Source organism: Artibeus jamaicensis, unplaced genomic scaffold (assembly GCF_021234435.1).
Source record: "Artibeus jamaicensis isolate MK-2021 breed Jamaican fruit bat unplaced genomic scaffold, CSHL_Jam_final contig_3152, whole genome shotgun sequence".
NCBI classification, from domain to species: Eukaryota; Metazoa; Chordata; class Mammalia; order Chiroptera; family Phyllostomidae; genus Artibeus; species Artibeus jamaicensis.
Genome location: NW_026521729.1, coordinates 6293568 through 6859714, shown reverse-complemented (window position 1 = coordinate 6859714; position 566147 = coordinate 6293568). Strand labels below are relative to the sequence as shown.

Here is a 566147-nt window from a genome sequence, read left to right as displayed (position 1 = left end):
GGGATGTCGTAAATCCCACCGCCCAGTGGGGAGGTCACAAAACAACCGGCTCATTCCAGACTGAGCACAATAGGAACAGCAGGCTGTTTTGTTTCCTGGGATGCCCTCGGCCTTTTCCCACTGGCGGGTGTTTGGGTGCCAAGGTGGGTACCCCCATTACTCCTAATCAAGCAGCCATGGCTTTGGAATCCACATTTGCCACAAGGGCGCCCCTCTCCGACCGCCTTCATCCCCGCTGCTCAGACACGGAACAGCCACACAGGGCCGCGTGGGAAGCAGCCTGCTGCTTGATTCGTTTATGCAGATGCGACACCAGCCCGGAGCCCCCCTGAGCCCCGGGCCCCTCTCCCTACTAACTCACCGTGCTTAATTCAGATGACTTCCCTCTCATGAAGAGCCAATTTGCCAATTATCCCTGAAATGTTTGATTAGGTGCCTTTTACCTAAGATGCCGTGCCCTGGGCTACGAGGATCCTTTCACTCCCTCAAAAGGAGGAGGGGGTGTGGCTGAGAGTCACAAACACAAAGGTTTTCAGATACGGGCGAGTCCTTCCTCTCCGAGGCTTTGGACCTTTGGATTTGCATCTGGACCACGTAGATTAAAAAACGGCAACAGCAAAATCCATAATGGCCACCATTAATCTAGCGAAATGCTTGTTTTTCTAGCCGCAATTAAGGATCGCCCAGGGAGTCTCAGGAAGTTCCGATGCCCAGTTCCCACCCCAGGGTCTGCAGTTTCGCGGGTCTTGTTGGGACTCGGCACCCACGTTTTTAAGAGCTCCCTGGGTGATTCAGTGGGTACCCAGTGTGGAGAACCTCGAATTTCATGCCTCCAAAGGACCAGGGGCTGAGTGAACAGATACGCATGTGCTCACACAAACTCGAATGAGGTCGGTGTGGTTATTCCCATTTCGCAGGCCGGGAAGTGAGGCCAGGAAGGATCTCGGAACTCACCCAAGTGCACCCGGCTCCTGGGTGGTCAGGGCAGGCTGTTGGGGTTCGGTGCTCCAGACTGTGGGGAGTTTGGGCACAGGGTATTTGGGTTGTTTGAGGTTTAAAGGCCAAGGGTGTTGGCGCAGCTGGACTCTCATAGAAGAAACCTGGTGGTGGGGCAGTGTTTTCCTCTCCCAGAGCAAGGTGTGAGGTCCCCTGTCCAGGAAACAGGCCTGGGGCAGTGAGGACACACATGCGCCTCGACTCTGTGGGAAGCAATCGACTTGAGTTGGCCTCCCCGAGGGCCTTCTCCCCGGGGAATGGAGAGGTGCCTACAGAGAAGGCCACTGGCCGTCTCGTCCCAGCTCAGTCCCTCCAGGGAGCTGATGTCTGCCAGGGAGACGGCGCTTTCCTTCCTCTGCCCCCTTCCTGGCCCTTCCATTCCAAAGCAGAGGTGGGAGCAGCAGAGAAGGCCCCATGGGGGGGTGGCCTGGGAGGGGGCTTGGGCCTGCAGATGAGCGGCGGAGGAAAGCAAGAGATGTGTCAGCCTGGCATTGCGTGCAAGCATGTGGGGCCCGGGCTTGCTCTGAGAGTCGCTGTGGCCACCAAGCTGGGCCCCGGAGGAGACTGGTGGCTGGGGCATCTTCCCCGCAGTGTTCAGAGAGGCCCGCCCTGGGCCCGGCGCAGACTTCGCTCTTTGTCTCATCGTGGGCTCGGCCCTCCTCACTGCCGTTTCCCGTCCTGCTGGGTGAAGTAGTGCCCCTGCGTTTTAGGGATCCGAGCCATGGGTGTGGGGACAGGGGGTGGCCAGAAGACAGCCAGCCAGTCCCTCTGCTGCACCCTTGTTCAATATGCCAAAGATAACTTCTTTGGTGGGGGGGGAGACCGGCAGTTCTAGAACTTTTATCTGTTTTGTTTACTGATATATTTCCAGTCCAATGACGGACACATAACAGGAGCTCTGTGAATGTATTTAAATGAATGGATAAACACAGTGCAAGAAAACTGGGGAAAGCCATAGACTCTGCAACCCGGGACTCGGAGCACGAGAGGCCGAGAGAAGCCAGTTCTCTGAAGATGTCTTCACCAGTGTGACGGAGTCACGGGCACAGTGGGGTGCAGGGCCGCTGGGGAAGGTCACCGCTGTGATCCCCGTCCCTGTCTACTTCCACGTGCGAGTGGGGTGGATGGCGCAGTGTTGCGGGACGTCGTATCTTTGGGTGCCACGGGGAGATACGTAACACCTCTTTCAAGGTGTTTTGGGGGGATTACAAGAGGCAATTACCGCAGCGCTCAGCGAACGGACCGAGCATGGTGAGTGCTTACTGAATCATAGTTCACAGTCATTATCAGGAAGCACAGTGTGATCCCCGCACGCCAGGGATCGTTCATCTGCGGCCACCTGACGAGCCAGCAGGATTCTTCTACGCCCTTTTCCGCCTGCTTCTCATCCATTTTCTTATTCAACTAGCTCTGTTGGTGCAGTGCGGGCCAAACTCCGTGCTAGGGTCGGGGTAGGTGACAGCAAGGAAGACAGGGAGCTCGCTGCTGCCAGGGCTCCTGGTGCCTCCTGCAGAGAGGACAGACCTCTCCTCACAGGGCCCCCCCTTTTAGGTCTTCCCGCTCCTCTCTGGTCATGGCAAGAGCTGGCCTTCCTGTCACACCATCTACGATGGCACTAACATGACCCAGCTTGATTGATGACATCCCCAGCAGGAGAGATGGAGAGCTACTGCTTTCTCTAGTGGAATGCTCTCCCTCTAGAACCTGGCATGGCTCCCTCTTCTTCCCTTCAAACTCCACTAAGACAGTGCTTTCCTGGGAGGGCCTTCTGTGTCCCTACTCCGCTTTCCCAGTCGCTCTGTGCTACGTTCTCCCAGGGGCCCCTTCGGGCATCTCTCAGAGCTTCTGGAAGGTGGAATTTTCCACTGCGGGTTGAGCAGGGAATCATCTGACAGTACAGAGTCAAAGAAGTGAGCCCCCACCAGCAGGCCGGACAGTGTCCTTTTAAGAGCTGGCATGGAACATTTGACGTAATACAGTGGGGGATCAGAGCATGCTGAATCATATTTAGAAAAAAAAATGCTTTTGAAAAGCCCAGGATAGATGATGTTTTTTCATGCTCATCAACCTGGCTGCATAATCTGCTCGGGGTAAGTGGACAGGGATGGGAAGGCAGAAAGCCGCTGTGTCGGGGGCAGGGAGTGGGTGCCTGGCCCTGTGAGCAGCGTGTCTCGGCCTCCAGAGGGTCTGGCTCGGACGCGGGGCAGCTTCGTGGGTGGAGGCAGTGTGCACGGTTAGACAGGCTCTGCATCTCTTCGGGTTCCACGTACCAGGGCTGGGGCATCCGCACACGAACCGATTTCCAGTGCAAACAGGGCTGATATGTCGCCGAGGCTGAAGAAGGCCCACATCTGAGACGTGTCAGGCTCTGGGACACCAGGCAGATGAGCTCCCTGCCTCCCCTGGTCATCTTCATGAAGTTTGCTAAGCCACTCTCGGATAACGATGTCATCTCCATCAGTCAGTGGTCCTCTAGCAAAGCTCCTGTTCCTTTGTATAGCCTCCCAGGGGACATCGCTGTGGCTTTGAAGACACAGGGAGTCACCATGTCTGAAACGCACGCAAGTGACAAGGTTAATCCCTGCAGCATTGGGCCCGGATGTGAGAGGCAGACACAGGAGGCAACTCAGCATTGCCGGCGCAGGCCCTGCCAGCTGGAGGCGGGCGTCCTCTCAGCCACAGAGGGGGAGGGCGGGTGCTTCGGGTTTTGGCGGGGGGCCAATGGCACGAGGCAGGCTTGGCGCCCATCTTATCACTGTGGGGATTCAGTCTGTGACTTAGTGCCAAAGCTGTGGCAAGGGGACAATGGAGAAAAACCATGTGGGTTGGCCCAGTTCTCTCCATCCCTGCCTGTCTACCGACAGGGGCGCAGGGGTCTGGGAAGCCCACCATCGGTATATTGGCCGCTCACAGCTGGCTCACTGGGCCCACCCTTCCAGGGCAGGGTCCAGACCGCACGATTGTCCTTTTTCCCTCATTTTGTCAAAGGTGTCACCATTGTTGCTGTGAAGGAGGGATAGGATCGCACTGCCGCTCTGCCATGTACACCTGGGGTCTAAGCCGGTCATTTCTCCTTTCTGCACCCCAGTGTTTCCCCAGGGGTGGCGGTGAGACCGAGAACTTGAAGGGGATTCGGAGACTGTCTGAGACTCCCACGTGGAGTCAGAAAGCAAACTTGGAGACTGAGACCAGACCTTGGGGCACGCCCCAAGGAGTGGAAGGCAGGTGGCGCACAATGAAATCCCAGGGCTGTGTGTGAGCCCAGCCTTCTCATGTGCCCCTGGAGGAGTGGCGATGCTGACGTCTCCCCCAGGATGGTGGGGCTGGGGGTCAAGACTGTGCCTCATCCATTTCCAGGCTTGGAACACAGGAGGCCCTTGGCAGACGCAGGCTGAGCACCCTGGTCAAGTGAGGGAGGGAGGCAGGTCGTGCGTTTTCTAGGTGCCTGTGGCCCCCACAGGACACCCAGGGTCCCAGGAGGCTCAGAGACCCTGAGACACAACGACCCGGCCTGTGGGCCACCTGGCCTGGACTCAGGTTTGTCCTGGCCACACTGAGATTGCACGGTGGTTTTATTTCAGCTGTGAGTTTGCGGGTGTCAAACTCCTGGGCCCAGAGGGCAGACCCATCCAGCCCCGTGCCTGCAGGGGAGGAGGGGCAGTCTGGCCGTGCAGAATGCCAGGCCATCTGCGGGCTGCCTGAAGGTGGGCTCACCAGGGAACATTCTGATGGCGGCATCTGCTTCAGCATGTCCTTTGGGAGCCAATGATTAACACCTGGAGTTTTCAGGTGACAGTCCAAGGTCAGAGGGAAGGGTGCCCTGGTCTGATGCCTGGTGGGGCATCTCCTTGGCGTCTGTGGGGACGCTAGGCAGATGGCCTGTGACCCTGAACACTGCCATCTGAACTCTTAGAAGTCACACCGAGGGTCCTGGGAAGGCAGAGCCTTGGCTGGTTCACGACCTTGGTGCACGGGGCTGGACTGAGTCTGTGCTGAGTGAGGAAACAAACGGACCAGCAAAGGAAAAATGCACAGAGGGCGTGCGGGGAGGGGCTCACACCTTCTGAAGAGGGCTACAGCCAGAGGCTGGGAGGCCCCGAGCTGATCCCTTCTCTTACCCTGCCACGAGGTCGCAGACTGGGACCTCGTGGGCCCCCTGGGCCCCAGGCAGGTGTTGTTGGGCCAGCGTTGGAAGAGAAGGAAAGTTCTGTTTGAGCGTTATCCTGACTGGCCCCTTGGGTCCAAAGAGAACTCAGGGCTGCCTCTGAGGAAAATAGCATCAAAAGCAAGAAGCAAGCTCTGGTCTGGGGACTCGCACCACCTGAGCCCCAGGTGGGCCTGGGAGGCCCGACTGCAGGCCGGTCTGCGGATTCACCGTCTCCGCTCAGTATGGACCCCTCCTTCTGTGGGACCAGGTCTGACCGACCTTGGGGAGTGGCACAGACCTGGTCTCCGGGCCCCTCCTGGCCACAGGCACCGGGTCCAGTATGTTTTCAGCACCAAACCCAGGGGAAGCCCAAGGCTGGGGGCCGCAGGGCTTGAGGCTTGCGGTGCTGGCCAGGGTGCTGAATTATTAATGTTTTTTTGTTATCCTTTGGTTCAGCAGAAATATGACAAAGCCATCTCAGCGAATGAAATCACCCACACCTTCTGCTGTTCACAGCAGGCCTTTGGAAGCACGGTCCTGCCCCCACCTTCCCAACACTGACTGAGTTACACGTTCAGGGGAGGGGACTGATGCCCGTGGTGGCGCCCGGCGTGTAGTAGTACATAGATTAGAGTCACCTGCGGACCCTTTTTCAGTGGGTCAGCGACTGTTCATGGGCAGCTGGGGGAAGAGGAGTCCTCTCAGAACAAGGTACTGTCATGTCCGAGGGGTCTCTGGGGGGTACTGGGGGGTCGTGGCCCAGCCTGGAAAGCCTTCCCTCTGCTCCCCGCTCCTCTCTCTCCATCTACCTGCCTCTGAGCCTCTCCGCTGGAAGCTGTGCCATTCCATGGCCCCTTGGGTATCACGAGATGCATCTGAGCACTTCTGGAAGAGAAGGAGCTCGAACTTTCGGCGAGGGTGTTGTTTTATCCCTTCTCTTCTTTTCCCCTCACTGTCTCTGGATGACCCTTCGATGTGAAATAAAAAGAGGCAAAGTCCACACCCAGAGTCTAAAGTAGCAGCAATTGAAATTACCGTTAATAATCCAGAAACCCAGGACCCCAGATCAAGTGCAGCCGATGTTTGCCAGGGGGCAGAATCTGGCACATGGCCACATCGCATGGCTTCATTATAACCAAACCCCCTCTTTGCTGATGGAAAAGACCAGACGTGGTGGACTCCATTTAACAACTGGGGATGTCACTTCAACACCATAGAGGTGTGTGTTCTCCTGAAGTGTCTGAAGGCCCAGCTCTGCACACCCGCAGAGCCACAGCTGTCTGGCTGTGAGCCCCGAGGGTCCGTGTAAAACCCCCTTCTCCCAGTCTCTGAGCCTTGGCGGTGTGTGCAGCCTTATGAGATGGGTTGACTGGTGCATACCAGTCCCCAAAGTCAAAAGGAAGAAGGAAGAATGGGGTGGGTTTGGCCATAAATTATAGTGGAATCCATGCAATACGTGAGGTCATTGTCTTCAAAGGGTTGCTTCCTTTTGAAATTGGAATAGATTGTTGGCTCATGGATCTCTGGTTACTGTGATTTCAAACCCTTATGAGAGAACCTGACCCAGAGACTCAGCATGTTCCCCAGGCTGCTGTTGAGGTGCCTGGATCGATATATTGGGGTGAGGAGTATATTAGTGTATACACACTGGTATGTTATACACTGTACACTAACGCATACTTGTATATACATGTAACAATGTATGTAATACATAGGAGAGATTACCAGGAGTTGGCTCACATAATTATGGAGGCTGAGAATTTCGGGACCAGCCGACCTGCTCTCAAAGGGCTGGAGGCCCAGCAGAGCCGGGGTCCACACCTGAGAACCCAGGGAGCTGAGTGTGGAAGGCCCAGTGCGGGGGGCCGGGACGCCAGCAGCCAGGCGGAGTGAAGTCCTCCTCCCTGCACCCCTTTGTTCTATTCGGTCCCTCAACAGATTGGAGGAGGCCCACCCACACTGGGGGGGTGTAATCTGTTTTACTCAGTCTACAGATTCAAATGCTCATCTCACCTGGAAACACTGACATTGAAGCGAATGTCTGGGCATCTCATGTCCAGGTCAAGGTGAGATGTAAACTCACTCTCAGTGGGGCTAAGGTTAACCTGAGGCTGGATGAGGTTGGAACAGACACAGACATCGGAGGGCTGTGTGGGCTGGTGCTGGGGCGCTTTGGCCCCTGGGTGCCACTCGGTAATACTCAGTGACTATCCGCTACGGAGTACAGATTTGGGGTCATACTCGGTGTTCATTCACACTGAGTTCCAGGATATCCTTAATTCTGCTTTGCATCCCCTAAACAAACCCCGATTCCTTTGTCACCAGACTCCCGTTCCTCAGGCTCCTGTGGGCCCTGCGGGCGGGGGATGCATTGGGGGAACTGGCTGGAGCAGCCTGGTGTCCCGGGCTGGGGCCAGGCTGGGCGATGGCTGTGCCCAGAGACCAGGCTTCAGGCTAACCTTCTCTGTTCCCACCTCCTGGAATATGAAGGTAAAAAAATAGATGTAATATATGACCAGAGATAGACAGCACACCACCCTTAAAAACACAGGACGGGATCTTTGGCTCCCGATATTCAGTGTCCCAGATGTGGCTCTGGGAAGCCACTGGACGCACAGAAAACCAGGAAAGAGAACCATCACTGAAGCTCTGGAGAGAGCTCAGGGCTCTGGGAGGGGCCCCCTCAGAGATCGGCTTGTCCGGTCCTCTGCCTCCGGGTAGATGGACCCTGGCCCTGTGTCAGAATGATGGAGACCTTGGACCCTGCCTCCTTCACGCCCCCCACCCCAGGTCGATGGGGGGGGGGATAACACAGCAATCTGACAGCAAAGGCCTGTGGTTTGCCTTTGGCTGTGAACCCAGGGCCTGCCCCTCAGAAGCCCCTCGCCTGCCATCCCCTTCCTGGCCAGTGTCTATCAGTTGCCGATGATGGGTTTCTCAGTGCACCTCTGGCTTTTATTTTCTCCCCACGAACATCATCTATTTGTCCACTTCATCCCAAAATAGCCTGGCTCCGCCATCCCATAATATCTCTATCCTGTGTCACTCAAAATGGGGGCCTGGCAGGGGCTCTGAGCTCTTCTTCCTGTTTTTTCTTTTCTTTAATAAGACACCCCGGGCTCTGGTCAATGCCTGTCGTCGGTATTTGGGAGTTGGCTGCTTCGGCAGCAGCCGCAGATCCTGGCAGATAAATCTCCCCTGCAGCTGTCAGCACAGAGAGGGGGGAGCGCTCAGCCGGGTCCTCAGAGAGGGGACTGTGAGATTGCCCGATCTGTCACTGATCCTGCCCTCTGGGGCATCACCCCCTCGACCTTCAGGAGGAAGCCAGTATATGTTTTTTGCTTCGAGGGTCGTAGGAGACAAAGGCTCTGTCTCTAAAGGTGCCTGTCCCACTTGTCCTTAGTGACAGGTGGGACAGACCCCGGTCATCGAAAACAGGAGACAAGAGGCCCTGTACCCCGCCCAGGGAGCAGTTACTGTCCCACTGGCCTCGTCGCAGACCCTCCGCCACTGGAGGGAGCTGCCTCATCTCCAGCCCTGCTCTCCAGGGTCCCTCCGGCTAATTCTCGCCGCTTCTGTGCCCCCGAATGGGCCACGCATTTTTCCTCCTTAAGCCGCATCCAAGGCTCTCTTCTCGCACAGCCCAGCACCTGCCCAGGCAAAATTGAGACATGTGCGTACGACAGTGTGTTTCCATGAAGACAGATCACTCTGTCGCCAAGGTCAAAGCTCCCGCTGGCCAGGCTGCTTGGCAAACGATCTGTCAAACGGGCAGTGGGCAGCAGACAGCCCGCTCTCCGGGCCGCGCCGGCCGGCCGGCCAGACCCTGTCAGAGGGTCACTGCGCCCGGCAGAACTGGCCTCCTTCCTCCGTCCGTCCGGGCCTCCCCAGCACAGAGGGGTGACTTGGCACAGTACTGTACATTCTGACAGGGACCCAGAAGGCAGAAAAAATTCTTCTGCAGAAATTGGGAAATTTCTCTGTCACTTTACGAGGCGAGTGCCGTGGCTCCTCGTGAAGTTGGAAGAAGCAGATTGGAGCCGATGTGGCCTGCGGGCCCTGCCCCTTGGGCGCCCACTTTCGGCGGCGAGGACTGTCCGGTGCACCCTCCGCTAGCCCGCAGCCCCGCACTGTGCTCATTCGTCTGCTGACCGTTCACCGACTGTTCATTGAACTCCTCCGAGTTGCCTGGCCGGGCACACTCTGCCGGCCCTCACAGAGTTCGCTGCGCGTCAGAAGGTGTCTCACTGTAAACAGGTGAATAAACAAATCCATTGGGAAAGTGTCACAAAGATGACAGGCAGCCTGCGGATCTGGCAGGCATGCCGCCGAACCGCTCTCTCCACCGTGCCGCCTGGTCCCAGGGACTTCCTTCTATAGAACGAAAAGTACTGCGATGTCCCTTCGAAGATTATAAAGAAACCACGACATCTGTTGTGCTTGCCCACGGTCTCCATCTCTCTCTGAGCCCGGACTCTGATAGAAGCCAGCTGCCACCTCCACAGAGCCCCGTGAGAGGCCATGTGGCAGGGGACCCTCGTCAGCAGCCTACAGCCAGCGAGGGCCCGAGTCCTGTCCCAGCCTCGTGAGTGAGCCGGGAGGTGGCCCCGCCTGCTGCTGCACTGTGAGAGGTCGGCAGCCTCTGTGCACACCCTGATTCCAGCCATGAGACACCCGGAGCTGAGGGCCCAGCTAAGCGTGGGGGCCGGTGGCACTCAGAACTGTGTCCTTGTCTGAGTGTTTGTTGTCTGAAGCCCCCAAGCTTTGGGGTCCTGTTTTAGCCAGCGATCCTATCGACTGGAGCCTTGGAACAGAGATTCAGAGGAACCCCACCCCGTAGAGGGGCGGCCACAAAGGGCCTCTCCCAGGGCACCCCATTGCAGGCGAGGGCCAGCCAGATAGGAGCTGGGAGAAGTGCATTCCAGGCAAAGGGAACGGCATGTGCGAGGCTCTCAGGACAGGGCTTGGACTTTGAGGGTCGTGCCTGGGCACCGTGGGGGGCCCACGGGGGGAGCAACCACCACCCTCTGCTTTTGAAAAGTCGAGAAGACAGCCCACACTTGCTTACCCATCATTACAAATCTTCACAGCGCTCCTGCCCGGTGAGCCTCGCTCGGGCTGTATGAGGAGGCAGGATATCACCACTATCACTTTACATGAGGGGAGAGCATCTGAGAGCTAACAGATGGCGGAGTCAGGGTTTGAACACGTTAGTCTGCTTCCGCGAGCCCACACCCTAGTGAGTCACAGGAGAGAGCCGGGCTGTGCTCACCTTGGGGGAAAGAGGAAGGAGGGAGACAGGGCTCTGCAGACAAGTGCAGTCAGGTGTGGTCAAGTGCAGTCAGAGGAGGCTTCCTGGAGGAGTCGGACTTCTGGGTTGAAGAGTCAGAAATGGTCGTGTGTTTGCCCTTCCTTTGACCTCCCATCCCTCCTAGTGAGACAGGGGCCGGGGTTCCCCTGCCAGCTCTTGCCTCTGCCCGGGCACTGGGAGGCCTGTCTTTTCTTCCTCAGTCGTATCAAGGCCCAGGCAGGAGACCCGAAGGGCTCCGAGGATAGAATCACTCAATGGGCAGCTTTGCCTAAGAGCTGAAATGAGACCTGCTGTGGAGGCCTCTCTGTGGGTGAACAGATTAGCCCGGCCGCGCCACTCCCAGTCCCCCCAGTCCCCCCAGTCCCCCCAGAACCCCGAGTCCTCCCAGCCCTCGCAGCCTCCACATCCAGGCGGCCTGGCTTTCAGTGACTCTCAAAACCACAGACCGTTGCTGGGCTCCAACAATCTGATTTATCTCAGAAACAAGCCAAACATTACCAGGTGGGGTGTGCAGTTTCAATATGCGGAGCTTCATTTACACGCAGAGCCAATTAAGCAACTGAAACACCCACGAATCGATTAGTGCATGAAAAAGGACACATCCATTTGCAGAAATACCCTCGATCAGGTTGTACAATGTTTGCAAACTTAATTGCCAAATGGAAATACCTCTCCGAGTGGCTAATAAATTGAAACAATTGACCTTCGCCGGGATGGTCTTTCATTGCCGGAGTCCAGCAGCGGCGTCGGGAAAGCGTCCGTCGCTGCCATTTCAAACTCAAAGTCAGAAAACCCTGCGGCTCTGGGCCGGCCTGTGCCCTTAGCCCGGGCCGAGTTCCTGGCGGGAGCCCACAGGCACTGCTTGTGGGGAAGTGGCCGGAGAGTCTGCAGGCTTTTCCCCATTTATTTTTATTGTAAGAATTTTGCTGGATGACACTTTTGAAAGGCGCTGTTATTGTTTACCCACCCTTCCTTTTAAAGCTATATGACATTCACAGAAGTACAGTAACTAGCCCAGTCAGAAAGCTGGCAGGGGGAGGAGTCGGCCTTGAACTCGGGGTCACCGTTCTCAAGTGCTGCAAATTCTGTGGTAAGGGTCAGTGTTTGGGCAGCACAGGGGAGGGTGGGTGCTACTGAGGTGCGAAGAGAGGAGCTTACTGGAGAATTCCACGAGAACCCCGTTCCCCACGGTGGAGCCTTGTTCTGCATAGAACTCAGGACCTGGCAGTGGGCTGGCCAGGATGCCCTGGGGTTCCCCTTTTTGGGGGGCAGCTGGAGCCCTGGCACCCAGTGCACCCAAACCTACATTCAACGTGAGCCTGGAATGCCACGTCCAAGTGCCAGACTCTAATGAGCATCCCCATTCCCTGGAATTCACATGTTTTGTTGGAGGCTTCCAAGCCAATGACTTCTCCTAGTGCCCTGAAAACAGCTGACCCAGCAGACAACTCCCCACACTGAGTCCTCTAGACCGAAGTCTATTCACCCCCAGGAAGGAGGTGGCCTTCCAAGTCTGGGGACATTTTTTGGGCCCTTCGTCTGAGTCACTAGCTGGACACGTGTGTCCACGTTCATAGCCAGCGAAGGTCGCTCCCAGAATGCGGCTGTTGGCAGGTTTATACTCCTGGAGGCACAGGTGGGCAGAGAGATGCGTCTCCCCCCACAGAGCAGGACGGGAATTTTCCTGAGTCAGTGGAGCCGAGCGGTTGGGCTCGGTGGCCTGCACAGAGCTGCACCGCGGAGCCCGGCTGCCTGCTCCCCAATCCCCGCCCGGCCCTTCACAGTGGCTTCCAGCTGCCTCTCCATGGGGCTTTGGGGTGTTGATGAGTCCCCTTAGACTCTTTTCTGGAACCCTAAGTCCTACTGACTCTTTGTCCTCCTTAAACTTTGTCCTTATTGCCATTGCCCAATCAACCCACTGTGACTCTTGTCTCCATTATGACATCACTCCCCTAAGTGGTTTCCTTGCCCTGGAGTTTTCTCCTGGCTTTGGCCACGTCACTGAGCGTCCAAGAGCCCTGTGGGCTGAGCACTGCGCGCCGGCTAGAATGGTTGACTTACAAAGCACAGCCAAGGGCAGCCAAGGGCAGCCGACGGCATGGAGCAACTGGAACTTTCCCACCGTGCTGGGGAGAAGGTGCAATGGTACCACCATGCAGGAAGACCGTTGGAAAGTTTCTCGTGAACTTAAATGTGAATTTAACATGTGACAGCACTGCCTCTCCGAGGCATTTTCCTCCAGAGCACTAAAAATTTGTGTCCTCACCAAGACCTGTACACAAGTGTTTATAGGAGCTGTACTCACAGTTGCCTCAAACGGGAAGCAAAGACCTCCGATGGTGAGTAGCTTGCAGCGCTGTTGGAATCATACTCAGCAGTGAAAAAGGACCAGCCCCTTGGATGAATGCTGAAGGCACGTGCTGCATGAGAGGAGGTGGTCTCGAAGGTCCCGTGTTCCTGATTCCGTTCCTTTGCAGAAAGACAGATGGTAGTGACGGAGGACAGATCAGCGGCTGCCAGGGGTGAGAAGTTCCAGCAGGGCGTGGCCACAAAGGGGGATTTGGGGTTATGAACTAACTGTATCTTTCGTATCTTGGTTATGGTGGTGGTTACAAGACTCCATGCCCATGTTAAAAATTCACGGAAGTGTGCAGCCAAAGGAAAAAGTCCCTTCCGCCACCGGGCAAAAACTCGAGTTACCTGGAACGGCACTGGAGACACCTTTGGGTCTCCCTCCTGCCCTCCTCACCAGCTCTGTCTCTCTTGGCCCCTCTGCCCCTGGTCCTTGTGGCTGGGAAACAGCACCACCCTGTGGGGCTAGCAGTCATCCTGAGTGTCCCGGGGCAGGGAAAGCTGGAGGGCTTCCCGAGTGGGTCCAGAGCCATCCTGCAGACTGGGGAGCTCTTGTGGGGGAAGGGTGGGCCGGGAGGGCACGAGGCTTCCCTGCTATAGGGTTTCACCACCTCCCGGCTCCCCCGCTCAGTCTCTGTGACGGCAGCGGGGGCCTGGGGTGCCTGCTTTGGAGGTGGACCAGTCTCAGAAGGGCCAGGTGGTGCCTGCGGGAGGCCCCCAATACTTAGTTTCAAAGGCTCTGGGATCGGTGGCCTGTGCAAAATGAGGCCGCGTCCGCTCCTATGCACTGTCGTTACGCCTTCCCTGTGGCCGGCGTAGCCAGGGTGACATGCATGGTCTGAGGTCCCGCCTGCTCACCCTTGCTCATGTGGCTGGTCCGGGATTCAATTCCATGGAGTCAGGACGCTGGAGCGAGACTCCCTGGTGAGCTCCCCACAGGCTGATCTCTGCCTGTGGGGAGGGCTGGGCGCAGACCTGCCCGCTGAGGGAGAAGCCCAAGGCAGGGCCCGACAGACCCTTGCTGTGCACCCCCCCTCCCCAGGCAGGGGCTTCAGAAGCCACAGGGCTGTCTTGGAAGACACTTACTGGGGGCTTATCTTACTGGAACTGCCCCCCAACCCTGACTCTGTCACTCTCTCAGAAAAGACTTACGGCTTCTCTGGTCAAGAGCTCCCAGGAGAGTCCGGGAGAACCGCCCCCCGCCCGCCCCTTCCTGTGCGGAGGCGGGCAGAGGGCGTGGGGAGCAACCTGGGCTCTTTCCAAAGCTCAGCTTGGGTAACAGGAGTGGTTTCTGTGAAGTAATTGGCACCAGCTGCCGCAGTGACTCAGGAGGCTGGGGACGCCCAGGGAGGGGTGTGGGTTTTGTTGGGTGCACTTCTGAGTTTGAATGCTGCCGAGGGGCAGAGAGGAACGTGGTCTGGGGCTCCACTTTGTGGGGTGTCTTGCGCCAGCAGGATGGAAAGGACCAGAGGGACCTACATGGTGACAGTTGTCTGTTGTGATGTAGCAAACCCTTCTAAAGCTGGGCATCTTGCAACGATAGTCACTTATTGGGTGTGGGTCTCCTCACGCTGTGGCTGCCACCTTCCAGGAGCTTGGCCGCAGCTGAGCCACACTTTCCTGGATTTTTTTTTTAAAACACAACGGCTATGTTCCAACAGCAGCAAGAAAGAACACAGGCCGCGATGTACCAGCTCATGCTTGGGTCATTCATGCTAATGTTCCATTGGCCAAAGCAAGTCACATGACCAAGTCCGAATTCAATGTGGGAGGGGCCTACACCAGGAGGAGGGGACAGGGGGACATTTTTCTTTGGGGTGATTTCTATGATCATCTTCCACCCCGTGTTTAGGAAGAAGTTGGGTATAATTCCTACTTCCTTCCTTTATTGATTCATTGATTCATATATTTTCAACAAGCATTTATTGGTCGTCAACCAGGTGGCAGGTACCCAGGGGCACAGAGGATTTCACTGAGAACTGGACAAAGTCCCCGCTCTCACGGATTTTACAGTTCAGGTGGGGAGTCCGGCCATAAACAAATGAACAGACTCAATACCGCCAGGTGGCGAGAAGGACTCAGGAGAAAAACGAGGTGGAAGAGGGTGGGGGATCCGGGGCTCCCTGGCCCTGGAAGTTGTGGACAAAGGAGGGACAGAGCCGGGGAAGCCAGGTCCGTGCTGGGCCGCACGAGAGAATGCCCGGCCCAGAGAGGGGGTTGAGAGGCGACAGGGGCAGAGGCAGGTGGTGCCAGATTCTCTGAGTGGGATCCCCCGTTGTCCAGAGGCCAGGGCGAAGCGGCACCCCACTCTGCGAATGCTCACATGAAACCCCCAGCTTCCTACAGGACGGGGCCCCACTCGCCAACACCCACGTCCTTCTTCCTCATCCTCCAAACCAGAAGAGCTCGGAGAGAAGGGGTGGGGAGGGGACACATCTCGGGTCCGACCTTGACCTCTTTTCTCCTCTCTCATAAGTAGCTTGAGCCTGGCTGCGGAGCAAAGAGGAGGGGCCTGGAGTCAAGCCCCAGACTGGAGGGAAATACAATCACAGGTGTGAGCCTGGATGACGTGGAGACTATTATTTGAGTGACTGGAAGTGGCTGGAAGGTGACGGACCTGGACTGCGGTATCACCGGTGGCCCTCTGAGTGCAGAAGATAAAGGCTCAGCGTCCAGAGGCTCCGCCACCCCCACCCCGATTACCACCCAAGGACCGCCAGGGCCCCTGTATGAAGCCACGCCCTCCAGCCTGGCACCAGGGCCTGCACCTTCCTGCCTCTTCAGGGACGTCACTCCCGAGGTCCCCGCTCTGTCTCCCACTGCACCAAAATTTTCTGCAGAGCCTGCGTACGAGGCTGTCGTCTCTCCCTGCCCAACATGAGATCGGGCCCTCTCTGCTGTGTCAGCTATATCTGCGTTCCTCTGGTCACCGCGGCAGCCCGGCCCCCCATAGGTTGTCTGTGTTTGTCGTCCCCAGTTCTCTCCCTCCTGTGTTCTCTTACACCAAGTGCAGTCTGACGTCCGCCCGCCCCCACCGCCGCTCCACCACACCTGCCATTGGCAGCATCCTCAGGACTTCCGCGTCGTCCAGCTCCCTGCCCCCCAAGGGTGCCCCCTGTGCCTGAGCCCTGGCTCCAGCAGGCTTGGCCCCTGGAAGAGGAGGAGGAGGAAGAGGAAGGCCCAGGAAGCAGGACTGTCTGTGGGGAGGCAGGTGGGTGCAGCCGCCACAGCGGCACCTCCAATCTGTTACCATCAGCACTAACTAACTGTCCTTTTCCCGAGGTGCGGTCTGCCTCATTCGGCTTGAAATAAACATCTCATATTTCGGTCGCAGTTTGCATCCTGGCTTCGTTTCTGTTGCCTCGGTTCCCCCTCTCGCTCCATCTTCTCCTGCTTTTTGGAATGAGTGCGAGGAGGGGCGGGGCCGTGGTGTGTCGCCAACGTGCTTGATATTTACATGGAGCTCTAGATCCGTATTTCATCCCGGGGAGAGGCCCAGACTGAGAGAGAGAATCACAGGGTAGAAGTCTTCAACCTTCCAAGGGCCATTTGAAACCTTCAGTGTCCCCCAATGTCCCCATCCTTCAGGTCAGGAAAAAGAGGGGGACCACCGCCCTACTCGGCTTTCATACTCCTTCACGCGTGCTGCCCGAGGCTTGGTCGTGTCCTTTTCACGTGGAAGGAGAACATGAAGATGCTGACCAAGTCTTCTAGAATGGTCTCTGGCCCAGAAAGCACAAACAACCAAGTGATGACCTAAAAGGTGGGCCGAGGGAGGTCACCCGGGAAAGAGGGCAGATAATGGACATGACTGTGGATGTGGCTGACATCACCTTGAACAAAAGAAACTCAGGGAGCAGCCTAAGGTGGCATCTGTGGGGCTGGTATCAAGTCCTCCTCCTTGTCCTTAAATGGGTTCAGAATATTCCTTTGAATGTCCGCTCTGTGCCGGCCCCACGCTGGGCTCTGGGGCAATGACAGTGATCTAGGGAAGCTGCTGCCCCTGTGGGGCCCAGGAAGATGTCCTGCCCTCTGAGTAAATAAATGAGCACAGGCTCCATGGGAATGAAAAAGAGAAGAACAAGAAGACCTGAGGAAGAGCAGGAGCCTGCCTGGGAAGGACGGCATCTTCCAGCCGGGGCAGAGGCTGGAGGCGGAGGAACTGTGGCCAGACGTCACGGTGTGTGTGACATGTCGCCAGACCAGAAGCAAGAGATGAGTGTGGAGAGAGGCACAGGCCAGATGAGCTCCGTAAGGTTGTGGGGATCCGATCCTTCATTCATTTATGTACCTGCTGAGTCAACAGGTTATTCACCGAGTGTCTCCCAGGGGTCAGGAGTTATTCTCCGCCCTGGGGCCAACACACAAAGAGATGCTCTTCAGGGCACCTGTCCTAGATGGGAGGACATGATGAGACAGTGGCAGAATAAGGAAGTCGCTGCAAAGATCAGAAGGTGACAAAAGCAATGGAGAAAAATAAAATGAAGGGTGAGGCAGAGGGAACGCCCTGCGGTGGGTTTTGCAGTCGTAAATGATGTGGTCTGGGTGTGTCGCAGAGACTGGAAAGAAGATTAGTCACACGAAGATGAGCAGGTTTCAGCACCACGCTGACACAGTGTGCGGCCTCAGTGAGGCAATGAACTGATTAACCCTGTGGTGACGACGACGACGATGATGATGGTGGCCATGGTGGTGATGTTGATGGTGGTGGTGGTGATGATGTTGATGGTGGTGATGGAGTTGATGGTGATGTGATTATGGTGATGATGATGATAGAGATAGAGATGATGTTGATAATGGTGTCAATGGCAGTGGTAGTGATGACAGTGATGGTGACAATGGTGGTGATGATGAAGATGATGGTAATGATGATGTGGCGATGGCAGTTATGGAGGTGGTGATGATGACGGTGATGGTGATGATGGTGATAATGGTGGTGATGATGAACATGGTGATGAAGAAGATAAGGAAAAGGTCAAAGAGAAGAAGGGGGAAGAGTCAGCAATGGGAAGTCCTTTGTAAGAGCCCTTTCCTGACCTGCCCTTCACCAGGAAGTTCTCTCTCGCTCTCTCTCTCCTCCCCCTCCTACTCCTACCTCCTTGAGTCATCAAGCTTGGCAGAGTCTCAGGCCGCCATTTCCTGCACCAGGAGAGGTACACAAATGGTGGCCAATTTTTCCAGAAATTCATCTTCCAAAAATTGCTTTCCATCTATTTTGCTCCAATCCTGTTTTATTTATTACCTAGCAGTGAGCAGATGGAGCCATTTTTCCTCAGGCTGCTTGAAGGAGATGCATTGCCATAGTGGAGTGGGCTGGAGGCTGGTTTATGGCCGTGTGGCCTGGTACCCCACCCAGCGCCGCAGCTGGAGGAGCACATGCCGGCTGGCCCGGCTCCCTGCGGGCTGCCGTTTGGGGATGGCTGTGATCTGGGCTGTGACCTGGCCAAAGCCTCCTCACCCTCTCCCATCTCGGGTCCTCCTTGGAGTCCCTCCCAGCAGGCCTCCCACCCTGGTCTCACTCCTGTGTTCATGAGGGAGAGAAAATTTTCTGGAGACAAAGGCAATTTCCTGCCACCCAAAGAAATGCCGGACCACCTCTTTAATCATCTGAGTTTTCCGAGAGCTGCTCAGTTGAGCCATTTAGAAGTTATTACAGAAGCTAATTTCATCTTTGACATTTTCGATTGAATTTTCAATCCCCTCATTCAAACTTGAAAGGATTATGACCCCATAAGGTGGCTAAGAAGCTCACGTTATAACCACAAATTGGACCAAATCTTCATTGTTTCTGCTTACTTGCTGGGGGTCTATGGGCACACTGTCAAACTTCTCGAAGCCTCCGTCCCCACATTTGTGAAATGGGGCGGCTGGCTGCGTCTGTGTGGTGGGGCCGTGGTGAGGCGTAAACGAGACAAGGTGTGTGGACTGTCCAGTTGCGCGTCGGGCGGACCATGAATGCGCATGAAAGGTGGCCCCTGGCCAGCGTTGGTCAGAAATAGTGTTTCCTCTCAGAGACAAATTTCCTCTGTGATTGTGGAATCCGCAGGCCAGCTGAGTGTGTACCCACGTGACTTCAGATAGGTATTTTTTCTCGAACTCGTCCTTGTATTTTAGAACTATGGCATGTGGACAGCAGCTACGTCCCAGGCTCTCGGAAGGAAGGAGATGCTTTGTGGTGGAGTTTCGTGTAAGGGCCAGGTCTCTGTGTGAAGGCCGGTGCTGCTGAGGCTTCGTGAGTGAGGTCTGCACTTACTTTCAAAGTCGACCTGGTGCAGAATAGAAACACACGTGGGCCTCCTGCAGTCCTCCACCTCACGTCACACGAGGCCTTGCTGTCCTTTCTCCGGGGGCCTGGTGACTCTGGGTGACAGGTGAGCCTCCTGCCCTGCCCGGTGGGTCTGGGGCTTTCCTTGGTCAGATGACTGTGGCGTATTTCGGAGGCAGAGAGCTCGGCAATTCTGTTGTTTGTACTGTGCCTAGTGCTCCCAGGACCAGCGGCCAAAGTGGGGTGGGGATGGAGCAACAGCAGAGAGCTCAGTCACAGTGGCCCCCGTGAAGGTGTCCCTTTATCCTGCCATCTTCCCGTCGTAAGGTGTCGCACCAGCGGGGAGCTAGATCGGGAAGTTCAACATCTTTGTGAAAGCCCCTCTCCCTGAACTAGTCTTTTCCTGTGACCTTAGGTAACCCCTCGGGCATGGAGGACATTCCAGACCCCAATGCGATCTCCTTAGATTCTTCCCGGTCAAGCGTGCCCTGTGTCTCCGAGACAGAATCCTAAGGTCCTGGCGGTGTCAGCCTCTACGAGGATGGGTCCTGGTTGAATAATCCTGTTTTTCACTGGTTCCAGGTCAGCACAGGCCAACGAGGAGATGTTTTCTATCGGCGCTGTGCAAGGTGGCTGGACTGAGGTGTTGCCCGGGACACGGGGCTTTCAGTGCTCAAACCCAGACAGCTGCAAGGGAACTGGCACCAGTGTTTCATTGCAGGCCCTGGAGGCGCCTGGCTCGGGGTTTCCGCCCTGATCCCCTGTGCTCCACTCCGCCGTGGGCATCGGAGGGACTGGGAGGAAGAGGGAGAGAGTCGGAGTCAGCTTTGCCCCAGCTCACGCTCTGTAGATGAGAAAGCTGAGGCCTGGCTAACGCCCAGACCACAGGGGAGCCAGACACGGAGCTGGGGCTGCACCAGGGCCTGCCCATGCCAGCCCTGGGCTCCGTGCATGCGTTCCTGGGCATTTATTCATTTAAACCCGGCCCTATGGAAAGGCGATGTAAAGTGAACTGTAAGCAAGGGCACAGTAAGAAGTTGCCAACCTAGAAGGCAGGAGAAGGAAATCAAGACCAAAGTTGAACACAAATATGCCAGCTTTATTTAATACACAGTTTAAACTGGAGCTTCCTGGAACCCACGGGAAAAAGGGAAAGTCCTCAGGGTTTTCTCAGGAGAGATAGAGGTTTGTTTCTTTGCTTTTTGGTGAATTATTGTCTGCTCGATATCTTCTTTACCAGGAGAGGGTACTCAGAGAAGGCAGAAGCATGCTACCCCCTGCCCTGCTCCAGGGACCAACCGTTCACAAAAACTGGGGCATCGCTTTAGAGCTCAGTCAGGGGGAACGACCAGGAGCAGAAGGGGTCCAGGCCCAAAGACCTTCGAGGGTGCAGACACCGTGTCTGATGCAGAGTTGCCTCTGTGTCTGGGTGCGGGAGCCCAGCCTGATCCCCGCCCCCTGCACCCCAAGGCTTTCCGCAAGGCACCAACACTCTGCAGGGCACCCTCCACCCTGGGCCCAGCCTGAGGGCAGGCTCAGGCTTTTGGAAGCCTGATCGCCCCTGGGCTTTAGGGCCAGGGCCCACCAGCAGGGCTTCACCCCACCCGGTGCCCTGCAGACCGGGTTCGAGCTGGGCAGAAGCAGGTGCATTCCCCCCAACCCCACCTCCACCCCATCCCTGCTCGGGGTGGGGTGCCTCGCGCTGCTGGGCTGGAAGCATCCTGATGCTTCCCGGTTAGTGTCTCATTAGGATTTTTGTCAGCTTTTCTTTTACATAATTCCTCAGGTTTCTTTCAAGGTCGAGGAGGAGGATGCCACCGAGGGAGGGGGAGAGCCCCACCCCAATCAAATTTGGGCAGAGATAGAAATTAACCTTCCTTTGAATACGTAAACAAACCCTGCTCCGGTCACTTCCAGCTTGTCCTTGACTCAGGTCGCCTGAGCAGCCTCCAGTGATTCATCTGCCAGATCTTCTCCCGGCAGGAAAAACTTTATTCTTAAAGGCTTTTTACACTTGAATAAGTGCTAACTAATAATAATGAGCCTGAGACTGAGAGAAACTGTTGGGACTGGGAGGGTGTCACTGCCACCGGATAAAGACCTGGAAGTTCTCTCGGGGAGTGAGGGGTGACACAGTCCGGGCTGGTGAATGCTGGCATGCGGAATAAAATCACTCCATGCCTTCACCCAGGTCAAGAAACGACATTGTTTTCCTGAGCCGTGGTGACAGCGAGGTGACAGAGATTAATAGCTTGGTATTGACTGAGCAACTTCTAGTTCCTTATCTCTGTCAAGTCAAGGCTGTGTCCAAGGTCTGAAAGTGTTATTAGACTTATAATTGCAAAGACATTTAAGGGTTTCCCCTTAAGGGGCCGTGAAATCCAATAAAACTTTCACAGAACCTCACGGTCCGAGCACCCAGCCCCCCTGCCGCCCCTCCCCCGCGCGGCGGAGAGCTGAGCGCTGTCAGCCCTGCGCCGGGAACCTTGGAGCCGCCAACACGGAATAATGTTTGATTTATGAAGTTGGTTTTGAATTTGTATCGGTTGTTTTATTAAAAATATATGAAAGGAAGTTTTAAATATGAGCTCGCCCTGGAGGCGCTTGTCTGCACCCAGCCCCGTGTCTGGCCCAGCCTGGTGCTTTCCCCCCAGCTGTCGCTGTCGCTGCATCCCATCAGGGAGGACAGGGGAGGGAGGGAGGGAGGATCAGTGAATAATTTGTGGGGTTAATTCGCTCTGCTGGGGATCAAGTCTCAAGGGGGCGCAGAGGCTTACACAGGCAGGCGGAGGGGCTGGAGGGGACGTGTGTGCGGACTCAGTGGGTTTGATTGGCAGTTGGTGAAGGGGCCTCTGGGACACCGCTCAACGTGCTGGCTGCGTTTCCTTGACAAATAGCGACACCCAGGGCAAGGCCGCTTCTGTAAAAGGCCCTTCCTTCCAGGAAGGTTCCAGCACCAGAGCCCATCTGTAGGCAGGGCTCAGGTTGGTTTGTGGGAGACCCACCCGTTTAGGGGGCCTGGGTAGGGGGCAGGGGATTGCAGAGTGGGTCCCGGTTTCCCGGAAGAAAATGGCAGAAACTCAAGCCCAGTTGATCTGAGCCAACAGGAGACTCCATTGCCCCTGCCACGGAGAAGCGGGTGTGGGTTCAGACAACCGAACTTGGGCTCCGACACTGTCTCGGTGCTTGGTCCCTCTGCACCTCCCAGCTTGCCTTCCCTCTGAGTTCACTCTTCTCACGAATCTGGTCCTATGAGCCCGGTCCCACTCGCAGCCGGATTTATTCCCCTTTCTCGTTTGCCCGGTCACACCGGAGACTCAGTCTCATTGGACCCACCTGGGCGGCGCACCCATCACTGAGCCAATCACTGGGGCTCAGAGGAGGCAGCAAGCTGATTGGCCAGAAATGGGTCATGTGCCGAACCCTGGAGTTGGGTCAGTGCCACACAAACCGCGTGGATTCGGAGTGGGGTCCAGGCAGGGGGGCCGAGCTAATGCGGGTTAAAGGGCGATGGCGCACATCTGAACTTGCTGGTGTTTGCTTCTGCCATTTCTTCTGCATGGAACCGTCTCCTTTGTTCTCTGCTTTGCCGGCCTACCCTTCACTTCCCACTCCTTACGTCTAGTTAGTTATGAGTTTGATGTTAACTGGTGCTTAGAGAGATTTTACTTCTTTCTATGCCTCAGCTTATGCAAACAGAAGGGGTTAGAATAAGTGGCCTCCACAGCGTCTCCCAGCCCCTACTAACTTAGTTTCTTCCTTTAAGGCCCAACTGAAGTGCCACCTCCTCCAAGCAGGCCTCCAGTATCTCTCCCCATCCCGCTGTACAGCTGTGATTTTGCCTTGAGTTTTGGTTACTATGAACACACTTTGTCTCCCTCTTACCCCGTGAGCTCAAGGGTAGGATCGCGTGTGATTCAGCCCCAATTCCCTGACAGCACCTTACACTCAGTAAGTTCTTAGAAGCTGCTCAGGAATTAGGAAAACCTGGGCAATTTCTATGTAGTGATTCTTCCTCTACATTAAAAAAAAAAAATCAAGAACTGCCCAAACAGGGCAACAGAATTGTGTATCTTACACGTTTTCTTGGACTAAATTAAGGTTTTACCCATAAAGCCAATAAAATACAACACAACAATTTCCTGCTCTGCTCCCAGACAGTACGTGACTGACGCAAAGTACCAGACTGCGAGTGGGAGAATAAGACGCCCGAACTTTGGATGCACCGGGCAAGGCTGTCCCCACTGCACGGCACTCACAGTCCCCCGACTGGGCTCTGTTTTCAGTCCTACCACAGGGACCCACGTCCCACAGTGTCATTTGCTTTTCACAGGCAACTACAGGATTTACTTTTAAGAACTCAGTTTGCTGAGCACGCCAGGGGGTGGGACCTGGCAAGGGGACCCACGTTTCAAGTTGGAGGATGAGGGTCTCGTTTGAGTCATCGGTGCCTCGACGAGACTTGATGTGGAACGTCACTAGGTGACTGTGTGGGGTCTGAGTTGGGGGCCTCTGTGACTCTGCGGCCATGCCCAGCTCTTCTGTCCACGGCACCACGGTCAGCAGTGGGCGTGCTGGGCGTGTGGAATTGCATCATTCTGCTCGTTCTGAGGCGTGACAGTGCAGTGGCGATTGGGGGCTGACGGGAAGGGAAGGTGGCGCTGAGGCCGGCTGGCGCGGGCACATTGGAGGACAGGCCAGGATCACGCCGTGGGTGGCCGGGCAGCCTCCCTGGCCCATGCATGTGCATGGCGCCAGCCCTGGGGAGCTCGGAGCTGGCCGGCCTCCAGGAAGAGCGCCATATGGAAAGCGACGGGGGTTTATTTATTTATTTTTTTTGGCAAGACTTTACCAAAGCAAAAGAAAGAAAAAAAGGAGACAGGAAAAGAAAATATAGGGACAGGATCAGACGAGGTTAATGATTAAAGTTCAGTGACTTTAATCATTAAAGTCAAGGCTGTTCCAGCCCCAACTTGGCTCAGATGGAGAAACCGAGGCACAGAGAGTCAAGGGGGTGTGCCCAAGTTCAGAGATGGATGGGGAAGCCAAGGGTCTAGCATGGCCCCCTGGAGAAGCATGACCTTATCCTTCTCCGGATTCCCTGACAGGACAGGGTGGCAGCGTGTGGCTCTGCGTGTCTGTCTTCCGACAGCCAAGTGATTTCTTAGCGGTTGATGTTTTACATAAGCCGTTCGCTAAATCTGCCTCTCACGATAATTCTTCTTAACTCCAGGAGCCCTTAAATCTCCCTTTTGGCTTAAATTTTAAAAAAATGCTTAATTGTGATAAAATGAGCATAACAAAGTTTACCATCTTAACCCTTTTTTGGATGGTTTAGTATTTATCGACGTGAAAATACTTGCACAATGCATGACTTTTTTATTTTGGCAAAAAACACAGAACATAAAATTCATCCACCCCATAGTTTCCAAGTCACAACCACGAGCCCTGTTGTACAGCAGACCCCCAGAACACCCCGCACTGGAGAACAGCTCCCCACTTTCCTCTCCATCAGCCCCCGGAAACAGGCTGCCTGCTTTCTAGGCTGAGTTAGGCTACTCTGGAGCCAGGCAGCATTTGTCTTTTTGTGATGGACTAATTTCACTCAGCGTAATGTCCTTGTTTCATTCACAGTGTGGCAGTTCGGGTTTCCTTTTTACAGGCTGAATAATATTCCACAGTGCACACGCATCTTTATCCATCACCCATGGCCGGGCATTTACGTTGCTTCCACCTCTTGGCTGTTGTGAATGATGGAAGGTGCAAACAGCTTTTCAGGATGCTTCTTTCAATTCTTTTTGATGTATTTCCGGAGGTGGGATGGCCGGGTCAAATGCTATTCTATTTTTAATTTATTTGAGGAAGCTCCCTACTGTGTTCCATGGTGGCTGTGCCATTCCCACCACCAGGGCACAGGGCTCCTGCTTCTCCACCCCCTCATTCTGTTTGGACCTCTAGTAAGTGTACAGTTGGGTTACATACAGTCGGGTTACGTACAGTCACACATTTTGCAACCAGGGCTTTTTCATCTTGCAAGCAGCTTACACCATGTGGTTGACTCCTATTGCCTGCAAGGGGAGACCCCTGACTTACACATGCCCAGCGAGGTGCACCCCGGTTCCCCGGGGCCTCAACCGGACACATATTCTTAGCTTGTGCTGGGGGTCGGTGTGGGGACGACAGAACAGGGCCGTGTCCTTGGGTTCCTGAGACGGGGCGATAATGCTCCGGGAGGTTGGAGAGGACGCTGTGAGTCCCGCTGGGGATGAGGAGGAGCTTTGCCCGAAGCGCTCAGACGGGTGGGATCACACACCGAGACCTCTGCTCCCTGCTGGGCCTGTTTTTGCCTCAATGAGAAGGACGTTCCTTCTCTTATCTGAGAGGCTGCAGGCCTAGCACCTCCTGGGGCACTCGGTCTAAACATCGGGGCGTTCTCCTCCTCCTCTTCCTCCTTCTGCTGCTGCAAAAACCTTTACTGTTCCCACTGGGCCCAGGCCATGGGAGAGGCTCCAGGGTGGTTAAAGGCGGCCCTAGTGGCTGCAGGGAGAGCCTGGGGCAGAAGCCAGACACGAGGGGGTGCAGGGGGGCCCCTCACAGTCCTCACGTCCCCGGTCGTGCTTGAGGGGGGAGCCTTTCGAGGAGACCCCGGTCTATCCCAGCCGCCAGCCCACGGAGGGAGCAAGGCGTCGCCCCCTTCTTGCTGAGCCTCACCTGCTCGTCCAGGAAGTGGCTCTCCAGGAGGTCACAGAGCCCAGGGTTCGTGCGGGCAGAACCCAGGGCTGCAGGTCCAACGGGGCCCTGGAAAGGCTCTTCTCCAAGTCCACGGTGGCTTGCACGTGTCCTGAGTGTCACCCCACTCATTTTGGGGGGGCTTCTGGAAGAGGGCGCCGCCACCACAGTAGTTTTGAATCTTGAACAGCAGCCGGGTACCCCTGCACTTCTCCTCCTTGGCCAACTCAGAAGAAGTGGCCCACACCCTTCAGAGTCCCACTGTTGCCATGGAAACAGAAGGCCAGAGACAGGTAGGTGAGGGAGGCCGCAGATGCAGGGTGTCCAGGTGGTTGATGGGGCCTCTATGTTGGTGTAGTAATTCTGGCAGATCCGGGAGCTCCTGCTTGCCAGGCAATAAGGCATTAAGGTCAGAAAACGGGGTTGACAGGTCTCGGAGGCCAAGGTCTACCGAGATGGTTCTGAAGGCAGCAAGGGGAAAAGAGGTCGTGTTACAGAACAGAGCCAGTGGGGGTACAATATACGATTACTGAAAGTACCCCCCACTAGGTTCTCATTGTCTGCTGCAAGAGGAAAGATGTCTCTCAATGCCAGAGATTTGTGAAAAGGGAAGGAAATGTTTATTTAAAGCTATACAGATTTAGAGTAGTGACCCAATGTCTTCATTAAAATATTAAAGTCCTGTAGGATGCCCACAGACCCACGCAGTTCTTCCTTCTCCCGCAGCCCTAGTCTGGGTACCGCATCTCAGGAAAAGAAGTCCGTGATTCGTGCTCCCGGCACCATCAGCCATGTTGCTGCCAGGATCTCCAGTGAATCCGGGGCCCAGGGTTCGTGCGGGCAGAACGACACCTTCTCATGGCCCACCAGCAAGAGTCCTCTCACCTCTTTTCTTCCAGGCAAAGTTTCTCCTGCTTCCTAAGCCATGTGGCCAAGGAGTGCACCCCAGAGCCGTGGGGTCCTCACTCTCACCAAAGCTGCATGGTTCTCTTCTACCAAAGCTGTGGGGGTCCCCACTCCGGCAAAACCAAGCGGTTCTCTCTTCAATGGCTGCTGTGTCTGGGTTTAAATCCCTGTGCCAACCTTTCTCTGCACCCCCATTTCTGACTCCTCCTACAATCAGTTACACCTGCCAGCATCCCCGTATTCTTCCGGCTTTACTGGGCTGCCATTGTAAGTCTGGGCAGGTGGGGCCCCATGTCATGGAGACAATCTTCTCCAAGTTCTCATGCGGGTGCTGTAACCAGGGGGAGCTGCCCCCCAGTTACATCTTGGGTGGAAGTCACTTCCATCTCCCTGGATCAAAGCATGGCCACAGCTATTTAACATATCTATGCAACCAGTTAAAGGTTACAGATATGTTTTTTTATTTATTTTTTTATTGATTATGTCATTATAGTTGTCCTGTTCCCCCCTTCATTCCCCCCACCCTACCCCCCCATCCCCACCATTACCCCCCCTTTAGTTTATGACCATGTGTCTCAAGTTCTTTAGATTCTATATTTCCTATACTATTCTTGCCCCCCCCATCAATTTTCTATCTACTGTCTATGCTACTTATTTTCTGTACCTTCTCCCCACTTCTCCTCCTCCCACTCCCCTATTGCTAACCCTCCTTGAGATCTTCATTTCTATGTTTCTGCTCCTGATCTAGCTGTCCTTTTAGTTTGCTTTTGTTTTAGGTGTGGTTGTTAATAACTGTGAGTTTGCTGTCCTTTCACTGTTCATGTTTTTTTAACTTCTTTTTCTTAGATAAATCCCTTTAACATTTCATATAATGAGGGCTTGGTGATGATGAACTCCTTGAATTTGTTAAATGACCATTCCAAAGATTAGCTGCAAAGCTGTTACTGTACAAAACAGCTCTGCATGGTCCTGCTCCATGTGTCCCTTCTCCCAACTCACACCTGTGGGGGGGTGGGGTGAGGAGGTTACATAATCCTATGTAACCTTCCTAATATTTCCTGGACACCCTGAGTTATGGACCCCCTTCCGAATCCCTGTTTGGGGCCCCCCTTCCGCACACTGGGCGTGCACCACAATAGACAGGGTTTTCCTCTGACGAAGAGAAATTTGGGGGAGTCGTCAATGCTCAATGTGGTGGTTTCAGAAGTCGAAGTGTCAAAGCCTAGGAGAGCCAGGTAATGATAGAGGGACAAAAACTGCTTGAGGTTCCAAAGGGCGTTGTGATTTAGCGACTGTCCCGGAGGAAAATAAGGGTGGGCAGGTGGAGGGTGCCTCTCCCTCCTGCGGCCTCCTGAGAAACGAGCGCTCGTTTGTAATTTATTAGCTAATTATGCACGGGCAGAGGGGTATGAATCATTCATTTCGATGGCAGCCATTAGCGAGGGCTTGTCCAAGTGCCTTCTGTCGGGTTGTCAGCGTGTTTAGGCAGCACAGGGGCTGCTGAGGCCAGGACCCCTCGGGAGAGGAGGGGCCCACTTCCCCGCACCCCTGCCCAGCTGGCGTGTCGGGTGCCTTCCAGTTCCGCTCCTGACCCTCTCTGACTATACCACACTCCAACTTGGCTGCCTCTCACCTCTTACTGGCTCTTCAAACTTGGGCAAGTCTCCTTCCCTCTCTGGACCCCATCTGCAGAGTGCAGTCCTCTCCTCTCCCTGCTCACAGGCAGGAGGCTGGCCGGAAGGAAGGGTTCAAGCGGGCATTTGACAGACACCACTGGCTGTTTGATTTGCTCCTGAGTACCCCTCCCCGCCCCCAGAGTTGGGGGACCCAGCAACCTTACTGTCCATACTCACTGCACAGAAGTCACTGTGTGCAGATGGCCCCAGGCCCCAGGATGCTCTTTGGGCTGTGGCAGCCAGCAACTCCCGTGTCTGGGAAGAGGGAAACAGCTAACTAAAATGTGGTGTTTTCAGATGCTGGAATGCTACTGAGCCGTTACAAGGACTGACCTAGGCCTTCGCATGTTAATAGGGGTCATGGTGAGTGGCTAAGTAATATGTGGAGTAGGATCACATTTATGCCAAGGAATTGAAACAAAATAATGCTACACATTTTCTGAGGGAAAGCACCTTTATCGGTCCCTCCACCCATCTACCCATTCACCCATCCACCATCTATCTCTGCTCATATTCTGGTGAAGAGTAGAACAGGCTTAGAGCCACACATCCAAGGAATGTCTTAAAAGCCTCAGAATATCATGGATAAAGTTGCTTGCTCTCCGCCCCAAGCCCTTTGTGACTTCTGTGAACTTGGGTTAGAAAGCAGGACAAAGGAGACTTTAGCTTTATCTGAATGCTCTAATTTTAAAAAAGTTGTTTACTAGGCAGGTACAAACACCTGACGCCCACGTTGGTTCAGGTGTTCTGCTCCGGACCCCGGAGGGTCCTGCCTGGCCTCAGCCCCCCTGGCCCCCTCGGCTCGGCTCTGCTTTTTCTACTAACACAGATTTTAATAAAGTTGCTGCAGGTGGAAGAGAATTACAGGTTCATCTGATTTCCGAGATTTGAAGTCCTGGGGGAAGGAAAGCCTTGTTTAACTCAATTCATAACACTATTAATCCAACCATAAACCTTCCAATGACTTGAAAGGAGAGAGGAAAATTCATTACAGCCCATCTCCAAGCGGCGAAAGCTTCCCCCAGCACAGCGGCAGGTGGGAACTCCAGGGCTCCGTACCTCTGCGTCTCTCCCCGAAGGTCACTCTCAGGAGCTGGGGTCAGAACTCTCGCTCCCCCTTTCGGCTTCCACGCTTTCCCCACGGGGCCCGGGGCCCGGAGAGGCTGCGTCAGTTATTCGATGTCATCGAGCCAAGAAGAAGGACATGACTGACTCAGCTTTTCCGATTTTACAACCAGTCTGTCCACTGTAAAAACAGTTTTCCATGTGCTTTTATAGGTTTACATTACAATCATTCTACTTCTGGAAGTCCAGCCAGAGGGAGCCATTCTAAATGTGGAAAAGGCTATATCCCTTTATGGTATAATTCATAATTTAAAATCCTGAATCGGGCTAAATGTGCGCTATTAGGGGAACCGTCTGCTAACAATAACCCTCGATGGGTTATTATCACACCATTAAAAATGGTTCCAGAGACTCAACACGGATAATACACGGAGCAAAATACGGCAGAGTGAAAATGGCGCATACGGAGTTGCTTGATTACAATTTTGTGAAAAATACACGTGTAACAACAGGCTGGAGAAATAGAGCCAAATGCTACATGAAGGCTCGTCACCAATTGCCTGTGCACTTTTGATAACACGCGATTCAATACCCTTTTGGTCCTCTACTGAGATCATGAAACCTGTTCCTCCGTTTTGATTCTTATCCCCCAAATATTTTTTAATGTGCTCCCATTACTTTTTAATAAATACACTGTAATTTGGAAAAGGTGATTTCATCTCTTGTCTTAGGCCCGTTGCCTCGTGAAACAGACTTCAGGGGAGACCTTTGCACATAGGACGGACTGTTAATTCTAATTCTTTTAAAGGCTACAATAAATGTCTAATTCTCCTAAAATTTTCCCTTTAATTCTAATTCTCAGACATCCCTCAGGACAGTCCCTGATCAGTTCCCTCTGCTTCCACAGGCAGCCTCCCCCTTCAGGGGACCAAACATCCCCTCCTCCTGACGTCCAGCCGAGGGTCCACGTTTTTGTCTGGCCTGCCTGCACCACAGGGAGGTACTGAGGATGAGGTGACGTGTGTGAATGGGATTGTGAAGGAACCTTAGCGCAGGCCACGTCCAGACAGAGCTAAAGCCCAGCGTCACCACGGCTCACCAACAGTCAGGGTGCGTTCTCCGTAGCTACCTGGGCCATCGGTCCAGCCTCAAGCTTCCCTCCGAGGAAATGCACCACGCCCCTAGCCTAGGCTGCCATTGGTGCCTGCCTCAGTCCCTGGCACTGAACCAGCTCCAGAACAGGTGCTCTGCACGTTCGGGCTGCTAGGGGACCATGGCTGCCTCTTTCTCTGGAGAGCTCACCTTGACTGGTGGGAACCCCCTTATCCGGAGAACCCCGAGGGCCTGCAGGCAGTGACGGGCACATGGGTGCAGGAGCCTGGTCTCCTTGCCTCGAGGTGATGCAGCCCTGTGGGGTCGTTCACACCCTGGGACCTTCTGGGGGGTCAGGCTGAGGCTAGACATCGTCTGAAGCCACGTCTCGGACTGTGCTGCTGCCCTCTCCACAAACAGAAAGCCACGCTTATGTGGCGTAACTTCATGACTTTAAAAATTATTAACATGCCCAACAATTAGAATCATTTTGTGGATCAGGTGTGGCATGTGTCTGGCACCGGTGTGGCTGGAAAGGCACAGACTGGATGTCAGGAAACTGTATCCTGGTTAAAGCTCTTCTACCAGCGTAATAACAGCAGCAGCAATGAGAGTAGGCTGTGTACACCCAACCAGGACTCAAACCGGCGGTGGCCTTGGGATGTACAGTATGGCGCTCCAACCAACTGAGCCACACCAGCCAGGGCTAGCTGGCGTCTTTGACTGTGTCAGACACCCAGGTCACTATGGCTTACTCCAAGGAAATTTATTGGCTCCGTTTATCTAAAAATCCCAAGGGTAGCTTCAGGAAAGGCTGCATCCAGTTGCCAAATGGCAGCTTCAGAGTTTTGTTTTCACCTCTGCCTTTAGCTGTTGTCATGGTGATTCTTCCCCATGCAGCCTCCCCACTTCACAGGCGCCTCCATGCTTGTCTTCCCCAGCTGAGGGAGGGAACCTCTTTCTCACAGTTCCTTCAAAAGCCCCAGGGAAGGCTCTCATTGGCCCAGAGTGAGTCACATGACTATCCCTGCCGCAATCTCTCAGGCCAGGGGTTGTGCTCTGATTGGCTAGACTGAGTCACATTCCTATTGCTGGATACTGAGCGGTGGGGATGAGTCAGGCTTGTCCAAGCTCCAGGAACTGAGACTGGGGGATGGAGATGTGCCTAAGAGAGGGGCTGGCCAGCGGAAAGCAAATGTCCAGCTCCACCTGTACAGTCGCCAGGTTTGCTCTGCAGGTCGGGGGAGAAGTGCAGAGGACAGCAGCGAGCTGAACACTTCCAAATGTGCTGACGGCTGGGGCCGGGGGGTGGGAGGTGGGGTGGGGGGCCGCGGGCTCGCGCTGGCAGCCCGGAATGCAATCACCACACCGCTTTTGCCAACCCAAGCACCTGTCATATTTCATCTTCTTTTAAATAACTTCAAGGATATGAAAGTCATAAAAGCAAACCCAAGCAGGGTCAGAAGTCACCGGCTCCTCTGTGAGCAGGGCTGTCGCTTCTTGGCTCTGTCCGCGGTCATGCGTCTGCTGGGCCCCAGGGTTGGAGCGGAGCACAGCCCCCGCCCCGTCAATATTCTAATGAGGCCCGTGGGTCGAGTGCAGATAAATCACCACCGCTCGCCCGCCCCAGGACGCACTCCGAGCGAGAAAGGACGGCGGAGATCACCTTCTTCATAATTGTTACATATTTCTCTGACCTCGCAGCAGCTGAAGTTGGCTTTCAAAGAAAAAAATGTTGTTGCTGAGCAGCGCAGAAACATTTTAATGAACACCACAGGGTTTACTGATCGCCGTTAATGAGTGAAGAGGGGTGTCCTGCAGGGGCCTTCCGTCTGTCTTTGGACAGCAGCGCCGCGTGACGGAGGGGGCGGGGCGGCGGCGGGGGCGTGGGCCGCGAAGGGACGGGCCGTGCGTGGGCCAGCAGACTGGAGCGTGGACACTCCGCGTCTCTGACCCCGCCCACCGCGGCCCCCCAGGCACCAGCCAAGCCTCCTTTTCACCTTTCTTGGAGCCCTCCCCAATCGATAGGGGTGGTTAAACCGGGATTTACTGACTTCCATAAAGAATTGCAGAGGCATTATTCCAAAAAACCCACAAGTCAACAGAAACTGTTGAGCCTCCAGGGCTCTTCACCTGTCGCTGTGGTTTGGAGGATGCTTGATGGGAAAGGCCCGCTCTCACCAGCACACATCCTGTGTGTGTGCTCTTATGTACCTGTGTGTACACGTGTGTGTGTGTGTGTGGGCCCACGCCCTCGGTATCCCCACAGGAACCGCCCAGAGTCAGCACCAGGCCCGGCGAAGCTTCCCTGACCCACACTCCTGAAATCCAAGAGGGAAAGAGCAATTCAAGGGAACCAACCTATTTGCTTCTAGAAATGGGAATCTTCTGTGAGCTTACAAAAATTAAGAGCAGTCTATTAGTTACACGCCATAAAGGACACTGCGTGGGCTTTGGTTGTATTTTAGAACTGAAAGGGTCTGAGGGTGACAGAGTTGGGGGGCACACAGAGATGCACTTAAAATAAGCCGAGGGTCACAGAGGCCGCTGTGGCAGCCACGAGAGAAGGACCCACCGACTGCCTGTGGAGGGCAGGGGGCTTCACGTCCATCCCTCACCCAGAGCCCCCCTAACCCAGGGCAGTCACTGCTCACGTCCCCTGGGCACAGACGAGGCACCAGGCTGAGACAGGGATGACACACTCCTCAGGCCCCCACTGCTGCGGCGTAAGTCCTGGGGCTGGGGGCTCAACGCCAAGGGCTTCGCTGTGCACCTCGTCCGGACCACATGGCTGCGTGGGGCATGGCGGTCCAAGGGGCTGTGTGTGTGCATGCGTGCACAGTCATTAAAGTGTTACACATCTATCCGCCTTTTGTTCTGAATGGGTGCTGTAGCCACGTGGCACACCAATCAAAACAGTGTAACAAGGTTACAGTGAGAAATGTGTGTTTTGTTCCTGGACACAGCTGTGCCAACAGTGACGACCGGCTGTTCCACTCCGTACAGCCTCCGCAGACCCACGGCCCTCCTGCTGCGTTGCGCTGTCCCCAGGCCCCCGAGGCCTCCTGCTCACCTCTGCCTGCCAGGATGCTGCGTTTCGTCACTCTGGGTCCCTTGGTGGGATAGAAAGCTGCTCCCCTGCCTTGCTCCTCTGTGCGGGACAGTGGTCCTTGGGTGGGTGGTGGGGAAGTGAGCGTGTCTTCAATGCCTTCATAATGCTCCGCAATCTCCCTGCTGTAACACAGGGAGATTGGATGCTGCGTTTCCAGCCAGCCTCGGTTCCCTGGAATTTAACAATTCTGCCTCCGCTGGTAGCAGGTCGTCCCCGGGTTTTCCAGGTAGTTAGTGAGCTCGAGTTACCTTTGGAAACACTTTTATGTAAAAGCAAGACAACTTAAAACAAAAATATTAAGTAAATCATCCTACCGGTGGTACAAGGAAATGCCAAAAACGTGAACTGGGTTGGCTAAGAGCTAGCTGAAGGTCGGGATACGCTGCCTTTGGCGGTGGAGTGGAGAGCCAAGTTCAAGTGGCACCTCGTGTGTGACGTTTTCCTCAATCCCCTTCCCCGAAGCTTCACTTTGTGGGCAACGTCATTGGCCTGATACCCATCAGGCCGAATCGGGGTCTCTTTATTCCAATTAGGACAGCGCTCCGTTCTTTCAATTCTTTTTCACAGGACGTGGTTTTGGATTGTCTCCCACGGCCTCACCCTCCTCTGGATGAAGGTCGTCTTGTCGGTGTTCTTCTGGAATCAGATTCTTCAGGCAGCGCCTTGGGTCTGGTGCCTCACTCCCACTGATGTAACCCAAGACTGTGTGTGGGGGGGGGACCCAAACGTTTCCCCCCCAGTAACGTGGGATCACGCTATTAACACTTGTGTAACCTGCCTTTTCCCGCTCGATCGCACCCCACAAACATGTTCTCAAAGCAGTAAATGCACAGCTGCTCTGTCGTGCCGATGGCGGTGCCACAGCCTGTTGAACGGACGCACCATGAATTACCTGGATCACCTTTTACATTTCCCCCAGTTCCTCCAACCACAAAACACCTCTTCACAAGCTCGAGCCACAGTTTCTGCCAAACCATCATCATTATCTCCTGGGGGGTGGAGTTTCCCTGGGTTGCATCTCTGCCTGCGGCCGGCCGGCATGGGTTCTGGGCCCTCCCCTTTGTCCCAGGCACTGGGACAGATGCTGGCCACAGACACCCACCGAGGTCATTGCAGCGCTGGGTGCTGCAGGAAAGGCGCTGGGGCGTGTGTGAGACATTCTGGGAGCAGGAAAGGGGCATCAGTTAATTCTGTCCCACGACAATTCCGGAGGACCTCCCACAGGAGGGCACCGACTCAGGCTTTGAAGAATATAAGTGGGAACCGAGCTTTGAGAGACTTGAGTTTAGGAGCTGGCCCTTTGCGGGACACTCTGCACATCCTGCCAAACCACGGGCCGAGCTCCTGGGCAGCTCAGAACACCTGGAAGGGCACAAGTCCTCGGGCTAAGACTTTCGAGACAACCCTGACCCCTTGGCCATCGTCAGCTCTTCCTTGGAACCCTGGATCAGGCCTTCTGGCGACTAGGGATCTCAGGAGCAAAGCGAAGCCCCGGCCTGATAGGAGGTAATTGCTGGTCCTCCTTCGCAGTGAGCTGGGGATACTGAATGGGTGTTTATTAGCTGCTCCCCGCCTCCCTGCCCCAGCAGGTTACCCGTGCTCAATCTCCCCCAAGCCCGCCTGATCGGTTAGGCCGTTAGGATGACTGACAGGTTGTTTATTGGTCCTGTCTGCTGTGCAGCCTGGGCCATCTGGGCCTTTATGAGCCCCGTGCCGGGGCCAGTCTGGGCCTGGAAAATGCCTCTCCTCGGGCGGTCTCCAGACCGTGTTTCCTCACCCGAAGTAACTGCACGTTTATTGTTTGGGAAGGAAAGAAAAATCTCATAATTGAAGTAAAGGAGGAGTTTGCTTCTGGGTTTTCACACATGTGTCCGAGGCAGGCAGACAGTCCTCCCCCCTCAGGGATTGTATTTCCGAATGAGGGTCCAGCCCTGCAGCTCAGAGGATACTCGCTGCCTCCCTCATGCATTCAAATATCCACCTAATGGGGATGAAAAATGCACCTGCAGACTGACACCTCTCCAGGTTGCAATGCTCGTAAAATGCCGGAGCGTCACCGAAGCCCTGGTCCCTTGATGCCAGACGCTGGCCTCCCAGGAGAAGACGCCGTCTGCAGCCCCTCTCCATGAAGCCAAAAGGCAGGTGAAGACAGCTTTTAGCAAATGGACAAACTGAGCTAAATTTAATTTAATTTAATTTCAGAAAGGGAGGGTCTGGAAGTAGCATTGCTGGTTTCATGTGCTGGGAAAATCAATGCTGTGGTTTTTTATCTTCTCCCTCCCTACTCCCGTGCCGGAGGCTGGTATAGTAAGTCATTTGGACTGGCCAGGCAAACAGGCAGCCTGCCGGCCCCTCGGGGCTCCGGCGATGGACAGGCCAGGGGACTCCAGCCCTGCCTTCAGCTGGGAGGCCCCGTGCACCCACGGTGGGGCTTCCCCGCTCGGGGAAATGTGACTTCCATGGTGTTTACTTCTCTAGGCCCCGTAGTGTAACAGCTCAGTGACCCCTCACCCCTCCCTGAACTAGGTACATCTGTAATGAAGCCAACAATAAAAATACAGAAAAACACCCTCTATTTCACAGATTCATAGGGGCAGAAAGTGAGGCTTAAGACACTGGTTACTCAGACAAGCCTGTTGTATAAGAATTAGGATTGGCTTCCAGTAGGTTGACAGGTGAGTCAGACAGGTGGCAGTGTGTGGTGTGCCAGGAGGTGGCAGCAGGCAGAGGCCAGGGTTTTGCCAGGTTGGAGCCCCTCACTTGCTGCACAGTAGTTCTGGGGGTGCGGGGGTCTTGTGGATAACGGAGTGGGCTCCACCTGTCCTCAAACCACTACCCTAAGATGAATGTGTCTGGAGAATGTGGTTCTTTGTGCAACAAGAAAAGCTGCTGTTTGGGTAAAAAGGCCCATCCCTGGATAGGACCTTCTTTTGTCCCCAGGGAATCCTGGGGAGGCTGGGAGCACCTTTGCTCTCCCCGGGGTGCTCGGTCTCCAGGACAACCACCAGGCCATGGTGAGAAGGGCCTTGGCGCCCTGGGAGGCCATGTGCGGGCTCCCACTGTGAGCTGGGCATGCTGGTGGGCCGGCCTGCCCCACCCCGGCTTCAGCTGGCCACAGAGAACCCCGGAAACGAGTGATGCCCAAAACCCAGCCGCAGATTTGAGCTCTGTTCGGAAGCTAGCAAGAGCCAACTCACCAAAATTCAATTTGTCAAACAAGCAGCAAAGCAGTTTATCTAATAACTGAGGAATCTGTCAACATTTCACTGGGCTCCAGCGGCGGTCGATCAGCCGGTGACCCAGGCGAGGGCAGTTCTCCCGGGCCGTCTTCCCGCTGGAAGTCAGAAGGAGGGGGTCTTCTGCCACAGCAGGGGAGGGAGGGAAGGCTCACTTGCTTTCAGAATTAGGATTTCCCTTCAGCAAAACCTCAGCAAATCCAGTAAACAGACGGTCTGATGAGATTCGGGAGGAATGCCGTGTCCTACCTGCAGAGGGGTCAAGGCTCTTGTCCTTGAGTCCGGGCACACCAGCCCCTCTTCCCAACTCCGGCTCAGGAGGAGGGTCGGAGGCGCTGGAGCGCGCGCTGTGTGGGCCCAGCAGAGACCCCAGCGCAGAGGATGCGGGGCTCTTTCTCTGAGCCCCCCACCCCTTTCTTGGTGAGTCTGGCCTGTTGGTCTTGTCTGTCGTGTCCAAGAACCAGCCCTTCGCTTCATCGATGTCTCCCTCTCATTCATTTCTGCTCTGATCTTTACTATTTCATCTTGTTCTGTTCTGTGTTCTGTTGAATTTTCTTTTTCTAGTTCCTTTAAGCGTGACGTTAAGGTAGCTTATTCGAGACTTTTCTTGTTTTGTTTTTTTAAAAGATTTTATTTACCTATTTTTACAGAGAGAAGGGAGGAAGAAAGAGGAGAGAAACATCGATGTGTGGTTGCCTCTCTCACACCCCCTACTGGGGACCTGGCCCGCAACCTAGGCATGTGCCCTGACTGGGAACTGAACCAGTGACCCTTTGGTTTGCAGGCCAGAGCTCAATCCACTGAGCCACACCTGCCAGGGCATATTTTTCTTGTTTCTTGGTGTAGGTCTATATTGCTATGAAATTCTCTCTTAGGACCAATTTTGCTGCATCCATAGATTTTGGAATGTCCTATTTCTGTTTTCGTTTTTTGATTTCTTCAATGACTCTGTGGTGGTTCAGGAGCATGTTCAATCTCCACATATTTGTGCTTTTTTCCTCCCAGTTTTCTTGTAATTGATTCCTAGTTTCATATCATTGGGGTCAGAAAAAGATGCTTAATATGATTTCAATATTGAACTTATTAAGGCTTGGTTTTGGTCTATCATGTGCTCTATCCTGGAGAATGTTCCATGTGGGCTTGAGAAGATGTACATTCTGTCTTTTTTGGACGGAACGTTGTGTGTGTGTGTTTATTAGGTCCATCTGCTCTAATGTGTTGTTTGAAGTTGAGGTTTTCTCATTGATTTCACGTGTGGAGGACCTAGCCACTGATGTAAGGGGGCGTGTTAAAGTCCCCTACAATTACGGTATTGCTGTCATCTTCTCCCGTTAGGTCTGTTTATATTTGCTTTATATACAAGGGCTTGGCAAAAAATAGGCTTACAGTTGTTCTTATGGAACATAATCCCATAATTAATAAATAATGATACAAGAATAAACTCCGCATTTTGTGTATTCACCCCTGTAAACCTACTTTTGCCCAGCCCTGTATTTTGGTGCTTCTGTGTTGAGTGTGAATATACTTAAAAATGTGACATCTTGCTGGATTGACCTCCTTTGCTATTCTGTGATGCCCTTCTTTGCCTTACATCAGAGTATGTGTTTTGAAGTCCATCTGTCTCACGTGAGTATAGTTACACCAGTTTTAGGGTTTCCATTGGCATAAAATATATCTCACCCTTTCACTTTCAGTCTGTGTCCTTACTTGGGAAGTGAGCCTCCTGTAGGAGGCATATGGGTGTCTCACTTGTTTTTACCCACTCAACCACTCTATGTCTTTCGATTGAAGAATTTAGTCCATTTATCTTTAAAGTAACTATTCCTAGGTATGTATTTATTGCCGTTTTATTCATTGTCCTCTGGCTGCTTTTGTAGTTTCTCTCTGTTCCTTTTTTCCTCTTACTCTCTTGTGGCTTAATGACTTTAATTACTGTTCTATTTAGATTGCTTTCTTCTTTTCTTTTGTGTATTTACTATACGTTTTTGCTTTGTGGTCAGAGCAGGGTTCACATCTAACCTCCTGTGTATATAACAGCCTATTTGAACTTGACAGCAGCTTAAACTGGAACACATTCCAAAGCTCTACATTTTTACTCCCCTGTGATTTATATTTTTGATGTCGTGCTTGACATCTTTTTATTTCATGTACCCCTTAACTATTATTGTAGTTTTTGTTAATTTTACTACTTCTGTCCTTTAACTTCCATGCTAGGTTTACGAGTGATCAGTTCACTACTTTTACAATATGCTACCTTTACTGTCAGGTTTTTATTTTCATATTTTTTCTTGTTATTAATTAGTGCCATTTCTTTCAAGTTTCAAGAAGTCCCTTTAATAGTTCTTGTAAGACTTTGTTAGTGGGGGTAAACGTCTTTAGCTCATCTGGAAAGCTATTCTTCTTCTTCAATTCGGAATGATGACATTACTGGGTGGAGCCTTCTTGGTTGGAATCTTTCCTTTCAGCACTTTGACTATATCGTGCCATTCCCTTCTGGCACGCAAAGCTTCTGCTGAAAAATCTGATGAAAACCTTATGGGGTTTCCTCTTGTATGTGGCGAGTTGTTTTTCTCTTGTTGCTTTTAAGATTCTCTTTTCATCTAAAGCATCTGGGGGCACTTTCTTTGGACTCCAAATTTTGCAGATGTAAAATCAGGGGTTTAGAGGAGGTGGACTCTGTAAAGAAGCACCTGCTTATGCTCTAATATTATAAATTCCTTCACTCCAGTTCTGTGCTTCTAAATTGCTTTCATACGTATGATCCGAGAAAACCATGGCACAGCGGGGCAAGTACTTGGAAGCTGAGAGTCCTGGATGGACATGTGCTGTCTCTACAGCCATGGAGTGGAGTGGGGCTGGTGCACACTTCCCGCAAAGAGCCAGGCAGTAAACATTTTAGGCTTTGTGTTGAGACCACTCAACTCTGCTCTTGTAGCGGCAGTAGCCACAGACAATATGTAAATGAGGAGCCTTGCTTTGATCCTCTAAAATGTTATTTATTACACGAGAGTTTAAATTTCACGCGTCATGACATGTTTCATTTTTTCTCGTTATGTTGTTCAATGATAAGTGTATGCCAGGAGGTCATTCTTAGTTTGCAGGCCACACAAGTGGGCAGTGGGCCAGATGTGGCCCCAGAGCCACAGTTTGCTGGGGCAGAAGGTACCCTAAGCCCCCAGCCCTTGGAGTTCCACGTGGCCCCTGCTGGGTGGGCAGTGACGGATTGTCGTGCTAGCGAAGGGCAGCCCACAGGGGACAAAACACCCACACTTGGCTGGTCCAGCTGGCGTGCTCTCTTCCCCAGGGCCGGCGACTCACCTTTGATATCACTGCAGAGAAACAGGGCTTCCTTTGACCTGCCTCCTTCCAGTTCTGCCCTTGCCCCAGTGTGTAAGTATTTTCATTGCATTCTTGACCTTTTGAATTTCTTTCTGGACTGAAGTTTTTTTTTAAAAAAGGTGAGAAAGGAAATTTTAAAGGTGCAGGTGTCTCCGACCAAACTGTGGGGAATCCCTCTCAGAAAGTGTCCCATCACAGGTGTCTCAGCAGCGACCACGTTGCCCCCGTGGTCCCCCGGGCAAGGTTTCCTCTTGACCTCTGTGACTCGAGTGTCTCCAGGGGCAGTGAACTCACTACACAAACTGTGGGAAGCCTTGATGTTCAGAAAGCACTTCCCCAAATCCACTGATATCCGTCGCCCAGGAGGTCATGTGTGTCACTCAGAGTGTTGCCTGTAGGGGCCGCAGAATTGTTTATAATCAGCACCCCAGAAACCGTGATCCATACCCCACAGTTAGTCACCGTCTTGACCTCTAACCCTGTAGAACACATGGCTCAACCACTTACGTGGTTTCTGACTTTGGTCCTCTGGCTGTTTCCCCAGCACGTCTGTCTGATGCGGTTTCATAGCTGTTGTCCAACCTACCAGTTCTCGGCACCGCCTCCTGACTTCCCCACACGATGACGGATTCAGTTCCTTTCCTGGCCCTCGAGTTTCAGCCCTTCTTCTCCAAACATAACTAACTCACGTGTTCCCTGGACCCACTGCTCCCCTGTGCGACGTCGGCCACATTCCGAGACCCGCGTTTCTCATTTCACTCATCATCGACAGTATTATGTGCCTCCCCACCCGCTCACAGCCTCCTGCCCCCGCTTCAGGTGTCCTGTATTTTCACTTTTATATTGTTTAATTGAGCAACATGTATATTGTGTTCCGTAACCATAATTAGGGCTGTGTTGTCGATAGGTGGATGGAAAGTTTGAAATCCAATAAATTGTGTTTCAGCGACTTCTATAATATTGCGTATTTCAGTATCAGTCAGTGTCCTGGGATGATCTTCCTTCTCTTCGGAGTCAATGCCAGGCCTCGTGACTCCCTCCAAGGAGAATGTTCCAGAGTGTGAGGCACCCTGTTGCCTGTCTCACACTCACCGCATGGAGCGTGGAGGAGAGAGGGTGTGATTCCAAGGGCCCGTGAATGTCAGGGGGTCCGCGTGAGCCTTTGGTCCTATTGATATCAGGATGAGCCCCACATGCCTTGTTCAGGTGGGGGGCAGACCCGTGTCCTGTTGTCATTTGAACTGACCTCATCCAGAGTGCCCACTTTCACCCAGAGATTCCTGAAGGGCTGGGGGGATGCTCCAAATGAGAGGTGGCATTACCCTTGAGGACACCTTAATGACTTGGGTGGGCGGTGTCCAAAGCCCACGTGGTCTTGGAAGCAGGTGGCCATAACATCAGCAGTGAGCTGACTTCTATCAGCACTCGGTGCCACCGGGAGAAGACTGGCCCTGTGCAAGTAGTGCGGGAGGGGAAGGGGCTCCCCCGTCTTGGGCCGCCCTTTACCAGGGTGCGCCACTGCGTTAGGAATCCGAGTCCCGCGAGTGAAGCCTCAAACAAAGGATGCGCAAGAGGAAGCGGAAAAAGGCCGACTTCACAATAACTCACTGCCTTCCTAACGCGGTTATGTAAATAAATTCAGGCAGTATTTTCTGAGATGCCGGAGCCTGACCGTAAAGGCGTGAGGGGGCCCAGGCCTGCGCCTGGCCCCTGGTTGGCGCGCGGTAACTGATTGCTGCGGTGGCGAAGGTCAGTCCCCAGGTGGTGAGACGCCCAATATCTCTGAATTATCTGTCAGCGCTAAGAAATGATTGGAGCCGGCCGACCTCTCTGGTGGGGAGCAGGAACATCTTGGCTTTATTTGGCTAAACAATGGGGTTAAAATGGAAACAGCCCTGCTGCTATGAGTCCCCAGCCCAGGTGGGCCTGGCGGCTGCCTGTCAGTGACGGGAGACACGTGGGGACCCTGCTCACTTCTTGACCCCCGGAGTCCTGGAGTCTGTAACGCTGAATCTCAGGTTCCCATCTCACTGCCAGCAGGGGACTAATCTAATCGGTCCTGTTTTGTTCTCCCGTCCTCCCGGACAAAGGCGGCCGGCAGCGTCCCCCACTCGGCTGCGTGGACCAAGCTCTGGATGGCACATCAGAGCGGTGACACGCTGTCCACATTGTTTGCCAGAGAGGCTTTGAATTGCTGTTGTCACTTAAGCCAAAGCAGCACCTTGGAGGCCTTAGTTATTATTCCATTTGCTGGGCTGGGCAAGAAGCCAGGAGAAAGAGCAAGACTCTTCCCTGGTCCCCGCAGCCCTCTGTCCAGCTGCTTCAGAGAACTGCAACCCTAGAAGCTCTGAGACACTCTCCAAAAAGCGACTTTATGTTCAGGTCACAAGACACCGGACCCACGGACATATCCTGGGAGGTGTCACGTGGCACTAGGCTCAGGGGACTTGGGCAGTGGATGTCACCACCAACCTGTGACCGTGAGAAATACCAAAGTAGCCAAGCAAGGCTTCTACCCCAACCTTCCTGGCTGGTGCCCTGAGCGAGTCACTGGAGATATAAACCTCAGTTTTCTCATCCACAAAGTGGGAGCAGTTACAGCTCCTGTGTTGCAGGGACCCCATGGGATGGCTGCTGGGACCATGCTTTGCAGGCTGTGTGCCCAGGTGATCGTCTCCGGCCCGGCTCCCTGGCCTACGGGCTGAGTGCCCGTCTGGCGAGTCTCTGTGGGGCTCCTGGTGATGTCGGCCCCCTTCTGGATTCCTGCCTCTGATCCTCTGCCCGCGTGCTCTGGTCTCCCTCCCTGCCTGTCAGCTGCCACCCACCCCTCCAAAGGCGAGGACCACTTTTCCTTGGTCTTCACGGACAAACATGGCCCCGGCAGCCTGGCACAGTTGTGGTCCACAGCCCTGTGTCAGAGGGTAAGGGTGGTCTCAGACAGGGGCCTGAAGGGGGCTGGCAGGCATGGCCCCGTCTTTGAGGATGCCTATAAGTCTTCAGGAGCCTGCACAGGCCTGGGGGTCAGGGGTGGAGATTTAGCGCCCCACCCTCGGAGCTGCATCCGGGTCTCCTGGAGCCTTGCGTTCCAGGTGCCTCCCCGCCTCGGCCTGGGCCCAGCTCTGTGTTTCTGTGCCAGGCACGTGAAGAGTTCAGAGTGAGCCGTTGCCTTCAAGACACTGGCCACCTCTGAGGAGAGACAAAATGAGAACCTAAGGCTTAATAAAAAGGTTATTTAGTCATCGGTATGGCACACGTTTTCCGACTTACTCCAGGCCCCGTGCTGGACGCTGCGGACTCAGGACATACATGCGCTGTCCCGGTCCTTGCAGTACTTAGAGTCCAGTGAGGGGGAAGGATGGGCCCCGGGGCAGGTGCCGTGGAGCATGACAGGACCAGGGTGGGGATGCAGGGCTGTGGGAGAACAATGCAGAGATGGACACGGCAGAACTGCAAGTCGGGGGAGCTTCTCAGAGGAGGTGGCATCGGCTGAGACCTGGGAGTGAGAGGAGCAGGCCTGGTCAGAGGAGGGTCAGGATTCCGGTGGTCCGAGGGGGCAGAGGCATGCGCAGGAGGGGCAACATGGAGCTGCCAGAGCTCGGAGTGGGTGGGCCGTGGGGATGGGCCATGGGATGGGTCACCTTATGGGACCCTCAGAGCTGCCCTGTGAGACAGGTTCTGCTTGTCACCATAGCAACATGACCCACCAGGGACACAGCTCAGGTTCAGAGAGGCTGGGTAACTTGTCTGGGGACGGCCACTAACATTTTGACCTTGATCCGTCTGGTTCCAAAGGCTTTGCCCTTGGCTGTATGGGACATCTGGGGAGGGCTCTCTGTGAGCAGTGGGGCCGGAGGGTCAATGTAAACTGTCTTCTGGACAGTCTGTGCGTAGTAGGGCCTGGAAAGGGTTTGCTTTTTCTGTCGGGGCGCCTTGGAAGGAAGAGAGACAAAAGCAAATATCACAGCTTGAGGCGGCTGTGGGGCTGAGAGGCATCGGGGGCAGTGGTGACAGGAGAGGGACCGCGCGCAGGTGAAATGCCACCTTCCCTTCAGGCTCTCAGCTGGGGACTGGGGCTCAGCTGCCTTCCGGGCTGGGTCGCTGTGTCCCACGAAGCTGCCGGCAGACAGGAGGGGACGTGCTGCCTGCAGAGGGTCCGTTTCTCCTGGGAACCGCACAGATTTCTTCTGGGAGCCCCAGGACACCACATCCCGAGAGCCCGCCGCAGCCTCGCTCCGCCTGTGGGGACGTGCGGTTGCCAAGGGCGATGCAATCAGGAAGGGGCTCCTTCCTGCCGCCTTGGCCGGCCGCTTGTGCCTCTGTTTCCCCGGTGGGTGGTTCAGGGCCCTGTCCCTTCCAGGGCTCCCTGTTTCCTCTCCCTGGAGGAGGGGAACCCGATTTAGGGGCTGGGCAGCGTCAGGGCCGCTGGAAGGGTCGCTCGGGGACGCCCTGGTCTCTGGGGAGAAGGAGGCAGTTTATCGGGGGCCCAGGGTGCTTCCACCAACCAAGCAGTTCCAGCTTCATGGGATTCGTGGGGCCCCACAAACGAGATCCCCCCCAAGTCATCCCCTGGCCACCCCTCCTCAAAGCCCTGGAGCCCTCCCTGGTGGCTGGCCACGTCTTTGGTCTAACCTCTGTCTGTCCCAAGCCAGGGCCTCCGGCAGAGGGCTTCACCAGAGGGGGGGCGGTCAGTGATGGTTGAAGCTGTCCGTGGAGGCTTTTGGCAAGTGGAGGGGCATCTGGGTAGGAGGTGGGGAGGGTGGGGTGGTTTCTGGCCGGGGTGGGGGGTAGGTGCTGTGGGGAAGACAGCATCGGGTTAAACCTGGCCGTTGGGTGTTCTAACCACTCGACCCCCAGAGCCTGGCGCTGGCTCAGACAGGAGAGGCCCATGAGGTGGGGTGCGCACCGGGAGGCTGCTGCTGCTGTTGTCCTGGCTGTGGCTCTGTCCTCACCTTGTGTTGTGACCTCGGGGCCAGGTCACTGCCATCCAAACCACAAGGCTGGAGAGGGGGGACTGAGGTTGGCCCCCCAGAGGGAAAACTTGGCATGCCACTGTCACAGGAAAGAGAACGAGCGATGGGAAGGTTGACACGCATGCACACACGTGCCCACACACCCATTTCAGGGGCTCATTCCACCTTGTTCCAAACCCTTGGCAACTGTCCAGCTGCTTCCAGTAATGACCTTGAATCAATGCATCATCCTAGGTCCTGAGTAGAAGCCAGTGTGCAAGCCTCTCTGCTCAGCAGGGACTCTTCTTGTTCACGTCACACAGGGAGAGAGTTTTCAATTCCCCCAGAAGTCCGGGGGTGGGAGGGATCCCCCAGACCAGATAACACTCCAGAGGAGAAGAAAAAGGGGGATCCATAGACAGACTTGAGCATTTGTTCCTTCTGAAGCCTTCACAGAGCAGAGTCTGCTGCACACCAGGCTCCGGGCTGGCAGTGGGAAGTGCAGGAGTCAGGACGGGCGAAGTTCAGCTGGAGTAACAAACACGCCCAATGCTCGAGACGTACTCAACAAGGGCTCATTGAGTGCCAGTGCTGTCTCGGCTGGGGGCTCTGGTTCATCCCTCCGGGGCATCAAGCTGAAGGAACATCTGTTTTCTAAAACCTGTGTTCCTGTGATGGGGAAATGAGCCTGGAGGGGGGTGGTGCACATGCTGGGTTTCAGAGGTGAGTGGGGTGGGGGGTGGTATGTCTAGAGAAGTGGGCAGGTGGAAATCCGTGAAGGCCACAGTGAGTTTTCATCTTGCAGACCTACCTCGGACATGGCCACCTCTCTGGAGCTGAACCTGAACTTCCCTTCTTGGCATCTGAAGTCACAGCAGGTGCCCAGACCATCAGGGAAAACCCACGTCCCCGGGGAGAAGCCGTTTAGGGGAGATACCCGAAATGTGCACTTGGTAGAGATTTAAGCTCTCACGCCTCGCTATAATTAAGTGCCAAGTGGTTATTAAACAATACATTTACGGAATTCTGACAGCCGTGTGAAGGCCATCCCTCTCCTGCAGCGAGTATTCCCCGGAAAATACACTCTTAATACTCCGCTGGCTTTTAATTAACCCGACTTGCCTATAAGCCCATTTATCTTTGGAAAAGACCGTCGCTCTGCGTGCCGTACGTGTCAATAGATAATTAAAATGTTTTCTTAGAGGGTGAACCGGGAGATGTGATCTATGCACCGCAGAACCTTATTATTAAAAAATGTTATTCATGGAGGCTTAAACACTTGTTACTTGGTAACTGTATAGCGACCATGTTTCTTTAATATCGAAATTAGGCAGGCACCGCAGACAGAACATGCGACGTTAGCAACCCTCTTGGGTCATAATTAAACAGCCAAAGTGACAAACATTCGATTCTTGTTTAGAACACAGGCGCCCCGATTCGGCTTCCTGTCCATCGGGCGTCAGTGGGGCCTGTGTTTGCTCTTCCTGGAGCGGCCTGGTCCCGTCACTGCCTCTGAGGCGGACACGGCAGGTGCTCCGGAGCGGCCGCTTCTTCCTGAAATAGCAGCTCCAAAGTGTCTCGAGGACCTCGGAGTAGAAGACAGCATGCCACTGCTTTGGCGAGTAGAGACAGTTCCAGAACAAGTGGCTGAGCAGAGCCCACCCCCAGGAATAGACCCGGGGACTGGTGAGCTGGTCCCCACCGAGGGGCCACCTGTGTGCGCCGGCAGGAGGCGGCCTGGCTGGCGGCAGCTTCCTGCTTCTCCTGTCCGCCCCGGACCAGCCTCGCGCTCACACCTCGGGCTCAAAGCCCGGCTTGCTCTCCCTTCCCCGCCAGCCCCTCGTGGTTTGAATTCTGCCCTCTGCCCCCACTCCCCGCCCCAAAGACGGTGGTGTTTTAACTCTCGGCACCTGGGAATGGGGTTGTATTAGTCTGCCAGGGCTGATAAAACGAGCACAGCCGACTAGGGTGGTTAAACAGAGATTTCTCCCCACGTTTCTGGAGGCTGGACGTCCAAGATCCAGGTGTCCACAGGGCTGGTTTCACCTGAGACCTCTGTCCCTGGCTCGCAGGCAGCCGCCTCTCACTGAGTCCTCACGTGGATTTTCTCGGCACACCCCTGGTCTCTCTCCCTGCTCTTACAAAGGCCTTGGTCCTGTTGGAGGAAGGTCCTACCTTGATGACCTCATGTAACCTTAATTGTCTCTTTAAGGGTCCTATGTCCAGACAGTGTCACCAGGGGTTAGGGCTTCGACACCTGCTGAACTTCCTGGAGTGGGGGTCACAGTGCAGACCCCAACATACCTAACACAGACCTCGTTTGGAAACAGGATGGCCAAGTTGAGATCATCAAGGTGAGCGAGGTCGTTAGGCTGGGCCCTGATCGGCATAACTGCACCCTTATAAAAAGGGGCATCGGGACGCGGGCACAGCCAGGCACACAGAGAGAACTCTGTGAAGGGGAAGCACAACTCAGGTGATGCACCTGCAAGCCAGGGTGGGGCAGAGCAAGGTCCTCGTTCATTTAAAGGAGAGGAGCCGAGTAACACGGGGTGCACAGGACAGCCCACTGGGGTGACGGAAGAGAGAAATTATAACGTGCTGTCTCTGCCTCTCAAATTCCAGCTTTTGTGTGCATTTCGTCACGCACACAGTATTAGTAATAGTAGCACAGGCGTGTGACTGACAGATAACAGACTCTTACATGGGGAGGGGGCCCGTGTTCAAAGTATTTTGCATGTGTGATCGCTCAGACCCCACTGTTCTAATGGGGGAAGTTATCGCTGAAAAATTAGACCCGGGGCTTCTGCTGGTGAGGATTTAATGTGAGAGTCAGAAGAACACACTCTCCTTAATCCCTTCGGAAACCCCCCCCCCCCGATGACACAAGGGCGGTGATGACCAGAGGGAAGGGGGGCGGGCGAGGCAGAAGGGGGTACGGGGGGATGAATGGCGATGAGGGGGGACTTCACTCGGCATGGCGAACACACAGTGCAAGGCCCAGATGCTACGTGAAAGGTTTGTACACCTGAAACCTATGTCGTTTTATTAACCAATGTCACCCCAGTGGACTCAATAAAAAGTTAAAAAAAGACATATTCCAAATCTCCAATGAGAATGCTCAAGGGTGTAGAAGAAGCTTCAACAGACAAAAGCTCGGGGACAAAAGCTCGGGGACAAAAGGCAGGGCCCCACTGTCCTCAGGCACAGCACTTGGGTTGTTTACCCATGGTGGCTTGTTTCACAACTGGGGACACTGTGACCTGCTCGAGAAGAGGCCTCATCTATCTCACCCTGAGGTCATCTGTCCACAGGGAGGTCGCAGGGAGGGAATGGGTGACCTGCGTGCCGTGCAGGGGGCAGAGCCTGGGACTCTGTTTAAGCCACTCCATCCTGACAGTGACAGGCGAATTTCGGGGTGGAGGAGGGATGGGGCGTCCGAGAACTCCAGGAGGGGGACAAACACTGATGGATGGTCAGGAGCTGGGCTGGAGCAGCAGGTCGGAGGTGGAAAGGCAGGGCGAGACCAAGCGGCGGATCGAACACGGCCGAAGGCTGAGCGGACACTTGCCGACTTTGTCAGGCATCACAATTGCAGCGTGTGTAGGGTCGTGCTGACCCTGCTTGGCCATTTGAATAAGCCTCTCTGTGTCCTTTACATCTGGCATTTGAGGCATTAGAGGACAGGTTCTAGAGTGGGTGGGGCCCTGGGGCCTGGGAAAGGCAGAGCCCTGGTACCCCAGGCCTCTGGCTGGGGAACGGGACGCTCTGAGGGCTAGTGCCACCCATGTGGCCATCCTGGTCCTCTCCGCCTGCAAGCTGCCTCCATTCCAGGAGAGGGGAGACAGCGGGAGCAAGGAAGGCTCTGGATGCCTCTTTCTCTTCTTCCTGTGTTACCATAGTATCTTGTTTCCTTGGTTACCAGTGGCCAAGGAAAGGACACTGGGCAAGTGCAGGATTTTGATGGAGCTCTCTGAAGAGAGATGTCAGCGAGCACCTTGTCTCTCTTAAAAGAACACTTCTGAGAGGCTGCTCAAGGAGGGGTGTGGGGAGGGGCTGGCTTGTCTTCTGGGAGGCTGGAATTTAGAAATTTCATCTCAGCAGACAGCAATGAAGTACTGAACACCAGCCCTGAGGCATCAGAGCCCGGGAGGTCTCCCCCAGCTCTGCACATCACTGGAGACATGGGGTGGGCAGGGAGGAGAGATGCAAAGCAAGAAGTGGTTTCTGGGAACGCTCACTGTAACCGTGCCCAGCCAGGGCTGGCTCAGCCAGCGGCCGGGTGTTTGCCCCGATGACTAAGCAGTAAGCAGCCTGGGAAGTACCAGGAGCGCCTGCTGGGAGGGCCCTGCGACATCAGCCTTCCACTGACCCAACTAGGCCTCAGAATCTTTCCGGAGCCTCTGTTTTTTGTTTTCTTTTCTTTTTTTCTGACAGCTAAACAATGTCAATCAAAATATCTCTCCCTCCATAAGTTTGTCCCAACTTCTGAAGCCAAGTCGGCGCCCCTCTTCAAAAACCCAAAGAGCAGCGTGAATATTTTTATCTTTGCTTTGAGTACATTGTTCACTAACTGTAGGAGCACTAGCCTATTTCTCCTACCTGGTTTGGGCTTTCTTGTTTTTGCTTCTTTTTAAAAGGTTTTAGTTTTGGAAGGAGAGGTAGGTAGCTTGGGAAGGCAGTTTAAGAAATTTTACCAGTACAATGGGGTCTATTAGGAAAAGCCCCCCAGGGTCTGGAGAGGCCCATTCCCTGCCCCTGCCCCCAGCCCAGAGGAGACCATCATTTCAGCTTCTTATGAATTCTAGAGATAGCTGATACAAAAATTAGTGTATCTGTCTGTCTCCCTCCCTTCTTACTCCTCCCTCATTCTCTAGCTTCCTCTCTCTCTATAACACAGATAATAAATGCTATCCGCACTCTTCTGCTTGTTACATTTTTCAAAATTGTCAATAGACCTTGAAGATCTTTTCAAACACGTGTGCAGAGCACTCTCTCATCCATAAATATGCAGTAAAAGTCGCAACACAGCGTCCTACCGTATCAACCTACCTCTGTTCTCCTTCATCCCCGATTCCCGAAGGCTCTGAGGGAAGAACGAGCACGTACTAGATGGGCAATGAATGTTTGTCGAAGGAACAAATGAGTGAAACTTCTTCATGTCTCGAGGGACCTAGTGTAGAGTGTCCGAAATGTGGAAAGGTCAGCTGGGTGGAAACCCTTTTTTATCCTTTGCAGGGGTCTATTTCTGGGCTCTTTATTGTATCCTGTTGGTCTGTCTGTCTGTCTGTCTGTTGTCATACCACACTGTTTAGATTACTATAGGTTTTTAGTAAGTTTTGAAATCAGAAAATATCTGGCCTCTGAATTTCTTCTTCCAGGAGCTTTTTGGTGACGGAAATGTTCTGTGTCTTGAATGGGGCAGGGTCCCACTCACCAACACTCACAGGACCCGTGGCAACAAACACGGGATACGTTTGACCTCGTGTCAAGGAAGGTGCCCCAAGCTCTGTAAGTTGTGGACACGGAGCCTTGCGGCAGCACATGCCAAGGTCCTGGGGTGGGAGCTGCCGTGGGGGGGGTGGGTGCAGTGGGCGAAGGAGAGTAGGCGGAAAGGCCACCGCAGCAGGCCGAGGGAGGATTCAGGCCCTCCGGTGCACACTGGGTGCGCCCTGGAGGGCGGTGCGGTAGGAAGTGGACGTACCTGGTGGACCAACTGTACGAGGTGGTCTCGGTGCTTCCTCTACCGTCTTCTGGTCACATTCTTCCAAACAGTCATGCCAACCCAGCACCTTAAAAGTCATTAAAAACGCGCCACCGACGACAAATGCTTCAGGGAGCCTCCTGTCTCCGGGCTCTGTCCTTTCCCCTCCCCAGTCCAAGGCCCCGCCCAGGGGCGGGACCAGGGGGCGTGGCCAGGGCTGCAAGGGAGGCCGACCATCCAGGACGGAATGCTGGGGTCTCCCCTCACCTCCTAGAGGGACCTGGTCTAGTGACCGAGTTGAGACCTGGCTGCAATAATCGGGAAGTGGTCTGAGGGGAGATTGACACCCACCGTCAGGCCGAGTGGCTCCTGCGCCGATGAGGGTCACAGGGGTCAGACCAGGCAGGGGGGCCCACCGGGGTTTCACATCCCCACTGGGACCGCAGCATTCCCTTGATAGGGCGTTCCCAGGACATCTAGTCTGGCCAAACCTGCTGGAGAGAATAGACGCCGCAGAGCCAGCTCAGGAGAGAGTGGCAGCAGAGGCTTCCCTGGGAGCTGGGTCTCATCCCCGCCCACACACCTGCCCCTTTCACACCTGGGACGCTGGCAAGGGAGCCAGCTCAGGCTGCACATCGCCACTCTGAAGGTCCCGGGTCAGCAGGCATGCATCGGTGAGGCCCTAGGAGCGGGAACGCGAGGTGGGGCTTCCTCCCTCCTGAGACTGTCCCTGCCGGTCGTGACACCTGATTTTGTTGTGTTCAGAAAGCCCTTCTCTGAAGCAACTGCAACCAGCCAACCAACCAACCAGCATTTATCTGGCACCTCCTGTCTGCCCGGTGACACAGGCCTGATGTACGATCTCCAGGAGCTCACAGCCAACTAGGAAGGGGGGAGCACCTGGGCCCATCGCCATGTGCTGGTGGGGTGGGTGAGAGCTTGGCCCCGGACCGGAAGCCCGAGTTGGAATCGCAGCCCCGCCCCCACTTACTCATGGTGGGGGAGCCCCCCCCCTCGCCAGCCCATCAAGAAACAGGCTGAGCAAACACAACTTCCTTTTAGACTGATGCGGCAAAGCAGGTGCAGTCAACAACTTCAGTTCTTTGGTTTTGTATCTTCACCTGAGGATGTATTCACTGATGTTTTAGAGAGAGGGACGGAGCAGGGGGGAGAGAGAGAGAGAAACATGGGTGTGAGACAGAAACATCTATCAGTTGCCTCCCGAACACGCCCCAACTGGGGATCAAACTCGAGACCTTTTGGTGCACCGGGTACCGTTCCAACCAGCCGAGCCGGGAAGTTGAGTGCTTTGCTCAGTATTGCTCGGGAAAGGTCCCCCACATACCACACTTGATACGAGTTAGGGCACCCGTGCCTTTGGGCTCCTGCCAGCAGGACAGGATGGCAGCTGGTGCGGGAGGGCCCTTGGGGCACTCCTGTCACAGGGTGAGGGGCACAGGAGTGGGCGCGGAGGGAGGCTGACCTGACAGGGGCGGCCACGAATAGACCGTGTTCCCTTTGGGGACCCGAGCTTTCCTGTGATAATGTGAAGGTGTTGGCCTGAAGTTACTTTCCAACCAGCACTCCATGGGCTGGAGCAATCAAAGAAGGCTTCCTGGAGGAGGAGGGGCCTGGGCTGGGTCTAAAGCATGGCCCGGGTTTGGCTAAGCAGGTTAAAGAGGGAGAAGGGAGGGAAGGCGGGCAGGCGGAGGGAGAGAGGATCCCACAGTCTCCTGTGGAGCAGCCCCTTCTGGCCAGTTTGACAGGAGGCCGGTGGTTGGCTCGTCCACACCCAGTCTGTGTGTTCAAGTCCTAACTCCCGTCCCTTAGAACGTCACCTGATTTGGAGAGGGAGTCATTGTACAGCTAAAATGCGGTCATCGGGCGCGTCCCAATCCGGTATGACTGGGTCCCCTACAGACAGGAGGTCTGGGCACAGACACGGACGCTCCCAGATGGGAGACCGTGGGAAGATGCCACAGGAACACGGCCGTCTGCTCTCCACGGGCAGGGGCCCCGGTGGTGGAGGGCGCAGAACCTTCCTCGCAGCCTCAGAAGGAGCCAACCCTGCCGCTACCTGGATCTTGGGCCTCCAGCCTCCAGACTGAGAGACGTACATTCCTGTTCTTTGAGCCCCCAGCCCGTGGTCCTTTGTTACGGCAGCCCCCGGACGCTAATGCAAATGGGAGGTCCTCTCCCAAAGCCTGGGGGTCCAGGACTCTGTGTGTCCTCCCCCCAGAATTGGGTGGGAAGCACTGCGGGATTCAGGGGCGGGGACTTCTGATACCGGGCAGAGCACAGGAGGCTCTCAGAAAGGCAGTGTGGACACGTAGACTCAGTGTTTGGCGTTTCCATGGCGAGAGTCGGGCCCTGCTGTCTCCCAGAAACCGCCCTCCCAGCTGCGTTCAGAGCTCCGGAGCTTGACAAAGGCCACTGGCCACTAATTGCTGCCCTGTCAGCTGCGCGGGGCTTGGCGAACGAGGGAGGGCGCCGTGAGGCATCCTGGTTGCCGTGGCGTTGCTTTCCTAGGGTCTGACAAGTCCCCTCTTAAATACTCAACCTGCTGTCTGTCTGGATTAATTGGTCCGTAGCTGTGAGCCAGACAAGCCTATTTTTGCTGCAGCAGACAGCAAGGCTTACACCAAATTAGCATTTGAAAATATTATTAAACAGCAACCGGCACCACGAAGGAACGTGAGGGTGTGGATGCGCCTTGGCCCCCCTTCAGAGTGGGCCTCTCATTTCCTTTTTCCCGGGGAACAAGGCTCTGGCTCCTGTAACCAGGCCCCTTGGATGCTGATGGACAGCTGCAGGCCCCTTCTGCTTTTTGGGGGCCCTGTGCGAGGGGCTGTGCCCCGGGGAACAGAGGCAGACCTGCAGGTGCTGTCTCATTTGGGCCACAGCAGGTCTGGCGTCCACAGCAGGGCTTTCTGGGACTTGAGCACCTGTTCAGACCCGCCCTGGGGTGTGGAGGTGAGGCCAGCTAGTTCTCAAACACGGCAGGCATTAGTTTCTCTCTCGGGAGAAAGGAGTTGGGTTGTGAGTGGTCTCAGGCTAGTGTGGCAGCAACACCCTCCCCACCCTTTGCTGAGGGGCTTTTGTCCCCAAGGTTGCCCCTGGTCTTGAAGGACCTCTGGTGCCCCCGCTATCACAGCCAAATTCTGGCCAAGAAGCAGGAGCGGGGGGTGGGGTGGAAAGACTAAAGGCCGAGTGTCAGCTGTCACCTTCTCAAGGGTGTGCCTCCACCTCCCACTTGCCATGTCTGCGTGTAGCCCATAGGCCACACTGAGCTGCAGGGACAGCAGGACAGAGGGACCTGGGGGAGTCAGAGAGCATGCTGGCCACGCTCCAGGAACTGCGAAGAGGCAACCCCAGTACTGTTCTGCAGAAGGTTTGGGGAAAAGTCACATAAGACTGTTGAGTTATTTCACTGCTGCGCTGCCGATATCTTGCTGGACCCTTAAAAGTGACGGTGAAGTGAGCCAGTCCCTGAAGGACAGATGCCTGTTGACAACTCTTCGGTTGTTCCTTTTCATAACGCCCACTCTCTTTCTTCCACACCACGAGAGACACAATGGTGCGTCTAGTTCTGTCTGTGGGCCAGTTTGCCAACCTCTCCCCCTCTGCTCAACTGTGAGGTCACCGAGGGCAGGGTGGTGGCAATTTTGGCCAAAATAGAAAACCCTGCAGCCAGCACGACATCAGGCACAGAGCCCAGCTCAGCGGTTGTTCGCTAAACAAACGAAGGACCGCCAGCGTGGGCCAAACACACGTCGTTTTCAAGCCTCCGTCTCTATCACTGGTTTCTAGAGTTCAGGCTGAGGTGTAAAGGTGATGGAAGAAAACTGCTGAACTTTCCAAACACAATCGATCGCACTAGCGAGAGATCGAAATCAGATTGGGGAGGATATAAGTGGCACCTGGGCACGCAGCTGTCAAAGGCAATCAGGGACGCAGCCACTGAAGCCGGGACATGGAGTGACAGCTGAAGGAGAGGAGGCGAGCGGGGGCGCACCAAGTTTGAGACCGTCCTGGGGAACGGGAAGTCACGGTGCTGAGTTGCTGCCTTGGGTAGAAAACCCAGCCCACGGACCAGAGCAGGGTGCTCCCTTTTTTTCACTGGCTGCAGGAAAATTCTGGAAGTTTCCACAGGGAACGGGGTCCTCTGGGGAGCTAGGGGAGAGCTCCCCAACAACTGGAAGCTGTTCTGTGCGGACGGCCCTCATTTGTGATTTTATTTACTCAGTTACCCAGTCTTTGGCATCATGAATTTTTGAGAGAGTGCTGTTCAAACCCCAGCGTTCTTGACTCTCAAGCCCATGCGGATAGTGGACCTTGATCTTAGCCAAAAGGCCGAGAAGCAATCTTCTAGACTCTTCAAGGACAAGGTTAAAGAGCCATGGCTAGAATGGGGAGAAAGACCAGGCAGGGCTTGGCCGAGTTTCAGGGAGAACATTTTTGGTTTTGTAAACAGACCCAGCTCTCGCCTGAGCAGTGTTCTTTAGAAGTCATGACCTTCCCTGGATGGATAACTGCTGTGTTTATTTCTCAGCCCTATCCCTCCCTTCTTTTGTAAATCACGGGGCACTTTTGCTTTGCAGACGACTTCAGAAACCTCCTGCGCTGGGTGGGCATCTGAGGATTTACCCTTTGTGGTGCTTACCATAGGTAACGTTTTTTAAACGTCCATTTGCTCGGCACTCTTCTTTGTACTCCTCATTCATCAACTCATTTAATAGCCACACCGGCTTGACGAGAGAGAAACAATTGCTGTTCCGCGCTGACAGAGATGGAACCCGAGGCGCAGCGTGTCCAGGGTCACACGGGCGCCTTTGATGGATAGGGCGCTGTTCTGCCTCCTGCACACTGCAAATAAGCCAGAGAGGTCCCTGCCTTCTTGCGTTCAAGTTCAGGTGACTGACTGTGGATAAAGCTACAAATAAATGAGGAGGATAAGTAAGCAAGACGATGGCAAGTGTCTTGAAGGACAGACCCGGCGTGATGAGACTCAGGAGCTGGGGGAGGGCACCTCCAGGGGACGTGACTGGGCAGCATCTTCCTGGGACAACGTCGGGCCCAGGCCCCAGATGGACCCCCGTGGTGGTGCCGACGGGGCCAGGTAGGGCGTGAGTTCTCCGGGTGCTGCTCTTCTGCAGACACGCTCCTTCCGCTACCACAGGTGTCACACTCATTGTCCCCGGGGGCCACATCAGCCTCGTGGTGGCCTTCAAAGGGCCGAATGTCATTCTAAGACTGTGTACATGTAACTGCTCCTTAACTGGGGGCAAGGAGCTTGGCATTGCCACCGGGTAGAAACAAGGCGCCAGGCTGGATAAAACAAGGTGGGGGCCAAACCGTGGGCCTCGCATTTGCCACCTGTGCACTGGGCCGTCGGGAATCCTTTCTAAGGCAGTGAGTTACCGGCCAGACTTAATAAAACTTAATGGAATAGTGAAGGCTGTTAATTTAACTCCGGCTGTTTCTGCCCGGGAGGCAGTGCCGGCTCATCTTTTCCTTCCCTGGGACCCTAGTCTCCCCTCCAGGAGACATTGGAAGTCACCTGCCGGCAAGGTTACTTGTCCGCCGAGCAGAAGGTCAGCCTCCGACTCTCCTTTGTCACCTCTCCAAGTCAGCCTCAGGCCGCCTCTTCCCCTGTTTTTCGCCTGTGTGCTGCCAGGCTCTGGCTCTCGACTCCCCGCTGACCTTGCACTTGGGTGTGCGTGGGTGCACAGTTCAGTGGGATTTGGGGTGGCCCCGTCTTGGTGAGCCTGTGAAATGACAGGAACTGGACATGCGGGTCGCCGCCCTCGGTCCCTGGCACAGGGCCCTTGAAACCCTTGTACCCAGCAGTGCTCGGGGGAACCTGTTGCTCTAACCTTGAGTGTTTGACCCCAGTTTCTGACACAGAACCCCTAAAAACCCCTGTAATTTGCTGACTGCAGTGTCTTTTGTTCAAATGAGATGACTCTTGGTGGCTCCCGGGTGGGCACTGCTCACGAGAAAAGCCAAGCCCTCAGTAGCAGCTTGGCACTCCCATCCCTGCTCCCAACCCCCAAGTCTCCAAAGAGGGGATGAGGGAGGGGCCAGACATGAAACTGGCGGTCAGTCATGCCCACGTGCTCAAGCCTCTAAATTGGCCCCAATAGGACAGCATTCAGAGAGCTTTAGGGTTGGTGAACCCTCTATGTGCAGGAGGGTGGTGACCCCCAGTTCCACGGGGGCGGGAGCTCCTGCACTCTGGACGCCCCCAGACCTTGCCCTGGGCACCTCGTCGCCTGGCTGTTTGTCTGTTCATTGGCATGTCCTTTATCACGTAAGAAACTGGGGGATGGACGTGCTTCTGTGAGTCCTGTGAGCTGTTCTGGGGAATAACTGAATCCATAGGGGAGGAAGTCACGGGAGCCCCCAGTTTGGAGCCAAGTCAGACAGAGTTGTGGGTGACCCGGGGACCTGCTCCCCACGATTGGCCTCTGAAGTTGGGGGGCAGTTGTGGGGCTGAGCCCTTAACCTGGGGGGTCTGTGCGAACTGTGCTTATGGCAGAATCGAGTTGTAGGACCTTCAGCTGGTGTCTCAGTGAGTTGCTTTGTGGGACCCCCCCCCCGACACCTGGTGACCAGTAGCGTCACAGGGGAAGGGCTCTGTGAGAGGACTGATGGGGAGACGCACGGGGGAAGCGAGGTTTTTCTTTCCGGAATCTTCCTCCCTGCCCCCCATCCAGGTTAGTGGCCGCTGCAGCCTCCCCCCCCCCCCATGCTGGGCACCATCCAGCTGACGTTTCCCATTAAGGCTAGACTCAGGCGTGTGAACCTGTGAAACCCTGAACTCCATCCATTCACCTGTGAAAGCCCGAACGGCATCTAAACCAAGTCAGAGCTTATTTTCTCTTTATAGATTTATGAATTGCGCCGAGGTAATTTCATTTTTTCTGGCATCAGCAGAAGACCCTAATGCCCGCCGAGCCAGTTTGAACTTATAATGAACTTAACAATTGTCTGAAGCTTTTGAGCCAGATCCTGAAAATAGCCTCTGGCTGAAACCCACAGCGCTCCACCCCGGTCCTTGGGCTGGCCCACAGCTGCCGCGGCTGGCCTGGTGTCCTTGCCTGGGGCTAAGGGGTCCAGCCTGGGCGGCGTCCAAGCGCTTTCCGAGGCCTTCCGTCCGAGGAGGGGAGGGGTGAAGAATTGCCACAGCGCCATGGGGCCCCGCCAGGGTCACCTTGTGCCCCTCCCTTCTTGTTAGAGTTGGGGAGAGGAGTGGGTAGGGGAGGGGCGCAGAGGGGCAGGGCCGTCCTGTCCTCGGACCTCAGAGCAGTGCATGTGTTGGATGTCAGCAGTTCTCAGTCTGGGCTGGACACTGGCATCTTCTGGGAGCGAAGGAACGCTCCTGGCCCAGAGGAGTTCGATTGCCCCGCCTGACCCGGAGGACCCAAAGCTGCTGCCCAGCTGGACCCCGCCAGGCACGCGCTGGGCGTGACAGGCTGAGCCGATTCCCCACTGGCTGAGCCCGGGCTGGCTCCTGTCCTTCCAGACCCAAATCCCAGCCTCACCTCCCAGCCACAACGGGAAGGGCTTGGTCAAAGGTATCCCAGAGTCTTCACAGTTCTCCAATTTCAGGAAAAGGGCAGCTGGTCTCTGCGAGTTCAGGGCACCTCGCTGTCTGTCCTCTGGCACCTATGCAGCGCCTGGCCCAGCGAGGCGCACCAGAGGCATCCGTGGGTGAGTGAACGGGTGGCTGAGGTGAGCTGGCCATGCATCCTGAGAACAGAAGTTCCTGGCCCCGAGGAGAGCCCTGCCTTGCCGAGTTCCAATATCCACGTGAAACTGTTGGTGTAGGAGGGTGCTGGGTAATACTGCTTTGAGTCAAGTCCCGATTCAACCCTGTGTTGACCACTGGATCTTGTCAGTCACTTAGCCAGCCCGTGCCTCAGCTTCCCCGTGTGCACCGGTCAGGGACAGTCTCTCCAGCGAAGTGCCTGAATGACCCTTGGCCCGGCTCCTGGTACTGTGTGTATGTGCGTCCATCTGTAAGGATTTCTGTCATCATTGAACATCCATCAAGTTCGAGGTTAAGCCATTGCTGTATTTGTTCCGCAAACTTCGCGGCCCTGACTCTGCCTGCTTTTGCGCCTTCTGTTGGGCCGCCACGGTTGGAGCGGGTCAACAGCCGTCTTCAGCGCTCACGCCTGGTTCCATGGCTTCCCCCAGGCCCGTCCCCTCGACCAAGTGCACGGCCCTCCCTCTGCCTTTATTCTTTTTCCTGCCAGTCACCTGATGCTGTGTCTGTCTCCTCAGTTGTTTTCTGTTCTTCTCTGCTTCGTCTCTTTCTTTGGCAGAAGCAGCAACTGGCCTTTGTCTCGGGCACCAGCTTGGGTGGCCGGGAGAGCCACCCCGAGGCTCCCACGTCCGTGTCTGGGGTCGTGGGAACGGAGTGTCAAGACTGATTAGCCGCGTCTGCCAGTGACACAGGGGTTGGGGGGAACTCTGGGCGGCGTCCATCCTTCTGTCATTCTCGCTGGGGCAAGGGAAACACTGTGAGTCACCTTTTTGTAGCTTTGCTGTAAATCTTCCAGCAAAATCAAAGGCGGGCTGAAATGCACCGTTAAATCATCTTGTACAGTAAACCCCGGTGTAGACAGGTGCTGAGAAATGACTTCTCACTGTCTCTCGGCCAGACGCAGCATCTGTATCCCTCTGTGTCTGGGGTGCTGGCGGCCTTGGTGAAGCCTGTCCTCCCCTCTCTCTCTGGAAAGCACAGGCTATCACGGGGAGATAGCAAGAGGCTGAGTGCCAGTCACGCTGGTTCACCTCTGGAGGCAGCCTCGGTCAGGTCACTGTGACCGGCTTCCTCCTTTGAGTGGACGTGGCGGTCCCCAGGTGAGGGCTAACCTGTGAGGGCTTAGGAGCATCTGTGCCAAGGTGCTAAAGCACACGTCACATTCGCTGGAGACCAGGTCACGCCAGGCTGGGTGCCGGACCCACAGATTGCAGCTCTTAAACCGGAAGGTCCTCAGGGTGTCCCTGAGGCTCCTAGAGCCTGGGCGGGGCCAGCTCATTCTCTGTCTTGGGCTCCAGCGTCTCTGCCCAGAAAGGTGCGGGGGCGGGGCACCCGGAGTCTGGGCTTTGGGGTCGGCCATCCTGAGCTGTCTGCATCCTGAGCTGGGTTCTGGTCGGCACCGTTGGGTTAACACTCGCCACCACGACCCTTCTGGAAGCGCGCCCTGGCCAGGAGTGCCGGCTCCCGGGTCCACTGCGGGCCAGGTGACGTGGCCAGGGTCTGCCTGGGGCAGTTCACAGACTCTGGCCCAGCCTCTGCCCTCCCAGGCAGGTGCTCGCGACCTCGGCAGCAGAGCCCTTTGTGTGGGGCTTTGAGAAATGGGTCAGAGCCAGTCGGGGGACAGGGCGACTGTGAGGCTCTGACCAGAGAAGCAGACACGCCCCCCCAGTCCGCCCACCTCCCTCTGCCTTTTCTACATTAAATAAAAGTTTATCCTTAAGCTAAGTCTCCATCTATTTTCCCATTTTTAAAAAACTACCTACGTATGTCCACACTCGCACCTAATCTTTGTATTCGGAGGAAAGATATGTGCACACCCTTTCATCTGACTGTATGTGTGTCTGTGTGTGTTGCGAGCCCTCGGGCCAGGGGGTGGACAGAGGGAGGGAGGGAACGAGGGAACGAGAGCTTCTGTGGATCTCAGGCCACTCAGTGACCAGAGAAATTCCATCTAAACTAACCAGGAATTCTGATTCTAGGAGCCTTGTCCCGGCCATCCCCTGTCCACCACCAGGCGGAGTCCAGGAAAATGCCTCTAAAATGAACACCATGCACACGGCCCCGCCCCCCCTCCTCAGGGTTTAGAAAGACCTCCCAGGCGCCTGGGCTTCCCAGGGGCACCTGTGTGAACACCTGTTGCCGTGGCTGTGGTTGTGGGTTTGTGCGTGTTCTGGGCGTCTCTGCCTCATGCCCCCAGCCGCCCGCTGCATCCCAGCTCTGCCTGCCCCCATGCCATTCATCGCAGGGCTTAGCGAATGCCTCCAAAAATTAACGCAATTATCAGTGTCTCCGAATATTTGCCTTTGTGCATGGCTCTCAAAACATTCTGGTTGATAGAGTTGCAGCCAAGCAGGGCTGCGCTGAGACTGGAGCTGGATTGATTTTAATTAACTTGTCTCCTTGTACAAGGCTGAGAAAAATACCGATCCTCAGTAGCTCCAGATTAAAAGAATGGGAGAGGGGACCCATCGGTGGGGGGGTGGGCAGGGACTTCATGAGAGTCACCGCTGCAAGGAGGCTGTGTTCCAAAGCTGCCATGTCCTTGCTGCGGTTTACCGCGGCGCTTGGCAGGGCTCAGCCCTGACCCCGTGAGCTTGCTCTCGCTCCTCCTCCCAGGTCTCCATCCGAGGGGCCCTGGTTTAATTTGCTCTGAGGTGCAGGATGGCAGACAGTCTGGGGAGCTGGGCAAACCTTCCTCTGCTCCCCCCTTCTCTCCTGAAATTTTCCATTAGATGTTGAGTTCCAGAACTCACACAAGGGTGAGGAAAGCATTTTGTTAGTCTGAGTTTGTTTAATGCTGTAGCTTTTTACAAAAGGCTCACAATTCCAGAAACACAGGCCGGTCTCTGGATGTGGAAGGAGAGGCTTCTCCCCCGGGTGGACAGTTGGAAAGGGGTGTCCGTCCTTGGGGCTGGGGCGTGGGGCAGCATCGCGTGGGACGGTGTTTTCCAACATGTCCTGCTGCATGTTAGTCTGCAAGATGGTCATTAAAAAGGCAGGTCAGATCAGTCTGGAGAATACTGTGTGTTCAGCACTGGCCGCACTGCAAGCCAGGAGAGGAGCTGCGAGCCAGAGCGTGGCGGAGGCTCTGAGCAACCCCCGCACCAGGCAGATGGGACCATCCTGGCTCAGCCCTTGCTCCCCGTGATAATCGACCCTTTTCCAGGCAGCGGGAGGTATGGGTGGAACTCAGCTGGGCCGTCCTGTGGCCGAAAGGACCTGGGGTGGGAGCCCTCCCTGGAGACCGTGGGTTTCCTTATCTCTGTGGCTACCTCCTGCGTGAAGGAGGCAGGTTCCACCCCCCCTCTGGCCTCTGGACCTCTGCCTTCTGCACAAGGAGGAGGCCTCGGTGAGGCCTGCAGGACCATGAACCCCATTAAAACCAAGGGGTGTGAAGAGGGGGAGAGACGGATTTCAGGAAAAAGAGAGAGAAGAGAAGGGACTGGGCTTCACGAAGAGATCCTCTTGCGGAAGACATTTGTCTGCGGAGAGGGCGCGGGTGGCCCTAGGAGTGTAGAGTCACCTTTGTGCAAGGAGGGGAGACCCAGGGGCTGTCGGGAAGGGCAGGCTGCCGACCATCCTCCGCATCCGCAGCCCCCACACGCCTCTCGCGGAGCTCTGCCCCCTGTGGGAGCCGGCGGTTCTGTGACAATATTCCCGCCCCCACCCACCGTCCCCACCTCCCAGCACCTCTCAGTGATTGCTCTCTGGTCAGGATACACGTGCAGAGAGACCCCGGCCCCCCCCCCACCGTACCCCCCCACCCCCGGAGCTGGGGCTGCACCTCCAAGGAGCCCTCGGCTGCCGCTGCAGCGGAAAAGTCCCAGCCCGGAGGTCAGCCCCCTTGGTGGGGCCTTCTCGGGAGGAAGCGCGTTGGGCGGCAACAGTCGAAAGGGAGGATTAATAATTCTCAATGTCACTCTTGTTACAGCCTCTGCCACAGCCCCGAAAACGATGGGGGGTTGGGGGGGGGCTTGCGGGGGTGGTTTGCTAGTGCAAACACACGGGAAGGCGGACCGGGAATTGGAGCCTTGTTTTCTTCGCGGAGTCGCTCCCTGGCTGCCTTCTGCTCACTCAGATCGGGGCTCCCTGGTCGGGCCGCAGCAGTAACGATCACTGTCGACAACATCTGTGTCTTCAATAAAAATCACGTTACTGCAGATGAAAGTTACTTACAAAAGGCAGACCCCTGGAGGGGTGGGCACGCAATGATGATATGCAGATGCTGGATTATAGAGTTGTACAACTGACACCTGTATAATTTTAATGACCAGTGTCACCCCAATAAATTCAATTAAAAATTAAGGAGCCTTTGTCGTGGGCCCAGTGCTGAGTGGGACCTGCTGTGAGCGACCTCCCGGCTCTTCCCGCCACCCTCTGTGGTCTGCCCTCGTGTTATCCTTTCGCAGAGAAGATGGTGCAGAGTCCGAAGGCCTGAGCCGCAGCCTCTCCTCACCGTCTCTCTCCTGTGAACAGGGACCCCAGCCTGGGCTCCCCCTCTCGTCTGACCCCCAGGGTCCAAGTGCCCTGTGGGTTAAAGGGACAGAGTTTGCCTGGCTGGAGCTCTTGGTCTGATATCGAAGATGCCCGGCTCTTTTTTGCATGTTGAGACTTCTTTTGTTAAATGGTCACTGGTTGCTACTGGTTCCTGGGGGTGTCACTGAGAGATGTCCCCTGGCTGGAGCCTTTGGAAGTCTTTGCAACAGTGACAGGCAGGTGGGGCCCACTGTCCCCCAGTTACACAGCTCCCCACGGCCCAGGGTTACATCCAGGGAGCCCCCTGCTTGGTGCTGCCTGCCACCGCCCCTGTGGCCGCAGCTGGTGGGCTCCGCTGGTCGGCCAGGCCCTGGGCAGGCCGGTAACGGCAGCTGACGCCGGTTCTGCCCTCCAGGGCCTCCTGGACAGCTCGGCCAGCAGTTAGCTCCCTGACACCCTCCCTTGTCAGAACTTTGAACTTGGGCTACGGAGACTGAGAAATCTGTGGCTGGAGGCTAAGGATGAGACAAAGCCACAGAGAGAAGGAGTGGAAGGTGCGAGGCAACAGGAAATGGAGGGAAGACGAGAGGTGGGGGCCGTGGAGAGGGTGGCAGCCCGGTGAGGGGGTGTGGGGTCCAGGTGCCCAGTCGCCCCCACCCAACCGTCTGTCCTGGGCACCGGAGAGGTGCTGGCCAGCTCACCCTTCCCTGCGCGCTGTACCCTAACATGGACCCTGCGTAACCTCCATGAGGGGTGGCCCATGTCCCCGGCCCTGGAAGCCAGGAAACCCAGAGGAATGTGTCTCATGATTCCAGCATTCTGCTAATGATTTCAGCTCGTTAGGTGAACTAACTGGCTGCTGTCCCCTGTCCACTGAGCCCCTTGCCCGTCCCTTCCTGTCCGGCCCGTTATCAGAGGCAACCAGACACGCCTGCACTTCCCGTTCCTCTCTCCCCCCTCCTTTCTCTGTCTGTCTGTCTGTCTGGGTCTCTACCTCAAGGGAGACTTGAGAGCTGTTCGGGGCAGGAAGTGAAGCTGCAAGGCTCTTTAAACTGCTGCGTGACAGAGGCCTGGGGGGGGTTTACTTGTTACAGAGGAGCCGGGGAGAAGATTTCCTCCACAAGCCTGTCAGGCAGCTTCCCCAACCCGCACCCCGTGGGTCCTGCTGGCCAGGCTGTCAGTCTGTGGTGGGGGCAGAAGGAGGGCACTTAGGTCTCCCCTGCGCTGCCCTGAGCCCCCCAAGCCCCTCTGGGCAGGGGGCCAGGGCTCTGTGGGTCTGGGTGGGTGTGAGGCTTTGAGCCCGGAGATGCCCGTCCGGGAGGGAGCTGACCTACCTACCAACCGAGAAGAGGTGGCCGTCACAGTCCCCGCATGGGTGATGCTCATTGTGAAGCCACGTCCCCGATGAGAGAGAAGGCAAAGCTATGAAGCTGCAGCTGCAAGGGGCTTCTGGGGCCCGGCCCACGGGCCTTGGCCTTGGCAGCCTGTTAACTATGCGAACAGACAGCGTGGGGCAGAGAGGAGACCCCTCCTGAGTCCCCCCTGCCCCCCGAGACCTAGCCCCCGACGCCCAGGATGATTTGTTTGTCCACAGATCCGAAGGAGATGACAAGCCTGTCGCCCGATTGGCTGCGAATGGCTGGTTATTAGGAACTGAAGCCGGGCCTGTGGCTCAGAGCAGGTTGTGGGTTTGTGAGCGTGTGTTTGTTTGCTCCGTGTGATGGAGGGGGCGGCTCTTGGCGTCAGGGCAACAGAGCTGACGAACCGAGAAAACACCGAAGTCTTTCTGGCCTTCAGCCCAAAGCCAGGGCTGGAGGGATGAGGAGTTTGGTGCTGGAGGAGGGGCAGCTGCAGCTGGTCTTGGCCAGGAGGAAGGGAGCCGGAAGATGCACGGGATTCCTGGGCTGGGTGACGGACAAGAGGAAGTGAGTCTGGCCCTCCGCCTGCCCCAGAGCCAGGGCACGTGTCCTGAAGAGCCTGCAGTGTCGTGTGTCATTGAAAGAATAGAAGGGGGACAAGGCCTGGGTGTTCTGCGACAAGGAATGTCTCAATGGATGGCAGTGTGGCCAGCCTGTGGAATACTATACAGCCGTCAAAAAGGCTGGGCTGTGGGGCTGCAGCGTGGACTGAAACACCGGTCCAGTCCCGTGGCCTTCCTTGGGTGTCGCAGGGACAAGCTCATGTTCTGCTACACTCGGTGTGTTCCGCAGGTATAACCAGTCTGGCCCAAGTTCTCGACTTAGCAGAAGAAACAACAGAAAATCTTCTGTTTTCTTTTTTAAAGTATTTCATTTTGCAGGAAGCCTGAAAGGAAAAAAGGACCCCCTAAATAAAACTACTTCAGAGTTTTAAAAGGAAAGGCTGAGGGACATATTCCGATGTGAGAAGATGGCCAAGGCAGTGTGAGTGGGGAAAAAACTGAGTTGTCAAATGACAGGTAGGTAACATTTGGGAGAACAAACACCCATACCCGTTTGTGTCTAGATCCTGCCAGATCTTGTGTGTTTGCATGTGTCCATGCGTGTGCAAGTGCATCTGGAAAGGCCTGGTGGCATACCAAGCAGTTGATAATGGCATTGACCTCCAGGGGAAGAGTTGGGGATCGTGGCTGAGGGGCTTTAGCGCCACGTCCAGTATTTGTAGGTTTATAGTGAGATTGCCGTGGAGTTGAGGGGCCTGCGGCACCCCACGTGGTGAGTCCACCAGGCAGCTGTCCCATGGCTCAGAGGAACCCCAGACGGGAGACTCCCCAGGACACACTTGTTGCAAACTATTGTGCTGTAATACACTCTCCTAACCGAGGCTGCCGTGGTCGTGAATGAGCTTCTCTCGGGGGAGCAGGCTGATGGGTGGGGGCGCCTGGCGTGGCCGACACGCTGGATGTTCAGTGGAGCTGTCTGTGACACTAATGACGAAAGCCATGCAGTACGGAGGAAAAGCCACCTACCGGGACCAGCCCAGCTCGGCTGCGATGGCATCTTGGGCATGCCAACCGCTCCAGAGTAAATTACCCTTCTCCACACAATGGTCGTAAACACAATTTGTCTTGCTGGCTTCTCTGGATAGTTGGAAGCCTTAAATGAGACAAAGCCCTGTGTAAGCAGAATAAAAATTTCTGTGAACTGTTAAAAAAAAGTCTGCTGCAGCTGCAGGAAGCAGAGGCCTACGCCAGCTACTAAGGTGCAAAGGGAAGACACTTCTTGAGGACAGACGACTGAGTCCCCAGGGTAAGGATCCAGACCTCCGCCCCAACAGGAGATGCAAAGCTACCGTCTGCTCTCACAGGAGCTCCCCCTCTGGCCTGAGGAGGCCTTGTCAGAGGTCTGTCCTGCCCCCTGTAGTCTTTCCCTGCTGTCCAGCTCCGGGATTCTGGAGGTGAGAGGCCAGTCTCTGAAGGACAGCGTCTCCCCAACCATCAGGGGAGAAGCCCCTCGGAATCCCACCGGAGAAAGCCAGGCTGCCGTCTCGGTGCAGGTCAGCCCCATCACGGCAGCATCTGTGGCTGCCCACCGGGCACCACACCGAGCCGCCCCTGCGCCCCACGACCTCATCTGCTCCCCGGGCAACTTCGTGGGGACCAGAGGGAGCGTGGAGGCAGAAAGGAGAGGAGGCTGCCAGAGACCTCCCTGTGACTCGGCGCTAATGAACTTGATTAGACTGCCTGTCTCCCTTGTTCCATGACCGACAGCTTGTGTCCTGGTTTTGATTTATTGCCACCACATGCACCTGAGTCAGGAGTGGCGATTAGCCCAAATTAAAGCTCGGCGACTCAGGGGAGTCGAGTCGTGACAGTGGGTGGGATTGGGGGTGTGTGTGGGGGGGAGCAGCCTCCGTGGGCGATGGGAGGTGCAGACAGGCCGGCCTCCGGGGTCCTGAGGACTGCTTTGTTCTCTGAGTCTGGGGAGGAGAGTTCCACTTCTGACCGGGGGAAAATGCCCACAGAGGAAGCGTGGCAGGGGTTGTGTGTGGCACTCAGTCTCAGGAGGGCCACAAGTCTTAACCCAGACCTGTCTCCGCGGACCCCGGAACAAGAGCAAATGGACGCATCCTGGTGTCTTCCTCCAGGAATACCGCAGCTGGGCCCTAAACCAACGGAGTCTAGGTGGGGCTGGGCGTGACAAACAGGGACGCTCGTCCCCGGGGGCACTCCGAACCCCTCTGCAGCCCCTCCACAGCACCCCGGAAGGCCCCCTGGGGCTACTCGCAGACCCAAGATTGAGCACTTGGCTGAAAACCTGGGCAATGTGATCCCCGCCTTCTGTCACCGAGAGCCCAGTTCCCAGGGCTGAGCAGAACCCTGCAAGGAGCAGGGACATTGAGGGCTGGGTCGCCAGGGGGCTCAAGTCTGGCCCAGGCAGACAGACCCTTGGAGGAGATTTAAGTCAAGACCCCAGAAGATTCCTTCCTAAGTGAGCTCCTGGCGCGCCCCCTGGGGAATTTCTGGAATACATACGGTAAGTAGAGCTTTGGTGTCCACTGAGGGCCACACAGCAGGAAACCCAAAATCCGGAGGGTCCCACTCTCGACCCAGGGCCCAGGGCTGACTGTCCTGTGTGCAATGGCAGAGTAATGCCTTGGAGCCTGTCCACTGCACCGTGACTGTCAGCGTGGAGCACAGGCGCCGGAGCTCGGTGGACACGCAGCGAGGGACGGCCAAGGTGGTGCGCGTGGGCGACCGGAAGAGCACAGCTCAGAGTTGGGCGGTGAGGAGGCTGCCGCGGGGCACTTGGCTCCCTACTGAGCGCTCAGCTCCTGTGTCCAAATGCCTCCCTGCCCTCCCCACTCAGATGTCCCCTGAAGATCTCAAACCGGAGACACCTGGGGACTCTTGATTTCTCTCCCATCTTGGTTGGATCTCAGACATCCAACCAACCAGCTGCTCAAGTCAAAACCCGAGTCATCTTCAAATCCTCTCCCTCTTTCTTCCCCAAACGTAACCCACCGGCCAGCCCCCCCCCCCCCCCAGGCCCTGCCCTCATTCTACAACACACCCCCGTCCCATCGTCTCCTCACTCCGTCAGCCACCACCCTGCTCGGACACTCGCCATCCCTTGCCTGGGCCACAGCGTCGTGAGTCTCCTGACCGTTTCCTCTGCCTCCAAGCTCCCGTGCCAACAGCTCCCAACATCCCCCATCCCTGCAGCAGCAGCCACAAAGGCCTTTCCCAAACACAGTCAGGCAACTGTTGCCCATCACCCCTTCTTACGGGGAAAACCCACGAGTGCCTGAGTGAGCTTCATCTCCACGAATTCCCCATCTCGTACGGCCCTCCCCTTACTTGCTCCCCTCACACAGATTCTTCTTTATTTTCCAGCCAAGCTTGTTTCCACCCCAGGGCCTTTGCACTTCCTCTTCCCTCTGCCTGAGAAACTGCCCCCTTCTCCCCCAGGTCTCCACAGGAGGTGGCTGGCTCTGTTTCATTCAAATCTCAGCTCAAATTACTCCTTTGTTCTCCAGGAATGCCATTGCCATCTCTAGCAGCCCTTTAAAGATTTTCCCTGCAGCCCTTTTGCTGTCAACAGGACGGTGTTTACTTGTGTATTTGTGCACTCCTGGGCTTCCCTCCCTGGGCTCACCAGGTGTGATGGAGGAGGTCTGCCTGGATGGCTGGTTCCCCGCTGCACTCCCTGGGGCGGGGACAGTGCTTGGGGCAGTTAGCGAACAGATATGGTCTAGAAGGTAATTGCTCCCATCAAAATGCTGCTGTGGAGGCTGGGGGCCCCCTTCTTATTCCTAAAGGGGCCGGGGCATTGCCTGGGCAAACTGAGCTTGACTTTGGCCACAGGAGGATTGCAGCACCGTGGAGGAGGAGAGGAAAGGGCTGCCCGACCTCTCCGGGCCTCCCCAGCCCCCCAGGACTCTCCCTGTCACGGGTTTGGTGTCGAACGCCTCCCCACCCACCTTCTGGAACTGGCTTCGCTTCGGTCTCCCGAAACGCACGCCGCTGACCAGAAAGCCAGTTTGTCCGTGGAGCCCGACCCGGTGTGAGGAAGCCTAAACTGCGAAGACAGCCAGAAAGTTGAGTTTTCATCAGAGAAGACAAAACTCGTTGGATCGATTGAGGCGAGAATGGGAGGGGCGCGGGGGAGCGGCAAACAGCCGGAAGCTCCCGTTTCTCTGCGATTATAATCAACTCGGAGGTTCGGCTTCTCTGTGTCGTTACCCGAGGGAAGAAGGAGCGGCCCACGCACCCCCCCGCCCGCCCGCACAATCTAACACACCTGCGGGTGATAGCGCCGGCTCCCCAAATCTTCCCTTTCAACTCTTCTCTTTATTAAACTTGCAGTGGGTGGCTCTCCATTGGCCTATTGATTTGAGTATTAGAGTGTGCATCAAAGATACGGAGATACAAATTGTCGTTTCAGAGAGAGAGGGTCATTCTCATGGTGTTTCTGCCTCCGGGGCCCTGAATATTCCCTGAGGTTCCCGGTCTGAGTAGGGTCAGAACCGGGACATCTTCTAGGCAGATGTGGAGTGAGCAGGGTTAGGGTTAGGGCTGTTGCTAGGGGCACCCAGTGTTCTTTGGCGGGTGGCTGGGCACGGCCTTTGACCGGGCCATTGCCACTACACCTGGGTGGTCAGGGCAGCAGGGACGACCCCAGCTCTAGGTCTCCATGCCTGTCGGCCTTGACGCTCTGAGAACACCCCACCCACCAGGCCTGCGGGTTCTTCCAGGTCCAGTCAAGTGCCACCTCTTCCAGGAAGCCTCTCCGGATGTCCCCGTTTAAGCTCTCTCCTCTTCTTCCCCATAGATCTTCCACCTCCTTTCTGGCTCATTCCAAACTCCTCGCTGATATGGTAGATGATGATGCTGGTGATGACAACGATGCAGAAACCGTGGGGCGGGCGTGTCCTGCTGCCGAGAAGTTCACTGTGCATGTATCGTGTGATTCAGTCCCCACCACAGCCCCGGGGTTGGCGCTGCGGGACCCTCACTGTGGACAGAGGGACTGAGGTGCGAAGGCCACAGAGGAGAGGTGGCTGTTCAACAAGTGCAGCCGATGCCGCCGTGCGGCTCCTGGCTGCCCACAGGTGGGGCCGTGCTGGGGTTTAAACCCAGAGGCTCTGATCCCAGAGCCCTGCTTGTCTCCTCCTTGACATGCACCTGTCACTGCTGCTTGTCCTCTCAAACCCTTTGTTGCTGGAAGAAGGGCCTGGGTCATGCTGCCACCTCCATGTCCCCAGGGTTGGGGGCGGTGGGCAGCGCCTGGCAGGTGTTTGGCAAAGCGTGAACCGCGTGTCTGGAGAAGTGACCTGTTTGTTCCTCAAGAAACGGAGTTGTTTACACTGGGCTCCTCTCTTCCTGCATCCATACTAATAGCTCGTGGAAATGATCTTCATCTTTTGGAAGAGCCGGCTGCTTCGGCCGAGGGATGGCAAGCCTCCCAGCCCGGGACCGGTGTGCCGGAAGTAGGCTGTGGCGGTGTGGCCCTGCGGGGCCCCGCTGCGGCCTGGTCCCTCTCATCGCCCGCAGAGCCAGTGGTCCGGCACTGCGAGAAACACGCCCCCACTCTCGGTTCGAGTCTCAGAAAGAGCCGGAGAGTTTCCCTGGGGCGACTGTGGGTGACTCGCTGGGTGGAGGTGGGGCAGGGGCAGACTTTGGAATGACCGCACTGCCCAGCCTGGGTGATGGAGAGAGTCGTGGTGGCATGAACTAGACTGCGGGCACTGGTGCTCCACCGTGAAGGGGGAGGAAGTGGGGGCCGAAGAGACTGGTGGGGTAGAGGGAAGGGGGTATAGGGCTGCCCCCAAACCGGACCTGCTGGGGTGGTGCCCCACAGGTACCTGAGACGAGAAGGATGTTCACCAGCCACAGAAGGAGACCATACACGGGAAAGAGCACCCAAGGGGGAGGGGCGGGAGGGGCAGATGGCGCCATCGCCGGGGTGTCCAACCTGCGGCCCACGGGCTGCGTACGGCCCAGGACAGCTGTACATGTGGCCCAAGACAATAACACCTGTGTGTCCCACACATTTTCATGGGTGGCCCAAGACGATTCCTCTTCCAGCGTGGCCCCGATTCTAAGCCCTGTGAGACGGGCCCGGCACTGGGCCACGGCTGCCCCCTGAGACACTGCGGCCTCTCCTTAAGGTCCTCAGTCCTTCTGGGAGACGGTCTCCAGGAAGCCCAGGTTCTGTGCCTGTCTTTTCCTTGATGTCCCCAACCTCCCGGCCCCATTCAAGCAGCAACCAACCTGGGGAATTTTCTCCCGAGATATCACTTCTACTGCGAGCATCTGGCAACATCTTGAATTTCGTCCCCCCCCCCCCGGAACATCCTGCCGGGAGCAGATGGCAGTGAGAAAGGGCGGATCGGTGCTAAGGAAGGGGGCCTGGTCTGCCCGCGGACTCCTGTCCTCCGTCCTTGAGGGTGGCTGTTGGGAGAAGGCTCCTGAGGTCGGTTACTCGCGTGGCCCAGGGGTCTCTGGCGAGTGGGCGCTTGTTTGCCTGTTGCAGCCCGACTTCCAGACTCCAGTGCGGGTCCCCGGTGCAGGCTCCCAAATGCTCCTCCGCTGCTGCAGCAAACATTTAGCAGGTGCCAGCCACACTCTGGGACTCCCACAGGGAACCAACAAAAACGTGGGCAAGGGGAAGGGGACCACTGCAACATAAACGTCGGGGACATCATGTGAGCACAGAGAGTGCCCATAATGTGGGAATGACGTTGTGCTGGGGATGGGCAGTTACTAGACTCAGCCTGGCGATCACTTAAACGTCCAGTCTCTAGGGTGGACACCCGAAACTAGTATAGCATCGTGTGCCAGCTGTACTTTAAAGGTGAATTCATTATCACAGACACTGACGGCAGTATGGTGATTTCGGGGGGGGGAGGGTGGAGCTGGAAGCAGGTATAGGAGAGGTAAACGGGGGTGGAAAGATGCAATGCAGTAATTAAGTAATTAATTTTTATAAAGTGTGTGCCCTCACGCAGCCTGACTTCTGTTGACTTGTCACCGACAATGAAGCGCTGACCCCTGCTTTCTACCAGGCAGGGTGCGAGGGTGGGGGGTACGGCGAGGGGCTCCTGCCGCCTGTACGTTCCTTTGTCTCCCAATGTCCTTTCGAAAGGCCCACGTTTCGTACTGTATCTGTCGTCCACTTTGAGATCATATTCGCACGAGGCGTGAGGTGTAGCCAAGGCCCCCTTCTTCGCTTCCTTCCTTCCTCGGCACGCGGGTGAATTGCTCCCACACCCCTGGCCGGGAGGAGGGTTCCTGCCCCGTGGAGCTGCCTTTGCATCTGGGTCAGAATGAGTGGACGTCTGTGTGGGCCTGTCACTGTCCTCCCCGTCTGTGCCATCGACCCGTGCCCAGCCTTCCGTCAACAAATGCCATTGCGATCACTGTCGCTGTGTAACAAGGGTTAAATTGTATCGCTGTATAACGAGTCTTAAACTGCAGCGTATAACTTCTCCCGCTCTGTTCTTCTTTTTAAGAAGTCCTTTGGGCTACTCTAGCGCCTCCGCTTTTCTATGCAGGTTTCAGAATCGATACGTCTGTAGCCACTGGGATTTGGAGTGCAGTTGCGTCAGTCTGGGGCAGAACGGGTCGCCTAGCGACGTGGAGTTGTCCCTTCTTTGGACATATTTACGCCGGATCATTCAGCCTGTCTTGGATTTTGTTCGCCAGTGCTTTGTGGTTTTCCCCACGCACGCACGCGTAGCCTGCCGGCATCTTTGTTTGCAGGTTTATATCTGCAGCTACTTCCTTTCTTCGGAGCTGTTGTCTGTTGGTTCAGAATACGTTCGTTTCCAGTGACGCATTTCTAGAATGCAAATTTACAATGTTTTTTTTTTTTTTTAACATGCTGTCCGTGAAACGCCTGATGTTGTGGGTTCTTGTTTGTGTTTTCTGCAGATTCCTGTGGGGTTTTCTGTGCAGAAAACCACGTTCTGTGCACATGGAGACAGTGTGACTTCCTCCTTTCCGATCTCTGTGCCTTCTTTGTTTCTGGTCTCAGCACCCGGTGGGGGGGTGAGAGGGGAGCGGGGGTGGGGCGGGTCGGCCTCCTTCCCTCGAGCTCAGTCTCAGGGGAAAGGCAGGCCTCTTTGCCACTAACTATTCCGTTACGTGTACCTTTTTTTCCTTTTTCCTTTTCACTTGGCGGATGCCCTCCCGCACGGTAGAAAAGATTACTCCTTTCCCAGGTTTGCTGAGTTTTCGTCGTAGGTGGACGTTGGGTTTTTACAAATGCTTTTTCTGCATCCGTTGACAGAGCCTTGCGCTCCCCCCTCCCCTCAGGTGTTCCCGTGGAAGGTGACAATGACGGATTTTCCGGAGCCACACCACCTTTGTGTTCCTGGGGTCAATGGTATCAGGCTGTGAGGTATTACTCCTTTTTACATGCCGCTAAACTCCGTGTGCGAGGATTTTGGCGAGGATTTTTGTGTCTGTGCTCATGGGATGTGTTGGTTAGTAATTCTCTTGTGTACTCTTTTCCTGATTTTGGTGTCCAGGTAGCTGTGGCCTCATCGAATAAGTGGCAAAGTGTTCCCTCCTCTTCTATTCTCTGGAAGAATCTGTGTAGCATCTTCTTTAAATGTTTGGTAGAATTCACTGGGAAACTGTCTGGACTTAAAATTTTCTTTCCAGAAGATTTTAAAGTAGAATTTCAATTTCTTATAGATAGGACGAGTTTGGTTATCTGTGTTTTCTTGGGGGTGTGGCTTTCAATGAATTAAGCAATTCCCTCTAAGCTGTCGAATTTATGTGTGTAGGAGTTGCTCGTGGTATTCCTTCATTAAACTTTTTTTCTCCTCATTAAACTTTTAATGTCTGTGTGGTCTGTATTGATAGTCTCTCCTTTACTCTTAATGATGCTAATTTGTGTCTTTTCTATTTCTTTGAGAGTCTGGTTATAGGTTTGTCAATTTCATTGATTTTTTCCAAAGAGCCAACTTTTGTTTTCATTGATTTCTCTATCTTTCTGTTTTTAATTTCATTGATTTCCACCCTTATTATCACAGTCCCCTTTCCTTCTGCTTGCTTTGGGTTTATTTTCCTCTTCTTCAGTTTTTTAAAGGGGAAAAACTAGGTTACTAATAGGAGACCTTTCTTTTTAAAGATGCAAGCACTCCATGCCGGAGATGTCTCCCTAAGTGCTTCTTCAGCTGCATTCCATACAGTTGCTGTGTTGCGTTTTATTTTTTGTTCAATTTTTCTTCTTGGCCCACAGATTGTTTAGGGAGGTGTTGTTTAATTTCCAAGTGTTTGAGGATTTTTTTCCCAGAGTATCTTTATTTATTTCTAGTTTAATTCTGAGATGTTTAGGTTTTGAGTCTCAGGCCCTACAGCTGGAGGCGGGAGCTGGGGCCGTTGGGGGAGGGGACCTTGGTAACTGCAAGCAGCTCATCTGCTCTGATGCACAGCCCCCTGCTTTGCTTCTATTTGAAGAAAATACGCACGAATGCACGCGTGTGTGTAATCCTCCAAATTTGAGAAGACCTAAACACCAAACTAGTTAGTTAAATTATTGTACCCCAAACCACGCAATGTCACGCAGCCATTCCAACCTGTCCTGAGAGCCCTGGCCCGGTGGCTCAGTTGGTCAGAGCGTCGTCCGGATACGCCAAGGTTGCGGGTTCGATCCCTGGTCAGGGCGCATCCAAGAAACAACCAAAGAACGCATCGATAAGTGGAACATAACATGATGCTTCTCTTTTTCTTTCTCCCCTCCCCCCTTTAAAACAAAGAAGTGATATGTAAGAAACAAGACCAGGTCCTGAGGAAGAATGTGGAGTGCCAGGCGAGGGAGCTGGCGAAGCTCCAGGGAGTCCTTTGCTGTCTGTTCCTGTCGCTCGGCAGTGCCACCTCGGTGACGCCGAGGACACGGCCTGTCTTGTGGGTTTCGATTTCTCTAGTGCCTGCGACGGTACCCGGCACATAATAAAAGTTCAGAAATATCTAAATAAACAAATACTTAGGAACAACTATGGGTGACTCCATTATTGCGATATATGTAATATATATTATGCACACGTAATATATATATATATATATGTACGAAATCTGGTTCCTCTCTATTTACTCAACTTTTAATCCTGACCTGAGGATTTTAGAGAGAAAGGACGGGGAGAGAGAGAAACATTGATCAATTGCCTCCCGTATGTGACCCGACTGGGGACTGGATCCACAGCCCAGGTACGCGCCCAGACGGGGGATCGAACCTGCAACATCTCATCCACAGGATGATGGTCCGACCACCAGGGCCACCTGGCCGGGGCTGGTTCCTCTCTTCTTAGGCGAGGTGCCTTCTCGCTCCCCTTACTGCCTTCAAGGGATGAGCACCACCCCCTCCCTGTGACGTACTCCAGAGCTCAGCAGACCCTCAGGGGCTCCTCCAAGTCCTATTTCGGGGGGGGGGGGAGTTTACGGTTGTTTTTGATCCCTTTGTACGAGTCACCTTATTTCTCCGAAAGACGAAGGTGACTCTCCTGAAGACCCACAGGGAGCTGAAGGCCGGGCGGGTGTGGGGCCAGGTTGTCCCGCTCCCAGCCCGGTGCCCCCTCCTCCACTGCCCTGTCCAGCGGGAGATAACGGCCCGGGACCCTCCAGACCCCTGCTCAGAGCATCCGGCTTCTCAGCGTGAAATGCCACAGCAGACGTGCAATCCGGCTGCTTTGAACGTCCCCAAATACCAAAAGGGCGCTGCCTGCCACCGCAACCAACAGCCTGAAAAATGTCACCGCGTTTCAAAAAACTCTGGGCCACGTGCGCTTTCCCTCTCTCCGGCTTTTGTGTAAAACAACGTGAGTCCTGTGAGGGGCACCGGAGACCCTCAGCGGGCTGTGGTGGAACAGAGCCGGTTCCGGGCGCATCGGCGGTCTGGGTCTGGCATGGCGCGACTCAGGCAGATCTCTGGCTTTACGGGTGTCAGCTCCCGTGAAATACAAGGCGTGGGCGTTGAAGGTGCCGAGCACCGCCCTCCCCCTCCCCCACCTGGCAGGGAGAGAGGGCTCAGGGGAGGGTCTGCTGTGTGCCCGTCCTGGTTGACGACTGTGCTCTCTCTTCTAAGTGTCCCACTCTCGAGGGACGCACATGCCACTGGGATCAAGGTGAGCTCCACCCGAGGCGAAGCTCCTCACCTGTTTGGCTTGTTTCCCTCCTGCCTCTTCTCCCCTCCCAACACCCTGCACATATCAGTGGTCCCTGCTGGCAGGGTGGGGGGCATCTAACAGGTTCTTCGGCCCTTCTGGGTTAAGACGGGTAGGGAGAGATGTATGGAATTTTCACCTCACCTAGATTTGTTCGGAAGGACCTCTGTCAACTTGGAATTGACCGTGTGGCTTGACACTGGATGTCAGTGGTAGGCACTTATATTTGGGGAAGCTTCCTGGAGTCCAGACACTGGGAGACCCCTGGACCCTGCAGGGGCCTTTCGAAAGCTGGTTGTCCACCACCAGCCGGGGTCCAGTGCGACAGGGCAGTGCAGACCCTCGGGGCTCAACCGCCTTGCTCAACACCCATTCCTGCCCTGGTGCCCCGCCCCGGAAGTGTCTGGGGCCTCCCTTCACACCAAGAGCATTCTCTTCCTTGTAGAAGATGCGTCTGCTTCATTTCCGTTATACACTGATTTTTTTTTTGAGAGAGAGAGAGAAACATCCATCTGTTGTCCTGCTTATTGACGCATTCACTGGTTGGTTCTTCTATGTGCCCTGACCAGGGATGGAACTGGCAACCTTGGCGTATCCAGAAAACACTCTAACCAACCGAGTGCCCGGCCAGGGCCTGTCTGGTTCATCTCCACTCTCCCGCTAGATTCGGCTCATCCTCAGAGCAGGGACCGCAGCGGGTCCGTCCCCATGGCCCCACAGACTTCAGTAACTGGTCAGGAAGCCGCAGTGAAGGAGGGGCTCCGTCATCCAACCTGGACGGAGAGCCACTTTGCACAAAGGAAATTGGAGCCCCCCCCCCGCCCCCTCAAGCACTCACACCTGGAACGACACACCCTACCGTGGGCGCAGATTTGGCAAAGAGGCTTTGGGAGGGGGCAGAGCGGGCGCAGCCTCGCCTTGTGGTGTCTCTCCCGCACCCCCCCGCCTCCGAGTGTCTGAGCTCGGTGTCCCGCGTTTGATCCTTGCTCTCCAGACTGCATGTTGTCATTACACGTCCGCCTCTTTTAAATCGAGAACGAGGAGGCCTTTCTGTCCAGGCAGAACGAACGCAAATCCAAACCGCCGCTCGCCCTTGATCGGCCTGGGCTCTGATTTGCATCGGCCTTTTAATTTCCCCGCTGAGAGCGCGCAGCCCAGGACAGACTGCGGAGGGGGAGCCCTGCTCACCACTTCCCGTTTGATGAACACGATTTAATGTGGCAGTGATGCCGGGGAAGTTCATTACTAGGGAAGCACCCGGTGTGGCTGCCTGCGTGTTGTCTGGGAGCTGGGTCTTTGTGTTTAAAATGCAGTCGAGGGGAGGAGGTCTGTGAAATCCTTCTCAGCTGTGGAAGGTGCAATTTCTGTTCAATGCAGACAGGCCAGCTCGGGCCACTTCTTCATTCTGTCTACAAACATTTAGTGTGGCTTATGAAGTTCAAGATGCTGGGATGAGAAAAACGGCGAAGGACCCGATGCCAAAGGACAGGCAGGTGACGGATTGACTAGAAGGACCAGGTCTGAGGCCCAACCCAGAGTCTTCTCGGGGATGTGAACTTGGCTGTGCAGTTGGGCTCGCTGGCCCTTAGCTTCTGCAGCGGCAGAATGGAGTCACTGCAGTCATGCTTTGCAGAGACCTTTGGTCCCTCTCAGATAAAGGAAAGAAAACTGGACTCAAGCAGTTCAAAGCGTTATGGAGAATGACGGGCCGCCTGGCAGTCATAGACGGGACACCGCAGGGGCCAGCCAGGCGGCTCAGGCCGGTGGGGCTGGTGGCCTGCTGCTGCATGGCCATCAGGCAACCGAGTGCCAGCTCTGAGGCACTTCCATCAGAAGGGACATGTGACAGTCTGCTTTCATTCCAGTGGCCAAGCAGGTCGCAGGGCCACACCCACCCTCAGGGAGGCAGCGACAGCACCGTCCCAGGCACTTGCAGGAGACGGGGAATCCCCGGTCCTCCCCTCACTTTGTGGCTTCCGGTCACAGACCGGACTCCAGCCTTCACGGATCTTCCAGCTTCTGGGGGCAACACCCCACCCCCCGGGCGGAGCTATGGAGCTGCATGACCTGGCCCCTGCTTTGCTCCTGTGCACCCACCGAAGCACCTGCTGCAGCAGACGGAACCCCCCTCCAATCCCCTCGCTCCCGGCTGCCTCTTCTGTACCTGCGTCCCCACTGCAGGCACGCACGCCACTCCTGAGGGCGGAGAAGGCTCTGTGACAAACCCGCTCTGCCCGGCCCTTCCCCTCTCCACCCGCAGCTGGGCCCCTGCTTCCCTGTCCCCACAGCTCAGCTGCACAGCCGCCAGCCCTCCCTCCCTCCCTGCCATGTCTCTTCAGTCCCACGCGCCGCTCACCTTAGGACAAAGCACGTGATTTATTTGTTACTTATGCCTGTTGCTCTTTCCTGGGCCCCCTCCTGCATCGCCAAGCCTCTGGTGCCACAGGGTAGGGGCCTTGCCGCTTTGTCCCCGACAAATCCCAGACGCCCCCAGTGGTGGCCGGCACACAGCGGGTGCTCACTAAATGTTTGCTGACTGTCCCGTGGGAGTGCCCGGGGGTGCCTTGGCCCCTCCCCTGCACCTGTGTGCGTGGCCCAGGGCACAGAGACCCCCCTTTCCGGTCATCCTGTCTCCCCCTCCAGGGAGCACCCCCAGAGGGCACCTCTCGGTCAAGTTCTCTATCAGGGTGTTAACCATGAAAATAACAAACCGAGGCCCAGAGGGAGGAAGGGGGTGGTTTAAGGCAGCTACCACGACACTCGAGCGAGCTACAGGACAGGTGGGTCCCCCGAGATGGGCAGGCAGGGTGGGGTGTCCAGGGGTGATGTCACATCCTCACCCCCAGTGCCTGCCCCTAACAGGGGGTACAGGCCACTCTTTCTCATGTTCTTCGAATGGCAGTGGCTGAGGCTGCGGAGCAAGAGCGAATGGTCCCGACTCGGAGACGCTGGGGGAGACTCGGGCCAGGGGCCCCCTGGGCTTCCGTGCTGCTGGGGAGGAGACTGGAAGGAGTTCCCCACTCCTGTTCGAGCAGGGGTGGATTCTATCACCTCAGCCCTGTGGGCGGAAGACGCATCTGTGATGAGCCCCTGTCGGGGAACACCTGTGTGAGCCGTGCCGGGGACCAGCTCTCTGCCGACCAGCCCTTGGTCTGTGGGAAGGTTTACCTGCCAGGTCTTTAATAAAGTCACACACCTCCGGTGGCCTTCACCCCGGCGAGGGCCTCCGTGCACCCCCACCCTGTTCCCAGGCACTCTGTAGGAGCAGTGGAGGGCCCAGCGCCGCTCCCCTCCCATGACAGATGTCACTGGCTTACGCTCTGTCTTTGCTCCGTCCTGCTCTGCAGCTACGGTTGCCACCTCGTTCCTTTCTTTCGGTTCCATGATGGTGGAAGGGCTTCGACTCAGGAGGCATGTGGGGCGGCAGCATGATGGGGTGGCTGCTGTTCTGTGCCACTCGGACCTGCCACTGGGCCACCCTGCCGCCTTCCCTGCTGGGGAAGCAGGGCAGGTGTCCGCTTTCTGTCTGTTGATGGAGCTGCCAGGCTCAGGAGGAGTGGGGATGGGCTCGGTGTCCTCGGTGAGTGACAAATAGGCCGTGAGAGCCCAGCCTGCCGGCCGGCTCATAACTCACTAGGGTGTTTGACAAATGTTTGGTGGGTTGCTGCCGTGGGCCAGGCTGCTTTCCCGGGCTGGGGAGATGCTGATTGGAGACAGATAAGGCCTCTGCTCTCACGGAGCTTCCATTCCAGGGGTCCCCCTGGAAACAGGATACTCACATGCTTTTGTGCAGAATGGTCTTGATCTGACTGTAAAACAAGGCTGGGGAGCAGCAGCCGCTCTCACTCCTCCCGCTTCTCCTCCTTTTCTCTCTCCTGTTTGCGGGGGGTGGGGTGGATCCAAATTCACGGCCACAGCCACCTTCTGCCTTTCTTTCTTCCTCTCCTAATGGTTTCAATAACTTTTGATACAATGCACCACAGCATCTTCTTACACAAGAACAAAAGGTGAAATGTTAATACGATTTTATTTGGGCTCCGACCGGATAAAGGAGACCTTTTAGTCTCCCACATTTTATCCTCCAGTCTGCACGCGTTAATTAAATTGAGCCTGTGGGAAGTGGCCTTTGGTGGGGGGGGGCTCCTGAGGACGCAATGCGTTTTCATCAAGTACGAGCAATAAGTAAACAAGCGAGCAAAGAGCTCTTAGACAAAGATGGGCCCTGAGAACTTCCAGATGGGAGTTCTTGAAGGAAAGGTAATTTTCCTTGGGCTGAAAACGCACACTTAGGTAATGAGCCACTGGGTTCTGGAGACAGAGGTTCTGGAGACAGGGGCACTCGGACAAAAGCACTCTCCACCCCCAGCCCAGGCGCCAGTAGGAAAAGGGAGAGCTCCCTGCAGATGTGGTGCCGGCCCTGCCCCTTCATCTGTGCCCAGACCACCACCCATTGCCCTGAGCGGACGCCTCACCTGGCCACAAGGGGGCGAGGAAGAGTCACTTTCCTCTGCCCGGTGCGGAGGAAAGACCTGGAGCCGCTCACCTCTGGGCCAGGTGTGCCCGACCGCTGGGCTGGGAGGGGCCCAAAGGGACCAGAGCACCTGCCAGTTGGAGGGGGCAGGGGGCAGGTGCACCCCAAGTGTGAACATTCTCTGCACCAGGAGCCAGGCTGGGCTGGGAAGAAAGGAAAGAGGAGCACTGTGGTGGGTGACAGGTTGGACTTTGACGGCAGGGACATTGACTTTGTGTCTGATTTCAAAAAGGCCACGTGGCCTTGGTGGGTGTGTGAGGTGCGGATATGGTCTCGCAGGGTTAAGAGAGGCTGAGGAAATCCCAGCAGCAGTAGGTGGGGGTGAAAGTGATAAGCTCTCACTGCAGGACGGTGCCTCTGCGCGCCCCCCCGGAGCAGCTGGGGCGCCTGTCTGGTGGGGTGCAGCAGGGACTTTCCTACGTGGTCTTTCTCAGGATCCTGATGAGCCAAGGAGGCAGCGGGCTTCCACGGGCTCCCACCTGCGTGACAACGTGGCGGTTTCCCCCTGAGACGTCACAACACCAGCACCACACTGCTCACACCTCAGACGCCCCTTTACCTGAGACGAGCACCCCGCTGCAGAGCCCACCCCTCCCTTCCTTCCTTCCTGTGGAATGTTGGGGTCCCCTTCCCTTTCTGGGGAGCCAGAATCAGCAGCTTGCTTCTCACTCAGTTTCTTGTCCCTCCTGGTTCCCAAGTGCCCAGAGCCAGGGCATTGTTGCCTTCAGCACCGCGGTGACTTGACTGCGAAGTCTCCGTCTCTGGAGTCCTCGAGACACCGGGCTCGCTCCAGGTGTGGCTGAGCCGCGCAGGCCAAGAGCTGGGCTCAGGGAGCTCGTGAGGGGACCGTGCTGGGGGCAGAGGCAGCAAAGCCGGGGAGTCTCAGGTCAGAGGGCCGGCACTCCAACCTCCACGGCCAACACGCCAACGCACGGTCTTGGGTGTGGTCCTAACTCGGGCTCCACTTTCCTGTCTGTGAAAGGGGCATGATGGTGTACCCCCTCTACAAGGTGTGGGGGGGCCGACTGCAGGGAGCACCTTGGGCACGCAGAGTGGAAGAGGGCTCCGCCCACGGCAGCCACGTGCCTGGTTCTGGATTCCCGCCTTCCTCTTGGAGGGACAGCAGTGCCCCAGCTCTGTGCCTGCTGATGTCATTGGCTCTTAGGACTGGGGGGTGCAGGAACTGGCCTGGGGCCATTTTTCGGAGAGGACAGTGGTGTCCAGAGCGTTCGGTCCCAGGCCTGACCCAGGGTGGAGCCAGGACTAAAGGCTCCACAGGGTCCCACCGGCTGAGGACCCAGATGACAGCCACGTGGCTCAGAGGTCTCCGCAGAAATTCTCCCCTCCCTTCCCTGGCCTTCCCCAGCTCTGCCCCTGGCACATTCTCCGCCAAGTCCTGAGACTCGGCTTATATATTCATCTCCTGCTTCTCTCCTTAAGTGCATGGGGTAGAGCCCCCATTTCTAAAGCACCCCACCTTTTGTGGAGGTTGTAACCACCACCTTTCATCCCAGGTGCGCCAGCTAGGGCTCTGAGTCCCAGGCTGAGGCAGGGAGACCCAGAGGCAGGGCGGGGACCGACCCCGGTGCCTGGACGTCAGCTGAGCCCTTCTGAGGGAACACCACGCTGGTTGTTGGTTCCAGAGCCAGAGCAGACACCCCCAAGTCCTGGATGCATGGGACTGAATGGAACTGGGGCGGGGCTGGACTGCAGACCGGGAAGCAGAGGGGTGGAGCGTCCCTGGAGTCTCAGGTCCTGGAGGCAGCCTCCTCCGCAGGCTCCAGGTCACCTGTGATGGCCTTGATGTCACCATCAGGGGCAGGTCACGCCCCACCCGCGGAAGGCCAGGACAGCATCTCCTGTCTGCCCCCCAAGCTCCCTCCTGCCCACCGCTCCGCCCCAACCCTCCCCTGGAGCTCGGCAGGAGCCCGTACTCCCTCCGCCCCCCACTCCGCCACCATCTGCCGGGCCGCACGCCGTCCTCGCTGTGCCGAGGAGCGGGCACCTTGCCACGGCGGCACACGGGCCTGCGTGCCGGGCGGCCAGGCGAGCATGTGTGGGCCCCGCACGTGCGGGGAGGTGGCTGGACGGCCGGGCTCCTCAGGCGGAGGGCAGCCATGTGGCGTGATTGGCAGGTGGGGAGCGGGGAGAGGCCCGGGAGAGGATGCAGGCAGGGGGCACGGTTCTGCAGCTGCCCGGAGACCCCCGGCCGGCCTGGGTTGGAGGGTGGGCGGTGCAGAGTGGGGCTGCCAGGCAGTCATACTGACTCGCTTCCCGTGCCGCTGCTGAGTCGGCTCTGGCTGCACGTGGAGGGGTTCAGAGCCCGCTGCCTCTTTGCAAAAACCTTGCTGGAGTGCAAAAGACCAGCGGCCGTTCACGGAGCACTCCCTGCATGCTGGGCACTGTGCCCAGGAGTGTCGTGAGAGATGATGACACCAGGGGTCCTCCCCGCAACCCCAGGAGGAGGGGTTGTGAGCACGCAGCTGGGAAGTGACATTTGAGCTGTAGATAAAGAAGTGAGGTGACCACCACGCTGTACACAAAGCCCAGAGTGAGTGGGGGCGGAGGAGGAGCCGGCTGAGGAAGAGCCTGTGAGCAGGGGGCAGCGGGCGCCAAGGCTCTGCCGTCCGCCCGCTCACTGGGTTCTGAGCCCAGGGCAGTGGGAGACCAGCGGGGAAGTGGGCAGTGCTGACCCCCCCCCCCCGCCCCGAGCCTTGCAACCATGCGCTGCATTCAGGTGGAAGGTTAGCACCTCATGCCGTCCCAGCACGGGTATCCGGCCATGTCTGCAGACGGACGAGAGGCTGAGGGCCTGGAGATGGGGTGCCTGCAGGTGGCAGAGCTGGGCAGGGCCTTCCCACTCTTCTGCAGGACCCTCTTCTGCCTTGTCTTTCTGAACCTCTCTCTGCCTCCCCTTCTGCTCCAGCTCGAACATTTCCCGTTGTGTCTCCAATGCCGAGTCTTCAAATCCACCGGACCCTCTCCCTCCCCTGCAAAGCCCGCTCTGCCTGCGGAGCCTTCCCCTCCCGGCGCAGGCGGGTACCGCTCGGCCAGGTGGGCGTCAGGATGCCTGGCTCTGGGCCCGAGTCCCCGCCCTGGGCCCCTTGGCCACCCTGGCCTGGCTCGGTGCCTGAGCTCCCCGAGGGGGCTGTTCCCAGGGAGCTCAGGCAAATGTGAGCGATCTGTCTCCTCCATGCTCACAATTCACCACACAATTGGGCCACTGCTGCCGCATTAAGAAACTTAATGTTTTTAACTAAAAGTTAATTGATTGAAATTAGGCAGATGGCAACAGCTGCAGAATGGCAAAGAAGTACTTACTTAACTGGTGAAGCTCAAGTTAAACAGCGTAGGGCTGTGCACCACTCAGTGTGGAATTATGGGAGCTGTGCGTGTGCTTGCGTGCACACGCACGCGCGTGGGGGGGGCTGGAGAGGTGGGTCCACTCACAATCTAGACACTTACCTACCACAGCTGCCCATGCAGCAGGTAGGTCCTCTCTGCTATGCTTCAACCCAGGGGTGTGTAGGAAAGCCCTTTTCAGCAGAGTTTTCCGTTAGAAGAAAATTCTTTCTGAAACATTTGATTCTCTTGCCCACCAAAGCAGCAAGGTCAGTGAGAGGCGCCAACAGGGAAGGGCCAGGACTCTGGTCGCCGCAGAGCGTAGCAAATGCCAGACCCCCTCCCCCACCTCAGAGCTGACACTCTGACCAATCTCTCTGGTCTCTCTGTTTTGGTGACATCACCTGAGATACAAGGCTGGCATTGGCAAACCCGGATGCCGGGGGCTCTGGCTATGAGGCCCCCCATTTCTACGGGGATGAGTGGGAGGTGACTCATTACAGGTACACGGGAAGCCACGCATGGTCCATGCCCAGATGCACTGTCCATGGAAGGGCAGACTCGCCAGGGTCCGCAATAACCGCCTCAGCTGACGGAGCGTTTGGGGCTGCGTTCACATGTTCCCTGCTTTTGTCCTGCCCGCAGAAAAGAAATCGCAGAAGGAATTTACACCGCGAATCCCTTTCCAAATAGTTTCCTTCCACCGAACCGAGGCCAGTTCTGCTGATACCGAACCAATCCCGCATCGGTTTCGGGCCCACGCAAGCTTTCGCTGTCCGTCTGCACCTTCCCCTTCTTTTCCGGCCAGCACCTCCCTTCCCCGTACAAATCCCACGTCCCAGCCCTGCACTGGTCTTGCCGCTGTTCACCGGTCAACCAGCCAAGGCTTGGAGCTAGCCTTTGAGTGGGTCCTTCTCCTGTCCAGACTCTGGAGTCCTTGGTCTTATCAGCTTAGTCTGATTTCAGCCGCCACGGAGTCTTCCGCCTCAACGCAATCAGACCCCTGTCCCTCCTGAGTTCTGTGAAGTGTCAGGATCTTCACAGGACGGGACATTCCTGCACATTTTCATGTTTCTGTTGCCTCCACGTCTCTTGTTATTGTAAAACAGGCCGGCCCACGGCCTATTTTTGGACTGGCCCAGGAGGAATGAATGGTTTTTATGTTTTTAAATGATCTGAGGGAGTGGGACGGGGGAGGAAGAACAGTAATATTCCACGATGTGAAAATGATATGAAAGTGCAATTTCAGTCTTCACAATTAAAGTGTTTTTAATTGAGAGATAATTGTCAGACAGCACATTCGTTTCAGGTGTACGGCGTAATGATTCGATGTTCGTACATCTTGCAAAATAATCACCCGGACGAGTCTAGTTAACAGCCTCAAAATTAAAGTTGGATGCCGCCCCCATTCGTCTCTGCAGTGTCCCAGGCCGCCATGTCCCCACTCGCCAGCTGAGCTGTGCGGTTGTGACGGGAAGTGTGTGTGGACCTCAAAGCCTGACCTGTGTTCTCTCGGACCCTTCATGGGACAGGTTGGCGACCCAGGCCTGGGAGGAGAGACATAAATGAGGAAGCGGAGACCTGGCCTATCATCCGATTCTTCTTCACTCTGGCCAAATTCCTGGCTCCACAGTATTTATTTATTTTTTAATGCATTTGCTTTTGCCTGGCTGACTCTTCACTTGTTCTAGATGCAGCAGAGTCCCCGCTTCCAGAAGCCCTCCTACCCCTGCCCCCGAGGCCCCACGCGCCTTCCCCTCCGTGGCCCTGGCGCAGCACCAGGTGACAATCCAGCCCGCAAGTGCGGGCCTTCGGTGGAGGTCCCAACACCACACTGACTGCTTTGCTAGCCTAGACGTCCTCCCCCATTGACGCCCGTTGGATGGATGAGGGAGCTGAGGCACAGAGGTCTGTTGGCAGCCCTCGGTGACACCGCTTTTAGGAGACAGACGGAACTGTGAGCTCAGGCCCGGGGACCCCGGAGCACGCTCACGGCAGCTGCTCCTGTCACTCAGCCCCCTTGCCTGCCTCGCCACACAGAGGCCAGCACCCCGGACCTGGGTCCTGCTGTCTGCCTTGTTGTGTCTCAGAGCCTGAGTGGTTCAGGTTTGAAACGGTGGCTGAGGGCCCCCCTTTCTGCTGAGCCAGAGACCCTTTGGCCTCGCCCACCACGTGCTTCATTGTCCTTCTTCCACCTGTTCACGCTCCGTTCGTGCAACCCCCTCTTCCTGTTAGGGCCAGTCGGGCCAGTGCCTACATCCTCAGTGGACACACGGGGAAACTGAGGCTCAGAGGGGTTGAAGGCACTGCCTGAGACCCGCCAGTGGCCAAGTCTGGGCCAGAAGTCAGAAGTCCCACCTGGGAGTCTCACCACACCCAGCTCTCGGCGCTGGGGGTGGAGCAACCATCTCCTTCCTGGACAAAGAGGCCCAGGACACCCCCTTGGTCTTGTCTCCGGAGGGTTTTTATCAAAAGACTTAAAACACGGCCAGCTCCCCAGGCAGGTGGCCTGGAACGCCCTTGACTGTGACTTCACCTGACAGGTGTGCCCTGGGCACACAGTGCCACCGGGGCCAGGCTGCCCCCGCCCCCGCCCCATTCCGGCCCCTCCCTCCCTCTTTCCGAAGCCACACTCCCGCCTCTAAGGGCCAAGGCTTCCTGAGCAGCCAGCCGTGGCCTGAAGCACAGACAGGGGAGGAAATGAAAACCCCGGGAAGAGCAGATGACGCCGGGCGGGAGGTGCGGGCGCCTCCGCCAGCGCGGTCTGCTCCTCGCTCCAGGCTGGCACGGAAAACTTAAACATTATTTACTCAACCGTGTGCTCGTTCAGGCCAATATCTGCCTGCCATCTGTTCAGCCGAGTGACCCCTTGGAACTTCATGCCCGCCCCCCATGACATGAGCATCACTCCTTCTCACCCAGCTCCCCGCGTCCCCGCCCTCCTGGGCCTCTCCCCTCCTCCAGGGCAGGGATGGGAAGGGGGAAGGGGCCCTGGTGGGCGGGGGCAGCACTTTGCAGCTCATCCCAGCCCAGCAGCCAGCCCGGGAGTTAGTGCTAAACCTCCTGCCCTTGGCATTCAGTGCTGCTTTGTCAAACAGGCTTCTTCCGTATTCCGTGAGGTTCACAGGGAACCTGAGGTCCTCATCCACCTCCCGTAGCTCTGGTTCTGATGGCAACAAATGCTGTGACCTTGGACAAGTCCATTCCCAGCTCTGCGTCTCAGTGTCCCTACTGAGTCCACAAGGACATGGACCAGATCTTCTTCAAGGTCCTTTTGAGTCCTAATGTCTCCCTCCTTGGTTGTGCACCCCATTTCTGACTCTGGACCCCCTCGTCAGTCTTTGCCCACTCTGCTCCCTGCCGTACCCACTTACCTGCATCTGCCAAGGAAGGCTTCCCGCGGCGAGGCTCCCCGCCAGAATCCTGAATCTGTTACCTGGCAACCATCGTCCCCACGCAGGGCTCAGTGAGCCTGCCAGGCCCCGTCTTCCAACGTGGCACACACACTCACACACACACACACACACACACACACACAGGGGCTAGTGATGTAGGGACCTCCAGGCTCCACGGAGACCTGCGACCACTGGGCTCAGTTCGCACAGGAGCAAAGAGCATCAGGTCGAGAAGAAGAGGAATTGCGTTCCTGCCTCTTAGGCTGATGTCAGATGGCTGGTGGGACCTGCCTAAACCTTCCACCCTTTGGGGCTACAGCTTCCCCCTTTGAGCAGCGAGGACAAGGGGCATCCTCCCATCACCGCCCCCCCCCCCCAGTTCTCTGGCACCACTGAAGACCTGGGTTGTGGCAGAAACTAGGTAGCAGCCCCTGACCTCCAAATAGCAGTGTGCTGGGGACAGCGTGGCCCCCGAGAGCCACCGTGGACAGCTCTTCCCAACTCCATGTACCGTGCTGGAAACTTGGCAGCCAGAGGGTGTGCTCCGTGGAAACTGGCAAATCCGACACATCCAGGACTTGGTTTTTGGGGTTTGTCGTTGGTATTCTCACCCATGTGTCAGAATGCCTGCTGCCTCCAGCCCCCCAGCTAGCAGAGTTTCCTACCTCTGGCAGAACTCGCTTCTCCCCTGAGTTTTTTCCCCGCCCCCAATCCTGGGCGGCCGTGAAGGGAGGGGGCTGCCACTGCCCACCGTCCTGCCTGGTAGGCCTCCAGGGCCGCGGGCGGAAACGAGAAGAGAGGAGGGAAAAGGGCACCGGGTTTTGGGGTGCGCACAAAGACGGAGGCTTTCTCCTCGTGATGAGGGAAGACGCGTTAATACCAGGGTATGCAAATATGTAAATAGCGTACACATGTACCGCATCCTAATGATTGTTTTACATTATCAAGTCACTTACTCTTCATGACATTTTATGACTGTTCAGCTGTGTCAGCAGGCACTTAGCAGAAACTCCCACCGCGGATGATGACACGCGTCTTCGGTCTCCTGTTGGCGGGGAGGGGCCAGAGCAGAGCCCTCTGCTCCAGGAGCCTGGAGAGGGGCGGCGGAGGAAGACACTCCTTGCCCACTGTGGGAGGGGCTCTGTGGGAACGACACAGGCGTGTTCCGCACCTGGCACTCTCCCCGGCGTGGTGTGCGCTTGCCCCGCTCCTGGTGGAAGCAGATTTATACGCAGGCTAATGAGAGCTGACGTTTCTCGGGTGGGCCGATGCACGGGCGCATGGATTTGAGGCTGAGCACGAGTCAGCCCGTCGCGGGGCCTGCTGCCCTGGACCCGTTTCTTTAGAGTAACCGGCAGCACCGGAGACGCTGCGCGCTCTGCGGGAAGCGCAGGGAAGTTGGGGTGGCCCAACCTGGCTCTCCGCTCCTCCGCCCCGCTGGGCTCCGGAGGAAGTTCCTCGCTCTGGCAGGAAGGCAGTGAACTTGACGGCCACTTGGTTCTCTTCAAAGAGCTAGTTTCCCCCAGAGGTCTCACACAGGCTGCAGAAAACCCGCTTCTGCTCTCGGGTGTGTCTGGTTTGGCCCTGGCCATGTTTGAAAACAGATTTTACTTGCCGATTTTCAAAAAGCTGGACTTTTTAATGTGAAAGTTTTGACTTCTGGCTTTTCTGAAACAATCGGGAGCCCTGGCCGTGTTTGTCTGATAGTGCTCTGCGGAGTCCTCCGGTGCAGGGATTGGAGTGGCCAGCTCAGCAGGTGGGGTGGAAGAAGGGGTTCTGGCTTCAGAGGGCCTGGGTTCAAATCCCAGCGGCGCAGCTTATTGCTGTGTGGCTCTGGGCAAGTTGCTTAACTTCTCTGTGCTCCGGTCTTTTCATCTACAAAACCATCAACAAAACAAGCGGCTCATGCCCCGGTTGTCTAGTCGTCAGCAGTTGGATGAGGGCCTCGCACTTATGAAGTGCTGTGTACGGTTTATCTATTAGGAGGGATACTACTAATAGATAAGGGGGGGGGCTCTTGGCTCCTATTTAGACCCTGGCACATTCTTGGGTTAAGACCCGAGACGTAAAGTAACCAGCCCGCAGCGATGTTGCCCTGAGCAGGTGGCCGCCTTCTGCACAGTGAGAGCAGGAAGGAAGAGGGAGGAGCCTTCTCTGGGTCTCCTCTCGTTTAGACCATCAGCTCTTTCCATCCAGCTCTTTCTGTCCAGCTCAGGGTCCGGCATACTCTCCAAATGACAGGCTTGCGGAGTGAATGATTCCATTGGAGATTATTAAAGAGCAGGCGTTGCTAGCAGGAAGAAGGAACCGGGAGGTGAATGGAAACAATTTCCATGAAAATGGAGTCGGGAGACAAAAGGCAGGCGAGAAACTATTTTGAGCCAAAGGCAGGTGACTGGGGATTCAAAATTTAATGAGCCTTAAATGCCATTGGATGAATATAGCCATAGCCAGAGACACGCAGTTATATCCAAAAAAGCCCACATAGTTGCAGGCTTTCCCATAAAACTCCATTTTTAAAGGCTCCTTAGAACTAACAAGCTGAAACTCAGTCAGATGGTGGGACTCATAACTGTTTGCAGCAAATTAATCTTCCGGCTGCCCAGCGAGACGTAGCCCCGGCCACTCAGCTGCTGGCACGTCACCCCATGCGTGGGGACACAGGCCCCCACCCCATGCGGGCCTGGAGCCGTGTGCCCGGCAGGCTGACCACTCGGAGACACCTCTGTCCTTGCCCCACGCCCCGCCCCCGTGGGTGCTGCCACCACCAGCTTCTCAGAGGGGGGTGGGGGTGACGGTGGTCTCTGGGAGCCATGCTCCCTGTGGGTTATGACTGCGCGCGCTGGGCGCGGGGAGAGGGCTTGCTGGCTGCCGTCTAGCACCTCCACGGGGAGCCAGAGTCACAACTGGTGCCACTCGCCTCGACAGGCCTGGGGAGGGAGGGAAAGCAAAGTCCCACACTGCCTCTCGGACACGGGGGGACTCCGAAGCAAAAGCCCCCCCACGCCTCGCCGACAGCACGCAGCCCGGGAGCCCTGTGGCCCTCCCTGGCAGGCGTCCACGTGAGCTGCCGTCTGCGACACGGACATCGGAGGCTGGGTGCCTGGTCAGGCACAGGGAGGGCGAAAGGGACGCGCGTCAGCCAGGCTAGAAACCTCCTGCCGCTCTTCCACGCCCCCTCCCACCGTGTCCACGCAGATCAGGGCCCCACGGACTTGGTGATGACAATGCCCGTCCCCCAGCTTCGGCCCTTCTCATGCCGCCGTCCTGATGTTGGGCATCTCCCTCTCGTCAGTGTTGACACAGTGGACTCAGGCACCCACGCCAGCCTGGGTGTAAGCAGTGATGTCTGTGACATCCCAGGTTTGATGTGGTGACTTTGTTTTTTTCTACTATGCATTAAAACAAATACTTAACTATCAGCACGGAGAATGTTTCCCTGCACCTAGCACCCTCCCGTGAGTGACCGATGACTGGATGACAGATGACGAAGGTGGCCAACGTCCAGCACATTGCTCTGAGGCAGGAACTTGTCACTGTAGCAAGGCCTCAGAGGGGCTGGTATTTGTGCCCTGTGGGTGGGTGGGTGGATTTGAATGCAGAGCCACAGTACCAAAGAAGCGACCCCTCAAGGTCTAAAATGGCGATGCATTTGGTCTCCAAAAAAGGCGTGGCTGGTCTTTTGATATAAAGATATCCAGCGCGTGGGGCTTAGAAACCCAGGCAGGAACCTAAAGCGTGAGGAAGCTGAGGGGAAGGTAAGCGAGGGAGAGACGCGGGTTCACCTGGGAGGGAGGAAGGGCGTGGCTTTCCCAAGGTGCCCCCCGGAGAGGGCAGGAAGGAAGGTTCGTGGTGCCCATCAGCGCTGGCCTCCTCGGATCCCAGGACCACGGGACAAAGGTCACGAAGCCCGCATCAGTCTGCTAGAGCCGCCACAACAAGGGACTGCAGACTGGCGGCTTCAGCAACAGACGTTCACTTTCTCACCCTCCTGGAAGCTGGAGGTCCAAGATCAAGGTGTTGGCAGGCCTGGCTCTCCCCGAGGCCTCTCTCCTCGGCGCGCAGACGGCCGGCCTCTCCCCACGTCCTCACCTGCTCTCCCGCTGGGTACCTGTGTCCAAGTTTCCTCCAGAACAGTGAGAAAATACATGTCTGTTGTTGAAGCCACTTGGACGAATGCCTCCCGCTGTTGTCCCTGCCTGTCAGTGCCGGTGTCTGCCGGCCACTGTCCCCTTCAAGGGGAAGCGGGTCTGACCACTGTGCCAGGGTCTGGGGTGGAACCCCGGCTCACTCATTGGGGCGTTGGGAAGATGGGGTGGCCAGGCTTGGGGAGGACTGGCACTGTGTCCAGCTATAGCAGAACGGGGAATTGGGGGGCAGGGGGTGCCCCACAGGCCGCTGGCATGTGGAGAGACAAGTGGACCCACAGCGAGAGGCAGCTCAGAGGCCCCAGGGGTGGAAAATACGGGAAAGGAGCCGCACTCCTGTGATGGAGGAGCCCGGGACCCGGACCCCCGAAGCTTGCTGGGCCGGAGGGCTGACCACAGCCTGCCCTGGAGGCCAAGTACATCCATGAGAGGCTGCTTCCCCGAGCGCAGGGGCCACCCAGCAGTCCCGTGACCAGAGGCAGTGAGGTGAGGCTCAGACGCATCATTTGTCCCCCCGACTTCAAAGACCTGTTAGGGGGCTGAGTCCTGTGCCCTGAACGCACACGCATCAAAGTCCTCACCTCCAGGCAGCTCAGAAACCGACTTATCTGGACACGGGCCCTTTAAAGGGGATGTTAAGTTCCCGTGAGGCATTCAAGTGGGTCCAACTTGGACAAATATCGTGAATTTAGCTGCTTAAAGCCACACAAATTTATCATTATCTTCTAGTTTTGCAGGTTGGAGAAGCCTGACATGGTGTCTCACTGGATTAAGACCCAGATGTCTGCAGGGCTGGCTCCTCCTGGGGACTCCAGGGGACAATCTCTGTCCTCGTCATCTCCAGCATCCTTACCTTGAGGCTCCTTCCTCCCTCGTCCGGGCCCGTGACGGCCATCGAGTCCTCCCATCACATCTCGACTCTGGCCTTCCGTGCTCACGCCTCCCCCTCCCACTGGTATGGACTCGCGTGACGGCACTGGGCTCTCCTGCAGAGTCCACAGTGACCTTCAGGTCAGCCGACGGGCAAGCGTAATTCCACTTGCAACTGTAAGTCCTTTTGCCGCATTGTCACAGGTTCTGAGACGAGGGTGTGGCTATCTTTGGGGGGGCGGGGAGGCCATTACTCTACCTGCCACGTTTATTGAATGGGAACGAAAATACGTATCCCTTGCCCACATGTGTTGGTGGCCTGGGATGGCGGTGATGACGCTGATGTGTCTATTACAAGAAGAGAACTGGTGTTGAGGTTTGAGACGGGGAAGGGTCATGAGGTTTCAGCCCCGACCACTCTGCTCTAAGGAACACGGTCAGACCAGCAACTGGGCCCGGCCTTGGGGAGGAAGACCCTGAACTTGGGAGTCATGAACCCGTACACTGTCAGAGCTGTGAAAACCTCGGGACCAGGTGGCGGGGAGCCTGTGGCCCAACCTCTCACCTGGGATAGGACTCCTCTCCGAATTCTTGCATCTGCATCTTCGCCCCCGCCCGCCCACCGGTCCAGGGGGCCTTCATTGCTTCCCTCCACCAGCCTCGCTGGTCAACTGCCTGCCTCCACTTCTGTCCTACACGGTCCTTTCCCACACGGGGTGTCCCACCTGTGTGTCCCACACAGCAGCCACACGGTGGCCACACGGCCGCCAGAGACAGCCTCTCAACAGGTAGGTCAGGGTGCACCACTCCCTTGCTCTGAGCCCCCCAAGGGAGCCCTTTCCTCTTAGAACATAATCCAGACCCTGCCCGGTGACCCCCGTGGTCCTGTGACGTGACCCCCATCTGCCCCTCTGACCCCACCTTTCTCTTCGTCCTGGGTCTTTCTCTGTCCTTAGTCCAAGCTGGTCCTTATCCCTGGCTTGGGGCACGTGGCCCCCTTTACCTGGAAGCGGCGTCCCCTGGAGCTCCCTGTGGTCCCCTCCGCACTTCCTCAGCAGCCCTCCTTGATGCCTTTCACCCCCTGGACCCCTGCCGTCAGCAGGCAGGGCGCCGGCCTGCAGAGAACTGGCCAGCTATAGGAAATGAGCTTCGTGAGCCCGGGGACCCTGACCCCCGCATTCATTGGTGTCCCCGGCACCCAGCACCTCGCCGGCACATGGAAGACTCTCAGCGGACAGTTGGTGAGTGAGTCAGTGAGTCAGTGAGTGAGTGCCCCGTGGGCCCCAGGCACCAGCCTGGGCGCGACCGCTGCTGAGGGCGCGGCACCACGCTCTCCCCAACCCGAATGTCTGCTTCACTCAGGATGAGACCCGGAAGACGTGAGCCCGTGAGACTCATTTCCACCTGCAAAGCAACGGGGGAACTCAGTCTTCAGGGAGGGCTTCCCAGAACAGGCACTGGGGGACGCTTCTGGTCCCTGAGTGTGGAGCAGAGTGATTGTGCGTCGGGGTTGTGCTGCGGACACAGCACGGCCCCTTCCCCCAGGAAACCACGGACTTGTAGGCCAGGGCGGACACACACACACACATGCGTGTGCTTTTCTGTTTTTCTGACGTGGGCCGAAGACCATGGAACGTGAAATGTGAACAAACCTCGAGTGCACCGGAGGTTGTGTGTGTGTGTGTGTGTTTCAGAGCATGAATTCCCCACTGGGTTCCTGATATTTGCCTTCCGTTATTGCCAAGCACTGGAGAGGAGCCCACACGCGAGAAGGCCTCCGAGTGTGGAATTCTCAGCCCTGCTGTGGGGTGTTTGCCTTGCCACCGGAGCTCAAGGCTGCAAGCCCTTCATCTGTTTCTGAGGCCAGCGAGTCTGGCTCCGGAGGCCGGGCCAGCTGGGACCCGGCGGCCAGGCTTCCAGAGGAAGTCAGGGGCTTCACCAAAACCCAGACACTGTCTCGTTTGGCCATCTCAACTGTCCCATGAAGGAGATGGTGCTCATGGGTGGTACAGGTGAGGAAACTGAGGCACAGGGTGGCAACTCGACTTACTGGCCTGTGGTTAGACAGCTCGAAGATGAGTTCACCTCTGCCAACTCCAAGCCTCGCGTATTTGCCTCCAAACACGAGCTTTTTTGGCCAGCCGCACCCGGTGTAACTCACCTTTCGCAAGTATTATTTTTTCCATCTTGACAGCCTCAGGTTAGCCGATGTGTTCAATGAACATTTCTAATGAAAACCATAATGTGTAGAAATTAAATATGTTCCAGAAGTATTTGCATTACACGCCTGCCTATCTGTAAGTGATGTCCATTGGCACATGCTAGGTACATTATCTTAATTGTCCCGGTGAAATCTGCTAATAAAGTTTTAGAGTGACATCATGTTGAAGGCTCTCAGCCAGCTCCCCTCCCAGGCTCAGACCAGGAAGGAGGGCGGGGCGAAGCTGCAGCTTTTGGAGCTGGGATGGACCCGCTCTGTCTCCTGCGCCAGCACCCACACAAGGAGCTCCCATGGAAGAGACGGCGGGTGGGTGGGGTGGAAGGTGGGAGAGAACGTTGCTGCCTTGTGGCCAGGAGGAAAAAGATCGGTGAGGCGGTAGCACCAACATGGAGGGGATGTGGAGTGAGAATTACTTTCCTGTTTGATCTCTGCGGGGGGGCCCCAAGAAGGCCCTGCTGAGAGCGTGGCAGGGCACTCGTTCATCAGCACACACGCTGGGTCGTTCTTGCTCGAAGCGAGATTTCCCAAAGCTCACCATTGCACCTTAAAAAAAATCTTTATCCTCATGCGAGGACTTTTTTTTTCATTGCTTTTAGAGAGAGAGGAACACGAATGTGAGAGAAAAACATTGACTGGTTGCCTCCTGAATGCGCCCAGACTGGTGATCATATGTTTCCTGACTGGGAATTGAACCTGCAACCTTTCAGTTATGGAATGACTCTCCAACCAATGGAGCCACCCCGGCCAGGGTACTGCTGCACAACTTTTGTCACGCCCCAGAGCTGCTTGTCTTTGGTCACCTACTAGGTTCACTTTTAACTGGTGCATTCCACTTGGATAAGCTGGTTTACAAAGGGACTTCTCTTCACGGTCACAAGCGGCAAAGCTGTGTAAGTGACACGCCTGTGTGTGCACATGAAAGTGTGCTTCCGAGAACCACGTCACCCGCTGGCAACGCCTGTGAGCCGTGCTCGGGAACGGATGCCCTGGACGCCATTCTGTCAGGTGTGTTCCCAGACGTCAATAGAATTCCGAAAACTCGTGACAGCCCGGTGACGGTGGACAAGTTGTAACTGAAGAAGAATCGTGACGAGTGAGATAGGCTTTGAGCAAGGCAGGAACGAAACAAAAGATAGACACAAAAATGGGACATACCACGCCGTCAGCTCCCCCGTTGCCTGGCTACAGCTGCAGACCTGTATCTCCCCTCTCCACCCCGGGTGTGCAAAGGTACTGGGGTCTCACCAAGCCCCACGTCTCAAGCACTGGAGGGCTGCTCTGGAGAATCCCACCACTCCAGCGTCCCCATTTCTTCTGAGCTGGGTCTCTGCTGCTGGGCTCTTCAGAGTGGGGCGCGTTGCTGTCTCCCCTGAGGTGAGGCTGTGGCCCCCCCTTCTGTCCTGCAGTCCTCAGAGACCCTTCTCTCACTGGGTTCTTTCACACCGGAACCTGGAGGCCCATTGAACTCAGAACCAGGGCATCAGCAGCCAAGCTTTTCTTAAAAAGTACATAAGAAGGGGTGTGTTACACTTTCTGTGAATGGGTGCTGGGCATGGTCTTCCTGGGGGTGTGGGTCCTCGTGGCCCCCCCTCCACTACAGCAGGAAGGAAAACAAGGGTTAAGGTGCCATGGTAACACCCACTGCCTGCTCCGGCACCAGCGATACGACTGTGCGGCAGACTAATGGGGACAGAGGCTCATTAAATGCCAGGTGTGTCCTCTCGGCTCAACGGCACTCTGCCATGAGGCGGGCACAGCTGCGAGCCCTGCTTCGGAGCAAACGAGGGCACAGAGATGCCAAGAAGCAGAGCGAGAGGCAAAGGCCGGATTCGGAGCCCTGTCTGCCTCGTCATGGCGGTGCTCGGGGGGCCTTTGGCTCGCAGTGCGGCCCCTCCAGCCTCTGCTTCCATCACCACGCTGTCCTCTCCCTGATTCAGCCTCTCCTGCATCCCTTTTGTGAGGGTCACTGTGAGTGCGTCAGGCCCACCCCGACAATCCAGGGGTCTCTCCGACCAAAGACGCCGCTTAACCACCTCTGGTAGGCCTGCTTGGCCACATGTAGTAGTCAGAGCGCTCCAGGGAAATGGAATCCATAGAAGGTGCAGATGGGTAGGTGGATGGGTAGGGAGGGAGACAGACAGATCGATAGAGGTACTTCCAGGAATTGATTCATTTGATCGTGGGGCCGATGAGTCCAGCACCTGCAGGGCAGGAAAGAGCTGAGGTTTCAGACGGGAGTCCAAGGACAGCCTGGAGGAAGTGTCTTTCCTTTTTTGAGGGACAGAGGCGTCCTCACTTGGCCTGCAACTGATTGGGCGAGGCCCACCACAGTGTGGAGGGCAATCTGCTTGATTTCCAGTCTATTGACTTGAGTGTTAATCACATCACCCAGCACCTCCCCTGAAGCATCCGGACTGGTGTTTGGGTGACTGGGCCCACGTCCTGGCCAAGCTGACATATGAAAGCGTCCATCACGGCCCAGAAGGTGATATTCACAGGAGCCATGATTGGTTATGGTCATATTAGTGGGGCCATCATTCAGCCCACCACTGTCACCTAAAGCGACTCCTTTTATCAAAAAGAGAAGGTCCTCTCCTCAGAAAAAGTAGCTACTAACTCAGGCTAACGACTGAAGTGCCCCAAACTCCCCACTTCGCATCTGAATTCTACCATCGGAAAAGGGAATTTCCAGTGGTTCCTTTTTCCTTTATTATCATGCGCGGTTTTGGGGAGAGAACTTCACACCACGCTACCCTCAGTAATAAAAAGAAAGATCTGCTTCTCTGATTAAATGCCCTTTTTCATACTTTTGAAGACAGTCTCTCTCTTTTCCTCCTGGATTGCTGTTCTTAGCAGGACACATTTTGTCTGCTCATGCTCCTAATTGGACAGGAATGTGCCTTTGGTGGCGAATTTCTGTTGCAGACGGAAGAACTTTAGGCTTGGGGCACTAGAGACCCTTTTCTTCGGGACTCTGTTCCCTGTGGGTCCCTTATGATACTTTTAAAGGGCTGAAGCGGGAGAAGAAGTGGGAGAAGAAGTGGGGGGACAAGTGGGAAAACTCCCAGAGAAGGATCCCCAGCGCTGGGACTCCGGTCCTGAGCTGCCCGCTCCCTCCAAAGACAAAAGAAACCTCAGGAAAAGCCGGCTTGGGAAAAGCACCTCCCTTTTGTGAAAAACATAAAATAACGCCCATTGCTATTATCCAAATAATTAATTCTGCTTCGTACCCCTTGCTCTCAAAAGTCTTTGGCTTCTTTACCTGAGGAATTGTGTCTGCAATGGAAATCCTTATTCTTTTCACTGTGGCATGTTTTTTTGTTTTTGTTTTTGTTTTTTTTTGAGACAAGAGAGGATGTGGCTGGACACCCATATGGCTGAGGATTCAGTCTGGCCCCTCAGCCCCCAGATGCCTGGACAGAGGTGCTCTGATTTGGAGAGGGAGTCATTGTACAGCTAAAATGCGGTCATGGGGCGGGTCCCCATCCGATATAACTGGGTCCCCTACAGACAGGAGGTCCAGGCACAGACATGGACGCTCCCAGATGGGAGACCGTGGGAAGATGCCACGGGAAGACGGCCGTTTGCTCTCGACAGGCAGGGGCCCCCGGTGGTGGGGGGCGCAGAACCTTCCTCACAGCCTCAGAAGGAGCCAACCCTGCCAACACCTGGATCTTGGGCCTCCAGCCTCCAGACTGAGACGTACGTTCCTGTTCTTTAAGCCCCCAGCCCGTGGTCCTTTGTTATGGCAGCCCCAGAACGCTAACGCAAGCCCCCAAACCCTGCAGCTCCCCAAGTGGAAGGGTGACAGGGGTTGTGATAAGTGCAGGAAACACCTCCCCTCTGTCCCACGGGGGCACCAGGGGGATCTCTGTACAGCTCCGCCACCCCGTATCCTCTTGTTCCCTCCTACTCCTGCCTGCGCAGAGGCCGGGCCCAGAGAGGTTGCTGCCTCCCTGGAGGGGCACAGCTGCCAGGCGGACACACCCCGACCCCCTCCCTGCTGCCCTCTGCCATGTGTACAGCGGATGCCGCTCCACAGGATCTGAAAAGCCCGCCACATGGCGTGGAGGGTCCTGGGAGGTGGACGTGGTAGGGCCTGAATCCTGTGCTGTTGGACCAGATGAACCGGCTCAGCCCGTGGGACTAACGCCCAGAGGGAAATGGGATGAGGACCGACAAGTGTGGGGGGGGGAGGGGGGCAGGAGCCGCTCTGCGTGGGAGGGCTGACCACTGCCAAGAAGAGCCGGAGGAAGCACAGCAGGGGCCGGAAGCACCGAGACACACTTACCTGCTTCCCGTTTTGCCAGAGCGGCCCGGCACGGGGTCGATGGCCCACCTTCCTGACTCTGTACTGGACCCCTTCCCAGACACCACATCTGTAGGGGCCGGGCAGCACCCCCAGACCAGGGGAGGGTGTGGAGGCGGGCGGCGACCTCTTCCTCTGCGGACACCTGGCTGCCCCTGTCCTCCCCCCGCCCCCTGCGCCCGCTCCCTCCCCCCCAGCCCAGCCATCTGGCCCAGGACCATCTGCCGGTCAGTGGGGTGCGGTGAAATAACTCCGCACCCTCTGTCAGCTTGGATGTTTCACTCTCCACTTGGCGCAGCTAATAGGCTCCCCGAGACCCGGGCTTCCCCGTGGAGGCAGGGGGAGCGGCCCTGCGTTTCCGGGATGTGGGACCGGCAGAGCCCCAGCTCCCACACGCCGCGCCTGCTCCACCGTCTGCAGCGCGCTGGGTGTCTTCCTTCATCCCTTAGCTCACCCGGTGCCCCAAATAGCTCAGCGAGGAGAAGGCCCTGGTTCAAATGCCGCCCATTCCACGGATGACAAAACCGAGGCTCGGTCCTTAGAGACTAACGCTCAAACCCAAACTGTGAGGGAAGCTTGTCCGGCTGCCCTCACCCCCACCTACCGTATGTCTCGGTGAAGGGCCAGAGGGGGGAATTCCGGGGAACGGGCACCCTCCAAGTCTGCCCCCAGGGCCCTCCCTGAGGGGGTGCAAAGGGCCGGCTCCACCAGGGAGCCAGCTCTGGAGGGGGGTGGGGGCCCCAGGGCTTCAGGGTTAGCAGAAGGATCTGGGTCGGGGGTCGGGGGTGCAGGGAGCCTGGCCTCGAGCTGGGTGTCTGGCCCCAAGAATCCTGGTCCCGCATTCCCTCTGTGAGCTGGGCTTTCCAGCCTCATCCACCAAATGACCAGAGAGACTCTCCCACCCCAAGGTCATGTGGGAGGAGTGTTGCTAGAACCGGCGAGGCCTGGGGCACAGAGGTGGGGGCAGCCCCGCGGTTGCCATCACTCTGGAGCCCTACCTTCAGGTCAGGTCCGGTGCCAATGGTGAAAGAGCTTTGAGCACCTTCCTTCCCGGCCCTCTGAGGTCTTCTTGCCCCTCCCCCTATTTACAGGTGAGAAAACGGAGGCTTGCTGTGGGTGAAGGTGGCAGAACTTCAACCCTTGCCCATGGCTGCAGCCCAGGTGGCGGCCAGTGAGCCCAGGCTGGGACCCCACCTCTGGCACAACCTGGCGGAACCCTGTGGTCCTCATGCAGACTTCCTGAAACATGAGTGATTAGTGCTTAGCGCAGGGAGCCAACACACCATTCCTCATCCGTGGGCAGAGCTGAGAGTTGTCCTTCAGTCCCCTCTGTCCTCGGGCGTGCCCAGAGACCATCTGAGAGGCAGAGAAGACCGCTGGGGGGCCATGGACCGCTGCCGCTGGAGAAGCCGAGGGCGGGCGGGTGGCCTCGGGGGCCCAGGTGTGCGAAGAATGCCGGCCCCGCAGTCATGGACACCCACAGTGCCTGCATTTCTTTGTGCCCCTAAGCCGGGCCCTTGCCCCAAGGGGGTGTCCAGGCCTGAGCTTGTTTGCTGGAAGCCCATCCTGGCTTCCTGGAGGAAAGCTGTTGTGGCCCAAGAATGAACAGATCGGGGGTCGCCGCGGGCTGCGGTGAGCTAATACGAAAATAGATCCGCTTGGCAGCCCTTTCATCCCCCGCACAATGGGCTCACCAGGCCGCTCTTTCTTTCTCTCTCCAACAACAATGAGGCCATCGATACCCTCCTGGGGACACCTTTATCTGAAGGCTGGGAGGGCTGAATTTTATCACCGCGGATAATCCTGCTGGTTACAAAATCTCCTAAACAAAGCCGGCCACTCCAATGGCCCACAAAGTCTGGTTTTCTGGAAGCCAAAGGGCTTTTATTCACTGAGTCCTCCTCCTGCCCCCTCCGCCCCCCCTCCTGCCCTTCGTAGCAAATCTGAATGGCCTGTGCCAAGGGGGGCCATCTTCCAGAGAGTCTGGGAGGCTGCCTGCTGCCCGGGGGCGAGCCCGAGTGAAAGCCTCAGTGTTTTGAGCCACTGTTACAGGAGGGTGCGTTCTGGGGTGTGCGCGCGCCGCATTTTGCCCTGATCGAGCGGCAGATCCTGGGGCTCAGAAGGACCAGAGAGGCCCCAGTGACTAGATTCCCGTCCAACCTTGCCCTTTACAGGTGGGGAAACTGAGGCCCAAGAAAAGAGACCCACCTGAGGCCCAGCGCGTTCCTCGTCCGACCCCCAGCGTCCCCCAGAACGCGACACGTGTTCTACCGGCCGCGCTGGTAGCATGCTTTAGGGTGACGTTAAGTCCCATTGATTCCTCTTGAGAGGAACTTCTTTCCTTCAACTTTATTTTAACTGACTCTTGATTCCAGGAGGGAGAAAGCCTTCCTTCCGCACCAACATGCCTTTCCGACCCCATGATGATTTTCCCTTCCTTTGTAACCAACACACGGCAGACCTCTGGTTGAGACTAGGTAGCAATGTCTGGCTTGAATTTAATTGTTGTTTGGCTTTCACTGTGTTTCTTTTTAATGTTACCACCTAGTAGTCCTAATTTTCCACTTAGAGGTTTTTAATGACTGTTTTTAAATAACTGCATTTTTCATACACTTTAAAACAGCGTTATGTGAGTTTATTTATTTAAAGTATTAACTAACCAAGCCCGTGGACATGGCCATGCAAATGGCTGAAGTTACCGCTTTGCACGTGGTACTTCCTGTAAGGAGCTCCAGAGTGGACCGAATCTGTTGGAGAGAATTCACCAAAAAAGATGCTGAACCTGAGTTCATTTCTCTTCCCTGCGTAGGTCTCGTTTTTTTGGAAGTATTCCATTGGATGATGGTTTTTTCTAATTTCTGACACCTGGCTCTCCTAGAAGCAGGATGTCACCCTGGTAGTCAGCCAAAGGTTCTGGTCACCAGAGGGGGAGGGGGAGGAGTTGTCCCCCAAGAGCAGCAAGCAACTCTGCAACCCCAGCTGCGTGTCCCACAGCTTAACTCTTTCTGATGCTTTCTGCCTGGAGACAGTGGCCCGTGGAGGCAGGGGGAGCACAGGTCTAGGGCTGGGCACCATGAGCCCGCCCTCCACTTCAGGTGCCAGCCTCAAGTTCAGGCTGTCTGTCCCCTGTGCTTCTGCCCGGCTGGCTTTGAATGAGAGTTTCCCTCAACCCCCTCTTTGGGCTACACTAAGAAAACAGGAACTTAAAAGGGATTACTGGTTTGTTACAAAAGAGATGAAAGGATTCTGACCAACAGGTCAGAGGGCAGGTCTCACTCAAAGGGGCTTCTTTGAGTGAGAAGAAGGGGGGCATGGTGGGGACCCCCCATGATGGCTCCTAGGGGGCTTCTGTCTCCCCAGGCTGGAAGCTCTTCCAACACAGGCCTTCTGGGTGTGATGGAGCCTTCCTGGCTTAGGCACCATTGATTAAATCATCGGTCCCTGGGGATTGATCCAGCCTCCTCCCTGCCCCTCTATTCATGGTTGGTTCCCCTGGCAACCAACCCTGTCCTTGGGGGCTTCCAAAAGCACCTCGTTACCATAAGCCCAGCTGTGGTACAAAGGGGCTCGCCGTGAATATGACAAGACACTGTGTCACCTTTATGGATCCGAAACTGGCTCAGCAACCGAGGACAAGAAATGAAACATTCTAATGAAAAGATGTCCTCAGTACTCTCATTGCTCAGGACACTCCAGGGCTGCAGGGAGCTCTGAGCCAGGAGCCGCAGACAACCACCAAGTATATCCCAGAAACACAGATCGGTTTTCTGCGCAGAAAGGCCCAGCAACACTCCTCAGGAGTCACAGCGGCAAACCTGCCGTCATCTACCAGGCCGGAGGCTGGAGAGCAGCTTCTCCCTCTGGCTGCGCCAGGCTTCCTGGCTCTGCCATTTTACCAAAGTCAGGATGCTGACCTTGCCGGGAGACAGAACCGTGCTGGTCCCAGGGCAGGCGGAGGGCGAGGCCACGTTGGGGCCAGGCAGGGTGGCCCGCCCGGTCGGACTTGGGCACTCCTCTGAGGAGGAGACTTTGGCTCAGGCTGCCATCTCTCTGTGCAGACGTGTGAACGGGCCTCCCGTTCACAGCGTTACCGCAGGCAGACGGCTCCGGGACTGTCACGTCACGGCATCTGGAAGGCAGCTGTCCCTCGGCCCCCAGTGTCTGCAGTCTGGGCTCTGGGCACTGCCCTGAAATTACGGCTCCGGGTCAAGGCCCGGCCAAGACACCTCTCCCTGTGTGGGTCGTGCAACTACTAAGAGCAGCAGGCACAAACCCGTGATCAGGACTCGACCAGAATGTGTTTTTCCTCGGCCAGCCCTCCCCACACGCCGAGATGGGGCCGGTACAGGCTGGAATGGGGTATTTGGGAAACAGGGAGGTGGACTGACCCCCCCCCGGGCCCCATAAACTGGAAGTGGCAGAGGCAGGGCACAAGTCCCGCGGGCTGGCCTGTCACCGCAGGGCTATGCTGGTCCCCGTCTAGCGGGGCCTCCCCTGCCCACCCCCCGAGGCTGTGTGCCCGCAGCCTGCCCTCTGAACACACAGAGCGTGTAGCGGATGCTCCTCGGGGCCCAGCGTGGGCCGACTGCCCGTCCGCTCTGAGCAAAGGCAAAGGGGTGACGGCTTCGAGGCAGCCCGAGGAACTCATTTCGTTAGGGAAGAGCTGGGTCAGGGTCCCGCCTCTTTGTACCGAGAGCCCACAGGCATGTCTGACCTGGTGACAGGGGACGCCCCCCCAGAGAGGGACCCCAGGACCCGGAGTCTGGACCTCCTCACCCGGGCACTTGTTGAAAACGCAGGTCCCCAGACCTGCTGGGTCAGAATCGGCCTGTGAACCAGCTCCCCAGGTGAGGTGATGCGCCTCGCAGTTGGGATGCTCTGGGGCGGCCCATCACCGGGCGGTAGGTTCCGAGCGCTGCTCTGCACTTACCTCTGGGCTGGGAGGTGACGGCAGCAGGTGAGCCGGGCGAATCCTCACGGCCTCTGCCCCACCCTGGGGCTGCATGGGGGGCCCACCCCATGTAGAGCGGGATCCGCACTACCTGGCAGGAGCTCTGAGAGTGCCACAGTGACCCCTAAACCGTTGGGGGCGGGCCAGACACGGCATCAGTGAGCCAGAGGAAGGGCAGCCAGGTGAGCAGGTGAGGGGGATGCTGGGGCTTCACAGGTGGGGGTGCTGGCATGGGAGCTGGCAGACGGAGGGCCCGGCTCGGGGCCGGGCAGGGGTTCAGGTCGGAGTTTCACCCTATTTGCTGTGGAAAGGAACTCCTAGCGGTAAAGCGTGTGGCCATACACTTGCCTCTGACTATGTTATCATTGCGATCGTCAGGGGTCTGGCCTGGCCGTCTCTGCGTGCGAACTCCCAGACTGTACCCGCTGCCCACTCCCAGTCTGCCGGGACCAACAAGGGGGCCTGTGTGGGCCCGGCCGGCGCACCCCACCCCACCCAGGGGGGCGGTCAGTGCCACAGACACTGAGCAAGGGGACAGGTGCCCCTCTGGCTGCTCCTGATTTCACCCCACGTTTCAGCGGCAGTGATGCTAACGGTGACGACGCCTCCTCGATTGTGAAACTGGGCAGAACCCCAGGCTAGATCTGCAAAGGCTTCCTCTCCTCCCCTGGTGCTTCCTGTGGCAATGGTGCCGGGCGTGCTGGAGACAGCTCATTTCCCCGTGGGGTGATGTGTCTCCAGTGGGGCCCCAGTGGGCCAGGCGCAGAGGGGATTGTCCCAGGGGCTGTCTCTGGGGTCTGAGGTGGAGGCATCAGCCCACCTCTCCATACGCTCCTGGGAGCGCGCAGCTGGTGTCTGCTGCCGGTCAGGATTTGGTTGGACGGTTTGTGTGTTTAAGCTTCTGATTTCGGCATTTTGTCCGACTCTCACCATCAGGCATGTTGCCGAGTGTGTTTCTGCCTTTCTGATCTCTGGAAAAGACCCGGACTAAACCGACCCAGATTTTAACTCCTATCTGGTTGGATTTTCCGACATGAACAGTTGTAGGAATGCCTCGTACCAAGAGAGAAAGCACGCCCAACTTTCTAGCTGGTTCTCTTCCATCTTTCGGGTGCCTGAGACCAGGTGTGGACACTCAGCCTGCGTTTACGTAACTTCTCATTGGTGCGTCGACTGAGGTACTTTGCTGAAAGCCCACCACACTCGAGCCCTTTATAACCACTGCAGGGAAAGCGGCGAATGTTCTGGAGAGGTGTACAGGCTGCAAACAAAAACCGAATCAATAAGGTTATTTCAGGAAGTAGAAGGTGCTGAAAGGAAATGAGAGCAGACCAAGTATGAGGCTCTCCATCCGTGACCATGTCGAGCTGCCTGAGAGGAAGCCTCTCGGGTCAGGTGAGCAGCGTCGCAGCGCGTGTTGAAGCGAGTGGCAAAGCGTGTGGAAGCTGGAGCCCGCAGCTCTGAATCCGACCAGAGCTCTCAGCACCTCGGTGTCCCCGGGCAAGTCACTTAGTTTCTCCACGCTTTGGGTCACCATCCAGGGCCAGGACTAGGCTGAGGCAAGAGGGACGCTTGAGAGGAGAAGTTTAAGGAAGTGTTCAATGTCAAGGTCACGCATGTATAGACTCGGCATGGGCAGGCCTTGACAGTAGTAAGGGCTTCCTTACACTTTGCACTTGGGTGTCTCTCGCATCTGACCCTCTTCCAGGTGCTGTGCCCATATTTAAAGCAGAGCAAGTGATCGCACCTATGTCCTAGGGTGGTCGTAAAGGTAAGAATCACATGAGATGTGGGAAGAGAAATGAGAGAGCCTCTTGCAGACCGGCAGCTCTCAGGTTCTACCAGGAGAAGGGGGTTGCCGGGGTCGGGCTGGGACTCCCACCGTCCCAGCCTCCGTGTCCAACTCACTGGGCTGGCACCGGGAGAACTTCCATCCAGTACCAGGATGCATGCTCACCGTTGGGTCATGCATGCGTGAAGTTTCACCACGATAGCCGGGACAAAGCCCCGTGGGTGACTCGGTGAAAGGAGGCCGCCCAAACGCAAGGGTGTGAGGGCTGATGTGCGGGTGGATGAGCAGCTCCAGGGTCTGGCTGCGGAACCAGGGTTCCCGCCTTCCTCTGAGCGGATCAGGTGGCACTCCAAGGGGTGGCCTCCAGCAAGCCAGCCCCCTCCCTCCCGGCCCAGGCCTCAGAATCCCCCACGAAGCCACCCTGCCACGCGTGTTCCCAGTACGGGGGTCCTAATGAAAAATGGCTGGGCTATTAGCGCTTTGCAAATTAAGGGTCCTTTCATTTATTACTATGCTCTGCTTAGGATGAGCATTAATTTTTTTCTCAAAGCAAATTCACTGGAAACAGACAGTTTAGAATTTATGCTTGTAATGATGGCTACATGGACCATTAAGACCACCTCTAAGTGAGCTTAATTTGTAGCAGATAAATGTATATGTCTACATATTTTTCAACATAGTTTATGGTGCGTCTTTCACAGCTGCGCCCAACTGATTAAATCCTCACAAAATTTAAATAGGAAACCCATTACGTCGGCAGTATTATAGCCATTCATCATGGCGGTAGTTTCAAGTTAACACTTTCAACGCCGGGCTCCAAGAAGTGCCAGGTTTGTTTGTTTGGTTGTTTTGATTTCTCCGGGATGTAGGGGTGTCCTGAGTCCTGTTCATTCCCTGACCTCTCTTATTTCTACTTTCCAGGGGACTCTGGTGAGGCCTCCGTCCTGCTCAGTGGCCTCAGGGTGAAGTTATCAGCATGGGAGAAGAGACCCCTGGCTGGCCTGCGTGGTCGGAGCCCCACTGTCTGGGGGCAGCGGTCTTCACAGCCCCCCCAGCCTGTGTGTATAGCGTGTGGATTACATGACACCTGGACCACCGCAGCCCTGCCTAGGCAGTCCCCACCGGCCACTGAACCACCTGTGTCTCAGCAGACTGTCATAACCAGCGGGGTGCAGAGGGGGTGGGGCCGTGACCAGAGCATGCGCTGTGGCCTCAGGTGGAAGGGGGTCCAGTTCCCCATCTGCTCGTTGACAGTGTGCAGCCCGGGCCAGTTACCCCAGAGTTAGGTCATGACAAGGGCTTAGCACCATGCCTTGGATGCTGCCACTATGCAGGGACTGGAACCGTGTCACTATTCTTGTTATTGGTTGTAGCAGACACTGTCACTGCCCACTCTGGCCCTGGGGCACCCACCATCCCGGTATGCGCCCACCGCAGGCACCTGGCACTCTCCACCAGAGGAAATTTACACAACACCTGAGAATGACCCAGCTGCTGAGGACCTAGGTTCCCAGAGCCGGCTTCCCCTGACTTCAGCTCTAAGTGAGCTCTGTCTGAGAGCGGTCATACAGGTCCCTGCCAGCCACTAACATATCCAAATACCACCTGTGTGTTCGAGTCCCTCTCACACCATGAATATACGCCTAAATATTCCTGTTAGAACCCTCTCAGTTCTTGTTCTAGCTGTATTTTTCAGGTTGTGTGTGTGTGTGTCGATGATATAAAACAATGAGCCACCTGATCGACATCCAATAAAGAAACTAACATTTTCTGGAGCCTTTTCAATTCAAGTCTGTCGCTGATCCTCCCCACCTGTGTGATCTCGGACCCGCTGCCTAACCTCTCTGAGCCTGTCTCCTTCTCTGTGAAACGGGACTCATAACAGTGCCTGCCTATCCCAGAGGCTGTGAGGGTGAAATTGAAGGACCCATGGGAAGCCTCCTGGGCTTGGCGCCCGGGAGGCCCCACGCCCCGCCCCGTCAACTTGCTCCTGATCTGAAACAGGGAAAGGTTGGCATGTAGAGAATTTTCGCCCAAGGAGCTGCGTTCAAGAGTTGAAATATAACTTTCTGTGGAAGGAGAACGCTGGAGAGGCCTTCACACAGGGGGGGACGACAGTGCCGAGTCTCCAGGCGGGGAAGGGACGAAGTGCCCAGGCCAGCAAGGAACAAGGGCCTCCTGGGAGTGGAGGCGACCTGGGCACAGCCAGACAAGCCCCGGTGTCTGTCCCTCTGTCCCTGCCGCAGTGCAGGAAGGAGGGAGCCGGGAGGCAGGACAGACGCCTCAGAGTGGAGACGTTTTCCTGAGGAGAGCCAGGGTCTCTGGGACGTTTTCATCGGGAGCCTGGTGGGACCGAATTTGCATTTTAGAAGGATCTCTGTCTCAGCCATGTGGAGAATAGCTTGAAAGGGACTAAGAATGGTGGCGAAGGGAGCAGTTAGGAGACAATGGCAGGTGTCTCGTTAGCACGTTAGCACGGCAGCAGCCAGCAGCAGGGCCCAGGGCAGGGGGAATGGGGGTGGAGAGACTCTTTGGAAGTGGCATCGTCAGATTTGGTGATTGATTAAAGATGGGGAGAGGGAGGAGGCCGAGGCTCTAGTCTGGTGCCAGTCAAGGGGAGAGGGAGCCGGCTTGGGGGAGGGCGAGAGAACGGGCCAGGTTGGGGGGGTGTCATGCGTCAGGTGCCTTTGGGGTAACTTTGAATTTCTACTTATCGACCTCACTTTAAAAAGGACCCCTTGGCCTGAAATGATACCTCCCAGGGAAAGAGAAATTGATAGATGTGTCACTGGCTCCCAAACTCCAGCGATGACTGTGGACATCCAGCAAACCCCCTGCTATGAACCAGTGCTCGACAGTGGGGGCTGCGGCCGCTGCTTACTGCCTCCGGGGTCCCCAGGAAGCAGCGTGATGGAGAACTCAACCGATTAAGAGCAGAGCCGAGAAGTGGGCTTGTCTCCCTCTCTCTCTCTGCATGTTTCAAAGGAACTGCATGAAGCTGTCCTGTGTTCAGTTTCACAAGTCAGGGTCCCCCTGGTCACCGGCGGGTGCCCGGTCCTCAGAATCTGTGCAGTGGACACTTCCATCCCTCTCTGACACCATGAAGTGTTTTTTTTTTTCTGTCTTGCATGAATGGGCATAGGAGCAGAGCTCAGGAAAGGGACAGTGACACATCAGTACCCAGTGTATTTCAGGCACCTGCCACTCACGTCAGCACAGGAGGAATGACGAGCAGGAGCAGTCTTCACAGCTGAATGCTCGTTTGGGGCCACCGTGCACTGAGCCCACGAGGTGCGTCACCTCCTTGAACACTTTCCATGACGCTCTAAGGCAGGTCCTGAGATCATCCCCGTTGTACAGATGAGGCAACCGAGGCTGGAGCCTCTGAGTCATGAACTGGCCCTGGGGCCCGTGAGCAGCCAACCTGGGACTCAGACCCAGCGCCCACTCACTGCCAAGCCAGGTCCTGGCAGCTACACCAGGACCGTGGGCTCTACCCAGACCCTGTGGCTGCCTGAGTCAGGTGGACCTCTGTCTCCCACGAGACACTGGGTGGCCAGAGGGCGGGTGTCTCCTGCTTGTTCTCAGGCCCTCAGCAGCCACTCTCCGCTGGCCTCACTGGGTCTTGCTCTGGACTCTCAAGGTCCAGGCTTCACCGAAGGCCCCCCTGGGACGTGGCTGCCCTGACTTCCGTGGTCCCTCTCGCCACAGCTCTCCTCCCCAGTGACCCGTCCCCCAAACTCTAGCCCCAGCAGCCGCCCAGACTCCACACTCTGCCCTGCTCAGTCGGACCACTGCTGGGGTTCCCTCTCTCTGACAAGGTCTCTTGCCCCTGAGGGCTCCCCTTCACTCAGGGACCACATCCAGCCCTTCTGTCCGGTGCCAGGGAACAGTGGCCTCCTTCATTTTGTTCATGACGGTGATGGAGAGAAGACCAGCCGAGTTAACACGCAGGAGGGTTGGTTTTTCAAAGCACAGCTTCCTTAAGAGATTCTGACTGCTCATCGGTCCAGGCCAGGACCTGGAAGTTTCTATTTTAAACATCGTTAGGAAGAGGCTGACACCACCCCTGGATGGGGATTCGCCTCTCTGAGCCCAACTGGGACCACCCTGGGGGTAGGCGAGGCATTTCCCGCTTCCTCTAGCTGCCCCGCTGCCTTCCAGTGGGCGGAGCAAGGCTGTACCAAAGACGCGCAGCCTGAACGGTGACGATCCTCCCACACTTGGCACGCCGCACATGCAGGTGCCCCGGGACCTGAGCGAAGGCCTCCCCCCGAGGGGGCGTCCCCAGCCCTCATTCCTCAGGGCTGTCCTGGTCAGGAGCCGATTCTGGGAGCTGTGCTCTCACTGGCTCTGTATCTGGGGACCATGTGGCCTTAGATATTCTTTCTCGATGCGGCTTCTGGACTTCCAGTTCGGAGCCGTGCCGGCCGTCAGCTCTTCCCTGGTGGCCCGAGACCCAGATCTGGGCCAGAGGCTCCACTTGCAGCTTCCCGGTGCCCCCCTCACACTCACGGGTAATTTATGAGTTTTAATCATTCTGCCACACAGGAGAAACATGACTGGGAGGCATTTCAGGAAGGAGCTCCATCTATTTTTATACCTCGGACCTCATCTCGGCAGCATCCTCTCCAACCGATCTGTTCCAAAAGCCTCCTTACAGGTTCCAGCAGGAGAAATTCTCGGGCACCCTTTTCCTCCTAGCTCCGGCAGGCACCCCCAAAAGCTGAGGTCCAAGCCACACACCAGCTCCAACCAGGGTGGCGCTCTACGGCCCGACGCGTGGGCCAGCTTTGCAGAGTGAACACGGATGCATGCATTCAAGGCTCGTGCATTACCTGGGGCCGGCCCAGGATTTCAGAGACTGATTGCATTCACTTATTCATACTCAGTTCTTGTTTCCTCCACTCATTTATCAACCTACTCACTTATTTGTAGGTTAATCCACGCGTACATCCACAAAACAAACAATATTCATCTTCACTCTGAGCTAGGCACTGCGCCTTGGCTTCAAGAATACAGAAACCGACAAACATTTACTCCATGAGCACTTATTGAGTGCCTACTGTATGCGTGGCACCAGGGAGCCAGCAGTCTCTCCAACACACCACCGCGACTGTGGTTTTTTCTCGTGCTACTCCAGGCTGGGGCGTTCAGGTTTGCGGCCAAGTGCAAAGGGGAGTCACGGGCCCATCCGGTCTGCCTGAAGCGGCTGCCCTGGGTAAGCGACCCCATCCAGCCTTTCTTCTCGTGATGCTCCCCCGGACACCGCCCTCCCCAGTCCAACCAATGGCCGTACACCCACTGTGCTGCTCTCCCCAACTTGTTCACAGGGCAGGCCTTTCCCGAGCTCTCCCTCCTGGGAAGACTGGTTCCTGTCTTCAATTCTTCACCCCTCTCTGTAGGCGTCCCCTGTGCCACAGGAAGGTGCCCACTCCTGCCCCTAAAGGGGTGGAGCGTCCATCTGCCTTGACTCCATGCTCAGCCCTAGGACTTATTTTGGACGAAGTGGATGTAATAACGTGCCAGTTCGAGCCAAGGTCTTGAAGCCTTGTGAGTTTGCTTTTGTTCCTTTGAACTCAAACTGTCACCTAGAGAAGAACAAGCCTCCGTTAAGGTATTCGTCACACCCTAGGGGGTCAAAGCTGCCTGTCCACGCTCACACTGACCCCAGCTGACCTGTGAGCTAAATATACACTCATTGTTTATGCCTCTGAGGATCTGTGATCGTGTGCTGCTCAGGCTACTGTTTACTAACCAGCTGCTAATCCTGCAAGATCTCAGCTCAGGGCCACCTCCTCCAGGAAGTCTTCCCTCCATCTAGGAGCACTACTCGTCTTTGCCTTTCTAATTGACGCCATCCTTTGTAGACACTTCAAGGTATACTTTATGGAAAGGAAATAATACCAACAAAAATAGTATTTAGTGTAAGTAAATAGTATTTACTATTAAGCATGTGCCAGGTTCTAGGTGATTATATTCATTCACTCATTCGAATCTTATCCACAGTCCTATGCAGTCGACATTCTCATCTAATTCTTGTCTCCACTTTTTACTCATGGGTGTTCAGGCAGCGTTAAGGAACGATTTGGGGGCTACAGATTTGCCCCCTATTCTTTACATCGTGATGCAGATTGAACACACATGAGCCTGTCCGTGGCTTGGCTGAACTCATGGGTGCACAGAGACGTGTGTTCCGGTTCAGTCCCCAAGGAGCAGAACCCCTACACGTTCATGGAGCCCTCTCTCTGCCCTCAGACACGGGCTCTGATGCCAGGGCTCAGATGGAAACACGTTCCAGAGCTTCCTCCCCGGAGAAGTCCCCAGAGCTCAGCCTCCGTTCCCCACGACGAGGGAGGGCGACCTGAGCTGAGAGCTCTTTGGAGACTGGGAAGGGCACTCCGGGCTGAAGGAACAGCATGAGCAAACACCATGTGGAGAAACATGTGGTCTTCAGAGGTGGGACAGAATGAGTAAGGAACGAGGGAACTGTGGTCGTGCTGTCGGTAAGGGGAGAGAGACCCCAAAGAGCCAGCTACGCTCACTGAGTCTTTGAAACAAGGTCATGGATCCTGGCCAGGGTCTGTACCTCCAGTCTGCCTGGGGGACCCACCTTTGCCCCCCAGAGGAGGAACCCCAGCAAGGAGATGGGGCGGTGTGTGCAGAGATGAATGTTGGTGCACACATACACACGCAGACGCAGCGTTGTGTGCAGAAGCACACAGCGATTGTGGGGATTGTGGAGCCACAGTGAAGCCATGCCAGGGCTCACCCACCCTCTGTTGTTGGAGAGGACTCCCAGCAGGACAATCGGGATTAATTGAAATCGTTCTGATGGATGGGGTGGCAGGGGCTTTCATCAGAGCAGCCCTGGGGTGTGGGCAGAGGTGAGCGGCTGAATCAGCTCTAGCAGGGCCAAGCCTGGAGGGAGAAATGCAAACAGAGGTCAGTTTTTGACTCAGCGGGGACACAGGACGGAGTTGAGCTCCCCACATTGGTCCTCGGCCACCGTGTGAGTCTCTACTGCTACCGGACAGGTGTGAGGGTTCCAAGTGGAGGAACTTGGGTTAAGGACGGTCTTGTCTTCCTTGCAGGTGTAGTGTGGGGGCAGGACCCACGTCTCCAGGCTGATCTGCCACTGCCCCAGCGGGTCCCCGAGCAGCCCAGATGTCTGTCCTTCCTTCCTCTGCTCTGAGCATTCAGTCCTCCGGGACCAGCACTGTCGGGTCTCTAGGTGCCCGTGAACCTTGTAGGGACCTTGTTAAAAGCAGATTCAGACCTGGTAGGCCTGGGGCGGGGCTTGAAACTGCGAGGGTTCTTGATGACGGATGACTCGAAACGAGCCCGTCTTTCTGGACCTGTTCCACGTCCATCTTCAAAGGGGTCACGACTCACCTCGCAGTGGCCCATGATGCATTTCTGCGCATCCGGGGATCAGGGATTCCTGGGGACTGCCTCACTTCAGGTTTCTCCCACCCAATTAGCTCTTAGTTTGTGAGTCCTCAGAGAACAGAGCTTGGGCCATGAATGGTCCCTCTGGACTCCGGGAAACAGCTGTTTTTCCGGGACACAGCGGTATTTTGAATCTCCAATCCTTGAATAAAGCACCTTGGGAAGGGGCTAACAGTGGCAGGGGAGTGATGCACGAATGGATGGATGGATGAACGAATGGATGGATGGATGGATGGATGGATGGATGGATGGATGAATGAATGGATGGATGGATGGATGGATGGATGGATGGATGGATGGATGGATGGGTGACTACAATCACATCACCCAGTTGAATGTTTACAGCTCACAAGCCACCCTGGGCCCCCTTTTTACTGAATTCTCACAGCTACCACATTCTCACTGAGAGGAGGACTGTGCCTTCTTGCCACCACCCTCGAAGGCCCCAGCAGTCTCGCCCTGCCTACCTCTCTGACTTAACACCTACAGCCCTCTCCTTGCCCACACCTTGGCAGGTGCACGGGCCTTCCAGTGTCTGTTAAACAGCCTGAGGAAGTTCCTGACTCAAGGCCTTGGCATGTTCTCCCTCAGATGTTCACCGGGCTCACATCTTGGCTCAAATGAGCGTCACGTGGTGGAGAGAACTTTCCAGTTCACTCCATTATATCCATTGTGGCCGACATCTACTCATCAGCCAGATGGGAACGGTAATAGCACAGAACTGTCTCGAGAATGAATGAACTGATGTGAAGTGCTTAACCCAGGGCCAATCCCCAATGAGTGTGCAATAAATATTTGATATTGCTGATGTGGTTTTTATTATCCTCTGTTCTTCTGACCACCTTCTTTCTGCAGCTTCTGCTGATGGCGCGTTGATGTTGTCTAACTAAATGGGAACGAGAGGGACCGGGGCCACAGCCAGGCTGGAAAGCCCACCTCCAAAGCCTCAAAGATGTTACAGCTTCCAAAGCTGCTCCGTTTCTGTCCTCAGACCCTCACAGCATCACTTGGAGGCTGTGTTGATGGGGAAATGACTTTCTCTTAATGGGCAATACAAATGAAACCCAGAGAAGCAAAAGAATCGACGAGAGACCTCACCGCCCAAGGAAAGAACAGGAAACCACACTCCAGCAAAAAACTGACTGAACTCCCCAAAGACCATTTTTTCCTGGAAACTCTAATTCTCCTTGGAGTGATTCTCCCTGCATTGTCCTCGGAGCCTGCACTCAGGGCAGAGGAGAGGGTGTGTCCTCAGCCTCGCTGGGCACCAGGACACGTGCAGCCCGGCGGTTCTTCCCTGAGGCCACGCATGCACTCACGCACGCTTCAGGCCAACCAGGCTTCATGTCAATAGAAATATATTTAATATCGGTATTTTCTTCTGAAAACCCTGTTGTTTCCTAACTGTATTGATCGCAGTCATGTTTCTATTGGTGGAAAAGTAATTTATCTCACTGGAGTGGTGGTCTATGCAGAGGTGGCGAAGGGCCGGGGGGTGGAAGCCAAGATATGAGTACTTGGCCAGCGGGCCCGTCTTTATTGGCAGCAGTGTCTCTCACCAAAAAGCCTATTTCTGCGCAGTATCAGCTCAAGGCTCTCCCACCGACACCCTGTGGTGTGCTGGCCCTGCAGAGAGAGCAGCCAGAAGGCCCTGAAGTCACAGTCCAAACATTGTCCCAGTGGCGCGCCCCCTCAGCTGTGCCACCCAGAAGAGTGCCTCTTTCATTCAAAATCCCAAGGCCAAGTCTTTTTAACTGGGGCTGGTGATGTGCCCGCTTCTGAGGCCGTTGCAACAATCCGATTGGTCGGTTCTGACCCAGGGTAGGGGGTGAGACCCCAGCTCTGAGGGTCGAGGAAGAAGGCTCCCCAAGAGGAAGGGATGGCTGCTGAGACCTTGGAGAGGGGACGGAGCCGGCAAGAGGGCCAACGCCCACACGGCCCCTTCCATGTGCTGGGCGTGGGGGGGAATTCCTCCCAAGTCAGCAAGACCCCCCCATGTCAGAGCATCAGAATCCAGAAAATAAAACGTGGTCAATTCACTTACATCAAGTCATTGAAACTTCATAAGACACCCTGGAGGGACGTATTATTTTCTTTTGCTTGTTATTATTTATATTTTATGACTTACCAGTTTTATCTTGCTATTAATTATTACTATCATTTAGCAGCTACCATAGGAGTTAAGCGTGAATTCTGGAGGCGGACTGCTTGTGTTGGAACTGCGTCACCCTGGCCTGGGTGTGAGGGGATAAATGATAATGGAGGGAGACCTGAGCTGGGCTGGCGAACACACAGCAAAGTGCACAGGTGATACATGGTGGAATCGTGCACCTGAAACCCGCATAATTGTGTTAACCAGTGTCACCCCAGTACATTCAATAAAAGGGGGTCAAAAAAGCAGATAGCTCGCAGAATTGTTACCAAGGTTAAAGGAGTCCCTAACACAAAGCGACGGCATGTACCTGACACACCCATGTCAGTGAGGTGTCCCTGATACACACCTTGCAGGTGGAGGGGGGGAGGGGCTGCGGTTTGCTCTGAGCTGTCCAGCCAGGGAGGGTGTCGGATATGGAAGGTTGGTCTCCCGCCTCCTGAGCCAGAAGCCACATGACCCCATTCATCTCATCTCTAGGACTTTCGTCTCCAGGGTCCCTGTGTGTGTGTGGGGGGAGCCCCCCCAGCCACCGAGCAGCTGGGCTCACTGCCTCAGGAAAGCCAAGAGCGTGTTGGGTCAGAGGGTCCCACCCGGTGCAGAGCTTTGCCTGCAGTTACTTGTGACCACTCTGCCGCCCTGGTAGCTTAAGGAGCTGAGACCTTGCCTCTCATAGAGGACGACTTGGCCTTGAACTCCCTGGATCCTCCTGGCAGCAGTCTCTGTCCCTCTCTGGACTCCGTTTCCCTGGTAGCCCGAGCAGCCCCCTGAGTGGTTCTTCCAGCTCTTCAGTCTGCAAGGCCTGTTTCAAAACCCTGTGGGAGGTCGCAGGGCTGGGTGTCCCCTTTGCTGGTCAACAATGCCTCCCTTCCTCAGTGCAGTGGTGGGCAGGGCTTGCGCTGCCCATTGTCCTCAGGACCGCTGGTCAGTTCTGAAATGCCCAGCTCTCCGGCTGCAGCCAATTAAGCTGCAAAAGCCACGGCACAGGCATGACTCGGGGGGCCCCTCACATGGCCGTGCTGGGCGGTTTAATGGGGGGCTTTCCAGCCATCACAGGACTGGCCGTGAAAGCCAAGAGCACCGAGGCCTCGCGGCCCCTCCCACTCGGCCCGTTAGCCAGCCAGATGGGTGTTCTTGGCAATGATTAGACTCAGCTTTGTTAGGTTTTATGGGTTCTCTTTGCCGTTTCTCCCCAGATGAGTCATAACGGTGGGTTCTCCAGAGCTTGCATCTCTGGCAAAAATGGATCCGTGTCAAGTGCCCAAGGCAGGCCTAATAAATACTAAATTCATAAAAGGCCTTTACATAACCCCTCCAGGGGCTCCCCGGGAGCGGTGGGGAAGGCAGTGCTGAGCGGGGAAGCCCAAGCTCTCATTGGCCGTCGGCTCAAACCAGAGGGACAATTTCAGGCTACACTGAATGGGGCGTAGTGACCCATTTGAAGGGGGTAGGCAACGGCCCCTCTGTTCTCTTGTCTGCCGGGTGGGATTCTTTTCGCAGCAAGGGTCAGAAAACCCAGTCCAACCCGGCTGAAGCAGGGAAAGAGAACATTGTTGGTCTGCTTGATCATCCAGCCGTGGACTTCAGACATGGCTTGACCAGCGCGTAAACGCCAGCTCCGTCCGGCTGTGCCTTCCTTCTCTGCTGTGCTTACTGGAAAGAGAGTCTGTTCTCAGGCAAGCTCACTCTCCAGGGTCTTCAGATGACTGCTGGAGACCCCCAAGACCCCATATTTCAAGTTGAATTTAGTGGTGCAGGAGGAGGATCTTTGCATCTCATTGGCTGTGATGGAATCATGTGATGGGGTCTGGACCAATCACAATAAGGGGATGAGATTCCCCTGATTGGCAGAGGCTCCACCCCCATCCTGCCTCCCAGCTGGAGTGGGTTCCACGCTGCTGCTGTGGAGGATCCTGGGTTTAGAGTCGGGGTGGTGGGGGCGTGGAAGGGAACTTTCCCTAAGGCAGAGGTTGAGTGCAAAACGACAACCCACAAATGAGGTATTTTGCCCTGTGTTGGGCTGTGTGTTTCATGAAAGACTCAAAGAAAATGGAGCAGGACCAGAAAAGAGCCATAGGGGTGATGAAGGAGATTTTGTCTCCTGGAGAAGAGTCGTAAGGAAATGGGGAAAAATCAACACTGTCGCTAAGTGCCTGAAGTGGGGGGGATGGTGGGACCCGCCCTGCCGCGTGGGTAGGGGTAGTGGGCAGGGAAGAAGCGCTTCACGCACAGATTTGGGCTCTGCGGACCCTGTGCAGCTGGGTAGGTCATCACCCCCACCCCTGCTGCTACAATTGGCTCCGACAGCTGCAGGGCTGGCTTCTGTATTACCCCCTTGTCCCCTCCGGTTCAGCCCTCACCCTGCAGCCAGAGCAGCCACTGAAAGTGTGACTTCAGCTGCTGTCACTTCCCTGTGCCACACCCTCCAAAAGCTCCCCATTGCAGTGGATTAACTCTGTTAAGGTGGACTTACCTGATCCGTCCCTGCTCGCCTCCTGAAGCCCCAAGCTGGCCTCCTATTCGCTTTCTCTATGTCTCGGAAACGCTAAACACCTTTCTACCTCAGGGCCTTTGCATAGGCAGCATGCTTTACTGGAAACTGTCTCTGGTCTAGCTCCCACACTGCGAGCCTCGTCTCACCGATCAGCTCTCAGCTCAGACGCCCACCCTCAACCCCCGGAGACAGTTTCCCCGCACAATCCGCACGAGGTAGCGCCCAGCCCCCGCAGCATCCTGTTAGCCTTTCCCTCTCATACTCGCCTCACTTTCTAAAATTAGCTTATGCATACTGTTCGTTTATTAACTTATAAATTATCTGCCTCCACAAGATTGAAACTCCCTAACTGTGGGGGTGTCGCTTCTCTTGTTCGCGCACCTCTCCCCGGTGCCTTGTGAAGTATCTGAATTTGCTGGCTTTCCTTGCACGAACGCACAAATGGATCATTTCTACAGCTGCTCGGCCCAATGACACGGCAGGTTGCGGACCTGGAGCATCTCAGGGCAGGCTGAGTGAGTGCTCATCAGAAGGGATTTTCTGCACTGAGCAGGGGGCACCGCTCAGAACTCCCAGATGCAAGGGACCCGTGATGTGCCACAGCAAGCAAATGACAGCAACCTTGGATGTAATTCCTCTGCTCTCGCCACATGCCAAATGGAAATTTCTTCCAGGCCCATCCTGCTGGTACCGGGTGCTTTTTAATTAAACACACTCTTTGAGGAATTGTGCTAATCCTGCCGGCGCCTGACTCCCTAATTCTCTCTGCCTCGCTGTGAAGAGAAGGCATATTGGCCACTCCAGCCCCAAGTGAGTTGTTTTCCACAAGAAGGACTTTCAATCCTTCCAAACGCACCATAATGAAATATGATACAAAACAGGCCCGTGTCAATAAATCTGCAGCAGAAAGGTCAGGTTTACATGGCTGGCCGGGATTGGCAAATACATCTGTTCCTGCAACGTCTGTGTTTTAAATGCCAACCTGCGATGAACCTGGTGCGGAAACACACTTCGGCGTTTGATGAGATGTCAGTTTTGCTCAGCCCTGATCAAATAAGATGAATGGAAGCGAAACCAGAACAAAAATATTACTTCTGTCATTTTCCTGTTATGCATTACGGAAACTGGGTCAGCTGGGGAGTTTTCTCAGAAGAAAATACCAATCCTTTCGCTCTGTGTCACCGAGGGTTTGCTGGCCAGTGGACACTGATCGCTTTCATGCAGCAAAGGGCACGCAAAGACCGGGGCCGCTCCCGTGTAATAACATCTCCTGCTGCCAGTTTCCACAGCCCACCACCAGGCCTCTCTCCATTCCCACTTCAGATAACGGTCTCTGGGTGCCTGGCGTTCTCCCTGTGCCGGGCAAACACGGTTGAAGAACAAGATGGGTCTCTCCTCCCAGGAAGAATGACTGTCCTTGATCGCACATGTGTTCCATTTACAACAGGTAAACTGAGTCAAACGGAGACCCAGATGCCTGTGTAACCTGGCCTGGCGGCCATGAGGTTCTGGCCTGCGATGGCCATGAACTTACTTTAGGGTGGGAAATAGGCGAAGCAGACTTTCAAACGGGCCAGTGTTGGGCAGTGCCACTTGACCTTTCTCTCTCTCCTGGATCATGGGAGGTGCCTCCCTCATGAAGTATCAGGAGCTGGTGTTGGTTTTAAATCCGCATAAGTGTCCCCCGGAGGCCTCAGCCGGGTTTCCATTTTTGATCATGCTTTGGGAAGCGTGATCTCTATGACAATAACATCCTGCATGCTTCCAAAATTCAAGTAAGCTGCTTAAATAACTTATTAGAAGTGACAAGTCCTCCTCGTTAATATTTTCCATTATACAATAATGATAACTGATCCCTTTTTTATTGAGCATTTTCCAGCTTCCCCGCTTTGTGCTCATGTTTTACACACGTGATCTCATCTTATCCTCACAAATTCTTCTGAACATTCTCTCTGGTGGGGCAGTACAGGTTCTTGTCTCCTGCCTCCTGCCCCTCACTGTCCCCACTGTCCCACTGTTTTCTACCAGGGACCCTGTCTTTGCTAGTCCATTACACACCCTCTTGTCTCGTTTCTTTGTTTATTTTTGCTCTGGATTTCTCCATTGCTTGTGTTGGCCTCACAACAGACCCCGGCTGCCAGCCAGGTGTGACACACCCCTCGGTCTGACAGCAGGAGGGACCGGAAACGTGCCCGACCCATTGCTCCCCGGCCAGGGCGGTTCCCCCACAGCACCAACACGCCCACGTGCAGAGCAGAAAATCAGGCGACGAGCACCTGGACACTGTGGCCTAAGGGCAGGGTGTCCCCTGGGGGTAACCCTTTCGCTGCTCTGTGTCGTGAAGCCGGGCAGGCCAGCGTCTGAGCTGAGGGGACCTTCCCCCATGGGATCACGGACTCCCCCAAAAGTGCTGGGGGAGGGGGCAGCACCTCGTGGGCTTCAAACTAACAAAAGCAGTTGGAAGGAAAAAATGGAACTAGATGCCCTCAGTGCCCGACACTAATATGTTTGCGTGTTTACACCAGCAAGGCCTTAATAAACACATTCTCTCCTGTCCCGTGGAAATATTCTGTAAATACACAAGACCCCCCCCACTTTTGCTGACTCATCATTTTCCGTTCTGTGTGGGTGCCAGCTGCACTTTATAAATGGCTTTAATTTACAGCGCGTTATGTTTCCTTGGGCTTCTTGCCTCTAAGCCCCTCTGCAATATCGTGCGTCCTCTCTCCTGACAGTGTGAGTGTCTTGAAGCTTTTTGGTGAGGCGTGTGTGTGTGTGTGTGTGTGTGTGTGTGTTTGATTACATCATCTCTAAATGGATCGGCTGAAGTGTGTCATTTTTTGCCAAGTGTGTTATACCCATGAGGTTTCCATTAATATGTTATATTTGCTTTGTTTAAATTGGCCCCCAGGCTAAGTGGCCAGAGCAAGCTGATCCCTCAGGTGTGAATGTGGAAGCAGAGATGGAGTTGGGGCTAAGGAAGTTCATTGTCAAAGCCAAGGCGGGTGTCGCTGATTCGATCTGTCCTCCACCTCACATGTAGTTCTCTCTGAAAACTCACTTGGAGCTTTCCCTAGAAAACACTGAGGGGTACTGTTCAGCATGAGGCCAAACCATAGTCACTCTGCTTACTGATCACCTGTGGTATACGAGCCCCTCTGTTGGTACCGCTTCAGTACCTGAGGGAAGGGCGGGAATCACAGCCTCGCGGGGCGGGGGGGAGGCAAGAACCCTGAAAGAAATGGAGATATTGGGCAGATGAGGAGGAGAGGCCAGGCGGACGCTGGTTCTGCCCCTTCTGATGCAGTCTGGGCTGCGCTTTATTGTCAAGCCTTTCCCACCTGTCCCCCGTCCCCCCTTTCCTTGTGGGCCTCTGAGGCTCCCACTTGGGGTCACAGGCCCTGTGGTGTTTCTGACCCCTGCTCCCTGGTTGGGCTGCGTCCCCCCATCTCTGCCAGCTCCGCCTCTCCACTCCCCACATACTGGCCATACTGCAAGGCCCGCTGGGCCACCAGCTCCTTCTCCAGAAGCTTCCCCTGTGGCTCTAGCTCATTTTGCCCCTTCTCTTTGGTCAGGACATGGTGTGGGAGACTTGGCTTTGATAGAAATGCCTGTTCCCTGGCTCTGTGTGCTGTGTCTCCCTCACTGGTGACATTATGCAGGGCCCCCGACTTGGTCGGGCTCTGGTACTTGAAAGTGGCGCGCTTGGACTGGGAGATCCGGGGGTCAGTGAGGGGCTCGTTCATCTACAAAGCTTGAGGAAGCCTGTAAAGCAGGGCTCACCCCAGCAGGGAGGGAGCCTGGGCAAGTGTGATGTCCTCAACTGGAGAGAGGAAGGTCAGGGAAGAGCCACGGTCAGCAGCTGTCACCTATATAGCCCACCCACAGGGACCTGGAGGGCAGAGAACACAGGCAATAAACACCCAGACTTCCTTCCCCCTCCGCCCTGCCATGTCCACCGGCTGCCCCTCCTCCACGGCCAAAGTCAGCCAGCCGCCACGGGCAGGAGAGGCTGATCGTACAGTTCCCACAGATCGGCTTCTGAGGAGTGGGGCAGAGGGGGAAGGGCGGAGAGTGAATCTAGAGAAGCAAATGGAAGCTTCTAAAGATGCCAGCAAGCTCACGATGCCAAGCCCAGACCTGGAGGCAGCAGCTGCGGGGCCAGACAACATTGGCCTTGGTCCCCTAGAACTTCCTTATAGTCCAAACACCCTTCACACAGCATCTGCTGTGAGTCACCCCCTCACGCCAGGGCTACTTCTGTCTGAAGTGCGTGTGTGAACCGTGGACTTGCCAGTGCAAATACCCCAGAAACAACATTCATGTGAAGCTGGCCCTGTCCCGTGCTCATGGTGAGTTGATGGTGGAAGGGACACCCTCACCCACCGAGGACAGCAGAGCCCATGACAGAGCCGCCCTTTAAAAGGGCGGGAGCACAGTGGCCTCCAGGACAATTGACCCGTCCTCCCATCTGGTCCCCTCCCAGGGCGTGGAATGTCTCGGGCCCCTGCTGGAGTTGATACAAGAGCTCTTGCTTTTCATTAAGAGGCCCGGTGTCAGTAAACAGTGGGGTGGGGCTGCAGGGGCCTCGGTGGGGACAGGTGTTAGGAGTGGGAGAGCAGCCCCTACGGCAGGGCTGGGAGACGGGAAGCTGCTTGGGCAGGGACGCCTGCATAGCCCCACTGTCACCCACCAGACAGGGGCCTCCACATGACACCTGGAGGCAAATGCAGCCGCGGGCGTCTGCTTCCAACAGGGCTGGGGGACCCCAGACCCCCTCAGGGACGCCTTGAGCCCAGCACAGTCCACAGAGCGATGGGAGAGGTGACCACCGAGCGAGGCTCCTTCGCAGCTAAAATAACTCTGTCCCTTCATTTCCCAGGTTGGTAGATTACACTATTCCTTCTTTTTTTACCTGACATGCCTTGACCTGAAAACGCCTTTTAACCACAGTGAGACAGCAAGGGCTTGTACAAAACGGATATTTCATGTCCTAACTTGAACCCCCACTCCCACATACACACACATTAGTGATCCCTCGAATCCCCAATACTGGAGAGTCCCAACCCAGCGCCTCGTCAAAATGCCCCTGTTCCAATGTGGAAGCTGAGGTCCAAGACTTTGGGGCTTTTCTCGAGCCCTCACTATATGGTCTGTGGGGCACGCTAGGGGCAGGAGAGAGACAGGGGTCGGTGGCCTGCGGCAGCCTGCCTCCTCCAAGCCCCCAGCCCCACCACTCGGGCCCCCCTCCCCCGGGCCTCAGAGGACACCTACAGCTTCTGCTCCCAGGTGTAAGACCCGTGTTTTACTGCCTCCAAAGGTGGAGCTGGGATTCAAAGTCAGGGCCGGCCCAGCCACTTAACCAGCCATTACTTACCCTTGGCAAGTGATCTCACCGGTCCGACTCCCCAGGACCTACTTATTTTACTCTCTGTCCCCCAGACTGAAGCTCCCTCTGGGTGGGCCCACATCACCCTGGTTTATAGGTGCACCTGGGCACCTGGCACAGTGTCCATGGTGGAGTTAGCACCCAGGAAATATGTAATCAATGCATCTCGTTCTAGAAAGATTTTGAGGCTGCCTGCCCTGTTCCTTTATCTGTGGAGTATGCATGATAATGATACCCCCCCCCCAAGGAGAATTCTAGCCATGCTTTGCAGAATCACGGCCAAAGCTCTAATTGCAAACTGTCAGCTCCCCCCCACCCAGACACCAGGGATGGTGGCAGGGACAGTTTCCACCTGGTCAGCGAATGAGATTTTTCATGACCGGGGCCTGGGAGACATCGTCTATATAGTAGGATTCATGGGCTTCCAGAAACGCACCAGGGCTGGCCCTGCAGAGACGCCTGGAGCCGCTCCCCCAGGAAATAAGTGAAAGCTCCTCCCGGCCCCCTCCCAGCCCCGGGCTGCCTGGCACAGGTGTCTTCTTACCTGGAGACCCTCTCACCAAGTTGATATTTGTGTCACACAGGGGGACTTCAAAATGCTGTATTTGGCAACATGAATGTGTGATGTCTCCCCGGAAATCTACACCTTCTCAGGGAAAGATACAAGTGCTGTCCAAGACAGACATGTTTAATTAGTGCGCAAACTTGACATTTCCAGTGTTTGGACTAGACAGAGGAAAAGCCGAGAGCAAACCGAGATCTTTCCTTCGTCCCCCCACCCCCCGCCCCCCAGCTTGCTGACAGGGAATAATTTATTGGGTTTGAAGAAAAATGAACGTCTTTACAATAACCGGAGAGAGAAAGCCAGGGGATCCAGGGATGGGTATTAAATAATTGTCACCACTAAATACGCACCTCCCCCATTCCCGCCTCCCTCAGATCCCTGTTGGATCAGCGTGGGTACGGTCCCGGTGGCATTTCTATCCCCCCGACCCCTCGGGTTCCAGGGCTCAGAGACACATCCATGCCGCCCTTCCCGTCAGCCCCCACAGCTGAGATCTGCAATTCTAATTGGGTTGGTGGCTCAGAGGCCTGAGTCCTCCTTGTCTTTCTCGAGCCCTGAATTCATGCAGTCACTTTCTAACTGGCCTCCCCTCCCGCCCCCTGTCTCTCCCCACCTCCTCCCGACCTGGCCCGGGCCAGGCGACATGTTTCTGCCAGAGCAAGCTTGGCAAGTCCTGGCTTGGTTTGTGCCTACCCCTTTACCAAATTGTCAGTAGCTCCTCATTTATTCAGCAATACTGATCGAACACCTTTAACTATGGTGGCTTTAAGATGTCGGCCAAACCTTTATGTTGGCATTTTACTGAACTCTAATATACCCCTGTGGTTCACCCCTTCCGGCACCCCCTTAACCCGCCCTTCTAGACACACCCACTGCCCACCGTCTCCCCAACATTCCCTGTGTACCTTCCCCCTCAGGTGCACCTACGTGGAGACATTGGCATGCACCGGGCTGGATGTTTCTCCTTCCTTCCCTCATTGATTGCCCACGCGTTATTTACAATAAGACCAGGGTTCTTATTGATCGAGCTTGGTTTACACAGATCCCCATCCATGATGCTCTTACCTCCTCGAGTTCCCTCATCTTCAACGGCCGCGGTAAATGTCACTCACCTAATACTGGCGGCTGGTGTTAATATCACCCATCTTTATGTTATCATAGCACCTTCCTTCAAGTTCCCTACACTGACACTCTTTGTTCTCTAAGACAGATATGTCTGCTGGCAGATTACCTCGACCTCGATAATTGAGGGAATGTATGAATCAGAGTCCAAGCAGGAAAGAACAGCCAACTCTGGTAGGTCCAATGGAGACAACTTCATGACTACACAGGGGATAGAAGAGGGGAAAGCCAGGCAAAGCGCCGCAGAGATCAGCAATAGCAGGAAGCTGCTACCACCACGAGGCTGGTGATGGGAGGAGGTGGGATGCTGGAGTCCAGGTCTTGGGCCACCCCGAGGAATCTGGAAATGTGTACGCCGGCCGGGAAGAGCCAGTGTCTCTGGGGAGACACAGCCCTTAGCGGGGACATTGCTAGAGACAGTGGAGGGGAGACAGCAGTGGCTCCCATCAGCGCTGCCTCGGCTGAGCCCAGGTGGAGGTCCGCTGGGGCAGGGACCCCAGGGACCTGACTTGTGGTGTAGAGTGGAGCAGGCCAAGGGTACAGCAGAACGACCCCAACGCCACAGCTCCTACTGCTGAAGCGGGAACACTTCACTAGTGTGACCATGTAACTCATGAACTCATCTCCAATACAAAACTCGACATAACACTTTGAATGAAACAGACACCTAGGTGTGGCTTATGTCCCTCGTCCATCCCCTGTTACCGGCGATTCTTCCCCAAAGTCCAGTTTCCTGACGTCTGTGTGCAACACAACCCCTGGCTCTTCCCCAGGAATGCGGCCCATACCTTGTTCCTCACCAAGTTCAGCTCTCGGTCACGTGGAGAAGCTGCATTTGTTCCCCTGAGACTCGGGTTTGTCACTTTCCACTAACACCCTGACAAGTGGCCAATTGCCACCTCAATCCCTCCCCTGAGGCTGTTCTCAGGCCCCTCACGCTGGGGCCTGGCTTCATGTTCAAGTCCACCCTCTTCAGCCTTCTGGTCACTGCCCTCGGTCTTTGCCTTGACCTCTCTAAAGTCACCGTGTCTGCATCAGCTATGTGGCCAGGGGCAGTCCCTGCCCAGCCAGGTCGTCATGAGGATGAAGCAAAGTGACCCGTGTCTTGTACAGCACTCGGCACAGCGCTGAACATGCTCCGCATCGAGGAACCGTGAGCTCATGGCTTCCTGACCGTGTGGGCACGTCATGAGGGGCCGTGGGCTGAGTGGGTATGGCAGGCAGCTCCGGGTCCTCCAGCAGCCCTGTTTTCTTCAACCAAATAAACACCCTTCTGGGAATGACATTTCATGTCACTAAGTCCAAAATTTCCCATTCTTCAGAGTCTAGTCTTGGGTGTCAGAACTGGTAGGGACTTAAGATCACCCCTTACCTCTCACTATGTACAGAGGACTGAAGCCTGGAGCTGAGCGATTCTCGGTGAAGTGTGGGTGTGTCCCGCAAGAAAACGCGTAAGCATCTACAAACCTGCCACTCAGAGATAAACTGGTCCTAATTTTTCTACTTAACTATTTAGTCTTTTCCTTACACACATATTTTTAAAGATAAACATAGAATTGTAGAATAGTCACCATTTAAAAAAGGAATCTTTTTCCCCAAGTGACCCCATTTCTTCAGCACCATTCCCCCTCCTCACGGAGTCTTTGAAACCATGCGATTGTGGACACGTGCTATCGTTTATCTCACCCAGCACACATTTCCCTTTGAAAGATCTTCTTCTGTGGTCATTCAGGATGGTCTGATTTTTCACTGTTATAAACACCTCCTCCAAAACTGCTTCTGAAAGGGGCCAAATGCCTCCTTTTCCTCGGACTATTTTGAATACGGGGGCTACAATGGGACGTTGAATTTTCCAGCTGACTTGGGGGCTTCTTCCCCCTTGTTTAGCTCCTCCCATCTCTCCTCTGCCTTGCTTTTTGTTGTTTGCCTGATTGCCTTCATTGGACTCCCTTGTGTGATCAACTATTCAGATGCCGCGTTCCAATGTGCAAGAATATAGCGCTCTTTATAATCTGTAACTGAGTGAAGTGTCTATGACCCCCATCCCACTGAATGGAGTTGGGGCATGAGGAATTTAAACTTGCTAGTGGCTACATCAGTGCCACTGGGACTGATCATTTCCCTAATGATTTTAGGGAAATATCTAGGAAATTCAAAATTTAACCAGGGCTGTTTCTTCTCCCCCTTCTCTGGCTATTGTATTTCAATGAGGATTCTGAGTTTCAGGGGGATTTGGTGATTTTCTGTGGTTGCAGGAGTTTCAGGACCAGGTACTACTTTTTAGGGGGCATTGGTTCTGGCCTGCTTGTTTGCATGGCGGTCAGGTTCTCATACACACCCCTGAAGCCATGGTGCTGAAATGAATGGGGCCCCAAAGAGCCAGGCTTCCTTGGGCCCCGCTGACTGTCCCACCCAAGTTCAATGGTGCCTGCAAGGCAACCCCACTGCCAGCTTCATCCCCTTTGGATGCCTGTGAGGGCCTTGTCTTTCTGGGGATCCTCCAGAGCCTGGGAGACCCAGGAGATGCTCACGGCAGCTCTCTCACCCCCAACACCCCCCCCCCCCCCCCCAGTTTCCTCTGTGAGTTCAGGTGGCAGACTGTGTGAAATCACATTGTCCCAGCTCCCTGTTGCACATGACGATTTTTCTTAGAGGCTTACAAGATTTTCCAGAATGACTTCCCCGCCCCAAAAGCAAGTTCCCCTGAACTGCAAGTTCTCTAAACTTACAGGAGTGTCCCTGACATTGCCCAGGTCTCCCCAAGTATTGTCCCCACGTGGTGGTCCAGAACCTCCGCTCTGACTTCTTGCCTCCCTTTCTGTCTGCTCCTGAATGTTCTCCGCTGTGTCCGGTGATGCAGTCCTAGCGTCCAAGGAAGCTCAGCCTGGGCATTGATGTATGAGTTGAACAGCTCTTAGAATTTGGGAAATGTTTCCTCTTGACAACCTAACTGTGGTCTTAAGAAGTTGCCTTTGATACTCAAAACTCCCTGGGAAGTGGATATGCCTCAGACACCATCACTGTAGTGCAACCTTCAGCATCCTGGGGGATGGCAACCCCGCGTGAGTCTGAGCAAAGAGCGGTGGTCACGTCGACGTTTGTGAATGTGGAGAAAGAAGATGTGAAGGACATTCCACCTCCCCAGCCCCCACCTCCTACCCTCGGCCACGCCAAACTCACCAGAAGTTCACCAGGTGGCTGACATACCAATACCAAATGCTAGCTGACCACTTCTCCATGTCAACATAAATCCTCTCGACATCTCTCTTTCATTTCCCTTTTCCCCTCACGAATAGAAAGCTGGGCAACAGCTCTGAAATGTCACACCTGAAGTTAGCTTGGCTCGAAAAGTTTAAAAATAGGGAACTCAAAGAACAAAGGTGTTTATCAGAAACAGACACTGTTAACAGCTCCTCCCTGACACACTTCAAGTTCACACAGGGTGACAAAGCTGATGCGTGAACAAGGACCCTCCTGCCCCCTTTTCCCACTTTCTGCCAGCCTTCAACATCCAGCTTCTCTCTCCCTGGGCAATCTGGGTAGAGCCTGGTCCTAGGACACTGAGCACAGAATTCTGCACCTGAATCCTCGGTCCTTTCTCAAGTCCAATTATTGTCACATCTCTCAACATCAGTGATGTAAGCCATCGTCGTCCCAGCCCTTCCCGTTCTGTGTTGGAATCATCCATTTTACTTGTTCAGTGACATGCAGTGCAGTGTGATTAAGGGTAAGGGCTGTGGAACAGGACTCCCTGACTGCAGATTCCTTGGTCTGCGAGCTGCTCTGGGTAACCTCTCTCCCTCCCGATGGCCTCATCTACAAATGAGGAATAAAAATGGTTCCAGTCTCATAAGGTTGTGGTAACAATTAGTGACTTAATAAATAAAGTCTTAGAATAGGGTTTGACAGGCAGGACACTTTATATAAGTGTTTTCCATTGCTGATATTTATCTGGATTCTTTTCCTTAGCTAGATCTTAATTAAGCTCTCTGGTGGCAGGTTCACTAATGGGCTCAGAACTTCAGCACCATGGACAGAGTCTGAGATAATGAAGGACTTGTGCAAGCCTGTATTTAGTTTGTTTGTTTATTTATTTGAATATTTTATTGTTGTTCTATTACAGTTATCCCAATTTCCCTCCCCAAAAGCTCCCCACTGTCCCACACACTCCTCACTCCAATAGTCAATCCCCACCCTGGGGGTGTCCATGTCCGTGGGCCCTTATTCTCGTTCCTTGACTAGTCCCATCCCCTTCTTTCCACCCCCCCCTTGCCCCTCCCCTCTGGTCACTGTCAGTCTGTTCCTTGTTTCCATGCTTCTGGTTGTGCTTTGCTCGTTTGTTTGTTTTGTTCGTTAGTTTCCTCTTATAGGTGAGATCATATGGTATTTGTCTTTCAGTGCCTGGCTTATGGTCATTGATTTTTAAAATACTTTAAAAACCTGCCATGTTCTCCTTGAGTGTGCTTCCTTCCTGCTCAACCCTCCTCGGATTACGCCCAATACCATGCAGTACCCCCTCCAGTCGCTGATCTGAGTTTGTGCGGAGTGGCGGTGGTGGGGCACATGGGGGCATTTTCGCAGAGTCCAGATGTGTCCAAAAGTGTCCTTCTCATGAGGCCTTCTTAAACCACCCTGACTGAATTACATCTTGGGTTTGTCTTTTATGCTCACAACTTTCTCCTTATTATTTATCGCAACTTAACTTCCTTTTCATTTTACTCACTTGTCTGCTTATTGTCTCTCTCGCTAACATGTAAACTCCATAAGGAGGGGATTATTTCTCTTTTTTGTTTATCCTTGAACCTTAGATTCTAGAACAGTGCCTGATACAAAATAGGGTCTTAATAAATATCTTTGACTGAATGAAGGCATATATACATACTGGTACTTTTATTTTTTATTTTTATTCTTTAAGATTTTATTTATCTTTAGAGGGGAAGGGAAGGAGAAAGGGAGAGAAATATCAAAGTATGGTTGCTTCTCGTGCATCCCCTGCTGGGAACTGGCCTGCAACCCAGGCATGTGCCCTGACTGGGAATCAAACTGCAATCCTTTGGTTTACAGGCCCACGCTCCACCCACTGAGCTACACCAGCCAGGGCCATACTGGTACTTTTAATAACATAGTCCATACAAACCTCCAGGTCCATAGACTTGGTAAATTCATGCCTCCAAGTCTTCATGTGCAGCTTGCATGCAAGTGAATCAAGATGGCCACCCCCTTCTCCCTGGGACCCCAGAGAGAGGAGCGTGGGGAGGTCTAAACACAGGAGGAAGTCAGTCCTTGGCATTTAAGAGTCATTGAAACAGCGGCCTGATGCAGAGACATAGCGCATTTTTCAGCAGTTGCCTGCTTCCTCTATGGTGAATGTCTCACTCGGCCCTGGGCTCTGATGGGACCCTGCAGCGGAACCTGGCAGAGTCCAAAGGAGACACAAGCTGTCTTGAGCACAGAGCCAGCCCACCTGGACCCAGGCATCTGTGGCGAGTACCTGGGACTACAGCTGGCCAGCGAAAGGTAACCCACACTGGCTGCACCTGCACTATGGGGCTGGCCAAAAAGTCTGTTATGTTTTTCCATAATTTTAAAGACACATTTTTCATTTTCACCAATGACTTTATTGATTTGGATATTTTGAGTGTGTCAACTATCACCTGCTATTGGCTTCTAGTGGGTAGAGGCTGGGGGTGCTGCTGAACATCTTCCCATGCATGAGACAGTGCCCCCCATAGCAAAGAATTATTTGGCCAAAACATCAATAGTACCAAGAAACCTTGCAAACCACTTTTGACACATTCTATCAGTCACAGCACCTTCTCCATACACTGCACAAATCTTGTTTTGTTTTTTGCATTTTAGTTGCGTTTTTATCTTTCTTAAAATAATAAAGCATAATACACTGAAAATGTGGCATATCTTATTCTGTTCTCAACATTAAAATGGTTGCACAAAATTCAGCAATTTTGAGGTTTTTTTAATGCACACTGATACGACAGCTGTCACTATACAATCTAACTAACTTGTTTCCCGTGAAGTTCAAGACCACTAAGCACTATGAGAGCCCTGTACAGAGAGAACTACACGAACACTCTGGCCAACTCAGTACAGCCCAGGCACTCTGCTAGGTCCTTTGCATAGATGACTCCACTAATCCTCAGCACCCCACAGAGGGAGCATCCTGTGTACCATTTTGCAAGCAAGAAAAGGATGACTCAGGCATGTTAAGTTACTGCTCAAGGCCCCGCAGCAGGTCAGTGATAGAGCCAGGATTTTAATTCAAGCCTGAAGCTTTGCCACGATGCCCCACTTTCCTGCTGCGTCCAAGGGAGGTGAGGGGCACACAGGCCTCTGGCTCCGTCTTGTGGGGCCAAGGATCAGATCCATCACTTCCACTCACAGCCCCGTGGTCAGAACGGTCCTCAAGCCTCCCCTGCCCACAAGGGGCTCCGGCATTAAGGTCACAATGTGGTCCTGAAAATGGGGAAGGGACCAGAATATTTAGTGACCTGCATGGACAGCCACCTCAGTGACAAAGGCACCAGCAGCTCAGCCAAGTCCAGGGTGTGGGGGAGCACCTTTCATGGCTGAGGTTGAACCCCCCCACCGACCCATTTGGGTATGAGCCCCAAGTTCAAAGCCAGGAAAAGAAAGACAATGTGCTGGCTCTCAGGCACCCGGGGCCTGTCTTCTCCCTGCTGACATGTTTGAATTGGGGCAAATGCATCTGCATTTTGTACCGGGGGTCTCGGCTCAGCCAACGCTCCCTGGGTGGGTAATTCTAGTCAGGCACAGCCTGAACTCCAGGCCGACACAGGCCGTATGTTATGCCGGAAGAGCCAGCCCCAATTCATCTCTGCTCCTCCTGATGTCCTCGCTCACTGAACGCTGTTCAGACACGGACGGCCAAGGCGCCACTACGACCTCTGCTGATTAAACCCCTCTTTCACCGTGAAGTCGGACAGTCCCCCCCCAGCAGCTCTGGACTACCCGGGAGGCCGTGAGGGGTCACCTACAATGGATGACAGTGACCTGGCATGGGCTGACAATTGCAGCAGGCAATGAGGCCCCGAAGTGTCCAGTCTCTTATGGGACAAGTGAGCAAACAGTCATTGTGAACCTGCTTTGTGTGTTCACACTGGACACAGGCCCAAAGATGAGGCGTGGAAACAGGAAATCAAGACCAAGAGAAGCGGGGCTGGGGGGTCAGTAATGCTCCCCCAGACCCCATGGGTGAGAACCGGTTGTCCTGGGGGCCTGGGAGTAGAAATGAGGGCTGAGCAGCCCTGTTGGAAGGGCCTGGTGGACGGCTTGTGGCCGGAAGGGTCCAGACGCCACTCTCCTCTGTCATCCAGAGCCAGTTGGGGGGGGGGGCCGCTCTCTCAATCTCTCTGACATTCTGAGCAGGCACTCTGTTCCACGCTGTCAGCCTGGGGTAACCGGACCACAAGGGGAGACTCGGCTGCATCCGAGCCCATAAAGCCTGCCCCTGCCGCGCAGTGAAAATGATAGGCTTCTATTACAGAGCGCGTGTTGGGAAAGTTGCCGGAGGTGGCTGCCGCCGTGAGTTCAGGTAGCCTTATTGAGAACTGTGAAATGAAGCTGGTTTACCCGTGTGCCCAAGTATGAACGAGGAAATTTCCCCCCAAGACAAACAGACGAAAACAATAACCGCAGCTGTGGTTTTTTTCCTCCTTCTTTGTAAAATTATTGTATCGAGCCGTAGCCGAGAACCTTCTTTCCACTTAGGAGAGAGCGTGGTTTTCCTGGAGTATGAACAGCCCTCTGAGGACTGAAGGAAGGAGGACAAGCAGGTCTCGGGGAAAGCAGTTCCAAGAGGTATTTCGGGGACTGCCAGGGTCCCAGACAGACAGACACCTCAGAGAATGCTGAGGGGACAGCACGGAGACCCAGGGGCCGGGGCTCGAAACCCCCACTCAGCCCTAACTGTGGCCTCTCTACTGTATAAAACACTGGGGAGGTGAACATAATTTTATCATTTCGTCCTGCTTTTTGGAGGTTGTTTTTATAAAGGCAAAGCGACGGCGGGCCAAGCCAGAAAAATAACTGTCTCTGAGGGGCAGGGGCAGAGATTTCTGGGTGTGAGGGAACTTTCTAAAAGGATAAAATGCTCCCTCTGTTGAGAAGGATTTGAGTGCCAGGCACATGCATTTGTGAGAACTCATCCCACGGCACACGTATGACTCTTGCTTCTGCAAATTTTACCTCGAAAGAAAAAATTGTAAACAGACGTTGAACTCCAGTTACTCATGTGTGTGCCGCTCGCAGTATTTGAGGAGAGCGTCCTGACACCTGCAGTTTACACCAAAATGTCCTTGAAACAGAGGTGGGGTGCTGGGTGGAGAGAGGAGGGGAGGGGGTTAGAGACAGAGATAAGCCGTCCTCGATGGGCTCTCGACCGTGGGGATTCTGGAGTTCATGTACATATCTTTCTTTTTTTTCCTGTATGTTTGAAAATTTTCATAATTAAATAGGAGGGGAAGAGGTGACTTTTATTAGATCAGCATTTTGCAAACCTTGCACATTCAAGTCCCTGGGGATATTTATTTGGAAAATAGAAGTCCTAACACTACTTCCTGGAGACTGAGATTCGGTGGGGCTGGGGCGGCCCGAGCTCTCCGCCTCTTTAACCAGCCTGCCCAGGAGAGCCCCCTGCAGGGAGGCAGGCCTGGGAGCCACTGGATTAAGTCAGTTTTCCCCTAAAGAACTGGCTGTAAGGAAGAAGTGAGACCAGCGGAGCCCTGAGCGAGGGCCTGAGCAGGAGCTTCACCGAGCTCAGGTCAAAGTTCAGGGCGTTTTCAAAAACACCCGCATTGGAGACAGCTGGCCCAAGAAAGAAGAATGTCTGTCCCACCCACACCTGGGCTGTCCTGTTCCCTAAATCCCCTAGACGCGTACTTCAGCTGTGAGTTAGGAAGGGGACAGGCACCAGTGGGTCATCTGCCCTCTTGCTGTGGGGTGGCAACTGCTACAGCCAGCTCGTTGTGTGTCCCTAGTTTCCTCATGGGCCCCACTAAGACCCGACGGGGTGAAAGGCTTGGGTTTGCCCGGGTCAGTCACCCGGGAGCGGTGAGGGAGACGGTGGACCCTGGTGGGTTCTCTGGGGCAAGGCCGGAGCAGGTCGTGCTGTGGGCAGGAGTGGGGGCAGGGCAAGGTGCCACTAAGACGAGGGAGCCGGAGCTGCCCTTGGAGAGCCTGTGGTCCAGCCGGGGACAGAAGAGGCACAAACCAGCCGGGGAGGGAGCAGAGCCCCAGGTGGATGCAGGAGGGGAGGGGAGGGGGAGAGGAGAGTCAGGAGCACTGGGGCCCCCAGGGCAGCGCCCTGGAAGACGCGGAACTCCAAACACCCTCAGAGACTCGGCAAGCCTGCCAAGCAGTAGCGCCAAGGAGGGTGTCCGGGAAGCCAGCAGTGCGGCGTGTGTCCTGGGCCCTGGTCTGAGCCTGCATGGGCACACGGCAGCTGACATGGTAGTGTCCAGGAGTGGGCTGTGACGTCCTCCCTCCTGGAGGGGACAGAGCAGGGTGTGGAAGGAGTGGGCCCTTTGCACATCTGCGCTCACTGATTTCCCAAGAGAGAGAGGGACGGAGTCCAAACGTCGGCGATGGAGGGGGGTCTGACCTTTGTCTCCTGATCTGCCACTAATGCGCCCAACCGGTGAGACCGGTGAGGTCTCAGTCCCTGGTTTTGATGCGACCGTCCAAGCAGTTGTGGGGGCAGCAGCACGAAGACTCTCCGCAGTCCCCACGGCCACCCTGAGAGCACCTCCCTGGCCAAACTGCCCCTCGGCTCCTTTCTCTGAGGCTCAGGCGCGCCCACGCCCTCACCTGAGCTGCGCTCTCTCACGTGCACGTTGGCGTGAGTTCTAAGAGCCCCTGGCCAAATTAACCACGTGTTGCAGGTTTAAACCTCCTCTGGCGCCCCAGGTGAAAATCGCTGAGCTGGTTTGAGTGATTGGAAGGCTGAAATCCTGCAACTACCCCGTTCTCTCACCCGCACCCCTCCCCCCGCCCACCCCGCCCCATGTGTCATGTTAGTATTTGTGCTGCGTCCTCGAACATCAGGGTGGGAACAACCTAACCTGCAGGGGCCCCAGCCGGTGGTCCTGCTGGGAGAGGGGCTGGGAGTGGTTTCTGCTGAACTCTGGGGGGGGGGCAGCCTGGAGGAGGAGAGATGGGGGTCTGCACTGAGGGCCACCCGTCCTGTCCAGGGAGCTGGTCAGCTCAAAGAGAGGAAGAGGGGGTGATTCGAACATCCTTATGCCTGTCCTGGATTCCTACCCTCCCCCACCCCAGCCAGACTTTAGACCAAAAGTTGCAAACCGGTCATATTTTTGATTCTTTTGAAATGGGGCTACTCCCACATAACAGTTCACATCATAGCCTTCTCCTGAAGTACCAGACACCCTCACAGCTCTGGGCCTTATCTCCCCAGCGCCCAGGGGCTGAGCAGCAACCCCGCCCCCCCTCGCCCCCCGCCCTCGGAGAGAGCACTGTCTGATTCCAAGAAAACCCACCATCCACACGGCCTTATTGTCACCATCAGCCTGTCTCTGACGGCCAGGCCCAGGAGACCCTGCCCTCAGCCATGGTGGCCAGAGAGAAGGCGGGCGTGTCAGCAGAGAGGAGTGGTTCTTGTAGTTCTGTCCCCCAAAAGTCCCTTCGTGGGGTACAAAGGCCAATCTCAGCTCCGTTTCTGACACCACACAAACCATCACGGTTCTTGGCTGTGGAGCTTTCTGCTAATGAAACTTGAGCAGAATCCCAAGTCCCGGCCCACCGAGAGGGACACCCCTGTTTCCCAGAGAAAAGTGACAGCAGAAAGGACTCCCTGTCCCGGCGGGGGAGGGGCCAGTGTGATGTTCCAGCGCCCTCCTCGCCCCTCCCTGCCCATCCGGGTCTCTGTGTGAGTGTGTTCTGGCTGGGAAGCAACGGGAGGACCTCAGGCAGACGGAGGGGAGGCTTCCTGAGAAGCAACTATGGAACAGGGGTGTGCAGAATAATTCAGCGACTGCCTAGTTCCCTCTCTCCTCCAGCTACCTCTCCTGTTAACTTGCACAGCACTTTACTGAGCGAGAATTATTCTGCAGGCAACTCGGCTTTTGGTTGTTTTTGGAGCAGGAGACAATTGAGTGGGTGGAGACTGGAAAAGCACTGCTTAAGTGGTCTCAGTGAGGGTGACAAGGACACATGTCCCACTCACAGGACACTGCCCTTCCCAAAGCCCTTTCAAGGTGCCCTTGTTTACCTCTCAGGCTCTTGGGAGGGTGGAGAGCCATTTCAGAGCTGGGGAAACTGAGGCCCGGGGCAGCTGAGTGACAGGCCGCCGGTCACACTGCTAGTGAACATCCCCACTAAGACCAGGATTCAGGGACAGAGTGACCAGTTTAAGAAGGCCTGTTACCATGGGCAGTGGAGGGGCTTCCCTTACTCAGGCCTACGCTGTGACAGACCTCACCTAGGGCTGCCAACAGCCACAGGCAGGGGGGCGTTCCTGCCCAGGGTGCCTGGAGACGCCCTGATGCCCCATCCCCACCCCTTGGCCCCTGCATCCCCACGGAGGCTCACGGCCCCCCCCCCCCCCGTGACATTTCTCAGCATCAGAACTCAAGCAGACAAGCTCCACTGGGCCAAGAGCGTTTGGGCGAGCACCGCCCGCAGCCGCAATGGAGGCCTGGCATTTAGATCTATTGATCAACGAGAGAAGTAAAACAGAGAGAAAAATGGATTGGAGGCTCTTGTTGTCAGAGCCAAATAGAGGCGTCTCCTCTGTGTTTTCAAGGCAGAGAGAGAGAGAGAAAATAACCAGGAAGCCAAGGGAAGTGTCAGATCAAGGTTTTGCTTGGTTTTGGAAGGTGCGAGCGGGGGCCACAGGGAACATGGGAAGTGAGGTGCTTGGGGCTGGCCCAGAGGCACGGGGTGGGAGGCTTTCTGGGTGAAGCGCTTGATTTCTAAGCAGAGAGAGATCCTGTCTGTGCTCAGCCTTCCACATGCAAATGTCGTTGCGGCACACCCTGATGGCGACAATCGTGTGTCATAAGTGCAAGATGGGACCTGTGCCTTCCAGAATTCTCCTCTGGTGGCCCTGTTGTAGCTGTTCTCTGCCTCTGTCAGTGCCCACCCCCGAGATAAGCTGAGGCTCCGCCCAGCTCGCCGGGGAGAAGAAAGGTGTATCCACATGCAGAGGGGGAGAGGGAGGGACAGGGGACCCCGGGTGGGGGCAGGTTGGGGGGGAGGAACTGGCACAGAGAGAGTCCGGCACACAGGAGGCCAGAGTCCTGTGTGGCTGGGGGCCCCGGGCCACGTCAGCTACACCCGCTGAGCCTCAGTTTCCTTGTCTCCTAAAATGTAAGGGGGAGAAAGTGATGCTCTTGGAGATTCCTGTGGCTCCGTGAAATGACTTCAGTCATTCTCAGCCTGCAGCGTCTGGGCACTGAACCGAGGCAACGCTGGGGCTTGAAGAAATGGAAACTTCCGGAATAGTCTGATGGGAAGAACGGGCTGGTGCAGCTCTCACAGCCAGAACAGATGAAGCCCAACTGTTCGATTCTCTTTAAGTTTCTGATCAAGATTCAAATTCCAGAGAGCGAGCATCCAATTGGCCTGTCTTGAGTCATGAGGCTTCCTTAAATAGGGCAGAGTGCCGTCCTTATTTATAATTCCTCCAGGTTGTATCCAAGAGAAAAGATACATTTGTTTTTCAAAAGGACATTGGCATGAGGATAGGAAGTGCTGGAAAGTCAGAGACAACTTCACTCGGGGTCGCCGAGGACACCCTGTGGCAGCTTTCTCCAGACATGTGACTCCACTTTTCCTCGAGAGGCCCCGCTGTCCTTCCAGCCAGTGTCTGTGGCTGTTTAAACTGGCTTCAGCTGGTCTATGTTGCTCTCAGTCAGAAGATTCCCTAACTGAGACGCTATTCGCCTGTTTCCGTAAGAACTGAACCTCACTGGACGGAGACCTCTGTGTTGACTGGCAAGCCTGTGAGAAGTCACTGACTTGTAGGATCCACAGGAGTGTGCACGGAGGGACCTGCCTGTGCTCTGGCCTCACTCAGTGTCTCTTCCCTTCCACTCACAGAGGCTCCCCAGGCCCAGCCACGCCCTCTCCTCCAGCTCCCAAGTAGATGGCAGACCAAGCCGTCTGAGGTTGGAAATGCCCTGCCAGGAAGCCAAACGAGCCAGCAGAGCCATGGTAACGGTGCAGCCATGGGCTCCTGACTCCTAGGAGTCCGCTCATTAAATCCCATGGCTCCCAGCAGTCAAAGACGAGTGTCTCAGGGCGAGGACACACTGCCGTCCATCGTCCCTGGAGAAGAAAAAGGAATTTCTCCCTATTCGGGTGCGCGGGTGGGCAGGGCGGCTCTCGGGGTCCCAGGAAAGCTCTGTAGCAGCTTCAGGGGCCCTTTCCAGGTAACGGTGCTGTAACGATAGCAACAGGTGTGATGCCAACAGCAGCGCGATGCTGTGGTCAAGCAGATGCTGTGTTTCACAGCGCTGTGCGCAGTGTCCACGAGTGGCTTTTCCCCTTAATGGAGTGGCCGTCTGAGTCCTTACTCAGGGCAGTGGTCACGCGATATGACTAGGTTCCCCACGTGTGCACCTCCTTTTGGGATACTTCCTCTGCGCTCTGTGGTCACCGAACTACGTTCAGCGTGCATGTTGCTGACTCAGCCGTGCAAAGCCGCAGTGGGGGAGCGGCGTGCAGAGGAGACAGTGGACCTGCGGCCGCCCACGAAGAGCTCCCAGACGAGAACAAAAAACAAATAAACAAAAACGCTGCTGGTCACTCTGCCCTGTGGGTTCTCGCTGGCGAGCCACCAGTCCCGTGACTGTGGACGGCAGACATGGAGGAGGAAACGTCTCCTTCCAGGGTGGGAGGGGCAGGGTGGAGAGCTCACTGGGCAGGTTGAAGACCAGTCAATGGGGAGGTCGAGAAGGCTCTTGTCTCCCCTGACACTTTCGGAGGATTCAAGTCTTTTTGCTCAACTCTAAATGCTCTCTCACGCTCACCAGTCTCAGGGCGCAGCGCCCAGTGGGTGCTCGGAAAACATTTCACGGACTGGTTCTGAAAACACGGAGTCTCCAGGTCACATGCATCTCCTCCTGGGCGTTTTAAAAATAAAACTCAACAAGTTGTGTTTTGCTGTGAAAGGTGGAGACTGGCATGTTTAAGTGTAAATCGCCCTAAGTTTGGACTGTGTGAAAGACTCTAAGATTCCTTCCTTTTGCGGGGAGACAGAGGTGGAAGATATATTTAGACTGATGCCATGAACGATGGAATTTTCTGTGGCAGGGGTCAAGTTAAAATATCACAGTCTCCCAGGCGGAGTCCGGGAGTGCGGGCTTTCGAGGTCCTTCATTTGTGAGGGTCCTCCAACCTCTTGACCTCAACCCCTATCACCGTTGTCCTGCCCCCCACCGGCCGCACAGACCCTGGGATGCCCTTCTTCCACAGAACAAGCATCCCCACCTCCATCTGTCGCCACTGGCCAGCCATGCCTCTGAAAAGCAAGTGACAGGGAATGGCCCCAGGAACCCAGATGCTGCCCCGACCAGCTCCGTGACCTTGGGCAGTAACGCCCTTGGACTGAGGCTCCACCTCCTCCTCATGGACACAAAGGTCGTAGGTCCTGCTCGCATTCTCCTCAGGGACATTGAGAAGACCTGTGTTTGTTCCGGCACCTTGGCAGCGGGGGAAGCCTCGGTCAGAGATGGCGGACGGCAGCAGGGCCTGGAGGAGGGTGGTGTGTCCGGTCTCAGGGGGCGGCTGAGCAGGACCGACAGGCTTGGCCCCCCTCCTATCAGTTCAGCTCCACATTGTCCCGATGTTTGGGGGCTTCTAAATGCAAACCCTCCACCCGGGTCTGTGAGGAAGGACCTGCTATGGTGATTGCCTTGCTGGTTTTATTTCTAGTCCATCACAGACAAGTGCTGGTACAGAGTTTGTGCCAGATACGACTCACCGAGTGACCGTGACAACCCTCAGGCTGTGTCACAGCCGACTGGACGGATCGAGGGCCCGGTGGCACACGGGGGGTCACTGCCACATCAGGCCGCTGTAGAAGCTCCTCAGTGCCCACCCGTGATTTCTGCGATCACCTCGCTGCAGGTCGGAAACCAGAGGCGGGCTGCCTGCTGTCCCACCTTGGGCAGCGTTGCTCTGTAGCCATTGTCTCGACATATTTTCATCACGTCCCCAGGAGGTAGGAAAGCGGGGCCCTGTGGCCCACTCAAGTCAGGTGAGGAGTCTGAGTCCTGGGAATGTCAAGGGGGTCCCCAGACCACGCGCGGCCAGGCCGGAGCAGGGCGGGCTCTGGGCACGCTTCCCTCTGCCTCCCTCCAGCGTAACTGCAGGAGGTGAACGCAGTACCGTGCGCAGGTGCCGAGCCGTGGAATCGTACACCTGCACCCTCCATAATTTCATTCACCAATGTCACCCCCACAAACTCAATAAAAATGTAAAACACATCAATGGAAAAATATAACGGGGCATGCTTCGTTAAAGAAATTAGCTTCCCCTTCACATCCCAAGCCCCACACTTAACCCGAGTTGCCGAGGCTGATGAACACTCCCCTTGTACACTGGGGATTTATGCCTTATTTACATAATCAGATTCCCCTGCTCTCACCCTCAAAGAAGCTCATTCCCCAGGCAGCTGGGTGATGCGTTACATTTAAACATGCGGTGGGGTCTTCGTCTGCCCCCCAGGTGTGCACGGCTCCTGGGGGAGGTGACTGGGAGGCTTCCCCGGGGGCCCCGAGAGGAAAGGTTCTGACACGGAAGAACCATGGGCCACCAGTGTGGCGGTGTCTCCTTGTCCTGACACCCACCAAGTCAGAGAATGGGAAGTGGGGAAGGCAGTGAGTGGTCTCATGGCACAAAGAGGCCTCGCCCCTTTTCTGCCACCCAGGAGAGTCAAGTAGAAAGATCCAGAACATTTGGAGCCCCTTCTTACTCCCCAGGTGGCTCAGGAAGAGCATGTTCCGCTGCCCACCTTCCAGGGCCCGCAGTTTCACCCAGGACAGAGAGACACCTTCAGGGCAGAGCCCCTGCCCCACCTCAGAGGGTACGTGACCCCCCTGAGTTCTCTTTCGGGTCTGGGCTCCAGGTGCTTCGGGGCCAAGACCACCCGCTGCCCTGAATCTTCTGCAGGCTCAAAACAAGATAAAGGGGCCCCAGGCAAGTGGGGCCCCAGGACCTGGCACCTCACTGGGCGAGCTCCCGGGTGGCCGTTAGACATCAAGGCAGAGAAGAAACCAGCAGGGCCCCTCTGGGGTCTGAGGGTTCAGCGAGGAGGCCGGGACTCTGGGGACCCTAATCCCAGGGCGACTGGAGGGCTCCTCAGGTGTCACTCCCTCCAGGGTTTGCTAGCGGTGCTCGCATCCTTGCTGTTCTCATGTTTCCTGTGAACAACGGATTCGATGGCTCTTTATAAGGAGTAGCTTAACCCTTCCTTTCCTAATGGGGAAGCTGAGGTCCAAAGTGGGCTGAGACAAGCTCAAGGCCACCCAGCTAACGGAGAGTGAAGTCCCACCCACTGGGCCTTCTTCCCTCTGACCCAAGGCTCTCAACTGCACTTCCGTTCCTCTCTGTCTCTAAAGGCTCCTGGCCTCGGGTGGAAGCTGGGTGTGTTTCCATCTCTGGACGCCTCCTCACACTTCCAGCACCTGAGGCTTCACGGGGTCCCTCGGCCCGAACTGCTCCTGCAGGCGCTCCCGGGACTGGCTCCCTCCCAGCACGGAAAGCCTCTTGGTCCAGTGTCACCTCCAAGAGGTTTTCCCTACTGGTCCCATATAAAGAGGCTTCTCTCCCCTCCGACAAACGCATGCCAGGCCTGTTCTTCTGAATCTCCATGTTTTATTTCCTTCACAGTCTTCATTAGCAGCTGGACTGGTCTGTTCATGTGTTAGATAAAATGTCCCAGCCAAATGTGAACTCATGAGGTCAAGGACTCTGTCTCATTCACTGCTTTGTCCCCCAGGCCCCAGCCCACTGCCTGTCCCACAGTAGGTATTTAAATCACCTTCCGATGCGTGAACGTCTATTGTCACTTTACACACCCAGGCTCAAGGCCTTCAGAATCAGGGCCGTTTTCTTCAGTGGTGTTTGTCCCCACAAAGTGCCCTCATCCCGCTGGTCACATGCGTTTGTACAGGAGTCCCTTGTCTTTCAGATGCTCACCACAGAGCTGCTCTGGCGACATCACATCTGCTACACACGAGGGCCCTAGAAAAAGCATCCAGGCCCACTTGGCCTTGGTTTCCCGGGTAACCAAGGTTGTGTGCTTAGATACACATGACCGAGCAGGGCTCTCCCGGGGGACGCGAGCATCCAAGACTAGGCCATTGGCTGCATGCGTTTTACTCCCTTGAGTAGCCATTACCTGGGACTGATGACCACTTCAATGGCTTGGTCTCTGGGGACAGACCCAGAGTCTCGGGACAAGGTGCCCAGCCCGATACCGTGTGTTTACATCCAAGCTTGGGCTCCAGCCTGGGGACGAGGTGACTGTGTGTTAATTCACATTCTGTTGTGAGTGTACCACTGAGATCAGACAAAAATGGAAAGGCGTGTCCCTCTATCCACAGACACCAACTCGTGTCTAATACACTGGTCTAAATGCACCCCCTTTTAGTCTGCCTTGCTTTTGACTTACGAGGAAGGGGGAGCTATGAACACCATCCCTTTGATCTGTGCCATTATGGGCCTACAAAGTCTCAAGTTCTGAACAATGCAAAGCTTTCTAAGCAACAAAAGGTGCCAACTGGTGGTCCATGGGAGCAAGAATAAATAATAGGCAAGTTAGAAGTGATCCACCCACCCCTTTTTAAATTAATTAGTTGCTGCCGTTTAAAAATCAGGAGTCCCTTGTAGAAATCCAGACATTCAGGTTCTCCGTAAAAGTTGGAATCTCTGGGAGCAGCGTGCCCTTGTCGTAACTTGGTTTCCCCACAATGCAGGAACAGAGGCAAGGCCTTGGGTGCAGGGAGATGACGTGTAAGTTGGTGCCCGAAGTTGAGAGGGAGGGGGGAGGGGGCAGGAAGATGAAACAGACAAGAAGGCTTGATGGCACTGGAGCTTCTAGCAAACCAAGCCAGGTTGGTCCGTAGGCCAATTTGATGTCCATGGCTAAAGAAGATCGTGTGGCTAAAAAGAGAAAAACATGCAGCGTGAGATCAGGGGAGGGGCAGTCCTGGGCGAGTGGGTCAGAGCTGTCCACTACAGTTGCAGCCAGAGGTGCAGCTTGGAGATGTGATGCCTCACCACAAAGCCCCCACCACAGTCCACCCCTCAGACCCATCGGTGCACCAGCCGTTACTGCCACTCCTCTTCGTCCACACTGAGTTAGGATCACCAGAGACATAAAGTTTGGAAGGAACAAAGAGACGACCTGAACCAGCATCTCTATTCCGTGCATGAGAAAACAGTTCCATCAAGATGTGACTGAGGCAGGCACAAGAGAACAGATGCCCTCGTCCTGCGGTTCTTTGTTTGCCTCACTCAGCACACCTCAAGCCCCTGCTCATTCCCTCAAGGAGGGAGTGGTCACCTCCAGGGAGCCCAAAACTGTTTCAGGAGGCAAATCTGTACCCACCAGCCCAGACTTCTGACTTGTCAATTGCCCCGGAGTGACCTTCACTTTGATGTTCCAAAGCCCTTCAAACTCAAAGCCATCCCTCCATGAATCATCTTTTCCACAAAATCTACATCTCCCACTAAACTTCTGTTAATTCTATGTCCTTAGTTTTCTCACACCCTGTGGTCGCACCTATTTTGGGTTGATACTGGCTTTTCCGATCTTGTCCTTTAACCTCTGCAATCATCTCACGGCTGCTCTGCCTGCCTTTGGCCTCTCTTCCTTCTAACCCAGGGGTGTCCAACCTGCAGCCTGCCAGCCACCTGTGGCCCAGAAGGGCTATGAATGCAGCCTGACACTAACTTGCAAATTTACTTAAGAGTATTATGCGATTTCGTTTTCGTTAGTGTTTGTGTATTTAATGTGAGGCCTGAGACAACTCTCCTCCTTTCAGTGTGGCCCAGAAGACTGGACACCCCAAAAGACTGGATACCCCTGCTGGATCTAATCCTTTTTCTATAGTGCCACCAGAGTGATATTTAGACAATGCAAAGCTGGGAAACACGCTCCCCTGCTTAAAATCCAGAGGCCCAGCATCAAGCGTAGCCTAAAATTACTTGAACTAAATCCACTGAACAAACGAACAGGGAGTGTGTGTCTGTGCTTTTGCCAGGTGCTGTGCTCACAGCGGCAAACACATGGGCGTGCCTCCCAGGTCACGGGGCTTGAGATCAGGCTTTACCCCGCTGACTGCGGTTCGCAAATACGGCCACGTTCTATTTCCAGCTCGCTTCCCAAAACTATTTCTTGCAATGCTCCCACCTCTGTAAATGACTCCAGACATATTGACTTGCAGCTCCCCGAGGGAACAAAGCCCTGGAGGAGAGAGCCTGTTTTATTAGTTTTGCTAGCATGCAGCTCAGGGACACAGAGAAGTTTCACGGAAAGACCAGAGGAGCAGAAGACAGCCACACAGGAAAACCAGGACAAAGCAAGCAAGGCACCTAGGGTCCAAAATTTAAGGAGGCACTCGCTCCTGGGGTGTATCCCTAGACGTTTTGCTGGCCTCGCCCTAATCTGGGCCTGGGCGGCCCTTAGGAGCCACAGATTCCGGAGGCAGCCGGTCGTGCGAGCTGTCCAAAGTGCTGAAACAACCACGACTCTGAGTGAGCTGTCCAGGGTGCTGACAAGAACATGCGGCCATTTGTGGCCTGTCCGAGGTTCTGAAAAAAGAGGACAGGCAGAATCGGTGGGCTGTCCAGGCTTCTGTTTACTTTTTATCGTGTTTTTTAATCGTTATTTTATTACAGTTGCCCCAGTTTTACCCCTTTGCCCTCCCCCCTGCTCCTACAGTCAATTCCCACACTGTTGTCCATGACACAGGTCATTCGTACATTTTCTTTTCTAGTCCCTTCCCCTTCTTTCCACCATTATACCCCTCCCCTCTGGTCACTGTCAGTCTGTCCCATGTTTCCCTGCCTGTGGTTCTGTTTTGTTCATTAGTTCATTTTTTTTCATTAGATTCCTCTTATAGGTGAGATCATCTGGTATTTGTCCTTCACTGACTGGCTTGTTCCACATAGCATATTGCTCTCCAGTGCCATGCTTTTTAGAAATGGAGCAGCTCTGGCTTCTGTTGCCTATGCACAGTCCTCATCTGCCATAGACTGTGTTTAAGGATTAACGCGGCTCATGTATGCGGCCCGCCGCAGGGTCCGGGCTCCGCTCCAGCAGGCGCCAAGAAGACCAGGCAGAATATGTCACTGCTGTTCAGCTCCTGAAAAACAAATGCGGTGCATTCTGAAGTGCCTGGGGAAGCTTGAAAATACTCACTTCCAATTCTGTGGGGCCATCATAAAAAAGTGTTCTCCAAATTGTCTCCGTCAATAATCCAGGAATTTTCAAATGGTTCTGGGAGTGCTTTTGATCCTGAAAGCTAGAGGCTATAGAAGAGTTATTCTGACTGTATCCAACACACCTTATCTCATTTCTAAGGAAAACCTCAGTCAACAGTCTGAATGGTCTCTCCTCATGTTGCTAAAAATCCAGAGAGGCTGAAAATTTTGCACTGAATGTCACCTTTTGGGACACAACATTTTTCCAGCATACAGACCTGAGGGAAAGAGAGAAATATAGGTTCCTCTAGGGCAGCCTGCATTAGCACAGAGGTTTGCCTCTTTTTTTTTTTTTTTTTTTTTTACTATTTTTGTTTGGGTTTTTGTGTTAGTCTTTATGTGAACAAAAGAAACATGTGAAAAGGTATAGGGATTATGGTTGATTTTTCAAATTGTCTCTTAAAATATACATAGACCCAATTTGGTGGGAAACTTCATGCAGTAGGTGCACAAATCCTAAAATGAAGATCTTAAGGATGGGACTTACTGACCATAACTTATGCCTTTAACAAATGAGGAAAGTGAGGTTACGGAATCATATAAGGAGCTGCTGTGTTCAGAATTCCAACATCAAGGCATTCTCTTCTCCACTACCATGTATGAAAAATACATTCTTCCCCCAAGTGCTGGTCACCTGGTATTGAAGTTATTAAGGAAAATATGATGATGATAATAATATTTGCTATGTCCTAGGCACTTTCCACAAACAGTGACTCTATGACATAGAGGTTATTGTTAGTGCGGTGTTGTTTGTTGTTATTATTGCCATCACCCTTGTCATCATCATCATTCCCCTTTGCACTACAAGTAAATCAAGGCACAGAGACGTTGAGTAATTTACCCAAGGTCACAGACACAGAAAGCGATGGAACAGGGCTTTGGATTTAGACTTGGCTTCCAAACCTCTGCCCCTTCCACCAACACACAGGCTGCCTTCCTGCTTTCCTCTTTAGCTTGCTTCCTTTGAAAACATTTGGTTTCATGTTCATGTACATAAAATGCACTAAATCTCTGGTGATGACAGTGTTTAACATTCTAACCAGATGCAACTAAGCAGATCAACGCACAAGGTAAATCACAAAATGGAGAATGAACTTAATGGGCAAGTTATTTAGATGTCTTATTGCCTATAATGACATAAGCTCAGTCGAATTCAAATGAGTGGTACTCGCCTTGCGATGTCTAGCCACAGCTGGCTAGATAATGCCTGCTGTCATCTTTTCTAGTATTATCAACAAAATAGTAGCTAGGTAGCCAGTGTCTATTATATGCCCGCTAATGTAGGGCTCTGCAATCCCATAATACCCCAAATCACCTTGTGGTATAGGTCCTAGCAACACCATTTTATGAAGGAAGAACCTAAGATTTGGAGAATTTAAATCACTTGTCCATCCTGTAATGCCCTTTTGGCTGACTTTGATGTTTCCAGGACTCAGTGGCTTGTTCAAATGACAAGCCACTCCCCAGTGGGTTGCGTCCCACATTTTGCTAATCCCTCCAGGGCAGTGTGCACCTGGCTGGTTTAGTTTTATTTTTGTTCCAGTGCCTTTTGGCGCATATCGTGATGGCCGCTCAGGAGAACCGGCGGGCTCGCACATTGCCAAGCACCTCTCTCATCACCCCACTGCTGGGCGTGGGCTTGCCTCGGTCTCTCGTCCCAGAAAGCCCTCCCTGCCATCTCCAAACATGCAAATCTCCACCACCAAGCTCCAAATGGCAGCTCCCCCCACTTATCCTTCCTGACTTCCACTCCACAGGAAGAGCCCCAGCTGCCCCTCAGCTCCCACAGACTCTCATCCAAAGGAGCGTCTCCTCTTTGCTCCATTGACTTATTAATTTCTTCATTGAGCAAAGGGGCCCCTCGACTCCCTACCAGATACTGTACTGAAAAAGTGGGTTGGTTAAGCAAACATGCCATTTATTGAAACATCTCAGGGCATTTATTACATTTTACTTCTTGTTGGGTTTATTCACTTTCATTTTGCTTTTGTACTAATACAGGCTGAATGCTCTCAGCACAAAAATAGTATCTCATTTATCTGTATATTCCACCCATAAATGCCTAGGTGGGTGCATTGTGCACAGGAGATCAAAACAGCAGACAAATGTTTACTAAATAATTTGCTATTGTGAGGAAAAGTATGGTATTTGAAAAATGAGAATGTTAGCTAATTTTACAATTTACATAAATTACCAAAAAAATTTAAATGAAAATGAGTCTAATCATATACAAAGTAATCTAGCACTGAAAAAATAAACTCAAAAATCAACACCAAACAAACCCCCAAACAAAATGGAAATGATAGGAACACAATATTCCACATTTCATTTGCCTTTGATCTTATTTTTAAAAACATTTTGTTTTATGTGAATCGACATGACCCGCCCCAAATCTCTAATCAAAGCACATGTCAGGCAAATTAGTGCCAGAGGAAAGTTAACAAAACAACAGGGAACCTCATGAAGAGCTGAGGAAGACCTCGTCACACTTTGGGGTCCATTCGCTCGGTCTCCAAGGCCTTGCCTGGCCAGGAGGTCAACATCTGGACCAGTTTCTAACTTGACGTCAGGTCTCTGGGCTGAGACACCTGGCTCCATGCGGGTCTGTCTTTTTCTAACGACCCTGTGGTTCTCTGGCAGCAGGCAGGCCCCGCCCTCCACTGGTGGCTCCGCTCTCTGCCATCTGCGATCCCCGCCTGCAACCAGAACCCATAAAACCCAGTGGGGTGCAGTTCTTGTTTCTGTGGTTGTTGCCAGAGCATTCTTTTTTTTTTCACCTTTTAAAATTTTCCTTTGTAATTTTAAAGAATTCCTCATCTGCTCTTCTCAGTCCCTTTGTCTTTGTCATCCAGCCCCAGACACCCCTCCCTTCTGGCAACCATTGGTCTGTTCTCTGTATCTGTGAGTCTGTTTCTGTTTTCTTTGCTCACTTATTTTGTTCTTTAGATTTTACGTAGAAGTGAAATCACATGGCATTTGTCTTTCTCAGTCTGACTTATTTCACTCAGCATAATACCCTCCAGGTCCATCCATGCTGTGGCAAATGGTCAAATTTTATTCTTTTTATGGCCAAGTAATATTCCATTGTATTGTTGCACCAGTTTTTCCCATGGAAATGTGGGGTAAATCTTGATGGACACTGGAAGTAGATCCCCTTTCTTACCCAAGAACACTCTGGAATCCACTATCCCAGGCCGCAAAGTCTCTCTGACCAAACTGTCTCTTTACAGGAGGCTATTCCAGCTCACTCCCAGCCTTTGGGGTGGATTATTTCCAAACCTGCTTTATAAAACTCTGTATTTTTTTTTCTCCTGCAATTGGCAGCAGTAGCGCTGTGTGGAGCAGTGGGCGTCTCTTCGGGGCAGGGACTGCACTGGCCATGCACATCTGAATATCCCCTGTGTTCACGAAATTACAACCTCTAAGGGTGAGACAGGAAAGGAAAGAAACAGCTCAAGGGAGAGGGTGAGACATTTCTGAGACACCAAGAAACTGCTCCAAGGAACTCAGTTTCAGTTTCAGTGAAGTGTGTGCTGTTTGATGATACAGGTCTCTCTCTCTCATAAATATATCTTTAAATTCACCAGTAAGAGATCTTCAGAATCAACTGGTACAAAGATTTCCAAAGGCTGACCAGTTTGGAGAATTTATCTTCCATCAGTCACCTAGGACAATACACCTGAGAGCAGCCCTTCCCTGGTCTTTGACCCTGAGAAACCTGCACATAAATGAAACATCTGTCAATCTCTTGCCGGATTCCTCGCCCCATTGCGGCCCAGAGCTGCGTTGTTATGGAAATGCAGCAAGGTGGGGGGTCGCAAGGCACTTTCTGTCTTTATTATAATCTCCGCTGCTATAGAAAGCTCTCCGAGGCAAGGCCACTATATTTACTCTCATTTCATAGACGATCATCCTGGAAACATCTTTATTCCACCAGAAGGACTCAAAGGCCATGGTGAATGGGTTCCCATTGAGGGGCAGGGCCAGGCCGGTGGAATGGAGCTGGGTAAATTCCAGGCGTGTTTATTTCTCATTCTGATGAGAGCGAGGAGGAGGTGGCCCCAGGTTTGCAGCCACGTTGTCCGAGTTTGAGGAATCGGAAGACGGCTGTGCGGGGAAGAAGCTTCCATGGACTTCCCTTTGCCCTTCCACGGAGGATCCTCGGCAATGGGGAGGCGGAAATGTGGCGGCTCCAGGTGAAATCTTTTAGGAAATTGAATAATGGCTACGTCAATGAAGCGAGAGGGAGGGGGCTTCGTTTGCAAAGACACGGAAGAACACGCTGAGTTCATCAGCAGCACTGTGGGATCTCAAACACTAACCCAGTTCCCCCACGATGATACAATAATTCCTTTGTGTTTCTTTTAGGAGAAAAACAACAACCCTGTTTTGCAATAAACCTTTGCTGAGCCCTTTTTTGCATAGCATAGCCACACAAATTTCCCAAGGAGTAGTTACTATGGCGCCTGGCTTTCAGGTCTGTAGTTTGAATCCTGACTCATCGCATTGCTTCTTGGAGCCTGCTGCTTTTTCTATAATAAGGAACTGACGAAATAAGCCCAGCGTTGACCATTATTACAAGGTCTACATCACTGACAGAAGTGAAAGTGTCTGCATCCCCGAGTTAGAATCCTGGTCCCCCTGCTATTAACTGAGACCTCAGATGAATCCGGTGAATGGCAGGCAGTAAGGATGCCTACAACTTGGTATGGCTGTGAAGATGAAATTTTGAGACCTCAGAACATCACGTATGAGTCTCTGGCCTCCCCCAGAAGCTGCACACACACGGACCTGACCCCAAACAGTGTCCCCAGGGCTTTCAGATCTGAACCACAGGGTGGGTTGTCGCCCAGAGGGACATGCACGTGGAAGAAATCTGAACAGCGCCGCAAAAGCTTTGAGGGGACATTTGTCCACCGAAAGCAGGGTTTTGTGTTTGGATGAAGAGGAAGTGAGCGACGGCAGGCAGTGGGGTAGAGAGCGGTCTGCAGGGGAGGGTGGGTAGATGTGGAAGGTGGGCTCTGCCCATCCTAGAGCCGTCCGGGAGACCGCAGAGAGACCCTCAGCTGGGGCAGGCAGTGGGCTCTGTCTCAAAGGTCCACCCTCCTCGGTGCTCACAGAATGGAGGCTCTCAACTCTGGTCTGTATCTCGGGCCGTAACCTGCTTCCAAGTTTCCATCCTTACTGGTGTCTTGGAACTTCAGTGCTGAGACTTCTTCTGGGTGATTGGGAAGGGGTGTTCTTGTCGAGGGCAGAGGCTCGTGAACTTGGAAGCAGATGATGTGTGTGTAAATCCTGAGGATCCCCTCCCCCCGCCTCTTACCCACACATTATAAAATGCAGCTGGTGTCAGAGCAAATGAAATAACAGGCGTGAGAAGGCACTTTTTGTGTTCCATGTAAAATTCTAGTGGGAGACGTTATTGTTGGTGGCTTCTTATGGGTCGGTCCTCCACCAGCTCCGTTATACACTCCTGGGGGGAAGAGAATCATTTCTCACCCTGTTTGACATCCCGAAAGGCCCACGGTCACAAGCTTGGGCAGACAGAAGAATCTTCCCGACTTCTTATTAACACCCTGAGTGGCATGAAGGAAAAAAATGAATGACTTTGGGCTTCGATTCTAATACAAATTCTTCAGAATGATTCACTTTATCGGAATCAAATTTTTGAACATCAGTGGGTAAAGATAAAAGCCCGATTCTCTGATCTCCGGAAAGATTGTGTGCAGTTCTGGGTATCCCTTTAAAAGACATCAAGAAGCCAGAGGAAGTGAGGAGGACATCGGAAACGATCAAGGGGGTGCGGGCAGGCACGCCATCCCTGGATAGATCAAAATGGGCCCCTTTGTTCTGGAAATGTAAAGGCTGAGAAGAAAGATGGCCCACGGCTTTGAAATCCTGGGTAGGGGGAATGGAGGGGGCGGAGAACAATTTCCCTGCCCCCAACGTCCCTTAACGCTCAGGTCACAGACAGAATCATGGGGTCAGCCCCCAGTGGTATTTCCCAATCAGTCTGCAGGCCCAGAATCACTTTCGAATGAGCTGTTTGCAAACCTGCAGCAGGGATGAAGCTACTCGGGCATCTGGAAGTGACTGGGGGCTAAAGAAGGGCTCGTTCTACTCGCAGGTCAGCTAGGCGAGTGGGGGTTCTTCAGAAGAGCTGATGGAGAGGATCAGTCACGGGAGAGACACGGACGGTGTCCCCAAGCTTCAGGAGTGAGAGAACATTCATGTCTGAACTTCTCCAAATGGGAGGCCCTCTTCGCCGCCCTGGAGGTGCTTCCTGGCTGGGTTGTGGGGTCATCTCCTTAGGGGGCCACCTTCTGCCGCCAGGTTTGCTGGCACATGGCCCTTCTCTGAATCGCAGGGACAGGGCTCTGACATCTGAGCAGAATGTCAGGACCGGTTTCACGACTGTATCTGTTAGTTAGGTGGCATTTTATTGCAAGGGATGAATAATCTCATTCAAATTGGCCTCAACACTAGAATTTGGGATCAAGTTTATGCAATTGTAAAGACTGGGCAGTGCTCAAACGATGTCATCAGGTTAAAATTCTCTGTCTCTCTCCCCCTCTCCCTCTCCCTCCACCCCCTCCCCTACTAGCTTCTGAGCTCTTCAAGAACGGGCACACATCCCCCTGTCCATCACACAAGCCTAGCGCAAGAGAGCCTTTCCCCAGGCCCTGTGCACTTCACATCCCTGCTCGGGAACACAGCTACCAACTGCAGGCGATCGGTGCTCAGGTCCTGCTGTGGCCATCCTGGTTTGGGGGTATTCACAAGAAGCACAACTGCTAATAAGGAAAAAAAATTCTCTCATTACCACCGGAAGAAGCAGAGCGCCTTGCCAAGAGTTCTGAGTCGGGGGAACGGGTCGTCTAACCCTTCAGATGACCAACCCCATGAGGACTCCAAAGTCCCAACGCCCCGTTCTCTGCTGCCACCCCGCCCCCAGCCTGGGAAGTTTTCGAACAGGCCTGCTCTCTCTCCAGCTCCGCCTGTGGCCCCAGTGGACAGGAGTTGCCATCCTGTTTCTGCAGCTGGGGACTCCCTGCTGAGACAGGTTCAATAACTTTCTCCGAGGCTCAGCATGCGAGCGGAGGAAGCAGGCTGTCTGTGCAATTTCTCCCTTCCCAGGGCTGCAGAGCTGGAAGTTCATCCAAGACCGCAAGCAATTAAGTGGGACTTCGTTGGAGGAGTCTGGGGCAGACGGCCTGCTCTGTGGGGGAAGGGGGTGTTTTTCCCATAAATCCTCCTCTGCCCTGCGGTGCCGTTGGGCATCTCTCTTGGCCTTCAGAACACAGGCGCACACGCGCACCCTGGGGTGGCCGAGAATTTAACAAATATCAGATCATTTCCTGCATCGTCACTGGCTCTCACCATAGAAATACATTGCTTCTGCCTCCTCAGCCTGGGTTTTTGCTTTTGTGGGAACAATCTGTTCTTTGAACTTGGCCCACGGGTTCATGGGCATCTCATCTTCCAGTTTCATAAGGGACTGTGACTCGGTCCTAACCACTGATCACGTTTCACCCCTTGAGCCCCAAGGTGGGCTTGGATGTGAAGACGTGACTGGTGCTGGCTGACACAGGGGGATCCTGAGGTTCTGTGGGGACTGCGGGCAGAGAGACAGTCTGCACTCTGGTGGCCTGGCTGGCTGGGAGGGCAGAGCCTGTAGGAGCCGGGGCCTCCTAGTGAACAGGGTGGTCTGAAAGTGAAGCGGCTCGGGGCGGAGACACAGCTGTGGAATGGCGAGAGGAGGTTTGATGACGTCCCCTGAGTGTCAGGATTTATTGGTGCCTGAAGTCTAATTCTCTGCCTCTCCGGATTACGAATCTACTTTGCCGTTGTCATCGAGTTTGGGAAGTCTTGCAGCCTCAGATTCTTCCCTTTTCCCTGAGCCCGTGGCCTCCTTCCTCACTCCCTGCTGTGCCTTGAATTCCCCTCACCGACACTTCTGAAGCCAGTGCAGGCTGTAAGGCCCAGGTCAGGTCCCTGGAAGCTTTCCCAGGCCCCTCCCCTGAGAGGGTCTGTCTTGCTTGGATGACTGTATCAAGGCCTGGGTGCTCCCATGGGGGAGAGCAGACATAGACAGACTCGAAGTGTCTTTTGGGAACACAGCTACTGGGACTGACTGAGGTCTTTGATGGCGTGTTAGACAGTATGGGGCTGGTTTGGGGGCACCAGTGCATTCTGAGCCTGTCGTGTCCATTTTTACTGTCCACTCCCCCCACCTTTCTCTTTTTAAATCACTGCAAAATCCGATGCATGATGTATACAGAGGACTTCCTGATTCCACTCTCATTGGCCTGTGTCAGTTTCACGACATGTTTCCCACAGACACGGCCAGGTGGTCACAGCCGACATGGCCATGCCCCGACTTCTCATCTGTGACAGTAATGAAAAATACGAAGGGAATTCACTAAAAGGGAGCATTAAACAAGTTAAGGTACATTATGTGCTTAGAGCGCCCAGCACATAGTAGGTGCTCTGTAAAATCCAGCTGTCACGACAGTCCTATTACTAGGAGCAGAGCTACTCCAGTTTGTCATGCAGATGTGACTGTAAAGTCAAACACAGGCACAGAATCTTATGACAAGAATTATGGAAAGAGATTATCTTAATGACCCAGAATACGATCCTGTTAAATCTTTAAATTCCCTTCAAAACGGGAACACAAAATGTAAAAGAAATCAAGATCTTGAGAATACATCAATACCAGCCCAGTTTGCAAAAGCTGTAAGCGTGGGTCAGTGCCCAAGGGGCTCCCTGGGGAGGGAGTGGCCAGAGGCTGGAGTAGGTGAAGCCAGAAGTCACAGTCGGGAGGTTGGAGGTGGCGGGGCCCTGTCGTGGGGAGAGGTCTCTCCGTGATCTCAGATGGACTTGATAGCTGACTGCAGCCCTGGCGAATGTTATTAGAGCTGCATCACCAGTGGGTTCAAATGCATTTTTAATATCTTCTAAATGCTTAATTTGGTTTTGCCGGAGACATGTTTCATCATTCTCTCCTGCCCCTTAATTAAGCTAATGACTTTACTTCTTTTCTCCTCTCTGATCAGCTCATAACACGTTTTCCAGGCCGGCCTCCCTCCTCACGCCTCTTGGTTTTGATCCGGTTATTAGCTTTCGAGCCCACAGTGCTGTACATGCATCGGCATTTCCTGACTGAGGCTGATCCCTTCAGGGGGCTCTGGGGCTCGGGGGCCCGCACAGTCCCTCCCACTCTTACAAAGAACCAAACCCCTTACACGTGCACACCACCTCACAATTCACTGAGCACTGGCACACGCATTATGTCAGTGGGCCCTCTGGAAAAATGGCCGAGGCGGGCCGGGTTAACCCGCGCCTCGTGCAGATCCGGAGCTGGAAGACCAGAGCTGACGGCCGCCCTGGCCAAATGACAGTACCATGTTGGAGCCGACACGTCCCACTCGTTGGCCAGTGCCCCTCGCTTTTCCTGCTGCCCCATCCTGTTGCCCCGCACCCTGCCATGGAGCCCACTGTGGGGCACATTCAGTCATGATGCGTCAGCTGGGTCAGGGGACCATTGGGGACACCTCACGAGGGTCTGGGAAGGCTCGTGCCCTGGGCGGGGGTGGAGGGGTCTCCATCACTCCGCTCATTCTCTCGTCTCTGTGGAGCGGCCGGACTTCAGAGATGGCAGCTCCATCCATGAGTGGCCAGGGAAAGGGAGGCAGGAGCAGCCCTGATTCTCCACAATGACTTCACGGGCATCGTCCTCCAACTTCCCGAGCTGGTGTCCGAGGCTCCCTTGGGGGTGGATCGATGGGCTGGGGGGCTAACCTAACCCCCCCACCCCCTAGAGAGAATCAGCCGCTCACCATTAAGAACCCCTGGACGCAAGACCTCATTTAACTTCCCTGAGAGTGGGCGATGGGTCGCATGTTTCAGCAACACCCCGAAGGATGGACACAACCTTTCGGGTCCCTTTAACGCACACGCCGTGAGCTCTGCTGATTGGCACTACAGACAAGGAGGCTCTGATGGGACAAGGGACTTGTCCAAGATCCTCCATCCAGTCAGAGACGGCCTCTTGGGAAAGGGACGTATTCATAAAGGGGAAGCTACTCCTTACTGGGTGAGGCGACTCCCATAGGGGCAGAGAGTAGAAGAACGGGAATGGTCTCAAGTAGCTTATATCCTCCCCCTTATTAGAAGACATGCCAATGGGACAATGTCACCTCATGGGAGGGACAGAACACTCTGTTTGCTGGGGGTCTTTGTGCTTGATCCAAACTGGCCCACTTACAGAAGCAAAGTTGTCTTTGCCGTGAAGGTGGCAGGAATCCCCCGGGGCCATGCTGGGTGTAGGAAGGTTCAAGACAGAGCCGGAGTCTGAGGGCACATACATTTGTTGGACCAGATGAAAGTCTGGGGTGTGACATTTTGCACCTGGCCGCCCACGGTGGACTTGCCCCACATCCCACTCTCTCGGTGACAGCGGAGACTTCCATGCCCTGGTTCTTGGTCTCAGGTAGAGCCTGACCCTGAGAGAGCCACTGTCCCTCCCTGAACGACGGGCGGCCGGAGCTTAAAGAGACTCGGTGGGTCAAGCAGGAGTCGGGAGAAGAAAGGTAGCTCAGACTTCTCTGCCGGAAAGCGGAGCAGCAGCACAAAAGGAAGGGAGTCCCCCGGGCTCTGAAACAGCCCGGGGTCACGTGTGTGTGTGTGTGTGTGTGTGTGTGTGTGTGTGTGCGTGCGCGCGCACACACGCTCAGAGCACGGGCAGCGCAGGGAAAGAAGAGGCTGAGCCAGGAGTGTCGCTGGAGAATCCATTGGGAAACGCCGCTTTCTGGCCGTCCTGGAGGGTCACCACGTTTAAGCTGCAGGAGAAGCCAAAAGGGCTCTTTCCCCCTGTGTCTTGATCACCGTGTCCTAGCTAATGACTGCCTTAATAACCTGCCCCCTGCAGGGGGCAAAGTGGGCACAGAGAAGGGAAGGGGCTGGCCCAAAACCACAGTGTATCACCTGTATGCGGTGAGAGTGTATCAGCGCAGGGACAGATACGAGGCAGAGTGAGCAGCGGGCCATCCTTTTGCCTCCTTGGCCAAGAAGCCAACCTGTTGCCGGTTCCTATGTGCCTGGACATGGGCACCCCTCTTCGGAGAACTACACGCACTGCTGGGTGCTGTTGCCTCGCTTTTATCGCCGGGGGTGGGAGTGTTCTCCTCCTGCTGCATAATCCCAAACCTTTGATCTGCTGAGCCGGGAGCTGCAGGTTCCAGGGACTCCGGGGGTTGGGGGGGCAGGCTGACAAAGGGGGGCCCAGAGGCTGGAATTGAACCCCACCCTGCAGCCGCCTGCAGGGCAACCCAGTCAGGGGAGGGGAGGTGCCCTTCCCCCACGCCCTTTCCTGAGGCTCACCAGTGCGTGCCCCCAAACCTGTACCCTGTATACGGACGCAGGGTCTGCCACACCACACCGGTGCCGTTGACTTCGTGTTTTCCTCCAAGTTATCTCACCATTTTCAAAGATTTCATTTACTGGGGTGGCAGTGGTCAGTAACGGAAGTTCCAAGCGCAAATCTAATACATCATCCATCTATTGAGCTGTGTGGTCGCCCCCCAAAGACTAGCCTCCTTCCATCCATGCCCTTTGACCCCCTTTGTCCTCTGTGTCAGCCCCCTGCCCCCCGCTCCCGTCCCTCTGGTACCCACCTCTCTTTACTGTCTGTGTCTGTGGTCTGGTTGTTTGTTTGTTTGCTCACTTGCTGGTTTCTGCCTTACCTCCCACCTATGGATACAGTGACACAGTTTGTACCCTCTTCCGTCTGACGTTGCACTCGGGGCAACACTCAGGGTCCGTCCGCACTGTCACAGACGGCAGTACGTGCCCTTTTCATGGCTGAGTAGTGCTCCCCTGTGTGTTTGTACCACATCTTCTTTATCCAACCATCCATCAAAGGGCACTTAGGTTGTTTGTTCACCATTTTCCAGCTTAAACATTAATTTTGTAACACAGCCATCAAGAGAAAACTAAGAACCCTGCCCCCTGCTTGCTTTAAACGGCAATGTAAGCAAAACAAAGACACGTCCTGAAGTTTAGCCTGATGTTCCCGGCCCAGGGCTCAGAGCCTGAAGTCTGATGCGGTGGCACCTGCCGGCACTTGCTCCTGGGCACAGGGAGAGAGCTTGAAAGGAAACTGCAGAACCCACAAAGCCACGTGTCGCCTGAAACCAGAAACCATCCTTCAGGGCTAACCACACCACCCCTGGGAGACAAGGACCAAAAAGCAAATGCCCCCTCTTCCATGCAGCCTCCCCTGGTTGTCCATCAGGTTTCTCCCCAGCTCTTAGCTCCTGGTGCCATCAGCTCTTTGTACCTCACATGTCACATGTCTGTGGATGGAGATGCTCTTTCTCATGAGATTAAACACTTCCAGTCCACCCCTAGTAACTGTTTAAGAGCAGGAGTTTGTATCTGAACACATAGCCAGACATCTAGCAGGTTCCTTTGGCAGGTGGTCCCAAGGAAGCAGGTATGAGAAGGCACTGCCTCCATTGGCCCAATCCATCTGGGAATAGAACAGGCTGTGCGCAAAGGAAGCAAGTCCCCGGGCCCTGAGGGGGTTCAGGCAGAGGCTGGAGACCCCGTGCAGTAGGCAGGGGTGTGGCTGAGCGCAGGCAGAAGTGGCTGAGAGCCCTCCAGGGACTGGACACTGGGAGTCTGGGCTCAAGGTCAACTAACCACCCCAAGGTTAGGGGAGCGGCTGGCCTGGCCACACGTGCTGTGAGTGTGAATGCGTGTGCGCACTGTGTGCTGGTGAAGGCACGCAGGTCGCTCGGACCACCGAGTCTGGCATCCCCTTCTCTGGCGGGGAGGCTGCGTTAACCCCTGGGTGCCAGGCTCAGGGATCTCAAGTTCTCGGTCTGCAGACAGGCTTCCTCGCCAAGGCCCTAAGGGGTTAATTAAGTTTTATTGAGCCAGAGTTTATTGCGTCTGGTTCTTGTCTCTCTCCTTAAACACCTCTGCTTCCCGGGAAGCTGAGTCCTCTGGGACGATATTTCCTACGCAGTTTAGTTTGCCTGTAACCTATATTTTATTTTATTTGTTTTTCCAGATACTTGAAGGGGAGGGTGGATGAGGTCATCTGTCCCTCCGCCTCTCCTCACGCCCCCGATCTTTATCTCTGGGTGACTCTATTAAATCAGGTTGTTTAAATGGAGCGCAGATGTTGCCAATTTTTCATGTAAAGGAATGCATATCATTTACATAAATTTCAGCGAATGATGGCAGTTTGGGATGCCGCTGTGTGTGCGTGTGTATGTGTGTGTGTGTCTCACACAGACTTGCCCAGCTCCCCCCCAGCCAAAAACTGTGCGAAGCTTTCACTAGGAAGCCCTTCCTATCCAAGACGTGCCCACTTTCTTGCTTTATTTTTATTTTACTTTTGAGGCTGCCAATCCTGCTTCCGTTATCTCTAATGGCTTCACACGATTAGAGATTTCTCCTAATCACAGTTCAATGTGCTTCAGCCTATTAAAGATTTATAGGCGAGCTTTATGGAACGCACCTTTCTAGAATTCGGGAGGATTTTGCGGATTATTATTCATAACATCTGCCACTTATGGCAAAGAGTCTTCGAACATCCCTCTAATGTGTATTTAATGCCTCTGATACAATGCAGCATCCAAGAAGACGTGTGTTCTGACGGTGCTGTGTTTGCTCGGGCTGGACCAAGTGCCACCACCGCTGCCAGGCTGACCTCAGGCTTTTTATCACGGCCGTCAAAACCTTCCCAGCGCTCGACTCGGCATTCAAGGGCTCGCAGAGAGAAATGGTGTTTTGTCTTTGTTTCTTTGGGGCTTGGTGCAACATGGAGATTAGCAGTGTGGCAATTTAAAGAGCCACTGAACATAATCTAGAAATAAAGTCTTTGGAGAAGTATTAAGGTCAGCTGCTGTTTGCCAACAGCTCCCCAGCCGGCCCTCGGGCATCCGAGGTACAGCCCGCCCAACACGGGCCACAGAGTTCGTTTCTCTTTGTCCATTGTTCTTTCTCCTTTCACCTGACATTTTCATCAAACAGCATCTATTCGCAATGGCCTCATTCCCACATCTGAACTTATGAGAGATGTACACAGTACATATGTCTTTGACTAAAAAGGTGTGATACCTCTTTATTAGGAAGCTCCCAGTGGTCAGGTCGGGGGGCGGGCTGCAGGAAGGATGCAGACTGGGGCCGGGGCCCCCTGTGCCCTACCAGCCGTCGGGTCTGGGCCAAGGACTCAGCCCCTCCAGAGCTCGGTTTGCTCATCCGTGCAGTGGGGATGTTGCTCGTGAATGAAGGTTGTTTAATTAAATAGTAGAGTCAACGTGCTTAACAGAGAGTCTGGCATGGAGTGGGTATTGTCTCATTTGTGTAAGGCATTAATAACATTTTTTCAATGACAGAAATACCTTTTGATTTTTTTCAAAAAGAGAAAAAAACATCAGTCCCTGCCTATGAGCCCCCGGACCTGCAGGTGGTGAGCGCCGCTACCACTCCGGGCAGGCGCGGTTCCAGACACAAGCGATGATCTCTCTGCTTGGTGACCCTGTGCTGCCTGAATGCATGGTGGCTCGAAGGCCTCCTGGGGCCTTAGCCGTCCCCAACTGGGAACCCATGGAGTGAATCTAAACACCCCCATCTGCGGAAAAAGGTATTTAGGGTTCAGAGATGGGGAGGGACTTGCCCTCCATCATCGGTCCCACCCCGGGCTGTGCCAACGCCTTTGTCCCAACCAGAAGAGGACTTTGGTCCACGTTGGCTTGGACGAACACCACTTCCCTCCACGAAGCCTCCCTGCAGCAACCCCAACCCCCGAGCTGGAAGGTCAGCCTTTCCTCCCATTGTTTATCCATGCACCCACTTATCTTTGGGGGGCTCGGCCCAAGGAACCCTGTGGTCCATGACATGGGGTCTCCAGGATAGGTAGGCTCCAGGGAGGAGGCAGAGACTCATCACCCAGGCATGGGGGGGCCTGGGGTGGCTTGCTCAGGTGGGCACGGCAGGCAGGGGGAGGCTTCTCCTGATGCGAGCGTTGCTGTACTTGGTAATTTTGCAGCAGGGACTCCCCAAGCGCCCGCTGGCCAAATTTGCTGAACACTTGACTTTCAAACAGCCCCTCATTACAGACCTGCAGCCATCTACTTTCCGACAGGTTCGGAGTAAATATGTAATCGGGGAGTGTTTAAGCTCTGCTCTGTAAAGTGCTGTCCGTGTCTGTTGTTCGGTTATTTTATGTGGTCATCAAAGTTGTTCTTGCAATGGGCGGGCCGGAGGAGGTGCGGGGTGGGGGTGGGGCAGGCAGTGATACTGCATGCTTGCAGACCGTAGGCAGAGACCAACAGCCAGAGGCGAGTACACCCTGGAGGGACTTCAAGGAAGGCCACGCCTCTTTCCCACAGGAGGGGGGGGCGAGGCTCAGAGACAAGGTAGCCTGTAAGTCAGTGCTGCCTCTGGAATGTTTTCTTTTTTCTTCCTTTTTTTGATTTGATCTTTACTGCATTTTATTCCCATGACCATTCAGTCCTCTTAGGCCCCTCTCCCCTGGCCCCCGGCACCACGCTGTTGCCCACATCCGTGGGTCCTTTCCCCTTTCCGCTCCATCCCTCTGCCCAGACTGTTTTAGAGCTCTTTCACTGCCAACATTTTATGACCAAAATATTCAAACATCCAGTAACGTCAAGGGGATTTTACAATGAACCAAGGTATCTAGAGTCCGCCGTGAACACTTTACCATGCCTGCTTTCTGACTTATCTATCCACCCATTAATCCATGAAATTTGGAGGGTACGTTGAAGTAATTCAAAGACATCACGTATTTCCCCCTGAATAGTCCAGCATGGACTTCGTTAATTAGAATTCAAGGTGTGTTTACAGTCGCTTTGTGTTCACGTAAAATGTTCATACACATGAAATGCACAAATCTGAGGCCTGTTCTGTGAGTCTAACAACTACGAAACTCAAGCCCCTACCAAGAAATTGCCACTGCCACCAGGAGGCGCCCTGCTCCTCTTCCCAGTAAAGTCTGACTCCCATTCCCCTTGAAGCAACCGCCTTTCCCATCCCCCCCACTGCAGACGGGTCCTGTCTGCCCTAGAATTACTAAGGCTTATCACCCCAGAAGGGTTTGCTGAGATCCATCCTCATGGTGCCTGGGTTGGTCCTCTGTTCCTTCTTGTTGCCGAGTAACAGCATCCAGTGGATCTATCAGCTTGTTTAACCCTGTGCCCAGGATTTTTCCAGCTACGTCTGTATGAATAAAACTGCCCTGAATGTTCCTATGCACACCTTCTGGAAATATGTATTGTCATTTATTGTGGGGCACAACTTAGAGGTGAGAGTGCTGGGTATTGGATAGCAGGATTAGTTGTATAAGAAACTGCCAGGCCGTTTAAACATGGACTCGATTATTTCATATGTCTGCTAACATGTGAGGGGTCAAGTTGCTCAGTGACCTGACCCATATTCCATGTTGTCAGTCTCTTTAACTTGAGCTGATGGATGGGAAGTGGTATCTCATTATGGCTTTGATTTGCATTTTCCTGATGACTAATGACGTCCATTTTTCATGTGTTTATTGGCTATTTATGTATCCTCTTTTGTGAAGTGTCTGTTCAAATATTTTGTTCATTTTTAAGTAGGTCGTTGTCTTTTTATGATTGAACAATAGGATTATTTGTGTACCCTGCATGCGGTCCTTCTACAGGTATATGTTTTGACAACATTTTCTCTTTATCTGTAGCTGGCTTACTCATCGTCTTAAGTTTACCTTTTGATAAAGAGAAGCTTTACTTTTGATACATTTTAAAGATCTTTTTCCTTTAATTAAAATAGTTTTCTGCAACCTGTTTATCTGTGCCTCCTTCTCTAAAATCTATATGGTTTTTTAACTTTGGCACATATGTCTGAGACCTGCCTAGAATGACTTTTTGTGTGACATGAGCCAAGAGTTGTGGTTGCTCATCTGAGGACAGGTTTTCCAGAACAATGAATCGAAGAGACTCCCACCTCACTGGAAATCAAATATTGCTTAAGCGTGGGGTCTCTAGTCCATCTCATCGATGCCAACACCATCTTTGTTACTAAAAGTCTTACTAAGTCTCAAAACCAGGTAGTGGATATTCCCATTTTATTCTTTTTCAAGATAATTTTGGAGATTTTAGGACTTCGCTTTTCCATGTACATTTCATAATCAGCTTGTCAGTTTCTACCAGAAAATGAAAAAGCCTTCTGAGATTTTGTTTAGGTTGCACTGAATCTTTAGGATGATTTGGGGACAACTAACATCTTAACGGCATTGAGTTTCCCCTCCCTGAGCTCACCCTCTCTTTGGGTCTTAATTGCCCTCCCCCATGTTTTCTGGTTGTCAGTGTAGAAGTCTTTCAGATCGAGTTTATTCCTAATCATTCTATGCTTTTAGCACTATTTCAAATGGAATCTATTATTTAAATTTTATTTCTAATTGTTTGCTGCTAGTGTGGAAACATACAGTGAATTTTATTAACTTGGTATTAGCTTCAGCAGTGTTTTGATGGATTCCTTGGGGTTTTCTACGTAAACAATGATGTCATCTACAAATAACTGTAGTTTTGCCTCTTCCTTTCTGCTACGCATGGTTTTTGTTCATTTCTGGACCTCACAGCAATAGCCGGCACTGGCTGTGCTGTATCAGATAGCAGTGGGGAGAGCAAACAGATGTCGCCTTGTTACTAATCTTAGGGGAAATGCTTTTGGTATTTTACCATTAGGTAGGATGCATGATCTTTTGGACGTGTCCTTTATCGGGTTGAGACACTTATCTCCAATTTTCAGTTGACTGGGGATTTTGAACAGGAATGGATTTTGAATGCTAAAGCACTTCTTTTGTGTCGGTCGAAATGATCACATTTCCTTCCTTTTTATTCTATTAAACCAGCCTTGCATTCCTGGGATAAGCCCCTCATTTTTTTTCTTGTAACCTAGACATTTTGTTGATGAATAAAAACACCACTTGAAACATATGTAGATGTGAAAATCAGTTATCACTCTTACACATAAAAATGAAAAACTAAGCTACCCAAAGAGATCAGGTATTCCTAACGTTTCTTCACCTTTGGAGTCCAAACTTTGTTGAATCACTTTTCACCCCTGAACCACCAATGCCCCTGTTTCCCCCACAGAGTTGTCTTCTTTGCCATCAGAGAATTGCTGATACAGAACTTATTAAAATAATGCTCCATAATTATCTTGAGGAATTTATTCCCGGCTGCGGCCACCTCTGCTCCAAGTTCCGATGGCAGGTGTGGCCACTACAACCACAGGACGCTGCTGTCTGACCCTAGCAACGATCAGACACGTCAGGATTGGAGGAAAGGTTACAGTGGGAATAAAACGTAGCTGCTTGAACGCACTAACGACTTCAATTTTCCCTATGTCCTTAGAGGGCTTTAGAATGAAGAATTCATTTACTACATGGTACATTTTGGTCACATTTAAAGTTTCACAAGGAAACGATATTACTTTATGATCCAAAAAATGTCATAGATCCTTGAAATAAAATTAATGTAAAAGCTTTAGGAATGGCTCACTTTAATGCCTGCTTTTAACTCCAGAAAGCTTGCAGACACAGGGGGCTTTGGAGACGATCTAGTCTACTGAGCTCGTTGGCCAGAGCGCAATACTGTCCACCAGACTCGTCAGCTCCGTGAGACTGGAGACCAAGAGCGTCATGACCACCACAACTCCCCCTGTGCCTTCCCCTTCCCTGGTAGGTGGTTGGCCCTCAGTACATACTTTCCTACATGAGAGATGGATGAATGAATGAGGCTTAGGGGCTGCACACTTGCCGAATGTCCCATGGGGGCGACTTGCTGGCTGAGAGGGGGCTATCATTTGAGGTTTCTGACTCCATTGGTCCATACGCAGCCACCTACCAAATCCATCAAGGAGGTGGGACAGTGGCTGACTTGGTTCTTTCACCCTTGCCAAGACTGTGGTGGGGGCGGTGGGGGTGGGTTATAATAATTTGGAGACCTTGCCACATGCACCATGGATCTGGCCTGGTGCGGCATGGATTACAGATGTCTAGACCTTGTGGTCACAGTCCAAGGGAACTTCTGTCTCCTCCGTCCTCGTGCGGCCGCTGAAAGCAAGTCACAGATTCGGGAGGTGGCTATTAATCACTCCTGTTAGCCAGCTGGCACCTCAGTGGCACGCTGTACGTTATTAAATCGTACCACCGCTCCCGCCTGGGCTGCTGTGTTTAACTGCATGGGAGGAATTACCGACCGACTCTCCCCAAATGCACGTCTCCACGGCTGCCCTAGCACAAATCAAGCCCTGCTTGTGTGGGCAAAGGTCATATATCTAAATTCCATGAATAATAAAAACCATTTGAGTCCTCGGCCCAAGCATCTGAAGTACGCACTGACGTGGGCCAGCCTCTCCTTTTCTTCCCTCCTGAACTCAGACACCTTCGTTGCTTTCCTCGCCCCCGTCCTTTGTTCTCATCAAGGCCCGTGCAGAAGCCTCAGGCTGAACTCATGGTCCCCCTGCTGCCCAGCACACTGGTCCCGCCCTCACCATGCCCCGCCCCCACATCCGCAACCGATACCATGTCCTGCCAAGATGCTGGAGCCAGAACGCCGGAGACATCCTTGCCTCTGCTGTTTCCCTCGGTTCCTAACCCACAACAAGTGGTGTTTATTCTCCTCCCAGAGAGATTCCAAGTATGTGCTCTTTTCTGTCCCCCTCACACCTGCTTCGGGACCGCCGTCCTGTCACCTCGAAGCTGCTTCTCTGACCACCAGGCACCTGCTCTCGCTCCTGCCAGCGTGACCTGAAACCCCCACGTCGGATCCTGTCGTCTCTCTGCCCAAGACCTTCCAGGGCCTTCCCATTGCTCTCGAAATACAACCCAGACTATCCGCCGCAGCGAGCTAGGTTCTGCACGGCCTGGCCGCTGCCTAACTCTGTCCACAGCACATAGGACTCTGCCCCTCACTGGCCAGACCCCAGTCCCGCTGGCCTGTGGCTTCCTCGAGCACAGCAAGCTCCTCCCCGCTCGAGTCTTAGCACACGCTCTTTCCTGCCTGGCAGTCCCACAGGTTTGCTCTTCCCACGCCTGGGCCCTGGCCATCAGAGGCGACGCCGGTTTAAACGCCGCTTCCTCAAAGCAGCCTTCCTGGGCTCTTCCTACAAACCAGTCCTTGCTTATTCCCCTCCCAGCAGTCTTACAACTTGGTGATTGTTTCCACTGGTTATTCGTTTTTGCTCTGTCTTCCTTCACTTGGAAGGTGAAACTTCGTATTGCTCCATGCTGGCACCTGGCTTGGTCCATGTCCTGTGGGTGTGTGAATAAGTGAATGAAACCCCACTCCCCGCATGGAGTCTCCCCAGCCTACTCCCCCGCCCCCGTCTCTTCCTCCCTCTCGTCCATCTCCCCCTCACCCAGCATGAGTCTCCGGGACTGTATCGTACACTTCCCCTTCTCTCCTCTTTCCCAGGTCTTCTCATCCACCCACTGTGGCTATAATGTCCCCGCGAACGGGATTTCTAACTCCTCTGAGTATAAACGCATTTTCGTGTAAATAGCCGATGATGAAATTTGTACTTGACATTTTAGTAGCTTCCTTTGCCTTACATGTCATGGCGGAAATCATCTCCGGTTTTAAGCAAGAAGGAGAAGTGACAGGCTTATGCCATTGGAAAAGTTGGGGCTGCGCTGCCGACAAGCACCAGTGGATTCGGGGGCTCCGGTGACGTCACTGGCACCCAGCCTCTCCCATCCATACTGCTCCCCTTCTCTGAGCAGGCTCCTGTCTCAGGCTCTGCCTGGTGGCAGGGTGGCGACACCGTGCTCTAAACACACATCATTTGCACTGGGAGCTCCCCCAGGAGCCCCAAAGCACACCCCAGGGGGCTGGGGTCCTGTCAGTGCCCTCTCTGAGCCACTACTGAGACCCTGGTTGTCTTCGGTGGCCTTGGACATGGCTCCTACCTGCACGACACGGGGGAGGGGTGCAGCTGCAAACCAAAATCAGGGACTGAACTTGGGGGAAGGGAATGGGTGCTCGGGAGACAGTCGGTTCACTCAGGAAACACGTGGGGGACCCTCCTGTGAACCACGCTGGGGATGCAAAAGTAAGTGAGCACTCAAGTCTCGGCTCTGGAGGAGCAAGAGAGGGAGACAGACCAGTGGTAGGTACTGTGTTTCCGTGAGTTTGGAATTTTAAGAGAGGAGGAGGGTTCCAGCAGATGGTGGCATTTGAACTGGGCCTCAAGGGAGAGGAGGCCATAGCCAGGGGAGAAGAGAGGGAACGGCTCCTCAGGGCAGGGCCCGGTGTGTGCCAGCCTCAGAGATGGGACCCAGAAGGCCCTCGTTCTTGTCCTGGGGCTGAACGGGATGCCAGCAGGGGGGCATCGAGGAGAGAGGGAAAGTTCTAGAACCAAAGTTTGGTGCCTCGTTTGCAAAAGGGCAATCTGTACTCAAATCCTGCGTTTACCTGTGTTTTGTTTGATTCGCATCACGTTTTAATTATGAAACTGGTTTTCAGCTTTTAAAAATTAGGAATTTCACATCAGACCCAGGTTCCAGATTCTGTTGAAACAGATGTGGCACAGTGGGCCCATGTTCTCTGGTGACAGCAATCAACTGAAATCCACAACTTCCGCCCCACGGGGATGGGTCGGTGGGCTCCGGCCCCTCGCAGTCCACGCCCAGCTCCCTGCAGTCTGCCGACTGGCCCCGGAAGGCCCCCGGGCCTCAGACCTCTGGTCTGGCAGTCACTTGACTCTAGGTGGCCGAGTCCTTGTGTGCCAAGACAAGGCATCTGGATTCTGCCCAAGGGCAATGAATCCCCACAGCCAGTTAAGATGGGCAAAGGCCGTGGCAAGCTCTTATCCATCTTCAGGATTTTCCGCAGCAATTAGCACAATGGCTTGCGCAAAGCAGGTGTGAAGTCATTATTGAAGGGATTAATTAAAGAAGAAATAAATCTTAAAAATTAATGAATAACAACCACTTTGGAAAACTTTGGCAGTAGGTGCCAAAAGCTGAATCTGCACGAATCCACAGCCCAGCCATTTTGCTCCTACTCACACCCAGCAGAATGGGTGTGTGTGTGTTCACCCTGAGATGTGGGCTGGAGTGTTTGTAGTGGCCAAAACTGGAGGTGGGGGGTGTCCAATTTTCATCAATGTTAGAAGAGATAAATAAATCGTGGTATATTCACATAGCAGATTACTACTATAAAGCAACAATTTCAAACCAATGTGTCACAAGAAATTTTAAAACATACAGTACCTGACTATTAAGTCAGGGACACTGACCTCTTTTCCCTTAGATTGTCAAATAAAAAGTGCCAACAGACAACACAGCAGTAGCCGCCCGGTGCGAACGCCCTGTCTTGAACCATCAATATTTAGGCACATATATGGGGTTGCATCTTATTGGTCACATCGCATAATAAGCTTGTGTCTGATTGGTTAATTCTTGGTCCCAGAAATCCTCATATACAAGTACAGGGACCTGATTTTTTAAAAGTCACTTTGGAGCCAAAAGGGTAGGTAATTACTATTGTTATCATTTTTTTTGTAAATTGATCAAAATTATACCTAGCTGTTGGTCAGATCCACAAAAAATATATTTTTTGGTGTGCCGCAGAATTAAAAAAATTAGTTTACATGTGTCAGGTGATGAAAAGTGTTGGAAATCTCTGCTATTAAGCAACGGGAGCGAACAATGCAATGCAGGCAAACATACGATGAATCTCACCCACACGGTACCGAGTGAAGGAAGCAGAGCAGGGTGACTCTGACGCTGTCTGCAGAAGGCGCACAGCGGGGGGACTGCACAACCAAAGCCAGTAGGGCAGTTCATCTCGGGGTGACTCAAGGAGCCTGCAGGAGCTTCGGGGTGCTGTCCCGCTCTGGTTCTGGAGCTGGGTGCTGACACGCAGGTGGTGCTGGGCCACACCCCCAAGACATGTGCCCATTTTTGCTTGTAGGACCCAGAGGTGGCTCCCTTCCTGAAATCGCCCGGCCACATCCTTGAGCGGTGGCTGCTCAAGACCTCCAGAGTGATCTACTGAAGCCGAACCTGGTGGCTTCTCATGAATCGCTCTAACATCCTGGCAGATGTGTCTTGTGTGGAAGTGATTGGCCCGGGAGGACGCATGGCACCTCCGTGGTGCGAGGACCTCAGGAAGGGACCGTCGGAAAGCAAACAGCCAGATGAAAGCCTCGGATGGCTGAGGGGGGGGCGGGGCAGACAGGACAATCGGCCCTAATCGAAGTGCTTGGTGGGAAGTAGTGTTTTTCCGGAGCAGTGACAATGTCCGGGGGCTTGACTAGAGCCTTACACTCTAGGGGGAAAGAAAGTCGTCCGGTGCCAGGTGAGTCCATTCGACAGAGCCCTGCTGAGTGAGCACTTGCTGAGAACCCAGCCGGCTGGACCCGCGGCGGGCAGCAGAGGAAGGTGAAGGCAGGCCCCTGCCCTGGGGACCCTCGTGGTGCAATGGAAGAGGGAGGCCTATGGAGGAGCCCAGGGGTGACCCAGGGGGAGAGGGTAAAAAGGGGGAGTGGCCCTGAAGGGTGGGGTAAGAGCTCTTTGAGTGGCAGAGGGGTTTGGATGGGTACATGGCCTTCCCCCAACAAGCCCGTCCTTGGTGATGGTGTAATGGTGGTGGAGTGTGATGGGGGGAAGGGCCCTAAGAACTGTGAGGAAATGGGGAATATAATCCAGTCTGGTTGTCTTAAGGAAGAGGATAAACCAAAACACGGATCTCACATGCAAATGCCCCCGGAGTTAGGCATTCACTAAGGAGAGAGGGCCAGGTGGTAAGATGAATACAATCCACGGGAGTGCTACTCCATCACAGTGAAGGGGGCAGTAGGGAGTAGTGGGGACTGTGGTGAACTGCGGATACATTGGATGGGGCCCCTTATGCTCCATTCTATTTTCTCACAGAGAAATGGGCCCAGTGTTCCCCACAGTCCACCATTTCTAGAGAAGCTGGAAATCTGAATGTTTCTACACATAGGCAATGTATCTGATTTTTTTTTCTGGAAGCCGTAGGCAGCCTCAGTAAGTTGTATTTAAAGGCCATTTAGGCCAGCAGTGGGAAACCTCAGGAAAACAAAAATGCGTACCTCAGATGTGCTACTCGACTGTCACGTCCTGGGGGGTCTGGAAAATCGCTGGGCGAAGAGAATGCACCGGGACAGCTAAACGCCTTGGTGGCAGCAGCCAGAAAGACCCAGAACAGCTGCTAATTGTGCCATTTCGGAGACGTCGGGGGCGCATTTGGGACGACATCGATCCTCGCCACTGCACGCTGTGCATCTGTGCCTCATCTGTTTGTTACCTGCACTGCGGGGTCCTTTGCTGTCAATATTTTGGGTGGAGAGAGACATCTCCCCCTAATGACGCCCTAATCGTTACTAATTTCCTCTGCAAGGATCATATGCTACCAGGTGTAACGAGCGCATTTGCCGTTAATGCTCCTGTTGCACAGAGTTCCTGGGAAATGGTTCAAAGGCAGGAGCGCACACCACAGGGGGTGGTGGGAGAGGGGGCGGGGTCTGGGGAGCATGAGGGTGGGGCGGGGAGAAGAAGGCCAGCAGGTGGAGCGGCAAAAGCCGGCTGGGTCCCAGCCCTCCCCTCCCCCACCCCCATAAGCTTCCCCTCCCATTAATAATCTAAACTCCCTGATTTGCAATTAACCCAAAAGCTCTGTAATGATAATGGGATCCGTGTGTGATTCGGTGTCAGAAGAAGATGGATCAGCAGGGCTGGAATCTTCATTAATCTGTTCGGTTGCTCTGAGTGAGGTGGGCGCCACCTGATCTGTGTGTCCCTGCTCGGAACCATGAGTGGGAAGTCAGGGAGGCAGCCTGGCTACCCCGTGGGGATGTAAAAGCAGGACCCGCCTCCCCCGCCCCACCCCCATGGCAGAACTCGGAGGTCAGCTGTGCTTTGGTGGCCTACCTGACGTCCCTGGACAAATTTGAAGTTATTCTTTACAGAACAAGGGATTTCTTATAAACCTCTAGATTTTGGCTTCTTTAGACAAAAGGAAAGATCTGGCAATCTGGCTTCATATACTGAGCCGCTGAGACTGAAGTGCCAGGCGCACATGCCAGCTGTTTGTCCTGGTCCCCACCTCACCCACTTCCCCTGCAAACCTGCCGGACCCCAGGCACCTGCGTCTGTGAGCACCTGGAGTGAGAAGTCCCCAGTCACCCTCAAGCAGAGGCAGGCCTTCCCCTGCCCCATCCGGGTCTGAACCTGGTTCTAATTGGTCTCATCGCTCCGCTCCCCCTTGAGCAGAGAGCAGCAGAAATGCCTTCCAGTCCGGGAGGCCCCTGGAGCCGGTGCGAGCTCCTCTGAATGAGCTTTCCTGTCATCTGTGCTAGACCGACAGTGCGGAGAGGCTGGGACACAAGGAAACCAACCCCCCGGACCAGGCTGGGGCCCCGAGGCTCCTGGGGGCCCAATGGCGTGGTCTACTCGGAGTGGCAAATGGACTTCGCGTCAAAAGCCACACCTGTGGCCGTGGCGGGGCCCCGAAGGACAGAACTCCGTGGCCGCCAGTCTCCGTCGGCCCCAACTGCAGGAGGAAGGGCCTGGAAGCCCACATACCACGGGTTTGAAACCCAGGTCCAGTGGACCAGGCGGCAAAGGGAGACTCGGGACACGGGGCCCTGGTCCAACCTCTGGAGCCTCCTTGTCATGTGACCTGGGTGTAGGTTTTCAGATCAAGTGCAGAATGAGAATTCCAGGTAAGTAAGTACGCCCGTAAGACTTAGGCTAAAAATGTATTGGTTTATCTGCCCAGCAAAGGTTATCGCACACCCTGCGTGGTCATCGCTGAGCGGGGCAGCCGTTCCTGGAAACGCGAGTGTCTTTCTTTGTCTGCTCTTCAGTTTCCTCATCTGGAAGATGGAGTCACGCACAATTCCTGGGCACCCACGGCAACCTGAGACCCAAGCCCTGCAGTCACTCCTGCTTCGCACTGAGGAGGCAGCAGCAGGGAGAGGCCCAGGGAAGAGCTCGAGTATCGAGAGAGGCCCAGGACCGGCACCCAGAGTCTGACCCCTGACCCCTCACCTGTCACAGTGAGAGGCATTGGGAAATAATGGGATCACCTCCAACTCAAGGTATGAGCCACCCAGCGTGGGGCTGGCCACGCAGAGCCTGGGTGGCTATCATTACATCTTGCTGGGGTGGCCGGGTGGGGGGCGTTTACTGATCTGTCCTGTGGGTGGGGGTTAGACTCGACCAATCTCCACGGTCCTTCTGTCAACGCCTTGTAGGATCTGCAGCTCTCAGGGCTTTTACTGATGGATGTGAGACCTCGATGCTCAATCCCAAAGATTTTTGTAAAACATCATAAAACCCTAATGACCGGCCCCATCCATTCCCGTAACGATTATTTGGTAATTACTGTCAACCCACTAGGAATCTTAATACAGCTTCTTCGCCACTTTTGACTTTTTACACGCAATTATAATTGCGCGTAGAGAGACCATTAATTAAGGTTAAATTGCACCTGTCTTTGCCAGCAGTGGTTGCTATGGCTACTTGCCTCTGGCCACCCTCGGTGTGGCATTGGAGTGGACAGCACTGAAACTGGCCACCAGGTGCAGAGGGCCATTTTTGAGGCAGAGGAGGGCAGTCCTGTCCAAGTGCGAGGGAGGGAGGAAGGGCTGTGGGGAAACGGTCCAGAAAGGTCAAGTGCGAAGTGGAGGGGCAGAAGCTGCCCAGGATAGCTGGTCCGACCTGTGCCGAGAGGGAAGTGGAATCAGAAAGACAGACACTGCCCTCTCTACCGCCCCGGGGAGGCTGCATGACTTCAACAGCCTCCGTTTTCTCCTCTGCGTCACCTCCACACGCCTAGTGATGAGGGACCATTCCCTGCCATGACCTGTGTGGGGTGCCTGGCCCAAGGCACCCCAAGTCTATGCTAATGATAAGAAGGAATGGTCACAGGCCTCCTTCGCTGGGAGAATTGAAGGTGTTCATCTTTTATTAAACACTAAAAATGGCCAAAGAGGGCTGCCTGCCACTGAGAGGCAAGGTTTAAAGGAGCAAACTGATATATTTTGCTAATTAAACCATTACAAACCTCATTTAGGTGTAAATAAGGAAGGTGCATTAAATCTTAATGGACAGCATGGGGTGTGAGCTTGGCTCTTTGCTCAGCGCCCAGGCCCTGACCCCAGGAAGGTGATTAAAAACAGAACTTCTACCTAAGCGATTTCTAGCCCCTGTTCAAATAGGGGACACCCCCTCAAAAAATGGGACATCATTTCTATACCTCTCTTCCTGCACTCCGACCCACAGAGACCACAGTGGAAGGGAGGGTGAGCCCCCTTCCCGCCCCCGCCCCCCAGTAACCAGGCCTCCCTCCACTCTCCTGGTTGCTCACAATTTAGGGCAGGGTGGCTTTAGGGCCCAGCTGGGGCCAGAAGGGCCCCTGGGCCAGTGGGATGGCTTGAGAAGCCCGTGGGTCTGAAAGTGGGCACAGTGGGCATCACGGGACTTCACCAGGGCCTGACGGGATCGTGTGCGCGAATCAGCCAGTGCAGGGCTGGCTCCACACACTTTAGAGACCTTTCCTGGAAAGTACGACTCCAGGAAAAGTCCTTGAAAACACATGCACTAAACCTGAACGGTGGTGATCTCTGGGCGGTTTGGGTTGTCTAGTGTTTACTTATCGGTGCTTTCTAATTTTCTATGACCCATGCAAACGTGGAAAGTACTGGAATGACAGTCATCTTACCGCTAATGACAGCAGGCTTCCCGGTCCCGATGCGGAGGGGCGGGGGGACGGGGCACTGCTCTGCACCCCAGGAGGGGACCGCGGATTTGCCCTGGACACTTTTGTGTCTTTTTCTTTAAACCATGCATGTTTTATCTTTTCCAAAAATTAAAGAAGGAAGGAATACATTAAAAAACAGGAACTTTAAAAACATTTATAAGTGGGGGGAAGGAGGCTCTGAGGGACGAAATGCGTAGTCACCCCGCTGGGGAGGGGGCGTCTCCATCCCGCCCCCCTGTGTTTTCCCCCCAGCACGGCTTTGCCTTCTCTGGGGCCCTCCTGGAAACCGTTGTCTGAAAAAGTAGCGCTTCTTGCTTTTCCAGAGATGTGGCCCTGAAGAGACAGGACGGGTGCAGTGCGATGTCGCCTCACACCTGCCCAACGGTCACTATCAAAAACCAGGAAAAGACGAACGTCGGTGAGGACATGCGGAGATCGAAACCCGTGGACGAGGCCGATGGGAATGTCAAACCGTATGCAGTCACCCTGGGAAGCCCTTGGGCGGTTTCTCCAAAAATTAAAAATAGAATTCATATATGATCCAGCCATTCTCCTTCTGGGTATATTTCCAAAAGAAGTAATAACAGGACCTTGAAGAGATTTTTGGTTTTTTAATTTATTGTTTTAATTACAGTTGGCAGACAATATTATTTTAGTTTCGGGTGTACGGCACAGTGATTGGACATTTATTTACCTGATGAGGTGACCCCTGCAATAAGCCTGGTACCCACCTGACCTCTTACGTAGTTATTACAACAGCATTGACTTAGATTCCCGGCGCTGTGCTTCGCGACCCGGCGACGGTTTCTATAACCGGTAACTTACACTTCTTAGCCCCTCTCCGCTCATCCCCCACCCCCTCATCCCCACCCTCTCCTATCTGGTAACCAGAAGCTCTCTCTGAGTTTATTTTGGTTTGGATTCTTGTTCATTTACTTTGTTTTTTGTTTTTTAGATTCCATATGTAAGTGGGGTTATTTGGTACATGCCTTTTCCTATCTGACTTATTTCACTCAGCATCATACCCTCTAGGTCCATCCATGGTGTCACAAGTGGTAAGATTTCACACTTTTCTATGGCTGAGTAATATTCCTTTGCATTCATGTACTGCATCTCCTTTGTCCCTTCTGCTGTCGGTGGGCACCTTGGCTGCTTCCGGATATTGGCTGTTATCGGTAAATAATGCTCCGTGAACGTAGGGCTGTACATATCTCTTCAAATTAGTGTTCTGGATTTCTCGAAGGTATCTGTACACTCGGGTTCACAGCAGCATTAAAGGCCTGGAAGCGATCCAAGTGTCCACCTCCGGAGGGATGGTTATGCAAAACGCAGTATATCATACAATGAGATATTTGTTCGGCCTTTAAAAGAAAAGAAATTCTGCAATCTGCTTTCATGTTCATGAGCCTTGAGGACCTTATGCTAAGTGACATAAGCCAGTCAGAGGCAGAAAAATCCGGTGTGAGTCCACTTATATATACGAGGTGTCTAGAGTAATCGAATCCATAGAGACAGGAGGTAGAATGGTTGCCGGGAGTGGGGAGGGGGCGGAGGGATGGGGGGCAGGTGTGTAATGGGGACAGAGGTTTTACAAGATGAAAGAGTCCTGGAGAGGATGGTGGTGGTGGCCACACAACATCATAAATGCATTTAATACCGCTGAACTATGTGCTTAAAATTGTTGAGATATATGTCACGTGTATTTTACCAACATTTTTAAAATCTGGGGGGAAAAATAAGCAGGGGAAGAAAATCCGCCACACTCTTGCAGGCTGTCTTCAGGACTCAATTTGAAGCTATTCCCACATTCTCAGGGGTTCGTTAGTGCATGCTGCTGTGAGAGGTTAGCAAGACGGCGGGCGGGGGGGTCCTGGACGATACCCGGGGACTCGGCTGGATTAGGTGGGTAAACAGCCATGCCCTTTACTAGAGTGAGAAGGCTCAGGAGAAGTACAGTAAGTTGGGGAGTGAATGTTAGACATTTCTGTGGCAGTGCAAACAGAGTGTGCAGAAACACAGGCCCGATTTGAGGTGGAACCCAAGCTCGAGATGGATATCTGGGAGTTGTGACACCAAGATGGTCTGGAGGGCACTGCGGAGACGCCCTATGTAGAGAAGTCGCCCGAGAACGAGCCGCCGGAGACTCCAAGCCGGAGGGAGTGCCGCGCAACAGTAACCAGGACACTGGGCATCTCAAAGAGGGTGGAGGGTCCGGGGGCATTTTGCGGAGCAGCAGGGGAAGAAAGCAGAGATCAAAGGGGTGGGAGAGGCTACCAGGGAGGGCGCCTCATCCTCTGTCTTCTGGTTGGTTGGTTTGCCTGGTCAGTAAGCTTGGTTTTCTTTAGAGGTCATTGAAACTTTTTACGTTTTTATTTTACGCACATTTGTAGCCTAATAGGAATTTTTCTTTGTCTCTCTGTCCCTGTCTCACACGCTCACACACTCCCCTGTCCCTTCATGCACATGGCTCTGGGGCAGGTGACCCTAAAATCTGCTCCAGGGGGTAAACATCACTCATCTCTGGTCAAAGGAATATTCTGATATCCTGGCCATGGCAATTGATTCAGACAGGACACGTGACCAGCTCTGGTTCAGAGATTCAGTCTGGGGACTTCTGCTGGGGGAACAGAAGCCCAAAGCCACCACAGATCCTGGCCGGCAGGCGGGGGACAGCCTGCCTGAGAACAAAACCAGATCGGTGAGAACCGAGCCCAGAGGCGGAGACTCGGCCAGCACCACCCCGGAGCCTCTCAGGCTCCAGAATAAATGAGTGTTCCCCGCCCCCATCCCCTCTCCACCTTGGCCCTTAGTTCAAGGCGAATTCAGTTGGTTTTCCGTTTCTTGTAACCAAAGAGTCCTTCTTGCTAGTGGGCCCCACCAAATGTGTGCAGCTCCGAGCTGAGCACTAAGCTCAGACCCTGGGCAGCCCCCACCAGGGTCTCCCTGTCACGGCCTCTAGCGAGTGACCTTGCTTCATCAGATTTCAGCCCGGACCCTCTCCAGAGTCAGGGTCACTGGGCCTCAACGGCAAGAACGAAAACCACAGTCTGAGCAAAGGAGGGGAAGGGGAGCTACCAGCACCACGGCCAGGGCAGCGGAGCGGGGGCGTGGAGGCTGGGACAGCATGACCTCCACCCTAATTCAGAGAGCCTCCTCCTGCCCCGACCCCCAGCCAGCGTGAATGCAGGCCAGTCCCTTCCCTTCGCCGGGTCTCTGGCACCTCATTTGCTGGCAGTGGGTCCCAAGCTGCATTTCTTCTTACCAAGTAGTGTTTCCATGGGGCCCGGAGAGAGGGTCTGTGACCAAATGCCACCCCGGGGAGGCATCCTCAGTCTCGCTGCAGCTGGGTGGAGATTCTTTGTGGCTTCTGACAGCCTCTGCCCTGTCGCCATGGCTGCCAGTCCCAGTCTTACCTGCTGGCCTGCATCACACAGCCCCAGGACTCCGCCGAGGACGGCAGTCATCTGGAAAGGAGAAAAGGACCGCCCCCTTCCCCAAGCCCTTTGCAAGGGCAAAGCTACCTCTGCCTTTGTGCCTCGTTCAGAGGCGAAGGCACCCACTCAGCGATGCCCAACCCCCCCACCACTCGCGCTTCCCTTTGCAGGTACCGGGTGAGGTTAGGCCAGGGTTATTGATGCAATGTTCCTATTTTAGATGCGGCACTGAAGAAGAGACATCGTCTGTCCTGAATGCAAAATCAAGCCCCGGTGCATTGCTCCAGCTGCTAAGGCTCCCCTGGTCTCGGAGACACACGCACTCACTCACACACTCAGCCTGGTGGGTCTGAGAGGCTGTTTCCCTGCGAACACAATCAAACAAACTCCAAGGAGGCATTTTTCTAATTTGCTTTGGCATCGAACCCTTCAGTGTATCTAAATAGTGCTGGAAATGAAACACACGCGTCCTTCTAATATTGCCTCTTGATTTCTGGAAACTGAACTTCCCCAGATTAAAAAAAAAAGGCAGTAATTTAGCAGCAGCTGCATGATAGCTGGAGTTTTCTTGCTTTCCGTGGTCGCGGGGATAGCAGTCATCTTTGACAGAAGTGTCCGCCGACGCTCTGCATTTGCGTCGGATCAAGTTGTGAATATCCGCTAGAAATCTCCGGGCTCGGGGGACCTGTACCTAGCCTTCTCATGTCTGCAGCTAATTTCCTTCTCATAATGGGGTTGTCTTTCTTTCATTTGGAAAACAGAGAGAGAGAGAGAGAGAGAGAGACATTATTGTATCATTAGGATAATTGGTCCCCAATAAGTAGAATTTTCCAGACCTGGGGAGGTTCATTCTGTAGGAACAGAAGGTAATTTCCCAGTAAGCTCTGACAGCTTATTTCTTATCCAATGAGGAGTTCACCCCTTTCCTTGGCCACCCTCACCCTTACACACGAAGACAGACAGGTGTGATTGGCTTCCCCATCAGGGGCAGGTGCCCCAGGCTGCTTCTCAGTGGGTGTCTGGGGACAAGCGAACACCCAGGGAGAACGAGGGACTTGTCCAACAGTCAGCAGAGCAGAACTGGGACTCAAACCCAGAAGTCTGACCCTTGCCCACCTCACGTGTGCTGGAGGAGTCATCGATAATAAAATTGGAGCCACCTGCATAAACCACCGCTGGCTGGATTGGCCTCACTGATGGGGAGATAGAGCTATAGATAGATAGATAGATAGATAGATAGATAGATAGATAGATAGATAGATAGATAGTAGATGATGGATAGGTAGACAATAAATGAATGGATAGATAAATAGATAAGAAAGCATAGATAGATAATGGATGGATAGATAGATGGTAGATAAGAAAGATGGGTGGATAGAGCAGAGTCTCCAGCCCTCACACCCTTGAGTCTAAGGCAGCATCACCTCTGGCCCCAGGTCTGTTTAAGGGGCAGTTCCATCCTTCACCTATGTCCTCATGAAGCCACCTCAAGTCTTTCCCTTCAGAACAATCTGTCCCTCACACAGACTCAACCTCTGCATTTGGCACTGTTTACAAGACACACTTCCATGATCTCACTCAGAAGCAAGCTCATTCGCCCTAGGCCACTGTGGCCTCCATTGTCTCATAAAGGATTGTGGGTAAACCCTGGGGCACCGTGAGATCACACACCCCCTCTGGGCAAGGAGCCTGCCTCGCTTCCAAAGCAGTCTTACGGACTGGCTGTGTCAGCGGTGCTTGGGGGGCCCCCCGGATGTCTGTTCCTGGGCTCCTCCATAACAACGCAGATTCCAAAGGTCTGAGCAGAAAACTCCCAAGTGGTTTTGAGCATCAGCCAAAGTTTCGCAGCATCAACCAAAGTTTCACAGCATCCCACGCCGGGCTGCTGTCCCTCAGGGCCTCAGCAAACACCTGCCAGACGACCTCCGAAGGGGAGAGCCAAGTCCTTTCCATAACACCAACGATTTCCAGACAGAGGACACGTTTCTGGTGCGACTGTTCACTTTTAAAGACGGCAGGGGAATCTCTTGTCATTTCCTTATTCAAAATCATAACGGAATTCATCTCCTTTCCAGGATCATTTGTAACAGACTGTGCAGGTGGAGGAGTGGAAGGTATTTAATCATTAATAATCCAGTAGAACGTAGCTCCAGCACGATGTAAAGGTATTAAAAAATCACCTTCGGCTCATTTGACAGATCACGCCAAAGGAAGAGGGAGAAAGGAGATGAACGCTGGGAAAGGGGAGCGTTCTCTTGCCAAGACCAAAATAAATTGCACCTACTCTGTTATGACAACTGCTTTGCCCGAGAGGGTTGAAAGAAGATCATAAATAAAGATGCTCATGGCCGGAGGCCCAGTAGCTGCCTGGACGCCAGTGGCCAACGCTCTGGCCCGCCTTCCTCAGTCCAGGCCAAGGCTTCAGTCACATCACCAGTAACTGGAGCCGTCAAGGTGGCCCAGACTATGACCGGTCTATCCGGATACTGGGTGCGAGCATCTAATATTTTAATAATTAGCATCAGCAATGAGCATATGGCTTGAAGGGCAGAGGACAGTTTATATAAAGGATTCTCATCACAGGGTCAACCTGGAATGGTATGAAGGTCCCAAGAAAGACCCCCCCCAACTCCAAGTTCTAAGCCTTAAAACTGGTCAGACACTGGGGCAAGGTCAGGAGAAGGCTTTTTGGTCTCTGGCTGCGGAAGCACCAGCTCATATTCTCCAAGGAAGGCACCAGGAGGTCACACTTAGAAGTTAGCATTCTGTCATGCATATGGATAAAGGCTGTGGCAACTTGACGGATGACGGAGACGACTGCTGAGGCACAAATTTCTAAAACCTGCTGGCTTTTTGTCGTCTCTCAAATAACAATAGCACAAGAAGCGATGAGACAGCTGGCAGAAGTCCACCAGCCAGTGGCCCCAGTAGGAACCGTTATGCTCTGCCCTGGGACAATGGGACACTCTGACCCCCAAATGGCCTGTTCAGCAAACCTTCCCACATCTGCGTGCCAGCCTCTCCAATCCGGCGAAGTCATCCTCAGATCAGACCGCAGCTCAGGGGGCGGGGGTGGAAATGGATCTGGAGCCAGCGGGCCCACGAGGTTCCTGTCACTTTGTACCTGTGCCCTTTCACACACAACTGGCAGCAGAGGCAGTAGTAAGAGGCAAGGAGCAGCTCTTGCCTCATCCACCCCAGTGGAGCTGTGTGAGATACCTGGGGCAAGGACGAGAACATTTTTCTCAGGTCCCTGAATCACAGGAACTCAGCACAGCAGGCCTTTGGACCCCTGTGGTGCTCTCCCGGGAATAACGGGGAGGCTGAGGCCGAGAAGGCTGGGCGATGAACTAGAGACAAAGTCCATTTGAGAATCCGGTTTTGTGAGGTGCTCTTTCACATGCACCATGAGAGAGAAAGGTAGGATGGACAGATGGACAGAGAGGGATGGACAGATGGACCTGGCCTTAGCGCATAGGAAAGAAGTGAAGCAGAGATGAAGTTGCCCATGAGAGTCGGATCAGCGGTCACTCTTTCCCCTCCTTCCATTGCCTTCGTCCTCCCGTCATTGAGGCAATGGAATTCAAAGTCAAAGACTCCAGGGCCCGGTTTCAAAATTCTCCTCTCTGACCCATATTCTCACTTGTCTGTTGAACTCATCTAGTCTCGTGGTGTTACATCATCCTCTAAACATAGACAGCCCCCAAATCTGTAGCTCCCGCCTGCACCCCTCCCCTAACTTTGGACTCAGCCCTCTAACTATCTCTGCGACACCTCTCCTCGTATGGATAAAAGATGTATGACACTTGGTATGTCCCAACTGGACTCCTGATCGCTAGTCCCCCAGGCCCGGCACCCCCACAACCTCCTCCATCTCTGTGGATGGCATTTCTGCCCTGGTGGCTTCAGCCAGAACCCTCGGAGGCATCGATAACCGTGCTCTTTTTCACACGTCCCACATCCCACCATCAGCAAATCTTGTTGGTTCTGCAAAACAACCAGGTCTGACACCTCTTGCCACTTATTGTGATTCAAGTCCTTTCTAGCCTACCGTGATCCCCCATGCCCCTTGGTGCTAGCTTGCTCCCCTTTGGGGTGTTTGCCATACAGTACCACAGTGACGCTGCTGCTGAGAAAGGTTGGCCGTGCCTGCTCAGAACCCTCGGAGAACTGCCCCCTCACTCAGCAGGAGAGCTGAGTTTCTTCTAGCGAACCACAAAGCCCCGCAGAATCCGGGCACTCTGACCTCTGAACTTGACCACTATCTCCCCTGCGCCAACACCCCCACTCCGTCCGCGCTCTGCTCCTCAGTCCCACATTCAAGCCTGTCCCCATTAGAGAGCCTCTGCCCTCCCACCTTCTCGGACCAGGGTCCGCTGCCCTGATTTCTACCCCGCTCACTTCCTCATCTCCTGGATGTTTTCATTCAAACACCACCTTCTCAGGGAGACCATAATATTTACAATCACACACCCACACTCAAAACTTCCTCTTTCTTTCTCTATTTTTCTTCAACGTTGCACTCTGGCTTCACAGGCAGCCAAGAAGTAGAAAAGTGCTCAATTATTCCTCAAAATGCCCACTGTGTCACCCTCGGTCTCCTGCTTCTGCTTCATGAAAACCACACAAGGTTATGAGGCTTGACTCTTTCTTCATTTCCCTGGAAGTCGGGCACTAAATCCAGAGCCACTGGCCGAAATTGAAGATATTGATTTGCGTAAATAAAGCCCATTTTCCGACACCCATTTTAAAGGAGAGTAATCTCTTCCGACACTGTCAAGATACTCTGCATTTCGCAGCCTTGAAACAAATGCCAGAAGAATGTCGTTTTTCTTTTCATCTTTTCCCCGCTACGATGTTTGATTGTATTTGAATTTACCCTTTGTTAGCTAGAGCAGAAAGGAAAAAATATAAATAGAAGTGTCACCATGGCTTGGGACGAGGCAAGAAGCCTCCCTCTCTCCCCCGCCATCACACACACACACACACACACACACACACACACACACACACAATCTCACAAATCAGTCTTCACAGTTTTGTTTATCTGCTCTTTCTGACTCACAAGGAGGACCGGGACCTGCATGGGCCAAGGCTGCCTGGGGAGTGGGAGTTTAAGGACAAGGTTCTGCTGACATCACTGTCTCCCAGGTGCACCCATTCAGGGGCCCTGTTGTTCTTTATTGTTGAAATGACTCAGCAGTCATCTGTCCTAATTGCTGGGAACAAATCCCTGATCAATCACTCCTGTCACCCAGACTCCTTCCCTTTGTTTCCCACTTGCGCCCCTCTTCCCTTCATTAGGGAACCTGATGATTCATGAACGCTTGTCTCTAAAAATGCTCATCGTACATTTTATGGGGCTGGCCGGACCTCGAGTTCTCCTGTCCCCTTATAAATATAACTGTGGGTCTCCTCTGGTGCGAACCCCTTTCTGGGGGCATGACAAGGACACCCACTCATTGTTTGCTGAGTCCTCAGGATGTCCCACAGTGGGAGCTTCCTAACCGATGTCCCCATTTCCAGACTCGTCTCCTTGAGTCACCCGAAAACACCTTTCACAAAACCGAGTCGGGGGTTGCCGCCATCCTGTTGGGGCCCTGGATTGGACTCTGACAGAGACACGGGGTAAATCCGAGTTCTGTGGGCAGTTTCTCTGGGTCCTGGGTGATCTGCTCATTGCCTGCCTCTCCACCTGACATCCTGTCTCTTATTTTTCACTCTATGGCCACACAGGCCTTCCTTCTGTTCTTCCACGAGCCAAATGCATTCCTGCCTCCAGGTCTTTGCCTACACGGCTGTTCCCGGAGATGCCTGCGTGGTGGGCTTCTGCAGATAACTCGGGTTTCAAACCTTCTCTTCAAGGGCCTTTCCTGACCACCCACACTCCCCACCACTCCTAGGGGTTCCATGTAGTGTATGAATTTTTGTAGGATTTATTAGAAGCAAAAATTCTCTTTAAAATTTTTTTATTGATTGATTTGAGAGAGAGAACAAGAGAAACATTGATTTATTGTTCTGCTTATTGATGCATTCATTGGTTGCTTCTTGTATGGGCCCTGACTGGGGATCAAACTCACAACCTTGGCATCTCAAGACGATGTTCCAATGAACTGGGCTACCCGGCCAGAGCCAAGAATTCCCTTATTTATTGATTTGCTTGTTTACCATCTGACATCTCAATGAAAATCTAAGCCCCTGCTGTGCTTCTTTCTGCCTTCCTAGAAGTGTTCTCGGCATGGAGTACAAGCCCAATAAAGATTCCTAACATAAAAGAATGCACATGCGATCTCACTCAAAGCTCGCAACAGCCCAGTCCGAATGCTACAAGGGGGGGCTCAGCAGAGGCAGATCATTTTTCCAAGGCTACTGTCAGGCATGGCCTCCGGACACAGGTCTCCCAATGCACCGTTGCCAGGTGGAGACCCCGGGGCTTTGTGTTTGTTTTCCTCCATTTCTAAGATGATTAGAGGCAAGCCTCAGTCCTGACCCCTGTCGTCCCGGTGCAGGGCCGTAGCATTCGTGATTTCCATCAGCTGTGAGGACGGCAACATCAGCCCTCGCTCAGCGCGGGGGCCCTTGCTCCGGCAGAGCGCTGTCCATGGTAGCGCACGAGTCGGAGCAGAGACCCATGTCGGAGTCCCAGCCGGGCAGCCTTCACTCCAGACCTCAACTCCCTTCTCCTTCTTCTCAAACTGGGAGCCTCCTAGGGAACTTGCTTTGGAGATTCAGTGAGGTAGCAGTAGACACGAGGTGCTTAGTGTGAGGCCTGGAACATGTCAGGTTCAAGAGAAACCATCATGTTTAATGCTGCTGTCATGGCCGCACTGGGGCAGAGGGGGTCAGGGAACTGGGACTAGTGCCCTGCACTGACCTGGGTTCCCCTCCTACAACTCTACCGCTTTGGGAAAATGCTGTGGTTTCCCTGTGCGTTGACTTCTTTACTTGTGATAGGAGAGAAGAACCACACCTGATTTATTGGTTTTTATGAGATAAACGAGAGTGAAGCTGAAATCTGTGTCCATGTGGCAAGTGAGCAAAACCCAGCAGCTACTGATTTACTGTCCTCACGCTCCCACTGGGGACACGTTGACAGGGCTGGTGGACACCAGCAACAAGTCTGTCTGTGTCTCCAAGCCTTGATTTTCCTCTTGGAGTTTCTGCAGCCCCGCCAACCCCTCTGTCCCCTCTCAGGGCTGAGACAATGGCCGCTTGAAGTCCCCAGGTCTGCCATCACGAGCCCTGCCTTCCCGGGGCCAGAGCCAGCCGCCCGCTGCTGAAATGCTTCCAGGGAAACGGCATTGCAGAAAGGCCGATGCGTGCATTTGCCTAAAACAACCACGCACACCTGCCGAGGAGCCCTGCTCTGAGGACGGAAAATGCTGCTGACCACGTGAACGCCCGCGTGGCTCCAGACCGACCCCCGTGGTCCTGGGCCAGCTCCTCCTGCACGCTCCCCGGGGGCCCTGCCTACAGAGGACACACTTGGGGTCATTTTTGTCCTTCCTCACTACCAGCTGGACAGATTTTGAGGGCCCTTTTAAGATATTTGGGGGGACTGTTTCCTGGCATATGTGGGCAGTGTTGCCGTGTGCACCCCCCCAGGAATGCTTAACAACATCAGCAAAGCAATTAAGCCCCGTTTTCAGGAGAACAACGGCGGCGCCGCTGTGTCTAGATGGGAGTCTCGGCCCAATTATTCCCAGCTCCTGGTGAACTGGGGGGGAGTGGACTTGACTTCATTAGAACTTCAGCTGCCACTGATTAAGAGTCCTCGGAGTTGGAGACAGTGAGGAAAAATGAAACAATTAAGCTTGTCATCAATAAAATTGCTGTGTGTTCCTCAACACAGGCTTTTACATCTCTCCCGAGGAGTGATTAAAATGAACTGATTGAACTCTAATTTGATTGACTGGAGAGGCCCCCTCCATTGCGCTGAAACTGAACTTGTACTTATGGCTCTTCTTAGCTGGGCACATAAAGCCCTCCTGCAGGGCTGCGGGAGCCGGGCCAGGAATCTGTGCAGGGATGTGGTAGGCGAAGTAATGTCCCCAGAGGTGCCATCCCCTCCTCTGGAACCTGTGAGGGTCACCTTACACAGAAAAGGGGACCTGGCAGGTGGCATGCAGGGTAAGGATCTTGAAGAGGGGAGCTTAACCATGGGTTATCCAGATGGACCCAATCTAAACCCAATCTAGACCCATGAATTCTGAAAAGCAAAGAACCCCTTCTGGAGATGTGACCAGAGGGTCCTAGAGAGGCACATGGAGGGTTAGCAACAGGGGAGTGGGAGAAGGAGAAGGGGGGATAAGGTACAGAAAATAAGTAGCATAGACGGTAGGTAGAAAATAGATAGGGGGAGGGCAAGAATAGTATGGGAAATATAGAATCTAAAGAACTTGAGACACGTGGACATAAACTAAAGGGGGGAATGGTGGGGGAAGGGTGTGCAGGGTGGAGGAGAATGAAGGGGGGAATAGAACAACTATAATGGCATAATCAATAAAATATATTTTTAAAAAGAATTCAAAGGCAGCTCTAAAATTCCTCCAAATGAAGAGCCAGTGTGTGTGTGTGCGTGTGTGCGTGTCGTGCCTGTGTGCATTTGCAGACATTGGGTGGAAACTGTCATTGTGCAATAGAAGTGCTCCACATGGAACACAGGGCTGCGTGGGGCCGGCCATTTCCGCAGCATCCCCTCGCAATTGATGCCCACTGCTGCCTTTCACCGGAAGAGGAATGTGATTCCTGTATGGCACGCAACAGTCTTTAAAAAGCCTCCAGTGATTCACATTTCGATGTATATTTAATCCGCCCGGACAATCAGCCAGTGCGGGGCCTCTCCACTGCTGTCCTCCTAGCAACCAAGGTCTTTTGTCCTTGCAGCTTCAGATGGGCTCACGGTCGCTTTGTGTGTGGGACCCGATGCCAGGGCCCACCTTCCTCTCCAGCTCATGGCACTGAAAATGAAATGAATCAGTGTGGCCTCTACCTTGGGCGTGAGAGCAGTGTCAAAGGCCCGTGTCCACCTTGTTTGTGACAGTCCTCCCAGCACAACCCGCTGGGTCACGTTGCTCAGAAATGAGGCGCTTACGTGAGAGGAGCCTATAATTAGGGCTGAGCTGAGCTTGTGCTCCTCCTGCATGCTGGGCGGGGCCCTCACTCGGCCTTGCTGCCTGTGAGCCTGTGGGGGACCGGCCCACTCGGTCCCAGGTTGGAAGGAAAGGAGGCTCGGGGAAGGAGGGGACACTTGCGCCTCCTGAGTGATGTCTGATGCGGCAGATAGGTCGCATCTCTTCCCAGGGTCTCCAGAAGCAGCTCTGCACCAGGGACTTTCATGTTCTAGCTGCAGCCAAAATGTCTTCCCCCAAAAAGCCAACACCCATTGGCCAGCTGCAGCCCGTGCGGACATCTCCCACCTGTGATGCCCAGCTGTGTGGGCCCCACTTGCACCCATACACCTGTTCTTGTCTCACTCTGACCCTCTTGGTAACGACACCACTGTTCCTGCAGGGAACCATCTCTGAAACCATCTCTCCGCCCTGAGGTCCAGCTCACCCGCTAGTCTGCGTGACGCTGCTCCCCAAATAAACCTCGACTCAGCCCCCTTCCCTCCGTCCTCACTACCCCTGTCATCTCTGAAATAGCACCCTGTCCTCTCCCCAGGCCAACGCTCACTCCTCCTCCAAATGACTCACCTCGCTATATCGAGTGATCTTTTTATAAAACAAAAAACGAGATCACATCACCCCTCTGCTTAAAATCCTTTCCAGGCTTCCCTCTGCACAGACTATAAAATCTGACGTCCATTCCTTGGGCTGCAATGCCCAGCACGGCCTCACCCCTGTCTCTCTGAGGTTGTATCATTCTGGTCAAGTCAACCCGTCTTCCTCTTGGTTCTGCAAACATGCAAGCTTTTCACTAACCCCTGGACCTAGTTCCGTCTGCCTGGGTGGCTCTCACCGCGCGGCTCCTCCTTTAATTCCAGTGAGCAGCCCAGCCTCACTACCCCATCTGCATAGTTTATCTCCCTCCCATCCCTGCCATCCTCTACGGCTGCATCTTCATGAACTTACAACGAGCTGTTTTTATCCACTAATTCCCTCTCCTTTGCTGCCTGCCTCCTCCTCTGATCTGCAATGTACAGGTGGACATACGTGGTCCATGCCCGGGACTGAGGGACTCGGTACTCATGTGGGTGAATGGGTGACTCACCCAAAGTCTCACAGCTGACGAGTCACAGTACCAGGATTCAAACCCAGGGCTGCCCCTCGCCATGGCGTGTGTTGTTAAGATGAAAGTCATGGGTTTTGGGCCTCGGAGCTGGTCAGTGGCAACTCCCTGTGTCTGCCCTCCACTCCACGGTACCAGGAGTCTAGCAGCCACTCCCACTGAAGGCTCTGGGGTCGAAGGTAGCCCTCCCACAAAGGAACCCGAGTAGAATCCCAGGCATCCAACAGGAAGACAGGTATGGAGAGACCCAGGCCCCCAACAACAGCTTGCTGGTCTACCTGTGTGTTAAGTTGCCCCCATCTGAGACACACAGTCTGCCCTTAACACTGGCATTGGGAATTACAACCAGGGACTAAGAAGAAAGAAAGAGAAAGAAGGCAGGAAGGCAGGAAGGCAGGGAAGGGAAGGGAAGGGAAGGGAAGGGAAGGGAAGGGAAGGGAAGGGAAGGGAAGGGAAGGGAAAGAGAAAAAGAGAGCCATAGACGCAGACGGCAGTGTGGTGACGACCAGAGGGAAAGAGGGTGGGGAAGGTAGAGGAGGGTAAAGGGGGGTGAATGGTGATGGGAGGAACCCAACTTGGGGTGGTGAACACACAAGAGAACGTACAGATGAGGCGTCATAGACTTATACACCCGAAACCTACATCATTTTATTAACCAATGTCACCCCAATAAATTCAATAAAAAGTATTAAAAAGAAGGACGAGGACAACCAACTGCCCTGCCAAACCCTCCCACTCATCCACTCCCCCACTCCGGGACCCTCCAAAACCCTCTGTCACCCGTGGGCCCCGGAGAGAGTCTTGACTATGGGGGAGTCATGAAGACTTGCAGGCACTTCTCAGTGCCCCAAGGAGCCCGTCACAAATATCTCATGTGTCCCATGCCAAAGGCCCTAGGCCACCTCCTTTCCAGGCATCTGGGGGGGCAGGACACCTCCACTGTGTTGGCGTCTCTCCCTTTCTTTCTGTCCCAAGCCGGGGTGTCTAAACCTCGACACCCTCAGGTTCCAGTGCAGCACCAGAGCTGTCCCACCACAAAGCCTCTGCTTCCTGGGTCTCGCCCGCCCTGCTCAGGAAGCCACCGGGTCAGGCGGCCCAACCTCCGAGGTCACACCAGTGTTCTGTGGTCACCATCTTAAAATCATCAATCGTTCTATGGAGAATTACATCCAATTATTGACAGTGGCACTTGGTAAAATTTAATGAACACCTATAGAACCTTCACCTGCATTCACGGGTCGTTAACATTTTCACTACATTTTTTGAACGAGAGGCCCTGCATTTCATTCCGCCATGAGCCCCAAAAGTTACATCCCTGGCCCGGCCTCCAGAGGGCGCAGTTCTGAGACGGCTTTCCATTGACCTCACCCGACTGGCTGGGAGTGGTCTCCTCCCACTTCAGGGCAGAATTCCTTTCTCATCTCTCACTTCTCAGGCCAAACTATATTTAAAAGTCAAAAATAGATTGAGAGGAGAAGACATTGTTTCAAGCCCATTTCCTGAGGAATTTCGGGATCGGGGCAGAGGTCGCCTTGAAGTCCCCACGTGGTACCACGTTCTCCCAGGTGCCTAATAAATATTGTCTCAAGGTAAAGGTTATATCTCTTACAAGGAGGGGATTCCAAGAGAGCTCATTCATGTCTCCTTTGTTGAGTCTCAACATCTTATTTTAGCATTTTGCAGGTCTTTAAATTTCCATGGTTTATTTATGAACTGAAGGTTATTAACTGTGTGAAACTTCATTAAGTCCTTCCCTGGGGATAGTCTCAGCCGAGGTCCTTTCAGATGATCCCTCCCCAAATATCTGTCTAATTTAGATTTAATAGAACAGTTTATTGTCTGTTGATAAAATAATAATGAATTAATAAAGCCTTCGCTGAGACTTAGGTAACGGATACATAATCTATCGCTGCTAAAGAGCCGTGCGAATGTTTTTAATCATCATCGTTTAATATGTAGCAACGCAGACGTAAATCCAGCCTAAACGCACGTTTGGAAACTCGGCTGAAGCAGCTCCTGGGTTTCTCGGAGGTGGGAAGACCTTGAGGCCGACTGTGCAGCGGGACCGAGGGTGTCCTTGAGAAAGCCTGACAGAGAACCTCCGTTCCGACAAAGCGGAGATGCCGCCATTGGGAGGGGCCCCCAGCTTCCTCTCCTCGTGGGGGGATTTGTGGATTCTTGCTGCCTCTACCTTGATTTTCAAATGCTCCACCCAGAAAACGAATCACCAGCGTGGTAACCAGGTAACAAGGACAGCTACTGGGGAGCGTCACAGAGTGGCAGATGGCCCTCGCTCCTGTCTCGGACCCGCACCCTGGCTGAACCCCCCAGGCAGAAGGGCTGTACTGAATGGTGAACTCAGATACCTCAGTGAAAGTTACCCTTTCTCTCCGTTTCCTGTGTCTTATTCTTACAAGGACATCAATATCTGGGTAGCTGACGCTTGTGGTCATCTGGACTTGTGTGAGAGGTCATGTTCTAGATCAGGATTTTTAGGGTCTTAGACAAGTACCCAGAGTGAGGTAGGCAAGCCGTCATGGTAAATCCATTCGAGAGGGTGCCTGTTTTAACTCTTCGGCAAAGCTGGCTGGACTCTCCGGTAGAGACCTAACCTACAGCTTGGCCAAACTGTTGCCGCCACTGACTGGTCTCCATGCCACTGCCATCTCGTTTCTCGGGGAGGAACTGTAAAACCAGGCGTGGGCGAAGAGAGCAAAGTACTGGGCTTCAGACTACAAGGCTCGATTTGAAGGCCAGCCCACCCTCTTCTTTGCTGTTGGTCCCTTGGGCAGGTCCCTGCTCTTCTGTGAGCCTGAGAGAGGACATCGGATTTCGTGACTCAAAGAGCCTGTTCAGCTCCTGCATTCCAGGCCCCGGGAAATGCGACATTTGATTTCATTAGCAGCCATAATCATCTCAGCACTAATTAGTTAGCTCAGCAAGGGAACACCATGGAAGGCAGAGAGAAGTCGGCGAGCGAGTGGCCACTGGCAAGACGGGCGATTTTGATGAGGACAAAAGGTTGGGGCCACTGGGAGGACAGTCTTGGGCACGGCCTTCCAGGGGAAGCTCTGGGCGTGGGGGGCTGAGGTGTGGACATTTTCAGGGCGAAGAGAATAATGAGTAAGAAAGAGTGGCGAAGGGGAAAGAGCTTCACTGTGCTGGCCTTTTGGGCCAGAACGGCCTCTGTCACTGGGGACCAGAAACCTCTTGGCTATGAGGTCTATCCGGGAAGAACACGGCACCCAAGTGCCGGACTGTGCGGTTGGAGGACACCACCCGACACCCAGTCCCAACGGGTCACTGTGACCCACTGTACCTCCACATCTCTGTGGGAGCTGGGACTCGGAATCCTCAGGGATCTGGCTTGTGAATCACACAAGTTCATAATGCGAAGCTTAGCTCAGTGAGAGTGTGCCGCTGGTATTAATCTGCCCCTGTGTACCTGCGTCCCCATCTCAGGAAAGTGGGGAGTGGGACGCACAGAGGGAGGAGGGCTGGTTCTCCTGCCCTGTGGCTGCAGCCTCCTTGGCTCTTACCGCCCCTTTTTGCAGACCCTGCCATCTCTTAGACTTTCCAGGTCAAGGCCAATGCCTTAGATAACGGCCTTAGACCACATAAAAGGGATTTACAGCCCAGCTGGCAGCAACTCAGGTGCTGCCTCCTATGGGGAGAATTTCAGAGGCTTCAATGTTCCCAGGAAGAAATGACAGTGTCAGCTCTCAGCCCGGCCCCACGCACCTGCCTGACACTCCTCAGCATTTCCAGATGTGTGTGTACACAGATGCAACTGAACACATCGGAACTCTGTTCACAGAGAGCCTCGGTACACACTTAGCAAACACACCCTCGTGTGTACTCACCCAGAGGTGTGTGTGTTTACAGAGACACACACTGCTGCACGTTCCCAAGAACAGGGACCAACATGCATATGCGTGTGCTCACTAATAAAATGTCCCTGGGCACATGGTTATACTGTCACAAACTACGCATCCATGAACTGGACCACATGACCAGCACCTCCAAGAAACATAGCTTCGGAGAGCCCACCCTCAGCCTTAGTTCCAGCTCAGAGTCAACATTACCCGGACCCCGTGGGACAGCCTTGCTGATGGCTCATTGGAGGCTGGAGACAGGTCGGAGGTGATGGTGCTCCCAGGCTCTGGGAAGCTCCAGCTGTCAGAACTTGCCTGGGAAGTGGATCTGGGGACTGGTGGCTCTGAGGGCCCATGATCTAGGCAGCACTTGGCTGTTTCTCAGGGCTCTGGGCCCCAAACGAGCTACAAAAAATTTTTCTGAGGAACTCCTAGGTGAAGGACACACCCAGGGCTCTCCATTTCCACGGATCTGCATTGCTGTGCCCTGAGCAAGGCTCCAGCCCTCTATCCCTCACCTGCTGGACACCTATCCATCCTCTGATCCTCAGTTTAAGGGGCACCTCCTCCAGGAAGCCCTCTTGGACCTGCCTTTCCTGGTGGCTTGAGCACAGTGTGGGGATCTTTGCTTTCTTCTCAATTTCTCCATTAGACTACATGAGGTGTTTAGGAAGAGAGTGAGCCTTTACCTTTTTACCTGTATCCTTACCAGAAGCAAGGAGGCTGGTACGTAGCAGGTGTTCCGTAGGCATTGACTGCGTGGATGCAGGAATGGAGAGAATGAAGGAAACAGGAATAGCAGTTAGAGCTACTGGGTCTGGCTTTGGGTCTGGCCGTCTGGGTTCCGTATCCTGGTTCTGCCACTTAGTAAGAGTTGGACTCTGATAAATTCCCAGTCGGTACTTCAACTTCCTCATCTGTAAACTGGACATGATAATAGGGCTGTTACGGGGATTAAGTGTGTGAATGCACGTAAAAATAAGTGGCCAGTAAGCACTACCTTGCACGTCGGCCACTACCGCTACCTCAGGTCCCTGCTGAGGACTCCCACGCCACCAGAGAAAAAACAGGAAGTGATTCTACTTGCCCTTTGGGTCCTGCACCAACACCTCCTCTGGGGCCCACACTCCCCCTCTTTGGGCTGCGTGGACTTTATTTACAAGGGCCTAGTTAATCAAGTCCATCTAATGTAAATGTGCTTCTCATTATGCTAATGCAAGCACTAGGCATGCAAATCCGTGAGCATTTGCATGCCTAATGCAACAGTTCTTGTCCATCCTGTTCTGCTGCTATTTACTATCTAGTTTTTATGACTTATGGATTTCCAACCCTTTAAATTTATATCAGTGCCGTGACATATCTGCAAGCAGCGACAGTTTTATGCGCACTAAAAAAGCTGCAACACACCACCACTAAATACTAATGACATAAATGGTAGCTGTAATGGCCCCCATTTTTATTACAATACCAAACCTCAATATATTGCAATTACTTCTGCACTCAAACCACACCAAGCCCCACTGTACAGGAGCCAGACCAGCGAGGGGGACGTGACCGGCAGCAGAGTTCCCGGGGTCAAGCCAGTTCAGTCTGACAAGCTGAGGTCAGCAACTGTGGCAGGAATTTCCTCCCAGGGTCCCCTGGGCTGTCCATCCTGGCAGTTGCCCAGGCGGGTCTCCTAGCGTCAGGTGGCCCAGAGGTTTGGTCCTGCCAGCCCCTGCCAGCCCCGTGAAAAGGATGAAAATGTAGAAAAAGGTGTCAGGACTCCTGCTCCCCACCCTGAGTCCCTAACCTGCTGTGTGACCCCAGCAAGTCCCTGCCCTCTCTGGGCCTCACACTCTCTGTGGGGAGGGGTGAGGCTCCATATCTCTACAGGAGATTCTGGTGCCAACATTCTGGGACTGATGCTGTGGAAAATTCAAGCCCAAGATGTAACCATTAATTTTCTCTAGAATGAAAATATATCCACCAGGACATTTTTATGCCCGGTTTTATAAGTTCTGATTTTTCACCTTAAAATAATAACACCTTGAATTTATTTTATGGTGCTTTTCATCTCAAACTCTTTTCTGTTTGTTACCGCGTTTATCCTCAGTGTCCCTGAGGATAAGGGAGCTGAGCCAAAGAGAAACGACCCTTCCTACTGCGCAGGTGGGGAAACTGAGGCCCTGGAAAAGTAAAGGGGCTCATGCAAGGTCTTACAACACATCAGGGTCAATGTCAGGGTTAAAACCCGGGTGCAGTGGCTGCTTTCCACTGAACAGTCTCCACTTCTCCCGTTGTTACTCCTTCTGGAATCTGAGTAAGCAGGACACTCTGAGGAGCAGAGAGACAGGACTTAAAACAGCCCCTCCCCTGATTCTTCAAACTCCACTACTGGACCACGCCCCCTGCCTGCTTCCTGGCCAGCACCTGCACGCCCCCCTCCGCCGGCCCATGGAAGCTCCCTAAGCAGCCACCCATCCCAAGCTTCTCCATTCGGACATCACCTTTCCCAGGGATCATGGTGAACAGCCAGCTGGGGCAGGGGGCAGGCGGGGGCGGGGTGGAGTTGTCGGTGCCGCAGTTAGTACACAGGGCCATATTCTGGAAGTGGGAGGCCTGGGTGGGGGTATTAGATGGTCAGGGAAGCACAGCAGAGGAATAGGCTCGAGAGAAAGTCAAGAAGGTCAGGGAGGGGACACGTTGGGTCTCAGTCCTGCTTTCCTTTGCCCCCTAGGCCACGCCCTCCTCTTGGGATGGGGTGGCGTCCCCTCCACCCAGTGCAGGGCCTGGGACAGACGAGGTGCTGGCCTGGGTTTGCTGAGCAGCATTTTCAACAGGGGTATAAAGAGACAGGGAAAGGCCAACTCATCTCAGAGCAAATATCTTAGCCATTTCAAAATCCCATGCCTGAGTCAATAGGATATCGGGGAAACAGCCCGTAAAATTTGGGTAAAGAACAGATCGTTAAAGAGGTGGAAAGAGCCCCCAAGTATGATCCCTCAGCAAACGAGTGCTCAGCCCAGTACCACACACGTGCTTGGTGGGACTTGAACTGTTTCCCCCTGAGGTCTGACGTCCCCCCAAGAAGGCACCACCTCCCGGGGTGTGGCATTGCTCCCTGGCTTCCCTGCACTGGATTGGGGCAGATTTCTGTATCACTCGGGACCTTGGCAGGCAGCAAGTTCCCAAAGGAACCCAAACCCAGTCCACATGGCTTAAACAGAAAGGACATCATCCCATAAGTGACAAGTTCATGAGTTCAAGCGTCTTCAGGCACAGCTGGAAGCAGAGGCGTAAAGGACATGGGCAGGACACGGCTTTCCTCCTGCCCAGATCAGTTGTCCACATGGGTGTGATTGTCATCATAACGCCTGCAGGTAGCCCCAGAACCTACGCCCTCTCACATCTCATTGGCTCCAGTGAGATCACAGGCACATCCCTCAACCAATCGCTGTGTCCAGGAAAACTTGAGACTCTGATTGATCAGGCCAAAGTCATATGGCTGGAGTCAGCCCCTGGAGAAAATGGTTTCGCCTTAAACACGCAGACTGGTGTTGGAGGAGGGGGCCAAAGGGTTGCACGTCTGATTGGCATTGGAGGGCTGTTACAAAAGGCAGGGTGAGGTGGGGTGGTCAAAACACAGCCAGTGTCCACTGGGACAAGACTTTCTTCTGTGGGTAAGTTCCTGGTAGTCACTCAGCAAGAGTAAGAGCAGGCCCCGCAGGGCGGGTCTGGGCGGGCCTGTGTACTCCCAGCTACCTTCACCTCGACTCTTGGAGAAGTCATGTTTGTCCCCAGGACCCGGCTCAAAATTCACCTTCTGGTTTCAGTGCTGACACGTCAAGAGCTTAGAAGGTGTCCTCCCGTCCTTACACTGAGAAAAAAGTGAAACAAACTGCAAATCGATGGATCTTCTTGAGCCTGTTAGAGAACCAAGCCTGGGGGTGGGGGGTGGCAGACTGGTGCCCCAGCATCAGGAGGGAATGGCAAATGCAAAGGAACACGAGCCAGGTCCACGTGCTGGCGGCAGACGCCGGTGGGACCTGGAAATGGGGCTCTCGGTCAGTCTCTGGGGGATAGGCAAGGACTAGCTGCAGAGCGAGAAGACCCCCGGGGCCCAGTCTTACCGGTTCCTCACACTTTCGTGGGTTTTACCTCCAGGAACCCCACCAGATTTTCAGGGTGCAAAGCCATGACAAATCTCTCATGTTTCTGGCAAAGCAAGGAGAAAAGTGACATTTTGAAATATGTCCAGTGTATTCTCCATTTAACAAAGGCCTATTCTCCAGTTAAAATAATTTGTCCAGCCCTGGCTGGTGTAGCTCAGTGGATTGAGTGTGGGCCTGCGAACCACACAAAATAATTTGACCAGAGTCATCTATCTTATCTCACAGAGGAAGAAAAACAATTGTGCCCCCTCTGGCCTCCCTCCCTCACCTGAGGAAAGGGGGAGGAAAAGAAAGATAAGAAGTCCTTGGGAAGGTCACCGCTGGGGGACAGAAGCACACTGAAACCCTGAGATTTCATCCTAAGATTACAGAATGCCTCCCCTCCCCCACACCATACCACCACCAGAACAGGGCTCACATGTAGTAGTGGTGGATTGCAGCTGACAGAACTACAAGATTCAGATTCCACTTAAGAACGAGACTTCTTTCACATTAGGAATGTGAAAATCCAAACAGAAAAGTGGCCATAATAACAAGGACACCGAAGAGATTGGAAAGCCCAGTGTTCAACTTAGACCAACACTTAGCCAATAAATATACAACCTCGTGCTAACAGCCTGTTTAGCTCAGTTTTTAATACCCAACATATCATGTCTGGCTTTTGACTAAAAAATCATAAGATATCATAAAACACAAGAAGAGAGAAAGCAAGTAACAGCATCAGCCTCAAAGACTTGGTTAAGACACTAATTTTGAAATTATTAGACAAAAAAACATTTTAAATAACTATAATTAATATCTAAAGGTCTTTAATGGAAAAAGGCACGACATGCAAGAACAGCTGGGTAATATAAAACAGAAAGATGGAAACTCTGAGAAACAGTCGAAAGGATAATGCTGGAGATAAAAAAACATTGTAACAGAAATGAAGGATGGTTTTGATTGACTCATCGATGGATTGACTGTGGATGAGGAAAGAACCAGTGAACCTGAAGATATGTCAATAGAAATTTCAAAACTAAAATACAAAGAGGAAAAAAATGGGACCAAAAAATAACAAAATATCCAAGAACTGTCGAACAATTTCAGGAAGTTTCACAAACATGTAATTGGACTACCAGAGGGCAAATAAAGAGGAAATGGAGCAAATACTTGAAGTAAAATACAGATGAGAACGTTTCCAAAATGAATGACAGGCACCAATCTCCAGGGAAGTTTGGAGGCACACCAAGCAGGATAAATGCCCAAAACTCTACACCTAGAAATGTCATTTTTAAAAAGATTCTATTTATTTATCTTTAGAGAGGAAGGAAAAGAGAGAAGGAGAGAAATATCAATGTATGGTTGCCTCTCGTGAGTCCCCTGCTGGGAACTGGCCTGCAACCCAGGCATGTGCCCTGACTGGGAATCTAACCACGATCAGAATTCTCTGTGCAATCTTCTCTGTTTTTCTATAAACTTAAAACTGTTCTGAGAAGTAAAGTCTATTAAAAATAAAACAAAGTCACCTCCTCCCTGAAGCCCTCTGCTTCCTCCAAGATCCCTTGGGATTGGCACCCCCCCCTTGGCGTGACATTTCCCCATGTCTAGCCCATACCAGTCCCCTCAGCCTCTCCAGAGGCACAGATGACAACCCTGTCACCCTTGTCTTTAGAGCCCTGTCATCATCTGAAAAAGGAGACGCACATCTTCTGAGAACTGTTGTGGAGACAGTAGCCTGTGCTTTCATGCAGATGTTCTGGTCCGTTCCAGAAACAGCTTGTCTTATTGCCTCTCGCTGTCTCCGAAGACGCTGCTGTTGGCCTTAAAGGGCCCGAGTGGCCTGTGGACCTGCTCCCTCTTCAGAGGCAGGGTACACACTGGCCAGTCCCGGACAAAGCCCGGGGCCCAGAGGCTGGTGTGGCCCCTCCCCGCTCACCCAGCTGCCCTGTCTCCTCACTGCGGCTCAGGAGCCTCCTTGGCCCCCGTGGGCATCAGTTGCTTAGAATCAGGAAGGTTGGCTTTAGCCGCGGCTGTCTCCCCTGCCTGAAGCGGTGAAGTGGTTCTATTTTTAAAGCCCTTGGTGGCCGTCTGTCTTGCTCTTGCTCAGAGGGTGACTGGTGCTCCAGGTCACTGCTGAGGATAAATACTGTGTCTTTCTCCTCTCTCCTCGGCTTTTATGCCATCGCCAATACCATCCTCCCCCCGTTCCTGTGGGGGGAGCCAGGCTCGTAATTCTTCCAGGGAAGGCTTTAGGAAGAAGGATATTAAGTTCAATCAAAGTGTCAGGCCTGGCTTGTGTGTGTCGGGGCGAAGGTGAGGGGAGCCAATGGGACCGCCTTCTGTGCCTCTGCAGTCTCCCTGTTGCCTCCCCCACCCTCCCCCAGCCCACCGCAGCCCTTCTGGATCGTAGCCTTGATTCGGAGATGGCAGGAGCTGATGTGAGGTGAGGTCCATGATCCCAGAAGCCAACCACAGCAGCAGCAGCCTCAGGACTGGAGATTTGGCTGCAAGACACACGCAGGACAACTGCAACAACTACCGTTAAGTGTTTGTAATAGCAGCTCTTCCCAGGTGCCTTCCCCCTCCGCCAGCTCGTCTCTGCTCAGTGCTCTTGACCTCCCTTCCTGCCTGTGAGGCCAAAGTTTATTCCTGCAGCTCACGCCTGGCCCCTGGCCCCTGGCCTCCAGACTTGCTAGCTCGCCATCTATTTTACACGGACATGTGAGGGCTCCAAGGAACCTCAAATGCAACATGTCCCAAACTGACCTCTCGACTCTCCCCGCCGCTGCAGACCCAGCTCTCCTCTCTGGGGGTGGCCAGAGTGGCCATCTGCAGCATAACCGGAAATCTGGGAGACACCAAAGAGACCATCCCTGCCACCCCCTTCCCCTCACCTCTGCATCCTGGTCCACCGCTAATGCTAAGGCTCTAACAGTTCTCCAGACTCCCTGCTCCTGCCGCAGCCCCAGCTGCCTCTGTCCCTAAGCCCGATGACTGCAACAGCCTCATCACTGGATGACCTGCTCCCAGTCCTATCCCCTTCCAGACCCTTCCCCTTCCATCGTGTGTAATCCAGACATGGACAGCAGCAGCCCGATGCCCTCGTTGAAGCAGCCTGGCTCATCCACACCTGAACTCCATCCTCCTTGGGCGTTTTGGCTGTGGGGGTCAATACGCCCTTTTGGGAAGGTGGTGCTGAGGCCAGCTTGAGGGGAGTTTCTAGAGCCCTGATCACTACCCAGTGACAAAGGCAGCCTTGCCAACCAGTTCTGCTGAATCCAAAGCCTGCTCTTACCCATAGAAAGGACGAGGAAGCCAAAAGTCCCAGGGAGTGACTTGGACCCTGAGGACGCCCCAGTGGAGTGGGAGGGAGAGGGTGACCCAGTAAAGCAGACCACCAAGCCCCCCACCATCCTAATTTCTTACCCTGCTCCACACCACGTCCCCCTCTGCAGTCTGGGCAAGGCCGGGTTCTTCTGGGGGACCTGTGGCGCTGAGCTGGTGGCTCAGAGGCGGCAAGTGAGCTGAGCCTCACTGAATGAATGTTTGATTGACGGCTCTGGGCCACCTGGGGATTGCTGTGGCGGATGTTCTGCCATCGGAGGACACAGGTCTTTTTGCACCAGCCTTAGACTCACATCACTGCCCTTTCTGCCCCAGGGCCACCTTCTCCCAGCTCGGAGAGAGTCAAGCTGCCTTCTGCTTTGTGCCCAGGAATCTGCAGCCCCGACCCTCTGCCCTCTGGCCCCACCCCGTGGCCCACCTTGCTCCGGGCCCAGCTGCCATTCCAGGACCGGTATCTGGGCTGCTTTTCTCCTCGTTCTCTTGTTGGTGCTTGCTTTCTGCAGAATAACTTCAGTGGAAAAATTCAATAATTTACGGCTCACTTCAGTTTTCCCTAGTCCAACAGCGTGGTTAGCTGAATTAAGCAATTTTAACAACAGACCTTAACGAGCAAAAGACCCATCCAGTGGATCTGTGGAGACCCATTGTCCACCCCCCATCCTTGACCTCGTGGCTTCCCCTGGGATGGATGTGGCTCCCACTGGGTGACATGTTGTATGGCTGCCCTGAGCTCCCGAGGAGAGGAGCCCATGAGGCGACGGAAGCTCCGGGTTCCGCCGAAGCCCAGAGCGCCGGGGAACTCGATCCGGTGACTGGTGGGCCTTTCGGTCATTCATACATGAATCGAGCACCTGCCAGTTCAGGTTCTGTTCCAAATTCTGGGGACAAGGTGACACCCAGGATAGCCCAGATCTCCGTCCCTAGGTAGGGGGAGAGACAGTAAAGAAGCAAACAGAGAAATGAGCACCTGGGGGGGGGCAGCGTAATTAGAGCTCAACTGGTGACGTCACTGAGTGGCCAGGGCCCCAGGGAGGAATCAGGGGTGGCCTGCTGGCACCTGGAGGAGGAAACAGCCCCACGAAGCATTCAGGAGGGGAAGGGTACTCCTCCCCCCAGAAGGTTGAACGTGCGCAGAGCTTCCGAGGCAGGAGAGAGCCTAGAACAGCCTAGGAACTGAGAAAATCCAGAATGAGCCGCTCTGCACTCGAGGAAAGCGGCAGAAGAGGAGCTGCGAGGGGTCAGCAGGCGCCGATCGCCGGATGGTTTTAAGCAGAGGATTGTTGGTTTGGGTTGCGTTTGAGAAGCTCCCTCTGGCTCCTGGGGGGAAATGAATTTGGAGGAGCTGAAAGAAGACTCACATCATGGCTCCAAGAGCCAGTCACCGGCTGGCTTTTTCCGTGGCTTGGGGTGAGAAGGCAGGATTCCAGGGGCCGTTTTAAGCTGGAAACAGGCCTGAAGACTCCCACCTCCGGCCCCAAGAATCTTGAGTTTCATAGGCTTCTAGCTGGGATGGAATCCCGGAGGTCATGCAGGGGCTCCTGGGGGAACAGGCTTGCTCCTGCCCTCAGCCGGGCCCCAGCTTCTCACGACAGACAGGGACAGCCTTAGACAGTCCAGGCAAAGAGCTCCCAAGCCTGACGCCCCACGGAGCACCGCCATCACTCATACTGATGCGGGAGATTATTTAGGTCCACCGGCTCGCAAACCTGCCAAGCACATTCCCACGTGGGAAGCTCGGGGAGCCCAGAGGAGCAGGCAGAAAAGCACCAGACAGGCAGACACCACGTGATGGATGAGCCGGAGCCTGCCCCACAGCCCAACTGGTATTGCTGACGTGCCCTCTCCCCTGGCACCTTCAGAATAAGTAAACAATCCATCTACCTGAAATGAACTCCAAAAAGAGAGAAAGAGACAGGGAGAGCGAGAGAGAGCATTTAGAACATTGCTATAGACCTAAATGGACCAACTTTGACCAAGATAAGTTAGTAAACTAGCAGGTTTCTCACCAGATGCATTTTAATTCCGTATTTGGAGTCACTCAGCCATTATAAAACCGTCCGAACTGCTCAGCGGAAGTACACATTGGGGAGTTTATTTTTGAGTCTCTCCAAATACAAAGGCGAGTCTGCCCAGCTCAGGATCTGGGCAGAGTGCACAGCGTCCTTTCAAATGAGGAAGAAAGAGATGCCCAGGGCCTCTCCTTTGTCCGTGAGTTCCTCTTCCCCCTTTGAACGTGGCCCTGGCAGTCCGCAGTCCTTTCTGAGGACGGGAGACAGGCTCTTGGAGCCTCACCTGAGGAAGCAGGCTGCTGCTGGCTGGCAGAAGCTTCCAGAGGGCTCCGTTGGGCTGCACTCCCCAGCAGGGCGTGGGTGTGTGGAGGAAGAAGGAAGGTTGGGGAATCCTTGGGGTTTTTTTTTAGATGGTTCCATGTCCACGGTCTTCCGCAGAACCCGAAGCAGTGAAGGGACTTCAGAGGTCACTCAGTTTTCTAGAACACAACCCCAGAGACCCCACCCACGACTAGCCACAAGCCCAGGTCTGCTGGGGAAATTCCAGGTCCCTCATTGGCCCAGCCACTGCGTGGCCGCTGTTTGCATCTTGCCACCTCGCTGCTAGCACAGAAAAATCTTCTGTTCTCTCCCCGCCCCCCCCCATAGGTACCATCAGCAGGGGCTTTGACACCCCCCCCCTCACAACCACAGGCCTCAGGGCTGGATCCAGCATTAACTAACCACTCAGCCAGCCCCAATCCTAAATCCCATGACAGGGGCTGTTGGGGGAAGGGAAAGGTATTTCTGCCCTTTAAAGGAAATAAAATAAGATCCCTGTTCTCTAAGGAGCTGACAGTTTGTTGCAGGGGGTGAGGGGGTGAGGGGGTGGGGCAAGCAGCATGCAAGGGCCACTCCAATTCAACTCCGTTGCTTTAAAACAAACGTGGCTGTTCAGGGGGGCAGGGCGGGATGCTGGGAGCAGGATGCTGAGCCTGCATCCCAGCACCTCCCCGTCAGGAGTCCCAGCGCCAAAGTCCTGCAGTTCCTCTCCCAGTCATCCAAGAAACGTTGCATGCTCCCGGCTCCCCTCCAGGAACCGCGCTGGGCCCTGAGAACAGAGCTGTGACAAGGCGGACAGCCAGGCGGGTGCCTCTGCAGTGCTCGCAGTCGGGGGTACCAGCAAAGGTGCCCACGATGCAACCAGCCATCCAGCCACCCATCTGCCCACCCACTTGTGTGCGCAGTCATTCATCCAGGGAACCAGGCACTGGGCACTGGGAGAGAGAGGAGCTTCACCGGGGCTCAGGCTGTAACCTGAACAGGAGAGGTCGGGGGTCAGCAGAGGCCAAGGCCCTGATGGGTGTTGGGGAGGGAAGGCCCTGCCGACAGACAAGCAGAGTTCAAGAGAAGCCAGGGAGGTCAAAGGGGAGCCTGCTTGGGTCGGGCAGGGGAAGTCCCTGGCCCCTCCCCTGCACTTCTCCCCCAACTTCCTCACTGTTTAGCAAGAGGACAAAGGCTCCCTGGGCTCTGGGCTGTGGCCACATGACCCAAACCCTCCCTTTGCAGCCGTGAAGCCCTCTTTCCTGACTTCCGCTGTCTGGGTCTCCTTACAGCTGCCAGAAGTGCAGGCAGCCTCATCCAAGCCTCGAGAGGATCTAGTGACGAATCAGAACACCAGCCCGTACATCTAAGCAGCCTCTTACTTCTCCCTGAGTCCGGGCTGGGACCTCCTGGGAACTGGCTGAGCACAGAGTGACATGGGCAGAGTGGAGAGTGAGCACAGGTGCCTGGGAAGGTTTCCCTGCCTGTGTGTGTGTGGGGGGGGGGTTGCTGGGAGCTCTTCCCAGTCAGCACTCCTGTCGGCGATGGGGGCGGGGGACCCACTGATCGGTCCAGGAAGTTCCCCTGAAGGGCAGGTTCCCTGGCCGGGTCCACGTCCGGCCATCGTGCCAAGCGCAGTGTGGTTCCAGCATGATGCAATCGCAGGACACCTGCTCTGTGCCAGGCGCCCGGGAGGCACCGGACCGAGCAAGATGACAAGGGCTCCGCTCCTGCTTTGAAGGGTCTCACCCTCCGAAGGGCACAGACAGGCAGACGGGGCTCAAGCCCTAAGGGGGGACCGTGCAGACACCTCACCCCCAAGGGTCAACGGCAAAGTGTGAGCAACAGGAATGGCGAGGAGAGATGCTGCGGGGGTAAAATCCCCGGTTCTGGAGAAGAAATGGAGGGGAGGAGAGGCGAGTGTTGGGGGAGGGGAGAGAAGGACCGCGGGGCCCTGTCCCGAGTTCCCTCGCTCCCTGTCTCACCCTCTCTGGTTTCAGCTTCCCCTCTGTTCCATGTCCACTTGTGTCCTGCTTCTGTGACAGAGGCGTGGCCAGATGTCCACTGCTCCTTATTGTTGCTACCGTTTACTCAGCACCTACTATGTGTGGGGCCATGCTGAGCATTTTCTGTACCTTTTAGCGTAATCTGAGCAACCGCCCTGTGGAGAAGGCACCATTGTCCCCAGTTGAAATGTAGGCAAACTGAGGCTCGGAGAGAATGCGCCCGTACCCAGAGCGAACAAAAGACCTTTGTAATCACCCCAGGGACTCTGTCACCCCCCTGAAGTGGCTCAGAGGCAGGAGTGCCTGGTTCTCCCTCCGGACTGTCCTCCTCTGTGCCGGCGCCGCTGCCTCCGCCAGGGCAGGGAGCCGTTTTCCCTCTTTCGGGCGAAAGCCAGTGGCGGTGACCAGGGCAGGCGGAGCGCAAGCTGGGAGGTGGGCAGGGAATGGCAGGGGGCAGCTGAGAGTCTGGGACGCCTTGATCAGGGACTGCCCCGACTGGAGGAAACCCGAGCCGTCTTCCAGCCCAGCCCTCACATCTGGGGGGAGAGCACTTGCAGGTGGCACATCATTGCCAGAGGCCCGGCGCAGGCGGCGATCAGGACCCCTGGGTTTTCCCACTCTCCTCTGCGTGCGCGGAGGCCTCAGGCCCCGGCCTGGCACCCCAGCACCCGTGGAAGCGTCCTGCCTCCTCGCCCGCCCCGCATTCTCCCCCACCACTACCCCATTAAGGCAACAATCACGGAGCGGGGCGAGGCTCCCTCTCCATCGGGGTCATTATGCTCTCATTAGGAGCCCGTTCTCCGGGCTGTCAGCACCCACACGCCCTCGCAGCATGGAGGGCGCACTCCCAGCTCGGCTAACGTGGAAGCTGCCGCGAGGGAGAGTGGCGAGGGGGCGGCGTGGGAGCGGGGCTGCTCGGCGGACAGCATGGCCCACAGTGACCCGGCCGGGGGCAAGGATCCAGCGACCGCCCGCAGCTCCCGGAAGCACAATGCGGCTCTACCCTAGGCCTAGAACTCGGGTCTGGGCTCCTTGGGTCCTAGAAACTTCCCGGATATTATCCCCCCCATCCCACCCCCACCCCGGGAGAAGCAAACGGAGCCTCTGGCCTCAGAGAACTGGGGAGCAAAGGCAGTGTGGTAAGAGAGACCACACTGCAAAGAGGGTGACTAGGAAGGGGTAACCACTATTCCTATGGGGGGCAAGGAAGGCTTCCTGGAAGAGGCGATGTTTACTCTTGAGGCAGGAGAAAAGGAAGTAACCAAGGTGAGCCGGGCAGGGGAGGAGTCTTTCAGACTGAGGGTGAGGCCAAGTGAGGGGGTGGTCTTGGAACCCCTAAAGGCTCCATTCTGGTTGGGTTTATTGGAGATGAAAGTAGGAGGGAGGCAGGGCCCAGATCTAGAAGGGCCTAGAGGGTTCTGGATACTGAAGGGAGCCGTTTGTCAGGTGCAGGTTTCAGGACGCCCCCCTCTCGCTCCCTCTCCCAATCCCCAACACACCAGCCGGAGCACAATTTTCAGATGAAGGGCGACTCACCTGCCTCCGGCAGGGGTAACCATTGCCCCTACCTCTGCGCCACTGAGGGAGGTGGCCCAGCTGCGACAAGCTGGAGCCCAGAGAGGCATCTGAACTCTAGGTCCCTGGAAAGAACCCCACCCAGGCTCCTGGGAGGCTCAGACCTGAGGGTGAGGGCAGACTGGGGGTGGAGAACCCCACACTTCCCCAGAGCCCTCTGGGCCAAGTGTGCCGGCTTAGCCGTTCTGGGCACTTCCTGGCGTGGGACCCACTGCAGAGCTGAGAGAGATGGCCTCACCCCACGGTGAGGAGGGGTGCAGCTTGGGAAAGCAGCACCTGCCCCGACCCCCCAGACAGGCCTACCCCCAGAGGGGGCAGCCTGTTTGTTGAATGGCTTAGATCCCCAGAAAGACCAGGATTTTGCAAAGCAGAGGAGAGAAAGTGTACTTCACCTTGAAGCAAAGAAACAGCAGGGGCAGACGCATGAAGACGGTGATGGGAGATGGTTACCTTAAATGAAGAAGCAGGTAGAAGAAGGGGCTGGAACCAGAGTGAGGAGGGTGGCCAGCGCCCAGACCAGAGGTTTGGGAGAGCAGGGGTTCCCAAACCCAGCTGGAGTCTGAGCAGAAGCAAGGGCTCACCTTCCCCGCTCTGTCCCACCCGAGGAGGCCCCTGTGCTCCCCTCTGTGTTCACCTCCCAGGCCCCAGAGTAGGGGCTCGAAGGGCGCTTCAGTGCCTGGGGGCACAGGCTTCCCCTTGGCCTCCAGCCCAGGCTCAGGCCCAGTGTTCGGGAGCCTGGAACATGCCCGCCTGCTCCGGCCGCAGCCAGGGCTCACTAAGCCCAGGCAGAAGAGCTGAGGGCCTCCCAGTCAGGGATCAGAGGACGGCTGGGACCTCGGAGCAGGAGGGACTCTTAGATCCCTCTCTGTCTTCGTACCGGTGGGGCTGGAGAGGCGACTTGTCACAGTCACCCAGCTGATCTCCACAGGAAGAGGGGTGATTACCCACTGGCCTAGTGAGCTCCAAGCGCCTTCTGGGCACAGCCTCCTTGGGCGGTGGCTACAGTCCCTGGCGGAGAGCACCCTCGACGTGGCGCGTGGCTGGCAGGCTGGCTTTGGGGGAGGGGAGCTGCTGGGTCCCGCTAGTTCCGCCGCAGCCCCTCCAGCTCTCCCCACCTCTCCTCCCAACCGGAAGAATGCGGAGAAAATATTGTTAAGTGTCTCTTTCTTAAAAGAATCGTTTTAGAAAATAAAGCCCTCTAGGGCCGCTATTCCACCTCACCTTGGCTTCCCTGGCAACTGACTCGCGCGGAGGGGAGCTGAGAGGCGGGGAGACAAAAGCACTCGGGCCCACTGCCCACTTCCGAAGTCCCCGCTGATCCCTCTGGGCCAGGGCGCTGGGGCTGCAGGGCGCTGGGGCTGCGGAGCGCCGGCTGGGGATGCGAGGCCGGGTCTGCGCGTGGAGGAGACACAGGGCCCGAGTTCCAAGGGTGGCCGCTTGCTCCGTGAATCTCTCAGTCAGGGGAGCCTCAGGAACAACTCGAGACACGTTGCTTATTGTGCTATTATTCATTTCCCCTTCTCCCCACCCTCCAGGAGCTAATTACCTTCATCCCTGAATACTGGGCCAGGAAAAAAAAAAAAAGCCTCTAAAAAGAGCAGAGCCGGAGAGTCCCATTCAAGCCAAGGCTCCCACCCAGAGGCTCTTCGCCGCCCACCCCCTTTCCGGCGCCCGACCTCCCCGTTGCCGAAGCGACTGGGTCAGACTTCCAGACTTAAAACGGTGCCGTTTATTTCAATTTTGCTTTCACATTATGTCCCGATACAATCAAAACTCCTGGACGAAACTCTTGATCAAAAGTCCTGCGAGGAGCGCCAGTCCTGGGCGCTCGGGTGATACAGAGGGCAGGCCCGGAATTCAGAGCGGTGGGACACAAACGCGGCTTCGGAACCGAGGAGCGCACGGCGGAGGCACCCGGGGAAGAGGTGTGGGCAGCGCGCCGCTCTGCGCCGAGCGGCTCCAGCTCCTCCAACTGGGAGTATTCCTGATGCGTGTAGACTTTGAAAAACCCAAACTTTGCTCCCGGGCCGGCAACCCCGCCTGGCCGAGGGAGATTTCGGTCGAATTTCTTACGTTTGCGCCAAAGCGGGGAGCACAGGCGAGTGCAAGGGCTCGCCCCAAGCCCGGCGGAGGCTGGAGCGCCCGCGGCTTTGCGCTCGGGTCGCCTGCTAGCCGGTCTCCCTCACTCGGAACCTCGCCCTTTGGCACCCGGGCCCTGAAACCCCGCAGCTGGGGAAGAAAGCGGTTTCAGAAAAAATAAAAGTCCCACTCCAACTTTATTTGATTAAAGCAAATGTAAATCTTGGCTATTCACACGTATGTTACAGAGGACGAGGGAGCGTCCCGAAGAACCTCCTGGCGGTTGTTATTGGAGCCACGGAACACGAGGGCGTTGACAAGCGTCAGAACACCGAGCAGCCTTGGATTTCACGATCACTCCGAATAGGACATAGAAATACAGAAATACAGCCAGTGTCCACTGGGGAGAGTTCTTCGTGTACAAATGATATATATTTTTCTATATATATTTTAAACCAGTCACCACTAAGGTGAGTCCTTTCTCTGCTAACAGGCAGCCAAGGACACAAAGTATCTTCAGCGAATTAACTCTTGAGCGGTGTTTTTAAGGAGAGCAATACTCGCCAAATTAAAACTACCTCCCCCATCAAAAAAAGAAAATAGAAACTTACCCTCTGTCAAGTAAAGTGGGGGAGGGTATTAGATTTCAGCAGGGACCTCAGAGGAAGATATTTCACGCTACACAGTGAAATACAAAGTTTCTTTTCTATAAATCGTAGGGAACATGAACTTGGGATAAGAAACAAGGACAAGGCTGTGTCTCTTCCTTCATGACTGCAACTGGGATGGGGGAGGTGAGCTTAGTTTGGGAAATGGGAGTGCGCAGAGCTGAAGTGGAATTCCCTTCTAATGAGTAAAGGGACCAGCGCTCGTCCGCCCTTCTGAGTGCACACTTTTCACCCCGATGCGGCGGGGGGGGGGGGGGGGGGGGGGGGCGTGTGGGAAGGTTCAGGTCCTGGTGCTGTCTGGTCCTCTCCAAGCCAGCCTCTTCCTCACTCCCCTTCCTGCCTGGCCCCCTCCCTGCCTCCATGCCGGGTCGGAGATGAGCCAGTCAGAGGGGAAACACGAGGAATCCGGAGAAGGTGGAGTACTTCCAGCCCCCCATCAAGTTCCCCCGCTCCAGCTTGAGGTATGCTCTGTCGCCTTTCTCCATCTGGATCAGGACTCCGTTGCTGGCGGCCTCCCGGGTCACGTCCTGGTCACCGGCGAAAGCTGAAATCACCGGCCACCCGTTTAACATAAGGCTCACCTGGGAAAGAGAAAGGGCCGCTTCAGAGTTGCAACCTAGGCGGCACCGAAGCGGCAGGGGGGACTCGAACCTTCGCGGTGTGGCTAACAGCACAAAGCAGGGTGCGGGCGGGGGCGGGGACGGGGAGCATAGGGGCTTTGCCGGATTACTGCTGGGGGCCTAATGGGGGCAAAGGGTGCCCATCTGGGTGGGAGGAAGGCCGTGCCCCCTAGCCGAGTCACCTTCATTTCGCGAGCAGCCCAGCGAACCCCGAGGGTGCTCTTTCATCCAGGTGAAGGGGTACGTGGGTGGTTTAAGTGCCGTAAGACCGTAGTCCCCTTCCCTCCTCCCACTCCTGAGGCTCAAATGGAAACTCAGACAACTCTGCGCTTGGCCCTTCTGGGAAAACAAACAAAAACCCTGGTTCCCCCTGGCCCTGGCTGCCTGGCTGGACGCCGTGGAGACAGTGGAGAAGCCGCGCAAGGCTTTGGGCTGAAGAGAAATCTCGCGCAGAGCTACATTCTGTGCCTCATGCCCAAACCCCCGGCTCAGTTCCCATCCAGCTCCAGCCCCTCTCGCCAGCCACAGCCGGGTTTTGCCCTTGCGGCAGCCTCGGCAGCCAAAGGCCCTGTTCGCGTGCCCAGCAGTGCGGTCCACCTTCTCTCTCAACGCAAAGGAACCCTAGACGCCTTTGCGAACCTGCGGAGTCGGTGAGAGCTGGGGCAAGACTGGCGCCAGGAAGGACTGGCACCGCGCTCCTTCCCTTCTGTCTCCACCTTCACCCGCTAGGGCCCTGCGCGACTAGTTCCGAAACCCAGAGCGTGTCCGCAAATGAACGCGGGAGGCCCCCTTGAGCATGGTGCTGAAAGCTAGCGCAAAGGCGTCTCGCCGGCTTCGGAGCAGGAACAAGGGGTTGGAGATACTGTCCGTGGTGTTACAGGCTGGGAGCGGGAGCTGTCTGGGATGCTAAGAGCAACCTCTACGGGAAATCCCTGGAGTCTCCTGGCAAAGCGTGAGAACCTCTTTGGAGGGGCCCAGAAGACGGAGGACGGAAACACTGTCTTTGGGGAGGGGGCTAGGTCCCGGGAGCAGACGACAGGGGAAGCAAGGGACAGCCCTAGCCACGGAAACATGAGGCCCTGCTACTCGTCCTTCCGAGCAGCCGGGGCACACGCAGCTGTCCCTTCTGTCTCCCGCCCGGACACGGGCCCCTCACTCCTGCGGTTAGGAGCCCCCGTCCCGGCGCCAGGCCTGACCCTGAAGCTGCGGCTGACCTGGATGGTCTGTCTGTTGTAGACTTTGACCACGTGGAAGTTGAAACTGTAGATCCCTTTGCGCGGGGCGATGAAGGTGCTACGTTCTGAATCAAAGTTGTTCCCGATGTTCACTAGCACCTACGACAGGAGGGGAGGAAAGGGAGTAGGCGAGAGTCCGTCTGACCTCCTGCCACGCGCCTCCGCGGAGACCTTGGAGAATGTCGGGCATCTGCCGTCTGCCTCTCCTCTACCAGTCCCATCTCCAGGGAGCACTCACCTGGTCGAAGTAGATGATCATGGTGCGATTACTCATCTCGGACGGCTCGTGGTTGGTGCTCCTGATGGCAGAGAAAGCCACCTTGGCGCTGCCAGAGCGCACAGAGATGCCCAGCGCCGTGCCCGTGGGATCGGACGTAGGGTTGGAGTCGCACACCACCAGGCACTTGCCCTCCAGCACGATGGGCTCCGTCTCATTCTGCCCCCGGGCCGGGCCCGCCAGCCACACTGCCCCAAGCAGCAGCAGCTCCACTACGCCCAGCATCTCGGTGCCGGCGCCCACCCCGCCCCCCACCCCGGGGGCTGCCAGCGCCAGCCGCCCCCCCCGCCCCAGCCCCGCTCGGGAGCCCCCTCCTCAGCTCCGCACGCAGGTCCGCCGACGCCGCTCTGGACACTGCTGCTCTTCCTTGCACTCCGCGGGGCAGGCTTGCCCCCCGCGAGATGCTCCCGGAGCCCCACCCGGGCCTCAGGGGAGCCGCGGCCGCCCAGCCACACTTGGATGCATAGCCGCTGCCGCTCGATTCTCGCTGCTTCCACTGCTTCCTTCCTGCCCGCACCCGCCGCTGGCGCCGCCGCCGCCGCTCTGAATTATTGATGCAGCCGGCGCTGCAGCCGGAGCGGGCGGAGAGCGCGCGCCGGACACAAAGGCGCGGACCGCGGCCTGGCCCCGCCCCCGTCACCTCCCTGCCCGCCTCCCTCTACAACCCCGCCCCAGCCCCGGCCTAGGCTCCACCCTCCAGCCAATCCTGGCGCGCCGCGCTCCCCGCCGGGCCAATAGCTACGCTGTCCGCGCGCGGCCACCTGACCCCGGGCGCCGTTGTTATTAGGCTCTGCGAGGCGGGCGGCGCGCGACAGCAGGGTTGGGCTCTGGCCCGAAGTCGACGGGCGGCGCGAGGGTCGGGGCCGCGCGCGCGTGCCCGCGCCCTCCCGCCCCAGCCGCCGTGGCCGCTCACTCTCTTGCCTTCCGCCTGCGGCAACGGGTCTCCTTCAGCCCCTCAGCCATTTCGCCCGCCTCCCTCTTCTGCCCGCAGGTAGGCGGTGCATGCGCTCAGAGTCGGTAGTAGAATGGCAGGGACTTGCGGCGCCCCGTGTGGGCGCACCGGGCGGAGGGGAGCGCCCCCCAGCGGGCGCAGGAGCGAGGGGCAGCCGGCGTGCGGGGCGAGCCTCGGGTTGCGGGCTAAACGGGTGGCGGACTGCAGGGTACTTGCGTTCGAGGCGAGGCGGGGCGGGGCATTCGCCTTGGGCTCCGGGGGAGGCGCACGTGCTGCGGTCCGGAGTGGGCTTGGCCGGGACTCGAGGCCCGTGTCTCTGCGCTCACCTTGCCCGGCCCGCAGCAACGAGGATGCGACTGGACCCGCCGCCCTCGTTCGCCTCTCTAAGCGCCTGCTCTGCGGGCCAAGGAGTCGGATCGAGCGTGCACTCCTTCCTTCGTTGGTTCATTTATTCAGGCTAGATCACTGAGCACGTACGACGTGCCAGGCGCTGGGGTGGCGGTGAGCACAGACGAGGCTTGCCCTGGTCCACTGCGCCAAGCAGTCACAAGTACCCTGACGGCACACGCAGGCTCACTGACCAGATACCGGATTCCCTCGCACTAAAAGTCTCCTTGTTTTTCATTTAGTGTGCAACTTTATTGCATGCTTCACCCCGGGCACCTGCACATCTTTGCCTTGAGTGTAGACACGAAATCTTGTGATTTGTGGGCGATTTTTCAAGGGTAATTTTGACCCTGAATGAATTAAGTCAGGCATTGACTTCGAACTTTGCACACACACACACACACACACACACACGTAGTCACAAACATGAACGTAAAAATACTGCTTTGCTGAGTGACCGGAGAGGGGAGATGGCAAGAAGCAAAAGGAAAGCTTGGGGTGTGGGAAGGCGGAGACCGTGAAGGCTGAATGCGGGCGGTTAACGCGGCGGAGGGAGAGTGAATGGACCTCAGTCAAGTCCAAAGCAAAAGCGCCGGCTGCGGACGCCAGGCAGAGGCTGGTTGGGATGCTGTCCGCCCGGCTGGTGGCGCTCTGGTCGCGGCCGCGCGACCTTGAACCTGCGTGCTCAGCCGAGCCAGAGCAGATGTGTGGCTGGCGGCGGCCAGGCGCGAGCCCGGGGATCTGGAAAGATGTAGGGCGTGGAAGGACTGCACCTCTTTTCGTCCTCCGGGCGTCTACCGCCCCCTAGGGTACGCTGGCGCCCAAGTCGGGAGACCTGCCTTGCAGTCGCCAACAGCCACGCCTTTCCGCTTTCAGCGCCCTTTGTTACTCTGAGACTTTGGTAGCTTTTTAAAGAGTTACTTGGTGTTGGGGGGGTACCCCATCTCTGGCCTGCCTCTGTTCTCCGTTCGGAGACCTGCAGCGGTCGGTGGGTTTGGCCAGGAGAAAGGGAAGGGGCGCGGGGAAGGGGCAGGGATTTTACATTAAATTACAATGACACAAAATATCTTTCAACTCATCTTTCTGAGACATCTCCAGAAAGCGTTGCCAGCCGCGATGACACCTAGTGTGAGAGCATGAACTAATTTAAGAGGTGAAAGCTGAGTAATGAGGCTGCACCCAGTGTCGCGGCCGAGACTGGCGGCTGTCACCGGGGAGGGCACCTGGAGAAACACTCCGGAGCCAGCGGCGTGCTCTCACTCAGTGCCCTGGCTGCACACAGTCTGTCGTTTCGAGTATTTACTGAGTCCTCCCCGCCCCGCCCGGGCCAACCCTCTCTGCAGCTTATTTTCGGGGAGCTCACCATCAGGCCTGAGATTAGGTAGGGGGCGCGGTAGCCAGCCCTCTCCCCTTCTCCGCATAGTGAGGCCTTGGAGGGCAGGGCGAGAGCCTGAACTGCTCGGTGGACGCCAGTGTTCTTCATCTGGTGCCTCCAGCCTCAGCCTCTCTGCAGCCCAGACGTCGTTCTAAGGGTCTTCTGGACCTCTTGGCTGGTACTCGTATATTCCGCAGCATGTTTAACTAGCCCCTACTTTGTCTGCTTCCTCTTTCTGAGTGGCAATAGCTGCACCCAGCTAGCGCCCCCCAAACTCCCTCCCAGCCGCAGCTAACTTGACTGCATCTCTGCACCCTATTGTTCGAGCCATTCTTATACCACCATCTCTGATCTGGGCTCATTCAAGAGTCTTCTGTTTATCATCCGGGACTTATTGCAAGAACCACCTCTGGGCAGGACCGGATACCGCATCCTCTTTCATCTGACTGGTGTCTAGTGAGTGCCTGAGATACGTACTCGCCGTTCCTCGCATGGAAGTGAGACCTCCCCGGCCATCATCTTTCAGGCTGATGCCCCACCCCTAGCATGCTCCATCTGTCTTCCACATAGTACCTGTTCAAAAAATAATAAATGCGAATTTAATGTTGAGAGATAGGTACGTTTCCGAATTGCGGGGCTTCAGTGAGTAGTGCATTCAAGGAGGAAAATGCATTAAAACCCTGAAGGCGGTCATGTTTATTTTCAGTTTTTCCATGTTGTTAGACTTGGGGCTCTTCCCCCCCCCCGCCCCCAACCGCAAGTGACAAAACCAGTTCACACTGGCTTATTAAGGACTTTGTTTGGTTGGTGCAAAAAGCCTGTGGGTTGGTCTCCCCCAGTTAAAGGCTGGCTGGGTCCACCCGTCAAGGTTATCGAGGTCTGTTTTCCGGGCTGGGATTCATTGTCAAGCAAGTTCTTCCTATATGATAGCTCCTAGAAGCTGCTACCAGCTCGCTCCTAGCGAGAAAACAAGGAATCCCCCCCCCCACCCAGCCTCAGGGTGGTCCCTACAAGGGTGCTCTGAGGCATTAGCCCCTCTCTGGGCAAGTTCTGCTTGGATCCACGTGTCTTCTTCCAGAAGAAGGTCTGGCGTTAGCTCCAGACTAGGGGAGTTCTCCAAAGGAACATCAGAGAAGGGAGGCCTGGCAGGCAGAAACAGCACACGTCTGCCTCAGTCCTGCTCAGAGGGTCAGCGGCAGGAGAGTCCACCCCAGACAACGGCGGCAAAGACCGATGCAGTAGCCAAGTGGTAGGTGCGTGTTTGTCTTGGTTCCCCGAGGCCTCAGCTAAGTGTGAAATCAGATAGTATCAACATTGATGTCACCGAAGGTTTAGCTTTGAAATCTGAATGCGCTTCAGGTGGTAGAACGTGGTAAGTATAGGAATCCTGACATCCTATTCTAAAGGGTTTATTTTGTAAAAAAAAAAAAAAAAAGTAAAAAGAAAATTTGACATTTCATTGGAATCGATTTTTTTCTTTTCATTTTTTTTGTGCTCCTAGAAAAGTGAAGAGTTTATTTCTTTGTAGATGGGTACCTGAAATTCCTCATTATTCATCAATTAATGAAAATTTGAGAAGGTCTGAAATATAAAGGATACAGTTAGGCCATTTCTGAAATTTAACGCTGTACGTACGGTTTAACTCACTAAAGCTTTTCAGGCTTTTGAAGTATTGGTAAAGTGTTTTAAAACCGTCTGTCTGGCACTTTTAATGTGTTGTAGGGATTTAGGGAACTGCAAGATTGTAAACAAGGAATTTATACTGTTGCCGTTGTGTCCTTTATCTCCTGATTCAAATGCGGCCCTTATGTTTTGATGACATCAAAGCTTCCCACGTACCCTCCCCTCCAGCCCCACCCCACACGCCCGGTGCATCTGAATCTCCCACCACAATGCGGTTTCAGAAATGAGGGTGACTTATATCCACGCAAACCCTGCCCACCCCAGACCCTTCCCCCTGGAAAAAACAACCCTCCTGTGTTGTTGGAATGAGAGAACATTGTCAGGAAAGGGGGAATATTTTGTTCCAGGTTATGAAACAAGCTCCTGCTTTCAACTAAGTCAGAACGGGCTCTCCAACGTCCTGCCCGTCAACCAGCATTTCATCTTGCTTAGCCTTGGTTCAAAGTCCCGCGCAGAACCACTCCCTAGTTTCTGGGTCATTTGCTCATAAAACAGAAGAGAAAGGCTAGCCCATTCTGAAGAGTGTTACATTTAAGGTTTCAAGGGTCAAGGTCATTTTAGATTAATGCTGAGATCTAAACCACAACATATAAGAATGGATCTAAGTTGTGCAAAATATGAAATAATTTAACTTTCACCAAAACCCTGGTCTTTCTGAGTGTTGTTTTTTTTTTGGCATACTCAGATTCATTTCAATGCAACACTGTTGCTGTGTAAGTTTTAAAAGTACGTTTCCAAGTTACTTTGTAAGTGGACACTTTTATTAAATACAGGAAACTGCAGCATCACTTTTGAAAGAAGGCCTGGTTTGTGGTAAACATTTAAATTCTTTTAAAAAAAAACCTTGTTCTTTCTTTAAAGATTTTATTTATTTATTTTTAGAGAGAAGGGAAGAGAATGAGAAAGGGAGAGAAACACCAGTGTGTGGTTGCCTCTCGTGCGCCCCCTACTGGGGACCTGGCCTGCAACCCAGGCATGTGCCCTGACTGGGAATCAAACCAGCGACCCTAAAAAAAAACCCTTGTTCTTAAAAAAAAAATCAAATGATATGTTCAAAATGTCTTTAGTTCTTATGCTAATACCAAATTATGCGTCACCTCAGCCTCTGTTCAGAGGAGAGACTGCACAGCTCCTAAACTGAGAGATCCCGGCACTGGTTTTGAGAAGATACCAGCCCCTGCTGCGGCGGGCGCTGGTGGAAATCTGAAGCTGTTATTCAAGTCGATGACGTTAAGGTCAAAGGAAAAAAAAAAGCATAATCCTACAGAGCTGCTCTTGATAGAAAGAACCACCTAAGTGACATCAAACGCTAGCTGGAATTTCTTCAAGAAATAATTATGTGTGTGCTTTTGGGGTGGTTGATTATGGGGACACACCAAGGTTTGGCCAACTCATCCCGCATTTATCAAGGGCCCGAAGTGCAGAAGCCCAGGCTTCAGGGCCTGGACTTACCTCAAAGTTGCATCACCCACGTTCACTGCCCTCCACTGGTTCTGCTAATCAGAAGACCCTCTTAGCAGTGGTGCTATTTAAATCCTTATCATAGTGGCTTTAATTATTATCCTCTGGATCTGCTCACGTTGGCCTCACAACCAGAAGACACACAAAAATGACACATGCATGTAAACTGTATAGACTAGAGAACATTCAAATAAAGATTTCAGCTCTGTGTACGCTTTGGGGCATTTGACATTTTTCAAAGAAATGGTGAGTGTCGTTGTCCTCCGCGGGTGGTTGGGTTTTGCCATTAGAAAGTTATCAGCAAGTTTAAGAGGGCTCTTCGGGAAATTCCCAGGGTCTGGCCGTCACTGATAATTGTTTGAAGACTGCCTACAGTCCCGAGGGCTCTCAGGATGGGGTCTTCGGGAAAAGTCTGCTAACGAAGGCTTGTGGCACCCCGGGCTTCTGTGTGACCGGGAGGTGAATGAAAGAGAGAATTTAAATGGAACGTGAAGGGGGGAAAACACAGAAGGAAAAAGGGTTTGGGTATTTTGTGAAAATTATTTAAGTGGGAAAATCCCCAAATGACATTCTCTGGTGGACGTTTGAGAAACTAGATCAGAGGCGCGTGCTTGGTCTTGCCACCCTGCATCAGGCCTCAGGGACAGTCAGGTGACTGAGCCCCCTGATGCTTTGTGCCCCACTGCTGAGCCCTTCTCTGGGTTCCTCACTCATGTTCTTGCCCCGGAGCCTGATTCCTCCCTGCTGGCTTCTGCTTTGGCCTATGGAGAGCGTGAGCGCAGATCAGAGAGGGAGGAGAAAGGAGTCTTCCCCCTGCCCCGCTGCCTGCCCTGCTGCTCCGGTGCAGGTAGTGTGAGGCGGGGGACCCTGGCAGAAGCTCCTCCTGTTCAGAACTGAAGCTCCTGCCCAGAACCCCTCCCCCTTTCCCGGGCTCCAGCTCTCCTTTCCAGTAGCCTATGTTCAGCTGGGGGGGGGGGGGGGGGCGGGGTTTGCTGGCCTCTGGATCCCCAGCCTCTGCTTTTGATCCCCCCGACCCTGGTAGATTGTCCCTGTGTTCAAATCTCTCCACTGGAGCTTCTGAGTTTGCCTCTGCTTCCCCGGGACCTCAGGGACCTCAGCGATACAAGGTATCAGCACAAAATCTCGCCTGGTTCTCATAGCCGACAGATTTGACACATTTGTCCTCTGTGGCACCATTAGTTGTTTGGTCATCAGTTGTATCACAGAAAACCATCTCTGTGAATTAAACCCTCGTTTGTTACAAATTCAGATTAGCTGCATGATATCTCCAGAGCTATACTGTATTTCAGACAGAACTGTGCATCATCAGTTTCAACAATTAAGCCCTGATAAATGTAACTATGCTGTTTGCAGAATACGGAAGTGAAAACACTGAAACATTTTTAAAGTAGCAAATGCTAAATCTCCAGTACATTACATCCTATATGCCTGTAGTACAAGGACACATTAATATCATGAGAAAACACAGTATTATTTTGTGAACTCACAAAGCTATTTTAAGTTTTTAAAATACGAAGCCCTTACCAAAATGTGTTTTTATCATTGGAAAAGCAGGGCAATTACTGTTATTCAGTTCTCACACTTGCAAACTTTTATCTCTGCTTGTGCACAACAAATAAGGATCTCATTGTTATTCTGTAAAATAGGTTATGTTTCAGACTTTAAAAGAACGGACTGAAAGCAAGCCACAGTAGTGTATTTCGATATGTGGGTGGTTGTGATGGAACCCTTTTAGTTATCCATTCAGTTGAACTACCCTGTTCCCACCTACCCAAACAGTCTTAAAGGCTAGTTAGCAAACAGAGTAACTAGACAGTTGCTATGCATGAATAGCAGCAATGAACTCAGTGAGAATAACTCTTCAATCCCAGTGTCCACTGGTCTAGAAAAACACGGTGGTTGAGTCCTGCTGGCTCTGCTTGTTGTGGGAACACACTGTTTTAAGTAAGTATAGATGTTCTGAAATGTATGTGCTATGTCCTTGTCAGTATATCACAAACCTTTATGAATGCTTGTTTCTGCCCTCGCTCACTATGAATTTGGTCCCAATATTTCCTGTACCAGTGGGGTCAAGGCCATGGGGTAATCCTGCAGTGAGACAGACTTCCCTGGCCTTCAGAGCTAACGGTCAGAATTTTGCATCTTTAACCTGGAGGGTCTTGACCCCTAAATGTTGGAGTGTCTTAAACCTAAGCGTTGAACCTTAATTCTTGTCAACCGCCTGCACTGCCCAGACTGCGGCCCAGAGAGGGCAAGTTCCTCTGAGCCAGTCCAGGGGCACGGTGGTCTCTGTGGGCACCTCATGAGCTCCAGCCGGGCACATGCCGCCCAGCCCGAGGGTGTGCCCCCTCCCACTCTCCCTCCTCCTCCTCCCCTCCCTCTCCTCCCCCTTCTCGGGTACCCAGGTGCAACTGCCCTATGCTTGCTCCAGACCGAGCTTGAGGTTGGGCAGGTAGGGCCTCACCTGGCTCTTTGCCAGTGGTTTCCCTGTCTCCCGCGACAGTTCAGGCGGGACTGTCCTCCTCTGGTTCGGGTGAAAATATTTCGTCAGAAGTCCTCATGCCCAAATTCAAAACAGAGGCTGTTTCTCTTCCTCTACACAGATGGCACACAAACACGCCGGGCACCCCTGTTTCTCTGTTGGTTTGCACACTCAGCTGGTGAGTGTGGACCGCCCGCTTTGGGACCGGTCTTTGGTGTGAGAACTGGGGACACGTCAGTGGGAAAACCCGTCCGCTCTCTGCGAACGAGAGCTGAGGAAGAGACGCAATTTCGTGGCCGCCACGTCCCCCTCATTCTGAATGTCACCTCTGTAACAGTAAGGCCAAGCTGTCCCCGCTCACTGGTCCACACGACCATGAGAGTCAGAGCACTGCTCTGTGGAAACTTCCTTAAAAAGACACTTCGCGCCTCAGGAATTGGCCACTATTTTTAAATGACATGAAAAAACTGGTATTTTTTTTCATTTGTATCTGGGGATTTAATCAGAAAATTGTCAACATTATAACTTTTTGTTTTATTTTAGTTTTGTTTGCGTTTTTAAATGTGAGTGACTTTGAGGGGAAGGGGTGGTAATTATTCTCTTGCATTGCTATGTGGTCAGTGGGGACTGGCTTGCTGGTTTTTAGGCCTATCGAAAGTTTTTAGAGTAAGTTTTCACATGCCCTTTAAGTGTCCCTTGCTGTAGACCCCTGGCTGGCATGGCTCAGCGGGTGGGTCATCAACCCACAGCGGCCGGTTCAATTCCCAGTCAGGGCTCGGGCCTGGGCAGTGGGCCTGGTCCCCGATGGGACGTGGGCCAGAGGCCACCACCGATCAATGTTTGTCTCCCTTTCTCCCTCCCTTCCCCTCTCTCTAAATATGCAAATCGTAATTATTTTTAAAGGTAAATATTCCTTGCTTTAAAGACACTCCACTTTGAGACACGCTGAGAGAGAGACCGGCCGTCTGCGTTGGAGGTCAGAGCCCCCAGGCTCTGGGGGCTGCAGAGAGACTGCTGTGCCGGCTGAGCGACTTCCTCCCACTGCCCTTCGCCCCCGAGCCTGGCGGACCTCACAGCTCACTCCTGGGCTCAGCAGAGTGTGCGCACGTCCCCTGGAAGGGCTTCAGTGTCCCCACTCCTGTGACTGCAAGAGCACTGTTCACATGTCCTGGAAAACGAGCGCTGTCCTCCCCACCCCCTTTGGGGAGCGGTGGGGACCGGTGGGGGAGAGGCCCTGACATTGTGCTGTGCGAACATAACCGAGAGCTCCCGTGTCTCTCGCATCTTCCAAGTGGGTTTTTTTTTGTACTGTGCTGGGACAGTCATTCTATAAATGGAATATTCTCCCGTGGAAATGGCCCACGAAGCTGAGAGCGCACCCTGCAGAAGGCGGTGAGTGTGGACCTCAGGGTACATCCTCAGTGTTGCCGGAAGGCTGAAGGGAGGACCCTCTGGCCAGAGCAAGTCCCCAGCAGTGAGTGAGTGTCCAGAGCCGTGAACGTGGTGGGCCGCCCACCCAGGGGAGAGGTGGAGGGAGGGCGCAGACGAGGCTGCTCACAGGGGCTCGCCCGCCTCACTCCAGAGAAGCTCACCTGCTGTTTGAACCTCTCTGCTTTAGCGCACGTGACTCACTGTGCAACCCAGATGGTGTTTGCCGCCCCCTAGTCACTTGGCCAAAACGCTAGCCCTGCTTCGGGGAGACCCATTTGAAGCCCAAGGCCTGGGGCTGGCGGGTAGAGAGGTGGGTTCCGGGTGGTGAAGGAGTGACCTGCTGCGTGGTTTTAGACAGTCACCGTTTTCTTTTGTCCCCATGGTGCTGTCACTGGACGGGGCCTTCATTTCTTTAACCAGAAGGCCTCAGGCGGTTGGATCGTCCCCACTCGTTCTACAGGAGGGCGTTTGCTTCTGCTGAGCGAGACGGGGAAAACTGGGGCTCTTCCTGTAGTTCCTCACCCCTGAATTATTTCCACTGAAATGTATTTTCCCACATATTTGAGGCAATTTCCAAAGGATTGCCCCTTGACAGTCCCTTACATTAAATGAGAAGAAGACAAGATACAAAGTCGCAGGCTGTATAGTCAGAAATTACACGATTTCTGAAAATACGGAGAGAAGACGACCAAGGGTATGTGCACATCAGCACAGCGACTGGTTTACTCTTTGGTGAGGATTATGATTTTTGACATGAAAATCTAATTTGTGGTCTGGCGGTTCTCTCACTCCCAAACTTCCATAAATGTATTCTAATATAGTTTTCTCAACGGAGGATTCCCTTTTAACATCGTCAAAATCCACAGGGTGTCCATGGCTACCATCCAGCATCCTCTCTCTTCCTTGGCCTTGCAGACCGCACCTGATAGGCTGTGATTTGCATTCACCCATACATTATCCATAATTAGAAAGGGAATTCTTTTCTTCCCCAACATAATACATCTTTTTCAAAAGGAGGTCTCTTTTGTGGACGCCTGACATCTCAGAGACGAGGATAACGTTTACTGTAGGCATTGCTCTAAGCAAAGCGTTATTTTGTGGGGTAGACTCAAGGTTACGCGTTTCAGAAAAGCATCGGGTTAATCCCATTAGGAAAACCATCCTGTTCATAAACGTTTAACCATTGAACAGACTATTGGCAGCCCATACAGGTGCATGTGTCTGGCTGGAATCAGCAGTGCACTTGACAATGGGCAGCACAAGACAATGGCTTGCATTTGCAGGATGCTAGCTATTTACAAACTAAGGCGCTTTTCACAGGTACATTGTCTCGCCAACCTGAGGTTTTTAGGTGGTTTTTACATCGTTATTAGATGTCCAAGTGTGGTGTGTTGGAGGTAAACTGACTTGCCCAAGGTCATTCGGCTGGCAGAGGCGGGACTACTTTCTGTCCCCAGCTCTGAAACCCTGTCCGCATTCTCTGGCAACATCGCCCCTCAGCAGAGGCCACTGGTGGTCACATGCTGTGTCTAGGCAGGAGTTAGCTCGGATTAACGCCGAATATGGAATCTTCTTTCTCCTGTCAAGCAGTCAGGGTTAGTGTTTAAATTTTCCAGTGTGATAATTTCTTTCTCTCTGTTTTTTCTTCTTTCTCCTCTTTTGTCCCTAAATAGCATTCCATGTATATATATTTCTGGCAGAAACAGGTTACTGGCATTCACGTTATGCTCTTCCGTACCTTTTAATTATTCTTTACAGCTGTTCACATGACAACAGTCATAGCTCCCCTTTGGAAACACTGTTACAGAGATGCGCAGAGAAACAAAGCAAGCAGAAGGATGAACTACCAGCGGTTATATAAGTGATACATTTTTTTGTGATCTGGCCATTTGGGAAAGGAGGAATCATGCTCTACCAGTACTGTGGCGCTTGTTAGTATCTAGGTTTTAACCTTTTACGGGAAGAAGGTGAAATTCACGTGCCTTAAACCTGGTCACAACACGACAACAGGTATTTATTTGTCTAATTTCCCCACTTCTAGGAAAAAGGCTTCTTTTGTACCAGGTGACACGGTGGGGCCCAGAACTAGTCTGTGCGAGTTACCAGCCTGTGCTGTTGCACACTCACTGACAGCACACAGAGAAGTGTGTGCCGAGCAAGCCGCACCGCCCGTCCCCAGCGGGGACCCAGCCGGGCTGGGCGCATCTGGAAGGCCCCGCCGAGAGCTGCGTCTCACAGACACCAGGCTCAGCCCCTGCCATTCTTAACAAGCGAGACTGTGGCCTTTTCTCATGTCCTTTGTGCAGGCTAATAATTTGGGAAGGGTCGTGTGATTCCGTGTGACACAGACACGGAAGTCCCTCGAAGATCATGTTTGGGTAGAAACACTCAGACATCCAAAAGTTTACCCCAATGAAGTGATTACATTTTAAAATTCACTTGACAGATTTGAGATGTGTTAGATTTTTGCATTAGGTATATTTTCGTTTCACTCTTTTTCCACTCTTTTTTCTGTCTAATTTCATATTATGTTAGAACCTGGGCATGAAGGTGAGTGAGGGGAGAGCGTAGGTAGACGTTCTTTCACAAAAATTAGAGCGGTCGCGTTTGTGTGTTCAGTTTACAGCTTTTCTAACTTTTAAAAATCCTCACCTGAGGGTGTGTTTATTGATTTCGAGAGAGAGGAAGGGGGGAGAGAGAGAAAGCAGTGTGAGAGAGGAACACCCGTCGGTTGCCTCAGGGCTGCAAGGGAAGGTCTGCTGGTCCCCACAAGCAGACCTGGGGACCAGGGTTCAAGTGCAAGTGGCGTCTTTGGGCGGTGAGTCCACAGCACCAGTGGGAGGGCAGAGCAGGGAGGCGAGGAGTGGACTCTGAAAGGGGGCGTTCGTGCACAAGTCGGTGACCACAGCGGCGGCTGCAGTGGATTCCAGGGGTCAGTGGGATTCGGCCTCTGCACAGCCGCCCCTTGCCCTGCAGCTGAGGGACAAGGACTTCATTCGTCAGTCCCCGTTAGGGTTTGGTGGCAGTGTGCCCCTTTGGGTCACAGAGGCTGTCCTTGGTCTTCTGTTTCAGACGGTGCCCCAGGCAGACATCGGCACCGGGCACTTCTGCTGGCTGAGTGTGCCCGGTGGGGGAGGGGGCGAGGAGACCCTGCGCAGGGAGGCTTCGCTCTGGGTTTCGTACCTGTGTGCCGAGGATTAAGTTGTGCAGGTTGTCATGGGCGTGGAGAGTTGACAACGGAGAAGGGAAGTGCCCAGTGACAGAGTTGGTGGGACGCGAGGAAAGACTCTCCAGGCGCCGATGTCTGAGCACAGCGCTGCCCCGTAACGGTCACTCGAGTCAGATTACTTGCATGTCAATTAACTTTGTCGTAACATTTATGACAACATTAGGTTCCATTCGCATGCTCGGCCTTCGTGAATGTGTTGCTCATGTAGCCCGGCGGTGATTTCGAAAACAGTCTCCGAGGCACCGCTGGTCTGCTGAGCGCATTTCTCATCCACTCGCGCTCTTCCTCTGTTCACCTGGAATTGCCGTGTCACCTGTGAGCAGCGACCGGCTCGGCCGGGGCGGGGGTGGGGGGGGGGGCAGGGGCGGCCAGCTGCTGTCACTCAACCGTCATCACGGCTGAGACCGGCCCTCCGCTCGTGGGGAGCTCCCGCTGTGGTTCTCAACTACTCCAGCCAACTGAGCTTTGGCCCGAACCCCGCAGTATCCGTTGTGCCAGGAGGTACAAACTTAGGGAAGGATTCGAACCTGGTTATGCCGTGAAAGGGCTTACGGTCTAGTAGAATCATGGCAATGATCTGACAGACAGACAGACAGATGTGCTATCTACGTACAGCTGATTGTTCGGCAGGGGGGCAGAGGTGAATGGGGACGACACCTCTTGTTTCCCGGGTCTGGGGTGACGAAGCTGTTCTTGTTTGGTTCGCAGAGAACATCTCCAAAGCTACCACCCGCTGCTTTGTGCTTTGGGAAGTGGGTGGTGGTGGCACTGGGGACAGCACTCACGACATGGCCTTAGCTCTTCATAGTGCTGGCTGAAAAACTGGCAAATGAAGACCCTTCCCTGGGAAAGCGTAACTGTTCCCTTTAGCCCAGTGCCCGGCAGCAGGGCCCTCTGAGCGCCCCAGTCTAGAGGGGGTGTGGGAGCCCGGCCCACGCACTGCTCGGCAGAAAGCCGGGAGAAGAGCTCCGCTGTTCACCGCGAGGACAAAAGCTTCCAAGGGTGAGACCGAGTCCCCAGGGGGCACAGCCAGTCAGGGCCTCGACGTTTAGACGAGAACACAGAACGGGTGGGTCGGGAAGCCAGGCCGGCCTGGTCGGCCCTCAGAGGGGCGCCTGGCAGGAGGCATCGGGGTGGGGACTGGAGCACGTCCAACAGCGGCACGTCCGCTGGCATGTCCGCAGGGCACGTCCAACAGCGATGGGACCGGCGGAGGGCCGGCGTTGGCGCGGGGCCCGTGACCTCCCAGAGGTTCTAGCGTGGCTCTGGCGGTGCACCAGAGAAGCGGACCCTGGTCACAGGCGTGCCCTGAGCTGAGACAGAGGTCCGTGTGCGGAGAACGGGAACGGCTTGTGTTAGCCCTTCTAAAGAAGTTTGCTTTCGCAGTTGCCACAGCCTGGGAACATCCCAGGGGTCAGGCACTTCAGGGCCATGGTCAACCTCGTCCCATAGCGAGCAGGCTGGTCCGTGAAGAGCAGGGAAACCAAAGGGCAGCAGCTGGGTTGGAACAACTCCATCCTTTCTTTGTCCGGAGCAGCGACTACAGGCAAGAGCCCAGCGTGTAAAGATGCATCAGGACATTCTTCAGATGAGAAAGGACCAGGCAGGTAACTGTTGACAAACTCCCTGTGTTGGTAGGAACATTTGCCACCCGTCCCCCTTCAAGCTGGAACCTCAAGACCACCCCAAATCCTCCCTGGCTCTCCACACCCCGCAGGGCAGCCACCCCTCACTGGCATCTCTTTAAACGTTTCTCGACTCTCTGCCTTCCATCTCGGCCCCGCAGCCTCTGCCGCGGCCACAGCCCTTCACGACTCCGGGGGCGTTCCCTGTCCTTCCCCCTTCCATTCGTCTTCCAGGGCCCCGGCCGTGGCTCCTGCGTGGCTAAAGGATGGAGTCCAGACAGTGCACAGCTGGGCCTTAGCTCACGGACCAGCTCCACCTCCAGTGACTCTTTGCTCGGCTCTGCTCTGGCCCCTCTGGGCTCTGCCTCCTTCCCTGGGCACGTCAAACACTGGCCCTTCTGCCTCGCTCACCACCTCCCCGCACCCCCAGGCCCCTGCCGGGCAGAACAGACCCCTTCTGCCCCTTCTACTCCAGAAGCTAAGATCCACTGCAGGGCTGGGTGTGTGGCTCTGCTTCCTTACTCATCGGTCTTCATTAGCTTTGTAACGCCTGGCACAGCCATTGAAGCAGAGTAGACGCTCAGGCACGGATTTGTCTTTTATGTAAGACAAGATGAGGATTTTAGGTGCCACAGCCTTTGGGTCACGAAGATTTGACTTGACTGCTATCTAAGGCAGAGTTTTTAGTTTCAGGCGCAGCCCACAACTCTGGCTCATTCAAGTGGGAAAGGGTGAAGTGGCAGCTGTGGGGTTACTCACAGACTTCCTTTCTGGGAGGTCCATCGAGACAGATGTTGGGGCTCTCGTAGCCGGAGCAATATACAGGATCCCTCCAAGGATCAGTTTCTGGCCACTGCCGGGTGCACATGGTGCCAGGGGCAACATCTGCACCCCAGACCTGACCCTAGACACTGCTGTCCCTTCAGAAACGCATGTAGCTGCTTCTGCCACGCCAGCCAGGATGGAATGAGTCTCTGCAGTTCCTGTTTGTTGCATGATGTGTCGATAGTCAAATTTCATCTGATTGGCTGAACCTGGATCACATGTCTGAGTCCTTAGCTGCAAGGGAGGCTGACAAAGTGAGCACGTGGCTCCCATGGGGTTCTTGGCCTCTGTCTCCCATCAAGAGCCCTGAGGTAGGGAAATGCCAGAGCAGAAAGTCAGCTCAGATGCAGAGGGGAGAGGGGTAAAGAAGGTACAAAAATGACCGATGTCTGTTAGAACTTTCAAGACCAACAACTTCATTAAGGGTGTCCCCTTTGATGGTTTATCTGAGTCTTCATAGAAAAAAAAGAGACTTAAATTGGGTGATTGGAGAACTGAGTGAAGGCGATATATACAAAGAACAGGCAGGGTGAGTGGCAACCACAAGGGACAGGGCAGTGCCCTAGGACTGATAACCACCCAGGTCTGGAAAGAGAGAGTCCCCTGACAGGAGCCAAGAATGAGGAAAAGCGACCCAGCTGGCCCTGGACAGCCCCTCAGGGAGGGACAAGAGTATCCTGCAAACCCCTGCTGAGGCCCCCCACTACCCCCCAGCTCATCTAGTCTGTGAAGTGCAGAGCACACTGGAGGGGGACGGTGGGCCCAGGAAAGCAAAGAGAAGCCATGCAGCACACGGGGCTCAACCAGCACGTCACCAGCAGTTCTTTGTGTTTAATTCAGGGTCTCCTTTGGGGCTGTCACTTTGCATTTCTAGTGGCCCAGCCTGCAAGATCAATGATCTGAAAGTGCCCTTCACACGCTGAGTTGAACGAGACTCCATCGCCCCCTGTTGGCTGTTTAGAATGTTCCCCGTGTGGCTGAACAGCCTGCATGGTCTGAGGTTAGCAGGTGCCAGGGGGCACCTCGGCCCTTTCTGCGGAAGCCCCACCCGGCCCCTCCACCTACACCTTTCCTGCAGCCCCTCGTTTCTCCCCTGCACTTCCTGCCTCCCACCTACCGTGCTCACCACCTGGCGTGTTGCTAGAATGCAGGTTGTACATGGGGAGGGACCTGTGTTGTTCACCGATGTACCCCCAGTGCCTAGAACAGTGCCTGACACATAGTGAAACCTCAGTAAATCTGTGTGTGTTTTTAATTTTTATTTTATTGATTATGCCATTACAGTTGTTCTATTCCCCCTTCATTCCCCTCCACCCCGCACCCCCCACCCCTACCATCCCCCCCTTTAGTTAATGACCATGTGTCTCAAGTTCTTTAGATTCTACATCTCCCATACTATTCTTGCCCTCCCCCCTGTCTATTTTCTACCTACTGTCTATGCTACTTATTTTCTGCACCTTCTCCCTCCTTCTCCTTCTCCCACTCTCCTGTTGCTAACCCTCCATGAGATCTTCATTTCTATGGTTCTGCTCCTGATCTAGCTGTTCTTCTAGTTTGCTTTTGTTTTAGATGTGGTTGTTAATATCTGTGAGTTTGCTGTCCTTTCACTGTTCATGTTTTTTATCTTCTTTTTTTTAGATAAGTCCCTTTAACATTTCATATAATAAGGGCTTGGTGATGATGAACTCCTTGAATTTGATCTTATCTGAGAAGCACTTTATCTGTCCTTCCATTATAAATGAAATTTTTGCTGGATACAGCAATCTTGGTTGTAGGTCTTTGGGTTTCATGACTTGCAGTACTTCTTTCCAGCCCCTTCTTACCTGTAAGGTCTCTTTTGAGAAATCAGCTGACAGTCTGATGGAAACTCCTTTGTAGGTGACTATCCCCTTATCTCTTGCTGCTTCTAGGATTCTCTCCTTCATTTGAATCTTGGCTAATGTAATTATTATGTGCCTTGGTGTGTTTCTTCTTGGGTCCAACCTCTTTGGGACTCTCTGAGCTTCCTGGATTTCCTGGAAGTCTATTTCCTTTGCCAGATCGGGGAAATTCTCCTTTATTATTTATTCAAATAAGTTTTCCACTGGTGGCTGTTCCTGTCCCCCTTCTGGTACCCCTATAATTCAAATGTTGGAGCATTTAAAGATGTCCTGGGGGTTCCTAAGCCTCTCTTTATTTTTTTGAATTCTTGTTTTTTCATATTTTCCTGTTTGGTCATTTTTTCCTTCCTTCTGGTTCACTCCCTTGATTTGAGTCCCAGTTTCCTTTTCATCACTATTGGTTTCCTGTGCAATTCCCTTCATTTCAATTAGTTTAGCCTTCATATGTTCCTCTAATTTGTGACTAACATCAACCAGTTCTGTGAGCATCCTGATCACCAGTGTTTTGAACTGTGCATCTGAAAGTTTTGCTATTTCTTGGTTGCTTAGAGTTATGGGCTCTGGGGCTTTGAGATATTCTTGAGCCATTTTTTGTCTGTTTGTGCCTGTTAAGTATGAGGCACAAACAGAACCAGAAATTTGCTGACGGCCAGCTGGCTCGCCAGCGGCGGCACTCGAGCCAGGACGCAGGACCCACGCTCTGGGCCAAGCTGTGCCGCAGAACCTCCCGCAGCGATGGTGACCGTGACGGGGGTGCTCCACACCTGGGCTGTCCTGTGGGGGCGCCTCTGGCCACATGTGGCCCTTGAGCGTTCCAGATGTGCCTAGCGTCACAGAGGAACTGCGTTTTTCGCGGTATTTACTTGTACTCATTTACGTTTAAGTTAGATTGTGCTGTTGCTGTTCTGCTTGGCTCCAAGCCCTTGTGCTGCAGTGCATCTCAGGCATGACTGGCCGAGTGCAGAGCGATGGGACTGCCGGGAACTGGTATTTAAATCCGAAGGTGAGGCTCCTTCCTGGGAGGCCAGGGAAGCTGCTGCCCAGGAGCTTCCTCTCTTCCAAGCTGCCGTCCATATGGAACGTAGGTCCCTCCGCCTCTGCAGCTCTGCAAACAAACAAACAAACAAACAAACAAGAATACGTTGTTCCAAGACATGGTGTTCCTTCTCGTTGAAAGAAACGAAGGGTCACAATGTTCTGAATCTTAGTTTGTCCTTATTTCAGAGCAAAACCGTGTAAGACAGAAATGAAGGAAAGCCGATGGCCGGAGGGGGAGCGTGGGCCTGCAGGTCCAGCCGCAAATACCCACTGATGTCTGCTGGCTTTTAAGCGATACATTTCTTATTTTGGAGAATTGAAGAAATATGACAGTATTTTTTAATGGGGCGGGGGGGCCATCAGACATTTTCCTACCACCTGGAATTAGTCACTGGAACATCGGGTCCAGTCCTTTCTCTATGCGCATAATGTATTTTTAATTATGTAAATGACATAAAAGTGAACTCTCCCTTTTGGAAAAAAAAATAAAGCACCTTATTGAGTTACGTCTCCCTCTGGGTGTCCCTGAAGTCACCGTCCCCTGACCCCAGAAGTAAACCGTTCTGAGCTTGCTGTGTATCTTACCAGCCTTTGCACACTTTTACACACCCGTGCGCCCGTCTTTGGAAACATGTCACATTGTGTGTGTGGGGGGGAGCTGACATTTATGTATAGATCGCCGTGCATTTTTCCCTGCAGCTTTGCCCGCTTTGGGCTGTTTATGAGCTGCATGTGAAGCTAGATCGGGGTCCCTAGCTGTGACCCCACACGAACATCCCGCAGTCAGGCACTCACTCCCTTGCTGGTGGGCACTTCTGTTGTGTGCTGTGTGTCCCGAGTGATGCTGCAGAGACCGTCCTTGGACGTGCCACTGGGGCGTCCCCGCCAGTGTCTCGCTGGGGCAGGTGATTTAAAGGTCGTGGGATTTGCCCACTCTCCCTTTCTCCCCCGATGGGCTGTGCCCTTGGTGCCCTGACCAGCATGCATGAGAACGTTCGTTTTCCCACACAAGCCTGCTTCTGACGTTGGCCAAGTTCGAGATGCTGACCGTCCAGAGAGGGCCCCTGTTGGTGGCTTCACCAGGCTGAAGCCTGTGTTTCCCTAGTTACTGGGGAGGTTCGACACCCTTCTGTGTTCACTGGCCACTCAGATTTCCTCTTCTATGGAAATCCTGAAGTATATCATCTGTGCTTTCCTTCTATTAAATTAGCGATCATATTGATTTGTAGGAGTCCTCAATAATTTCTGGTTAATAGTTTTTTGTTTACTAGGTACATTTCAGCTAGTTACTCCCTGTTTATAGCTTGTCTTCTGGCCTTTTATGGTCTATTTTTGTCATGCAAAAGTTCTAAATCATAGGCTCTCACCGTGGCTTTCAACAGGCTTCTCTCTTGCTTCTGGAACTGACCACAACTCTTCCTGACCCTTCAAGTGTTAAGTCCTAGAAAAATATTTTCTTGTGCATATGTATAGCATTGTCCCTAAGAAACAAAGTTTGTTTCTGTGTTGTTGTGGGTGTTGTGTTGCGGTAATGATTTTCTGGTGTCCAATAATAAAATGTTGGCAGCGGTAAAATCCTCGCAATGGACTTTAAAGGAGGAATTGATCTTGCCTTTTATTGCAGACTCTTTGGAAGTGTTTCTTCGGGGCTGTTTTCCATGGATTGTTCTAGCTGTTGGGATCTGCTACCCGTCACGGTGCTGAAAATGATTTCGGATGTTTACAAGTCGTTCCAAATAGCATCTCTCTTCAGACAGAAGCCATGGCAGACGGGAGCCAGCCCACCAGCTCTGGACCGCAGCTCTGCCTCCCGTGACTAAGAACCTCAGGTTCTGTGGCTCATTTCCGTGTCCTCGTCTATAAGGGGGGTGATCCCAGTACCGGCCACGGCGCCGGGGACAGGACTGAGCCACGGCACGTCAGAACGTCTTAGAGCGGTGGTTGGCCCAGAGAAAGACGTTGTCCCTCGGAGAGTTCAGGACTCGGATAAACCAGGGAAGGCGTTGCAGGTGTGGCTCTCCTGCAAATGCGTGCTCAGGTTAAAGAGTGCTCATTTTTCTAACTGCCATTCTACATGCCAGCATTGACACTAACCCCCAAATGGGCAAGTGCAGACACACTGGGAGAAACCAACCAGCACAGAACGGTCTGCTGTGGTCCCCAGGGACGCACGTTCAACCTCGTGAGCTCTGTGCGTGCCTGCTCCAAACACTTACAGATCAGCAGTTTAAAAACCCAGAAGCGAAAGGTACAGTGCTGAGCCCTTCGCAAGGGTAGCCGTGTGGTTAGTTACCTGCACAGGTGTTTGTTCACGTCTTCCTCCCCCACTCCCTGGAAGCCTCACCAAGGCCAAGGCCATGCAGACGCCAAGTGCACGTTGATTGAATTCACTCACTCATGTGAGTCAGGGTCAGGCTGGGGGACCCTTTGTTCTTATTGGACGTGTTGTAATTTGTCCCTCCCACCGCCCCTGCTTTCTGGGTGCCTGGGTGCATGCGTGGGGACGGCCATCACCAGCGGGCCTTGGAGCGCTGGGTTTTCAGGGAGAAGAGCCGAGGGGGAGACCCGGCCCCCAATGATCACAGTCATTGTCACAACCTCCCTTTGCTTTGGTTTCTTCAACTACGAGGAAGATAGGCTTTCAACGGATATTAAAATGAAGACTGCAGTGTACATGTGATGGGGTAAGGATGCAAGATATTTTATTTTTGCAATCGACACCCTTTTCTTACCTTGGTAAGAAACAAGCTACTGTCCCCAAGCCCACCCCACCCCCACCCCCCGCTCCTCAGCTCGAGAACGAGGCAGGGCCGGGCTGAGACTCCTTCAGAAGTGTTTGCTAAGCACCGGCAGCATGACTAACAGCGTCCTCGCTGTTTTGTTCTCGCTCTTGCCTACGTGGTAACCCTGTCACCTGTGAACCCACGGCAGCAAATCCACCCACCTCACAATAGCATGCCCAGAGGGCGCTCAGGTGCAGGTGAAAGGAGTCGGTGGGCAGGCGGGGACCAGCCTGCTGCTGGGGGCGGGCCGTTTTTCTCCTGCGTCCCTTCCAAGAAGGACGCATCCCTTGCTCTGTGGCCTGTGCCGGGCTGTGCAGCGCCTGCCTACTCGCTGTCCTTGAACCGGCGGGGGCTTCCCCCCAGTTCTACAAGTGCCGGTGAGCAGCACCTCCCACTGAGGGCCTCACTTCGGCACCAAGTCCTCTTCCTTAATCTTCCACAATAGAAGGCGCTTTTCTGTCCAAGAGAAAGCAATCATTAATTTTTTCCTCGGAGCAGCAGACTCGTGAATAGCCGAGGACGTCTTGAATAAAGAGCTCAGAGGTTCTGAAGACAGAAGAAGAGGGAGGGGCGGGAGCCTGTTCTTCCTCACACTCTGTGTTCCCCGCCCCAGCCTGCTCCGTTAAGAAGGCGGAAGCCATTTGTTCGAGCCAACGGTTCTTCAAATCTCATGAACCTTCATTTTAATCCTTATCAGTGCCTTTCTGAATGAATAATACAGTGACCTTCAGCTTTGCCCTATATTATGTGTGGCTGATTGCTAAAGACTGCTTTGGTTTTTGAAATTAAGGCAGAGGCTGTATGTATTCTACTCGGTCCCAGCATTAGCCTTATCCCAAGTGTGGTATTTATGCTCTTTTGCTTCTTGGGTATAAATAAATATCAAAGTAGGAAGGCCAGTGCGAATTCTACAAGGAATAATAAACTAAAATAATACGGCATTGATTTTGTTCGGGTGTCTAAATGTGTTTTTATGATTCTGTGTGTTTATAGCTTCCTTGCGTAAGTGCCATGAATTCTGGGCAATTAGAGAGGATGTGAATTCCCTGACATTTCGGGAGGGGGTCTGCCTCCTCGTGGCGCTGCCTGTCACCGGGTGGTGCCGGCAGAGGGAGACGCCGCAGCCCCCGGGCCTCCCCCTGAAGAAGCTGGACAGTTCTCGCCGTTTCGTATTGTTCTCCCCGTTAGGACCCGGAGACCACACCGGGGACTTCATTTTCGCTGCTGAAGGGCTGCATGCGGATACGGAGATTTATAAAGAAGCAAAGAAAGACTCTGATTTTGAATTTCCTCCCACCAAGGGGTCTTAGACGGTGGCTTTGAGTCTTGTTCCTGTCCTCACAGTGAGGGAGGAAGACCCGGCCCCTGGAGCCTGGGATCCCTGCAGGGTCACGGAGGGGGTTCCTTTAACAAAGAGTGGGGAGCCCCCCCTTCCCTGCAGACAGCTTCCACAGGGCAGAGGGAAGACGCTTCGCTGACTCCAGCCTTCCAACACAATCACGGAGGACACACCTAAAGGCCGGGGGGACTTCTCTGTCTCTTCTCTCAGGGCTTCTTGGGGTGCAACTGTTTTCTGGTTTTGTTTGGTGTTATGTAAATTACTCCAGTACCGCATAAATCTCAACTCCTTGGAAAAATGAAAATGTCACAGATAAGTGAGAGTCACCTTGGCCCCCCACTGCCTGTGCGGGCCCCCGTAACCGACCCCTTTAGTCGGTGTCCCCTGAAACGTCTTTGTACATCTCAGCATAATGCCCGCAAACTGGCGGCATCACACAACTAAGGAGCATTGCTTTTAGAAGCTGTATCCCCCGTGCGGGTATAATGCTTTATGTATCTATCTGCAACCTGCTGTTCCGCTTCTGGGTATTTCTCGGAGATGTCCCCGAGCTCACCCGCGCAGATTCCTCCGCTTGTGCGAACCGCTTCGCTGTATCTCAGGGAGGGCGCGCGCTGCAGCTGTTTCACTTTCCGCAGCTTCGGGGGCATTTCTCTGCGTTCCCAGTGCTCCCCTGTGAGAGGTGCTGCAGGCGCAGTGACCCCTGGTGCACAGGAGGGCCTCTCTGTGCTCACACGTGTTGGGGGGGGCACCAGACTGCAGAATGTGACAGGGTACAGTCCCGCAGACCGGGCTCCACCGCTCTCCAAACCGGAGGCGCCATTTGCACTCCGACCAGCGGGGGCAGGGGGTTGGCCTTCCCCACATCCCACCCCTCACGTGAACCCTCCGCAGCACTGACCTGCTCAGATGTTACAGTGGGCGCTGCCCCCGCAGGGGCACCTCGTTACTTTGTCGCACATTTCTCTCGTTACCAGTGAGATTGGGCCCTTGATGTACGTTCATTGGCTGCTGGAGTGCCCCCCCCCCCACCGACTTGCCTATTCAGACACTGATGGTCATTCTGTCTGGTTGTTTGTCTCATTGATCTGTAGGGGGCATGTATGTGTGTGTGTGTGTGTGTGTGTGTGTGTACACATAACCAGTACGGACCATATTGTAATCTTGTAACCGGTAGCGATGTCGCAGCCTCCCAGACCAGCCTGCACAGACTTATGTAGGATGTTTTGTTGTCACCACTGTTTTTGACCCATAATTACCTTTCTGCATCTTGGTCTCCCTGTCCCCAGATTTGCTTGTTAAACACGCTGCGGCGATTCTCCCGGGTGTCCCGTGCGTTTTGGCCACGTTTCTGAGCACTTGTCTCTGTGTGGAGTTTGGAGCCGGGGCCTGAGCGATGACCTGGGGGCTGCCCACCGGTCATCCCGGCGGAGGCTCCGGCAGGGAGGGATGGCCACTCGGATCTGTTGGCGGCTCTGCCGGGAGACTGTTCTCAGACCCGCAGCTCAGTTTGAGCCGAGCGCCTGACGCCGAGGGGATGTGCGGCTGCAGATGTAATGAGGGAGGGTTTTTCCAAAGACGTAATTGGGGAGGGAAAGCAGAGCAGCTCAGCAGTTTCCCGGCCATCTCCTTTCCAGAAACGGCGGGCTCAGAGCTCCCGGAGCTGTATTCCAGGTTTTATTGTACACTTCAAATTGGGATATCGCTCACAACCGGTGCCTTTAATTGGGAGATTATTAAAAAGCATGAGCAAATTCAGAGTTTCTCACCCAGAAAATGGTGCCCGCATGCAGCCCAGATGAGGCTGTTCTCCCCCCTGAGGTCCTGCAAGGAGCCTTGGGGACCAGGGCAAGCCCAGGCCGGAGCTCGGGCGTGCCCCGGCCTCAGCGATTCGGAATCCACCTTCACACGCCACGCGCCGCACTTACTCAACCTTCTTCCATCGTGTACCTATAATCAGTATCTTCATTTAAAAAGATACATTTAACCTGTAGCACTACTGCACATGTTTTACTTGCACACAAAAGAGACAATGACCATGAAAATAAATACAGGCAGTAATTAGATAGCAGGGCAATACTCTGAGCTCAAGGCCTGCGGTCTCCCATGTAGCAGGAAGATATAGCAACTGTTGCCGAGACAGAACAGTGTTAAACGTTACTGTGTACTAGTAGCTCACTGAAATTTTCTCCTTGATGCAAAAACAACTGAGAGAGAATGGAAAGGAGTCACTTCTTCCTATGCGGTGCTGGGGACCCCCACCACCCCACCTTTAGGAAGATGGGGGAGTGGACAGGGGCCAGAGTGCCCCGGGGAAAGAGAGCAGTCTGGGTTTAGGGTGCAGGCAAGACACTTCTTCCCCGCCCCCACCCCTGTTTTCCTAGCGATGCTGAGGTCAGGGTGTGCCTCCCTCCAAAACAGGTGCCATGTCAGCCAGTGCCACCCCCTCCCTTTCCCGCCTGCTTCATCTCGTCCAGGCCACTGAGACATGTGACGATAGTCTCCTTCTCAGTCCTCTGTTCATAAACAGAGGCGGGAAGGGCCCTGGGCACCTTCCAGGAGCCTTCTTCATCCTCGCAATGCTGAGATTTTGTAATGGCATACAGGATTTTGTGCCTGTTTCAGACTTCCGCAAAGATTTCCGCTCAGTGTTCGCAAGTAACTTCTTAGTATATCTTTCTGTGCTGTTATAAATGGTATCTTCTTTAAAACGCCATTTTCTTCTTTTTCAGCGTGAGCACGTGTAAACCTAATCGGCACTGCGTAGCGACCCCGTATCCTGCCACCTTGTGAAACTCACCGTCAGTTACAGTAGCGTGTTTGTACTCCTGCTGGGTCTTCTAAAGAGATGGCATGTCTCCTGTGTCACCTGGGAATAAAGACAGTTTTTCTTCTTCCAGGATGGCCTCCTGTTTCTTTAATGTCACATCTTCGACTGGCTGGAAAGCCCAGAGTGCCTCTGAGCGGGGTGGTGAGGGGAGCGTCTCTGACTGGGCGCCGGTCCCAGGGCAACATTCAGCCTGTCGCCACTGGGAGTGCTAGCAAGCGTCCCCACAGCCGCCCTTGACCCTGCTGCTGTGGGGCTCCCTGTAACCCCTGCTTTACCGAGAGCACTCGTCACGGACACGTTCGATTCGTCCAAGTGTCTTCTGCATCTGTTAAGATGGTCTAATGGTTTTTATTCATAGCTTCTCAATACAGTGACTTATGTGAATTGATTTTTGAATATTAAACCATCTTTGCATTCCTGGGACCAATCCTTCTTTACCATGATACAGTCTTTTATATATCTTCAGATTTGATTTGCTGAAATTTCATTTAGAATTTCTTATAGGCTCACGAGGGATATTGGTCTGTTCTCTTTGCTTGTAATGTCTAGTTTTGGTAACAGTGCAAGACTGACCTCGTAGAATAAATTGGAAGATATTCACTCCTTTCCGATTTCCTGGAAGAGTTGTATGGAATGGGCATTATTTCTTCCTTATTATTTCATCTAATTCACTAGTGAAACCATCTGGCCTGGAATTCTCTTGGTGGGAAGATTTTTTAAAAGATTGTATTTATTTATTTTTAGAGAGAGTGGAAGGGAAAGAGAGAAGGATTTCTGGGAAATCAGTGACAGTGGAGGGAGAAGGGACCTTCTCTAGCCTCCTCTTCCAGGCCTTTGGTGTCTTGACGGCTTCAGCCTCCCACTATTTTCACCAGGTTTTGTTTAGCGAAGTTTGTCCCCTTGGTGCCTTTATCTTTCCTTCTGCCAGAACCTTCAGGTGTCCCCGGGGCTACTTTAGATTCTGCCTCTCCCTGCCCCTCCCCACCACCAAGTCGGTTCAGGGGCTGTCCCATTACAATATGGAATCTCTTAAGGGGATCGTGCAGCTGCTTCCTGAGACGCGTCAACGCCGTAAACAGGCTCTCCGCCCTCACCGAGCCCCCCACCCCGCATTTCACATCCTTCTTGCCTGTACTGTTGCCGTCGCCCAGGGGTCTGCACTCACAGAGTTGTCCAGCCGGTAGACTCTTGTTTTTCTTAAAAAAAGATTTTATTTATTTTTTAGAGAAGAGAAGCATATACGTGTGGTTGCCTCTCACACGCCCCCTACTGGGGACCTGGCCGGCAACCCAGGCATGTGCCCTGGCTGGGAATGGAACTGGCAACCCTTCAGTTCACAGGCCAGCGCTCAGTCCACTGAGCCGCACCAGCCTAGGCTAGAGAGCTGCTTTTGATGTACCCTTTTGTTCCCTCCATTTTATCTGGTTTTTTAAATTTATTTAATTTGTGATTGTACTTTATATGTATAATGATTCTATTTATATTATGTATTTTATATAACGATGTTTTATCGTTTATTTAACTTCATAACAGTTAACATTGTTTTATTCTTTAGCATCATCTGTGGGGGTCATCACTGCCCTCACATCTCATGGTCCAAGTTGTTAAGTTGTTAAGAAAGCATGATGGGCAGTGAATGGCTGCCTTCTCTGTACATGTGTGACCCAGCCAATGGGTGTTACTCTGTGTTCTCAGTCTGTCTCGTGCCACCTTTGGGGACGTCTGTGTACCACGTCACGTCCTCGTATTGGTCTCTAGCTGTGGGTTGAAGGCAGGTGACTCTGAAATCCGGGTCTTCTCACTAGCGGTCTCCTCAGTACCTCTCAGTCCTGTCCAAAATCTGAGACTTGTCCACTGACGAAGGGACAGTGTAGGTGCCCCTAGGGTGCCCCGCCTGCCTCCCACCTTGGGCGGACGCTGTCCCCAGTCTGCAGGTGGCAGAGGTGGAGGGTCCAACCGGAGGCTGTCACTCAGGTGCCCTCTCTCACACGGCAGCCGTGGGAGGGGAGGGGGACCGAGGCTCAGGAGGAGGGGGCGTGACGAGCAGGTCAAACAAAGGCACACTGGGACCAGCCGCGCTTTCTGCTCAGCCCTCCTGACAGCTGGACCTGACGCCTCTGGAGTCACTGCTGTTACTGAGCATGGGCCAGTGAAGGCAGAACGATGAAATTCTGCCTGCGGGTCCGCGCACACACACACTGCTCCCAGGGGCACTTTTCCCACTCCTTCCACTCTGCGTCTGCTAGTTCCGCCCCTGATCCTTCTCGAGACCAATTCTCTAAACATTTAGAGAAATAAGAGGGCCTTTCCTGTGTGTGTAGTAGTGGATCTTGCTGGCTCCTAAAGCATTGTATTGTGAGTCTAAGTGGTGGAGCGGGAAAACCATCTTTCTCTTGCGTTTTGCAAGCAGCATTCCGTGCCCACGCGCTCTCGGCCGTCTGTACACCCACACGGTGCTGCCGGCCCAGGAAAGCCGGGCCGAGCTTACGCCGCGCAGGCCGCCCAAAGCGGGGAGCTTTGCCTCTCGTCCCCGCCTGCAGAGCCAGTTAGAAGGGGAGGCCTCCCTGGCTCTGTCTGTGAGCCTCCCGGGCGGCAGTGGGGCGGGGGGAGCCCATTCTTCCTTAGACTCGGGACCCCACTGTAATGAATGTGGATCGTCGAAGCGCTCGCTCTTTCTAGGCGAAGGCTCCATCTGCCGTCTGTCTCACTGCTTCTTCAGTTACGACACGCCAGTGGGAGCCAGCGAGAATGTGGCGCCGTTCACAGGTTTCCTGTCTTTCCCAGTGTGGCGTCCACTGTGCCCCACGGTGAGCGTCCACCGCCGATTCAGAGAGCAGGGGCTGTCGGGGGGTGAAGCACAGCGGCCCATGGAGAGACCACACTTGACCTTGGGAGGCCAGGGCCTCTCCCCACCCCACACGAGCTCTGCTTCAGGAGGCTCGTTGGGTAAAGGTGTGGGACTTACCCTGGGGTTGAATGTCAAACCGTCGCATCCCTGGGTCAGGATCTGTGTTTGTAGAAACATCTGCCTGCCGGTCGAGGCGAGCAGGGCCCGTGGAAGAAAGGCAGTGCAGAAATGTGGGTGCTGGGGTCCAAACACCCGGCCTCAGACCCCCATGCCGTTCGCTGAGCCCCCTGGGGCTGCTCCCCTAACCTCTCTGAGCCTCAGCTTCTCTCTGTATAAAATGGGCGGATAATCGGGAAGCACAGATCTGTCCTGAGTGCTCCATGAGTTGATGCGGGCAAAACAATTCACAGGCAGCAAGCACTGGGTAGGTGCAGTTACTGTGTTGTGCATTATTATGCTTTATGAGAGGGTCTTCACTAAGGTGTCAAAGGAAGCGGGGGAGGCTCAGTGATTTGGCTTTCAGGTACGGATTTCAGTACGAGGTGACACCCCACCTGGTCCCCAGACCCCATCCGACAGACAGAGAAGGTTCCAGCACAGACAGACATCCCTCCAGCTTCCGCCAGGGACAGGTGCCCAGATTGTTGTGTGGGCTTTTTCTCAAGTGACAGGGAGGGCGTCTGCAGGCCTCTGCCCTCTCCGCCTTAGTGCCGGCTCCGACTCTGGTCTGCGAACGTGTTTCTCTTCCGAGTTTGGCTCTGTTTTTAGAACTGGTTGTGAATTCTTTATTCTCACACATAGACATATGACGGAGGGGGAGGAGGGCGGGTGCACCTCCTAAATTTGAGCAAGAAATCTGTCTTGCCATCTCCACGGAGTGGAAAACCCAGCAAGGAGAGCCGCCGTTTCCGTCCCTCTCAAATCCCGTGCGACAGGGCACAGAATGCGCGCTGCCGGGTAAGCAGAGGTCATGGTCCCGGGGAACGTGGGAGCCGCCGGGAGCTCCGGCCTGTGGGTTCCGTGCACACCAGAGGGAGCCCTAAGCCCTTGGGGTGGCTTTGAAGGAGTCTCTGTCGGGGCTGCCCCCCCATCCATGGCACCGTCCCCTGACGGGCTGCCCTAGACTCCCGGAGCCCACCTCGTTGGTAAGTTTGGGCGGCCGAAGGGACCTGGGAGTGACTCCTCTCCAGGGGCACCTGGACCGACTGCTGGGCCTGCCCCAGCTCCCCTGGCCGAGGGCACAGTGTGGCATGTCTTCTGCAGTCTTGGGGCTTCCCACTGACATTCAACTGCAGTTGCACACACGGTAGCCGCCCTAACGCCCCCTCACTGTGCGCCCACCTTCCTCTCCTGTCCCACTTCTCCCCACACCCCCGAGCCTCCTCTCTCTCCCAGTAAAGCACGTGGCCCTCGGACCCTCAGCTCAGAGTCTCTCCTGGGGCTTCCAGCCTAAGACGGCATGCACACTGTACGGCCTGGGTCAGGCTGGGCCAGCACTGCCGTGCCCACGTTGACCGCCACTCCCCCTGGGCTGGCTGACCCACCCTCCCAATGCAGGCCCACTGCAGGCGCACACCTGCAGGGCTGCGGCCGTTGGGAAGTGGGTGGGGACCACGGCCAGGTTCATACGCTCGGCCTTCCTGCCGCCTGTCTGTGCTGGGGCCAGCAGTGGTCGGGGCCAGCGGCCGGCAGCCTGGGAACACTGGAGGCCACAGGCCTCAGCACGTGCTCCTCGCCGTGCCAGCTGCCCTCCACCGGCCTGCCAGACCAGGGCTTGGCTGCTTCCCCAGCGCCGGCCTGGCTACGCTAGTCGCCCTACCCACCCTGGTGCCAAAGGAGACCCCGGGTCCTGCAGGTCTCACTGGCCAAGGTTGCCTGTGGGTCGCTGGAGACCGTGCCTGCAGCCAGGCGGGCCTCTTAAAAAGCGCCCCCTCTACCACGCGGCCCCCCTCAGGCTCCTTCCCGACCGCTCTCATCCGGCTCCGTCCTGCTCTGTCACCTTCGTGAAGCGTGACGGAAGAGGATGGTGTGCGACACACCCTCTGCCGCTGGGTGACATCCGTGTCCCGAGTGTCAGCGATCCCAAAACACGCAACTCCTGAGCAGACCATGCACTCGATTGCACCCGAGTGGCGTCCTTCACACTTTGCTCATGAGGCCGTCTCTTGAGTGTCTTCTCTCCTGAGACTCGACATGGTGGGGGGGGCGAAGTCACAGTGCACAGGCTCTAGACGGGTTTGGGGCTCATGCTGCTGCCTGTGTCTGCTGCTGCCCGGTGACCACGGGGGTTCGGGGCCCCTCCAAGGTTGGGTGTCATGGTGTTCCGTGGGAATTTGCCGGATTCCTGTCATCACCGACAGGCACATCCCAGCCAGCAGCGGAACACACGCCCCTCTCATCGGTTTGCTCTCCGTATTCATTATGTATGTCCTCCATTTTGATCCATGAAAAATGGAAAGGCCGTTAATGAACAGAAAGAACAGCATGGATCACAGATGAGGTGACGAGATCGTAAGTGCTGTTAATTGGCCGATTGTGCTTGTCAGAACATTTGAAGAGATTAAGGCTGAAAGGTTAGAAGGGTCACGTTGGTGCTTGGGACCCAGAAACAGAAACACTCGGGCCTCCCCGGGGCCTGGTGCCAGGCAAGTGCCGCTCTGTCCGGCGGCCTTGCTTCTACCAGGTCCCTTTGGCCAGCGCTCCTTGCGCAGCCGTGGCGTGCCAGGGGTGGCGCTGAGTGTTGGGGACAGCAGGAACCGGGGCGAACGAAGTCGCTGGTCTGGGACCTTCGTCCTGGAGGGCAGGTGGGAGTTTGGCCCAGCACCCGGCCCGTGGCAGGCAGGGATCACGGTCAGAGCCCTGAAGCCCTGCAGCCAGGTCGGGCAGGGAGGGTGGCCGGTGGGGGTGAGGGCGGCCGGTGGGGGTGAGGACAGGCCCCTCCGGGAAGTGCCACTGGCGCAGAGGTTTAAAGGGACAGGGAGGCTGCACCCCACAGCAGTCTGGGGCAGAGTGTCTCTTTCGTGGGGGCTGCCCAGCCCCGCAGCCCCCGAGGTAATGCCCCAGAAGGAAGGAAAGCCCCCACCTCTGTTTCTGCCGGCCCGGCCAGTGGAATGTCCTCCCGGAGCTTGGGTGCTCCTTCCGTCAGCCCCCTTCTGTGGTCGCGGTCGTGTTGGTGTGAAAAACCCCGTACTGTCTACTGTTCTCACGGCCAGCACCAGCCTCCCTCCCAAGGCCCCCGGGCACCCTGCGCTCCGGCTTCGCCCCCCTCCACGCCGTGACGCTCTCCCGTCACCCGCTGAGGCCGGGCCCCTGCCTTCCAGCTGTTCGGCTGCGGGCCCCTCCCTGCCCCTGGGTCTGCACACCTGCTGCCCGCGCCCTCAGGAGCCCAGGCTCCCAGCTCCCCTCCTCAGAGAAGCCCTCCCGTCCCCGACCACCAGCCCGAAGCTGCCTCCTGGTCCCTCGCTGCCCGGCCCTGCATCTCTGTGTCCGCCGTGTCACTGGTCGGGGCCTGAGGCTCATGCTCACCGCCTGCCAGCTCCGTGTGCGGCCCCCACGTGTCACCTGAGTCCACCGCCGCCTCCAGTGCTGCCCGACACAGAGACGAGGCTCAGGGGCCCCGTCAGCTCACCGGCTAAAATGGGGCTAGAAAGTGACAGTCGGGTCCCTGCTTTTGCTTTCAGGCAGCTGGACTTTGGCCTGGAAATCCCACGGAAGGAACAGGTGTCCACTCTGAGCAGAGTCTCCATGGATTGCGGCAGGTGAGAGCGATCAGGGGACAGTGATGCTCGTGCTGTTTTGCTTTGTGTGCCCAGGGTCTGTCCCTGTGTGTTTTTAAATAACTTAGTATTTCTTTTTAATATATTGACCCATTTTTACGGGCTTAACGCTGTGTTACTGTCAGTGAGTATTTGCAAGTAATAGGACGGGGGCTCGGGGTGGGCCATGGCAGTGGGTGGGCCACGGCAGTCAGGGCCACCAAGACCCCACTTCCTGGGCACCGACCTGAGACTCCGGCTGAATACCCGGTGTCTGGAAGTACATCAAGAAAGGGTGCTGTTGCCTGGCAGTGCCAGGGTCCCAGGTTCACTCCGGGCTACGGTTCATAGCAGACGTGTGTCTGCCGTGTGCCAGACTTGGCGGCAGGTGCTGGGGTCCCGGGGGAGGGAAGAAGCATTGCTCCCGCTGCCAGGAAGAGCCAACGATCCACCCGCGGTTCCCAAGCCCACCTGCGCAGTGGGGCCCTCTCCGTACCCGATGCCTGGCCCCGCCTGGCCCACTGAATCAGAATCCCCAGCTGCTTACAAAACAAGGACATGTAAGTCCCTGCCACCCCTGCCTCCTGGGATCTTAGTCACCGACAGTGGCCGATCCCTCGTAGCAACACGGAAGCCACGTACTGACAATTGTGAAGAAAGCAATATTTTGCAAATAGAATGGGTGACCCAAGGGAGTCAGGGGAGGTCAGCAAGGCCTGTCCCCTGTGGGTGGCCTGGACATGGTCCCCGAGGAAGCTGCGGTCCTCAGCTCTGCTGCATCTGGGCTCACGGGGTGCTCGGGAAATGCTGACGCCTGGGCGGAGGCCCAGTGGTCCCAGACAGGGTGGATGTCCAAAGGGCAGGCCGAGAGCACCAGGACACGGGCCACAGAGTGGCTGCTGGGCGTGTGCTGGGACATGGCGGTGTCTCAGCGCACAGCCACACCTCGGAGGCACCTGTCTCCAGGGATCTGTCACCAGCCACCAACAAATTAATCAAACCCAAGGAGGAGGTTGATGGGACCCACAGCCTGTAATGTAGCTCGGTGTTCCAAAGCACAGGTGACAGCCTGAACTTGAGGTTGGCATCTGAAGTCGAGGGCGGGCTTGTGGTGCTGAGCCCTTGACCTGTGAGACCCGCCGCTGTCTCCACGTAGAAAGCGTCAGAACTGAGTTAAGTTGTGGGATACACAGCTGGTGTTGCAGAGTTGCTTGTGGGTGTGGGGAACCCACAAACCCACACTGGAGTGGGGTGCAGAATTAGAAGGGCTCCTCTCCCAGCCTTTGGCTCCCTCCATCCTGGGGGCAGGAGGGGCCCCGACATCCTGTCCCCACACATGGTCTCCAGAATCAGGGCAGGAGGGACCGGCTTCCGTGTGCACACTGTCCTCTGACCCAGGAGGGAGACATTTCCCAGACCCAGGCTCAGGTGCAGGGTTGGCTTCACTCTCCTGTTTCTTAGCTTTAAAGAAAATGGGGGCGTTGAAGGTCGGGGTGTAGAGTGCCGGCTGCTGTCCGCTGGCCACTTCCGACACATCCGCTGCCCTGCTCCCTACCCCACACCCTCGGAGACTGATCAATGGGTTTCATCAAGGGCTTTGTTCTTTGCCTCTGGTGGGGTTCAGCCTCGGAAGTGAAGTTCCCCACTTCACTCTCCCGCCGCAGTGTGGCTGCATTTCCCACCGAACGCCAAGGTCCGGGGGGCACTGCCTTGCCTTGCCTCCTGAGATCTTGTTTTACCTTCCAACTTACACCTACAGTCTGCTTGGGGTTTATGCTCCCCTCCCCCACAGCTTTTTATGTTTGAAGTTTTTAAATCTGCTGAAAAGTAAAAAAAGAAACCTTAACAAACACTCAGATCCTCCTGCTGGATTCCCCAGCGGTTGAGATTCCGTCCCATTTTCTGTATATTTCTCACTGTATTTGCACACACAAGTGGGTGAAGATACGCAGCTCAGTGCACGGGGTTGGGTGCAGTGCACCGACCACGCGTATTCGGGGTCCTGACGGTTCACTCCTGCACACTCCGCGTGCGTCTCCTGAGGACAAAGACATTCTCCTCTATGACACCCTGACATTGACCTCAGTTCAACCATACCCCCCAATTGGGAATTTGGTTTTTTGCTTAAAAGAACCTTTCTCAACAATCCTGACATTTGCCGGTGCCTCGCAGTGGCCAGAGCACTTCCGCCCACCTTGTTTCATTTCCCACCTGACCCCCTTCGGGAGGGCCCGGCCCCAGAGGGTGACGGGCGTGACTGGGGTTCTAGGGCGGGCCCCCCAGCTCCGGGTTCGCACTCACACCCACGACAGGACAGCCCGTTTTGGACAGAACGTCAGTTTTTCCAGAACATGTGCCCCCCCCAGACACTTCCCTTAATATTTTCCCCTCCAACCTTCCCATGGACCAGAAGTGATGAGGGACCCTTTCTCTACCCTCGGGGTGCAGACGGGCATGATGGAGGGAAGAGCCATTTCCTGACCCAACTCAGCCAGTCCTCCTGGGAGAGCCTGGCTTTGAAGCCCAGCCTGGGCCTCCTCACCCAGGCCTGGCAGGCCACCAGCTCTGCCTCTGCCGTCGGTCCCCTCCTCCCCTCAGCCACTGACGCTGCACCAGTCAAAGCCCTGGGCTCTTGCTGGGAAACTGTGGCATCGGCCGCCACCCCCCAGTCCCAGCTCCTCCTCCTCTCTGCACTGAACTCCTCGGTGCTGCCCCTGCGCAGGGGACAAGTACCAGGTTGGTGCTGTGACCTGAGTGGCCCCCACTGACCTGGCTGCCCCCTCTCTACCCCGGGCCCGGGGTCCAGGCGACACCAGCCTTGCTGTCCTCACACAAGCCCCACCCCGGCCTCTCGGTCTGCTTCTCCGCTGCCTGCCACGCCCTGGCCCCCCCCTTCACGCCCTCCTCCTCCTTCAGACTGGGCCTGGGGACCCAGCCGGAGCTCCCTCATCAGCACTAGCTGCATCGGGCTGTTCCCGTCAGGCCATGGCTGTTGCTGGACTTCCCCTTCCATAGCCAGCCCAAAGCCCCAGACGTCACCGAGATGTGGCCTGTCCCTTCCCTCGCCACTGTCCCCTGCTCCCACCGGCCTGCCTGGCCTGCAGTCAATTCTCAGTGAACAGCTGTGGAATGGATGGCGCCTGTAAAGTTGAATTTCCCAGATGCAGGCCTGGAGACTAGGCTGTGTGGGGTCACAGGGTGCCCCCAGGCCCACGGGGGGGGGGGAGTGGGCATAGGCAGGGCTGTGGGGGCCAGGCCTGGGAGCCGGGGACACAGCCTGTGAGGGCGGCTCCCACCTCACCCCCAGGGAGAACTCTGGAGTGGACTTGTCCCACCTGAGGCAGGGAGCCAGCCTCCGTAGCAACTCGGGGATGGAAACTCCCAGACCACACCCCCCCGAGCAGTTCCAGGAGCCCAGGAGTGGAACCCTCTGACCCCTGGAGGCAGGAGGTCACACAGAGCCCCGGCAGGATCCCAGAGGGTCTGGATGGGCTCCGGCAGCGCCCACCACTCAGATGTATGGACAGGCCGTGGGCGTGTCCAGACGGTGCTGAACAAACAGTGAAGCCCGCCAGCCTCTGGTCTGCAAGCGCTCCCACCATGCCCCTCCCCCAGCCAGAGGGCCTTCCTGCTGCCCTGCCTGAGGGCCGCCAGGAGCCCTCACTCTTATTAAAGGCAAATAACTCTTTGCATTCATTTCAACATTATCATCCCTCTTCATTGTTCATCTTGAGGCTCTTTTTGCAAAGTGCTGAAAGCCAGATCATAACTTGATGATGAAATATTGATCACACACCTGTATCTGGATGCAGGGGGCAGTGCTGCGCAGCAAGAACACCCACCCTGTAATATCTCCCGTCTCAAGTCAATCTGAAGATACATGTTCCCCTCGGGCCCCTTATGATAAAATGCACGTGTCAATACGAGAGGACATTAATGCCAGTGCGGGTCGATGCACGCTTATTGGTCTGGGTGGCGTCCCTGCCACGCGCCCGCTGGCTGCAGCGGCGCCTCCAAAGCCCAGCAGTGCCCAGCCGGTCAGCGTTTCTTTGTTTGCATCACAGGGGGTGGGGAATATCAGGGGGCGCGGCCGGCAGTGGGGTGCCCGCTCTGGCTCCAGAAGCAAGGAGGGAATGGCGATAAAAGCAAACACAACCTGCAGACAAATCTGGAGGAAGCTTTATTTCTGCCATTAGCCGTGTGCGGTTGTCTCTCTGCATCTTAAGAAGTAAAATGGAAGCAGCAGGGGAAGCGGGAAGGGGCTCCGTCTTTGTCAGGTCGGCAGAGTCGGGGTCTCCTCTGGACCTGAGGCACCTGGTGGGCCTGTCTGCCCAGCACCCTCTGCCACCTGCAGCCTCTGCTTACTGCCTCCTAAGAAGCTCGTGTCCTGTCTGCTTCCCCACCAGCGAGTCAGGCCCAGGGGGCTGGGTTTCCAAGGCCCGGATGTCGAATTACTTTCTGGTTCACTTGCTCATCCAAAAACTGAGCAACTACTATGTGACGGAGCTCTGCCAGGCTCACACCCGTGAACCTGACACTCTGGCTCTACGCCTGGCACTCGCTGCCATCCCCTTGCTGCGGGGAGGTGCTTCCTGCACGCCCCACTCTCATGGAGGTGTGAGGACCCCGCAGTGAGCATGATGGACGGACTCCACTCTCATGGAGCTCGAGTCCTGGCAGGGGATGAAGATGATCAAGTGAAACCGATGACAACACAGAAGGACGATTCCTGAAGCTGACCCGTGCAGCGAGGAAATGGCATCAGCAAACACTGTCCCGTGCAGAGGCCTGGGGCTTGTGGAGCTGGGTGGAGGGTCGGGTGCTGAGCTGAGCCCCAGGCTGCTGGAAGGGGCCAATGAACAGGGAGTCAGGGAGCGGGACCCCAGCAGGGCAGCGGTGGGTGCGGAGGGCCTGAGCTGGAGCCGGCTTGGCACACCTGAGGGCCGGGATCAAGGCCCCGCAGCTGGAGCCCCTTCGGAGATGGAGGAGGTGGGGGCAGGGTTTCCAGGTGAAACGCTGGAAACTTGATTTCCAGGTGAAGCTGACATTCTCTCGCTCGGATAGATCAACATTCTCACATTGGTGGGTCATTTGGGCAGAGACAAGAAACGTGCCCAGCAAAGCAGAAAGAAGGGGGGGTCTACAGTTTCTTAAGATGTGCACAGGGGCGCCTCGTTCTTTTAGGATGAGAAGAAAGCCTGCAGATAAACAGATCCCGAGACCTAAAGGAAAGGGGCCACCCCGGAGGAGGGAACCACACAGGAGCAAACAGCGGGAGCAGCCCCCCAGGAACAGAAGGGGGGAGGGCCCTGCAGGATGCGGGACACTGACCCCTAGAGGGGGGAAAGGTGTGCTGCTCCGGAGGCGGCACCGGGTGGGGGGCAGGGGTTGGGGTGCAGAGTGGGGTGTTGGGTCAGATTTAAATGGGCCCCATCAGCTGTGTTCTCCTGGGGGAACCTAGTTTCTGGTCAGCGCCTGGGCTGTGGCGGCTGAGAGGCCATGGGCAGGGTGAGGTCCAGGCTCACAGCAAACCACATGTCCAGACCGAGGCGGTGGCAGCAGTAGCGGCTTCTGTGGTTGTGGGCAGTTGGGAAAACATGAAAGGAGTTCATTTCTCTGCAGCAGCCCCAGTGAGGAGCTGGGAGAAGTAACCGAAAAGGTCAAACATGCCCTTCACCTGCTCCGCTCATAAACCAGCGGGAGGCTGAGCCCCGAGGCGTCCCAGGAGGGCATAGCAGCCCCCCTGCCCCAGTTCCCGGGCCGTCTGGCTTAGCTTTAGAGAGGCAGGGAAGGGCTGCAGCCCAGAGAGTGGGCTCGGGACTCCCTGCCGCCAGTTCAAAAACGCAGCCTGGCTGCTGTGCCGTCCTGCGGGTGGCGCCCTTGAGGCCGAAACCAAGGAGACCACAAAGGCAGGAAGGGCTTCCTCCCCTGGGCCGCAGCTGCCTGCCGCCAGCCCAGGGCACCCCGCACTTAGAGAACAGACTGATGCTCACCGAGCCCTAATGCAGGTGGGAAGTGTAGCATCTTGTGTCTCTGGGGACCCCCCCAGAGGCCCAAGTCAGGGGCAGACCCCTAGGGTCAAGCGTCAGCGACTGCTTCCAGCATGAACCGGGGTCTCCACTCCTGAAAGGAAGTCATCAGTCTCTGTAGTCTGAACACAGTGACACCGAAACTACCCACCCAGCTCCTAAGTCCAGTCTCAGGCCACCAGCCCCCTTCTGACTTCAGGTCAGGTTCCTGTGTCATGGGCCTTGGGAGCAAGCGTGTTCCCAGAAAGGGGGCAGCTGACTGCTCCCCTGGGCAGGCCTGTGTTCCACTAATGAGCCAGCTTTCCAGTTGCTGCACACACGTGTGCACACACGTGCACACATGTGCACACGCACTGCCTCTCACTACTCACCGTCCAGATGTGGGTGGGCCCGACCCCAGCGGACCCTCTGGGGCTCCAGTCCCCAAGGCGGAGGCTTCCCCATGCAGCCCTGTCTCCTGGCCCTCCTCCTCCCCCTGTGTCCTCCCTGCCCGGCCCGCCCACTCCATCAGAACCAGTTCCGAGCTGGGAGCGTCCTGGCGCCCCTGCACAGCCGGGTGCCTGCTCCGAGGTCCACAGGGACAGCCCTGGGTCCCGAGGGAACCCACACACTTCAGCCCACTGTGAGGGCACAGTTTAACCAGTGCATCAGCCACCTCGTTAAACTGGGGAGCCGAATACTGTTTTTATTGCATGGTCACTTCTAAGGGCCTTTCGTTAATAAACTTGGGGAGATTAATTTGTTGTCCCTCAATCAGGGCCATGTGTTTAGTTCACCGGACCTTCAGAAAGATGGGGACCCCAAGGGGCATCCGTGTTGGAAACCAAGGAGTGGCCACCCCCTCCCCACCACTTACAAATAAAGAACCTGGGGAGACCTCAAAACGTCCTTGACCTCAAGCCCCAGATTCCCCTGAAATGCAGAATGTTCTATAGTCCATGCAGCCTGCAGCTGCTAGAACCACGAGGGAGCGTCTTTCTCGTCTGTGGGCTTTTTTCCTCTGAATTCACTCAACTCTCAGGGCACGGCAGGCCTGGCCCTCGAAGTCCGTGTTATGCGTTAGTATGGACTTGCCACCGGCTTACTGTTCCTCTGGGGAGGGATGGCAAGGGCGAGGCTCGATCTTTTTTTTAGGTGGGGGAGAAGGGTGTAAAAATTACCCCAGCAGTTCCTCCGTATTATTTAACCCTCACAGCAGTCCCATGAGGAAAGTGTGCTATCCCCATTTGACAGACAGGAAAATTAACATTTGGAGAGATTAAAGAACTACATGTTTAGTAAAATGCAGGCATGTCTAATGTTTATACTCCCCGGCTCGTTCCACTACCCACACTGGATTCAGCACCATGGACAGGGGCGGCCCCTAGAGGCTCCTTAGAGAACGTGGTGGGGAGGGGGTGCTGAAGAGCTCTCCCTACGGACATGCCTGCGCCCACAGGGAGGGGCCCGGGCCAGGGCCAGGGCCAGGGCCGGGGCCTGCCATGGCCTCACCCTCACCCTCACCCCTTCACACCGGAACCTCTCCCCTCCCGCCATCCACTTAAGCCAGGAGCAGCACTGTCGTCTGTGAGATGCTGTTCTCAGGCTGCCACCCAGAGTCTCCATGAAGCACAGACGGATCTGTGGATGGAAAAGTCACCTGAAATTCATAGACGTTCACTGTGAAGGAAGCAGCAGATCGGCCCCCGTCCCAGCGGCTTTGCACGGGAGGCGTTTGTGTCTGGCTTGTGGGAAGCCCAGACGGGGTTGCTGCCTGTCTCGAACCCCAAAGCTCACCTCCCAGAGCAACCCGGGGTCCCAGGGCCTTCCCTCCAGCTCCTCGGGTCCCTGGGTGAGTCTGTGTCCCGCTCGGAGGTTTTGTGAGCCGAGTCTGGAAGTGACCTGCCTCACTCCCGCTCACAGGGGGCTGGTTAGAACCCAGTGAAGGGTGGGACGGAGTGACTGTGTGAGATCGCGCTGGGACTCACCGTGTCCGGCATCAGAAACGCCCACCCATAAGAAGACTGTATGTCTCAGGGGTCCTGCAGAGCTCTGCCGTCCGCTCTGGCTGCTCCCAAAACGTCCCCTCTCCCTGCCTACCTTGTGCTCTTGCCTCTGCCATCTGTACCTGCTTGCAACAACCCCCCCCCATCCTCCCGGGGCTGCTCACTGGTGCCTCCAACACCTCCAGATACTGCTGACCCCCTTCTCTGCCTTTGAGGGGCAGCTGGGGTGGCGAGCATGGGACCGTGGACTCTGAGGCTGGTTCCTCCCCTCTGCCTCAACCCGTCCCAGGACCGTCTCTCCCTGGCCCCGCCTTTGGCCGGCAGCCACCTGGCAGTGCCTGCCAAGGCCCCATGGTGTTGACATTCAGGCTGTCCTTAAGGTCACCCTTTGTGACGTGTCTCCAGGAGTGAGCAAACGCACGCTGCGTCCGTCCCATCAGAGCTAGTTTCTGTCTGCATCTGTCATTGCTGATTGCATTTGAATGGGTTTAGTCTCTATTTTAAATAAAAGATTTATGCCTTAGCTGTCAGAGCCTGCCTTTATTTGAAAATTTAATCTCATTTCTAGGAGTCTAGATTAACTTATTAGATTTCGGCGTCCCTCATGTGTCTTCTAGGGAAGAGGAGGCATTCTCCTCTCTGCCCTGCACACACCGCTCAGAGAAAGCCAGGAGCTGGGTGGCCTCACTGTCCAGCAGGCCAAAGCAGGACAGAAGCCACTGTCAGGGACAGTTTCATTGGTGACCTTGTGTCCAGGAGTGTTCTTCTGGGTCCCCAGGTCTCTAGGCCAGCTGCCAGGCCGTGAGCCCTGGGGGCCTGGGTTTCCCACAAGCACCCTCTGCCAAACTCGCTCTTTCTCAGGAGTTCAGTGGGGGATCCAGAAACACCTCCCACCCCCCGTGGGAGACAGGGTGCCCCTGGGCTGTGCCAGAGTCCTGAGCTTCCTCTGCATCTGTGTTGTATGACCCAGCTCCCCCGGGGCGCTCGGCTGCTGGCTGGACCACTAGCCAGGAGGCCTGGGTTTGGGTCCCACCCGTGTGTCTGTGGGCAACTCACCTAACTTCTCCGACCCTCACACCTCCTCATGGGAAAGGCAGTGGTCCTGCTAATGCCCACCCCAGATGGCTGTGCTGCCGAGGGAGAAGTCAGGGGGCGCTCTGAGAACTGCTATCTGCAGCCTGTCCCTGCCCCCTTTGGGGTGAGGACGTAACTGCTCGGAGGGAGAAGTGGCCTGCTCAGGGTCTCAGTGAAGGGGGCGTCAAAATTGGCAGAGACCCAGGGGTCCTGACCCAGGGCTGCAGGCTCTGCCTTCCGCCCCCACCCCCATCTCTCCCTCTCCCCCCCACTTTCCCCTTCTCTGTCCCTCACTGTGCAGCAGACTGAATTGTCGTATGTTGAACCCTAGCCCCCAGAGTGGCTGTATTTGGGGACATAGTCATTAGGGGGTGATGGCGGCTGAATGACATTGTGAAGGTGGGGCCCTGGTCCAGTAGACTGGGCCCGAGACCTCTTTCTGTTCCTTCCTCCCTGCTCCACCCCCCACACGCATGCACCAAGAAAAGGCCATGGGGGCGCACAGTGAGACAGCGGCCACCTGCAAGAGGAGACCTCGGGATGAAACCTACCTGGTTGCACCTGCACCTTGACCTTGGGCTTCCAGCCTCCAGGACTGGAAGAAATAGATTAAGTTGTTCTAGCCATGCACTCTGTGGCATTTTGTGTAGCAGCCCGTCCAGATTCATCTGCTTTCTCTGTCTGTCCCTTGGTCTGTTCCTGTCTTGGTCTCTCCATCTCTGTCCCTCCTGACCCTCCCTCTGGACTTTCCCTGGGCATTGCCGCCATCTGCTGGTCTGTCTCAGGATAACAGGCCAGACCCAGGCCTGGGGAAGCTCCACCCCCTCCTCCTCCAGACCCCCAGGGTGGGGGAGGGGCGAGTTGGCCCCTCCTCAGCCAGCACTGCCCCCACCTACACCCCCACACACTCCCTAGCCAAGGAGGAGCGCCTCTCAGCACCCCTTCATTTGCCCTTCCTCAAATCCTTAAAATCAGGGCCACAGATAACCCGTTTATCGACCCTCCTTCCTGCCAACTCCCTCGGAGCCCAGCACACAGCAGGTGCTCACTAAATGCTCCCTGTACAATGAGGGGAGACACTCCTGCGGGGGGTTCATGGGCTCTCTTCCTTGGAGGCTCGGATCTGGGGACCTGGAATGCCCCTTCCCCAGGTCAGACCCCACCCCCCAGCTCCCGGACTCTCGCCTGTGCACGGAGCCAGGTACCTGCCCGGCAGGTCAGGGCCCCGGCCCCCACCCTCACTGCAGTGTCCCCAAACCAGCTCTGCGAGCCATCCCTGAGCAAGCCTTGGTGTGTCTCCTGACACATCGGCTCAGAGGGGAGGGAGATGCAGTGACTTTCCCGTCCTCACTCAGATGAAGGACTAATTACCGTGAATCTATGGAGGGGACAGGGACCCCCCAGCCTCAGCTGTCCCACCTACAGGCTCCTCCTCTCTCCGGACCCTTAGCCGGGGTGGCCAAGGGCAGGAGGCTCGCAGGCCCAGCAGCCCAGCCAGGCTCTGCTCCCCCGCAGGACGCAAGATTCCGGGGACCCTGCAAACAGGCTCCTGCGGGGTGCGCAGCGCCCACCCCCGGCTCTTGCCCCATGCCCTCACGGGGTTCAGTACAGGCCACCACCGAAACCTATGGTGTCCCCTCACCATGGAGTTTCTCGAATGGATTTTGAGCTTTTAAACACACGGCATGGGCGGAAGTGGACACTTGAACAGCTGTGTGCCTGCGCCCCTGTTCGTGGCGGCAGCATTGCTTGGAGTAGCAGCCCCTGTGTCCTCTGATGGGGGAGCAGGTGAATGGGGTGTGGTCCGTCCACATGGTGAGCTACTGGTTAGCCCTGAAGAGGAAGGGAGGTCTGCACTTGAACCTCAAGGACGCTATGCAGAGTAAAATAGGTCAGACCCCAAATGACAGGTACTGTACAACCTCCCTTTTGTGAGGTCCCCAAAGCAGTCAAACTCAGGGGCAGAAAGTAGAATGGGGGCCACCAGGGGCTGGGGACTGGGCCCCTAGTGTTTTGGGGGACAGAGTGCTGCCGAGTCAAACACTGGAAGTGGTTAGGATGGTAAAATGCATGGTTATGTGTACATTATCGTTTTAAAATGCTACATTAAATGTTACCATAATTGTTGAGTGTTCTGGTGCCCTCTTAAACCTCTTGCCGGAGTTGCTTGCTGCTAGCTTCACACTTTGCCAACCCTGAATTCCTTCTATCGCCCTGACTTACAGAGGGTGGAGCAGGGCCTGAGGGCTGTTAGGGGTTAATGGACCGAGCTAGGCTACCTTGAACATCACTAGGTGCACTAGGAACTCAGCCCCCTGGCTCTTAGCCAAGGACTCAGTATGGCCCCAAGATGCGTCCAGGCAGCTGTCTGCACGGCCCCCTGGAGCTGGCTGGGCCTCGTGTGGGGTCTCACACATGGGGCCCTCTGGAGGTTCAGAGACCCTGGGGCTCCGGCCCATGCCCGCCCCACCCCCTGTGCAGAGGGGCTTCACCTCTGGCCCTCCCCACAGCAGTGGCCTCTCCCCGTTCCCCTCGCAGAGAGAGCTCCAGGCAGAGGGGTAGGCAAACTCTTCCCCCAGCATCTACACATTCTCCCCCCTCAGCAACAGAACCCAAGTTGTTCAGCTGCGCACAGGCTGCCCAGAGTAAAGCCTTTGTTTCCAGGCTTCCCCTGCCAGCGGGGGGCCCACTGACCTTGGGTCTGGCCCCAAACCTGGAAGCTGGAGCCTCATGTGCAGCTTTATAGAGAATGGTGCCCCCTTCCTTCTCCTTCTCTCCTTCCCACTGCCTGGAAAGGCAGGTGCAATGGCTGGAACCTGTGCTGCCGTGTTGGTGGGTGGAGGAGCCTGGGGCAGGGGGGCTGGGTCCCGGCCATGGGCAGGCCCGGACCACTCTCCCCTGCACACATGGGTGAGGTGTTCTGTTCCCAGGAGGACATAGGACACAACCCGAGGAGCAGATCTGGCCACTTCCCCACAGAACAAGGACCCTCTCGCACTCTCTCAGTGGCTCTCTCCTCAGCCCCTGTTGTTTCTGGAACATTTCTCAATGGGTCCCAGATGCAGGGTCTGTTTCTGGGAACCCAACCTCCCCACTTGCGCTTACAGGTCAGATGACACCTGGCCAGGCTGAGCCACCACTGGTCCCGAGGCAGGTGAGGTCTCCCCACCTCGCATCTATAATACATGGTCACCCCTGAGCTGTGGTCACCCCTGAGTCGTGGGCACCCCAGCCACCCGTCCCAGGACCTCTGTCATCACCGTCCCCTCCCCACAGAGTTGCCTACTCACGTCTCTTGTCCACCCCTCAGGTCTCAGCTCCAGCAGCAGCAGCACCCTGCCAGTGAGTTCCCGGCCTCCAGGGGCTGGGACTCTCCAACCCGCCCCCCACCCCCAGGGATGCTGAGACCAGGAGGGCGGTCAGCAGCGGGAGGCAGCCCCACAGACAGGCCTGGAAGAAAGGAAGGGGCGGAGGCTGGATCCTGAGGTCCAGAGGTGAGGTGGGGGGGGTTTGGGGGATGGAGGTGAGAGACAGAACTGGGAGGGGAAGCCGGAGCAGTTCTCGGGACGTGGGAAGCCGGGTCAGGGAGTAGGAGCCTTCCCCATTGGGTGGTCGGGCACCTGGGGCCAACGTTAAAGGTGTCAAAGCCACAGCTGCACACAGCCACGTGGGGGCCCTTGATGGGCGGGACCAGGGACCAGGAGCCCATCAGAGGTGGAGAAGGCAGCTGAGGGGGGCCCCTGGAGCCACATTGTAGAGGAGGTTTGGCCTGTCTTCAGTGCCCCCCAGCCCCCCCCAAGGCTCTCAAAGGCCCCTTCTTCCCTGGGGGGAAGGTCGGGGGCGGGGTGCCTGGTGAACTGGAGCCGAAGTCACTCCTCACCTTCGCCCCTCGCCCCTCGCCCGTGAGGAAGGAGCCCTCGACTGTACCCGCTGACGTCTCTCACTCACTGTGTTGGGCACCCTCTCGGGGGCTCTTTTTGCCTGTGACCTGGAATGAGGTGTGGTCATTGGTCCCAAACTGTTACTCCTCCAGGTAGGGAAACTGAGGCAGATGGGTTACAAATCCTGTCCACGGTCACACAGGCAGTAAGTGGCAGGGCCGTGACTTACAGCTGCACCCCACCAAGGCAGGCACCGCCCTGAAATGAAGAGGGGCGAGTCCTCCCAGGGCCCTGCGGTCCCGGCGCCCCATCCCACCACGCCCCCCACCCCCATCAGCAGTTCCCACATCCCTACCGCCCACCCGACCCCATCTCTTGCCCTGACATCCTCGTCTTGCCCCCTTTGCCCATGTCCCCTTTCTCTCTTCCACCTGCAAACGTCAGACGGGAAACAGTGGGCAACCCGCCCTGCAAACTGCTCGGGGCCACCCAACCTCTGCTGGGCACTGGCCGCCAGCAGGCGGACTTTCGGAGCTTCCGAGCCGACTCCAGCGAACAGTCCCCGTGCACTGCCACGGCCACCATGCTGTGACTAGTTAATCACAGAGTGTACGGAGCTTTTAATTAACTGCCAGCCTTGCTCGGGCAGCTGTTCTGCAGCCGCTTCCGACCGCAGCTCCCCCCTTCGGGCTGATGGAACACTCGGATTGCGTGGGGCTGGGGCCGGGGCCGGGGCCCGGGCATCTGTGCTGCGGGAGTGGAGCCGCGGCCACTGCAGCCCCAGGAGACTGCCGGCCTGGGAAGGAGAGGAGGCAGCCGTCTGTCTGGGTGCCATCGGGCCAGCGAGGGTGGGAAGGACACCCCAGCAGGTCTGTGGCAGTGCACGGCCACGACGTTATTTGTGCTCCAGAACCGTCAGCTCACACTAGTGTGAGGAGCAGAGAGACCTCTCGGTGCCCTGTGCCCCGAGGGCATGAAACTTCAGGCGTGGCGGGGCCCAGGGGTGCAGTGGCATTGCCCACGCAGGCAGGGTGGAACTGGCTCAGGACAAACCGTTTATGACTCGGAGCTCATGGGGCACAGACCGGACAGCGAGGTGACTTCACCTCCCAGGGGAGTCCCCTGGCTCCTCTCTGGCTCAGTGATACCCTCCCACCCCCAGGAGACCGGAGCCTGACTCCCCGTACAGCCCGAGCACCTTTCTCTCAAACTGTCTGGCCCGTGTCCCCGCCATCCAGTGGGACAGGGTCCGCAGCCTCAGCTCTACCCGTGCTGGGGCTGGGCAGTTCCTTGCTGTGGTGGGGGTGGGGCTGTCCTGGGCACTGTGGGGGAGTTAGCAGGCCCCGGGGCCCACCCACTGGAGGCCAGAGGCACCCTGTGCCCCATTCGTCACCACCAAACATGTCTCTGGTCTCGGCTGCTGGGCAGAAGCCTCCACAATGAGTCCCTGCGACAGACACCGAGGCTCAGCAGTCCAGACACAGTCTCAGCCCCAGATCCCCCCACACTGGATCCGGCTGCCCACCATCCAGGGCCGGCCACGCTGTGCCCCAGCTGGGCCAGACCGCCCTGCCCGGCCATCTAGGAGAGGCAGGAGTGGGCAGGAACAAGCCCAAGCTGTCTTTCGGGGCAGCAGGATGAGCCCCCCAAGAGCCCAGCCAACGCTCCTCTGCTCATTCTTGCCTCCTGGCTGTAGCCGCCACCGCCTCCCCAGGCCATGGCCTTGTGTGGTCAGCGTGTCCCCACAGCACTCCCGCCCTTGGCCCCCCGGAGGCCCAAGTGTCCGTGGTCTGCACTCATCGCTGCCATTCACTACACACCTATCATGTGCCTGGTGCAGTGCTGGGGACTTTATCTGGACGCCTCACTGAATGCTCACAGTCTCGTGGAGTAGAAACTACTGTTGGCTCTGTTTTATGGAAGAGGAAGCTTAGAACAGAGAGGGCAGGCAAACTGCCCGAGGACACACAGCTGGCACGTGGTGGACTCCCACGTGCCCCAAGTTTCCACAACTTTGCAGAGCCCTTGGTTGTCTCATGAGCTCCTCCCAACACACCCGGCCTACGAAGCCAGGCTGATGTGGGTGCAGTTTACAGACGAGGATGTTGAGGTTTGGGGAGAGTCAGCCTCCGTGACCAGGAGAAAGGAGCAGACTGAGGCTCTGCCCTGGTCTGGGGGTCGCCAACTCACAGGTCTTCGGGGACAAGCAGGTGACGTGGCCAGGTGCGAAGGGCCGGGGGCGGGTGGGGGTTCGTGGCAGCAGACCACACGCACGCCTCACCGCGGGGAGCCGAGCCTGCTCAGACCACATTGTCTCTGTGTTATCACAGCAACCTGAGCTCTCGGCTGCTTCTTAAATGAAGTGTCCTCGTTTCTAAGACACCGTTCAGGCTGAATAAAACTCGTCTGTGGGCCACACATCACCTGCCCGGTTGAGTCCTTTCCCCTGCCAGGTTGAAACACAAGACTGAAAGGCAGAGTGGACCCAAGGTCCCCGGGCCACAGCCAAGCATGTGGAGCCAGGGGGAGGGTGGTGCTGCATCCAGGGCTCCCAGCCGGCTGCTCCTGGGGTTTTGCACCCCCTCACGGCCCTCCAGCCCCGAGCCCTGTGCCCTGGGAAGGCAGCCAGAGGCCTCCCTGGGGCCCCGCAGAGCAAAGGAAGGACAGCACAGGACGAAGGAACCCGGGGGCGCTGCGCATGCAAACCGCAGCCGTGCACAGCACATCCTTCCCGAGGCCTAATTGAGACGTCCGCGCGGAGCGCCCTGGAAAACTAGGGCAGGCGCAGCGCTGAGAGTCGGCCGCGCCCGCCTCGGACACCCCTCTGAGACCCGGGACCGTGGCTGTTCGGCACAATGCGGACCGGCCACAGGGAGGCAGTTCTCACTAATAAGATTGTATATATTTGAAATGGCCCTTGAGAATTACATTGATACTGAGTATTAAAACGCCAGAAAGGAGGACAAAGTGGAAGAGACAGGTGGCCGATCTCTGCGGGGACTCCGAGGCACCGCGTGGAAAGTCCCCTGTGGATTTTGCCCGAGGCATCTGGCCGGGATGGTTAGTGGCACCGGGAAACCTCTGTCAAACTCCTGGCTCTTGATCTCTGAGGGGCGGCCTCGGCCTGAACCCCGGTCCTCAGACTCTCCCCCCTCTTGGAGCCCCGCAGGGATCTTGTGGCCGCGGTTCGGGGACCTGGGGTCCTGTCCCGGCTGCACTGGTTCCCAGGTGAGTGGGCTTGGGCAGGTTGCCCCCCTCTCTCTGCCTCAACTTAGCTTCTGCCCTTTAGCCTGAGGGCCCTCCCAGCTGTGCGAGGACCCACCGAGTCACGGGCTGCCCGTGGGCACCCCGGGGCCTGGGCAGGGCCACACGGGCTTTGCCCAATCAGCGTTTCCTTTTAAATCTGTCTCCAACTAATTGCACGTGAACTCCAGGTTTTCTGGCTTTTGTTTAAAAAGTCAGGCTCTGGCCACACGGCTGCTTGCATGGCTTTAATCGGCTGAAGCTGAGCGCCAACGCCAGCTCCCTCCAAGCCCCACGCCCCACTGCCTGCACGCAGCCGCCTCCCACTTGAACTTGAGACCCCTGATTCGATGCAGCAGATAGGAAAGGTCTTTGGGAAAGGCCTCATCATTATTCATGGAATCTCTGGGTCCCCCGCTATTTTGCATGGACCTTGGGCAGGTCTCTGGGGTTCTCTGGGCTCTGGTCTGCCCCCCGTCAGTGGAAGGAGCGGCCACTCGGCCCTCCGGGGGCACACCCAGCCCTGATACTCGGACGCCGCAGTGGCTCTGCGGTCAGACAGGCTGCTGACCGCCTCGGTGCTGCCGTGGTCTCTGTGGGCAGTGGGGGGAGCTGTTCACGGCAACAGGCTTCACGGCCGATCCTCCGTGTGAAACGTGCTGGGCAGGAGGCAGCGGGACAAGGTGCAAGGGGCTGAGTGATAGCCCAGAACCCGGCCAGTCTCCCTCCGCAAACAAAGTGGAATCCAGACATTTTCACACATGCAAAGACTAAGAGAATTCAGTGCTAAAATCCTGCGAATATATTGTAAAATGAATAAAGCCTGATGCAAAAAACTAGGTGAAAATGATTCCATGTACATTCCAAATGACATTCCATGTCATTTGATTCCGAAGCTCAAATGACAAAAACCGGCCCGGTCAGAGTCAGAACAGTCTACCTGTGGGGCAGGTTGGGGCGGGGCAGGTTGGGGCGGGGCGGGGCGGGGCCCCAGGAGCTCTCTGGTGTCTTCATTTGTGATCCCTGCGCTTTTCTGTACAGTTTTCTTCGATAATAGTTTTTTTTTAAAAGCCTGACCATGCCACCCCCTCCTGTTTGAACCCCTCTGTTGTTCTCCTGCTTGCCTCTGCTTCCCCGTTGGAGCCACCCCTGAGCTCCAAGGGCCTGCCTGGTGGCCTCTGCCCACCTCCCACCAGCCACCCTGGCCTTCTGTCGTTCCCCCACCCTGCAGACGTCCGTCCTGCCACGGGGCCTTGGCTCGTCCCGGGGCCCGGAGCCCTGTGGCAGCCTACTTCGTCTTTCCGGCCAGGCAGGGGTGTGGCCCACCCCCGACCCCACATAGTCCAGTCCTCGGCCTCAGGCTCAGAGCTACACCCTTCCCTTCAGCACAGGCAGCTTCATCGGTCATTGTGCGGTCACAGAGTCACTGCTGGACTGCTGAGAGTGACCTCACAGTCATCCTCTGGGCCTCCCCCCACCCCTGCCTAGAAGGCCAGTACCTCAGCCGCTGGCCTAACTCCACCCTCTCTGCTCCCTTCTGGAGGCCGAGCCCTCCCACTGAGTCCCCAGGCCAGCCCCTAGGGACAGAGGGGCCGACACAGGGAGAGCATGCCGCCTTCTGACCCAAGGCCCCCCGCCAGCCCCTCATGGTTAGAGAAGTCGGAGGACCTGAGGGACGCGTTGCCTACGGAGAGGAAGTCCATATGGCGGACGGCGGAGGAGAGGCGCATGTCCGACCTCACCCGGGTGCTCGAGTGGCTGGAGCGGAGGCAGGGCAAGAAGGACCGGGCTGCCCAGGCGCATGAGGTGGGGCCGCCACGGTCTCTCAGGGTCACTAGCGCACTTGGGCTCTGCGCGCCCCCGAGAGGGAGGCGGGGGTGCTGTCTGTCCTGGGGAAGGCGTTTCCAAGGCGTGGCCCCAAGTCATCGAGAAAAGCAGTCCTGGGTTGTAAGAACGGACGGGTCTGAGTTTTCTGAAGGAAATGCCGGAGAGGGGGAAGGTTGGGGGGCCCAGGGAATGGAGGAAACCAGAGACTCGAGGCCGCCATGGTCGGTGCCTGCGGAGGTCTGGGGAGTGGCAGCTTCTGGGGTCTTTTCCACTGTCCCCAGACACTTGTGTCCTCATGACGAGGACTCCAGGGTCGAGGGGCACCCACTGTCCCCTCTGCAACTCCCGCTCTCATGTCGCTGCCTCCACACGCTGCCCCAGGTCGGGCCAGCCCGTCCCAGTGAGTCCAGGCTGCCCGGCTGAGCCCCACAGACGGCGGGTGGGGGGGCGCGTCAGCAAAGGCCTGGGCAGGTCTGCGGCCTGGGCAGCCCTGGGCCGAGGCAGCTGTGAGTTTGGTTGGGGTCTGGTGGGGGCCCACCTCCTGACTCGTAGATGGCTGTGTCCTCACTGTGTCCTCACGCGGCAGAGGCGGCAGGAAACTCTGGGGGCACTGACCCCATCCGTGGGGGGGCCCCACCCTCACAACTCAATGTCCCCAAAGGTCCTACCTCCTGATACCATCCTGGTGGGAGTTAGGACCTCAACACATGTCTGTGGGGGGCACCCACGCTGCTCAGTCTGCAGCACTATACTTCCCTCAGGGTCCCCCCACAAGCCCCCCCAGGCTGCAACCTATGGGAAATCAAGTCACGTCTTCGGAAAGCGGTCTCCACGGAGGACTCCGCCGACCCTGGCTGCCCAGTCCCCAGAGCAACGCGGGTGGAAAACAGTGGCACTGAGCACCATGCTGGCTTCCGGCGTTCCCTGGGAGCCAGGCCCCAGGCTTAGCATCATCTCGCCGGCTGCCCCCAGTGAGGCTTGGGGTCCGCTCTGGCCCTGTTCCCCGGCTGAAGGAGGGGGCTCTGGGGGAAGAGGAGTCGTTTGCTTGAGCTCAGGGTTAATTAAGGGGTGAGCCCGGATGCAGACTCAGTGGATCCAGGTCCCATGCTCAGGGGCTGGGTCGGGCCAGCTCCCCAAGCCCTGCTCTCTCTGGCTCCGAGCCTTTCAGGAAGGTTCCTGCCCTGTTCACGGGCTTCTCATCACTTCCATTTGCGGCACTGGCCAGCCGATTCCACCGGAGGTGCATCTGACACCCAAGTGCTGCCGGCTCACTGACGGCCTACCCCTGCCCCCGCCTCGTTTCTGGGGCTGCGGAGGCTGGGCTGCTGGGCGCTCGGACCTCCGATGACCGCCAGTCCCAGGAGCTGTGCTCACCTCTGACAAGTATGTTTGCTCCCATTTCTCCCCACGAAGATGATGTTCTAATGATGTTTGCACGGCTCTACCTTATATGTGGCCTTTATCATAAATAATTTTGGAACTGGGACAGAGCAAACTTGAATGGAAAAGACAATGAAATCTTCAAGGATCATTACCCTTCCCGGGAGCATTTGGATTTTTAAAGAAGTAACAGAGAAAGGAGGTGATGCTTCTGCGACAGGCAGGGGGACCCTTTGGTGTGGCCGCCGCAGCAGTGCCGCCTGTGGCCACCTGTTCCTTGTCCTGCAGGTCCAGGCCTTTCCCCATTTCAGCATGGCTGCAGTGCCGCCCCCCCAGAGGGCCGTGGCCCTGGGACCCGTCCAGCATCACAGAGGACCCCAGAGGTCCCATGTCTTGGCCACAGGACCGATGGCTCAGTGGCTGTGGCAGGAGCACATCGATTCCACCCAGCTCTCCCCAAAAAGGGGGCTGCTTCGGGGACTCCTGGGGAGAGACCGGCCTCTGGACATGCTGGCTGGGACCTCTACTCTCAACTTAAAACCCCCCTCTCCCCACTGAGAAAGACAAGTCGCAGAGGTGGCCTCAAGCACGCCCTCAGACAGCTGCCTCCCCACGCCCGGCCAGCTCGTCACGACAGCCCCGCCCCTTCCAGCGTTACTCACGAGAACGGACGGCTCCGCGCACCCATGCAGCTGGTCCCTGTGTCCCCTGATTTCTCACGATGACCCTGGGGGGCGGACCCTGCCACCGACTCATCCCAGAGGAGGGGACCGAGCCACGGAGAGAAGCCACGTGCCCAAGGCTGTCCTGGCACTGGCCGCAGACAGGGTTCCAAGCCAGGCTGCCACCTCCCCACTGCCATCAGTGGCGCACCCTGCGAGGGGACCCAGTTAACGTGGCCTTCCTGAGATGCTCACGCCCCACCACCCCTCGTGGGTGGGCTCGGATGCCCCTCCGCGGGCCACTCCTCACCGGCCCCCCATGCTCCTCACACAGCCTTCCTCCCTGCCTGCCCGTGGGTGCGGAGGGCCGGGAACCTGCACAAGGAAGCCCACTTGGGGACATGGGTGGCATGCTCAGCCCCTGGTGGCCGCAGGGAGCATGTGCGACAGTGGCAGCCCTGGGAAGACGGGGTGGGAGGCGGGGTAAGGGCGGGAGGGACCTCGGGGCGGGGAGAGAGCCCCCTCACCCAGAGGCTGTGGCAGGGAAGTCCCAGCTAGACAGGCCGCCTGGGGACTGGAGGGCATTTGTACTGGGCCAGGGAGTGGGGACCTCCCATGGTGGGTGACAGGGAGCTGGTGATGGGTCCTGAAGGGGGACAGCCAGACTGGGGGGGGGGGGGGGACTCGGGCGCCAGGCGTGTCTGGAGGCAGAGGGACTGGGAGGGGGACTGGGAGGGGGACAGGGAGGGGGACAGGAGGGCCAGATGGGGGCCGAAGCTCGGGGTGGCTGGGTGGGAGGGGACACAGGCCTTTTCTCTCTGCCCTTTCAGAAACTCACCCTGGTGGCGCCCCCCCGTAAGGCCCAAGCGAAGGAAGAAAAGAAAGCCAGATTCGCCCAGAAGCAGGAAAAACAGAGCCACCGGGTGTCATTCTCCGAGAAGGTAACACAGCCCCCGCCCGCTCCAGGTGCTCCTCTCCCAGGCCCTGTAGGACCACTTTCTAAAACCAGAATCTACGGCTCTAAAATCCGGTCCTGCCTCTCACTAACACCAGATGACATTGCCCTCCCTCCACGCCCCAGCTCCCGCCCAACAATCCACCCCACCCCGTGGAAGATGAGCGCCCCGCGGCAGAGGGTCCCGTCGCCCCCCTCCCCGTGCCACTCGGACATGCCGGGGGAAGAGGCGGGCACTGACCTCCGTGCTCCCAGGCTACGGGGTCCTCGGCCCCACACGCTTCCCTGGGACACAGCGTTGCAAGAGGCACCGGCGTGCCACCCCTGCCCCCTTGCCGCCTGTCAGCGAGCCCTTCCCAGCGCTCCCTCGGGGGCGGAGGAGGCCACACCTGCTCCCTAGCATGTGACCTCTGCCCTGCTTCCCTCCAAGGAGCCAGAGGTGAACAGGAAGGACAGAGACGCCGTCACATACCGAAGGCTCTACGGCGTGGAGGCCAAGGGAAAACGCCTGAGCATGGTCCCCGGCAGCTACGTGAAGGACGGCGCTGGGAAATCCGGTAAGGGGGGCACACACACGGGCCCCGACCCGCTCCACGGTGGCCCCCCAAACCCCGCTCCTCCCGAGGGACTGACGGTGCCCGCCCTCCCGGGGCGGCAGCATCCAGAGCAGCCCGGCCGTCTGGAGTGTGGGCCTCTGCCCCCCTGTCTCCCCGTGTCCCCCACGAGGAGGTGGCTGCATGTCTCCACACTTTCCTCTGAGATGGACCTTTTATTAACTAGTTTCTTTTTTCAATCCTCACCTGAGGATTTGTTTACTGATTGAAAAGAGAGAGAGAAACATTGATGTGAGAAAGAAACATTGGCCTCTTGTTTCCTGCACGTGCCCCAACCAAGGAGCGAGCCCGTAGCCTTGTGGTGTGCGGGGTGCCACTCCAGCCATTGGACCACCCAGCCAGAGCTGTGACGTATCCTTTTTCCTCTGGCTTCTTTGGAGAATTTTTTTGAGCAATTTTAAAACAGATTTCATTTATTTTGAGAGAGAGGAAAAGGGAAAGAGAAAGAGAGGGAGAGAAACATCCATGTGCGATTGCCCCTTGTGCCCCCAATTGGGTACCTGACCCGAAACCCAGGCATGTGCCCTGACTGGGAATCGAACCACTGACCCTTTGGTTTGCAGGTCGGCACTCAACCCACTGAGCCACACCAGCCAAGGCCGGTTTGACTGGAGTGCACATTGATGTCATTTGCTTATGGTTTGTTGTGTTTTGAGGTTGTTGAGATTCTTGGTTTATAGTTTCCATCAAACTTAGAAAATCTTGGCCATTATTTCTTTAAATATTTCTTTCTGTCCTCCACTGCCGCCTCTCTCTCAGGCCTACAAGACATCCGTTTGAGGCTCCACAACTCACCAGGGTTTTTCCTAGGCTTTTCTTTTGGGTTTCCTTTTTGTATATTTTCTGTTGCTGTGTCTTCAAGTTCACTCCTCTTTTCTTTGCAACGCCTATTCGGATGCTCACCCCATCCCATGTGTCTTTCACTCCAGACACGGTCGTTTTCATTCTAGAACTTCGGTGTTGACGCATTGTCAACGTCCTGGCTCTCTTCTCCCCATGCCCAAGCCGTGGTGACCGCATGGAGGACAGCTGCAGTCCCCGCTTTCACGTCCGGTCCGCCCGTCCCCTGAGGTTCCCCTCCCACGCACGCTGGCTGGTCTCCTGTCTCCCCGCCCTGGGACTCCTCGCTACCTGGGCCCATCCCAGTCGTCTGCTGCCCCCCCGAGTGGGGAAGCCACGGGCTCTGCCTCGGTTCCCGCCCTGTGCCGCAAGGGTTGGCTGGGGCTCTCGTGGGACTCATCTGTTTTGCTTTAGGAAAAGCAGACCCGTTGTTTCACAGAACAGGTCCGGTTCTGTAACTGCTCAAGGTGGAGGATCCGCCCCTGCTCCCCATCTCGGCGGAAAGCAAAGGTGTCAGCTGGGCCTCTCCAACACGCAACACTGGCAGCTACTATGGCAAATCGCAGCCCCCCTCCAGGTGGCCGCCCCCCCGCCCCTGTTCCCATCCCTGGAGGCGGCCTGGACTCTGCCGGTGAAACCTGACCGGCTCACAGGAAGGACAGCTGACTTACAAAGGAAAAGGAATCAGAGCAGCATCTGGAAGTGAGAAACGCACCGTTTCTGAGAGGAAGACCTGCCGCCCGATGACCCTAACGCTGTCCCCGGACACATGCATGTCATCGTGTGTGACCCCGCACATGTGAGAACATGCAGGGGCTCTCTCGGCCGGGCACCCCCTTCCACTTCGGAACACGCGCTGGGAGACAGCTCAGGCCCCAAACCGGGGAACCACTGGTTTAAAATGAAAATCTAGATATGCACTGAAAACTACTAACATGGAAGAACGGTGAAAAACCTAACAGGTAGACAGAGCGGGAGGAGACACCACTCGCTGAAGCGAAATTCAGGCTAAAAGACACACACCAACTAGAAGAGGGGTCTTCTGCAATCTTTAAGAGAAAAAAATAACCTGAAAACCTGCACGCACCAAAAAATATAGTAACTAAATAAACATTTAGAAGCACAAGGAGAACATGATAGAGATGTGTTGCCATGGGGACTTGAATGTACCCCTTTCAGAACCAGACAATGGGTAGCACAGACAGTAACAGAAACCCAAAGAATAACCACGCCATGGACAGAGCCCAACTTTACATATAAACAGAGAACGCACGTTTTTATATGACCAGAGAATACTTACAACTGTCATCTGTATATTCGTCACAGAGAAAACATCACCCTTCCGAAAAGCAAAGATTTTAGGGCCACTCCCAGTGTTCTAAACCAATAATTAAAAATAACATTAAGTTAAGAGGTACCCCCGCTTAACAGTTGGAAATGAAGACATGCATTTCTAAAATACCCTCTCTATCAAAGGGGGAAAAGCTAGTGAGAATAAGGCTGTTTTAGACCAAAACCTGTGGGTGGACAGCAGAATCTACAATCCGACGAAAACGTACAGGAAGTTCTGATGGTGGTGGCTCTTGTCTTCGCAAAACAAAAGTGACAAAGAATAAACTAATACTCTTATTCACTTCATAAGATAGAAGAAATAATACAGCAGAGAGAGAACTGACTCGTCAAATACCGGCTGAGAGTAATGAAATACAAGACAAAAAGCGGTCGAAAGGATAAATCCAAAGCTAGCTTCTGGAAACATGCGGTGAGTGACAAGAAGTCATCGCGAGCCTTTCTACAAAGAAGGGCGAAAACACACAAGGCCTTGCGTGAGAGAGGTGTGTAAGCAAAGATAAATACAGTAAACGAATCTTAACGGAAGGCTCCCTGCATCTCTATACAATATACTTGGAAACCCAGAAGAAGGGAGTAATCCCATACTACAAATCTCATACTACAAATGATCAAAACTGATACAATAAAGAGCAGGAAAAGCCAAACAGCGATCTCTGCAGTAAATATCCAGAGACGGTGACACTTGGTCACGAACATGGACGCCAGGGACAAAGGCCTTCACACCAGCCTCTTTCTAACCTGTAGGAGCAAATGATCCCAAAGCCACTTCAACTACTGCAGACCCTACAGAGTACGGCCAATCTTGCGTTAATTTAACCAGCCCTCGTAATCCTGATATTACAACATTATGCAAAAGTAGGACGATCTCACCATAGTATAGATGCAGAAAATATAAAAACTTTTAGGAGATACACTCAGTGTGTGAAAATATGTTAAATGTATCGATGTCTGCAATGAATGATGCACCACGAACGAATGGGATTTATTATAGCAGGTTAGGAGGGGCCAGGTTTTCCATATCAACATATCTAATAACAATTTATTACACCAATAAATTAAAGGAAAAACCACATGATTATTGATGATAAAAAATCAATGACAAAATCAAGCAGTTATTACTGATAAAAACCTATGTAGTCAAGGAGTAAAGCTGTTACATGCTATAAAATATATCCCAAAAGCAGTGGCAAATGTCACGCTAAATGGTGAGGTGCTGAAATCATTTTCACTAAAATCAGAGACAAAATGAGGCAGGCCTGCTCCCTTTATGGACATTGTTTTCCTGGAGAGTCTCTCAGGTACATCGAGAAGAGTGCATAGTTTTTATAAATATTAGAAGCTATGTTCATTTCTCCTAATACTGCATATCTGCGAAACACAACAAATTCTAGTCAGAAATTAATAAAAGTTGGTGTCCTTGTAGGTGTGGTAGAAAAAGTATTTTTAAAAAGCCTAGTCTTTTTCCTGTCTTAGTCATACCAGTTAGAAATGAAAATGGGAGGAATATTCCACTCTTGTCAGCAAAAATCTGTAAAATACTTAGAAGTTAATTTAACAAAAAAAAAATTACAGTCTCTAAGCTCTACCCCCAGTAGTGCCTCATTTGGCACAGATCCCACATTTGGGCACTTTCAGACACTCACCAGTTCATATGTTTCTACCTTTTGCCTTTGCGCACGCTGTTCCTCCTACAACACACACTGTTCCTCCCACCTGCACACGCCGTTCCTCCTCACTGTACACTGTTCCACACTGCAATGCTCCTCTCTCCCCCTTTCATCTTGTTTCCTTTAGAAACCAGCTCAATGTTGTTCTCCCCTGAGATCTTCCTTCAACCCTTCTAGGCTAGAGCTCACTCTCAGGCAAGCTCCATCTGGGGAGGGAGCAGAAGAGTCGAGAGAAGGTGATAAAAGAGAAAAGGGAGAGGAAGGGAGTCAGGGAGTACGGAGGGAGGACAAGACGCGGTCACACAGATGCTGAGGAGGAGAAGCTGCCTCGGCCCTGAAAAGACCTTGTGTCTTAGAGCAGGTGTGCTTGGAGGCCCACGCCGTCTCCCCACCCCGCGCCCCTGCCCACCCTGCCTGCCGCCTCTCCCGGATCTGACTCCCACCGCGCTCTGTCCCATTGCAGACATGGAGATCAGGGACCCAGTCATCCCAGAGTCCAGTCAGCGGTCGATGCCCTTCTCTCGACAGAGCCTGCAGGAGACGGTGTTACAGGACCCTACCTTTGCGGGGCGGAGGTCGACCCTGCTGAGAGACTGGGTCGGCAAGATGCCCGACACCACCTACGACCGCAGGCTGAAGAGCCTCATCGACAAGGGCGTGGACCCCAGGGTGGAGGTCCTGAGGATCCTGAAGCCGGAGGAGGTGCTGAGCTGCCGGTGAGCGGCCCGCAGGCGCGGCTGGTGTCCCGGGAGGGTGTGCTTCGTTCGCTGCCGTCCCTGGTCCAGACCCCTGGGCCGAGCCCTGAAGGGGGGCCTCACCTGCCAGTGCACCGTGCCCTGAGTGGACACAACCTCTGGGTGCTGCCATTTGGACACGTAAGACCGTCCTGGTGTTTCCGTTCATTTTGCAATGGGAGCCCCCAGCGTCACTGGGAAGGAAAGAGTGGGCTGCGTGTGGGCCCAGGAAGTCCCCTGAGAGTATGATGCTGGGGTGGCCGCGGTCAGCAGCCATACTCCCCAAAGGGTCACCCGCTTGCTGTGGGGGTGTTCAGACTCCCGAAGGGACCCAGACAGGGTGGGACCACCTAGCGTTCACCGCTCTTACTGAGGGGTCTCCGTCCTCACTCTCTGTCTTGTCCATCAGACCCGCTAGCTCTCAGCCACACCAGGCAACCCCTCAGTCTCCACCCCAAAACCTGAGTATCCCCCCCAGCCCAGTATCATCTGCCACTGTGGGGACGTGACTGATGAGGCTCGGTGACCTCAGCAGAGACCGGTTCTCCTCGCAGAGTTGAAGCAGCGGCCTGGTCTGTAGGTTGCAGGTGGCCGCAGGGCTGACCAGCTGGGAGATGGGCAGGTGGACCCGTGATCTGGTGGGAGACGAACAGGCAGCTTCTCCCAACTCAAGGGGGATCTCGCCCCGGCTGCTTCCATGGCCGATGGCCGACGGCCTTGGGCCTGGCTGTGGGATCAGCAGGGCTCCCAACTGGCCTGGCCTGCAAGCAGACAGCCAACCTGGGCTCCACAGTTGGGGGGGCAGATATTGGACAGGCCCCCTCCTCAAGGGAGGGGGAGAGTGTTTGCAGAGGAGACATCCAAGAGCAGAATGAAAGTGTCCAGAACCGGGCCTCAGCGAGTGCCCACTCGTGAGAGCCTGTAGCACCAGGCGGCCAGGGGTAGGATGGGGTAGGGTGGGGTGGGGTGCACTGCGGCAGGAGCTGGCAGCAGGAGGCGGCCCAGGGGCGGGGCTGGCCGGCGGTCTGAGCCTGGGGTCAGAACAGGAAAGCCCTGGGCGGTCTCGAAGGAGAGGCGGGGCTGCCCCTGATGGGTCGGAAACCCCCGGTGGGTCAACCTGCAGCTCCTCCCCGTCACCTACGGCAGAGTGACCAGCCAGCCGGTGGCCTGGCATGGCGGCCTGTGTCCTTGCCCTGAAGCTGGGGAGCAAGGTCAAGGCCGATCCGTTCCATCCTTCAGGGTCCATCAGTGTTGTAGAGCTTCGGGCCTGTTTCAAATCGATGGCCTAATTTTTTTTCATTGTTTGAATATTTAAAGGAAAATACTGGCCTGCCCATCTGCAGCCACGATCGGCCTGTCTTCCGGCCGTACCGACGCTGTCTGAGTGATCAACAGCCCTTGGGTGGCCATTCCCTTACCCGCTTAACCCTCCCTCCACGGCAGAATTTCCTGTTTCCCTGCTGCCTGAGCCCAGCTCACACCTGCACTGCCTTAGCCTTTCTTCCCAGTGACCCTTTTCCTCGAGATAAGCTGAGGCCCATGGGGTTGCTGAGTCCAGGACAGGGAGCCCCCGGGGGGAGGGGCAGGCAAGGGCGGGGCTCGGCCTATAGGTTGCCATGTGGATTTCCGAAAGAGTTTATTACCAACAAGATACCCAGCAACTCTGTGGGGTGTCCCGCTTTTTAGAATAAGATCCCTGTCAGCCCCAGAAGTGTCTGGAGCCAGTCCCTTTGGGAGGTCCCCAGGGCAGAGTCTGAGCTCTTTTCAGTCAAGTGCAAAGCCACGACGACGCGCCCCTCAGCTGAGCTCTTTGACCTTGTCGCATGCAGGTACCTGAGGCTGTCCCCAAACAACATCCGGACCCTGGTCAAGCTGTGCAAGGACGCGGGGATGTTGGTGGACATCCACCCTCACATGACCGAAGCGGAGATAGACGCCAAAAAGGTGTTCTCCCAGGCCTCCATGGTGGCCCTCTGAGCCGCGCCCCTTCGGGGGGCCCTGGGCTGCCAGGCACTACCCTGCTGTGCGGCGTGCCCAGCCTCCAGACAGCAGTGCTTAGAAAACAAGACCAGGCTGCATGGACCTGGTGCTGCCGAGGCGTGTGTCCTGGTCCCTGGGTCAGAGCCAGCCGAGGAGTCACGGGGCTGTCTCCCCCGAAACACGCCTCGGGAAGGGCTTCCGGGCAGGAGGTCTGAAAGAAGTGGGAGAGGCGGGCCTGGAGTCCCCAGGACTCGGAAGGTGGACGAGGGTTGCGGGGCTGGTCGAGGACACATGCACCCTGGGTCTCGAGAGCCAGGTGGCGTGGCTCCATGGGAGCTGGGGAGGCAGAGGGTTGCTCAACTGAAAAGGAGCCACGGAGGAGCTTGCTGGCTCACACAGACAAGGGGGGCAGAGTGGGGACAAGGCCAGTGGTCTCACCTTAGTCCCCGCTCTGCCGCCTCGCATCCGGGAGACCCTGGCAAACCCGTGGGACGCGTCAGACGCAGTCCCCATCCTGGAGCAGCTGCCAGTCGGGTCCCAGGCCCAGCTGTCCCGCTCGCTGGCCGTCACTTGGCCACTGTGCCTTTGTTCCCTCCTCAGTGAGAGGGACCGAGCAGGGGTGACGGGGGACCACCGCAGCCTTGCCCGGGAGACACAGCTCAGACATGGAGGCTTAAAAGCTCACACTGCAAACATGAGCTGTCCCCAGGGTCCCCTGGGGTGGACCAGCCCCCCTTTCCCAGAGGGGCCCTCAGAACTGGGCGTGTCGTTGTTGAGTGAAAAACCCTGTTGAAAAGCTGGTGATGACAAACCTGTATCCCCTGGTGGGTGCCCCCAAAGGCAAGTGGTCCCTGAGCCCCCAGGAGCAAGGGAAGCCCCAGGGGCCAGGGTCACTGATAAGCAGCCTCTGGCCGGCTTTCAGCTCGGCCTCCAAACACCAACCCGCGGGGTTTCTGCTCTGCTTTTCAAGTTCCCAGCCCCACCTTGAGGCTCCAAAGCAACCCTCAACCCTCAGAGGTGAGGGGCTCTCTCCACTGAGTCATTGCCTTGGGAGGCCGAGGAAAGCCGTGGAAGCTTCCAGAACCCCTTGGCCCCCACCCCTGCCCATTCGCAGCATAGTGGAGGAGCGGGCAGGTCAGAGGCGAACCCGGAGCCCGACCCCCACACAGTGCTCAGGCAGAGCCACGGTCGGGTCTCCAGACAGCCCTGCTGAGGACTGCGAGATGTCCCTGCTTTCCAGGAAGTGCCTGTCCCCCAGGGAGGGCCAAGTCTCCAAAAGGGGGAGGGAGGCCCTGGCCGGGTGGTACAGTCGGTTGGGGTGTTGTCCCTACAGGGCAAGGTTGCAGGGTGGATCCTGGTCGGGGAACATCCAGGAAGGAACCAATGAACGCATGAATAAGCAGAACAGCAAACTGATGTTTCTGTCTCTCTAAAATCTGATTAAACCAGGGACCCCCCCCCATGACCTCATCTTAACCTGATTATATCTGCAAAGACCCTGGTCCCCCCAGCAGCTGCCCACACTGCCCGAGGCAAGTGCCAGAGCTCAGGCCCCAGGGCACACTGATCTGATACTCAGCTCGGGTCTCTGGGGGAGTGTCCGCCCTGCCCCCAAACCCCGGTTCCTGGACGTGCTCATCCACATGTAACCCCTTTCCACAAACTAGAGCAATTGTAGCAGAAGGTGCACCCTGTCCCCAGGGGCCTGCTTGGTGCTCGCACACCCTTGGGGGGGGGGCAGTTGCTGTGGGGAGCCCACCTCTCAGACTCCAGCGACTGCACAGCCGGTTGCAGGCTTCCCAGGGGCCAGTGCAGACTGGAAAAGAGAGGGGAGGTGAATGCAGGGCAGAGACCACGCCCCGCCCAGCTGGGAGGGACACACGGGCGCCCTGGGGGTCCAGAGGGCTCCCGGGTGCGGACCCCACAGGCCCGAGGAGCCTGTGATTCAGCAGGTGAGCCCCGAGGCTCCCAGAGCGGTCTGAGCAAGGCCGGCCCTTCCGTGCCGCAAGCAGCCAGCGCACTGTGCTCCGGTATTTCACGCCCTGAGAAAGGACCTCGTGGAGGGGTGGAGGGGTGGAGGGGTGGAGGGGCGGCTGCTCTGCATTTCCTCAAAGTTTCCCCCAATGGGGGCCGACCCGGCCCTGGTAGTGAGGAGCGGGGCCGTGGTGCGGTGGGGAGATCTTTCAATAAATCGGGCTGGTCACACAGCCGTGCAGAAAAAGTACCGACACCCCCCTCCCCCAGTGCAAAAACCACTTCCAGGGGGACGTTAGAGGAGAATGGGGGCGTGTGTTTGGGGCTCGCTAAGAGAACGGGCTGGGAGAATTCTCATCACGAAAGAGTTCGTGCTGTACACATGAAACGAATACGATGTATGTCAGATATATCTCAAAAATAAAATTTAAAGTTAAGGGAAAAAAACGAAAACAATAGGAGGCTCCAAAGTGAAACAAGTCAGGTTCTCGCCCCTCTGTAGTTGCAGTTCCCCGAGGACGCCACCAGGTGGGGCTCGATCACAGCGGAAGAGCTGCAGGCACTTAGGCCCCACCGGCGCCGGTAGAACCCGCCGCCCAGGAGGGGGCACCTCCGGCCCAGCAGGCTGCAGTCTGAGCCCGGGGTGCGCGGCAAAGCCCAGCGCCCCACAGAGCCGCTGAGGGCCTCTGGGCACGTGCCTTCTCGAAGTTTCAATTCTTCCCCCCAAACGGGCAAAACAGGCAACTTAAAACAACACGAAGTCCCGCGTTAGCCCAAATTAGATTGGAAAATATTTTGTGAGCTGGGGAACGCAGGTGTGGCCCAGATAGGGGAAGGGAGCCCTGCCCCCCGCCCCCCCGCGGCCTCTCCCGGAGAAGTTTCCCGCAGACCTCACAGCGACCAGCAATTCCACTGTTGGGCAGAGAGGCCTTTGCGGGTATCAGGTGTGGGCGGGGTAGCTCGGTGCTGGAGACCCGCCCCTCCCCCCACCCCGAAGCTGGACGGCCTTGCACACTTGTGCGAAATATGAGAACCAGATGAGATGTGATACGCTAACCTGCGTACAAACTACATGCACTCGTGTACACAAGGCACTGATTGCTTCTGAGGACAGCGTGCCAGTGCTGGGACAGCTGGACGGGATTCGGGAGGGAGGGGGGAGGGAGGAGAACACCGGTTTTCCAGAGTCACTGGGAAAGAACCTGAGGGCAATCTCGGCAGTCTTCCCGAGCACCCCGCGAGCTCTGCGCGTGCCTCTGTGCACGAGGCCATGTAAGCAATACAACGGGCCAACGGAACAGACCAAAAAGAAAAATTCCCGCCACCCTGGGGTTGACACACCGACAGCTTCGAGTCTTAGTCCGTGATGTGGATGTAGAAGAAACGGCACATTTTCCTAGTCAAGTGACTACAAAGCCGATTAGATGCCGCTGTGTCCTGGGCTGGTGGAAAATTCCATTTCAGCCGTGCCGGGACATTACACAGAGCAGTCCACCGGGGCGTGTGGGAGGCCACACTGGTCACTGCTGGCTCAGGACGGGTTGCGGCCCACAGAAGCCAAAGGGTCCTCTGAAGACGAGCAGCACCAGGGGGTGCGCACTGAGCTGGCCGAAGGGCTTCTGCCGTCCTGCCTCCTGAGAGGCCACGCAGCCGGCTCCCTCAGGAAGGGCCCTACCAGCACACTTGGCAGGCCACCCCTCCCCCGCCCCACTCCCTGCACGCATGCACAGACTCCCACTGGGTCTAGGCAGCGGGAGCCGCTTTGCCTGAGGCATTGGCCTCCCCCAGGACGCGTTAGGCAGGCTTCACTGGTCAGAGCAGAGCCAGGCTGCAGGGAAAACAGGCTCAGGGGTGGGGGCTGAACCCCCAGAGGGGAGCGGCCGTCCAGCCCCAGCTGTGGAAACCACAAAGGGGAGGGTACAGTGCCCTTCACTCCGCTCCCCGTCATGAGAGTCGGGAGCAGGAGGACCTCCGGGCTATTAAGACGCAGCTGGTGATCCCACCACTGGGTTGTGAATAGTCCAGGGCCAGAGTCAAGGCCACAGCTTCTGCCTGCAGAGCCCAGGGCCTGGCTCTGCCCACCCCTGGCACGTGTCTCCTGGGCCCACACCGAACATGAGCCCACCAGCTCCAGAATAACCCGACTCTCAAGTCCAAAATACATTCCCTGTGGCCTTCACACTCAGGGACAGGCTGCATCCCGAGTCTGCTGAAACCTCCGGGGTGGGGGGTGAGGCCTCGCGGACACGGGCATTGGGGGGGTGCGGCTGGCCCCACAGCACACCCGTGTGGGAGCCGCAGGGCCAGATGTCAGAGCACCTGGGCTGACAAGGCGGCCTGGGCTCTCTCCTTACCTCGTCCACCGACTCAGGCATTCTGTCCACGTGCAGCAAATATTTACCGAGCTCTCTCCTTGTGACAAAGGCCGCCGAGCACCGGGGGTGCTGTGATGAGCGAACGCTGACACAATCCCGCCGCGTGGAGCTCACAGGTTAATTGGGGAAGCAGGCCTTAAATCAGTTTAAAACTACATAATTACTACGAGTGATGAGCGGCGCTGTGAAGCCAAGAGTGGGGTGTAGCCGACAACCACCGTTGGGGGAGGGGCGACCTTCCGCCGAGGAGGCGCATCTGAGCCCTGTCTGGACACGGCACAAAGGACCTGGGATTGATCGGCTCTGTCTGCTGCTGCGGCCACCGGATCGGAGAGGGCAGCGGACCGTGTTGCTGGAGTCCCCCAGCCCACAGCCTGGCTGCGTGTCCCTGTTCACGGGAGACCTGTGCCTCTTGCTGGGCCCTCTCTCTGGCCCTATGCCACCTGCCGGTACCTACCAAGCAGGACCCATGCCCCCAGGAGGCCGACAGTCCTTTTGGGAAAGTAGACTGCCCCAACGATGGAGAAGATGGGTCCAGGGCACCCAGAATCAGCGCTGAGTCCCCACAGACGCAGCCCCGTGAGGGCGGGCTTGCCGGGTAGGCTGCTGGGGTCAGGCCTGCTGGGACACCTAGACCATGGACGGCGGAGAAGAGACGCCGGGCTGGAGAAGGGGAACTTCCACGGAGGGAGGAAGAAGAGAGAGGGCTGGGGGAGGAGATGGGTGTGCAGGGGGTGGAGGTCCAGGCAGGGACCCCGGAAGGAGCAGTCAACTGGAGCCAGCTCATGCTGACCTTGGTTGCTAGACCTGGAGCCCAAAGTTGGGCCTGTGGACCAGGGGAAGCCACCATGACCCTTCCCGGCAGAAGGCCCAGAGCTGATTGCCAGGAGCTTCAGGGGTTCCGGGCGGAAGACACACCCACACCTCCTGGAAGCGGGACTTTCTAGACAAGGAGGGAGGCCCAGGCAGCCCGTGGCGGATGCTTCTCCAGACGGGGCTTTCAGAGAGCGCCTCTTCAAAGGGCCTGTCGTCTTATTAGCTTCCCAAACTGTGCGTGGTCCCCGATCAAGCCTTCGGGTGGGAACACAATGGCCACAAAGTGCTTTTTGTGTCTTGGTTTTCTGGTCTCCCCGTCCCCCGCTCCCTCCAATTCCTCGCCTCCATTATCGGCCAGACAAAGCCCGTCCCGAGATGCCCACGTCTCCGTGCCTGGCTCACATCTGTCCTCTCTCACCTGCACGTCTGCCCCGTCTGCGCCTCCGCGAAATCTTTCATCCCATCGACACGGCCCGGATTCAAAGCAAGGAGGTTCGCCTTGTCAAAGAGCCTTGATCTGAATGCCTTTCCCCCCACTTTCTCCTTAAATGAGTTGTTAACAGGAACCCAAGTGTCTGTTGAACCTAAAATACTTTTTTTTTCCAAAAAAAAAAAAATACCATTTCAAGGTACCTTACGGTGCGCACTTGAAGAAGCGAGGGCTCAGCGTGTCCCCGGCAGCTTCCTCCTTGAAGCTCCGGTCCTCGGGGCGGTGGGAGGCATCCAATCAGACAGGCCGCCGCTGAGGGCCGGGGAGGAGGGCGGCCGGGCTTTCTTTCCCCATGAAACGGGAGCGGGAGGAAGAGCGAGCACGCGAGCACGGGCGCCTGTGTGTGTGTGTGAGTGTGTGTGTCTGCGTGCACACGGCCGGGATAATGAGTCGTGCGAATCCGCAGAGTTCCATTTCGGCCATCACACGCAGCTCCCTTTTCTCTTGAAGGCCACTTTGAAAAAAAAAAATCCCGTTTTCATAAGTCATTTACTTCCCCTAGGAGGGCAGGCCTTCTAAAAATATTCCCCATTTCTTACACCTCGGAAGCAAATTATTTATGTTAAAGCTGCTTCGTTATCCTGGCCCCACAGGGCCGGCTTGGAAATGGAGGTGACTTCCAGAAGGCGCCGTGGGCCTTGGCAAAGTCCTCGGAGCGGCCGTTCCCGGCGAGGCCAGGCAGGGCTTTCCTCGGGCCCGCAGGGCCTGGAGAGCATTTGCGGGTTCAGAAGAAGTCCGGTTCGTTTTTCACTAATACTTGCGAAGCAGGCCTGGCGTTGGGAGCCGGAGAGGCCACAGGGGACGGATGGTCCAGCCCACACAGAGCTTGCGTCCCCGCCAGGGGAAAGGACGCTTGCTAAGCGCAGGCATGAACAGGAGACACGAGACCGGGAGGATGCGGGGAGGGAGAGTGCCCTTCGGAAGGGTGTGCTTGACGTGTGCAGGGAGGTGGCCAGGGTCCTAGGAAGGGACACCCAGAGACAAAGGGGAGTTATCTGCGGGGACGGGGAACGGCCGGGCTAAGGTCTGCAGTGGAGACAAGCTGAGCTGATTGGGAGGACAGCGACCTCGTTGTGGGCAAAGGCAGCTAGCCATCTGGGGGGCAGGGGCCAAGATGAGGAATGTTTGTGTCGCGGTTCACCCTTCCACAGTGAACTTATGGAGAACCTGCACCCCACAAGGGGCTCCAGGAAGAATGGGGCCCGGGAAAGGTGTCCGGGAGGGGCCAGAAAGTCCCCCGCCCACCCAGCACTTCATCACTGCTCTCTCTCCCCCTGAAAACAGGCGGTCGTGAGTCACCTTGAAGACCCCGTGGAAAAGTGGGACGGGGAGGGACGTGTCCACAGGGAGGTGCGATCTGGACTTGGCCCCCAGGGGCATTTGCAACCTGCCTTTAATTGGCCACAGTCTGTCAGTGTGGGAGAGGAGGAGGAGGGAGACCGCTCCCCCCAGGAGAAGCCCCATCCTCTCAAAGTCTCCATGCGACAGGCCAGTCCTCCTGCTGGCAGACCCGAAGGCCGCTGTGGGGCCTGGCCAACCGGTGCACCTCCGCAGGGGGCATTTCCCCAGCAGATGGCGTGAGGCTGGAGTGGGGGAGCTGGCTTCTTGGGTTTTGCTGGGGCGGCACACACAGGCCCGGACAGGGAGGTCGGGGGAGGCTTCGGGGCAAAAGGGTAAGCGAAGGTGGAGCTCCGAAGCCAGGGGCCCAGGAGGAAAGGCCTCGCTCCCCATGAGCCCCAGGTTAAGCTTCATTTATGGACCTAATTGGAGAGCTAATTGTGGGGGGCCGTTGTATACCGTAAAGGAGCTGGGGTGGGTCACCCAGATACCTGGCCTCTGCTGGGGTCTCCTAGGTAGCAGGGTGGGCTCTACCCTAGAAGCCAGAGACAGCTCGGAGCAAACATCCCCCTTCCCCACCCATGGCCTTTGTTGGCCTCCAGTAAGGACGCAGTGCGCCTCAAGGTGGCAGGGACCTCAGGTAGGAGTGGAGTGGAGTGAAGTGGAGTGGAGTGGAGTGGAGTGGGGGGGAGCCAGCGACAGAGGGGCCAACTGCGCCCAGGCCCTGGTGAGGGTCCTGACGAGGGCTAGAGAGGGAGGCGCCACAGGAATCTCAGTCCAGCAATCGTGCAGACGTGGCAGGAAGGTCAGCGCCGGAACGCAGGTGTGCCGGGCGTGTGAGGCACCTTTTACAGCTCCCTGGGGCCGCCACACTGAGACAAAGGGCCGAACAGGGAGACCAGGTGGGAGGTTCTTGGGAGAGAGGCCCTGGTGGTGGCAGGGAGGTGTCAGGAAGGGAGAGGGGTGAGTGAGGAGGGCGTTTAGGTGCCGGGACCCTTAGCTGCGCCTCTGCCACTTTTCTCTAACTCCACGAGATGCCGGAGGCTGCAGCTGGATGGAAAGGCAGAGAGCAGGATCTAAGGGGCAGACAGGGCTGCAGGTCCCCTCCCAGGGGCAGCTTGGAGGTGACAGAGAGGGGACCGGAACTGCCGCCCCAGGCCTCGTATTCTCAGAAAGCACAAGTCCCGGACTGCCCATGGGGCTCAGATCCACATGTCCGAGACAAGGGGAGTGTGACCCCAGGAGTCAGCCCTAGCTAGGGGTGATGGGGGGAGGACCACGAAGACCAATGTGGCCTTTCAACCCTGTGTTCCAGGGTCCCCCTGAGTGCGTGGTTCAAAGGCCCTGGGGCTGACAGCTGCTCCTGCTGCTGGACAAGCCACTCAGAGATGGCGCCTGCCCCCTCCCCACCAGTGGGGACAGCCCTGCGGAGGGAAGGGACCCAGGCTCATGGGCTCACACAGCCCTGGGAAGCTGAGCTTTTTAGGACCATCTTGGTGGCAGCGTTGGCCACACGGTTCTTTGGGGACCTTGGGGACCTTGGGGACCTTGGGGCGGAGGCCTGCTCCTCGTTCCTAGGGATGCCGGTGGCTCCAGAGAGAGGCCACTGCCCCTCATGGGCGCCCTCGGCCCCCATCATACAGATGCTGGGCTGGCTAAAGAGTTCGTGTGTTTTTCCCAAAAATAAAAGACACGTTTTTCACGTTCACCAATAACTTTATTGATTAGGATATTCTGAGTACTACGTTGGCTCTCTCCCACGTGGTAGAATGCTGTTCTCAATTACTGTCTCGATTTGATCACTATCAACTTCAGCTGGTCCACCCGGCTGGGGAGCGTGGTCCAGAGAGAAATCTCCAGCACCAAACTCCGCAAACTGCCTTTGACACATTTGATCGGTCACGGCAGCTTCTCCACACACTGCACAAATCTTTTTTTCATTTCAGTTGCGTTTTTACCTTTCTTGAAATAATAAAGCATAATATGCAGAAAATATTGTGTATTTTCTTCCATCTTCAATATTAAAATAGCTACACAAAAATTCACCAATTTTGATGTTTTTTTAATTGCACACTGAGACGACAGCTGTCACAACACAGTCTAACAAAGGTGTTTGGAATGAAGTTCAAGACCACTCAGCACTGCTGGAAGCATCTTACAGAAAAGAAAACGAACTTTCAGCCGACCCGATAGAGGGACCAGGTCTGGACAGCGGTGTGAGCTGCCGGTGGCCACATGCAAAGCTTGCGGCCTCCTCGTCACTCCCCAGCAAAAGGGACGACGGCGTCCGGGTCTCAGTGGCAGTGTGCAACCCCCAGGCCACCCTTTACACTCAGACTCCGACTGGCGTGTTCATGAAACTGGCTAGGAGCTGGGCCCGCGCTCAGAGGGTCTCCTCCTGAGAAGCCTTCAGGGTGGGGGCCACATCACAGATCCCCCACTGTGGGCCCTGCTTCCACTCTCTCCCCACCCCCACCCCCAGACAGGCAGGGGCCTTGGCTGGGTGCCTTGGTCTAACAGGTTCATTGCCAGTATAGGATGCCTCTGCCCCCCACGCTCCCCCACCCTCACAGCCCCCCCATTAAAGCAATCCCGTAATGACAGGGGTCACGAAAGGCAGTTTGCAGGTGCCTGAATGAGGCTCCTGTCCATGCAGGCAGTGGTGGGGGGGGCTGTTTTGTTTACGAAAGGAAAACTCGTGTGCACTCACTTTCCCACAGCAGGACCTGGTGCCTGTCCATGAGGCCAGGGCAGGGGGCAGGCAGAGCATGGCCCCCCGAGACCCAGCTGGCAGCGGGGAGGGACGGGCTAGGTGAATGTGGCCTGCTCGCTCTCCTGGTCCTGGAAGCTCCGTTGACAGCCCCTGGAGTGAGGCTCAGTACCACCCCTTCTCAGGGCACAAGCTTCCAGTGGCCCCAACAGCCCCACAAATGCATCTTCACACGTCCAAGGGCAGCTATACTGTAGCCGTCAGGGGTCCTTCCCTCGCCGGTGACAAAACCATAGCTGAGTGGCTAAGCTACCAGGGGCATGTGTCAGCTTTTCTGGCCTTCAGACCCACGACTGGTTTGCCCTCAGATACAGCTTGATCCAGGAGCTCGCTGGGCTCCTAGGATCTGTTTGCTGTTGGTGCCCCTCTGCTTCCTTCCCCTGTGGGCCTGGTTCTGGGTTAGGTTCCCCTCAAAGGCAGGCAAGAGCCGTAGCCGCTCCAAACGTCCCCTCCCTGCTCCAAGGCCAAAAGGAGGAAGAGTAACGGCGCCTCTGGGCCAGTCGAGCAACCACAGCCCTGTGTGGCTGAGAGACCCGGCCCCGCCTCTCTGGCTTCCCTGACCCCATGGAGCCCACGGGCTCCCTCTGCCTGTCTGACCACAGACTCGGGGTGCCAGCCTCCCCAGGGTGCCCGACGGGGGGGGGGGAGGCAGAGCCCAGGACTGCAGGCCCCCACCCCCCATCCACCACCCTGCCTGACCTCACGCCTGTGAGTGGGAGGTGAGCCCTGCCTGCCCCGCCCAGGCCTGGGGCAGGTGGTGGCCATCGTCACCGAGCCGCTCTTCTGCTCTCCCTGAACCGCCACACCGCCACTCTCCTCGGTGGCCTTCCCGGCCCCGCACGGCTCAGGCCCCAGTGCTCTGGGCCGAGTGCATCTGCTGTGCCCTCCACTCACTCACCACTGAGTTCAACGAGCACATTTAAGTGGCGTGGAAACGCTGGAACCCTTCCCCCTGAAAAGGGAATGTCACGACCCCAGGGTCCGAGCTTCCGAATTGCAACAGATCCCCACGCCGGGCCCCACTTCATTACATCACCTGTCACCTCCCGCTTTTTTCTTAAGCTGGAGCATTTTAAAAACGGCTGCGGGCTCGCTGCTTCTCTGGTAAATACTTCAGCTCCTATGAACAGCTAAGGTGTCCGTTGTTGTTTTCACCGACGCAAAGGAATAGTAATTTCTAATGTTGCCCGACACCCAGTTCTTATTTGACTCTCTTCAGCCCTCTCCAAAATACCTGTCCACAGTGGGCTCACGTTTTCGGGCACCAGTGACATGGGAGGCTGACTGACGGGCACTGGAAGAGCCACAGACAAGAGACCGGCCCGGAGCCCAGCACAGGCCAGGGAGTGGGAATTTCAGACGGCGGCCGGGAGGGGAACGAGGGGAGGGCGTCGTTCCAGGGCGGGGTCCGTCCAGGAGGCCTGTCGGAGACCCCGGTGCGCAGTGCCAAACCACACTGCTCAGGGCGTTGATTACCTGTGCGTCAGCATCGTCGGCTTCCTTGGCAACGCTGCACCTTTTATTTGGTGTGGCCCAGGTGAGGACCCAAGGTCTCCATCAGAGCACAGGGCCTGATGCCACACGGGTTCAGAAGGGAAGGGGGGAGGGGAGAGCAGCAAGGCAGGCAGAGGCCACGAGCCAGCTGGCTGCTCCTCCGAGCTGCGGGGTGGCCCCTGTCCCCTGTCCCCCTCCTCTAGGGCTTCCCCTGTTTCCGTGACAAGTGTCCCAGACTTCCCGTGCTGTTCACTGACCCGCATCTTTCTAGGGGAGTGATAGCATCTTTTTTTTTAAACTGAACCTGTAAAAAGGAAAAGGCGTTTTTAACCTAATTTCACTCAGAAAGAACTGATGGTTAGAATGCAAGCAGGGACTCCGGAAAGGCCCCTCGGCCTCAGCTTCCTGCCCGCCTGCCAGGCGGGGTCTCTGGCCACCGCGCCACGGCCCCTGGAAGAACACCCGGCCGGCCTCCTCCAGGATTCTGCGCCCCACAGTGTCACCAAAACACCTGTGGTGGAAGCGCCAGCCACTGTCCCTGTCCTCACTCCTACCCCAGATCAACCTTCCTGCCTCTCTCTGAAACCAGAGCTGCCCCCTGGCCTGTTTCTAAGTCATTTTCCACCCCTTGATCCTGAAGGTCACTGAGAACATCTGGCGTTCAGTTGCCTGCGGTTCTGGGAGCCACCCCACCAAGGCTGGTAAGACCCTGATCCCAGAGGGGCAGAGGGGCAGAGGGGCAGAGGGGCAGGGGGGCAGAGGGGCCACTCGGAGGGGCCACTCGGAGGGGCCACACCACCTCCCCCAGCACTTTGACAACCCCTCCTGTCCGGGCCACACCGACGACCGTCCTCCACATTACCAAGATAATACCGTGTTAAGAGAGACTTTGTATTTGGTGTATTTAATGAGCAAGCAACTCCCCAAAGACCTTTCAATAAAGCCAGTAAATTTCACAGGAGAAACGTGAGTGTGGGCTTTGCGGCTCTGGCTACGAGGGCTGCCGCTCCTCGCATTACGGAGTGGAAGGCACCAACCCTCAAGAATGGGGCAGAGAGGCGAGGGCAGTTGAGTGGCTGACATCAGCCCCCTCCCCCGCCGCCCCAGCTAAATAGCTGAGATGATGATTTTAATGTAAAAGCGGTGAAGTGGATGAGACGTGGGCCGAGGCGGAACGGCCCTGCTCTGAGGGTCCCTCGGAGTGAGGCTGTGCATGAAGGCCGGCTGGCGCCCAATCAGGGGCTAACTAGCTAAAGGCATGCCGCACCCTGAGCCGAGTCCTCGAGCGAAATTGACTTGCGGGGCGCAGTAATGCGGGTTTGGAAGAGAGGGGAGAGGACATGAAATATTCACATCTTGCGCCTCTTCCACAGGAGCCCGCGCTGCCCGGGTCCCCTTGCAGAGAGGACTGGAGAGAAGGACAACAGGGGGCGGGAGATGGGGGCGGCCAGGGCTCTGCACTGGTGTGCGCGCGATTAAGAAACACTATTTCTTACAGCAGTTTTAGGTTCCCAACAAAACGAGCAGAAACTGCAGCATGTTCCCCACCCCGCCCCCAGCCGCACCCCCCACATGCCGGTCCATCGTCCCAGGAGTGAACCTGCCTCGACCCACTGGTTACACCCTGAGCCCGCAGTCTGGCGGTGTGTTTGTACGTGGAATCCACTCTCTGGTTCTTTTTTGTTAAATTTAATTGTACTGTTATTGAAGGTACTGGGTGACACTGGGTGACACTGGTTAACACAATTATACAGGTTTCGGGCGCACAACACATCCTCCATGCGTACTGTGCTGTGTGTCCATCGGCCCAGGTCAGGTCCGCCTCCATCGCTGTTCACCCCCGTACCGTCCTCCTCCTCCACCAACCCCGCTTCTCTGAACAAGCGCCGAGGGCCTACTCCAGGCGGAGCCCGGGTCAGGGGCTGAAGACACGCGTGTGGAGAGCGTGCAGTCCCCGTCCTAAAGTATTTACGACTGCAGACCCCCGAAGAGGAAAATCTCATGGACTCGGGCCTCTAACACAAACCTATAGATACTCTGCCCATCGCTAGAAATGTTAGGTGGGATGTATCCCTTCACAGTTTCTGCAAAAAACACCCCCAAACTTAGCATCTTAGAACCGGTGATTTAGCGCAGGACGCCATTAGCTGGCACTCTGGGCTGGACACAGTGGGAGTGGGGGCGCGTCTTTTGATCTCTGCCAGGTCTCAGGGCGACGACTCAGCGCGGACTTGAATGCAGCCCTGCAGCCCTGCAGCCCAGCGTCTGGGCTCTGGCTGCTGCCCTCGGCCTCCTCGCCTGCAGCCCTTTGGGGCCTGTGCCCTCTGAGCAGACACCCCGGCCCCCCAGAACTGCACAGAGACCGACCGTGCCGGTCCCTGGAGCAATCAGTTCCCTCTCAGGGGCTGTGGGCCTGGGCTCTCGTCCCCTTGATTTTCCGCGGGGCTCCTTCCATCTGGCCCTTCTGGTCTCAGCTCACCCATCCTTCTCAGGCCTTCCCTGCACCCCCCGAAGCAAAGGAGCCCCCCCCAGTACCCCCAGGACATCAGGATACTCATTTCCTCCAAAGCTTATCATATCTGAGAGGTCCTGGCTTTTATTTATTTATTTAGATCCTTGCCTGAGGATGTGTTTATTGAATTTAGAGAAAGAAGGGAGAGAGGGGGAAATATCAATGTGAGCAGCACTGATGGGTCTCTTCCCGCACGAGCCCCAACCCAGGATCCAACCCGCAACCTAATGTTGCCCTGACTGGGGATCGAACCTGCAACCTTTCGGTGTATAGGATGACGCGCCAACCAACTGGGCCTCTGAGCCTTTTTAAAAATTTTAAGCCTGTGCTCTTGTTGGCCATCTCTCTTTCCTCCCCAGATTCATCCCCACACCCAGCACGGAGTCAGAGCTCCAGAAAGACCGTGTTGAGAAGGAAACGTCCATGGAGTGGGGTGTGGGCTGGTCCACGGGCAACATCGATGTCAGGGGGGAGGGCAGTGGAGCACAGGCTGGTACACAAAAGAGCGGCACCGCGGCCCCCCGACATTCTGGGCCCTGTGGGGACAGGGAGGGCAGGGGGCGTAGACTGGCTGGAACGCCAGGCCAAGGACTTGGGCTTCTCCGGCGGGCGAGGGGAGATGGCTGAGCACTTCTCCCGGCCGAGGAGAAGCGGGGATCTGGGCAAGGTCTCTGCCGGCAGGACCTGGGTGCGGAGAAAGCACCGGCTGCGGAAGGGGAGCATCGTAGGGTCTGAAACCGGCCAGACGCATCTTCTAAAACTCAGAGCAGCTCTCGGGGTCTTTGTTTCCTGTTTTGCTCACCGCCCGCTCCAGGGCCACGGAGAGCAGATCGCATTTCCAAACACATCGCGAGAATCTGCCGTGGAACTTGGAAGAACCACCCCAGGCTTCTTGGTCTAATTCTCAAGGTCAACTGATATCATTAGAATAACATGAACTCAATTTGAGTTACAGCAGGGAAATCATGTTAGGAAATATGGGTCACTCCTCACCGAGTAATGAAGCTGTTACCTTGCGCGTTCGCAAGCCCGCTCAGGAACCCGTCCGCCGCTTTTGCCCCACGGCCGGGCGGGCTGGTGACGTGGGAGTGGCCCACAAACACCGCAGCCCGCTCCGAGAGGGAGCCCCGTCAGCGAGCTGGGACCCACTCGCTGCTGCAGCCTCTGAGCCGGCCAGAAGGGTGGGGCTGTCCAGAAACAAAGGGCAAATCTGAGAAGCTTTCTCTGTGAGTTTTTTGAGATTTTCTTTAAAAGCTGCTGTGGGCACCGGGTGGAGGGAAGAGCCCTGAGGTCACAGAGCAGGTGAAACCTGGCGCTCAGTCTGCTGCGGGGGGAGGGGGGAGGTGAAGGGGAGACAGGGATGGCGGTCACCCAGCAGTCACCCCCACAGTCGCCTGTGCAGAGGGGGCATCACATCACGACACAAGCGAGTGACCGAGGGGTGTGGGTCATGGCCACTGACCACAGAGTGGCAAGACCTCGGCTGGCTGCCACTCCAACCTGGCGTCAAGAACGTGGCCCAGCAAGATCTCCCGAATGTTTCAGTGAAAACGAAGTCCAGAATTTTGTGCGAGAGCTCCTTATTTTAGGCAACTGATTAAGCATCGACCAAGCCTGCACTATGACCGGCTGGCTTCTTCTGCCCCGTCCTGCCGTCCCCACCCCTGCAAGCCCAGCTCCCATGTGCTGCCTCCCCGAACGCCAGCTGTGACGCCCTCCTGCATCCCGATCTCCTTGTCTGCCCCAGGGGGACAGGTGTGCCACGCCGCGTCCTCCACGGATGTACCCGGAGGCGGCGGCGCAGGCGTGGTCACCGTGCGGGCGGCTGGGACTCGTGCTTGCTGCACGTGCTGCACGCTGGGCACTCAGGGGAAGGCGGCACACGTGTGGCGTTGTTGCCAGCCACGGGGAATCGTTCCCCTGAACCCGAGCTGCTGTGGGCGCTCTGGCTCACTGACCCTCTGTCGAGGGGGCAGGGCCCGGCTCTGCGTGCTGGAGGGTGCGCAGCAGCCTCTACCCACTAGGTGCCAGTAGCAACCCCCAGTTGTGACAACCACGGATGATTCTAGACCTTGCTGGACGTCCCCTGAGAGGCCGGAGTGCTCCCGGGGGCCCTGACCCATTAAAGCTTCTGGAGCCACAGCTGGGGAAGGCCCCAGCCCGGACCCTCTCCCAGGCCTCCCCCCCACAGGGACCCAGGAGGCTGAGCCAGGGAGAGCGGTCAGTATGAGACCGGGGGGCCGGGACGCAGCTTTAGATCTCGGCGGGTCCTGTTCTCCCAGCCTTGGTGCCCTCTTAGGAAAAATAGACACGCTGACCCCATTCTTACCAACCCCTGCGGCGGGGGTGGGTTAAGAGGGGTGGCTAAGCATCTGAGGTGGTGCCCGTGGAAGTGCCCTGACAGTCTGGCGTTCGAGCACCATAGACGTGATCCGTGCCGATGACCATCTTACCCAAGTTCAGCTCAGAGGGCTCAGCCAGAGAGGGACAGAAAGACAGGAGGACAGACAGAGGGTCCTGCCACTCCTCCCTTGTCCCCACTGCCCCGGGGGAAGGAAAGCCACAGCTACAACGCCCCAGAAGCAAAATGTTTGTTCTCGGCTCCCTGCAGCAGGGCCTACAGATTTGTGGGATTTTCAAGGTAAATTTTACTTGGTAAAATTTTACAGGAGATTTTTGCCTTGTCTGGTGAGTTTTCCAACCTTGAGTAGAATGTGACTAGGCTTTCTTTTTTTTCCTACAAAAGAGAATAAAAAGGGTATCCACGGACGCTGGGCCGACTTGGCAAGCCCGGTCCACCAGCAGTGGGCAGCAGACACAGAGAGAAACGTTCGCTTCTGGAAACTCCTGCTGGAGGCAGAGGCCCCGGCTCCCTTCCCTCCCTGGGACCGAAGGGACACAGAGGCCCCAGCAACACAGCTCCATTCCTGAGGGCGGGGCGGGGAGCCACCAGCCACAGCATCCAAAGCCACCAAGCAGCTGGCCCAGCCGGCCCACCACCACGCCTGCCGTTGGTGTCCTTCATCATCAGGGAGGGTAGGCTGGCGGGGGTCTGCAGGTCGTGCTCCCTGAGACCTCCCAGGATGGGCGGGATGAAGGGGGGTTTCCAGGCAAGCGGCCTCCTCCCCGCCCCCACTGTGGCTTTTCCGTCCCAGCCCCAGTGAGCCCCGGAAGCAGTGGGGTCTGCTGGCTTTCCAGGGGCCGTCGGCCCTGCTGGAGGGCCGAAAAGGAGAATAAAAATAAAATATTGATTCTAAAACCAAGAAGAAAACTGTAAAATCGGAATGAGTAGCAATGCCAAAAGTAAAATTCTAAAACCCTTTTAACGTTTTCAAGCAAAATACCAACAATGAAGGCGTTCAACATCCAATGAGTAGACTTTAACGTACTGATGATGGAGGGGACCTCACGGAGCCCTGAGATCGGCGCCCCGGCACGGTCCTGTCTCCCCTCGGGCCACACACCCTCCCTGCGCGCTGTGTCTAAGAGGGACGGGGAGGCCAAAAGCCACCGAGCCGCCACAGCACTGTCTCCGTGAATCTGCAGGAGGGCCTCGGCGACCGAGAGAGACGCTGCGGAAGCCAGTGTCGGCCCAGCGTTTGCCAAGATCGTAATTTTGAGTGGCACTCTGTGCACCCCCTGCCCCCCACCAGGTCATGGGAACCTCTGGAATTGCTTCCTTTTTTTTTATTCTCACCGAGGACATTTTTTTTATTGCATTGAGAGAGAGAGATGTTGATATAACAGAAATGTGCATTCCTTGTGGTTTGTAGGCTCCCGGACCAGGGATCGAACCCGCAGTCTAGATGTGTGCCCTGATGGGGAATTGAATATGCAGACTGTCCGCCTGTGTGACGGGGCTCCCACCAAGGCAGCCACCTGGCCAGGACAGCAACTCTTTGCTCCTATCCCAGCAAGTGTGGCGGAGGGTTCTAGGCTAGGAGTCAGGAGCGTGGGTTAGAGGCCAAGCTCACCTTCTGACTTTCTTATAGACGAAGCAAATGCAGTACTTCCCGAACTACCGTCACTCACCACCAAAAGGAGTGAGGGAAATAGGACTCAGGGGACTTTTTTTTTTTTAGGAAGAAATAAAAAGACAAACAGGAAAATGCACATTTCCTTGAGAAAAAGACCCAGTCCTTTGTGAAAAGGAAACTCCTCACTCATTTCAGATGCAAATAAAACGTGCCTTTCCCTTCTTGACACCTCCCTTCACTCGGTCCCCTTACCTGCCAGCTGGCACCTGACTCGGGCCGCAACAGGGAGTGTCCCCGCCCTGGCGTCTGTCCCCCAGGAGGCCCCACGTGGCCAGTGGAGGGCAAATGCTTCAGCATCGGCCCTGCCCAGGGCCTGCTGGCTAGCCAGGCTCTCTCCACAGTGGGCAGGCTGGGGGTTATTTTGCAATTTAACAAAGAACAAAGGAAGTGGCCCAGGCCTGGGGGTGGGACCAGAATCCCTGCCTTGTCCCTGTTCTGTGGACCCTCAGTCTGGGGGGGCTGTTGGTGCCCTGGGTCACCTCACAGCAGCCTGAGTCTTTCTGGACCAGGTCCCCAGTGGTGGGACTGCTGGTGACAAGTCCAGGACCCCTTCACTCACTCAAGAGGACTCTGGTCCTGCAGGTCGCGGAGAACAGCCCCTACTGGTCCTTTGTCATGCCATCTTTAGTGCGGGAACTGTGTCCCGGTGCCCTCCGTGGGGGAGGGCGGACCCCCGCTAATGAGAGCGGGAAGGTTTGGGAAGCATGGGGGGTGTCGATACGGTAGATCGGGCTCCGAATTACCCACAGTAAACAAAGCAAATTATATTTACTTCCACGGGTGCCGGAGCTCTTGACAGCAAAGAGAGACTTATGGTAGAGTTGTTGCTGCATTTATATTTAATACATTTGAGAGAGATGAAATAGACTTTAGCGAGGCCGGTGAAATATTTATGAAAGCACACCGAAGCCATGTAAGGGAGAGAGAGGGAAATAAAAGCGCTCACACCTGGGATCAAGCGGAGCAAGCCAGCCTTTAACCTGACAGCTCCCCGGCCCTGTGGGCCAGAAGCTGCCAAGGGCCACAGATGCAGCCCACCTGAGCTAGCCAGGACTCAGGGGGAGGTGGGGGGGCGGGGCGGCCCGGCAGGCACGAGGCTCAGCCAGCTCCACGTGGTCCAGGGCACCTGCCACACCTGCCCGGCGGCTCAGGTGCGCCTGCTGCCTCGCAGGGCCAGCCAGAGTAGGCTCCCGGCCCTGGCGCCTGTCCAGCCAAGCCTACGGCCTGGTAGGAGCCAGTCTATCTTCAAGCCACTGTCCGAGGGAGGCCCAGTCTTGGGAGTATCGGTTAGAAGGGAAATGGGTTCGATTCGTTAGTCTGCAGATTCACAGTGCTTTGGAAATGCACACGGGATGTCTACAGGCCTGGTGGAAAAGAAAACAAATGAGCACACCCCATCGCCCGTCGTCTCAACTGCCGCTGGCATTTCCGAACGGGGTGTCCCGCACTTGGGGGGGGGGCAGGATTGAGATTGGGGTACTGACACCGTATAGAACAGAGCAGGCCGCCCACTGCCTGCCTCTCCCTCACCCTCCTCTTGGCCGTCCCTGTGCAGATCCCAATCTAAGTTCACCTTCTTCAACCCTGTCTACCAAACGCACGTTCCTGGCGGCCTGTGCACCCCACAGCCCCCGTGTCTCCCTCTGCTGAGCCCCCTGGCATTTTTAACGTCACCACGGCGGGGCTCATTCTGAGGCCACCGTGTCTGCCCATGGCATTGAATGCTGACTTGGCTTTCTCTTCCCATGGAACAGGCCCATACTTTGTTCCGCGTGCAGGTAGAGGGTTCCCCCCAGGCCTCGGCCCTGCGTGCCCACACCTGTGCTCAAGTGGGGAGGCGGGCCCTCTGCAGAGCCCCGGCGTCCGCCCTGGGCGGCTCTCCCCTGCAAACTCCAGCCGCCTCGGTCTGCCAGCTCCCTGGCTGCCCACCCACCCCCCTGACCCGTTCCTCCCTGTGCCAGGACCTGGAACCTCTCTCAGGGCTCACCCCGTTTCATTCCCATGTCTCAGGAAACACAGCCCTTCATATCCTAAGTTTCAACATCTCACAAAACATTGATTCATGTATTTTTCCCAGTTTTTTTTTTTTGTCATTTCAGGCAAGGAGATAAATCTGATCCAGGTAGCTCCATCTTGGTTGGCAGTAGAAGCTCCCTCCCTAGCAATGAATAAATCTTCAAAACAACTCAAATGTCACCTCCCTCAGGCAGCCTTCCCTGATTGTCCATAGACTAGGGTAAGCCTTCCTGCTAGGGGCTCCCCACCCCCAGCCACACTGCTCCCTTTGTCTTAGTTTTGATTAGTCTGCATTGTTTTTGGTTATTTGCTCACCTCCCCAACCAGATGATAGGTCCCTAAACACAGCGGTGTCTGTCTTGCCCCCTAGGCATTATCTGACACCCAAAGGGTGCTTGATTCGTGTTGACAATTGTGAACATGTTTTAAGCATCAAAGACTAAAAGTGTTGCCAGGAATGCCCCTCTTGTGTCCAGTCAGATATGGGGAACAGGGAAGTTTTCTCTAGAAAAATACGGGTGTAAGGTGCGCCGGTGTCACCCCGGGCAGGGCGCTACCACACCTATTCTCTTCCGAACCAGGGCTGGGCTTCCTGAGCAAGCAGCCAGCCCATCTCAGGATAAGACGCCCGACCCTCCAAAATGCCCAGCTCAGCTCCAGGAGCCCCCAGCGTGCCCCCCGCCCAGGCGGTGAAGCAACTTTGCAAACGGAAGGCATCTCAGATGATATTCAAGTCTGCACTTGGTGAGCAGAAATAAAAAAAAAACCTCACTCTTTTTCAAAGAATGAAAAGGCATTTCCCGCACCCACCCGGGCTCTTCATGGAGGCATTTCCATAGGAGAAACCGCTTGATAAGCCTGTTCTGTTCCCTTTAAATTATTTTCTAAGGATCCCGGCCGTCACAGGCTCGCTCCGGCTGCCTCTCCTTGGCTCACTTTTCCTTTCAATTACTTGGGTTCCTCCTCGGAACAATAACAGCGTCACAGCCCCTCCTGGCCCGCCCGGCGGCTGCGGCTCGGGCCCCTGCGGCCAGGTGCCCGGGCCGGACTCCGCTTTGTTCCCCGGCCAGACGGCCGACGCTTCATCTTCCTGTCGCCTCTTTCTGTGCCATTTAAACTTTAACCTGGTAGTAACTTGGCCGCCTTGATTCCCGATTCAAAGGCTGGCAAGATGAAAAGCCCTCCCTTTGGCGGTAGCTGGAAAACGTCATCCCCGGGCTCTCTCTGTCTTTGAACTGCGCCGGAGCCTTTTTGCCCAAGCTGTTTTATTCTCCCCGGGCCTCTAGCTTTCAGGCTTGGGGCCCTGGGAAAGGCAGCGACCCGGGCCTCTCGGCTGGGGCCTGTGGACCCCAAGTGCCCCGGGTGGGCAACTCATGTGCCCCTATACACGCACCAATCCCGTCCGCCAGGGGGACTGGATCAGGGGACCTCTTCTGGCCACCCAGGGCTGGTTCCTGCCAGCACTTTGTCCTCTGCCTGCCCCCAGCTCAGCTTCCCTCCCCCAGCCCCAGCTGTGTGCATCCTCCAGAAACCTCCAACTTCAATGCCTGGTGGGCTTTGCACTGCTTCAGACAGCGGGCAAGGCACAAGTGCATTCTGCTGTCACGAAAAAATCCGGGTAATCAAGAACAAACGGGCTGGTGGGGACGTGTTCCCCAGAGAGGGTGAGATGGGAACGCTAACGCAGCCCCAGCGACCCTTCCTCTTCCCAGCGGGCCTGGCTGGGCTGGCTGCGGCCTTGCCGAGCTCTGGTTGCAGCCCAGGTCAGACACTCGGTGTTTTGTTCGTCACCGAGAACGGTACCCTGGCCACCCTGTCTCCACTCACAGCAGTGAAAAATGCTGGCCCTCAGGAGGAGACGTCTACCCCAGCCCCTGGAACCTGTTAACTGGCCTTATTTGGAAAATGGGTCTTTGAAGACATAATTAGTGAAGACTCGTGGGAGGAGGAGCTGGTCCGGGGTTATCCAGGTGGGTCTAAATCCAGCGATTGGTGTCCTCGTGGCCACGGGGGTGGAGCATGGAGCCACGTGCCCACGGGAGCAAGAGTGCAGCCACGTGGCCACGGGGGGGCAAGAGTGCAGCCACGTGGCCCCAGGCCGAAGAGCACCTGGAGCCGCCAGAAGTGGGAGGCGGTAAGGAACGGGCTGTCCCCCCAAGTTTTTGGAGAGATGGCCTGGCCTCCAGGAAAATTTCTTTCTGCAACCTCGGGAAACTGGTGCAAGCGTGCGGGTGTGGACGGGGATTTTCGTGGGCGTTCGCTCTCCTCTTCGGGGCCTGGGGTGGGGTCGGGGTTTCGGGGGTCTGCCCAGCAGGTAACCAGGAGTTTGTAATCGCATGAAGATCAAGCAGGTGAATGACCTTTGCACCTGCAGCCCGGGTCCTGGGTGGAGGCCCCTGGGCACCCAGGCGGCCCCACCCACTCCGTGGGTTTTCCCCAGCAAACACCCCTCCTGGCTCCCAGCCCCGCTGGGCACGGCCCACCTCGCTTTCCATGAGCTCGAGGATTACAAACTAATCCTAATATGTTTGCCTGCATGAAACCTAATTAGGAAGGTAAATCTGAAAAAAAACAAACAAAAGGCAAAACAATATAAAACCTGAGGAGAGTGCCCTTCCCCCAGAGCAGAAGGGAAGGGGGTTTGGGCTTCCCCGTTTGGCGGGGCCCCCTTGTCGGCACAGATGAGGACGAGACAGGTCCCCTCCCTCTACCAGGCGAGGCCAAAGGCACCGGCAGAGACACTTGGTGGACACGCAGAAGGACCTGGAAGCCACTGAGGGATGCGAGCACTGTCCTCCTGCTTCTAGGACTGGGGACTCGGATGCTCTGGAAGCTCTGCAAACAGGCGTTTCTATTTCAGGGACTGAAAATCCAGTCCTAAGTAGCTTAAGGGAAAAAAAGTACTTACTAAGTACTTATTACTATGACCTTAGAGTATTAGTAAGCACTTTCTACTATTACTTTAGAGGACTGTTGCCTATACTATGAGTGAGTACTTATTTTGTGACCTAGGTCACGATCACTCACACTAAGTATTTGTTGCTGTTATCTGAGGGTACTATTACCTACAGTGAGTACTCACCACTATGACCTCAGTACCATTATTTACACCAGTGGTATGTACTAACCACTTTTGTCTTAGCCTATCCCTACTTATCCCATTAGTAAGCGCTTATTACCATTACCTTAGGGCAGCGATTTCCAACCTTTCTCACCTCCTGGTACACAGAAACCAATTACTAAAATTCTGTGGCACACCAAAAACATATTTTTTGCTGATCTGACCCCCCCAAAAAAGTGTAACTTTGCTTCATTCACACCAGATGGCTACTGCTGGGTTGGCTGCTTTTGCTGCCTGGCCACCTAAGGGAAAAGAGGTCGGGGCCTCCTACACAGCCAGGTACTGCCTGTTGCACACGTTCGTGCAGCACTCCGGCTGAAACCACTGCCTTAGAGCCCTGTCTCTTATGCTGTTACCAAGTATTCACCACTGTTATCCGAGAGGACCATCACTATCCCTGCTGTGCAATGGGCAGCTGAGGCTCAGAGACCACCGGAAGGACCTGTCCGAAGCTGGACCTCCGGCAGGTGTCCTGCTTTGGGGAGAGGGAGGCGTTTGGGTGTGGCCGGTGGCCCACAGCCCAGCATCTTTCTCCATCCACACTGGCCCAGCAGAGGGGCTCGGAGGAGGCGGCCAGTCTGTGGGCCCGGCCCCTCCCCAGCGGCGCGCGGGCAGGGAGCAGGTGGGAAGTCCCACCCAGCCTTTCCAGAAACCCGCACACATGAAACAATCCCAGATGAGAGGAAGCTTGAAAGCTCCCGTTTTTAAAGTAAAAGGAAATCACATTGTCGAAGCCCCAGCAAAGATGACCAAAAAAGAAAAAGAAAGAAAAAAAAAGAAAACTTAAGATCAAAAATCCAGCCAAACCTCAAAAAAGGGGCTTGGGATAAAGGATGGGGGGTGGTCCCCTGGGGGCTTCTGAAGCAGGTGAGGGTGGGGCCGTGCCCGACCTGAGTCGGAGGCCCGCCCCTCTGTCCCTGCTCACAGGTGCCTTTCATGTGCCCCCCTGCTGGGGCTGTGTGGCCAGACCACCACCGTGCCAAGACAACGGACACCCACCAAGTTTTCCCACTTGAAACTCACGTCTTTCCTTTAAACTAAGGAAACTTCAAGTTCTTTCCAGACAGAGAATGGCAGTTGCTTATGGGGTCCCACCTCCCGGCCTCCTTACCCCCATCTCCCCGGATGGAGGTGGAGGGGCTTCTCTGGCCCGGGAGAAGAGAAGGAAAGAAGGAAGCTAACTGCTCAGCCAAGTGACAAAGTGCTGGCCCATGGGACACCTGTGGCCACAGTCACACTGCTGTGAGGTGCCCCTAAGAAGGGTCACTCTTGTCCTTGCGCCCCTGAGGAGCAATGATCAGAGATGCCCCCAGCCCAGCTCCGACTCAGAGCAGGCCTTGGGTGGGGACTCACTGAGTGACTTTTCTCAGAATGTGGTCATGCCACACGGCCAGGAGGAGGGAAGCAGGCTCCAGCCTCGGGGCCCCCCAACACTCAGGCTTTCAAGGGGGAAGGACCTGGCTTTCAGGCCACCCTGGGGGAGGACCTGTGTATGGCTCATGTCTGTAGCCTTGGCACAGAGCAGGCGGCGGCTAGCCTGGTGTTTGCTGAGCTCACGAGAGAGGGCTGAGTGGCACTGAAATGCAAGCCCAGGCCCCGGGGTCAGGTGCGAGTAGCTTTGTCTCCCAGCTGAGTGATGTCAGCATGTTGACAAAACTTCTCTGCCCTGTTTCCCCAGCACGGCACCTGCCTCACCAGCCCGCAGGTGAGCGTCGGCAGCGTGTAGGGCCGGGCCCCGGGCCCCGGGCCCCGTGCACGAGCATTTGCCAGCAGAACTGAGCTGGCTCCAGCTGGGCGTGGAGGGCCAAGTGAAGATGTGGGCGGTGCTGTGACCTTTGCAGAGAGGCACTCGGGGAGAGGGGAGACGGTGGCTTCCCAAGTGTGCGGGCCCTGCCGGCCGGCTCCCTCCCACCCAGGACTGACCGCTGCCTGTCCTGGGGCGTGCGGCCTCTTCCCCGAGTGTGTGGGTGGCGAGGATGAGCAGGCCCCACAGGCCTGATTGATTTTGAAATCTTGTCTCTTATGCCGGAAAAGGTCATGTTTGCGGGTGGGCGTCCCGAGCCTCTTTCCAGCGGGGCGCCGCAGCTGAGCCACGGGACTTCCATTAGCAGGATGGGGGCTGTGGGCAGAGGCCCGGGCACGTGCGAGGCACAGCCCTCCCTGATGAAGCAGCACGGAGGGAGCTGACCTCCAGGGCAGGCGGGGCTGCGAGCCCGAGTTTGCCAAGAGCAAGTGGGACTGTGCTATGGGGGGCTCAGGTGGGACCCTCAGGGTCACATCCAGGGGCAGGGTCCCCAAGAAAGCTAGAGCAGAAAGCTGTCCTTCCCCACACCCTCAGGCAGACTGCACGGGGCTGGCTACTGGGCCCTGCAGGGTGCCGGGAAAATGGGGGTAGGGAGGCCCCGCCTTGGGAGCAGGGCAGAGCACCTGACCCTGTCTGCTGGCCTCCTCACTCACTGGGGCAGCCTCGGACAGAAGGGTCCCTGGAGACGGTGTTGGGACTAGCCCCCCAGACCCCTTAGTCTCCTCAGTCAGAGCCACAGGCCAACGAGCTGGCCCCACCCAGACCCTCACGTGGGACGCCTGAGCATCCACCTGGGTGCCCACTGGGGCGGGGCTTCATGACTCAGAACCCCCTGTAGGGACCTCCCAGACCACGAGATCCCAAGCAGCCACCGGTCACTCCCAGGCTGGAGCTGGCCCGGGACTGAGCTGTGTTTGGCATGAGCAGGGTTTTAAAAAGTCCTTTAAAATTAGCTTCTAGCACTTCACGGGTGGAAGATTTTCACATTGTAAAAGATGAAGATTTTAGCCTTGCCCAAAACGAGACATCCTGGCCGCTCCGAGCGGCTGCTCACTGTACATCCGCCACGTCTGCCGCAGGCCTCGCCCCTCCCTGTTGCCTCACTACGTGGAGCCAGTGTCTGCTGTATCTGCCCTCACCTGGTTCACCTCTCTGGTGACCTCTGCCCAGAGCCGTGGGGGCTGGGACTCACGACCCGGCCTCCAGTTGTTAGCGACTCAGGCTTAGCACTTGCTGTTCCATTGACCTAGAATGTTCTCCTGCAGGATCCCCGTCACTCTGTCATTTCATTCAGACCCGTTCCAATGTCAGGGAAGTCCCACCCATGCTCATGACGCCCCCTTTGCCGCTCCCGCTGTTCTGCCTCACAGCCTGCTGCCCAGCACACGCCCATTACCTCCCTCTCGGCCTCTGTCCCTGCCCCACGCCACCCCTCAAGCTCTGGGAGCACAGTGATTTTCCGTGTGATTCATCATCTTCCCCCCAGGCCCTGGGTAGCACTTGGCACTTAGTAGGTGCTCAAAAAATGTTTCTGAATGAATAAAAAGGAGAAAAGGCAGGCAGGGGGCCAGCAGACCGTGAGGGGCTTGGGTGCTGGTCTGAGGGGTGAGGATGGGCCTCCGTGGGCCGCAGGCAGCAGGTGACCAGCTTGGGGTGGCGCCCCTCACGAGCTTCTTCGGCAGCTGTGTCCCGGGCACAGCTCTGTGGCCCTGGCCAGAGACCCATTTCCATGTTAGCCACACAGTCCACAGGCAAGAGCCACGATGTGGTTGGCATCTTGGGGAGGCAAAGGCCAGGTGCCCTCCCCCCCCCCCGCCTGCCTGCAGGGGGCCGCAGTATAGCTGGGAAACAAAATGGCGGGAGAGGAGGACTTCCAGGTGGACTAGAACCTCCAGGAGGGCATGGTCCCTGAGGAAAGCACCTACTGTGTGCCAGGACCATGTGGGGCTCAGCCTGGTGATGGAGACTGGCATTTGTCCAAATCTGCAAGTATCTGTAAGCTGACGGGGCTTTGTAGTGAAGGAACGAGGGTCTGAGGGCCTCTGTCTTATTCCTTGTGATCAGAGCACACAGTAGGTACTCATATGGCTTTCTGAAGTAATGCAGGACTCTCCAGTGGACCAGTTCCCAGAGGTGTGGGACCCTGGGGGCCTGCAGGAAGGGTGTTTAAAGGAGCCAGAGAGATGAGGCACAGGGCACGTGGCACCCCAAAATCATGGGCTTGCTCTTCCCTGCATGGGACATGGTGCTGGGTGCTGGGTGCTGGACAGGACCCCCCGAGGGAGAGGAAGGGGGCCCCTTCCCCTCTCTCAGGAATGTGCCCGCCCCTCCCCCCATCCCGGGTGGGCCAGGCGCCACTTGGTCTGCCATTCTGATGCTCTCGGCAGGGCCAGGATGCTGTAAACACCCATCCTCGACTCTCCTGCAGTGTCTCCGGGTTGCCAGCAATCACGCCATCTGCTCGCATGGCATCGGCCCAAGCCCAGAGCCCGGGGAACCGTGCCAGGCAGCGATTGGTTCCGAGGTGTGCCCCTTAAACCGGGCGGGGGGCCTCCTCTTCTGAGGGGCCCCTGGGGGAGCAGGAGAACAAAAGACAGATTTCTCTTTCCTTAAAAAAAAAAAAAAAAAAGGATCAATTTCACTTAAGACTCAGCACAAAACGAGGAGCAGGGAAAGCAGCAGAGAAGAGTGGGTACGGGGTTCTGAATATTCACGAGCTAGCTCTGCTCTGCACGGCTCAGGCTCAGCGTCCTGGGCGGTGGGGGGGGTGACCAGGGCGAGCTCCCTATTTAACACATCCTTCGAAAGTCGCAGCCTCTTCTTGGATGTACCCCCTTCTCCAGGTCATCCCCTGCGGCTCAGCCATAGCAGGGCCCCCGGGACACAGGCGGGGTGGGGAGCCAGGACCTCACCGTCTGCCCGCCGACCTGCTCTGGGTCCCCATAAAGCAGGAGACAGAGTGGGCCTGCAGATTAGGTGGGACCAGGACCCAAACTAGCATGTCTTTCCGGAGCGAGGAAAGGGCCCTGCAGTGGACCTATCTGCAGGCAGACCCACGTGTCCTTGGTCCTTGTCCCCGGCGGGGCCCATCTGGGTTTGCACATGACACTGTATCTTGGCTCTTGCTCACCTTTGTGCCTGGGGGTGCAGGTATGGAGGTTGGAGCGGACACCCACATGCAGACGGTGTATGTGCACCAGGGCGCCAGCCCCCTCACCCGGGCCCACCAGCTGGGGACCCAGAGACGGTGGCAGATGGCTTCTAGCGAGATCACACAGTGAGCGCTCTTGTCTAGCCATGCCCCCCCGCTGAGTGGGTCTGGTGGAGCAAAAGCCACATCACATCCTTGGTGGCTTAGCCTCGGCTCGCCCCGTCACTGTCCAGCCGGCACGATCTGGCAGCCAGCACGTGTTTGAAGGCTCACACCAGAGAGGAACTGTCCCTGGTGAAATCGCTCTGACAGCCCAGTGCCAACCGGGTCTGGGTCAGGGGGCTCGGGTCCTGCACGCCAGGCCCTCGCTAACGGGGCAGGCGACCTGGACAGGGGGTCCCGGCTGGGCTTTGAGCCGAGGGGCAGCCCCAGCTCTGTGCTCTGGGGAGCCAGCTGCAGATGGCAGCGGGGGTGGGCTATGGCTCAGAAGCCCAAAGGGGCTCTGGAAAAAGGGGCAGGGGAGGGGAGGGGAGGCCAGCTGCCTGTGAGGGCAGTGCCCAACGGTTTCCAGTGCTTTCCAAGGCCATGGCTGGCCAGGCCCTGCCTCCCTGCCAGGCCAGAGTGACCGTCAACCCCATTTCACAGATGAGGGGCTGGGGCTCAGAGGGGGGCAGAGATTGTACTGTGATATCATTGGCACTGGGTCCCAAACCTCCCCTCCCGCAGGTGAACAGACCCGGCCTGGCCAGCTCTGTGGTCTGCTCTGCCAGCTGGGCCAGGTGACGGCGTGTTTCTCAGCAACGCTGCCCTCAGGGCCGGTCTCATGCCCCCGAGAATCCCAGAGGTAAGTACTCCCGCTACCCTGTCTCCCCCATGAGGACCCTGAGCACATAGAGGTCGGGTCATTTGCTCCAAGTCACACAGTCAGTGAATGGGACCTGTGGGGGTGGGCTGCAGCCACCATAGTGGGCTGCCGCCGCCCGTGGAGCCAGCGGAGGTCGGAGACCCGCCTGAAAGAACATGGGGCAACGGGAAACGCGCTCCCCAGCACCCAGAGATCCGTCTTCTGCTCTTGAGGCCCAGGGTGAAATTTCTCCCCAGGAGGAGGAACAGGACAAAAGTGACTCCTAAGTCGCAGGAGAGCCCAGGGGTCTCTCAGGACCGCTGTCCCACCACTATCCTGCCTCAAGTCCTGACCAGGTGGCTCTGTGGTCCAAGGTTCTTTCGCTCGAGTCCTGGGCGAGGTGGTGGTGGGAGGACGAAAGGCGGGCAGGACCGAGGGGGACTGAGACTGGCATCCTGCCCCCCGCCCAGTCCCCCAGCCGCCACAGCCGCCTCTGCCGCCACTGAGCCCTCGCTGGATTATTCAATGTAACATTTAATTACACCGAGAGTCTAACGAACACAAGGCGAGTCAGATGTGGAACTCGTACCCCCCGCTGAGCCTCCTGGAAACCGCGGGGAAGCCAGGGTTGCTCCATATGCTGCTGAGTGGGTGTGTGCGGCACACACACGTGTGCACATGTGTCTGGGGGCCTGTCTCCATGAGTGCATGTGTGTCCAAGTGGGCAGTCTGTATGCATCTGCTTGGAGCATGCCTGTGTGTACGCATACATGTGTGCAGCCCTGTTGTCTGTATGGGGTGTGTGTGTGTATCTGGCCAGGACGAGTGTGCCTGCGTGTGCCCGCCTCCTTCTCTCATGGCTGCTAAAAGCAGTTTTGCCTCTAATGGCCAATAATGCTTTTCAGGACTCCAGTAGGAGCCGGCTGGTCAGAGACCCTCCTCCGGCGTTGTGGTTTTATATCCCCTAGTCCAGGTGCCCTTTTGGGGACTGCCAGGACCCCGAGTAAGTCCTTCTGGCCCCGCCTCCCTGTGCTGGCCTTCCCTCCACCCCATTCCTTCCCTTCGGGGCTGCGCTCTTGGCTCAGGCCTGGGCTCCCCCAGCGCCCTGTCTGGTCACATTCCCCCAGAATGTTGTTTACCCCAGACTCCTCCACTCAACGCCGGGCTTCGGAGCCAGACAACCGGGACTGAGGGACGCCTCTGCCCCTCCCCGTGGGTGGCTTCAAATGAGTCCCTTCACCCAGCCGAGCCCACCTTCCCCCAGGGCAGGGAGTTCAAAGGACGTGGGTGACGTGTGTCTGGTGTGCTGCGTGCCACACAGCGCAGTCAGGTGAGCCTCGTCTCGATGGCAGTGAGACACAGGAGGACCCCTGAGCTTTCTGCAGGGCCGTCCCTGTGGGGGCAAGATGAGCCGGCGGGAGAGCATTGTATGGAACTGGCCTCAAGGAACAGCCCTGGAGAGGTGGCAGTCAGCGTGGTGGCCCACCCTGGGCAGCTGGGCCGGGGCCAGTGGAGAGTTTTCAGCGCCACCTCTGATGTGAGTCGGAGGCATCTTCTGGTGCCGGACCCGGCACAGGCCCTCCCCGGCCAGTCCCTGCTCAACTCCCCTCCCCCGTGGCTCTCTCACTGGCCCTTCGTTTCTTTTCCCACCCGAGTCACCAAAGGAAACCCAATCTGCTTGGTCAACACGGGAGGTATTCCGGAACCGAGACGTACTCACACAGACACGCCCCATGTGTAAAGGGGTTCGAGGCAGCGTTTAATAGGACAGAGGCCGGAAGCGATGTAAATGTCCAACAACGGCGCTAGGCTGGACCAGTCAGATTCATTTACCTGAGTGGACCCGCTGTGGCCGTTATGGAGGAGAATGTTCTGCAGGGACATCTGCTCCCAGCAGGACGGAGTAGACATCTTTCCCTAGTTCTCTTCTGCAGTGTAACTAAAAACTATGGGCATCATACATTTTTGAAAAATAGGAAGACTCAGGAAGGTGGAGAAGCCACACTGGGCTCGGAACACTCCAATGGTGGCTCACTGCGTTCCCTCTTCGCCCTGTAGCTCCCCAACCTGGAGCTGAAGAAGCCAGCAACCAGGAAGCACCAAGGGGCACAGACCAAAAAAATCTGCCCCCGAAGAGCCTGACCACTCTAGCCAAAGCCTCAGTAAGGGGCAGCCTACCAAGAATAAAAAATACTAGGCAATAACAACTCTACTCCAGCCAAACACCATAGAAAAGACTGTAGTCTCCCCACCCCCCCACCCCATGCCCACGCCCATGCCCACGCCCAGTCTATGACCCTCCCCAGGGCTCTCTGGAGCACGCCCAGCCGAAGCCGAATATGACCTAATATTTTTCTCCTTGTCGCGCAGTGACCGGGCCCTCCTCTTGCCCCACTGCACCAGCCAGCATAGTGGTATCAGGACGTGTGTCCCTGCCCCGGGGGTGGCGGTGGAGACCCCATGGCCCCTGCTGTTAGCTCTCAGGCATCTACTTCAACAAACACACATGGAGTACTCTCTGGATGCAAGAGACCGACTTTGAAGGGAGGGGGGAGGGAGTTCTCTCCAACGGACCCCATCCACATCTCCAGGGGATGGTGAGGGTAGTGAGGGGCAAATGCAGTTTGAAAAACAATTTTCTATATATTAGGACCTAATTTTATATTTGAAACAAGAAATCCTACCACGATAATACCAGTAGTGATGAAGGAACAACCACCTGTTTAGCATTTTCATCCATTCAGTCAACAAATATTTATGGGGCATCGACTGCGTCCCGGCACCGTCCCAGGTGCTGGGGATGCAGCAGAGACGAAAAGACAAGCTGTCCTCTGAGAGTGGACCTTCCCCCACGATTCTCCTTCTGTCCTCAGTGCCCTGAAGAAAGCAGAATAGCACATTCTCCCCATTCAGATGGGAAACCCAGGGCCAGAGAGGCTCAATGGCCAGCAAAAGTCGGGACTAGAGGCAGGACTGGAAGCTGACCACAGCTCCAAGCAGGCCCCAGGCTCTGCCTGTAAGCCCCACACTCCAGGCAGACCACGTGGGCCCATCTACACCCTCACCGGAAGCAAAAGCAAAAATGCGTCAGATCTCTGGGGCGTGGCCTCTGGGCCCAGAGGGGCAGGATCTGGAGTCCTGCCTCCCAGGGAATCTCTTAGGGTGGGGAGTAAGGAGGGGGACGGTGGAGAGCGACAGGCAGGCACTCCAGGTCCCACGTGCCTCAGAAGGGCACTCCAAGGCTGGAGCACGGTTATCTGCTGGAGACCTTCTCTTGGCCTCCAGAGAATTCCCAGGCCCTAGTACTTGGAAGCCACTCCATTCCTCCCAGCGACCTTGACCTAGGCTGGGCTGGCCTCTCACAGGCCATTGTCCCTCCTTTCGGCATCCATTTCCCAAGGTCGTGGAAAGGGTGCACACAGGACAGAGGGGACATGGTGTGGATGCCAGGCCTTCGCAAGGACCTATTTTCAGCTCTTTCTGAGCCTGGGGCTGGGTAGGGTCGGCGACTGGGCCTGGCGTTAAACTAGGAGCGGCCAGGGCAGGTGTAAATTATGCATAGCTATTTCTGGAAACTTAGATTTCTCAAGAGAAAGAAATTAATTTGCCTGTTTGGGCAAATAACACCAATTTTTTTCCCCTGCTTAAGGTCATTTTGTTAAAATAAAATTGATTAACGTTCTCTTTAAAGTTTAAGTAGAAACTGCTCAAACATATTTTTATGCACAGAAGCACGGTTTGCGCCCTTCAGTAATTAATAACTCCACAAATAAGTTCACACCGCGCAGCTCCGCTCGGCGCTCGGCCCCTGGCCCGCGGCATGCGCCGTCTGGGCGGGGCTACTGGGGGCGGAGCCGGCGCCAGGTCGAGCCAATCAGAGCTCGGGGGGAGGGGCGGGCCAAATCGCTGTCAGGGCGACTCGAGTCCTAGACTCACCTGGCGTTGACCGTAAGCCTTGGGACCAACTCAATCCAGTTCAGCCCGGCCATGAAGTCCCTCCAGGCAAAGGCAAACCCCAGAGGACCAACACCTGGAATCAGCCCCAGGGATGAGTAGGCGCTCTGATCAGATGGTTATGGGGGCTGAGGACTGGGCTCTGGAGCCAGGCTGCCTGGGTTAGAATCCGAGTGTTACCGAGGTACTTAGCCTCTTTCTGCCTTGGTCTCCTCGTCTGTAAAAAGGGATGACGATGCCCACGAGATAATGTGTGGACGAAGTTAATACCTGTCGGTGCTCACCATGCCCAGTGCTGGGCACATAGTGAGTGCCCCGGTGATGTTATTTAATGCCATCATTTTTTATCTCCTTTCAACTTCGGGGCAAATTTGTCAGGCAAGCACTTTCTTATCCTTCCCATTTGCCAATGAAAGCACGGAGGCTCAGAGAAATTAAGTGCTGAGCCTGAGGTCACACAGCTACTAAGGGGTAGAGCTGAGATTTGAATCCAGGCCTGACATGCTGCCCAGCTTTTAGGCTACAAGGTGTCTTCACACACACTCATCTTCCCCTTAAGTCTGAATGTCATGTTTCCCAGGCAGTGTCTGCAGACACCCACTAAATATTTATTTGCTCGCCCCTCTGTGCTGGGTGCTGGTTGTACCCAGATTCCCCAAGTCAGGCTCTGACATCAAAGAGGTTATAGTCCGGGATGGGTCGCAGGTGAGGATGGTCCAGTCATCAGTGCTATTTGCCAACCCAAGCTGGTTCTTCGTTCTTCCTGGCTCTGGGTGAGGTCAAGTGACAACAGCTGGCTAATGAGCTGTGCATTCAAGTGCCTGTGTGTGTGTGTGTGAGAGAGAGAGAGAGAGAGGCGGGGGGACTGAATTGCTAGTGTAATAGCCTTCCCACTTTTTAAAAATCATGTTTTTGTTTTGGGTATTTTAACTAGGAAATCTTTTTAAAAATATTTATTTTTTAGAGAGGGGGAAGGGAGAAAGAGAGGGAAACATCACTGTGTGGTTATCTCTCACATGCCCCCTACTGGGGACCTGGCCCGCAACCCAGGCACGTGCCCGAGATTGGGAATCGAACCCAAGACCCTTATCATTCACAGGCTGGGGCTCAGCACTGAGCCACACCAGCCAGGGCAGCCTCCCCACTTCCCTTGCCCTCTGGCTTGGTCACCAATCCCACGGAGGGTGGTGGCTGCTCCCCGAGCTCACCTTCCAAGCTGATGTCCAGGAGGGCACGTCATGTCAGTGAGAAACAAATCTTTGTTGTGTGAAGCCACTGCAAGTTGGGGCTCTTGTGTTGCCGTGCATGACCCAGCCTATCCTGACCATACAGTCCCAGAGACAGACAGTTGTAAAAGGTGTGCAGACCCTGGGCTACCGAGGTTTTCTAGAACATTTCCCGTGGCTGTGGGGTGGGAGTAGGCAGCCTGGAGGATGGACAGGGCTGAGTGAGGCACCTCCCTGGGGCACCAAATGCAAGTGGATGCCATAAAACTCAGACTGATATTTTAATGCAATGTTTTAAAGGTCAAAATTCATGCAAAAAAATCATGAAAAGAAACATCAACATTTTAGACGCTGACCAATCCAGGGTAAATTTGTACTGTAACACCTGGCCTCAGTTCCTTCACCCCAACCCCGGCCTCGGCCCAGGCATTAAAAGTTTGAATTTTGTACTCAAGGTGAGCGCTTGACTCTCCTCACCGAGGAGCTAGCCTCGATATCAGACACCTGTTTTAGGAGTTGTTTAATGAGCTGAGTTAGCAGCTGGAGCCACTCAGGTGAGAAAAGAGGGAGAGGCACGCGTCAGGTCAGTTCAAGTCACCTCCTCAGCCAGACCAGTGTGTGATGCGCCCCCCACCTCTCACACGGGCCCCCCGTTCGCCTCACATAGCTCGTATCCTTTCCCGTCGTGGCTCTTGTGACTGCACGTGGCTAGGGATGCACCGGCTTGCTTGTTAGGTGTTTGTCACGGGACTGAGCCCCCTGAGGACTGTGCCACGCGCTAACTGTCCATCTCTGTATCGCCAGCACCTGTGTGGCCCGGCACGTGGGAGCAGTTCAGTGAATACCCGCTGGGTGGACGAATGAATGGAACGAATGGTCCTATTCACTAATCACCTTCGGTGCGGAGGCCACCCTTAAGAAGGTGCACTTCAGAAGGGACCACCAAAACCGGTGGGAAGTGAAATACTGCACAGAGAGTTTAGGGGGTGCATTGTGTTCTCTGTGACTGAGGGGCCTTGAAGATTCTTCTCATGACAGCGTCTGCAGGGAGACCAAAACCCTTCTCCAGCTGCCCCCAGAAGCCCTGGGCCCAAAGGCAGGCGCCTGAGGCCGCTGGGTCCTGGGCCATGTCTCGGCCCCCCCAGCCACTGGATATATATTTGTACGTGCAAAACACAGAGACAACCTCAGGCTTCGGGGCACCCCCCCACTACCCAGTGCCACATCCTGCTCCACACCCAATTAGGGACCAATTCGGTCACGCCCTCAGGCTGTGTGGGGGGCCAGGCTGCATCCACACCACTTCTGGGGCGTCGGTCCTCAGAGGTGTCACTGTATGCAGCTTCCCGGGTGACAGTCCCAGGCCTCGGACCTGCGCAGGAGCTGGCTCATCCGAGCTCCAACTAGCTTCCGCTGGAAGGAGGGGGGGCAGCCCCCGAAGCACAGGCACCACTCCCAACCGAATACTGCCGGATGGTGGCAAACACAGTCCCAGTAAGGGCCTCGGTGTCCCCCCTATGAGCCCCCTCCCTGCAAGAAGTCACGAGGGACTCTCAGCAGGAGGGGCTGGGGGGAGGCAGAGTCAGCCGGAGAACAATGGGGCCGGGGCGAGGGGGAGTCGGTGGGGTTCCCTGGCTGCCTTGCCATCGCCATAAACCTCATTACCTCGTGGTCCCCTAGGCTGCCTCTCTCCTTACCCAAGGCATCCGCCGGCTTCACTGCTGATTCCCACATGGCGTGAAAAGCTCTTAAACCCCCTGCTGTATTTTTAATGGGGGCAGTGACTAATTTAGCCCTACGCCACCAACCGTCAAATCAAATCTGCTCTTGGTAAGCACTCACCAATAGCACTGGTAATAGCACCAATAGCCCTCAGGTAAGCACTGAGGACTCACCTGGGCTCCGTGGGGTTCGGGATAAATCTGGGCTGGAGGGGGCCCAGGGACACGCAGGTCCGCCCCCAGACTCAGCACTGTCAGCCCAGCAGGCCTGGTTGGGGAGGCAGGGCAGCCGGGCCCAGCCTCAGCCCCACTTCGGGGGGTGCTGAAGCCTACCTGGAGATCTCCCCTAAAACAGCCCAGTCTCCAAGGGGCTAAGATTGGAGTTTGCTGCCTTGGGCTCCCAGGAGGCAAGAGCCCTGAATTGTAAGGGTGGCTGCCACATGGTGTCCCTGCCCACCCCCCACCACCCGGGGGGTCGGAGGCCGCTCCGTGATGCGCAGGTGAAAAATGAAACACCCCGCCCGTGTGCGAACGGTACAGGGGGTGGCAGGTAGGGGAACTCTTCCGGGCGCCCAGAGGCCCCTGGTTATGGGAATCAGAAGACACTGGGCATAACTGCTCCGCACTCCGCACCCGTGACTTAGTGCTACGTCATAATTAGGCGCAATCTGTCTGCCTGTTTCATTTCCGCTCTGCAGAGGGTAACGGCCAATTTTCTTGCCCCTTGTGAAAGGGCTTCCCCGTGCAGGTTCTGAAGCCCCGGCCTCAGACGGGCCAACGGGCCGAGTACAAGCATGCAGGAGGGGTGGGAGACCAGGCTGCTAGGTGGGCCCTGGGGTGCCAGCAGGGCCAAGAGGGGTGAGGCAAGCAAAGGGCAGAAGGTGCAAAGGTTCAGCAGACACTTCTTCTCGGGGCTTGCAGATGCAGGTGGTCCTGAGAGCAGAGACCCCCGAGCCTCATACCCTCTGCACCTCACTTGCCCCACTAGAGTGCTGGACACCCACCGCTGATCTCTGCACTAGGGATCCTGCCACCCCTGGCTCTTATCTGCAGCCCCCAGCTTCTGCCACAGCTCCATGCCGGACCCACAACTGAGCCGGCCTGGAGGCCTGGCCACAGCAGGGTCAATCACATAAGGGCCGACACCCGCCCCTGGGAAAGGCATCCCAAGCTGGACAAACAAGGGACGGAGTGCATGGGTGTGTGAGCCACCAACCTGCAATGTGGCTTTGGAAAAGCTGCCCACATACCCTGGGCCCTCAGTGTGCCCATCTCTAAAAGAAAAAACGGGATGATCTCATCTTAAAGGGTGCTCTCCACTGACTTCTGCGACCAGCTCCTCAGACTGAGTGGGGAGTAGTTTAGTATGCTCCTGTCCCCAGGGAACCTGGGTCTGTCGTGTGCTGGCCACACCGGCAAGGGGGATCCCACAGGAACTCCAAGGACATACCCCACGGGTGACAATGGCTCCCCCGCCCCAGCCCCAGGCTGGGGAGGAGAGAACCAGGCAGCGGTGCCGTGTGGTGCGGACCCCTGTAGGGGACTGCACTAGTACCTGCGGTCAGGCCGAGTCACATGTAAAGGCAGACCACCCAGTTGCACTAGAACCGATTGTATTCATTACATAGTTTTAATCACTGTCCGGTGAACTGGCAAATCCAATCAAAGCATTAGTCTTTAATTAAAAAAATGAAAAGGAAACATTCAGACAATAGCCAAGCAATCACGTCACGATGCACAATGACCTAGAACCGCAATTAAAAAGTAGTTAACCGAAGGGGCGGGGGCGGAAAAAAACAAGAAAGAAAGAAAAAGAAGCAAATTAAAAAAATCACACTAATCCTTTTTTTTTAAAAACTATCAATATAATACATGAGGGAACAAAGGACAAGCCTCAAAAAGCGGGTTTCTCTAACTCTAGAAATGTAGTCTGCGGCAGAAACCCTAAAAGCACACTAGCTGAAGCAGGGCAATAAAAAATACTGAGCGTGGAATACTTTTAATCTCTGCCATTAATATTCATTTCCAGCTGCTTATAATAGCAGCGCCTCATGGCCAAATCATTAGAGTTTTACATCTGGGTTGCAAATGACACTTTGATTGGATGTAATGTTCAAATGGCCCCTCCGCACGGCGTCTCCGGCAAGCCTTCTGCGGAGAGGTGTCCTGTCGGGCGGTCCCTCACTGTGCGTGCTGGCTCATCGTGTGATTCTGCAAAGGCGAAGAAAGGAGACGCGCGTGAGGGCAGAAGAATGGAGCGCCCGCCCGTCCCCTCCCACTCAGTGCCTTTGCGCCCAGGGCCGCAGAAAAGCGGCGCGATTATTCCGAGAACAGAATGCAGCCGGAAAAAAGTGCGCCAGGATGCGGCTGCCAAGACGCCACCTCACCGATGTGAGGCTTGGGGATCGGGTCCTGTTGCTGCCAACCCAGGCTCCCTGTCAATTGTCCCCCCCAATGCTTTCCCCCCCAAAACCGTCTGTGTCTTACCGTGGTGACCGGCTCTATGGAGGAAAAGGGGAAATGCCGGGGAGGTAGCAGGAATTAAAAATACCTCCGTTCACCTCTCCGGCTCCCTTTTGCACTAATGATGAGCAGAAATTGTGTCTGGTGGCCAGCCAGGCTTCCCCCAGGCCCCCTCTAGTCCATCCCAGGAGCTGCCCCGAGCCCAGCAGAGGGAGATAGGACACGGGCCAGGGAGCCCTCTGGTCAAGCAGCTCCCCAACCAGCCCAGACCAGCTGAGGCAGCAGGTGGCCGTGGTGCCCTCCGCCTGGACAGGGGACAGTCACCCAGCAGGGTGGCTCATGTGATCTCTGGTGAGGAGAACACTGAGTACTTTGGCCAAATCCACCTGGGAATCCGAGGCCCAGGGGCCCTGCTGGCCAAACGCTTCCCCCTCCCTGCAGCTGTGCCCGCAGCAGGCCAGCCCCTCGGCCTGTTTCCACAGGAGCCAGCAGCCTGGGGCTGTGGGTGGGACTAGCCCCTCAGAGACTGCAGGTTCTCGTTTCTATTTCAGTGGTCCAGGTTCCAAATCCAGACCCACCTGGTCCAAGCCTCAGCGGGGTTCAACCTCATCAACTGGAGAAAGGAAGCAACCTCTACCTCAGGCAGAGCAGCCCTGCTTGGGGGCAGCAAAGGGCTGCCAGGCATGGGGGGGGGCAATTGTCTAGGAAGGTTCCTGCCTGCCCACACCTGGGTTCCCAGGGGGCTCAGCATCTCCTCTGGGGTGCAAGGTGCCCCTGACCTGCAGCTCTGCTGATGACCACCAGGGGTCAGATGCGGCCCTGAGTCTCTCTCCTGGGCTCCAGGTCTGGGCTTGCGAGGGAAGGGCAGGGGTGGGGCCTGGGGACATGCCCAGCCCTGGGCCCAGGACCCTGAGGCAGAAGCTTCCCCCTTCAGCAGGGATGGCTACTGCCCCCGTGGGGCCACCACCACCCCATCTCTGGTGGCAGGGGCCTGCTGGCCTCATTCCTTGGGCTCTGGGGCCCAGGCTTCGTGGCAAGCACACATGCTGTGTGCTATTACAGGTACCTTCCTTTCAACCCTCACAATGGCCTCACAAGGTAGGACATGGTACGATGAGAAAAAGCAGGCTCAGAGAGGCTCAGTGACTTGCCCAGGGTCACCCAGCTGGGACGCATGAGGGTACTAGGCAGCTGGAATCGAAGAGAGCTGGGGACTTGGGCCAGAAGTCAGGCTTCCGGCCCCCCACACCCCACAGGCCCCCCAGTCCACAGGCTGCCTGCACGCCACCCCAGGCAGGGGGAGCACAAGGCCCGCCAGCACGGCCCGGCACCTCGGCGGGGACTTCGCGGACCCAGAGGCACACGGCGGGTTGTCTGAGACCACAGATGGGTTGCAGTGGTTTCCATGGGAACGCCCAGCCTCCAGCCCGGGCACCTCTCCTCGCACTTGAGCAGGGACAGCCAGCCAGTCCGAGGGGAGCCAACCCGCCCTCCGCCGAGCCGTCCTCCCCGCTTCAAGCCCTTGCCCAGTCTGCTCCCACCTCGCCTCTCCTCCCTCCCAACCAAGCCAGTCTTGGGGTTGTCTGGGCACAAGGTCCGGTCCCATCCCTGCAGCCCCTCGAGGCTGAGGCCCCTCCTGCCCACGTCACACACATCCGTGTGAGGGGCCTGCAAGACTGACCTGCTCTGCGGGGATGTGGGCAGGGGGCCCACTTCCTCTTGAGGCCCCACCTGGCCCGACGCTGGGCGCCCTCTGCCTGGCACAGCTGCCCAGAACTGGCCGATAGCCCGTCAGTTAACAGTGCCGCGTGGCCTGCACTAGCCGGTGCGGCCGGCCCTTCTTTGTGTGTGGGGGCTTTGGGGGAGGCAGGTTAGGAAGATGAACATGAATGACTTTTTCTGTTCTCAAAGGACAGTCCCTAGGGCCTGGCACCAAGTAGACTCTGAGTCAGCATTTCTGGATGAGCCCCGGTGGGGCGGGTAAATGAACGCGTGCACGGGACGTGGCTACTGGGGAGGGAAGCGTGCGCACTCCAGGTGGGAGGCACGGCAACAAAGGTGTGGAGGCTGGAGTAAGCGGGGTGACCCTGGCAGAGGTCACACGGAGGACTGTGGGGTTGGCCCTGAACGCGGTGGCCTGTGTTCCAAGGGCAGCAGGACACCAGACATGATGATATCTGATCTCCACCCAATCCTCAAGGACCGCCCCCACAAGCATGGGGAAAAGGGGTGTCGGGTCATCTCTGCCAAACGGAGCAGCCTCTTGCCGGGATGCCAAGGGCAGGGCCGGTGCGGCATTTGTAGTCCACGCCGGCGCACCCGGGCGGACGGCACAGGAGCCCATGCTGGGGACCACTGGTTAGGATGATGCCAGGGGTCAGGTGAAGCAACAGTAGCTTCCCTCTTAAGGAGCAGCAGCAAGCAGTTCTTCGGTCAGACTCCAGAAAGCACTTCCTCCAAGAGGGCTGGGTGACAGAAGGTGAGACTTCCCTCCCCGAGCTCTCCGAGAACAAAGGCCCAGGATGTCACAGCAGATGGAGATGTCGACGCTGGAGGCCCCGAGGGGCTGGCACCAGCATTCACTCGACGCAGCATTATTATCTACCTGCTGGATGCTCCGCTCTGGGCACGATGGGGGGCGGGGGGAAGGCTCCAGCTGGGCCCACCCGCCCCAAGGGCCTGGGACACAGACACCCAAAGGTTTGGGATGAACTGCACAGATGGCAGCTCAGCAAGGGACATCGGTCAATGCCACCCAGGAAGGGTGTGTGTGGTAGGGGTGCTGAGAGCCCAGGTGCTCCCCTGGCGGAGGGCACCAGCTCTGGAAGGGCGATGGGACCTCACCAGGACTGTCAATCACCCCCCACACCTGTGCGCAGCGCAGCTGCCCTTGGAGCCACTGCGGATGGGACCGTTTAATGCCCCTAAAAGAGCCACAGTGCCTCCCACTCGGGGAACTGCGACTCCAAGGGCCGAGTGCTCGGTCAGGCCTCCTCAGACCGCGCCTTCCTGCGCGGCGTGGTTCGCACAAGGGCGTTTCAGCTTAATGTCTATTTCGCTATTTATGCCTGGGCTATATTTAGCCCCTTCAGAGAAGGAAGGAAATCGTTTTTAAAGATGCTGCCGACCCCGCAGGTGAACGCTTGCTCTCCAGCACTGTGAAGGCCGCGGTGGGTGGGGAGGGAGCCGGGAAACACTGGAAGGCACCCGGAGGGGAGGCCTGGCAGCCGCTCGGGCCTCACCGCCTGCCAGGGAGACGCAGGTGTGGGACGGGAAGCAGGTGAGAGAAATAAAACGGGGGTGGGGGTGGGAGTGGGGGTGGGGGTGGCGCTGGTTTGCAGTGGAGATCCAACCCCTGGGCAGAGCGTGTGTGGCTCTCGGCGAGGGAGGCTTCAGCTGGGGCCTGCTTCCGGTGCCTCTGCCTGGCGCCCTGGGCCATCTGCGGCTGGGACACCAGTTAGTGGCAGGCAAGGGGGTGATATGGTGTCAGAGTCAGGGGTCAGGTTGAGCTGGGGTCCTGCTGAGCCCTCTCTCTGCAAGTCATCAGCAAAGAGCTCAAGCCTAGGCTCTCTTTGTCATGCCCTCACCTTATTTTACATGGTCGGTGGGCCATTCATTCATTCATTCATTCATACCGAAACTCGTAGCTGGGCTTTCAGCAGCAAAATGACCCCCAATCCAGAACCCAAACCCAGGGTCTTGGGCACAGAGGGGGCATGTCAGAAGCCCGTTGCTGGACCATTCTTCTCAAAGCACCCACGCGCACCTGCACGGGCCAGTCAGAGGTTCAGGTGGGGCCCCACTTGGCCGACTCCATGCCCAGCAGTCACGCACAGGCGCATGCGCACGCACACTGGCCAGCAAGCCCGCCCCAGTCTGCGGCTAGGATTCCTTCCCCACGTCTTGGCTCTGTTTTTTGTCTCTTGGTCTAGAAGCTTCTTGGTCTCTCTTTGACCCTCACCCCCCACAGGGGAGAATCGGGGGTGCTCCCAACGCAGAGGCTGCCCGGTGGCCTGGCAAAGTTGTCCGTGGAGCGATAAGGCCAATCTCTGCACACCCGGGGTGTATGGGCAGGGGCTGGAGCGGGCTCTTCTGCACATCAGTGAGCTGGCTCTCAGAGGCTACCGTCACCTGTCCCTCCTACGGTCCAGCCACCCTGATTAGAACAGGCCCAGAAGATCGTAGCCCCTCCATGGCCCACAAGTGCTGGGTCCCAGCTCTGCTACCAAGGATGAGAATAAGGCAGATGAGCTGGGTCCCCAGTTCGAATCCTAGCTGTACCACTTACCCGCCCTGCGGCCTTGAGCAAGTTCCCCGAGGTCTGGGACTGGGGTGGTAAGGACAGAGCCCGATTCCTCACAGGCTCTGAGGGTCCTCCCCAGGCCTGGACTCCAGTCCGAGCCTGTGGAGATTTGAGGGGCCCATGAACCATGTCTCGCCCAGCCGCCCTTTGAGGAAGCTTTGCACTGGGTGTGTGTGTGCGCGCACACGCACGTGCACACGGGGACAGCTTTCCAGACACTGGTACCCACGACGATCACCGGTCACACCTGCCACGTGCCCCCCGAGTGCCACACCCCACTGTCACCCCTTCACACCTATTAACTCATGCAAGTTCCACGACAATCAGGGAGGTAAGTGCTATCATCGTCTCTATTTCTCAAGCAGGAAAACTGGGGGCACAGCGCACCGCGGCCCTGCAGTGGGTCCTGACGCCCTGGGCAGAGCCTGGACGTGACCGCAGCACGGCTCTGCCTGGGAAATGTGCGAAGTGCAGCATCTGCTGGGGGAACGATGAATAATTCAGCTTGGCAGGAGCACAGGGCCGGTGCCACGGAGACAGCCGGGAGAGGGAGGGGCGCGCGCACGGATGCGGCTCCCTGGTGCGAGACGAGGCAGCCTGCCCTTAATCTGGGCCATGGGGAGCCATCGACGGTATCGGGGCTGTGGAGTGACACAAGGGGCTGGGGAGAGGGAGGAGCCCGCACCTCTGGCCGTCCGGGATCCCCTCCCACCCTCCCCGACACGCACACGCACGCACACGCACGCACACGCGTGCCGTCCACCTTTCCCTTCCAGGCGGGTGCGGCGCGGCAGCTCCGTTTCCCTCCCTGCTGTGTTTCACCTGGGCAGCCCCTCTCTGCGATGAGCACTTATTTTTAGAAGAATCTGACACTCGTCCAAGGGTCTAAGACGAACAGATGGCCTGTCTTAAAGGCTCGTATGTTCGCTAGTTTGCACTTCTGACAAACGGTAAGCGCACTCAAGAGCACACCATAAACAGCGCTGAATGAATCCTCGGAACACGACTTAGCTACTGCACGTCATTAAAATTGGGGCTGAGTGATGGCCAAGGTTCCCTCTCCGTGCCGGCCCGGTGACACAGATGCTTCCCCCCGGAGCCTGGCCGTGACATTTAGGCACCTGCATACCCCGTGGCCCCCACCCAGCCAGCCAGGGTTTACCCCACCCACACAGATGGCAAGAAAAGGTGTGCCACATGCAAGGGACACCCCACCTTGGCATCAGGGTCCTGGGTGCAGCTGGTGGCCCACTGGCCTGAGACGGAGCCCTGGAGTGCCCTCGGAGGCCGAGGCAGCTCCTCCTTGCACCGGGACGTGTGTGAAGCTTGCTGGGCCCTGCCTCCCAGACAGCCAGACAGGCTGTTGTCTGCCACTCCAGAGCGGCAGGAAGCGAGCCTCGCACCCGCACAGCCGGGGACGTCTGCCTCTCTGTCTCTCGTGTGAGCAATTCATCTGGCTCTCCTGGCCTACGGGGAGGTGCGGCTCCCAGGGAGCAGTGGGGCTGGCTTTGGGGGAGGGGGTCTGCGGCTAGGTGCAGGGCCCAGAGCAGGCGCTCAGAGTCACCCGAGGGCACGTGATGCACCACACAGCCCATTCGGCTCTCGTTGGAGGGTCCCCAAGGAGGTTAGAGAGGTTCTCTCGTCTCTGGGCCCTGGTGGGGCATGGGTGCCTCTCTCTAAAGCCCTCTCACCAGCACCCAGCAGCACCCAGAACACAAAGACCAAAGCAAGGTGGCCTGGCTCACAGCTCATTCCATGAACAAGAAAACATCTTCCCTCAAGTGAAACGTGGGAGAAACCAATGTGAAAAAAAAAAATCCCAACGAACTCCCAGAGGGCCCAGTTCTGTACCTTCTGTGCTTTGGAAATAACCCCCCTGGAGGACAGATTATTAGGAGGGAAACGGAGGCTTCTATTAGAGACTCAGCCTGTAAACAGAGTCCCTTCAGAGTCACCCAGCAAAACAAGGCAGCTAAGCATAGCTGTCCCGAGGGACAGGGTGAGGGACAGGGAACCTGGGCCCGCCCACCATAGCCCAGTCGGCCGCTCTGTACCCAGAGCTCGGTGGCAATGCGAGGAAACACAGGGGTCGTGGCTGTCATCACAGCGCAGGAAGATGACAGCCTTCCCAGCTGCCCTCAGAGTCACCCTCCTCAGTGGTGCAGGCCCCACTGGACCCCGAGTCCCGAGCTTATTGGGCTGTTGCCACTGTCGCTGTTTTTCCAAGGGAGGAAGGAGGCCCCAGGGGCCGGGCCCTTGTGGTCAGGGAACCTGGCCGACTTGGGCCTAAGGACCAAGAATCAAGAGGACCACGAGCTCCCTCCTGTGATCTCGGCCCCTCCCGGGCAGGGACACTGCCCTGGCCTGTCCACCCCCTAGGGCACCGGGAAGTCCCTTCTGACCACATCAGCCACGTGCCTACTTGGGACCAGGGCCCTGGGGGACAGTTCATCTCAAGTTCAAATCCAGACATGGACGCCTGCCCCCAAAGAGCCTGAGCCAGACTCCTGAAGGGCGTGACTGCCCCGACACAGCAGGGCAGGGGTCCAAGCACCCACACCACCACGGAGCCAGAGGGGGGCCTGGGGGCGGTTCTTTAGAATGAGAACCTCGTTAAAAATGGACGGGTTTCCGAGACCAAGAGCAGGGTCTCTACTCCCACCTCCAAACACATCTGTGGCTCTAGCTCGGGTCAAAGCATACCGTGCGCACAGAGCCCTGGGGGAGACTGGGGTGTCCACCAGTGGGGCGACAGACTCGCAGCAACCGTGGCTGAGCTAAAAGACGGGCCTCTGGGAAGCCCAGCTGTGATGGGCAGCTTCCTCTGGAGTGTGCGGCCAGCCTGGGCGGAGACCTCTAGGTCAGGGGCAGGGGCTGTCGGGCCTGCCTTGCAGGTGAGTGCAGCCAGACCAGGTGCCAAGGGCACCCCACGATCCCAGGCCCCACATGTATTCATACACACAGTAAGTACTCCACCGCCCTAGCCCCAGCTGCCCATGACCTGAGTCCCGCCACCTCGGGAGAGCTCTGCTAACCAGCAGGGCTCCAACCACGCCTGGGACATACCCAGCCCCCGTCCATGGTCCTGACAGCCCCGCAGCCTCAACCACTTTCTTCCAGCTCCCCCAAAGCGTGGCCCTTCGGGCTGCGCTGGACGCTTCCCTGCTGAAGCCCCGCCCACGGGGTGTGTCCCGTCTCGCCGCAGCTCTGCACAGGTGTGCCTCCCTTGCGTGTCAGCCCAGAGCGTGCATGTGCTAAGAACACAGTGAGGATTCTGGAACGACTGCCGGCAAGGCTGTGGCAGCTACAGCAGCTGAGCAAGCCCTCCACAGACACAGAAGAGCTGGGGACTCCTCCCCTGCCGTCCCTGCCCGGGGCTTGAGGATGCTGAGGGCGGCGAGCCGAGCACACACCCAGTGCCACGTGGCTGCACCTCTGTGAAGTCCCTGGAGGGTCAGACTCACAGACGGAGAGCGGACCGGCGGCGGGTGCCAGGGGCTGGGGGCTGGGAGGTCGCATTTAGTGGGGACCGAGTTTCCGTTTTGCAAGATGGAACGAGGTCTGTGCATGGTGTTGACACGTGACTTCGCCATCCATTCTGGGTACTGTCACCTCTTACATTCTACTTATTTATATCAACACACTTTATTTTATATTCATTTTATTTACTTACTATTTTATTATGCGTACGTGTATAACGCACATTGTATCGCAATTTTTAAAAGCTGTTGGTAGGATCCCCCTGGTAAGTGAGCAGGTGGGAGTGGGAGGTGCCTGGGGTGGGTCCCAAGCCGCGGACCTCCCATCTCTGGCTCAGGGCTGGAAGGAAGCTGCCCCGACCCGGGCAGCGCCGGTGAAGGCCTTGTGAGACTGGAACAGGCTGCAGCATCCCAGGTGGGTTGGTGGGGTGGGGGGAGTGTCACGGGCACCCGCACGAAAGACCTCCTCCGCCTCCAAGCTGGGCGGGGCTTCCTGTGCGAGCAGGAGTCTGGCCATGGCCAAGGACACAGCGCCCAGGCCCAGGGAGGAGCTCGGCAGCTCTCACACCTGCTGGGCAGAGGAGCCCGGTTCTCTCTGGCCCTGCGGCTGGACAGGTGGGAAGCCCACCTACAGACATTAAACATTTTGCCATGTTAGGGGGCAAAAAAAAAACAACACTAGAAGGACATTTTTCCCTTGAAACTTTCCAAAAGTTTTTAGGCCTTCAGAACTTTAATATTTACTCACGAAAATTTGACAAGAACTCGAGCTCCACCTGGAGGCCTCGTTTTCTACCAGCCACATGCCAGGGCGGCGCCGGTGGCTGGGACGGACGCTGGGAGTTGGGGCTATGCCGGGAAACCTGGGTCACATGGCCATGAGTGACGCGGACACGCACGTTCGGGCGCCTGAACCGACCCGGAGCTTTTCGGTTTCAGAGACGATGTCCCAGACTTTGACCTTGCCCTCTCCTCCCTGACGAGGAAAGTTCCCTGTCTTCCTAAAGGACGGACCCCCGGTGATCAGCTGTCTGGCAGACATTCTGAGGGTGGTCCCCTCAGAAATCACGGCCCATTGCCCCCCCAATGGCTTCCAGAGCCCACATGGCCCAGCCCCCTGTCGACAGCCCCCGGCTGGCAGCCCCCCCGCCCCGGCTGCAGGGCCTGAGGTTCTGGGGGGGGGGGGACCTAATTTGCTGTGATGAATTGTGTGCATGCACCAGTGAGCAAGACTGCAGCTGAGGCCGATTATCCTAATGACTGCGACGGTTCTCGTGAAAACTCGTGGGTGTGCACCGTGGCTCATGCAGACGGGGAGTCCAGTCTGGCTTGAAGCAACGGGTGAAGGACCCCCAGCGCCCAAAAAGGCCGGCTGCCCGCTCCTCAGAGCTGCTCCCACAACTGTGCCCCCCGCTGCGATGCCTGGTCTGCCTCCCTCGCTCTGCATCCAGCGTCCAAACTGTGGGCGCAGCATCACTGCCCACAGCTGCCCCATGTGACCAGGCGGGCCTGCCCATGCCTCCCCCCACCACCAGGCAGAACCCGCTGGTGTCCGGGAGGCTAAAGGACCCTCTACATGTCCAGTCTGTCCCGTCACAGTCCGCTCACCAGAGCGGGTGTGTGCGAAGGTGCATGTGCAGTTTTAGGGGCAGGGAGGGAGGGGTAGCAGGTGTCGTTTCTGGCGCTTGCTTGGCACTCAGCACGAAAGGGTGTGCAGCGGATGGATGGAGAGATGGGTGGGCGGGTGGGTAAGTAGATGGGTGGGTGGTGGGCAGATGACGAATAGATGATGCATGGAATGAGTATGGATGGATGGTGGACGAATAGATGGATGATGAATGTGTAGATACGCAGATGAGTGGGTGGTGGATGGATAAGGAATAGAGGATGGACGGAGGTATCGATGGAAGGATGAATGGAGAGATGAGTAGATGAATAAGTTACGGATAGATGGATGATGAACAGATAGGTGAGTGGATGGATGGAAGGACAGGAGAATGAATGGGCAGATGGCGGATGGAAGAATGGGGGTGGGTGATGGACGGGACAATGACTGGGTGGCTGGTGGATGGACAAATGAGCAGATGAGTGGATGGGTGGGTGGGCAGACTTAGTGGTGGGGAGGGTGCATGAATAAACCAGTGGGCGGGAGGGTGGACGGCTGGGGAAAGGACCGTGGGCTTAGCAGTTCAAATGCTGCCTCAGCGACTTAGTGTGTGTGTGATCCCGGGCAAGTCGGTCCGCCTCTCTGAGGATCGGACGCTCACTTGAAAAGTGGGTGGGCACCACCTCTCTCCCTCAGCCTTGTTATGAGTCTCAGTGAGCTAACGTGTGGACGTTTTCACAGCCCATGTGATGACGTGCCCATGTTTACTAATGTCACCATCAACCCTGACCATGAGGCATTGCTATCAGTGTCAACACAAAAGCATGCGCGATGCCACATTTTTGATGTGGTAGCTACGGCAGGAAGAATGGAGACACTAAGGACATCCCCCAGGTCAGAGATGCAGCTGCCGGGCTGTGCGTCGGTCCCTGAGCCGAGGATCAGGGAGCCCCACTTGTGCCCCATTGAACCCAAGTGGGAGGCATAACTCCCCCACTCCCTCCCCGGGCTCCACTTCTCCCTGCCAGTCTCCTCCGCTAACACCCGGCTTCCAGCCTCAGATTTCTGCAAAACAGAGCGAGCGAAGAGCATGTCTAGCCGTGCGACTCCTGGCTCAGCAACTTCTGGTCGGTGAGGCACCAGTGAGATGATACTTATGAACTGTGAAGTGTTGCAAGCCTGCCTCAACCTGAGAGCCCAGGTAAGGGGCCAGGTGTGGCCGACCAGGAGGGGGTTGGGCTGAGCCGGGGAGCCCGTCCCTGGGGGCTGCGGTCGTGCAGGGATGCCGCCAGGGGTCGCCAGGCCTGACCTATGGAAACGGAGAACGCCGGCCGTCCAGTGTGGTGGCGAACAGGGTGGGACCTGGGCCGGTGGGTGGCCAGGGCCCAGCACCCAGCAGCTCGTCACCGGCTCTGTGCCCGAGTCTTGTCTCAGTCACACAGGCAGCATGAGGATCGAACGACTGGATGCGTGAAAATGCTCAGAACCGTGTCCGGGAACTAACGAAAACTATGTAACTGCGAGCCGCTCTAACCGGAGGAAATTGGCATTTTTGGAATGCAGACAACCACTTCAAGTTTCCAAACTCCCCTGGGCCCTGGTCTGTGTGCGTCCGCCCTGCGTGCTGTGAAAACGTCCAAGGTCTCGCCAGGACAATGACTGGTCCCCACGCGCCCCCTCACCCCCTGGGAGCCCAGCCCGCCCAGACAAGTCCTGCATCTCGCTTCCCCTCCCATTCTGCCGTACTTCCTCCCAACACCACAGTGTGTCTGTCTTGCAATCCCAAAGAGTATAAAACACCAGTGTTGGGTGTATCCCAGCGAACCAAAAGATGTGGCCCCCTGAGCGGTGACACACAAGTTTGGTAAACCGATTTAAGAGCTGTTCCCGGGAGGAAACTGTGCATCTTAAAGTATGTCGGTGAAATACGGTAGGGGCCAGCTGAGAGCCAAGGCTGGGCTGCTGCTCCTCCTACATTCTCCTTACGCCTCCCCACACGGCCCCACTTTCCTATTGAAGAAACTGAGGCTGAGAAAGGTGAGGTTGCTTGCTAAGTTATAGAGCTGGTAAGAGGTGGCGCTTGGTTTGAGCCCAAATGGCTCCTCCCCTCTCACTGTCCTCCCCCTCTCCTGGTGCCACTGAATGAAGAGACACCACACTGAACCTGTCACCTGCCCTCGCCCACCTCCTGGCACACACTGAATGTCACTGTGGCCCTGGAGGAGCCCTGGCCAGTCCGTTTGACTTTGCCTACAGTCCTGGAGCGGAGCGAGGGGCCCCGTTTGTGGCCCACAGAGCAAAAGCAAGTTCCTGCCACCACTCCCCTGCCCCCCGCACTGCCCCCAGCCCCCCTACTCCCCACAGTGAATGGAACTCGCGCTGCTGACCGGAGCTCCTGAAATGCCAGCTTGCATTTCTCATCATTAATTTCTTTCTAAATGTCATTAGTAATTGCTCTTGCTCAACCGAGGAGTGTGGTGCAGGCCTCCACTGAGAGCAGCCCCGCCACGCCAGGCCCGGCGCCCGGCTGGGGGCAGCCAGCGTGCTCCCAGCACGCTGGGGAGAGAGGCTGCAACACCAAGAGACAAAGCAGGGGGTCAGGAATGGGACAGGAATGGGGCCCAGTGACAGAGAAAAGCCTGCCATGACCCAGCCTCCACCACTGCCTGACTGTGCCTCAGCCTCTGCATCCGCAAGCTGGGGAGGGGAAACTGCGCAGCCTCATAGGAGGGTCCCTAGGGTGAGACAGGATGAGCAAGGCAAAGGGTACCCCACAGTGCCTGGGGGGGTGGCGTTCTTTATTCCCACCAGGGCAAGCTCTGCCCAGCCACTCACTAGCTGTGTGATGCGGTATTGAGTCTCCCATCTGTGAGCGTGGGACAGCAACCTCACATCCATTCTACCCCCACACCCTGGGAGGCCCCCAAGGCCCCACGTCTTTCCCGTGCTGTTGCACTACGGCACCAGCCTCTTGTCTGAGTCGGGGCGGGGGCGGGGCTCTGTCCGGTGCCAAGCTCTGGGAGCCTCGGACTATCACGGCCCCTACTGTCTGGGTGTGATCTTTGTTTCTAAGAAACTGAAGGCATTTGGTGCCGGCTGGGGCGGCGCCGGCGAGGGGCCGGGCTCACGCACGCACAAGGGCTCTGGCTGGAGGCTCCTGGCAGCTCCCCCGTGCCCATCTGTCGCGATGGCACGCTGCCCCTCTAACGCTGGTTGGCCCCCCGCCCTAGGGCATGAATGACAGGCTCTGATGGGCAGACGGGCAGCCCGCGGCCAATTCCAAGTGCCTTCTCTGCCCAGAGCTGGGCCCTGGGGGCAGCCCCCTCCAAGTCCCTGCCTCTGCACACTTCACGGCGCAGGCAGAGAGAGGTCTGGGGCTCACGCGGGCATCTGACAGGGCCAGGCGTAGCACCCCCGCCCACCGCTGCTCGTCACGTCCCTCCCCCGTGGCAGTGGGGCTGCTGCCTCTTCAGGCCCCGCGGCCTCTAGGCCCTCGATATCCACAAGGAATTGCCCCCCCACCCCCGTCTACTGAGGCCCAGAGAGTGCACCAAACTCTCTCGAGGTTGCCAAGAGGCTCTGTAGTAGGGCTGGGGTTTGAAGTCAGGCCGTCTGCCCGAGGCACGGGCACAACACCACCACGCCATGTTGCCACGGTGAACGGAAGTCGAGATGCTCCGGGCTCGAGATTCCTGACCCAGCGGGGGAGGTAGGACACACAGAGCGACTGTACCCTGAAATGTGCCCCCTCACCCTCAGGGAAGCTTACTCTCCAAGTGACTCACACCTGTAGCCTCTCCGTCTTCACAACAACACGAGGTGGCAGGTCTTAGCCCATTTTACAGATGAGGAAACCGAGGCCAGAGAAGTGCGAATGCCAGCAACAGAAGATAATGAGGCGGGGACCGTCTGAGGAAGACCCCGCTGCTGCCATCACCGGCACCTCCCCTCACTCCTTGGGGCTGGGCCCCTGGTCTCTGCACAGCAGTGGACAACACAGACTCGCCGTCTCAAAGCCGGAAGGCGGAAGGTGCTGCTGCTCACGGAGAGCTCAGCCAGAGAGTCAAGTGCTAAGTATGTGCCTAGAGCACTTTCCACTTTTAATTATTATTAGTTATAATTACCCGGCTGGATCTGACGGCAGCAGCACAAAGAAGCAGGGAAACCGGTGCCTCGGTTACCCCTCCTACAGGCCTGCAGCTCGGAAAGGGCTCCTGGCAGCTGCAGCGACAGCGCTCCTACCTTCTCTCCTCCCCGTGTTGGTGGCCTCTTCTGTCTACTTTCCTGCTCTCTGGGAACTAAAGGAAATGTAAAACACTTGGGGGTGCATGGATGGATGGATAGGTGGGTGGGTGGGTGGATGAATGGGGTAGATGGATGAATGGATAGGTGGGTGGATGGATGGATGGATGGCAGGTGGAATCTTCACCCTCCAAAGACTCAGGTGAGAGTGGGAACTTGGGACTAGACATAGTTATTAGAATCTGTATTGGCCAAGGGATCAGGGGTTAAGCCTGGAGTTGAAGAAGCTGAAGGAGAAAGGATCGGCGAGGGGTTCTCAGCGAAGGGACCAGAGCCGGGCCCTGAAGCCCAAGAAGGGCAGGGCATTCAAGCAGAAGCAGCAGCAGCCTCAGGTGCATCCCGGAGGCCCCCACCTCTGAGTGGCGAGACCAGAGCAGCCCAGAAAGATGACGCAAGGAGGCAGGCGTCCGTCTCACTCACGCCCCTCCGGCCCCACTGCCCTCTCCTCTGTTCCTTGGACACCCCAAACCTGTCTACACCTCTACACCTCCGCACCGGCGGCTCCCTGTCCTGGGAGAGCCCTCAGCCCTTCCCCTGACTGGTTCATTCTCAAGCTTCAGGACTCAGCTGAACATCCAGTCCCAGTTTTCTTTCCTAATGTTCCCTCACCCTTGCCCTGACACACACACACACACACCCTCTCCATCCCAACAAAATGTGAGGTGACCTTCACGCTGGCGTTTCCCACCCAGGGTCAGCTCTGCGAGAGCAGGCCTGCCCCCACCCTGTTCCCTGCCACACCCAGGCCCCGGGGTGGTGCTCGCTGTAGGATCTCAGTAAAGGCTGGTTCTGTGAATGCACATTCAGGGGAGGGGAGAACCAAGTGCTCTCACGGGCTGGGAAGACAGCACCCCAGGGGAGCTCTGAGCACCTTTCCTGGCTGGGTGCCGGCACCCGTCCACGGGGCAGGGCCCAGTGGGCCCCACCGGAGAACACCTCGCCCTGCTCGAAATCAATGGCAATCACTTAGCGGGACGTGGCACGCCTGGGCGCACAGAAGCAGGCGGCCTGAGCTAATCCTTTAAACACATCTGCTCAAGGCCGCTGGCCGCTTTGCCACCACGGGCCACTCAGGAAGTGTTCCCCGCAGCCCCTCGGTTTGTCACGGAGGGTGTCCAGCCTCCTGGGCACGAGGCAGCCCGCCGGTGCCGCAGCCCAGCACTGTCGCCAAGGGCTGCAGAATGCCGCAAGTAACAGAGGCCAGAAGGGCCCTCTCTCTGGGTCTCGCCTCCCTGTGCCAGGGCTCAGCGAGTCCCAAGGGTCTGTAAGGGGTGCACGTGGGGGTGGGTGGACAGCCGAGAGGCACCAGGACCTTGAGGTCCTAGGAGAGCCCCGTCTCCAGCACCAGCCTGAACCTTCCTTCTCCGGACGCCTGGCCCGAGCCGAGCTCAGGCCCCCAAGCTCCAGCCCAGCACCCTCGGCTCCCAGGCCTGGCTCCTCCGCAGAACGGCCCCGGGCCCGGCGCTCCCACCTGGGCCCACCCGCTGGAGGCTCCTCCGCGTCCCCTGCCACTGCCGCGCGTGCTACCTGCTTGGCCCAACTACTAAAATAGCTTTTGGGTCCCCTGACGTGAGGCGTTTTCTAGTTCAGCACTGCAGGTCTCATTTCAATCCACCAGCTCATATTAACGGCAGTTCCTGTAAACTTCGGAGGGTTTCTGTGTGCCTCAGTGGCCAAGGCAATGTGGCTTTGCACGTGGCTCTGCTGTGCGCCAGTGACCTTGGGCAAGCCCCTTGGCCTCTGGGAGTCTTGAGCCCCGTATCTGAATGTGGAGATCGGAGTTCTGACTTCACGGGCCGTGCGGAGACCAAGGTTGGCACACAGGAGGGATCCACCTGGGGGGGGCGGGGGGCGGCTGCTCCATTCCTTGTCTAATCTCCGAGGGCCCTGGTCCGCCAGGCCAGAGGCCAGCCTGTGCGCTGTGCTGCCTCCCTCAGGGCCCTCCCAGGAAGGGGAGAGGGAGGTGCCATCCTTACCCTGTGTCTGCAGCTACAGAGGTGCCACAGGGACTCTGAGACAGCTGGGCTGCACGGGCAGAGCCTGCCCCTCCTCTCGGCTCCGCCCACCCTTGGCAAGGGGCCCACCGGGCCCCAGGCCTTTACCTGCTCATGCCTGAGGCTGGAGCCGCCCGGCCTACAGCCCTGATGTTGTCCGGCTCAGTGGTTTACAGGGTTCTCGCACCCCCAACCCACCCGGCACGCTGCCCTCCACGGAGCCTGGGCACAGCAGGGGAAACAGGGTTCAGAGAGTAGGCAGCGGCCAGAGTGCCCAGAAACCTGTAGGAAGGGAGACTTGCAGGCCTGGACTCTGCCCCGTCCACCCGCCTCACGCTCTGCACCAGACGTCACAGGACACTCGGCCGCCGGAGCCCATCAAGGCCCAGAGGGGACCAGGCCTGTCTCCTGCTGCACCATCTAACCCAGCGGGTCACTCAGGGGACGTGAACTTGCCTGCCAGCCGCAGCCTTGGCGAGACGATGACAACAATGTCCATGGCTGAGAAACCCTCTTCCCGACGCAGGAAATTGCTATCCGCGTTACTTAACCAAAGCCATTATTTGCATAGATTTGGCGTTGCTACAACACTTCCACGTTTAAGTGGTCTGTAATTAAAATCATTAATTGCAGAAAATAGTGACTCGTTAAGGCTATAATTTAGCGAGGTTCTCGGCATTTGAGGATCTGCCTTCGAGGTTGGCGGGGTGACCCAGGGACCCACCGACTCCCAGGTGCGAGCTGCGGGCGTGTAGGTGAAGCTGAGTCGAATGGCTTCACCCACGGCACCCAAACCTACGTGTGCAAGGTGGGCCCCAGGCACGGCGGTGCCGACAAAGCTCGAAAACAGCGGGCCAAGAAGTCCGTCTGGGACAGACCCAAATGCCACCAAGGAGCAGGCCCCTCTCCTGGCACCTGGGACAACTCGAATCACAGCTTAATGTGTGCGCCTGAGTTTAAAGGAGGCTGTCGTGCTGGGCTATAAAAAGCTCCAGGTGTCTGGGGACCCGGGCCTATTTCGGTAGCTGGGCCAGGCAGGTACGGCAGGTGGGAGGCAGGTGAGGCTGCACATAGCCAGCTCGCAAGCGAGGAGGCTCCCTGGACGACCTGCCAGTCAGGCACCGACACTGTGCCCCCTCCGGTCCCAGGACAGCTGGGCCAGCCAGCAGGCCCCTCCCTGTCCCCAGCACAGAGGTACACGCTCAGTATGGGACCGGTGGGCCCAGGGTGGGGTTGCTCCCATGCTGGTGGTCGTTTGGAAGTGGCAGCCCCTCTCGGGGCCTGGGTCCGAACAAACTGGGTCTGTAGCTGCGTCCCACACTGTGAGGAGGGACAGCTGTGAGAGCGACTTGAGGACGCACAGGGACAGCAGGCAGAGAAGAAACAGGCCTTCCGGCACACAGCCCCGGTGACCGCCAGATGGTGACCTCTGCCCCCGCCCCGTGGCCAGGCCCTCGTTTCCTCTGGGCAACGGCAGCCACCGACTGCACAGGCAGGGCCGCCCAGGCCTGGCTCTGCGGTGGCTGTGGTATGGTGACCGCGCTGCCCTGCGACCGGCCACAGCTGTGCCCCTTCAGCCCCAAGAGAAACACCATCGCTGCTCCCTGGTGACCTCCTGACTGGGCTCTGGCTGCGGTGGCTTCAGCCTGGTCCGGGAGGGTGAGCAGGCTGCTGAGCTCAGGGGCGGTGGGCAGAACGGTTTCCTCGGGGGCAGGCGCACCGCGTGGGCCAGTGAGGTGTTGACAAAAGCCGGCTGTCCCCTCCCTCCAGGGCCAGGGTAGGATGACCCCCCCCCTTTGAAATGGGGCTTGGAGGCCACAGGACCTGCTCTGGCGGAGATGGCGTGAGGCGCGGAGGTGGGTGTGGCGCCCCGAGTCCCCTTTCTCCAGGTCTTGGGGACCAGGCGACGTGACAGGAGGTGGACTTCCCTGGGCCCAGGCCACCGCAGGAGGGTGTGGAACAGAGTCCCGCCCCACCGTGCACCTGGATATAAATCCCAGGCACCACAAGTCTCTGTCCTTCGAAGACACACACCAAGGGGGTGTTTGTCACTGCACAGACCCTCGCCTGGGTCCCACTGAGCGTGGCGTGACCTCCGTCCGAGGTGCTTCTGTGGGGGGGTGGTGTTCTGCTGTGGGGGTGGGATTACTCAGTGTGCCTGTCGTGCTACCTTTGAAAACACTGTGTGTGGGAACTGCATGGGGAACCGTGTGTGAGTGGGGGACACTCTGGTCCACGCAAAGCGCATGTGTGATGTTTCTGTGGGCGTGTGCACTACTTCTGGGTGGGTGAGCGGCCTCTCTAAGTGTTCTAAGAATTTCTTGCAAAAAACAGTGGGTGATGAGGTGGTTTTACCTGGACACAGACCCTGGTGTTCAGCATGCAGTAACAGGTGAGATGGGACACCAAGGGGAGTGGCCGCAGGGGCCAAGGGAGACCCCGCCCCAACCCCTCCCTTCACGAGGGCCCCAAAGCTACAGCCGGGCCTGGGTGGGGGTCTCAGGAGCTGGTCAAGGCCGTTGCGCCCTTCCTGGGGGCCCTAGTGGTGGCATCCCTTCCTCTGAGTCGGGGCCTGACCCGCCATCCCCCGCCTTCATGTGTCTGGCTTTCCTGGGCACAGGTGGAGGCTCCGAGACCCCAGACCCAGGTCCTGGCTGCACACTGCCCTGGACTCAGCTCTGCAAACCACACAGGCCGCCAGCCACAGACCCGAAGCTCCACTGACCATCACTGCATGACATCAGTGGGGAGACAGGGTCCTGAGAAGGGAGGGGCTTGCCATAGAAACACCACAGACGTGAGCTTCAGACCCTGCTCCAGGCTCCACGGCTCCACTCAGCTCCCCTGAAAATGCAGGGCCAGCAGGGGCTCCCCACACGCCAGCTGGGCAGGAGGGCAACCGTCGGCTCCAGATGCACGAGCCAGGCCCAGCCGCCTGGTGCTCTTCCTGCTGGGGGTGTGCTGAGCACCGGACCCAGCACCCTCAGCCCCCCACAGGCAAGCACAGTGGAGGGGGCGAGCTGCGCACAAGGGCACTGACCTGCAGCTCCGTCTGGAAGAAGAACTTCTGTGGGCACTGCGAGCAGTCGTAGATCTTGTCTTCCTGCCCGTGCACCGCGAAGATGTGCTGCTGCAGCTTGTTGGCCTGGACGAAGACTGCAGACGGGCGCGGCGTCAGGGCGGGGCCCTGGGGACGCTGGCCCTGACACCCTGAGAGCTGCCACGCCGCTCACAAGCAGGGCCCGCCTGGCGCCGACAGCCGACCAACCAACAGGCTCCTGGGAGCAGAGGTGGCTGCAGCCAGGGAGGCGGACCTCTGCTGAGTACGGGCTGTGCAACACTGGAGGTCACTTAACCTCCCCGGGCTTCGCGTCCTCATCTGAAAAATGGGGACCTGCCACTGCCTGGGTGGCTGGGAGGACCACGTGGGTTCACCTGACAAATGCATGAACCATGTGGCACAGGATTAGCCCAGTGAACACTGTCGTCTGCCAGGAGCCTCCTTGAATCAGCACAGGCCTGTAAGGTGGGTACTGTTGTCCCCATTCTACAGAAGGGAAAACTGAGGCACTGGGAGTAGGAAGTGCCTCGTCCCAGGTTCCGCTGCTAGGAGGCAGCGAAGCTGAGATTTGCTTTGCACTGAGGAAGCTTAGTGCAACGTCTGGTACGAGACGGCGCTTGGTCAACACACGCTGTTAATGCTGGTCATGGACGGTGCTGCCAGCGTCCTCGGATCCCTGCACAGGGGCCCCAGCCCAACTAGTCCAAGGAGTGTGAAGGTGACTGATGGATGGGGCTCCTGCAATGGAGCGGGGACAAAACCCTGGGATAGAGGGGTGTGAGTGTGCGGGATACTCCCCACTGCGCAGCCCCTTCCTCAGGCCCGTCGCCGAGCGGGGTCTCAGCCCCAGTGGCAGGGGCCCAGGCCCTGGGGGCACACAGGAGGCAGCTGTGGAGCAGCTGCGAGTCTGGGAGGGGGCACTCCCGAGACCCCCCCTCCCAACGGGCACCCTCCCCAGGGCAGGCGTCCTGCCGTGGCAGACGGCAGATGTTGGGGCGGCAGGGGAAGGCCAGGCTCCCCCTCGCACACCAGCTGCCATCTGGGCAGCAGGAGGGGCCGGCAGAGGCCCCGAGACCAGCCTTGGGCTGGGGCAGCCGCTTGCCTGGGCTGGCGGCCAGCCTGGGGGCTGGGAAGCTCGGCCGGTGGAGCTGCCCCCGACCCCCAGCCCGGAGCATGGTCGGACGAAACGTGGAAGCAGGAGGGGCTCCAGGGGGGGTCTAAAGGGAGAGTCCACTGGTGCTGGGCCGGGCTGGGGGCTCACAGAGGCGAGCCTAGAGCCTCCACCACCAAAACGGAGAGCAAGGCTGGGCCAGCAGAGGGCTCGCAGCAGCTGAGTGCAGGACCGAGGGGAGGCCCAGGAGAGGGAGCCCCCTTCACCTGTCGTGGAGGAGAGGCCAGAGGGCATGGGGCGGGACAGTGAAGCTGGGGACCCCGGGGCCTCCCCAAGAGCCCAGGGGCACACACTGAGGACCAGCAGTTCGTGGGCAGGGCCCCAGCTCCCTTCCCCGCCCTCCCTGCAGGCCCCCCACCGGGCCCCTTACCTGTGAAGCACACGGGGCATTTGAAGGTGCCGCCCATGCCCTCGAAGCTGTGCTCGATGAGGTGGCAGAGCAGCTTGGCCGGGGAGTCGAACATCTGGTTGCACAGCTTACACTCGTGGTTGATGCCTTCCTCTGCAAGGAACCGGGACAGTCAGCCACGCAGCACGCACGATCCTGGCAGCAGCCCGCACCCTGCATGCCCAGGCCAGCCCGCTTTGATCCCCAGAACCAGCGCTGGTGGGGGACCTCGGATGCTGAGACCCAGCCCAGCCCCAGAGGGTCCAGCCCCCTAGATCTGGCACTTGAAGGTGTCCTTGTCTGTGACTTGTTCTGCCAGCCCAGAGACCCACACCGTGTCCCATAGAGAGGCCCTGGGATGGGGTCTGCGTGGGGGGCAGGGGTCCAGCCAGGACTAAAAAAACCCCAAGAGAGTGTTTACTGAGCATCTACTGCATGCCAGCCCTCTGAGCAGGGGATTCTGGGGGAACCAACAGAATGCTTCCCCCACCCCAGGACCAGATGACGGACAAAGGTGGTGAACGCGTCACCGCGCCAGGAGGTGCCGTGGGAACCTGGGGTGAGCAGCAGGGCAAAGGGTGTGACGTGAGCCTGAGTGGGGATGGGGATGGGGACAGGGTGGCGTGAGGCCCGAGGGGACACGGGCTCACACTGCAGCGGGCCTTTTGGCCACTGGAGGGGTTTACTCTGTGAGAGATGAGCACAAAAACCAGTGAATCGCTCGTTTTAAATACTTTCAGCAGATGCCACCCAGTCCTCACAGGCACGGGGCAGACACCCTGTCCTGCCTCCAGATCTGAACGCGGCCCTGTCTTCCCGCCTGGGAGCCACTGTCACTTCAGACGTTCCCTCCCAGGCTCCCAGAAGCGGACCCTGGGCACCGGTGTTGCCTCCCGCATCAGGAGCCAAGGTCTTGTGCCCCCGCCGGGGTTGGCAAGGTAGAGTTCAAGTCCTGACTTCTCCCAGCCGCGTGATCTGAGTGTCAGTCTGTGCTGGTAAACAAGGGCCACCAGAGTCCCCAGTGCCGAGAGAGGGTGGAAGAGCCTTGCACCGGTGACCGGGAGGCAGCAGGGGGCAGGGCAGAGGATCACACTGGCTGGAATGCCCCTGGTCCAGGGTTGGAACCCGGCTCCGCTGCTTACTGTGTGACTTCAGACAAGCCAGGAAGCCTCTCTGGGCCTCCGTTCTCTTCCTTCTAGAAGACTTGCCAGCAGCCTCCCTCACCACGGCACACCTGTCAGAGCGGCCCAACCCCAGAACAGCGACACCGAGTGCCCGCGAGGACGCGGAGCGACGGCGACCTCGGCCACGGCTGGTGGGCGCCACGTGGTGCGGCCGCCGAGGACGGCAGTTCAGCAGTTCCTCACGGAACCACACGTACTCCCACCACACGATCCAGCAACCCGGCTCCTCTGTATCCACCCGCATGAGCCGGACATGCATGTTCACGCAAACACCTGCACACGGGCGTTCTTAGCAAATTTACTCGTAGCTGCCGAACCTTGGGAGCAACAGGGATGTCCGCTAGTAGGTGGACAAATAAACAAACAAACAAACGGTGATACAAACGGTGATACATCCGGACGATGGAACGTGAAACCGGGACCCGGAGGAAGCTCGAGTGCACATTCCTGACTGACAGAAGCCCACCCGCAAAGGCTCCACATCAGTGACTGCAACTAGATGGCCCCGGGGAAAAGGAAAACCGTGGACGGGGTGGAGAGGTCGTGGCCGCTGGGTGGGGCAGGGAGAGGGGACAACCGAGCACAGAGGGTGTTCGGGGCAGTGAGATCGATCTGAGGGCGGGGACGGTGCGTCTGTGTTACCACCCAGGTGTCCACACCTCTGGAAGGCACCCCCGCCCCCAGGCAAACGCTGGGCTTCGGGCGAGGCTGATGCGTGGTCGGAGGCGGTCCGTCTCTGCAAACGACAGAAATGACCGCCGCGGCGAGTGGCACCGGTCACGGGGGAGGCTGTGCGCGTGTGGAAGTCTCCACAGCTTCCTCCTCCCCGTGTTACCGTAAACCTAAAACCACTCTAAACACAGAAAGTCTTTTTTTAGAAAAGTCACCCCCCCCCTCCCCCGCAATAGCCTTCCTCTTGCAGTTGATGTGAGAATTAAGGAAGCTTAACAACATGAATAATTAAGGGGAAGAAAAGGGGTTTCAACCTCTCAGGCACAAAGGGCTCCGTGAGTGTTTGTGGCCGGTTCTGCTGCTGTCCGTGAGAATGTTATCTGGGACAGCCAAGGACACGGGCCCCCTCGGGCTTCCCCGGGGAACCAGCGTCACCAAAGGTGCCAGGTGCTCTGATTTGTCCTCAAAGGCAAGAATTAGGTAGCAGAGGGCTCTGCTACTGGCAGGACATGAGCACAGATGGGCTGAGGCTCCCGGCCAGTCCCCGGGTCCCCAGGCCCTGGCTGGGGCTGGCGGAGACCACAGGCGGCCCCCGCCGCCCCAGGCACCCTGCCGCAGAGGCGCCGCCGCACATGCACGAGCTGGGGGGCCTGCTCCACATAGCCCCCCGTTTGGAATCTACCGGGTGTTTGTCCTGCCCCTGGAGCCCCGGCAACTAGGCCACGTGCCCCCGGCAGAGATTCGAGCAGCTCTTCCGCTAGTGCCGGCGGAAAGGGAGCTCGTTGACAAGTTTAGGGATGCAGGGCAGGCTCAGCACGCTCGCCGCACAGGCTCCACGCACGTTCTCCTCTCCCCTCGGGGAGACTGTCTTCATAATTAGAGGTGGCCTCCAGTGTGGGGGGCTGCCTCTGAGACCCCCCTACACACCCCCTGCCCCATAAACAATGCTTCTCGGCGCCTTGTGGAGCACAGGCTGGAGGCGGGAAGGAGCGGACGAACGGGAGGAGGAGAGGCAGCACCCTCACATCTGGCCACCCTGTTAGGGGCATGTGGGCACCTCCTGGACGTTGCTGAGGCAGAGGGTGTGTGACTCATGACAGCTGTACCGAAATTTCTGTGACTGTTTATAACGTAAGTTTGAAACACAAGCTGAATTGCAGAATTAACCCTGCTTGCTGGAAAACCACATTTCCAGAGAAGAAATAAAACTAGCTCAGACCCTTAGTCCACTTGCTGAGTTGGCACAGCCTGCTGGGGGATGGGGGGGGGCAGTGCTCTGAAGCCCTCCCCATCTGTGTGAATCCTGCCCACACACCACCTCCAGGCAGCCTCCCTGATGGTGCCAGCACACACGGCTGCCCCTGGCTGGGCAGGACGGCCTGGATCCGTCCAACGGCTTCTTCGGAGTCCTTCTCCGAAGGCTATCAACTGGCTATCAACATAGCCAGTTGATGCCAGCAACTGGGCTATGGGCACAGATGCTCTGGCCTTCTCCTCCTCGGGTCCCCGAATTCCCACGACCCACCTGGGACCGCAGGACAGGCTCAGGTAACACTCGTGGAGGAGAGGTGCCCCCCACAGGCCCTGACTGCCCCCCCACCACCATGCCAGCTGAGATGGCGAAGGAGGGAGGATTTACAGCGCTCTGCCCAGCAGGGCCCTTTATCCGCTTGGCTGTGAATGGAGCTATACCCGCCCTTCTGAGTGACAGACAGGGACAGGACAAAGGCGACTCCCGAGACTCGTAATCAGAGAAATCAGGGCCGACAGTCACTTCCCGTTCTCCGAGGGCCGCGCGCCATCCACGGGTCCCCGATTCACAGACACTGCTGTGTCCTGCACCCACGTTCATAAATATGCACACAGTCAGGCCACCACTGGCGCTGCAGCCCGTTCCGGGAGGGGGAGCGCCACTTAAAAACAAATCACAGCCCCAAACTGGGGCGGGTGCGAGATTCCAGGTTCATGAGATCAAGGGCCCTGCAGACAACCCTGCCCAGGGCTGCCAGCCCCCCTTCTTCCATGCCCCCAGGTGTTAAACCTGGGGAGACAGGAAAACAGAACCAGCCGAACGTCAAAGTGAGGTGCAATATGAATGCTGACCGGGGACTCACCGCCCTTCCCCAGCAGAGGGGACTGGGGGTGTTCCTCGGGCGTCTGTTTTACATACACACCTCTGCCCACAAAACCACCCAGGAAAACGAGGCGGGGGCTGTCCTAGTTAGAGCGTGAGGCCCCCGTGGGCACCTGTGCCCCAGGTGAGCCAGCCCCCGCTGTGGAGAGACCTCGCCTCTACCATCACTGCCACCCCCACCCCCGCACGGACAACCTGGGAGAACGACTTTCCCGAGTTCTCCGAGACCACGCAGCCCTCGGGGACCCGGGGAGCAGGATGCCAAGGCTGTCGGGGGGGGGGGGGGCGCAACAGGGTCCTGAGTTGAGACGTAGGATCACTTCCTCTCCTTTCTATTCCTTTTTCGTTTTTTTTTTTACAGCACAGGACAGGCATCCAGACGAGGGGCCGGTACAACACAAGTGAACTGCACAGCCCTGCTCACGTGCAGAGCAGAACACAGATTTCTCCAGCTCCCTGGGCCGGCCTCACCACCCCACCCCCAGCCCAGGCCCCAGAATCTATTGACTCACTACGATTTCTAAAAAATTTGAATAAAAAAAACAACCCGAAGTGCCAAAGAAACAACCCGGTGAGTGTCAAAATCCCAGAGTCTGTCTTTCTTTCTCTGTCTGTCTTTCTCTCTCAACTCTGCTCAGGAATAATAAGTGTTAATTTTACACTTCATTTCTCAAAAAATATATATAATAGGATGTGTTTTTGCTTAAAACGGAGCCAGCCTTTCAGGCTGAAACTGTGTCAGCCCAAAAGAGCAGCCGAGGGCTTTGTGGGACAGCGCCGTGCCGAGATGACAGCTCCCCGGAACGTCCTCGGTACCGACTTTTGTCTCCGAAAGCATTTGATCCCTGGCAGACGCACACTTATTTCCATACCAGTCTTGGGGGAAGCCGGGGGAGGGAGAGCTGATTATGAGGATCCTGAAGGTGAAGCTCAGGTGGGCCCCGCCGAGGTCAAAGGCAGGCCCGGGCACACACTCAGAGGCTGTAATTCGCTGCCTGGGAGGGAGGGGCATGGGCAGGGCATTGTTCCGGAGCTCGGATGCTCTGAGTGACCGGCCACCACGGCGGCATCCACGAGCCTGGCCGGCCCTTCTAGAAGCAGGGATCCCACTCGGGGAAGCTGGCCTGGGAGCGGTGTCACTCATGCACACCTCCCCCCACCCCCACCCCCACCCCAGCAGAGGACCAGTGATGACGGGGCGAAGTCGCCCCCTCCAATTGGGGAGCAGTGATTAAGGACACAAACGTGAGAGCCGGGGACACTTGGGTTCCCTCACTCACCCGCTGTGTGTGCTTGGGTATGTTACTTGCCTTCTCTGAGCTTTGACTGGTTCCCCTAGTTGGCTGTTCTGCCTCAGGACAGCTGCCCTCCCTGCGGCGCTCTTCCCCCAGACTCCCCCACCCCCCCTTCATTCCCCCGCCTGCTGGAAGGAGACTTCTCAGAGAGAAGCCTCGGACACCTGCTGACGCAGCACAAGGCCGCCCCTCCTGGCGCCGCACCCCCCTTTGGTGCCCTTAACGGTGCTGGCACCGCTGATACGTTAGAGTGGGCTGTTTTTTCTAACTAGTCCCCTCTGTCTCTCTGTCACACACTGGCACTCACACTCCACAGAGGCTGTTTGGCTCACTGCTCCGTCACCAGCACCTAGAACAGGGACCGGCCCGTAGCAGGCACTCTGTAGAGAGGAAATGAGTTGTGTGCATAACGAACTACTTAGTACAATGGCTGGAACGAAGGGTGAGGGGCTGGTACGAGCTGGTTACCGTCCACCAGCGGCCCCCAGACCCCCCGCACTCGTGGTCTTGGGCACCTCCAAAGGCACAGCCATGGGGGGTGTCTCCCTCAGCAGACAGGATAGGGGAGAAAAGCTTGGCAGGATGGGGCAGGGCCCCCACCTGGGACCCAGCAAGGCACCCTCTGTTCTTAATCACGTGGTCATCCAAAAACGGCGGGGTAGGAGGGCAGCAGACGGGCCCACTTGCCACCCAGCAGTGGCCACCAGTGGGCAGGAGGGCTGGGGGCTCTGCTAGGCGAGAGGAGGGGGTGGCCCCGGGCTACCAGGGCATGGTTCCTGATTTGACACAGCCCTGAATGGAAGGAGCGTGCGGGCTGCCTCCCTGTTACCAGCTCGGGTGACAAATGTCACACTTCGGTTGCACAGCTCCGGGGACTGAGCCCGTGGCCTGCCCAAACTCGGGTTGGGTGAGACCCGTTGTGCCCCGTGCCTAGCATCAGACACCACAGAGGACTTGAGGACCAGGCAGATGGGGCGCAGGGCCTCCGACCCGCAGGGCCCCCGACCTGCAGGGCCCCGGACCCCCAATGACTGGGGGCGGTAGTGCACCCTCACTCAGAAGCTCTCAGACTTGCTTAAAGGCTCACCCCTCCAGGGCGCCCCCACTTTCCCGCTTGGTCCTGCAGGACGGGCTGTGCCCACTGTCCCCTCCTCAGAGGCACCTTCCCCAGCCTCTCCGGACAGGAGGGACCCATCTCGGGTCAGCTGTTTCGCAGAGGCTTATAAATGAGCTCTGGCAGCCTGAACCGGCCCCCGTGGGGGGACCAGAGCCTCTCAGAAACACAGCCCTGACAATCAGACGGTCTGAATTCTGAGAGGCTGGGGGTGGATGGCGTGGACAGTGAGGACCTCGCCTGGGGAGCTGGGTGCAGCCCTCCGAGGGCTGCCTGAGGTCAGTTGCCATGGCGACGGAGAATGAGCTCAACCTTGTAACTGACCCTTATCTTTTTTTGATCTGTGGGCCACTTGGGGCCAAGACTTGAAATCAACTGGAAAATAATCCGGTCACATATCAGAAAGAAAACTATTTATATTTATTTACCCAGGTGCCCACCGCCACCCCCGTCCACCGCGATGCCACCGTCGCAGGTCAGAGCGGAGACCACCAGGCCACATGGCGGGAGGAAGGGGCGGGCTGACCCTCCCCCCATCGCAACCCAGTGTAGCTGTGTCCACTCGTGGAAACAGTTCCCCACCCCAACCCTGCCCCCGTGGCCAGGGCACCGTCCCTCTTGTTATTCAGCACCCGGTGAAAGCCCACTGGGCCGTGGGTCCTGCGATGCCCCCTCTGCCTCGGGCACTTGGTGTGTCCTTCCAGCCGGGCCTGATCGCCGGGCTGCCTGGCTTTCTTCCCGGGTCGGACGGGCCTCTCACCCCACGGTCCTGTTCCCAGGCAGGGGTGCTGCTCTGCATGCCTGGGGCGGGGTCGGAGGGGTTTGGGGAAGGAAGGCTGAGGCAGGGGGAACAAACTGCCCGGAAGGCCTGGCTGGCCCAGCCACTCCCACACTGGCCCCAGGGTTCCCGTGGCAAGACGGGCCATCTGGCCAAGGCCAGTCTCCAGGACGCTCTGTCCCAAGTCGAAAGTACTTTGCTCACTCGCCTCCAAAACTCAAATCAGAAGACTCCAGATGGTTCCACTGACCGACTGCTCCCAAGAGCCCTGTCAGATGGATCTTAGCTAGGGGCCAGTTAAGCCTGAGGACAATTCTGGGTAAAGCCCCCTTGAGATCGCCCATCACAGCCAAGAGGACAGCTCACTGACTGCCCCCCCCCCCCACTAACCCCGTTCCAGTACCACGAGGACCTTCGGGCCAGGGAGGAAAGTCTCAGCTGCAAACTGGGCAGCTGGGGGAAGTTCCTGGGTCTCCCTGGGACTCAGAGCAAGACACTGGGCTAAGCACAGTACCCTCCAGACCTCGGTCTCCTTGTCTGCGAAGTGGGAAGAAAGCCGTCCCTCATGGGGCTGTGGAACACAGTGAGTGAGAGCAAGGTGAGGAAATCTGTCCACGGTGCTGCTGTCACTGCGACTCTGATCTCGGACAGGACTCCACCCCGAAACTCCAGGACCACAGCCTTGCAGACCGTGTGTGCCAGCCCTCGTGGGCTCGAGGGGCAGTGGAATCCACGCCGTCAGTGTTTAAGGGGCCGTCAGACAGGGAGCAGGTCCTCGGTCTTTGTCACGTCCGCCTGCGAATGCCCAGTCCCTTTCCTCGGCGGTGCGCTCTTCCACCTCCGGACCGCTCCCCGTACTTGCGACGGCACAACTTGTACCCAGATTTCAAACCACTTTCTGCAAACGTGGCTCAAAGCAGCCCCTACTTCTGCTCACCCCTCTGACGTTCCCACGACCAAAGTTTCACTTTTTTTTTTGGTTGATCTTCTCCTTGTTCTACTCTCTTAAAAACTCAGCGGGATCTCCGTGGAGGTCAAGGGCAGGGCGTGAGACGAGGGCATGACACGGGTTCACGTGCAGCCCCAGACCTTTCTCACAGCCGGGATCCGGATGGAGGGGATTCCTTTCGGTGCTGGGCCTGCTGGCACACTGCCCGGGAAGGCACCCCGAGGTGCCAGCTGCCCCGACACCTAATGATAACAGGTACCCCCTTTGCAGAGGGTCTGCTTAAGAACTTCTTTGGAGTTCCAGGCCCCTCAGCAATCTGAGTGCTTGTGACATTCAGGACACGGTGTCTAGCCATCTTTGGCAAAAGACAACCAGACCCAGGACGGGTCCCCAAGAGACGGGAGGAGCCCATCTCAGCTCCTTCATGGAGAAAGAAGGGGATGGACGGCATGAATAACCAAGTCAAGCAGCCGGACCGGTGGGCCTTCACCAGGAACCCAGAGGAGAGAGAAGCCCTGCAGCTCTGAAGGTCTGAGTGTGCTCCTGCCTCCAAGCATCCAGACCTTGAGACTCTGGGGGCTTAAAACCCCCTCCTGAAGAAGTCCCACTGCCGCCGTGCACACACCCCCTTTCATCTGCAAAGGCCCGGGGCCCTCCGATCTGAAGATTCTACCACTCGGCGTAAACAAGGAGCTCATTCGTCCTTCGCCCTTAACATACCAAACACCTACCGATTCAAGTTTTCCACAACGAGGCAACTGCTGGAAAAATCCATCACGCTAATAACCCTCCGATTAACGGCCTCCAACGACATAGAATTAACGTGACGGGCAGGCTGCAAGGCACACCTACCCTGCCAGGGACGCGCAAGTAAGTCCTGTTTCCGCTACAATGGTTGTCTGACCTCAGCCCCGAGCCCCCGAGCCCCCACCCAAATCGTTTTCTAAAAAGGAGCCACAGCAATGCGGCCACAAGCCAGAAAGCTGCCTGCCCGTCCACATCCAGGGCGCCCATGCAGAAGGCAGGGTTTCAGGAGAGTTCCATCCTGGCAGACACAGGGCCACCCCATAGTTCCCAAGGCGTAAAGCAGCGAGGCGCGGTGCTCGGCCTTGAAACAGCAGCTCGCTCCACCGCCTCTCCCACTAGGAAAACAGTGACCGGTTTCCACGGGAAGATTCGCACCGTCCAGTCGGGGATTTACGGGCCACATACGGCTGTCTGGACCCAGTGAATTCGCTCAAGGACATAAAAATTCGGTCCCACATTCCGCGTACTCAACGGCAACGGGGCTTGTGGCTACTGTCCCGGTTGGCATGGTGGGGACGTTCTCCACTGCAGCACAAAGTCAAGGGCAGCAGCTCAGAGTCCATCTCGTTGGACACCAGAGAATGCCTTGTCTCTTTGGCCTGTGAACCCGCGTCAGGACTTCCCTACGCAGGAAACTGCTTGGGTGTGACTGTCTCCAGCCTCCAGCGCAAACTTCTACTACGTGGGCACTTGGCCTGGGGCAGGTAAGAAGAAGGTGACTGCGGAAGCGCTGGAGAGTCACGTAGTTTCCTCCAAGGGTGTAACTCCCACACTTGGGTAACTCTGGACTGAGAGGCATGAACCCATGTGTCCCCAGCTCCCCAGGTCTCCCCGAGAAACGGCTGAATGTCAGCACAGAGGACGCAGGCTGGCGGTCAAGGCCGGGAGAGAGGGGTCCCGCCCAGAAGTGGGCTCCGCCCTGCTGCCTGGGGAGGACGGAATCTGAACGCTCATGTACGTGGGTCTCCGGGATCTGCTTCTGCAGCTACAGCTCAAAGAGTGGGGTGCTGGCTGCGATCCGAGTGAATGGAAGTCGAAACCGAAACTGGACATTTTAAAGCAACGTGGAGTAAATGAATACGTTCAAACCAATGATACGCTCTCAGGTGGTCACCAATACCAGCCAGAGCACCGGTGTTCAGCTGAGGCTGGGGGGCAGGCTCTCTCTGATGCAGCTGAAAAGGCACAAGAGAGAGCGGGCTCAGGGCTGCAAACGTCTCCCCACCCCCTCCCAACCATGACCCCCCAAAACGGCACCTGCTTGAGGGCTGGCACAGGGTACCTCCTTCCCGTCTTCCTTCATCAGACCCAGGGCTGGGACTCCCAGGCCTATGAAGTCCCCCAAGCTCACATTCAACACTAACACAGTTGATTGGTCAGCTCCTAGAGCCCCCGGACACTAGAAGGAGGGGTCCCACCTCTAGGTGGCAGAGACCCCACTCAGTCCAGCTCCCCGAGGCCGCCTGGCTGCCTCTGCCCACCACCAGCTCTGGCCACCCCTGGCCCTGCCTTCTTTTGCCAGGGAGGCCCTCAAAGCCTGGGGTCTGCTCCCACCCCACCCGCCAGGGCAGACAGCCCCACCCAGGGAGGAAGCGGGGGACAGGCAACCTGTGCAGTGCAGGGGAGACGGACTAGGTGCTGAGAGGCTGGGAAGCAGGAGTGGAGACCACCCCCATACGGCCCTCCACCCCACCCTGTGCACTGGCTCAGGGAGCTCGGAGCAGCTGCCATTAGCTCTGATGACACCCAGGCCGTTCGAGACCCACGCTCCGTACCACGGTGGGACAACGCCCCTCCGCACAGCTCTGGCTGGCATCTCGCCTTTTTCCTCCTTGGAAAAGACATCGTCCTGGCTACCTTCGTAAAAAACCACAGCCAACACCTGGGAATTCACCCTTTGCCCTCCACCCCCTCACCCCCCCACCCCTCTGGTCTCTCTCTCCGCAGTCCAGCTAGCACACGGTGCATAATAACCCCCCCAGCCTCCCGGCCATCATTTCGCCCGCCCCCCAGGAGCCTGCAGCGGCTCCGCATCTCCCAGTGCACCGCTGCACCCTTCTGCAGGAAGGCCCAGGACTCCCCAACCATGCCCCTGCTTTTGGCCACACCCAACCCTCCTGTCCTGCCGGCCTCCTCACCCTCCGCTCTGTGCTCACTCCTGACTCTAAGCCTTTGTCCACACAGTTCTCAGGCCTTGCCTCCATCCTCCCAACCACAGTTTTCCAGAGAAAGTCCTACACTGGCAGGTGTTCGAGTCCTTAGTTCTGGTGGCACCTGAAGCGCTCTGTACTTGTGTGAAATGAACCTGCATCCTTTCAAACCCTTCTGCTCTTTGCTCGAGCAGACTTGACGGTCCTGGCTAACAAATTCGGAGGGCAATACCATGAACAGCTCTCCGCTCTGCCTGGTGTTGCTAACAGGGCCAGTGAGCACAAGGTGCTCAACAAACACAGTGTGGCGGGTCACGGGACTCACAGCCCAGCGCACACGGCGCTGTCCCAGGTGCGGGAGCTCAGCCACGGGCTCTGGGTCCAGACACCCCGGCACACCCACTGGGTCTGCCCCATGACCCCAGCCCCCACCAGAGAGACTGCTGTCCCCAGGGTGGACCCAGGCCCCGCTGGCTTGCTCACTGCACTTGGAGGCCCTGCCCACGGAGAGAAGTACACCCTCGGAGTCAGGGTTCCCGCACCCCGCTTGCCACCGTCCAGCTGTGGGGCTCTGGACAAGCAGCCCAGCCTCCCCAGACCACGGGCCCTGCCATCCATAAAGTGAGGACGGATGTTGAGCTGCTGGGAGGGTGATCAGGGCCCAAAGCATCATATTTTTGTCACCATCGTTGTCACTGCTGCTCAGGCCCTAGGGCAACAGGCCAGTGAAGGACTCGGCCTGTGGCCCAGAGTTTAGGGACAAGGACTCTTGGAAGCCAGGTAAGGGGACATGTGGTGTACCATGGTGCAATCACGTAAAAGCCCTGAAAATACCCTAATTGGGCCCTTCAGGCAGCCCCCCTCCCAGGGCGGGGGCGGCAGAGCTCTAAGGGAGGCAGACGGCTGGAGGTCTCTGCAGAGGGAGGGGCTGGCCAGAGCTGGGCTGCCCCAGAGCCCTCGGCCCTTCCCGCAGGCCACGTCACAGCCTGTGACCCAGGGCCCTGCTGTCACCGAAGGACTTGGTCTGGTGGGACGACACCTCTCTCCACACGAGATGGCGCCACCCACACGCACACCCCTCCACAACCCACTTCGAGGTCCCGCAAATTCAAGCTTTTCCACAGAGAGCTCTTCATCCATCACAGTGTGGGCTGTGGCCCCGCATCTCACCCACGAAGACAAACTCAGGTTCTGGGGGAGAAGTTCTCTGCCTCCACCTCCTGCTTTAGTCACGCCCCGAACACACAGGGGCCCGACCCCCACAACAATCTAACATCCAGAAGCCAGGTTCTAGACAGCACCTGGACTTCCGACCACAGGAGCAGCCCCCAGCCAGGACTCCCCTGGGCAGGGGCACCGCCGGGCCCTGCCCCGGCCTCTGCCCAGATGGCTCCCTCCTCCTTGCCCAGATCTGAGAAGAGCAGGGACCCCGTGCGCCAGTTGGTGAGACCAGGGTCCAGCATGAAAGTGGGAGACCAGGTGGCCTTCTGCCCGGCTCAGAACAGAGAACACCTCTACACCTCACCCAGTGCTGAGCCCTCCCCACGGACGCCCTCTGCACCACCAGCCAGCAGCCCTCACGCTCTCTCCCTCACAGGGCTGCGTCTGAGCCACCCACCCTCACGGCCACCCCGAGGGGCCCCCGCCCCAGCCCTCCAGGCCAGCGACAGACGCCTTCTCTGAAGGGACAGTGAACGGCTTTATTCCAGCCTCCTCCCCCCACCCCCGCGCACACGCATAAGGGGAACGAACAAAAGCAGGCACTCGGTGCAACCCCATTCAAGTTCAAACCAAGGGGGAGTGCACGATCACATCCGTGTGCGTGCTTATCGACACCCCCCCAACCACACACCGAGGTTCAGGGGTCCCCTCCGGGGGGCAGAATATGCTTTTCTTGGACTCTCTTGGCAGCATCTTCTATTTTTCTGTAATAAGCAAGGACAGCTTTTTGTAATAAAAGAGAATAAAAGCTTTGTAATTAAAATTTTTAATCCACTGATTAATGATGAAGACGGCGGAGGCAATGACCGCGTCCCGTCTTTGGCTCCGTGTCCCCGTGTGTGCGGCGAGGCTCCTGCTCTGAGCTTCTCCCCCTGGGCGGCTCCGAGCAGCAGCCGCCCCCGGCTTCCCAGGGCTGCGGGTCCCCACTCCACGGGGGCCGTCTGCCTGAACCCAGGTCCATCGTCCGCCACTTTTCGAGTCTGGGCCGTGACACCGTGCGGCATGGCGTGCTGCCTCCCCGGGCCCCCCGTGTGCGTGGAGCCCGGCTGCGCCCGCTGGGCTCCGCCAGCCCTTCCGCGTGGCCGTGGAGGTGCCACGGGAAGGTGTGTGCCGCCGTCCGTCCCACACAGGGCATCCGGACTCGTTCAGACTCGTGCCCCACAGTGGAAGGGACACCCCTGACATGACCGATGGAGCCAGGGGGTGTGGGGAGGTGGCAGAAAAGGGGGCGGTGGGTGTGTGGCCGCGGACCGCCGGCTCAGACATCCTTGGCAACCCTGCCCCTCCGCCTGGCCCAGAGCTGGGCCCGCCCCCGGGGGAGGCGGCCACTCTGAAGGCTCCTCCAGCCAGACACAGCCAGCCCGGATCTGCGCCCTCCGTGAGATTGGAGATGACAGGCTCCAGGGGCCCCAGGGGCTGGGTCACAGGAAACCTGGCAAGGTCAGAGGCAGGAGGTGCAGCTGGGCTCCAGGGGCCCGGAGCCCCTGCCCCGAGAGGGGCCCGCCTGGGAATGCCCTCCGCCCCTCGGGTCTCTGAGTCTGGCCCGCTCCCATCTGAGCCTGGGGTCCACGCCACCCCTGCCACCCCACCGGCTTCTGAGGAGACAGTGGAAAGTGCTGGCAAGACCCAATCTTGGTATTTCGAATGCTAATTTGACATGGAGGAGTGGGCATGGGGGAGTGTTTATAATCAGCACTCCAATAAGCCCGCAAATGACGCCAGTATTTTATAAGCTTGTTAGAAACAAATCACCCCTCAGCTGATATTTACTTACTGATGAATCATAAAAGGGCTCAATACACAAAGAGAGAATCCAACAAGAACGTCTTCCTTCAGCCCCATCCTCGGCAGCAGGGCAGGGAGACTGAGCCCGCTCCCCCCATCCCCCACCCTCCCAGACCAGCACCTGTCCCCTACCCCCCACTGCCAGCAGCCTCCCCAGGGGTGGCAAATCACTGGCACCAGCCCTGTCTCCATGCCCACCCTCCCCCCGCCCCCACCCATCGATGGCCTAATCTGAGGCTCAATCCGTCCTTCTGCCGCTCCCCCCCCACCCAGTCCTCTGCGGGAGCAGATCCAATCCCGCTCATTTGCATAATGATGAAGCCCTCCAGTGCAGGCTGGGTCTTCGGAGGGTTGGGAAGAAATATGCCCTGTCCTTCGCAGAGGCACACAGAAGGCTCGGTGCAGCCCGGGAGGAATGGGGCGCCCGGCGGGTGGGCGGGGGCGGCGAGGAAGCGGCAGCTCGCCCGCCAAGGACGGCTCAGCGCGGTCGCCCGCTGAGCCTGTGTCCAGCTGGCCCAGCAGAGGAAGGGCTGCCCGGGGCTGCAAACCAGCGGGGAGCGAGGTTCAGAGTGCCAGCTCCAGACTCGGGCCGGATAGACCTAGGTCATAGTGACCGCCACTCTCTGCGTGGCTGACCTTGAGCAAGAGGCTGACCTCTCTGAATCGCAGTAGGAGCAGACGAGGCAGCCGGGGAAACGCTGATTAGAACAGGCTGAGCGAGGGCCGCCCCTGCCGGGCGTTTTATATTAATACCGCCAGCACTCTCATCCAGGCCTTGTTCGGCCCGCCCGTCTCCTCCGTGCACGCCAGTGCCAGGGTGCTGCTGGGCAGTCCGGCGGCGCGGGCTGAGGCACGAGACCCCTTTCCCACTCCCAGGCCCCCACGTGAGGGAGAAGGGGCAGCAAGGGGGCCGCCAGTCCCGCGTCCCTGGTGTGGACATGTTCATTTCCGGACGCCCATCGAGCTGCGTGCGCGTTTCTGGCTTGTGCATTTTTCTGAGTGTTTGTTGCACTTCAGCGAAGTATCTGAAACTTCTCGGGTACTCGGGAGAGAGATTAGCTGGGTGTATACATAACCGCAGGTGGGAAGGACCAGAGGTCCTCAGCAGGGAGTAGACAGACATTTGGGACAGGGGTCAGGGCAACACCACCACAAGGGAAGAAATTCCTCCAGGAGAGGTGAGGAGCCTGCAGGTGTCTGCCGCTTAGTGGGTGTGCAACAGACAGCTCCGGAATGGAGGGGTGAATGACGAAAGGCTTCCTGGAGGAAGTGGCCTTGCAGGGCCATGCTGAGATGTTCTGGAGGGGGTTCTCTCTGGGGCAAAGGCTGCAGAGCGGGTTTGTTCCAGGGGACAGACACTCCATGGGTCAGCAGCCTGCCCCAGCATCCAAGCAACAGTTCGGGTGGGGGTCTCATTCTTCTTCCTTTCTGCAGACATTAACGGAGCGCCCAGGGACCCCAGTGACGTGCAGAGGAAGGGAGGACAGGGCCCTGGACCCCACAGCACCACTGCTTCCTGCGGATCAGCACTTCAAAGAGAAATCAGCCCTGGCTGGTATGGCTCAGTGGATTGGGCCCGGGCCTGCAAACCAAAGGGTTGCTGGTTTGGTTCCCAGTCAGGGCACATGCCTGGGTTGTGGGCCAGGTCCCCATTGGGGGGTGTGCAAGAGGCAACCATACATTGAGTCTATCTCCCTTCTCTTTCTCCTTCCCTTCCCCTCTCTCTAAAAATAAATAAAACCTTAAAAAAAGGAATCAGTGTGAATGACACAGGAAAACCAAAGCCACAGCAGCCTTCTCTAGAGTTGTTTGCTAACCCTGCCTGTCCTGTTTACGGACGAGCCAGGTGACACTGAATGAAGTTAAGCAGCTAGTCTGAGGTCACAGGGCTACGGACAGGGCTGACCGGCGCTGGAACAGAGCTGGGGCCATCTCTGGGCACTGGGCGAGGAGCTGATGGTGAAACTTCCTGCCCCTGGCCTGCGCACCCACGCCCCCCTCAGCCCTGCAGGGGAGCCAGACAGAGGCGCCGTGTTACAGTAGGGACACTGAGATTCTAAGCCCTGGGCCAGGAGAGGTGATAGTGACAGTGGTAGTGGATCACCTTGTCCAAGGCTGTTGGGAGGGACAATGGAGACGGGGTGGGGGGGTGTCAGGTAGGCTTGCTGAGGGCGGACCCCTCCCACTGGGGTGTAGGGTGTGTGAGCCCGTGCCCCACGTGGGCGCCACGCTGGCCCTGCCCGCCATGCTCCAGCCGTGTGGGCCCCACCCCACCCGCTCACGGCCTGCAGCCCCCGTGGGAACGACAGCCTCAGGGGCGGCAGAGCTCACACAGAAACGGCACCCCACATTGCTGGGAGCCGACACCGCTGCTCCAACGGCGATTTTGCAGTCTGGGTGCAAAACTGTTCCCCACGGCCCATGAGGAGCAGGCAGAGGAGATCTGTGGGCACTGAGCGGCTGGCCTGCCCTGCCCACCTCCCTGGCAGACCGGCACAGCCGCTGGCCCTGCCCCGGCTGCCAGCTCTGCGATAGGGCAGGAGGGCGAGTGATTGTTACCGTGCACCAAGGGCTGTGTGCCGGGCACTATGCTGAACACCTGCCATCCGGGCCCGGCTCCTAAGATCTCTCCGTGGGGGTGACAGGCAGGGACGGGGCCCCAAAACCGCAGCCACAGCGCTCCACTCTTAACTCCTTCTCCATTACTAATTATCGTCATTGGCAGCAGGGGCATGGAGGCAATTCAAGTCCACACCGCATCTCTGCTGTGCGCAAAGCGTCGAGCCTGGTACTGGAAGCACACGGAACACGGAAGCCGTCCACGTGAGCGCTCAGACTCACGAACGCACACGGCTGCTTCACTGAGATTGTTTCTCATGCTCGAGCACTTGCCCAGCACGCAGTAAGTCCACAGCAAATGTGTTCTGACTCAGCAAAAATAAAATAAAATAAAATAAGCCATTGTTTAAGGAGGTCCCTGTTGCATTGATTCCCTACTGGCCATCTTCCACTTCAACCCGCCGTGCACTCAAAGGGTTACGTCCTCCACTTCCCAATGGTGACTCTTAAGGAAGGAACTCCCAGCCACGTGTCCGGGGGTGGGAGGCTTCCCCTCTGACCTCAGCATCCTCATCTGTGAGAGGAGGAGGTGGCACCAGGGGACTCACAAGGTCCTTCAGGGTCCAGAGTGCCAGGACAGGAAGGCCTTTGTCAGGCTGTCAGAGGACAGAGCAAATAAACATGTGAGAAGTTCGTTCAAGTTCAAGGTTAAACTTGAGAGCAAGACCTGAGCAACAGACGTGCCCAGTGAGTACACAGTAGGCGCTAAAGCGGTGTGTCTCCGGAAGCTGCAGATGTTATTGCGAGCCGCAGAATTAAATGCCGAAGCTGACAGACTATGGGCAAAATGGGGAATTTTAACACTTTAAGTCCTGTTGTCCTGTCCTCTCCGCCGCTGCCCAGCCCTTATCTGCCTGGCCTTCCGAGCCACTGGGCTTGGACTCCTGTTAGGGAGAATTCATTGTCAAAGGCAGAGCAAGGAGGAAGAAAGAGCATATTTATAACAAGGAGGCGTGGATGCCTGGTGCCTATAAGCTGTGTGACCTTAGGGGAGTCACCATCCTTCTCTGAGCCTCGCTTCCTCACTGCCCATAGTGGGCACAGGTCTGTACCTATTTGCTATTCTTTCCAACGACAAGAATAAATAACAGTGAAAACCAATGAGTTTCCCCACACACTGGAGAAAATCAGGAAGTTTGGGGGGACCCACGGAGGTCTGTATGAGTCAGGCCAGGCCAGAAATGAGCGGTCACAGACACCCCCAACATGAGGGCTGCAAACAGCCAAGGTTTCTTTTTCATCTGCCCTTCCTGTACCCTGCGGGGGGTGGGGTTCTACTCCTGGAAACCACTTGGGCTCCTAAGGGGCTGGGGCACCATCCTCTGTGGCAGGGACAGTCACCACACCTGAGGACAAAGGAGAACCTTGGAGGGTCTCCCCTGGGCGGTGACAGGTCACCACTCAGCTCTCTGGCCAGAACCAGCCACGAGGCCCCACCCAAGACAAAGGGGCCAGGCTGTAAAATTCTACCACAGGCCAAGGACAGCACTAGTCACTGCCACATTCACCAGGAGAGCAATGACGGTCCCCAGAGAACTCAAGGCAGGAGCCAGGAATGGAAGAAAGAAGACTGACAAAGGTCACCAAGCCTCTCAGAGAGTGTTCCACTGGCCGAGACTCAGGGCTTGGGGGGCGAGGAGTAGCCACATGCATTCTCTCTCTCTCTCTCTCTCTCTCTCTCTCTCTCTCCCTCTCCCGGGTCAGCTCCGGAGCAGCGAGAGGGCCCAGACAGAGCCCCCGCCCAAGGCCCCATGCCCTCTCCTGAAGGCGGACGTTGGCCCCCTCCTTCCGGCCGGCCAGCTCTCCGAAGAGCACGCCAGGTAAATGCCACGTGCCGCCCTGGGGCTTTCCGAGGAAGTCGCTCTTGGCGATAAAGGCTTCAGGAGGGCCATGCGGCTGCACGCCTGGCGGCTGCACCGCGGTCTGAGGCCGGGTGCCGCATCTCTAATTAGGACGGGGACCATTTCCACCCCGCACAGAATTTACATAATTGGGAAGGAGGTTCCGAGGAGGACCCTCCCCACCAATTGTGCATTTTCCATGCCCTCCTTCCCCGTTCCCTTGCACACTTCGAATTTGAGGGAGATGTGAATCGATTTGAATTTTTTGAAATTAATTATCATCATTGCCATGGAAAATGTATCTGCTGCCCTCCTGCAGGAGTTGAGAGAGGAGGGGGCGACCTCCTGTGCAGAGGGGCCCCGGGAGATGACATGTGCTCCCCCCTCTCCCCCCCAGACTCAAAGAAAACCCACCTCACCCAGCCTGGTCCCGTCAGCTCTCAGGGCACCACCCACTTTGGGCTGGGCATCCTTCAGAATTTTTTTTTTAGCATCAAAATTAATGCTTTAAAATGTCACTTGCTACGGCAAAATTTATCAACATTATTATATACCATAGAAACTGCCATCCCAGACAAATGCACGACATTAAAATTTGGTCTAGGGCTCCCCAGAGGAAATGTTGGCTGCAATTTGTATAACAGTTTATATATTTATGCTATTTAATGGTACAAAGCAATAATTATGACTTCGTTCAGTGATAAGCGGTGGCGTTCCATAAATCTGCCTCGGATTTAGAACACGCCAGCTCTGACACCCGTGTGCTAGTTGTAAATTATGTTGCCTGTAAAAAAAAAAAATCCAAGCAAATATGAAGGAGCAGCAGGAAACTAATAATGCGTCTCCAGCTGTTCCAGTTAACCTGCAAATGTGGCCATCTGCACCTCGGGAGGAAAAGAAGGGGCGAGGCCGCGGGAAGGCGGAGCGGAAGGAGCCGCACAAAGCCGTCCCCGAGGTCCACGCGTGCCCTTGCTCCTGGGGCCCGGCAAACTCAAGCCGGATCGCAGAACGTTCCCGGACACAGGAGGGCCTCCTCCCTGCTCCCCGGGCACCCGCCCCACGCTCCTGCCCCCTTGCCAACGCTGCGTCTCGGTGTCCGTAAGTCTCAGTGTGGTTTTTCCTCGCAGCCCCTGCAGGAGGCCGGGCTCCCACTTACTGTGGAGCTGCCCCTTGCAGCGTCCTCACTTCTGTGTCCTTTCCTTTTCATTTTTTAGGTTTTAATGCTTCTTCACAGGCTCATGTTGCATTGTTAAGAAAAAGCCGGTGGGGCAGCGGGAGGGGGAGGAAAAGAGCCGTTACTATCCCAGAGGGGTGCCCGCTTTTCACGGTTCAAAATGGAGCCACGGGCACGACGGTCTGAACCAGCCGACAAGATGGAAATGCTGACGAGGCCACACGTCACGGAGCTGGGGCTGTGCCCCCACCCCAGAGCTCCCCATTGCTGGGGTCCCAGGGCTCCCAGCTCCACCCAGGGAGTGGAGGGTCATGGAAGGTGAGGGATGCGCCTGCCGGGGCCCAGGGCAGGGTTCCGCATCAGCTGTGGCTCTCTGGGACTGTCCCTGCGCCCTGTACTTGTCCTCTTTCTCAACGTCCAAAGGCCGAGACACAGCTCCGACTGGATGGCCAGCCCACAGGCCGCACTGTGTGCTGTGGGCCACTCCACGTGGCTCCCTGGCTGACCCTCCTGAGAACCCCTGTGCAGGGTGCTCGGGTATTCCCATTTTACAGGTGAGGAAACTGAGTCAGAGAAGATATCACTGCCCAGGATCAGCTCAGTGAGGGAACTGCCCTTACGAACCATAAGGCTTCCCAGAAGGTTTGCAGGCCACCTACCAGGGGCTTTTCCAAGTTTTAAAGTGCAAACTACAGCAAAAAAAAAAAAAGTATGTACGCCATGACCTAGTAGTCCACACTAATTCCCACACATAAGACCAAAATAAATGTTCATGAAACTGCGCCTAACAGAGTGTGAGGGCCTCGGGCACTTCCGTCCCACTGCCTGCTCACTCAGTGGACGATGCCTTTTCCATTCTCCTGCTGTGACCAGCTAGGTGACTTCACAGTTTGCTAGGGGCCGGCAGCCCCCATGCCCCCATTTCACAGAAGGAGCACTGAGGCCCGGAGAAGGTCGGGACCGAGGGCGGGGACGTGGTTGCCACCCTCCTTCCTGCTCACGACTCCCTGACATTCCGGCAACAGGATTCTGCAACTAAGACGACAGTGCCTCTTGGCTGTTCCAACGGTCACAGGCTTTTGACAACCGCGTCCAAACACGAGCCGTCCCACCAAAAGTTTCCAGAGCCCGCTGGGCGTCGGTGACTGGGAAACTGCAGACATGGCTTCCCGTCCACACCTTGGAACACACCTGCCCCTCCCCCACCGCCATCTGGTGTGTCCTCTCACCCACAGACACACGTCGGTGTAAGGCCCGGTCCTTTTATTCTGATGGTTCCAGCAGCACCAACTCCAAGAACTAGGAAAACAAGCCCTGGGGGGGGGGACCTATGCAGTGACCGGCCTGGAAGGTCCTGGAGGCCAAGCTGGTAGCTCATCTTCCCAGTGGCGCTCGAGGAGGACGGACAGCCTGGCCCGGGGGGGGGGAGGGGGGCAGGGGGGGTCAGGCCTGCACACCTGCAAAACCACAGGGTGTGTGGGCTCCAGCTGGACTTCAGAGGGGAGCAGCCTCGGGGAGCCCGGGGAATGCGGGTACGGGTGGGGGGCGAGGGAACGGGGGGAGGCCCGATTCTAGGGCTGGGACAGACGGAACGGTGAGTGAGGAAGGCACCTGGGACAGCAAGGTGTTCGGACAGGCGGACGAAGGGACCCCAGCTCTGATGGGGACACCAGGCATGGCCAGCAGCACCCACAGCCCGAAGCTGCGGTTCTCTTTTGGGGGGTCACATTCTATTTCTTTTTTTTAAAAAAGCAAGAGATTTGATAGAAACTCTGGGCCTGGGCCTTCTCTAGAAAACTCAGAACATCTGCATTCTGTCCGCTGCAGCCCCAGGAAGGGCACAGCTCAGCCGGGAAAGAGCGGCTCCTGGCTCACTCACGGCCTGCTTCACTTGCCCTCGTTAAGGCTGGCCTCTGGGAGCCCAGAATGGGTGACCCTTGAACCGGGCGAAGGAGACGAGGGCTTCAGCTCTCCTCGCCCCCCACCAACTCGCTGTGTGACCTAGGGCAGGTCCCAGTCCCTCTCTGGGCCTCAGCGAAAATACTGCAACAAAGGGGTAGAAATACATCGGGTGCCCCCAGGATGCACCCTTGGGCCCCTTCCTCGGGGTGAGTGAGCCTGCTGTGGTTTTCAGGTGGGGGAATAGCAGGGAGGGCGGTGAGGCCTCCACAGCAGTCCCGCCGTCCCCGAGGCCCTGCCGGTGCCAGCCCTCGGCAGCGCGTGTGAAGAGCGTGTCACAGATCGGAGATATTAAGAATGACAATGCATTATTACTGCAGCAGGGAAGTCTCAGGAGTCTTAGCGATAGGCGTCAGAATCCTCAGCCAAAAAATCAATAGCAATGCCCAGGAATCTGTAAAAGAAGCGTGCCAGTCTGCGTTGGGAAGGCTCACTGGCAGTTGCTGCCTAAGCCGAAGGGACAAGTGTGGCACTCCAGAGGGCGGGTCCCCGAGGACACCCTCTGACCCCTTCAGGAGAGCCCCCTCTCCGGCCACTCCTGGACCCTCTCCACCCGGACCCTGTGTTTTTGGAGTGAGTGCAGACAGGAGACCCGGGCCTCCCTGTAACACGCATGCACAATAGCGGCCCCACTTTTCCACCGAGACTGTCGTGAGGATCAAAATTAACTTAAAAAAAAAAATCAAACGTGCTTCAGAAGCATGTGACCCAACAGGAAGGGGCTGGGTTCGAATCCCACCTCCACCCTGGAAAATGACAGCAATCATTTGGGGGGCAGGCAATGGGAGCCAGAGGTGGGCATTTGCAGCGTCCGGCAGTCCGGCACGCTGCTGAGTGTCATTGGCTGACAGCAGCTTCGATCGCACGCCCATATTTAAAACAGGAACAGACGCCTGGTATTACAGCGTCACAGTCTCAGACGGACTTCTTCAAAACAGCCACATCGAAGATCAGCTGGCAGTTTTAAACGTCTTTTCCTAGAAGACTGTCTTTCACGAGCATGGGGCTCCCCAGTTTACGAAATGCTTCTGCAATTCTTTGAGTGACGCTTACAAGTGGAAGTGAAAGATTCCCCTGCGTGACAGGAAACCAAAGCCCGCCCCCCAAATTGATGTGATGGGACCAAAGACAGGTACCAAATCTGGGACAGGCCCCTACTTCCGGCGCCTCGCCCCTTTCTGGGACTCCTATCCCTGAGTGTGTAAGGACTCGAAATGCGGCAAGAGCACCCGAGTGTCCTACCGGAATCGCAAGCACGCAGGAGACAGGTCCCTGCAGAGCCCGGCTCCCAGTTTCCAGTGAATGGACAAGGGCTTCGCTGGCTCGCCCACACACCTCTCCCTTCCCCAGTCCCAGGCCCCCTGGAGAGGAGGCCTGGCACAGCACTGACCCGCCCCTGCAAGGAAGCGTCCACTTGAACACAACTGCTTTACCAGGGGGCAGGACCCACGCCCACCCCTATGGCCATGCCCGCTCAACACCCCCTCACAGCAACCGAGCGCAGAGCTCCCCAAATCCCAGCCAGGTCCGGAACAGGCTGGCTGGGCACCCTCTCCCCACCTTGTCCTGTCTCAACAACTTGGATTTGAACGGGAGCTCTGAGTGCCCGGTATCACCCAGGCAGCTGCTGGGGCGTATCCAGGTGTCCCAGGGGCCAGCCGTTCAGGAGATGCTGACACAGTGCTTGCCCGAGTTTTCAGACACGACACTGAGAGGTCCGCCACAGCCAAGGGCTGCCTCTCCACTGGGCCGTGAGCTCTGTGGGGGCGGGGCCTCTGAGCTCGCTGGGCTGTTGTTGGCTGGCTTTTCTCATAGCACATATGAAAGCCTTGTGTGGTTATTATGGAAGTTTTATGAAGGGCAAAATCAGACCCGCCCCTCACGGAAACCTGGCCCATTATCAAGTTTTTTGTCTACTTCCCTCCGGAGAGAAAATCCTTACATCAGGCTACGTGAAGAGACCTCAAGGACAAAACCACCGAGCACAAGGCCCAGTATACAGCCGGCGCTCAACACGAGTGGGCTGCAGGAACGCACGGGCGAACAGAGAAGGCGTGAATGAATGGGGGTGTGCGTGGCAGTCAGGCACTGTGGTCCAAGGAGCATCTTCGAGTCATGCGCTCTGCCAAGATTCTAGTCTGGACCACAGACACCTCACCAGGGAGCTCGGTTTTCTTTGGTGTTTTGTACGTTTACTTCCTAATTAATTTTAAGAAAAATTTAAAGCGACCTCATGGACACAAGGCAAACCTACCTCCATTAAAAACTGATAGAAGCAAATGGGAGACAGGCATTTTCCCCCAAAGCAGCAATAACGACAAAATACACTGGCCTGTCCTTCCCAGGCCCTAGGCTTGTACCATAGGACTCGTCTGCTGGGATCCCAGCCCCTGCTTGAGGCAGAAGCCTCCTGTCCCACGCCTGGAGCACCGAGGAGTTCACCTGGCCACAAGGGACAGCATCGGGCACACAGGTGGCCCTCAGTCAACAGCACCAACATCTACCGAGCACTCACCACGTGCCAAGCACTGCATCGGCACGGCACACATAGTATCTCATTTAATTTCTGCAGCGAACTTCTGTGATCCTTGTTCATTCCCCTCATTTTACAGGTAAAAAGGATTAACACATGGGTTAAGCCGTTTCTCCAAGAACACAGGGCTAGTAACTGATGGAGGCAGAACCCGAAGTCAATAAATATGACGACAGAACTTCTGCTTTTAATCCCCACACTACGACGTCCAGTGGGTTATAAACAGATGGGTGGATGGAAGATGGCGGATAGGCAGATGGACAGAATGGGTGAACATTTAGATGGATGGCAGACAGACTGATGTGTAAGTGGATGGTAGACGGATGGAAAGATGGATGCATGGATCGTGAATGGGTAGGTGATTGAATGGATGGATAGACAGATGAATGGACAGATGGATGGATAGATGATGAATGGGTAGGTGATTAGATGGGTAAAGGGATGAATGGAAAGAGGAATAAATGGATGGATAGGATGAATGAATAAATGGATGGATAGATGGATGCACAGACAATGAATGGGTAGGTGATTGAATAGATGGACAGAAGGATGAATGGATAGGTGGATGGACAGATAAATGGGTAGAGGGTGGAGGACACATGACTGAGTGAATGAATGGATAATGGATGAATGGATGATGAATGAGTACAAGGATGGATGGATGGTGGATAGATGGATGATGGATGAATAAATGGATGGAAGGTGAATGGACAGATGATGGATGGGTAGATGGATGAGGACCCATGGTGGATGGGACCCGGATGCACAGCAGGGAGGGTGAATGAGTGGCCCTTGTGTTGACGCCACATGGATAAAAGCCATGCACCGGCCCAGATCTGCTCCTTCCCTCACTTCGATGCCCCAGCACCGGATGTAAACACAGAGATGACTGGAAACGCCACTCCTCTTGAAACTCCAACAGGGCAGCCACAGTCTGGCTTCCCTCTCATCTCGCTTACCAATCATCTTCAACCCACCCACCCAAGGGCTCAGTCTCTAAGTCCATGGGCCCTTGGCATCTCTCCCCGTCCCTTGGAACTTTGCAGTTGTAGGGGGTGGGGGACTTACAGGACATCAGGGAGAAGGAGGGCAACAGCCAGAGGCAGGACCGTCAGTTCAGCTCGCTCCGACTTGGTACCACACCGAAGACTGACTTGGGTTTTGTCCACTTCCAAACACTCCCTGAGGCCCCTCTCGCCCTGAGTGCCACCTCTTCTCCCAAGCCCTCCCGTCCCCCTAGAGTCAGATGCCCTCCTTAGTGCCCCCGACACCTCCTTCTACTCCGGCAGCTTGGGCAGCGATATCATAGTAGTCCTTCCCCCACTGGTACAGGTGAGAGTGGAGATTTTCCCCATCAACGCTGACACCCTGCCATGCTCAGTTCAGGACCCTACTCGTTTATTGAGGAGGACTCAGTGAATATTGTGCAGTGGATCCTGACATGTCAGAGTTTGACTTTCCTCTGACTCCACACCCCCCCTCCTGACCACAGCCCACAGGGGTCTGGCCACCGAGCCACCCGACCAGCCACCTGCAGTAACCTCTTCATCCACAAGAGAGTGCAGTGTCCCGGAGTGCGATACCAGCTCTTTCGTGAATGCCTGGTGTACTTACAGAACACTGTATAACTCAAAAATTATAATTAAAATGTCTTAGCTCCTGTATTTATAGTAACATTTAAACTACTGTGCTTTCTTGAAGTCAGTCATTTACTCCAGAACAGCACACTTTATGGTGAACGGATCTCTGAAACAGTTCCGCGGGGATCTAGCCCGGGCCCATGTAACTCAATATATGTCAACAGCTGTAAAAATATTGGTGGGAGAAGGCAGGAAAGCAAGCCGTGAGCCCGGACCAAGTGCCCTGTCTCTCACATTGGACTGTCTTCAGCAGCTCGTCCCCCTCTGCCAAATAATTGGGCCGTTCGGGCGGCTGCGGTCACACAGGGCGGGCCCCTCTTTGAGGCTGGATGATCAAAAAGGCTATAAATGAAAATGACCTCGATGCCAGCGGCCTGGAGATTGAGCAGGGCGAGCGAGGTGGCAGAAAGGCCTGTTCTAATCTTACCGACAGCACACCGCCTTCGGAGAGCGTTCCTAGGGTGCAAGCGGTGTCCTGGGAAGAGCCAAGGTAAATTCCGCCTAATTCCTTCTGCATACAAATGAGCCCCTGGCAGGAGGGACAGGGCAGGCACTGCCGCCCAGAGCCCTCGCCCCCTCCTGGGGTTGTCTGTCTTAGCTGAACAAACAATCGAAGACCTCGGAGAGAGTAGCAGGCTGGGTGGAGGCAGACGGAGGGGCTGGGGGCTGGGCAGGCGTGTCGGAGCAGGGCTCTGACCCCAAGCCCCGCAGCCTGGCAGTGGGCACACGGGCTCGGGTGACCGAGGGTGGCAGGGCCAGGGGCTGGGCCTGAAGAGGGAATGGGATATTCATCAGTGGGGGACAGCGGCGGGGCGGAGGTGGGGAGACACCCCTGTTCCCAGGTGGGCGGGCTGTAAGGCAATGGGGCATCGAATAGTTGGGCCTCTGGTCCTTCTAAAGGCACAGCCTCGGATGCAGCCGCTGGGCGACAAGAAAGGGCAGTCAGGCGTCAGAAGGGCTCCCCCTGGCTCACAGGGTGGAGTTCTGGAGAAGGGCCAGGATGGAGGATGTTCTGTCCTAAAGCAGGTGGGGGCTCCCTTGAATTAATTATGTAAGTCAGGGGCGAGGGGAAGGATGTGTGCCTGTCACAGAGAAGCGGACGGGGGGTGTGTGTGTGTGTGTGTGTGTGTGTGTGTGTGCCTAAAGAAGAATCACTCTGCAGGCTGAGGGTCCCTAACCCAGCTTTGCCTTCAGTGACGTGGAAGCCAAGGCTGTTTCTGAGGCCGATTCTTGGCCCCAGCTCTCTGGGACAGGTGTTCCTGTCTGATGGCATTCGTGGGACCTAGAGCCCCGCAGTCATGGGCACGGTCATGGCCACCCTGCACGTGACCCTCACAGTCTCTCTTGTGTGACTTAACGAGGTAATGTGTAGGAAGCGCGCCGATCGAGCGTGGCCCGCGGGCCCTCAACAAGCACTAACTAGCCCGTTGAGGTGCACGCAGGGGGAGGCGGCCCCACAGCACAACGGGTCTGTGGTCACAGGCCCTGGGTCACCTCCCACCTCGGGGGGCCCAGGAGAAGAGGAGCAGGCCCGGAAGTGGCTGTGGGGACACCACGCCCTTTGCTCTGGAGCCAACCGGCCACCAGATCCAAGTCCTGCGCTTACCCACCATCTCAGAGCCAGCGCACGCCCAGTTTCTCCGGGTGCACACGCACATGCACACACACACGCACACACACATCTTCCACTGAGGATCAGCGGGGGCTGCACATTTTAGGCCCCAATTAGGCCCAGTGGGCATTTGACAGCCTTTCCACCTCCAGAAGACATTTATTTTTACAGCGCGCTCCAGCTGAGAAATGACTAGGTTCCTGCCCTTCCCTGAATCGTCCTGTTGCCGGTAGGCGCTCGCTCCTCGAGGCCGAGCTGTGGCGGTCACCCCGTGGGTGTCAGAGGTGGAGACTGTCCAAGGCATGGCCCAGCCCTGAGCGCCCAAGGAGCCTCAAAAACCCACTCCCAGCCCGGGGTATCCCCAAGACGGGTAATTCTGGGGGTCTGAGCACACCCTTTCCATCCTCCTCTGGGCCCCTCAGCTCCTCAGTGCCCTTCTGAGAGGCAGAGGTGGGTGTGTGTATGTGGGGGTGGGGTGTGCTTTTGGTCTCACAGACAGGGAAACTGAGGCCAGAGAGGTCAATGACCTTACTGCAGCCTCACTACGCAGAGGACTGAAGCCAGACGCCACTCCTGCGGAGGCCGGCTTCCCGCTGTGCTCCTCCCCACGCTGTGCTCCTCCCCACGCTGTGCGTGTGCACACACGGCCACGCGCTGTGTCGGGTCAGCTGAGAAAACCAGCCCACATGGGGAGGAGCTGCCGAGCTGAAGGATGGGGCGGAGGAGGGGGCGGGGGCAGGGCAGGGCACAACAAAAAGACACAGGAAAAGCCAACGCTTCCTTGGTAATGAGGACGGTGAGTGCGAGCATCAGCCGCCGCCATCTGACCCAGAGGCCCCCCGACTCCCTGGCCAGGCCCGACCTGCCGCAGCAGTGGGTCGGCCCCAGCACACATCAGCACCCCTGACCTCTCGCTCTCTCTCTCCCAGCAGCACAGGCCATGCCCTCCCCTGCAGAAAACACGAGGACCCTCGTCCTCGGCAAGAAGAGGGCGGCGACAGGAGGTGCCTCCCCGTGGATGGCAGGTCATGACCCACGGCACACCTGCTGACTTTTGCTGACCCCATCACCTGTGCTTCTGAACCCAGGCCTCGAGTCTGCGATGACCCCAGAGAGCCATGCACGTCACGGGTCTCTCACCACAGAGTCCCTCCTGCACTCACATCTCAAACAAAGGTAAGGGACACCAAGCCCCCTCATCCGGGAGGTGACCTTGTGGGCATTCCCCCAACCAGGAGAGTGTGGCTGCTTATGGATTCACCATGTGTACACCCATGACATCACTGTCAGCCGCTCTTTGGCCTCTGGGCCCCTAAACATCACAAAGGCTTTACCCGGGAAAAAGGGGTCGTTAGTGGCAGCCTGGGACTGGGGTACCAAGCAGAGCACAGGCTCTGGGGGGCTCTGTCTGCACCTCCGACTCTTCTGTCTCACAAACAGCAGGCTGGCTATTAGCAAAACAGCCATGGCGTCAAAGCTGGTGACAAGTGCCACGGTGGTGACAGTGATGAGAGCCGTCACCCAGAGCCGTGGCTCCTGCTTCTCCCTCCCCGGCTAGAGTCCCCCACGTAGGCTGGCGCTCTCAACATTTTAGGGAAACTTGGCCAATCATTTTTGTGCATCTTCACTGCCTGACAGATTAAACCCAGGCCTCAAGTGGCTCTCCCAGTTGACAATTTTTCTTTCAAAAAGGCAGAAGTTACTGTGAGCCAAGTCCTTGCAGCCGAATTCCTGGACGCAGCTTCCGACGATTCCAATCAGCCGGCTCGGCGGTGGGGCTTGGGATTTCAAGCTTGCCACAGTATGCAGTCCGGTTTGGGCTATATTCCCTTCCCTCTCGCAGTGTGACGGAGGCTTCCCCACAAAATCAAAAGGCTCACTGTCAAGCTCCCCGTTTGGCCCGGGCGCGTGCGATCACGTGAGCGGCGGTGGGAAGGAATATGAAATGTGGCACCGGCTCTACCCCGGGGCTTCCAGGCCTCGTCCAAGCCATCCAGGGACCTTATGAAAGTGGAGCAGAACTCTTTTCATGTGTTTTCCAACTGCTGCAATCCCCCTGACGCACCACTGTGAAAGCGCGGTGTCAAAGCGAACAATGGCTGGATAAAAACCGAGGCAAGCCCGCCACGTGCAGACGGCGCGCCCGTGCGGCGGACGCCCGGGGAGGCCCGAGCCCGCCCTTCTCCCCCTTCCCCCTCTCTTTCCCTCCAAGATTTTTTGCCTTTCGCATTTGGAACGTAACGAACATCACCTCACCACACTTCCTGGGGAAGAGGCCTGCTCTTTAATGAGCACGAAATACAAGCGCCGAGTCCCCAAAGTGGGGGGGAGGCTCGGGGAAACCTCACCGAGGACGCTCAGGGCTCCAAGCGATGCAGGAAGTTTACACCTCCTTTCTCTTTTCTCCCCGAACCACGGATGGAACGTGTACGTGCACGTATGTAAATTAGCGGTTTGCTGCAGCCAATGGGACGTGCTTCTTTCCTAGCCCCGCGTGCAGCGGGGCCTCAGAATCAGTAGTGGGAGGATTGACGCCACAGAAATTGGTAAACAGTACAAGTCAGATTTTTCTTTTGCAGAAAGATGGTTGTTAAATATCAGCACATCATATGCCTCTGTGTGTGTGGATGGAGATGTATAGATATATATGCATATGATATGTGTGTGTGTGTACATACGGGGGAAGAGGGACATTACATGCCCACATTATTCACACTTGCACGTTCCCCCGAATTCATAACTTCTCTTTAAATGTTCTTTGAAAGCAACACTAGAAACAGGAATTCAAGCAACTCTGTGCGTTTATAATAAAAAAGAAAAACCAACCCATTCTCCTCGAATATAATAGCAGCAGCTAAATTGATTCTTTTTTTTTTTTTGGCCACGCATTAACTTTCTCCTATTACTGCAAATTTGCTGCACAGGTATTTCCTTCCATCGCCAGAATTAAACACACTTCTAATTTCTCACTTCGGGGGCATTAAGTGCGGTATAAGGCACAAATGAATGATTTTATTGATAATAAATTTAATAATCCATGCGGCACTCGCTGAAAATGGATGTGTTCTGGTTGCCTTCATTCTTCCTCCTAATTCGAAGACTGCAGGGTCGCAGCCGCCTCGCGTGCTGAGCCCCCGGTAATTGCGGGCTATTTTCTACTGGTCTGAGGCTCGACTGGCAATTCAGGCACATGTGCTGCTTTATGTGGACAAATTACAATAGCGAGTTTACCAGATTAGTACTTTTATTAATTTAAGAGACTATACATGGGTGAGTGGTTTCTGTCTCCTGCAGACACAAGCTGTACCCCCAGCCCTGTGGTGGGGTGCGAGAAACCAGCTAGAGAACACCTCACTGAAGGAAATGGCCCTACGCACTCTACCCAAACCAGGCAACCAAAACATTGCTGGGTGGGTGGGCTCACTGAAGTGGAGATGGGGGAGGGCAAGGACAAAGAGCCAAGAATCACTGGTTGGTTTTGAACTTGCTTAGAAAGGGTAATGAATACGGTCATGACTTTTGACATTGGACAGTCCCGACCTCAGCCCCAGCCAGGCCACCAAGATGCGTGTGACCCTTCAGCAATCCAACTCCATGACCTCGGTTTCCTCATCTGTAATATGAAGGCAAAATAACACCTGTCCCTCAGGCCTCAGGAGGGTGGAGGAAACGACATCTGTCAGTGGTTGGCACCTGGGAAGCACCCGTGGGTGCAGCTCTTGGCCCTTTTTTGGACCTCTGCTCTGAAGGGGAAGTCAGCAAAGTGTTCGCATTGGGGGCAACTGCCAGGAAAGGACAGAGTCTGAAAATTGAGTACAAGAAAACTGTTGATGATTGTAGTGGCAACCTAGGGGTGAGTGTCCCATCATGGGAGGCATTCAAGGAAAGCTGAGCATTTGTGGAAGAGACTTGTGAATGGATTCCAGGGTTGGGCTGGTTGACTTGTGGTTCCAGGAGTTTTGTCCAACTATTTGAGATTAAGGAGGACCTTGACCTGACTGCTTACACTAGTTGGCGGCAGGCAGCCAGGAAGAGAAACAGCTGGGACTCAGACGTGGAAGGTCTGCCTTCCCAGAGCTGGGCCCCTGGCCTCTGCACCTGTCTGCGCCACTCCCACCCCCAGCCTGTGACCAGGGTGCCCCAAGCCAATGGCATCGGCCTGCACCCAGACTCACCCTCCCACCAGCAAGGCCAGCTCAGGGATCCCCACAAACACCAGGACCTCGCTCCTTATCAGGAAAGAGGTTGTCATCTCCACATGTGCTCAGGAGCCTCACGTCACAGCACCGACAAGCTGAGCTCACGCCCCACCATCGGACGGGCAGAGAGTGTGCGCGGGACACCAGCAGCCTCTCCCAGCAGCCTCCTTGCCTGGGATTTGCTGCCTCAATAGTTGAGAGCACCTGGCATTTTCAGGAGACCCCACCCCCCGTGAGGCCGACCCGCCACCTGAAGGAGCGCTTGTCAGGTGGAGGACGGTGGGCTGGCACGCCTCACACACGCACAGGCCTGAATCACGGGCATGTACCACACGGTTTCCCACCGCAACGGTAGTGACGGCTGGGTTGGATTTATTCTTATTTCTCCTCAGTCAAGACCCATCTGGCCCTTCTAGTGAGAACCATTTTGCTTTTTACAAAATAAGGATATAGTAAAAAAGGGGGGGAGGAAGGAAGGAAGGAAGGAAGGAAGGAAGGAAGGAAGGAAGGAAGGAAGGAAGGAAGGAAGGAAGGAGGGAACATACTCATTTATCCCTTGGCATTCAAATTTTTCTAAGAATGGGCTCTCGAGTGGTCCAGTGGCATCTGTGACAATGGACAGTGTCCCTCTCCAGCCCTTTTTTATCACAAGAGGAGAAGACATCCCTTAAAAGGCTCAAAACAAAAGTAAAGGGGCCATGGAACTGCGGCCAGGAGAAGACCAAAGTCACTGGCAGGGTGTGGCAGGGACCAGTTTTCCCGAGCAGCCCCCAAGTCCAAGGGCCACCCTGTCAGCGCACCAGGGAGTCCTGGGCACGGTGTGGTGGCACTGAGCAGCGGGGCCCTTGGGACACAAGGCGGACACACCTGCCTGTCTCTCCCATTCACCCCACTCCCTGGCCGGCCATCTGGAGTGAGAGGCTGGGAGCCGTACCCGCCACGGGGCCACGTGGACAGCGGCAGCCTCGTTGTTCCCAGCCACGCGAGCCACAGGTCTACACACAGGTCCTGGTCCTGGTGGGGCACCCCACCCATCCCCATCTCCTCCTGTCTTCCACATCCCGGCATCCCTCCGGGCCCTCTCCCCTCTCCTGAGGAACAGCCGGCCTCCTCATTTAGAAAGCTAACTTTTCTCTGAGTTCCATCCCGTTCTGGAGGTTTCGGTTGGAAACTTGGCCTGGATGACAGCTGTGTGGGCCTCTCCCCGGCTTGGCCCAGCAGGCGTTCTGATACACTTCATTCTGGGGCCGGTTGCTGCTTTTAATCTATCAGCACGACGCCGCAGCTGCTGTAAGCTAGCTGAAAATTGTCTGCAGAAGGGGCGAGCCACCGGTAACCCTTTTCAGCGCGCACTGGCACACACTTCTGCGGAGCCGCCGCCCTGTTCGCCCAGGCCTAGTGGCACAGGGACGGGCAGGCCCGTGGCCCAGAGTGGCGAGACCACTGCCTGCACCAGGAGGGTCCCTGCCCGAAATCCCGGGAAGCTTCTGGGAGCCCAAACTCACCATGGGCTGGGAAATTCTACCCTCCCGACTCAGCTCCTCCAGAGCCTCGGCCGGAGCACAGGCCACGGTGACTAGATAGAGCTCAGCCCCAGGACCCCTTGCACGGGTGCTCAACTGGATTCTCAGAGAGAAAAGGGCTTTTCTCGCCCAGGAAACAGGCTCGACCCTCCCAGGGCCACCGCCCCCAGACCCAAGGAGGGCCTGGCCCAGAGCAATGCCACCAGGTGCTCCCATGTGCCGGGGCAACTAACAGTGAAGGTTCTCCAGTCATCCACTCAGTGGCAGCAGACCCAGCGGGGGTCCTGCAGATGTGGTGCGGGGGTGGGAGGGAGCTGCCATCCTTGCCAAATATAAAAAGCTGGAGTTCTTACAGAATGCCAGCACCTTCGGGCATTACGACAAGTTTGACGGTCAGTGGGGAAAGAGGAAAAGAGGAGAATTTAAACACAAAGGAAAGGTAGGGAGAGGGAGGAAAGGGTGTGGAAGAGAGGAGGAGGGGACTGTGCAGAGCGGAGAGGCAGGAGACAAGGCAGGCGCCCCCAGCGGAAGTACCACCCGCACAGCCCAGTTTGTCTCTGCAGACCCCTCAGTGGTCAGTGGGGGGAGGCCTGGTCTCTCACTCTCTCTCCACTTTCAGGTGAGATGCTCAGGGAAGGCCACCCCACAGCCCGGACATCCATCACTAAGGGGAAGACTCCCGGCTTCCCCTCCAGCCATGGGGACCCCAGGCAGCTTTCCCAGCCTCGTCCACTCCCCAGGTACAGAGAGGGACCCTCCTGTCTGCCACCTGAGGAGCTCCCAAGAGCCACCTCTCCCCACTCGCCAGCCAGTAGGTCTCTGTTGGCACAGCAGCACCCACAGGGGCCAAGCCACCCAGCCAGGATGGGCCCTGCACCCTGTTCCTGGGCACAGGGGTGCAGCTGAGCCAGCCCCCGGTCCAGCCCCAGCACTGGATAGGGGAGGAGCTGCTACTACAGACAACCCAGCTCAGAGAAGGGTGAGAGGGGAGGGAGAAGGGGGACCCACCTCCCCAAATCCGTCCAACTCCAAACCCCGTCTTCCCTCAGAAGTGATACGGCAGCAGCTGTATCTCTTTCATTTGAGTAATTATCATATAATTAAGTGCATGAATTACAAGAGAGCCAAGGCATTAAATTAAAATATTTAATGCTTGTAAATCTGAAAATGATTACTGTGCTGATGTGCAGCCAGTGAGAAGCGAGGCTGGAGGCACAGCGGCCAGCGCGGGGAGCGGGTGTCAGGGGCCAAGCTCCGCCTGGGGGCAGACAGGGAGGGCGTGGGCGGCGGCCAGGCCGCACACCTTCCTGTAGAGAGAGGTGTGGGCCCTGCACAGAGGGTCACATGCCTGAGCCCCCAGCTGCAAGAGGGGAACAGAGGGGACGGGGGGAGCCAGTTCACCAGGGAACCTCACAGGGTGTTTCCGAGCCCCCGGGGACAGAAAGGAACAGTGCCAAGGCTGGTGACATCACGCACGGGTACCCTTACACCCTTTGGAAAGTGTTCGTGTGCCCGTGTGGACAAAGGAGGAAACCGAGGCGCAGAAGGACTGGAGGCTTGACGGAGATCATGCAGCAGGTCGAAGCAGGCTGGGCCCAGGGCCAAGTCCCCGACAGCCTGCGCTTCCGTACCTGCGCAGCAGAGGAGCGAGCTCACCTGGCTCGGGCTGGCTTTGATGTGACCCCAGATGGCACTGGCTGATCTTTTCATTTCCTAACCCACCCCGGATCCCTCTGGTGACGAAAATGAGGTACACAGGTCCCAGAGCGATCCCCCGTGATGCTGACAAATCATTCCACAAAGCAGGAGCAGGGGAGGCCTGGCTTCGCCCGGGAAACGCCACACTCTGCCCGGGCAGAGCCAGGCCACACAGCCGCCGGCGGCTGTTCAGAGGGACACAAGGCGTGCGGGGGCCCACGGGGAGCTGGGCCACCGCTGGCCTGGAGCAAAAGCCCGTCCCCGAATGTTCTCAACAGGGACCGCCAGGGAGGGCACGAAGAGTGGACGTCCAGTCCAGACACAGGAAAATCAAGTTCACTGGACGTCGGGGGACTGGGGAGAGCAAGGGGGCCCCCGTGCCCACGTGGCCTCCACAGGAGTTAATCATTTCTTGGCTCAAAGACCCCTCTTGCCCTGGAGCCCCCGCGTCTGTGGCTGGCCAGCTTCTGACCGCTCACTTGTCTCCTGTCCCACCAGGCAAGTGGCCTTTACACACCCCCCCCCCCGCAGTGAACTTGGCTTTAGCCCTGCTGGCTTCTACTGCCCCTTCTTCCGGGAACCGCCCCCCGGCCCCGCCCAGCCCATGCTCTAGGTGAGTATGTAGCCAATCAGCATAGTCCATGCTTCTGGGTAAAGTGATTGGTTCAGGGATGAACACATGACCCAGGCCTGGCCAATCAGATGGTGGCTAAGACTTGCACCTGGGGTCGTTGAGCTAAAGCAACAAGAGCCTGGGCGGACGGCAGGGGGCCCTGTCCTGATGGCGGACCCACCTGGGCCTCGAGAAAGCCCTGTTTCGGGCCCAATGGGCCCATCCCCTTGGCCCTTTATGCCAGTCTGAGGCAGGTTCGGGTTCTAGTTAGGTTACTCCAAAAGGCCTGACAACTGTGGTCCTCATAAACCTTTGGTCCCCCTGGGTAGGGATTCGTCCCTTGCTGTCTGTCTGTATGTCTTTCTCCCTCCCTTCCTCCCTCCCCCTGCTCTCCTGCCCTACAGCACTGAATGCAGGATGCTCTGAACAAATGCACAAGTGAATGCAAAAGTCCCCTGCTCGGGCAGGTCCTTCGGGTCCAACCAGGGCTCCTGGTCACGCCCTACCCACGCCTGTTCCTGGCAGCCTCTCCCGAGCACGAGAGCTGGTGTTGGATGTCCCTATGCTTGAGCCACCAGGGGCCACAGGCTTGTCCCAAAATGCACAGGGAGCTCCTTGAAGGCGGGGACCTCATCACAACCTCCTGCTGCGGTCCCCACAGCTGGTCACTGGGCTCCCCCCACCCCAACATTTGTTCCTCGTGTCCCCGTCTGAAATGGCTCCTCCCTCCCTCCCTCCTTGAGGGAGTCAGACCAGCCAGCCCCTTGTAGGAACATTTCCCAGAACACCATCCCCCCGAAGACTCAGCTCCCTGCGCACACTCACATGCATGCCACTGCCTAGCAATCACACACTCCCCAGCGGGCACCCACTGCTGTCCACCCCCTCCGCCAGCACCCCCTTCGGGCCACCGCCTTTTCTTGTCTACATGCCAACAGCCTCCTGACCAGTGCCCCATCTTCCGGGGCGTGTGAACCTGCCCTAAATGAGCCTGTTAGGGCTGCCCTGGGAAGAGGCCTGCTGAGGGTCAGACTGCTCTGCAGGACCGCCACAGACACACCCCAAGACCGGGGACAACGCAGAGAGACCGCTCACATAAAGGAGGCTGCACAGAGCAGGCACCTGGGAAGGGGCGGGCTCTCAAGGCGCGTCCTTCTGGGTGGTGACTTGGCAAGTGAGTCCCACAGGCGTGGGTGCAGGCCACCGGGTTCACTCCGCCCCCGTGGCCTCTGCTAGGGGACATTAAGAGCCTCGGTTTCTCTACCTGGAGGACGAAAGCAACAGCCAGCTCATGGAAACAGTCCTAGGACGTGCCCTCTGGGTCTCGGTGACACACAGCAGGCTCCTGGCGCGTGGCAACTGCTCTCACTGTGATGCTGGCTGTCCCTGTCCCCAGCCTGGGAGTGAAGGGCCCACCGAACACAACGGCAGCTAAATGGGCGGCTGGGAACGGTGAAGCTCCGCGGGTGGGTCCGGGGACTTGCTGCGTGTCGGGCACTGCTTACATGCCTGCCGTGTGTCACGCTCGCAGCCGGGGGACTGGTCACAGCTCTCCTGGCCCCATTTTACGGAGGACGCCAAGCAGCCAGGGCGTGTGCTATGTGCCCGAGAGACCCAGGGCTGCCCAGGGGCAGGCCAGCATCTGTAACCCACAGCCTCTCCCCAGAGCTGCCCCAGGGACTAAACTCATGAATTTGTGAAATAAATCCTCAGGCTCCTCCCACTGCCCCAGGACCTGACGAATATGTGCGGGAGAAAGGATGATGCCCTCAGGTGCACTGCAGGCCCTGTCATGGGGGGAGGGGAACGCTTAAAATCTGGTTCTGATGGGGCGGGGGGGGGTGTATGCCACTCAGCCGAGGTGTCCCTCTGTGCCAGGTGAACCCCCATGAGGGGCCTCTGTGTGCCGGGAGCTGGGCCTTGCTTTCAGGATCTCATGTAATCCACACAGCAGCCCCAAGAGACGGGTGTAATGATCCTGTTTTATAGAGCAGAAAGCTGGGGCTCAGAGAGGTTAAGAGACTTTGCTGTGATCACACAGCACAAAAGAGCAGGAAATCGAAGCCTGTGATACTTTCAGTAAATCGTGCCAAGTGGCTATGTAGCTGTTTATTTAATTTCTCTCTCTCTCTGTCTCTGGGAGTCAAGAGAAGTACCTGTTAATGGGCAGTGAAACAGTTTTTACACTTTGCTCCAAAGCAGTATATGCTTAGTGTCCACAAGCTCCTCCCCAACCAAATCGCCCCGCTGCACCCAGGCAGCATGTTTGGTGTGACAGACGCCACTCTGCAAGTTGGCCCTCCCCGGGGAGCTGACTGAGCAGGAAAAACAGAGGTTCTGAAAGACGGCTCCAGACCAGGGCCGAAAGCTAGGGCCAGCACCCTCTGTTTCTCACCAAAAGGCTACCCTAGCCGTCCCCACCTCCGGTCCCCTGTCCAACTGTGTCAGCAGCAGCTCCCAGGGCCACTGTCCCTAGCCCAGACTCAGCTTCTGGGTGTGAACAAAAAGCAGGCAGGAGGGTCACAGGCCTGGCTGGGCAAGGAGGCGGATCCACAGTCTTCCTGGGCCAGAGGGGCCCTGATTGGCCAGAGCTTTTCTGAGAAGACACTGAGCATCCTTCCCTATTCGTTGGTTCGTTCGACAAACACTGGCTAGGCACCTAGGACACAAGTTTTGTGTGTTTATTCAGCAGGGTTTTACTAAGTGCCTACTATGTATCACTTCTATTGATTCATTCACAAACTATGTATCAGGTTCAGGAACCTATGGTGTGCAGAGCGCAAGTCCTGGTGTGTCCCACCCACTTGGAAGGCGCAGCAGGAGGGGAAGATGCCTACCACTGCACCCAAGGAGACACCACCCAAGTGCGCCCCGAGGGGTGAAGGGTGTGACGGTAGGGGACACGGAAAATATAGTCACAACATGTGCTGAGTGGGGGCAGGGCCAGCAGGCCTCCACCTAAGGCGGACGGGAACCACGAGGGCTCTGAATGGGGGACACTCAGTCAGGGGGGCCACTCGCTTCAAGTCCAACCTGACAGCAAGGTGAGGGGTTTGGGGAGTGAGACAGACTATTGCCGAAGCCCAGGGAGGGGATGCAGCCTCCGTGCCACACACCAGGGGTTCAGAAATGACTGAGACACAGACCCTGCCCGCCAGAGTCCACAGGTCACCCCACAACCATGGGCCAGCGAGCTGGCCGTTGCCATCCCAAGTGACCAGCACCTCAAGGGACAAGTTGGCTTTTGAAATGTGACTATTACTCCCGCTTTATCTGGCCAACAGTTTTTTGAAATTGCAAAGAACATGAAAGGAGAAAGTGATTTTTTTTGGTTCATCCTTTCATTCAAAACATATTTGTGAAAAGCACCTCCTAAGTGCCAGGTGCTGTGCATTCCAAGGTTTCACAGCTTTTAAGGCAAAAGTGAGACCCACAGGCCCTTGCAGGCCTGTCCCTCACAACATGTGTGCGGCACACAGGTAACTAAGTCCTGAGCTCGCCCACTTCAGGAGCAGCGCCTTCCACGTGGGGCGCTGCGCAGTGAGGTGTGTGGGAGACGCCGCAGCCTGCCTCTGCCCATGCACAAGCGTGAGCCTTGCAAACCAGGGCCAGACACGTGACGATATGGGACCACAGACGACAGGGGTTCTGCACGGGGATGTCCCATTCTGGGATGTCTCCTGCTCTGTGACCACAGCAAGTCATTTAACCTCTCTCAGCCTCTCTTGATGGAAAACAAAAGCGGATCTTTTGGTAGAGGGGACACGGGAGTGAGCCACAGGGCACGGGAACGGCTTCCATGGGCGGAGTAAGTGGCGGGCGGCGAAGTCACTCTAGGCACAGGGCCAGCACCGCGCCAGAATGGGCCAAGGCTCTTGGAAGCAGCAAATCACCTGCTCCGGCTGGAGCCCAGGGTGGGGACCAGGGGGTCAAAGGTTGGTAAGCGGGCCGGCCACAAGCAGGGGGACAGGCACCGATGGCAGAAGGCAGCAGCAGGTTGTGCTCTACAGGCCGCGAGGAGGTGCCGGAGTCTTGCAGTAGAGAAAGTCTTCCACGGTGTGGACGGCGGCCCGGCGCAGGCAGAGCAAAGGGGCGGGGGTGCAGAGGGACCCTCCCAACGATCTGTGCCAGGAAGGCATCTGGCTCTGGGAGGGGCGCAGAGCAGCCGGGGACCTGGGGTCTGTCCTCATGGTCCTAGCTCCACCGTGTTACAGGACAGGGCCCACTCACACAGCCAGGCTTAGCCTGATGGAGCTCCTGCCAGTGGAGGCGGATGTACACAAGCCTGGTACATAGTAGGTTCTTTGTGAGGGTGGGAGGGAGAGAGGGACGGGGTGGATGGGTAGACTGGCGATGAAATGGATGAATGCAGGGCCCGGGGGATGGATAAGCAGATGGGTGAGTGAGGGCCACTTGAATATTCGGATGGATGCATGAATTCACGGACAGATGGGTGAGCGGAGGATGAATGAACCGGCGGCAGGTACGAGCGAGCAGCAGAAAGAAGAGAGGCTGGCTGGCTGGCTAGATGGGGGAATACATCGGGGCGGGGGGATGGCTGCGTGGATTGGCAACGACTCCCAGCAGAACGGACTAGAGAATGCTGGGAGACGCCAGGCAGGTAGAGATATTCTGGGTGGACAAACGGGCCTCTCCGCGGCTTCCCTCACTGCTTCCAATTGAAACCTTTTCTCAGCCAACCTCACCCCTCACCCCAGTATTTGGAAAGAGGGTCTCACAGAAAGACCTGGAATCCAGACAGCTGGCCAATGACTAATTCCAGTCTTTCTCAGATTTGCTGTGTGGCCTTAGACAAGCTGCTCACCCTCTCTGGGCTTCTCTTTGCCTTCTGTACAATGATGGACTACGACAAGATCTTACCAATCTCGAAGGTCCATTTGCAAGCTGAGCCCCTCTGGCAGGTGACCTTTAAGGATGGCGGTTGCATGACTTTAGTGAGCCTCGGAAGAGCCGTTAAAACCCAGACTGCCCCCCTAAACCAGGAGTTTCCAATCCATGAATCTGAGTGAAGCTGAGAACTGTGTTTCTCACAGGTTTGCAGGTGATGCTGATACTGCTGGGACCCCACTAGGAGAGCCACCGATCTAGGCGAAACCTGGCTGGTGTCCCCATGTGGGGGGCAGGTCACCCTGACCCACAAAGGGGGCCTCCCAGAGCCACGGTCCCCTCTGACCACCTGGCGGCAACCCCGGACACGGGTGGCGGTCCTCGGCTCCACACCACACCTGCCTCGGGCCCTGTGCCCGCCTCCCCTCCACCACACGCTCCCCACTTCCTTTCCTTCTCCGGGAGCCTTCTGCCGCCCGCGAGGCCTGCCCCCGCCGCCCTCGGAACAGCTGTGGGCTTAATTATCAAAATAACATTTTAATGGTCTCGTAACTGAACTCCCTGCAAAACGTGCCAGCAGAGGCGGCGGGAAGGATTCTTTTTAGCACCTCTTCCCGCCTGACCTGCTAATCGGAGGCATTGGCGCTGCCAGGAGGCCCAGGAGCCCGGTCCTGCCCACAGAGCGCCTCCTCCAGCCCCACGTGGCTGCGGCTCCCCCACCAGCAGCACCCGGGCCCGGGCCTCAGCCCGAGGCCTTCACAGGAATGGCCACTGGCTCATGCCAACAGCTGTGGCTCAGAAAGGGGGATTTGCTTACAGAACTTAGGCAATTCATTTGTGATCACCAGGGGTTTTCCTTGCTTTTCACACTTTTTTTTTTTTGGTAATTAAAAAAATAATTGTTACCACCAACACTAACTCTGGCTCCCTTTCCCCACTAGGCCCCATAACAGTCCCGCAGGTGTCCTGGCGGGCGGCTGGCCCCTGCGTCTCACCCCACTGACAGGCCCAGAGCAAACCAGCTGCCCAGGCCCGGGGCTCTCCCTGCCGCTCGCGCAGCCTGGCGCCAGCTCCCCCAGAAAGCCGGCTGACACCGCGTCCACGCGGTGCCCCCTAGGCCCGGGCTGTCTGCCGAGGACAGAACATAGGTTTTCTGTTATTACACCTCATCCTCGTTCAGCAGCCCAAGCACTGAGGCCCGGCTGCTTCTACAATCCCGCTTTACCCAGGAGGACGTGAAGGCCACCCCCTCCCAGGTATTGGTGGCCTCGGGGGCGCTGGGACGGGACACCAGGCGGCTGCGTCTGAAGCAAGGTTGCTACCCTACCTTCCTCGGCATCTGCCCTGAGTGGACTGTCTCCTACGCCGGCGCTTCGCAAACTCGGCAGGGTTTACGCATCGCCTGGGCTCTGTGCAAAACGCAGGTTCTGGTTCTGCAGGACCGGGGAGCCGTGGGTTTCTGTCTTTCTAGCTGGGGCCAGCTGGGCCCGAACCCAAGCCGGACAAACCCACTGCGGTGGGGGGCGGGGCAGCAGGCAGGGACAGGGCCCAGCGCCTGCGTTCAGGGGAAAGGCCACAGCACGGGGAGCTTTGGGACAACAGGGACCAAAGAGATGGAGGAATAAAATTCCCAAACCCTCGCCTCTTAGGGCAGAAAGCGGCCAGGCCGCTGCCTGTGGCCTTTGAAGCTACCCAGTGGCTCCAGTCCCAGCAAACATGCCCCCTCAGAGGACAGGAATCCGGGTCATTGTGGGTGGTGGTGGCCCTCCCAGGACTTCCTCCAGGGACAGGACCCCTCCCTCCCCAAGAGGCATCTCTCCAGCCCCACCTACAGCCCCTGGGGCCTTCCGGGCTGCTGGTTGGAGCTGGCGAAGTGCCTCTTCTGTTTGTTAAGGATCGTCTTCATTTCCTCCACCTCCTTACCACGGCACTTTCCAGAACAGGATATTAAGGCACGAGAAACGGAGGGCTTTCGGGGTTTTTAGTCTCTGCTCCAGGGAAAAACAGGCACTCGTCCCTGTCTGAAATTGCTTCACTCCGCGAGCCTGTGGGCTGCGGGAGCCCTCCTGCCACAGATGAGCAGAAAATAGAGTTTGTTTCTCAGGCCCCAGCAGTCCCCACCTCCTTGCTCCTCTCTGCCTGGCACTCGGCTGGAGGCTGGGGCCTGGTGGCTCTGCGGCTGCCTGGTGCCCAGGAGCCAGGCAGGGGCTCCCCCCCCCCCGCCACGCACACAGCCCCGCCTCCCACGCCCCCAACCAGGTAGCCTTCAAATAACCCTGGACCGAGGCCCTGCTCAGGGAAGCAGGCCCAAGGACCTTTGTTCCCTGAAATATTCAGGTTTTCAGGTCATTCTCTGGCTGTGCCAGGAAGACGGTGTGCTCTTGGCTCGAACAAAACACACTGGTGTTAGAATATTCATCTGGTTTGGGTTGGGACTGAGGGTGGGGTGCACGGATGTTGTGTGTGTGTGGGGGGTGTTTCAGAGAAACAAAACCATTGTTTCCCCCTCTCTCTCTACGCTCTAGCCCACCCCAGAGCCCGGGAGGTTCAACCGGGGTCTGGCAACGTTGTTTTGGACCCCAGGGCTCCGGGGTGGCAGCCAGTGGGAGACACAGGGGGACGGAGGCACAGGGGTGATGCCCTCCACGGGGAAGGGGAGAGACGGACGTGCTCGTGGACGTTCACTCGGCCCGCGCAGCCGGGCCTGGGGTTCTTCTGACCGAGCACTCCCCAACCGCTCCGGCCCACGGCCCCACCCCAGCATCGGCAAAAGCCTGCCTGCCTTCCGGTGGGAGGCCTGTGCACACGCCCGCTGACCAGGCCGTCGCCAGGGAGCACCCCCTCGGACCGACTGGACCAGACTGGGACCCTCAGGATGCTTTAATTATCAGCCAGCCCCCCTCTTTCCCTCCGCTCCCAAGTCCCCATCACGGAAACCTGTCAAGCGTCCACCCCGAGGGCTGGGAAAATCAGCTACCTACTGGCCCTGGTCTTTAACTAAAGGCTGGAGCTCAATTAGACCCAGGCCTTGGGGATCTCGGAGTGGTGGCTCGAGGAAGGGCTGAGCTCACTTCCCTTCCCTGGAGCTGGGGAAACCGAGGCTGGAGAACGAGAAAGGTGACACGCAGAGGTGGGGAGAGGCAGGGAACCCAGCCGGTCCCTGCCAATCCTTCCCTGGGGAGTTGACTTGAAGGGCTGCAAACAGTCTGGGGGCGCAGACAGATACCCTAGGTGGTCTGTCCTGGGAGGCAAAAGGACCACCCCCGGGGAGGGTATGGGGGGGGTGCAGTGAGGGAGACACAGACAGAGGCCGACCAGCTGTAGGAACTCAGCGGCTTAAGTCACTTGGGCCCCACATGTGTTTCTTCCCCGCACACCCTTCGCCAGCGGGTTTGGCCATCTCCGCTCCCAAATGTATCCTGCATCCGCCCCACCCGCAGCCAGAACACCCACCCAGCGGCCGGAGCGGCCCTTCCACACACTTCGAGTGGGCAGAGGTCACTGGAGACCTCAGCCCTGTGCTGGTTTCTCCCTGCACAAACGAACACCCAGTTGTGGACCACACCCGAGAGGCACGGCAGTGCCCAGCCTCTCTCACTGCCTCGGAGCCACAGTCCGGTCACCTGTCACACTGCTGGTCCCTCGCCAGCCCCCCCCGGCACCCCTCTCTGCCCCAGGCATTTCCAGCCTCTGAGCTTCTACTCTGCCCCAGTCTCCTCACCCACTCACTTGTCTCCTCCTTCACACCTCAGCTCACCCGACACCCCCCCCCCCGGTTTCCTCCATCCCGGCTCTGATAACGTCTCCATGCTTATAATCACCTGTCGGCTGGTTTCCCTGATCGGCCTCGGCTCTGCCATCTAGATGCTCGGCTACACCGACACAGAAAAACACGTTTCTTCACTCACCGGAGACCAGCACAGCGCCTGGAACAGGCAGTCTCTCCACGGTAGTTGTTGCATGAATCAAAGACCGCATGGCTGCCAGTCAGCTCGCAGCAGAACTTCCCCACAGTCAGCGGTGTGGGAGGCCTTAAACACTCAAGACAAGCCTGCAATGAACACCAGACTTCCCCGTGCCATCTCCAGTCCTGAGCACACTAGCATTCAAAAGGTGAAGAACCCAGTGTGCAAACCTTGCACACTGTCCCCCAAGGCCCCCTGAGGTCCTGTGTGGGAGGGTAGCAAAGTTTCAGTTTCATAAAGCCTAATAAAATCTCGCTTCCACTGAGCAGGCCGCACAGAGCCCACTCGGAGAGCCTCCGGGGCCCTTCGGATCCTGAGAGTGTGCGAACTCCGGCTGTGACCAGAACGCTGGAGTCCCAGGGACCGGCCAGGAGGAGGGCCCGAGGTCTGGTCGGCCCACGCAGGCTTGGAGAAACATTGTAACGATGAGTGAGTCTGGCGATTGGCCCAGCCCACGGCAGTCCTCAGGAACCACGGAAAAACACAAACAAACACACACACACACTCAGAAGAAGGGGTAAGACGGGGTGGTCGGCTCCTCCAGCCCCACCCACGTGGGCTTCCCCACTCCTCTACAGCAATCAGGAGAAATGTTTGTACCATCTCCTCTCTCTTCCACGGCTGATTAAGCAGTTGGGAGCAGAGAGCTCACTGCGGAAAAAGCAAACAATTCCGTGCCATCCGAGGTAAACATTACCTTAGGAATGGAAGCCGAGATGCGCAGCCCGCTGCCGGGAGGGATCGCTATTATAATACTTAAAATAACATTTATAACACTTACTGAAATTACGCGGATGTGGTCTGCAGAGACGCAGAAATGAAATCAGCTCAATGTGTTTTTATAAGAATCCTGAAATTTCTGTCCCCGGGAGGAAAGTTCTAGGCATTAACGGTTTGTGCCGGGCCTCCATGAGCTGGTAAAATTTGAATACTGTTTCTGAGGTGAGAGCTCTAATCATCTTTGAACTCCTCCCAACACATTTTCTCTGTAAAAAAAATTGTAGTTAAAAATTTAGTTTGATGGAATGATATCTAAGTGCTTTTCCTCATCTGATTCCCTGAAAACGCCCCAGAGGGTCTCCCTGTAATTTGTTCAAACGAAATAATATTTTCGTTTCCCCGTTTCTCTTTGTTGTCTCGTGCGATGAAAAGTAACATTTCTTTTCTTTCAATCCTATTAAGCGAGGCACACAGACTGCCAGCCGCTCAATCCAAATGCGACCTAGCAGACAGGCACGCAGCTTAAAACTCGGGGCCTGCCAAGCCAGGTTTCCATCAGGGGCTGACGTGTCGCCGGGCGGGCGGCTCCCTGCGGCATTTTCCGAGCAGTAACTGGGCTTTCCAGCAAGCTGGTGGGTTTTTCCCTTCTCTCTCTCTCTTTCAGCTGCCACGCTGGGATCCTTGGCTCAAACGTTTGGTCATTTGCACGCACTGTATACCTTCCCTGCTGCAAACCGCCGCGCTCACGTGGTCCCGAGCTCGCCGACACCCACGCTCGACCGGCGAGGCAGGAAACTGGCCTCTTCTCCAACTGCTGGACTCGCCCTCTGGCGCAGGTCCCTCGGGGCAGAAGGGCCATGTGCCCCTGCTCGTTCTCCATCTCTGCCCTCATGTGGCCTGCCTCCCTCCACACGACTTCTCTCCACATCGCGGCTGTCAACAAACTTACAGACTTCACCTCCCCAACTCTGACACGCTCTTCAAAACCCGTTAGCGCACGTCACCTCCGCCCTGAAGCCTTCCCAGCCCCTGAAGGCACCCACCCTCTCATCGCACTTTGCAAATGCTTCCACCCCATCCACAGACACGCGAGTAAATCAACGGTGGTGTGGCCGTCCCATAAAACATTGTACACACTCTCCTGTTTTAACGGAGTAAAACCGAAGGCTTGACGAGGAAAGATGTCCACGGCACGATGCCCAAAGTGAAGTGAGCGAGGATAACAGAATAACAAATATAGTCGATGCCATTTGAATAATACCTGTGTATACACCCAGAAAAATTCTTGAAGGACATGGAAAAATCAGTACAAGTGGCGAGTGCCTTCTGGGGAGTAGAAATTGGGGGAGGAGCCAAGGGAAAGGAACGGCGAGTGCCCTGTGGTGTCACGTCCATCTTCCCTCCGTGAGCAGAGGTTACTTTTCTGGTTAAAGAAGGATCACCTTCGTTAATGATGATGACCTGGTGCCATCGTGCATTTCTGTGTTTAACTCACCGAGGTGAACGCCGGCCCAGAACCAGTCACCACCCTCACACAACTTTCTTGGGGATCCATCCACACTTCCCACCTAGTTTCTTCTACGTGCAGGTCCAGGGAGCAAGGTCAGTATCGATTTATTGTACGTGTAGAAACCCATCTCTTCGCCTTCTACTCGAAATGGAGTTCGGCGTCCCCTCTGAGTCCGGCTGGCCAGGAACAGGGGGGAAAGCCAGCCAAGAAGCAGCTCAGTGAGACCCCAGGGGCTGGGCTACCGTCTCAGGGGACAGAGACAGGGCAGCTCACTGGCCTGATGGCAGTGGAAACCGAGCGTGTCTTTGGGACATCTTGGCCAACCTCAGGTGGGAGGTTTTTCTCATTGTCTCTGAGAGAATGCGGCTGGGAACTCCAACGCCCGGTCCTTCAGATCAAGCTGCCGTCTGATATTAGAAAGACTGGGTGTGGCACAAATAACGCCCCTCTTTGATGACAAAACCTTTTATTACAAAATCAGAAGCATGTGTCACTCTGTAACATGACAATATCACACTCAGGCACCCCATACGGCATTTTAGGTGACATGTTCCAATTAAAACGGTAACTTATCACACCTACATTATCACCCTACCCTCAGGCAGGCCTTCCTCCTGCCCAACCCCGTGGATTGGGATCCGCTAATTACGCCCTGAATAGCCAAAAGAAATCACGACGACAACGCCGTTTCCGTTCTGTGTGAACTGTCGGCGGATTCAGAACTGCTTGAAAATAAATCGATTCAGACACATAGAGATTAAACCTATCAATTTCTTCCAATGCATTTATTCTGTTTACTGACACACCAACCGCCTACAAACTGCTCGCCGGGTGTGTATGCAGTTCACCCACAAACACGAATCATCAACCGCCTGCGGGCCCGAGAGTCAGGGACCCCAGGGTGGAGCTTACAGTGAGCCTCTACCCAGGAAACACGGAGCGACCCAGCACCGATGAACCATCAGTAACATTACAACAATCACGTTTGGGCTATTTCCCCCATAGCGAAGTACAGCGACCCTGGAAGCAGCGATACTTGGCTCCGAAACTGAGGCCCCAGGAGGTTTCTGCTCCTTGGCTAAGCTAGAGGAAAATGAAGTTCTTTGGCATCACGGACTGGAGGAGTGGGCGGCAGGGGGTGAGGCCCTGAGGTGCTGAGAAGTGTGTCTGGCACAGCCCGGCTGGTGCCCCCAACCGACGCAAGGCCTAGGGACAGGCTGGAGGGAGCTCGGGGGACCACAGCCATTGTCCTCCAAGCCTAGGAAGTCCCTTTCTTACAAGCCCGCTGCAGGAAGACACGGACTGAATGCCCACCCTTCCACATCCCCCGTGGAAATGGGCTGCGATGCCTCATGCAAGGGGGTGGCCCCTCCCCAGCAGGCCCCGTCCTGTGCCCCTTGCTAGCGACCTGGGCGTACAAGCAAAGTCCAGCCACGCCGTCTGAGGACTGGGGCCTCTGATACGGAGCTCCGAGTGGCCGCCATCTACTGCTGAAGCCTGGAGCACCCTTGTCTTGGTCCCCAAACCAGGTTTTTCAGGCTTGAAGGGGGCTGCTGCCTTCGGGTTTCTGGAATTTTCTAACAGGTCCACACCGCCCCCTTCTCGGCCCACTCTGATGGAACTGCTGGCGGTATCGGCATTCGTCTGCTTGGTGCCATACAAACTACGTCCAGGGTCAAGGTGTTGCGGGGCTGCTGACCCGGGGCTCCTCTCCTTGGCACAGCCCCCTCGCTGCAGTCTCCTCGCGTGCTTTGCCTCTGAGTGCTCGCGTGCCCGGGGCCTCAGGGCGTCCATGGTTCCTCTTCTCATGAGGACCCTAACGAGACCGGGCCAGGGCCCACCCTAATGCCCCTCTTCACCGAACCTCTTCCTTGAGGGCCCTGTCTCCAAATATGTGAGATGCAGCGGTGCTGGGGGCTGGGGCTTCGACGTCAGAATTGGGGGCTCTCTGTGGTTCCAGGAGGCAGGAGCTCATGTCTCACCCATGTCTCCCCCCCCCAAAACTTCACTAGTAAGTGCTCCTCCCCAGGCTCCTCCAGCTGCTGCCGCACCTTCCCCAAGGGGGGGGGGGGTTAGAAACGGGGGTGGAGTTGCAGGGAAGGATGCAACCCTGGCTCTTCCCGCCCCTGCACCACCACTGCCACCAACGCCCCCCTCTCCCCAGATCCTCCCTGGGCTGTGGCAGAAGGGACTTGATGTTAACCCCACCCAACCCCCTCCTGAGAGCCCCTCAGAGTAACTAGCCCCGAATGGAAGAGCCAGTGCAGAAATCGCCTGATTGAGATCAAAAGACCAGGGGGCACCTCTAGACCCCAAGCAAAGGGGGGGGGGCATCACTCAGGATCTAGGCAATAACTCTGCCTCAGCCCCACCCAGGCGCTGCTGACACCTCCCCTCCCACCCCCAGCCCCCCCACCCTGAAATCTCCCGTCTTCCAGACCGACCCGAGCACCCATCTCCAGCCAGCCAGGGACGCACAGCCCCTGGGGAAATGGGGTGGGAATCGCGGCTTCTCGTGGTGCGCGTTTGTAAAAACCCACCCACGTGTGGGATGCAGCCTGCCTCCGGCACAGAGGGCGTGCTTTGCGATCTGAATCGGCAAATTTGTTAACTGACTGTTGAGTCTAATGTGACACCACCATTCCGCCTCTCGTTAGCAACACAAATTACCGGCAATTAGCCGGCTGACTGTTCAAAGGCAGTTCAATTTCATGTATAAAGAGAACTATATAGTGCTTAATGTATCTATCAAATGTAACAGCCCAAACAAAATTAACGATACGAATACAATGAGTGCTTCTGCGGGATAATCACAAGGTGTCACAGGGCAGACACCCAAGCCAGGCAGCCACCCAAGTTTTCAGGGCAGGGCCAGCCGGCCAGCCTGGTGTCCGGGAAACACGAGCCCTGAGGGAGGGGAGACCTTCGGCAAGTCCTCGGAATGCCACGTGTCCCCACTGTAACATGGGGACAATGGCGTCTGTGTCCCACAGCCCCTCACCGGGCGCCTCACCCAGGGCCTGGCCGGCTCTGCTGGCCTCGCCCGGAGGCAGGCGGCCGAGCCTCTGATGTTACTATTACGGCATCGGAATTTCCAAGGTGAGGCCCAGCAGACCCCTTCCCACCCGCACCGCCTGCACGATACAAACTACACTTGGATTTAATTACCACTTTTTTTCCCCCTCCGGTAACTAAACATTTTCCTCCACTCAGTATCCCTGGAATGACAGGGCCATTCCCAATGTATCACTTGCGTAGCCACAATTAAATAATTAAGAATGGCTCAAGCCCTTCCAAACACAACAAAAGGCGGTGGTGATTTCAGATCCACGGTAGCAGGGAGACCGAGCCCCTCTCAGCTCCATTTTCCGCTCACAGTGATGCGGGCGGCCCAGTGTCCCCGTTTGCACGCCAGCACACCGATAAATTAAGATATTCCTGGCCGCATCTGCACGAGGGAAATCAGAGCGGTACCTGGCCCCCGCCAGTGTGCCAGCTCGGAGCGGCAGGCGCGGCCCACGCTGGGCGACCAGCTGTCTGCGAGTGTGGTGTGTGGATCACAGCTCGGAGCCGGGGGATCTCTTAGGCCTGCTCCCAGAGTGCTGCCGCCTCGCCGCAGGACCGCTCCCTCTTCGCGCCCACTGTTCAAGGCCTGCTCCCGCCCCATCCTTCCAGGTCGGGACCGGGGAGGCCGGGGTGGGGGTGGGGGGCCAGGCCTGCCTGGCTGCTTTTCTGTGCTTCCCCCCCAGTCCTCACTGGTGAGGCCAGCGGTCAGGCACTTTGGTCTCTGAAGCCCCAGCCCCGCTGCCTGGGAGGAGGGGCGACCTCATTCCTGGTGAGTGTGACGTGACTGGGCACAGCATCTTCCACATTGAGGGTGACAAGTGGCCCTTGCGGAGGCTTAGATGCCTAAATGATTCCAAAATACTTCACACGAGCGCAAACTCATGGCCTTGAAAGGAAGCAAAAACCGGTTTTCCCCGGAAGTGGGTGCAGGCTTCTGGCCCCAAGGCCAAGACCAAGCGTGTGTTCATGCTGGGGACAGTGCTCAGAGCCTCGAGTTCTCCCAAAGCCCTAACCCCCCCTCCGAGACACGGCTCTGGAGACCCTGACCACGACGGGCCCTTTGGACAGGCACAGCGAGGTGCCCAGGCCTCAGCGTCTCTGACAAGCAGCAACCCCAAGGCTGCAGGCCAGCAGTCCGGGCCTGGCTGGCCGGACGAGCCAGCTTACGGGCAACAGGGGTCCCACTAGCGTGTGGGTGGGGACGTGGGGAGAGCAGAGACGGGGAACTGTCACTCTGGGGTGGGAGAGGGGTGAAGACCTCAGGCCTGTTGGGCTAGCCAGCCAGCAGGCAGCTGGCAGGGAGGGTGGAAGAGGACAGCAAAGGAAGCCAGGGCTGCAGACCACGGGGTGGGGTGAGCAGACACACAGGAGGACAAACGTCCAGGGAGTGACCAACAGGGTCCGGTGGCCTGAAAGAATTATTAGTCATTGGCTTCTGCAATCAGGGCTCTCAGGTGATCCTGGCAGGAAGCTTTTCAGAACCGCCCACCCTCTTTAACGACTCCAAGCTGGTTTTGCCCCTACCGCCTAGAATTACCTATCTTTGTCCCCTCTAGTGAACTCCTATTCATCCCTCAGAGGCCCAGGTCCAATACCCCTCCCCTTTCAGACCTCCGAGGACCCCTCTCTAGCCTCACGGATCTGCCCCCGCTCACACAGACCCCGGACAGGCGGTCGTTCCCAGCCCACTCACACTAGGAGGGATTTGTTCTTCCACTGGTCCACCTCTCCCATCAAACTGGATACTCATTTGGAGGAGGGGGGCCTCCACTGGCCTTGGCTCAGGGTCCCCGGCACAAAGCCTGGCAGAGAGCTGGCAGGTAAAGACCAGAAAGCACGAGAGGAAATATATTCCAAGCTTGCCCGCTTCCAGAGGCTGAGCCAGGGGTCGACTCTCCAAACCAATGGGGTCGGGTACCAGACAGCCACTGGGTCCCTGCACAGAGTACTCAGGGCAGTAGGACGAATGCGTCCCTACCTGGGCACGCCGAGGCCTCTGCCCAGATGGGTGGCAGCGGGCCCTGGGCCCCGGGCTGCCACACACACACAGGCTGGTCCCCATTCCCACAGGACAGAGCTCCTCGGGGTCCCATGGGGACCATGCCAAGTTAAAGCTGGACTCTTGTCCCCGGGCCTCCACCTGGGTAGGAGCTGCTGCACATTGTTCTCCGCCCTCCTCGGCTTCCTGAGCAGGTTGAACTCCACCCGAGCCTGTCTCTTCAAAGCCAAACCTTCTGCATCCTTCCCCCTGTCTTGTCGGGCCGGCCGGTCCACTCCAGCCCCTTCTGAGATGCAGCCCCTGCGCTCTTACGTCTAATCACCAGTGGCTTCCAACAGAGGATGCTTTCTGTACCTAGACCTACCTCCCAAATAGGTCGAGAGCTTCCAGGGGACAGAAGGGAATGCCACCCCTTGGTCTCCCTTGGTCCACGGCCAGTCCGGAAGCTCAGGAAACACAGCTGACAGACAGGCGCAGCCCTGCTACTGTGGCAGACATTGCCAATCAAGCGCCTATCTGATGAATGGCCCGCTCTTGAATTTGAGGGCCCCTGCGTCTTTGGTGGCCGCTCTCCGTCAGAAACGGAAGGAGGTAGGACATGGCAGGGTGCGTGATGGAGCCCATTTCTGATGTTCTCCAGGTCCTCCACTGTCCGCAGCTGAGAGGCCACAGAGAACAAGGAAACAAAGAGGAAAGCCAACGCCGGGCATTTCTTCCCAGGCTCCCCGCCACCCTTCTTCCCTCGTCACCTTCCGGTCTGCAGCAGCCCAAGGCCGGAGCGAAGGGGGAATCCGGGTCCCGGGGATGCGCCCGTGGTCGGGCTCCTGGTGGCCCACCCACCCCAACCAGACAAAGGGAGCAGCCGGAAGGAAGGGGCTCTGACGAAGCCCTCGGCCGCTTTCATATCCATTTATCAACATTCTTTCTTCCTCTGTTGCCACCTGCCCTTCTCGGGGCTACGATCTGGGTATCACTTTTCAAATGCCCAAATCCCCGCAAAGGTTTAGTGTCTGGCTGTGTGCATTTTGCTCAGTATTAACATGTTCAATGGAGTACTTTGATTTTTTTTTTTTATCTAGACGCCAGAAGCTGGTGAATATAAGCTTCATAGCTTCAGATAAACCTTTTGTTCTTCTGGGGCTGATCAGCCGGTACAGCAGTGAGAGGAGAAGGGGAGGGGAATTCACAGGGGCTCAGCGGTTTCAAAAAGTCAAATTACCTCTGAGCCATAGCCAGGCTGATAATTTAAATGAAAAAATATATATACAGGCTGCAGCGCACAACACCGGCTCTGGTAGGACTTTTAATGAAGCCCCAGTTGTGATGACACGGAAGCAGGGAACTCGACGGTGGGATAATTACTTGGCTCCCACACAGCTGAGTTCCAGAGATGCATTATTAACGGGACATTCCTCGCCATAACGAGAGCTGAGCAGAGGTAAGCTCCACAGACCCGGGCGTCCGCCATTAGCGGCCTGGCGCCAACCCCAGTGCGTGCCGCCACAAAAGCCAGCAAAGGTGGTAGAATCCCAGCGACTCCCTGGCTGGGCGGGCCGGCGGAGCGGAGGTGGGGGTGGGGTGGGGGGCGGGGACCGAGGGAATAGGTAGGAGTGTTTGGTCTACACGGACGTGGCCCAAGACACCACCTGCCGCTGCAGGATGTATTTGGAGTAGAGCAACCTGGGAAATTACGGAGTTAGAACACATCGATTTTCCCCGCAAACCAATCCAGGAGGCAGCCCTGATGAAGAAGGGTTACAGGGGGGATTCAGCCACGTCATTCTCCCCCGACCTGGCGCCGCTCGCCTGCAGCCCAGAGCTCCCCTGGCTGGGTGGGGCCTTGCAACCCGGGCAGGCTGGGCTTCTGCAGGCCACTGCCAGGCAGTGCCCGCTGCCTGACCCCAGCCCCGTTCCCGAGCCAGGCACTCCATTCCCTCAGGCCACATTTTCAGGACACGCAGACATCGCCAGCTGCCTTGGAGTCCAAGGGTCTGCTGCAGAGGGGTGAGCCAAAGATACGGGAATTCTTGCTCCCAGCTCACCCCAGTTAAAGCCAGGGGCAAAGTCACCCGTATATCAGTTACTCAGGGCCACAGGGATCCTACGCACGCCCCATGCAGGGCTCCAGGGTGACTTAGAGGAGACCGGTGGGGGGCCGGCGCCGGCCCTGAGCTTCCCGTGGTCTTCTCCTCGGTCTCCTTCCCCTGGAAGCGTCTGTTTCAAGGTGACCCCGTTTCAAGAGTCGGCCCCAGCGTCCCCCACCTGCTCACAGAACCAGGGCCTCCCAGTAATTAACACCCGCACCTGATGAGGTCCAGCTGGCACACTGAAGCCATGCCAGCGCATCCGCCGTGCAGCAGCCTGGCCGCACTCCCTCGCGGGCCCAGCGGGCCCCGCCCACCGTGGCTGGCCAGCCACCCAGTCCCCGAGGAGAAGGCGGATGCCACCCACAGTAGCAAGGATGCTCCCTAGGAAGTTGTTTGTAACAGTGAAAAGCTAAACACCCCCATGGGGATTTTAAACCGTGGGGCTTCCGAGGCTGGAACACCAAGCGGCCACTAACAACGGAGGTGGAGAGGAACACACTAGTCCATCACCGTCCCCTGCCGAGGGGACAGGTGACAAGGTAGCACGGGCACTCTAACTCCATGTAAAATAAACACGTGTACGAGAGAGTGCACACTGTTTCCGGGCGTAGGAAGGGACAGAAATGGACAGTCAGATAGCAGGGCCCAGGTAACTCTGGGGACGAGGAGGGGACGCAGGGTGGTGCTCCGGGGGCAGGTGGCCCGGGTCACGGCCTTCGCTGACAGCTTCCACATGGGAAAGTTCAGCGCACTCCATGTTTACGGCACACAAGCCTTTCTGTACGTACGGCACGCACCAAGAACGGTCATTCTTATTTACGGCTGTGCGCCCTTTTCCACCTGGGTCCCACACTGTGGTCAAAGGTTCCCCCAACTCTGCTTCTGCGTGTGTGTCGGCGCACAGGGTCACGTGACAAGCGCCGATTGTTGACAGCGGTTTTCCCCAGGGAAAGAGATACAGGGCGATTTCTCTCTCCTTTTTATGTATCAGCATTTTTTTCTTGTAAAGAAAATATATTGTTTGAGATCTTTTTTTAAAAAGCTTTTTCACACAAAGAGGGGTGGCTCACCTGAAATTATACAGAACGTTGGGACCAATGAGCGAAATCAATGTAACAGCCAAATAAAGTGCTCAAATACGGTTGGGGATCTGTTCCATTGGACACTTCTAGAAAAATGGAGACAGGGTTCTTCTGCATTATGAACAAGTCACTTTCAGGATGAACTGTTTTTCCCTGGCTTGGCCCATGGGACGTGTGAACCAAAATGTCAACAAACAGCTCCCGAGCCAGCTCAGAGCGGCAAAGTTGGTCACGGTCCCCAGCCCTGTCCCCGAGCTAGCCACGTACATGTGGCCAGAGAAGAGTTCAGACCCACCTGGCCAAGGTGCAGCCTCGCCCCCCCTGGCCAGAGCCCACCCACCCACCGGCCTTCCCCTCCGCTGCCCACAGCGCCTCTTGCTCGTTCCCGATCACTTGCCAACTTTCCAACAGATCGATCTCAGTGCCTCGATTCCCCAGCTCACAGGCCCAACTTCCGACCGACGCTCACACAACAGGGGAAGACCGAGGAGGTGAGCAGGTGTCGGAGTAGAGACGCCTCCGGGGGGAAGGAGTCACTCGTCGGGCAGATCAGTCCTTTGCCCCAACCCAAGCGGATGCCCTTTATCAGATTTATTCAGAGAAGGATGTGTGTGGACTGGGTGGAAGGGGGACCCCTGGTGGCGGCCGCAGCCTCTCGGATTCCATGCCCAGCGATCCAGTTCCGACCCCAGACTCCCCTCAGACAGAACAAAGGCTCTGCTGTGAACAGACCCCACCCCCAGGGGTCGTGGAGGCAGCTTGTCCCTGGGTCCCTGCCCTGCTGCTGCTGGGACCTCCACGGGACCCTCCCTCCAGGAAGTCCCATCTGGAAAGCTTCTTACGGGCTCCTAGCACCTCCCACAGGTTGGCTCCCAACTCTGCCCACTGTGTCCCCGTCCGAGTCCCTGGTCCCTCCCTGCTCTGGCTTCCCTGTCTGTAAAGTGGAAAACCCAAGTCTTCGTCGGAGCCTGTTCCCGGGCAGGGGGTGGCCTTGGGTCTCCACGGAGCCCCGAGCCCGCAGCTGGTCGCCCATCGAAGCGCAGGAAGACCGCCCCTCCCCACCTGAGGGGAGACCAAGAACTCTTCCAGGGGCTCAGGAGCAGCGCTTTCTACCTGGGGTGCTCTCCCTCCCCCCAGGGCCCTGCTGGAGGACTGGGGGGTGGGTACTGCAGAACCCAGCCAGGGAGGAGGGCCTGCCCCAGCACCCACGGGTCCCCCGCCAGAGATGGGGATGAAACACAATGCCCTAGCTTCCCGGGGATGCGCCAAGCCGGGCGAGCAGAGCCTGAACCCAATCACTACAGCACCAGGAAGTCCTTGAAAAGCCCCTCCCAGGCTGCCTGCCCCTCAGCTGTGGGGTGGGTGGTGGGGCTCCTGGCAGACGGCCTGGTACGGGCCTCCCCCCGAGTGAAAAAGGGCGTTTTCTGGATTAAGAGCCCAAAGCAGTGAACTTCCTCTCGCCGATTGCTTGGGTGTTCTGAGACCACGGTCCAGTTGTCTCTGTCTTTATTAAAAATTCCACACTTCCCTTCCCTTTGGACCCTCTCCCCGCCGCCTCCTCTCTCTTCCCCTCCTTCAGAGCCTTTGGTGGAAAGATGGGGCACACACCTGTGTCCCACAGCCCGGCGCCTCTGCTGGGACCCCCAGGCCTGAACAGAGGGGCCGCCTCGCTCGTTCTTTCTATCTCAATGCACACACACACATACGAGTGTGGAAAGAAATACAGGCACAGGCATGTGCAAAAACACAGGGAAACAACCCCACAGATCCAAATACACACAAGCAGATAAACACACAAGGCCACCGACACACCCAAAGCCAAACCTAGTGACAGACCCACAAATGACGAGCACACGGACCCCAAACCCACAGGCCGGCAGAGAGACACCTAAACCCATCAAAGACGCACAGGTGGGCAAGTGCGGAGATGCCAGCGACACACAGACTCCCAACAACAAACCACATGCACAGACACAGCCGAGCACCCAGGCCCAGAGACACACCTCCGATGGGGCTGTCAGCTCGACACCTCTGGAGGGCCAGAGGGTGGAATGGGGGTGGTCGGCACAAAACGAGACCTGCCCCGGCTCCCAGCACAGAGTCCAGGCCCCGACAGGCTCCTCCTGGGCCGCCTCTTTCTTGTGTGAGCCTACCGCTCCCCCTCTCCCAGCCATTTACACAGGGAGACCCCGACAGGACCCTCCCCATCCAGAGCAGGGAGTGGTGGGGCTGGGGGGGTCTCCTGGGCCTCCCACTGCTAGATTCCCCCCCTGAAATGAGGACTGACTCCACAGAGAGGCGCAAGAAGTTGGGGGCCCGGGCCACCCAGGCTCTTAGCTGGGGCTGACGAGGGGTGAACCGATACCAGGCCGCACCTCCTCGCCGGCTGCTGATGGGAGCTGAGACTCGAAGTCAAATCTGTACAACCCAGGACCGAATGCCCCCGCCCCTGCACAGCCAGGAGCCTGCCGAATCTAAAGGCCACTGCAGCACCTCGAAGCATCTTTGTGCCCCCACCCACTGCCGGCACAGACCCCCTTCGCCCGTCTGACTGCCGAGCGGAGCAGCAGCACCGATACCCAGACCCCGGGTAGAACTCACACCTAAGGATGCTGTTTAAAAATCACAACATCTCCCAATATCCCAGCCCACCGACGGGCTGATGAAATGCCCATGTTGGCACCTAATCCAGTCTCAACCAGTGAGTCAGGGAACACACTCAGAAACAGAACCCCCTTTGCTAATCTCAAAACACCCACCGCCGCAGCGCCGAACTTTTATATACCGCGCTCACTTCCAGGAAAATAAACATATCAACTGTCTTCTTAAACCTCGATAGTATTTTGTCAATATTTTTTTATTACAGCTGAGAACGAATAAATATTTTATTATAAACCAAAGGCCTAAAATAAACAGTTTGGTAAATAGTTATTACATTACAAGGAAAAACATCTGTGGAAACTGCTTCCCATGTAATTATTCGTGGTATTTCACATTAGCGCGCCACGTGAATTTCTTTGGCACGAACGTTTCACTTGTTCTAAATCTTCCTCCTTGTTGCTATTATTAAAATCTTAAAAAGGTGCCAAATCTTAAATGAAGAAAAAAATGATTCACTAGAAATTATTCATATCACAGTGAGCCGCTACTAAACCCGGCAGGGGGTACAGTATTTTCGGTGAAATTAACATAAAATATACAACTGCAAATTATCCAGGAAATAGCTATGTTCTTTATGGTGTGCTCTTAACATTCAGGGGGGAAAAAACGTTCCCCTTCTCCACCCTGCAAAAAGCCACAGACAGCTCCATTCCAGCAAGTTTTAAAGGAATAGTGATAGATTTGTCACGAGAGCCGGAGCTTCGAGAAGGGGCCCGGGGGTGGCTCAGCCTTAGGGAACGAGCAAAGACTGTGTCAGAAACACAGCCAAGGTGAGAAAAGCAGCCCCTGGCTTCCCGGCCCCTCCATGCCAGAGAACGCATTACCTCTCCCAGGCCTCAGCTCTTTCTCCTGAACACAAGAAAAACTGTAACACCATGTAAAATGCAAATCTCGCTGTAAATATTTTATAAAATTGTTGCATACATCCCAAAAGCTATAGGTCTTAATTGAGAGCAGGCGATTTTTCTAGTCAATATATGGAAATGGAAAATGCTAATTTGTGTTTTTCTCCTTATGAAAAGCCCTGGAGAACAGCAAGCCACAAATGCACTCACTTTAATATTATAAATATAATTTGGCTCCCTCTTTACCAGGCCCACAGCTCCGGCTTTTATCTCCCCGCGGCGGTCAGAGGAGACATGGAGATTCACTTCCACGGCGTCAGCCTGGGAAGGTGACCTCAGATGATGGCAGGTGGAAGGGGGGGCATCAGGCTGAGAGCAGTATGGTCCCACCCCCACCATCCACAACCCCCGGGGACTGGCGGGCAGGCAGGGGGCCACACGCCAGTGGGCACTACCCAGGGTTCTGTCCCCACAGGGCCAGGAGGAAGAATGAAGGCAGCAGCTAGGCTCCGGGGCTCCTTGCTCCCCTGAGGGGCCTATCCAGGCTCCCTGCTCTGTCTGAGGGTCTCGGGGCTCCCTTGGTGTGGGGAGAGACCTCTCTGAGGGCCAGCCCTGGAGTGGCCATGGTGAACAGCAGGGCTGCAAGCCGGAAAGTTGCTAACGCCTGTTTCCACACTGCAGATTGAAACGAAAGTCTCTGCTCATGGTGTCCAGAGCCTGCCGCCCCCAGCAAGGGGACCCCTGCCCGCTCAGGGGCCCGCAGCCCCCACGTCACAGGGCGGTCCCCACCAGGAACACAGGGCCCCGCCCACCCAGAGCAGCACCGGCCTCTTCGCCATCCACCAGCCACAAGCCCTGGAGATGCGGCCAGTCTGCACTGTGAGGCTCTGTCTGCAAAACACCCATCGGGCTTCACAAACTTAGTGTGAGAAAAAGAATGCAAAAAAATTCTCATTCATCGCTTTTTTCGTCACTTTTTCAGTTGATTACACGGGGCAATGATAGAATTTTGGATACACGGGGTTAAATAAAAAAAAACTTAGAGCACGTTTCTTTGTACTGTGTTTCCAGTGTGGCAAGACCGCACATCAGGTTACACAGGTGGCTCGAGTCCTGTGTCCCTGGGACGGCGTTCTGGAGCCCACGCTCCTGCGGCCGCAGAAAGCCTGCGTCGTGTTCACGCCTGCGAGCACGGCTCTCCAGGCGTCGAGGGAGGACCCCGGCGCTGTCATCCTGGGGCTCTGCAGGGGGCGAGGCTCTGGGACCCCACGAGTCCGGGGGTCAGCCGTTCTGAGAAGGCCCTGGGAGGCCGACTGGGCCCCGCGTCTCCCAGAGGCTTTGCCACCACAGACGTGCAGACGGCAGGTCCTCTGGCCCTGGGCTTGCCCACCTCTCGGTCGGAAAGGGCTGCAGTGGCCCTGGCTGCTGTAGCTCGGTAGGGTGAGCGCAGACCACAAATCAAAGGGTTGCTGGTTCTATTCCCAGTCAGGGCACATGCCTGGGTTGTGGGCAAGGTCCCCCCCCCAGTGGGGGACCATGTGAGAGGCAACCACACATTGATGTTTTTCTTTCTCTCTTTCTCCCTCCCTTCCCCCTCTCTAAAAATAAGTAAGTAAATATCTTTAAAAAAAAGAAAGAGCTCAAATGGCTATCATGGCCCTCTCCCCTCAACCCCCCACCGTGAACCTAAATGCAGCTCGGCCCCCCCTCCGTCCTCCAGGGCCCCTGGAGCCACCCCGTGACTCGTTTTTGCCGACCCTCCACCCCCACCCTCCACCCAGGACGCAGGGCGAGGCCTGTCGGGAGAGCCTGTGGACCCCACACCGCCTTTCCCATTGTGCCCACCTCCTCCAGAGCCCCTTCCTCCACTTGTCCTCAAATCGCAGGACACCGGGAGGGACGGGGGAGGGAGGGCAAGCTCAGAGCCAGGGAGCCTGGGCACGACTCCAGGCCGGGCCCCTTCTAGGGGAGGAGCTTAGGAACTTAGGAGCTTAGGAACAGGACCAAACCTTCTTCTTTGCCTCAGTTTCTTAATCTGCCAAATGGGAACAGTAGCACCCATATTATACAATTTGGGGGGGAAGCTGAAACAATGTATGTAGGGCATCTGGACACAGCACACGCTCCATCATCGTTCCCAGCTGTTAGCATTTTACTGCAGTTGTCCTTTTTGTCACTGCAGAGCTGCCCCAGGCCTCCAGGCCTTGGGCGTTTGGGACATCGTCCCTGGGGCAGAGGCAAGGAAGGGAACAGGTCACAAAGCCCGAGCGAAGACCTGTGCAGAGAACAGAGGGGTGACCCTCGCTGCCGGCAGACCCCAGAGCCGAGGCACGGAGCTAGGCGGAGCACCCCACCGCACACGAAGGCCCGGGCATGGGCCCGTTCCCTCTGGACGCCCGGGCCCTGCACCCCCAGATATGCAGGGACACTCAGGGCTGTTTACCAAAGAAACTCACTGCTTTATTTTCAAGCACCTTCAGCCATGGAAATATTGGGAGAGTGTGGGGGGAGAGGCGTGATGTCAGACTGGATGGGAATTATGGACAATCCACGCAGTGAATATTCTCTAAATAGTTGCTCCCGAAAGAACAAAAACAGTAGGCGAAACCCTCAGCAGCTGCCACTTCTGCCAGTCAAAACGGGATGTTTAACACCTGCATGAGGGGTGACCCCGCCTGGGCTGCGCTGTTGTTAAGGAAGCCCATGTCATCCTGGGAACCGGGCTGAGAAGGACCCCCTCCTCCCATGTGCACGCATGTGCACCCACAGACTCGCACACACACACTTGTTTGCTTGGAATCTGCTCACAGGTTAGAAAGAAATAAAGAAGCCAGGGTGGGCGGGAGGGAGGAGACAGAGGCCAGTCAGGCCCCTGTGGCGGTGAACTTCGGTACTCCAAGAGAAAGGCAGAGGGGCCATGGGGCGGGCTTCAGAAATCATGGACGCGCCCCCCACCCTGTCCATGGCCGCCCTGGCCGGCCGTGCACACAAGTCCAAGTCCAGGAGATGCCGGCAGGTAGAAGAGGCTCCACTCCACTCCCTGAGCGCTCCCTGGATGTGGAGCTGAGCCTCAGACAGGCTCACGCACCTGAACTGGGGCACAGGGCCAATGCCAGCAGAGTCAGCCATGAACCCCGATTCCGAGGCCCCAGAGCCAAGCCTGGTGAACCAGGGGTCCCCAACCCACAGGCCACAGACCAGTACCAGTCCACGGCCTGTTAGGAACCGGGCCACACAGCAGGATGTGAGTGATGTGCTAGAGAGCGAAGCTTCATTATCGCCTGAGCTCCATGCTCTGCCCCACCACCCCGCCCATCCATGGGAAAATTGTCTTCCAGGATACTGGTCCCTCGTGCCAAAAACGTTGGGACCGCTGTCACAAGTGACATGCAGGATGGCACGCCAGCCTCAGGGATAGGGTCCCGGGGGTCCTGTCTGGAACTGTCTCTCTTTCAGGCCCCCGCACCTCCATCTGTGAGATGGAGACCCCCGTCCTGAACTCACGTACTCGCAGGAATGTGGGGAGGGGGAGAGACGAGACACCTGTGACATCTGGGCTTGACGCCCGAGTCCTTTCATTCTCCCCGTTCTCACCCCCCAGGCCTGTGCAGGGCCAGCTCCGGTCTAGGCCCTGGTGTCCAGGCAGGAGCCAGGGAGACGGGGCCCACTCTAGTGGGAAGGAGACAGGACACGGAGAAGGACGGACGGAGGGGACTGCTGACCGTGAGAGATGCTGTGAGGAAACGAAACGGGAGACGGAGCAGAGTGACGACGACTAGTGGAGCAGGCGGCCCCGGCAGGTGACCCGGGAACTTGAAGTGGGAGGGAGGGAGAGCGGGGGCGGGGAAGGGTGCTCCGCTAGGGGCGCACAAAGGCCCTCCGAGTGTGCGAGGACAGGAAAAATCAGGCGCGGGGACCACGGGCGACCAGGGGGCAGGGATGAGGCTGCAGGCGGGGCCAGGCCTCGCAGGTGAGGCGGGTGGGCAGGGAGAGCAGCAAAGCCCCCGCCCGGGAAACCGTGCGGCCCCGTCTACTCGAGCTCACTGGGTCCCGTCCCCATGGGCCAGCAGAGTGGGTGCCCATGACACCCACTCTGTTAGTGTCAAGCCAGCAGAACCAAGCACCCCCCAAACCAGGAGACCCCTCCACAGGTGGCCATGGTAGCACCACGCAGGACAGCCACCAACCAGGAGCCACCAAACACCAGAAACCGCAGACCCACAGCCAGTCGAACACGCTGGTTTGGGGGGCGCCACCACGCAGACCCCCCCAGGCTCCCGCCAGGACAGGTGGGCGTCTGGAAGGTGAGTGGGCACACAGCCGCAGGGCCTGCCACCATGCGGACTGGGAGGGGCAGCCGCTCCTCTGTGTGAAGAGCCCCTGGGGAGCACCAGGGAAAGGCTGGGGCTGGGGACACGGGCTGTTTGCTGATGTGGGTGTGGACTGCGGGGGGGGGGGGGCACACACGTCATATGCATCACATAACACACAGGACATCGGTGCCCTCACACGCAGTGTGTATGTAAGTCAGCCCTCAAATGAAAGGGGCAACATGGGCGCTGGCCGGAGGCTCAGCTGGTTAGAGTCATCCCCATGCACCAGGGTTGCAGGTTCGATCCCCAGTCAGGGCACATCCAAGAACCCACCAATGACAGCATCAGTAAGTGGAACAACAAATCCACAACGTCTCTCTTCCTCTCTCTCCTTCCCCCTTCCTCTCTCTCTAAAATCAATCAGTAAAAATAAAGGGGCAACATGGGCAGATCTCCCCACACTGGGCAGGCAGTGGAGAATGTCACCTGTGGCGGCTCTCGCCCGAGTCACGAACATTCCCTCCACGAGCCCAAGATGAGTTCGGGAAACCCTGGAGGCAGACACCCCAAAAGCCAAGCCAGCAGAACCAAGCACCCCCCCGAACCTCAGGCTTCTAAAATCTGGGTCGGGTTGACAAAATTGTGGGCCATTTCTCGGCCTCAGTCCTGCAAGCTGAGGGGGGTGAGAGGCCCCCAGGATAGTGGACACAAGGCCCGGCCCCGGGGCCCGAGCCGGAGCTGGGAGCCAGGCCTGTCCCGGGCAGGGAGCCAGCAGGGAGCCGGCCACGTTTATTACCCGACAGCGTGGAGATTGACTGCAGGCCTCCCCTGCCCACACTGAGCCATTAGCTCGTAATGGCCCCGAAGGCTCCGTCCTCCCCAGACCCAGGCCCCCAAGCCCAGCCCCGGCTCCAAGGGTACTAATGACCACCGTGTTGCCGAAATAAATCATCGTTGCTCGGAGGGGGCCCCGGCCCGGCCGGTGGCTTCCAGACTTCATTTCACGAATGTCCCCTTAATGCTCAGCTGCCTGGGCCAGGGGGTCCTCGTGTGGACGCGTCATCTGCACATTTCTCTGACTCGGTGTTTATAAAAAGAGAGGAGAAGGGAGGAAAACGGGGGCAGGTCCACCTGTGCAGTGCCACGGTTGTCCACACGGGGGGCACGTGGGGGTCAGAGCGACGGCCCAGTGCAGGTCCCCGCGGGGGTTCGAAGGTCTGGAGCTGGCAGGCAGGTGGGAGGTGTGCCCTGTGAACAAGCTCCCGGGGGACAGACGCTCCGTGGAGAAGGGGCTCCAGGACTGCAGGGGGCAATTTGGCACAGTGGTGGAGCACATGGGGTCTGTCACCAGACCACCTGGGTCCTAACCTGGCTCCAGCTCCTTCCTGCCGGCCTCATGGCCTTGGGCAGGCATCCTCCCTGCTCTGGTCCTCCATGTCCCCATCTAGACAATGGGAGAACCGGGTCCCCCTCAGGGTTGGGGTGACATGAGAATTAAATGGGTGAGGGATGTAACAGGGCCTGGCAGGTGAGCACTGCGGAACTGTTTGTGGTCACCAAGTGCACGGGGGGTGGACAGGCAGGAACCCAGGCCTCCCGTCTCCCAGGCTGCTCCTTCCTGTAAGAGACGTTCACACCGTGGCCTCGAACGGCCACACGTTGTACACATTGTCACCTGGGCCTGTCCGGGAGCTTGGGGGCAGGTACCACACCCAGGGAGCACTCTGGGCCCCATGCCCTCAGGCCCTGGGAGCTCAAGGTGAACCTCGGGAATGCAGGGTGGCTGCAGAGCACCCTCCCAGCCTGCCAGCCTTCTCCGAGGGGCAGGAGCCGGGTCTCCTTCCCTGAGACCCCAGTGGGCTCCCCCCAGGCCCCAACCTGCTCCCTTCTCCCTCCTTGGCATCCCCTCCCCAGCACTCGACCCACCCTCTGTCTGACCCCGAGTCCTCGCTCTATATCCTGGGCACGGCGGTGCAGTCTCATGCCAGCTCCAACTCTCACACCCAGGCGGAGCTCCGTCAGTGTTTGGGTGGGATTGTACTTCCAGGCTTCCTGTCCTGGACCAGAGAGGTTCTGCTCCCAAGTACTCTGCAGAGGCTCCAAAAATAATAGAGAGAGGGCCCAGAGTCCAGTTCGTCAGAGCCTCTTCCAGGAAGCCCTCCCTGACCTCTTCAGGGCACCTGTTTGAACCCTCCCTGAACACTGTTCTGTCTGACAATTAACCCCACTGCCAGGCCCTTGGAGGCAGGGTCTGATGAGGACTTGTTCTCGTTCCCCCTCCCCTGCAGCACAGAGCAGGGCACGGGAGGTGATCACAATGGAAGATGCCTAGAACATATGCAGCTCTGGTGGGGGGTTGGGGGGCAGAGAACAGGAGGGGCCATGCAGGGCCAGGTGGGCCAGCTGGCAGGTCATGACGCGGGTCCCCAGACTACACGGAGGCCCAGTGAGAAACAGGTGGGAGGCAGATTGAGTAGAAACTTCCACTCCACTTAATGGGGTGCAGGGGGGGCAGAAACAAAACCCTGCAGCCCCCCCACCTCCCCCCCGCCCAGAAAAGCAAGGCGGCCGCACGTTGTTCCCGGCAGACAGGGATTGCTCCTGCGGATTCGAAACCAGGTCAGAGAAAACGGCTCCTGTTTCCGGCAGGGGTGAGCGTTCCTCCCGGGAAGGGCTCCGCAAAAGTCTCCAAACCGAGCACGAGAGACGAGTGGGAACCAAGCCTCATTCCCTCGGTGGCCCCGCGGCTGCCAAAATTACTGACAAACTGACCTACAAAGAGAGAGTTTCTATTTTATGAGCAAACCCCAAAGGTTACCAGCGGAGCCGCCGGCGGGCGAGCGGCGCCGAGGAGCGGAAGCGTCCCCAGCAGCGCCCGCACGGAGCCCAGGCACCTCGGTTTCGTGGAGAAACGCGTCCCCGAAACGCCAAGAAGAAAGGGAGGGTGGGAAAGGAAGGTTCCAGAAGGCTGGCCAGAGGATGTGGACATGTGGTAGCCAGGCCATTGTCCCAAATGTCTGGATCGGCGCCACTGTAGGGCCTGGTGGAGGTGACCACAGTGTGCGTGGTGTCCCCTGGAGTCAGAACCCGCACAGCCACACCCTACAGACCGGAGTCCCGTGGGGTTCCCGCCACGCAGAGAACCCTGCCTCCAAACAGCCCTGGTTTCGTGGGCGCGTGACTATGCAGAAGGGCAGGTGCCTGAATTAAAGGTCCCTGAACTTGGTTTCAGATCCTGATATTGCACCAGTCACAGAGCTGGTCCTTGCACCGTATCTGAGAGCATCCGACCCCCACCAGTGGTGTGGCCAGACAGAAGGGATAAGTAATGAGTCAGTGAGTGACTTACACTGAAAGGAGTAAGAAATATCCAGCCTCCACCCACCCCTCATCATCCAAGTCGCCCAGATGCAAACCCACCTCTGAGGCCGGCCAGGGGCAAGGACAGGGCGGGGGGGAGCCCTGGAGACCCGCAAGGGCACAGCAGTGCCAGAAATTTCCAAGGCGGGGCCGTGATGCCGGAAGAAGCTTTTGATAGCAAGGAATCCATTGGAGACTAAGGGCCCTTGGGTTTTTCGCGCACCAACGTCTGAGCGGCAGACAACCTCTTGGAGTCTGGCAGAGGGCAGGTAGCAAAAATCAGGTCAGAGAACATGGGCAGGCAGGCAGGAGACAGGGGCGCCGTTGGCAACCCACCGACTGGACACCCAGGCCCTCATCGGTGACCCGCAACCCAGCCGCCGCCAACACCTCATCAGACCTGGCAGCAGCCTCGGACAGAGCGCCCCACCCCTTCTCTCCTGATCCGGTCACGTGTGAGGTGTGAGGACACGGTGCCCCGGGGACAGTGTTCGGACTGTCCCGGTGAAACCTTACGGGGAACGCCAACTTGCAAAGCAGGACAGAGCAGAGTGGCTCTCAACCCCTGTGGCCCACCCTCCGGGTCTCCCTGCATCTGGGAGACCCACAGACACCTGCTTGGAACACCGGGGTTCCTCAAACTGCAGTTTGAAAACCAGTGATTCAGCGGTCTTGTTTCCTGTCTCCACCAATGCAATACTCCTAGGTCACACTGTGTCTCCACGGCCACCCTGGGCTTCCGCAGGCCCTCAGCCTCCCTGAGGGCCAGGGTAACGGTCAGCAGCCCTCTGCTCCTGCCATCCAACGCTGGCCTCCAAGCCCCAAGGCTCAGAAGGTCACATAGCGTGTCTGACCGCCAACCCCTGAGAGCACCTGGCATCCGCCCCGAAGCTGGCACCCACAACCATGTCCCAGAATGCAGGGCCCTCTCCCCACGAGTGCCCTGGGCTTGTCTACCCCATCGGGTCCTGCAACGGTAAAACCATTGAGAACAGACCATGGAAAACAAAGCAAAGCAACTCAGGTGGCGGCAGGGATACGGCTTTAGTGGTCTGAAAAGAAATGATTTCTCGCATGGGTGCTGCCTGCCTTGATTTACAGACCCCAGGGCCCACGACAGCACACCCTTCTCTCTACTGGCCGAAGGATGGGGTGGCGGGAGTGAAATTCCCCGACACAGTCCTGGCCCGGGGTCCAAGCCCCAGGCCACCCAGTCCCAACTCCCGAGTTCCCACCTGGCGCCGGGACCCACCACTGGCAGGTGTGGCACCAACCAGCCACCCCCGAACTTATCTGAGGACACAAGTCCCAGCGGCTGGGGCTGGAGGCTCGCCGAGTCCACAGGCTTTCAGGTCTCTCCCCAGTAAACCGCCACTCAAGAGGCCAGTCTGGGGGCTTCATGTGTTGAATGAACAAGGGGGGGGCAACGGGGAGAGACAGCACTTAAGCGGGTAAGGCCTGGTTTGCCTGCGCCCCAGCTTCTGGCCCTCTGTGTGACCTTGGGCAAGTGTCTGCCTCTTTCTGAGCCTCAGCTTCCTGATAAGTAAAACGAAGCCTCCAGCTCTGACCCTGCCTAGGCTTCTGCAGAACAGCAAAACCCTCCTGGACACTGCTCCTAACAAGGAGGGAACCCCAGCTCGCTCCCCCAAAGCAGAGCCAAGCCTGCCCCCCGGCCTTCTGCACCCCAGAGCGGACCCTCATCACCAGGAAAGAGCGGAGCCTGTGGCCCGCCAGCCTCTGCACGGGGGTGGCGGAGAGGCCCCTCCCTCGGGAGGACCCAGATATTTTTAAATGAGTGAGGCCTCCTCCTGCTCAGCACCAAGCCTGGAGGCTTGCACGCCAGGTGCCTTCCTGCCAATGCTCGCGGTTAATCAATGGCCACTGTCAAGGTCAAGGCCAGCTCGGCAGCTGGAGGAAGGCGCTGCGGCTAGGCAGGTGGACTGACAGATGTCAGTTTGGACAGCCCAACACTGGCCGCCTGCTGTGAAACCAAGGACAGACATGCTAATGGCAAACCTTTCACACTGCCTGGCACCCAAAATGGGAGGAAGGGCTCCCCGAAAGGCGTTTCGTCAACCTCGACCCGCTCACAGGGTGATCAGGAAAAACACAGGCGAAACTCTGAGCCGTGTTGTTACAACTGTGCAGTGAGGAGGAGCCGGGGCTGAGCGGGGCTGAAGGAGGCTCCTGGGGCTGACCAGGGCGGAGTGGGCCAGGAGTGGGGAGAGGCCAGCGGTGCGCTCACAGCCACACCTTGCACTGCCGTCACAGTGGCCAGAAAGTGTCAGCAAGAGCCAGGCAGACAGGGTCTGAGCTGCAAACAGAATGTCACCCGACAAAGGGCAAGGATGTGCAAACTTCCTGCAGGAAAGCCCCGTCATCTGGCATCAGAATTAGAGCGATATAAAGTCCTCTTCTGGACTCTCTCGGGCGCAGCAAGGAAGCACCCGTATGGCTCATCAACGCTGCGAAAAGGAGAGGCGGCCGAGGGGACCGACACAGAGGGGCCTGGTGCCAGGTGAGCGAGCAAGAAAAACGCGCCTGGACCCAGAGGGGCCGGCTGGCAGCAAGGAGGCACCGCCACGTCACGCACAAGGCTGGAGTCCAGGAAACGCCTCCCGCGGGCAGGAGCAGGAGAGGGTGTAAAAATGATGGCAACAGGCGGCTGATGTGCGAATGGTAAGAACGACTGATGCGGCAGGGTCCCCGCCCCCCCTGCACCACCCCTGGCTGTCGCCTGGTGGACCAGGACTTATCCTCCTGCTGGATCTCGGGGAGGCCGGGGAGCAGGCAGGGCAGAGGCTCCTCGCCGGGAGGCTGGCGACTGTTTCACCACACCCTCAAACGGGACAGTGGCACCGGCGCATCCGGCTGAGTACCAGCCCTCTACCGGGTGCCCCGGCCCAGGTGCCGGAGGTGATGAGACCGAGGGGAAGAGCATGTGCCAACCGCCCTTTCGTTCACCTGGTGGCTGAGTCAGTGGGGCAGTGCTCCTGCCACCCACCCAGGTGTCCCAAGTCCCCCGGCAGAGAAGGGAGCATTGAACTGTGCGCACAGGCTGCTCCGACCCAAGCGGGGCCCACGCGGTGGGCTTCCGAGGGAGGTAAAGGCTGCCCCTGGTCACGGAGACAAAGAGCTGAACGGGCCCAGGAGCAGGAGACAGAGCCAGGGGTCCAAAAGCAGACTCGGATGCCAGCGCCGCAGAGAGAAGCCCCAGATGCTTCCCGGTGAGATGCTGAGTCTTTTTTATTTTTTATTTTTTTGTAAAACAGATCTTGAAGGCCCATGCTGAGACCTATTAAAGTCCATCATGCAGGCGATGGCTGAGGGGTAAATGTGTGTGCAAATGGACATGTGTGTGTGCATGTGCACGTACGTGTGTGTGAGAGAGAAGGCTACCCTCATGAGAAATCCCTCATGAAAACCTCACTCCGGAAAGTATCTACACAGCCCCTGACACGCATGAGGTGCCCTTCGTGGCCCTGCGTGTGGGGAACCGGCCACAGGAGTCAGAGAGCACAGACCCACTCCGGGCCCAGTGGGGACGGGAAATCTGCCTTCCCTGCCTTTTAAGGGTTCCCATTACTGGTAAAAATAATTACTTTTTTCCTAAAGCCATAGGCCCTTTAACATTCGACGGGAACCCACCCTAACCAAGATTCTGGGGCAGATGAGCAAAGCCCAGGTGGTTGCTGGGAGTCAGTGTTGTGTGACGGTGCCTTGTGCATTTCCGCCAGCCCCTAACGCTGCAAGGGAGCAACGCACGGATCCTCTTCCCGGAGTGGGAGGGCGGGCGGCAGGGTGCCCGCTTCCTCCCAGGTCTGGAGTGAGTTCCACATTCGACACCTTGCATCGGACGCTTTGAAAACAGCCTGTCACGGTCCCATTTCCCTCGTCATCCCGGGGACAGCTCCACTTTCCTTCACGCAGCTTCCTGAGAGCCCGTCCTCGGCCATGAGGGAGGGGGTTCAGAATGATGCCAGGTGGGGAAAGTGGTGCCCGAGAGAGCAGGGCAGGAAGCCAGGACCCTCCCCATGGTGCCGGGAAAGGGCAGTGGGGACTGTCACACTCTCCCTGACCCCGGGAGCAGTAAGGTATCTCTTCCCGGTGGGAGCCAAACCTGGACTTCTTCCCACGCCCATCAAAAGTCACTCATGCCACCCAGAAGCAGGAAGACCTCGAACGAAACGGAGAAGAACCGCTCATCCGTCCATGCCGAAGCCGAGATGACAGAAGTGTGGGAATCGTGTTCAGGGGGCCATCAAACTACTTCCACAATCACAGACAGGCGGGAAACACATGGAGAAGCAGAATGCCTCAGCAAAGAGACAGTGTCGGCCAAGAGACAGATTTAAAGTAGCACCAAATAGAAATTCTAGAAATGAAAAGAGTAAATAATTTTTAAAAAAATCGATGCCAAGCTTACCAGCAGAAGGGAGGAGAAAGAAGAAAGTATCGGTGAACTGGAAGGGGGAACACTAACAATGACCATGGACAAAAGAAAGGAGAGAAAGAAAAGACCACTAAGAGGAAATGCTTAAAAGTGTTCTCTTTCCCACAACCCTGTGGGAAAGAGAAAACAGAAATGATGGTCAGAGGGAGCGAACGAAAAACAAAACATAAAGCGGCAGGCTTAGCCCCTAACATACCTCAGTTACAGTAAGTATAAATGGTATAAAAACACAAATGAAAAGAGACTGGCAGAATGGGGAGTGGAGGAGATGGCCCACCCACGTTCTCTCTGTAAAAGGACCTCCCTCAGAAATGTGACAATGTAGGAAGGTGGGAAGCAAAAGGATGGAACAAGCTGTAGCTGGCAACCATGAATGAAAAACCAAAAGCTAAAGGACTACGTAATATCACATAAAGTACACTTCAGAGTAAAAAAAAAAAATTACCAGAGACGGAGAAGGGCATTACCTAATGAAAAGGGGTTGATCCACCAAGGAAACACAGCCACTTTCAGTGTGTGTGCAACAGATAACGGAACAACAAAAACACGGAAAGCAAAAGCTAGCGGAGCAGGAAGGGGAACAGACATAATCACAACTATAGGAGGCCATTCCGACACCTCTCATTCAATGGTCGATAAATCAACAACTACTCAGAAAATCGGCATGAGTACAGAAGACGCCAACCGCCCCACTGATCCACGAGACCGAACTGATCGGTTTGAACACATCACCCCAAAACAGCAGAAGCACGTTCTTCCCAAGCACCCAGAGGACATCTCCCAGTACGGGCCCTGTCAAGGCACAGGAAACAAGTCTCAATAAATTTAAAACGGTTCAAGTCACACACAGTATCTTCTCCAATCACAATGGAATCAAACCAGAAGTTAATAACAGAAAGACAACAGGAAAACCTCCAAAGACTAGAAAACTAAACAATAAACATTTCTAAATAGTCAGAGGTCCGATATGCAGGTCAAGGGAAATATTTTATAAAGCGCACTGAACTAAATAAAAATAAAACTACAGTGAAACGGAATTTGTGGACACCGTTTAGTCAATGCTAAGGGGGGAAAGACAGCACCAACGGAGACACTGGAAAAGAGAAAAAGTCTAAAATCAATGACTGAGCTTCCAACTCAGACTCGGGGAAAAAACAATATCCAGATAAACCCAAAACAAGCAGGAGGGAGAAAAGAATAACGATACAAGCAGAAACCATGAAATGGAAACCAGAAAACTAGTATTTAAGATAAATTTTTAAAATTGGTTCTTGGAAAATATCGACCATGTTGACAAACCTAAAACAAGGCCAACGCAGAAAAAACCGGGAAAGATGTGTATGTCCAGTATCAGCAATGAACTCGAGGAAATCACTGCAGACATTACAGATGTCGACGTGATAGTAACAGAATACACTGTGAAACGCCATGCCCGAAATTTCAACACTTTCGGCCAAACAAACCAATTCCTCAAACATTGCCAACTGCCATGACTCGACCAACAGGACGCAGATCATCTCAACGACCCAGTGACTGTCAAGGATGTTGAATTCGGAATTAAAACCTTCCTAAAAGTAAGTCGTCGGACCCAGTTTCCTTCACTGGAGAATTCTAACAAATGCTTCAGAGAAGAATCCACACCAGTTACAGGTAGTTGTTAGAAAACAGAACAGGACCACTTCTCAATTTATGAAGCGAGCATTGCCTAATACCAAAACCAGGCAGACAGCAGACAGGATGAAAATGAAAGAAACCTACAGCCCTGGCTGGTGTGGCTCAGTGGACTGAGTACTGGGCTGTGAACCAAAGGGTTGCTGGTTCCATTCCCAGTCAGGGCACGTGCCTGGGTTGTGGGCCAGGTCCCCAGCAGGGGGTGTGTGAGAGGCAACCACACATTGATGCTTCTCCCCCTCTTTTTCTCCCTCCCTTCCCTTCTGTCTAAAAATAAATAAAATCTTTAAAAGAAAAAAAAACTGCAGATCAATATCCCTCGGAAATACAGACAAAATAATCTTTAACGGCATATTAGCAAGGAGAACTTAACAATATGGAAGAGGATACAAAGCTATTTTAATACCCGACAGATCAATACAACTCACTACATTAACATAATAAAAAAGCGCATGGTCACATAAATAGATGCAGTAAAAAGTCTGTTTTGACAAAACCCAATACCCATTCATGATTTAAAAAAAAAACTTTTAGAAAATTAGGAACAGAGGGAAATTCCTCAATTTCACAACATGTATCTACCAAAATGCTACATGTGCTACTACCCATAATGGTAAGGAACTAAATGCCTCCCCCCACGTTCAGACATGAAGGCCGAGGCCCAGTCTTCCTCCTCCAGGAAGCCCTCTGCAGCATCCTCTGGGCCACTGTGAATGGACACCTGGAATGCAGGCTCAGCTTGGCCACAGAGGGGCTCAGTGTGTCCTCTCCACACAAGGCCTTCACCATCATCGTCGTCATCTTTGTCATTATCTTTAATTAGGCCCTGTCCCCAGGACTGATAATAATAGCATTAGCAATATTAAGAGTCACCATTTAATGAGAACTTATACATGCCAGGTAGTGTGCTCCGCACTTTTCGTGTATTTTAACCCATTTAATGCTGCAAACAGCCACCAGAAGTACTGGTGGTGATGCTCTACGCTTTCTGATGCCCCCTCCGACTTGAGCTCTGGACTCACTGTGTGTCTCTGGGGAACCCCACCCAGCCCCCCACTCAGGGTCCCAGGCAAAGCACCTGTGGAACTGGTCAGCCCGTGAGGGACATCCTGATGCCTTCAAGGGGGTGGTCTGCAGCCAGAAGAGGAGGCCTTCCACTCGCTCCCCACTGGGCCCCACAGACACACGAGGAAGGGGCCTGGCCAGCTGTCCCCAGCCCGATGTGAGGCTCTGGCAGCTCCCAGGAGATTGGGGCACAGCAGGCCCAACCCTGGGGCCACCAGTGGCCATGGGACCCTTGTTTTGCCGTCACTCCAGAAAGGCCGAGACAGAAGCGGATGCAAGGGGAAGTGCTTGTGTATCAGCTGCTCCCAAGCAGCCAAATGACCAGAAGGGACGTCAATAGCATCAGTGGAGCAGCATGGGCCACCAGGCTGACACCCACGGTGGGGCTCGGACCGGCTCCCTGGAACCCTCCGCCCTCCAGCCTCCTCTTCCTCTTCCTGCTGGTCCTCTCCTCCGGGCCTGCAAACCTGCTCTGGTCACTACTCTTAAGAACAAGTTTCCTGGGACCCACAGACCCTCGAATCCTGATTGATGCTCACCCTCCCGCCCCAGCTGGAACCTGGGAAGTTGATTCCCCAGTGTGTATCCCCTCAGTGCCCCTCAGTCCGTTCCTCCATCTGATTCTGCTGCCCTGATCTGGCCCATGTTCGTTCTGCAAACCCCATTCAGCCTCACTCCCGTGGCCCCTCTGTAGCCATTCACGCTGCTGCCCAGAAGCACTGTGCCACCTCCACATCGATGACATGAGGCACTCTCTCCGGGGCCCCGCGCTCTGCCCAGCTGCCCTCCTCTGGTAGACCTCGGGGCCATTCCAAACGTCTCCCCTCCCCACAGCCACTTGATGGCCAGAGCCTGCTGGCTTTGCCCGACGTGTTCCTCCAACCCATGCCCTCCCCCACCTGCCCCCTCATCTCCTCTCACCTCCTCTGCCACCGTCTTCTCTGTGGCTCGGCCGCCTGCGGCCTCACAACGTACCCTGCGGCAATGCCAGATTGTCCACAGTGCCCCCGCACACCCCACAGGCCTCTTCTCTGTGAGTTGGCGTATGCTATTTCTCTACCCCCAAGGCCCCTCCCACCTGACTCCCCATCTTCTAAAGACCCTGAGGAGTACACGTCACCTCCTCCAGGAAGCTCTCCCCGAATGCCCCAACTGGGCAACAGGCCTGTCCTTTGAGCTTTCACATCTCAGGCTTGTGACATCATAGTGACCTTACCTCTGCAGGTCCCCACTGCCCCACTGGGCTAAAGGTTCTGCACCCAGAACCTCAGTCGTGGCGACTGAACCGAGGTCACTGCTGGAGGAAACCCGGCCCACAGAGGCCTTTGCCCTTCCAAACAATAAATACAGGAAGGGAGGGATCGAAGACCGTGAGAAGACTGCCACTGTGGCAAAACCCAGAACTGACGGATTCTCCGCAGACCGAAGTGCCTAATCAACAGCCCCTGAAACCAGCCAATGAGATTCCACGTCAGGGAAACTGAGTTCTCACCCACGGGGGGCCATGCGGGGAGAGAGCGACTCTGCCCTACTTAAGGGGTGGGGGGTGAAAATAAAGGAAAGAATGAAGACCTGGATTACAGGCTGCTGCGACAGAACTCAAACGCAGCCTCTGTGGGGGAGGGAGCCATTCTTTACCACAGGTTACGGCTCCACGGTCGCTTGGGGTCTGGTGTCACCGGGCTTGAAGGCACACAGCGGGCTCGGCGACAGGTGTTCCCGGCGGGGAGTAGACAGGAACCCCCTTTCCTCCTCTGCACGTGTTGTCCTCTTCAGTTACATCCGCGGGGTTTTGTATTTCCCGGTGTGGGGGCAAAACACTGAACCCTTCCCTTCCGAGGTGCTGGAGTGGGGGGCAGGCTGCAAGGGGCTCCACAGGGGTGCGCCCCTGGGGGGCTCAGCAGGTGGAAGACCTCTCTGTCTGTCTGTCTGCCTGTCTCACACGCCCTGAGCAGACGCTCCCCCTTCAGGTGGACCGGTGCCCATCCTGCCACACAGACAGGAGCACAGACGAGGACCACCAAGGAGCGGGGGTCACAGGCTGGGCCCCCAAGTGCCGACCTTTCTCCTCGGCCGACAGCGGGGCCCAGCCCTTCAGGGGCGCCCAGGGAATGGGGCTGACATGACCAAGAAAATGACGTCTCCGGGATGACTAACGCCCCACAGGGACGGGCCTGGAGGCCTGCCGGAACGTCCGCGGCCACAATCCAAGGACACACAGGGCAAGACTCGTGATGCGGTCTCCCGAGGACGGTCCCTCCCCAGCCCGGACCCTCCTCAGGGCTCCCCCGGGGGCCTGTGTTGCCCTCAGTAAGGGCGCCCGGGCCCAAGGGCCGAGTCCCTCCCTTGGGGGCCAACCCGGGTTGTAGCAAGTTCATCATTTCCAGGACTTGTTCTCAGACCCCTTATCCAGCCAGCCAGCCACCCACCCCACAGGGGCAGAGGGGCGGGATGAGCACAGGCAGATGAAGAAGGGACGGCCCCCCAGACGATCACTCCCTCGGGGGCTGAGGCCCCACGTCCTAGAAGGGCTATGCGTGTCTCGTCCATATACATGTTCCTTCCACATACAAGGGCTGACATGCCTTCCCCAGCCATGGGGGGGGCCCGTATCTGGGCCGGCCCCCCACAAGCCTTCCCTCAGCTCTTACCCGACAGGCCGCAGGGTAGGACCTCCTGCCCAGCCATTTCTGAGGGGGCACCCTCCCAGCCTTGAGGGTGAGATGGGGGCAGCAGGGCGGGGGCAGCCGGGCCCCCTGGGCAGGAGGTCAGCAGAACAGAACTGTGGGCTGCTTCCAGTGTTTGACGTTTCTGCTTGGGGAAGGGGTTGTCTACAAGCTGGGGGAAGCCCAGGGAAGGGGTCTAATTCTCTGCAGGGAGGGGGTATTTCAAAGCGGACCCCTGTGTCAAAAAGGGTTCCAAAGACCCCTGCCTGTCTCTGAGCTCCACACCCCTCGCTGGCCCGCAGCCACCAGCAGAGGGGAGCCGGGGAGAGGTTGCCACGGAGATGTGTCCCTGAGCCATCGTAACTCCGGGTCTGCAGGCTGCAAAGCCACGGAGACGGCCCTGCTATAAAAAGGCCCGCTGAGCGCTCCCCTGGGAGGCCTCCGGCAGCCCGGGTGCTGGAGGAGGCCCTCCTCGGACCCCCAGTGCCCGGAGTTTACGAGAGGGCCACCCGGCTGAATGCCACTAAAGGGGGGCTTTTACCCTGGCAGCTCCAGGCGGCCACTCTGGGCTCGGGCCATTTAGTAGGGGAAACTGCCCACTGGGACACCGGGCCCTGACCGTATTCACCGAAACGGCAGAGCCACCCCCTCCCCGCCCCCACTGCCAGGGCTCTGGTGCCTGGCTCTCTCCATTCACACCTCCTGCTGCCACCCCTGCCACCTGCCGCAAGCCACCAGGGCCACCGAGGCACACGACACAAGCCAAATATAGTCTCTCACTTCCCTGCTCTCCTGCCCCCCCACCTCATTCCCTCACCTCTGGACCAGACCAGGCGGGTCTCCGTTCCCTCCCACCTCGTCACCGCCACTGGACTGACAAGCCTGAAACACGAGGCTATTCCAGGCCTCACGCCACCCCCAAACCTCCATGGCTCCCTAGCGCGGAAGCCCAAGGTTGCACACTGGGGTGCCCACGGGACCAGGCTGGGGACACACAGCCTCCCCCTAAAACACAACAGCGACTGGGGGCACTGGGAACACATAGACCCAACTGCTGCTGAGCCCCCACAACTGTGCCAAGTGGGGTGTCTTCTGCCAGAGGCCCTGGCGGGACAGCCACGCAGAGAAGAGAGCCCTGCCTTCATTTAGCTGCCTAGTCGATATTCCTCAGTGAATCGAGCTGATGAGGCAGGTGGGGCTCAGGCAAGAGCGAGAGGAGGTACCAGTCACAGGGGTCACTGGCTGGTGCCTCGCGGCCACGCACCCAGGGCCTGCATGGTGAGACCTTCTGCCACTGTATAAATGCCTCGCCTGAGATGGAATCTCAGCTCCTTGCTGCCTGCGGCCCCAGCCTCCAGCTCCGCAGCCAGCAGCCACCATGGCCACGCAGGTGTGGGTATGGGGCCCTGCCCCGGCTGGACAGGACCAGCCCCTCATGCCCGGCCCCCCTTTTCGGTACACGTCCATCGGTTTTTCTGAATGTACGCAATCATGTAAGGGTTTTATAAATTAGCACTCAGTCAGCATGGCCATTGTTAATGGGGAGATTAGAGATGGAGAAGAGGGGATGGTCAACAGGAGACCAACACCCCGCTTCAGATGGCAGGGTCCTAGAGAAAATGATTGCACATCCTCCAAAGACCCAGGGCACCCAGATTCCAGCAGCTCCCGAGTCCTCGCCCCCAAACCTACAGCCCCCCTGTGCTCGGCAGGAATCCGGCTTTGCCCTCCCTTACAGGGAGCCTCCACCCCCACCAGGGGGCGCACACCCACCCATGGGAGGCAAATGGGATCTCAGAGTGTTCTTCCACACCTGGGCTGTGCAGGGAGACACCACTGGGCTCCAGGAGCTCCCCCTCCAGAAAAGCTGTGCTCCCCCCAGTGCAAAGCAGGGGGCGGCGGGGGGGGGGGCAGGGGAAGTACTGAGGTGACTCCGTAAGCACTCACTCTGGACAATGAGCCCGAGGGACCCGCCGCACCTGGTGGGGAAGCGTGAGTGGTCAGACCTACTCGCCGTCACGATGGACGAAACGGAAGCACCTTTGGCCCTGACTGCTTGATAACAACCGGGAGGCACCTCCTCTCGGCAATGGAGGCAAATGTGTGCCGGGAAGCGCAAGGGGCTCTCCAGGGCTGGGCTGGGACTCGAGGGGAGCGGGGACAAGAAGGCCGGGTGGGGACGGAGCTCCGGCTCCAACGCTCTCTCCCCCATCCGAAATGCTCCGAACCCACGGCCGGCGCCCTCAAAACCGGTGACGTGCAGGCGGGAACCGCACCCCTCCAACCCCGGCGCGAGGCCCCAGCACGGGCGGCGGAACCCCTCTCACCGATCATGTGGTTGGCAACATGGATCTGGATCTCTCTCTCGTTCTCGAAGGTCATCTGGCACTTGATGCACTGGTACGTCTTTTTCTGTTTGGAACCGGAGAGAAAGGAATGAGTCAGCAAAGAGAAGAGCAGAAAGCCGAAGCTCCTGGAGGTCTGGGCTGGAGGCCCCCCAGAATGGCCCTGGTCCCCTCCCAGGTCTCAGTGGGCCATTCCCTCCCCATTGGCTTCTGGAGCCTGCTCTCCAGTGTGGGGAAAGTGGGGCCGGGCTGCACCCCAGAGAAGCTGCTCCCTGCTAGACCTGGGGAGCGTGCCCCATCTCAGGAAGTGAGAGCAGAAGGCGCCCGGCAGGGCTGTCGGTCCCCCAGGTTGGCGGACCATAGGCACACGGAGAAGCAAGTGAGGACTCACTCACTCATCCTTGGTTTCCTGCTGCAACCTTGGCCCCCATCACCCCCACCCTAGCACCTGCTCTTGGTCTGTCTCCCCTTCTGCGTCCCCCAAAGACGCTTCCTGCTCTGGAGCATGAGCCCAACCAGAAGACAATCGCAGACGGGATTTGGAGTTTAAAGCACCTCCTTTGCCCTAAGCCGCCTGGGCTGCCTCCTGAGCTGAGCCCCGCGCAGCCTCAGAGAGGGCAGGAGGGCAGGAGGGCAGGAGGGCAGGAGGGCAGGAGGGCAGGAGGGCAGGAGAGGGGAACGGCAGCCAGAGCTGCTGAACTTCCAGGACAGTGCCCACCGCTCACGTTTCTTGAGCACCTACTACGGGCAGGCGCTGTTTACTCTGAATGTTTACAACATCTCCACGGGCTCCACTGTAGGGAGGGAAAGAATAGAGTTTCAAGGGCTGAACCACTGGGCCAAACCCCCCCACAGGGACTCGAGGCCCCGCAGTGGGACCCAGCTCCCTCTGGAGCTGTCTGGGCTGCTGCTCTCGGCTCAACACCCCGACCTGCCGTGGGTAGTTCTGGTCTAAGTGACAGGAAGCTGTAGTGGCCTGGGCGAGTCCTCTCCTCTGGACGTCTGTCACCCGCTATGAGATAGAGTGAGACAGCACCACCAGGCAGGGAGCGGCTCTATGAGGGTCCAGGGGGTGCATGGGGGGGCCTGGCGCTGGGGTGCTGTTGTCACCACCCAGAAACGGAGGGGTAGACGCAAACCTCAATGCCTCACGCTCTAGCCAACAGCAGCCTCGGCCCCACGGGAACCCAGTCCTCCGAGAGCTGGTTGCTATGGATACATTCCCAAGGGTCCCAGCCTGCCAGCCCCCAAGCCACCGTGCGGCCCCCAGAGTCTGCTCTTACACGTGGGAGTCCTGGGGGAGGGAGGAGTGGGCTCGCAGACAGCTGGGCCCCTGCCACCAGGGGAGCCCAGGCAGGGGGACGAGGCCCTCGAGGCTGCGCCGCACGGGGAGCTGCCCGGGCTTTGTCTCTGCGCAGGGCCCAGCTGCCCGGGCCTCTGGCGGGGACCGTCAGTCAGCTCAGCCCCCGCTCTCACAGCCCCGGGGCAGGACAGCGAGGCCCGTCGGGGGCCAGAACCCCAGCCCGCTCGGCCCTGACCCCCTGCACTGCCTCACGCCACTGTGCATCCTGGGCACACGGCTCCCCCTTTCTGAGCCTGGGTCCCCTTGGTTCCGAAGCAGAGGTCACTGTGAGGCAAGAGCCCAGGTTGTTGCCATGGAAACAATAGAAGACCCAGTACTGGCACAGTGGGGGCTCTAGGAAGTGGTGGTTGATGTGGGACCCAGGGCGGACGCTGGGCGGGAGGCAGCTCCCAGCAGCCCCAAGGCCCAGGCAGTGGGGGACAAGCACCAAGGGGGCAGGGATGGGGGTGCGCTTGGGAGGGGCAGTGCCGGGCCCAGCCTGAGCTGGCAGTGGCCACCCCCGGTCCTGCCCCAGCCAGCCTCGCCCCTCATGCACCCAGGGTGGGGTCAGGAGCTCAGCCTGTGGCCCCACATGGTACCCGGGTTCACATCCCTCCTCTGCCCCTTCAAAGGCGAACTTCCTAACTGCTCTGAGCCCCCGTTTCCTGGTCTGAAAAGTGAGTGTCAGGAGGGCTGACGAGATTAAAGTGCTGGGACGTCCTTGCCCCGGAACAAAGAGCTGTGACTACAAACTCGAAAATGGCAGGTGACGTTTCCCACGTGCCTTTAATCCTCAGAGCCAACCACAGCCCGGGAGAGGGTCCCAGTATTTCATGATGGACCGGCCGGCACTGACCAATCAGCGCCGACGCTGACGCAAATCCAGGCTGGCCTCCCGGGGCTCAGCTTTGCAGACAGACACCGTTGCTGCGACCGTTAGTTACTTGTGCCCTCTGGTTTGACGCGTGAGGATGGAAGCCCAGAGAGGCTGGAGCACAGGTGGGTCCTGGGAGAGAAGATTCTTACCCAGCCCACCTGACTCCAGGCCCAAGGCCCCCAAGTCCACCACACTGATGGCCACCAGCCAGTGGAGGACGAGGAGACAGAGCCGGGCAGCAGTGACCAGGACTGGCCCATGCACAGGGCCTGGGCTCCCTGAGGAGCCGGTCTGCACTCTCCCCTGGGGACCCAGCGTGCAGGCCGCAGTTCTGACCCCGTGTTGAAACCCCCTCAGCAAGCATCCCTGCCTCCCAGCGGCCACCTATGGCAGGTGGCCCATCCCTGAGTCCCACCTCCCTGCCAGCAGCGCCGACAGCAGCCCTCCAGGGAAAGACGCCCTTAGGATGTGCTCGGCACCTCCTGGGTCTGGGAACAGACAAGTCTGAGTCCATGGTGCCCCCTGGCCGCTGTCCCTGTGTGGACCCTCCAGTAGCCAGACTCTGCTGCCTCACTGAAAGCCACTGGGTAGGGTCCTGTGACCCCTCTGGTGTGGGACCTCCTTCTAGGCTGCTAGGCACCCTGAACATAACGAATGCTCAAGACAAATGTGATGAGTAAGTGAATAAATGAGTTGATCAATCATTACTGATGACAGTGATTGGCACCAGGTCTACGTCTCCCATGTACCAGCAACTGCATGAGCTAGAACGAGGCTGGTGACTGCAGCTGGCAGCACAACCGGCAAGCCCCAAGGACCACCCACAGGCTCCTGCATCTGAAGCCCAGGAAGCAAAGCAGCTTTGCCAGGAGTCCCACCAAGCAGGTGAAGAAGGTGCGGTCCCCGTCGATCACAAGGACAACCGAGTCAGCTCTGGGCCATGCACTGCACAGTCAGCTATTGTACCAACCCCTCCCCAAGGATGTCACGGGCCCCTCCCAGCAATTCTGTCAGGCGGAGACAGGTGTCCCCCTTTCCCCCGTGAGGACTGGGCACCAGGGGCCCAGAGAGATCGACATGGGGTTCCAACTCGAATCCACCGCAAAACGGGGTGCTCGACCACTGCACCACAGAGCTGCTGCTCTGGGCTGCTGAAGAGAACACCTCCGGGAAGCAGCAAGCTCCGCACGGCAGCTCCTCTGGGGGCCAGCAGAGCCCCAAGGCGCAGGGGCCCGAGTCAGGCAGCTGCACTTACCCGGGGCACTGGTGACGTCTGGGTGCCTTTCCGGGGCCCGCTGGTCTCCGGCGTGAGGTCGCGGTGGTCCACCTGCACGTGGCTCTCCAGGTCCTCGGCGCTCTCGAACTTGACGCCACACTCGGGGCAGCGGAGGCCGGTGCAGGGCCGGTCGGCGGGCTCGGGCGGGGCCAGGCCGCCCACCTGTCCGTTGGCGCTGCGGGTCATGCACCCGGCACAGAGGCCGTAGGGCAGCCCATTGACGTCGAGCTTTACCAGGTCCTGCTTGCTGCGGAACTCTTTGAGGCACAGGGCACACTTGTACAGCTTCTGCAGCCCCTGGCCGTTGGGCGAGGACGCGGCCGAGCTGCCCGCCAGCTTCTGCATGTGGAAGGTGCCGTGGATCTTCAACTCGAGCGTGGAGGTGACGGTCTGCATGCAGACGACGCAGCGGAAGCCCGTGAGCGAGTTGCGCAGGTCGGGGTGCATCTGGCAGTGCTCGATGAACTCCTCCTCGCTCTGCAGGGGCATCTTGCAGATGCGACAGGTGCCTGTGTCCAGGCTCTTGCTGTGGGTCACCTTGTGCTCGGTGAGCGTCAGCAGTGAGGGGAAGCGCTCGCCGCAGATGGGGCACATGTAGTGCTTGGCGGGGCCCCGGTGCGTCTGCAGGTGCTCCCGGAGCCCGTTCTCTGAGAAGAAAGTCCTCGAGCAGACGTTGCACTTGTGGCTGCCCTTGATGAACTCGGCCTTCTTGCGCGAGCCGTCGTCCTCGCCCGGCCGGATGTTGTGGTCCCGCAGCCGGTGGTTCTGCAGAAGCACCTCCATGGTGTAGGCTGCGCCGCAGATGTCGCAGCCGTACATGGGCTCCGAGGCGTCCACGTCGTCCTCGCTGGCCTCGTGGCTATTGGGCGCCTCGGGGTTCTTGAGCAGCATGCCCTGCAGGTCCGCAGGCTCGGCCTTCTTGGTGGCAGCAGGTGGCACCCCGTTGGCCGTGCCGTTCTCGGTGGCGGCGTCGAAGACGCAGTGCTTCTCCCGTAGGTGCTTCTCCAGCAGGATGATGGCGTGGAAGGCCTTGCTGCAGAACTTGCAGTTGTACTTCTTGCTGTGCGTGGTGATGTGGCACTGGAGCTCCACCTCCGTGCTGAAGGTCTCCCCGCAGAAGATGCACTTGTGCGCCTTGGCCGGGTTGCCCAGGTGGCTGTGCTTGACGTGCACCTGCAGGTCGGCCTCCTTGCGGAAGTCCCAGTTGCAGGCCGTGCAGCGGTACATCTTCTTCTCGTTGCTGTGCTTCACCGCCAGGTGCACCTGGATGGACACCTTGGAGTCGAAGACCTCCTGACACAGCGTGCAGTGGTACAGCACAAAGGTGTGCATGTCCAGCAGGTGCTTCTGCAAGTCGTCCACGGAGGAGAACTGCTTGTCGCAGCTCTCGCACACGTAGTGGGTGGACGTGGTCATGTAGTGCACCGTCAGGTGCTGCAGCAGCGACTCCTGGGAGTCGAAGTCCTCTTTGCACTGCGGGCAGGCCTGCTTCCGCAGCAGGAGCTCCAGGTGCAGCTTCAGGTGGGTCTGGAAGCTCTCGAAGCTGGAGAACTTGAGGTCGCACTGATTGCAGGGGTACTCGCCGTTGGAGACGGAGTCGGCGCTCACCGAGAGCCGCTGCCGCTTCGGGGACGACACCTCCACGTCGGAGGACACGGGGCTCTGCTCCGCCTTGGACTTCTTGCTGTGGGCCAGCGGGATGTTCTTGTGGTTCTCCTTGATGTGCTTGGTGAGCTTGAGGATGGAGCCGAAGATGGGCGAGTTGGTGCAGTAGGGGCAGGAGTAGACCTCCATGAAGGACTGCGTGGGTCGCGCCACGGGGGACTCCAGCTTGGCGCCGCCCACGCTGCAGTGCGCCTGCTGGATGTGCTCGGTGAGGGAGGACTCGGTCAGGAAGCCCATGGAGCACTGGTTGCAGAAGAAGGCGTTGCTGCCGTCGGGCGGGGTGGCGTTGGGGCCGCAGTGTGAGACCCGGATGTGCTCCTGCAGGCTGTTGATGTCACCGAACATCTCCGGGCAGTAGTTGCAGTGGAAGGCGGAGATGCTGCCGAAGGGCATCACGGGGTAGGCGTGGTTCTTGTGCAGCTTGCGCACGTGCTCGTTGAGGTTGTACAGGGTGGGCATGGAGTCCAGGCAGATCTGGCACGTGTGGCTCTGCTGCGGCTTGTCCGCATGGATGGTCTTCAGGTGGATCTCCAGCACGGCCAGGCTGTGGAAGTCCCGCCGGGTGCAGTAGGGGCAGCTGTAGACCGCCTTGGGCCAGCCCTGCCCATCCTCCCGCACCTTCTTCTGGCCCCGCAGCGGCTTCAGGGTGGAGTCCGGGGTGGAGCCCCGCTCCACCGAGGCGCTGGAGTCGGGCGTGGCGCTGCTCATGGAGGCCACGCTGCCCAGCACCGGGTCGGGGCTGACGCTGTGGTTGCTGGAGTCGGGCTGCCGGTGGCTGTCCAGGTGGCAGTAGACGCCCTCCACCGAGGAGAACTGCTCGGGGCACATGGGGCACTTGTGCTTCTGGTTGGCGTGGGCCTGGTGGATGTGGGCCAGCAGCGTGTTCTCGTCCACGAAGACCTCAGGGCAGTGGATGCACTGCAGGTCCGCCTTCTCGGAGAGCTGCGGGTGCCGGCTGAGCACGTGCCTCTCCAGCTCCTCCGTCTGGCTGAAGGTGTCCTCGCAGTAGTCGCACATGAAGTCGTCCTTCTTGGCCTCCTTCTCGGACCTGGCCAGGTGCTCCTTGTTCTTCTTGTGTGCCTGCATGTGGCTCTGCAGCGAGCTGGTGGACGAGAAGCCGCGCTTGCAGACGGAGCACTTGAACGGCTTGCTGGAGCTGTGGGTCTTCAGGTGGATCTTGAGGTGGTCGCTGCGGGAGAAGGCCGCCTCGCACTCGTGGCAGTGGTACTTCTTGTCGCCCGTGTGCAGCTTGATGTGGCGGTCGCGGCTGCGCTTGTGCTTGAAGAGGCGGCTGCAGTAGGTGCACTTGAACGGCAGCTTGTCGCTGTGGATCTGCTCATGCCTCTTCAGGTAGCTCAGGCGGATGAAGGACTTGTCGCAGAACTGGCAAGGGTACGGCAGGCCAGTGCCCCCTTCCTCCTCACCCAGGCCCAGGTCGCACCCATCCCCGATCATCTGCGTGGGTGACGCAACATCCTTGCTGGAGGGAGACGAGGCCACCCAGGAGAGTTGTGGGTCGTCGTCACCATCTGTGGGGAGCGAGGGTGGGGGGAAGGCAGAGAGATTAGAGGTAATTCCCAGGGCCGCCGTGGAACAAGGAGGGAGCTGGCTGCTCGACAGCTCACAGGCTGAAGCTTGCTGCTGGCCAGCCGCGGCAGGGGGCGTGGGGAGGGACGGGGGGCTGGGATCCAGCAGCCGTGAGAGCCCTCCACCTGCAGAGGGGTGGCAGGATACAGAGGGGATGTGCCTGCCTGGACCTCGCTGGACTGCACACTCCCATGGCCTCTTCCCTGATGGGGAGGATGCTGGGTGCAGCCTTGACAGAGTCACCAGAAGTGAGACAAGTTCCATCACCTGATGGAGACGGGGGCTGCCTCCCCTCCAGCCCCTCACCCTGGTGGGAAAGCCCACCAGTCCTTGGGGGCCCAGGTAAGCTTGCAAGAGAATGCAAGTCGCATCCACGAACCAGGCTGCACTGCCTGGGGACAGGGGACTGATGACGCCAAACGGTCCCACCAGGTGGCAGACACACAAATGAAGCGGGGAGTCGCGGGCGTATGGCCTCGGACCTGAGAGCACACGCGGGCGAGAGCAGCGGGCACTGGGAATGGGCCTGCAGCGTCCCCACCACCACTCTCCCAGGGGGCTTTCTCCTTTGCTTGCCTCTTCCCCAGGACTCACCCACGTCCAACCCAGGTCCCCGGTGACAGTGACATCAATTAGAGGGGGGAATGGGATCAAGATGGCCACAGAGCTCAGAGCCTGGCAGGCCCTTAAGCTGGCTGACGGCGCAGGGCGGCGCAGGTGGGAAAGGCTCCCCTTGCCCGACACCCAGTGCGGCCCACCCTCCCCAGGGACCAAGGACACCTCCACCCCCACCCCTGGGCCTCTGCTGGCCCATCAGCCTCAGAGGAAAGGGCACCAGCTGTTTATCGGAAAACAAAGGCACACAGGACACCGCAAATCAAGCCAGTGCGGCTCCCCAAGATGTGGCGGGGGCTGAACCCAGCCAGCCAGAGCCGGCTCTGAGTTCCGTGGCTCAAGTTTCCTCGGTGGACTTAAAACTTAATAATGAATGAAACGGACCGCAGGCTGCTCCAAGCGGGGGAGAGGCAGACAAAAGCTCAGATTCGGCCGCACTGACCTTGCACCTGTAAGCGCAAGGAAACCAACCTCGGCACCTGCCTCCCTGGCCCAGCCCGCCCAGCGCAGCCTCCCAAACCCTCCACAAGGGAAGGGGCTGGGGGACCGAACGCACACAGCTCACACGTCACCCCAACAACTCACAGACCTAGACACAAACTCACACCTACACACACAGCCACACCCACATCACATACAATCAGACACGTCCATTTGCACACTGTCACTCGCACACGCACATGCACACATGACACACTCACCTGCCGACACCAGCATCGCACTCACACCATCACAGGGATGCCGGGTCCTCACAGCTCGGCGGCCACCCCAGGCCAACCCCAGTGTCTGGCAGGGTCCCTCGGGGCTGGCTCAGAGCCTGCTCCCAGGCCGTACCCCCACCCGGAGCCCTCGGACGTGAGGGTCCGCCCCGCCCCCATGGGCACCGCTGGCACAGCTCCTGCAGCCTCCCCACCTCTGACACCCGGCCACCCAGCCTGGCACAGGCGCCTCCTCGACTGATGCGCCTGCTCCCTTGGGGGCCTCATGTTACAGGGACCTTCAGACGGCAAGGACGCAGATGCTCCCAGCACCTTGGACTCAACGGGGTGGGAGGCGGCCCAGCCCCACTGGGCTCCACGGGGCGCAAAGGGACCCAAGGGGGGAGGCGGCTGGAGCAGAGGCACCCGGGGGACCTGCTGGGCCCCCGCCCCGGGCCGCGCTCAGCCAGCTTTTACCATTTTGATGCCGTGGCTCAGACTCCTCGGACTCGCTGGGGCTGCCGTGCAGCCGTCCTGCACACCTGCTGTTCTGCTGAGCACTTTCCCACGACCAGCAACGGGGGGAGCCAGGACCCTGCCCACTGCACAGATGAGGAAACTGAGGCAGGGCCACAGCTGCCCCAGGAGGCAACTGCACCAGGACTGCCCAGCCGGCCCCTGACCAGAACATGGGTCTGGATACGCCTCCACAGGTCGGCTGAAGAAGACTAGACCTGCGTAGGTGACAAAGGGAGAGGGGACTGTGTGTCTAGCCTCCAGCGCGGTCACACCACCTGGATCTCCTTTGACCCTCGGGACAGGGCAACGGCAGCTGGCCCACTGTCCGCAGTCCAGGGAGGGCCACCCCCGAGGCCCATGAGGCCCAGGATGGAACTCACTGCCCCGGAACTGCACTCCGCCTGCTGGAGGAGGAGCGCAGATACCCCCGGGCACCCCCGAGAGGCAGCTTCCGCATTGGGAAAAGGACAGCCACCATGGGCCGTGGATGAGAAAAACTAACGCGGAACGTCACGATTATTCATTCCGCTTACGTGGCACATCCAGACCTGGCCGAGACAGAAAGCAGCTGAGCAGCCGGCTGGGGCTGGAGGAAGGAGCAGGGCGTGACTGCGGGCGGCGTTCCGAGGTCCGGGAGAAGCCCTGAACGGGGGCTGTGGCGGAACTGCTCCGCTCGTAAACGTACTGAGGGTCACGGAGCTGTGGGTATGCAAATGAATGCTAATGAAGCTATTAAAGAAGAAGCACTATCTGGCCAAAAATAAATGTGTACCGACTAGTAGCACGAGTGGTAACAACACTGGCAGCTGGCGGGCTGGCCAAAAAGCCCACTTAGTTTTTTCTGTAAAATAAAAGACACGTTTTTCATGTTCCCCAATAACTTGATTGAGTTGGATGTTCTGGCATACCGCCATCTCCCACGTGGTAGAACGTTGGTTGTTGTCAGTTAATGTCTCGATTGGATCGCTATCAACTTCAGCTGGTCCACCTGACCGCGGAGCGTTGTCCAGTGAGAAATCTCCAGCACAAAACTCCACAAGCACCTTTGACAGGTTTGACCGGTCACAGCACCTTCTCCACACACCACACAGATCTTTTCCCTCATTTCAGGTGCGTTTTTACCTTTTTTGAAAGAATAAAGCATACTATGCCAAAAGCGTTGCTTATTTACTTCCATCTTCAGTATCAAAACGGCCACACAAAAATTCACCAATTTTGACGGGGGTTTTTTCAGTGCAGGCAGATGCGACAGCTCAGGATACCATCTGACAAAATTGTTTCAAATGAAGTTAAAGACAACTAAGTGCCCCTAGAGCCATTGTATAAAACAAGCCAAGCAACCTTTTTGGCGGACCTAACACACTGACTGAGCGTGTCCCGAGGACCAGCACGGGGCTAGGTGCTTCTGCTCCCGAGGTTCATTTCTTTTCATCCTCAGTGGTTGATCACACCCCACTGCAGCGCTGCCGGAGCCAAGGCGCAGAGAGGCGAGTGACGCGCCCTCGGTCACTCGGCAGGAGTCCCGGCCGTGTGGGGCCGGAGCTCTGTGTCTTCCAGGGGACAGGACCCCCTCGCCATGGCCTCACCAGGTTTCATGGGAAAGAATCAACCTGCTGGGTGCCGCAGGCCCCCGAGACCCCTGGGGGGCCTCCTGGTTGGCTGCTGTATTTTCTACAAACAAGTTTCAAAACCCCGTTATTCTGGGAGTGACAGACTGAGCAGCCGCTGGGACCACAATCCTTGGAACCAAAATGAAAATCGGGCTCCTGACAAGGCGAAGACCCAGCCGGGGAAATGGGCTCACTCGGCAGAAAAACTCCCAAGCTCACAGCCCCCCTGTTCGGAGGCTTTTGTCCTCGTAACGGTTACCCAGGGCTGCTGCCAGCTGACCCCCGCCTAGTGCATGTTGCTTTGGGGGCCCCTCACTTGGTGCTCCGGAGCCGGTGGAGGGAGCGGGCGGGCCGAAGAGCTCAGGATGGGTGTGCAGGCGTCGGCAGCGGGAGCAGGGGGTCCCCTGCCTTACAGAGGTGAGGCTCCCCTCGTGCCAACTGTCAGACACCACACATGCGCAGAAACAGGGTGGAGGCCACGTCCAGGTTCCCTGCAGTGACTCGGAGAGAAGACAGGTTCGGGGAAAATCCAGCTCGACTCTGTCTTTCTTCCTTCCTTCCTTCCTTCCTTCCTTCCTTCCTTCCTTCCTTCCTTTCCTTTCCTTCCCAGTTACCGCTTGTCTGGAGTTCCCTGTGTGCTGTGCAGGCTTCTAAGAGCTTGGCGTGTGCTAACTTGTTTGGTCCTTGCAACAGCCAGATGATAGGTACACTTAGTGTTTCATCCACAGGTGAGGAAACTGAGGCACAGAGAGGCTGAGTAACCTGCCCTGTGCCACACAGCAAGCTGACAGCTGAGCCAGGAACCGACCAGCCAGGTTCTGATCGGGGCTCTTGACCACAGTTTTGCATGGCTCCTCTCCTTTGGGCCGGGGACACCATTACGGCAGGTCAGTGGGGAACGGGGACTCGGCCCTCAGCGTCTCTGTCCCCAACAGCATGAAGAAATGTTAACAAAGTGAGGAGAGAAATCACTTTCACAATGGAGGCTCAAGTCACTTAAAGACGACCACCCCTCACAAAGGCCTGGTAGGGAACGGGCTCTAGGAGCCTTCCGCTGGCCGCTGCAGGAAGAAGACCCAAACAAGCATAAAAGAGGAGACATTTTGATAAAAGCCCAACTGAACGGAAAAGAAGAACGTGAACCGGGCTTGAGTGGCAGGGTGAGCGGGGGAGATCCCAAGCTGGCCGAACACGGCCTCAGCCTCAAGGCCACCGCCTCCTGTAACAGGGAGTCCGGGAGGGGGCTGCCTGGGAGGTGCCGGGACAGGTGAGGCGGAGAGGCCAGTCCACGGGAGTGAGCTGACACAGGGGACCTTACTGCCATGAGGGGCAGAGTAAGGAGGAAGTGAGCCCCCCGTCATCAAAGGTATACAAGAGAAATGGCTGTGACAAGGACACTGGGAGGGTCCCTGCAGCAGATGGGATGGTGAAAAGGAGCGATGCCCTTGCAGCCCTGGCTGGTGTGGCTCAGTGGATTGAGCACCTGCCTGTGGACCAAAAAGTCGCTGCTTCAGTTCCCAGTCAGGGCACATGCCTAGGTTGTGGGCTGGGTCCCCAGTTGGGGGCAAGCAAAAGGCAACTGATAGCTCTTTCTCTTCCTTTCTCCTTCCTTCTCTCCTCTCTAAAAATAAATTAAAATCTTAAAAAAAAAAAAGAAGGGATGGCCAAGCAGCTCCGGGTTTCTAGAACATTCCGGGCTGGGCAGCACCACCAAAGTGAGTGGAAGTGACCTGACGTCCTAGACTGTGAGGGAAGGCAGCGGGTCAGGTGTGCTGGGGACAGAAAAGAGGGCAGGGCAGAGCCCGCCGGGGGACCTGGGCCTCAGCTGCCTCTGCCAGAAAGGGAACAGTAGGATTTTGGTTTCCAAAGCCCCTTCTGGATAAATAGGGCCATTTTGTAGAATATTCGATCATAAAGGCCTAGCCATCCTTCCAGAAGCCCCACAAGGTGTCCCTGCCGTTTGCCCGTCCCCTTGGGAAAATGAAGACCTCCAAGAAGACCCGCTCCTGTGGGGTGCTGCCTCAGCGGTGGGAATCGCTGGGGCGCAGCTTGGAGAAGCGGGGCCCCCCCGACTCGGGAAGCACAGATACCAATCCCATAGGCTACGGGGGGCCCGGGGGTGACATGTGGCCGTGGTGGCCAGGCGAGCTGTGTGCAGAGCCCCGAAGGCAGGATCTGGGCTCAGAAGACGTGGGTGCCGCGATCAATGGCTGTCCACCGCGTGCGGAAGCTGCAAGAGCCCATGTCAAAGGGCACTGAACAAGCTGGAGGAAGGGTCCAGTCCCCTGGTGCCCAGGGTGAGGGAAGAAGTCTTTGACCGTCAGGTTCCCTCCGCCAAGAAAGGAGTGGCCTGCCCTCTCTGAGAAGGGAGGCCTTGGGGCAGGTCCCCCAAACCCTGTAGTGCCATCTGAGACAAAGGGTGGGACGTGGGAGATGCTGGGCTGGGAGCTGTGTGGTGCTCCGAGGGGGGTCTCTGGCCAGACAGGAGGGCGAGCGCCAAGCCCAGGCAGGGTGGACCGTGGGGGCTGCCCGGAGCGGGCAGCCTGGCAGCCTGGGATGCAGATCAGGGTCCCCCGAGCCCGAGGTGAGAGGTGCCGTGGGCATGAATGTTCTCCAGGGCACACCACCAACAACACTTCCAGGAGAGGCGGCCGGAAGCCACATGGGTGGCTTTCCAGGTGTGTAATGGTGCCAGCTCAGCTCGCGGGCCCCTGGGCGTACTGCCGGTCTCTCCGGAAACTTCCTGTCTTCGTGCGCCTGTCCTTTGCAGCATTTGAGCACTTAAGTCTCCCAACGTCTCCCTATGAGTTGGATACAGTTACCTTTCCCTTCTTCCTAACTGTACAAACGGAGGCTCCAAGAGGGAATGCCACTTCCTGGGTACACACAGCTAGCAAGTGGCCAATGCCACTCCCAACCCCCCACACACACACTAACCACTGGCCTGTACAGCCTCTCCAGACCCTGGGTGCCAGTCCAAGGCCCACCAATGGCAGAAGCTGCACCCCCGTCCCTGAGGCCCCCCACACACCAGCACAGTGCCGGGCCCAATGGCTCCAGCTGAACCCAGGGGAGTCCCACACGCTACATCGCACCTGCCACAAAGGCAAAGTCGTGTCCTGAGTGGGCAGCGCCACCCCCGGCCAGGCTGGTCTTGAGGCCGGGCAGCTGTGAGGGTAGCTGACCTCGCTCCCCGCAGGACGGCTGACAAGGCCAGCTGCCGACAGGGCTGGAGCGGCGTGGTGGCTGGCCTGGAAGGTGGCAGGAGGCCGAGCCCCTCCGTGGACAGCCGTGGACACAGACCCCGTGCCCGGAGCCTCCAGAAAAGATCGAATCCTGCCCACAACTCGGACAGTAGTCCAGGGAGGTCGCTCGGACAGCTGGCCAACAGAACTGGCAGGTCACCTTCGATGTTTTAACCCATGAACTCCACAGTGGCTGGTGACAGCAGCCACAGAACACACATGCAGATTTCGATTCCCAAAGTGGGGTGCCGTGGGAACAAAGTCCAGAAAGTGCAGGCTCGACCCTGCGGCTGGGCAGGGAGTGGGGGCTCCAATTTTCAGCCTGACAGACAGAGGCAACGTTGCCTTAAAAAGACTGTTCAGGGACACAGATGATGACTCCCAGACACCCTCCGCCTCCCCTGAGCGGGGACGGCCACCCCAAGGGGCCGCTGGACCCGCTGGACCAGAGGGAGGCAGGCACGTGCCTTTCCCCTTGAAGCCTCTGACCTCGCCGTGCACGCAGCCTGCCCGGCTGTTCCATCCCTTAGACAAATTTACTTAGTGCTGATATTGAAAATGCAATTGAGCTTGACTTTTATTGCAGAAATTAAACAAACCAGGGAGGAAAAAAGGGAAGCCAGCAGGGCCTGCTCACCCGAGAGCTGGCTGTGCTTGAACTCGCTGCGGCTGGACAGCGCTGACCAGCCCTTGCAAGGGAGGAGGCCCCCTCAACCTGCGCCTGTGACAGATGCCCCAAAGATGGGGCGCTTCTAACTAACGGAGGAGAGGGGAAGGTTTTCCCATCGCCGCTGGCCCGGGCCACCCTCGCACCCCTGCCTGCCCCCCACCGACTCTGAAGTCGTCTCTACAAGCCTTGTCGCAACAACGCTGCCAAGCCCCAGAGCAAAAGGCTCTCTGCTCGACTCGAGAGAAAGCAAAATGCTTTCGGGGTTGAATCACTGTTTTTCTTTACTCCCTTCGGAGAGCAGCGGAGCCCACATTCGGCCGCGTGCGTGGACCTGGGACCAGAAACAGCTGCGTTCTAATTACATGTAAAGTGCACCAAACATCCCTTTTATCACAGAGTGGAAATCTGTTAGCATCTGTCTCTCCTTTGTTTCTTCCACAAGATACAAGCTTGTTTCTACATTTTTCTCACCTGTAGCGGTGATTAAAATGCATTATAAATGAAAGGAGTGAACAGACAAACAAGTTCCTCTGTGTACCGTTCTGAACTCAAATTAGAAGCAGCTGTTTGCTAATTCATGCAGTGCCGTTTGGTCGTGCTCTGTGAATCAATAATAACTCGTCCGACTGCTGCGGAAATTTGGGGATAATCCGTGTATTCAACTCGGCGCTGGGGTCTGCAGGCGGGACTGCAGTGGCAGCCTCGCCGGCTCCCTTTGGGGGCCACGGGGGGTCTCGGTGCCTACCACTGCCCAACAGGGACCCCCAAACTTGGGATGCCTGGTGCCTCTCCCCCAACCGTGGGGGCCTTGGCGGGGCTGGAAAAAAACCCATAATAGTCTCTGCCTCTCCTCCCCTCTTCCGGAGGAGCTACCCAAAAAATAAAAGATACATCAACTCTGATTAAACACAAACCATGCACGTCCTCCAACTGCCGGAGGGAACAGCAAAATTAAAAGTCTAATTGGTACCCGGAACAATTTAAAACTATTAAGTTTAGGCGAAGCTTTTCTGTAGGAAAACAATCCTTTGACTGGGACCGAGCCTGTCTAGATGGCGTTCTTCCATGCCCTGCGTTTTAGCGGCAGACGTCAGCGCTGCAGTCTGGAAGTCTTCGGAGCGCGCAGGCATCTGCCAGCGCCGGGGGGCGGGGGGAGAAGGCACGTGGCAGCCGGAGCTGCACCCCACCCAGGGCTTTGAGAGAGTGGATATTCTTTCTGCTTTAAGGGGAGAGAGGTGAGCAGCGCTTCTGGAAGCCTGTACTGCCACTGTGGCATCCCAAACCTGCTCTGTCCTGGCTAACATGCCTTCGAAGCCACTGCCTCCAGGAAGCCTTCCTGGACTCTCTCTACCACCATCGGTATCTCTCCCAGACCTCCAGGCTCTACCACTGGGCCACTGCTGACCCTGAATTGTGGATCTTGGTGACACAATTTTTCAGCCCTTGGGGCGCCCCCATACCCCGTGCATCCTTTAAGGTCTGGGACACGAGCACACGGAGACACTTCCTAAACTTCAGACTGGAATAACCTCCCAGCACCACCAAAGGCAGAGCCCTCTGTCAGTGCCAGGCACAGCACCGGTCTCTTCTTAAGCTCAACCTCGTCGAGTCCTCCCTTCCATCCTATTCAAGGACCCCATCTATACCCCCACTTACAGGCCAGACACCTGCAACTCAGAGAAGGCCCAGGCCCCAAGTTTCATAGCAGTTTGTGGGGCAAGTCTGGAATGGTTCCACATTCGTCCCAAAGTGCCCGCAAAGCCACCCACCGTCATCAGTCAGCACGCCTCAGTGATTCCCAAGGAGGCCCCTCCACGGCCACTGGGCACCTAAACCCAGCCCAGACTCAGGGCCCAGCTCTGCCCACCTCCCCTGCATCCGCAGGTGCGGGACTGGGGTCTCCAAGCGGCGCCATGGAACCTGCTCCAGCATCATCCCAACCAATGTGGGGTTTTCCTTTGGCTTTGTTCCTAGTTTACTTTTACGGAGTTGTCTCCTTAGAGCAGGTGCAACTGGCTCTGCCGTTAAGTAAATGAGTAAGCGCAAAAAGAGAATGGTGTTCAGGAAAACCATGAGGGGAACCCCAGGACCCGTGATACTCGAACACTGCAGAAATCACGGCAGAGCCGTGTGGAAGACCAGAGACCAGGACGCACGGTGCAGAAGGGAGTGTGGCCACTCCGGGACTCTGCCCCGGCAGAGCCCTCGTCACTGCAGCCGGCATGCATCATGGGTGGATGGGGCATCTGGCCCAGGGCGAGTCCCCAGCTCTCGAAGCGTCACGACTCTCCCCGCCACCTCCCCCGCCCCGCCATTAGCTGGGGACCCGAGTCAAAGGTCTCTGATGCCAAAGCCCACAGTCCCTCTAGCCTGCGAGGCCTCCGGAAAGTGAACTCCCCCAATCGGGGGAGGTGTGGCAGTGCTCCCCCACCCTCTCCCATGACGTCCGTCTCTGGGGTTTTCAAGGCTCCGCATGGGCAAAACCAGCCTGGCACAGTCTACAGGTGTGCCCCGGCCTCGACCCCCACGACACCCACGTCCACACCCAGGGAGCCAGGGGCCATGGGAGGTGACCCAGTGCACCCAGGCCCAGCTCCTCCGGGGAGCAGATGATGCGAGAGGAGGTGACAAGTAAGGCTCTGGGAGCCGCAGCTGGGGGACACCTGTCTAAGAGCCTACTGCCACTCTGGGCCACTGCATGGCAGTCCCCGACCCCTCGGGCCTTGCCCTCAGTCCCCAGAGCCCACCACACAGCTCCCTGAGCTCACAGCAGCCAGGGCAGGTACCAGGAGGGGTCATGGGCAGGGCATCTGGGGGGTGTTCCACCAGGTTCAGGAGGCCTCAACAGCTCGGGGCTCCCTGGTGGAGGCCCTGGGGAGAACCACAACCCGCCAGTACGGCTGTGCCCTGGCTCGTGCCCAGCAGAATGTAGCTAAGCCCACAGGACCAGCCAGAACCAAGGTGCTGTCCGTGCCAGTCCAGCCCGCCCGGAGAGGCCCTGGGCCAGTCGGACAAGAAAACCGAGGCTGACCAAGGTTAAACAACACGTCCAGGCACCTATGGGTCCAAAAGGACCGAGCTGGGCGTTGAATGTGAGTCTCCGGACTTGAGCGTCTGTGCTCCTACCACGCGGGACACAGGCACGAGTCACAGAGCCTGTTGGGGAGAAGCTGGCTGGGTGACCCTGCCCGGGCACAAGAGCACCCTGCACGGCACAGGCTTTCTCAGGGCCCCCGGCTGCAGGCTGGGAGGGTTTCTGGCTCGGGTCCACACTCCCAGACACCTGGGGGGGCGCGAGGAGGCAGGGTTCCTGGGCTGGAGGGTCCGCCTTGCAGGGGCAAGGTCACACCGCGGTCACCTGGGTGCCCAGAACCGCTGCTCTTCCGCTGAGATCCCTCCGAGGTCCAGCGTCTAGAGAACCCAGGGGCCTCGCCTGCGTGGGAGGAAGGAGACAGCCCCAAACTCGGCCTCTCTTTGCCCTCTCCGCAGCCCCATGAAGCAGTAACGCACTTGGTCCCGTGTCACAGACGTGGACACGGAGGCGGGAGAGACGCAGGGCTCACGTGAAGCAGCAGCAGGCTCGTCCGGTGCTCGGAAGGTCTGAGCGCCTGGCCGACGGTCCCATCCGCGCTCTTTCTGCATCTCACCGCCCGGCCCTGAAGGGGAACAGCTGACACCCCCGACAGTGGGCCTAGTCCAAGGGGGACTGGACCCACGGGGCCCTGTGAGGGCCCACGCCTGGGGCATCAGCACCCAGGCACGGGGGGCAAGGGGGCAGCAGAACTGAGCCCGGTTGGAGGCACAGACCTCACCCTCCTTCCCAAGGCCGATGCCCCTGCCCCCAACCACACCCTCCCTGCCCCCGCAGCCTCCAGCACCTCCCCATCCCGCCAGTGACCAGGGCCCGAGTCCTGGCCAACAGCTCAGTGCGCAGGAAACGCCCCCGAGGTGGCGACCCCAGGGATGGACCCGGGAGCCGAGGCCATCCGCGCCCAAAGCCCACGCTGTGCCCCTCGCCAGGATCTGCCTGCTCATGTCACCGGCAGGCCACTGTCTGGACCTGTGCCCTGTACCCAACGTTGTCCTGCCACCTGCCTTAGGCCCAGCAAGGCTCCCGACGCTGGTGCAACCCTGAGTAATTCATTATCTCGGTGAAATCATGGATATGACGTCTGGGAAGGCCCAAGAAAATGCAGCCATAGCGACACATCAGCCCCTAAAACCGTGCTGCGCATCCCTAGACGTGGCGCAGGTCCCCACGGTGGAGCCCCGCTCTGGCCTTCACTGCGCGTGGGACAGCGGTCCCTGCAGGGCTGCGTCGGGGGCGGGGCTCGACCAGGAGGCCGCAGGCCTGCAGGGAGGAGAGGTGGGCCCGAGGGCCCCTCGCTGATGTGCCGGCTCTGTGGGTCCCACGCACCCTTTATGCTCCTCCAAATCCAGGGCTCCAAAGAGAAAATTTCCATTTTCCCCAGATTTTCATGTTTCCACCTCCAAGAAAGTTGCCCCCGGAGGCTTTGTTGCCAGGCTGTGGAGCCTCAACACCCAAAGACCGGCGGCCCAGGCTTCTGTGGGGATTGGTGCAGAGAGGGGGTGACGAGGCCGGCAGGCGGCCGCTGGCCCAGGACCACTGTGAGAAGCAGGGGCCCGGGTGGCTGGGTGGGCCTGGCAGGTCCCTCCCTGGAGGCAGCCGAGGCTGGGGGCAGCCCTGACTGGATTTCCAGGTGTGGGGCCGGGCAGCTCACACCCCAGGCATCAGGATGGGGCGTGTGGTCTCCTGGCCCCAATTCCGCATCGTGGGCTCCAGGCACCCGATGCCCTCTCTGTGCCCCGCGCCTCTGCTAACTGACCGACCGTGCCTGCGGGCCACCAGCTCCTCCCACTGGAAGCAGGTCCCGTCACCCTGCATGGCCCCTGCGAGCACAGACACTCCCGGACGTCATCTCCACGCATGGCCTTCACTGAGCTCTTAGTGTCCATCATGGGGGTCTGCGTGTCTGTTACTTATTTACTGATGTTATTAGTCACAAATGTTTCCCTTGCATGAAAACACTTAAACCACACATCATCTTTTCATGAGATTCATTTCATAGAGGAGGAGCCTGAGGCTCAGATGGCTGAACGGGGGCCTCTGGGGCTGCCCAGCTAACCCCCCACTGTGCACAGGGAGACACTGAGGCCCTTGAGGGCCCGCCCGCCTTTGGGGTCTGGCTGCCTGGCTCATTGAAGATGTCAGTACAGTTGGATTTATGGGGCCCCCTCCAACATCCACTCACCCAAGAGGAGGCTGAGAAGACGAACATGACCCAGTGAAGATGGATCAGTCACCCAGGACCCAGCACTCGCTGGTCAGTCACCCTGCGCATGTGATGACTTCCTCCTCCCAGGGCATCTGCGAGGGGGAGGTGCTGCCCCTGGCCCAGCTCCGCGAGCAGAATGGCCCCGGGCACAGAGTGGGTCCGCCACATTAGCTGAACGCTCCACAATCGAATGAACGAATGAGGTTTCGGCCAGGCCGTCAGCCGGTGCTGGGCGCAGGGCTGGGAACAAGCCGTGTGTGCCTCACATCAGCCGGCCCAGCATCTAACGGCTCTGCAGCCGTCCCTGCTCATGTCCTCCCAGGGATGTCATTAGGGTCCCCAACAGGTAGGCTGGGCTCACACCTGCCTGGAGACAACGCTGAGCAGCCCCTAACCCCAGGAACCCTGGGAGCCCCCACAAGATGCCTGGCAGTGCCTATCTGCGTGGTGCCTGAACACGTGAACGGATAAATGACCAGGTGCACTTCAGGTCCTGGTGAGAGGAAGCACCTGGCTACTACGGCATGAATGCACGAAGGACGGATGGGTGGAAGGATGGATGGATGGAGGATGGACTGATGGATACAGGACGGACAGACGGATGGATAGATGCTGGGTGAATAATACCTAGATGTTGGATGGGTGTACGGATGGATGGAGACTAGATGGGTGGAGGATAGATGGAGGGATGATGGATGAATAATAGATGGGTGATGGATAATGGATGGACGGACGGACAGACAGATGCGTGAACGACAGCTGTCGGTGGATAGATATGTATGAGAGTGAATGAGGGATGGGTGGATGGTAGATGGATGACTGGATGAGAGAAACCACAAGCGAATGAGAAGGAAGGCTGGAGGATGTGCTCCAGGGGACCGCTGTTGGGTGGGGGGGCCCGCGCCTCGGGAGGGAGGAGGCTCCAGCTGGAAGTCGAGGAGTTAATGAGTTTGACCACTGCCTTGACTGCCGGGGCCCAGAGGGGCTGCCTTCTGCAAAGCCTGTCCAGTGTCACCAAGGTCCCCGGGGGGCCCGCGCATTGTGGCAGAATGCAATTAGTCCGGTCTTCAGTGCGGCCGGCATTCGTCATTCTTCTATTTGAAAGGACGTCCTGGGGACAGGGTGAGAGCAAGGGTATGTGGGGGGCTGGGGGCAGGGGCGCAGGCAGAGCTCGGCTCCCGCCTCAGCCTGAGTCCCCAGAGAAATGGCATCCAAACAAAGGAGACACTGGGGGTAGGAGGGAGGGGAGCGGGGTGGTTGTTATTTATTCAGACCAGAGCACAACAAATGAATAGATTTACTAAGATAATAAGCTGAGACTCCGTGCTCTTAAAGGCACAGACCCAGCAATGTGATGGGGGGGGGCAGTGAGGGGATTTGCATTTTTGTCTATGGAAGGGGACACCCCTCAACCGAATGGATGAGGGTGTGCCTGCGTGTGTGAGCATGCACACATGTAAGCATGCACGACTTCCCCACCGGCCCCCCCCAAACTCCCCTCCCTCCTAATTACCCAGCAAGCAGGCCCCCCAACTGGGAACACATGGTCCAGCAGCCCCTTGTGAGATGTTCAGGGAGGAAGTCGGGCAGCCGAGCACACACACGTGACCCCTTCCTTCCCATGCTGCCCCGGGTCTGTCCTTCCCTGCCCCAAGGCCAACTGTGAAGAGGGGGCACTGCCTGCCCATCTTCGGAACTCCTTGCCTTCATTCATTCGTGCATTCATTCATTCATTCTCCAGGTATTCGCTGAGCACCTAGCCCCGGCCAGGCTTTCTCCAGGTCCTGGGGCAGTAAACCCCCCGGGGAGGCCCTACTCCATGGAGCCTGCAGCCCAGGGGCATCAGAGTGTGTCCGGGAGGCTCAGGGGCCAGAGAAGCCTGGGTTCACACCAGGGTTCCACCTGGGGCCAGATGGGTGACCTCGGATATGTTACTGGACCTCTCTAAGCCTCACCAAGGGGGCAGACAGGCAGAGAACACCTCCTGCCTCCTCTGGTTGGGGTGAGGATTAAACCGGATAATCCAGGTTAAGCACTTTGGCCCAGTGCCGGGCACTCGGGAAACGCTCAATGAACGCGTTACCTCGCGTCGTTTCCAGATCAGCGGCAGCAAGAGGCTGGCCGCAGGGCTCCCCGCTCCTGCGGAGCCAGACCTCCCACCCTTCCACGTCCTCACAGCACCCTTCCCGGTCTGGAGGAGGGGCCGCAGATGCCACGTGACACAGAAGGCCGCCCCCACAGCCTTCCCACTGAGCCCGTAATGGAGCCGGAACACAGAAGGGGCCCTCCAGGGGCCCCAGTCTCCCTCCCAACTCAGTATTTAAATCCCTTCTGTGATGAGGTTTGGTTCCTTCCAACGACAGGGAACTCATTCCCTTTAAGCTTCCTTAGCAAGAAGACACAATGCCATCATGAGCCCTGAGGGAGGACCTGTGGGCCACTTCTCAGGGACAGGAGCGACAAGAGCCCTCCCGCTGTCTCCCACGAGGAGAGAGAAACCACCACTGTGGCCTGGCAGCCATTTTTTTAAGTGACATTGCCACTCCATTCATTGAGTCTTTCACCAAATGTCGCCAAGGGGCTGCTGTCCTGCCAGCCCTGTTCTGGGCTCTGGGCGTGGGGTCGTGAGTCTCCCAGGGTCCCGGCCCTCGGAAAGCCCACACGGCAAAGGGAGGAGGCTGATAACAAAGCACCAGCTGCATGTGCCCTAAGTCAGGGGGTGCCAGGAAGAAATGGGGAGAGCGGCCGGGAGGGAGAACGAGTGGGTGTGGGAGTGCTACCTGCACAGGTGACAAGCTGACACCTGAGCAGAGACCCAAGGCGAGCAAGGAGGCGAGCCACGGTGGAATTCGGAGGGAGAGTCTCCGGGAGGGGGCCTAGCCAGTGCTCCAAATCAGAGTGGGCCACTGTGGGCGCATTCCAAGCCTCCAATTCCCACCATGCCCATGTGACGCCGAGTGAAGACACGTGTCCCGCCTTCAGAGATCACAGGTCAAGCAACTCATTCCCACAGGGACCTGGAATCCCACCCCGGCATCGACTCACTGTGTGACCTGACGCTGGTCTCTCAACCTCTCTGGTCTCGGTTTCAGCAACAGCTCATCGGGGCTGAGCATCCTCCAAGGAGGCAGTGCCAGGGGGCCCTCCCTCCCACACTGTGCAAGACGTGCAAGACACACCCACCGCGCCGTTCTCATGCCCGCGCCAGCAACGCCACGCAGGATTGGTACTCTTGCCAAAATAGCTATTAACCCAGTAGCCAATAATAACACGTTATCCTCTCAATTTGCTTCTGAAACGCCGTGTGATTTCGGAACCCAAGTTAGCCATCTCGGTAGCTTGGTTACAGCAGAAAGAGAGGAACTCGCCAGTTCCTTCCCGAAGAGAAGGCTGGCCACCAGAAACCGCCGCCTGCCTGCCACGGAGGGCCTCCTTGGCAAGGCCCCACGGAAATCACAGTCTGGTGGCCCAGAGTCCAGGGGCCCGTCTCGATAATCCTCTGGCACGTCCGCGGTGGCTTTGTGGGTGGCACGTTCCAGCCCAGACGCCCGCACTTTGGCGGCCTCAGTCTCCTGGCCAGGGACCACGGTCTGGGAAGTGGGGCAGATGGGAGGGTGTGCGAGGGGCCGGGAGCCCAGGCACTGAGGGGCCAGCAGGCGCTGAGGGTCTCACCAGCCCGGAGGGTACAGGAGCCATCGTTGGTGATACAAGCCGGGCCTCCTCGCCGGAGACAGAGGGGCCGGGAGGACACCCAGTGGAGCACTCGGAGAAGGACAGGAAGAGGCAAAAAGGGGAGCCAGACGCAGAAACTGGGGTGCTCCCCAGGGGCCCGCCCCCCACACACATGGCAGGCGGGAAGCGGACCTGCCCTGGCCACCGTACCTCCCAGCCCCTCACTCTCCCTCTTCCTTCCCAGGAAGAGTCTCCTTCCTCCTGGTTGGAGTCCACCTCACTTCCCGACGAGTGGGGAGCCTCTAGTGGGATTCCTGGCGTCCGGTGCAGACACCAGCCTGTTTTGTTCATTCTTCCCCCCAGCCCTGCCCCCCCTTACCTCGTCCCCTGCTCCCCGGGGTGCCCCAAGACAAGCCGCGGATGCTCCTGTTCCCAGCACCCAGCAGCGTGCAGGCGAGGGCTGGAGAGGCGCTTCCCACTGCCCCACGGGTGACCTCAGCCCCAGGACACACCCCCACCCTCGGCCTCAGCCGGGAACGGGCCGAGGGTGTGCTCCTGCCACGGCGCTTGGCGGAGCATCCAGCTAGTGGGGGAAGAAAGGGCCTCGGGGAGGGGGGGCGGGAGGAGGAGACGGGAGGCCAAAGGCTGGGCCATTCGGCCAGATGTTGACCCAGTTGAGGGCCCCAGGCCCCAGGGGCGCCCGGCGAAGCTCTGACTCCCCCACAGGCTTGGGGTTTCTGGTAGAGATGGGGGGAGGGGGTCTGGGCCAGCTCTGCTCCAATGCCTGTCCCTGAGGTTGGGGTTGAAGGAGAAACAAACACTGAGACAGCCCAGGGGCTGCCAGGACAGGGTGGGGGACAGCCCCTCAGAGGCCCCGGGCGGGGTGGGTGGGGTGCCGTCTGCGGGAAGCAGCTCTCAGCAGCAAATGGAAACCAGACCTCAGAAACAGTCTGGGCCACAGGCCCTGCGCGGCTCCAGGGAAGACCCACTGCCGCTCCCTGCGGGGCGCCCCAACACAGGCGAAAGGCCGTGCCCAGCACCCACGAGCAGGAAGGGGACCAGGCAGCTCAGGCCAGACAGCAGCGGCCTTGGGCTGCAGCCGCACGGTACCTCCTCCTCTGTGCGCTGAGCCCCCCTTGCTGTGGGCACAGTCCCTCAGGCTCACGGGAAGGGTGGGGTGGGGAGCTTCCAGCAGAGCCGGCCCAGAGCTGCATCCAGGGCCTGAGATCAGGGTCACACTGGGCCAGACACGCAGAACTTCCCCTCTCCCACCAAGTTCATTTTTGAAGACTCAGCACTGACTCCTCACCCCACAGCCCAGGGACACGTGATGGGGTTGGCGTGGCGTCCACAGAGTGTGGCTGTCCCCCACCATTCACTCCTTCGGTCACTCTTTCAGTTAGCTGCCAGATGTCGGTGACGCAGCTGCAGCCACCCAGCACCTTGGTGCTGGGGGTACGAGGGGACACCGTGCTGGCTCAGTCCACACACTGTGGGGCTCACAGCCTCGAGATGGACACAGATGTCCTCTACGTTGTGACACCTGCTATGACCAGTGACATCTGTGGGGCCGGGCTGGGGTGCGGGAGGACTTCCTGGAAGAGGCAGCCCCTGCACTGAGACCAGCAGGATGAGTAAGAATGAGCCAAGGAAATGCGGCCGCGGTGGAAACAGCCCAGGCAGCGGCGGCAGCAGCGGCACATGCAAAGGGCTGGCGGTGAGACTGAGGTCCGGGGCCACTTACGGCGAATCTCCTCTAACCACACTCAGCAGGGCTGGGCGGCCCCCACCCCACAGACTTGGGGAGCCCCCCGCCTATGGCACCTCTCTTGGCTAAGCCCTACATTCAAGCCCATCTTTCCCAACTCAAGACTTTGTTTAAAATGTTTTCACATCTTTATTTTTAAAAGGGGATGGGGAGAGAAAAGGGAGTTGTGAAGGTCTCTTTCTTTCTAGAAAAAAATTAATAAATAACTAGAGCTCCCACAAAAAGGGCATGGAAAGGCCTCTGCATCTGTAACCAGTGGACGAATTAAAATGAACTCATTGAGTCAGCCCCTAATGGCCGGGCCGCCCCGCTCGGGCCCCGGGACACAGCGAATGCGCAGCAGAAATGCGCGGGCTGGTGTCAGTTCCTCCGACAACAAAGGGCTTTTCCTCGCAGTGGGATCAAAACCCAGCGAAGGCCAGGGAGCCGGGACGCCCCCTCCCCCAGGTCCTGGCGGGCCCCCACCGCCCGGCCTCGTCTCTTTGAACAGAATTGTTCTTTCAGCTTTTGTTCTAATTATCTGAACATGTGTGCGACTCTGTTCTACAAAGCGGTTCAACCAGCAAAGGAGGTAACTCCAGCCCCCAGCATGCGTTCCTGGGGCCCCGGCCGGAGCCCCACGCTGTCCACACATCCCCTTCGCCACCCCGGCAGACACCCCCCCACTACAGGCACACACACAATTCCATACAGGACACGCACACAGCCACACAGGCCGGGTGGTGAGTGTGCGTCCACCGTACAACACATACAGCCCTCGGCTCCCGCCTCACAGCTGGAGGTGGGGGAGGCGCCCCCCCCAGACCCCCAGGAGGGCCTCTGTGCGCACACCTGAGACCCAGGCTGGTGGCAAGGACCCTTATTTCCCTGGAGTAGTTTCTCCCCGCAACCTGCCACCTGGGCTAAGCCATTAAGGCAAGTGGTGGGGAGGGGAGCGAAAGGCCACGGAAGGGGCCAAGGGGACCGGGCGGGGGTGCATGATGCCAGGCTGAGCACAAGCCAGCAGCCACTCCACTGCCAACGCTGGGCTCACCCTCCCGTCCCTAGGCCTCTGAGCAGCCGACCAGAAGCCATGGGTTTAAGCCCACGGGGAAACAGGCCAGGCTGGGTTCCCATCCTGGCTCAGCCAGTCCCTAGCTCTGAGCCTTCACTTCATCCTCCATAAAACAGGAAACGAGACCAGCCTCACGGCACAGCCGCGCCGATTAAACTGGAGTGCCAGGACACTGCCAGCGGAGAGCAAACCGCCTAAATACTCACCGCTGCCTCTATTCCTGCAGGTGGGCACAGCGGCCCAAGAAAGGTCAGATTTAGGGCCAGCGGCACGGCCGGACCAGGGCTGCCGGTTTTCTAGTGCTTGATTTCTTTCCCTCCCCAAAGCCCCGGAGTGAGGAACAGGAAATACAAACAGCCAGCCAGAGAAGCTGAATGGGGGTACGGGGCAACCGAGCGTGATGCTGGGAACCTCTGCGTGGCACGTGGCCCCGGGCTCCCACGGCGTTTCCTGCACACAGTTCTCCATCTGATTTTCACAGCCACGCCCTGGCGAAGCAGCATGGTTACCCCCGAGCCACCAAAGGGAAACTGAGGCTCAGAGCACCGAGGAACCTGGCTGGTTCGCAGGGTAGTGAGGGGTAGAGCTGGACCACAAAGGAATCTGCTTGGCTCAAGGCTCCGGGAAAGGTTTCGGGGACAATCAGGCTGAGGCCACTCCTCTCAGGCCCCCCAATGCACACCCAGGGGGCATCTTTGCCCCCACAGAGGCTCTCAAGGGCTGCAGGACCCCCATGCCAGGAAAGGTGTGGGCAAGGACATTTCCCCATTTCACAGACTTGGAAACTGAGGCCCAGAAGTGGTGGGGTTGGGAGGCTCAGGCTGCCACACCCCCAGGGGCGACTGAGTCTGCAAGTCTGGAGTCCTCCCCGGTTGGCACCCCACCCCCCACAGCAGTCCCTCTGGGGAGCTACGAGATGGGCAGCACGGCAGGACCCCTGGTGAGTGTTCAGCAAAAGGGTTTGGGCACAGGCTCCACCCAGCAGGTCCTGAGGGGTGGGCCGTGGCTGTGACCACTCCTGTCCAGAGTCCCACCCTCCATTTCACTGGTGGGGCCCAGGCTAACCCCACAAACACACAGGCATAGCTTCCTGGGGGCAAGCCAAGACTCAGAGTCACCCAAGGGGAGCCTCGGTCCAGGCACAGGACTCCTTCGCTAACTCCCCAATGCCAGCAGATCCCACCTCCCGCCCCAGCTCTGCCCCCCAACGAGCACTCAGGAGGGCAGGAGCATAGGTAGTGGAGGTTAAGTGCGTGAACTTGGGGTGAATCTTGGCTCTGCCACACACATGCTGTGTGACCCGGGGAAGTGACCTTCCCTCTCTGAGCCACAACCGTCGACTGTAAAACGAAGCCAGTAACAATGACTGCCTGGCTCCCCGACTTCAGGGAGAAAGGGGATGCTGTCTGGGAAGTGTTTGGTTCCTCACATGCCAGAGCCCCCAAATGGGAGTCCTTAGCGCAGGGAATGGGGGAGGGGAGCCACAGCCTCCGGTCTGCCTGGCTCTTGACACAGGCTAGGTAGAGGCCCAGGCCATCCCGGCCCACAGCGGCCCCACAGACCCCTGCGTCCCTGAACTGAGCGCAGCGGGCAGCCAGCAGGGCAGCCCGGAGCCCGTGGCCTGGCTGGTGGATCCAGGTGTGTGCAGACCCCCCTCCTTTGGGGTCTGGGTCCAGGTGGAGGAAGATGGGCCCCTCAGAGGGCCCTAAACTTCACTCTCTTACTGTTCAGACTCAAAGAGAACCACAAGGGAAAAGAACGGATCCTAGTACCACCCCTGCCACGGTGTGGCACCACACAGGTGGCCAGCTGCCCCTGATTCCCTGCTGCCAGGCCATTCGGTCTTAACACAGTCTCCCTCCTGCTCTGAGCCTCAGTTTCCCCACCGGGCTCTGCTCTCCCCACCCAGGGCTGCCAACTGCAAAGTGCGTGGCCATTAATGGGACTGCTGAGGACACCTGCAATAGGAAGGGGAGGGGACACCAACAGCAAGCTCCACTGGCCCGTTGTCCTGAACCTGGGCAGTGGCCAGAGGAGGAGGCTGGGACGCTCCCTCTGAAGCCCCAGGGTGTGGGCCGTGGCTGCCCCATCCAGGCTGTGGCCTCCCCCTTTGCCAGCCTGGAGGCCAGGCCACTGCACACGACACACACCGGGCGTCGCCACCTGGCGGAGGTCGGTGTTTTCAGACCCCCACCCTCCGCCGACCTGTCTCTGCGGGAGACCAGTGCAGATGGCAACAAGGCAGCAGCTGTGTGTGCGCCTGTCCATGCGGGGCGAGGGGATAGCGAGGCATCAGACCCCCGGGGCCCCAGCCCAGGAGGGAAGGGAGCCAGGATCTACCCATCGGGCCCCCAGGGCTGCCCCGATCTGCCCACCTGCCATCAGTGAGGCTCGGACGCAGGACACTGTCAGCAGGGCAGGAGCAGGGAGGGACTCGAGGAGCCAGGCCCTGAGCTCCCATCTGGCTCACCTCTGCCCTGCGCCGTCTCCAACAAGGGTGCACCCCTCTGAGACTCAGTTTCCCCCAGTGCTCCAGCTCCCTCTCGAAACAGCGTGTTGCCTCATTCTGAGCCACAACCCATCTGAAAAGGGGGTTTTCTTAATTGCAGAGTTTTACAACCCAAACAGAAGAGAGAGCGTGTGCAGCTAGCTGAGAACGCTGGCTTGAGGCAAAGGCGCTGAAAGCATCCACCGTGTGTGTGCGTGTGCCTGTGTGTGTGCACGCACGTGTCTCTGTTGGGGGTCTGAACAGACTGGCACCTGCGGCACTGGACAGAGGCACCGCCCACGAGGAGAAACGTCAGTTCCCTTAGGGAGTCAGGCTGGGAACACTGCAGGGCAAGGAGCTCAAAGGAGACGTCTGCTCGGGGAGTAAAAACAAAGTACGTAAAGAAGAGAGGTTCACCCCCGATCTTCCTAATTGCCTTCCTTCGCAGGCGATGGGGCTCTGCACCCCGTGGTCCCTTTGGAAGGTGCCATCGGAGTCAATGGGATCCCCACGACTGGAAAAGCGGGGCAGCCCTCGTTAGCTGTGCCCGCCGCCCAGGGGGCATGGGAGAGACGGTGTCAGCGTGCATGAGGCAGCGCCTTCTGATACAGGGATGACACTCCCCACCCCCAGAGGGGAGCGGCAGGTCCCTCCCGGCCCTGTTCTTGCAGGGAGCTACAGGCCCGGAGACGGACCATGGGCATCGGTCCTGAGGACCCACCGCACCCCCAGGCCAGGTGCTGGCCCTTCTTCTGGGTCCCCTGCCCAGGAGGAAGGGCACCAGCAAGCGCACAGGATACACTGTGCAGACACCATGCAGACGCCATGCAGACGCAGTGCCAGGGCGGCTCTCGGCCAGTGGGGGCGGCCCCTGTGTCAGGACAGCAAGACCGAGAAAGGCAGCCCTGGCAGAGTAGCTCAGTTGGTTCAAGTGTCGTTCTGATGCACCAGGATTGCCAGTTCAATCCCCAGTCAAAGCTCGTTCAGGAATCAACCAGTAGATTGGGCACCGTCCCCCAAAGCCCCGGTTTGATTCCCAGTCAGGGCACATGCTTGAGCTGCCAGTTTAGTCCCCAGCTGAGGTGAGGGTGGGAGGCAACCAAAGGATGTTTCCCTCTCTTTGACCCTCCTGTCCTCTCTAAAAATAAGTAAATGAAATCTTTTAAAAAGTGGGTTGGGTATAGCAGAGCGCTGTGAAATGAGTGGTAGCTTGAAGGAAGTAAACCGCCGCAGGGCTGTAGTGAGGCTCCCCCTCCACCCCCAGTCTGGGTCCGTGTGGGCCTGCACCCTCCCCCTCCCGAAACCCTCGGAGCCGGGGGGCTCCAGAATTCGGCTGCGCAGGTTCCAGGGAGGCAATGCTGTGCACTTCCAGAGTACTGGGAACACCTCAGAAGCAATCAAACATACCGATATTTCTGCGGCAAAACAGGGAGACAGTCCCCCACGTGAATTAAGTAGGCTATAAATAGCTTTGCATCAGCCAGGTCAGATGTGGCTGCCACACAAGGAACCAAAAAAAATAAAAGAAAAGATTCAGGTTTCAGGCTTCCTGGAATTCAGGGTTGTGAACAGGGAGTATCGACCGAGAGTGTCTCTTGGACCCCATGGGGTGGGTGGTCCCCGTTCTGTTTTCCGGAGGTGGGAAGTGGGCACCGGGTAAGGTAGTGGTGGCCAGGCGGTCACACAGTACGGCTCTGGCCTGAGGGTCAGCCCTGTAGTTGACCAAGGCACTGAACTGCCCGTGAAAAGCTTCCTAAAAAACCTCGAGCATCTTCCCCTGGTCCCCAGAATGTGCACAGCCCACCCAGCACATGCGTGGTATTCAGCCTAATACCCACCAGGAGGCGCCCCGCCCCACACCTGTCAGGGCCCCGCTGGAGCCCTGCAGCCTGGCGGCAGGTGTCCGCCAGCAGGAGGGGCCCAGGCACTCGCTCCTCACCCGCCACGGCCGGCACAGACCGGTTCGCCCACTGCAAGCACGCCCCACATAAGCCGGCCTGGGAGGGACCGGCCGCAGGTAGTCCCACTGGACCGAGGCCTCAGCTCCTCCCAGGACCCGGGAGGGCAGGGACCCCATCTCTTAAAAAAGAGGTGGGGACCCCACGACTCCTCAGGTGTGCCCCTGGTCATGTCCAACTTCCCTTGGAGAGAAAGACCGCTGCAGGGGCAGGGTCCTGGGGCCCATCCCCGAATGATCACGTTAAAAGACACCCCCTCCACAGGCGCAAGCCGCGGCAGCCCGCCCACAGAGGCCACCCTGAGGTCTCTTCAGGACCCCCGCTGCAGCTCCCACCCGTTCTCCCACGGAGCGGACGGCTCGCTGGACCCTGAAGGGGGCGCCGGGCTTCAGAAACACAGTTAGGACATCACATCAGGTTGGTAAACCGCCACACATGCAGTGTGCACACACACATGGCCCCTGCGTGCACACCCACGTCCTTCTGCACACATGCACCCGTGCACAAACTCTTCCTCTGGCCTGGGCTGCAAGCCCCAGCCTGGTCATCTGCTCGGTCAACAGTGGCTGGGGCTCGCCACGTCCCCGGCACATGCAGCACCCACGAGCATCGAGGGCCGGCCCTCGGGCGCTGACTCCCCAGAGGGGGCTGGGCCGCGGAGGTGAGACCGCAAAAGGGTCCCTGTCAGGCCTGGAAGACTGAGTGCTGGCTGGCTGGTCAGGGCCACCACCACAGGCCAGACGGGGCTTGTGCTGGGTCTTAGTTCACGGGAGGAAAGAAAAGGCCAAAGGGTGGGTAGAGAGAACATGCTGGGCAGAAAAAACAGCAAAGGAAGAGGCGAGAAAGGGAGCTGGCAGGGGGAGAAACAGTCGTCCAGTTGGTAGAAAGAAAGATGAAAGAGAGATGATAGACAGACAGACAGACAGATGGAGAAAGAAGACAGGTATAGACAGATTCAATAGATAATAGACAGATATGACAGACGCAGATGACAGATACAATTGATATAGACAACAGACACGTGGGTTCACACACAGACGACAGACAGGTAGACAGACAGATAACAGTACGAGTAGGCCCAGTGGTAGTCCGAGAAGCCAGCCCCGGGCTCAGGAAGACAGAGAGCGTGCTGTTCAGCAGGGCCCGAGACGCCCTGCCCCGACCTCCCCGTGACAGGAGCTCGGGAGCCTGAGAGGCAAGAAGAGATCCCCGCGAACCCCCCTGTGGGTCGGTACTCCGTGCGACAGGAAGCTCTCAGTGGCGTGTGCCCTGTGCGTGCTCTCAGGTGAACCGCAGCCTGGCTCATGGCTCTGAGCAGCCAGGACTCTGGCTCCCGGCGTGTTGAGTTGCGGCTGGCAGGGCGACAGCGTGGTGTCCTGCTTTACAAGTGAGCCGACTAGGGCCCCAAGAGGCAATGACATGACTTGGCCAGAACCACAGAACCAGGAAGGGGCAAGCCCACACCTGACACTGGGCAGCGTGGCCCCAGAGCCCAGCTCAGGACCACTGGACAGAAGGGAGACGTGAACAGAACTACATGTCAGCGACACACTCGGGCAGGGACCCTTGAGTGGAAGGAGACAAAGAGAGAGCAAAGGCCACAGCTCCAGGGACGGAGCCACTGCCACGCTGGCCTGGAGGTGCAATGGGGTGGGTGGCAGGGAAGGGGTCTGGGGGGAAGTCCGCCATTCCAGTTGAGGTTTACTTCAGTGTCTCCAAGCCAAGAGCTCCTGGCGGCCAACTTGTCTTAGGAAGGGATAACCCAGCCCCCCCCTCCAGTCATCGCCACTCTTCCCCACCTCTCTCAATGGGAGAAAACTCTACCGCCCTGAGAGCCCACGTGCAGGATGGAGGGTAGACAACTGGAGGGACCAGTCCAGACAGAGGGCGAGGCGCCCCCACCCATGGCGTGTGTATTTCATCACACGGGCACTTCCGGTTGTGGAGACAGCGCTTGAAAAAGTCAAAACTGCCTGCTGGCCTACAGCATGCTGTGTGACCCTGGAGACGTCCCGTAACCTCTCTGAGCCTTGTTTTGCTCCATCTGTTGACTCATCCATGCAACCAACAAATACAGACGCTCCCGTTATGTGCCAGGTGTGAGGCTAGGAAGGGAGAGAGAACGGTCGGTCAGTCCTGGACGGTTCCTGGGTGCGAAGCCCGTGGGTGCAGGTCAGGAGCTGCAGGTCCCCACTCACGTGCTGGAGCCATGAAGTGGGGAAGGGTCTTGAGAATTCCTGAGAGTTCGGCCGCTCCCAGAATCCCCTTCCTGTCGGGCCCATGACCGGCACCAGGGGCAGCCTGCCACCCCACGGCTGCGTGGTGCCATCAGCCAGGACTGGGTCCGTGGAAACTCGAGCCCGGCTGTCACAGCCTCTGCCACCACGGCGGCCACAGCCCCGCCCCCTCCAGCTGCCTTTGCGCCTGCTGCCGCCGCTGCTCATTTCCAGGCAAATGTTCTAGTTAATTAAAACACACCCAAGTGCTCACACGCACGCGTGAAGCCCGGCGACAGAGCCTGTTCTGCCCAGCGGCGGCTTCTCTTCCCCAGCCTGGGACCCGTACGGGTAGGAGGCTTCCACAGCTGCCGTGATGGGCACCGAGGCCATGCTCCTGTGACCCTACTGTGCACATGCATGTGTATACATGTTCGTGTGTGCAGTGGCAGGGCACACATACCTCTGTCCACATGCACGCACAGGTCACACGTGCACTCACACCACGGGGCTCCGGCCTCCTGAAGACTTCGCCAGCTACTTCCGCCCTCCGGCTCAGAACGTCAGCCGAGATTAGCGGTAAACTCTTGCAGCAGGAAGGAGCGAATGAGTTCGTAAATAAACTGATGAATCGTTGACGCCCAGCACAAATGGGAACGGCACAGCGCTGGCCAGTGGTCAGATGCTCACTGGCCCAACAGACCAGACCGAAGTCCCCAGGGAATAGCAAGGGCAGCATGACCCCCCTGCCCCCTGCACGGTGGAGCTCCGCCGGGCACCAATAGGGACACGGGCACACTCGAGTGGCTGGGCCCCTGCGTGGTGCGCCTGTGCACGTGACCACGGGCCCTCCCAGACTGGGACATCCAGGAACAGCCAGGGGCCGGCGAGGCAGGGCTCCAGCATGAAAGCCAGAGAAGGGAAAGCAAACCCGCAGGGAAGTGAGAGGGCCTGGCGGTCACCTACAACTCCGGGCACTCTGGGCCAGGACGGGTACACAGTCCTCACCACACAGGTGACTCGAGATGACCAAGCGGCATTCCCAGCTCACACCAGGGCCGCCAAAAGCACCTTGCTGGCAGGAACCACCGACAGCCAGGTTCCTGAGGAGGATCTCACACTCACGCCAGACTTTGTGGGCAGGAGGGGGTGGCTGTGTGGTTACCCCAAACCCCATCACGGGGAAGCCGACCTTCTAACTCGTGTCGTGGGGCTGTGGAAGCTCTGGCAGGAAGCAAAGGGCACGGGAAGGGGTGTCTGGAAGGGAGCAGGGGTGGCAGGCTCAGGAGCAGCTGTCCAGGTCACCCCTCTCAAAGTGCCATCCCCGACCCGAGTCCGGCACCGCCTAGGAGTCCCGGAGAAATGCAGACTGCCGGGCCCCTGCCCCGCCCAGGACCCCGCAACTCAGAACCCATCCTTTAACACATTCCATTAGTGATTGTGGTTTCACAGGATGAAATGAAAATATTTTTTCTTTACACTGACATGTGTTACTTTTCAAACAACTACTAAGTTAAGGCGTGAACACGTATTAGGTGATTTGGACCTAACTACTTCAATACAGGGACAGTCGGGAAGCTCTTCAGTCTGGGCCAATCACCAGACCAAGGCTTCATGAACTGAGAAAGCCGGGGGCCTCTGAAGTCTGGGGTCATGGGACCACCACTGGGATTGAGGCCATGTCCATATGGGGTGGACGGTGGTGGGGAGGTGGACAGTGAGCGGGTGATCACATCATTCTGTAAGATGTCAGAGAATGGAAGTGAATGAGAAAAACAAAGCAGACGAGGAGGGATTACTGACCATCTAATGGTCCTACTGTGTCCTCTCCAGGTCACCCTGTCCCCCTGCCAGGCACCGTTCTCCCTCTCCTCTCACCCCTCCATCCAGCTAGTCACCAGGTCAGGCGCCTCCAGGTCTCTGGTCCGTTCACCACCTGAGGCCACGCCTCCTGGGTTGGTTGGTTCATTGGACGGTCGGTCAGTGGTTGGTTTGCTTGGACCTCTGCACACCCTCCTAACCCTTCCCCATGTCCAGCCCGACCCAGACACAGCGACCCGAGGGGGCTCTCTGGAGCCCAGGTCTGCCCAGGACACTGCCCTGCTCAGAATGGAGACCCACCCACTGCCCACGGCAGAGTCCCTGCCCCACCTACAGGCCCAAGGTCACCCTCCCCTTGGCGACGAGTAACTTCCCCAGACTTGGAATCAGACGAGACCTGCCATCTTCGGCTCCTTTCCCGTGCGGACGTTCACGTCACATTTACCCATCGTCCCCGGCAGCCGCCCAAAGCCCCGCTTTGCGAAGACGGGACGCCATCCGAAGGAGTACGGAGAGTGCCTTCCTGTCCGCGTGGACCACCTCGAGCTGGAAGCTCCCGTCACGACCAGCAGACGGTGAGTACGGCTGTGGTCCGTCAGAACTTTCACATACATCACAGAGCTCCTAGGGGTCTGCCGTGGCCGACAGTCTGGGGGGAGCAATCTCACATACTTGTTGGACGGACGGGTGGTTGAACTCTGACGTGAGACAGAAAGGTCAGTCCTCGCTGCACACAAATGTGCCCTGATGTCTGTGAATGCTGGCTCGAGAAGGCCAGCCCAACCGCTTGGGGACCCGTGGGCCCAGTGGGTCTCATCTTCCCAGCGTATTCAGGCCAGGGCCTTCGGTATTCGGGATCAGCCCCTTGTAAAGGCACAGCCTCTAAGCCAGACAGGCGCCTGCATTAACCAAGGCCAGTGGGGAGAGAAGGGAGAGAGAATTTTCTCAGCAGTGTTCCCGTCCCACTGTCTGTCCACGGCTCCACGAAACCCCCGAGCTGGGTGGCAAGCGTGTCCAACGGAGAGACTGAAAGGCTTCCCTGCACTTGTGGGTTCAGATGAGCAAAGCCGAGAACCACGTGGAGACTCTGCAGGAGCACCGGCCCGAAGGGAGGGGAGGCGCCGGGTGGACCCCCAAGCTCTCCTTGCTCAAAGCCACCGTACCGACTGCACCAATGCAGAGAAACTCACCGGCATCGAGGCTCAGCTGCTCCCAAGTTCAAGTGGAAAATGAAACTCGGTTCTCTTTGGAGGCTTTCTTCCCCGGGGCAGCCAAGTTTTGGTGATCGGGCGCTTTTAGAGGTGGGGGGAGGGGAGAAGAACCTCCTGGGTATGAACACTGTCCCGTTCGCGTCAGCAACCGACTTCACAGACCAAACGGGGCAGAGTTACAAGCCTTGGCGCGGAAGCAGAGCAGGGCGTGTGTAACCAGGCTAATGAGACCTCAGACGGGCTGGGTTCACCGCCAATGTCAGGGACTTCAAAGTGCCGGCTCCTGGCCCAGTCTGCCAGGGAGGGGGCTCGGGGCATGCCCAGGGCCTCTGCTGCCACCGCCGGGCGCCTGTGGGGTCCCACTCTGCGCTGCCAGTTTCTGCACAGTTGCTGGTCAACCCCTTCTGGCCCTAACTCAGCACGCCCTCCACCCCTGCCCAGGCCTTCCTCCTCCTTCCTCTCTGCCCCCTCTCCCCTGCTTCTCTTCCTCGAACGATGACCTTGTCTGCCCCTCCGCCTGACGCCCTCTTAGGAACCAACTCTGCCCTCTTCCCTGTCTGCTCTCTCTGCATCCCTTTCCCGTCCTCTTCCTCTTCCTCCCTCCTGCTCCCTCACTCGGAGGGTCTGGCCCCCCCTCCCCGATTGCTCCCCGCCCCCCGTTCCCTCACCCTGCCCTCTTTCTCCCATCCCCCTTGCCCACCCCAGTCCTCCACCCCTCCTCACACAAGGGAGAAAGAAGCCAGGGAAGGGAGTGGATTGCTGGGGGCATGCTGGGTGCTCCCGGGCCAGCCAAGCAAATCTGATCCCACCTGCTCAGGGAAGGGGAGGGCAGTGCTCTGGGGGATCATCCTGGCCTTGCCCAGGGGGTTCCCCTCACCTCCCGCTGTAGCAACAGCCAGGCCTGGGGTCCCAGGAGGGCACTGCATCTGGCCGGGACAGAACCCCGACAGATGGGATGTCACTGGGCACAGCGAGATGGGGGGCGGGGTCGGGGGCAGGAGGTGGGAGAACCAGGCATCCGGGTGCTGGGCTGCCAAGTTTAACTGCGGTCTCCGTAGCTTCCTGGCTGTGGGACCTCGGGTGCATTACAACTTCTCTGAGCCTCGGTTTCCTCATCTGTTAAATGGAACCATGGTCACACGCCCACCTCACAGGGCTGTTTTGCGGATCACATGGGATGTGGCAGGTCGCACACACTCTATAAACGACCACTTTTATGCTGTAGTGACAATCATTACAGCTGTGCCCTGCGTCAACAGCGCTGTGCGGGAGACGCCCTACCCCACTCTGAGCTTCCCCTCCCACCCCGGCCTCTGGGTCAGGCTAGGGAGTCTCGGGACTGAGTGAGCGGCAGGGGGATGTGGGGAGGTGTGCTGGCCACCCATTGGTAATGTGCACCCCCCATATTCCGGGGGACAGGGGCAGAAGGGGTGACCCCTGCCACTCACTGTGCCATTGGACCCTTCACTCGATACACACAGAGCTCTCCTGTGTGCCACCGTGGGGACACTCAGGGGTGGCCACAGCCCACGTGGCCCCTCTGGAGCTTCCGCAACACACAGCGGACAGACCAGGATGGGAAGGTGACACCACGGAAGCGCGAGATCACGACTGGGCGGAGGCTATCAAGGGGGACTCAGCACAAGCACATCCTTCTGCTAAATAAGCATATTCGGTAGAAGTACACTACTTCTCTGGAACCCCAAATCAGCGGTGGAGGAGACCCGCCTTGGTCTTCAGACAGGGAGATGAAAAGACCCCAGGCCGCGGCATAAAATCCATCTATGTAAGTGGAACAGATGCGTCCCCACGGCCGGCCCAGGCCTGGCCATGTCCCTCCTGGAGAGCCTGCTTTTGGGATGGGGATGAAGGAAGGCGGAGCTGAGACCCCTGGGTGCTGCCCAGGAGATGAGTGGTCCCGTGACACCAGGCTCCTCAATGTCAAGGAGCAAATCTAGGGGAGCTGCTCCGAACTGACAGCAAGAACCTGGCTCATGAAGAGCAGGGAGCCCACCTGGCGTCCCTGGATCCCCAGGAGACCCCACTATCCAGAAGTTCTCCCCACCTTGAGAAACTTCCAGGCCCCTCCTTGCTAAGCTAAGCAGTACCCACTTCCCCTGCAGCCCAGGTGCAAGGGGGAGTGGCCGAAGGTGCCAGGAGCCCGCAGCTGGCCCCAGGTCTGCACACACCAGGCAAAGCAGGCCTGTGTGTGGGCCAGACGACAGGTGGAGATGGACAGACTGCCCTCCCTCGTCAGCCCTAACAGGCAGGGGACCAGCCTCTGCATTTACAAGGGAGTGAGGAGCACTGGACAGGCTGCGTCCATCTGGGTATCAGACAGCCCAGCCAGCTAGGCAAGTTCAAGGGCCTGTAGTGGGGGGAGAGGGCAGCTAGAGGCAAAAATCTTCCAGGGTCAAGCAGCAGCAGCCCCAACGTGATGTAAATGCTCTGGGCCTCATGGAGTTAAGTCCCTTCAGGCCCTGTCGGGCCAGGAGGGCTCAGCTGGGGACAGAGCAGGGACATGCCTGTCTCAGGCCGCATGGGGTCTCACTGGCAGGGCCAGGACGGCCCCAGGTTCAGTCTCCGCCCACTTCCATCCACTGTTCCCCAGCCGCTCCACCCAGCCCTGCCCTGCCCTGGCCTTGTGCTGTGTGCTCCGCTGGTGGAGAAGGGGTTTCTCTCCCCAGATTCTGTCCCTCCTCTACACCTCCCACTACGGGAAGACATCCCCAGTCACCGGATGCTCAAGCTGAGCTCAGGGGAGCCCCTGGCACCCGCACTCCCTTGCCCCCAACACCCAAGCCGTCTCTCAAGCCTGCCACGGAGCCCACTCCCCCATCCCCTTTGTTCTCCACCTTGACTCCTGCGCCATCCCCTTAGCTTCCTGGCCTGGCCACCGCACCCTCCACAGAGTGTGACGGGAGTTCGACAAAGGGCAGCTCTGAGGATGTCCCCGCCCCTTTCCACAGTGCACCCCTCCCGCAGCACCACCTGCCGATGGTTCTCCAAGGTGCCAAACACCCTTGGGGTTCTGAACCCTCTCTCTGAACGCCCACCCCATTACTACTACCCGTCAGTCCACCCTCATTTTCAGCGTCAAATCCAGAGAAGCCTCCGCCTCTCTCGTGCCTCATGCTCTTCCTTCCAAATGCTCACACGCCTCTAACAATACATACAGTTTAGTGGCGATTTGTCCACTGTGCTCCTGTGCAGGGACCACTGCACGAGAGAGCCCAGTACGCCGTGGGCACTCAGTGCGTACCTACTGGAGCGTGCAATAAGCGCCTGAAATCTTGGTACGAGAGCCCTGGTAGGAGGGCAGGAAGGCCAGCCACGGGTACTCCCAAGACCAGCGCTGCCCAGAAGACAAGGCAATCCCCACAGGGCCCTGTCCCGTGGAGGCAGGAGGGGGCCACACTCTCAGCCTGCCCCTACCTGCCCAACCCCTACCATGGACTGATCCTGGCCACCCACCTCCCCACCCCCGGCCTGGACCCCAGGCACCTTATCATCAGGACCTCATCATCAGCTCTCTGTCCACCCCGCAGGGCCCGGCGCTGGGAGCTGTCCGGGTTTGCTCAGCGGGACCCAAGGGGCAGGGAAGGCTGACACCCACCATGACCTCCTACCGCGCCTCATCTGGCACAGATGCTTTAACTCGGCTACCTGAGTTACAGGTTCATACACCTCCCCCTGGGGCTCGTCCTGCATAGTTTATTAACATCCACTCATAAACAGCACGCGGGCCTCCTGGGGCGCAGCCGGGAGGAACCCAGCTGCCCTCACTGTCCTGCCTCCTCTCAGCACACCTCTGGCCAGGAGGGAACAATTAGGAAAAACTCCCTCCAGGTTATATTTAGACAGGGGTGGAGGGGGGAAGCTTCCTCTAGTAATTTTCAATCAGCTGCACTGGACTGGCCTTCCCCACCTACCCCCAGGGCAGAGCCACGGGGCAGGCCACCCCGCCTCCCCCTGAACTTGGGGGCAAAATCGAGCCCCTGCCCGGCCCTGATTATGCCTGCGTTTAAAAATAAGCTGTGAGAGCCGCATTATGTAAGGCCCGCCACACTCCCCTGCCCACCTACAACTCGGGAATCAAAGATCATCATTTCTGCCATCAAAAGAGAATGAAAGAAAGGCAGGGACAATGGACAGCGCCGCCCGACATGAGCCGGATCAAAGACCTGGGCACGGAAATTCGGCAGCCAGGGGGGCCTTTAATTACTGCTTGCATCCTCCAAGTCCTGGGGCTAGAGGGGAGAAGAAAAGTTTTGAAGGCCACCAGGTTCCGTCCTGCTGCGGCTCCTGCTTCCCCCGCCAATGCCAGTTCCCGACAAACTCACGCCTTTCATTTCCCTCCCTTTTTTCCCTCCTTTTTCTCTGCCCCCCACATGCCAGACAGGACTCCCGGACTCCCCAGTGCTCGCCATCCACCGGCACAGAGAGCTCAAAGAGGCGCCTCGGAAACCAGGAGGAAGGGACAGGGCGCCCCCTTAAGGAGCCAAAAGCCGGCCCCAGCCCACCGGCAGCCAGAGGGCTCTAGCAGGGACCCAGGGACCCACGGTGGGAGTGGCACCAGGGACCACAGCGATGTTTTTTCCCCCCCAGCAAGTCTCCCTGGTCAAGAGAGGAGGAAAAAAACTCTTGGAATTCACATTGGGCAGGGCTCCGTGGGGCAGCGGATCAAACCTGAGAACCGGCTGTTTGAGCTCAGCGGCAGAAAAAAGGATTGCCCAGGGACTGAGCTCAAGCAGAAGCTGGATTAAACTTCAAACGCAAACTCCCCCTTTTCCCTCCGCAGCGGACGGTCGGAGCTAATATTGCAATACGGACTCTGGAAATGCATTACACATAACTTACTCTGAACCGACTGGGACCCGGGCCTCCTGTGTCAGGGGAGGAGCCAGGAGAGCCTCTGGACAGCAAAGACACGTGGGAGCCCACCCGCTTGCTGGGTGGAGGGAAGTCCATGGAGCCCTGGGCCCAAGGGGCCAAGTGCAGGCTCCCGGAGAGCCCATCCGGAAGAGGTGTTGCTGGCAGGCCCGGACGGCGGGGGCACGAGGCTCAGGGCTTCCCCAGTTACGAGAATCCGAGTACGTTTTGTAAGTGAAGAGAGGCCGAGACAGGGCAGGAAACCACGATGCGTTGAAAATGGCTAATGATTTCAACCCAGCACCGGCGCCTTAAAGCCGTCATGCAAACAGTGGAGTGTAACTGTGTCACTCACGTGATGAACAGGAGACTCATTGAAAAAGAAGAACTTACAAACTCCCGGGTGGTGTGCGTGGAGCAGAAGACCCGTTTGAAGCGACCGGATTCTTCTTTCAGCAGTTCCCGGGCAGCCCTGCGGCCCCCGGGGGCCGGGAGGCCTGGGCGGGGCTGGGACCCGCCAGCACACCAGGGCCCTGGAGAAACCCTGGCCATGAACTTGGGCCCAAAGGCGAGGATTAGGAGGCCCAGGTGCAGGATGTGGGACACCTGTTCCCACGTGTGTGGCCATCAGGACATGGTGGAGAGGCAGATGAATAATAAAGAATCGGGGGCAGGGAATGTGCTACTTTCCTTCCCAGAGCATTTCTGGAAAGACCCAAGGCTCACCTCCCATGGGTGGCTCCTCCCTCTGACCTTCGGGGGTCCAAGGTGCTCAGCAGTCCCTCAGAGTGAGCGACCTCTCTCCATGTGGCATGGATGGGGTCCCAAAGACAGGGTGGCATTGCCGGTATCGTCACACGACTTTACAGAGGGCCACGGCGGGCCGGGTACCACCAGAGGAGGCGGCCTGGCTGGGGATACGTCACTGAGGGGCCCCAAGGAGGACTGTCCTCCCCCAGAGAGGAGTCAGGGCAGTGCGCAGTGGCCACATCTCCGGACCCCACAGGCCTCCACGGGCTCCCAGGGCAGCGCCCCGGCTCCGCACAAGCCAACCTGACAGCCAAGGACTGGGAGACAGCACGTGTCCCAGGCACACCCAGCCACCGCATGCAGCCTAGGCTGCTTCCCGCGGCCCCACCTACCATCCACACCCACCCCACTCCACCCCACCTCTCAGGGGGTGTCCTGTTCTGGATCAAAGGAACCAGAACCACCACCCCCTGACTGCGGCCCCAATGTGCCAGGCGGAGTGCTGGCTCTTTGACACCCACTGAATCCCCAGCGTGGATTCCGAGGCCCCATTACCCAGAGGGGTAAACTAAGGCTCACAGCCGGTTCGATCACAGACTTAGGGCAGAGGAAGGATTTGAACACAGGATTGTCTGGATCCAAACCACCTTTCTGGGGTGCACCTCCCACACACTCTTCACACACAGGGCTCCCACTCCTGTCAGTAGTAATAATAACAATGATAATAATAAACCCTTTCTATTAAAAAGGGCAGACCAGAGAGGTTCTGGACACGCTGTTGGCTAAAGCAAACACATCTTCACGCCCCAAACGAAGCCCAAGGCCACCGGTCCAGGAGCTCCACCACCATCTCCCCACATCGCGCACCCAGGCACAGGGAGAACGGAGTCAGGCTGGGAAACAAGCGTGCCTCCTTCCGTCCGTGCCAGAGGACAGGACGCGACAGCCACCAGCTTTCAAAGGAGGGCAATGGACAGTCAAGGGGAGCTGGGGTCTGCCTCCCCAGCACCCCACGGCCGGAGAAGGCAGGCTGGCGGGCAGTGCAGGGGGTATGGGGAGGAGGCTCCCTCGAGGAGCCGGGGTCTACAAGCAAACTTGAACTCCTGTGCACACTGTCCCGGTCCGCTCACACTCAGACCCTGGGGACAGTGCGTGTGGGGGCAGGAGCAGGGGCCTCCCTCAGAAGCCAAGGCTCCCGCCCGAGGCCCAGGCATTCGATCGGGGTTGTTGGTTACCTCCTTCTCAGACAAGCCACCAGGAGGGGCCTGCAGTGGCCCTTGCTCAGTTGGGAGGGTTTGGCCACACCACGGCCAGGGGCCCATCCGAAAGGAGTGAACACAGGCCCAAAGACGCGCTCAGGGCCGGTACGTGCAATCAGGGGCAGGCGAAGGCAGGCTTGCCGCTGTGAATGCAAGAAACAGACTTGCTCCCGCATTATTATTTCTTTATGAGTTACTGTGCTGTTCATCATTATTATAATTCACCCACATTTCCCCGCCCCTGAATAACGAGCATATATAGTTCTGGCTGGTTAGGTCAGTGGGTTACAATGTCGACCTGATACGCCAAGATGGTAGGTTTGATCCCTGGTCAGGGTACATACAAGAATCAACCAATGAGTGCATAAATGAGCAGAACGACAAATCGATCTCTCTCTCTCTCTCAAGTGAATAAATTTTAAAAAGTTAAGAGTATATACAAAGATCTGCTCTAGTCTGCTGGAACCCTCACCGTGTCTGAAATTCCTCACCTACAGAAGGAAATCAGCCACCTCTGGGCCTCTGCCAGCTGGGACGAAGCCGTGTACACGCACCCGTGAAACACCACAACGCAGCGACCAAGAGTGTAGACTCTGTGGTCGAACAAGGCCAGGCTCTGCCACGTCCTGGCTGGGCAACGGTGAGCCAGCTACTCACCATCTCTGGGCCTTGGTTTCTTCTTTTTTAATCTGCACCCAAGGACATTTTTCTTTCATTGCTTACAAATATAGAGAGAGAGAAACATTAATCAGTTGCCCCCCACCCGGGACGTGCCCAAACTGGGGATCAAACCTGCAGCCTTTCCGGGTTTACAGGAGGATGCTCCGAACAACTGAGCCGCACCGGCCGGTTCCTTGGTAGGTAAAAAACAAAGGGTCCCCAAAGTATGCATCTGATGGGCATGTTGAGAACATTAAATGACCAGGAGCCCGAGAAGGGATCAGCAGGGTGGGGGACACGAGGTAAGTGGCCTTGTGACGGTCGCTGTCCTGAGGTCAGGCATGCGGCAGCCGTGCCCCAGTCTCCAGAGGTGAAGGACCGGGCGCCTGCCGGCCCGCTGCCCCATGTCCCATGTCCCATGCAGAGCACTCCACGCGTGGGCGCCCCCACCCCTGGGCTGGGAGGGAGAATGAGGAGCCCCTCTCCCACCCCACCCTCTCGGACCTGAGCTGTCCGAAAGGAGCCAGCAGGACAGCAGGGTGGCCGGGAAACGGGACCCACTGGACTCCGGGGCTGCCACCAAGTGGGATGTGCCCCCCTCCAGCCAGAGCAGAGAAACTCCGCAGCCACCTTGCCGGCTGCAAGCGCAGAATTGAAGAGGACCAGGCTCCAACACTCGGTGCTTCACTGCATTGGCCAGCACTCCCCGAGGGGGAAACTGTTACCAGCCCCATTATGCAGAGGAGAAAATGGAGGCCGTGAATGAACCAGAGGCACAGAGTCTGCAACAATGGGGCTGAGTGATCTCAGCGGGTTTATTTCCCCTCTGGGGGTCCCAGTGGACTCTCTGCAATGTGGGACCCACTGCCCAAGTCTCAGTGGCACCTTGAGAACTCAGAGAAATCAGGAAAAGAGCCAAGCACGGTGCTCAGAACCTGCTCACCTGCTCTGTCCCCTCGTTCCTCCCACCTGAAGACGGAGGTGCTCCTACCCGCCCCCCTCCTCACCCCCAGGCAGATAGAAAGTCCCTGTGACGAGGTGAGAACTTGCTCGGAATTCAGCGGCTGGGTCCTCCTACGGGGGACTGTGCTACTGTGGTTGTTATTATCGGTGTGAGAGGCTCTGGTCTGAAGGACTGGGCCACAGGAGCTCTGACTCCAAACAAAGAAAGTGAAACGCGGCTGCTTAAGAAGGACCCTCGACCGAGCGCTCCCCATGGCGCCGGATGCCAAAGCCCTGACTCCATCGACCTCCTCCTCAAGGTGTTTTTCCACCTCTGGGGGCAGCCCTGGGGGCAGGAGACCCAGGGCGCCTGGGCGGGCTGGACTCCCCAGCTGCCCCTTTGAAGTACCCAGCATGGGGTGGGCTGGAAGGAAACCCTGGGCCGCAGAGGACACCGTGGCAGCACCTACCCACCCCCACCGGCCACCTCCCCCTCATTGTGCAGCCTGACTGGGCCTTTGTTGCCGGAGCCCAGGCAGGGGACAGCCAGGGACCTGGCCTCATTATGTGCCTGACCTCAGGCACGCCCCCTTCCCCCCAGGGTGGAAGGTTAACTCGGCTGCCGGCCACGCAGGCCTGGGCCTCCGGGAGGCCTCCTTCCAGGGACAAAGGACCAGCCCCCTTCCTCCTCTCCAGGCCCCAAAACAGCTGCCGACCTGCAGAGCCCATTCAGGATGGCAGTTGAGGGGCCTGGAGGCCCGCTGTCCAAGGCTTTGATGGCTCAGAAGTCACCAGGGGGCCTCCTTCCCAACCTCCTTCCTCCCACCCCGTGGAGGAGACAATGCTCAGAGGGCTGTTTCGGGAATGCAGCCAATCCCTGGGGGAGGGGGCTGGCTGAGGGGGACTCCCTCTGACCACGTTCCAGACCCTGCTTCCAGCCGCTCAGCAAGGCATGGCGGCGGGCCCCACAAGGGGTCAGAATATAATCAGAAGCCTCCAGTCCTGCCCCCATGGGCCCCTCAGTCACCTGGCTTCTGGTATAGAATCCGCGCCACCTAGCCACAGATGGGAACAAAAGTCCCTCTGGCTTATGGCATCACCTTTCCGTAGGAGGGCTCCTTTCCTGGATACTAATCACCTGCCAAGCAGGATGCCGACGTATGTGCCAAGGCAAGCACCAGGTAGGCTCACCTGGGAGGCTGCTCCTCCTGACGGCTTCCCCTGTAGGGTTTCCAGTACTTGCACACTGGACCAATGCACCATTTTACCGTGAGCTGATTTTAATTTCAAAAGACTCCAGGGAAATTTTTTGGAGTGTTTTATTTGCTGGAGACCCTGGCACCGACTCGGGATCTCCCCAGGAAGCCGCGAGCCGGTTGTGCCGCGGCGTGAGCGCCGGTGCGGGAGTTGTGCGTTCACGCATGTCTCGGCAAGCAGGTGTGTCGCAGCGTGCGCACCACAAAAGGCCGGCTGAAAGCCTTACCTACAGAGCAGGCAGGCAGCGTGAGCCGGGAAAACAGGCCGGTCGGCCCATTGTTGCGGAGGGCTGCCTTTCAAGGGACAAAAGGTAGAGGGGGGAGCCGGAGGACGCACGCAGGAGAGGCACGCACTGCTGTCCCATTATCGACGCCGTCTTCCCGGCAGCGTCATGCGGGCGGCGTGTGTGCGCGGTGCGCGCGCCCGCGAGTGCGCGGGGCCCGGCCCGACTCACATTGTCCTGCCCCGCGGAGAGACGCGGTGCCCGGCACTCTGACAAAGACATCGATTCCCCCCTTCCCTGCCGGAGCAAGATCACATGAGCTCCCGGAGTGACACGTCCTTAACTTTTCAATGGGGTTTTCTCTTTGCGACTTGTTTGTTGGTGATACATTTTTTAAGACCCAGTCTCTCCCCGTGTCCGTTCTCAAGCCGCCATCTCCCCGGTGCTCGCCCCCCAAAGCGAGCTGGGCACAGGCTGATTAGCTAAGCGCGCAGGCAGCTCGCGGGCATCCTGGGCTCCGGGAATGCCGGAGGGGAGGAATTGGGGGGCGGAGGGGGGATTAATTGCCAAGAAAACACAGGCTGTGTGGTGACTTTGATTCCATCAATTACCATTATCTTTCTGCACAGGTCCGCCAGCTATCCCCGGGAACCGGCCACGTTCAACTTTCTTTGCCAGTCCTGATACCCCGTCAGATTTCTGGCGGTGTCGCAGCGGCCGCCTGGGCTCCTCCTGGGCCCTTATCAGCCTCTCCCAGTCAGCCTGGCCGGGCACAGCTGTTCCAGGCCCTGGGCCCTGCACTTTATCTGCGAGCACAGACCTCGGCCTGGCAGGCCGTGGGCCAGGCGCCGGCCCGGCATCCCCCAGGATGCTAGTGGGGAGCACCCGGCCCTGCCTGGAGCATCCTCTGGGAGTTCATTACCAGCCAGGGTACCCCAGCCCAGCGGCCAAGGTGCGGGCCAGGCTGCCCTGGCTCACCACCGGCATCATTAAAACTCCAACCTTCTGGAGAGAAGAAAGAAGAACCAAACCACAAATTTAGATTAATAAAGCATTTGTTGATTCTACAGCAATTTAGCAGGCCCCTCAGAAACCCACCAGAGACCCGCAGAGCTCCAGTAATTTTCTGTTATATTATCTTTCTTGTAAAATACTTCCCCAGACAGAGTCCCCAAAGGGGCTCAAATATCACTGTGACTAACCAAAATCAATGTGCACTCACCTATTGACATTTTTACATAGTTTTTGGATTTAGTATCCAGCCGAAAACACAATCAACTCCTCTGCCAAGGAACCGACAGGCACTTAGCTAGTCAGCTATTAGTGTTACAAAGGAAAAAATGCAGGCGCCCAGGGGAGCAGGGCCAGGAGGCAGTGACGTCAGGGGTAATTGGGTGTCTGAGAGAAACTGCCAGAGGCTGGCCAGCTCCCCGGGGGCCCGCACAAAGCTGGGCTGTAACTCTAATAAAGGAGAGGAAATTCTAGAAAAGGGGGCTTTGCTACAAAGGAGCCCAGGCAGCCGCCAAAAATAGCCCTTTGGAAATAAATAAATAAGTGTGGCCAAAGCCTATAGATCTAAAAAATAAAATAATTCACTGACGGAGCAGGCGTGCGGGCCGCCCCTCCCTGGCCATCTGGGGCTCCAGGACCCCGCCCCCGCCGCCCTTCCTCCCTGGAAACAGACGATGCAGTGCGAGGAGCAGGCCCGCCACCCCTGTGGGCCAGTCGGATGGGTTTTCTAAAGAGCCTAAGTTTGCCACCCCCCTTTCCCAGAGGCGCATGAGGAGAAGGCATTTCTATTGTTTGGGTTTCGGTTGTTTTTTGTGTTATTGGTTTTTAATTCCTTCCTCCCCCCACCCTGGGGTTGGCTCTTATAATGCCACTTTCATTCAGGGACACTTTTAGAGGTCCCTGCCACATGGCTCAAAGCCCCCCTGGAAAAAGTCTGTACTCTGGAGAGGGGGGATGAGTTTTCCTCCTTTACTGTTGTGCCCCCGAGGCAGCGGCTCTCGACCCTGAGGTGAGAGGTTATGGCAGCGCCCAGGCAGACTTCACCACCTCCCCCCCCCCCGAAAAGAGGCTGCCGTCCGACGTGGAGGGAGGGCAGAGACGCCCTGGATCCTGGCCCCAGGCAGGCATGGGGCCCCCTTGGGAGGCTGCAGCCCCCGCCCTGAGACCCAGAGGCTGCTGGGAAAGTCAGGCCTCCTTGGTCAGGCGAGAGAGGTGACTTGGAGAAAGAGATGGCGAGAATGGGATTCCCAGGGTCAGGCTCTATTTCAACACTTTGAAAGAAAACAGTTAGGCCCAGGATTTAAAGGGAGGGAGGGAGGGGGGGAGGGAGGGAGGGGGGAGGGAGGGAGGGAAGGAAGGAAGGAAGGAAGGAAGGAAGGAAGGAAGGAAGGAAGGAAGGAAGGAAGGAAGGAGAAAGCGCTCCAACCCAAATCTACTTGGAAAATTGGTCTGAACAAAGGTCTTCAGCTAAAAATGTCAAGTCAGCACCCTGGACCCCTTGCCCACTCAGTCACGGAGCCCCTGCTGACACCCAGAAGCACCCCCCACCCCCAGAGCCTGCCCAGGGCCGTAAGCCTGCAGCCCGACCCCATCAGGACGCCCCAGAAACAGCCAGAGCTTCCGGCTGGGGCTAGGGGGACACAGCGGGCCCAGTGTTGACACCGAGGAGGAAAACCCGGCTGGAAGAAAAGAAAGGAACCGGCGACTGACGGCCCAGGGGAGGGACGCGGAGCTGAGGAACTCGCCAGCCAGAGCCCTGGCACCGAATCGCAACCCTTGAATCAATGATGCAATCGCTTAATTAATCAGCTGCTCGGGGTGGGTGCGGGGGTCTCTGTGTGAGCGTCTGACCCAACCAGCTCCTGGTGGGCAAACCCCCCTCCTCGGGCCCCCTCTGCTGGGCCCACGGGACCACAGACGGTTGAACACCGTCTGGGAGTCTCAGTGAGGGGGGAAAATGTGAGTTCCCAAGTCCCCTGTGAGATCCAGTCACTCTGGCAGAAAGGAGGAGTGTGGAGAGGGGAGGAGGGAGGTGGGAGGGTCTTATCGGCAACTTAGAATATCTTGGCCTTGGCTGATTCAAGTTAGCTTTCTCGATGTTATTTTCTTGTCCCAGTCAATGAGACTGTAATAGAAATAGCGAGACCTCTTTTCAGCAAGCTAGTGAGTGCCAGAGGTAGAAGGAGGAGAAGCGGTTCGAATTAACCCTGAGGCTTCACTTGTTCAAGTCCTGTAACTTGTAAAAAGCTAATAATGAAGGTGAGGGCACAGACGGCAGGTCTGGTAGGAGCCGCACATAAGAACTCGGGTAGCCCATGTGCACACGCGTGTGCAAATACACACATGTGTGCACAAGCTTGCAAAGTGTGTGCATGTGTGTCTGTGGGTGGGGGGAGGGTACCCTTTCTGTGTTTCCAAGACTTCAGCAACAAAACCCTCGCAAAAAAGTAGTCGGCAACCTCCCTATTTCCTTTTCTGACATCCCAACTGGAATGAAGGGTTTGCAACCAGTGTGCGTGGGGCTGGACCATCTCCAAGGTTGATTTTCTCATCCTTCAGGCACAAAAGGGAGGACAGCGGAGGGAGGAGGAGGGCGCGCGGCCGATCTCTCAGACCGACCCCAAACGGTTAATGATAATGAGCCGGGAGCTCGCTCCAGGAACTTAACAGCTCTGAGGAAGAGGGGAGGCCCGGGGAGGGGCCGGCAGAGGTGTTTTCAATTACCAAAAAGAAAAATAATTTATTTTCAAACAATACCCCTCGACACTGGGTGTTTAAAGAGCAGAGACTCCGGCCCCTAAAATATCAAAGTGAGATTTTTTAAAATAGGAGAGTCATCCCCCTTCCCTGTCGCAGATTTTACTGTGGCGTTCTAGAAGGCAGATTAAATGAAGGAAGCTCAAACACACTCAATTTTGTCCTTTAGCAAATTCTTCTCTTTCAGTCTTGCATGAAGAAAAAAAATCTCCCCACAGAGTTTTTCTCTCTTCCTGGTGTGGATCTGGGCCCCTGCAGTGCCCTGTGTAATTTCCAGTTCCTCAGAATTCAGGTATTAATAAAGACCCCATGGGGACTTCCAACAATATAACCCTACATTTTGAGGCATTATGAAAGGAAACCCCCAGGGGTCTGTGGCTCAAATTTCTGAAATGTAGGCATTGTAAAAGGCACCCCAGGGGATGCCCGCAATAGAAATCTGCTGAATTCAAAGCATTTTGGAAGTCCTGGTGGGAGTCATTACTCCCACTGGAAGCTTTTTACAAAACATGTGTTGCTGACATGTTGACAGATTGCTCAGTGAAGTGTTTAGGTGCATGCACAAGGCGGGCCTTTGGAGACGCTCGGCGCTGCCAGCGAGTCTCCGAACACTGGAACCGGCACCATCCATATTTCAGAACGGGGGAGGCCGCGGCGGCAGGGGACAGGAGGCGTGTTCATCGGACCGCCAGCGAGCCTCGCACCCCTCCGCCGAGGAGCCACTTCGAGTGGGCCGGCCCAGTCCTCGCCTTTGGAAGCCGGTCTGCGCGGCACAGCTGCGTCGGCCCTTGTATCCCTGCCAAGGGCTTTACTGAAGGAATCTGAGGCCACCTCACTGATCGCTGCAAGGCGTCGGGCAGACCCGACTGAGGAGGGGGCGGGCGGGGGGGCGTGGCCGGCGGACGGGGCCTCCATCCTCAGCCCTCCAGGAGAGGCAGCGTGGCAGGGAGGGGGTTTGAACTGGGGCGCGCTCGTCTTGACAGCGTTAAGCTCAGAAAGTGATCTGTGACTTTAATAAGGCAGAGGGGCTCAGAGGAATTAGCTGCCTAGGTGATGGGGCCGGAGATGGATGGAAATGTATTCATGGCCTGGTCGGCCATGGGCCAGGCTGGGGCTCCGGGGAGGGCGACTCACCCACAGCCCCACGCGCTCCCTCCGAGTTCCTGGGCCACTGGAGGAATGAGAGCCAAGCAGGCCCGCCTCTGTGCGCGCACACACACAGCCCCCCGGCCCCCGCCCCACACCCCGTGGCAGGATAATGCGCCATATGCCTGCGTTCATAAAATTTTAAAGGTAAAAGCAGATGTAATTTGATAAATGCGTACATGTGTTGATAGGAGCACACGAGCCGGCACATTCCAATGCCAAGCTTGCCCTGGCCTTCCCACTCATGCCTCAGGAAGGCAGGGGTGACCCGTTACCCCGCCACGGCCACCGGCACACAAAGACATTTCGTCGTGCGTGTGTTTTTTTTAATTGATTCTCTCTGAACTGTACTATCTGTTACACTGTCAGCTTGGGGTTTTCCCTTACTGAAAAATTTAAAAGCACATTAAAAAACAAAAAAGTCATTTTTGCTTAAATACACAGCACTCAGGAGCAGAGGGGGTGCTGAGGGGGGCATGGGGACGCAGGACTTCACCGCCCTGCTCCAACCTGACTTTGGAGTTGGCTTGTAGGAGCCAGAGACACACTGTCACCCTGGTGGGCTTCCTAAGTCTCTTCCCTCCTTTCAGAAGTCAACTGCATTTCAATGGACAAATGGCCTTTCCGAGAGAAGGGTGCCAGATTTCTTCGCCCCATGCCCATCACAGACTTCTGGGGACACAGTCTCCGGAGAGGCGGCTGGCCGCCCTGGGTGTCAGCCCTGCAGGAGGCCAGCTGGGGGGGGGGGTGCATAAGGCTCTGCTGACCTCATCGGATCCTTCCCACCAGCAGCCTTGGCTGAGCAATTCTGAGGCTTCGAGAGTTGGCTGGCTCCCACATGCTGGGGCTGGGCAGGCAGGGCGTCCGTAACTACCGGGTCCTCTGTCCCTGGGCAGCAGGCATCTCACACCCACCCATATAATAGGTGGTCAGTAACCACGTGCTGATGGAAGGGGTGAATTAAGAAATGAAGGAATGGATTTGACTTTGGGAAGTGGGCACACAAGGCAATGCACAGACGATGTACCCTAAAAGCCCACGCTTCAAACCTATATAATCTCACTAACCATCGTCACCCAGATAACTGTAAATGCTGTTAAAACAAAGGGGAGGAATGACGACCCTGGGCCTCGGAGAAGACTGCCAGAGTAAACCCTGCAGGTGCACTCCATTAAGTCTCGAGGAACAAAGGCTATGTGTCCCTTTCAAAGTAGATGTTGGGGGACCCTCTTCTTCCAAGAGGAACTTGGTCCTGGAGGCTGAGAGAGGTGGCTAAAGCCAGGCCTCAAGGGGTCCACTGGTCCAGAGAGCTGCCTCTGCCCCAGCACCTGGCCACGCTGTGCCCAGAGGTGGACCACCTGGTGGTGGGGGTAAGGGAGGGCTGCAGAACTGAAAGGAAAGAATCTTTGGGGGCTCACACCTTCCTGGATGTCACAGCGCCCCAAAACCCTCCCACGCAGCATGCTGGGCCTGTAAACCCATGATCGCTCTTGTGCTCCCTGCTCTGATTCACCCGGTCCTGCCCGGAGAGTCCCGACCCCGTTCCTGGCACAGTGGGAATCTATATTTACGTTTGACAAGAGTAACCAGCTTGTCCCAGTGGGCCTGGGCCTTTCCCCTGTTTTAACTCACAACCCTACACCACAGTAGGCTTGTGAGCCCTGGGCTGACCAGGACACTTACTTGGTCACCCTCTGTCCTCCGCCCAAACAGTCAGCTCTGTGGGGCAGGGACCAGCACCAGCCGGACGCAGTGAACCCGCACTCACATGAATGAGTGAAAATTTTTGTGCCTGGGTCGCAGAGGGTCTGAGGGAGCATCACACAGAGCAAAGCTCCGCCCTAGGTGACAGCTCCTCAGAACACACACACCGCGAGCAGGAGGCAGCAGCTCGCGTGGCGCGTGGGGGGCCTTCTAACGTGACTGCCAGGGCCAGGCGCAAGACAGCCCTGTGGCAGGGACCCGAGTCCCTCTTCCTCACCACAGTCCCAGCCACCAGTCACTCAGAACCACCCCCCACCCGTTCTGGAAGAAGATGGAAGGGGCCTTGGGGTGGAAGGAGGAAAAAGCCTTAGGTGCCAGCTCAGCTCCGACTAGGTCAGGAGAGAGGTGAGAAAGCACGAGGATTCCTTGCACAAACACTTCCCATGAAGCTCCAGTCCCATGCCAGGCCCTGGGAGGGCAAAGGTGTGAAGGCAAGGCCTTGGCCCCTCTCGGGACCTGTGGGTGGGCCCAGTCCAGCTGCAGGGCGTCGCACCCGAGCACCGCGTCCCCTGGGACGCCGCAGAGTCAATCAAAGCAGGCTTACGGGCAGCAGCGAACAAAGGGGGTGAGCTGTGGTCGATCGGCAGGTAGGCGTGGGGACAGGCTGACGCAGGACGAGCAGGAGAGATGAACACCCAAAGGTCGCACTGCATCACTGGATCACGGCTGGAGTTTATTTTCTCCTTTTGGCTTGTCTTTATTTAATGGATCTCCTACAACCAATTTGTCTAACAAGCATGTAACAAGAAAAATGTATTTGGGAAAACAAGGGAGTGGGCCAAGTGCTCCTGGGAGCCCGGAGGAAGAGCCGGCCTGCTGCCTGCTGGGAGGCCGGGGAGGCTTCCGGGGTGGCGGGGAGAAGTCTGGCTTTGCCAGGGAAGTGAACCGGTGGGTGGGCGGGTGGGGTGGGGGGTCCCGGCAGATTCCGAGGGCAGGGGCGTGCTGGAGAGTGAGGCCGCAGGCTGCAGAACCGGGACAGGCCCAACCACAGTGGCCACCTGAGGAAAGGGGCAGGGTTTGGTCTTGGGGGCCCTGGAGGCTGGTGACCCTCGGAGTCCTGACCCATCCCCTCTCCCACCAAAGGTGAGGGGGCCACCGTTTGCAGAAGGACTGGTTTCCAACACACAATTAGTGAGATGAACAGAGCTGCGGTCCCAAACTAGAAGGAACCTCCAGGTCCTTACCTCCCGCCGGTCCCTGTCTCAGTGTCCGGCCAAGCCGACGGCCACACTGGAACGACAACCCTTGGAACAGGCGCTGGGCCCCCAGTCCCAGCCCTGAAGGGGCTCTCTGGCCCCTTTCAGGGGGCCAGGCCCACTGCCTCTGCTGCCCTCCGTCCTGCCAGAGTCAGGAGTGACAGGGCCCTGGGCCCACCACCTGCAGGGAGGCTTCCAGCTGCTGGAAGGGCAGCTGCCACCAAACACAGTCCGGGTGTCAAACGGAAATTAAAACACAGGACCCTGCCACACTTTTTGTCATCCATTCATAAAAAAAACAAGAGCGAGAAAGAAGAAAAATAGGTCACTTCAGTGAAATTTACAGGGACATAGAAATCCAAACCTCGCCGGAAGGTCTTCGGACTCCATCTGGCTTCCGATGGCCAGGTGTGCCTGACCCAGAAAGGGAAGAGGGAGCCCGGAAATGCGGAGCAGGGCGGGGCGAAGGCCTGGGAGCCAGCGAGGTGGTGGTGCCTTCAGCCTCACAGCACGGGTGGCCCCAGCACCAGTGACTGCTAGGCCCCCAAAGGAAAGTCCATCAGCAAACCCCAGAATGACTCACAGATGAGTCCACTCTCTGCACCGCAGCCACAGTGGTCCTTTAAAAGCACGTCCTATCATGTCACCCTGCTGGTTGTAGGACGAAACCCCTCTCCTTCCCTGGCCTCCCAGGCCCTGAATGATCTGGCCCCAAAAGAACTGATCCCACACCCTCGGTTCCCTGCTCACTGGGCACCTACCACCCTGGCCTTCTTGCCAGTCTTCCAGCCCTATGACCTCTGCCTCCCCAGGGCCTTTGCATATGCTCTTCTCACTAGCCTTCGCCATGACCTTCACCTGGTTATCTCTTATTCATCTTAGACCCAGGGCCAGGACTCGTAAAGGGCCTACGTGCAGAAGAGAGTTCACACCACATTCATAAAATTCAAAACAGAAAAAAAGCACTAAACTTTAAAATAAGTGTAAAGAATTCTTGGCATTTTTTTCAATACATTTATTTGTGCTATATACATTTTAATATTTTAAAAATACATTATATTCTTGCAAAAAACCTTATTTCTCATATAGGAGTGGCCCTGCCTTCCTGGTACCCTAAGCACTTACTTGGATGCATATGGTTTATATCTCAATCCCGACCTCACCACCTCCAGGAAGCCCTCCCAGATATCTCACTGCCCCTGCACCACAAAGACCAGAGGCAGAGGGTCCTCTCAGCACTTTCACAGCACCACGTACTTCCCCCTAGAAGCACCTGTCCCAGCTGCAGCTTTCCCATTGTTTGTGTGGTTTTTGAATTAATGATACTCCCCAGCACACTCAGCTCCACCCGGAACCATGTCTGCCTTGCCCACGAGTGTGCCCCTGCCTTTGCACAGTGCCCAGAGCACGGCAGGTGCTCGAGAAACAGCTGTTGAGTGGACGAACAGACGAGTGACTGCAGGAACGAATCAGGGTGACAGCTGACATTACAAACGCCATCAGCAATGAACCGAAAGAAGCCGTCACTGAGCTCCTGGAATAAAGCGGATCCCCCCCAGGGAACTGAAGTTGTTCTTCTGGTAAATATGCACAAGATGCCTACTATGTGCCGAGCCTGAGGGCACCAGGATGAACAAGAAAAGCCTTATCCTGCAGAAAAGACACATGAAAAACCCAAAGGGAAAACAGAACCTGGGGGCCCTGGGAGAAGCGAGGAGACAGGGGTGGGCTTCAGGAAGCTCCATCACCTCGCTGTCTGGTCTCCCTGTGTCATCCCTCAAAGTCAGGCCAGTGCCACCCTGCTGGGAGCAGCAGAGAGACATGACGTGGCTTTGCCCTGCAGCAGGCCGGGGTTGTTAGTACCTGCGTCCCTTAGAGCCACCTCCCGTCACACAACACACAGTGACCAGCACCCACCCCAGGCCGGGCACGGTGCCAGCCACGGGGACATGGTGGCCAGGCTGCATCCTGCTCAGTGGCTCTCACCCCAGCCAGCCCAGCCTGCCCTTCAGGGGCATTTTCTCAAGCACCACACCAATCAGAGAGGCTGCTACTGGCATCTAGTGGGCAAGGCCAGGGCTGCCGGGTGACCTACAAAGCAAGGGACAGTCCCTCCTCCAAGGGGAGACCCACCAGCTCTGAATGGCACTCGAGCTTGGAAATTCTAGCAAAGCTGCAGCCGCTGCCAACAAGCCACACCCCTACTTCGATGTGCCCACAAGTGCTGGAGAGCAGGGTGCCTGAAGCGAAGTCAAACCGTTGATTGTCCTGAGAAGTGACATTTGCCCAATGTGTCCAGCTCAGGCACCTTGCAAAGTCCAGCTCCCATTGAAACTCTCCTTGCTACGTCCCAGGCCCCACCTCCCCTCAGAGTGTGCTCAGCAGCCCCACAGTCCTGGCTACTCAGAGTGCTGTCCACCCTGGGAGCAAAAGCAGAATCCTGGCCCCTCCCCTCGTTGACCTGCTAAATTATAATCTGCATCTCGAAAGGTCCCACGGGACCTATATACACTTTAAAGTGTGAGAAGCATGCTTGAGGCCACTCCAGGACAGCCTTCAGGGGAACCTTCTGTTCAAAATTCCCTCCACCTGCTTTGCACTCCATGCCCTGGCCCCGCCCCCATCCCCTGGCCCTCATGTCCTGCAGCTCTGGTGAGAGCACCTTCCTTCCTGGAGAGTGAACCACGTGCCACGGGGTGAGTGGGTGGCTTTTTCTCCCTACTCAGCTCAAAGGTAGGAAAATGGGAGCGGACCCCCAGAACAACCCAAACACGTGTCGGCCTTAAGGAACCCACCGAGGGAAGATTCCACTTACGGCCCAAGTAGGTCAAGGGGGCACTCGAGGGGCCAGAAGGCATTCTCTTTCACTCCCGAGGGGGTGGCCGGCCTGAGAGGCCCTTGCTGGAATGCCGCGGGGACAGAGTGCACTGACGCCCGTACCCGCAACCCCAGACCTCTCAGGGGTCGCTCTGCAGCTTTGATCCACACCTCGCCTCGTGCCTTCTCTTCCATGAGCTCCTGGGGAGGCAGGCTAAGGCCCTTTGGTGGAGGCCTCGAGTCCCAAAACCGACCTCGGCACAGCACCTGATACCGAGCCAGCCCTAGGGGCGACAGGTGACAGCTGCGGGATGGGGTGGGTGGAGGGGGTGGGGTGGGTTGGGATGAGACAGGAGAGAAGGGAAGGCAGGACAGGCCGGGCCCAGCCACGCCCCTTTGCCTCCATCACCCACGGAAAAAGTGCTCCTGTGGGGGCACAGGTACAAGGATGTTTGCCACAGCAAGCGATCGGCAGCCACCTAAATGCCCCTGACCAGCGAGCCGGCTGCAGAGGCCATGGGCACCCCGGCTATGCGGGGCCAGGCAGCCGTTCACAAAGAAGGAGGAGGATCTATGCGCCAACGTGGAAACTCTCCGAGGCACAGAGCTGCACGGAATAAAAAGGGGCGCGCTGCAGAACCATAGATCCGAGATGGTGTCATTTATTTTTTTAATCAAAAATCAATATGACATTGTTTCTATGGATACCCTTACACCATATTTCATCAAATCCCAGATACCAGCGATTGTAAAATACACCGTTACATACCCCTAAAAAAAAAACCTGTCAACTAAACCATGACACCCCACTAATTCTTAAGATTCATCTCGATTTCAGGGATGCTACTGTGTCTTAGCACCTGTGAAACGTGACGTTATGTAAATTGGCAGTGGAAGAGGTCTCCGAGGTGCGAGCTACAGCGGTGACCGCAATTAACCTGTGGGAGGGGGCGGGACAAAGGAGGCGGGAGCCTTCTCTGCCATCTTTGAAACCGTTCCAAACAGAACGGATTGATGCGCTAAGTGATATTTAATAAATGTAACTTTTTTTAAAACAAAGAATGACTGAAAGCCCCATCCGCCCCCCCCCCACTAAAGGTGAGGCAATGGTGATAATAGCGGACCAATGCGTGACATCCGTGGACTTTCCACTGTGACGAGTCAGGACAGAGCCACCAGGCTTGTGAAGAGGAGAGGGGTTTGGTCAGGGACGTCCAGAGGGGGACATGGGATAGAAGAGAGACAACAGGAAGGCAGGCTGATCCGGGGAAATGATTCACCAGCTACTCGCAGGCACACAGCAGGGCTACGTGGTGGGCTGGGGTTGTCCCCCAAAACGGCACCTTCACCCGCCCCACCACTGTCTGCAACGCTGTTTGGGAAGTCACAATGTCATCCTCAATGCATCACCCAGGAGGGACCCACTCGGACTCAAGCTTCTAATTCCACCTTAATATCCAATTCCATGTGCTGGGCAGGGTGGAACCTGCCGCAGCCACATCACCTTGCCCTGCAGGCAAATAAAAACAGCTTCGGTGCTCAGGGCCCGGTCTCCGGCCCTGTCCTCTGGGGGTGGGCGGCGATGCCAGCGAATGGAAAGCACTTGCAATATAAACACAATGAACAAAGAGGCTCCTCCAAGCATCCTTGACCTTCCAGCTCTCCTTGACTCCTCCCCCGCCTTTGTCCCCAGTGAGGCTGCAAATGGAATGACGCTGTGGGGGTGGGAGGCGGGGGACAGCCACACAGTGGGCCCTCCATGCCACTTTCTCCGGTGGTGATGCAGCGAATGGTGTTAATCAAATGACACCCGAAGCAGTCGCCCACTCAGGCAAAGGACAGAGTTTCGGCCGCTCGGGCCAGGAGTTGAACAGCTGCCCCTGCCAGGACCCAGGCTTGGGTCCGACACACTCGGGCCTCTGCCGTCCTGCTCTGTGGTCTTACGGCCCAAGACCGAAGCACTGCCCAGGACCGTGCCCTGGAGCCAAAACCCGCACCGCAGCCCGACTAAACCCCAAGCTCCGTGACAAATGGTGCCGCCCTCGCTCCCCAGACACGGCCCTGCAGGACACGTGCCCTTCGGTGCATCGGGTATCACATCCAAACTGGGACTTCTCGGCGGCAATCTAGGGTGACGCACAGGGCATGTGCCAGTGGTCCCCTCAGATTGCCTCTACCTTCTCCCCCCTCTCTGCACCCAGGAGGCTGACCGACAGGTCCTCTGCTTTGGGCGTCCAGTGGGGCTCAGCCGGCCGTCCACACAGAGACTGAGGACAGCAGGAGACAGAGCAGGGGATCTGTCCTCCGGCGTGCTCCCTGGGGGGGGAGGGGGGGTGTGACAGGTTTCGGTGGCCTCTCCTGCAGGGCAGCCTGCATTGTGGGTGCCCAGATGTCCCCAAGGCACTCCCCACCCCAGTGGCTTCCCCTCCCCCTGCCCACCTCTGTCAGGGGCCTTTGATTAAATGCTCCTCAATGGCTGTGTTGGAATGTGCCATCTGTTTTCTGTTAGGTCCCACGAAGGTGGCCTCTTTTAAACAATTTTCAAGTGAATATGTTGAGATGTCTGTTAAGCATGCAATGAAGAGGCATTAGAAAAAGAAGTGACAAGACGTGGCTCACAGTGACATCTCACTGACTCACTCCCCCGGCCCCTGTCCTGCCACCTGGCTGTAAGGCCCCTGATGACTTCTGCCTGCAACTCTGCCACTCCGTCCCCACGAGGTGGTCACCCTCAAAGCCTGCCTCCCATCTCTCCCAAAGCCCCCCACTGCATCAGCGCCCCTCAAATCCCTCCTGGGACCATAGGGTCTCCCCATGCCCTGTGGAGCTTCTCTTTCCCTGGGACGCAGTGGCTCTGGGGGGCGGAACCCCACTGCAGTGATGCCCAACCACGAGCCCAGCTGGTCGTGCGTGCTACACTCAACATTCGTTATCTACATATCTGTATATATATGTATAGCAGGAATCTGCCATATCCCTGGCCCCGAGCCAGGGCCTGGCACACAGTAGGGACTTAGTAAAAACTGAAGGTCTCACAGGCAAAGGGTCCCCATCCACAGGAGCAGCAGAACACCCCCTTCTGGTCTGCTGTGTGGTCCCTGCCCTCCCACCCAGGAAGCAGGTAGCAGAGCCGTTTCTGAGGCCGGCGGGGAGGTGGGAGGGACGCGTGGGGTTGGGAGGCACCTGCCAGGAGGAGTCTCCAGACCAGACTGCCCACAAGAATTCCTGGTCCTCAGCCACCCAAGGGAAGGACCCATGGAACACCCAGGCCCCTTCCAACAAATCATCCAGTGACTATTTCCTGAGCACCTACTATGTGCATGTGTGAGAGGGCAGAGCAGGACACTGCTGGGCAGAAGGCCTCCTTCTAGCAGCAAAGACAACAATGCAAAAGGAAATCTGGAGAAAATCAGATGGGGGCCTTGCTAGAGAGTGAAGGACAGCTTCTTTAGCTGCGGAGAGGGGGTGTCAAGAGGGCCACGCTCGGCAGGTGACACTGGAGCAGGGACCCCAAAGGAGGTGAATGAGCTCTCCAGATGAAACCTGCAGGAGCATCCGGGGTGTGGTTGCAGGGAGGGAAGCCGTGCAAAGGCCCCGAGTGCAGACCAGCACAGCCGGTCCAAGGCTCGGGAGGAGAGCCAGGTGGAGGTCAGGGCAAAGTCACTGAGGCGGAGGTCTGGGCAAGGTCACTGGGCAAGGGCAGTGGGAGGGGGCCCCAGGCAGGTAGAAGCTGCCCTGGGAACAGATGCTGGCAAGCCACAGGCAGATGCCCACCATCTGTCCTCGCCAGTTCCCTGATGCCTGCCCCTCAACCCCCTTCCTCTCCGCCCCCACTCCTCTGCCCCTTCCAGCCCTCAGAAGGCATCAGACTGGCTCCAAGGACAGATCTGACCTCGTCACCCATCACTGGGCGGCACTGACAAGCACAGCCAACCACTCGGCAAGGCCCAGCCTTCCGGCACCCAGCGGGGCAGAGTGAGGGGAAGAGCCGGGCTGGGCGTGCCCCCACCCAGCCAGCCGCCAGGCACCCACCTACACAGCAGCCTCACAGCCTCCCTCTTCCCAGATGCTCCCATCCCGAGCAACGATGTCATTTCCAAAGGCAGCCTAAATAATTCTAGCCAGTCGACCCTTTCAAAACAAAACTGTCTAACCCGAAACGAAGCATTTTATCATCCCCGTCTGTGTTTTCCCCGCGCCAGTTCACGCGGTGTTTAAAGACACTGCCGAACACCCCACGGATCGCTCAGCTCCACCCCAGACCAGGGCCGGAGCTGAATTTCAGGTTTCCTTGCTCTCTTCCTGCCCCACACTGCTGGCAGCCCCCCGGCCGCTGCCTCAGCCCAGCTCCAAGGCTGGTCGGGTCTGTGTGAGGAGCCGGAGGTAAAAAATAAACAAATAAATAAACAAAGGCCAGTCCCCCGCTGGCCGCACTCCCTGAAGCACACATCCCAGCCAGCGGGAGATAAATTTGGTTGGTTTCTCATTCTGTTGGAGGATGGTCTTTATTTTTCTGTGGGAAGGTGTCACTTTAGGAATGCCAAACAGGGTCTCAGGGTCCGGAGGCACCGGAAATATTGACCAGTCTGCCCTTCGAACCCCACCTCTGCACCCCACGCCCCTCGGCCTATGGCCATCCGACATCCCACCTCCAGGTTTTGAAAAAGGCTCTGGCCACCAGGAAGTTGCTCCTTCCAGGCGGGGTCCCTCTGGCTTCTAGAAATGGTCCTGGTTCTGCCCCTTGGAGAACCAAGATGAATGGAGAGAGGTGCCAGGGTGTTCCCCTCGAACTGCCCCACAACTGGGACCACGGCTTCCACTGGGCAGCCCCTCCATCAATGTCTCACCCAGAAGCGACAGTGAAAATATCAGCCACCAGGTCACCATTACAGGAACAGACACGGCCGATCTGGCGGGAGTCTTTCCTGCTGAAGGCAGAGCCCCTCCCCTCTTCGAGACCCTTTCGTGGAACTGCACCCACACCCCCGTCTTCGGCCAGCGGCACCCCAGTTCCCCTGGGAAGATCTCTGGGCCCGACACGCAGAGCGCACGACCTGGACCGGCCTTCGTCAGAGCAAGAAAGTGCTAGGTCACCAGGCCTTCGCTGCGACCACGTTCAGCCGTCCCTGACGCCAGTCCTACACCGGACTTTTTGTTTCCACCAAATCCCCCGACCTGATGTGAGCACGTTAGGGGTCCGTTCTCTGGCATGGACCACTAAGACGCACCTTCCCAACATGCAAGCAGGACTTGGAGACCTCCTCGCTGTCTTCCCCCCACCGCTCTCCAGCCACCGCCTCTCCACCAACACGAGGAACCCAGCCATTGACTCCATCCTGCTTACAACACAGCCTCACACCCTCAGTGTGACTCACTCAGCCTCCAGGTTCACTAATCAATGAGGCCCCGGAGCACACTAACCATTTCGGCAGTGACCCGCCTAGCTACGCCCGTGAACCTCCCCCGCACACTGTTCACGGGGCCTCGGCCAGTACTCAGCTACCCCACGGAGGGAACCAACTCACTCCCTAGAGCTGGTCAGTTCAGGGCTGTGCTGGCCAAGTCGGCGAGGGGCCGCGCACACCACGCCCGGCTGTTTCACTCCCCAGTTTGTTCTGAGTCTGGAATAGTTCTGAGCTCACAGTCGGTGCTCAAAAGGGTCCCGTGAATGAGTGAACGCACGTCAGGTGACGCTCTGGGGCTGAGGAACACCTTTCCCTCGGCTGGCAGTCCGCTCGGGTCTTTGGACGCCGGGAGCTGTAAACTACTCGGCGTGTGGAGAGGTCACCTGTGGCTTCCAGCGATGACAAGGGCTGTCACAGAGCCACCTTCTCGTTGCGTCTTTTACCCCCAAGTCGGGCAGCATGAAGCCGGGGGCTCTTCCTGTCCCCACACCTACGGGCGCCTTTCTCAGAGCTTTTTCAAGCCTCACAGGGGAGCTCCCCGAGACAGATTTCCTGGGGAGCACAGTGGTCAGCTCTCTACGCCCAACAGGATCGGAGCGGCACCGGCCCCTCCGGTAGAAAGCGGCAGGGCGTGGGGGCGGGGCCTGGTCTCTGCCTGGAAGGAGACGAAGGTGGCCGGGGGAATTGTACATCCTGCTGGGACAGCAAGAGCTGTGGCTCGTGACAAAGCTCCACGTCGCTGGTCCCAAGTGGCTCGGAGACGGGAGGTTTTGCAGCTATACGTGCACAGGTGGGAGGGGTCTTATCGAAATACCTACAGACTAAAGAGAAACATCTTTCTGAGATTTTGGAAGCCAGTAGGGGAGGATGTGACCTTTTGGTGACACTGGGTGTCCCAGGAATGCACAGCAGGCTGACGTCACAGCCCCTCCCCACACCACCTGACACCTGAGCCACTCAGGCCCCCAGACTAACCCGATGGCCGCCCAGCCCCTCTCCGGCCTGACCCAAGGCCTGCGCACGATGTCCCAGGGGCCCAGCACCCAGTGGGAGTCACCAGGGCTTGAGGGGCCCCTCTCCCAGGGCTCCGCTGCCAAACGACCAACAGACAGAGATTTGGGGGAGGAGGCTGGGCTGGCTTCAGGGGGGACCCCGAGGTGGGGGCACACTTCCACTAAGTAAGAACTCAAGGTCAAAGTCCTTCTGCCATGAGAAGCAAAGAAAACACCCAGTCTAACCGGTGTGTGGCGTGAGTCCCAAGCCCTCGAGGGTGGCAGGCTGGGTGTGGGGCGCCGCCCCCACAAACAGCCACTGAGCCAGACGGGAAGCCCATGGGCCCACCCGTCAGAGAACATGGGGGGCCCCCGCAGCGGGCGCCTGTCCCTCAGCCACCCTGAGGGCTGCCCCGCCTCCTAGAAACTACCAGAGATGCCATGGGGGGAGGGGAGTGCCAGCGACCCCTGACCCACTGCCCCCTGCGACCTTTGCCAAGTCCCACCTCCTCGAACAGCCCCACTCAGTCAGTGCTTTCAGATGCTGTGGGGTGTCCTGGAGGTTTGAGGGGACCAGAGGGCAGAGGGTAGGGGGAAGAATCTTCCAGATCCTTTCCTGGAGAGCTCTGCAGTCATCTGCTTTATACCCGGGTTGGGTTTGAGAGTCCTCTGGGCTAGATGATCTTTTGGGAATCTGAGTCCCCAAAACTCGGAGACCAGAGGACAGAACACTGTCCAGAGCAACGTGAATGGACTTCACAATGGACGTCAGCACTCTGGTCTGTGAGTCAACCACGTGTCTCCGTCCTTCCTACGTGCCCCCACACACCTCCTTGCTCCTGGTGAAGACGTCATATTTCCTGGCCACCATCCTGGAAGCCCGCTCCCCAATTCTCAGTCCCAGGGGTGAACAGGGAGCTGCCCCCGACTCCACCCTCCCCGAGCCCAGCTAATCTGGGTATCTGTCCCCCTGGGCATCAGTCTCCCTGTGGGGTGAGCCTTGGTCACGCCTGCTCCACTAGGAGCCCCCCTAAGGCAACCAGGAGGAGTTAGGAGGGTGGGGGACTGGAGGTGCCAGGAACACCTTAGCTGTGGCACAGCGGGTGACAGGCTTTGTGGAGACAGCCGTGGGGCGTGTCCCTGCAGGGCCTGGAGGGGACCTGCTAAAGTCAGCCCGACCTCTGAGTTCCCTGGGGTCACTTAAAGTCTGTGATTTTCTGCTTGTCTTGAGTCTCTACCCAGAAAGCACTTCATGAACTGAGGCCTGAGGCCGTGCTACATGCCAGACAAAGGGTCACAGCGACCTCACACAGCCCCGGCATGGAACAGGAGCAGTACCACTGCGCGCCGATGCGACACGTGTCCTCCGGAAACTTCTGAGCTGAGTGGGATGACAGCCGGCTGGACCCAGGCCACACCGGGAACATGCTCACCACAAGCTGGAAGGCCCATCTGGGAGCACCCACAGGACGCCAGAGGAGGTTTTGGCTGCTTCCAGGAAAGGTGCAGAGGCCAGGGCGCAGGCTGGGGGAGCCGCCCCTCACTCCCCGGAGCATGTCCAAGGGCTACCCACTGAGCCTCATCCCAGCGGAGGGCAGAGGGCGGAGGACAGCAAATCTACCCTGAGGACAGGTGACCGGGGAATCCACCCTGGCCCACCACTGGACACAAAAGAACCCAGGAGGCACAAAGATTCAGAAATGCACCAAGGTGACCAAGCTGCCCGGGTGGGAGAGAAGGAAAGACCGCCTCCGCTGCGGAGAACCCTCCGGTACCACAAGCACAGGACACGGCTTCCCACGGAAACCGGAGAAATGTGGATTCTCCGCACCTGGCCCCCTGCCGTCCACACTGTTCCATGAGGCGGCCAGTTCTGGAGGGACCTGCAAGCCCAGCAAGGCGACAGCAGCGTTCGTTCTACATGATCGAGACCAGGGGGAAACATCCCATGAACCTGCAGCCTCACAGGCGGACAATAACACCAGCAACTAAACACGACTCTTCTCCACGTTACCGCCAGGAGCCAGGGCACAGCTGCCGGAGCCCAGGCTCCGCAGGCACCTTCCGATGGGACCTCCGGGGGCAGGGGGCCAGCAGTCTGGGGAAGGTTCCACACCTTGCCCATTGCTGCCCTCCAGAAGGACCACGCACTAGCAGGCGGACCCAAACAGCCAGCGACTCCCGAAGGAGTTGGGAGGTGATATCTTCATACACTCAAAAACACCTTTAATGGCGCAGTTGATGACGGCTACTGAAAGGCCACCTACGGCCCTTCATCTCACCAAAGAACCTTTTTATGCAGCAATTTCCTCCTCCACCGAATTATCTTTCCCGTAAACACCCAGTTCCTGCATCCCGAGCACCCAGAGGGTCCCTAAGCCTAGTACATGCTCAGCAAATATTTGTTGAGTGAATAAACCATCTTTTCCTGCCCTCAACTGCTCCTTCTGAGTCCAGGCTGACTGAAGACCTACTATGCACAGGAGACCACCCACTTTGTGTTCTGACACCTCAAAGCCCTCTGTCCACTGTCTGCCTGCCCATGGACACAGCTGTCCTCTCGGAGGCTGCAGCCTCCTTGGGGACAAGATCAACCAAACATTTACTGAGCACCTACTGTGTGTTCCAGCCACAGGCCAAGGCTACCCTGGGGACAGAGAGGAAAATAAGACCCCAATCCTTGGCATCGAAGTTTTCAGTTGTTGCCAATATGGTTAGTGAAAGAAACAACTAAGAAGGTATTTTCCCAGGGCTTAAACGTACAGTTCTCTTACGTAAAGGAGGCTCTGACTCGTTCTAAGTGTTTACGGTCCGAGGCATTTCTTCTGGTTCCATTTCTGCCCTTTGCACACAGGAGAGTCTCCAAATGCCTAAAGACCAGCGCGGTAGCGCGGCGGACGTGGGCACCAGCCTTTGCCCTGTTTCCACTTGATTTATTGGCCATTTTCTCAGTGCTGGTGGGGGTGCCTTACACATTAAGAAAAATATCTTTTGCCTGTGATTAATTTATTGTGGTGTTGGCAATGCAGAAATGTTTTATTTTTATAATATTTCCTTTGTTTTATGGCTTTTGGGTTTAGGGTTATATTTAGAAAAGCACCCCCCCCCCCGCAAATACCATATTTTTTTTAACTCACTTGTTTTCTTTTAGTATTTTTAAGTTTTCTTTCTATGTTTGGATTTCTGATCCATTTGGGATTTGCTTGGTGTTAGGATGCGGAAGGATCCAGTTTCTTTTTCAGGGGGTGGCTACTCTGTTCATCCCGCTCACGACCACTGGGTGACCTGTTTGTCCCCACCGATCTGCAGCAACTCCTTTCTCATAACCTCAACCCTTTCAGGTCCGAGTCTGGCCTCTTTCCTGTTCCCGAGATCTGTCCCAAGCTGCCCTGGTGACCGGCCCCGCCCAGCGCTCCTGTATTTCGGAATCCCCTCCTGCCCTGGAATGACTATTTGTCCATAGACGCTTCGGAATCAGCTTGTCATTCCTTGGCCAATCCCACTGTCCCTTTCGTTGGCTAAGTTTAAGAGGGTGGGCTCATTTCGGGCATGTCCATAATTTACGGTATTGGATATCTCCACCCCAGGATGAGAGCGGCTTTTCCAGTTATTTACGTCTCCTTTGTGTCCGCCGGTGCCTGGCTCTGTTTGCGGGTCCCGTCCAAACACTGGGACGTTGCTTCCTGGATGGGTTCCCTGGCCTGGACCCATCTGTGGCCACAGGAAGCGAGACCCTTCCTGGTCTGTTTTCTGACTGGATGTCGTCTGTCTGCATGCAGGAAGGCTCCTCGCGTGGGGGTATGTGTTGAGTTCGAACCCAGGCCTCTTGCACTGCAAGATGCCCGCTGACACCCAGGTGCTGCTCACACGCCCCCTACCCCGCCGTGGGCAGAAGGCGCCGGCCGCCTGCACCTGCTCACTTGGAACAACTTCACCCGTGGGCTGGCCCACGCCCACTCTGTTTTGCCCAGAGGGAACCGGTCCCAGGGGGACCCTGAACAGTAAGGCCCGGAGAGCCCCACCCACGCCGCCCGCACACAAAGACGAGCCCGGGCCAGCCGGCGGGCAGGAACGAGCCCCGGCCCTGTAATTACGGCCCACAGGTCACTCTGGCCACAGCTGAATAAACCGGGTGTAATTAACTCTCCGCCCGGCTCTCCACGCGGCAGCACCTCACCTTTGCCAGAAAAGGAGGGTCTGTCCTTCCGAAGGAGCTGGCACCACGCTCCTCGGCCCCCACCCTCGAGAAGGGGGCGCGGCTGAGGGGGGACAGCAGAATTAAGCCACAGGGAGCGCTTTTTTTTTTTTTTGGCTGTCACTATTTGAATAAATTCCCCTTCTCTGATTTTCTTTTATTAACTCGAGGATTTAAAAAAGCTGTGTCTATCTGGAATTCAGTGTTCAACTGCTCCCCACCCTGAATCTTGTGGAACTGGCATCGGCCCCCACCCCCACCCAACCACCCCAGCTCAGGACCCGGAGGTCCGTCTGCTAGAGCAGTTTTAAAGAACCACGCTCAAGATGTCAAGATTTCAAAATCGTCCCCACAGACAACACTCCCCCACCAGTCACGGCCTCTTCCCGACAGGCCCCGCCCACCTGGAAGGGCTGACCCTCCCCACACACCTGCCTGGTGTGCCAGGGGGGACAGCCCTCTGCAGGGGACAAGGAGCAGAGAGCGACTAGACAGGTGGACAGTTGTGACTGCCCTCGGGCCCCAAATTCTCAGCAGCAGGGAGGGCCCCGCCTCTTCCCAGACAAGGCTCATTTGTTTCCTCAGAAACATCCACAGAGCACCCAGAGCCCCCGGCTCAGCAGACCATGGTCCCGTCTGAAATGGGCTTTGCCAGGCCTCCAAGTGTCCCTATGCTCTGCAAGGACGGCGACACCCTCCTGCAGCATCCCCAGCACCGGGACTGGACGGCCCATGCCCAGCGCCTGGCAGATCCCTGCGCCTGGCCTGGCAGGGCCTGCTATTGCCTTTTGTACCTGGAGCCAAACTTCTAAAGCAGAAGGCAGTATTCAAGCTCCGTATGCTAAAGCCCAGTGTATAAAACAGGCTTTTAAGGAGCGGGTGACAGAGCCCCCTCAGCCAGATGAGCTCCAACACCCACCCAACACGCCCAGAGAAACCTCTGGGACAGAGTTTGGAAACGGCATCCTGGGCGGGGACACATTTTGGGTGAGACACAGGAAATTCCCAGCGGCCACCTGTTGTGGGGGGAACCCTAGAAACCCACGACCTGGGGGGGAATAACTCCTCAGCTATCTCTTCCGTGTCAGGGACACTCTCCCAGACTGGGTCACATCTTCGCTGGGTGGCCAGAAGCTTCTCAGAGACACCCTTAGGTGAGCTCGTTCCCAGACTCTTCCAGGAATTTCCGACTCCCAGTGCTCCCGGGCTGGGGGGTGTTCCTGGCCCCCGCTTCCCCATGGAGGTCGTCAGCGGGGTCCTGTTAGGCAGCAGGCAGGGGTATCGACAGACACCCCCAGCCCCCGAGGTGGCTGCCGAGACTTCACCCAAAGTCTGTGGCTTAGCGAGGAGAGGCGGCCCTGGGAAGAGACTCCTGCCCAGGACCGAAGTACACATACTTCCAGCACAGACCCCCACACCGAGCGCCAAAGTGTCACATGTTCCCTTCTCTGCCTAGAGATGCCACCAACCTCGAAAGTGTGGCAGGGGACAGAAAAGCCACCTTGGTTCTGAGGACTGGAGGTGGGGGCACAGAGCAGGGCCAGGCGCTCAGCGAGGCTCCCACAGCTGTGCGTTTGGGGAAACGAACAGAATGGCTTTTCCCTAGAAGACCGATTCGCTGGTTGTTTTAAAAGCGAGTGACAGTATCTCATTCCCTGACAGGTGAGAATCCACCTCAGGTCTCTGCTGAAGGGAGAGACACACCAGCATCTGTGGCCCTTCTCGAGCAGGAGAAAGTGGGCACACAGCCAGGCCCCGGCGAGGTCCTGGCTCAGCCGCCAAATCGCCTGTCCCTCTCAGCGTTCTAAGATCCTACATCAGCCATCGCCTCTGCCCGGGGTCGAAGTGTCAGAGTTCCAAACAACCGGGCTTTGATTTGCTGAGCCCCCAAAAGCCCAAGCCTGTGAGCGTCCTGTCGGGCACGCTGTCTCGGGGTACCTGTTCCCTTCAGGGGCCGATACTGGGCACTGGGTCCAGCCAGGGCCCCCGTGCAGGTACGGACGTCCCTTGAGGGAAAGTCATAGCAGCTTCCCAACCACTTGGCTTTCAAACCTCTGAGCTGACGGGAAAGGCAGGCAAACTGGGAGCTTTCAGTGCCGGCCTTCCGCCCAGCACATTCCCCCAGAAAAGAGGTAGCAGGGCCCCTTCGGAACGCCAGTCTGAGATGTTAGGTCCCTTCCCCCTAAACCTGCAACCAAGATATTCCCATCCAAGGATCCCCATGGATGAAGCTGTCTGGGGTCACTGCGCAAGGAACGCCAGTGCTCCAGACTCAAAGCCTTGTAGCACAGCGCCGCCCCCCCAAGGAAATCCACATGCCACCGTCCCCCACCCACCCAACACAGGACCTGGACACACAGTCACACACGACTCGTGAAGTCGTAAAGGGCTCCTGTAAAACCCTGGCCTTGCCCACCCTCTCAGAGGCTCTGGGGAGAGAGCGTGGCAGCAGCCGGCCACTCAGAGAGGCAGGAGGCTGAGCACGGAGGTGAGCCCGGCCCCTTTCTGCACAGGCTCTTCCTGGCCTGCGAAACAGTCCACCGCCGGCCTTGGCCTCGGAGCTCAACCATCACACGTCTCTCCACGCTTAAGCTGCTTAACTGTGCGCAAACCACCTCCTAATCACTGGGTTTCTGAAGGCCGTCCAGAAATCTGGGGGGCAGGCCCACGTCCTACAGAGCACAGGCTAGAGGGGAGCAGGGACGGGGAACCTCCCCCCTCGTTCCCGCCGGCCGGAACGCTGTTGCTTTTATTTTTAATTTCATTGAAAAGGCGGATACAAGGGTACCCAAGACACCACAATAAAATGACATTCCCTGCAAAATCACATTATTAATTCTTTAATCTCACCCGAGGCGTCAAGCTGTTGCTTTGTCCAATTACCCGCGCAACCACCTGTCAGCGCCCGGCGCCGCTCTGCGTACCTCCAGGACAGCGGTGGGCCCGGTGGTCCGTCAGCTCCGCCAGCGACTCGAAGTCCTGCTGACACTGGTCGCAGGTGTAAATTGACTCATCCTCCATGTCTTCATCGTCCTCATTTCTCTCCTCTTGACTTGTCACGCTGTTCCTGTCCTCCAGCGCCCGGCTGGCTTTCTGGTCACACTCCGGCTCTCCTTCCAGGCCTCCTGCCAACAGGAAGAATACAGTCCACGTGGGCGGACGCGGTCTCGGGGAAGGGTTTCAGAGGGGCTGCCCGGCGTTTATTAAGATACATTTAATTAGTCTACCTCCCAGGGTCCGTCATTCTGGACGCCTGGCGGTGCATTAACGTATGGGGTTTTTCTGAGAGCCCGCGGTGCTGTCATTCTCAACTAGGTTCTCTAATTCTTGGTGCAAATCTTCCTCGGGATTTCCTGTCACCTACTTCCGGGCAGGGATGCTGGGGGCTGTGACCCATCTGGGAGGCGAAAATGCCTTCGCATCTGTCTCCTGACTGAAAACCGTCCTCACACACACGTTGCTCCGGAGCCCCGTCGGCTGTTCCTACCGCCCCTGAACGTTTCCCCCCAAAGCCTCGCGATTCGGAGCGGGGAGATCTGGAGTTCACTCCCCACACCCCCGAGCCTCTGGACGTGCCGATGCTGGCTCGACCCTTCGCGTGGATGTTCTGAGCCCGGAGTCCAGGTCACACGCGTGTTCGCCGGACCACAGAGAATCAGACTGTGCCTGAGACTTCACTGGCACCCAGGTTTCAGCCTCGACAGGGAGACCCAGCCTTTGAGCCCTTCCACCAATTCCTTTCACATGAGAAAGAAATTTCACAATTTCCTGCCCACTGGGCACACTTACAGATCACAACAATGATGTTTTAGGTTTGTGTCGTGTCCTGCACTTTTTTCTTAAGATTTTCTTTATTTATTTTTAGGGGGGGAGGAAGAGAGGGAGAGAAACTTCAATGTGAGGTTGCTTCTCATGCGCCCCCTGCTGGGGACCTGGCCCGCAACCCAGGCATGTGCCATGACTGGGAATCGAACTGGTGACCCTTTGGTTCTCTGGCTGGCGCTCAGTCCACTGAGCCACACCAGCCAGGGCCAAGTCCTGTACTTTTTCAAAGCCAGATGCGAACTCATAGACACATTTCTCTGCCTCACGCACCCTATAGCTACAAGCCATCCTGAGGTTCGGCCCCACTCCCAGCAGATGGGCAGCTGTGCTCCTCGGGTTGCACAGGTGAGGCACCTGGCGCGCAGCCAGGAGGAGGCAACACCCCCAGCACCCTGGGGACGCTCACCTCGACACCCTGCCTCCTGCCCAGCTCGGGGAACGGCACACAGCTCCCGCTGAGACTCACAGGACCCATGGAGAACTCGTAAATCAAAGTGCAAAATGAACAGGGTGAGTGTAACCCACGGAACAGGTCAGCAACCCCGGTAAACATCAGCGGGTTACAGCTGCCCAGGGAAATGCAGAGACTTGCACTAAAAATCAGCGCATGTGCTCGCTCTCCCAGCCTGGCCAGAAACCACTCTGGTGTGTGAAGACACGAGATGCAAACGTATCTGCGAGGGCGAAGGAGTGTGTGTGCCTGTGTGTGCCACACGTGACCCCGCAGTTACAGGAAAAGGCCTCGGCACACAACCTTTCCGCCCCCGAGGGTTGTCACCAAAGCAAGAGAGAAGAACGAGGCAGCGGATGCAGTCAGTTTGAGGTGGAAGCCAGAGTCCCATAAATATTCCAGTTTAGAAACAGATAATGGGATAAGGGCTGAGTTGCTCCCGTCTGCACGGCACACGCACTTTCCAGAACCCAAAACGAAGATCCCGCCAAGACAAATCAGCTCATGGGAGAGCCAGCTGCCGCCTTCCGTGGCAGGATCGTGGCCCCAACACGCCGCTCGGAAACGGCACGGAGGCCGTAAAAATCAATGTTTCCATTGGTGGCCCATCAAAACATCTCTCTTCTTACCAATTAGGGGATGTACAATTTTTAGGCTCTTTTTTTGTTTGTTTATCAGAACACGCCAACTCTTGGCAATGCAGAAATCACATTAAAAGCCGGGCAGCACATTTTTCTCGGGAAATTGGATCCGTGGCTCCAGCAACGGCAAAGAAGAGAAAGCGGAGAAATGAGAAATATCATCGGGAGCCTGCAATATTGTAAGTCATCGAGCAGCCACAGTTGCGTGTCAAGCCCCCGGCTCTGAGATTCCTAGCTTCCCATCTCTTCCCTTAATAAAAAAATGTTCTGAAGGGGAAGGGGGAAAAAAGAGCTGTAAATCTGTCTTTATCTACTTCGCCAACTATCCAGACTGTGCACCAGATCCAGCACCACAATGGAGCCACTTCCCCTAACACACAATTTAATAGACATATTTAAATTATCCTGTTTTTTGCCTTATTTACTCGGCAGCGCGTCGCATACGAGTCCCTCTCATCCACAGTCGGAACCACCCACACGACTCGGCATTTGGTCTCTTTAAATCTGCTACATCCTGTTGACTCAGGGGCAGATAAATCAGCATGTCAAGTCTCGGGGTTTTATAAGTCAAAACCCCATAAAGTCATCCAAGAGTATAAATCTGTTTTAGGAAGTGTCACCTCCCCTGCTGCCGTCTAGTAATGGGGAGTCGAGGTGGCTTCACAGAAGGGGGCGAGACAGGGGAGGTGGGCAGAGGAGGGGACCTCCCCGCCGCGGTCCCTTGGGGGCCCTTGGTCAGCCGGCCTGACCCTCAGAAAGCCAGAAAGGGAAGACTCGGTGGCCTGAAGAAGCTTTGGGGAGCAGGATGTCCCCGAAGACACAGTCCCCAAGGGCCCTGGGCTTTGTCAGCACCGTCGGGGCTCCAAGCAGGAAGCCTTCCGAGCTGGGAGGCCTCTGCTCAGGCCGCACCATCTCTGAGCCTCATGTTAGAGAGAGAGAGTAAATGGGGCTATTTTTTCCATTTACAGATGGGAACACGGAGGTTCTGCGGGGTCCCCCAAAGCCAAGGTTTGAAATGAACCTACCAGTCTAACGGGAAGCAGCATGCCCTCCTGCAGACCTGGGGCCTGCAGGGGCCCCACCCCTGGGGCTCGGGGGTGAGCAGCTAGCTGCCCAGCGGAGGCAGAAGGCCAGGAATGCCCCCGACGCCCCGGACAAAGGCAACAAGAAGAGAGGTTAAGAGTCGTGCGATACCCCGGTGCCAGCAATCACAGAGACACGCCCGTTCTTTCCTTCACCCACCCACAAACATTCACTGAGGTCCTGCCGTGTGCCGTGTGCCAGACACAACACGGGCACACTCGCCACGACTCTCGGGGCCCGCCCGTCTCCTTCATCCTGGCAGCCTCAATGCCCACAAGGAGCCTGGCTCAGAAAAGACGCTTAACACACATGGGGTGGGTGAGTGAGCGAGGGTGTGAACAGATGAACGCCAGGGGGGAGGCCAGGCCCCCCTCAGTCTCAGCTCTGGGACGCCCCCTCCCCGCCGGCCCCAGGGGTGACCTGGAGGAAGTCACTTCTGCCTAAGTCTGAAGCCTCGTACAACAAGGAGGCTGACCACGCCAACTCCGTGGGCCTCTCCCACCGCACAGGTGGAGGGAGGGCACTGATGCAAGAAGAACCGTGTACACAGCCAAGGTCCAGAAACGTGTCGACCCGAGGCCTGTGGGTTTCGAGGAGCCAGGAGGAGGCGGGCACAGGGGCAGACGGGAAGAGGAGGGTGTGGGCAGAGGGGAGAGGACGGGGCGCGGCAGGGGTGGCCGGGGAAACAGAGAGAGGACTGGATATCAAGGACGCTGCCCTTTGAGACTGGGGAGGCAGGAGAGGAGCCCAGGAGGCCGGCGAGTCCTGGGGAGGCCTCCCCACATGTCACTGCTCCTCCCAGTCATACCTGGAGGGAGACAGGGGCCCCGCCGCTGCAGGAATCAAAACCACCAAACCACATCCAGGACTCCACCAGGGACCCAACTATACGGGGAGCGCCAGGAGGCCAGAGGGCTGAGGGAACAGAGCGGCCACGATATAGATGGTTACTAAGCACCAACAGCCATTGCAGCAGACAGCTGGGGTCCGGTTCCAGGGACTGTCTGGGTGACAGAAGAGGGAAAAAAAATCACAGACTTTGGAGCTGCACTGTCTGGGTTCAAAGCCACATGCTACCACTTAATCGCTGGGGGACCCTGGACATACCGCTTGCCCTCTCTGAGAAAAACTGAGCGAAGTTAGATTATTTTAATGAGGTAACACAGACACGGCCTGGTGCCCGGCCGCAATAAACTTGAGGAAGCAGCAGCCACAATTACCGTCTGAATGCCGCTTTACGGTCCGAGCCGCATGTGCCGCTCTGTGCCGCAGACAGGAGCTGAGGGCCTCGTACCCCATCGTGCCTCAAGGGACGTTCTGCCAGCAGGCCTCACGGGCCCCCGGGGACAGAGACCGTCTGCTGGGCACACGCTAAAGGGTCCCCTTGGCAGCAGAGAAGCAGGCAAGTATTTTAACACCTAATTTGCTGTCTGTCCAGGTTCCGCTTCTTAAATAAAGGTAGAATTTCTCCCAGAACGTGGCTGAACGGGACCCGGGCCGCATCCCACAAGCCGAGCCGGGACACTCGCCCTGGCTGACGAGGCAGGTCTGGGTACCAGGTCCCCTCTCCACAGACCTGTGGCTGACCATGGAAATGCCTAGAATCTTCCAGAGAACGTTTCCTGGGTTGTTAGGAATTCTAGAACTGGAGGCCAGCACGATTAGCAGCAGCAGAATGGCCATCTCTTCCCCGAGACCAGACCTTCCCAGGCATTTGCAGTGACCCCGGAAGGGACAGGTTACCTTAGACCTGCTGGGCAGAGGGCACGCAGAGGCTCAGACGGGTGAGACCGCCCACTCGGACACTCGGGTCATGGTGGACCAATGGCCCGCCATTATGCAAATGAGTAGAGTGAGCTGGGAGGGGCTGCGTAAGGGGAGGAGGCAAACGTCCATCCAAGGGGGTGGCCCCTGCTCAAACCCTCTACACAGTCCCACACAAAACAGCGAAGCCCAGCGCAAGCACATCAGCTGTTTGTTTTTTTTTAAGAAGGAAATCCACATTTTTATGTGAAATCTCACTGGATTACTAAAGGTTGATGTCAAGTTTTAAGATTACAGCGCAGGCAAAATAACAAACCCTGGAGGGCTGGAGGCAGCCTGGTGGGTGGGGGTCGCTGACGTGGGACAGGCCCCCTCAGGCCCAGAGTGAGGCGGGGAGGTGTGCCGGGCACTGATGAAAGCGCTCCTTCTTTGGGGATTTAGAACCCAAGGTCAAGTCCACTCCTGTGTGACCTCTGTTACTTACACCTGGGAGCCTCAGTTTCTTCACCTGGAAAATGGGTGGGACATTACCTCCTGTGCAGGTGTGGGGGCTCCCAAATGGGGCTGCCTTCCAGGTGACCTCACCCTCTGGTTCCCGTCACACAGGCCCTGGCCGGCAATGTGTGCCCCAAAAGCCAGAGCCATAACAGACAAATATTCCACATCTGTAGTCAGTCAACAAACATTTACTGAGCACCTACTATGTGCCGGTGCTGTTCTGGGTGCGTAGATGCACCAAAAACCGAGCACAGCCCCTCCGCCAGCTGAGGCTGACGCCCTGGCACCAGCACCTTACCCTTCAGGTGTCTGTGAGCACCTGCTGAGGGTGCTCAGGGCTCAGCACCCCCTCAGGGGACATTCCAGGGTGGAGGCCAACCTGCAAGGCAGAGGTGGCAGCTTCCGGGAGCTGTCCCCCAACTCTGCCCAGTGAGGAAGAAGCGGAACAGAGAGACGGTCGATGGAAGGAGACACACAGAGAGGCACAGAGCAGGAAGGGGGAGACAGAGCAATCACAAACACCCCCGCAACAAAAAGAAAATTCTACTTCTCCAGCAAGTCAACATTGTCACTCCTCTGAGCCTCACGACCTTAATAAAAACTGATCTCGCCGCATGCAGTAATGAGGAACAGTGGGACAAAGCCACCCCGGGACCATGAAAATTGTGCGCAGTTACCTCCTCGTGACCTCCCGAGGCTGTGACCACGCTGCCCTCCCCTTGCTGTCGTGTTTTGTCTCCGATGGCTGCTGGGAAGGCGGAGACACAGACATGGACCAAAGGGAGGCAGGGGGCAGCCGGCGGGGCAGCGTGGGGAGCTCCATAAATCCAGCTAATTTGTGGCCAGCGCCAAGGCCTGGCGCGCCTAAATGCTCCAGGAGAGGCTGCTGGGGTGCCAACCACCACCTGGCAGCTGCAGCAGAAAGAGGAGCCCCACGGGGGGGTAAGAGAAGGGGGCAAGGAAGGGGCATGTGCCCCCAAGACAGGACAGTGGCCAGGCTAAGCAAGCCCAGGGCCACGCTGCGGCTGCCCTTTCTGAGCTGGGGCTGCCCGCCCTATACGGGAAGGCCTGGACTCGGAGCAGAAAGGCTTAGACCAGTGGACCTTAGCGGCCAGCGGCCAGCGGCTGGGCCGGAGGCAGGCCCGAGGGCATCCCGCCGATGCTATCTCCACACTAAGAAAACCGCTCTGTCTGCTTTAGACGCTAGGATCACACAGAGCAAGCATTCCAGCAGGGCCGCCACACACCAGAGAGGGGGCGGTTCACCCAGAACCGTTCCTCGCTGGCCAGGTCCCAGCTCAGTGAGCCCTCACCCCCACGGGCTGCCCAGGGGCTCGTTCTTCCCACAGCAATCCCGGTCCTTTCCTCCGCAGGACACTTGATGGCCAGTGCTGGTGAGCAGGCTCCAGTCCAGGGGGCCCAACCCCAGCTGTCCTGCCCTTGCAGCCCCCACCCAGCACCCAGCAGAGAACTGCCCTGTGTTGGATGAATGGGTGAATGAGGCATGTGGCAGGGCCCTTCCTACTCTGACTATTAAGAACCCAGCCACGGGTCTGTGTATCTCTGGGGAGAGACAAGACAATGGAGACAGTGCCAAGAACAGGCCCTGGCCCTGGCCACTGCCCCAGGCAGGACACAGGGAACAGAAAGGATTCCCTGTCCTTGGTCCTAGGAGCCGCTGCTCCTGGGCTCCCAGCCGCTGCTGTAACCAGGAGGCCAGCTGTCTTCCAGGGACCCTCCAACCCCAGGTCTCCCGTGTAGTCAGGGGAGGGACTGAGCGGTGGGGGCCCCACCCATCCAGCTACGGGGCAGAGGCCCTGTGAAACCTGTAAAAAAGGAACAAGTTGCTGGGTGTGAGGACCGCTTGGTGCCTGCAGGGCGTGTCCCCGGGACACTGAAGAGGCACGTGGGGGAAAGGGGTATGTGTAAGGGAGTGGTCTTCACCTGGGCCCCACTGCTACTGAGGGACAGGCCAAGTGGCCAGGTAGCCAGCTGCCACTGACCCCACCCCGCCCCCACCCGGAACGGGGCGGCCAGCCCCCTCCATGGACCCACAGCCAAATAATGGGTTCTCCACCCCCACAGCTCCACCTCAGCCTCTCGTAAGGCCTGCCAGCTTTCTGCTTATTTCCCTCCGGCCCCCAAGAGGGTGCTGAGCCCCACGGGTGGGCTGTAAGGTCTTCTGGAAGTGTCCAGAAACCACCAAACCAAGGGCGCAGACAGCACATCTGAGGGGCCTCAGCAGGCACATACCAGCCCACAGATGGGCTGCCCCCTCCTCAGGGAGTGAATTTAAGTGGAAGGGGTGGGGGGCCTGGGTCCACACACCCCGATGAAAGCAAGGCCCACCTGGTGCCTAGTTCTCGCCGAGACACATCTCCACACAAGGAGAAGCGGGGAGACCTCCAGAGGACTAACCACAGGTCAGAGGTCAAATGGCAGCACAATGGAAACTTCCAGACTCACCCCAGGGGCCCCGCAGCCTCCTCCACCGCGGAAGGCCAGTATCCCGGGGATCTCCGTGCACACCCCCCCACCCCCACTCCACCCCGAGCCTCCGCCACCGCCACTTAACTCGGATTCCAAACAGCTCGCGATGGTCTTCAGTCAACACGAAGCAGAAACCTTTTATTAAATGCTGCTAATTTTTTATTGATCACACTGTGAATCATTTCATTTTCCATTACCACAAGCGTCTCCTCTCAGGGCTCCTCGCAACGGTTTCTTTATTCGCTCTCAAGCAACTTGTCACTTCTAATCAGTTTTCCGTTTCCCTGTTACTCAAACACCAGAAAGCGGGCTACCTGGATCGTGACTGCTTTCGTTTAGAAGAAAAAAAGGAAAAGTTTCCACCCCGAAAAGGTTATTATGCTTGGAATAAATATGCATGAATCAAATGAAATTCCTCCCTGACTGTAACCCGTGTTAGCATGAGCTTTTATAATTTTTTTAGGTTTATTTTCACGGAAAGCCTGTTCATAATTATGGCTCGTGCTCTCCCAAAACACTTATGTTACTAAAGTGTGAAATGTCTCCTAACACGAAGACAGATCTCTGGGAAGTAATTACAGAAATGCATTCAGGGGCAATAATTCTCTATTAGCTGTCAGCGGCAGACCCCTCTGAAAGGCACTTGTTACGAAGGAATTATTTGAGCTACCGCCGAAGGCATGGCGGGCAGGCCGGTCTGCGAGACTGCGCCCAGCCCGACACCTGGGCTCCCTCATCGAGGGTCAAATTAAGTTGAAATCATTACTTTGAAGCTGAGCGGGCGCGTACCTGACTGTCTATTGTGGAGACGTTTTTGAGACGCACTCGAGCGCAACGTGGCCTCCCCGTCCCCAGCGTGGCGCCATTACCCCGAGTCTCACAATGCTTCTGTCGGGAGCTTGTCACAATAGGGAGAGAGGAGGTGGCAGGGTGTCTATTAAATGCTAACTCATGTCACCAAACAGAATATTCAAGAATTATAAATTGCCGAGATGCTCCGCGGCTGACCCCCTCGCGTTAAGAAGAGCCCCGGGTATTATCAGGGAAGCGTGAGGATTTGCATCAAAAGCAGGAAGGAGCTCTGTGGGGAGCCCACGGGGACGTGCTGAGGGGACAAGGACCCAGTGGCCACAGGAAGTACAACGGGTTCTGGGCAGCCACGCCGGCTCCATCGCGGGCAGAGAAGCGGCCTAGAAGAGGACAGGCGGGCACAGCGTCACAGGGGACAACGGAGACGCCTGCACTGCTATCTGAACTTTGTCCCTAAGACTTGCCATGACCTTGGCTCAGCCCGGTGGCCTCCAGGCTCTGAGCCTCAGTTTCCCCACCTGTAACAAACCTCCTGCACCACCACAGGAAGAGCAGAGGGCCTCGCCAGATCCCGCAGGTCCCACTGACACCACAGAGGACTGACCCGCCGAGACTGCCACAAGCCTTTGCTCCCCCCACAGCTCTAAAAGGGACACTCTGAAGATCGCCACCCCGGGGCTGTCCCCATCAACACAGGAGGGAAATCCTGAGTGGGGCTTCATTAATCTGCTCACTCGCTGTCATCTCCAAAGACACAGGTGCTCCCTAAGACAGCTCAGAGCAAAAGGCGGGAGGCTACTCCCTGAACAGCCCGGGCGGAGCTGCCCTGGGCAGGGCTGCAATCGGCTGTCCGGTGCCAGCCATAGCCCCGACTTCCCCAATCTCCCATTCAGGTTCCCTTGGGGCCAGCCCCATCTCTGAGCAACCAGGACAGGCCTGTGTCACAGACCTGGCCCATCAGGGGCGGAGTAGGGCCCACGTGGGGTTTTGAAGACACCACATTCAGCCGGGGAGGAAAGACAAACCACTGGAAAAGAAGTCACTAAGGTGAAGGCAGGAAGAACAGAGCTGACGGCCAGCAAGGACATCGGAGCCATACCCTCAGACCACTGTGAGAACACCCACCCCATAATTATTTACCACACCCCCCAAAAAGAAAGAAAAAACTAGACAGCATCCACACTTCCACGGTAGGAGACGGAGAGCAAAACTGTGGCACATTCACGGGGTGACACTGGCAGCAGGTAGGACTGCGAGACAGAGCGGCGAGGACGAACCTTCCAGGCAGGACGCTGGGGGACAGCAGCCGACAGGGAGCCCCACAGGGCAACCCTTACACGGCCCCCGAAGCGAAGGGTACGTCCGGCCTGCTCGTCACCGTCCCTCACGTATCTGAAATATTTTGTAATTAAAAACCAACTATTGAGGAGTGACTGAAAGTGTTCATCACATAGTTCGATTTTTACAAAGACAATGGGGAATGAATGGGGGGGGGTAGATGAAGAAGGGTCCCCAGAAAAAGTTGATCCGATCCACAGCTTTTTATCAAAATCTAAGGCCATGATGATGTTCCCGGACCAGGTGGCAAGTTAGTGGCAGAGCCAGAGCTGTGGCTCTGTGGCCTGATCCCACCTCAGCCTTGAGGTCCTTACCCCCCCAAAACTAGGGTGATGGGGAGGTGGAGGGACCCAGGAGGGAGGGGAGTTTCTGGCTGGAGAAAATCAGTGTTCCCTAAGGATCTGCTGTCTGTTTTACTCACTGTGAACCCCAGCACTAGACTGGTGCCTGGCACATAGTAGGTGCATAGTGACTATGTGCTGAGTGATGGACGGACGGACGGAGATTCAGAAGACTGAGGTGGTACCCATCCATTCCGGAAGGTGGGTCCTTTAGGACAGGACCCCTTTGCCCGACAACACACCCAGTTGGCTATTTTTAAGTGAAGGCGGATTTTCTATCTTCGTGTCTTAAAAAAAAAAAACAAAAACCCACCCTCCAACTCTGACTTCTCACCAATTTCCTGACCCCTGTGCGGGTAAGCTGAGCTTGTAAGCCACGGCTGAGTCTGGAAAAACACCTTTGGGGAGATGAGAATGGAACGCAGTCTCATTTAAGGAGGAGCCAGGTCCGCCGATTGTGCATCCCCGGCCCCTTCCAGGAGCCACACACGGGGTGGAAAAAATGACGCGGACCCAGTCCCTGGGACGGCGTTTGACTGCAGGGCTGAGCGAAGGAGCCGGCTGCTGAGAAATCTCATCAGGCAGGGCGGGTCTCGCCTGTCACGGGGGTTCCAAACAGTGTCTGCAAACCCTCCCAGCCCAGTCCTGACTCTGGGCAGGAAGGAGGCACCACCTTGTTGGCACCCGCTGTGGCCTCCTGTCCGGTGAGGTAGGTGCTGTGCCAGCCTCACGCACGGACGGGCAAACTGAGACCCAAGAAGGAAGGTCACACAGCCAGAGAAGGATGGAGCAGGGATGCCAGCCCCCAGGAGACCGGGGCTCCGGGTTCTGAGCCCCCAGTGTTCACCTGCTAGTGCAGAAAGGGGTGAACAGTGACCTGGAGGCCCCAGCAAAGAGGGACATGACCACAGCCAGCAGCTTTCCACGTGGACGGGGCCGAGGTTCCATGGCGTCCAGGGGCTGCCATCCCATGACCATGGCCATCAATAAACAGACAAGGCAGGTGGAGAGTCACCTCCTTCTTCAGCCAAGGCACCACCCCCTGCAGCACCAAAACCCACCAGACACGGGCCCCAGGACGTGAGGTCCCGGGAGGGACCCCCGCTAAGCAGGGCACAGGGACCTGGGCGCAAACAGGACAGACGGGGCCGGCCCAGAAGTGCCCATGTGCTGGCTCTGCCCAGGCTACCGACAGGAACCCACGTTCCCCGACGCCCAGCAAACGCCAAGGCAGACGGTGGTCCCGCCCAGCTTTCTCCCCAGGAACTGCTTCTACCTTCCAGGGGATTTCTTTCCCACAAAACAAAGCTCTGCTGTTATTTCTGACGACACAGACATCAGCGACTGATGTGGAAGACACAGACACACGGGCTGTATAGAGAGTAAAAACCACCTAAAGCCGTCCCCGGTGGGGGCACGCACTGTGCCCACTCTGATGAACAAAACCGCACGCTCATGGATACTCGCACTGGCCATGGTTTTACCAGAACGGGACCATGAGCCGCACGCTGGTCTGTCACCTCGTCACACCTTGTTGCTCTGTGTGAGTCTGGGTGGGGAGCCTCTCCCAGGAGCTGGTTATGAGAGCCTGCCTCTCACGCTGCCTCTGAGGGAACCACACGGGTCCCAGCTCCAGGTCAGAGGGGAAGTGGTCCCAGGAAACCGAGCGGGAGAGGTGGGATTCTTCCATCTCAGAAAAGGCTTCCTTGCAACTGGCTTCACCCTGGATGCCTGGGAAATACAAGGCTCTACAGGTGCGCGTCCATTTCTGCAGGTGCAGGGCAGAGGGCCACCTGGGGTGGCCTCACCAGGACAGAGGCCCCGTGACAATGCAGGGGACCTGCCAGCAGCCCTTTTCTGACTGTGGGGCCCAGGAATCTGTATTTAACAAGCCTCGGTATCTCCATCCCCAAGTACTGTCCTCATGCCCTTAAAACAGAATTGAAATATTGATTCTCTGTTTCAATTTTGCGGCCACTGCCCTGGGCCAGAAAGCTGACCGTGACACCCCCCCCAGGAAAAGTACCTGCTTTGCACATCAGCACGGAGTTGGATCTGCGGGGGACCCAGGGGCCCCATCTCTGGGTGTCATTCACACATGTGCGCGCACACACACACACACGTGTGCACACTCGGCATCACTTCCTGCTCTGGGCGAGCTGCAGCTGGGCCTCTTCCTCCCATGCATGGATCCCAAGGCGAGTCAACAAAATTCCCACTGAGGAAATGCTCAGTCGCTGGCTTCCTCTCCCCTCTCCTCCACCAAAGAGCAAAGAAGGCATTTCCCCTCCAGGGCACGAAGCTGGGATACTTCCTGGGATTCGTCACTAACAGCTAAACACGCCAGAGTCATCCCCACCGCAGGCGACGTTTCCAGGAAGCCCCTGCATTCTTCTGTCCTTGGGGGAGTGCAGGTGGGGGCGGTGAGCTGAACGTTTCTGGGAAGCAGGCTCCCCTGGGGCACACCTTCCCCTCTCCGCCAGCTGCCGGCTCTGAATCACAGACGACAGCACCGGTAGCCACAGGAAGGAGGCCAGGGCCTCGCACACCTCTCCCCAACAGCCATGTTCACTTGTTCTCAGACATTTAGTGAGACTTTTGACGCGCCAGGGACTGTCCCAGGATACAGCAGCAGGAAGGGGGCGGGAACGCCCTCTTGGTCAGGGAGAAAGGCGGCAGAAATGCAGGGAAACAAAATCCCATCCTCGAACAATCTGTGCTTTGAAGGAAAGAAAGAGGTGATGGGGGCAAGGAGAGGCCAGCCCAGGCAGTAGGGTCAGGGGGCTGCGCTGCAGAGCAGGGGGAGGAGGAAGCAGGGGCGCAGCACGAAGGGCCTGAGGTGGCGGGCAGTCAGGTCTCTTCCCAGAACGGAAGAAGGCCAGTGTGCTTGCAGCACAGACTTGGGGAGTGTGGGGCCCGAGGAAGGCCCGGGACACACGGTCAAGTTCTGACTCAGGGTGACTGGGCAGGAGCCTGGAATTGTGCCAGTACCCAGGTTCAAGGCCAACGTGGGGAGTCCGGACGGAAGACAGACTGCAGGTGAATGTGTGCGATGAGGGCTCATTCCAGTGCCTCTGCCCGACGCTTCCATCCGGTCCAACCTCAGTGACAGGCACCCAGAACGCCAACGTGCCGTACAGGCAAGAGGCCCCACTCCGGGTGCAGGGCTGCGGCCGGAGCACGGGCCGTGAGGTCAGACCCAGCTTCGGATCCCACAGCCAGGCCCGGTTTCTGATTGGCCGCTGCATCTCAGCCCTGGAAGGATGCACATGCCCCCCAGGGGTCCCGGGTCTGAGCAGCCAGGAGGCCGCAGAGGGATAGCAGCGGGTTCTGCCCGGCGGGCTAGCTGGCCCACGTCGGGGTGCGGGGCGTACAGCTGTGCAGCCCTGGCATCCGACCTGGCGCACAGTTCACTCACTCAGGAACCCAGAGCCCAGGCCCCCCTGGCAGGGACAGAGTCCGGAAAGCAGCTGAAACAGGTGGCCTGGTGCAGCACCGGCTTCCGCAGACCCCGAGGCACAGCCCCACACCAGGGGGCCGGGGGCCGAGGCCCTGCCTGCACCCTGCCCTGCAGGGCTCAGGCCCGGTGGCCATTCAGCAGCCCCTTCGGAGGAAGCCACGACGCTCTCTCCCACCTGCACAGCTCGCCCACCTTCTCGGCCCCCACACCTGCTGTCTGACAGACCTGGGGGCCGGGGGTCCCCATGCGGCAATGGCAACGTCATCAGCGAACTCCAGCTCTGTACATCTCATCCTTCCCAGGGGAACAGGAGGAGGGTGGGAAAACCCTCCATGGACACCAAAGGCCTGTTCTGGGAGGTCGCAGGGACAGACCAGGCCCCACAGGGCCACCAAGGAGGGGAAGCACCCTGCACCAACTCATCACAGGGATGGAGAGTGTGGCTTCGGCCTCAGACCAGCAGCAGGGGGGTCCCTGCCTCACCACTCTCGAGCCGTATGGCCCTAGGCCCATCACTTACCGTCCCTGAACCTCCGTGTCTTCCTCGGGGTGGGGACACAGCGGAACCAACATGATCTACTAGGTGACAAGGAATAGAGTATCAGTTCAGGAGGTGACCATGCAAGGCAGAGAACAGACACAGGTTAGCAGAGGAAGGTGAGGGAGGGGGCTGCTGGTGGAGGGCCCATCTAACGCTGAGGCCCTGGGCCGGAGCCTGTGTGGAGAGTTCAGGAGTTGACAGGTTGGTGTGACCAGGTAGGAGCCGGGCTGGGTGTCCCAGCAGGGCAGGGACACTGCTCCCCACCCTTTGCCCCATCTGCTTTCAGTTCCGGAAGCACTCAAGACCTCACCACATTGATTGGTTTTGTCCCCTGACACCCAGTCTGACGGGAGCTCCCAGAGGGCAGAAATCCCCACGGTGTCATTGATTTTTCCCCAACGCCTGGCCTCGTGGAGGGTCTCCACCGGGCTTGTTTCATTAAGTGGTCATTGGCATTCAGTAAGTGCTCAATAAATGTGGCGATGGGGGCTGTCACTGGGGGCCAGGCAGCACGGAAAGGAGATGAGCCTCCCATCCTTGGAGGCATTCAAGCAGAGCCTGGGAGAACACCCGTTGGGGACCCTTGTCACCAGGAGGGGCTGGAATAGTCTGAGCTTGCAGGGTCTCCCTCCACCCCCAAAGCCGCTCAGTGCCTGGGGACGGCCAGCCCTGGCCCTGGCTGGCCCTGCTGGACAAAGTCAGAAGTCAGCTGTGCCGCTGAGACACCTGACACCTGTGCCTGGATTTCTGGATCAAAGGTTTATCAGCATCACAAAATGCAGCCCCTCAGGCGGCTAAACCAGAGACCTGATCATGCTGGGGCGGGGGGCGGGCGGAAGGAAAGAAAAAAACTTTTTTGCCAATACTGTGCCTTGAGTGCCAGGCAGAATGGACTTAAATCCTCCCTCAAAGCCCCCCTGGGCAGGGCACTTCCTGCAGACAATTGCATCTCTGGCCATAGGGTCCAACTCCCTTTGTGTTAACTAATTTCTCACGGGGGTTTTGAGCTACTTATTCCTAGAACAAAACGCTCGCTCACTGTAACAGCCATCCAGTGCGGCCATCCTCCCGGGGACAATCTTCTGGGGGCACCGTCCTGGGGATGGCCTGAGCTCTCCCTGCTCCACCCCTGCTCCCTAGAAGGGAGAGGGAGACATGAAAAGCCCCCTAAAAGAGGTGAGTGGAAGTGCTATGGCCAAGCCCTGCCCCCACCAAGTGGGCCTCATTCCCAGCACCTGGAGTCAAAATGCAGGAGAGGGCTCCAGAGGGGTCTTGGAGACCCAAGATTTCAGGGCTGGCCAGAGGCACCAGGGATGGAGGGTCCAGCCCCAGGAGGGACACTTCCTTACGCAGGAGTTAACAAAGGCCCCCAGACAGCTCCCCTCCGGGCAGGAACGCCTGCCTCTTCCCTTTCTATCATCTCCTTCCAGTTTGCAGGGACGCTTCCTGCCTCCTCCCAGCCAACTTTATCACGGAGAACTCGATCGCAGCCACGGTCCCTCTCTGCTCTCTGAGGACACCTATCGAGGGTGGAACCCAGCTCTTCCTAATCATCCTTCCCAGACGTGGCTAATGACGAGCCTCTTTCGCTAATGGAAAAACACACACAGACGCACATTGGGGCTGCTGTAATTAAGCCTGTGACGCGTTGAGTTGGAGGGAAACCAGATTTATTTACATGCTGTTCCGTCGCTGGTGAAGCAGAAGCGTGGGGAAGGCTTCTAAGTAACCCTGGTTTCCAGGGGGGAGCGGTGGTCTTTGGTGCCTCCTCCCCTCTACACACACTTTGGAAATTGCAGTTGGTTAAAATAATAATAATAATAATAATAATAATAATAATAAGATGCCATTCTTAGGGTCGAGTTCTCGCTTGTAACTCAGATTAATCCTTGAGTTGCATAGCCCATAGGAATAAAGCGCCTGAAAGACATCAGTTCTGAGCAGCAGTGAGAGGGACACATCAGGCGGCTAGTGCGGCCGAGCACCTGCCGCCAGGCACCTGCCACGGGCCAGGCCCAGGCACTCAGCAGACCACAGGTGCAGCCAAGGACAGCCTGCCTGGGACGAGACTAGGATGTGGCCCCAAAGGAACTGGTGAGTGGCCACTGGAGGCAGAAATGATGGCGGAGGGGCAGGGCTAGACAAAGCCAGAGGTCCGGTCAGAGGTGAAAGAAAAAATAGGGAGGGAGGGGGAGGGCAGGCAAGCAAGACCAGGGCAGGGCCCATGAGGGTGACTGCAAGGTCTCAATGTCCACGCTCTTCAGAACAGACGTGATGTCCACCGCTGGCTGCCTCCTCCACTGTCTGTGTCTGCAGCTGTGTGCGGGGAAGACCTCGGCCCAGGATGCGCAGGGCCAGGCGCGCATGCCCCAGTGTCAGTGGGTCCTCCGCTCCCGTGGCTGCACTGGGGCGGGAAGGAGGTCAGTCCAGCCCTCAGCCAGAGTCAGAAGGGCTGGCCAGGGCTCTCGGCACCACCCAGGGTCCAGTCCACACCCTGTTTCCGAGAACCAGGCAAGCCTCAGCTGCTGGTGTCCTTTATTTTATTCAGTTGGGACAAGAAGTGGCCACCCTCTCTGGGCAATTTCTCAGTCCACCAGCAGACAGAGCTTCGTGTGAGGGTGTCGTGAATGGCGCAGCCGCTGTGGACGCCAGTGCAGTGCTTCCTCAGCACAGAAAGCAATGCAAGTGTCCGCCGGCCAGTGACGGCTTGACCCAACGCGGTCCGTCTGTAGGATGGAGCGCTGTCCACCCGAGACCGGGGGAGATTCTGACACACTGCCACACCGAGTGAAATAAACCAGACACCAATCTACTCGCACCATGCGACTCCACTTACACAGGTCCGGAGAGTGCTCAAGTTCAGAGACAGAAGTTAGAATGGTGGTTGACTGGGGCCGGGGGCAGGGGCGGAGGGAGTGAGTGTGTATCGGGACAGAGTTCCAGTGTGGGACAGTACAGAAGTTCTGGAGGTGACGGTAGCAATGGGCACAAAACAGGGTAAACGTGCTCAGTGTCACTGAATCGGACATTTGAAAATGGTCAGCAGCCTGGCTGGCGTGGCTCAGTGGGGTGAGCGTCAGCTTGTGAACTGAAAGGTCACTGGATGGGTTCCCAGTCAGGGCGCATGCCTGGGTTGTGGACCAGGTCCCCGGTTGGGGGTGTGCAAGAAGCAACTGATTGATGTTTCTCTCTCACACTGATGTTTCTCTCCCTCTTTCTCCCTCCCTTCCCCTCTAAAAATAAATTGTAACCCAGCTTGTGCTCAGTGTACTGAGCACAAGCCTGCAGACCCAAGGGTCCCCAGTTCAATTCCCAGTCAGGGCGCATGCCTGGGTTTCAGACTGGGTCCACAGCAGGGGGCGCGTGAGAAGCAACCACACATTGATTTCTCTCCCTTTTTCCATTCCTTCCTCTCGCTCTAAAAATAAATAAAATCTTTTAAAAAATAAGTAAATAAAAATAAAATTTAAAAATCCTTTTTAAAAAAGAAAATGGTCAAGATGTAAATTTTGTATTACTCAATATATGTATTTTACCACAATTTTAAAGTTTTTAATGGGAAAATTGTAAAATGCTAAAAAATGGTCTAGCAAGCAAAGGCAAAGAAACTCAAGCAGATGCCATGATATTCATATGACAAAAATGTAATTTAGGGCAAATATCATTAGATAAGACTATGAGAGTCGTTTTACATTTTAAAATCGTGAGGGTTTGCAGCCACGGGAAGACTGTACATCCCCAACCGGGGAGCAAGGAGGGTCCGGGCTCCCCTGGCTTCTCTTGCGGGCTCCCTGGTCCCTGCCCGCGAGAGACTGGCACTGGCGGGAAGACACCTGTGCTTCGGTCCCAAGGAGCGCGTCCTCGTCCTGAATCGGCGCCCCTTTCACTCCCAGTTTCAAGTCTCGGAGCCTCCAGAGCAAGCCCCAGGCTCGGAATGACTCCCCTTTCTTTGAGGTTTTGCACTGTGAAAGGCCCAGGAAACCCAAAATGCTGCAGGCCAGGGTGGACCGGGTAGGTGGCTGCTGTTCTCCAAGCGAGGACAGGAGGACCCGAGGACCCGTGCGGAAGCGACAGGGATTCCTCTGCTTCAGGGCCGAAGAACAACAGCCCCCGGCGCCCCACGGGAGCCCCGCCCCCGAGCCCCGCCCCCTCGAAGCCCCGCCTCTAGACCGCTATTCTCCCATCCCACTTCACACTACAAGGCAAGAACCCCCTGGAACGGTGTTACAGATGGGAAACTGAGACCCAGAGAAGTCGAGCAACTAAGCTAAGGTCCCAAGCAAAGGGCAGGTGAGGGACTCGAGTCTACTACCTGGCAGACTCCAGGGCCCAATCCATAACTGTCCAGCTAAGGTGCCCTTCCTGGTGGGGAATGCAGGGGAGGCCTGGGAAAGCAGGACCTGGGGGGGCCAAGGTGGGCTCAGACCCACCAAACTAGCCCTTAGCAAGTCTCACTGATTCCCTCAGAGAGGTGTGAGTTTCCGATTACTCATGAAGAATCTATTTGACCCAACAGGTGGGGAGGTGGATGGGAGATATTTTGTTCTCATCTACAACTGATAACAAAGGAAGCCAGAGCAACAATCAGAGAGGGGTGGGAACAGCCAAAAGTCACACAGCGAGTTCCCATCGAGTCAGGCCTCACCCCTCAACCCCGGAAGCAGCCAGACCCACGAAGGCCCCTCGAAACGTGCCCTCGGACACAAGGTTCCAGCAGCACCAGGACACAGACCGCCTGCTCTGAAGTCCACGCAGCCTTCCCGCCCACACGCCCGCCAGCCTGCTGCTCTGCCCCCCGCTCCTTCCTGCTAATTAATTTGGATGGAGATGTCTGTAAAAGGAGACTTACGTCGGTCCTCCCCGCTGCCTGCGAACCAATTTCCTTACAACAGAACCCATGTTGCCAAAATGAGAAATCCCCTCCTTCTCAGGCCTGTGCCCTTGAAGGCATCTTATTAGAAAAGACCATTTCTTAATTAACATTTTTGATCTTTAATCCATTACACGTCCCTTTAATCCTGCTCGGGGTGCGGCTGGCCCACTTCCGCGAGCGGGCAGTCGCCGCACTCAGGGCTCGGGCACAGCTGGACTCCGCCACGGACAGTCTGCGGCTCCCAGACACCACCCTGTTCCGGGGACACCTCCCAAGCGGAAGCCAGGAAGGGGGGCTCGGTGCAGGCGCCCCCAGATGGGCCGGCCTGCAGACGAGAGTTCCTTTCATTAACCCCTGAACCCCGTCTCTCCTCGCCCCAGAATGTTTTCAGCAAAGGCTGTCTTAGCAGCTCCGACTCCTGCCAGGCGGGAGAGACATGAGAGGCGCTAGGCTGGTCTTCTCTGCCTTTGCACAAATCTCAAGCAACATGACCTACTCTAGAAGAAGAGCTGGTCCCAGCAAGGTCACAGCACCCCACTTTGGAAAGATTTGGACCTGCCCCACTACCCCCTCGCTTCCTGAAAGACCTTCTTTGCCTGGGTTTCGGGGGCGCTGCCTGTCCTGAGTTTCCCCCCACCTCCCTGAGCCCCCAGTGTCTCTGCCCTCTGACCTCACCCCGCCTTTAATGCTGAGGTCTCCCTGGACGCAGGCCTCCTTTGTTCTGTCTGGGTGCCCCGGCCTGGGGGTGCACCTGTCCAGCTCCAGGCACCAACCACACACTTGTGACACCCAAATATACCCCAGTCCCACCTTCCCCCAAGTCACAGGACCATCCTTTGGGTGCCCACTCAACGTTGGAGAGGCATCTCAAACTCATGGCCAAGGCCCAGCTCTGGAGCCTCGCCATCACCACCCGCAGCGGACAGGCTCCCCCAGGACTGCACCACACGAAGGGCACCTACCCCCACCCGGTGGCTCGGAGCCCTCTGGTTCCTCTTCTCAATCCCAACATCCGATCTGAGACCAGTTCTGTCCGGCCTACCTCCAAAAACAAACTTTTGACCTGGCCTCTTCCCGCCCCAGACCCGCTCATCTCTCCCCTGGCGGAGCGGCCAAGCACAGCCTCACTGCTGCCCCCACACAGCTCAGGGGGTTCCCCTCCCCCGCTCTCCCAGCCTTCCCCCACTCGGGAGCACACCCACAGTGCCCACTGTGACTCGAGGCCCCTCGGGGCTGCTGCTGTCTCCCTCCCTCCCCATCTGCCCCTTTGCCCTGGGTCCCATCTTCTTTGTCTATTTTTAATGATCTTTTTGGGTTTTTTAATTTTTTTATTTACGTTTAGAGAGAGGGGAAGGGAGAAAGAGAAGAGAAACATCAATAAGTTGTCCCTTGAACACGTAACTAAACTCGTAACCCAGGCCTGTGCCTTGACTGGCAATCAGACCGGCAACCTCTCGCTCTGCAGGGATGGTGCTAAACCCACTGAGCCACACCGCTCAGGGCAACACGCCATCCTCTGGTCTTAGTACCACTGCTGACCCCACCCCCACCGCATGGCTCCATTCCCCTCTGCTGTCCCCATCCCTCTCTGACGGGCCACCTCCTGGTCACCTCCCAGGGGACACTCGTATGTGTTTGTTCACTTCGTTGGGCATCACCTCCCGCACTGGACTGTGCGCAGGGACTACGCTGGCCCAGTTCGCCACGTCAAATGGTTCCCGCACTTAATAGGTGCTCGGTAACATTGGTGACTGACCGAGTGAAGCCCCTTGGCATCTTGCCAGTGGTGACTCGGGCTCACAGCCGTCAGTCACTGGCCACCACGGAGAGGCCCCACAACAGCAGCACCGAGGGGCATCCAGGAGCAACTGAGAAAGGTGGGTAGACATTCAGTAGAACTTCCTGAGACATTGTCCACCACTGAATAAAGCACAGCCTCAACCTGGATTACTAGGAAGGGAGGGACGGGTTCACAGTGGCAGGGGGGATGGAGCCACTGAGCAGCTAAGGAAGGGACAAGTCAGCACATGGTCCCCGACAGACCTCCTACCCTGAGGCCAGGACGGGGGTTGGTGGAAAGAGCAGGCACCAGGAGGCATGTGTGAAGCTTTCACAGAGGCCAGGTGTAGGCTGGGCTTGAAGGACATGCAGCTCTGGGCAGGTTATGACGGAGGACAGGGGGTGTTCCTGGGCGGGGACACAGCCCAAGCTCAGGTATGGTGTCCAAATCAGGACAGAGGACACAGGCAAGACTCCCAGGAGAGACCGTTGCTGGGGCTCGTGAGTCCCCCACCTCAGTCTCAACTGTCCCAGCAAAATGCTCCAGTGAGACCCTCCACGGGGACCATGCTGTCTCGGCACCACGCCCTCCCCAGGCCGGGGTGGCCCCTGGATCTGGTCAGCCACAGAGCTGGGCCTGGAGCGTGGGGCCCCGACGCACAGGCCAGTGCCCCTGCAGCTCAACCGTCCCCAGGCTACTGGCCCAGACCTGGACCTGAGCCCCCGGGGGACAAGGTGCTGCAGAAACAGTCCCCCAGGGGCGGAAGCCAAGGCCCCAGGCTCTGCCTTCCCCTCACCAGGCCAGGGTGCAGGGGTGCCGGCCAGCTGCGGGACCAGGGGGTCAAGGGGCTGGGGTGCAGAAGCAGACTGGCCATTCTCCCCCTAATCCCAGACAAGCCCTGAGAAGGGGTCTCCCAGCCCGTCAGTCCCCAGGAACTGGGCTGAGGTGGCACCAGGGGGACCAAGCGTAACACCTGTGCTGGGGACAGTGCGGCACCCACCCCACTCCACGCCTGCACACTGGTCTGTGCCCCACCCTTCACGGTCCTGTGGTCCCTTCCTCAACCTGTGGGTTACACAAAGGCCCATCCCTGGTACTCGGGGTGGGGGGCCGGGGGCCATGGATGGGGACACACACACTGTAAGGGCCTTGGCTATTATTTCCTGTGTGAGGAATGAAGACACATATCTTAAAACCCCAGAGTCACAGCCACCTGCCCCGTGAGGAGCCACAGAGGCCACCACCTGAGGGATCCCAGGGTAACCAGACTCTCGGGCTCACTCAGGCAGCCCCCATGGCAACCATGTCATTAAACGGTTCTTGCCCTTTCTGGGGTCAAGCGTGCGGCCAGGCTGGGCGCCGTTAAAGGAGCCAGCAAGGACCCGTAATTGTGCGCAGGCAGCCGTCAGCAGGTAGGGGCGGCAATGCAGCTCCGCACCACACCGGCTGTGTGACCCCAGGCAGGACCCCCAGCCTGTCGGAGGCTCCGTGTCCTCACACAGCGGCAGGTGTGGAACACCTACTGTGGGCAAAGCGCTCCTCCAGAGAGTCCGAGAGACGAGGCCTGTGCACACGCCTGCCCGATGGAGGCGAGCTCCAACCCCGAGTGGCCACTTACCAACCGGCTGACTTAGCTCTGCAGGAGCGTGCTGCAAAGGCACACAAGGGCAAGACCCGGGTGGCGGGGCACAGGGCCGGCAGCCCCCAGGGCCCTCCGCAGTGGGGAGGGAGGCCCCGCTTGGGCTCTGGCCTTCCCTGAGGGCTGGGTCCTGGGCAGCCCAGCCCCAGGCCCCTGGGAGTCCCCCCGCTCTGTGGCTTTGCAGAAGTCAGGGGCTCTGGCTGGAATCCCGGGCTGGCCGCCTCTCTTTTCTTTGTCTCTCCACATTTGGGGAAGGCATTTCCTCCTGCCCGGGCCTGCGGGTCAGGTTTCCACCCAGATGGAAAGTCCCACCCAGGGGCCCCCAAAGGAGAGCTCGCCATGGAAACTCCACAGGGTGCCCTGCCCGCCAGACACAGGGCCAAGGCCACCAGCAGGCCCTCCGGTGGAGGGGGTGGACAGGCTCACAGTCCTGCCGGCTGAGAGTGGGGAGGGGACCAGAGGGGCTCAGGGACAGGACAACGTTCATACACATGTCCAGAGCAAAGACAGGGTGGTGTGTTGGGGTGGGGCGTGTTTAGGCAGCATGTATGTGTCTATGGAAAGACCCTGAATTAGAAGCCTCCAGCCTGAGTCCCCTTCACCTTCCTGAGCCTCAGTTTCCCCGACTCTGCCCCTCCCGGAGGCTGGATTGCACGCAGGTAAAACGAGTAAGTGCCATAACCTTGTAAAAAGTGCAAAGGGGGCGGGCACTGCTTCAGGAAAGCCCCCGGACCCCCAGACCCGACCCGCCAGACTGCAGTCTGGGCACCAAAGGGACCCGGCGGGCGAGGTGTCTCCTGCACGGCTGAGCTCCAAACCTAAGGGCGTGAACCGCTCCCCAGGCTGTGTTCCAAGACTCCACGACCAGGAGAGAGGGGGCCTCAGAAAAAGGGGCTACTTTCTGAAGGCAACAACATTTGAAAAGCCCTGGCTGGGTTTCTCAGTGGGTGGAAGCATTGTCCCTCACACCAAAAGGCTGTGGGTTCAATCCCTGGGCAGAGCACATGTCTAGGTAGCGGATTCAATCCCCAGGAGGGGCGCATGATGAGGGAAGCAACCACTTGATGACTCTCTCTCACTCTCTTTCTTCCCCGCTCCTTCCTTCCACTCTCTAAAATCAATGAAAATATCCTCAGGGGAGGACTTTAAAAAGCGTCTTTTTTAAGAGCTGCCCCAAGACTCACCGTGCCCACGGGCACGCCAAGGGCCTCTCAAGATCCTGCAGGACACACACGTACTCGAGTGCGTGTAACCAGGCACCCGGAGCATCGGCCCGCGCTCCGGCCCTGGATGCAACAGGCCGAGGCGGCCCCATCTGGGCCCACATTCCTCCAGGCCGTGCTGCAGGTCACTCACGGCTGGGGTGTGCTCTGAGGCCTGAGCATGTTTCCAGGGGCAACTGAAGAAAGATGTTTCTGTGTCACGTGCCAAATTGTTCCTGAAACACTGCCTGGTCTGTGTTCAATGATTAATGAGGATGCACACGGTAAATTCTTCAGCATTTAGTGCCAGGGACCAGCAGTCGTCTATCCCAAGCACTTGAAACAGACAGGTGGCTACTCAGACCTCCATCCTATTTCACCTTTTGCCTAGGCTGCCAGGAAGCTCACCTGCATAGTGACCCTTGCCTTAGGTTTCTGGCATAATTAGTTCTTTTGTTGATTATTTTAGCTGCCCAGTGATACGTGGGCCACCTCATCTCGTTTCATTAACAGTCACCAGAGCTGGCACTTATGGGGTGCTTACTGTGTGCCAGGCACTGTGCTGAACACGTGACAGCCACGCCCGCCTTCCTGCAAGTGTCGCCAGGCAGAGCTTCAGTAACCCACTTTACAGATCAGAAAGCTCAGTCCCGGGAAGGTGAATAGAGGCTCGCATCCAACCTCCGAGCTAAGAGCCGATGAAGTTGCTGTGTATTTACCGTTCCCTGGGGGGCCCAGAGACAGGCCACCACTGCGTCCTTGGCGCCTGGTGTGGCACCAAGAGGCACCTGGTCATTAGGTGACACAGGACTGGTGGTGAATCAAGGACTAACACGAAGATCTGTGCACTTCACAACCCACGTTCTGACCCCTGTCTTTTTAGTCTTTAGGGCTTGCTAACCCTAACCCTGACCTTAACCTTAGGCATAACTCTGAAGCTACATCTAAGCTCACTTCTACCGCGACCCCAGATGAATTCATCAGTAACCACACACTGCTCCCTGCCTGACCTCGTCCTCAGCTCTGTGGGGTCCAGCGCTCTGGCCGAGAGGGCTCGGGTGGCAGAAACAGGCCCCCGGTGCAGATGGCAGGAGCATGTGAGCGTGCGGGAGGGAGAGGTCGGCAGGGACGGGGTCAGGTTTCCCCTCCCGGGAGGCCTGGGCAGACCTGCGCAGGACGGGCCTCGGCCGGGCAGGCTGGCGCAAAGCACGGCGGAGTGGGCAGGCCGCACTGGCCCGGCTGCCAGAGGCGGCGACTCAGGCCCGGGAGGGCCGGCCCAGCAGGCGGGGAGGAGATGCCCAGCCTGCTTCCTGCCCATTTGCGGCTGGCCGGGAGCCCCGCAGCCAGCACAGGAAATAACAGGAGCCCCCAGAGGCCGCCCAGGCAGGCCCTGCTCAGAGGCCGCCCAGGGAGGGAAGGAGGCCATTGTCGGCCTTTGTTCCAGCTTCCCCAGCATCGGCTCAGGCTCCAAGAGGCCCTTGGGGGCTACCAGAGCTCCCCCCCAACCACAGCTGTCCAGCCTCCCCCAGGCCTACACCAGGGACAGACCCACCAGGCCTCGCACTCTTAAAGGGGCAGGTGCAGGGTGGAAATGAAGTCATGTCCAAGTCGGGGGCGCCTCTGGGCCCGAGCTGGCCAGACAGGCAGACGGGCAGATGGGCGTGGGGTCTGCGTCTCACCCAGCCGGCGCAGAGCCGGGTCCCGAAGCAGATCTCTGGACGGGAAGCATGTTGGAGGCCCTGAGGGTGCAACAGTGAAACCAAGGAAAACAGAGAGCAAGGACACACGCCAGACATCTTGGGCAGCTGCCTGGGGGGAGCCCTGTCCTCCTTCTGGAAGACAGACGTCCCAGAAGCAGGCTCTTCCTGCTCACGTGCAAGCCTGGGGCGCAGGGGCGGGTGGGGGTGTGCACACATGTCCCTGTGTATGCACACGCTTGCAGGTGTGTGCACATGTGTGTGCATATGTGTGTGCATATATGTATGGTGTACCAGTAGGCACACTCGCACCGCCCTCCCTCAGTCCCAGGGGCTGGGTTCCAGGACCCACGGGTGCTCAAGCCCTTGTCCGAAGGCGGCCCAGCATCTGCTGGAACCCGTGCACGCAGAGAGGCTACAGCAGGGCGTGCCCACCCATCGCTTCACTCTTGTGGGCTCTGCGTGGGGCGTGGGGCGTGGCACATTCGAGTTTGCTTTTTGGAACTCTCTGCACGCCTTCGATGTGCAGTTGGTGTGAAACTCAGAGACAGAGGGTCCACTGTATACCCATGTGTGTGTCTGTCCACATTCATGTTTGCACATGTTACATGTTTGTGCACATGTGTGAGAGAGATGGGGGAACACATGGGTGAATGTATAGGTGCACTGAGTGAGCGGGTGGTGGGGTGTGAGTATATGAGAGTGTATGTGTGTGCCGAAGTGTGTGTGTGTTCCCAGATGGGAACTGTATATGAATGTGTGTGTGTGCTACTGTTTGTGAGCAAGTCTGTGTGTGTTGTGCATGCATGTGCTTACTCACATGATGACTGATCGGTTTCCACGTCACTGCTACAGACCACTCAGCCCATGCCCCTCACCAGCCATCTACTGCCACACGGGCCCCGGTGGCCTCTCACGAACCGTGTGTCACTGTAATGGCCTCATGAGGCTCTTAGCACATCCTGGTGTAGGCCAGTCACTGGGAGCTGGCAGTGACAGAGTGGGTCCTAGACTCAGACAAAACCAACACAGGTCCGAGTCCCTGCCCTGGCCCGCCGTGACAGGCCAGCTCCGAGACCCTGCACCATCTCTCAACCCCTCCAAGTGTCTCCGAGGCTCACCGGCGAGATGGGATGAGGCTTGCTCCCAGCTGCGGTTAAGGAGGGCTCAACAAGATACAGCCTGGCACCAGCTAATGCTCACTAAATGCTTCTTATTTTTTCTATTGTTACTGCGGTTGCTTGTAATAATAGCGAGTTGCTGAGGCCACAACAGTCAGCAAGGCAGGCGCAGCCCCTGCCTCCGCAAGCTTGCAGGGCTTGCGGAAGCCTTCGGCCCTGAGCAGAACAGCATAAGCAAAAATGTATCCCACTCACTGGATTCAGTATCAATGGAATGTGCTAACCGCCACCAGGCACGGCAGCAGCTGTCGGTTAAAGCAATCAACCACGATGGAGGAGAAAGAATGATCAGTGTGGGCAAACCAATGGCATCAGTTAGGCCGGTTCAGCCCAACACAGGACTCTGCATGTGTGCACGCGTTCACACGCATGCACACCCCCACACCTGCCTTACGCACAGGATTTTAAGAGACTGTCGGCCAAGACCACAACAGCCTAACCAGCCCCCACAGCTGCCACAGCCTCCGGCAGGTCACCGGCCGGCAGAGCGCTGACCGTGCCCAGCCCAGGCGCTGGGACCCACAGAGTGCCCGCCCAGGAAGCCGGGACCAGCCAGGCCACGTGACAGGGCTGACCTTGGCCATTTCCTCCTGGGCACTGACCCAGGTCTGCAGTGCAGAGTCTGTGTCAAGCCCCGCCCAGGGAAGGGGCCTGATCATGTGACAAGCAGCCTCAGGGCCTTTCAGAGTAGACCCCGCCCATCCCTCCCCAGCCTTTTCCTCCAGGGAAAGGAGCCGCACCCACCAGCAGGGTCTGCTGGGTGAGGAAGGTCCCCTGAGCACTCAGTCCCAGCCCCACCCTGCAAAGGGGGCTGTCAATGTCAAGGCTGCCACTCAAGACCGGGATAGGGGGAGCGGGACCCCTCAATGTGCTACCAACAGTAAGAATGAAAATGCAGAGTGTCAGGTGCCCCCATAGGAGACGAAAGCTGACCCACATGGATTCCCTCCTGTAATCCTCACAATGGCCCCCGAAGTAGAATGACTTCCCCCGCCTCAGATAAGGAAGCACAGAGAGTTTAAGCAACTTACGCAAAGTCACACAGCTAGTAAGTATCTCGACCTCAAAACTAATTCTTGCTCTTCACAAAGTGAACAAAGACCTGGCCCTGAACTGCCAAGGGCAAAGACAGACAAAGAGGCACAGGTGAAGTTCTCCACCTTGGCAAACGTGCCGGGTACCTGCCAGTTACCAAGCCAGAGCCAGACTCCAGAAGTACAGGAAATCACACATGGTTGCAGCAAGGGACCTGGGTCTGTATTGGAGGTGCGTTACACCCAGGCAGAGGGTAGTGAGGGCCAGAACTGGGGCAAGCCCGGGGACTCGGGGGCACAGAGGGAAGGCACACTGATAATGGCAGGACTATCACGGCACACTCCCTGGAGGAGGTGTCATCCAGGCTGAGCTCCACAGGCAGAGGCTCCAGCCAGACGAAGGCCAAGGGTAGCAGGTAAGAGGACTCAACTCACCAACCCTTTCAGCCCTCGCTGCTCAGGGTGGGCTCGGCGTGGCCCCGCAGCACCAGCACTGCTCTGGAGCCACAGTCAGGAATGCAGATTCTCAGGCCCCAGCCGGACCTCGATGTCCAAGTTCTCACTGTAACAAGACCACCCAAGCTGTACACCTGGTACACGCCACACCCAGGCAACACCAGCAGACCTCCCCAAGGTCACGAGGAACAATGTCACATCCCACCCACACCCACACGCACCGAACTGTGGCCCTGGCGCCCAGCCAGCCTTCGAGTCATGAGACAACTGCTGACTTCACCACCTCCAGTGAGGTCCTCCGGCCCTGGGGAGGGGCCGGCACCACGGAGACTCTGTCCTGTCCTCAGTGAGCACCGAAGCTTGGGGACCAGCTCTCCCTTTTTACTGACACCCCTGAAAAGCCCAACCGCACCAGGAGAGGAGGGGGAACAGAGGGTGACGGCCCCAGGTCAGCAGGGCTGGGAGCAGGCCACCACGAAGCCAAGAGCATCGCACGATGGCGGAGCAGCTGCTGGGCGCCAGGCTGAGTGTCCAAAACAACAGGCAGCATCCCTGCCTCTGCTGAAGCCCCAGGTCCACCCAGGGAGGCGGAAGCAGCAAGCTACCCCCACTCCACAGACGTGAGAGCAGCAGCCAGGCCGGAGGACAGGGAAACGCAGTCAGAAGAGAGACACTGCCACGCCACCTTGCACACACCCCGGGCTGTGGCACACACGTGCATGCATGTGCACGGCAAACTCCACACAGAGGAAGTGACATGAGCACAGCCCAGCAGGCGTCCCTGGCTGGTCCAGAGCCAGAGGAAAGGATGGGCAGGAAACACCACACTCCCCTCGGAGAACAGGCCCGAGTCAGCCCCAGGGGCCCCAGAGGCTGCACAGAGGCCCCAGGCCCCCCAGGGAAACGAGCCAGGGCTGCAGCACCTGGGCGCACACGCGCACACACACACACACACACACAAGTGCGTGCCCCCGGGTGCACGGGGCACAGATGCCCTACCTCGTGGACTGCTCACCATGGAAACAGAGTGGCCCCTCTCGGCTCCAGTCGCCACCTGAAGGCTTCTGAGGCCTCCCGTGCCCGGGGAAGCAGCTCGAACAAAGGCGCAGCCCCAGCCGGCCTGGCCGGGGGTCCGCCGTGCAGACTGGCCGGCGCATGCCTGCCACGCTCCCCCGGTGAGCTCGGGGCCACCGCGTCTTCCTACCCAGCCTGCCTGGCTCCACTTAGCTCAATTCCCCATAGATGCCCCACCAGAGCTAATGAGAAACTCCCCAGCTGGCCCCATATAAAAACGCATTTCATAAGTCTTTAAAATGCTGGGAAATTCTACATTTATTTAGGACTTTTCTGCTCCTTTAACATGTCCCCTGGTCCTCACTGAGAAAAATGGCTGGGTTGGGGGCTCCAGCACGAGAGGGACGGCACAGCACAGCCAGCCGGAGCTGGAGGGCGCCACGCAGCTCCTGGCATTGGCCCCAGGGTCGTGGGGGGGGGGGGGGCCAGGATGTCCTCACTGGTGAGCCAGGGGGGGATCACCCAGGAAAGAATTGAAGTGAGGGACCCAGGGGCCCAGTGGGCAGAAAGGAGATGGGGACAGTCCCTCCAGCCTAGATTTCAGGGCTGAAAGAAAAAAATGAAAATGGGAGTCCCCGGTAAAAACTCCAGAGGAGACAGACCCCCAGCACCCGGATGTCCATCCCAGCATTGCTCCTAAGAGCCCAAAAGTGTCCGACGAGAGGGCCAGTTAGGACAGGACACAGTGTCCACCCACCCAGCACCAGCGACAGCTACGGAAGCCGCCATATCGGTGGGTCGGGTTGAGCTGGGCCCCCCATCACTGTCTGGGCTCAGACGGGGCAGGAGAGGCTGTTCCTGGGGGCGGCGGCGCAGAGTCCTGGTGGGCTGGGGAGCCAGGGCTGAGCGTGGAGCTCGCTGGGCGTTCTGCTTCTTTATGGGGGCTCTCCGTCACGCACCCAGGGCCGGGGAAGGCGCAGTGAGAAGCCTGCACCCCAAACAGGCTGGGCCCTCACTTGGAGGAGCTGCCTGTGCCTGCAGCCCCGCACGCCTCCTGCTAAAATGCCCTGTGCCCACCCTACTCGACTCACCCCTGCATTTACTCATCTGGTCTGATGAGCCAAAGACCCTCCTCCATGGCTACCCGGGGTCCCATACCACTGGGGAGCTTCCCAGAGTCTCCGAGATGCCGCAGCTTCCGGTCTCTGCTCAGGTGCCCACCTCCCAGTGCCCAGCACTGCAGAGGTTAAGCCCCAGGCTCTGGCTGCAGGAGGACTTGGGTTCAAGTCCCCACTCCCCGGCGCGCTGGCTGGGACCGGGGGTCCGCTACTGTGACGCGCCAAGCCTCCTCCTTCCCTCTCCTGCCAAACGAGGCTGGCGATTCCCAGCAGCAGCGCCAAGGGGGGCCCGGGAGGCTCTGCTCCCCCATAATCTTCCTTGGCACCTGCCCCCATTCTCAGATGCGGCCAAGTGACATTTTCTCAACTTAATGAAAAGCGTTACACTAAAGCAGCGTCAGCCAGGCCTTTGGCCCTGTCCCCCAGCAGATGGCCGCCCCGGAACCAGCCCAGGGGAGACGCTGGAGGTGCTGCTGGCAGCGGCACCCCCCTCGTGGGGCTGGCATGCCGGTCCGGCCTGGCACACACCAGCAAAGTGCTCATAAATGTGACTCCTCCCTCCCCCGCCGCCAGGGCTGCCTCCCGAGCCGGTCGGTGGGGCCTCGTGAGCTCCACGTTCAGGGGATACAAGCTGCCTTGAACAGCCCAGGCCCAGCAAAATTCGGAGGCCGACTTGTCTCGTGCACGCACTGTGGAAACCACCAGACTGGGCCAAAGAAAATAGTAACCGCTGCCCGGCTGCACGGGATCCGGGGCCCCGCCACTTGGCCTCCCCTTTCCCCGTCTCCCAGCAGAAAACCCAAAGCCGACGGACACTGCAGAGCCCCCGAGGGCAGCAGGGGTGCAGAGGTGCCGAGCGCCATCTCCCCACACACACCTGCGCTCAGATCCTGGCTGGACCCACAAGCTCCCTGACTCCAAGCACCCCTGAGAGGCCCAAGGATGGCCGTTTGTTCCACTGTGGACTGGGAGCCCCCAACCGCCCCCTCAATGGCATCGCCATGCCTTTTGCTGAGGACAGACACCTTCCTGCCTTAGGGAGGCCGCCCGGGCTCTAATGCGCCCCGCCCAGGGCTCTCCATCCCCCCAAAACCCCTGCCGCTCCCCTCCTTCAGCCCACCACTGTCCCCGTCTGTCCTCACTGCCTCCAGCACCACTGGAAAAGTAGCTGGGAGGGAGGGCTTTGTGTGGACACCGGCAGGTTGGGCACCGTCCTGGTCCAAGTTTGGGAACACAGTGCATTCCCCTGCAGAGCGGGTGGCCAGGCTGAGCCCATGTGCCCACAGCGGTCCTCCAGGAGGCCCGGAGGACATGTGGAGCCCAGCATCTCACTTCAACCACCGCGGGTGCATCTCTGCGCACAGGAGGACACGGGACAGGGCTGTGCGGCCCCTTCTCCTGTCTTCCCCAGTACAGACCCCACGACGTGGCCTAACGCCGGACTCTCCTCCCGAGAATTCAAGCATCCCCAATTCTGGCTTCAGATGAGACCCCCACCATGGAGGCGGCCCCTCTAGATACAACAGTGCCCCCTGCCTGGGTCAGCCAGGACCCCACCGGGACCCTCAGGCCCTCCCAGCAGCATCTGGATCCTGCGGGAAAGAGCACCGGACTGGGAGTCCAGGGACCTGGTGGTAGTGCTGGCTCTCCGCTCCGCGTCTGCTCTGTCCGGTGCTCACCAGCGTTCCCCAAATTCCAGTCACGGCGAACCTCCCTCACGGTCTCTGCCGAATCCCAGCACTAGGTGCTGCTTCTCAAAACATCGCCAACTGAGTTTTCTCACTTACACGACTTGAGCATCATCTTAAGGCACAAATAACCGTCACATCACAGACGCCACGTGTAACCATTCAGGAGTTAAATGTCTGTACAGCAGATGCCAAGCACCACATGTGTGGAGCTGCCAATCAAGTGAATCTCCCTCCCTGCCTCAGTTTCCACATCTGAACGAAGAGAAGTTTGGACTAAGTGACTCCTGGTAGGTTTCCTCGGGCCCAAAATTCCACGAGATGGAACTGGCCCCAGCTCCCCTACGGGGCCAGAGCCAGCTGCTGAGGACCCTGGGGCAGGGGACAGGCAGGGGAGCCTGGCACCTGCCGGGCAGCGAGCCAGCGCCGTGCTCCCAGGAGAGGCACTGGCCAGGTGCTGAGCCAGCAGGAGAGCCGCTGGCCAGAAGTTTCCGAGGACCCCAGGACAGTTCCGAATGACAGAACTGCACCATCAGAAAATCCTTCTTCATCCACCTCTTTTCACAGCTGGGGAAACGCAGGCAGGGAGTGCAGGCAAGGGCAGGACTGAGCTGAAAACCCACTCCCTGACTGCCCGTCACCCCGTCACCCCGAGGTGGCCTCGCACCCGCCAGTCTGAACTTCGCCTCCGCGCCCCCCCACCCCGGAGGCTTGGGCTCAGGGTCTTAGGGCCAGACGGAGGTGCAGAGCCGGGACGGGACGGCAGGGATTCTGACTTCATGGGAGCTCATGCGTCCCCCGACAGTGGCTTTTGTGCAGTTAGACTGGAACGGGCGCTCGGCGATGCCCACACAGGGAGCCTCAACGCCCGTGCAGCGGGTGCACCGCGGCCTTCTGAACACACCCACATAGGACTGGGGGGGAGGCAGCCGGGAAACACGCCCTTGGAGAACCAGGCCGTATTAGTCTCCGTGCATAATAGGTTTTATTGACCATATGGAACTGATACAAACATCGTGTTGCTCGGGGTAGTCTGGACCGAAGACAGGAATACGCCTTGAAGGACCTGGTTCCCACAACCACCTGGGTGGCTTCGCGCATTCCTGAGCCCCGCCCCCAGGACTCCCAGCAAGCTCCTCGTGCCCCCAGGCCCCCGGGCACTTACCTGAGGCCGACACAGAGGAGTCCCAGGCCAGCGAGAAGTCCGAGGCCTCCCCTTCTTCGACTGAAAGAGAGAACAGAGGTGGGCCTGTGAGTCCCGACACTGTGCAAGCAGGTCCCCGGGGTGGGGGGTCCCTATCACACCATGATCAGGGGGAGGGACCAAGCCTTCCCTTCCAGGAGGCGCACATTCACTTCACAGATGCGACCCCATGCCCCTGGCAGACATCACGAATCGATCACCGCACGGTCTCAAACCAGACGCAGCCCTGGACTCGTTCGCCATGATCCAGAGTCTGAGTCGCCACTGGAGACGGGGCCCTTGGCCACTGGCAGGAAGATGGCGAAGCCTCAGGCATCTCCCTGACACTGCAGACGCTGTCCTCCCACCGACAGCCCCAACCAGGCCACTGTTCCAATGCTACGGCTTTCTCACGGACCCCCAGAAGCAAGCCAGGTCGCCGTCAGAGGTGGGCAGAGTGCGGGGGGCTACTCTGCACCCTGAGACTAGACCACCAGACAGACCTCAGGACAGGCTGAGGCCACCTCTCTAGAGGTCGGCTGTCTGGTCATGAGCCGGTGACATCGGAAAGCTACTCATTGCGCCACAACAGCCCCGCAGCTCATCACGGAACACAGCTGGACAGCAGCGTGTATCCCCACGACCCACCCCCCCCAGCACGGGAGGCCAGGCGGGTGGGGACGGAGGTGGTGCACCAGCAGGACACGGGAGAAACTCTGTAACTGCATAAGAAGGCCCTGTCCCAGAATGAACCCAGTGGAGCACAGAGAAATATGAAAGCTGGGCTGCGGGCTCCGTAAAACGGGGCTTTGTTGAAGCCAGAGATGGGCCTACAGGGTGTTTTCCAGATCTGAAGACCCACTCTGGGCTGTACACAGCAGGCTGGGGCTGCCAGGGGGCAGCCAGGGTGGCAGGGAAGGCAGGCAGCGAGCCGGGGGCCGTGCTGGGCGCGTCCCGGGCCGCCCTGGGCCTACCCGTCACCCACAGGCTGGTCCTCAGAGAGGGACGGGACGGGACGGCACGTCTCACAGCTGGAAAGTCTGCGCGGCCTTTGGGCTGCAGCCCGGGATGGTCCGATTCAAACGCCGCTCCTGCAACCAGGGCCCGGTGGGTCCTTGGGTGACGTCCCATCGCAGTGAGGGTGGTGACGTGCAGCAGGAAGGTCATGCTCATGTCAATCAGCTTAAGGTAAAGCTGCTTTCCTGCTGCTTGGCTTCACTTAAAAGCTCAGAACCTGTGGCTGACGGACGCTAAGCGAGGACTCTACTCTGGGTCCCACGGGATGTTGTCTCAGACCCTGGACCACAGCACAGCCCCGCCCGCCAGCCCGCCCCGTGGAAGACAGGTGCGCAGCGTGCTGGGCGGCCCGGCCCTGAGGGTTCGAGCCCTGATTCTGCCTCTAATTTGTGGCACAACCCTGGGCAACTGCTTTAACCTCTAGGCTTTGGTCTTCCCACCTCAGAAATGGAGATGACAGCACCTGTGCCCTCGCACTGTGAGGAGGACTCCGTGGGGTGGTGGCTGTCACCTGCGGGGGCCCCAGCACTGCGGGGGCGGGGGTCGTGCCAGGGCTAGAAGAGCTCTCGGAATTCACCGGCCCTGCTCCGCCTGCCTTATCACCCACTACTGCCTCACTGCCCACACCAGAGCCTCAGGGGACGAGCTCTTTGACCCCCAGAAACAGCAAGAGGACGAGAGGCCAGAAACGTCAATGAGTGACAGAGCAAGAAACGCCCAGGAAGACGTCTCCCTCCTCCGAGTGCACACCCTGAGAGCAGAAACTCAGGATCAAGACAATGGAACGCAGAGAGGCACTGGGGCCCGGGGCAGAGCTATCACTTCCCCCGCTGACGACGGCTGGGGTGGCGAGCGAGGCCAGGCATTGGGCGGGAGGGTGTCACTCATCAGCTGACTCCGACCACCAGCCTCCGAAATGCCAGGGGGTGAAGCCGACAGCAATTGGAAGCCAATCGGAGCTGCTCTCCCGGCCACACGGAACGTGGGTTTCCTCCCAGTTTCACCCTCTATCTGCACGTACACACACACACATACACGCTTCCGTTAGCGGGCAGCTGACGATACGTGAGGGAGCCCTGCTGCCTCACGTTGGACCCTCTCCCAGGAGGTCTGTGTGGGGCTCTGCCCCTCACCCACCACAGGTACCATGTCACTGATGCACAGACCCCCTGTGTCCTTCCTTAAGTGTCCCCGGCTGTCAGGACAAATAGCCCCACACTTGGACCCACTCAATGCTCTTTGCTGGAGACGTGTGACCTCCCACTGCAGGCAACTGCAGGGTATCCCCCCAAGGTGCCGATCCCCTCCCTCCCAGCGACCTGGCTTCAGCCGTCACAGAAAGATGTGGAAACGCCTGTCGCTGGGGAGGGCACCAGGCTCTGTGCCCAGGTACAACGAGCCTTCGGAGTCGGGAAGATCGGGAGAGCAACGGGAAGGCACTCCCCTGGCTGGGGAAGTTCGAGATGGCAGACGTCACCTCAGGTGCGCGGCCGCACCTCCCTCCAGCATCTCTGGAACCACGATCCTCCCCGCGGGCCAACTCGCCTAGTGACCTGGGCATGACCGCCTCTTCCTGGGATGGCTGGCATCCCCCACTCGAATCCCGTCCCCTGGCCCTCGATCTGTTGCTTGAGGGGATAAACACCCCACCCTGCGTATGTTCTTGATGAGAAAACCTACCGCCCCAGCCCACCATTACCATCCGGGGCTCTGTGCTCCCCGACACTGAGACAGAGAGAGGGTGTCCCTCCCCTCCAGCTGGCCCCTTCTGCCCAGACTGGACTCCAGAGAGGTGAGGGCGGGGGCAGCAGGCAGAGGAGGAGGCCCCCCCCCATAGGTGGCAGTGAACAGCCGGCTATACCGCAGAGACGCAGTGAGCGCTGAGGCCTGAGCGTCCCGGGGGAAACCCGGGTGGCACAGTGGCCCACACGAACAACACCCATCAGCCAGAAAGCACACTCCTGCCCTGGGGACACAGGGACACCCACTCCTGTGAGTGACAGGGTGGATGCCCACGCCGGTGCGTAAACAAAGGGAGGGACACAGAGTGTGTATGAGCGCACAAGGCCGGGTGCAGCTGCCAGTGTGTTCACAGGACTGTGTGCGCACCGGAGGGGCCCTGAGTGTTGGAGCCAGGGCTCTGGGTCGTGTTCAGAAGGATCCGAGGCTCTGCCGGAGCTCAGACAGACCCGAGCTCTCTGTGTCTTCCCTCTTCTCCGCCATCGCAGGCTGTGGGCGGCCGGCTGCCGCACGGGGGTAAAACGCCAGGAAGCTTCGCCCGCCGCCCGCCCTCCAGCTCACAGGGCCCCTAAGCAACTCCACTCCCCACCCTGAAATCGCGGCAGCCTGTTCCCACAGACCAGGATGGCCCTGCCACCACTGAGGACATGCCAGTGGGCCCCACGACCCACGTGCTGGGCCTCTGGACCTGAGTAACTCCAGGCCTGGAACCCAACGGCTGAACCAGGACAGGGCTGGGGCCCCACCCAGGGCGGTCAAAGGCAGGCAGGACCCGGGCTGGCGGACCGGCACAGGTCAGGGGCGGGAAAGCCCAGGGACAAGGTCTGAGGCAAGCAGAGATGGGACAGACAGACAAACCAAGCACCAGTTGGAGGGCCAGGCAAGGCCGCCAGCAGGTCCCAGCAGGCCCCTGCCCCCCCAACATCCTTGCCAGGGCCACCTGGCTTCAGGAGTCTGAGAAGACTCTGCCCCTGCATGTCAGCTTCCAGACAGGTGCACAGATAGGCACTTTCCCGAGAAAAGGACCCACGGTTTCTATCAAAGTTTTCTAGAACATTCTCCCCCTTTAAAAAGGTGTAAGAGCCACTGGACCGATGGACTTATTTGGGGAGTCTCTTCGGCTGGCACCTCCTTGGCCGGTGTGCCAAGGTCTGAGGGGACCTCTGTGCTCTGCTGGCTCTGGTCCCTTCGGGGAGGGTGGGGCCCACTCTGGCCCTGAAGGAGCCCCCCACAGAGGCACCCCTGTCCCCACAGAGGTGGTGGGCAGGCCAGAGGCCCACAACCACCGCCTCTCCCCGGCTCAGCCGCAGGCAAACCCTCTCACCCACACCAGGCGGGGCCAGAACAGGTGAAGGACGTAGGGAGAGCCCAGACCCTCAATGTCAAACAGGAAATCAAGTGTTGTGGCTCCTGAGTTAGTACCCGGCCACCCGACAGAGTGAAAAAGCCGCAGGCAGGGAAGACCGCCATGCAGGGTGATACCGAGTGCGCACAGCACAAGGGGCCCGGCGCCGAGGGACAGGAGACTCGGACACTGAGCCCACACGCAGCCCACCCAGCTGCGGCATGTCCTCACGCAGGGCCACGGGCACCCAGAGTTCCCTTATTTTACAGCGGCCTAGATTTGGCACCTTTTCTTTTCTGTAAGTTTCTGACATGATACACGTGTTCCAACGGGAAAAGTAGGAAATATATGTGAGTTAAAATGAGGAAACTAAAAGCACAAGTTTTTTCGCGTATGGATACACTGTTACCACCTCCAGAAGGTCAGAATACGCAGCACAAACTGCTCTGAAACTGTTTCTAACCGAGCGATACACACAGGAGCATCTGTTCACATCACAAACGCGGACTGACAGCTTCGTGGCTTCAGCTCGCTCACAGGAGACTCAGGACTCATTTAACCAATGCCCTCCCTGTTGCTGGGCCCCTGGGCCACCTCCGCCCATGTGACCCACCCACACGTCCCACGTGGCCGCAAGCCTCGTCAGTGGCCTTTCCCGGAATGAGCCCCCAGCAGCAGGACTGCTGGACGATGGTTCGCCCAGTATCAGGCTCCTGAGACACACGGCCGATGTGTATTTGGCCCTTTCCACCTTTTGTAGGCATCGCGTATCTCCAGGCGACCCACGACGCTGAACCAGGTATTACGAAAGGGGAGAAAGGGCTTTGGACTTGAACCCTCAGCTATTAGACTGCGAATTCCATAGTGACACGCTTTCTCAGCATTGGGACCCTCGAGGGCTGGCACATTACAGGATCTTGGGGAATGAATGAATGCATGAATGCATGAATGAATGAGCAAACATACTACGGCATGCTGGAGGATGCAAAATTAATTCAACTCTCAGAGCCAGACCGAGGCCGCCAGAAACAGTAAGGACCCGGACAGCAGACACTCAGGAGCGTGTGAAAGCCGGGGAAGGTGGGAGGCACAACCACCGCCACCCACAGCCCAGAGCTCAGAGGCGGGGCCTGTCTGTCTGTCCCCAGTCCCGGCCCCAGAGAAGGCTGGGGGAGGGGCCAGCAGAGAGGCAGGATGAGTTTCCACTTCCACCAAGATAAAAGTCTGATTTCCTTCTACGAGAAGGTGGAAAATCCCACTGGAGGAAGAATGATGATCGTGGATGAAAATCTTAAAAGTCTTGTCAGTCTCTCTTCTAAGGTAAATAAAAATGGTTCTGCTCCAAGATGAAGTTCAGGAAAATCAAATCAAGTTGCATTCGCCACAGCAAGGAAACTGAAAAGGAGGAGAGAACTCCGAGGCAGCCCTGTGCCCTGGCATGGCCCGCCCGACCTGCCGACCCGGCTTTGGGTTCTGCCTGTGGGGAAAGCGGCCTGAGGCCCAGGGCTCCAAGCTCCTCGCCAGAGCCCCCAGGGCCAGCCTGGACATCGGCATCAGAGCCATCCTTTTCCCCTGCTCAGAGCTCATGCTCACCTCCTCCAGGAAGCTCTCCCTGACCACCCTGGGCCTGGACTGAAGTTACCATCTGCAGCATGGGGTGGTCACAGCAAGATGCCTTCGGGCCAAGTCCCAACCCCTGCAGTTTGCTGTGTGACCTGTGCAAATCAGGTCACCTCTCTGCGCACAGCAAGGCAGCTTCGATGATAAAACGAGACAGGACTTAAGAGGTATATGGTCCAGAGCCTCATACCCAGACGCCCGGCAAAGGAAAACCTTGACCTACAGCGCCACGGGTAGCCCCTGATGGCACCCTCGGCCCCTTCGGGGACACCCTCTGCCTCCTGTTTCTCCCGCCCTGCAGATCACGGGGCACACGTCGGTGATGCCGGAAACAACACTCAGTCACCCTCTTCACACACCTGTGTCATCTATGTTTATACTCCCCAAGGTCCTCCACGGGGGCGGGTGGTGGGCCCGTTTTACAGACGGGGAAAGCAGGACCTACACACAATTTTTATGTGGCCTGAATTCGAAATTGGGAGGGAGAGCCCACATGGCAGCCGGTCTGTGCAGCTCCAAGGCTCCCTCGCTGACCGCCACCCAGCCTGCCTGTCCCACCCTGAGCTGAACAAATGCACTGACCAGCTGAGCTTCCAGGCCTCCCAGACCGACTGGGAGCAGCTGCAGCTGACGGACGGGTTGGGGTGAGATGACTCCTCTTTCGGAGTCCTGCCGAGAGGGGTCAGGCGGCCCCCCTGGAGGCCGGCGCTGGGCGTGGGAGCCTCAGTCATCGCAAACCGTCCCTCCCGCCTGCCGTCTGACCCAGGGCGAAGTCTTCACCTCTCGGAGTCCCGCCCCCCACCCCGGGCCTGTGCAGCGGGCACGATGAAATCCCCATCTGTTCTGGAGACAAAGTGAAACACCCCGGCCAAGAGCTGACTCCAGGGCCTGGCCCATCCTGAGCGACACAAAGCAAGATTCTTGTGTCCGCACCCCAGCGAATGCACTGGGGGGGGGTGCTTCCTGCAAAGTCCCTGCCTGGGCCCCCGCCTGCCTGGGCCTTCGCCCAGGGGCCCCCCCACCCCGGCCCCCCGGGCTGCCCTTGTGTTCAATCCCATCTCTTCCACTTCATTTCCTACAGTCGCCCCCGTGCGAGTAACGAGACCAGAACCAGTCTCGTTAGCCAGAACCGTGTGGCACGTGAATGCGGGTTTACGACGGGGTCTGGCTCCCACGTCCCGGCTCCGGGGCAACACCGGGTTCTCGCCGACCAGCCGTCGCCCACTGGAGGCAGGGGACGGCGCCGGGGCAGATTCTGCGTGCACAGAGTGGCCGCAGTACCCCACACGAAGCAGGATGGAGTGACCCTCGGCGTGCGGGGAGCCCGACGGTGGGCCACGGGGGTCAAGTTCATCAGCCTGAGGTCCCAGAGAGCAGGTGACAAACAGCAGCCTGACCACACCTGCCTGCTGCTTGGGGTGAAAAGGAAGGAGCTGGTGAGAGACCAGAATCCCACTCTCCCTCCCCCACCCCACTTTTATTTGAAGAAAAGCACCATGAAGTAAAAACTAAGATTTATTTTTACGGCGACTTAACAACTTATCCTCTGTGCTTAACGTACGGTAAATAAACAGCAGAACTTGTCACACATGTGCTCGATCTTAAACACAAGCAGAGAGGAAACTGAGTCTCTCAGTGAAAACTGATGTGGTGTGCACATGTGTGTAAGCATCTGGCTTTGCACACACACCAGCCGGCCCTCCATCTCTGTCTTCCCATCGAAAGCCCCAGGCCTTCCATGGGAATGAACCATAATGACCATTTGCAAACATCTTGTAATTCCACACGATGTCCCAGGGGTCGGGGCGGCCATAATGCCTTACTGTTCAAGGAGCCCGTACTTTTCATAAGTCTGATTTGGGAGGGGGACATTTCCCTGGTACAGACGTGTTCCCCAGCACGGCCCCACAGCCCACCCACCAGGCTCAGGAGGCCTTCGGGGGCCTTGAGCGTCTCCACCTGGCCCCTGGCCCCACCGAGGAGGGTCTTACATCATCTGGATCTGCCCGACGTGCCCCAGACGTCCACCATCACGAGGTGTGGCAGGAGTCTCCCGGAGCAGGCCCCCCTCCGGCTGGCAGACACCCCCCAGGAACACCCCCCCCCCGCACGAAGAGTTAGAGAACACTTTTCTTTCCATCAGCCCCCTTTACTGAAGTGCCTATCCTGCCAGCCTCCTCTGAACAGCACTCCTGGTGAAACCGCACGCTGCTGTGCTAGTAACAGTATTTCTAATAGATATTAGAACGAACAGGTAAGGTAACAGTGTCCTATGGAAGGTAGAATATACAGAGTTACAGAGGGGAAAACTCAGTCGTCTGTGAGCCACCTGAGCCACCGTGTGTTTCAGGAACGCAGACTGCCACATTTGGGGACGTGGGCGTGTGCGGCGCTGGGTGACCTCTGATGAAGGAATGAATCGAGCTGGAGGGAGGGAGGGAGGGAAGGAAGAAGGGAAACTGGAAAGGAGGGCACACCCTCTTCACTTCCTCCCAACCAAGTCACGCAGTCAAGTTCAGGGAGGGCTGAGTGTCAGGTGACAAGGGCAGTGCTGGGCAGAGGATGGCAGGGGACACGCCAACTACAAGTTCTCCCCACACACATGAGGCTCATCAGCCCACCGTGGCCTTGAGCGGAGGAAGGAAAATCTTGACAGGTACCACTTCTTCCCAAGTGCGCCTGCCACCCCCCTGCGCCGGGGCCCAGGCTCCAGTCCCCACACCAGCACCGGGCCAGGCAGGGGAGAACCAGCCTCGGAAAAGCTCGGAGGAGCCCCACCTAAGGCAAGGGCTGCCGTCGAAGGCAGGCAGCCTGCACGCCACCCCCCCCCCCGGGCCCCAAGGTTGGCACAGAGCCCTGGGAGGAGGCGCGTCCCCGGGCGGGGGCGTTCGGAGCCCCCCCTGCCCAGCCACATCTGTCTCGTCCCACCCCCCTGCGAGGCCCAACACTTGCCAGATGTGGGCCGCCCGTGGGGACCGAGTTCATTTTCCTCGCGTCCTGTGATAATACTTGGCGGTGTTTATTTAACTTTCTGCTTTGGATGGGGGAGAGATAGGCCAGGAAAGCCGATCACAACACAGCGGCCCACACATCACGCGAGGACACCCACACTGAGATGCTCCCCCGACGCCGTCCGAGAAAACACATCTGGCCCGCTGCTGGCAGGCCGGCCTTGGGGCCCCGAGGAGGCCGGCTGGTGCACAGCGGGGCGGCCTTGGCGGTTGCACACGCCCCACTGCCCACCCCTCCCCCACCCCCACTGCCCCCGCCAAGAGCCAGGCCTGTCCTGGACAAGGTCTCCGCTCAGGCAGCCCTCTGCCAAGAAGACACCTGGGAGAGGTTTCAGGTGACTCGATGGCAGGGCCCGTAGGAGGCAGAACTACAGTTCGCACCAGGTCCCTCTGCTCCGGAGGGCCCAGGAGAAGGCTCCGCGGGGCCCATCTCCATCCAGAACCTGCATACACAGGCGCCGCCCTGCTGTCCGTGGGGCGCGCCCCAGCGTCCAGAGGGGAGAGGGGCACGTCTTAGTGGGTGTACAGAGCCAGGAGGAACCGCTACGCTGCCCCCTCTTAGAGACTAGCTTTAGGGCGTCTACCAAGCCCGGCGGCAGCTGAGACATGCCCTTGAGGGTGGTGACGAGGACACTAGGGGCCTGGGGCTGGAGTGTCCATCCATCCAGGACCAAAGCCCACCTGTCCGCCCTTCAGGACCCCACCTTTCACCCCGCCCACCTCTGACATTTGCAGGCCCCCAGCCTGTCGCCTACTCCCTTTCTCCTCCCACCCCCAGCTCCCACCCACACTGAGGGGCACCCCCACGGCCAGCGCTGCTTGCCCCTCCTCGGCCCTGGGGACATGCTCACTGCAGTCTCAGTCCACCCCGAGGAAAGCACACTTGGAAAGGGGCCCACAGGGATCAGTATGGCCAGGGGCGTACGGGCAGGGGGTGTTGTGGGGTCCCGGAGAACTGTCTGGAAGAGAGGACACATCCCCCAGGCTCACAGGCTCCTGGCCAGAGAGAAGGGCTTCTATAGCACGGAGCTCGGGGGCCCCGGGCCCTGGCCTGCCACGCCCAGCCTTCCGGTGGGTGTACCTCCTCTCCTCCTCCTGCCTCTGCAGGAGGCTCGTCTGTGTGTTTGGCCTTCGAGGCCCCCGGTCAGGAAACCCGAGCAGCCAGCAGCACCGGGTTTGTGACGGGACAGACCTGCGCTGCAACACTGACCAGTGTGTGGAACCAGGCTCATGCCTCAGTTTCCTCAGAGGTCGAATGGGGTACAGGACCATCGCCCCCTCACAGGGACAGCAGGAGCCAATGAGATGATGCGGTAGCAGCTGGGGCACGGCACCTGGTGCACAGAAAAAGCCTGAGAAACAGAGCCCGCCAAGGGGCAAGGTCAACCACCGAAGCCACGGGCATGCACGGGGCTGCACCTCGTCCCAGACTCTTCCACGCCCCGAAGGGACCGCACCTGCTTCCCCAGGGTGCTGGAGCAGGACAGGAAGCCTGTCCCGTGTCACAGAGGAGAAAGCCAAGGCTCGCGGAGTGAAGCACTAGCCGGGTCACTCGCCTGTGTCCAGCCCAGCCCTGGCTCCTAAGCTGGGCTCTCTGCACAGTCCCGTGAGCGACCCCATTATGACTGGCCAAGCCGTGCCAGTCACTGCTGGCCCCACACTCTCCTTCTGGGGCCACAGGCAGGGCCACGAGCAGCCCATGCAGCCGGCACAGTGACGCTGGACTGGGCCATCTCCACGCCCCTAGGACCCCTCTGCAGACTGAGGACCTGAAGACCCCAGCACCACTGGGGCAGGGAAGTCCAGCCCAGCCTGGCCCTGCCACCCAGGCCGGATGGGCACCCACAAGACCCCAGGTCCAGGCCCCTCTTCGAGCTGAGCCTAGACCGCCCCCACAGAGGCCCAGGGCTGGACCTGGATCTACCTGCCAATGCCAGGTAGACGCTCAAGCTCCTGACGGGAGCAGCCCATTCCGGCCGACGAAGGGACCATCAGGGCCAGGTACCCCATCCCCCGGGCCAGCATCCCAACCCCAAACCTTCTGCAGGGCTGGCAGCGGAGTGGAAAAAGCCCAGGCGTGGAGCCCACACCCGGGCCCCGCACCTCAGACTCAGGGTGCCCACCTGTAAAGTGGGGGCATTGTCGCCGGAGCTTGGGAGTCCGAGGTGAGCTCGGAATGAGGCTAAAGCCCCCACAGGCACACTGAGGACCAGGCCAAACAGCAGAGCATGGTCAAGGGCGCCAGGGGCCGGGCACCAGGCTAAGCACTGTCTTCCCTCTGCCCTGCTGAATCCCCACAGCCCTGTCACCCCACTGCACGGGAGGAAGCCGAGGCTGGGGGGCCGGAAGGGACGTGCCCAAGGTCCCTCGGCTCCGGCCTGGGAAAGCCCCAGTGGAGCCTGCTCTGCCCCAGGGGCGGCACCCAGCTGCCACTCCGAGCACTGTCCCTCCTGCTGCTGTCTCGTCACCTTCAGAGTGTCTGCCCATGCCCTGTCCCTCTGCCCCCAAGGCCCCTTCCCCACTCGTGCGTCCTGACGCTCCAGCCGGAGCACTCGCACCCCGCATCCCGCCTTCTGGGAGAGAACACTGTCCTGCCCCTGGGCCTTGGCTGATGGGGCTCCCGTCACCCGAAATGCCTCGTCTGACCCCTGCTCTGCAAGAGGCCTCCCCAGACCCCGGGCCAGCAGGCCCCCCCTGCCTACCCTCCTCCTCCGGTTCCCATAATCCCCCCCCAATGTGGCAGGGTCTCTCCTGTCCCTCCTCCCTCTCAGTCAGGACCCTGCCTCAGCGGGCGCCTACCATCACCTGCTCAGAGTGAATTCATCTCAACCCTTTGCTTTCTTACCTTTTTGAATCCCTCGTGTTGTAGGAGAAAAATTTAAACACAGGTGGGCACGCGGAAGAAAATAAAACCAACCCACAGTGCCTCACTTGGAAATGGCAGAGGCATTTCGGGGTGGCTGGCCTTCCAGCACACTTTCCACACATTCATGCTTCCCTCTTTCTCACAGAGGTGGGACCGGGGACCGATTCTCAGGGCCCTGGGGCAGGCGGGCATCAGCGCTGCGAAGCCCAGCTGCAGGAAGTTCAAAGGCTTGAAAGGAGGTCTTAACACCCCAGCTAATGCGGGGTCTTAACACCCCACCTCAGGAGGGAAAGGCAGGAACACTGTCCAGCTCAGGGGACAGGCTCAGGGGGCCCATGGGGGCTGTCCTGGAGAAGAAGGGCCGAGCCTGCTTTGTGGCCTCAAGGAGTCAAACTGGAACCAACCAGTGCAATGAGGAGGTTCCAAGGAGGAAGAGACTGGGTTCCATCGGCAAAGCCTATGGAGCCAGGTCCTCCTGCGGTTAGTGAGGCTGCTGGCATCGGAGGGGAACAAGCAGAACAAAGGCCCCTGGGGAATTCACGGCTCAGCTAGAAGAGGTCACTGTTGACCTTGACAGGCTTCCTTAGGTCAAGATCTCAAGTTATGGCAGGGGCACCAGAAGGTACACGGGGGATGGGGGACAGCTGGGCTGTGAATAACCGCCCCCCCAGCCGAGACACGGTGCCACCCGAAGTATGCTCGGCAGGGTCACATCTCCCGGTTCTCTCCAGAAGGCCACAGGTCCAAACGTTTACATGAATTGCCGCGACTGTTACACAGGCGGCCAGAGTCCTGGCAGTGCACGCTGGGGACCCCAGGTCTAACAAGGGACGCACAGGGCAAGGAGGCCCTGAGGGACGTGCAGACATTTCGGGGCCTGGAAGAGCAATGCGCCCCACAGGAACGAAATGGGTTAAGAGATGAGTTGATGCGCTGCTCCACCCAGGGGCTGCAGCTGGTCCCCTGGCCCCCAGGGAGGCTCTGTCAGCTGCCCAGGCGCCCGCCCAGCCGGCCCGCCAAAGCCACCCAGCCTGGAACCCCCGATCTGGGAACAGGACAGCTGCCCTGGTGCCGGCTGGCCACAGACAGCCAGGGAGAGAGTCTGCTCCCGCGCCCCGCTGACAGCCACTTGCTCACTGGGCAGAGAAGCAGGCCCGGTCGCCTCTCCTCTCCCACGCCCCCTGCGGCGCTGCGCTCGTGGACAGGAGATGAGTCCAGGCGGCAGTTACTGTGGCCAGGCAACTGTTCGCTGAGCATGCACACCAGGGACTGGGCTGGATGCCCAACACACAGCGGTCGGCAATCCTCACCAAACCCTCTGCGGGAGCTTGTGAGCACACTCATTTCACGAGGGAGGAAACCTATGCTCAGAGAGGTGCCGACACTCACCCAAGGTCACACAGCCAACACGCGACAAAGCTGTGATTCAAACCCAGCCCTCGCCAACTCTAAAAGCCCACTGCAAACCTCTGGGCCAAAGGGTCCCGCTTCACAGGCATCCACGTAACCCACCCCGCCCCCCGCCACTGGTCGTATTGTGTGGGCTCCAGGTACCAGGTGCCTGATTGGCTATGGGAGGAGGGGGAGGGCAGAGCCAGGCTCCTGGAACGGACTCAGGCACACTAGGCTTTCCCCACCTGTCCTGGCACATGCGCTTATAATGTCTTCTAAGAAACTGGGGGGCCTGGAGTTGAGGACAGCGGCCGGAGGAGGCAAGGCCCTCTTGGCCCCAGCAGGTAACCTCAGGCTTATTCCACCATCACCCCCAAAATCAAGCACCCCACGCAACTCTGATGCCTCCCCAAGTAAGGGCCTTGGGCCCAGCCCAGCACTTTTCACCCAAAGCAGTGATACACAGGACATCTCCAGTTGTAGGTACTGATGATCAATGTTTCAAAAACCCATCAAAATAAATACGCAGGTCTTCAAACCTCGAATTTTCAGGTGAGGATGGCCATACCGAGAGGCGGGCTGCGGGGCAGGGCCCAGGCTCCGGGAAGCTGGCCTGCCGGTGCCTGGCTCTGCTGCGGTTCCCCGGATATGTGTGGCTCCCAGAGTTCATGGAGCTGAACAATATGCCTGGTATGTGAAACTCCAATAATGAAAACGTAACTTAGAGACACACTGGAGCTCAATGAACTGATGCGGACTCACCTCCAACCAGCTGGGAAGAGAGAAAAGGGGACAAATGTAGGCTTGCTTCCATTGGGACGGGGACGGGGTGGGAAACACATACGTCTTCCCTCTGTGTGCATATGTGTAGAATTTCTCTGGAGCCAGACACAAAAACTAATAATGCCAGTGGTCTCCGGGGGGAGGAAGTAGGTAGCCAAGGGGCAGTTTTAATTCCGGGTCTTGTGCATTCAGTAGCGATTAATTTTTTTTAGTCTCTATGTGTTCTATTTAAAACCCTCTGCCACACCACCAGGGGTACCAGGCTGCCCTCTGGGAAGCCTGCTGGGCCAGCCCTCCTTAGTCCTCTCCTTTGGGGTAGCTCCTGCCCTCTTGCACTGGGTGTCCCCAGGGTCTGGCCCTAGATGTCATGGCGTGCTGAACCACAGCCTGCAGCCCAAAGCCAGCCTGGGCCATGGTCCGCTTCACCCCAGCTTATCCTGTACGCTGACCCGGGGCTGCTGGAACCTTCCAAGATGGCAGGACACCCTACCAGAGCAGAGTGGCAGTGGGCAGGTGCATTGACTGCCAGGTACCCTGGCCTCTGATACCAGCACCCTGCCCTGCCCTATGGAGCCATTTCTCACCCACTAGGACCTCAGTGCTCTTTCCATCAAAATGCCCTGGCCTCCCGGGGGAGGGGGGCCAGGTAGACGCTCGGACCTTCCTGAACGTCCTTGAGCAGAGAGATACAGGAGACAGGACAGGCGGGGGCGCCTCACCCCAGTGGCAGGTGTCAGCTCCCCGAAGGGAACAGCCATTCCATCCTGCTGCGGATCTCTGAGGCTACCCAGGGTGCTGCTTCCCCTCCTAGTCATCCAACAGGCCCCTCATGTGCTCCCCTGGAACCCATTTCTGTGGTGTGCAGCCACGGAGCCCGGAGAGGCAGGGACACAGCACCATCCCTGAGACCACAGGGACAGTCCCAGCATCACCTCCCACCCAGAAACACGCCTGGGAAAGACCTGGAGCATTCCAGGCAGAAGCCAGGGGTCCACGTGGACCCGAGCTACCCACAGAAAAGTCTCGGGAATCAAGGAGGGGCCTCGAGTGGGTTTCCCCAGAGGCTGAAGGAAGAAAGCGGACACCTCCTCACTCAAGGAAGGACACAGCAACAGGACGAAGCGCACGCTGGCCCCTTCCTCCAGGGACCCCAGAGAGCCCAGAAAGCGGCCGCACAGAGGAAGACAGAGGAAGACGTGAGGCTGTGCCGGGGGGCTGGCTGAAGGGGGCAGGGGGCTGAGAGCTGGGTGAGGGTTGCAGCTCAGCAGCGGGGGCACCTCAGCCAAGGCCTGTAACACAACCTCTTCCTCCACCACCTGCGAGCGGACGTGATGAACCTGCCTCCCCAGGGGCCACCTGCAGGGTGAACGAGGTGCCCAGTGCACTGTGATCTCTGGAAAGTTCTACCAGCAGCAGTGCAACTGGAGGGCAAACCAGAACACGGGTGCCCACTGTCCTCAGGTCACTTACAACTTTAATTCACACACAGTCGGAGAGGCAGGGGCCCAGCGCCGCCCCCCTCAGGCTCCTGGCTGGTTCGCCCACACGGTGGGAAAACGCTTCTCCAGTCTGACCTCCTGCTGGACAGATGGGCACGCTGAAGCCCAGAGAGGTGCAGGGATTGAAGCAAAGTCACACAGCAAGCAGGAGACAGGGCTGGGCCAGCTGCGGTCACCGCCACAGCTCACGTGACCCTCAGCAAGCTGGCAAAGCTCGAGGACAGCAGGGCCAGTCAGCCACCATGAAGCGGTGAGCAGGGCTCAGCGCGCCGCAGGGAGCAGGGAGCAGGGGCACCAGCAGCCACGGCAGCACCTGTGCCTGGTGGACGAAAGCGGTACCTGCCCATCTCTGCCATGTGGGACCCCGGGGGCAGTGTGGGCGGAGCTTCTGATTACTCTGCAGAAAAACTAGAAATCTGGGTTGTGGTGCAAACGTTCCTGAATTTTAAGTGTTATGTTGCAATTCCAAACAAATTGCCGCCAAAGAAACAAACTATCCTGGCACCGGGCGTGGTCCTTGGGTAAGCAACTTGCAGCCTGTTACAGTGTCGTCCGCCGGGGTCCTGAGTATGGTGTCATGGTGTCGGCATGGACTCAGAACAACCTGAGAGGTGCGTGGAAATCAGCATCCTGCCCAGGCGGCGGAAATTCTACCATTAGCTATTCATTCCTTTGAGTAAAACAGTGCTTTCCGGGGATGTGCTTTTACAAAGATTCCAAAGAGTTCAGTGTAAACATCTTCGTCTGTAGGAGAAAGCTGGGCAGCACCTCAGCCCTGGGACAACAGAAATTAGTAACAAGACCAACGACAGCAAAAGCAAACCTGCGTTAAGCAATGACTGTCCCAAGGACCGGAGGACCAAGCGGCCTGAAAAGTTTCCTCAGAAGAAAAGCAATGTGGGACTTAGACACGAAGCTGCTAATATCCCCCCAAAATACTGCCCCCAGCTGCGATCAGACACGTGGTGGCTTTCCAGCCAAGAAGCATCCACCACATTTGCCATCCCCAAATAAGTCCGGTGTCTTGCGGGGACTGCCAAAGCGCTGGGGCATTGGGGCTCGGCCGAGGCTCAGGCCACCTGACGTTCCGGGGGGAGGGGAGGGGGCAGTGGGCAGGGGAGGGCGGAGGGAGGCAGGGGAAAGTTTATCTCGACATTTTCCCCTAAAATGCTGATCTTAGGTCTAGACAACAGAAAAGATGCTGCTAAAATTACCGTGAGGCCTCACTTGACTACATCTGATTTTGAAGCGCACTTGCAAAGGTGCGCTCTCTCGGCCCACCCTGTGCTTCCAGGCTACAAACTCCGTGAGGGGAAACAGAAGCTGGGGGGGCTGGACAGGAGCTGGAACATCGGGCCGGACCCCCATGCAGGGTCTGCCCTCAGGCAGAGTTACAACCATGGGGGTGGGAGGGCTGGGGGAAGGGCAGTTAAGGGAATAAGAGAAAATAAATTTAAACACAAGACCTTGAGGACACCCCCTCAGCCCAGTGCTTTTCTTCTGTACACGCGGGCGCTGTTCTTGCTGTTTTAAACCATCTCTCCTTTGACTATTAGGTAAACAAGGAGCAAAGCATAGTTATCTCTCCATTTTTACCAAGGCCCAGAGGGGTTAGGACGTTAGTCCACAGGCACACAGCTGACAGTACCGGGTCTTCTATCCTCCATCCTTTGTAAGGCCCCTTCGCTGTGACAAACACCCCACTCTGTGCTCCTGCACACGGGCCTTTCCTGAGGGCATCAGCCCACCCCCGTCACGCCAGCCACACCCTTCCCCGCCCAGGCCCACCTCCTGCACCAGGTGACCCCCAGGCAGCCCCCGCCCTACCACCCCTTTTTCTCAGAAGCCTCTGCTGCATTGAGATCCAAATCCCCGACTCCTTGATGCACTGTCCGCCTCCCAAAAAAATGAACCACATTATAGCACCCCTGTACAGCCCACCCTCCCTGTAAGGCTGCCTGCCTCAAAGCCGCCTTGAAGCACTGCTAAAATGCAGGTTCCTGGGCTCCCCCCACAGAGACCTCTGATTCAGCACCCGGGGGACGGGAACCTGGGGATCTGCATTCCTACTATGTCCCCAGAACATGCTGATCCTGTGCTGCCCAAGGCCGCAGCCGCTGACCTCACGTGGCTATTTAAATTAAGATTATTTAAAACTAAGTGACTCGTCCAACAGTAGCTCCTCAGTCCCACTAGCTGGCTCTCAAGAGCTCGGCAACCACATTCCTTCATGACCAAGAGCTCGGGGGGATGGGCTGGTGCCCACGCAGGAGGGGCGTGTCCCTGCCTGAGTGCGTCACAGCTGTCCCCTCGTCCACGGGACGGCACGCTCCACAGGACACAGCCAGCCCTCAATACATGTACCCTGGAGGGAGGAATGGATGGCTGATGTATAGGACAGATGGATGGGTGGACGGATGGGCAGTGAGGAGCTGGAGGGGGCGGACACGCCACTGGTGGCACAACCCCACTCTGGGAGGCAGACCCCCGTCAGCTCACGGGGGCGGGGGGGGGGCTTTACACTTTACCTTTACCTCTGCTCACAGGCCACAGCCCGTCCCTAAAACAGGAGCAGCAGGGGACTGTCCCCAAGTGGCGGACGACCATGCCCAGCTCGAGCATGAGCTGTGCTGGAGAAGAAAGTCGACTCTCAAAGGCCTTTACTATTTTGAGTTCTTGGATTCCTAGCAAACAGGAGTTGACAACCTGCCTTCAGTAGCTGTGGTTCTGAGCGTCTTAAAGATATTTCTCTCTAACTAAGTAACCCAAATAAGTTTAGCGACATTTTTTTTATAAGGAGAAATAATTAAAGAACAGATGGTGTTGCTTACTTTGAAATTTTTGCCCTAAAATAGATTCTTCATGTACCTTGGTTGGAGTTCAACATCACCCCCCACCCCCATGTCAGGAAAGGAGACCAGCGCACTAATTACTTGACTGTCTTTTCCCTATAAGATCCCAATTTAAGAATCTCGTTTCATTCTAAGAAAATTAATTCAAAATGCCAAATAATTTAAAAATGTATTAAGAGTCCCCTTAGACTCGAAAGCATAAAGGAGCCTTCATTTGTCTGCTGGAAATCACCTCGCGTAGTCGGATTGAAGTTCAGCTCCTAAGTCTCGATCCCCCAAAACTGAGCTCTTGGCGAAGCTACTGGTTCCACGTCTGCAAAATATTTCATTTCAAATGTACGTGCTCTCTGCTCGGTCTCTGACCATCCCCGCGCCGCACCCGGTCTCCGGCCGCCCCACACCTTTCTGACCCCGGGGCCTTCCTCCCCTCGGAAGCTAAAAACCCTTTTATTTGCCTTGGAGGTAACCTATTTCCAGCATGCCAAACCCTGTTCCTTTCAAGACCACTTTTGCAGATTTTATGGCCTGAAATGGAATAAAATTTAAATTGAATAAAATTTGAGACCTGAACAAAAAGGAAAAATGAGCGGGTTTAAAAGCCAGCTACCCAGACGCCGAGGAAAATATTCTGAGAAAGCCCCACCGGGCGGAGGGGGAGAGAAGCAGACCATGGTTAGCCTGCCAAGTGTCATTTGGGGCTGGTTTTAGAGGGGAAACAGAGCGGGGATGCAATGCAATTATTTAAATCCAGAAAGAAAAATGTTTGCTTCACAATTTGGCAGCCGACTGCCTCCCGATTCTTGTTTCAAATTCATTCCATGCGCGGGTTGGGGGAAGCCACGAGTCTGGAACCCGCCTCGCAGTCTCGGGGGTCACCCCTGGCCTGGGGGTGCGGCTCGCGAGTGAGAAGGTCCAAGGTTTTCCTATCGGGGAAACTACGAGTGTCCTCCAAAGCATTGTGGGTAAGCCAGGCACGGTCTTCTCTCAACCACAGGTTGTAACTCGAGGAGCTCCCACTCGGCCTTTGTTTCTCTCCGCTTCTGTCTTTGTCCCCGCTGGCAGCCCCCCTCTGCCCCCGGGTTTCTCCCTCCCCCTGGTTCCTGGGGTAGGGAGGCCTCCCTGGCTGTCACTCAAGCCTCTCTGTGGGCTCCCAGGACGACAAGCCCCAGGGCCTCTGCAGCCTCAAAGGCTGCCGTGAGGTCTGCTCTGACACCCACAGAAGGGCCTCCGTGGGAGGAGCCAAAGGCCCTAGATGGTGTCCCGCTCCCCCGGAGGTGGCTCCGTGAGAACACCAAGCAGGACCACGTCCCTGTCCTGCCGGCTTGCTGATGAATCACCTCCCAGGAACTCTGGGGACAGGAGGGGATAACAGCAGTACCAGACACAGAGAACTGTGGGCGCATGTGGGTCGAGAGGACACTTGTTGACCTGAGTCGCCCCAGTGGGGAGGGGAAAGGAGGGAGGAGAGGGAGAGAAACATCCATGTGCAAGAGAAACACTGATGAGTTGCCTCTCGACGGAGCCCACGACCCAGGCACGTGATCTGACCGGGAATCGAACCGGCAACCCTTTGCTTTGCGAGAAGACGCCCAACCCACTGAGCCACATCCGTCAGGGCTGCCCCTGGAGTGATTTTTGAAAATAAGTTAGTTCAGGCCAAGAGGATGCTATTCCAGCATTATCCTTTCGACAAGGGCCTGACTCCTTGCCAATCCCCCAACCAGGTCAAAAGGGATGAGACCCTCACTGTCGGTGAGAGCTGAGCTCTTCTAGAGCCTTCCACCTCCCCGCCACCTCTGCTCTCCCCTCCTCTCACCCGCCCTCACCTTTCCTCATTTACGGGGTCAGATCCCTCCATCTCCAGGGAGTTTCCCGAGGAGGACAGTAACAGATTGCTAACCAGTTCGAGTTCCCAGATGGGCTACTACTGCTACCCCATTTAACAGGTGAGACAACTGAGGCTCAGACCAGTTCCGTGACTGCCCAGCTAGTGAAGAGCAGAGCCGGGATCCCACTGCTTTTCCAAAAATGGGACTGGAACCCCACCCCCTCTGGATGACCAACACTTCGAACCCTCTGCGGGCGCAGCCTTGGCCCTGGGCTTTGGCCCAGCAGTCGGGGCGGGCAGCCCTGAGTCATCCCACTCCGTCATCAGGCCACCCCGGTGATTAACGAATGTCTCTGGGTAGGGCGGAGAGGCCCTTGTGGGGAGCAGGCCTGCGATTGACCTTGACCTTAAGAGGCTCCACGCTCTGATCTGACCAGCGTCGCTAATGGGCCAGGAGTAACCTGAGCCGGCCCTTGGATGGAAGCTCAGGGCATTAGGAGTGGCCGGCCGGCCAGCAGGCTGGCATCCACACCCGAATAACTGCCTCGCTTCTCCATTTCGCCGGCCTCGGGGCAGCGCGGCCTTCTCTCCGACAAGCTGCCCAGCGAGGACTAAGTGCCAGCAGCCACCCAGCACTTGACACCCATTATCTTGTTTAATCTCCACACCCTCAAGCAGGCGGGCGTGAAGGCCGCCTTCTAGGCACGGAAACTGAGGCTGCGAGAGGGTGCAGAGCGGTGCCCTCCCGCTCCTAACCAGCTCTGTGCCGCCCGCACGGTGAGAAGCTTCTTGGTTGACCTTACGAGTGATTTGTTATCTTCTTTTCATTGTAATATGTTTCAAAATACTCTGCAACATCCCAGAGGAAGGAAAAAGTTGCCATGGGAGAGAGAAAAGAGAGGAAAAGGTGCGGGAAGAGCACTAACAGCACTGGAGAACCTCACGCCGATGACCACACGAGCACGCGTGTGCAGGTGTGTGCCCGCACGCACACCGGCCTTCACCTGCTACTTACGTGGGGTTCTGTGATTGTCAAAAACTAAAACCCCCCAAGGCCCACTGCTGTCATCTAGGGCTTAGATCGTCCATTTCAAACTGGGCCAAAGGCCTCACACCCCAGTTTTTCCCTATCCTGCCTCCAAGCTACCCAAGAGGCTTTCCAGCCCACCACTGGGCATGGTACCCCCCCCCCGGCAGACAGGCCCCTGCACATTTCCTCAGGGTGCGGAAGAGGCCGACCAGGGCCCCTTCCCTGGGGAGGACCCTGAGCCTCCCAGGGGTGAGGACCACGCCCACTGCCACTCCATGTAGAAGGGACTGGGCCAGGTCTCCAACCCAGGGGAGCCTGCTTGCACAGCACTTACACCTGCTTCCAAACGCCAGTCACCGCAGCCCTCGGGGAGGGCGGGGTGGCCCGGGGCCAGGGGTGGGGGCACCTGAAGATATGCCCCCCGGAGCCACTCAAGTGATGGATCCCGGTGGGCTTCCAGGAGGCAGGAGCAGTGGGCCAGCAACTCGGGCCACCTCTGAGCTCAGAACAAACGTGGGCCGGTCCCTTGCCCCTGTCTGAGCCCTCTAGTCCTCAGAGTTCATGGCTGCTTACCAAACAGAAGCCTGTCCGGGTCTCCCGCACGGAAGGAAACCTGATCCCCGGCTTTCTCTTCCTGGACCCCACCTTTCCGGCAGACACAGAGCTGCCTGGAGGAGGAGGAAAAGGCCACCCTTTGCGGGTGCCCCGTGGCACGGGCCCTGAGACTCAACCCAGCTGCCACACTCAGCCACGGGCCACCACCCTCCTCGCAGATGCAAAAGAAACGCGTGGGCAGGCGTTTAAGGCTCGAAATAAAGTTTAAATATTACGTGGAAATTACTAAACAAATCAAATCACTGTTAAGTGGATGTCACGGGCTTCCTCTAGACAATACGTTTAATGAAGATTATTGTCCTCCTGGTTACAGTTTTAGATTTGCATTTTATTATCAGAGAACCACTTATGCATTACTCCAGGATTTTCATTAGGTAAATAAATTTTTATGTGGATTTCATTACATTCCCTTGGCTGAAATCCTGATCACTTAGCGGTGAGAATGCGGCTCCCGCATCCTGTGTGTCCGTCAGGATGTGAGTGTTTCTTCCAGCTGCTGGAAAGAACTTTTTACAAGACACTGACGTTGACAGAGAGCGGAGGAGAGTCGGGTCCGGCCGCAGGGCATACTGCAGCGGGCACACACCACGAAAAGGGGATTTCTATTTAAAAAGATGCACGTCATTTTATAAAGATAGAGGGTGTTTAAATACAAAGGTATATAAATATCAAGGTATTTAAATATAAAATGAATATTTAAATGCCAGACAGGTATGTGTCACAGGTAATGTTTTCCTGCTATCCTCTCCACACCGTGTTGGCTGCCCCTGCATTAACAGATGCGGTGCCACGGGACTGAGGTGTGAGCCCGTCCCAGAGAAATAAAGTTGACAAGAAATGAGCTTGGGAAGAAGCAGGAAGGAAGATGGTGGGGGCGGACATTCCTGGAACCACAGCCATCAGCAGGGGAAAAAAAATCTTTTCTAAGAAGTCTAACATAAAGCAATTAAGCTAATTGGAATCTAGATTGTACCGGTGCCTCCGGAAACTTGAGACCAGGGGAATCTCCTTGCAGGAAAAAAAAAAAAAATCACACCTCCGTGTGAATGAATGAATGAGAGAGTGAATGAATGAAGTGACTAAAAGCAGGCCTGAACACCCAGGGCCAATCCATGTGGCCCTGGAAGATGTAGGTGGTTCCCGGTGTCCCTTTTCTAAGGCCCAACAAGGTGTCAGAAGGTGCTAATAAAAACTCCTGCTCGTTGGAAAGGGGCTGGGCTGCCTGTGATGCATGGTGGTCCCTCCAGCCCAGAGGACCTTCCAAGAGTCTTTCCTGAGTGCACAGCAGAGGCAGACACCCCAACACGAGGAGCCAGGAGGGGAGGAGGAAGGGTCGGGGTGCAGAGTACCCTCGCAGGGGGTTTTCATGAGCATCGCCGGGGCGTCTGACACCTGAGCCCTGCCCAGGATGAGACTCAGACGATGAGCTCCCATGTTCAGTTCTGTCCCTCACTATCTGTGTGATTTGGGGACCCCTAACCACCTGTGTGATCTGGGGAGCCCGATCATCTGGCCGAGCCTTCGTTTCTCACCAATGATAACAATGGCACCAACTTCACAGGGTGGTCGTCAGATTACAAGAAAACTGACGCAGACTTCAAGGAAATATCTGAGAAGCGTATTTCCAGAACTACCCAGAGAACGCCTAAAACTCAGCAAAAAAAAAAAAAGAAAGAAAAAAGGGACAAGAAAAATCCCAAGCGACCCAATTCAAAAGTGGACAAGAGGCTGGAACAAACAGTCTTTTCTTCAGAGAAGACACGCAAATGGCCACTAAGTACAAGAGAAGATGCTCAGCCTCATTGATGGTCGGGGACACGCACAACAAAACCGCAGGGAGCCATGGCTTCACACCCATTGGGACGGCCACTACCAGGAAACCGAGAAACCGAGAAACAGCCGGGGCCCGCGAGGACCAGGAGACCCCGGAGCCCTGGGCCCCTGCTGGCCGGACTGTAAACCGCGGCAGCCGCCACGGAACACAGCCTGGAGGTTCCTCTAAATAGTCAAAGTAGAATGAAACCATTGATCCCTTGACCCCACTTCTGCCCATGCATTTACTGACGGGAACTGGGAGCAGGGTCCTCAAGAGACTTACACACCCGCGTTCAGAGCGGCTGTCGTGGTCCACCACGCCCGCAAACGGAAACCACCCAACTGCCGGTCGACAGAAGAACGAGAAGCAGAACCTGGTCTATTCATACAGCGCGACCGTGTTCAGCCTTAAGAAGGCAGGGCATTCTGCCACGAGCTGCGGTGTGTGGCTCAACCTGGAGGACATCATGCCGAGTGACAAGCCCGTCGGAGAAAGAAGACTCCAGTATGAGTCCACTGCCACGAGGTGTCTCAGGTAGTGGAGTCCAGAGACAGAGGGTAGAATGTTTGCCAGGGGCGGGGCGGGGGGACTGAGGGGAGAGTGTGTAACAAGGACAGAGGTTCGGTTTTACCAGATCAAAGAGTCCTGGAGAGGATGGCGTGACCCTCAGAGAACAGCACCCGTGTGCTCCGTGCCACTGAGCCGTTCGCTTAAGAGTGGCCCGGATGCTTTTGCGTGGTGCGTACGTCACCGCGATAAAAAACGGGAAGAAAATAAGAGAGGGCTGAACCAGGGCTCCGCGCTCTGTCCAGAGCCTGGGACACACAGCAAGGCCCGCCGCCCCCACTGCCTGCCGTCTACGGGGACCCTCCAACCCCAGCAGCTCGCTTTTCAGCAGTTTCCTCGGCTGTCGCCAGCTGTCCAAAACTACCTAGACTCCAAGTTCAAGGTGTTTTAAGGGCACACCCAGACCTCTGCCATCTGCAACCTTGACGTTAGACACCTGTGATAGTAGGGTTCGATGGGGCATTTCTGTATGACCTTTGCCAAGGTCAGCAGGAGGAAAGCCCAGGGGCAGGCTAAAGTGAAGGTGCCCTAAGGGACAGTCCCCCAAATGAGATTCTGCAGGGGAAGTCGGGGTGCTCTTATTTTCTTCTCTACAGTTTGGTGTGTTGTTCCCACGGGCTGTCATTCGGCGAGTCTCGGACAACACTACAGCCTTTTTGATCTGGGAGAGGACACACAAACATCGGTCCAGCAGCTCAGAGCATCTTCCCGCCTATAGTGAAAGGGCTGATTACATTTCTGTGCCCTCCGATCAGCTCTCTGACGTCACCACCCACCTCCCCCATTCCCCCCCCTCAGCTCCAGGCCTCCCCCCTGCCTTCCTCAGACACCGTGTACCCTTCTGCCCAGGGGGTGCATACCTGCTGTTCCCACTGCCCAGGGGGTAATGTGACCTCATTCAGGTCTTCACTCCAAGCCACCTCCTCTGTGAGAGTCTCCCCCACCCAGCCTCACACCGCCACCCCGGCCCGGGCCCAGGGTCCACATTTCTGCTCCTGCACTGTCTCTCCCAGGCCTGCCCACTAACACACCACACACACCCACAACCACAACCTCAGCGCTGGGAGGGTGGGGACTGCTGACACTGTATTCACGACACACCCAGAGCCCTACTCGGGCACTTGCAGGTGCTCTGAAATCATGGACTGGATGGATGGACAGACTAACGATGGATGGATGAATGGATGGATGGTGGGTGGATGGTGGATGGATGGTGGATGGATGGATGGACAGATGATGGATAGATGGTTGGATAGATAGACAGATGGATGAATGGACAGATGGAAGGACAGACGATGGATGGATGGATAGTTAAATAGATCATGGATGATGGGTCGATGATGAATGGATAGATGGATGGACAGATGATGGGTGGATGGATGCATAGATGGATGGATGAATGGATAATAGATGGATAGAAAAATGGTTGGATAGATGGATGGATGGATGAATGGATGGACGGATGGACAATGGATGGATGGATGATGGATGGATGGATAGATGGATGGATGATAGATGGATAGATAGATGAATGGATGATGGATGGACGGACAATGGATGGATGGATGGATGGATGGATGGATGGATGGATGGATGGTTAAATAGGTCATGGATGATGGGTGGATGATGAATGGATGGATGGATGATGGATGGATAGTAGATGGATAAATAGATGGATGGACGGATGATGGATGGATGATGGATAGATGGATGGATGAGAGTAAACTTAAAATCATTCTCACCCACATGTAAAGCAGCCCCAAGCGTCTCTTGTCCACACTTCCCCAGTAACCGAAGCACGAACTGCTGAACAGAACACACTGATTCTTCTCTGAGTCAGACTGCACTGACGTGGCGGCCTCCTGCCCACGGACATTACCAAGGGCGCCCCGAGATGGCCCACCTCCAGGGTCCTGACCCCACATTCCACGTCTGGGGCACTTTTCTTGAAGAGCACTTACCACTCACTGAAGCCACCCACCCTGCCAACAGCCTGGCGCACACCGCTTACAAGAAGCACGGCCATCGCTGCTTCAAATCTCCCTTGTCCTCAAACATCTCCTGTTTATCTTGGGAACAGTCCGCATGCATAGTCCGTTGGTTGGAAGAACATAATATTTTCCTTGGCCTTTAGGCAACAGTCTGGCAGACAAGCTTCCCCATGTAACTTTCTGATGGCTTTATGCGAGCAGTTAATTAGAATTATACAGACATGTTTATAGGAGTTTCAATGAAGCAGAGTTCGAGTTTGTGAAAATATATATAATTATTCACACCGACACTTCCCCACTGGAAGAGAAAAGGCACTGTGAGCCAGGGCCCAGGCAGAGCTGGCAGGCACGGGGGCAGCGCCTTCACCAGCTTCACCGGGGCCCGTGGGGGGGGCTGGGAGGGAGACTGAGGCCTGCTGGGGTGCCCACAGCCCCCCAACCTGACACTTTGCTAATAGGGCTCATATGGCCACCTGCGCCTTCCCCAAGGGCCCCAAGGGTGGGCGCCAGGTAGTGGGCGGGGCCCGTGGGACCCGAGGAGCCGTGGACGCGCAGGGGACACATGCCGCGGTCCTACTGTGTGCACAAGGCAAGGCCTTAATTTGTCATGCAACCAGCTACAGAGAAGAGGTCTGCAGACTGGGGGACATCCTTTCTCTACCCTGACACCTGCAGAGCAACCTAAAGGCCACCTGAGGACTTAAACTAGGGACAGCTTCAGGCAGGCTCGCCTAATTCAGTTCCACCCACCTTCTGGCCGAGCCCCCACTCCCTATGTGACCCCACTCCCCCTCAGTGATGCCCCATCTGGCCTTGGGCTCCCCCTTTCCTGTCCCCCTCTCCAGTCCCACAGTGACGAGACCACAGTATCCACGTTATGTGGGTGTGTCCCAAGGTCCACTCCACCAGACCCCTGTCAACAGTCCAGCTGACTATCCCAGTCAAGGAATTCCTCAAAATTATTCAGATTCTTTATCTTTAGACTCAGAAGAACCATAGCCAAGCCTCTCCGCCTTGGTGCTGTCGGTGGGTGACCCGCTGGCTCCCGTGTTGGCCATATACTCCAATAGGAACAAGAATCAGAACAGAGCTGATTTCCCAGGAGCCTGTGGACTGACACCCCTGAGATGGGCAGACAGAGGTCTCAGCAGCGGAAACAAACTGTCCTCGGGGCGAAGGGACATGACCTGTGTAGGCAAAGGCTAGGTCCCGACGTCCAGACACCCAGACAGGCATCCATTCTGCCCACCGGCCTGAGCCCCGGGGCCCACCAGACAGCCAGGCTGACCCTGCTCCTACCCTCAGCCGACCCCACCAGCTCCCCACTGTGGGCCCGACCTCCAGATGCGGGGGCTTCTGCAGAACTAGTCTTTGCAGCAGCCACTGCCAGCCATCTGGTCTCTATAACAAGAAAACAAGTCCCAGACTCCTGGGGAAGTCCCCCCTCCTTTTGTCTCTCCTCTTTCTCAAAGAGCACAGGGCACAGAAGGGAACCGGGGCTCCAGAGGACCGGGGAGGGGGGACAGAAGCTGAGGAAGGAGACACGGAGCTCAGGAGGGCCCGGTGGGCAGTGGGTCCTTCATGTGACATGCACTTACTAAATGTCACAGGCCCCCTGGATGCCTCCTCTTGCCTCTCTCCTGAAACCCAGGACCCAGGCATGGCTGAGCTAAACCCATCCGGGCAGAGCTGAGCGCGTGGTGCAGAGGAAGACCGCACACTAGGAAACACATAAACCAACCACTACTGAGAATAACTAGTGAGAGAGGGAGGCTAACCGTGGGGGGCCGCCTAAGGGGAAAGGTGGTAGGAAAGGGGGCATTGAACCTGCGTCCAGAAAGATGAGGAAGAGGCAGCCAGGCAGGACAGGGGAAGGGGTGCAAAGGAACGGCGTCGTCCTGGAACAGGGGGTTCGAAAAGGAGGCCGTTCCAGGACCTTGCATTGAAAGAGACACAGACGCTGGCCAGGGGCTCCTAAGGCCCGACTGTCGTCAAAGAGCACTGAGTGCCTCCCCTGCAGCTGGCCTATCCACCCATTTCCTTCTTGCTGAACCAAAGAACTTTTTTTCCAGATAATCTCCCAAAGCCACTAATTCCAAGGAAAGCGATTGTGCAGAGGGTACCATTCTCATCAACGAGACACAAGGGAGGCACCACAGGGCCATTGAGGGAAGGGTGCTCCCCATAAACGCAGTCCTCTGTGAGCAAGCTTCTCGCTGCCGGCCCTTCAATACGGATGTGTTGGGCTGTGATGTCTGGTATCACAACAGCCATTTTTCCACCATGAGGAGATACGTCTGCGCACAAGCGGCAATGTATTGAGTAAAACACGGCCCAAAGACAGGAGATACCTGGGTCCCCGCCGACAGTGCGGACGGCTCCACTAGGAACACTGTCGCCACGCTCCCTGCAGGCTTTGCGTCCTAGGAGTGACTACATCCCCTTAGGCTCACGAGGCTTTGGACTTGGATTACGAGTCTGGCAGCCCAAAGCATCCCAACTGATACGGTCCGATCCCTTGTCAGTCAGCCAGCCAGAGCCGTGAAAACTGAATATGCAGCCCATCTGCCTGCTCATCCTACATCCAAAAGGGCATCAGGCCCCTCCGTACCAGTCCCTGACTAGAGGGGCTCACAGTGGTCAGAGATGGGGTCCTCCCCCCAGGGGGTTTCACAGCCGCAGGATCCCAGTTGGGGAGGAGGCCAAGAGAACCCTGTCTGCGCAGTGCAAGGGTCATGATACCAACCCTAAAGACGAGGGCAGGGGGAGAGGGGGAGAGAGAGTCTTGCTTTTGACACCATCAAGCAGTAAAAAACTTCCAGAAACTACGAAGTGCCTGAGCCCCAGGTTCCGGCTCTACTCAGTAAAGGTCGGAGGTCACAAGGAAATATTTCTTTGCTCATTTTTATCTCATCTTTTTCCTCTAAGAGGTGGGGACAGTTCCCCGGAGACAGTTACAGCTGGAGAAGCTGAACGCAAATGAAGTCACAGGGAGGAGGGCAGACCCCAGAGCCAGGAGGCCTGGGCTCACACCCGGGCTCTTCCACCAGCCCTGGGACCATGAGCCTCAAGCCCCCACCTCCTAATCTATAGAAGGTGACTTCCACTCAGAGATGCTGGGAGGGTCAGGTGGGACCCGGCGTGCGGTGTCCACCCGGGGCCGTCCACGGCGAAGGCCCTGCTTCCCTGAGGGAGGCTCCGGCCCAGGCCCTGCTCTGTGGCAGGAAGCCGCTGCCCGAACCCACGATTCCCCCAGTCACCCTGTCATTTCTGACTCTTCCGCCTGCAAAGAGGAGGCTCCAAAGACGAAACCAAGTATCACCCAAGGGCACTGGCTGCTGAGGCCAGACCATCCAGGGGTGTGGGGCAGGCACCCCTTCCTTAGCTTCAAACCCAGCTCCAGCCAGATTCTTGCTCCAACCTCCCCGCCACTGGACAGGTTACCCTTCAGGGCCCACCCTATGCAAGTGGGTTCGAAATGTGTCACAATCAGCTAAAATGTCATCCCAGCGAAACTGGGCGATGCCACTAGATCACCGAGTGCCTGTCTTCTGGGGGCAGCAGGCTCTAGAGGGAGCCGCTGAGGAGGCGGCCGGGGCTGAGGAGGCGGGGAATCTTCGGAGCGAAAGGAAGCTCCTGGGGAGAGAGATGTGCATCCCAAAGGGCCTCCTTTACCACCTCTCTGCCCCGCACCCGCCTCCACCCACCAAAATGGACATCGGGAGCCCTGGAAACCACAGCCCTGCGGGTGGAGTGAGGGGCCCGGGGGTAGGTCTGAGGACAGGAAGGGCCTGAGCTGACTTCTGACTACGGCTCTGTGCAGGGCACCTGGGGGCCTCACACCTGCAGGACCCTGAGCAAACAGACAGGGTGGTCAGGACCCCAGGTCCCCCCAGACCTGCTGCAGGAGCAGCGTGCCCCCCCATACACCCCCCACTGCCAGGGCAGTTGCCGGGCAGGATCTCCAGCTGCAGTCCCAACTCTGCCCACGTGTTGGGAGAGAGAAGGAAGAACTCTGAATGAATTTTTCTGGGAAATCTCCAGATCTTTAAATGAGAGTTTATTTCTTTTAAACCCAGCACAACCCAATCAAAACCTATCAGTGGGCAACCCTGGGCCTAAGGTCACCAGTTTCAGACCGTAATGGAAAAGGCTGGAAGACATAAAGGAGTAGGGGCTCACCTCGCGGGGACCCGACCCCCTTGCACGCGACCCCCTTGCAAGCCCCTGATTGGATTGGGGCTCACGTGCGTAGGCGCCTTTATCCGCCTTCACAAGCCCCACCCATCCCGCAATCCCGGCGACCCAGGGCCGAAGCCTCCTGCCCCGGGCTCTTCCCCGAGACTGAGTTTTTCCTCCGGATTCCCGCGCGGGAGGAGGGGTCTGCGCATGCGCCAGGCTCCAGCCCTCCGGTATTGATCGTTCCATAAAGTGCGAGCGATTATTTCGTTTCACGAGAACAATCACTATGCAAATGAGGCCTCCCGCTGGTACAAGGCAGGGCTGTTAAATTCACTTGCCAATGTTTATGAAAAGAACCTCGGCCTGGCCCTGACCAAGCGCTAAGAAAATGTTTAATCACAAGATACATTTGAGAGAGGAAATTAGCCAAGTAAGAAAAGATGCCCGGACTTCGCTCCCAAAGCACCCCCCACGTCCTGCCCCTTCCTTTATCCAGGAAAACAATGGCAGTGGCACGAAGAGGTTCCCAGAGGACCGACAGATGTCAACATGCAAGGAGGAAAAGACAGAAAACTCCGAGATTTGGGAAGCACGGGTCCCCGAATTTGAACGGCCCTCTCAGGGTCCCCCCGCCCCATTCTTCACGTTTGTCTTTTCGGGAGGGGGGATTGTGGCAAGGGAGGAGGGGGAGAATGCGCAGGGGCTCGGCAGAGCTGGGCGGTGGGCGGGCAGGGAGGGGCGAGCACACGCCTGCCGGCTCAGGGCTCCTGCAGTGGGCAGCGCTACCCTGTGCTGGGACCGGCCCCTGAACCACAGGACTAGGGCTCAGCATGGGGCAAGTTCCCAGCTGGGGGCAGCCCAGGGCCGTGGCTTCCCACAGCCTGTCGTAGAGCCCAGCAGGCGGGGGGGGGGGGGGGGGGTCGCAAGCTTGGGGACCCAGTCGACCTCTGAAACACCCGAGGAGCACAGTGATGGAGACCAACGCAGGACCCTGGAGCAGGATCTCAAATCCTCAGCAGAAGACGCAGGAGCCCAGAGGTGCTCACAGCCTGGCATCGGGACAGACTTGGGAGGTGACAGGAAAGAAAATGTCCCATCCGCTGTCCTGAGTCAGACCCCTGTGTGTGGTTCCGGCAGGTACAGCCTGTGTGACCCCAAGCAAGTTGCTGTCCCTTTCTGAGCCCCGCTTGCCTCATCTTTAACACAGGCATCAGGAAAGCTTGCCTCACGACGCTACTGTGACAATACAATGAGATCACAGATGTAACCTGCGTGGCTGAGTCCCCGGGACTTAGTAAATGCTCAATAAAGGCTAGTTCTCCGGTCTGACTCCCTCCGGCCCAGAGAGGGTTGGTGAGTTTTGCCGAGTTGCACAGGTTAACTGCAGGCACAGAACCTGACCCCCAGCTCCAATGTCTCCCTCCCGCAGAGATTCAGGGGAAGAATGGCCTGGCCCTGCCCAGGGCTCATCTGGGAAGTGCACACAGTCGCCCAGAAGGTGATGGAAGGAGGGACCTCTGGAGCCGCAGCTCCCAGGGGCTGGGGGAAACCGGAGCCCGGCCCTGGCAGGGCCTCCCAGGGGCCCGGGCAGGGGCAGCTGTCCAGAACTGTCTGTCCATGGAGGGGGCAGGGAGGCCGCCACTCGGAGCTCGCCGTGTGCCAGTCCCAGGGGCCCGGCCGCTCAGCCTGCTGGCTCCATCCAGAGCCAGCCCCAAGGGATGCTGGGGGAGGCAGCCAGGATCAGAGCCGCCGGCTGTGCGCACCCCTCCCCCAGCAACAGGGGACTAAAGTGGGTCAAGGAGGAAGGAGGGGGCCCAGGAGGGCTGGGGGAGGGGCCCGAGGAGCTCAGAAGGCACCCAGAGGGAGGGGACCAGGGGCGGATGCCTGGAAAAGCAAAACCATGTGTGTGCCTAAGGGAGGGAGGGGGGGTGCGCCAGGGCCGGGCAGTACACGGGCTGCGGGAGACTTGGAGGTTCTCAAAGTCACCACAGAATCCACACCAGGGGGTCCTCAGGCCTGGCTCCTGTCCCCAGGGTGCTGGTCCTGCCCTTTCTCCCACCCCCTGGCCTTGGAGCTGGTTTCCCCCAAGACCTCAGCCTCTTCCAGAGCCCCACCCCCCACCAGCCGCCAGCCAAGGGGTCTGTGAGGAGCCGGCTCAGAGTTTCACCCTCTGGCACGGACCTAGGCTGGAGGTGGGCCTGGCTTGGCCCAGTTGTCCAGCAAGGAGCTGTGGTCTGAGGGTGGGGGAAGCAGCGTAGCTGACCCCATCCTAGGCCAGGGCCCAGCATGACACGGGGCGGGGTGCCAGGCCACGCCAGGCCCCAGTCACCAGGGGGACGGTTAGAGTGGGCCCCAAGCCACCCCCAGGGGCGTCCCAGTGCAGAACGAAAGGGAGAGAGGCAGGAAATGCCAAACAGGGCTGATCCTCGCCAGGAGAGGAAACCAGGCCCCTGGCCACTCAGGGACAGAGGCTCGGGGTCCCCCTTCCACCCAGGGAGCCGGGGACTGGCAGTGGCCTCCACCCCTGGCTGGCCCCGGCCCCGTTATCGGCTCCTCTCCCAGCTCCCCCACCCTGCACAGCCCAAAAAAACACACACACACCAAAACGGAAAGAACCACCCAGGCAACTCGATCTGGTCCAGAAACCTCCAGGGTCCCTGGGTTCCAGGAAGCCGCTCAGGAGGGGGTGGAGGGCAGGGAGAGCAGGGGGTCGGTGCCCAGGCAGAGGGACTGTGGGGGTGGGGAGGAGGCACTGCTGCTCCCAGGGCTCTCCGCCAGGACGGCGCACTGAAGGGCAGCTGGAAACGCTGCCCGGGAGGGCCACACACCCCACGGTTCCCACTCAGGCTCCAGGGGAAATGTTCGGGGGAAAGACGCCGGCTCACAAGCCCGGGCTTAGGCCCAAGGGGCGGCATGCATGGAGATAGAGAGAGGCCCCGAGACAGGGCCCTTTAAATCTTCAAGTCCCTCAGCTAGGCCACCCACCCCCAGCCACAACATCCAAGATTCCTGGGCTGAGCCAGCTGGACTCTTGGGGTTTGGGGGTGGGGTGGGGCACAGGGGAAGGGAGGACCCTTGTGCAAGCAACACCTCCCGCCTCCCACCCACCCAGCAGAACAGAGGTGCTGGCAGCCGGGTGTGCGGGTCCCAAGAAACCAGGAGGCAAGGACAGTCCTGTCCACCACCCACCCCGAATGTCCCGAGGACCTGGTCTGGTCCTCCCACCCACCCCCAGCCTGTCCACATCGCTGCTCCCCTTCTCCCCGCAGTGAAGTTCAGGAGCAGGCCCAGGCAGGCAGGAGGGGGAGGAGGGTGGGGTGTGCCCTTGGCCACCAGCTGGGTCCTTTGGGGGAACAGGATGTTACCAGCCTCAGAGTTCATGACTGTTTATGGGTCTGTCTCCCAGCCCAGCCCGTGCTCCTGGGGGAGGGCGGCAGCCCTCTCATCAGGCCGGTAGAAGGTGGCTATGGGAGTGACTCATGGCAGCCCCAGGGTGGCAGGCTGCCTGGCTATGACAAGTGACCTTGGACCTCAGGCTGACACTCACCTGCAGCAGGACAGCAAACCTAACGCCTCCACCTCACAGGCCTGTTGACCGGAGTCCCAAGAAAACGTGCAGAAAGTACTCACACGCACCGGGTCCACGGTCAGCCTCAATAAAGACCTCCGATGATGGGCATTCCCCCTTCCTGCCATCCCCGCCGCCCGGGCCAAACCCCTGTCACAGAGAGGAGCGGACCTGGAACTCTCCTAACGAAAAGTGCGACAGGACCGATGCCCAGAGGTCTGTAGACAGGCCCGAGCTCACCCCAAATGTCCAGGGAGGGAACTGCACGCTTCATCTCAGCCTCGAACACACTGGGGTGGTACCTTGAGGCAATGGGGGACAGGAAATTCGGAATAAAGCCCATTCAGCTACCCAATTCATTCCGTTCTGTGGATGCAGCAGGCAGGGGCAGGGGTGCAGCTGTTTCCTCACTGGCCTGGCTGGAGGGATGGGGGCAGCAATGACGGAGTGCCAGAATCTCCCCTCCACCCGCAATCCTGCTGGCGTGCAGGCGGGCCTGGAGTGCAGGACGCCCGTCCATGGGACATGGGGACCTTGGCATCGCCAAGGTCCTGCCCCTGCTGCATGCACACATGCTGTGCAAACTGGGGCAAGGAGGTGGGCTTCTCCGGACCTCCCCTTTCTCACCTGGCAAAAGGGGAGGAGCCCCCTGCGCCCTACTCTCCGGACACTCGGAGGGGCCCTGAGAAATCCGGGACCAAGCTGCTGTGCTCAGAGGTTATGCAGACCTCCAGGGTCGGTCAAGCTCAAGGCCCAGGGGACTGCCCTGGGGACTCCCCAGAAAGGACCAACAAGTCACCCCTATGCCGAACAATCTATTCCACCATCCTCTCCTGCCTCTCTCGTCACCCCCTCCTTCCAGGACAGCCCTGTCCCTGCCCCTCCAGACACACACTCCCAAAATCCCTCGAGGTTTCATCCCATCGGGTGATCCTGGGGAGGGACCTCGGCCTTCCCCTCCTCCCCGGCAGGGCTGGGCCCAAAGCAGGGGAGGCGGCCCGGGAGTGAGCTCAGGGCCTCCCTCTGCGACTCCTCCCCATCGGCCCCAGCCGACTGGCCTCCCAGAACAGCGCCATCCAAGGCTGAGAAGCAGGACAGGCTGTTCAGGAGAAACGTGTTGGTGGAACTGTGTGAATTTACCTATTGCCGGCCTCACTGCCCGGCCCCTGACTCAAGGGGAAGGAAACTCTCTGGGGACGGGCCAGCCCTCCTCACTCATCAACAGCAACAGCCCACACCTAGGGAAGGGTCGGAGACCCGCCTCCAGGGAATGAGTGAAGGCAGGAAGGACGCCCCCCCGGGAATGGATGAGTGACTGACTTTTCAGTGGCAAACCCAAAATCGTGGCTCAGATCTGTCTGCAAATGTTCCGTGCGTCCGCAGTTTCTTCAACATCTACAAATGCAGTCAAAACCAGCCCCACGCCCGGAACACGCCACCCATGCACGCCTGGCCGCCACGCCAACGGCCACTCGCGGCTCCGAGGCCAGAGAGCCTGCCTTCACGTCCCGTCCAGTCCTAGCTGTGGGACGCTGGGCCATTTGATTTGCCAGCCCATGCCTCGGTTTCCCCTTCTGTAAACCCGGGGGATCATGGACCTCACAGGGTTGCTATGGAGCTTGAAGGAATGAATGAGTAAGAAGCACTCAGAACAGTCCATGGCGTTTGTTCTGTGATACACCCGAGGATGGCCCCTGCCGCTGCCAAGTGCCCTGCCCCCAGCCCTGCCCCGGAGTGGAGGGCTCCCTCACTCACGCATATCAGCCCCTAGGACCACAGCCCACCCACGGGCAGCCCCCAGCTGTGGGCTAGACGCAGGCACTGCCTTTCTCGGCCCCGCCCCCAGCTCAGGGCTGGGACTGCGGCGTTCTGGGGGGCACCCGCTGCGCCTGCCAGCCCCAGAGAAGGAGGGGCGGGGCCCCGCGGTGCAGAACAAGCCCAGGCCCCATCAGGACGCACAAGCGAGAGCCACAGCCCGCGCCTTCCCAGCCGGCGTCCTGCCGAGGCTGCTTTGTGCCCAAACCCGGCCTGAGTTATTGCAGCTCAGCCATGGAGCCCTCCCGGGCGGGGGCGGGGGGCACCCGATGCGTTCCCAGGACAGCAGCCGCAAAGGGGTCCCGGGGCTGCCTGCTGTCCGAGCAGACTAGGGCCCGGGAGGGGCCGAGTTCCCAAGCGCCGGGCTGCCTGGCCCCTAAACCAGAGACCCCTCCCCCCACCACTGCTCCTCCACCTCCTGCCACCCCGCCCTCCTCGGCTCCTCTCCCAGGACCTACACCAAACCAGCAACTCCACGGGCAGACCCCAGGAGGGACCCAGAGGCCTCCAGCCCCCACCGCCCCTCCTGGAAATCCCTGCCCCTCCCCACCCCACCAGCCCTGGACCCAGCCCTGGCTGGACAAGGGCTGCTTTCTGGGCTGGGCCTCTGATGGGCTGTGGGAGCCTCCTGGCCTCCTTTAGCCATCTGTCACATGGGGGTGGGGACACAGGTCCGGTGCCAGGCACTGGGGACACAGCAGTGACCGAGACTGGCAGGGGCTCTGCTCACAGCCGCCAGCCCAGGAGGGGCCATCCCCTGAGCCCTCCGTGGTGACCTTCACGGGGCTGTGCTGAGACAGGCAGAGTGGTTTGGGGAGGGAGGAGTGTCACTGGGGCCCCTGGGACAGGACTGGGAACCAGCGGCCCCCCTTTCCCAGAACCAGCCCCACCGAGCTGATTCAGGGCCCGGAGAAGACTCACCATGAGGCCCAGGCTCTGTCACAGAAACCAAGTGGCTGGACCAGTCCGGGGTCCTCCCAGCTCGGCAAGAAGGCCCCCCCAGAAGGACTCCCCCTGCATCCCTCAGCCCCTTCAAAGCACCAATCACAAAGGCTTCCAGCTTCCAGCTCCTCTCACAGCCCCCCCATCAGTCTGGACTCAAGTGTCCCCTCCCAGTGGCCCTGACTGGAGAGTTCCCTGCCACCACTTCCGGCCTCCCCTGGGGCAATTCCCCAGGGATTGTGTCACTGACTCAGGTCCTTACAGAGGCCCCCGGCTCCCTCCGGAATCACCTGCCTGTTCAGCACCACGAACAGTGCCCGGCACAAAGTAGGTGCTCAGCAAACGTGCAGGGGCAGAACAAAGGAATGAATGAACTGATGGGTAACCGTGGCAAACCGTCCACACTGGAACCCAAAACCAAACGCAGACAAGAAGACTCCCCGCTTTTCTGAAAGTTTGCACGACGCCACTGGGCTGTTACGAAATTAGCACCCGCTTTTTAAGACAAGGGCCTGCTTTCAAAAACTGAAAGAAATCTGAAGAGGGTTTTTGCTGTTTTAAAAAGGAAAGTGAAAACAGCATCCAATGCTTCACAGAGGCAGCGGCACCCCAGCTGCGAGAGCAGCCACCAAGCTCCTTCCAGGGGGCCATGCTCAGCATCTCTGCATCGAGCCCGTAGCTTTGAACTTGTCCGTGAGCATCTGGGCCGTACTGCGACCCATTCTGTGCCTCGGTGAGCGAGAGCGTCCTAAGGGGCCAGGAAAGCCTGTGAGAACCTGCACCAGTGTTAGTGTAGAACTGGACGTGGTCACACTGAGTGTGTTTGGTGGGATTCAGTGGGTTTTGTCTGGGTCCTGGGAACGTTCTCTGTTGCTTTCACGTACACTCATGGGAACTGCTCCCTCGCTTCCTGCCATCTCAGCTTAGGAGAGTTTCACAGGAAGGCTCTACCCTGCGGTGGTGGGATGGTGGGATGGTGGGGTGCTGGGCTGTCGGGGACCCCGGACTAACGGGGAACCGGGAGGACCATCTCCAAGACAGGCCCATGTCCGCACCCAAGAGGCTGAGAAGCCCGGAGAGCTTCACAAACTTTTGACTCTGCATCAGGCAGTGTCTGCCAAACGTGCTTGGCCCCAGGAAGCATTTTTGTGTCCTTTTGGTGGGACAGCAACTAAATCCTGGAATACGGTTTGGGAAACTGTGGCTGGACAGGCAGCCAACAACCTGAGAATGGAGAGCGGCCTCGCTTCTGTCTTTCTGCGGGGCCGGGCACAGCACCGTGCTTGGCCCATGGTAGATGCTACAAAAGCATCCAAATGAACGGGGATGAAGGAAACACATGAGCAAAGCACCCCCCGCCCACGAGCCTTTCCTCTGCCCCTGCGCGGATGGGTTGGACCATGTGAGCACCGGTGTTTGTACACACACCAATCACACACGGCACAGATGTACACACACACCGCAGGCACACATACAGACTCACATGTCAGCCACAGTTGCACAGACACACGCACACCCATGTACCCGCAACAGGCACAGGCAGGCACACACTATGCACCCCTCATTCGGGGGCACTCGCCCTCCCACAAGCCCCCTTCCCGTGCCCTTTAAACAGGGCAGCTGTCCTTGGGGAGGGAGGACAATGGCCATGGAGGAAGCTGAAGCCTCATCCACAAGCTGGCACCTCCAAGAGGGTAGGGTGGCCCAGTGAGTGACAAGGTGAAAGCTAAGTTTTTCCCCACCCACTTCTGCCGGCCCTCACTCATGTGTGGGAGGGAGGGGGAGGGGCGAAGCTAGGCTGCTGTGGAGCGTGACTCCAACCCAACCCCCGTGGGCATTTCGGCCTCACAAAGCACTGTCTTGCCGCCTGAGATTCTGCCCTCACACCTCTCTTGGGGGCAGAGCCCCCATGTCACAGAAAAGGAGGAGAAGGACATGGTGGGATAAGGGGTGGGAGCCCAGGTCTGCCGGCTCAGAGCCCCCCACACGCCAGAAGCTTCTGGGTTCCAGAGTGTTCCCAAGACACACCCTGCCCTGGGTCAGTGGCAGCGGCAGGACCCCCAGCTCCAATCCTTGCCCTGTCCTCAGGCACAGTTCTGACACAAGGTCACTGTCTGACCTTGAACATCTGAATGTCCCTCCCTGCGAAAGTCCGAGCACTCCTTCACGCAGGAAGGAGTTCAGCTGAAGATTCTCTGGGAGAAGTCCTGAGGCCCCCAATGCACGGTCAGGAGGTGGCAGGTGGCAAGGTTAAATGAGCTACTGTATTTAATAGCCCTGGCCGCTGTGGCTGGGATGCTGGACCATCATCCTGTAAACTGTAAGGTCGTGGGTTCAATTCCCAGTCAGCGCACATGCCTGGGTTGCATCTCACAGCCATCCAGGCACATATGAGAGGCAACTGATCATGTTTCTCTCCCACATCAATTTTTTTCTCCCTCTCTTCCCCCTTCCCCTCTCTCTAAAATCGATAAACATGTCCTCAGGTGAGGATAAATAAAAAGAGGTGTTCATGAATGTTAGCTGGATGGATGATGGATGGGTGGATGGATGATAGATGAATGGACAGATGGATGGAGCATGGGTGGACGATGGATGGATGATGGATGATGGATGGATGATGGATGGATGGATGATGGATGGGTGGATGGACGGATGATGGACAGGTTGATGGATGGATGGGTGGGTGGGTGGATGGATGGATGATGGTGGATGATGGACAGGTTGATGGATGGATGGGTGGATGGATAGATAATGGATGGATGATGGATGGGTGGATGGATGATAGATGAATGGACAGATGGATGGAGCATGGATGGATGATGGATGGATGATGGATGATGGATGGATGGATGATGGATGGGTGGATGGATGGATGATGGACAGGTTGATGGATGGATGGGTGGATGGATAGATAATGGATGGATAATAGATGGATGATGGATGGATGGATGGAAAAAGAGACACGACTAAATAACCAGCTGAGGGAAAGAAGTGCCCACGCGCCCACACTCCACATTCAGTGCAGTGCCCCTTTCTGAAGAAGAAATGAAAACGGTCTACAAACATAAGAAAACTGGCAACTCCACTGGTAACCAGGAGAGCACAAACTAAAGCCATAAGCTATTTCTCACCTGCCCGATTGACAAAAAGGAATAGGGGGAGACATTGAGAGAAAGAAGATGAGGAAGAGGAGGAGGAAGAAAGGGAAAAGAATACCTCCTGTGTGGGCAGGGTTCGGAGAAACCCGCCCTCACCCACGGTTACTGAAGGGCGCTCGGCACACCCTTCGTGGAGGGCAATGCGAAAACATCTGTCCAGCTTTTCACGGGACTACCCTTCGACCTAAGGATTCCACTCCTAGGAGTCTAGCCTAAGACACACAGTGACTGCCCCAACTGGGGGGGGGCTCAGTGGCTTGGGCACCCTCCCGCAAACTGAGAGGTTAGATTCCCAGTCAGGGCACATGCCTGGGTTATGGGCCCGGTCCCTGGGTAGGGGCACGTGAGAGGCAGCCAATCACTGTTCCTCTCTCACATCGATGTTTCTCTCCCTCTCTGTCTCCCTCCCTTCCCTCTCGCTAAAAATAAATAAAATATTTTTTAAAAAAAGACAACAATGTATAAATAAGGATTCTCACTGCATCACTGTTTATAACAGCAAAACCTGGAAGCAACGACATGTCCATCAGCAGAGGGCTATGAATCCACTCTGGTCGGTCTGCTCTGGAGCAGCCTGGCTACGAAACAGGTCTCCACCAGCAACACTCTGGGAGCTCCCAGACTGGGGCCCTTGGCCCCGGCCGTGCCCTTGAAGAATCCAAAAGCGGCCCCGGCTGGTGTCGTTCAGTGGATTGAGCACAGGCCTTCGAACCAAAGGATCGCAGTTCGATTCCCAGTCAGGGCACATGCTTGGGTTGCAGGCCAGTTCCCAGCAGGGGATGCACGAGAGGCAACCATACATTGAATTTCTGTTCCTCTCTCTTTCCTTTCCCCTCTACAGATAAATAAATAAAATCTTTTTAAAAAAGAATCAAAAAGCTTTAAAAAACGCCTAGGCTGGGGCCTCACCCTCGAAGATTCTGGACTGTTGGGTCTGTGGTAGGGCCCAGGTATTGCTATTTCCTTAGGTGCCTACGATGACAGTGACAGGCAGCCAGGACCGGGGACTCACCGCTGCGTGACGAGACCAGGGGACGGCGGGGTCGTCCGGCAGTCTCTGACACTGCCTCGGTTTCAGACGCTGTCCGTGAGGGTAAATAGACACGTTTCTGTGCACGCGCACCACAGACGGGGTCCGGAAGGCAGGATGACTAAGAACACTGCTTATCTCTGGCAGGGGCGGCACCACTTTGCTGGATGTGTAAATCACTTTTTAAAATCTGTGAACAGGAACGGTCCCAAAGGCAGACTGCATACACGGAGTGATGTGCCGCGCCTGTGCCCAGGGCCCCCTGACCTAGCCTGGAGTCTCGGGACTTCTCCAGCCCCTGCAGGAATCACGGGCCTCTTTGTTGTCCTTTCTGGCCGCTTAGGCAGGTATAAATAAAGGTCACGGTTGTTGACTTGGGCTCTGGAGCTGACGAGGCCTGGGCTAACCCCGGCTCTGCGACCTCCAGCCATGTGACTCTGGGCCAGGTACTCGGGAGCCTCGGTCTGTGTGCCTGGGAGACTGAGATCACCAGAGAGCCAGGGCGGAGAGCCCGTGGGAAGCGCAGGAGACAGGGCCTGGCACCAAGAGAGCCTGGTCGTGACTGTCCCTCTGAGTGTCCTCCCTGGGGACCAGGGCTGGCCATGCTGGGGGCTGTGGATGGGCACACATGGGACCTGGTCACCCAGGGCCAGCGGAGCAAACCTGCCCTGCTCTCCCCGGGTTCCCCGGAGCCACCTCCGCAGGCTTCTCGCTCTGCGAACTGGTCCCTGCAACAAGCAACTTGAAAAGACCTAACAACATCGTTCCCACCTGTAATATTTGAAAGCCGAAGCTTTTCATGTTTCCCCCTTCTTACGTGCCAGGAACTAAAACCCTGAACTGCCTAAGACAAGTAGCTACTCCAGCCAGTTCCAACCCACTTCACAGACAGGGAAACTGAGGCCCACGGAGGGAGCTGCCTTGCCGGAGACCACACAGCATGTTTCCTCCAACCTGCAACGCCCCCCAATCCTAGAGAAATCAGCTCGGAGGGGGCTTTCTCTTCCATGCTGCGTTTTCTGTCATGAGCAGGGGCCGCTGCACACACCTCATGTATCCTCCTTCCTGCAAACCTCACCTGCCCTTCCCCAACTCCCACTGCTCCTCGGGGGGCCCACTGTCCCCCAAAAATGAGGACGTCCGGAAGACTACTGGGCTGGGCTGCAGAGCCCGCTCCAGCCCCAAGAGGGTCAGCTCTGTCCTGTCTGAAGCCCCATTGGCAATGAGGCAGGATGGTGAAGTGGCTGGGGGGAGGGGGTTGTGTACATTCAGTTAAAAGTTCTGTTTTATTTCAAATTGGTACAAAAATCTCATATTGCTTGTATCATTTAAAGACAGTGTTTTACCATCTAGCACAGTGCTTGCTTGGCACAAAGCCGTCAGTGAACGGTAGCTACACTCCCAGCAGAGGGTGAGGCCGGCTCTAGCCACGCCCCCCACCCCACCCAACCCCACCCTATCCCACCCCACCCAACCCAACCCCACCGCCACCCAGAAGGACAGAAGGGCTCCAGGCACCAGGTGAGGCCGCTTTCACCTCCTGAACACCTGAAGGGAGGTGGAGAAGGTGAGGAGGGACCCTCACAGGTACCAGCGGTGAGCCCAAGTTCTGCCCAGGCCTTAAAAGTGGCCTGTGCCCCCCACCCCCATTAGCCCACCCACCCGATCGTTCTCACGCTCGCTCCTCCATTCAGGAATTCGTTTCCTCACTGAGCCGTTTGTTCACCGTTCACTCCTTCCTTCACTGGTCCATTCACGTATCCCCTCCAGTTTACAGTCACTCATTTACTTCATAAAAAAAAAAACCCTTTTGAAACACAGGGACCCAGGAGCGCAGGTGGAGGCCATGGACGAGTGAGCCCGGGGTCCCCAGAAGCCCACCAAGCAGGCTGCATCCCCTACAGAGAAATCCTTCCCCCAGAGCAAAGTCTGCCACAGGGCTGCTCTGGGGACGGAGGATTGGAGCCGCTCCCTGCGGCCCCAGGACGCAGAACCAGAACCTGCACCCCTAAGTGAGAGGAGGCAGGCTGCGGTCCCCTGGGAGGGGGAGCCCCGTCAGGTGCTCTCACATTCCGGGCGTGGACGCGGGCTGGCCAGCCGGAGGTGACCGAGGATGTACAGACACAGGCAGAGTGCGAGCAAGCTGGCCTCCGAGCTCCCTTCCTAACCCAGGATTTTCAGGTTTTTAAGAAGTTCAAGAGCGAAAAGCAAAGGTCTGAATCTTCCCATCATGGGTGCCAGGCCCCTGGCTGGCCAGGCTCCCCTCCAAAGCCACAGGGCCTCCGCAGATGCTGTCCGGGCCCTGGGGCAGGTGTGTCCCTGGTCCCCAAGGACCCCAGCAAGCTCCAGCCTCCACCCTGCGGGGCCAGGGACCTGCCCCTCTTCCCCTCCTCCCCCACCCTCGCCCTGGGGACTTTCTGGAGCTGCTGACTGTCTCTCCCCCTGCAGCCCCAGGGGGCTAGGGACATATTCTGCTTCAGAAACCAGAATGAGCTTGGCTACGTTGCTTGGCTACAAGGTCCTGCGGCCCCCAGACCAAGGGGGTACCCCCAGCCTGGATGTGGCAGCCACTGCCACCCCCCAGCCCCCCTAGCCTGCCACGCCCTGCTCTCTACCCAAGGCCAGATGACGGCCCCTGCCTTTGGGCAGGTAAAATTCAGTGCAACAGGAGTTAGGTGAACAGTGAGTTTTATTCAATTAGGATCAACAGAAGAGATAAACCCCACAGCAGGATGGGAAATGACGACAACATTGCAAAGAAGAATTCGGACCTGGGTAACAAAAGGGCAAATTTCAATGACAAGGAAAGGGGGGCCTGGCCGCTCCAAGGGGGTCCGTACAGGAGTCTGCACGCCCAGAGGTGGGCCGCAGGTCAAGGCAACCCGGGGGCCATGCGGAAAAGCTGCCCCTCACCTTTCTTCCCCACAGACAGACAGGCCCACCTGCAGTGTGTCTGGGGGGAGTGGGAGAGTCCGAGGCCACCTGGGTCCCCCCAGGGGACCTCCTCCCCCATCAGGGCCACTGGGCAAGCTCGTGTCCCACAGGTCTGTCTCCACAGGACTGTGTCCCGGAGTACATTCGAGAGGAGGACCTTGCTCGTCTTGAGAACGGTCACCTGATCACTCAACAGCTTCTGAGCACCCGGCCTGCCCGGCGCCACCCCCCCAACCCAGCCCACCAGGCCTGGCGGGGACGCATCTCTGCCCTGGCTTCAGGCATACAGGTCTCACCTCTGCCCCACAGCCAGGAGAGGCAGCCCCAGCTCTCCGGAGGGCCCCCTCGGCTCCTGGGCCGGTTTCTCAGCCCCCCCCAGAAGGACAGAGGCCTTGAGTTGCACGGCCTTCCGGGAGTGGGGTGGGCTGAGACCCCCGCCCGCCCACCACCAGCTGGGCACCGACTAGACCGTTAGCTCCCAGTGGCAATGGCCGCACCACGATTCGAATGTACTTAGGGCCACTGAACTGCACTTTTCGAAATGGCCAAGATGGCACCAATGTCGCCTATGTCCCAATTTTTACAAAGGGAAAGATATGTAGAGCTCTGCCCCCGTGACCCCCACCAGACAGCTGGGCGAGTGTGTGGGCCCTGGGCTCCGGAATCCGCAACTGCAACCAGCTCTACCCCGGGTGCAGGGGAGGAACACCCAGTGGAGCCCCCCCCCCGCCCTGCGCTCTGCACGAATCCACACTCTTCCCCCAGTCAAGGCTCACACACCTTTTCCCACTCAATGATGCCTCGACCTAGCTCCATAAACACGTCTTGGAAGAATGAGGGTTCCCAACAACCCACTAAGTTTCACGCCCGAGGAAGTGTGTGGATTTACACACTCTCCCTCTGAAAGGTAAGCTCCCCCCGGGGCTTCCTGCCCAGGGCCCAGTGCATCCCCCAGACAGGCCACCGGCTTCCACTCCTCTCTTGTCCCCAAAGCCCGGGGCCTTCGCTGACGTCAGCACCATCACCCCATTAGCTGCGAGAGGGAAACTGCTATTAAATGAGCGAGCCCATCTACACAGCCCCATTTTATATCCCAATTCAGAAGATGACACGAACATCTGCTTTCACTTCAAGACATTAATTTTCAATTATTGGAGAAAAACAGAATTAGCCCTGACAGATTGCTGAACACAGGCTCTTGTCTGGTGGTTCGCAGTAACAACTCCGGGGGCCCACAGTTAGTGTCCTCCAACGCAGTCTCCTGATGGGGCCCCGTCCCCTGGAGTCAGGGGCGGCAGCCTCCGGGCCCGGACTCTGTCCACACTCCAGGAATGGCTCATTGGCAGCCGGGTTCAGAGAACTTGAGGAATTTAGGCTTTCGTCTTTCTGGAGAAGGCAGGGATGGAAGGCGGGAAATCTGCAATATCCACCCCGACCATTTCCAGCTTCCGACCTTTCCAGTCTCCCACCTCTTTCAGGAACAAGGTGTCATGCACTTAGACAGCATACGGATCCAAGGGCGCCCCGTCCAGGCACACCTCAAGTGCCTTATTATTTGAGTTTGCCACCTGCCAAGGGAGGTGGGCTCCAGAGCTCCCTTAGGAGACCCCTGCCCACCTGCATAATGCCATCTGGGGTCTGCCCAGGCCAGGTGACTCAGTGGGTTGGGGCAGCATCCCCACATACCAAAAGGTTGTGGGTTCAATCCCCGGTCAGGGCACATACCTAGGTTTCAGATTCCATATCCCTGGTCAGGGCATGTATGGGAAGGGACTGATGGGTGTTTCTCTCTCTTTCACACACACATCAATACACACACCCTCGGGTGAGGACTAAATATACATATAAAATGCCATCCAGGACTCTTAAGTCCTAAACTCAGCAGCCCCGGCCTCTGAAACTGGAGTGCTTATAAACCCCCTATAGCACAAAGCTGCTTGCTTCGGTCCTGCCCACCCTGAACCTGGTTCAGCCCTTGGGTCAGAGTCTACAGGAAATTTTTAAAAACCCTGAATCTGCCGACCCCAAGGCCCCCAAACCTGGGGAACCACGCACTGGGTGAGAGGTCATCAGCTCTGCCACCCCCCTGGACGGGTCCTTCACGTACCCTGGCTGCCGCAGTCACTGGGTCTGTACGAGGCCCCAGACATGGGAATGAACAGAGGACTACTCCCGAGACAGTGACGGGGTGACCTCGGGACGTGACTTGTCACAACGGACACCAGAGCGTGTTTGCCTAGCTAACCAGAGGGTGGGGGTTGGAGGACACCAGAGAGAGGAAGGCGAGAGAAAACAAAGAGAGAAAACAACAACAACAACAAAGAAAAATTATATCTTTAAAGGAGAGAACGATCGGCATCGCTACTTCCGAAGTCAACTGGGTAACTGAGCTCACACGGCGTAATTGACTCCGCCGTAGAACAGCGGCCACGTAACAAAGAGAAGCTGCGTGTTTTCACAGTGCTAATCTATAACGCTGGGGGGCCCTCCGCTGTCAGCCCGGGCTGACGGTACAATAGCTTTCAAAGGGATATTACCATCATGCTTTTATTCCTGACATCAATCAAGACAAAGAGAATCCTCTCCGAGAGACATTAAAAATCAAACCTTTGGACCAGGAGATAGGTAAAACAGCACTCTCCTTGAGGCAGCCGCACCGAGCAATCAGCTAATTGGCGCTCCGTGAAAGAGGTAAAGTATTTTTATTTACTGAGTGTACATCCCCGGGTCGTGGACTGCCACCGATCCCTGCAGGTAGGCTGGGAATCCGAAGTTTCCATCAGCGATTCCCCCCACTCCGCTCCGCCAAGGGAGCGGACCGGCCGGTGGCAAAAACTTCGGCTGGGACATCACCAACCCGGGCCTCCTTAGCCCATTTGGGATGCGCACTACTCTGGTTACCCACTAACGTGTGTGTGCACAGGACACCCTTGCACGCTGAGAGGAATGTGCAGAAACTGTCGAATTCACCAACCGAGGCGTTGCGAGGGTTTCACCTTAACAGAGCCTACCAAGTGTCCCAGGTAGCCACCTATTGTAATTACCAGAGCCCTGCAGGGAAGGAAGGCACCCCAATATCAATGCAAATGCTTTCAAGACAAGAAGATAATATTCTTTAAAAACACTTGTGTACCATGGACACAGTGTATCACCGGAGGAGGGTGACTGTACCCTAACCTCGGCCAAACCAAGAATGAACTAAACACACTCATCCATCTTGGTATAAAAAAGATGGGGCCCTGCTTGGGTGGCCCCACTGGTTGGAGCACCTTCCCATCCACCTAAAGGATCCCAGGTCAGGGCGTGTACTCAGATTGCAGGCTCGATCCTCGGCTCCCGGCCCCCAGCCCCCAGCCTTGTTTCTCTCGCTTGCGCTCTCTCTCTCAAAATTGATTTTTTTTTAAAAAACACATCCTCAGGTGAGAATGAAAACAAAAACAGATAAAAATCAGCTGGCCCTCCTCCCTGGACGGTGGCAGCTGCCTGAGTGTAAGAAGTTGGTGCCTTTCACAGGCCCAGGACCAAAGACCTCAGAGATGCTAATATCTTCAAGAGCTCATTCCCTACACATTGTGCAAGCCACTGATATCACAGTCTGGTGGGGGCGGGGGGGGGGGGTCCAGCATGCCACACCCCACCTGTCTTCAGGGCTGGACCGGTCCAGGTGGCCCCAAGTCAAAGACTATTGCTGAGCAGGAGGGGAGAGAACTCCCCAGCTGGGAGGTCCCTCTGGAACTGAAAGCCGGGGTGTTTTGTGACTTTTCCCTCTCGTCCCTAACAGGCCATCTGCCAAATGCACGCAGGGAGTCCAGTCACTCAAACAGAGATGTCATTCTCCATGCACCTGCAGCAGAAAAGGATGTTTTCACTTTTCGGACATCCCTGGACACGGTCGTTTATTTTTAAACAGTATCCGCACAAGAGGTGCTGTTCATTTCACTACTAAACGGGCAGAAATGGTACATGCAGAGGGAACTGGCCCTAACACCGCCTGGAGGCAGCCTGTTCTCTGCCCCCCCACCAACCACCTCCGGCAGCCTTTTTCCGAGCGCCAGGCAGCCCATGTGCACAGCCGACATCAGTGGCTGGCTTCTTGCGTTTACACATCCAAATGAACAGTTAAGAGAAATCAATGCATCTAATTGCCAGACTATTAAATCCTACATCAGGGGAAGAATTCCACAGCCACCAGCTTAAGAGTTGGCTACCGATACAGCAATTATTGCAACTTTCATTTAGGCTGAACCGGATCCCCAGCCTTTCATCCCCAGCCAGAGCGCGGTGCTCAGAGATGCCGTACTCCGGCTTCCCTCCTCCTCCGCTAACGCGCTGTGGCGCGCCGCAGCCCTGCCAGGGCTCCCGGGCTCTGCCGAATGACTTGCCGACTGCAAAGTCACCGGCATTCTGCCCCTTTCCTTATTATTGCAGCCCAGGCACCTCACGGTTCACCGTTTAGCAGGGTCGTCTTGGTTCGACTGCTAAGTTTGTGCAAGCAAACAGGTGTAAGAGTCTCCACAGGCATAAAGGATGTTCTGGAGGGAGAGACAGGCTCCTCCAAAGCTCGGAAGGGGGACTTCATGGGGGGGGGGGGGGTCACATAGGAGGAGACGGTGCCAGGCGCCACTAACCACAGGCCAAGCTGGAGAACCTGGAAAGGATTTGTTTTGCCCTTCCTACAAGATCACGTACATTTAGCCAAACAAATCTGGACAATTTACACTTGTATGTGGTCTCAGCTGAATCAAGAAACCTGTAACCTCAGAACGCCTCTATTTATTACATCTCAATTATTTCCATGGAAACACGAGCAGCGGCAAGCTACACGGTTCCCAAGTCCCTAGACCACCAAATTTGTAAGACAGACTTTTAAGGGGCTGCTGGCCGGCAGGGGAGGGGACTGGGAGGGGGAGGGGAGCCCAGAGAAGGCACCGGGGGTAGTTTTGGATGTTGGGGCTGGGGGGGGGTGGACACAGCCTCACTGCTAATTAATATTAAGAACTGTAATTAACAGGCTGTTGCTTGATGGAGAAAATTGACAGTATTACCAATTATTCCAAAGTTTGAAGCTGAGGCTGGGAAAAGATGTATTAATTTTCTGTGTGAATGAAGAGGCGGCCGTGTGGGTGAAGGGGGACAGGTGAGCCGACCTCCAACGTTTACTCTCTGCCGAAATAACATCAGTGAGGCGGCCCCAGAACAGCCCCCAGAACGAGGCCGCAACTACCAAAGGGAACAAGTCGCCGCGTGCCACACCACACCACCTGGAAACCAGGACGGTGCAGGGAGGGGAAATCGGTCAGAAAATGTGACTTTTGTAACATGCAAGGTTGAGGGGATTGGTTGGTTGGTTTGTTTTTAATCACAAGGGTCTGAAAACCAATAAGGCTATTCTGCCCTCTACCCTACTGCCTGGGCTCTCTTCCCTATTCGCTGGGCGTCCTCCCGGGGAGCTGGGTTTTCCCAAAAAGGACAAACACCCCCAGGGACAGGTGACCCCACTCCAGAAGGGAGGTGGTGCCCATGACTGGGAAGTGAACCCAGCCGGCCCCGTGGAGGCCTGTTTCACTTTCAAAGCGGCAGTGCCTACACTTCCCAACCACACTTTCTGAGCATCCATTCCAAACCGTTACATTTCTGTCTTTCCTCTCTGCTATGGGCTTGCGCGTTTCCGAGATCAATTACAAATGAGTCGAGTGACTTTCACCACCGCAGAACGTGTGAGGGCTGGGGACATCCACAATGTCTCTGCCTTAGCGGCGACACACAGCCAAGGAGGCAACATACAATAAAACCAAATTTAAAAGGCACCCCTGTTCCTTAAGAAGCATCTTCAAGCATCTTTAAAGGTGAAGACCTGTCGTTTTAAATGCTTGGTAGGTGGCTGTCCACACTCAAGCACACACTTTTGAAAACCGCTTGAGAAGGGGGTAGGGGCGCAGTTCTTAAAAAGCAATAAATCCATCACCTGCTGCAACTCTTATCTATTCAAATTATCTTCTCTCTTAATTCTTCCCTTGATAAGTGGCCACATCTCTACCCTATTCACCCCAGTAAACTGAACAAAAAGCAAAACGGTGAGAGTCGAGAGTTGTATGTGCTTGGGGAAAATGCAAAGAACCACAGGGAGAAAGAGAGGAGGTTGGACTCTGAGGGCACAAGGGTGCTGTGTGGTTGGTATTTACACAACACTTCTCAAAAATGCCTACACCCGTCTTGCTTCCGCTTTGCTGTCTTCCCTTGCCCCTCACGCCCCGCCCCCCCCCATCACTTAGATTGAATTGTCTGCTACCCATCCACACGGGCACATTTAGAGTCACTCATTTAAAGTCACGGCAAGGTTCCTTTCACGAAAGGCTGAAGACCAATTCTTGCGTCTCTCTCGCAGATACACAAAGTAGTTTCAGAATCAGGCCCCGGCAGCTGAGGACCACCCACCCATCTGTTCACTGCAAATAGCTCTACCTTTGCTCCCTGCGTCTCACCTTCTAAAATAAAGAGGTTGGGAGGACCGGATGGATGTTAGAGCCAGGTAAGCTCTGCCTCTTCCTTTATGAAAAACCTGTGCCTAAACACAGATCGAACTCAAAAAACAGCCTGAGTTAAATAAAACTGGTCTCCCAATCAGAGACTCTGGTCCTGCATTTTCTTGGGGGGCCCCCTTTAGCCGCTCTAAAAGCAGTGAGCCAGGGAAAGAGGCAAGAAGTCAAATACAGTTGCAGACCGCACAGCCCTCCTACGCAGCCAAAGGACAAATGTCTGCCGTCTTCCTGTCCCCTTCTTAGGGTCCCTCTCTTTGGGCTTTCTTGTCCTGCATCAGAGCACCCTCTGGACCCCCAGTTCTGTGCATCAGGACAGGCTGTCCCAGACTGGCCTGCCAGAGAGAGGGGACAGAAAGTGACTTCTCTCAAGAAAACAGGGCAAAGGCAGCAGGCGGAGAGTTTGGACTGAGTTCGTGTGCTTCTAAGATGACAACGAGGGGCTCTGCCCCTGGGACTTTGGGAGAGCAAAGCTGGGTGTCCCCAAAACACAGCTGCCTAATCCAGTCCCGGCCATTCCCGCCCGGAGCCAGGCTGGCAGGAAGGGAGCGGGGCCCCAGGGCGGGCTCTCCGGCCTCCAGGAAATGAACTTTTCAGAGCAGACCTGGGGCTCGGGCCAGAGGTCATCAGGGGAGTTGAGAGAAGACAAGGGCCTCAGGACTTTTGGCTCCAGAGACTCGGCTGCTGTCACCCTCTCCGTTCTCTATCACCTCCCAGGGCCGCTGGGCACCCACCAGAGAGGCTAGAATGGGGACAAAGCAGCAGGCCAGGCCTGGTGAGGCCAGCCCGCGGGGAAAGAAGGGCAGCAGAGGGGCTCGGTCGACCATGGCCTCTCGTTGGGGCCTCGGCTCTCCAGGGACCCCTCCAGCTGGGGGCCCTCGGTGTAAATAGAAAGCCAAGCAAGGAGATTAAGGGTGTGTATGTGTGTGCGTGTGTGCCCACAAACGCACGAACTCCAGGGACCCACACTGTAGGCTGGCCTGAGTGTCCAGGGTGCAGTACGGATGCCGCGGGGACAGGTCCCAGGCGCCCTCCACTGAGGGCCGCACACGGCGGTCGCTGCGCTCCTCTGGGGGCTCGCGTCCCGCCAGCTCAGCGCAGACAATGAACTCCTGGCGGAGGCTTCGGGCCAGGTTGGCCGCGGTGGAAGAGGCAGGAAGTGTGGGGGCCCCGAGCCGGGTGTGCGGCACGGCCAGGGGGCACCCGGCGGCCGGGCCGCTTGCAAGCAACGCCCGCCGCCCCCGGCGTCCCGGAGCGACAAGGTGGGGGCCGAGGAAAGGCGGCGAGGTCCGTGGCCCAGCAAGAGCGGCCTCGGAGCTGCCGGCCTCTCCGGCGTCTGGCCTCACCGCCTCTTCCTTCCTCCGCCCGCCCGCAGCCGCCGAGATTCGCAATCCCCGCCAAGTCGGGCCCGCACCCCTTGATTGGCCACGCGGGCCCGGGGCCGGCGCGCAGGAAGCAGCGAGGCCCCTCCGCGGCGCCCCCAGGCCCGGGTCCCCGGCGGGCGGCGGCGCCGGGCCGGGGAGGGTCGGCGCGGGGAGGGTGTCCGCGGCTGGCCCCCTCCGCCGCCGCAGCCTCCGCCTCCCGCTCTCGGCCTCCGCCTCCCCCTCCGCCTCCGCCTCCGCCTCCGCCGCCGCCTCCTCCGCCTCCCTGCTCGCTCGCTCGCTCGCGCGGGTCCCCAGCCGCCCGCCCGCCCGCTCGCCGGTCCCTCCTCCCCGCTCGCTCCCTCCCTCCGCGCCCGCCCGCCGCCGGGCCTCGCCCGCTCACCTTTCACGGAGCGCGGCTTCGCCTGCTTCCGCCTGGACATGTCCGGGGCTCCCGGCGCTCCGCCGCCCTGCGCGGCCGGCTCCCCCCGCCGCCCCCAGCCGCTCCGGGCCGCCCTGCTCCCCCTTCTCCTCCGCCTGCCTCTCGGAAACTTTTTTTTTTGCAGCCGGGTCGGCGGCTGCGGGGAGCGGATCGTAGGTCCGGGGCGGCCTCCCCTGGGGGGGCGGCCCGGGCTGGCCGAGGTCGCTCGGGGGTGGGGGGAGGCCCGGGGGGCGCGCCGGGGCCCTGCCTGTTGCAATGCGGCAGCCGGGGGCTGGCGGTCCCAGCGACGGTCCCAGCGGCGCGGGGAGTCCGGAGGCCACTCGGCCGAGCCGAGTTATGCAAAAAAAAAAAAAAAAAAAGCGGCCCCCCTCCCCCTCCCCACCCCCCGCCGGCCCCCGGCCCCTGCGGCCCCCTCCCTCCCTCCCCCACCCCGCCGCCACCCGCACCCTCCTCCTCCTTCTCCTCCGCCCCTTGCCGGATTTTTGTGCAAAGTTTGCAGGCGTCCGGCCACGCAGCCCGGTGCGGAGCTCACAATGAACCCATCTGAGGAGGGGGGACGGGGCTGGAGCCGAGGGGGTCTCAGGGGGGGAGGAGACCGGGAGGCGGTCCGGAGCACGGAAGCTCAGTACCCCCCGGGGGGTGGGGAAGCCTTCAAATTATTCCCTGCCGCACACCAAAAAAAATAATAATAATAATGATAAATATTAACGGCTAAAAAAAACCTCCAAACGCCTGGTTTGGAGATTATTATGGATGGGGAGGGGGGTCCCTCAACTCAGCCTACTTGGGGGTCTCGAAATGGCCTCAGCGGCTCAGAAGCCGCAGCTCGGGGGGCCCCTGGCTCACACCCCCTTCTCTGGCTCTCCGCTCGGTCGGGCGCCGGCCCCCGGGAGGAGGAAGGGGCGCGCAGGGGCGCTCAGGCGGCGGCAGGCAGGCGCGCCCGTGCCCGGGGCATCGCTCAGCCCGTGCGCCGGGCCGCGGCTGCCTGCCCTCGGGCTGCGGCGTTCAGCGCGCGGCGCGCAGCCGATCCCCAGGCCGGTGCCGAGTGGCCGGCCTCGCTAGCTGCCTCCATGGGCCAGGGGCTTCGAGAGGGGGGAGGCGGCGGCGGAGGAGTAGGACGAGCAGGCGGCGGCTGGGCTCCCGTCCTCCCGGGCAGCGGCGGTGGCGGCTGCGCCCCGGCTCCTCCGCGCTCCAGCCGGCGCCGGCCCGCCCGCCAGCCTCCCTTGCGCTCCTGTCTTCTTTGTGGTCGCTGGCTCTCCTCCTCCCGATCCGGCTGCTGGGGCTGCACTGCAGAGACACATAATAAAGCCAGGCTTGGCTGGAAATGTAGCCGGGTCCCAGCAGGAGGATGTGAGGAGCGGAGTCCCGGCGGGGGAGCGCTCTGATCCCGTGGGGCGCCCCGCACTGCTCCGGCTCGGATCAGACGGAGAGAGGGCCAACAGCACCGAGCGATGGACAGCGCTGGAAATACAGCTCCGGCCGCCCGCAAAACCCGGACCGCGGCGGCAGCGGCGGCAGGCACGGCGCGGGCGCTGACACCGCACCGGCGCGCGGGGCGCTGACTCCGGCGCTGGCGGCAGCGGGGGCGGGAGAAGGAAACAGACTCGGGGCCCACGCGTGCTGTCAGACTCGCACAGATGCATCAGCATCACAAACTGCAAAAAGTGAGGGAAAGTTCGGGGGGGGGGGCCAAACTGAGGTGAATGCCCCAGCAATGCCACCTTCGAAAACTAAGCCTTACGAACAAGAGTTATCTGTCCCAGGACAGGCTTTTCTCTCTCGGGTTTTGCCCACGGGTTAGCCCTTGAAGACCTTCGGGACCCCATATCCACAGACTCGTAAGCCACTGGGCTCTGTCCCCCCACGCACACACCCCAAGCCCGCATTTGTAGCGTTCCTGCGTCTGCTTGCGCACTTCTTCGGACTACGAAAGACTACCAAACCCAAAACCTGACTGACGGTAGCGTTGCCTCGCCTCGCTGTGGGCGAAAGAAACGGCTCCTACTTGTCACAAAGTTTTGCCCCGGCCACCAGGGGGCGTCTTGTGTCCCTGCAGCTCTAGAACAGTTGGGGCTTCGATCTCCGACCAGGCCGCAGAAGGGCTCGGGAAAAAGTCGGTCCTGGGAGGCTCACCTAAACCGGTCCTTTACAGCCTCCCCTCCCCCACCAGCTGCAGGCGAGCAGGTCCAGGACCCGGGGTTGGCCCCGCCATCGCCCCTCCCCACCCCCACCCCGGGAGAGTGGCGCCACCTTGGGCCGCCTGGCCCCAGAGCTGGGAGAGCCGAGAGGGTGCGCGGCGCGGCGCTGGGGGTTATCAATCTCGCAGATCGATAAGTTGCCAGTTGGAGAGGGGAGGGTTGTGCCCCCTAGGAGACTAGTTACCCAGGGCAACCTTTCACAGAAAAACCCGCTGCCCGCCGGGAGCCGCGCCGGGCCGACCGGGCAGCGGCGCCCGCCCCAAGCTGGGCGCCTGCGCCCCGCCGTTCCCCAGCCCGCTCTCCCCCAGCCCGGCCCTCCGTCCCACCCGACCCCGCTCCCCCGTCTGGGCCCGCGGGCCCCTACTCGGAGCTGAGCTGATTTCTGGGCTGTATGTCAGCCCGCATCCCCGCGGCTAGGGAACAAGGGCGGGGGGGGGGGGGGGGAGAACACCTTGACACCGGGAGAGAGCGAGGGTCCCAAGAGGGGCCAGGACTAGGACAGAGACGTCCCCTAGCTGGGACCCCTGCCCAGCTTAGGCTGTCACCCCCTCCCACCCGCCCCGGGTCACCGCCCTCCCCAGCTCTTCCGTCTGAGCGTGTCCGACATCTCAACCTTCCCGGAGGGAAGTGGGAGCCGCCCCCTGCAGCTCCCGGACGGCCGGGGTTAGACCGAGAGGGGGTGCCAAGGGCCAAAGCGAGGGCAGAGGCCGCAAGGCGCCTGGGAAGGAGCCAGGAAGGAGGGGCTGAATCTGCTGCTCCCCCACCCCCGCCGGCGCCTGGGATCGAGGCCCGCGGAGAGAGGCTGACAGGCGGCAGATGGCACACGCTGGGGGAGGGGGCGATTGGCCTCGGCTCCAGGGTGCCCCCGCCGCGGGCTGCTGGTCCTAGGGGGAGGGGGTGGAGAACGGCCCCCAGCTGGCTCGCCCAGACCTCTGCGGGGCTGGAGACTTCGGATCCTGCCCAGCCGGGAGCCTGGAGCCAGGGCAGCGGACAAAAGGAGTTTGGTGGGGAAGGGGTGTAGGGGTGTGCTGCAGGAAAGGAGGGGTCACCGGGCGGGGAGACCCGCAGCGCCGGCCTTTCTCCACCCACAGGGAACTGCAGAAGGCCCCAGAGGCCAGGGGTCGGGGTAACAGGAGGAGGCGGGCACAGCCTAACCACAGCCCATCCCCAACCAATCCACAAAGACTGGGCGCTCCGGGGGAGAGCACTGAGTGCCTTGGTCCCCTTTGCCGGTGCCGGTCGCCCACATTCGCTCCCCGCTGGGCACCCCCAGGACCTGGCTGCTGTCTCCCAGCTCAGGGGCAGCCTGGGTGCTGAGGCTCCACCTGGTCCCCACTTCCCAGAAGCTTTCTCTGAAGCTGATTTTGTTTTTTAACTCTTTCCAGGAAAAAAAAAATGCTATTTTAAGGAAAATTCCAGATCAGCCAACAGCTAGTACCTCCTACTTGAAAGGGTCTCGGGGCACTGGCTGAGGGCGGGCCTGCTGCCTGGGCCTTGCTTCTCACCCGCCTGTCGAGCTGGGACCAGATAAAGTCATTTTCCAGGGGGCATCTTCACCCCAGGTGCTGGCCGCCAGCAGGGCACCCCGGGGGCTGGGCCTCTCTCCTGTGAGGAAGGCCCCACACCCTCTTTCTCGGCTGCCATCCTCAGAGGAGCGGCTGGGGGAACCCTTAGTCAACCTGGAGAAGCCACCAGGGTCCATGCGAGAGAAGCCACCAGCTCATGTTTTTGGAAACAAGGCCCCACTCACGTGAAGGGGCGCCGTCCTTCCAAGTCCAACTCTGCTGCAGGAGGGGGCCCCTCTCCCCCGAGGTGCTGCCACCCCCCACCCATTTCTGCTGGGTCCTCATGCTGCAGCCCCACACAGCAAGTGAGCCTTGGGCCTTCCGTTGCAAAAAAGAAGCGGGCGTCACGGAGAGCCGGAGGGACGCCAGAAACCAGGAAGGACCACGGAGTGCAGTGAAACAGGCTCCCAGACTAGTGTCCCCGAAGAGTCCCCAGGGCAGGTCGAGAGGCGCTCTGCCGTGAGTGAACAAATGACTGCCTTCTCCCCGTCCACACACACCCATGCACACGCTCACGGTACTCCCTGCATGCCGTTTTATTACACCAAAGTCACACTCTCCCGGGGGGAACATGCATCCGCCTACAGGGAACGGTCGTCCTGGGGAGGAGAGACCAAGCCCCCAGTCCTTCCCCAGGAAAGAAGTTCATTCCTCGTGTTCATTTGTTTATTCGACACCCATGTATCGGTTACGTGCCTACTGTGGGCCAGAACTGAGGGTAAAACACTGGACGGCGACCCAGGCCCTCCCTACTGGGGCTTGCTCTCCCCTGGGGAGGTGGCCTTTGAATAAAGGGCCACATAAATAATTATTTAATTACAGTTGTACAGGAAAAGTCTAGTGTGAGCGAGGCCCAAGCACAGAGGGCTCTCGGCGGAGTGAGGAGGGAGCCCAGGCGCCTGGCAGAGGGGACGGGGCGGGGAAAGGGCCTGAGGTCGCAGAAGGAGCTGGGCCACTCAGAGGGGAAGTGGATCCAGCTCGGAGCAAAGGGCCAGCGGGATCCGTCTTCCAGTCCGGCCCCGCTCATGGCCAGGCTGGAGGAGAAACTTCGAGCAAAGGGACCCCGTGGGCCTCCATTCTCTCACCTGCAAAGTGGGGGACGGAGATAGCACGGCTCACTCGGGGTGCTCTGGAGGACGCCACGCCAGCACGTGCTGCGTGCCCGGCCCAGACAAAGGCCTCTGCGTTCTGCCCTGCCTGTCTCTCACCTTCACCACCCACCAAGGTCAAGCATGTCTCTGGAGGGTGATGCAGGTCTCACGACCGCAAATTTCCTGCTTGCCCAGACGGGCCCTGCCTCCTGCTGCTGCTCCTTTAACACAGGCCTTTCTGGCAGCGTTAGGTCTGTAGAAAAGGCTCTGGGTGCGAGGGGATTTGATTGTGCCTTTTTCTCTTTAGTGTTTTTATTTTCGGGACCCAGCTTTTCATGGAACCCCGGTTTTCGTCGGGCCCATGTGTCCTGGGGTCACCCAGAAAGTGATGGCCAGGTCCTCTGGTTGAACCGGTCAGGAGACGGCCGGACGCCGTGATTACGAACCAATGGCCACACCGCTGTCTACAGTGTTGCAGGTCCCTCTCACAGGGCGTGTTCTCGAAGCCTCTGGGATTGCAGAACAGAGTCAGGCAAGATAGAAGTCAGCCCCTTTCTCTGCCCTTCCTTCCCAGCCCGGTGTTCGGGGCGGGCGATCCCCACCGATGAAATTCCCCAAGGGTC

At 57.1% G+C, this 566147-nt stretch overlaps 3 protein-coding genes and 2 long non-coding RNA genes across 8 annotated transcripts; 2 read left to right on the top strand and 3 right to left on the bottom strand.

The window, feature by feature from the left end:
* Positions 1–1888: 1888 nt before the first annotated feature.
* On the bottom strand, positions 1889–13933 carry LOC128627081 (uncharacterized). The gene is made up of 3 exons (XR_008391179.1): positions 13665–13933; positions 12760–12923; positions 1889–3546 (listed from the first exon to the last, which is right to left on the bottom strand). It is a non-coding gene; the product is annotated as an uncharacterized LOC128627081 (long non-coding RNA).
* Positions 12896–16139, top strand: LOC128627082 (uncharacterized). The gene is made up of 2 exons (XR_008391180.1): positions 12896–12976; positions 15286–16139. It is a non-coding gene; the product is annotated as an uncharacterized LOC128627082 (long non-coding RNA).
* A 191074-nt stretch (positions 16140–207213) lies between these two features.
* CBLN1 (cerebellin 1 precursor) lies at positions 207214–209276 on the bottom strand. Its single transcript, XM_037141614.1, has 3 exons — positions 209013–209276; positions 208754–208873; positions 207214–207500 (listed from the first exon to the last, which is right to left on the bottom strand). Exons 1-3 carry the CDS (start codon positions 209274–209276, stop codon positions 207303–207305), a joined length of 582 nt encoding a protein of 193 aa, XP_036997509.1. The 3' UTR covers positions 207214–207302.
* A 49539-nt stretch (positions 209277–258815) lies between these two features.
* Positions 258816–269216, top strand: CUNH16orf78 (chromosome unknown C16orf78 homolog). Its single transcript, XM_053663208.1, has 5 exons — positions 258816–259013; positions 261907–262017; positions 262462–262588; positions 266969–267221; positions 269069–269216. Exons 1-5 carry the CDS (start codon positions 258816–258818, stop codon positions 269214–269216), a joined length of 837 nt encoding a protein of 278 aa, XP_053519183.1.
* Positions 269217–306511: 37295 nt separating this feature from the next.
* ZNF423 (zinc finger protein 423) lies at positions 306512–560979 on the bottom strand. 4 transcript variants are annotated; one of them, XM_037141593.2, is made up of 8 exons: positions 560632–560979; positions 508710–508769; positions 475545–475745; positions 409260–412474; positions 405768–405852; positions 327612–327743; positions 326050–326165; positions 306512–307073 (listed from the first exon to the last, which is right to left on the bottom strand). In XM_037141593.2, the coding sequence occupies exons 1-8, from the start codon at positions 560669–560671 to the stop codon at positions 307044–307046; spliced, it is 3879 nt and encodes a 1292-aa protein (XP_036997488.2). In that variant the 5' UTR covers positions 560672–560979; the 3' UTR covers positions 306512–307043. The 4 variants fall into 4 exon arrangements, with proteins under 4 accessions (XP_036997488.2, XP_053519258.1, XP_036997490.2 ...); XM_053663283.1 differs by lacking the exon at positions 560632–560979 and adding an exon at positions 530284–530302; XM_037141595.2 differs by lacking the exon at positions 475545–475745.
* Between the last annotated feature and the right edge of the window lie 5168 nt (positions 560980–566147).

Bases quoted from the DNA above. Each gene is read 5' to 3' on its own strand.
- CUNH16orf78 (XM_053663208.1), top strand. From the start codon at position 258,816: ATGCCGCCTTCTGACCCAAGGCCCCCCGCCAGCCCCTCATGGTTAGAG. The intron at 262,018-262,461 runs GTAACACAGCCC...CTTCCCTCCAAG, and splicing joins GGGTGTCATTCTCCGAGAAG to GAGCCAGAGGTGAACAGGAA. The intron at 262,589-266,968 runs GTAAGGGGGGCA...GTCCCATTGCAG, and splicing joins GGACGGCGCTGGGAAATCCG to ACATGGAGATCAGGGACCCA.
- CBLN1 (XM_037141614.1), bottom strand. From the start codon at position 209,276: ATGCTGGGCGTAGTGGAGCTGCTGCTGCTTGGGGCAGTGTGGCTGGCG. The intron at 208,874-209,012 runs GTGAGTGCTCCC...CTCCTGTCGTAG, and splicing joins TGATCATCTACTTCGACCAG to GTGCTAGTGAACATCGGGAA. The intron at 207,501-208,753 runs GTCAGCCGCAGC...TCTCTTTCCCAG, and splicing joins ACAACAGACAGACCATCCAG to GTGAGCCTTATGTTAAACGG.
- ZNF423 (XM_037141593.2), bottom strand. From the start codon at position 560,671: ATGTCCAGGCGGAAGCAGGCGAAGCCGCGCTCCGTGAAAG. The intron at 475,746-508,709 runs GTAAGTGCCCGG...TCCTGTTGGCAG, and splicing joins CTCCTCTGTGTCGGCCTCAG to GAGGCCTGGAAGGAGAGCCG. The intron at 405,853-409,259 runs GTAAGTGCAGCT...GGTTCCAAACAG, and splicing joins AGACGTCACCAGTGCCCCGG to AAAAAGACGTACCAGTGCAT.